Here is a 576,716-nt window from a genome sequence, read left to right on the forward strand (position 1 = left end):
GTTTTTATTCTGATTATGTTATGAGTCACCGCTGACGTCACCCGTAGTCATGGGCGTTTTCTAATATATGCCCTACCCCACATAATATATTATATATGACCTACTGATTTCTATTTAGTTTCTTTATAGAGGGGTATTTAGGTCGTCCTCCATATTGGTTAAGTAAGTGGGTATGAATTTTGTCTAGACAACGTTGCTCTTACATTGTAAGATAAATGCATATATTACTAGGATATTCAATAATGAATTGAAATACAAATGACCACAAATATCCATTTAATATGTTCATGCTGTAAAAATAAGAGGAGGCATCTCCTCATTTTTAAGGAATCTAAAAGAAATAAATCATACACTACACAACAAAGTAAAAAGTTTTCAAATATGTAAAGAATTCAAACCTCACCTTTCATAATGCAAGGTGTATTAAGCTTTTTAAGCTATAATGGATTTAGATATTGATGAAAATAGTAATTTGAATCCAAGAAAGGCCTCTGTGACAACACTGCACCTGGCAGAAAGGGACAGAATGTCTCAATAATGGAACATCATCATTTCGGCCTTTAACTTCAAGCATTTATATCTCTTTAGAAATAAGATATTAAAATATTTTCATAATACTGTACCATAGAATATAATAAGTACTGTATAAACATGTAATCCTCTTGTCAACCCTATTGAAGGCTTTACACTTTCACCCATCTGCCTTGGGACAACCTTCAATTCCACCATGCGTTTCAGGCCACACATCCAAACCCTTACCACTACCTGCCACTATTAGCTCAAAAGCATTTATCATCATATCCTGCCTACGTTACTGCAACATCCTTCTATGTGCGCTACCCTCTAGTATTCTTGCACCCATTTAATTCATCCTCAACTCACCCTCTTCTGCCTCTTCTCTCTGCCAGTCCCTTCACTGGCTACTCATTGACTAGCAAATATATCTGCACTAAAGGCTGGGATGGCACTAAATGATTGACTTCTGGTCAATCCTCATACATAAGAGAAGAAATATAGAGTCCTGAGAGTGCAACAGATGTGGAATGCTATGATTATGTCAAAATGGCATCTCTGATATGATGTTTGTGAAATAATTAATACCCTTACTGGTCTTCCAGGTTTGTATTGCTAGTTTTTAACTCCTTGGGCTGGTAAAGATAGATAATTTAGGTTTATGACATGAGTTATCACACACAAAGGAGAGACACTGACAGTTTTATGCTGATAGCCCTAGGCCTAGCAAAGGCCAGTATTACAACTAAGTGCAGTATACCTTAGGTAAGTAATAACAAATGCTTGAGCTTTTTACATGCAGCGGCAATAATGTAATGTCATATAAAATAATTACATTACATTATAGTTAGAAACAATGTTTAAAAGTAATAATAATTATGATAAAAAATGATGGAAAAAGGAAAAAAATAACAATAAATATATATTTTTGAATTGTTGTCTATTAAAAATAACGCTTTCTCTAAGGAATGTTGGCCCGGTGATGAAAAGTTATCCACCCATGTACTATATAGACAGACAGGGGTCCACCAGAGTGGAAACTGCTCTTACTTAGTGTCTCTCTCATCTCTCTTCTGAGTGGGAACCCCACTTTATGACATCCAGATGCCGTAAAGGGACATGTGAACGAGGGTAGTTTTCGTGAGACAACTCTTTAATTAAAATATGAAAAATGTACAGTAAGATTTGCTGTATGGATGAATATGCTGCATACACATCTGAAACTTTTAAAAGCATGTAGTCTAATATTTGATAAATCACTTTAAATCAAATTTTACCCTAAAACTTTTTAAGTGCTCTCTACAGTAGGAGGAGTTGTATTGGAATGGGGAGGCTGCAGCTTTGTTTGGGGAGAAGGTTGGAGGAGTGTTTGGAATAGATACTGGGGCAGAAGGCAATTCGAGTATAGGAGGGAAAGACAGTGTAGGGGTCTAAGTAATAAAACTGAGGAGAGAGAGAATTGAATACTTAAGGATAAGAGTTAAAGAGACATGAAAAAACACAAAGTGCATGCATACTAATGCCAGAAGATTTAATAACAAGATTCAGAAATTAGAATTAATAACGTTGGAAGAGAAATATGACATAGTGGGTAAGACTGAAACATGGCAGGATGATAGCTATAAATGAGCTGTTAATTAACAGGGTTACAGTCTGTTTAGCAATGATCGTACTAATAATGGTGAGGGGTATTGAAAGAAAGAATAATAAAATAATGGCAGGTTTGTTAGAAGTCTCCAAATATAATGGAAGCAGCAGAAAATCTGCTAAGGCATATAGACGAGGAAGCAAATCCTAACAAAATAAATATTATGGGGAACTTATATAAATTGTGAAGCAGTTAATAATGACCACAACATAATATGTTTTCATTTATCCTTTAATAAGATGTTCAGTAGAGAAGCTCCAAAGACACTAAGATTCAGAAAAGGCTGATATTCATGGGATGACCTTAATGCATAAACTCAAAAATAAATGTCCTCAAAAATACAAGCTAAAGGGGACATTTTCTAAAGCATTTTAAACAGATCCTGTTAAAGGAATAGTGGTAAGGGAATAAACAATTTCGAAATGGGAGAAAATCAATGTGGTCAAATAAAACTCTAATGGTGGCACCAAGAGAAAAAAATTGAAATAATTGAAACTACTAAAACAAGAAGGTATAAGAAGGTATTGATGATGTATTAAAAAAATTATAAAGAAAAAAATAGTGCAAAAGGCAAAGACAGCAGAGATTCAAACCGTGAGAATCATTGGCAAAAAAAGTAAAAAGAACTCAAAAATTATTTTAAACAACAAAAATAATAGAAAACTTCAAACTGTAAGAAGTGCAGTGTCGCCTTTAAAACACTAAAATAGACAAGTTACCAGGTCTGGGTGGCATAGACTCCCGAGTTTGGCAGGAATTTAAATACTGTGATAGACAGACAATTATTTCTAATATTTCAGGATTCTATAATGACAGGGTTTGTTCAACAGGACTGGTGCATAGCAAATTTGGCGCCACTAATCAAATAGCGAGCCTGGAAACTCTTGTCCTGTAAGTTTAACCTCTGCTATTGGTTAACTATTTAAAGGAATTCTAAGATATGCTATCTTGGAGTATTTAAACTAAAAATACCTTATTGTCATGGCCGCTTCTTCCCTCCCAGTCCCGCTGTATAATCACCTCTCTCTGGCATCTCCTTGGCCTTTACCGACGGCGCGTCACTCCTGCGGGCCACCTGGGTTGTGCCTTCTTTCTCCTGGTCCCATGACTGCTGCTAGTATGGGTGCGCTGACTCCTCCTCTGTTAACCCCTTCCCGCACCTTGGCGTAGCTGTACGTCCAGATAAGCAGTAACTTCGCGCACCTGGGCGTACAGTTACGTCCGCGCTTTAAAAGTTAACCGCCGCGCGGTGCTACACCGCAGCGGCGGTTAACTGTGCAGGGTGTCAGCCCTGCTCTCCCCGTTGCCGATCAGCGGCCTGTCGCCGCTGAAATCGGCAATTAACCCCTTCGATGCGGTGGTCGATTGCGATCACCACATCGAAGAGGTTTACAGCGGATCGGCAGCCCCCACATGTATTTGCGGGGGCTGGAGATCCTTATCATGGCAACCAGAGGCCAGACAATGACCTCCGGGTTGCCATGTACGGAAGCCTCGGAGGATCAGCCTCCGGCCGTTCCTCCTCTGCTTCCTGTCAGTGTGACAGTTACGTCACAATGACAGTTAGAACACATTACACTACGTGTGTAGTGTAATGTATTCCAGCAGCGATCAGAGCTGCCAGTCTAAGTGTCCCCTAGTGGGACAAGTAAAAAAAGTTAAAAAAAGATAATAAAAATGTTTTGAAAAAGTGTAAAAATCAAAGTTAGAAGTGACATAAACAAAGAATGCTTTTTTTCCTATAATAAGACTTTTATTATAGGAAAAAAATTAACACGTTAAAAAAAGTACACATATTTGGTATCGCCGCGTTCGTAACGACCCCAACTATAAAACTGTAATATTATTTTTCCCGCACGGTGAACACCACGAAAAAAATAAACGAAAAACAGTGCCCGAATCACAATTTTTTGGTTACCAACCCTCCCAAAATATACAATAAAAAGTGATCAAAAAGTCGCATGTACGCCAAAATGGTACCAATACAAACTACATCCAGTCCCGCAAAAAACAAGCCCTTACACCGCTTTTTTGACTGAAAAATAAAAACGTTATGGCTCTCAGAATATGGTGACACAAAAAATAATTTATTTTATAAATAAGTGATTTTATTGCACAAACGCTGCAAAACATAAAAAAATTATATACATCTGGTATCGCCGTAATCGTACCGACCCGCAGTATAAAGTATAATGGTCATTTATAGCCCAGGGTGAAGGCCATAAAAAAACAAATAAAAAACATTGTCAGAATTGATGGTTTTTGGTCACCTTGCTTGCCAAAAAATGGAATAAAACGTGATCAAAAAAATTTCTGGTACCCCAAAATGGTACCAATGAAAACTACAGATTGTCCCGCAAAGAATAAACCCTCACACGGCTCCGGTGGAGAAAAAATAAAACAGTTCTGGCTCTCAGAATATGGCGATGCAAAATGTGCAGAGTGTTCCAAAAGCAGATAAGATCGGGCGCCATTTATAAGTGCGACACTGGCCACATATCTGCGGATTATTATTTATTTACTGCATTATTATACCCTCTTATTATACCCTGATGTACCCCGCACAGATAACATGTACCCTGATGTACCCCGCACAGATTACATATACCCTGATGTACTCCGCACAGATAACATGTACCCTGATGTACTCCGCACAGATAACATGTACCCTGATGTACCCCGCACAGATTACATATGCCCCCACATTATAAACTGAAACACCAGTAAAACCCCAAACAGAACAACTACCAAGCAAACTCTGTGCCCCAAAAGCCAAATGGCGTCCCTCCCTTCTGAGCCCTGCAGCGTGCCTAAACACCAATTTACGTCCACAGATATGGCATCGCCATACCCGGGAGAACCCGGTTAATATTTTGAGTTATTTGTCTTCAGTGGCACAAACTGGACATAACATGTAGTGCACTAAAATGGCATATGAGTGGAAAATTGTAATTTTCACTCCGCACCATGCGCTGCGCATTAACCCCTGCGCGCACCATGACATAGCATGTCGTAGTGTGGGGGGTGATGTATGGAGCGTCTCACGTAAAAAATAAAGAATTTAGAACGGCAAAATCTCAGTTTTTTTGGTCACCTTGGCTCTACCTAAAAATTTAATAAAAAGTGCTCAAAAAGTTGTATGTACCAAAAAGTTGCACCAATAAAAACGACCGCTCGTCCCTCAATAAATAAGCCCTCATACCGCTCTATTGACTGAAAAATAAAAAAGTTGTGGCTCTTGGAACGCGGGGAGGAAAAAACTAAGAAGGAAAAGAAAAAAATGGATCACTCCAGAAAGGGTTAATTACTTTCTAATGAAAAACCATTTATGACCACACGTGGGGTATTGCCGTACTCGGGAGAAATTGCTTTACAAATGTTGGGCAGCTTTTACCCCCTTTATCCTTTGTGAAATTGAAAAAAATGCAACATTTTAGTGGAAGAAATGTCGATATTCATTTTCACGGCCTAATTCTAATAAATCCTGCAAAAGACTTGGGGGGTCTAAATGCCCACTATATCCCTAGATAGATTCTTTAAGTGGTGTAATTTCCACTTTTGGGGGGTTTCCCCTGTTTTGGCCTCTCAGGGGCTTTGCAAATGCGACATGGCACCCAAAAAACATTTCAGCTAAATTTGAGCTCCAAAAGCCAAATAGCGCTCCTTCCCTTCTAAGCCTTGCTGTGGGTCCAAACAGCAGTTTATTACTACATATGGCATATTTCCGTAATCGGGAGAAATTGTTTTACAAATGTTGGGGTGCTTTTTCTCCTTTATTCATTGTAAAAAGATTTTTACCTTTACAGAATAATTCCAATGAATTCAGCAAAACAACCGTGGGGTCAAAATGCTAACTTTACCCCTAGAAAAATTCCTTGAGGGGTGTAGTTTCCAAAATGGGGTCACTTTCCGGGGGTTTCCACTATTTTGTTCCCTCCAGTGCATTTCAAACGCGACATGGCACTGAAAACCATTCCAGCAAAATCAGAATTTCAAAATCCAAATGGTTCTCCTTTCCTTCTGAGTCCTGCTGTGGGTCCAAACAGCAGTTTATTACCACATATGGGGTATTGCTATAATCAGGAGAAATTGCTTTACATATGTTGGGGTGTTTTTTCTCTTTTATACCTTTTCAGAAAAAAGTAGATTTTCATCTTCACAAACTAATTCAAATAAATTTAGCAAAGAAACTGTGGGTTCAAAATGCTAACTATACCCCTAGATAAATTCCCTGAGGGGTGTAGTTTCCAAAATGAGGTCACTTTTGGGGGTCTTTATTGTTTTGGCCCCACAAGACCTCTTCAAACCTGACATGGTACCTAAAATATATGCTAAAAAAAGAAGGCCCCAAAATCCACTAGGTGCTCCTTTGCTTCTGAGGCCGGTGTTTCAGTCCATGACCGAACTAGGGCCACATGTGGGGTATTTCTAAAAACTGCAGAATCTGGTCAATAAATAATAAGTTAAATTTTTTGGGAAAAACCTTCTGTGGTATAGAATTTTTTTTATTACAAATGAATTTTGTATAAAAAAAATGAAATTTGTAACTTTCACCTCTACTTTGCTTTAATTCCTGTGAAACGCCTAAAGGGTTAATACACTTTCTGAATGCTGTTTTGAATACTTTGAGGGGTGCAGTTTTCAAAATGGGGTGATTTATGGGGACTTTCTAATATATAAGACTCTCAAAGCCACTTCAGAACTGAACTTGTCCTTGTAAAAATCGCCTTTTGAAATTTTCTTGAAAATATGAGAAATCGCTGCTAAAGTTCTAAGCCTTGTAACGTCCTAGAAAAATAAAATAATGTTCAAAAAACGATGCCAAACTAAAGTAGATATGTGGGGGATGGTAACTAGTAACTATTTTGTGTGGTATTACTATCGGTTTTACAAGCAGATACATTTAATTTTAGAAAAATGCTAATTTTTGCAATTTTTCGCTAAATTTTGGTGTTTTTCACAATTAAATACTGAATCTATCGGGCAAATTTTGCCAGTAACATAAAGTCCAATGTGTCACGAGAAAACAATCTCAGAATCGCTTGGATAGGTAAAAGCATTCCGGAGTTATTACTACATAAAGTGACACATGTCAGATTTTAAAAATCGGCTTCATCCTGAAGGCCAAAACAGGCTCAGTCCTGAAGGGGTTAAATAGCCAGCATGCACAAATTCACTCCGCTTTCCCAGGGTACATAAGGTGCACTCCCCATTTGCCCTTGGCCTGAGCAATTGGGTTCTTTACTAGCCTGATAGTTTATATGCTGTATTGCCCTTGGATCTACAAAGTAAAATGTAAGTATTTGCAGATGATACTAAGCTCTGCAAAGTAACACACTCAGAAGAGGATGATATATTACAGTGGGATTTGGGGAAGCTGGAGGCTTGGGTAGAAAAATGCCACATGAAGTTTAATGTGGATAAGTGTGAAATGCACTCGGGCCGAGAAAACATATTTTACAATTATATATGAAATATTAAAACACTGTGTAAAATTGCTACTGAAAGCGATGGGGATATTGGTGGACAGTAAATGTAACTTTAGCAACCAGTGCCAGGCTGCTTCTGCCAAGGCAAATAAAATCATATATGCACATAATAAGAACATAATTTTGCCTCTATACAAATCACTAGTGAGACCACTTATGGAATATTGTGTACAATTTTAGGAAACCAATGTATAAGAAGGACACAGCTGAATTGGAGTGGGTGAGGATGTGGACGACAAGGTAATTAAGGGAATGGTTGGACTGCAGTACCAAGAAAGGTTATCGAACTTAGGGGTTATTCATGTGGCTTAGGGGCAATCTAATTACTATGTACAAATATATCAAAGAACAGTGCAGAGATCTGTCTAATGATCTTTTTATGCCTAGGCCTGTAAACATGACAAAACATAAACATAAACATAAACATAAACATGAAATCCACTACGTCTTGAGAAAAACAGTTTTACGATCATCATAGATGGGGATTCTTTACTGTAAGAGCAGTGAGACCATGGAACTCTCTGCTACATGATGTTAATTCATTGAATAAGTTCAAGAGGAGACTTGAAAAATATAATATCACAAGTTATGGATACTAGATTGATGGAGATGGTTCGCTGATGCAGGGATTTTTTCGCAAAGGATTTTTCTTCCCCTAATATGAGGCAATTGCCAACTGCCTAATATGATTTTCTGCCTTCCTCTGGATTAACACTTCAGGATTTTTTGTTTGGATTTGATGGACCTGTGTGTTTTTCAGCCTTATCAACTATGTAACTATATTTAACTATGCAATAGTGTAATAGTAATTTACTGATAAACCTAGCTCTTCTAATTCATAATTTATGTCCTAGAAACAGAAGTATAAATCATGCTTACCACAACTAGTCTTATGATTGGTAGATTATGAAAGCTAACTGACAATGTTAAATTAATCAGTTGCATTAAATTTTGACATTGCATCCAATGGAAGGTAGGCATTTCTCAAATCTATATCACTGCTCTGATAATTGATATTTCATTGGTATAGCTATGCTAAAACTTATCTTCATAAGGTAATAAAACCCACTTAAAAATACTACAACCCATACTGTACTTTGTTTAATTTAATTCTATTAAATAATAATGTACTAAAAAAGCACATCATTATGCTTGTATTGTACATGGGTTAGCAAAAACAGGGGACAGATGGAATGTTTGTAATCTATGACTATGAATATACATGGTTATGCATAGGAGCTGTATGCATAGCACAGGAGGATATTTTAATCAAGATTCTTTTTAAAGTCTCTTTATTATTTTTATTTTAGATTTATTGGTCAAAGAGTGAACATAGCCTAAAATGGCTGTCAATGTGAGTGGAGTATGGGACAACTATTTTACCTATATTTACATACTGTATTTTTTATTGACCTTTTTATATGCAAAATTAAAATGATAAATTGATACAGTATTACTAGTTATCATTAATACCTGGCAACATTATGCATAACTCCATTTTATAGCCTATAAGAATATAATAATATAGGTAAGTTGTAAAATACTAATTAGAAGGAATATAAAACTGAGTGCTGAAGATCAACTCTTATAAGGAAATCAAGGGAAGAAAATAAAAGAAAATGTAAGCTTAAAGTCAAATGATTGGGGATCAGCTGCAATACTAGGCAGATCCCGTCGACACGACAAGAAAGGTATTGTATATGGAAAAAGTAAGATACCCTTTTTTTAATAAAAGACCAGATCCTCTTTTAAGGGTATTTTCTAGGCTTCTTGTAATGTCGGGGTAGGGAGGCAGACAAGTGAGCCCTAATCTACCCGCCACTCAGTCCCTGCCTACTTGCAACGACCCGCCCTAGGCGACGGGGTACAACTGGGCGACGGTCCCTACACTCAATAGGTGCACGACAGACAAACAGACAAGGGTACAAGGAAGCCAGGGAAATGGGGAAGTTGCCCACGAGGACACCGTGAGCAACAAGTGAAGTGAACGAGCCGAGTCAAACCAGGAGATGAGCGAGGTACAAAAACTCAGAGCAGAAGAGTGGTCAGTAAAGCCAAGGTCAATCACAAGCAGAGGATCAGTAGTTAAAGAAGCTGCAGCAGGGCCAGGAAACCAGCAGAGAAGAATCACAAGCAAAGGAGGAACAGGAAAGGCAGGTATAAATAGACAGAGGGCGGGAGCTAGCTCCATCTGGCCAGGCTGTGATAGGCTCTCCCACTCCTAAGCCTGCCATCCTGGGTGGTGGAAGATGGAGTCAGTCTCACAGACATAGAAGCAGGTGCAGACTGATTACCTATGGGCGTCGACACAGAAGTTGTGTCTGGCAGATCCTTTACACTTCTTCCAAACATTTCCGTTGTGGCCCAGTAAGTCCCTACAGCTCAGTGTTACAGACTAATGAACGAACATTCCATATGTCACACATTATGATGCCTCTATACTACAGTTTATTGCATATGTAATAAGGCATGGAATCAGAGTTATAAGAAGATACAGTATGTGTCCATAGAGTACTGTGGGAGCCATATTACGGATGCATACACCTAGTCGTGATCAGAATGGATCAATGTTGAATTAAGTATTCTATTTGTTTAGATAACCCTGTATATATTTTTTTTTCAAGAGAACATGCAAGCCTTTCTTGACAACAAAGAAAAGTTGAAACAGCACTCCAGGTTAGAAAAATACAAAAATAGTGTCTACTCACCCATGCAGTGACGTTTCAGCCCCCACACTGTGGATTTTCTCAAGCTAGTGAATCAGTGTACAACATGCTTTATTTATACCAGTGTTATCAATCACAACATAATGACATCCTTAATTTTCAAAACATAAGATAACATGTAAATATGTGGTTACATAATATCCAATGAATGCTAAAGTATCACATAACTTATTATCTCCCATCAAAACATGTCATGGTAATTATACCATGTCAATCTGTATATAGTGTAAAAAACGTGACGAATTAATCATCAGGGATTAATCTGGTCCACCTGGCATCCACTGCTGACAGCACACACCTCCCAGAGCAGTAAGCATCACTGAGCATGTGCTGTATTCACAGCTAATCCAAATCCATATCCAATGGTCTAGTGTCGATCAGTTGCTAAGTCACAAATAAACAAACAGGCCACTATCACATGACAGGTAGTTTATCCACATTTAGTTGCTAGGTGTCACCATTTTTTTTATTTTTATAACCTGAAGTGCTGTTTTAACTATTCTTTGTTGTTAATGACCGTTATGGGATCAGAAGTCAGGATTCTATAGAGACGTGCATCCAAACTGAAACCCTTTATGCTTGGTGCTGTTGGACTTTGTTGGTTTTTGTTATAATCTGGATTCATTTTCCAGCTCTGTACAAGTCATGGATTCACTTTTTGATATGCAAACATTTACCCATATTGATTCTTATGTGAATAAAGATGTAGACAGGCTCCTCGGTGGACTCTAAGGTTCCTCGCTGGACTTAATCTAAAAATGATTAAAAGAGGATTATCACGTTAGAATTATATCTGTTTACTCTGGTGAAATATCACAAAGCACATATACATAGAGTACTTAGTTGTATGAGGACACGTTTGAAACCTTATTTTTTTCCAAACAATATGGACTTTTGTTTGAGGTTCAACAGATCTCAAACAAACATGCATTTAATATAATAATACTCAGCATTGAATGTAGAGATAGAAGCATTGAAAGTAAAAATCAAAGATTTAACTAAATTGTCTGAATAAAAAACAAAAAACAAATAGCATTGGATAAATATAAAGAAGAACAAGAAGAATCCATGAGACAAAAATGGGCTCATGACTTAGAGGACTATAGACTTCATAGAACACTCATTCCCGATAATTGCCCTGTGTGATGAGCCGATGAACGAGCAAACGTATGGGGACGAGCGATCTGAGTAACGAGCGTTCGTCCCCATAGTAGATCCTTGTAAAAGAAGCAAACGAGCGCCGATCAATGAGCTGTCTTATTGATCAGCGCTCATATACATGGCCCACGTTTATTTGCATTTTTTTAGGAGAATCAGGCTAAAGGCCTGGTTTGCGCAACAACGGCCTGGTTTGCGCAACAACCCACGTCAGAATTATCCATTATGACATCTCTGAAAAGTGAACTTAATTTGAATATGTTTGATATGTATAAACAAGGTCATTTCCAACCACCACTTCTGTCACATGCAGTATAGGAAAATATTAATATAGTGAAGAAAGAAGCTGATTTATGTAAAAAACACATGGGGAGAATTTTGAGCATTCTATGCATAACAATATTTCAGAAGATGAATATCGGGCTTTCTCTGCGTTGGTCCATAACTACGATCTGGTTATCAAACCTGCCGATAAAGGCGGTGCAATCGTGGTTATGGACAAACATGGTTATATCCCATAGATTTGGAGACAATTAAGTGACCACAAGGTATATAAACCTCTAGATGGTGACCACGAGTTCAATATAGCAAAGCAGATCAAGATACTTGTGGATCATGCATTAGCAACTGACATAATTGACAACAATTTACATGTTTTTCTATTTTAAAAATCTCTGGTCACGTCGGTTGTATACGTGTTACTGAAGATTCACAAGAGATTAATACCACCACCAGGTCACCCGATAGTATAGAGGCGGGGATCATTGTTAAACCCTTTAGCGTTTTTGTTTTTTTAAGATTAAGCATTACTTAATTGTGTGGTAAATGCCCAATTTTATTTAAGTGACTCCTTTGATTTTTTTGTTAAAAATAACATAACTCACCAAACCGGACAATGCTTGGTTGGTATCGTTCGATGTAGTGAATCTCTATATGTCCATAAACGATGATAGGGGTTTGAGAGCTGTGGAACAAGCTCATGAGAATACACAAATCACTTCAGACTGTAGGAATTTTCTTACAGATATTTTGGAGTTGCTTCTAATTTGCAATTACTTCATGTTTGAAACTGACAATATTTTACAGCTTTGAGGTGTGGTTATGAGGTCCAATGTGGCCCCTACATATACTAATGTCTTTATGGCAATTCTAGATGGGACGTCGGTCTATGTATCCAACCACTTCAGCAAGGATCTGAGGTGGTGAAGATACATAGATGACGTCTTCCTAATGTGGATTGACACATTGGATGAACTTATTAAGTTTCATCAGTGTTTAGATATGATAGATCAGGATGGCAGATTTACAGTCACTTATTCAAAGACCTCATTATAATTTGTTAATATATCAGTGTATATTGAACAGGGGAAACTACACACTGACCTGTTCGCAAAGGTGACAGATCGCAACAGTTTGTTGCATTATACCAATCAACATCCATGTAAAATAGTCAAATCTTTGTCCCCTAGTCAATTAATCAGTGTGAGAAGGGTATTAGATGTTGATAATAGCAAAAGTCCAGCAAGACTTGGAGAAATGTGCAATCATTTTATACAACATGGCTATTCACGTTCATGGCTATTCATAAGTGGAGGAACACAAAACAAGGGTTTTAGCCACACCAAGAAAGGACAACTAAGGTAAGAGAACCAGAGGTAAATCAACACCCATAATGCCTTTTTTCAGTACAAACAATTGTTATAGCAATAATATAAGGGCTATTATTAGTAGGAATTGATTAAATTGAGAAATAGCCACAAGGATATACCAGAATTCCAAAATCCACCGTTATTGATCCTTTGATGTGGCTGGCATGCACTAATACACATGAAACCTACTGTAAGACAACATCCATGACTCGCCTTTTAGAGCAAGTGTATTGAGATCTGTGACCTGGCAGCAATCTCTAATATGTGATATACCATGTGACCAATGAGAATCCCTTGCACAACTTAACAGTGGATGCCCCCGGTGATCTGGAGTGATATATACAGTACTGTGCAAAAGTTTTAGGCAGTTGTGGAAAATTCTGAAAAGTATACAGATCAATACAATACATTACAAACAGGGTTGCCAACCGTCCGTATATTTACGGACAGTCTGCAAAAACTGGTGTTTTGGTTTTTTTTTGCTGTCCATAGTGTCTGGCAGAAAAAAGCATCGTCTGGGATTTTTCTGCAGTCTCCCGAAACTTTACAAATGTACATGCGCAGTGCAAAGGAATAGTAGGCTGCGGCCAGGCATATTTTAAGATTCTGCGGAATCTGAAAATATGCAGGCCGGCCGCTGTCAAGTGAGGTCGGTGCTGGGAGTGGACCAATCCAGTCACCTGACATGAGGTCAGGTGACTTAGGTCAGATGACTGGACTTGTCCAGTCCTGTGCCATCACCGACCCCAGTCAAAAGTGATCCTTTGCCGCATGACCACCTCCTCCTCCTCACGGTGAGTCGTGTCAGGGAGAATGGTAGTGGTAGGCTACCGCTCTCTGCTCTGTTTGCACTAAGTACAAGGGATGGGGGGGAGGCTATCTAAAAGGGGGCTGTGTGTGGCATTATCTACAAGGGGGGCTTGTGTGGCTATCTACAAGGGGGAGCTGTGTTTGGCGCTATCTACAAGAAGTGGCTGTGTGTGGCTATCCACAAGGGGGGCTGTGTGTGGCTATCTACAAGGAGGTCTGTGTGTGGCTATCTACAAAGTGGGGCTCTGTGTGGCTATCTACAAGGGCGGGCTGTGTGGAGCTATCTACAAGGGGGAGCTGTGTGAAGCGCTGTTTACAAGGGGGCTGTGTGGCTATCTACAAGGGGGAGCTATGTGGCTATCTACAAGGGGGAGCTGTGTGGCGCTATCTACAAGGGGGCTGTGTGGAGCGATCTACAAGGGGGAGTTGTGTGTGGCGCTATCTACAAGGAGGGCTGTGTGGCTATCTACAAGGGGGAGCTGTGTGGCGCTATCTACAATTGGGGCTGTGTGTGGTGTTATCTGCAGGGGGAACGGTTACCGATGGGGCACTTTTATTGTGTTGAGCACTAAGGGATCATTATTACCATCTGGATCACTGGATTACGAGTTTGTTTAGAGGATGGGGTATAGGTGTGGAGGATGCTGGAAAAGTGAGAAACCAACATGTCGGTGTGTCAAATTCTGCAGAGATGAGTCGTTGCTGGAATAAGTCGTCACAGTGGTCTGGGCCGGATGGAGAAAAAAAGGGAATGTGAATGACTAATCAGAAAAAACATCACCTAAGTTAACAGGGGAAAGCTACAAGCAGAGCTGTGATTGGTGAGTCACTCCTAGCACACTGCACAGTGCACAGACAATGATTTTGTAATGTGTCCATAAAAATTTTGGTCTGTCCGTGAATTTTAGCTCAGCTGTCCTGAAATTTCTGAAGTGGAGGTTGGCAACCCTGATTACAAACTGTGGGTTGCGACTCCCTGGGGGGTCGTCTGAGTCCCTCCGAGGAGTCGCAAGCCACTCACCGAGGTTCCTGTTCCAACTGTATCTACTTCGTCGGGGACGCAGATACAGTTGAATTCAATGCTGGAGCAAGGAGCTGACGGCCCCTTGCTCCAGCATTCATTGTGCCGTGAGTGGCTCGGCGCAGGCAGGCACGATGTAGTTACGTCATCGCACCTGCCTGTACCGAGTCACTTACAGCACAGTGCAGAGGAGGAGAAGGATCCTCCACCCATCGGGGGAACGAGGATAGGTAAGTAATTATGTTATTATTTTCTATAAGGCACATATGGGGGCATTACACTGGGTATGGGAGTGCGGCTGTCTGATATGATGGCAGCTGTATGGTTGAATTAAACTGTGGGCAGCTATGGGGGAATTATACATTACATTATACTGTGTGGGGGCTGCTATGGGGGAATTATACTGTAGGGGCAGCTATGGATGGCATTATGCTGTGTGGGGGCAGCTATGGGGGCATTATACTGTGTGGGGGTAGCTATGGGGGGCATTATACTGTGTGGGGGCAGCTATGGGGGGCATTATGCTGTGGGGGGGCAGCTATGGAGGGCATTATACTAAGTGGGGACAGCTATAAGGGCATTATACTGTGTGGGGGCAGCTATGGGGGCATTATACTGTGTGGGGGTAGCTATAGGGGGAATTATACTGTGGAGACAGCTATGGGGAGCATTATACTGTGTGGGGGCAGCTATGGGGGCATTATACTGTGTGGAGGCAGCTATGGGGGCATTATACTGTGTGGGGGCAGCTATGGGGGGCATTATGCTGTGGTGGGCTGCTATGTAGGGCATTATACTAAGTGGGGACAGCTATAAGGGCATTATACTGTGGGGGCAGCTATGGGGGCATTATACTGTGGTCGCAGCTATGGGGGGCATTATACTGTGTGAGGGCAGCTATGGGGGGAATTATACTGTGTGGGGGCAGCTGTGGGGGCGTTTTACTGGAAGTCCAGTTTAACGTCTAGCAGGTTGCACAGGGCTCTCCAGAACTTGGATGTAAACTGTACACCTCGGCCCGAGAGAATATGCAGAGGAAGTCCAGGTAGCCAGAAGATGTGCAGAATAAACAGATTTGCCAGGCGAGGAGCAGATGGAAGGCCAGTCAACTGAATGTGCCATTTTAGAGAAATTATCCACTACTACCCAGATCGAAGTAGATCCAGCTGAGGGGAGAAGGTCAGCGATATGCTGCCAATGGGCATCAGGAACAGGCAGGGGTAGTAGCAGACCAGCAGGTTTGGAGCGGGCAGACTTGTTTGAGGCACAGTTCATACATGAAGAGACAGTCCGCAACAGCTCCAGCAGAGTGGGCCACCAATAGTGACGAGCTATCAAGTCCTGTGACTTAAGGACACCAGAGTGCCCAGCTAGTTTAGAGTTGTATCCCCAGCGGAGAATTCTCTTCCTGTCAGCAAGATGGACAGAAGTTTTTTCAGGAGGAATCTCTCTAGTTAGCGGCAATAATTCTAGAAGGATCTATGATTTATTGAGGAGTTTCCTCAGAGTAATTGGCTTCAAAAGAGCGGACAACGCATCAGCCTTCACATTCTTGTCTGCAGGAAGTGAAGCAAAAACTGAACAACGACCATCTGACTTGGCGTGGATTTAATCGTTGAGCCGACTGTAGGTATGTGAGGTTCTTGTGGTCAGTATAGATGATTATAGGATGGATAGCACCCTCCAGCAAGTGTCTCCACTCCTCTAAGGCCATCTTGACGGCCAGCAATTCCTGATACCCAATGGAATAGTTGCGTTCTGCTGGAGAGAATAATTTTGAGAAGAAGCCATAAGCCACCATCTTGAATTTAGAGTTATTTTGACATAGTAGTGCTCCCGCACCTACGGAAGATGCATCTACCTCCAGAAAGAACTGCCGAGAAGCATCTGGGTGATGGAGAACGGAGGCTGATGTGAAAGCGCTCTTGAGATTAATAAACACTGATTCTGCCTCCAGGGGCCAAACCTTGGCGTTCACCCTCTTCTTGGTGAGGGCCGAGATTGGAGCAGTCAGATAAAGTTCAGGATAAATTGCCGGTAGAACTTAGCAAATCCCAGAAAACGCTGCATAGGCCACAGGCCCTGTGAACGTGGCCATTCTAAGACAGATTTCACTTTCTCAGGATCCATCTTGAGTCCATGGTCAGATACTATGTAACCCAGGAAAAGCAGAGAGCTCTCCTCGAACACACGCTTTCCGAGTTTAGCATATAGGCGATTACTGGATGAACCCTCTCTCGAGGTTCTCCTTAACATAGGTGGACATGGCTAGGGTCTCTGGCAGGGAGAGAGGATAAACTCGCACTCGAGGTGGTGAGACGTCAGAGAGTAACTCAACAGGGCTGTCGTAGATGCTTCCTTCTTACTGAAGATGTCCGCATAACTAACATAGTGAGATGGTAGATTGGAGAGTGAGTGAGGCAGGGAAGACAAAACAGAACGAACCTGTGGCAGGCAATGGCAGGCAGGCAATGGCTAAGGCATCTGGGTCCCCATTGAAGGACGTCTCCAGAACTCTAGTCGAGAACCTAAGCGTGTAGACGAAGCCAAGGCAGGCCCAGCAGAACAGGATTGATAGCTTTAGGCAGAGGCGTAGCTAGCTTCTCCAGCACCTGGGGCAAAGATTCAGTTTGGCGCACCCCCCCAACCTCTTTCCCAACATCTCCTTCCCCCTCGCCATGTTTGTTTTCTCTACCAATCAATGACGTGTAATTAATTTTACACCATTTTTTATGTAACTCGAGCATAAAAACATTTGTACATTTTACAAGCAATATAGTTCTATACACACCACCAGAACCAAGCTCAGCACATATATACAACACCAGCACAAATACAGCTCAATTTAGTGCAACCCCTGCCAAATAGGTTTGCACTAAATTGTTTCCAGCTCCCAGCATGGCCCGAACAATGGTAAGGATATGCTGGGAGTTGCTGTTTAAAAAAAATAAATCATATCATAATCATACCACCCATCATCTCGCGGCAAATCATACACTGACTACAGTACTGATTAGAGGCAGAATGAACATTTACATTAAGTGGCTCACCGGTGATTTCTCAGATTCTAGTTCTTTTTCTCCATCCGGTCCAGACCTCTATGATGACTTCTCCCGGTCACAGCCCATTTCTGCAGTTTGCCGCTCAGATGTCTTCAGCTTCTCACTTTTCAAACATTTCTACACCTATAAACAAAGATAAAGTTCTCATTATACCACACAATATGCCCCTAAATATAATAGCGCCACACACTGCACCTCTAATTATAATAGCACCATACGCAGGATATACACTGTAAACACTACACCAATCACACTACAAAAATCAATCAAACACACCACTTCACTCACATTCCTGTATTTACTTACTTTCTGTTTGCAGATGCAGACCATTACCAGTGTGCACCACCCATGACCCATATACTGTTTGATCCCCCATCACTATATCACACACACCACTCACACACTGGACACAATCAGTACAGCACACACTGGAACATAATACACACATCACACACACTAGACACAAACTACACACAGACACATAACTCACACTAAAACACACACGCCTCACACTAAACACACACAGCTCCCACTAAACACACACAACTCCCACTAAACACAAATAATTCACAGACAATTCACACTAAACACACACAACTCACACACTAAATACCCACTAAACACACACAACCTGCACACACTAAATACACACCACTCACACACTAATCACACACTAAATATACACCACTCACACACTAAATACACACAACTCACACACTAAATACACACAACTCACACACTAAATACACACAACTTACACACTAAACACACAACACTCACACAATAAACACACACCACTCACACACTAAACATACACCAATCACACACTAAACACACACTACTCACACACTAAACACACTCCACTCACACACTAAACACGCACCACTCACACACTAATCACATACCACTCACACACTAAATACATACCACTCACACACTAAATACACACCACTCTCACACTAGATGCATACCTCACACGCAGACAACCTACAACATAAGACACACATATAGCTCACACAAAGTGCATATATCACTCATACAATGGATATACAATGTAAACACGACACCAATCACACTACAAAAATCAATCAAACACACCACTTCACCCACATTTCTGTATTTACCTGCTTTCTGCTTGAAGATGCAGACCATTACCAGTGTGCACCACCAATGACTCATGTACTGTTTGATCCCCCATCACTTTAGTAGGCTGGTTGCAGCTTTGCTGAAGAGATAAACCTGCTGGTGCTGTGCAGTAGTTGTGAGTCACATACCCGGCAGGGGCACGAGTCTTCTTCTCGGCAGCAAAACTGAAGCTGTGCTCTGTGGGCAGAGCAGAAAGCAAGCCTAGCGCTGATTGGCTAAAGCTCAGCCAATCAATATTAGTCTTGATTTCTACATGTAGTCAGGCAGGACTCTACTGATTAGCTGGGAACCTGTGCAGAAAACAAGACTAGCATTGATTAGCCGAGGCACGGCCAATAATCACTAGACTTCTTTACTGCACACTCCCATCATTGCAGAGGAGCATCTCTAAGCAAAGAGTAGTTGTAAACACCAGGGGACAGAGCCCGAGCCCAACACTATCCGATATTGATTGTGTGAGCACCCGGCCCACTGTTCACTGGCCCTGCTGGCGCCCCCCTCTAAGTTGCGCCCGGGGGAAAAGACATGCCCCGCCTGACCCCCCTAGCTACGCCCCTGGCTTTAGGTAGAATGAGGAAGGTAATCTGTTCCGAGTGAAGAACTCCGATTTGTACTGTCAGTGGTTTAGTGACAGACACAATAAGATCAGGCAATGGTAGTCCATTCACAGAGGCAACAGCCAGTGGTCTCCCCAGAAGAACTGTGGGTAGATGTAGGCGGTGTAGGAGATGTAGATGTCCTGCTGGATGAAATTTGCAGCTGCTCCGGAACCCAGATAGGCAGAGGAGGAGTGTGATGTCTCTCCAGAGATGATGGTCACAGGAATAGATAACTTGGGAGAGGCTTTCACGTTTGGCTTCATCAACCTATGGTTGTCTCTCCAACCAAACCAATGGCCTTTAAGGACGCAATACAGACACAGACCTGAAGAGCGTCTGCACTGTTTCTCCTGCTCTGACAATTTGATTGTCTACCTGCATAGGTTTTTCAGGTAGAGCAACAGGAGGAGGCAACAGGAGTGGTCACTGGAACGAGGGTGCCAGTCTCTGGAAACGTCTCTCCCGCCGAATCTCCTGAGCACGTTCCTGGACCCTCATGTCGACCCGGGTAGCCAACAGGATAAGATCATCCAGGGTAGAAGGAAGATTGCCGCCTGCTAACTCGTCTTTGATGTGCGAGGACAGTCCCTGCCAAAATGTCGCCACCAATGCCTCATTGTTCCATGCCAACTCTGTTGACAGTGTACGGAAGGAGATAGCATAGTGGCTGCAGAAAATGTACGACCTGGCTCCTCGAACACCGTACGAAAGTCTCTAGAAATAACGCCAGGTCCGAGAATTCAGGGCACTCTCGTTCCATGATGGGGTTTGCCCATGCCAGGGCCTACCAGCGAGAAGGGAAATGATGAACGCTACCTTGGCCTCATCAGAGGTGAGCACGCAGTCTAAAATGGATGGTACATTGGTTGATGAAACCTCTACAGGCTTTAGGATCACCGTCATAGTTAGGTGGTAAAGGCAGCGAAACTGTGGATCCAGAACAGACAGAAGGATTAACAGGCAGTGGAGTGGCAGTAGCAACCTGAAGAGGAGCAGGGGGCTGATCCAGTCGGGTAATGATAGAGTTTACTGCCACGAGGAGTTGGTTCTGGTGTGCACACAATTCATGCATATCCGATTAAATCACCTGAACCGCGGTCTTAGGTTGACCAGCGGGTTCCATGGCCTGAGCGTACTGTCACGATCTATGGGTATGTGAACCCACTAGGCCATTCCGACATAGCGGACTGGCCACAGGCCAAGTCACAGTCTATGCAAAAGTCTGTAGCACAAGAGTATCTGAGATAGTCCAGACAGTTGCAGATTCTTTGGCACAGATGATACCAGGAGTGGCAGGCGACACCAAACGTGGTGTATAACTGCAGGCATAGCAGAAGACACCAGACGTGGTGTATAACAGCAGGCATAGCAGAAGAAACTATGCGACTCCAGCACTACACCGCGTTCCAAATTATTATTCAAATGTTATTTTTCTCTGATTTTCCTAAATAGTCGATGCAAATGACAGTCAGTATAATCTTCAAGCCATCAACCGTTGGCGTATAATGCTAATTTTATTAAACAAATCTCCTAATGATAACAGATTTTTTTTTAGAAGTAAAAAACTCAAAATGCACTGTTTCAAATTATTATGCACAACAGAGATCAAAACATTTTAAAGGTTGTAAAGAGAACTAAAATGGTAAGTTGTTGAATTTGCAGCATCAGGAGGTCATATTTACAGAAATCAAAAGCTCTTTCAATCAAAAAAAACTTAACAGGCCAAGTTACATGTTAACATAGGACCCCTTCTTTGATATCACCTTCACAATTCTTGCATCCATTGAATTTGTGAGTATTTGGACAGTTTCTGCTTGAATATCTTTGCAGGATGTCAGACTAGCCTCCCAGAGCTTCTGTTTTGATGTGAACTGCCTCCCACCCCCATAGATATTTTGCTTGAGCATGCTCAAAATGTTCTCAATAGGGTTGAGGTCAGGGGAACATGGGGGCCACACCATGAGTTTCTCTCCTTTTATGCCTATAGCAGCCAATGACACAGAGGTATTCTTTGCAGCATGAGATGGTGCATTGTCATGCATGAAGATAATTTTGCTACGGAAGGCACGGTTCTTCTTTTTGTACCACGGAAGAAAGTGGTCAGTCATAAACTCTACGTACTTTGCAGAGGTCATTTTCACACTGTCAGGGATCCTAAAGGGGCCTACCAGCTCTCTCCCCATGATTCCAGCCCAAAACATGACTCCGCCACCTCCTTGCTGACGTCGCAGCCTTGTTGGGACATGGTGGCCATTGACCAACCATCCACTACTCCCTCCATCTGGACCATCCAGGTTTGCACGGCACTCATCAGTAAACAACACGGTTTGAATATTAGTCTTCATGTATTTGTGAGCCCACTGCAACCGTTTCTGCTTGTTAGCATTGTTTAGGGGTGGCCGAATAATAGTTTTATGCACACTTGCAAACTTCTGGAGGATCCTACACCTTGAGGTTTGTGGGACTCCAGAGGCACCAGCGGCTTCAAATACCTGTTTGCTGGTTTGCAATGGCATTTTAGCAGCTGCTCTCCTAATCCTATTAATTTGTCTGGCAGAAACCTTCCTCATTCTGCCTTTATCTGAACGAACCCATCTGTGCTCTGAATCAGCCACAAATCTTTGCACAGTACGATGATCGCGCTTAAGTTTTCTTGAAATATCCAATGTTTTCATACCTTGTCCAAGGTGTTGCACTATTTCACGCTTTTCGGCAGCAGAGAGATCTTTTTTCTTTCCCATATTGCTTGAAACCTGTGGCCTGCTTAATAATGTGGAACGACCTTCTTAAGTCGTTTTCCTTTGATTGGGCACACCTGGCAAACTAATTATCACAGGTGTCTGAGATTGATTACAATGATCCAAAGATTCCTATGACACAATACCATCCATGAGTTTAATTGAAAATCTAATAATTAAATGTTTATGACACTTAAATCCAATGTGCATAATAATTTGGAACACGGTGTAGAAAGGCTCAGGAAGAAACACTGCACGGGATACTGGATACAGGTAGCAGGGCACGGGACACTGGGAGCAGGAAACAACTAAGGGACCATTTGCAAAACGAATATGGGTAGACAACAACAACACTCAGGCAAGGAGTGGAAGGGCGAAGCCCTTTTTATAGTCCAGGGTGATCCGGGGTCAGGTTAGGGAAACTTTAGTGAGTGTGCGTGCTGGCCCTTTAAGACCGGGGACGAGCGCGCGCGCACCCTATTAGACAGGCATGGACGGGAATGTCGCACAAGCTGGCGTCCCTGAGGAGGGAGACGCTGGCAGATGGCTAGGAGGCTGTGGTCATGGCCATTCGCCAGTGGGGAGCGGCGGCGGCCTATGGCCGCAGTCGTTACAGCTGCATGTGTAAATAAGGTACTAGAAAGACCCTAGCAGTCGGCGGGCACATGAACAATACTAAACACTACTTGCCGAAGGGAAGAGAAAACCCTACTTGCCAACTACCTATTTGAGAGAATTTTTTCGTTTAAAAAATAACTTTTATTTGTTCAGTTTAGAACAAAGTAGAGAAACCACACATTATTATAATGAAAATTATCAATGCTACCTGACAGTATATAACTCATAAGGCAAAATGCCTAGAGGTACTGTATTACTGGTGGGTAAATATCTCCTAGTGTTTAAGCCAGTGGCTGCAGTACGCTGTGCCCACACTGTCTGGTAATGTTAGGACTATCTATCAGCGGAGCATTGTACTAAAAGCAGTCAGCCCCCCCCCCCCCCGTCATGTTTTGCATATGCGTGTTCGAAGTTCCTTTCTTTCATAGCCTCTGAGTGACGTGTAAATATATGTGGAGCAAATAGGAATGCATACAGGAGAACGAGCCCCTGTGCAGTAAGACAGACTTGTAAACTTTCCAATCAAAGAACTACATGTCCATCCAACCAAAAGTCTACCGCATGCGCACTGGAGTTTAAGACGCGCACTCTGTCTAAGTATAGAAAAGTCCTAATGCGCATGTTGGGACACTTATACATCTGTAACCAGTACGTTTCGCATGCTCGGGGACTTGGTTCCTGAAAGTTCACTGTTCGATACCCGCATAAGTTATGAGGGATAGGTCAGGATCTAAGCGTCAAAATGAATCAAATGCGCATGCCAGAATACTTAGAAGGCCCTGAGAAAAAGGATTTACTGTGCATGCCTGTGGACTTTAAACCCTGGAAGCTTATTCATATGTCAATATAGACCATTGAGGTACCAGACAAATTGCCAGAACCGCTATATGCATACTATCGTCACTAGTGGGCCTCAATAAAATATGTATACATAGTAGTCCTATTAAATATATCAATGATATAATGCTAGGCCAGGATACAACCATATACTTACGCCTCATTCACACGACAGGGTCCGAGTGTCGGCCGATAAAATCGGCCGTTTTGGGCCGTTTTTCCCGGCCGGTTTGCATCCGTTTTGCATCCGTTCCGATTCCGTTCCGGGCCATGTTGCCGTTTTTAACGGCCGATTTTGACCCGTTTTGCATCCGGTTTTTTTCCCTGTCCGTTTTAGAATCGGATGAATTTCACTTAAATTTGTTGCCACACACAGCCATTTGTAGACACACAGCGCCCTGTAGCTAATGCCACCCAGCCCCCTGCAGATAATGCCACCCAGCCCCCTGTAGGTAATGCCACCCAGCCCCCTGCAGGTAATGCCACCCAGCCCCCTGCAGGTAATGCCACCCAGCCCCCTGCAGGTAATGCCACCCAGCCCCCTCCAGGTAATGACACCCTGCCCCCTGTAGGTAATGCCACCCTGCCCCTTGTAGGTAATGCCACCCTGCCCCTTGTAGGTAATGCCAACCAGCTCCCTGTTGGTAATGCCACCCAGCTCCCTGTTGGTAATGCCACCCTGCCCCTTGTAGGTAATGCCACCCTGCCCCTTGTAGGTAATGCCACCCAGCTCCCTGTTGGTAATGCCACCCAGCTCCCTGTTGGTAATGCCACCCTACCCCTTGTAGGTAATTCCACCCTGCCCCTTGTAGGTAATGCCACCCAGCTCCCTGTAGGTAATGCCACCCAGCTCCCTGTTGGTAATGCCACCCTGCCCCTTGTAGGTAATGCCACCCAGCTCCCTGTTGGTAATGACACCCAGCTCCCTGTTGGTAATGCCACCCTACCCCTTGTAGGTAATTCCACCCTGCCCCTTGTAGGTAATGCCACCCAGCTCCCTGTTGGTAATGCCACCCAGCTCCCTGTTGGTAATGCCACCCAGCTCCCTGTTGGTAATGCCACCCTGTCCTTTGTAGGTAATGCCACCCTGCCCCTTGTAGGTGATGCCACCCAGCTCCCTGTTGGTAATGCCACCCAGCTCCCTGTTGGTAATCCCACCCAGCTCCCTGTTGGTAATGCCACCCAGCCCCCTGCATGTAATGCCACCCAGCCCCCTGCAGGTAAGGCCACCCAGCCCCCTGTAGGGGATGCCACACTGCCCCCTGTAGGTTGCACCCCCCCCCCACATTCCAGGAGAAGTCACTGACTTCAATGTCCATATATGGACAGTCTAGTCACTGACTTCTCCTGGAGAGGAATTCCCTGCCACAGGTCGGGAATTCCGCTTCAGAAGTGAGTGACGTCACTGTGTCCATATATGGACAGTGTAGTCACTCACTTCTCCTGTAGCGGAATCCCCGGCCATAGAGATGGGGATTCCGCTGCAGAAGTGAGTGACTTCGCTGTGTCCATATATGGACAGTGTAGTCACGCACTTCTCCTGTAGCGGACTCCCCGGCCATAGAGTCGGGGATTCCGCTGCAGAAGTGAGTGACATCGCTGTGTCCATATATGGACAGTGTAGTCACGCACTTCTCCTGTAGCGGAATTCCCGGCCATATAGTCGGGGATTCCGCTGCAGAAGTGAGTGGCATCGCTGTGTCCATATATGGACAGTGTAGTCACTCACTTCTCCTGTAGGGGAATCCCCGGCCATAGAGTCGGGGATTCCACTGCAGAAGTGAGTGACATCGCTGTGTCCATATATGGACAGTGTAGTCACTCACTTCTCCTGTAGCGGAATCCCCGGCCATAGAGTCGGAGATTCCGCCGCAGAAGTGAGTGACTTCGCTGTGTCCATATATGGAGAGTGTAGTCACGCATTTCTCCTGTAGCGGAATCCCCAATCCCCGGCCGGGGATTGGGGATTCCGACTCCTACAGGGAGCAAAAAAAGACCCTCCTCCTCCTCCTCACATGCACTCTAGACCGTGAAGAGGAGGAGAGAGAGCGTGAGCGATGGAATACATGGCCATCACTCGGGACACATTCCAGTGATGGCTGTGTATTACCCGGCCCCATAGACTTCTAAAGTGAATGGCAGGAGGGACTACAGTTAGAAGTCCTATAATATATACTAACATGGTATATATATATATATATATATATATATATATATATATATATATATATATATATATATATATTTATATATATGATACTAGGGACCGATAAGTGGGAACCTATTTGAAAGAAAGGCCGCAAAAGTGAAACCTTCATTTAGCCCATTGGGACTCAAGGTCCTTAGTCGGTGGATCCAACGGGCTTCCACCTGTAAAAGTTTTTTGTCCAAATTACCAGCTCTTGGGACCAGTTTAAATTGGGTAATACCCCAAAATTGATGAGTGTGAATGTTACCATCATGTATAGATCTAATATGCCTTGACACAGGCATATCTTCCTTCTTATTTATGGTGCTGAGGTGCTTCGAAATTCTCCTTCTCAGTTGTTGGACTGTCTTGCCCACATATAATGTACGGCATGAGCATCTTGCTATGTATACGACTCCATTACTCTGACAATTAATAAATTGCCTCATTTCATAAGATTATCCATCTAGAAGGTTACAAAAATGCTTGGTGGTCAGCATAAAGGGACAGAAGGAGCATCTTCCGCATGGGAGAGACCCTTTTAAAGGAGATTGAAGCCAAGTACTTTGTGAAATGAATTGAGTGGAATAATGACTATCTACCAAGAATTCGCAAAGGTTTTTACCTCTACGAGATGTAATGCTTGGCGTGGTAGAAATAGCATCACTGAGATCTGGATCAGCCTGAAGAAAAGGACAATATTTCTGTAAGACATTAGTGATCGGAGAGGAACAAACATCAAAGGTCCCTATAAATCTGATGATCGAAGGGGAATTAGTAGTTTTTTTTGCTTTTACCATAGAGAAGGTCTTTTCTATCGGTCGCCCTGGCATAAGCCCTATGTAGACTTTTTTTGGGGTAGCCACATGCTAGAAATTTATGATATAAGCTATCACATTCTGATTGGAAGGTTTGCTCATTAGAGCAGTTCCTTCTAGCCCTTAAATATTGCCCTATTGCGATACCCTTCTTCAATGCAGGTGGATGAGAGCTCTCCCAGTGTAAAAAAACCTGTTTGTGGCTGTAGCTTTATGACATATATTAGTATGGACATTGCCACCAGGGTCCAGAGAGATTTTGAGGTCAAGAAAACTAATTTCCTTGTCATGTATCTCGTGAGTGAATTTCATCCCAATAGTGTTATTATTGAGTATGGTCATGAATTCTGAAAAAAGCGTCTTGTCCCCATCCCAAAAAATAAGAATTGTCGATTTTGGGTGATGCATAGAAAGTCGCCGAAGTGGGGCTGGGGTTGAATATCCGTTTAAACTCATCCTGTGTAATTAAATCTTGTGATTTGGCTTCAATTAGAAGCGGACGTAACTGTGATAGAAAAAGGTCTGTGGGATTCTTATCCAAAATCACATAGGTAGAAATATCATCCAGTAGCCTACGGACCATAAGGACATAGTCCATACTATCCATGACAACACTAATGCCCCCTTTATCAGAGGGCTTGAGGATCAATCCCTCATTTTCACATAATTCATCTAGTGCTGACTATTCCAAATTACTGAGATTACCAAAAACTCTAGATTTATTTAAATTAAGATTCTGCAGATCCGCACTGACCATTTTCACAAAGATGTCAATATGCCCATACTGTGAGAATGGGGGTGCCATGCGTGATTTAAGTCGTAGAGATGAAAAAGGACTGATGGCATTAACGGCTCCAAATTTATTTTTGTTAAACAAGTCCTATAAATCTCTGAGGGCATTAAGTTCATCCCGATTATTGTGTCCCAGGTCCTGTATATTTCCTAGTATTTTGGTAGTGCAAGCTTCCTTGCAAAAAGATGTCCTTTGTCCAGGTGAACTCATCAAAGACCGGGGTGGGGGTTTAGAACAAGTCTTTCCTTCAAAGTGCTTCTTGATGTAGGCTCAACTGGACAGAGGACATGTCTAAAATCTGCATTTCACTCTCTTTAGCACCAGAGTACGACATTGGAGGTGCCGTTATTTGTTTTGGCTCCATTGTTTATTCGATGGTCCTAAAAAAGGAAAGGTATTGCTGGGACCTGTCTTTGTACTGACGGTACCAGCCGAACCTATAGTGTTCCCTCCATTTTGGCCTGAATTAGTCCCCAACAAAAAGGGGGTTGTTGGTATATTTAGGGTCGGTAAAGAGAGAAAAGTATCCTATGCAAGTCTTGAATTTATTAATTAAACATAGCGATATAATTATTCTTGAGCGCTTGATGTCGAGATTTATATGGAGAAATAGGAAATTTCGAGTTGATTAAAAATCTTACAAGAAGCCAAACAAAAAGGGGGTATGGCTCTTTCCATTATAAGATCCTATAATTTATGTATGATAAGATACATTAGGGAATGGAGAACTCAGAAGTTTTATTTTGTTAACCCCAATATTGAACAAATTATGGCACATCCAATACCCTTGGAGGGATTAGTATTAAAAGGGGGGGGGGGGAACTAAGGAACAATAAGGCCTGGAGAAAATATGATATTTATTTAGATCAAGATATTAATATAGGGGCTCACCCAGGAGTAAATTTTATTATTGATAAATCTCTACAAAATATATGGATTAGACATGGGTATGAAATGCCCAAAGGACATTATGAATAATACAGGTAAATTCTTGTCTTTCGCAGAGATGCAGAATAAATGTAATCTACCCACAGCCCAGTATTTACAATATACATGGATCTGTAAAACTGTACATAAATTGGCACAACCGGAAGACAGAATTAAGGAAGGGATGGAGTTTAAGGACCTGATGACAATAGGGGGAATAGAAATAAAATTTTCAACATATATGCAAAACTGAACGCAGTCACGTCTAAATCTAATATAGAAGATTCTATTATAAGAAAATGGTCCAGGAGCCTGGGAACAATATATATTTATGGAAGCATACTAAAGGGATATCAAAAAAATTAGAACCTTAATTATATCTGAAAATAGGAGGAAACAAGCATGGAAAACTATACATCAGATTCCCTGTGCCTTCAATATGCCGTTACAGAAATATGTTCAGGATTTTTCATGACACTGCCCAAAATGTGATTTATTTAAAGTCGGTTATTATCATTGTATTTGGGAATGCCCACTTATAAAGAATTTTTGGCAAGATACATGCAATTTGGTTAATAAAATATGCGGGCTAAATCTGATAGGGAATCCCTGGGTATGCATTCTGCATACTAATCGAATACAAAATTGTAATATTGAAAATGTGTATTTTAATAATGTAAATTTACATCTAATATTAATGGCAGCCAAGAAAGCAATTATGAATCAATGAATATTAAAAGCTCTCACGACATATTCCCACTTAAAAAATATTTTGAGAAAACTTATGATGGTGGAATATATTTCCGAAAAAAAACTTAAAAACAAATAGAGAGAGATTCCTTAGGAGATGGAAGGAGTTGTTAAAAGAGATGTTCTCCCCCTAAGAAATTAACACTATTTTTATGTCTCAATGTTAAAAGAACTGTAATTATGTAGACCTAAAGGAGACTAGGGGGAGGACTAGGGTAGGGTTTTTTTAATTGTATAATTAAATACGTATGGAGAGTAGGGAGGCTGAAGAAGAAATCTTGTAATGTCATATAAAAGTGATATTTTGTGATATCCATGTTTGATTTGTTTGTACCATCTATCTCCATGTATTTATGTTGAAAATGTAATAAAATGAAAAAATAAATAAAAGTATAACAGACTGAGGTAGAAGTGGTAGATGAACTGCCCTGAGCTTGGTTTCCCTGGCATTATGTAATAGTTGTCTTTGATGGTATAGAGGTTCTCTTAGATAGATTATATCTTCTATTTTTGATTTTACGTTTAGTGCCTAATCTAGTATTGTCGCTAGATTGTCTAAATTCATCTGTACCGGAAATGTCAGATTCTGAGAAATCTGTGAATCTGCTTTCCCAATTGGGGATTGGATGTGCTCGTGTTTTGAAAGTATAGGCTTGTCTTGTATCAAAATCTCTTTGATCTTGTATGTATTTACGATGTTTTCTATCTTTAATCTCTCCTTGTAGGTTCTCAATATTTGTTTTTACCGTTTACTTTCTCAGTTGTTAAACTTAGGCACTGAATTAAAAGCTTGAATATCCCCAATTTCCGTCTCTAGTTGAAGACTAATTTTGGTAAAATCTCGTTTTTCAAAATCTAAGAGGTAATTGAGCATGCGTAAGGAATTGTCCTCCCATCCCTTTATAAAGGTCATATCACTATGATAGGAATTAGGTGTGATATTAATTAATACCTCTATATACACTTTTTGGTTGGATTTATGTCTCCAAACTCGCTATTTCCCAACAAGATCTCACGTATCGTTTGTACGTTTTTTGCAAATCCCTAAAGGCCTGTGGACATCAGAGTTATGGAGTGGTATATTATTAGTGGAGAAGATATGCTGCCTCAGCAGACAAACTATCTGGATTAAATTTTTTGGAAAACCTGCCATCACCATAGGCAGTCAAAAGACAAAAATAGTTCCACAGTGGGAAACTACAAGGTACTAGAAAGACTCTAGTAGTCGGCGGGCACATGAACAATACTAAACACTATTTGCCGGAGGCAAGAGAAAACCCTACTTGCCAACTACCTATACAAGAGAATTATTTTTTTGTTTAAAAAAATAACTTTTATTAGCCCCTTGGAGACACAGCCAGTTTCAGTTTTTTTCATTTTCGTTTTTTCCTTCCCGCCTTCCAAAAGCCATAACTTTTTTATTTCTTCATCAACATAGCCGTATGAGGGCTTGTTTTTTGCGGGACAAGTAGTTTGTCATAGCAGCATTTATTGCACCGCATAATGTACTGGGAAGCTGAAAAAATATAATTTGTGGCGTGAAATGGGAATAAAACAGTGATTACGCCATTTTTTTTTTGTTTTAGGGCGTCCATCAGGCGATAAAAACTACATGTGCACCTTATTCTACAGGTTTATACAATTACGGCAATGTCACATTTATGTTTTCTTTTATGTTTTACCACTTTAAAAAAAATATTTGCTAAATAAAAAATGGTGTCAGCATGTTCTGAGAGCCATAACTTTTTTATTTTTCCATCAATTTAGCAACGTGAGGGCTTAATTTTTGCAAGGTGAGCTGTAGTTTTCACCGATACCATTTTGGGGTATATGCGACTTTTTGATCACTTTTCATTTCTTTTTTTTTTTAGAGCTAAGGTGACTAAAAAACATCAATTTGCGTGTTTTATAATTTGCTGGTTAAACAACACTATATTGTGATTGTTCGGACTATTATGGATGCGGCGATACCAGTTATGTTAACTTTTATTTTATTTAACATTACTTTAGGGGAAAAATGTAAAACTTTTAATATTTTGGTATGTTTGAGTGAGCGCCCCCCTGATTCTAACAATTGAAATGGCGCAATCACGATTGACCATGGCATTTAAGTTGTTAAACGGGCGGAATATAAGTGAACTTTGATCCCGCCCGCTGGAGTGAGGTGTCGGCTGTGTAACACAGCCGTCACCCACTGAGTATGGAGCGCGCTCAGCGTGTGAGCGCGCTCCATACTTCCCCTTGGTGACATTTCAACAATAGTATGTCGTATGTCGCCAAGGGGTCAGTTCAGTTTAGAACAAAGTAGAGAAACCACACATTATTAAAATTAAAATTATAAATGCTACCTGACAGTATATAACCCATAAGGCAAAATGCCTAGATGCACTGTATTACTTGTAAGAAGAAGCAGAATGGCAATATCGTAAAGACATTTCAGCTGCTTTTTTAGAAAATACATCTGCAAAGTCTTGGTATTGTGGTGGCAGCTCAGCTAGAAGAGCAGAGTACCTAAGTTGCACTTTTAGGTTGCAATTCAGAGCAGGAACGCAATGCTGGAAACAGGAAGGCCCCCAGTGAGCAATTTGTCCAGATGTCCAGTCTATGGTAGCGAAATCAGTTCACCCAATGCAGAAAAAAGATTGCGACCCACTAGTTCATCTTTGATATGGCCCGATAAACCTTCATAAAATACAGAGATGAGCATTATTGTTCCAGGCTAATTTAGAAGCAAGGAGATTACATTGGACAGCATGTTGGCCAACCATAGAAGCACTTTATTGAGGCGAAGAAGAGCTGAAGCACCATAAGAAGTCGATCAGATTCTTCAAAGAACTATGAAGGAAGTCAGAAAGGAGGACAGGGAAGACAACATTGGATCACCATGTTTCCACATAGGGGAGGCCCAAGCTAGAGCCTTTTAAGTAAGGAAATTATATAGACCACTTTTACTTGGTCTGAGTAGAACTGCTGAGCACAAAGATGGCAGGCACAGGAGGAATAGAAACTACTGCTGTCTGCTGGAATACAGATTATCAGATTTACTGTAGCAAGAGGTATGGGTTGCAAAGTATCCAAGTGAGCCGCTATTCTCTGGAGTTCACAAAAAAATCTGTTTTTGGAAATTTTCTTGTTGCGTGATTGGGTCGGCAAGTTCATAAACATTTACTGCCAAGGGTGTAGACATTGCAGCGCTGTTGGGACCCATGTCACACAGATGCCGATATGCTTATTACCGGAAAAGTGGATCCACTAAGCTGCAATCAGTTTTGTGGAGTCTTAGGAATCTTTCCGTTCCTCACCCTTAACCCCCGCAAGGGGGTATGGATATTCCCTCACAGATTCCCTGGTTGCAGTTTACAGAATAGTTACCGATTGGCCTAGCAACTGGACGAGGCAGTTCTCCGTGACTCAGCGCCAGAGCCGAGAGAGTTGAGTAATAACACTATAGTTAGTGATTGTGAGACATCTCCTGGTTTATAGACATTTGTTTCGCTGGTGTGTTTCTGAGTACATACTCAGTGGCTTCTCAGTGACCACTTTATTATATATTAGAGCTGAGTGAATAGTTTGACTGATTTGCAGATTTCGCAAGTCCATATAATACAATGGGAAAACAGTTTTGTCTGGTTTTTTTCTGCCATTTGCCATAATCAAATCTCAAATCTTGCATTTTGCTAATCTACCATAATAGCTGTCAAATAGATGGAAAAATTAGTTCCTCATAGTTAAGTAAAACCTGCTCATTAATGCAAATATCAATTTAGCCAATCATTAACTAACTAAGATCAATGCATACAAACAAGCAACATTTGTCAAGAAGTTCAGTTGTTATTAAGCCCAAACACCAAAATGAGAAAGAAATGTGGTCAGAGGGGCTTTGAACATGAAATGCTTGTTGGTGTCAGACAGAGTAGTCAGAAACTGCTGTCCTTTTTTTGTGTGTGCACATCAACCTCTAGAGTTTGTGAATATGAGTTATGTGGGAACAAGTTCTGTTAGGGAAAATGACTTAAGACAAAAAGTCAGAGGATAAGGGCCAGATTGAATCAAGCTGACAAGAGAATGACAGAAACCAAAATAAATGTGTTACACAAGAGGGTATGTCTGGACGCAAACAGTAGTATGCATGCACAGTATTTAGCACTTTGCAAATAGTAGTTTCAGAATTTATTCTTCCTTGGCTCAATAGTTTAGGCAGGTGGCAGTAACACATTAGGTCACTTAATACCAATTTAGTATTTATTTAAATGCTACAATGCCAAATCACATAAAACACAACATGTCAAGCCGGTTCTACCATAGATCTGTAAAGTGACTATATTCCAACCCAACAAAGCACCTTGGGTGTGGGGAATGATAGGTTTGCAGCATAAATGCAACAACTGCTACAATATAATATAAACTTGTATCAGGACAGTATTTCAGCCCTATGCTGAATCCATGCCTACTAACACTAGCGTGTGTGTGTGTGTGTGTGTGTGTGTGTGTGTGTGTGTGTGTGTGTGTGTGTGTGCGTGTGATATAAGAATTTATTATTACCGTGAAAATAAATATTTAGGAGTGTGAATGCATGCTGCTGTGATCTACATTTGCTTACAGAACAAGTGCAATCATGAGGAGCACAGGATTGAGCAGAAGGGTTAATGCTGGTTGTATTTTGTGAATGCTGATGAGTATTTCTACGTCACTCTGCACAGGCGCTCTGTGTTGGAACAAGGACATACAATCATACTCAAATACACTTAGATACAAAAATACACAGATACTTCTACACCCACATAGCACAATTACACCAGCAGGCATAATATTTAACTCAAGTAATTGCTACAAAACTGATTTCCAATTATGTATTATCTATGGAACGGTAAATCTAAAGCACAGCATAACAAGGGGCTTTTCCTAGCACGTAATATTTAGAGGCTGCAGTCTGCTTACGAGCTGCTTCCACATCAGAGAGAAAACCAGTGACGGGAGGTGGTGCTGAAATAGACAGCTCCCTGTTTCAGAACAGCACAGAGCACTGTAGAGCTGAAGGAAGGACGTGGTGCTGAAAGAACAGCTCCGTATTTTGCGCACACAGCAGTGGAAACATATGGAAGGAATGGGGTGCTGAAAGAACAGCGCCGTATTCCAGAACACACAGAGCAGTGGAGGCACATAGGAGGGACCTGGTGCTGAAAGAAAAGCTCCATACACCATTGCTGGAGAGATGGATACAAGAAGAATGTGGTGCTGAAAGAACAGCTCCTAAGCCTTGCAGAGCCTGTTTTTGTAGTAGCCAGGGCACTACTACAGCCTGCTGTTACTCAATGGTACTTTCTTGCCACATTTATCAATGTGTAGCCAGCTCCTAATTACTTTTTTCTGTTATAGATGCCCTCTCCACAACAGGCTGTTCAGGCTGTAGCTGTATATCACTGTGGAGCTAAAGGGTCAGCTTCAAATGTATCAGATCCTTTGTCTTGTACTACGTGATATGCCACTTGGCTTCTCCATTCCGGACTGCTCTGCTGGGGCTCAGTGTAAAGGAGAGACTTTACTTGGGATGTCCTGATGCTGGATTTCCACAGATTTCATGGCGGTGGCACGAAAAATCAAAACTTTGCTGACTGTGAATATTCTGGTTTTTGTGGGGATCATCCTATTTTCAGTTTACTGCAGGATCCAGGACAGATCCCAAGAGCTGGTGCAGATTGTGAGAAGTTCTGACCGCAGAGTAAGGAGCAGAAACACTAAAGTGGGAACTTTGGTTGACCGAGAGTCTATTCTGCAAAGACTGGACCACCTAGAAGAAGTAGTTTATAACCAGCTAAATGGTAAGATGCTCTTTGTATTTTGTACTGCAAATTTCATAGCTAGATTTGTTAGTATTGATTTGATGTACATTCTGGGCTTTTCTGTGTGTTTGGTTGGGATTTATTTAATGTAGAGCTTCATTGGTTCGTATAATTCATATTTGATATCCTTGGATTTGAAAGTAAATTATTATTAAACATCAAGTAGGTGTACTCATATGCATTGAGCATCACAGCAGTTTAAGACATCCTTTTTATATAAATTTATAATATATTAATTTTAACTGCAATTTAAACTAATAATTTGTAATACACAATATGTCAATATTTTACTCCTGGGATTATAGGGGTATGTGTGTGTGCATGAGACCTTTCATACGCAGGCTAAATAAACTGTACTTCCACATCACAGATAATTGATTGCATTTACTTCCCTATGTGGGCAGCCCATTGACCTTGGCCAAGAGCCTGCACTGGTACATGCTATGGGTTTTGGAAACTCGACTGTATATAATTAAAAGTAAGACTAGTGCTATTTAAAATAAAAATTTATGGTAACAGCCTTCTTTCCGAGAGTGCAAATACAATAATTTAAGCCATTAAAAGCTCTGCTAAATGTTGGTGAGTGTACTGGAGCAATAACATTCATTTAGTGTAAAAGGATTTAATAGCAAAAGGGAGCAGTGCAATCCCTGAATCCAGAGGAATCTTAGTACTTGGGGGTTCCTGAGATGTATACATGTTAGTCATATGTTTGTATTTCTGGTTTTAGGTATGTGCAGTGTCTTCCTAACAGAACAAACCTACATTTTCCTGGTTCTGTAAATAAAAATACAATTGATACAAAGATATTATCTATTACAATTAATCTATCCTAGCTCACCAAAGATACTAAAGAAGACAAATTATGCAATTGAAAAATGTCCTTCAGACTCCAAAGAGGTTGAAGATGACAAGACCATCCACCTGAGTTATACTGTTACATACTGAGTCAATGATAGCAATGTCTGATTCACAAACCATTGATTATTGTGTATTTGTATTCCAGGATCATTTTATATATATATATATATATATATATATATATATATATATATATATATATACATATATATATATATATATATATGTATATATATATATATATATATATATATATATGTATATATATATATATATATATATATATATATATATATATATGTATGTATGTATAAAGTCCATACATACAACCATAAAAGAAGATGAGAGCATAATTGTTTAGGCAATTGGTAGGGGATTTAGATATAGGTACTGAATTTGTCATTAATTGGCAGTTTACATAATTTCATGCAAGAATCCATTATGCTTATTTTCCTTAACCTAGATGTATTGGGAGTATACTTGAAGTTCTAATACACTGGTTTAACATACTACTACTGCTACTACTACTACTACTACTACTACTACTACTACTACTACTAATAATAATAATAATAATAATACCCTAATACCATGGGGCCTAATGTATATTAGCTTAATTAAATGCATTTGCATCCAATGTGGAAATTTGCTTTATAACACACATAAAAATTAACAAACTGCATTCACTACACAAAAAAGTGTGCGACTTGTAAGCAACATACAGTTGTTTAGCAATTATCCATTACAACACAAGGCTATCAGATTATTATGTTTATACATTGTGTAAACTATTTTGATTGTAACAATTACAACATTTACTTTTGATTGTACTATTTCTAGATCTGTAAAGATCTGAAAGTTAGTGAAGCAGTGAATGGCATAGAAAACAGTTTAGAAATGAAGATTTTAGACGTGCTCCAATAAAGCTCGTTCCTTCTGGATTTCATCATGTCCATTTAAATTGCTTTTCCCTGTGTTCTACTTTATAGAAGGTAATAGAACTTTCATTAAGCTTTTCCAACAAAAGCTGCAGTGTGATTGTATAGTATGCATGCTGTGCTTTAGAGATAGGTTATAGTATTTTCAATAAAACTGCTGTAGAGACAGATATGTTCACTTGGCAAATTTACTGTATACTGTTTTCTTTCAGCGTTAATAAGCCGTGATCAGTCAACCCTCGTGTCTCCGATGTAGATATCTTTAGCTTCAGCTGAATCTTCCAAAGCCGTAAAGAACAATATGGCTTGTAAAGTTTGCACAGTGTCATGTGATGATCTTCAACAACTAAGACACAGACTTAAAATGAGTAAAAAATTAAGTAAAATATCGAAGCTGATGTTAAGTTTAAAAGCTATTTTGCTTCATGTAATCCCCAGTTAATTCTTAGATAAAACCAAAAAAAGAAACAAAACAACGAATTGTATAGTAAAATGGCTTCTCTTACAGAAAGAACAGATTTTTTTTTCTGCAGCTATAGAAGTGGATCTTTCTCTAAAATACTGCTGGATTTGTATAAGAGAATGTCTAATTAATGTCTAATGTTCCTACTTTTAATAAGGTTTCTTTTGTGCAAATACTGTTTATCTACAAGCAGAATAGTCTCTGTAGGTTGTTGTTGGTTCACAGTTTCAATACAATGCTGATACACTATGAGGTACACCTGACTGCATTCCAAGCTATTGCCATTGGGTTTTGAGGAACAGTAATCTCAAATACTGTCTATATTCATTATTCATTTTTCTCATCAAGGTATCTGTGAGAGTAGAGATATCTAAAATCAATAAAAGGTATTCTTACAAAGTCCCAATGGTGTACAAGTTAGTTGTATAAGATATATACATTTACTGATAAAAGAGACTGTTAGAGGACCGTTGGTAAATTGGAATCTATTCTAATCTGTATTCTATTTAGAATCATTAATATTTCCTTATTGTACTGATGAGGGCAATCATTTGTCAGAAAGAGCTCTATATCTGCCTAGGGCCCCAACACTTATGTTGTGCTTTTGGAAGTAATGCAAATGCTTGGCATATGGTACCTCTAATGGGAAAGCAGTTGTGTATTCATACAATACTATATTTACTATATATGTGATATACATATGATATACAAATATGCATACAATGCAGTGAACAGAATACCAATGAACATGTCATGTGATAAATGTGTATATGCATGATGAGATCTGAAAATGTGCAAAACATTTAGCTTGACAATATTCAGATAGTGAATACTGACATTTATGACAGATGTACATGATTTTTTTTTTTATCATGTACAGGGTTACACTGTGAAATCTATGTGTCACATTTTATCTTTAAAATTGATGTAAGATACATATGGAATTGAACTATTTCAAACATTGTAGGGGCCTGTAACCAAAGCATTGCATCACATCTGCCTGTATATAAATTAGATGAAATCTGGCTACTACGCAATGGGCAACTGAATACTAAATCTTGTTGACCTGGTGCTCCTCAGCATTTCAGACCGCCTAAGCTGTATCATTAATATAGCCAGCATGGCTTCATGTGCACATCACCATGTAAGTCTAGCCTAATTCGTGATGAAGAAGTCATTCTGAAGAGTGCTTCATCCCTACTTCTGCACCATTGCCAGGTAACAGTTTCTAACACCCCAAACATAACCCTTTGCTGAATGCTCATTTATGCCACACTACCACACTCTTGCCCTCTTTCTAAGGTTTTTACTCACCTTTCACCTCTCCCTGTATTTTTGTAGGTGGCTAAGATATTTATGTAGATGTTGTATTTAGCATATGTTTTCAAGTCCCACAGTTTGAACCACAATGCCCCAATATCAACTACAGTGCCCCATAACAATGACAACCACAATGCCTTCAGTGTAAGCTACAATGACTCCATAAGATTGACAGCCATAATTATAGCCTAAGTGAATCCAAAGCCATCCACAATGTCCTTATAACAATGGGAGCCACAAGGTCTTGATAGTCAACCATAATGCCTCCCTAACAATGACAGCCACAATGCTCCCATAACAATGACAGGTGCACACATTCACAAACTCAACTGCAATGAATCTTCTGTCCGGAGGATTTAGAAGAGCTGGGACACAGCAATCAAGTATATTTCAGAGGCACCACTATGGTATCAAGAAGTGATGTCACACCTTTACTCCTCCTACAAGCACCTGCATGTACTCACAAAGCCCGCAGGTGCTTGTAGTGCGAATTAAAATGTCTAAGTTTCGCTCAAAGCATTTGAGTGTTTTTGTGAATGGGTTCCCTCATAACGACATCCTATGGGTGCTATGGCGGTATTAGCTGCTCTTTTCCATTTGTTCTAGGAGAGGAAGGTGACGTTAACCTCTGGCTGTTTCCCTCTGAATTTTAGATTCCTAGCATTACAGTAATTGCTGCCTAGGAGCCACTATGGCATATATGCCTTTGAGTAAAAGTAGAAATTAAGTACAAAATTAAGAAAAAAATATTAGATTTACATCTAGTTGACCCACCCATGTCCTAAGTATTAGCTGCAGGAAAAGCAATTGCTACACAGGACTACAGACATATATTCATTACAATAAATTCTAGTGTTTAATGTAATTTACAAATTATACATGTAATGCTAAGAACTTGTTTTGACTGTGAAGTCAAATCATGGTTTATTACAGCGAATTGCTGCAAAATGCCACATTTTTGTTGTGCTTTTGCAAAAACCACATAGTTTGTGGTAAATGCAGTAATTATCCGTGATTTAATCGTACCATCAGAATACAGTCTCATAATATAAACCTTTTAATGTATGTGTTATCATTTTTACTACACTTTTCCTGAAGTGTCTTTTTGGCTGATGCATAGAGGACAGATAAACAGCTCATTCCCTAACACCCATGTTGACAGTCAAAATATTTACTTAATATTTTCATCTTATATGTAAATAGGATAAAGCTCTGCTAATAGCCAGGGCTGGTAGGGTGTCCTGTTAGCTGCCAGGCAGGATAGTAAGGGCCTGTTCACATCATCGTTCACTTTCCGTTCCAGGGGGGTCCCGTCAGAGGTTTCCGTCGGGTGAACACCGCAACGGAAAGTGAAAGTGAAACCACAGCTTCAGTTTCAGTCAACATTTATATCAATGGTGATGGAAACATCGCTAATGGTTTCTGTTCATCACCATTCCGGCAGGTTTCCGTTTTAACGACAGAATCAATAGCGGAGTCGACTGCGCTATTGATTCAGTCTGAAAAATGGAAATCTGCCGGAATGGTGATGAACGGAAACCATTAGCGATGTTTCCTTCACCATAGATATCAATGGTGACTGAAATGGAAGCTGTGGTTTCACTTTCACTTTCCGTTGCAGGGTTCATTCGACGGAAACCTCCGACGGAACCCCGGAACGAAAAGCGAACGGTGATGAGAACAGGCCCTTAGGGTGCGTTCACATATATCAGTTGCATCAGCATCAGTTTATTTGTCTCTCAAGTGATTACAACTGATGCAAAAATGTATCAGTTGCCATCAGGCTTTTTCACGATTTTTACTACAAAACCATCAGTTGACATTAGTTGTCATCAGTTTTTACCATCCGTTTTTAAGATCAGTTTTTACCGCAATGGTCCACCAAAAAGATGGTCTAGAGGCTGAAAATGTGGCAATTTTAGCAGAGTGGTGCATAGCTTTTGATAGATTGAATACATGATAGATTAGATACTTGTGTAACATGTCAGGGCTCTCCTTCTCTGCTACGGCCTCAGTGCTACACTGAAGTCGGACACACAAATTGTAATGTCACGTGTGTTATTTTCAGTTCAGCGCCAAGGCAGTCGCTGAGAGAGAGAGCCCAGGGGGCAGCTGCTGTCCACTCAGATCTTCGATGCAGCCTTGTGAGCCTTCAAAGACCCCAAACACTAGCCCTAACTTCAGGGAGTAGCTAGTTCAGGGAGGAGCTACACAATCCCACCCCACATCTCCTACCCACCCCCCACCACGCAGGGATTGCTGTTGTTTCTATTCACACAACAGGGTTCGGGTGTCTGCGGTTGAAAATGGCTGCCTAGGTCTGTATTTGTCGGCTGTTTTGCATTTCATATGTAGATAATGAAACAGTGCCCTCTGTACATAATGCCGCAGTGCCCTCGGTATATAATGCCACAGAACCCCCTGTAGATAATATCACACAGCCCCCCTGTAGACAGTGCCACAAAGCACCCACTGAAGATGGGACCACACAGCACCCCCTGTAGATTGTGGCACACAGCGCCCCCCTGTAGATAGCGCCACCCCCACTGTATATAGCGCTACCCCCTTCCCCTGTATTTTGTGCCACACAACCCCTGTAGATAATGCCGCAGTGCCCTCTGTATATAATGCCGCAGTACCCCCTGTAGATAGTCACACAGCCCCCTGTAGATAGCGCCACACAGCGCCCACTGTAGATGGCACAACACAGTGTCCCCCGTAAATAGTGTCACACAGCACCCACTGTAGATGGCACCACAAAGTGCCCCTTGTACATTGTGCCACACAGTGCCCTCCTGTAGATAGCGCCACCCAATGTTCAAAGTCTTGGCAGCTCCTGAGAGGGGCAGTTAGGGAGCACACACAGACGCCTGTAGATAGCGCCACACAGACCCCATGTAGATAGCATCCCAAACACTCCCTGTAGATATCGCCACACAGACCCCCTGTAGATAATGCCACACAGCCCCCCTGTTGATAGCGCCACATGCAGCCGCCTGTAGGTAGCGCCACACAGCCCCCCTGTAGATAGTGCCACACAGCCCCCCTGTAGATAGCGCCACACACAACCCCCTGTAGAGAGCGCCACACAGCCCCCCTGTAGATAGCACCATGGAGCCCCCTGTAGATAGTATGACACAGCCCCCTGTAGATAATGCCACGCATACCCCTTGTATATAATGTCACACAACGATCCCTCTCCCCTTGTATATACTGCCACACAGCAATTACCCCCTCCCCTTGTATATACTGCCACAAAAGCAATCCCCCTCCCCTTGTATATACTGTCACACAGCAATCCCCCCTCCCCTTGTAGATACTGCCACACAGCCCCCCTCCCCTTATATATACTGTCACACAGTAATCTCCCCTCCCCTTGTATATACTGTCACACAGCCCCCCTCCCCTTGTATATACTGCTAAAAAGCAATCCACCCTCCCGTTGCATATACTGCCACATAGCCCCCCTCCCCTTGTATATACTGTCACACAGCAATCTCCCCTCCCCTTGTATATACTGTCACACAGCCACCTCCCCTTGTATATACTGCTACACAGCAATCCCCCCTTCCCTTTTATATACTGCCACACAGCCCCCCTCCCCTTGTATATACTGCCACACAGCAATCCTCCTCCACTTTTATATGGTGCTACACAGCAATCCCCCCTCCCCTGTATATACTACCACACAGCCCCCTTCCCCTTGTATATACTGTCACACAGCAATCCGCCCTCCCCTTGTATATACTGCCACACAGAAATCCCCCCTCCCCTTGCATACACTGCCACACAGCAATCCCCCATCCCCTTGTATATACTGCCACACAGCAATCCCCCCTCCCCTTGTATACACTGTCACACAGCAATCCCCCCTCCCCTTCTATATACTGCCACACAACAATCCCCCCTCCCCGTCTATACACTGCCACACAGCCCCCACTCCTTGTATATACTGCCACACAGCAATCCCCCCTCCCCTTGTATATGGTGCGACACAGCACTCTCCCCGTGTATATAGTGCTAGACAGCACCCCTCTCCCCTTGTATATACTGCTACACAGCCCCCCTTCCCCTTGTATATACTACACAGCCCACCTCCCCTTGTATATACTGTCACAGAGGCCTCCTCCCCTTGTATATACTGCCACACAGCAATCCCCCTCCCCTTGTATATGGTGCTACACAGCAATCCCCCGTGTATATAATGCTACACAGCCCCCCTCTCCCCTTGTATATACTGCTACACAGCCCCCTTCCCCTTTTATATAGTTCTACAATGCAATTCCCCCTGTTTATTACCACACAGCAATTCTCCCCCACCCTTTCTATACTGCCACAAAGCAATCCCCCCTCCCCTTGTATATAGTGCTACCCAGCCCCCCTCTCCCCTTGTACATACTCCCACACAACTCCCTAAAAAAAAAAAGGACGCACAGACAAGTGAATGTGGCTGTCGCTAGCACCGGAGCCCCCTCTGGTGCTAGCGATGTCACTGCATCCGCCTGCCGCCCGTGACAGTGCGCAGGCTTTAAACTTTAGCGAGTGGGCGTACTGTGGAAGGTGCACGGCCGCGCACCATTTAGGGGACACTGGCGACACTCCCACTGTATATAGCGCTACCCCCTTCCCCTGTAGATAGTGCCACATAATCCTCTGTAGTTAATGCTGCAGTGCCCTCTGTATATAATGCCACAGTACCCACTGTAGATAGTCACACAGCCCCCTGTAGATAGCATCACACAGCGCCCACTGTAGATGGCACCACACAGTGCCCCCTGTAGATTGTGCCACACAGCCGATGCTGTGGCCGGGGATTCCCTTCAGGAGGAGCCCCTGACGTCAGGGGTTACTCCCTGAAAATAATCTCCAGCCACAGCATTCCCTCAAAGATGACTCCCTGATGCCACTATCCATATATGGACCGTGACATCACTGGCTACTCCTTGAGCTGTATCCCCGTTGCCAACTCTGGCCAGGGATTCCACTCCAGGAGGAGCTCCTGATGTCAATGTCCATATATGGACAGTAACCTCAGGGGTTTCATCTAAGAGCAGAATCCCCGGCCAGATCATCGGCAACAGTGATTCCGCTCAATCAGTAGCCACTGACGTCATGTCCTCTGCTCTGAACTAATTCTGAAGCAGGGAGCTGATTGTTCCTTGCTTCAGAATTGGGTTCAACTCAGCGGGACATACCCCAGGACTCCTTCACGCCGGGTGCTGCCGAAAGGCGTTCATCCGGCCACTGTTAAAATAGATAGGATACGGCGCCGGACCTCCCTGGGAGCCGGACCCAAAAACGCTGAAGGTAAAGATTTTGGATCCGGCTCCTCCACAGGTCCAGTGCCGTAAGAAGCCACGACTGACGTCCCCTGTGCTAGGACGGATCCCATAGAAAGCTATGGGATCCGTTCTAGCATCAGTTTCCCTCCGGCTGTTCTGTAACAGGCCGGAGGGAATCTGACAGGGGCAGCGGATATATGTAAACGGCCCCTAAGTCCGACATACTCTCTTTATTGAAAACTGAAGAGGGAAGAAAATTATCCTTTCTTTCCCTCATCATCTTTGTGCAAGACACAATTTTGCAATCCGAGCATAACTTTTTGTGTCAAAAGCAGTTACAAGGTCAGGTAAAGATTTTACAGTAAATTTCCCCCCACCCTCAGCCATTTTGACTGTATTTTCCAGGAACACTTGAAAGGGTATTACGGCTTCAGCAGATAAAGCTTATGAATTGTATGATATAAAGTAGTACGATTTTTTTAATATACTTTCCGTAGCAATTCCTCATAGTTTTGAAGATCTCTGCTTGCTTTAGTTCGAAAGGGACCTTTATTGTTTACTTCCAGGGAACAAAAATCTGTCCTGGTTGTAACACCTATGGCCGTGGACAGTCGTCCTGATTTACCCTCTGACTGTCGCGGCCATGGACGAGTGAGTTCCCGGCAGCATCTCCCTCCTGAGAGACGCCGGCACTCACTTCCTGGTCCGGACACTGTCTCCCGCAGGGTGCGTGTGCGTGGCCTTAAAGGGCCAGTACACGCACAGTTACAGAATACTGCAATCAGCCCAGCATGCTTTGGGACCATAAAGGGGCTCTGCCCTCTCGATCCTTGCCTGAGCATTGTTGTGTTACCTTTAGTTTGTCATTGCAAATGGTCCCCTAGTGTTTTCCAGTTCCCGGTGTTACCCGTTCCTGCTGCCTGTTCCCTGTATCCCATTCTACCGCGCCCCTGTGCATTCAAGAGTGGAAGTCGTGTTGTGCTCTCCGCTGCATCTATTGTGTCGCACCCCGCTGGGTGTTCGTCTACTGTTGGATCCTCATCTTAGACTGAATCCACCGATACTGTCTACATTGCCTCAGGTACCCTTTCTGAACTATAGATATTGCATTGTACCTGTTTGGCCAGCTGCTATCCTGCTACGCGGTACGGCCCAGTGGGTCCACACCCCGCACCGTGACACTGGTCATGTGGTGGTCTAGACCATTTTATTTAAATACAGTTCTCAGAGCTGTTTTTGTAACGAGCCATACAGCTGTGTCATTTACATGACCAGGGCAGATTTTTAACCAATAAAGGCACCCATTGAATGATAGCAAGCATAGATCTTGAAAAACAGAAGAAATTGATACAGAAAAAAAATTTGAAACTTGTACAACTTTTCATCATACAAAGAATAATCTTTATTTCCTTAAACTGTAATAGCCCTTTAATGTAATATTTATTTTGTAATGACCGGGGGGTAGGGAAACGGACAAGTGAGCCCTAATCTACCCGCCACTCTGTCCCTGCCTACATGCAACGACCCGCCCTAGGCGACGGGGTACAACTGGGCGGCGGTCCCTGCACTCAGTAAGTGCACAACAAACACGAAAAACATACAAGGGAATACAAGCAAGGGAAAGGGGCAGTTGCCCACGGCAACACCGTGAGCAACCAGAGTGGTGAACGAGCCGAGTCAAGCCAGGAGTGTGCGAGGTACCAAACGAAGAGCAGAAGAGTAGTCAGTAAGCCAGGGTCTGTATGGAGCAGGAACAAAATAGAAGGAGCTGTAGCTGGGCCAGGAAACCACACGAAAAAGATAACAAGCAAGGAGGAACAGGAAATGCAGGCATAAATAGACAGAGGGCGGGAGCTAGCTGAGTCTGGCCAGGCTGTGATAGGCTCTCCCACTCCTAAGCCTGCCAGCCTGAGTGGAGGAAGCTGGAGTCAGTCTCAGGGATGTAGATTCAGGTGCTGACTGATTAATTAAGGGAGTTAACCCCGAAGCTGTGCCTGGCGGATCCTTTACATATTTCTTAATAATCCAATAGTTTTGATGCCAGTCTTTTCTTTATGTGTTATTAATATTAATATTATTAAATATATAAATGACTTCAAAATAATAGTTGTTAAATGGGTTGCCCAGCTAAGAAAACCCATTGCCATATAATTAATTATGAAATTATGAGTTACATACATAGTTACATGGTTTGTACGGTTGAAAAAAGACATATGTCCATCAAGTTCATAGTTAGAGTTAAGAGTTAATCCCCTGTTACAAAAGAGCAGTTATTGCACTGGAGGACCCGTTCTATTCTGCATTACACATACAACACATTGATGTGAATAGACATATTTTATGCTTAACCCCTTCAGGACGCAGCCTGTTTTGGCCTTGTGGCACAGCCTATTTTTTCAAATCTGACATGTGTCAATTTATGTGGTAATACCATGGGAATGGTTTTAACTATCCAAGCGATTCTGAGACTGTTTTCTCGTGACATATTGTACTTTATGTTAGTGGAAAAATTTGGTCCATAATTTCAATATTTATTAGTGAAAAATACCAAAAATTAGAGAAAATTTGCAAAAATGTGCATTTTTCAAAAAAATGTAAATGGATCTGCTTGTAAAACAGATAGTAATAACACACAAAATAGTCACTAGTTAACATTTCCCATATGTCTACTTTATGCTTGCATCATTTTTTGAACGTCCTTTTATTTTTCTAGGACGTTACAAGGTTTAGAACTTCAATAGAATTTCAAAAGTCTATTTTTACAGGTACCAGTTTAGTTCTGAAGTGGTTTTGATGGCCTTATATATTAGAATGCCCCATTTTAAAAACTGCACCCCTCAAATTATTCAAAACAGCATTCAGAAAGTTTCTTAACCGGTTAGGCGTTTCACAGAAAGTAAAGCAAAGTAGAGGGGAAATTTACAAATTAAATTTTTTTTTGCCGAAATTCAGTTGTAATAAAAAAAAATCTGTAACACAGAAGGTTTTACCAGAGAAAAGCAAATCGATATTTATAGCCCAGATTGTTAAGGATCTGCCAGGCACAGCTTCTGTATCCACGTCCATAGGTAATCAGTCTGCACCTGCTTCTATGTCTGTGAGACTGACTCCATCTTCCTTCACTCAGGATGGCAGGCTTAGGAGTGGGAGAGCCTATCACAGCCTGGCCAGACGGAGCTAGCTCCCGCCCTCTGTCTATTTATACCTGCGTTTCCTGTTCCTCCTTGCTTGTGATTCTTCTTGTTTTGTTTCCTGGCCCTGCTGCAGCTTCTTGAACCATTTGACCCTGCTTCATATTGACCCTGGCTTACTGACTACTCTCCTGCTCTGCGTTTGGTACCTCGTACACTCCTGGTTTGACTCGGCTCGTTCACCACTCTTGTTGATCACGGTGTTGCCGTGGGCAACTACCCCTTTTTCCCTTGCTTCTGTGTACCCTTGTCTGTTTGTCTGTCGTGCACTTATTGAGCGTAGGGACCGTCGCCCAGTTGTACCCCGTCGCCTAGGGCGGGTCGTTGCAAGTAGGCAGGGACTGAGTGGCGGGTAGATTAAGGCTCACTTGTCTGTTTCCTTACCCCCCATCATTACATAATCACAAGCCCATATAACTACTCTACCCTGGTCCCTCACACTACTATGGACCCCCTTGAGACCCTGGTTCAGCAAATGCAGGGTCTCTCCCTACAGGTCCAGGCCCTGGCTCAGAGGGTCAACCAGCCTGATGCTACCATGGTAGTGCCCCTCACCTCACCTCTTGAACCCCACCTCAAGTTGCCTGACCGGTTCTCAGGGGACCGGAAGACTTTTCTCTCCTTTCGGGAGAGTTGTAGGCTCTATTTTCGTTTAAAGCCCCACTCCTCAGGTTCTGAGAGCCAGCGGGTGGGTATAATTATGTCCCGGCTCCAGGAAGGGCCCCAAGAATGGGCCTTCACCTTGGCTCCTGACGCCCCTGAACTTTCCTCTGTTGATCTTTTCTTTTCTGCTCTCGGACTCATTTATGACGAGACTGACAGGACTGCCTTTGCCGAGAGTCATCTGGTGACCTTACGTCAGGGTAAGAGACCTGTTGAGGAGTATTGCTCTGACTTTAGGAAGTGGTGCGTAGCTTCTCGGTGGAATGACCCTGCCTTAAGGTGCCAGTTTAGGTTGGGTCTGTCAAACGCCCTGAAAGACCTGCTAGTTAGCTATCCCTCTTCTGACTCCCTAGACCAGGTTATGGCTTTAGCGGTACGACTTGACCGACATCTCAGGGAACGACAACGTGAACGTTTTTGTGTTTTCTCCTCTGACTCCCTCATGATGCCTCCCGAGGTTCCGTTGCTTCGTTCTTCCACGGAAGACTCGGAGGTACCTATGCAACTCGGTGCCTCCGTGTCCCCCCAACAACGTAGAGAGTTCCGCAGGAAGAATTGTCTCTGCTTCTATTGTGGGGATGACAAGCATCAAGTGAACACCTGTCCTAGGCGTAAGAATAAGCAGCCGGAAAACTTCCGCGCCTAAGTGATCATCGGGGAGGTCACTTGGGCGCACAGGTATTTCCCGTAAATATGAAACGTAATAAAATCTTGCTTCCCTTTCAGGTCTCTTTTGGTGGTAGGTCTGCTACCGGCAGTGCCTTCATGGATTCAGGGTCGTCTGCTAATATCATGTCTGCGGAATTTGCTATGTCTCTAGCTATGCCTTTGATTGATTTGCCTAAACCTGTCCCGGTAGTGGGTATCGACTCCACTCCTCTCGCTAATGGTTATTTTACACAGCATACCCCTGTTTTTGAACTCCTTGTTGGCTCCATGCATTTGGAGCAGTGCTCTGTACTGTTGATGCAGGGATTATCGTCCGATTTGGTTTTAGGCCTTCCCTGGTTGCAGTTGCATAATCCCACGTTTGACTGGAATACTGGGGATCTTACCAAATGGGGTAATGAATGCTTGACGTCATGTTTTTCTGTTAATTCTATTTCTCCCCCTGAGGAGGTGAACACGCTACCTGAGTTTGTTCAGGACTTCGCTGATGTTTTCTCTAAGGAGGCCTCCGAAGTGTTACCTACTCATAGAGAATACGATTGCGCTATCGATTTAGTACCAAGAGCTAAGCTCCCTAAGGGTAGGATATTTAATCTCTCTTGTCCCGAACGTGAAGCCATGAGAGAGTATATCCAGGAATGCCTGGCCAAGGGTTACATTCGCCCCTCTACTTCTCCGGTAGGTGCTGGCTTCTTCTTTGTAGGGAAGAAGGATGGTGGTCTTAGGCCATGCATTGACTACCGTAACTTGAATAAGGTCACTGTAAGGAACCAGTATCCCCTTCCTTTCATTCCTGATCTCTTTAATCAGGTTCAGGGGGCACAATGGTTCTCTAAGTTTGATCTACGGGGGGCGTATAACCTTATCCGCATCAAAGAGGGGGATGAGTGGAAGATTGCTTTTAACACGGCCGAAGGTCATTTCGAATACCTCGTCATGCCCTTTGGGTTGTGTAATGCTCCCGCGGTCTTCCAGAATTTCATAAATGAGATTTTAAGAGATTACCTGGGGGTATTTCTTGTAGTGTACCTTGTTGATATACTTGTGTTTTCCAAGGACTGGTCCTCCCACATTGAGCATGTCAGGAAGGTGCTCCAGGTCCTTCGGGAAAACAAACTGTTTGCGAGGACCGAAAAATGTGTGTTTGGGGTGCAGGAGATAAAATTTTTGGGTTAAATCCTCACTCCTCATGAATTCCGCATGGTCCCCGCCAAGGTCCAGGCTGTGGCGGAATGGGTCCAACCTGCCTCCCTGAAGGCGTTACAGTGCTTCTTGGGGTTCGCTAATTATTACAGGAGATTTATTGCTAACTTCTCGGTCATCGCTAAGCCTCTTACGGACCTCACTCGCAAGGGTGCTGATCTCCTCCACTGGCCTCCTGAGGCTGTCCAGGCTTTTGAGGTCCTTAAGAAGTGCTTTATCTCGGCCCCGGTGTTGGTTCAGCCCAACCAATTGGAGCCATTTATCGTGGAGGCTGACGCGTCCGAGGTGGGAGTGGGGGCTGTCTTGTCCGAGGGTACCAGGTCCCGCACCCATCTCCGTCCCTGTGCCTACTTCTCCAGGAAGTTTTCGCCCACTGAGAGTAACTATGATATTGGCAACCGCAAACTCTTAGCCATTAAATGGGCATTTGAAGAGTGGCACCACTTCCTGGAGGGGGCTAGGCACCAGGTAACGGTCCTTACCGACCACAAGAATCTGGTTTTCCTAGAATCTGCCCAGAGGCTAAACCCGAGACAAGCTCGATGGGCGTTATTTTTTACCAGATTCAATTTTTTGGTTACCTATAGGGCTGGGTCTAAAAATATTAAGGCTGATGCACTGTCGCGTAGCTTCATGGCCAGCCCTCCTTCGGAGGAAGATCCTGCTTGTATTTTGCCTCCAGGTATAATCATTTCCTCTATTGATTCTGATTTAGTCTCTGAAATTGCTGCTGATCAAGGTTCAGCTCCCGGGAACCTTCCTGAGAACAAGGTGTTTGGTCCCCTGCAATTCCGGCTAAGGGGAAAATCATGAAAATCAAAACTTAGGGAAAATCATGACTCCGCACTATCTGGTCGTCCAGGCATCCTGGGTACCAAGCACCTCATTGCCAGAAACTATTGGTGGCCTGGGTTGCCTAAAGACGTTAAGGCCTACGTCGCCGCTTGTGAGGTTTGTGCTAGGTCCAAGACTCCCAGGTCCCGACCAGCGGGCTTACTACGTTCTTTGCCCATTCCCAGAGACCTTGGACCCATATCTCCATGGATTTTATCACCGATTTGCCTCCATCTCAAGGCAAGTCGGTGGTGAGGGTTGTAGTAGACCGCTCAAAAAACTACCCAATGCTAAGACGTTAGCTACCTTGTTTGTCAAACACATCCTGCATCTCCATGGGGTCCTTGTCAATATTGTTTCTGACAGAGGGGTACAATTTGTTTCTTTGTTTTGGAGAGCCTTCTGTAAAAAGTTGGAGATTGATCTGTCCTTCTCCTCTGCCTTCCATCCTGAAACTAATGGCCAAACTGTGAGGACTAATCAGTATCTAGAACAATATTTAAGGTGTTTTATCTCTGACTGTTAATATGATTGGGTCTCATTCATTCCCATAGCCGAATTTTCCCTTAATAACCGGGTCAGTAACTGGTCAGGGGTCTCCCCCTTTTTCTTCAATTTTGGGTTTAATCCACGGTTCTCCTCCGTTTCACCTGGTAGTTCCAACAATCCCGAGGTAGAGGTCGTTCATCGGGAACTGTGCACAGTCTGGGCCCAGGTTCAGAAGAACCTAGAGGCGTCCCAGAGCATACAAAAAACTCAGGCAGACAGAAGACGTTCTGCTAACCCCTTGTTTATGGTCGGGGATCTGGTGTGGCTATCGTCAAAGAACTTGCGCCTTAAAGTCCCGTCCAAGAAGTTTGGTCCCCGGTTTATAGGGCCGTACAAGGTCATTGAAGTCCTGAATCCTGTCTCCTTCCGACTGGAGTTGCCCCCATCTTTTCGAGTACACGACGTGTTTCATGCCTCCCTCCTTAAACGCTGCTCCCCGTCCTTGGCTCCCTCGAGGAAACCTCCTGTCCCCGTTCTCACCCCTGAGGGTGTAGAATTCTAGGTGGCCAAGATTGTGGACAGCAAGATGGTCCAAGGCTCCCTCCAGTACCTGGTCCATTGGAGAGGATACAGGCCTGAGGAGAGGACTTGGGTACCCGCCCGGGATGTTCACGCTGGGGTATTGGTCAGGAGGTTCCACCTTCGTTTCCCCAATAAACCAGGTCCATCTAGAAAGGGTCAGGTGGCCCCTCATAAAAGGGGGGTACTGTTAAGGATCTGCCAGGCACAGCTTCTGTATCCACGCCCATAGGTAATCAGTCTGCACCTGCTTCTATGTCTGTGAGACTGACTCCATCTTCCACCACCCAGGATGGCAGGCTTAGGAGTGGGAGAGCCTATCACAGCCTGGCCAGACGGAGCTAGCTCCCGCCCTCTGTCTATTTATACCTGCCTTTCCTGTTCCTCCTTGCTTGTGATTCTTCTTGTTTTTTTTTGGCCCTGCTGCAGCTTCTTGAACCATTTGACCCTGCTTTATATTGACCCTGGCTTACTGACTACTCTCCTGCTCTGCGTTTGGTACCTCGTACATTCCTGGTTTGACTCGGCTCGTTCACCACTCTTGTTGCTCATGGTGTTGCTGTGGGCAACTGCCCCTTTTTCCCTTGCTTCTGTGTACCCTTGTCTGTTTGTCTGTCGTGCACTTATTGAGCATAGGGACCGTCGCCCAGTTGTACCCCGTCGCCTAGGGCGGGTCGTTGCAAGTAGGCAGGGACTGAGTGGCGGGTAGATTAGGGCTCACTTGCCTGTTTCCTTACCCCCATCTTTACACAGATTCTGCATTTTTTAGAAATATCCCACATGTGGCCATAGTGTGCTAATGGACTGAAGCACCGGCTTCAGAAGCAAATGAGCACCTAGAGGATTTTGGGGCCTCCTTTTTTTAGATTATATTTTAGGCGACATGTCAGATTTGAAGAGGTCTTGTGGTACCAAAACAGAGGATTTACACGAGCGTGTAATACGTCCTATTGGGCCGTGCAGACAGTCCGTGATTTTCATGTAGCGTGTGTCCGCTGCGTGAAACGCACGACATGTCCTATATTTCTGTTCGCGCATCACGCACCCATTGAAGTCAATGGGTGCGTAAAAATCACGCGCACCACACGGAAGCACTTCCTTGGGACGCGCGTGATTCGCGCAACAGCAGTTATAAGCACCACGTGCTTTTCTGTTTACAAACATACAAACAGAGTGTCATAATGATGGCGGCTGCTCGAAAATCACGCAGCCGTGCATCATATGGTGATGACACACGGAGCTGTTAAGTGCCTTTTGCGTGCGCAAAACGCCGCGTTTTTTGCGTGCGCAAAACGCACACGCTCGTGTAAATCCTCCCTTAGTCTGTGAAAATGAAAATCTACTTTTTGTCCGAAAAAACATAGAAATTTGTAATATTTACAAGGAATAAAGAAGAAAATGCGCCCCAACATTTGTAAAGCATCTTCTCCCGATTATGTAAATACCCCATATGTGGTAATAAACTGCTGTTTGGACCCACAGTAGGGCTCAGAAGGGTAGGAGTGCCACTTGGATTTTGGAGCGCAAATTTTGCTGAATTGATTTTCAGTGCAATGACGCGTTTGCAATGCCCTGGAGGAACCAAAACAATGGGAACAACCCTAAAGTGACCCCATTTGGGAAACTACACCCCCAAGGAAGTTTTCTAGGGGTATAGTTAATATTTTGACCCCACAGGTCTTTTGCAGAATTTAGTGGAATTAGGCCGTGAAAATGAATATCAACATTTTTGTCCAATAAAATGTTGCATTTTTTCATTTTCACAAGGGATAAAGAGGAAAAAGCACCCCAACAGTTGTAAAGAAATTTCTCCCGAGTACGACAATACCACATATGTGGTATTAGTTGTTTTTATTATTAGAAATTAATAAACCTTTTCAGGACTGATCCTTTTTTGCTTTTCCATTTCAGTTTTTCACTCCCCACATTCCAAATGCCATAACTTTTTTATTTTTCCATCAATAGAGCGGTGTGAGGGCTTATTTTTGCAGGAATATTTGTAGTTTCTATTGACACCATTTAAAGTACCATATAATGTACTGGAAAACCGAAAATAAAATTCTTTGTGGGCTAACATTGGAAAAAACTGCGATTCCTCCATTGTGTTTTGGGTTTTGTTTTTACTGATTTCACCGTGCGGTAAAAAAGACAACTTAACTTTTTTTGCGTCGTAATACGATTATGGTGATACCAAATGTATGTATTTTTTTTTTTATATTTTACTCCTTTTACAAGGAATAAACTATTTGTTAAAAAAAAAAATTATTTTGTATCAACACATTCTGAGAGCGATAACTTTTTTATCTTTTGGTCGATTGAGTGGTGTGAGGCCTTATTTTTGGCGGGACGAGCTGTAGCTTTTATTGCTACCCTTTTTTGGTACATACAACTTTTTAAACACTTTTTATTATATTTTATTTAAAGCTAAGGCGACCAAAAAACTGTGATTTTGGCGTTTTGAATTCTTTATTTCTTACAATGTTCATCATGCGCTGTAAATGACAGTTTTACTTTATTCTGCAAGTTGGTACAATTACGGCAATACCATATGTAGATATTTTTTTTTATATTTTGCAGCGTTTGCACAATAAAATCACTTGTTTATAAAAAATAATTTTTTTTGTGTCACCATATTCTGAGAGCCATAACTTTTTTATTTTTCAGTCAAAAAAGCTGTGTAGGGGGTTGTGATTTGCAGGACGGGTTGTAGTTTTTATTGGTACTATTTTGGGGTACATGCGACTTTTTGACCACTTTTTATTGTACATTGTGGGAGGGGTGGTGACCAAAAAATAGTGATTCTGGCATACTTTTTCGTTTATTTTTTTTGCAGTGTTCACCGTGTGAGAAAAATAACATTATAGTTTTTTAGCTTGGGTTGTTACAAACGCGCTGATACCCAAATATGTGTACTTTTTTTTTTACGTTTTCATTTTTTTCCTATAATAAAAGACTTATTCTAGGAAAAAATAAATATTTTTATTAACCTTTTTTTTTTTACTTTTTACACTTTTTACCTGCAGCACTGATCACTGCTTTAATACATTACACTACCTTGTAGTGTAATGTATTCCAACTGTCAGTGTTACGTCATCGCAATCTATCACCGCATTTAAGGGGTTAATTGCCAAAATCAGCTGCGATGTGCCACTGATCGGCAACAGTGGAATGTCAGCTGGCGGACAGCGAACGTCCTGGTGAGGGGAACCCCTCTGTAACCCCATCTGCGCCCCGCCAAAGGAATGTCATTATAGATTATTGCTGAATATACCAAAGCATTATAGAAGTGATAAAAGGATTGCATTCTGAAGTACCCTACTAAACGAAAAAAATAAATAAACAAAGCTTAATAACGTTTATTAGGGAAGAAAAATTGTTCTCAGTAAAAATAAAAATATATATTTTTTCCCATAAAAAATAGTTTTATTTTCAAAAGTATTAAAAAAATAAAAATACACATACTGTATATGGTATCACCACAATCTTTACGACCTGTATAAGATAACACATTATTTAACCCCTTAGCAACATGCCACGTACATGTATGTGGCAGCTGGTAAGAGCAAGTATGGAGCGGGCTCACAGACTGAGCACACTCGTTATATAGCGGGTGTCGGCTGTGTAATACAGCCGACACCTCACTGCAAAGGGCAAATCGCGACTGTGGCATCTCAGGCGTTATAATGAGGGGGGGGCGGCCCCCTCTGACTACCCCGCCACACAATAACGGTGTGCCGATGGTCGTCAACCTGGGAGCCTCCAGAAGAGCATCATAAGAGACTATAAGAATCATAATATACTGCAATACATTAGTATTACAGTATATCATGTAAGCGATCCAACAATTGCTGGTTCAAGTCCCCTAGGGGAACTACTAAAAAGAAGTAAAAAAAACTGTTAAATAAAGTTTTTTTTAATGTACCAAAAAAAAAATATTAAAACCCTTTTCCCATTTTTTCCCTAAAGTAATGTTAAAAAAAAAAGTAAACATAGCTGAAATTGCTGCACCTGTAAAAGTCCGTACTATTACAATATAACGTTATATAACCCACTCGGTAAGTGCTGGAAAAAAACTGAAATAATTAAAAACAACTGAATTGCTGGTTTTTGTTCACCTTAGCTACACAAAAAGTGGAAAAAAAAAGGGATAAAAAGTCGCATGTACCAAAAATTGGTACTAATAAAAACTACAGCTTGCCCCACAAAAAATAAGCATCGCTAAATCTACAGAAAAATAAAAAAAAGTTTGGTTCTCAGAACGTGACGACACAAAACAATTTTTTTAACAAAAAGCAGTAAAACATTAAAAAATATATACATTTGGTATCGCCATAATCGTATCAGCTCGTAGAATAAAGTGAACATGTCGTTTTTACAGCACAATGAACGGCGTGAAAACAAACCCCACAAAAATTGGTGCAATGGCTGTTTTCTTCCCATTTCACCTCACAAATATTTTATTTGCAGTTTCCCAGTACATTATATGGTACATTAAATGGTGCCATAAAAAACTACAACTTCTCCCGCAAAAAACAAGCCATCAAACGGTTATGTTGACAGAAAAATAAAAAAGTTATGGCTCTTGGAATGCGGCATCATACATTTTTTTCCCCCTGTATGATTGTGCAAAAGTTGTCACATAAAAAAAATATACATATTTGGTATCGCTGTAATCGTACCGGCCCATAGAATAAATGTAACATGTTATTTATGCAGCACGGTTAACTGTGTAAATTAAAAACTTAAAGAACAATAGTGGCATTGATTGCTTTTTTTCAATTCACCCCCAAAAACTGTTAATAAAAGTTAATCAAAGTTAATCAATAAGTTATATGTACATTAAAATTGTGCAATTAAAAAATACACTTCTTGTACTTCATAAAACAAACACAGCTTCGTCTACAGCACAATATATTTTATTATGGCTCTCTGAATGTGGCGACACAAAAATAAAGGTGCCAATAAAAAATACAACTTGTTCCGTGAACAAACAAGCCCTCACACGGCTACATTAATGGAAAAATTTAAAAGTTATGGCCTGCGGAGCGCAGTGATGAAAAAAGTAAAACAGTTTCTGCGTCCTAAAAATTCTCATTAGCTGCGTCCTAAAGGGGGTTAATATACCATCTACACACATAACTAACATTAATGACAATACATGAAACCCTTTTCTAACTTTATCACAAGATAAAGCTTGGAAAGCTAACACAAAGGTGATCTTCTTTTTGTTTGCTGTAACAAGTGAAAGAACTCTCAAATATCCTCGATCAGAACTTTAATTACGTTGATAACTTAAGCACAAAAAAAAGAAAGAATAATTCTATCTTGCTTTACAGGCCATTAAGAAAACATTAAAAATAGCACACTGGTCCAAATAACAATCTCTGGGGAACCTCTCATGGCATAAAACAATTGGAGCTTGTGCCACTTGCTAATACACGAACACAAGCATTATATGGCATTTATATTAGAATTAACCGCTTGGCTGGATGTTGACGCTTGGTTGCAAGAACATAATGAAACTGAGGTTAGGAGGAGCACAAAGGAAACACGTGAGACATGAAGTTTAAAGAAAGTGTTCAAGAGTATTTCAGCATTACTGCAGCACAATTAAGATATCACAAATATATATAAAATATAGTTGTGATATTATGAAAATGCAAACCGTCCACATATTAAAAATATTGACTTCACATCCTGAACTTCTGCTGCATGAATAATGTGCAAACTCCTGCAATTATTTAGGTCAGCATAACCCATTATATGTCATATAGATTATACAAAAAGCAAATGGAAAATAACAAGAATACCAAGCCTAGAACACAGGGAATACGAAAAAAAAATAGTGCATGTCCCCAAAAACTAATTTGATTCAAGAAATTAATTAGAAGTTATTCAGTTAAAATAAATGTGCTGATCTGTACAGGTAGCTTACACGCAGTTATAATTAGACATGGAAAGTAATATTAAAGACAGAATTTAAGAGTCAACTGAAGAGAAATAGAATTTTATATACAAGTTATTCAAAAGAAAAACCTTAACAGGTATTATGCAAATAGTTGAAAGAAGAGAAAACTGTAAAATGCGAATGGAAGGCAAGGAAAAACATACACAGAAACACATACACATAAATATCTCTAAAGCTTTATTCACATGAACATAACAACAGACAGCACACAGACCTATACAAGTCAATGGGGGTATTCACACATCTGTTTTATTTCTTCAACTGAGGTTTTTTTGTTCACAGCATGCCCTATTCTGGCGGTTTTCACAGACTAGACTCGCCATTGAAGTCTATGGGTGCGTAAGAAGAACGGAATACACACATACAACATCTGTGTGCTGCTATCTGTTTTCACGAATCTATTGTTAAGCGATGCTGAAATTAAAAAAATAAATGTTAAACCAGAAGTGGTTGATAAGAAGACAAACGAACGAGAAATATAAATGTAAAAAATGGACACACGGAACGCACACAGATGCAACACAGACTTTCATGCATATCTGACATGTTCATGTGAATAAGGCCTAAGAGGTCAAGTTAGACACTTGGTAAAGACCTTGTATGTCTCTGTAATGGCGGATGGAGGTGAAGGGAACAAGTGAGCCCTAATCTACACACCGCCCTGTCCCTGCCTACTTGCAACGACCCGCCCTAGGCGACGGGGTACAACTTGGCGGCGGTCCCTACGCTGACTAAGTGCAAGGGGATACAAACAGGGGAACAAGCAAGGGAAGGGGCAGTAGTCCACGGAACACCGTGAGGGAACGGAGTGGTGAACGAGCAGTCAGGATCAGGATGTAATGACGTATGCAAACGCAGAGCACGGAGCAGGAAGCAAGCCGGGGGCAGAGCGAAGCAGGATAAGCGGAACTGAAGCAAGGCTGGAGCACGGCAGAAGCAGGCTGGAGCAAGGCAGCAGTGGGGCCAGGAAACCAGAAGAATCACAAGCAATGAGGAAGAGAAAACGGCAGGTATAAATGGACAGGGGGCGGAGCTAACTCCGACTGACCAGACCGCGATAGGCTCTCCCACTCCTGAGCCTGCCACCCTGATTGGTGGGGGCCGGTGTCAGTCTAAGAGGTCTGGCCTCAGGTGTCGATTGATTAATCCTGGGAGTATCCACAGACGTAGTGCCTGGCAGATCCTTTACAGTCTCCTTCACTTCTTAATTCCATTATTTTACATTGATGATATAATATATACTTCACTGTAGAGATTATAGTCGCTCATTATGAATTAGTCCCAGTTCCCACTGCCGCTTACACTACATTACTTACATTTTTGGATAAAGCCATTTAGCATGTTTTGGACTGTTAGACAAAGCCCACCCATGCTTTGGGAGAACATACTGTAACGTCTGTGGTCGCTGACCACGAACTCCTTCCATCCTGTCGACGCCCTTCTCTCCAGATATGTCTGCACATGCGGCCGTCCTGTTCCACAGTGACCACCAGGGTGCACTCGTGAGCTCAGTCCAGTCTTAAGGAGCCAAAGCGCACACAGGTGGGAGATTGAGCTGATTGCTCCCAGAGCACCCTGGACTATAAGAAGGGCCCAGCACATTCCTACCTTGCCTGAACTTTGTTGTCGTCATCTTAGTCTGTCTATGCAAATGGTCTCCTAAGTGTTTTCCAGTTCCCAGTGTTTCCCATTCCTGCTACCTGTAACCTGTATCCCGTGCTATCCTGGTCAAGTGCCGTATTTAGTTGGAGTCGTGCTGTGCTGAGTACTAAGCATGTCCTGCTACACCACGCCTGGTGCCTGCCTGCTGCCAAGCCTGTCTTACTACTGTCTGAGCTACCACAGGTACACCTATAAGAACTATAGACTGTGACCTGTGTCCTGTTGGCCAGCTGCCATACCGTCAAGGCGGTACGGCCCAGTGGGTCCACGTACCGAACGTGACACATACAGATTACATGCAACTGTTGCCCATAGTCAGAACTGAACCTAGGAACATAATCATGCAAAGTAACAATGCTAACGGTTGAGCCACCAAGAATTTGTGTCTAGATACTGGATGCTTAAGATCAATATAACTTTCTTACATACATATGTGTTGCATGGGCTAATAACAATTGTTAGACATGCACTCTCATAGTATGTTGTTGGAGTCCAGATGACAAACTTATTTAACTTAAGATAAATATGGGCCAAAATAGTTGATTTCTTCGCCAAAGAAGTCAGACGGTATATCAGTCGTCCAATCTGTCCGCCACTACAAATCTCGCTCTGGCCAGTTAAAGAGCTAAGCTGTTAAATCTGCTTAATTTCTGTGAAGTGCAAATGAACTACACACAGATTCTAAGGAACCAGCATAATATTTACTTTCACATGAGCGAATGTTAAAGAAAATGACATAAAGCTCAAAATTAGTATAAGATAAATAGAGGAATTTCAACATTTTACATAGATTTTGACTGGAAAATATTAAAGTATACCTATACTTTCAAGAAACTTTTGACATGTCCTAGTGCCATGTCAGAGGTTTTGATCGGTGGGGGTTTGAGTACTGAGACCCACATCGATCGCTAAAACGAAGCGGCAGAAGCACTCAGATGAGCGCTCTGCCGTTTAGTTTCTGCTCGGCTCTACTTGGCTTTCCAAGGAAAGTCAAGTGAGCAGTGTACAGACTCATAGTCTTTCTATTTAGCCTGTACACGGCTCGCTCGGCTTTTTGATGAAAGCCAAGCAGATCTAAGCTGAAACGAAGCGGGAGAGCGCTCCCCTTCATTTTAGTGATCGGTGGGGGTCTCAGTGCTCGGACCATCAAAGATCAAAATTTCACTATGACATGTCAAACGTTTTTTGAAAGTATAGGTAAACGTTAATTGTTCCTTTAAGATAATTGAGCAAGTTTATATCAGAGGCTATATGAATAACAAGTCATTATATTACGTACCAATTGACAAACTGAAGCCCTGCTATATAATACCAGAACCCCAATGAACACATGACTGCCCCTATTATAAGTCAATGGGACTCATCAGGATTTGTCAGGATCCTTTTGAAAATGGATTCAGGATATACCTATCATGGCACCAATATGAATGATAGTCATGGTACTTGTGAGAAGAGAGCTTAAAGGAGTATTTCCATCACAAACATTTATGACATATCGACAGGATATGTTATAAATGTCCAATAGATTGGGGATCCACCTCTGGAGTCGTCACCTATCTCTAGAACGGGACTCCCTGACCCCCTCCTACCTTCTCTCCCTGTAAATGGTCCTTGTCCTAGATTCTAGCCACAAGTTGCTAGTGGCTAGAAGTACGGAAACAGCAGAGCTTGCAGACCTACGCTGTTTTCGGTATTCCCATATAAGAAAATGTGAGTTGCGGAAACAGCGTAGCACAGCGAAACCCATTTTTTGAAAGGTAAAATCCCAAACCTCCCTAAAACACCCTACACTACATGGTTTCACACATGCAATGACCGTGGCAAGCGCAACAGAGTCAGTACAGCTTTTCGATCTGACATTCCTTTTGAATTGGTCTCCCAGATTGCAGATAGTGCAGGCTGCTTTCTTTTTGTAAAAGGAAAAGTGGCAAACACCATACTGACCATTGGGAATAAACTCGGGGCAGATTGCTTGGCCACACTAGAGAAGTTCTCCCAGTTTACTGAGGGCTTAATACCTCTAGGCTGAGACTTTAATATTACTTTGGAGCCACTTCTTGACTCCACTACGGGGACCTCTCCACACAGCTGCTTGCGCCTAAGAAAAATCCATAGACTATTAACCTCTTTACATTTGATCGATGTCTGGAGGTCCTTTTATCCAAATACTAAGGACTATAGCTTTTACTCCCACCCCCACCACTCTTACCAAAAGATTAGACTACCTCTTCATTACAAACAGCAAACTCACTTTAGTAGATTCACCTTCTATAGGTAACATTCTTCTTTCTGACCATGCACCAGTGTCCATGTTCCTAACTATACACACAATTTTGCCTAGACAATATAGCTGTAAACTTAATGAGACCCTCCTTTATTCTACACACAATAGGCAGTGAATAGAATTAGCACTGAAGTCTTACTTTGTGGAGATTGATACGCCAGATATCTCAACTAGTACTATATCGAAGGCACGTAAATCAGTAATCCGAGGGGTCCGTATTAGCATGGGGTCATTTGTGAAGAGAGAGCGAAATAAGGGAATTGATGACCTCCTTTCTCAAATATCTAGTCTTGAAGGCCAACACAAATGATCAGCAGCTCAGAGGGTTCTCCCCGTACTCTGAAACTGAAACAGTGTATGAATTTGTGCATGGCAAAAGCATATACTACAGCTACCCATAAATATTACATGCATGGTGACAAGGGGAGAAAACTCATGGCATACCTAGCAAAAAAGAGATGGCAGCAGAGTTATGTCTCTAAGATACTCTCCACTACTGGAGCCCTGCTGGAAGACACGATTGATATTGCAGCTGAGTTTTGCTCCTTTTATCAGTCACTGTACGACTTGCGACCTAAGGAGACACCCATTGAGCTTGCTAACAGAAGCTCACTGATTGAGTCTTTCCTGGATTCCCTCTCTCTTCATACCTTGTCTGATACCCAAAAGACCATGCTTGAGTCCCCTTTCACAATTAATGAACTCAGTGATGCGCTCTCAAGTATGCCCTTTGTAAGTCCCCGGGACCTGATGGTCTTCCTGCCTCATATTATAAGCAATTTAAAGACATCCTGCTACCATTTTTCCTTAAGGTATGCAACTCTCTTAATGCTTATCAGCATTTCTCTCCCCAAGCATTTGAAGCCTATATCTCAATAATACCAAAAGAAGGTAAAAACCCAACGCAATGCGGTAGTTACCTCCCTATATCACTCTTGAATGTAGATGTAAAACTGTATGACAAAATCCTAGCTAATAGGATGCAATCATTGCTACCATGCCTGGTTGACACAGAGCAAGCCGGTTTTGTACAGGGTAGACAGGATAAACTCAACACTATGTGTGCCTTCCATTTGATCCAGTACACCCTGCGGGAAAGATTCCTTTGGTACTGTTATCTACAGATGCGGAGAAGGCTTTTGACTGGGTGGACTGGACCTACATGGCTAAGACGCTTTCCCGTTTTCGTTTCCCCAACCCTTCATACACAAAATCTTGTCACTATATACTTCCCCTTGTGCAAAGGTTAGAGTAAATGGCCACCTATCGCACCCCTTCCAAATTAGAAATGGAACGAGACAGGGATGTCCACTCTCCCCTCTCTTATTTGTTCTCACCATTGAGACCTTGATCCAGAGTCTGAGACAGTAGCCACTCCTTTCGGGGGTGTCTATTGAAGACCGAGTTCATTCCACCGTTGCTGTAAAGGATCTGCCAGACACAGCTTCTGTGTCAACGCCCATAGGTAATCAGTTTGCACCTGCTTCTATGTCTGTGAGACTGACTCCATCTTCCACCACTCAGGATGGCAGGCTTAGGAGTGAGAGAGCCTATCACAGCCTGGCCAGACGAAGCTAGCTCCCGCCCTCTGTCTATTTATACCTGCCTTTCCTGTTCCTCCTTTGCTTGTGATTCTTCTCTGCTGGTTTCCTGGCCCTGCTGCAGCTTCTTGAACTACTTACCCTCTGCTTGTTATTGACCTTGGCTTTTCTGATCACTCTTCTGCTCTGCGTTTTGTACCTCGCTCATCTCCTGGTTTGACTGGGCTCGTTCACCTCGCTTGTTGCTCACAGTGTTTCCGTGGGCAACTTCCCCATTTCCCCGGCTTCTTTGTACCCTTGTCTGTTTGTCTGTCGTGCACCTATTGAGTGTAGGGACCGTCGCCCAGTTGTACCCCGTCGCCTAGGGCGGGTCATTGCAAGTAGGCAGGGACTGAGTGGCGGGTAGATTAGGGCTCACCTGTCTGTCTCCCTACCCCATCATTACAGCTGCTTTGCAGATGATTTGCTTATCTTCATTTCGGACCCCTCCATAGCTCTCCCACTTCTGCAAGAGATATTTACCCAGTTTGGTGAGCTATCTAACTTCAAAATTAAGTCTAGTAAATCCAAGGGACTCTGTGTCTCTTGCACTCAGAGTCTGTTGACGTTTTTGAAATGAATCTCTCCCTTTCTGCTGTGCTCAGATAGTATTTGTCACAAGGGGTACGTGGACCCACTGGGCCGTACCACCTTGATGGTATGGCAGCTGGCCAACAGGACACAGGTCACAGTCTATAGTTCATATAGTTCATATAGTGTACCTGTGGTAACTCAGACAGTAGCAAGACAGGCTCGGACTGGGTAGCAGGCAGGCGCCAGGCGTGGTGTAGCAGGACAGGCATGGAACACAGCACAGCACGACTTCAGCTCAACACGGCACTTGACCAGGATAGCACAGGATATAGGTTACAGGTAGCAAGAACGGGGAACACTGGGAACTGGAAAACACTAGAAGACCATTTGCACAGACATACTAGGATAACAACAACAAGGCTCAGGCAAGATAGGAAGGGGCAGAGCCCTTCTTATAGTCCAGGGTGCTCTGGAAGAAATCAGCTCAATCTCACACCAGTGTGCGCTCCAAGGCTGACTGAGCTCGCGAGCACACCCTGGTAGTCACTGTGGAATGGGACAGCCACATGTGCAGACATCTCTGGAGAGAATGGCATCGACCGGATGGAAGGAGCGTTGGGATTCTCTTCTGGCTCCCAGGACCTCTCTTCTGGACCAACCCCCCTCCAATCTACTAAATAAAAGGTTATTCCTCTTACTTTTTTGGTGTCCAGGATCTCCTTAACCTCAAATATCTCGGAAGAACCGCTGGGGGCAACTGCAGGGCTAAGAGTCTTAGTGTAGCAGTTCAGGACCACAGGTTTCAGGAGAGAAACGTGAAAGGAGTTGGGCATCCGGAGGGTAGGAGGCAGCCGAAGCTTGTAGGAATATATATATGCAAAAAAATGAAGCCTCCAAAAAATAGCACTGCTAACATCCAATAGAGGAGAATCCAGTAGTTCAAAACAAGACTACATTTATTAGAACAAACATAAAACGGACTACGCGTTTCTACGCCGAACCGTCGTCTTCATCAAGTCAAATACCTGGTATGTTTGTTCTAATAAATGTAGTCTTGTTTTGAACTACTGGATTCTACTCTATTGGATGTTAGCAGCGCTATTTTTTGAAAGCTCCATTTTTTTGCATATACAGTGGAGGAAATAAGTATTTGATCCCTTGCTGATTTTGTAAGTTTGCCCACTGTCAAAGACATGAGCAGTCTAGAATTTTAATTTTACCAGTGAGAGATAGATTATATAAAAAAAAAATAACATTGTCAAAATTATATATATTTATTTGCATTGTGCACAGAGAAATAAGTATTTGATCCCTTTGGCAAACAAGACTTAATACTTGGTGGCAAAACCCTTGTTGGCACGCACAGCAGTCAGACATTTTTAGTAGTTGATGATGAGGTTTGCACACATGTTAGATGGAATTTTGGCCCACTCCTCTTTGCAGATCATCTGTAAATCATTAAGATTTCGAGGCTGTCGCTTGGCAACTCGGATCTTCAGCTCCCTCCATAAGTTTTCGATGGGATTAAGGTCTGAAGACTGGCTAGGCCACTCCATGACCTTAATGTGCTTCTTTTTGAGCCACTCCTTTGTTGCCTTGGCTGTATGTTTCGGGTCATTGTCGTGCTGGAAGACCCAGCCACGAGCCATTTTTAATGTCCTGGTGGAGGGAAGGAGGTTGTCACTCAGGATTTGACAGTACATGGCTCCATCCATTCTCCCATTGATGCGGTGAAGTAGTCCTGTGCCCTTAGCAGAGAAACACCCCCAAAACATAATGTTTCCACCTCCATGCTTGACAGTGGGTACGGTGTTCTTTGGGTCATAGGCAGCATTTCTCTTCCTTAAGGGCACTGCAGGATTTTAATCCATTACGGCGTAATGTGTTACCAATGGTTTTCTTGGTGACTGTGGTCCCAGCTGCCTTGAGATCATTAACAAGTTCCCCCCGTATAGTTTTCGGCTGAGCTCTCACCTTCCTCAGGATCAAGGATACCCCACGAGGTGAGATTTTGCATGGAGCCCCAGATCGATGTCGATTGACAGTCATTTTGTATGTCTTCCATTTTCTTACTATTGCACCAACAGTTGTCTCCTTCTCACCCAGCATCTTACTTATGGTTTTGTAGCCCATTCCAGCCTTGTGCAGGTCTATGATCTTGTCCATGACATCCTTAGAAAGCTCTTTGGTCTTGCCCATGTTGTAGAGGTTAGAGTCAGACTGATTAATTGAGTCTGTGGACAGGAGTCTTTTATACAGGTGACCATGTAAGACAGCTGTCTTTAATGCAGGCACCAAGTTGATTTGGAGCGTGTAACTGGTCTGGAGGAGGCTCAACTCTTAATGGTTGGTAGGGGATCAAATACTTATTTCTCTGTGCACAATGCAAATAAATATATATAATTTTGACAATTTGATTTTCTTATTTTTTTTTTATATAATCTATCTCTCACTGGTAAAATTAACCTAGCCTAAAAATTCTAGACTGTTCATGACTTTGACAGTGGGCAAACTTACAAAATCAGCAAGGGATCAAATACTTATTTCCTTCACTGTATATACTGTATACCCAGCGGTTCCCCTATTCAGGTGGCCGGTTCTTCTAACCCAGCATCAACTTCATCCTTTACATCTGTACCATTGTTGTGCTTGTTGCAGCACAACTCCAATAGGTGAGCATGCTATCAATTCACATTATCTTACTCTACCTTCACCAAATGTGACCTGCACCATGTTGGCACCGTGTGTTTTTTTTAACTCTCTCGAAGCTTGTAGGAGACCGGGTTAATTAGTTGCAAGATCTCGAAGGGTCAGAGGAACCTGGGAACATGGGAGCAAACTTATAAGATGGCACCCTCAGTCAGATATTTCTGGAGGACAGCCAGACCTTGGTTCCTGGAAAAAACTAGGGAGGTTCTCTTCGCCTTGTGTCTGCCTTACGTGCGGTCCACCGCCAGCAGAATGGAGGATCGGGTCTGCTGCTAGATCCACAGGAAGTCCCTAAAAGCAGAATCAGCTGCGGACACCGGAAGAGGGAGACATGGGTGTTGGCCGTAAACTATGAATAATGGTATATTACTTGTGGACTCGCTAGTATGATTATTATACGAGAACTCGGCCCAAGGAAGAAGCTGCACCCAGTCATCATGCTGCTTGGAGATGAAGTGTCGTAGGTAGTTCTCCAGGATTTGGTTAATCCTCTCGACTTGATCATTGGACTGAGGATGGTAGGCTGAGGAAAAGTCCAACTTCACACTGAGGAGTCCGCAGAGGGCTCTCCAGAACTTCGAGGTGAACTGAAACCCCCAGATCAGTCACAACATGCCTAGGCAAGCCGTGCAGATGGAAGATGTGTTGGATGAAGAAGGTGGCCAGTCGAGATGCAGGAGGTAGACCGGTCAGCGGAACGAAGTGAGCCATCTTCGAAAATTGGTCCACCACCACCCAGACTACACTGCATCCCGTAGAGAGAGGCAGGTCTGTGACAAAGTCCATAGCAATATGTTGCCAGGGGGCATTGGACACAGGCAGCGGCTGGAGCAGACCCGCTGGTTTGGAGTGGGCAACTTTATTTGCCGCACACACCATGCAGGAGGAGACAAAGTCTGTGATGTCTTTGGGCAGTGTGGGCCACCAGAACTGGCGAGCAGTCAAGTCTTGGGTCTTACGGACAACGCGTGACCTGCCAGTTTGGAACTGTGTCGCCAGCGGAGGATTCTTCTTCTGTCTTCCAGACGCACAAAAGTCCTCCCCAGGGGAATGTCTCTAACTTGCAGAGGGTTGGCAGGGATGATGCAGGACGAATTATTAATATTCCGTGGAGACTCCATAGTGTCCTCTGTTTCGAACGACCTGCACAAGGCATCGGCCCCCACATTCTTGTTGGCCGTACAGTAGTGGAGCTCAAACTGGAACTGGGCAAAGAACAGCGACCACCTGGCCTTACGGGGATTCAGTAATTGGGCCGTCTAGCAGATAAGTGAGGTTCTTGTGGTACGTGAATATCAAGATGGGATGAACTGCGCCCTCTAAAAGATGTCTCCACTCCTCCAGAGCCAATTTGATGGCCAGTAACTCCCGATCCCCAATCAAGTAGTTGTGTTCTGCGGAAGAGAAGAGCTTGGACTAATAGCCACATACCATTGACTTGCCCTTGGAACCTCTCTGGAACAGGAGTGCACCAGCACCGACAGAGGAGACATCCACCTCCAACGAAAACTGTCGAGAAACATCTGGATGATGGAGGATAGAGGCTGACGTGAAGGCACTCTTCAGGCTGTTAAATGCGGCCTCCGCTTCTGGAGTCCACACCTTGGCGTTCGTGCCTTTCTTGGTGAGGTTAGAAATAGGAGATGTCAGTGAAGAACCGTTTGGAATGAACTGTCTGTAGAAATTGGCGAATCCCAGGAAGCGCTGTATGCCACTCAGGCCTTGAGGGCGTGGCCATTCCAGGGTGGCCTTTACCTTTTCAGGATCCATCTTGAGACCCTGATTCGAGATAGTGCAGCCCAGGAAGGGTAGAGCATCTTTCTCAAACACACACTTCTCCAACTTGGCGCACAGGCGATTCTCCCTTAACCGTAGCAAAACTTGACGGACATGTCTCTGATGAGTCATTGGATCTGGAGAAAAAAATCAAGATGTCATCAAGATAGACCACATCACCAACATAGAGGAGGTCACGGAAGATGTCATTAACGAACTCTTGGAAGACCGCGGGAGCGTTACACAGGCCAAATGGCATTACTAGATATTCATAGTGTCTGTCACGGGTGTTAAATGCCGTCTTCCATGCGTCACCCCGGCGAATCCGGATTAGGTTATAAGCCCCCCACAGGTCTAGCTTAGTAAAAAATTTGGCTCCTCGTATGCAAACAAACAATTCAGAGATCAAAGGCAACGGATATCTATTTTATACCGTGATCTGGTTGAGACCCCGGTAGTCGATGCAGGGCCATAGAGAATTATCCTTTTTCTTGACAAAGAAGAACCCAACTCCTTCCGTATGATTCCCCTTTCCAGGTTCTCCTTAATATAAGCGGACATGAACTGAGTATCTGGCAAGGAGAGAGGATATACCCTACTATGGGGAAGGGATGCACCAGGAATCAGCTCGATAGGACAGTCATATGCCCGGTGTGGGGGCAGCATCTTCACCTCTTTCTTGCTGAAGACATCCAAGAACGTGGAATAATGACAAGGCAATCCTGCCAAGGACCGAGGCAGAGGAGACTGAGCGGATGAACCTGTACCAGGCAGCAGTTGAGACACTCGGAACCCACTGGAGAACCTCTCCAGAATTCCAGTCCAGAACGGGGGCATGTAGTTGGAGCCAGGGCAGTCCCAGCAGCACAGGGTCGATGGCTTTAGCCAGGACAAAGAACGAGAGGAGCTCGGAGTGGAGGGCTCCTACTCGGAGCCTCAGTGGTATGGCAGCTGGCCAACAGGACACAGCTCACAGTCTATAGTTGATATAGTGTACCTGTGGTAACTCAGACAATAGCAAGACAGGCTCGGCTGGGACTAGGCAGCAGGCAGGCGCCAGGCGTGGTGTAGCAGGACAGGCTTAGTACTCAGCAAAGCACGACTCCAACTCAATACGGCACTTGACCAGGATAGCACGGGATACTGGTTACAGGTAGCAGGAATGGGGAACACTGGGAACTGGAAAACACTAGGAGACCATTTGCATAGACATACTAGGATAACAACAACAATGCTCAGGCAAGATAGGAAGGAGCAGAGCCCTTCTTATAGTCCAGGGTGCTCTGGAAGCAATCAGCTCAATCTCACACCAGTGTGCGCTCCAAGGCTGACTGAGCTCGCGAGCGCACCCTGGTGGTCACTGTGGAACAGGAGGGACGCATGTGCAGACATCTCTGGAGAGAAGGGCGTCGACCGGATGGAAGGAGTTCGTGGTCAGCGACCACAGACGTTACAGTATTAAATACCTAGGAATTAATTTGACTCCCTCTCCCAAACTCTGGTATCATAGCAACTACACACCTTTGCTCCCCAACATCAAAACCATTATCTTATCATGGCAAATTCCATATGTTTATTGAATTGGTGGATCTGACCTACTTAAGATGGTCATACTCCCAAAAACTCCTTTACCTTTTCTAGACTCTCCCGAATCCCCTTCCAAAAACCTTTTTTTGCTGCTGTAAGGCGCCTGTTCTCCAAGTACATGTGGGACAATACTAAACCCAGGATAGCCTTTAACACTATTATTCTCCCTAAATGTTCAGGGGGGATAGGACTTCCAGGCATCAAATCTTATTATCAATCCATACAACTAGCCAGAATAACAGAATGCTTTGACCACTCTTCTGGTTTACTTGGGGTCCACGTGGAGGAGACAACCATAGGTGGCTGAATAAAAACAATGCAGCCCCTTTTTTGTCTGGTAACTCTCTCACTACTGCCTTCTATCAAACATGGACAAATAGTAATGGGACACAGTCTCTGCACCAATATTCCATCTCTCCTGATATCAGTCCAAGATCTTGTAATGTCACAGAGCAAATGGTCCAGAGGCTGTCCGGCCCTTCCTAGGGCAGCGGCCTGCAGCACATAGTACTACATATTGAAAGACGGGGCCATCCCCACTTTCATAGAACTGAAATCTCAGCCAGGCTCAAACAGTGCTACCTGGGAGCGCTTAAAGGGGACCCCTTGACCCCCCCCCATCTTGGCTGGAGAGAAAAAACCCTTCTCCATCCACCATCCAAGAAGCTTATAACACTATACTATAACAGTCTCATCAAGATGAGATCAACGGTACAACCCTCCTTTCTTAAATCTTGGGGATTGGAACTAGATACAACTTTCCCTGACAAAGAAATGAAGGAGATTTTTATAATCTCATTAGGGACCTCCAGGTGTATTAAACTACAAGAATCCTCATACAAACTGAGCTCTAGATGGTATAAGACCCCATGGGTGCTAAATAAAATATGTAATGAAATCTCTCCTAACTGTTGGAAGTGTAATAAAGCTCCGATAACTTACCTACACTTATGGTGGAAATGCGAGAAAATTGTACCTTACTGGGAACAGGTACAAAACATACCTAACACTATCACACATTCTTCCATTGCTATTACTCCGCTGGTGCTGTTCTTTAATATATGGCCAACCTTATCTAGATGGACACCCAGAGAGCTATGGTTACAACTCTTTTCTGCAGCTAATGTATTGATACCACTGTATTGGAAAGTGGAAATTACTCCACCGATAAGTCACTTCCTTAGGAAAGGAATCCAAATTGTGAGAGTGGAAGAGCTCTCACATCTAGAATTTCACTCTTACGCCAAATCCCCAAAAAACTGGGAATGCTGGTGCAAATGAATCATATAAACATCTTTGGTGTGATGACCCAACTCTGTCTGAAGCGGATAATTATTGGTTAGCTTTTTCTCTGCTTCTAGGTTGACTACCATCAGACTCATAGTACCTAGTGTGCCCTGGGATTCCTCTCCCTCTTACCCTTGTTATTGCTTTTCCTTGACATTCGGTGAACGTGAAAAAGGTTTATACTATTTTATTAGTCAATTTGTTATTTCTACCGAAGAATATATACCTTGTACACACTCTATCTCTGAGCATGAAACCTAATTTTCACTTGCAACCTATGTACAATGTTGTTTTGACTCATGATGTTATTGCTCTTCTACTTTTTGTAAAAACTCAATAAAAAGTTAGCTTTGAAAAAAAATTGTTTACCAAAAAAGAAAAAAATGTACTATGGTTTAAATCAAGTTTTTATGTTAGACATATTTTTGTAGAATTTTTGGTAAAGTTTTTATTTTTCAAGTCACCATTTTTAAAACAAAACACCTGAAATAATGCAGTTATCATACTGGCCACTGAGCCTCATAATAGACTGACACTATCTGTTCACTTCTTAGCAGTCATCTCATTTTAATTACAGGCTGGATTACAATGACATATAACAAGAGATGAGCGAGTTTCCCGGAGTCCATATCGGGTCTGATTCGGTCAAATCGGCCGTCCAAATAAATTTGAATCAAATTGCAAATGCCCTGATTGCCCTGAAAACTCGTGTCTAACTCCCTGATGTCATCAAGGACTATATCCAGCCCATTTCAAGCTCTTTAAAGCCAAGCAAGCATTAAAGAGGCTCTGTCACCAGATTTTGCAACCCCTATCTGCTATTGCAGCAGATAGGCGCTGCAATGTAGATTACAGTAACGTTTTTATTTTTAAAAAACGAGCATTTTTGGCCAAGTTATGACCATTTTCGTATTTATGCAAATGAGGCTTGCAAAAGTACAACTGGGCGTGTTGAAAAGTAAAAGTACAACTGGGCGTGTATTGTGTTTGTACATCGGGGCGTGTTTACTACTTTTACTAGCTGGGCGTTGTGTATAGAAGTGTCATCCACTTCTCTTCACAACGCCCAGCTTCTGGCAGTGCAGATCTGTGACGTCACTCACAGGTCCTGCATCGTGTCGGCACCAGAGGCTACAGATGATTCTGCAGCAGCATCGGCGTTTGCAGGTAAGTCGATGTAGCTACTTACCTGCAAATGCTGATGCTGCTGCAGAATCAAGTGTAGCCTCTGGTGCCGACACGATGCAGGACCTGTGAGTGACGTCACAGTGCTGCACTGCCAGAAGCTGGGCGTTGTGAAGAGAAGTGGATGACACTTCTATACACAACGCCCAGCTAGTAAAAGTAGTAAACACGCCCCGATGTACGCACATAATACACGCCCAGTTGTACTTTTACTTTAAACACGCCCAGTTGTACTTTTGCAAGCCTCATTTGCATAAATACGAAAATGGTCATAACTTGGCCAAAAATGCTCGTTTTTTAAAAATAAAAACGTTACTGTAATCTACATTACAGCGCCTATCTGCTGCAATAGCAGATAGGGGCTGCAAAATCTGGTGACAGAGCCTCTTTAATAATAGCAAAGTGACAGCAACATATAAATGGTTGGCTGCCTGCAAGGCATTATGGAGAAGTCCGCCAGAGGTCATGTGATCCTTTTTCTAATCTGTAAAATGGTGGCCGGTGCTCATAGAGGATGACATTTTGGCACGATTTGTGCGCAGCAAACGCCATAAGTTTTTGAAATTCGCTTAATTAGAAGCTTTTGGGAAATTCAGACTGAATTTAATTAGTGTAGAATCGATTCACTCATCTCTACAGGTAACACCTATCTATAGATAACACGGGATCCACCATTGACAATAGGAGATGGCACAGCTCCCCTCCTCCATCTCTCTGCACAATTACTCATGCACAGGTCACATAGTATGCCTATAGAAGTCAATGGGTCATCTCCAGTCTACAGGTTCCTATGATCCATGTGCCTGTTGTAAAGAATATCGCTGAATGCTGTTAACAGCAGCTCAGGCAAGATGACTGCCCCCATAATCATGTACAGAACATAGAATAAAAAAAATCTGTAATCAGAAAATAAATATAGACTACATAAAAAAAATATTTTTTACAATCTGGTTATAATTATTAAAAAATATATATAGGCGATACATTACGATTAATAAAACCTGCCAAATCCTAATCTTTAAAAACATTAATACTTGTCATATTTGCTAATCTCATTGTGGCTATGGCACCTGAAATTGAGCAGTAATCTCCTCACTCATATTTATTGGAAAATGATATTTCCACAAGGTATTATCCAGAAAATGCAGATAAGCCACTGCTGCGTGGTACTGTATGTATGCACTTATATGACATATTTCTCCATATGTAGTTGTAATAGGGATGTGCGGACAGTGAAAGTGACTACCTGGCTCTGACCTGTTTTGATGTCCAACTCAAACAGAAAGCATAGATAATGTAGATGAGCAGCTTGGGAGAGGACGTCAGATTCATGTTATTGTAATCCGTTCAGGCACAAAGCACACAGATTTCTACCACAGAGCACCTTAATTTGGTTTCGTGTGGATGCTGATGACTTTATGATCACATTATACTGCTTAATTGTCATATCTTACCAAAAATGTAATTTCTCCCTTAGGAGATTAGACAAAAGGAAATATTCCCATGCCTAGTACATTTAAGAAGAAATTATTGAAAGAAAAATTTAGAATGCAAGTGCACCATTTTAGTTCATCCTATTACTATTTCAGTTGAAATTTAATGTATTTTTTTTTTCAATATATATACCATAGAGGATCACACAAACACAAAAATTTGAATAGCACATTCCAACTAAATTATATAAAATGTGTATGCAGGTGCAGGAGCACCTGTGACTGCAAATATACAGCAGAAAAAGAATGGCGACAGCACACTGCGACACTAATGCCACCTAAACCACTAAATATAAATAAATATGCATTACAGCTAAATCTACTTATAATAGGGAGGAACCTCCCTATTATAAGTAGATTTAGCAGTAATGCATATTTATTTATATTTAGTGGTTTAGGTGGCATTAGTGTCGCAGTGTGCTGTCGCCATTCTTTTTCTGCTATACCATAGAGGAAATTTATCAAAAGTGGTGCAAAGGAAAAGGGGAGCTGTTGGTCTTATCAACCAATAGTTTTCAGAGTCACTTTTTTCCTTTGTATCGCCCGTGTATAAGTATTTCACTTGACTTTTTGTTTTTATGTAATGTAATTTGTTGTTGTGTAGAGTTTTTTACATTGTAAAAGTTAGCAAAAACTAATATATATTTTTTCCTGTATTTAGTAAGATGTGCCAAATGTATGACACAGCATGTACCATAGTGATAAATTTGGCACATCTTATGACTGCCTGGTCAAAGTTTACACTCTTAGGCTGGGTTCACACTGAGTTGTTTGACGAGTTTTTTGGTGCGGAAACCGCTCTGCAAAACTCGCCAAAAAACGGCCAAAAATGCATCACATTGATTTCAATGGGAGGAGGGGGCGGTTTTCTCCCGCGAGCGGTAAAACCGGCTCGCGGGAGAAAGAAGGGACATGCCCTAACTTCGCACGATTACGCCTCTGACCTCCCATTGACATCAATGGGAGGCAGAGAAAGCGATTTCGCAGCGTTTTATGCCCGCGGCGCTCAATGGCCGCGTGCGAAAAACGCAGCGAAAATCGGCATGCAGGCAGATGACAATTTGCCTCAAACTTCCAAATGGAATTTTGAGTCAGATTTTCCACCTGCAAAAAACTCTGTGTGAACCCAGCCTTAGACAGCATTGGTAAATCTGTGCCAATGTTTATACATTAGGCTAGAATCACACATGCAGTTTGTGACAGTTTTTTATGTATTTTTTTTTTAGCCGAACACAGAATTGTATACAAAAGAGAGACATATTAGTCTTTTCTTTATACCTTTACTTCTGTTTTTAACCCATTCCTAGCTTTGGCTCAAAAACCTACATGAAAATCTACATGTGTGATTCCAGCCTTACATAAACACCCCCTACAATAAAAGAGACTGATGGCTTAAAATTGATTGGGTGTTTAGTGTCCCTGAGGTCAGCATCTGATGCACTGAGACAATCACATCCAATCATTCACTTCCCTTTACTGACATCCACTATAACAGCTGTCCATTTCATTACCTAATTTACTGAATTTCCAATCCCTCTAATATGTTGATGCAATTGTATCATTACTCATGAATCTCATCAGTAGACTATAAACGGGTCACGTTTAGAAATCATATTTAACATTTAAAATATGTGGCTAATTTAATGACTTGAACATTTTGCAACATTTGACTAGTCAGACCCCCACCGATCTGATATTGATGGCCTATCTTGAGGGTAGGCCATCAATATAAAAGTCACGGAAACCCCATTTAACATTATGAGGTCTTGGTACAAAAAAAAAATATTTTTATTTCTTATTTTATTGAGAATCTAAATTTCTTAAATTCAACTGAATTAATACTTTGGGTCCTGATTTACAGGAGAGTTATTTTTTTTTTTTTAATTCCTGGAATCTACCAGTTATATTGCATTTAGTACTCGGTACTGCTACAGTGCTGCCAAAAATCAGGCATTTGTGAAGTTGCATCATTGTTTACAAGTTTGCATGAGTAGGTTCATAACTAGGAAAGAAAATACAAAAATGGTTGCAGGACAGATAAGTTATTTGCTAAATACAGTGTTCCCTGTACTAAATATCCCCCTGATTATGAGCCAATCCGCTGATGATGTCCACTAGTGGTCTTAAAAAAAATATTTGATGCGTCCCCACAATTTATTTTCTTCAGCATTAGCTGCTTGGCTGTTTTTTTTTAACTCTGATCCATTAGGTCAGGACTATGATCAATGACTCCATCTTAATCAAATTGTCTTTTGGGAGGTTGGGGTAGTCAAAAATCAACTTTGTCTCATCAGAAGTTTAGATCGTTTTGATGCAAATGCTTCACTCTTTAGGCCAGGATCACACATGCAGTTTCACATGAGAGACACTAATGTTTCACATTATATTTAACTAATGACTTGCAATCATGTAAGTCATCGGTGCTGGTACATTAGAGGGCAGTAAAGAGGTGCGTATCTCAGACTTCCTAAGAGCACTATGCATAGAGAAGTCTGAGATTGTGGTGGCCATTTTGGAAAGATGACGAGGGACCGGAGCACTAAGGAGGGCGGCATTATCAAGGAGGAGGGCACAAAGTATGTTGACTATACATTTCCATTGTATAGTCATATCTTTACTTTTGACTGGAGGGTCGTTTTAAGCCAGGTGCAGTGAAATAAATTTGTATCTTGTTTGTTCTATGATTAATACTATGAAGTTGTGTTACAATATCATGTGTAGTACAGGAAGATACTTTTTGGAACTTTAGCAGTGAGAGGTGATTAAATACTTTTACTGGTAAGACCTGTTTTTTTAAATTAAATAATGAAATAAATAATACTTCAAGCTATAGAAGGTATGCAGGTATCGTATTAAATATAATGATCAGACAAGGATATGTCGATGTAAATACTATTGGGAATTATTAGTATGTATAGTATAACTGCCCTTAAACTTTAGGAATAAATATAATTCCAAAGTCTTGTTCTCTATAAATGACCCTAAAATATTTTCAGAAATAAAAAGGAAAAAAAAATAAGTGCATTTCCTAAGAGAGAAAAAAGAACATAAGAATAAAGATGTTGTTTCCAAGCATAGAGAAACTTTAAAACAGGAGTAGCAAGAGTAGTGAGTGAAAGTAATGGAAATTAAAGGTGAAGGCGTAGGAAGAACGCAGAAAATAATTTGACATATGAAAGAAAAGAATTGTCTAGCCAGAGCTCATTCTAGGGATGAGTTGTGACTGTGAGGCAAGATGAATAATAAGGGACATAATGAAGCAATAAGACTGAGCAAGCTTAGCATTTGCCAAGGATTATGGCACATCTGGGCTGGGGTTAAGGAAGAAGGCTGGATGCCAGCACATGATAAACTGCCAGCATTTTGGAGATGTTACATTGTATTTTTCATTTACTTGAAGAAATGTAGCAAGGGATAAAGCTGATATTTAAAATAGGATGTTCATCAAGATAACATCTTGAGATCCACAATAAGTTCATTGTACATGGTTGTGCAGAGCTTACATTCTGCTAGTGATTTTAAACAATATCCAAATAAACACTTCAAGCCACCAAATGCATGATAAATATAGTAGACTGAGGCTGACAAAAAACTCCACGGCTACAAATTTTTGGGAAGCTTTTTTTAACTTTTTTATTTTTTCTTCATTTTATTTATTTATTTCGACTATTATTATTTTTAACATTTATTACATTTATTTATTTTACACTATTGGAGCTTGGGTTATAAGGGAACACATGATCTGTGTGTTCTCTGCTTTACCAATATACACTGATAGTAGTGATTTAATGGTAACAGGCCATTGGATCACTGTCATTGATGATCTTCATACACAGACATTCATCGAAGACGCATATTGCATCCTCTCTGCATGCCCAAGAACACCTTTGTATAGAGAATCCCTAGCAACCCCCTGAATGCAGCTGCTTCTGCATTCAGGGACACCATGCTCAATATGAGTGCTGTGTTTAAGAATGTAGTGACAGGAAACTGATTATTTTAGGTCTCTGTCACAGTACAGGATTGGGCTGTCAGTGCTAATGGCCTGTTCATTTACATGGGATAGGCAGAAAGGGGTTAAGGAGCATCAATATCTGAAATAGGACTAGATAAACCATACAATACACTTGTGAGATGGTAAATAACATAAATTCAAGCCTATATAGGGTCTAATTTTGAAGGACCACTCTGGCCAAAACTGAGGGGGTGGTGCATGACACAGGGAATTATAGAACAATGAAGAGAAAATCTCTATGTCATGCACCTCCCCCGCAAGTCCTGCACTAGTTAAAGCACAATGTATTAGTGTTCCTTAAAAGAACATCAGTCATAAAAATTCAGTATTTTACACCAAAACTTTTATAATTAAACAATGAATATATTTTTTTTATTATGTGTGTATTGTCCTTAAATAACTTAGAAAAAAAATCAGGAGGATATTATTTTATCAAAATCACTGCTTAAGAATATTGATTAGGGGTTGTACTCCCGTCCAGCGCTCTTAAAGCACAAAGTTTACCAGCTTCCTCTACATGCTAACAGCTGATTGGTCTATCATGTGACGCCACATTTGCTGCTAAGCAACACTGATGTCTATAGTCTCAAATCTTTACGTACCAACCAATAGACTGATTCTGAGCATACAAGTGTTTATGAATGTCTTTGGAAAACATGAATCCAATAAAAATAAATTAATATAACAACTTGAAGCCAACAATGAGATGACATTCTCCTTTATATGATGGTCACAAAGCAAAGAACACTTGAAGAGATTAGATAATGTATATTGGATATAATGTTTTTTTCATAAGGTAAGCATGACCAATTCTCTGAAGCCTCGTGAAACAACCCTTAAAAATAATCTAGTATTTACTTTTCAGTCTCCCTATGGGAGGCTGGCTTTAGCATCTCACAGGCTTTAGCTTCTCACAGGGTATCGTGGTAAAAGGATATAATAGCAAATTGGAAATTATGATTCAACCACCTTGAAGAACACTACTAGCATGTGATTTCCTTAAATTGACATTCTATACACCCCTTTATGATCCAATGCTATTATATAACTACAGTATACAGTGTTCCCCAATTGTACAAAATATAGTAGTAGATCATTAATTGCTTTAAAAAGTAGAAATGGGATACATTCTTCAAAAATGATGTTATCAGGTATGGTTGCAAGAGCACTTCAAAAAACTGCTTATTAACTTTGCATGGACTCTTTCAGTACAATCAAGTAATCCATTTTGTTATTGTGTTTTATACTTGTCTATACAGCTGCTACGATATTGTTGATTTAATGTGTATCTTTCTAGGCATAGCAAAGCCCATAGGACTCGTTGAAGGACCTGGTGGACTTGGTCAAGGTGGAATGGCTGCAACTTTGAGAGATGATAGCCATGAATCAGAAACCAAATATGAAGAATATGGCTACAATGCCCAATTAAGTGACAGAATTTCACTAGACAGATCAATTCCAGATTACAGACCAAAAAAGTAAGTAAACCAAAGATAGTTCTCATCATCATTATTTTAATCAATGATTTAATCAATGATTCAATTAACTCTATCATAGCAGGAAATAGCATTTTATACTACCAAGGCTAGAGCACCATGGTGACTTTTGCTTGCACAACAGTGCAGCCCCCCCCCCCCCCCAAAAAAAAAAAAGTGTTTCAGCCTCAGGCTCTGTTCACATCTGCGTTGTGGCTTTTCTTTATAATGGAAGGCACAATGGCCACCAATGGCGCCCAAATGACCACATTGACTTATAGTGGGGTCCATCAGGTTCCACGAGTTGTCCGTCATTTTAAAGGGAATAAAAGCACTGCGTACAGCACTATTTTTCCGGTCAAAAACGACGGAATCTGCGACGCAGATGTGAATAGAGCCTTGGTAATATTAAATGCTTTCAGTCTATGAGTTTCATTAGATATAGAATATTTGATACAATATTTTTTATTGTTGTTCTGTTGGTAACCAGGATTCATCTGTCAGCACAGTGATTCATCTATTTGAAGTGTAATTTGACATAGTTTTATAATTGTGATTGTGATAAATGTTATTTGTTTCATATTGGTAATAAATCTCATTTTTGCAAAAAAACAAAAGCTATTGATTCAAAGGTGTTTGAAAATTGAATATGTTTTAATGTTTTGAGGTTATGCATATACAATAAATTATTCTTTTTAAAGGTATTTTATATGATCATGGAAAAATGCATATATAAAACAGAGAGTTCAGGTAATACTTGACCTGCTACTTATTTTATTCATTGTCAGCTCTCTGTGTTACTTTCTGCTCTGCATTGGGGGAATTCTTAAGACTGGCGTTTAATACCCCAGATCAAGATCAAGATGGAGCAAGATGTGCCTAATTTATTAAAACTAACACGCTTCTTAATAAGTTAGGCACAACTCTGGCGGACCATGCAGCAGAGAATGAAATCTATGCCACCTAGGAGCTGGTGTAAATTTGAATAAATGATAGTAGATTTATCAGGACACGGTAGCCCCACCCATCCCACTAAACCCTGCCCACTTTTTTAAAAGCAGTGGTGATGGTGTAAAAATGCAAAATTCACAAATTTTATGCGCAAATTGCGACTTTCTATACCAGAAAACTGGTGTTGAGTGCTTAATAAATTCCCCCATTCTCTTTTTGCAGTCTAACTGAGCTCACGCTTACACATAGCGATAGTGGTTGTTGGCTACATGGCTTGTACAGGTGAAACATATGGTTTTAATGTGTTTCACCTGCACAAGCCACATGGCCAAAAACCGTATAGCAACCACTGTAAGACTCTGTGCAGTTTTTCATACTACTCTTGGTCATGCAACACACTATTAGTACATGTACGGGTACCCTCATGTTAAATTTATACAACATCCTTGGGGTGCAGTCGCCGTATAAACCGGAAGAATGTCCCGGCATATACTCAGAGGTGTCCATAGATATATGATAAAAGACATACTGTAGGCTAAAAGATTGTCCTTTTGGTATATGTTAGTATACATCAAAATAAACTACACTTATCAATACAACTGTATACAAAGTTTTATAATGACAGTCAATGGCAGACATGTGCAACTGTATAGGCAAGAAGTAGAACGTCTGGCCCTACCTTCAGCTGGACCACTTCAAATGGCGCCACTAAACATAACCCCAGAACCAGGTGGGAATTTAGCCTTAGATATATCAGATTGGCTGGTGTGTAAAAAGCATAGGACCAACATAAGCTCTAAAGTCAGTGCATGACAGAGTGATTATAAACGAAACTATCATTGAAAAAAAGAATATTACCAAGTAATTTTTGCATATATATTGAGCCAATTCAATAAGGTGTAACCCAGGAGTTCTCGTTTAGGTTTTCATCATAATATTAAACACAGATATAAATATACATATATGCTTTAATTCTTCAAATCTCTGAAATAATGACGAGATCAAAATAGTGTTTTGTCTATAAACTAGTAATATCCTAGTGGTCCAGATGGGTAGGAACTAAAAAACAGTTCACATCAGAGAAGAGTGAGGTTTTTTTTTGTTTTTTTTTCTAAGGCTAAATTCACACTACCGTTAGTATACGTTTACCTCTCTTCCGTCAAAGGAAGAGAGGATCGAAAGATTAAACTAAAGATTAAATGGAAAGTAACGGTTCCGTTACAACTACTATTGATTTTAATGGTAATTCTTTTGTTTCAGTTACTTTCCGTTTGTTCCTGTTCGCTAGGTTTCCGTTTTGTTTTTTGTTTTGACAGAATCAAAAGTGCAGTCTGTAGAACTTTTGTTTTCATGAAAAAAACAGAAACCTAGCGAATGAAGACAAACAGAAAGCAACTGAAACAAAATAATTACCATTAAAATCAATGGTAATTCTAACGGAACAGTTTAATCTTTCAATCCTCTCCTCCTCTGACGGAAGAGAAGTAACAGCAGTGTGAAAGAAGCCTAACAGCGCTGATGACTCTTGACACCCTATCAGCAAAAGTCAATTGGGCAGATTTACTAAGACTGGCATTTGATACGTCAGTCTTAGCTTAAATCCCGCTGCAGTAAGATGCCACTAATTTATTAAGAGTCACACACCTTTTAATAAAGTTAGCGTATCTTTGGCTAATCATTTGGCACAATTGTTGTGTGCGACAAATCTATTAAGAAACACAGGCCTTTTAATAAATCTTCGGCTAATCGTTTGCCACCTTCACACTTACAGGTTTAGGTCACTAGCAAAACTCTTTCTCTCAGATTTCGCACAATGGCTGTTTCGCCTGACATGTGGCGCTTTATCGAGGTGAGAAGGGGTCTTGCTAGAGCCCTAAACAGTGTTTGTTTATTATGTGAAACAACGAAACAAAAATGCAATAGGAATATTCGGTGAGTGCCGTACTACTTCTTCCTTGCGGATTGCTACTGTTGACACATTGTGTCTCTATTTGGAAAACCTACTGAGCATCAGTGAAACACTGTGAAGCCACACCTAAGTGTATGAACATTTGTCTATTACGATCATTTAATGTGGTGTGTAGTGCCGATCACACTTTATCTATATGAGCAAGCTATAATGATTTGTTTTAGGTTTTTTAAATAAAAATCAGGAAAAAAGAAATCCTAATTTTTTTCATGCTTTGTATTAAAGTAGTTATATTTCCCCCCAAAATATTAATTCTCTAATTCAAATTTTTCTACTTTTTTTGTTCTCATTTGAATTTCTTTTATTTTTTATTTTTTATAATCAGTTTTTATTAATTAATTGATAATTTTTTACTATAAGAATTATCGGTTCCTTTCTGTCCCTATATGCAGATCACAGATCACTGATATAACAGTGATCTAATGTTAACTGCCCATTTGTCCACTAATCTATATACACAGACATGCAAAGATGCAGATTGTGTCTTGTCCGCATGCTTCCAAGCCCCCTCTGCACAGGGAAGCCATGTGAAGTCATCACTGATGTCATGGGGTTCTCTAGCAACTTCCCGAATGCAGAAGCAGTGCTTGTGCATTCAAGAACACAGCATACAATATGAGTGCTGTTTTCATGGCCTTTCTGTGACAGGGAGCTGATTATTTCAGTTTCCTCTCACAGTACAGGATCAGACTGTGTGACAGGCCGATTATAGGCATTGTGAACAGTATAACTATACAATGTGAGTAGAGATGAGCGAACTTATGAAAAGTTCGGTTCGGCAAGTTCGCCGAATTTCGTGCAAAAGTTCGATTCGGACCGAACTAGTTCTGACCGAACCTGTAATACAAGAAAGCCCCTAAAAATCGTGTATAACACTGTTTTAAAGCCCTAGAAGCCCTGTATAACACTCTTAGGTCACCCATGAGTGTATCCAAGTACTTTTGAGCTGTCTTTAATGCAAAGTTGGTGTCAAAGTTACGCCAACATGTATGGCTCTAGGAAAACGGATGGGACACGGAGATAACTAACAGAAACCACTGCACTTGTGCATGTTGTATGCTTAATGCATTGTTAAAAAAGGTACAAAAATTTACCATTTTAGGCGGCTGATGCCTGCCAGGGTTCATACATATAAGGTGGTAAAAGAAGAAGCAATGGCTTTTGACAAGCCCTCCAAAAATTGACCCTTTTTATTGGCAGATGCCTGCCGGGGTTCATCCATACATGGATGTAAAAGCAACAAGCAATGGCTTTTCACAAGCCCTCCAAAAATTGACCCTTTTTATTGGCAGATGCCTGCCGAGGTTCTTCCATACATGGATGTAAAAGCAACAAGCAATGGCTTTTCACAAGCCCTCCAAAAATTGACCCTTTTTATTGGCAGATGCCTGCCGGGGTTCTTCCATACATTGATGTAAAAGCAACAAGCAATGGCTTTTGACAAGCCCTCCAAAAATTGACCCTTTTTATTGGCAGATGCCTGCCGGGGTTCTTCCATACATGGATGTAAAAGCATTAAAGCAACAAGCAATGGCTTTTCACAAGCCCTCCAAAAATTGACCCTTTTTATTGGCAGATGCCTGCCGGGGTTCTTCCATACATGGATGTAATAGCATTAAAGCAACAAGCAATGGCTTTTCACAAGCCCTCCAAAAATTGACCCTTTTTATTGGCAGATGCCTGCCGGGGTTCTTCCATACATGGATGTAAAAGCATTAAAGCAACAAGCAATGGCTTTTCACAAGCCCTCCAAAAATTGACCCTTTTTATTGGCAGATGCCTGCCGGGGTTCTTCCATACATGGATGTAAAAGCATTAAAGCAACAAGCAATGGCTTTTCACAAGCCCTCCAAAAATTGACCCTTTTTATTGGCAGATGCCTGCCGGGGTTCTTCCATACATTGATGTAAAAGCATTAAAGCAACAAGCAATGGCTTTTCACAAGCCCTCCAAAAATTGACCCTTTTTATTGGCAGATGCCTGCCGGGGTTCTTCCATACATGGATGTAAAAGCATTAAAGCAACAAGCAATGGCTTTTCACAAGCCCTCCAAAAATTGACCCTTTTTATTGGCAGATGCCTGCCGGGGTTCTTCCATACATGGATGTAAAAGCAACAAGCAATGGCTTTTCACAAGCCCTCCAAAAATTGACCCTTTTTATTGGCAAGGGTGAGTAGTAGCAGCACATTAAAAGACACTGGACGACAGTCACAGGACAAAGCCCTGTGGTGGGGCAGGCCTGCTTGTAGCAGACGGGCGGCAGTGGAGGTTTATTGGTGGTAGTAGTCGAGGTAGCCAACACAGACAGCAAGGGTGCAAGCAGTAGTAGCAGTAGTAGCAGCACATTAAAAAAAGAGACTGGACAGTCAGAGGAGGACAAAGCCCTGTGGTGGGGCAGGCCTCAGGCCTGCTTGTAGCAGACGGGCGGCAGTGGAGGTGTATTGGTGGTAGTAGTCGAGGTAGCCAACACAGACAGCAAGGGTGCAAGCAGTAGTAGCAGTAGTAGCAGCACATTAAAAAAAGAGACTGGACAGTCAGAGGAGGGCAAAGCCCTGTGGTGGGGCAGGCCTCAGGCCTGCTTGTAGCAGACGGCAGTGGAGGTGTATTGGTGGTAGTAGAGGTAGACTAGCCAACACAGACAGCAAGGGTGGTAGGACTGGTAGTAGCAGCAGCACATTAAAAAAAGAGACTGGACGACAGTCACAGGACATAGCCCTGTGGTGGGGTAGGCCTGCTTGTAGCAGACGGGCGGCAGTGTAGGTGTATTGGTGGTATTAGAGGTAGCCAACACAGACAGCAAGGGTGCAAGCAGTAGTAGCAGTAGTAGCAGCACATTAAAAAAAAGAGAGACTGGACAGTCACAGGAGGACAAAGCCCTGTGGTGGGGCAGGCCTCAGGCCTGCTTGTAGCAGACGGGCGGCAGTGGAGGTGTATTGGTGGTAGACTGGTAGTAGCCGAGGTAGCCAACACAGACAGCAAGGGTGCAAGCAGTAGTAGCAGTAGTAGCAGCACATTAAAAAAAGAGACTGGACAGTCAGAGGAGGGCAAAGCCCTGTGGTGGGGCAGGCCTCAGGCCTGCTTGTAGCAGACGGGCGGCAGTGGAGGTGTATTGGTGGTAGTAGTCGAGGTAGCCAACACAGACAGCAAGGGTGCAAGCAGTAGTAGCAGTAGTAGCAGCACATTAAAAAAAGAGACTGGACAGTCAGAGGAGGGCAAAGCCCTGTGGTGGGGCAGGCCTCAGGCCTGCTTGTAGCAGACGGGCGGCAGTGGAGGTGTATTGGTGGTAGTAGTCGAGGTAGCCAACACAGACAGCAAGGGTGCAAGCAGTAGTAGCAGTAGTAGCAGCACATTAAAAAAAGAGACTGGACAGTCAGAGGAGGGCAAAGCCCTGTGGTGGGGCAGGCCTCAGGCCTGCTTGTAGCAGACGGGCGGCAGTGGAGGTGTATTGGTGGTAGTAGTCGAGGTAGCCAACACAGACAGCAAGGGTGCAAGCAGTAGTAGCAGTAGTAGCAGCACATTAAAAAAAGAGACTGGACAGTCAGAGGAGGGCAAAGCCCTGTGGTGGGGCAGGCCTCAGGCCTGCTTGTAGCAGACGGGCGGCAGTGGAGGTGTATTGGTGGTAGTAGTCGAGGTAGCCAACACAGACAGCAAGGGTGCAAGCAGTAGTAGCAGTAGTAGCAGCACATTAAAAAAAGAGACTGGACAGTCAGAGGAGGGCAAAGCCCTGTGGTGGGGCAGGCCTCAGGCCTGCTTGTAGCAGACGGGCGGCAGTGGAGGTGTATTGGTGGTAGTAGTCGAGGTAGCCAACACAGACAGCAAGGGTGCAAGCAGTAGTAGCAGTAGTAGCAGCACATTAAAAAAAGAGACTGGACAGTCAGAGGAGGACAAAGCCCTGTGGTGGGGCAGGCCTCAGGCCTGCTTGTAGCAGACGGGCGGCAGTGGAGGTGTATTGGTGGTAGTAGTCGAGGTAGCCAACACAGACAGCAAGGGTGCAAGCAGTAGTAGCAGTAGTAGCAGCACATTAAAAAAAGAGACTGGACAGTCAGAGGAGGGCAAAGCCCTGTGGTGGGGCAGGCCTCAGGCCTGCTTGTAGCAGACGGGCGGCAGTGGAGGTGTATTGGTGGTAGTAGTCGAGGTAGCCAACACAGACAGCAAGGGTGCAAGCAGTAGTAGCAGTAGTAGCAGCACATTAAAAAAAGAGACTGGACAGTCAGAGGAGGGCAAAGCCCTGTGGTGGGGCAGGCCTCAGGCCTGCTTGTAGCAGACGGGCGGCAGTGGAGGTGTATTGGTGGTAGTAGTCGAGGTAGCCAACACAGACAGCAAGGGTGCAAGCAGTAGTAGCAGTAGTAGCAGCACATTAAAAAAAGAGACTGGACAGTCAGAGGAGGGCAAAGCCCTGTGGTGGGGCAGGCCTCAGGCCTGCTTGTAGCAGACGGGCGGCAGTGGAGGTGTATTGGTGGTAGTAGTCGAGGTAGCCAACACAGACAGCAAGGGTGCAAGCAGTAGTAGCAGTAGTAGCAGCACATTAAAAAAAGAGACTGGACAGTCAGAGGAGGACAAAGCCCTGTGGTGGGGCAGGCCTCAGGCCTGCTTGTAGCAGACGGGCGGCAGTGGAGGTGTATTGGTGGTAGTAGTCGAGGTAGCCAACACAGACAGCAAGGGTGCAAGCAGTAGTAGCAGTAGTAGCAGCACATTAAAAAAAAGAGAGACTGGACAGTCACAGGAGGACAAAGCCCTGTGGTGGGGCAGGCCTCAGGCCTGCTTGTAGCAGACGGGCGGCAGTGGAGGTGTATTGGTGGTAGTAGTCGAGGTAGCCAACACAGACAGCAAGGGTGCAAGCAGTAGTAGCAGTAGTAGCAGCACATTAAAAAAAGAGACTGGACAGTCACAGGAGGACAAAGCCCTGTAGTGGGGCAGGCCTCAGGCCTGCTTGTAGCAGATGGCAGTGTAGGTGTATTGGTGGTAGTAGAGGTACTAGCCAACACAGACAGCAAGGGTGCAAGCAGTAGTAGCAGTAGTAGCAGCACATTAAAAAAAGAGACTGGAGAGTCACAGGACAAAGCCCTCTGGTGGGGCAGGCCTGCTTGTAGCAGACGGCACTGGGGTGGATTGGTGGTAGAAGTAGTAGCAGCTGCAGCACCAACAGCGGCACATTAAAAAAAGAGTGGACAGGACAGAATCCCATAGTAGCAGGCGGCAGTAGCAGGCGGCAGCAGCAGCAGCAATGTAAGATCTAATCAGTGGCATCAGGCACAGGGGTTTTAAAATCCTCACCGATCCACGCTTGATTCATTTTCAGAAACGTGAGATTTTCCAAGCTGTTGGCGGACAATCTTGTTCGCTTAGGGGTGACGAAGCCCCCTGCTGCGCTGAATACCCTCTCTGACGCTACACTGGAGGGTGGACAAGACAGTACACCCATGGCAAACTGGGCCAGTTCTTGCCAATGATCCAATCTGCTGACCCAGAAGTCCATGGGGTCTGGGATCAGCATTTCTGACGGAGAAAGGGCACAGTCCAAGTACGAGTGAACCTGGTTGTTTAGGTGCTGCACCTGGAGATGGTGAACATCCCTTTGGTGACTAGTGCTACGATGTGTGTCAGGTCGGGGTATTGGATGTAAAAATGTTGTCATCATATTTTCCAAACTGAATTGGCTGCTGCTGCTGCTGCTGCTGCCGCTGCTGCCACGGCTGCCGCCTATTGCAGAGGTAGCTCTGCCAGAGGCGGTGGAACGATGAGACAGTGGGGAGCGGAGAGTGGCCCCCCGGTCAGACATGCTTGCAGCGGGTGTCTGCCGTTTGAAAGCCATGACAAGCTGGCTGCATAGCTTCTCTCTATAATAAGCCAATTTTGCCTCCCTCTCGGAAGGCGCAAAAAACTCCCCCATTCTGGCTTTATACCGAGGGTCTAAAAGTGTGGCTATCCAGTAGTCATCTCTTTGCTTCATGCTAACAATACGACAGTCAGCGCGCAAGTAACGAAGCATACAGCTCGCCATCCTGGCCAGCGTTTCAGAGGGCCCGGTTGGTTCCATCTCCGCCCCATACTGCCATGGTTGTCCATCATCAAGGTCGTCGTCAGACTCGTCATCACCACCATCACTGTCATGTTGTGCGGCTGCCTCGTCCCCTATCCCTTCCTGTGATTCCATCTCCAAATCCAGCTCCTCTTCAGGTCCTGTTTCCTCATCCTCCTCCTCCTCCTCAACATCCATAGCCAGATGTGATCCTTCCTCCATCCTTTGCTGAATCATCGCTGTGAGCGTTTGCTCCATAATGAATATCAGCGGCATAACATCGTTCATTCCGCTAGCGTCACGGCTCACAAATCGTGTGGCCTCTTCAAAGGGCCTCAAAACGCGACATGCGTCTCTAACCAGCTGCCAGTGCCTGAGCTCGAAATTACACTGGCTCCAAACGCTGCCCGTCTGCTGCATCAGGAAATCATTCACGGCTTTCCGCTGTTCGTACAGACGGTCCAACATGTGCAGGGTGGAATTCCATCGTGTTGGAACGTCGCAAATCAGGCTGTGTTCTGGGAGATTGTTTTGACGCTGCAAGTCCAGGAGGGCGTGCTTAAATGCATACGAACGTCTAAAGCGAACGCAAACCCTCCTGGACATGGCCAGCACACCCTTCAAACCAACATATGACTTTAAGAAGCGTGTTATGACCAGATTGATCACATGTGCCATGCAAGGAGCGTGTGTCAGGTGACCTAGACGCAGTGCAGCCACAACGTTCTTGCCGTTATCAGAGACAACATTGCCCAGTGTGAGTTTCAGAGGAGACAGCCAGCGTGCGATTTCCTCCTTGATGCACAGCAGCAGCTCCTGCCCTGTGTGGCTTTTCTCGCCCAGGCTCAGCAGGTGTAAGACAGCGTTGTGGCGCTTCACCTTGCACCTATGAAAAGAGGAGGGAGGAGGAGTGGAAGATACGCTGTGTCCTGTCGGGGACGGGAAGACCTCCAAGGAGGAAGGCAAGGAGGAGGAGGAGGAGTAGGAGGAGAAGGATGGTAGGCGCCTGGTGTCCGGAGTTGAACTAGAAACATACAAGCGTGGAGGTGGTAATGCCTGGCATTGCTGCGGTGGTGCATCGGACTGCAAAATATTGACCCAGTGGGCCGTGAAAGACATGTACTGTCCCTGCCCATAGTTGCTGCTCCACGTGTCGACGGTGGCATGTACCCTGCTGCACACGGATAATTGCAAGGACTTGGACACCTTTTCCTCCACATGCTTGTGCAAGGCAGGGACAGCTGTTTTGGAGAAGTAATGTCGGCTAGGTATTCGCCACCTAGGCTGAGCGCACGCCATCAATTGCTTGAAGCCGGCGGAGTCGACCAGGTGGTATGGCAGCGACTGCACCACCAACAACTTTGCCAGGTGTGAATTAAGCCGCACGACAAGTGGATGACTGGGTATATATTGTTGCTTATTGGACAACGATTCCGTAATGGATAACTGACGGGACATAGGAGGAGCACTAGATGACAGTGATGATGATGATGACAACGACATGGTGGATAAGGCCTGGCTACTACTTAGATGACAGGGACTCGGAGCAGCAGCAGCAGCGGAAGAGGGGTCTTCATTAGATGTACATGATGGTGGGGCATGTTGATTGTCCCACATGGCCTTGTGATGCCGTTCCATGTGTTTACGTAGAGCAGTAGTTCCTACATTGCTGCCCTGCCCACGCCTTACTTTCTGCTTGCAGATACGGCACTGTGCCATGTTTTCCTCCTCTGGGAAGGTACAGAAAAATTGCCACACGGCAGAGTACCGTAAAGAGGTAGTACCACGTCCACCACCACCACCACCACCACAACCACCCGAGCTTGCCCCTTGTCTGGCAGGCTTTTTTCGGGAACCTACACCAGCATCTGTGTCGCCGTCACCGGCTCCTGAGCTGACCCTACCGCTGCAACGTTTTGCAGATTGACTTCTGCCCCTACCTCGGCTTGGCTGTTTATCACATCCAGTGCCGCCACTACTACCCTCCTCCTCTGACGCCGTCATCACCTCGTCACCTGGTTCCCACGTCCTGTCTAAAACAACATCATCATCATAGCCTTCCTCATCATCCCCGCCACTTCTGTCACTGTGTTGTGAATGTGATGTGACATCATGGCGGGCTCCATGCCCCCCCTCATTACTGCGTCTGCCACCACGGCTACCACCACCAACACCCCCACTACCGCAGCTATGCGTCTCGGTCACCGCTTCCACCTCCACCACCGCCGCAACACACTCCGTTGGCTGACTCGCGGAAAACAAATCATCATCATCACTATGTTGTTCAGTATCTTCCTTCGCACCCGAGGAGATGTCTCTTAGGACTCTCAGGAAAGATGGCTTCCCGCTAGGAAGGGGGAGCGAAGACATAGATGATGGAATGGAAACGCTAGAAATACCTATATTACTACTGTCACCGTGCCAAGGAACTGTAGAGGATCTGGAATCCAACGAAACCTGGCTTGAAGCCAGATCGTCAGAGTCTTCCTGCTGAGATGACCGCGAGCCAGCCAACCAGTCCACAATGGCCGTATTGTCTAAAGTAACCCGCCCACCGGAGGAGATGGACAAGTCTGGCTTGCTGATACTACTACTAGCAGGCACATGGCAGCTGCTACTAGTGGAACTGGGCACATGTCTTGTGCCACAAATGCTGCTACTGGGTCTGGCACCAACAGATCCAACATTTGGACTGGAAGAGGAGACGGCATGGGTGTTTCTTCCTCTACCCCGTCCTTTCACAACCTTTTTTTTCCCAGACATTTCAGAGCCCCTTTTAAAAGCGTATTCACACACGGACACTGGCTTGGCAAATGGCAATGAATGAGAATTTCAATCAGCCTCGCTGCAGTGCACTCAGGGAATGCTGGGCCTTGTAGTACTACTAGGCTGCCTGTATGGCAAGTTGGATTGTTATTCCAGGGATGAGCCCCTTTTAAAAGCGTATTCACACACGGACACTGGCTTGGCAAATGGCAATGAATGAGAATTTCAATCAGCCTCGCTGCAGTGCACTCAGGGAATGCTGGGCGTTGTAGTACTTCTAGGCTGCCTGTATGGCAAGTTGGATTGTTATCCTGTTAATAACGGCCAGGGATGAGCCCCTTTTAAAAGCGTATTCACACACGGACACTGGCTTGGCAAATGGCAATGAATGAGAATTTCAATCAGCCTCGCTGCAGTGCACTCAGGGAATGCTGGGCCTTGTAGTACTACTACTACCACTACTACAAAGGCTGCCTGTATTGCAAGTTGGATGCAATGGGGATGAGCCCCTTCTAAAAGCGTATTCACACACGGACACTGGCTTGGCAAATGGCAATGAATGAGAATTTCAATCAGCCTCGCTGCAGTGCACTCAGGGAATGCTGGGCCTTGTAGTACTACTAGGCTGCCTGTATGGCAAGTTGGATTGTTATTCCAGGGATGAGCCCCTTTTAAAAGCGTATTCACACACGGACACTGGCTTGGCAAATGGCAATGAATGAGAATTTCAATCAGCCTCGCTGCAGTGCACTCAGGGAATGCTGGGCCTTGTAGTACTACTAGGCTGCCTGTATGGCAAGTTGGATTGTTATTCCAGGGATGAGCCCCTTTTAAAAGCGTATTCACACACGGACACTGGCTTGGCAAATGGCAATGAATGAGAATTTCAATCAGCCTCGCTGCAGTGCACTCAGGGAATGCTGGGCCTTGTAGTACTACTAGGCTGCCTGTATGGCAAGTTGGATTGTTATTCCAGGGATGAGCCCCTTTTAAAAGCGTATTCACACACGGACACTGGCTTGGCAAATGGCAATGAATGAGAATTTCAATCAGCCTCGCTGCAGTGCACTCAGGGAATGCTGGGCGTTGTAGTACTTCTAGGCTGCCTGTATGGCAAGTTGGATTGTTATCCTGTTAATAACGGCCAGGGATGAGCCCCTTTTAAAAGCGTATTCACACACGGACACTGGCTTGGCAAATGGCAATGAATGAGAATTTCAATCAGCCTCGCTGCAGTGCACTCAGGGAATGCTGGGCCTTGTAGTACTACTACTACCACTACTACAAAGGCTGCCTGTATTGCAAGTTGGATGCAATGGGGATGAGCCCCTTCTAAAAGCGTATTCACACACGGACACTGGCTTGGCAAATGGCAATGAATGAGAATTTCAATCAGCCTCGCTGCAGTGCACTCAGGGAATGCTGGGCCTTGTAGTACTACTAGGCTGCCTGTATGGCAAGTTGGATTGTTATTCCAGGGATGAGCCCCTTTTAAAAGCGTATTCACACACGGACACTGGCTTGGCAAATGGCAATGAATGAGAATTTCAATCAGCCTCGCTGCAGTGCACTCAGGGAATGCTGGGCCTTGTAGTACTACTAGGCTGCCTGTATGGCAAGTTGGATTGTTATTCCAGGGATGAGCCCCTTTTAAAAGCGTATTCACACACGGACACTGGCTTGGCAAATGGCAATGAATGAGAATTTCAATCAGCCTCGCTGCAGTGCACTCAGGGAATGCTGGGCCTTGTAGTACTACTAGGCTGCCTGTATGGCAAGTTGGATTGTTATTCCAGGGATGAGCCCCTTTTAAAAGCGTATTCACACACGGACACTGGCTTGGCAAATGGCAATGAATGAGAATTTCAATCAGCCTCGCTGCAGTGCACTCAGGGAATGCTGGGCGTTGTAGTACTTCTAGGCTGCCTGTATGGCAAGTTGGATTGTTATCCTGTTAATAACGGCCAGGGATGAGCCCCTTTTAAAAGCGTATTCACACACGGACACTGGCTTGGCAAATGGCAATGAATGAGAATTTCAATCAGCCTCGCTGCAGTGCACTCAGGGAATGCTGGGCGTTGTAGTACTTCTAGGCTGCCTGTATGGCAAGTTGGATTGTTATCCTGTTAATAACGGCCAGGGATGAGCCCCTTTTAAAAGCGTATTCACACACGGACACTGGCTTGGCAAATGGCAATGAATGAGAATTTCAATCAGCCTCGCTGCAGTGCACTCAGGGAATGCTGGGCCTTGTAGTACTACTACTACCACTACTACAAAGGCTGCCTGTATTGCAAGTTGGATGCAATGGGGATGAGCCCCTTCTAAAAGCGTATTCACACACGGACACTGGCTTGGCAAATGGCAATGAATGAGAATTTCAATCAGCCTCGCTGCAGTGCACTCAGGGAATGCTGGGCCTTGTAGTACTACTAGGCTGCCTGTATGGCAAGTTGGATTGTTATTCCAGGGATGAGCCCCTTTTAAAAGCGTATTCACACACGGACACTGGCTTGGCAAATGGCAATGAATGAGAATTTCAATCAGCCTCGCTGCAGTGCACTCAGGGAATGCTGGGCCTTGTAGTACTACTAGGCTGCCTGTATGGCAAGTTGGATTGTTATTCCAGGGATGAGCCCCTTTTAAAAGCGTATTCACACACGGACACTGGCTTGGCAAATGGCAATGAATGAGAATTTCAATCAGCCTCGCTGCAGTGCACTCAGGGAATGCTGGGCCTTGTAGTACTACTAGGCTGCCTGTATGGCAAGTTGGATTGTTATTCCAGGGATGAGCCCCTTTTAAAAGCGTATTCACACACGGACACTGGCTTGGCAAATGGCAATGAATGAGAATTTCAATCAGCCTCGCTGCAGTGCACTCAGGGAATGCTGGGCGTTGTAGTACTTCTAGGCTGCCTGTATGGCAAGTTGGATTGTTATCCTGTTAATAACGGCCAGGGATGAGCCCCTTTTAAAAGCGTATTCACACACGGACACTGGCTTGGCAAATGGCAATGAATGAGAATTTCAATCAGCCTCGCTGCAGTGCACTCAGGGAATGCTGGGCCTTGTAGTACTACTACTACCACTACTACAAAGGCTGCCTGTATTGCAAGTTGGATGCAATGGGGATGAGCCCCTTCTAAAAGCGTATTCACACACGGACACTGGCTTGGCAAATGGCAATGAATGAGAATTTCAATCAGCCTCGCTGCAGTGCACTCAGGGAATGCTGGGCCTTGTAGTACTACTAGGCTGCCTGTATGGCAAGTTGGATTGTTATTCCAGGGATGAGCCCCTTTTAAAAGCGTATTCACACACGGACACTGGCTTGGCAAATGGCAATGAATGAGAATTTCAATCAGCCTCGCTGCAGTGCACTCAGGGAATGCTGGGCCTTGTAGTACTACTAGGCTGCCTGTATGGCAAGTTGGATTGTTATTCCAGGGATGAGCCCCTTTTAAAAGCGTATTCACACACGGACACTGGCTTGGCAAATGGCAATGAATGAGAATTTCAATCAGCCTCGCTGCAGTGCACTCAGGGAATGCTGGGCCTTGTAGTACTACTAGGCTGCCTGTATGGCAAGTTGGATTGTTATTCCAGGGATGAGCCCCTTTTAAAAGCGTATTCACACACGGACACTGGCTTGGCAAATGGCAATGAATGAGAATTTCAATCAGCCTCGCTGCAGTGCACTCAGGGAATGCTGGGCGTTGTAGTACTTCTAGGCTGCCTGTATGGCAAGTTGGATTGTTATCCTGTTAATAACGGCCAGGGATGAGCCCCTTTTAAAAGCGTATTCACACACGGACACTGGCTTGGCAAATGGCAATGAATGAGAATTTCAATCAGCCTCGCTGCAGTGCACTCAGGGAATGCTGGGCCTTGTAGTACTACTACTACCACTACTACAAAGGCTGCCTGTATTGCAAGTTGGATGCAATGGGGATGAGCCCCTTCTAAAAGCGTATTCACACACGGACACTGGCTTGGCAAATGGCAATGAATGAGAATTTCAATCAGCCTCGCTGCAGTGCACTCAGGGAATGCTGGGCCTTGTAGTACTACTAGGCTGCCTGTATGGCAAGTTGGATTGTTATTCCAGGGATGAGCCCCTTTTAAAAGCGTATTCACACACGGACACTGGCTTGGCAAATGGCAATGAATGAGAATTTCAATCAGCCTCGCTGCAGTGCACTCAGGGAATGCTGGGCGTTGTAGTACTTCTAGGCTGCCTGTATGGCAAGTTGGATTGTTATCCTGTTAATAACGGCCAGGGATGAGCCCCTTTTAAAAGCGTATTCACACACGGACACTGGCTTGGCAAATGGCAATGAATGAGAATTTCAATCAGCCTCGCTGCAGTGCACTCAGGGAATGCTGGGCCTTGTAGTACTACTACTACCACTACTACAAAGGCTGCCTGTATTGCAAGTTGGATGCAATGGGGATGAGCCCCTTCTAAAAGCGTATTCACACACGGACACTGGCTTGGCAAATGGCAATGAATGAGAATTTCAATCAGCCTCGCTGCAGTGCACTCAGGGAATGCTGGGCCTTGTAGTACTACTACTACCACTACTACAAAGGCTGCCTGTATTGCAAGTTGGATGCAATGGGGATGAGCCCCTTCTAAAAGCGTATTCACACACGGACACTGGCTTGGCAAATGGCAATGAATGAGAATTTCAATCAGCCTCGCTGCAGTGCACTCAGGGAATGCTGGGCCTTGTAGTACTACTACCACTACTACAAAGGCTGCCTGTATTGCAAGTTGGATGCAATGGGGATGAGCCCCTTCTAAAAGCGTATTCACACACGGACACTGGCTTGGCAAATGGCAATGAATGAGAATTTCAATCAGCCTCGCTGCAGTGCACTCAGGGAATGCTGGGCGTTGTAGTACTTCTAGGCTGCCTGTATGGCAAGTTGGATTGTTATCCTGTTAATAACGGCCAGGGATGAGCCCCTTTTAAAAGCGTATTCACACACGGACACTGGCTTGGCAAATGGCAATGAATGAGAATTTCAATCAGCCTCGCTGCAGTGCACTCAGGGAATGCTGGGCCTTGTAGTACTACTACTACCACTACTACAAAGGCTGCCTGTATTGCAAGTTGGATGCAATGGGGATGAGCCCCTTCTAAAAGCGTATTCACACACGGACACTGGCTTGGCAAATGGCAATGAATGAGAATTTCAATCAGCCTCGCTGCAGTGCACTCAGGGAATGCTGGGCCTTGTAGTACTACTAGGCTGCCTGTATGGCAAGTTGGATTGTTATTCCAGGGATGAGCCCCTTTTAAAAGCGTATTCACACACGGACACTGGCTTGGCAAATGGCAATGAATGAGAATTTCAATCAGCCTCGCTGCAGTGCACTCAGGGAATGCTGGGCGTTGTAGTACTTCTAGGCTGCCTGTATGGCAAGTTGGATTGTTATCCTGTTAATAACGGCCAGGGATGAGCCCCTTTTAAAAGCGTATTCACACACGGACACTGGCTTGGCAAATGGCAATGAATGAGAATTTCAATCAGCCTCGCTGCAGTGCACTCAGGGAATGCTGGGCCTTGTAGTACTACTACTACCACTACTACAAAGGCTGCCTGTATTGCAAGTTGGATGCAATGGGGATGAGCCCCTTCTAAAAGCGTATTCACACACGGACACTGGCTTGGCAAATGGCAATGAATGAGAATTTCAATCAGCCTCGCTGCAGTGCACTCAGGGAATGCTGGGCCTTGTAGTACTACTAGGCTGCCTGTATGGCAAGTTGGATTGTTATTCCAGGGATGAGCCCCTTTTAAAAGCGTATTCACACACGGACACTGGCTTGGCAAATGGCAATGAATGAGAATTTCAATCAGCCTCGCTGCAGTGCACTCAGGGAATGCTGGGCGTTGTAGTACTTCTAGGCTGCCTGTATGGCAAGTTGGATTGTTATCCTGTTAATAACGGCCAGGGATGAGCCCCTTTTAAAAGCGTATTCACACACGGACACTGGCTTGGCAAATGGCAATGAATGAGAATTTCAATCAGCCTCGCTGCAGTGCACTCAGGGAATGCTGGGCCTTGTAGTACTACTACTACCACTACTACAAAGGCTGCCTGTATTGCAAGTTGGATGCAATGGGGATGAGCCCCTTCTAAAAGCGTATTCACACACGGACACTGGCTTGGCAAATGGCAATGAATGAGAATTTCAATCAGCCTCGCTGCAGTGCACTCAGGGAATGCTGGGCCTTGTAGTACTACTACTACCACTACTACAAAGGCTGCCTGTATTGCAAGTTGGATGCAATGGGGATGAGCCCCTTCTAAAAGCGTATTCACACACGGACACTGGCTTGGCAAATGGCAATGAATGAGAATTTCAATCAGCCTCGCTGCAGTGCACTCAGGGAATGCTGGGCCTTGTAGTACTACTACCACTACTACAAAGGCTGCCTGTATTGCAAGTTGGATGCAATGGGGATGAGCCCCTTCTAAAAGCGTATTCACACACGGACACTGGCTTGGCAAATGGCAATGAATGAGAATTTCAATCAGCCTCGCTGCAGTGCACTCAGGGAATGCTGGGCGTTGTAGTACTTCTAGGCTGCCTGTATGGCAAGTTGGATTGTTATCCTGTTAATAACGGCCAGGGATGAGCCCCTTTTAAAAGCGTATTCACACACGGACACTGGCTTGGCAAATGGCAATGAATGAGAATTTCAATCAGCCTCGCTGCAGTGCACTCAGGGAATGCTGGGCCTTGTAGTACTACTACTACCACTACTACAAAGGCTGCCTGTATTGCAAGTTGGATGCAATGGGGATGAGCCCCTTCTAAAAGCGTATTCACACACGGACACTGGCTTGGCAAATGGCAATGAATGAGAATTTCAATCAGCCTCGCTGCAGTGCACTCAGGGAATGCTGGGCCTTGTAGTACTACTAGGCTGCCTGTATGGCAAGTTGGATTGTTATTCCAGGGATGAGCCCCTTTTAAAAGCGTATTCACACACGGACACTGGCTTGGCAAATGGCAATGAATGAGAATTTCAATCAGCCTCGCTGCAGTGCACTCAGGGAATGCTGGGCGTTGTAGTACTTCTAGGCTGCCTGTATGGCAAGTTGGATTGTTATTCCAGGGATGAGCCCCTTTTAAAAGCGTATTCACACACGGACACTGGCTTGGCAAATGGCAATGAATGAGAATTTCAATCAGCCTCGCTGCAGTGCACTCAGGGAATGCTGGGCGTTGTAGTACTTCTAGGCTGCCTGTATGGCAAGTTGGATTGTTATCCTGTTAATAACGGCCAGGGATGAGCCCCTTTTAAAAGCGTATTCACACACGGACACTGGCTTGGCAAATGGCAATGAATGAGAATTTCAATCAGCCTCGCTGCAGTGCACTCAGGGAATGCTGGGCCTTGTAGTACTACTACTACCACTACTACAAAGGCTGCCTGTATTGCAAGTTGGATGCAATGGGGATGAGCCCCTTCTAAAAGCGTATTCACACACGGACACTGGCTTGGCAAATGGCAATGAATGAGAATTTCAATCAGCCTCGCTGCAGTGCACTCAGGGAATGCTGGGCGTTGTAGTACTTCTAGGCTGCCTGTATGGCAAGTTGGATTGTTATTCCAGGGATGAGCCCCTTTTAAAAGCGTATTCACACACGGACACTGGCTTGGCAAATGGCAATGAATGAGAATTTCAATCAGCCTCGCTGCAGTGCACTCAGGGAATGCTGGGCCTTATAGTACTACTAGGCTGCCTGTATTGCAAGTTGGATGCAACGGGGATGAGCCCCTTATAAAAGCGTATTCACACACTGGCTGAGTAGTGAGTAGTGGATGAGCCCCTTCGATTTCTGAATTCCTGCCTTTTAGATTCCTAAAGCTTTCCCTTACTGCACAGAGATGCTATTCCTACAGCTCCTGTCTGTAAAATGGCCGCTGAGCTCCGTGCATAGACTTTTATTGCAGGCTTGAGCCCGCCCCTATGCTGCCTCCCGATAGGCTGGGAGAGCCGTTTGCAAGGCATTATGGGGTAGCCTGATGTCAGGTGATCTTCTGTAATCCTCCATTTTAGATGTAACATGTGGCAGGCGCCAAAATGTAGCCGGGTTCGGTCAAAACGGGTTCGGCCGAACCCGGTAAAGTTCGGATTCGCTGCGAACCGAACTTTTCCTGAAGTTCGGACCGAAACCGGGTTCGGTTGTCCCGGTTCGCTCATCTCTAAATGTGAGTACTAAAATTTGATATACTGTAGATATACAATACTCTTTATCTGATAAATTCACATACATTTACACCTTCAATGATATATACAGGTGTAGCCCATTTTGAATTTTTTTACGTTTTTATATAGTACAATTGCACTACTAATTTGTTAATGTAACAGAAGGTATCCTTTGAGGAGTCTTCCACATTTAGCAAACTTCTGTTCTCAACTATTAAAAAGTGCCGTTACAGCATAAGCTTTCTGTTGCCTTCCACAATGTCAGAGATTCCCCTGCATCCTCCATAAGCCCTTGCCCTGTATGTTCTTTATTTTAGATGACCTGGACAGATATGCATAGTTACAAAGAGCCAAGTGCTGATGTTGGCTTAAAAGAAATCCCAGCAGTTTTCATCCCCTGCTCTTGAGTTATGAGGGACAATTCTATAACTTTATCACTGCTGTTACCAAGCTGTGCGTTCATGGGAGTCACCTATGAAACATGCAGTCTTCACATGAGCTGGATTGAATATTGCTTAAAGCAATTTTCTATATGAAATCACAAGTTATCACTCGCTTCTTTCCCCTTCATTGGATTTGTTATTGATTTTGTTCTTTGCTTGGCACCAGCTAGGTTTTCCAATTAAACAGTGGCCTTAATTAGTGCGCAAAGCACGGAGCATGGATCTTGATTATTAAGTCCGGCCTCTGGGAGAATGAGCTGGGGATTGGCAAATCCAAATTAAACAGAATCATAAAACTAAATGACCTTACCCTAAGTCCCTCTTGTTACACGTGGGCAATATATCCTGGCTTATTAATTGCTACATAGAGATAGCTGAACAAGTTAAGAAGAAAAGCCATTCTCCTCAGCAGTTTCATCCTTTCGTATATATATAGGATTTTAGTGGAGACCATGATTATAAAGAAAAAAAATGTGTTGCTGTAATATTGATTTATCACATTATCAGATTACATAAAGAATAAGTAGGCATTTGTTAATGACATCATTTGGATGTGGAATATGTGAATTAAATGGCAAAACCATTTTAATTTGTGTACTAAGAATTGCTTGTGTCCCAGTTATTTTGAAAATGCTATTCATTATTATATTTGTTACCAGTAAAATGTACTAGGGCATTTTGCTTGTGTTATTGTAATGTTAGCAATTTTTCGGGTATGTCTACATGTAGCGTAAATGCTGCAGATTTTCTGCAACAGATTTCATTGCGGGAAATCCGCAACGTAATACAGTGTCAGCAAAGTGGATGAGATTTGAACAAATCTCATCCACACGCTGCGTAAACAATTAGCCGAAAAACCATTCATAAATTGACCTGCGGTGCGTTTTTTTAATCCACAGAATGTCCATTTATGCTTCGGAATGGCTGTTTTTCTGTTGCGTGTTTTCCCCATTTAATTCAATGGGGAGGTAAAACCTGCACAAACCTACTTACCCTTTCTCTATGCTTCTCCGTCCAGACGGGCCACCTTGAATGACATTTCATCCCATGTGATTGCTTCAGCCATTTACAGACTGCAGTGGTCACATGGGATGTAGTGTCATACAAGGAGGCTGGACTGCACGGAGGGAAGAGCTGCCATGACTACGCCCCAGGGTAAGTATAAGGCTATGTTCACACAGGGCGGATACCCTGTGTAAAAGTACACAGTGTATGTGCCCTGGAACACACAGGGAATTCTGTCTGGAAAACCGTACCAAATTGTGGTGCAGTTTTTGGGGCGGAAGGCCGCTGCGGAAAACAGCGGTTAAAATAAACACCTTAAAAAACGCCATAGTCTGTGCGATGCGTCCCTCCGTGCAGTCCAGCCCTGTGTGAACAAAGCCTTAGGGTATCATGGGATATGCCATGGATGTGTTTGCTGCTTGGCTACTTTTTAGCTATACACCATTAGGGCAGAGATGGAATCTGTGTCTACAGCTAAGGCCGGATTCACATGAGCGTGTTCGGTCCGTGATATATGGTCCGTATGTATGCCGAACCCATCAGCGGAAAGTGACAGTGATGTGAACACAGCTTAAGGCCTAATTCACACGAGCGTGTTCGATACGTGATATACGGTCCGTATGTCGGCCGCATTTCCCGGACCGAACACATTACAGGGAGCTGGGCTACTAGCATCATAGTTATGTACAATGCCAACTGTCACTGCCTCACTGCGGGAAAACTGTCCCGTACTGTAATCATGTTTTCAGTACAGGACAGTAGTTCCACGGAGAGGCAGGGACACCTAGCGTCCTAGATAACTATGATGCTATTAGCCCGGCTCCATGCAGTGTGTTCGGTCCGGGAAATGCGGCCGACATACGGACCGTATATCACGTACCGAACACGTTCGTGTGAATTAGGCCTTAGGCTGTGTTCACATCACTGTCACTTTCTGCTGATGGGTTCCGTCAGAGTTTTCCATCGTGTTAACCCCTCAATGGAAAGGCAAACTGAAACCTAAGTTTCCGTTTCCCTCACCATTCAACTCAATGGTGACGGACACCTAGCTAATGGTTTCAGTTTGTCACCGTTGTAACAGGGTTCCGTCGTTTTGACTAAATCAATAGCGCAGTCTGCCTTTCCGTTGAGGGGTTAACCTGACGGAAACCTCCGACAGAACCCCTCAGTGGGAACCAACAGTGATGTGAACAGGCCCAGAGCTACAGTGTCTACAGGGAGTCGGAGGTGGTCTGAGACACATCTCCTGTCTCATCATTGGTGCAAACTGCTGCTCTCCCCCTCCCCACTGCAACTCCGCCTCTTTAGATTGGTTAAGGTGTATAAACAAAAAATCGATCAAAAGCCCTCCAGGAAGTCAGTGCATGGAGTGCTGATTTCAATTATGGTAGGATAGAAACATTTTTGACCAAGTGGATGAATGTACCGCTTTCCTTCTTTCGCCGTATTTCGGGAATCAAAATGACTGTATTTACCAAATTGTTATACCTCTTTGACACTACCTATTTCAATCCCCCTAAGAGATCTTAAAGAACTCCAGATGATAATTTTGCAGTTCATCTGAGCCAATAAGCTCAGTAGGATTATGACAATTTTTAAATTAGCTGGCAGAAACACAGGAGGATTGGCTTTTCAAAATATTATCTTTTATAATTGGACAGGGCACATAATCGCTGCATGTCGACCCTCCCAGCATATGCAAAGTGGACAGAAATTAAAAGGCTTTGGCTGGCTCCTGCTTATTCTAACTCTCTTTTATGGAGCTGCCCATACTCCCCATACACGAATATGCTGCTAGGACCTATGTAATTTACCAGAGAAGTATAGAAAGCTTGTGTCAAGAGGATTCCTTTGTCTTCTTCATGTTCCCCAATGTCATTCTTTCTATTCCATCCCCTTGGCAGACAGTTTTACGTCAACTATGTCCAAACCTTGGTTTCAAAATGGTCTGTTCCATTTTATGGATATAGTTGATCATAGGTCCAGAAACCAATTTTTTTTTGAGTAATTGCAAGCAAAGTTCCACCTGCCTCCAAATTAAATACTTTGCTTAGACCCACTTCCAGGGTCCTCGGGTCTTATCTTCTACGGCTTTGAATGCCTATGTAGATCTGGCACATCCACCTTATCTTGACTATCTATAGTAATTTAATTAGCCATCACCCAGATAGATAAATTGCCACACTTAAATGATCAAAGGGAAGTAATTTTTTGGTAGAGCCCTAACCGATAATAAGTGGAGGCTTATCTGGACGAGGGCTGCCAAAACTTCTATGTGTACCATTTACAAGGAAAACCAATATAAATGTATTTTACATTGGTACCATAACCCAGAACCTGAGGATTGCTTCAGATATGGATGGCTTAGGGAAACCCTATTTCATATATTTTGGAACTGTCCTTTAATCTAACCTCTTAAGTCAGATATCAGACTCCATATTCAACAGGTCTTAGGCCAAGATATGCCTTTTGATCTGCTAACTTATTTGCTTAAAGAGGACCTGTCACCTCTCCAGACATGTCTATTTTAGTAAATACCATGAAATAACAATTCTGAAACATATTTTCTTAGAACTCTACATTGTGCATTGTACAACTCTAAATTGTTATTCCTCCTAAAAAATTATAAATAAATTGACATCTGTGTATTACCATTCTTGTCTAAGGGGTGTGTCCCTACACAGTCTTAGGCTGGATTCACACAAGCGTTGCGCATCTCGGACGTGAAGGACGGCAGTTTTTCACGTCCGAGGTGCATCCGCGCTCTGCGCTGCGGGACGCGATGTCACGCATCCCCGATAGATTAGAATCTATGGAGGGATGCATGAAGCGTGAAAAAATAGAACATGTCCTATTTTCTCAGGGACCCTTCACATGGTCCATTGAAACAACGGCCGTGTGAACGGCCACATTGAGTTACAAAGGTCCGTGGGACGTCCGTTGTTTTAATGCGCGTAACACAGACGTGAAATACGCTCGTGTGAATAAGGCCTTACCCTGTCAGGACCTATTTCAACATTGTCAGTCTGTGTAGAGAAACACCCCAAACTGGTAAAACCCAGCTGTCAATTTATTCATACATTTCTATACCTCAGAGTTCTAAGAACAGATGCTTCAGAATTGTTATATCGTCGGGAATACAAATATTTACTAAAACAGACATGTCAGGAGAGGTGATTGGTCCCCTTTAATATTCCTCCTGTCCAAGTAGGGAAACGATTTACTAGGCTGCTCCTGAATATTCTGACAGCTGCCTGTTGTCAGAATAATAGAAGCAGGTTTCTCTTCCTTCCATTCTAGATGTACAGTATATATTAGAGTTGAAGATGTTAGAAGTCTAGAATTTCTTACTGTTATTATCCATGATAGAATGGACGGCTTTGACTCAACCTAGAACCTGTGGGATACTTACTGGATTACTCACCAAATGAAGTCTCCTCTTATTATTATCTGAAAAATTGAGGACCCCATTCCTTGTCACTAGGCTTCTCACTCTTTATTTTGTACCCTATGGGGCAGATCAGGGTTGGCCTTAGGATAGATGGCTCCCCGTGCGAAATTATCTTCTGGCGCCCCACCCCCATAAAAAAAATTCCCCATAAACAAAGTATAATGCTCCCCACAGTATAATGCCCCTTTAGTTCCCCCATACAGTATAATAATAATATTTAATAATATAATATATTATAACCCCTTCAAGATTTTGTATTGACAGCGTTGTTTGACCTTTTTTTTTTTTTAAGCCTTTGAAGCTAATGCAAAAGATGCAGGCAAAAAAGCACCAAGCGAGTGCCGCAGGTATTTTCTGCCTCCTACCACTTGAAGACCATCAGCCCCCCACTAACAGTAAAATGACCATCAGCCCCCCGCTCACAGTAAAATAACCATCAGCCTGCCACTCACAGTAAAATGACCATCAGCCCCCCACTCACAGTAAAATGACCATCACCCCCGACTCACAGATTCCCCCTGTAGGTAGTGCCACACAGCCCTTTGTAGGTAGTGCCACACAGCCCCTTGTATATAGGGCCACACAGCCCCCTTGTAGGTAGTGCCACACTGCCCCCTGGCAGGTAGTGCGACACAGCCCCCTAGCAGGTATTGCCACATAGTCCCCTGGTGGGTAGTGCCACACAGCCCCTTGGTAGGTAATGCCACACAGCCCACAGCCCGCATGTAGATAGCACCGCCACTTCCTGTAGATAGCGCCACTGTAGCTCCCTGAAGGAGCAGAATCCCCCTGTCGTCTGTGTCCATTTATGGACAGTGACGTCACTGGCTTCTCATGGAGTGGAATCCCCGGTCACAGAGTCGGCAACGCTGTGGACAGGGATTCCGCTTCAGGAGTTGCCCCTGATGTCATTGTCCATATATGGACAGAGACATCAAGTGCTCCGTCCAGCAGCAGAATCCCAGGCCACAGGGGGATTCCGCTCCTTCAGGGAGCTACAGGGTCGCTAGTAGATAGCAAGATACCTCCATGCTCTGCTTTAGTGGTGTCGCTACCGCTATCGCCACCGCTGGCCATGGGGAAATGAGCCATGAGTAAGGACATTGTAACTGTCCGAAACGCGTAGGCATCACTGAATATAGCCAACCACCCATGTATCTGAGACACACATCTTTTTAAAGAAGTTTTTTTAAATAAAATTGGAACTTTGCTTCCTTTTAAATTACTTTGCGCTGGATCATTGCTTCTCCTCTGTCTCTGCTGATTCTACCATGTGCCATCGCGGAGATCTGGGTGCAGCCTGCACTGAAGACCTGCTAAACGTTGAGCTGGAGGATTTCTTCCACAATTTTAGTTGCCTATATAACTCTGCCCAAACAATAAACTAGGGTATGAAGCTGTATTTTGTGCAGTTTCCTTTCCAAAGTGTGGAGGCCATCAGGGTCAGTGGTGCCCCTTTCAGTAATACCAGGTGCTCTTAAATCTGGACAGATTTTTTTCTGCTACGTGTAAATAGAGTTTTGAAAATCCCATTCAGATGTAGTGTACTGTAATTTGTTGCAGCAGAATCTGACCAATTTCCAACAAACTTTGACACCCAACAACTCAATGCACAGATTCTCTATGCTTAACAATGTGCCTGCACATCTTGTTAGATACAGACTCAGTACACAGGTCCACCTGTTCTGTTTGTGATGAGCAGTAGCCTCTTGCATTCCCTATTGTCCTAGACTACTTCAGGGCTGAAACAATACTGAGGACTAGAAGAAGCAGTTTTTTAGAATATGGTCTGATTCCACACAGAAAGTTGTTTAAAAAGGCAGCATGCATTTTAAATAACATATATAATTAACAATTAAAAAACGTTCTTACTTTTTAACATACTAACCACCTTTGTTGAAGAATTTTCATTGATACCATTTATATCTTCATATCATTGCCTACAAACCCCACAAGTAGATAAAAACATTTTAAAGTATATACTACAGATAGATTGTTGATCAGTGGTTTAATCTACACATGTCACAAATAGCAATGTCTATGAGACCTTTGGGGCAGTACAAATTTCATTATGACATTGTACCCGACTGTGGCTCTTATTTTGCATTTAAATACTGTTCTTCATAAATATTCAAATATTCAATTTCAATCTTTAGAGAATAAATTAAGACCATAAGACTTAGGTTATGTGCACACGATAACTGCAATTACGCCTGAAATTACGGAGCTGTTTTCAGGAGAAAACAGCTCCTGCATTTCAGACGTAATTGCATGTACTCGCGTTTTGCAGGGCGTCTTTTAGGGACGTAATTTGGAGCTGTTCTTCATTGGAGTCAATGAAAAACGGCTCCAATTACGTCCCAAGAAGTTTCCTGCACTTCTTTTGACGAGGCTGTAATTTTACACGCCGTCTTTTGACAGCGACGCGTAAAATGACAGGTCGTCGGCACAGTACATCGTAAAGCCCAATGGGCAGTTGTTTGCCGACGTATTGGAGCCGGTTTTTCAGACGTAATTCGAGGCGTAAAACGCCTCCATTATGTCTGAAAATACTGTAGGTCGTGTGAACCCAGCCTTACATTTATTTAGTTAGCATTTGCAAGATACACTTATCCAATATTCAAAACTAGACATTTAACGTCTGTCCTTGGATTTGACTATGATTAAATTGATCATTTCACTGCAACTTAAGCATAATAAATTAATGCAGAAAGGTGCAAAATGTTTCATATATGTTTACATTTTTCTCAAATATAAATCTACAAAATAATTCCTTTATTTATTATAATTCCTTTATTACTGTATTAGTTTATCTTGGTTTGTGCTAATGTTTTAAAGGAGAGGTTCCACAAATTTTATACAAAAGCTAGTAAAGGAATATTCCTATCTGAGAAGGCATATCCACAGGAAACTTTATATCTGGGACCTCTAGGACCCCCACCTTTCAGCAAAGGAGGCTCACCCAGTCTCACAGACTGAATAGAGAGGTAGCTGCACAGATGCACAGCTTTCTCAAGTCTAGCAAAGTTATAGAAAGAAGCAAGCAAGCTTGATTTCATGTGACAGAGCTGCTGGATTTCACTAGACCCAGCACAGCCATGATTGTGACAACTGTCACATTATCGGGGCTGTTTGTTATGGCAGCTCCAGTCACAGGGAAATAGGAAGTGTTAAAAAAATTATACTAATAATGTCACCCGAATGTATTTACTGACCTTTTGGGGGACAAGTACAAAACCAAATGAAATAAAAAAAGAATAATGGAATGATATAAAATTTATATTTTTATAAAAGTTTTGCCACAATCAAAAGATTGCATTTTTATTAAAGAAACAGTTGTAGGAAATGCTCCCTCAATTGTTCCTATGGAAAATTGCATTGCCAAATCATCCATAAAAACCATGATTGCTATTTTCATGTGCGTTTTTTTTATGTTTTGCAATTTTCTTCATTTATATAAATTTGGCTACAAGTAAACATAGTAAGACCCAGTTCACACGTAGTTCCTTGGCGGTGATTTTGACGCGGAAGCAGTGTCGGAATCAGTGACAAAAAACGTCCAAAACTGCCTCCCATTGATTTCAATGGGAGGCGGAGATGTTTTTTTCCTGAGCAGGCAAAAAAAGTGCCGCGTCCTTTCTTGCCACAGTTCCCTTTCCTGAATTCCTGAAGTAAGTTTGAGGCTGATATTTTCTGCCTGCAAAATACTCAGTGTAAACAGGGCCTAATACAACATGGGGCAGATTTATTGACCCCTTAAAAACATGTCACGTATATGTATGTGACAACCGTTAAGGGGAAGAATGGAGCGGGCTCACGGGCTGATCGCGCTCCATACTCAGCGGGTGACGGCTGTGTTATACAATGTATAAAAAAGTGAACAAAAAAGTGATCCAAAAGTCACATGTACCCCAACATGGTTTCGGTGAAAACTACAGCTCACCCCGCAAAATTTAAGCCCTCACGCCGCTAAATTGATGGAAAAATATTAAAGTTATGGCTCTCAGAATGTAGTGACACAAAACATTTTTTTTTTTAAAAGTGGTAAAACATAAAACAAAACATATAGATTTGGTATCGCCATAATCGTATCAACCTGTATAATAAGGTGAGTATGTTGTTTTTACTGCCTGATGGAGGCCGTAAAAACAAAACCCCCCCCAAAAATCGTGTAATAGCTGTTTTTTGCCCATTTCACCCCATAAATAATTTTTTTCAGCTTCCCAGTATATTATGCAGTACAATAAATGGGGCCATGAAAAAGTACAACTTGTCCCGCAAAAAAACAAGCTCATATGGCTATGTCGACTAAGAAATAAAAAAGTTATGGTTTTTGGAAAAACACAACCTGGCCTGGTCTTTAAGGGGTTAAGACTGGCATTTTATATGCTATAACCAATCAGCTTAGTAAGATGCAACACATTTATTGAGAGGCGAACGCCTCTGAATAAACGTGTAGCATATTTCCGCTGGCTGAGAGCCACAATTGAGGCAAAATTACCGCACCTCATCCATCCCCCCATCACATAAAATAAAACAACTACATATTCACCTTACTGCTACTCTGCTCTTTTACCCTCCGGCTCCCTCTTTATGCCACCCCTCATACAAAGTACTGACTGCCTGCAGAATGTGGCGAGATAAGTAAAAAGTCCCAAATTTTAGCGCACCTATGGCGGGTGCTATTATATGGGGCTTCTGTGTCTAATTATTTTGGTCTCATATTTTATATCTATCGACACTTTTGCACTGACATTTTTTTTATTATTCATTTGCTTCCAAAATGCACAATTTATAAATAGTCTTCATAAAAATGTTCTGCCGAGTCTGTATAACTACTGTAAATAGCTGCCTGTCGTGCTAATTCTTACATAGATCCGACAGCACATGGCTACTGTTGGGGTTGATGTAATCTGCTCCCTTTGCTCTCCCCTCCTTTCTCCCAGTGTTAGGTCACTTTCACATGGCCATATGTTGGTCAGTATGATACATCAGTATTTTATACCGTGTTTTGCATCCACTCTTGGTTTTGGCTTACAAATACTGATGCAAAATACTTATCAAAATACTGCCGTGTGAAATAGGCCTTTGAGACAGCAGACGAGAGTGGGAGGAAGTTGAACACGGCAGATCAGAGTGTAGAGAGGGGGGAAAGCATCCAAGTGTTCAGGGAGGGCAGATCACACAAGCTGCCAGAATAAAAGTAAAAATAGGGAGGAAAGTACACACAGCAGTGTGCTGGGGGAGGAGGAAGAGATCATATAGGCTGTGTAGCACCCAGACTATGCAGTAGGAGGAGTCTGGGGGGGGGGTGGGCTCACAAACTCCTCAGCATCAGTGTCTGTCAGCCCAAAGAAAAAAAGATCCCTCATGGGCTGTAGAAGGGGAGAAGTACAGAGATGAAGCTGTGCTGTTACATGAGGGCTACTGAAGGCAGCAGCATCCTGAACACACAACTCACATCCAGCATGTGTTACTGTGAGAGAAATGTCCACATGACAAAAGTCTGAAACTAGAAGCAGGTAGCAAACTGCCTATCAGTGGGTCTGAAAATGAAGGAAGGAATAAAGATTGAAGCTTGAAACCTATTGCAACGTTTAACGCCAGGTAACCACTAACATACAGTATGTAAAAATAAATAGTATTGTGCAAAAGTTTTAGGCAGTTGTGGAAAAATGCTGCAAAGTAAGCATGCTTTCAAAAATAGAAGTGTTATTTTTTTTTATCATTTAACAAAATACAAAGTGAATGAACAGAAGAGAAATCTAAATCAAATCAATACTTGGTGTGACCACCCTTTGCCTTCAAAACAGCAACAAATCTTCTAGCTAAACTTGCACACAGTATTTGAAGAAACTCAGCAGGGAGGTTGTTACAAATATCTTGGAGAACTAACCCCAGATCTTCTGTGGATGTAGACTTCCTCAAATCCTTCTGTCTCTTCATGTAATCCCAGACAGACTTGATGATGTTGAGATCAGGGCTCTGTGGGTGCCATATCATCACTTCCAGGGCTCCTTGTTCTTCTTTATGCTGAGGATAGTTCTTAATAATATTGACTGTATGTTTGGGGTCATTGTCCTGCTGCAGAATGAATTAGGAATCCAATCAGACGCCTCCATGATGGTATTGCATAATGGATAAGTATCTGCCTGTATTTCTCAGCATTAAGGACATCATTAATACCGACCAAATCCCCAACTCCATTTGCTGAAATGCATCCCCAAACTTGCAAAGAACCTCCACCATTCTTCACTGTTGCCTGCAGACACTTATTATTGTACCAGCCCTTCTGCAAACAAAATAAATGTTACAGACAAATATTTTAAATTTTGACTCGGCCTAGAGCACCTGCTGCCATTTTTCTGCATCCGAGTTCCTGTTTTGTCGTGCATAGTTGAGTCGCTGGGCCTTGTTTCCACGTCTAAGGTATGGCTTTTTGGGTGCAATTCTTCCATGAAGACAACTTCTGGCCAGACTTCTCCGATCAGTAGATGGATGTACCTGGGTCCCATAATTTTTTACCAGTTATGAGCTGATGGCTCTGCTGGACATCTTCCAGTTTTGAAGGGAAGTAAGCATTAAGTGTCTTTTTTTCTGCTGCACTAAGTTTCCTTGGCTGACCACTGTGTCTACGGTCCCCAACAATGCAGTTCCTTTGTGGTTTTTCAGAAGAGCTTGAACAGCACATCTTGAAATCCCAGTCTACTTTGAAATCTTTGCCTGGGAGAGAGCTTTCTGATGCAGCGTAACTACCTTGTGTCTTCCTGCTGTGCTCAGTCTTGCAATAGTGGACCTGTGAAATGAAACAGTCTTCCACAACCTCACCTTTGTAGCAGAGTTTGGCTGTTCCTCACTCATATAATCGATTAATCATACACCTGGCTATAATCCTACAAAATCCACAACTTTGTGCAAGTGTACCTGGATGAATTCATGCTGTTCTGAAGGTAAAGGGTGGTCACAGCAAATACTCATTTGATTTAGATTTCTCTTCTGTTAATTCACTTCGTATTTTATTAATTGATTAAAAAAAACTACTAACACTTCTATTTTTGAAAGCATTCTTACTTTGCAGAATTTTTCCACAACTGCCTAAAACTTTTGCACAGTACTGTATATTATTTTTTATGTCAAAGGTGTCCATAGCTTTTAAAGATTAACTGTTGCTACAAGCTTTTTTTCTCATAAATTGATAGTATAAGGCTACATAAGAAACTATTTATTACATCTTACTACACAAAATGCCTCTTTCTCCACTTATGAGACACCGCTTCCACCTCCCTTGCCTAATGCACTGATCACTCACTCTAAATTTACTGGTAAAATCTGTCTTCAGTGAGGCACTGATGAAGACAGATTCTCACTGAGAGATAAGGTAACAGCTGGCAATTTTTTATTGAGGGAAAGGGAAGGGGAGGAAGGAGCTGCTGCAGAGAGACAGTGGCAGAGAGACACACATACACTCTGCTGCTGCTTTTAGTAAGTATTCTACTCTTTCACCCTAGTACTCTACACAAAAATGCTCATTACTGCTGCATAATGTTCTACTTGCTACTGTGACTAATACACATGTGTTCACCCTTACATTTGCTTGAATTTGGTCAAGAATTCAAATTTATCATGAAACAAATTCAACATAATATTGCAACATGGTAGCAATACCATTAACAGGCTCCAAAATATATCACAACCACTGGGTGAAAGCACATAGACACATAGAAAGAGTATCATAAAATCATTTTTTTTTTCAACCTGGTCATCTTGTGCCTCACATCTCAGGATATGTTGAGATAAGACGAAAGGTTAGTGCTCCGTAAGTGTTCTACTCTCTCACCCCAGTGATGGATTCACAGCAACACTGCTCAGTACTACTGTATAATGTCCTCCATGCTGCTGCTACTTCTGAGTGTGTGAGAGAGTGATAGAGGAGCAGGATCTCCTCTTCTTCGTTTTTGTACTTTGTATGGGAGAAATCAAAGCAACTAGTCTCCACCCCCTCTGGAGTTAAAGAGGCTCTGTCACCAGATTTTCAAACCCCTATCTCCTATTGCAGCAGATCGGCGCTGCAATGTAGATAACAGTAACGTGTTTTTTTTTTTTTAAAACGAGCATTTTTGGCCAAGTTATGACCATTTTTATATTTATGCAAATGAGCCTTTCTTATGTACAACTGGGCGTGTTTAAAGTTATGTCCATCTCGGCGTGTATTGTGTGTAACATCTGGGCGTTTTTACTTGTTTTACTAGCTGGGCGTTGTGAATAGAAGTGTATGATGCTGACGAATCAGCATCATTCACTTCTCTTCATTACCACCCAGCTTCTGGCAGTGCACAGACACACAACGTGTCCTCGCGAGATCACGCCGTGACGTCACTCACTTCCTCCCACAGGAACTTCATCGCGTCGGATGAGCTAGGACACGCTGTGTGTCTGTGCACTGCCAGAAGCTGGGTGGTAACGAAGAGAAGTGGATGATGCTGATTCATCAGCATCATACACTTCTATTCACAACGCCCAGCTAGTAAAACAAGTAAAAACGGCCAGATGTAACGAACACAATACACGCCCAGTTGGACATAACTTTAAACACGCCCAGTTGTACATAAGAAAGGCTCATTTGCATAAATATAAAAATGGTCATAACTTGGCCAAAAATGCTAGTTTAAAAAAAAAAAACAGAAAACGTTACTGTTATCTACATTGCAGCGCCGATCTGCTGCAATAGGAGATAGGGGTTTGAAAATCTGGTGACAGAGCCTCTTTAAGCTCAGGAAAAACTGACAATTAGAGATAAATCCTGCTGATAATGCAGAATACAAGTCATATAATAGTCAAATATAGTGTTATACTTCATGTGCTCTCACATGACACATTATTCTGAAAACTCATCTGAAATGACAGTCACTCTTTAACCATAAGGGTAGGTGCACAGTAGATGTGCTTGCAGATTTTCCACTGCTGATCGTCAAAAACAAAAATCTATATACTCCCTTTCCAAATCTTCTGGCGCTCCCTTGGTAAAGCTAGCCTTGTCCCCCACCAGTCTCCGTTTTGGGCCTCCAGCAATGACGTGTCATCATATGTGACCACTGCAGCAAAAATCTGCACCGTAGTGGAAATTTTCCACAGCGCGTGGATTATTTTTATTAAAATCTCATCCACTTTGCTGCTGCTGTATTACACTGCAAATATTCCATCCACAAATACGAATAGGAAAAATACAGCAATTACCGTACTTGTAATGTAGCCAAAATGTCTAAAAAAATAAATAAGATACTTTTCTCTAGATGAGCCAGACAGGCTTAGACTCCTGAACAGGAGGTATGGCCTACTGATTTAAAGGTGTGGCTAGAGCATGCACAAACCACCTAAAATTTGTCACACTTTTACAATCTTTTTTTTTAATGGGATCTACCCCTTGTTAGATCCCATGTCATATGTCATACTGGCACATTTATTAAGACTGGAATATCACTGCACAACTAATGTTAATATGAACGTAATGCTTATATACTTCCAGTAAAGTTCTATAACTTTTCTTTCTCTGGAGATAATTTCCATTAACTAAAGTGCACTAGTTTAGTGTTAGAGTGCGGTCAATGTTATAACTTAGTTGACCAAATCACACAGTAAAGAGATGAATGGTCAACTTTATGATTTAGGCATGGATTTCTTCATTTATAATAAACTGGATTTTTCTTCCCTTTGGATTATTTTATTACTTCAATAGTATCTTTTTATAGTCATTTCATAAACAGGTGCAATAACAATGCAGATACCTTCTATAAAAATTGTAATAGATTAATTAATAACTGAAACTACTATAGTGTAATTTAATACATAAGTAATACACTATCCTCACTAATTATCTGACCTATAGAGGTGATGCAATCCTGTATATACATTACAGGTTGAACCATGATTGGTACATAAACATAACTCAATATATTTCTATATTTCGACTCCCCCTCCCTCACTTCATCTATTATATGTTACTGCAGATATTGTATCAATGTAATACATATTTACTCAGTAATGGGCAATGTGCATTACGTTTGATCCATGATGTGTGAACAACTGAATAATCTTGACTACATAAGACTTTACTTCATAAAGTGATGTAGGTTTAATGGAGTTTAGTGTCAAAGAGTTTCCAGCTCTATTCCATATTTGCAATTAGGAAATAGAAAGTGATTTGCCCAGTGTCAAGCTTTTATGATCAACAACCTTGCATATCTCTAAGTTTTCACCTCCTTATGAGAATGCATAATGTGAAACACAATAACACATCAATTATTCTTTATCAGAATGGAAATGCTTCTTTATTAAACCTGTTTGTGGGTTATGTGTTATATCCAATGACCACTTTGGCACATATTATTTTATTATTCTTTGTTCATATCCTCCTCCGCATATTCTTTTTTTCTCTCTTAATTTTTGTTCTTCCTTTTGTTTTCCTATAGTCTCATTGCCTTGTATTACAGTTTCAGGAGGCAAAGCATACACATTTTTCATGTTCAACCCTTTCAGAAATGGTGGTGACTCTGGTGAGTTTGAAGCTCTGGCAGATGTCAGTCCATCTGTCTGCTTCTAATCAGCCATTTCTTTCACATTGGAATGTCCCAAATGAATTTCTTTAAAGTTGCTGCTTACAGATATTATTTGGGTGTAAACAACATATGGAGGAAAGACATCAACATGGTCCGATGGCAGGGAGGCAGCATTATTGCACACTGTGTCCTAATGGAGAGGATGAGGACTACAGAAATGTATAATCATCATATAAATACCTGCAGTGGCCAGATGTGATTTAGGTGAAATGCTATTGGTATGAAACAGTTAGGTTTTAAAGTAATCATGAAAGCAAAATCAAGACTGTCTTACAAATACAATTAATCTATACAAAAAGTGTAAGTAACCTTATAAATACATTGCATTACTAATCTTGCATTGATTCTGAGTTGCAGCCTGTATTATAATCTAGAGCTGCAGAATTCTGCAAGCTTCAGAGCTGAAATCCTCCAACATTTTTGGGTTGGTCAACATAGAGGTTGCTTTGCTTATTTTCATTCTAGAAAGTGCAGTCTTTATACCTGGCACTACACATTAGTATGATGAAAGATAAAATAACTCTTCCACTGCAATATTAACGATATTAGGGATGTGTTGGTCAATGAACTCTTTGAATGTTTTCATTAACAAGCAACAGAATTGTGAAAGATAGTGGAATGTACATACATTATTAATCAACTTTTTATGTAGATTACTTATATATATATATATATATATATATATATATATATATATATATATATATTAACTGATAAATGACATTCAAAGGTGAACATGCACTTTAAATACATTTTGCTATTTTGTGCTTTACTGTGTGCCTTAATATATTAGGTAAATTGTGCTGCCTAGATATGAAAAACGTAATTATCCTAAACCCTTCAGTTAGTGGAAAATTAACCCTTAGCAGTTTGTAAACTGCCTTTTAACATTAAAAATGTAATGTCCTGCAAATTTAAACTTTTTTTTAAATGTACATTCTAAACTAGATTCATTGAATCATATCTGTGCACAGCAAGGAACAACCATTCAAGTTCCTACCATAGTGTATTACAAAATTTTACAAGCTAAAAATGGTCAGTATCCACAAAGCAGGCCTTGCAGACTACCCAAACCGGCCTGACAAAAATGCAAATGTTGGGCTCCTTGTGCCCTGTCACTCTGATGATGGCTTAAATGTGATTGCTTGAAATTACCTTTCTTATGGACGGAAGCAGCCAATCACATACTAGCACTGGTGTGATTGGCCACACATATAACATACATTTACTGTAGTGTGACCTGTTGAGTTTGGTGTGCTAATGCTATCTTTGGAATTGTGCAATGCAGGATGCCCTGCCTACGTTGCCCCTGTGGTTTAGTATTAACGTTCATGAGAAATGCTTTAACTAATGTTTGTATGGGAGCTGCCTAGACTGACACTGTTGTATTGGCATGTTTCTGTGGTCACTACTAGTAAATTTCTGCAGGGCTCCAGAAAAGGTCATAGAGAAAGGGAATGTGCACAAGACCTCTTTTCAGACGTAATGGAGGCATTTTACGCCTCGCATTACGCCTGAAAAGTCGGCTCCAATACGTCGGCAAACATCTGCCCATTGCTTCCAATGGGTCTTACGATGTTCTGTGCAGACGAGCTGTCATTTTACGCATCACAGTCAAAAGACGGCGCGTAAAATTATGCCCGTGTCAAAGAAGTGCAGGACACTTCTTGGGACGTTTTTGGAGCCGTTTTTCATTGACTCCAATGAAAACCAGCTCCAATTACGTCCGTAAAAGACCCCGCGATAAACGCGAGTACATGCAAAAACGTCTGAAATTCAGGAGCTGTTTTCTCCTGAAAACAGCTCTGTAATTTCAGACGTATTTGGCGTTGGCGTGTGAACATACCCAAAGAGGCTTTAAGGGCTGAAGAATACAGTATGTAAGAACCTTTTTGTTTTCTGTAGCATGCATTGATGTTTCCATGCTTTGATGAAGCTCTTAAACGGCTGTCATATCAAGCTAAGTATTTGTATGATGTTTAATAAATGGATAACACTCCAAAACCTTGAAATTAACAATAAGCAAATGTGAGTACTTCAGTGGCAAACTTATTACAATTGTATCAGTATAAGTGAGCTAGCCCATCTGATGGGAATTTTTAAAGAAAAATAGTCTTTGTAATTTGTATGATTTCCCCATAACATAACTTTCCTATCAAAATATGAACAAGACTTTGAAAGTTTTATGATTTCCCAATTGGCAAACTTACTATTTGAGATTTGTATTTCCTCCAGATAATGGAGGCTAAAAGATGGATCTGTATTTTATTATTCATTAAGAAATGTTTATGTATAGCTACTTGTATACAATGTGCAAAGACAAAGCACTGTAAGGATTAGGTATTGAAGAAATTCTTGCATCTAACAATTGGCCCCGAATTGTAAGAACGTTGGTTGGAGGCATATGTGAGTTTATAAAAGCAAATAATGTTCTTCACCATGGTGGGCCAGTGTTGGAGTCTTTTGGGGTTTTTACTTGAATAGGATGGTTTTGCATGCATAAATCATGAAACGATGCAAAAGTTGTCTTATTAGGGGCAATCTCCCCTACCAAACTTTTTAATCTTTTATATAGGGGAAGATATGACATGAATCTCCTTTACCCCAATGCAAAATCTGAAACCGGGCTCTGAACTATTACACGTCATATGTACTGTAGTACTGGTCTTCTAATATGAAGCAGAGGGACCTATTCTAATATGAAGCAGAGGCTTCAGGGCCCGCATGGGACTGCAACCTCTGCACCCCCTATAATTACACCCCTGAGGGAGATAAAAATGATACTATTAATGAACACGTTGACTTCTTCCAAAAAGTCGGAAAAGAGCAGATTTTATAGGAAAGAGAGTGCCTCTATCGGCCCTGCATCTGAAACAATGAAAATCAGGGAGCATGCAAGCAAATTGGGGTTAAATAATTCTTGTTTATCCAACCTATAAGTAGAGTTTAATATCTCATCTAACACTTCACTGACTGACACATAAAGATACAGCTTGTGACCAAACCAGTGTTGAAAATATTGATAAACAGACAGATGCTTAACACAAGGAGAGCTCTCAAATTAATGATCTGTGCCTAATGTTCCACACTCTGCTTGACTACTGGGTTTCAGCACCCTATAGTCCCTTTAATAAAAATATTATTAAGGAATTAAAGTTAGTTGGTGGACCAAGATTGTTTTGTTCATTTACTGCTGTGCAGACATAATGAACTTGAAAATGTAACACAATTTCTACTACAGAAATGCTGTTTCTGAACCTATCACAAATGTAATAATAGTTGCAAGCAAAGAAAAAAAAACAACATAAAGTATTTTCTCTACTTAATACTTCCCTTCTTGGTTCAGCTTGAAACAAAACAAAACAGGTTGTTCCTGGGAAAAATTTGCATTTTAGGACTTAAAATTATTTTTCTAAGGATTAAGTTACAGCAGTGTTTTTGGCACATCCCAAATCTCCTAAATGCTTGTTATATACTTCAAAGGCAACCGGTTACAGGGAAGATTGTTAGAGTTGTGCAAGTGTGCTGATTTGTGCTGTTATCAAAGTGCCAGCAGGTTCTAAAGAAAGAAATATGATGGTTCCCTGGGGCCTTCTGGAAGACTGGAAGTAGCAGATAGCTCAGCTTCTCTCTGCATGCAAACATACTGCTTCAGAGAAAAGATCGTTTAGGGCCATTTATATCCAGTCAATATATATATAGTTATGGAAGAACTCCCACTGCACTATTTATTTATTTATTTTTTTGCAATATTTGAAGAGTCTAAAAAAAAATATTACGGGGTTAAGGATGAAACATATGAATTGGACAGTAACCAGACATGTTATAAAAGTCTGATCATTGGTGTCTAGCTTCTTGGACTTCCGCGCATCACAAGAACAAGTGTTACTGTTCTTGCTAGCAGTGAAGAAGTGGCTACACATCTACAGTTTCTTAGAGTCCTCTTCATTTCCATGGAGAGTTATGGGCCATAAGAAGCCACCTCTGCAATTCTAGCCTGGAGGCTTGACTGGCCCCCGCCATAGATTGGGTATTAAAGGTACTGTATGTCTGATTGACATGTTATAAAGTCTGTTGATGAACAGCCTTTCTAAGAATGTATTAATTTATGGGGCACTTACAGTATGTGACATAGTAACTATTATAGGCATCCACAAAGATTACATTATGAAAAAAGACAAACTCAGCTTTCTTGTTTGTCAACCTCTACTCTGCTACTTTTGTAGCTCATTTCTTACCCAATAGAACCCCCATGTATAATACCTGTACGCTAGGCTTTTGGATTATAACCTTGTAATATTAAAAAAATCCCTCTAAACACATCTCATCCATTTATAACCACAACCACAACGAGACAAGTTATCTGCCTGGCAGATGTACAATTAGAAAGCATTCTTAATTTCTAAACAAATGTGCTGTTATTTATAGATTAATGAAACAAGCTGAAGGAAGATTAACCTGTTGGGAAAGTGTTGAATGAAGATCATCCACACCTTTGGGATCTATGGCAGCTGCTTTCAGTACTTCTTCTTTTACAACACCATTCACCTACCCTGCTGTAAATACTCTTGCTCATTATAGATACAACATAATTGTAGGCCAGGGGATGGTATTTAATTTTTTTTTTGAGAGAAAGAAACACAGAAAATATACAAATAAACAAGACATTTTAGTCCACAATAAGAAAAAAGACCCCCAAAAAAACATAAATAATCATTTCTTTTGAAAGAGAAGGTCTTTGATCAGCATGGTGTGTTGTTTCTGTTACATCATTCACATGTTGTTTTGTCACTGAACTTAGGCTTTAAACAGTCAACACCATTTGCGATTTCATACAATACTTTACCTTACATGAAAATGTCTTGCTCTACCATTTGCCATTACCACATATCTAAAAATATCTACAAAAAATACCTAAAAAATATCTATCTGAAAAATAATGTACATCATCTTGTATCATTACCCACATTTACAAAAATGTATACTCACCAGAATGAATAGCTTATACTGGGTTCTCAGACTATTCTTTAGACTTCAACATAAGTGTTTCTTGAAAATATACTGTACTTCTTCAGGCAAGTACATCAAATTGTTCTATAATTCCCTTAGCTTTTCCTTCTCATCTAACAAAATCACCACTCTACTGTGCCCCATCAACTTCCATCTGTTCTTCTGTGCTCTGTGACATAGCTACACATTTATGGCTCTTATTGGGGCACACTGTGTGACTTGATTTTAAATCATTTCAAATTGCTTTCATGGATTTTTCCATTCATCTTCTCCCCAAGGTATGTATATTCCATTTTTACATTCACGTCTTTTAGCTGTACTGATTCTAAGTTGTATCTCATATGCCTCTAGCCGTATTTTGTTCCCTTGAGTTTCCCTGTGGTTTTCTCTATTCTCCACATCGGTTGTTCCCTCAGGTCCATTTGTAAAAGCTCACTTGCTCCACTACAATCAGATGGATAAATCATTCCAATTTTTGTATGTATTTCCTTTAAGTATTCACAGTACCGATAAGCTGTCATGTTGAGACATCAAATGCAGGTTATCAAACAGAGCCAAACACAAACATTTTACATATTCAATCTGTTTAGAGAAAGTTGAACTCCTAAAAATAGTTAAAAAAAAAAAGAAGTAGCAGGTTTAGGGAGCTATCCGAGCAGCTTTCCTTGAGTGAATCTACTTTCCAATAAGTTCTCAGTATAGACCTATGTTTACAACAGTAGACCAACATGTTCTTTGTTGGTTAAGTAAACATTTCAAAATATATTTCTACAAGATAGAACATTGCATTACTGGTATTTGAAATTAACTTGGCCCGCTTGATCTGTTTCCATCCATCAAAAACACATATAAAATGCATGCTTTTATTCCCATGGCCTAAAACAGGTTGAAAAGGAAAAAATATGTAGTAAAAACAACACTGCAGCAATGTACTGTACAAAGGATAAATGAAACCAATGAAAAGCCTACAGCTTGCAGAGATATAAAGCTACGCATACAAACCTTCACTATCAAGATCAGAGCATTTGATAAAGTACCATCAGTGGAGAGGAAACTATTGAATTACACAAATACTTTTCAAGCCATATTGGATGTAAAACAAAATAATGTTAAAATAAAAATGTATATAAATTACAGTAAGTATTTCAAAAGCCTTAGGAATCTGAAAGTGATCTGACTTGTGTGTAAAACTTTAATAGATATTTCTAAAGGTACAGTGGATACAGACCCATCACAACATCTTTCTTCTTTATGATTTCTTAGATTTTTGCATATTTATTACGCTTAAGATCTTCAAACTGATTACTGCCAGTCCTGTTGAATCTAAGCATCATTTAAATAGAACATTTAGGGTGAGGCCATAAGTAGTGGTTGATGTGCGGCTGCCATGCAATCACAACCCACACCCACATTTTTACATCAGATTGCAGCAGATTTCACAAGCATGCTGTGGCCTTTTTTCTTTCTTTTTTTTTAACATATTCCTATTGAAATTTTCTAATGTGCAAAAACAAGGTATTTCATGCAGGTGTCCAGAGTGACAAAGATAGCCGAGTGCTGTACTCTGCACAGCACCGCTTCCTTCACACAGTGTTCCCGTGATCGCTGGAGGTCCCTCAACAATCAGACATTTATCACCTATCCTGTGGAAGCATCTCAGATAGGCAGGTAATAGTTAATGACCTACCTTGACAGAAACAGATTTGTACAATAATTTATTTGATGGAAACTATGGCTTATACTGTATCGTTCCTTCTAGTCTTAAAAAAAAAAACAGCAAAAACTTTCAGCTGCAAATTTCATATTTAAAGAAGAGCCTTGTAACAGAATTGTCAGGGGAAGATTTGTGGTTAGTTTTAATTGGATTTCTTGCTCATTTCCATCTGGTGTACCATTTCTTTATGCACTCTCTTTCTGCATCACCTTAGCAGCTGGGCAACTTCATTAAAATGAACAAATGTATGTGCTTATAAAATAAACACATGTACCTCTTTCATCTACATTTACTTGCATACGGGCGTTATGTTCTTGCTTACCACCAATCCAAGCACTTTTTACAAGTCCATGCTGTGGTAAGCCTAGACATCCATCAAATAGCATATTATTTATATATTATTTAGAACGAGTGAATTTTGGTCTCTTAAGCATTAATTAAAATTCAAATGGACGTCAAACAACTTGACAGATTCTAATTAAAGCAAATGCATTTCAAAGGTCCTGCAAATCCAAGTCCCTTACAATAAGTTAAAATGTAACAAATGTTATGAAAACCATATTCCCTGGTGACTTTAATCACTTTATATATAATGGACTAATTCCCAGATTGTGCAGATTTTAATATGACCTGACTAATTATTACTAACAATATCAACATCATCACATTGGTAGACATGTACAAGCCTCTTTTACAGATGGCAATTAATTGTAGTCCTTGAACCTGCAGTAAGGGCCTAAGGACCTGAGACCTGTTTAATTGCTAAAAGACAGAGTTACCTATCCATCATTTTCTTATAACTATATTCTGAAAATTATATCATATAGAATTCTGTATGTTTGCATTCAAGTGTTTGTTTTTTTTTGTTTGTTTTTTTGAGAGTCGCAATGTACAAATTCAATGGTCAAAATATTGCAAAAAGAAGTCAAAAGATCCATTCCTCACAAAGCTGCATAAAGATCAATGTTCTTCTATGGGGCTATTAACACGGTCGTTGTTTCAATGGACTGTGTGAACGGCCCGTGAAAAAATAGGACATGTCCTATTTTTGTCCGTTTTCATGAATATCTCAATAGACTCAAGTTCATGAGGAATCCATGAAAACGGGTCCTGCACGGATGCAAATCTGCCGTCAAAAACTGACATTCTTCATGGTCGATTTGATACTTCTTTTGGCTTTTATCTTCAGGAGGTATATTTGTAAAATCATTGGCACGTACACAGTCGATTCACATTGTTATGACCACCTCCTACGTTTGACGTTGGCAGCGCGTAGCCCATGAAGGAAGTGATGTGTCGTGGGCTGACTTGGTGGGTATATAAGGTGTGCGATAGGCTGTCTGAATACATATCACTCGTTGTTGTCATGAGTAAATGGGGTGATTTATCAGAGTTTCAAAAAGGGATGATTATTGGCTTTCGCGCCAAGGATGGCAGTATTTCTCAAACAGCACAGTTTGTGAACTGTTTTCCTGCTGCTGTGGTGAAAATGTATTGTGAATGGACAAATGGCACCATTGGGAATAACCGACGTGAAAACTGAGGTGTACCATGTGCAATTGATGTGAGAAGTGAACTTTGGCTACGAAGGTGAGCGAGGGCCGAACAAAATGCTACAGTGTAGCAGCTCACCATGAAAAGCATTTAGGGGGCTACCAGATGTGTGTCTAAAACCACAGTTCTGCGAACCCTACTGCGTACGGGGCTCCGAAGAAGACGGTTGGTCACTGCTCCTATGCTAACATAGGTGCATCGGAAAAAAAGGCTTCAATTTGCACGGCAGAATCGGAATTGGACCACCGATGATTGGCAAAGGGTTACCTTCTCTGATGAGTCATGTTTTTTGCTTCATCGAACAGATGGATGTTGGTGTGTCAGGCAAGCAACATCAGAGAACAAACACCCTGCAACCATTGCTGGTAGAACACAAGCTGGTGCCGGCAGTGTTATGGTCTGGGGAATTTTTTCATGGCATTATCTTGGCCCACTCATCCATGTGGAAGACACTCTAAACCGATTTTGGTTTGAATCCATCGTTGCAGATCACATCTACCCGTACATGCTGTTTGTCTTTTCTGGGGCAGATTGAATATTCCAGCAAGACAATGCGACATATCATGTGGTTGTAAGAGCAAGACCAAGACTTCTAAGTACCTCGCTGGCCCCCTAATTCGCCAGACTTGAACCCAATTGAGCATCTGTGGGACCACCTTGATCGTCTTGTTCGCTCTATGGATCCTCCCACACTCAGCGTTCGGCAAATGTGGAATGCACTGCAGTCAGCATGGCTCCAGATACCTAAGACAACCTACCAGCACCTTATTGAGTCACTCCCAGCCCTTCTAGCTGCTCTCTGTGCTGCACACAGCGGTTACTCTGGATATTTGCTTGTGGTCATAATAATGTGACTCGACTGTGTATAAATAGCCATTGCCAATATTTATAGAGCCTGTCTGCTGCATCAGACACCATTTTAATCCCAGATTCATGTATTTTTTCATAAAAGTGTCTGCATTGGACTTTATGTAGGTATGTCCTATTTAATATTTATGTCAAAATGTCTACCACACAAGTCATAAAGTCAGTGTTTTAATGCAAACAGAACAGTCAGGCTTGGGAGTTCCCACTATGAATAAACGAATCTATATAAAGCAGTTCTACATGAGTAACCTTTAGGGCTTCAACCTGAAGTTATTGACTTATTTGAAACCATTAAATATAAAATATGACATTTACACAAAAAGAGTTTCTCAGAAAGTATTCGATTTGATAAAATATTGGAATCTTACTTTACATACTGATCTAGTACAAAATAATATTGTTACAAAGTGAAATACAAGGAACGATGTTCTGCTAAGGTTTCATTGTCACTAAGATTCTTATTTCTAATGTAGCAGACTAATGTTACATTGTATTGTACTCAAACCCACTACTTTAAGCAGAGCTAGGCATGGAATATTAAAAGTTGTATGATCACATAAAGGCAAAAACCCTAGTATCACATTGTGACTGAATTGTATAAAAAATTATACCCCTGCAGTCTTTATTCTAGCTAACTATTTGCTGCATTATTCCCCTCTGTTTGCATTGGAGAATCTGCTGTTGATATTCATAGGAAGGTGAATCACTTTGAAGGATGAGATAAATGTGTCTCTAAACCCACAGGTTCATTTGAAAAACATATTTGGTATTAGACACTTAAAAGATTCATGAAGCCGCTTTAATTCAGCTTGCATTTCTGTCTGGAGGGGAAATCTGGCACAAAGCTCTGAAGGTGTTACCTAATCCATTGCTGAGACCAGCACATTAAAATCCTCTTGCAGCAAAAAGATTTTTCAAGGAATACAAAAAAATACAGATTTAAATCTGTAAAATACATGACTTACACGCTTTCTTACACCCTTTATCTGCATACGCACGGAAAGGATCATGCAACATTATTATGATAAAGTGAAAAGTGTTTTATGATAAATGAGATGTATAATTAATGTGATCATTAGGTATGCTGTATTGTTATGGCAAAACTTCTCTAAACATTCAGTGCATCTGTAGTAAACCGCATGGCAGCATAAGGTAAATAGGACAGTCAGGTCAGAAACTGAAGGATGGTCTCTGGACAATTTCCGTATTACCAACAGACAGCATCGGACTGGGCTCCCTTGGGCCCACCAAGGGGAATGATTCTGGGGGCCCGCCCACCATCTCTACAGAATATGTGCACATCCATTTGTTGTTATCATTGTAAGCATAGGACTTATCTCCAATAAGGTGTAATAGGATTTTTTGTGAATCACCCATAAGAAATACACCCTAGTGTCAAGTGCTTGGCTCCCAAGTCATCTCCAAATGAGATTGTCCTCTGCTAGGCCTTTTAGGACCCATTATTAGGTCAAAGTCTGGGTCCCCCAGAGGATCCTCTGATACTCTGGTGGGCCAGTCCGACCCTGTCAACAGAGGTGAACATGGTACCAGTACAGCTGAGTCAAAAACTTAAAAAAATAAAGCAGGGAATAGACATTGAATGAATGTCAGCAGATCTTGACAATTGCATTATAGTGTATGGGGGCAGCCTGGCTGACAGTCAAAGTCTGGGTTTCAGCTTGTCCTTTATTCCCCCTGGAGCGCTGCAAGAAGAGTATGTTTTAACCTTATACCTTTGAAGTAAAAATGCATGCACAGCCGATCCAAGCATGCATGATGGGGGAGTTGGGGAAAGACAGTTGTCAGATATCTTATGTGTGAGGTCAGCATGGCTGGACACGAAAGAAAATAGCCCTGGCATATATACTACACCAGCCCGCATACATAACCACACATTTACATCCTTGAGCGGGAACTTTTAAGGATGTGCTCAATTATGCCTAAAGTTATGCCTGATTAGTTAAGCCTGACTAGTTAAGCCTGATTAGTTATGCCTGATTAGTTATGCCTGATTAGTGACGTAGTTTAATTTCCACAAAAAATGCTATCACATCCTCAAACACAAGCGCAACAACAGTCAGACAAAAGCATAACCCTTTACACAGGTATTATTCTAAATAACATTTAGTTGACATTCAGTTAAAAAGTCTAATGTCATATATTACAGTGTGCAGTGAGAAGGGAGCAGGAGACCCAGGGTTGCTTTTGTACAATTAATCTCATGATATAAGAACTCTTTCAAGCAAGTGAGAGATCAGACTGAACTCTACTCTTCCCACGAAAACAAGACATACAGCTACATTGACACAAAAATAAGTTATGGTCCCCAGAATGACAAGCTGTAAAAACGAAAGACTGGCCCTTAAAGAGGACCTCCTGACATGTATCTTTTAGTAAATACTTGCATCCCCCATAATATATAACCTTGTGGCCTATGGATATGCCATTAATGTCTAAATTGGGAATTCCCCTTTAATAAATAAATGGACAGTTAGATGTTACCAGTTGGGGGTGTATCACTATGCAGTCTGACACTGTCCAATCAGTGCTCACAGTTTCAGACTGCATAGTGATACACCCCCAACTGGTAACACCTAACTGTCCATTTATTTATTAAAGGGGAATTCCCAATTTAGACATTAATGGCATATCCACAGGCCACAAGGTTATATATTATGGTGAATACAAGCATTTACTAAAACAAACATGTCAGGAGGTCTGATGGGTCCTTTTTAACCCGTTTCACTGCCAGGAGTTTTGGGACATTTTTCACACATTTGACATGTATAAATAGAACCTAAATTACAAAATAAATAATTATACTAAACCCCCCATACCTATATTCCTAGTTTCTGAAGTATATACCTGGCACTTAGTCAAAATGTCACTTACCACTTTATATACACAAGCACCGTCATACGATTTGCGTCAAAGTGCAAATTTTGATTAAAACAATGCATAGAAATGTATTTGTGGATAAAAGTGTGACCCAAGCAAAAAATGAATTGCACCACACATCCTAAAAATAAACTTTTAATATGTACAGAGTTCATACATTCTACCTGCACAGATCTTTCTAAAATCACCAAAATTGAAAAGAACAAAAAACGAGTATTCAAGATGGAAATTTTAAAAATGTTTAAAATGTAAAACTCAACCACCTATAAAATACTGGTAATACAAATCTTAAAAAGTTAGTGCACCGCCAAACCCTATATATTCCCTGAAAGCAGACAACCAGATGATTGCAATTGTCTTGACATGCTGATGCCAGCCACCTCTACCTTCACTTAATTTAGTGACAAACATGAATTATTATTTTTTTTAAATGCATTATAACATACATTTGCACCCAAAACTAGCATATAAGAAGAGGTTTACACACAAAACAATGTAAAAATAGTAGATTAATGTGTGCAAAAGTCATATGTATCATATACAGAATGTCTACATCAACAAGAGCTTGTGCTCTCAAAAATGCTGAAATAGGCAATGCAATATTTGTCTGTCATCCACAAAAGTGTAAAAAATATATGGCAAACAGCTACCATGCTACCAAAATCTAAATGTTTGGAGAGTGCACAGCATACCGTGTATAAAGATACAACTTAATTATTTATATAAACAGCCACCTCACGCAACTTTGTATCAAACAGTGATTATACGCAAAATTGCATCAAAATTCAACTTTTTAACTAAAGTGCATACTCAAGGTTTTCTTTCCTCCCTGATGGCAAAGGAGGGTTATGACTTTGTGTATCTTGTTTGTTTTTTAATTGTTCAATTATAGTTAATATATAATAAAAATTTGATTTGTTTCAAATGTAAACTTATTTTTATTTTTTTAAAGTAATACATAACATTAAATTAGTCAGCCACAGTGCAATCTGTTATTTCAATCTCTTCCTTTCTCTGGTATATTGTGAATTATTACTCTGGTGTATCCCAAATGACATTTGGTATAAAAAAAATAAAAAGAAGTGCATACTCAAGTAGACCCCTCATGCAAAAAACATACATACAACTTACTCTGCAAAGAACTGTAAGATGTGAGGGGTTGATACATGTCTACGTTCACAGGTGTGTGTGTGTGTGTGTGTGTGTGTGCGTGCGTGTGCGCGCGTGTGCGCGTGTGCGCATGCGTGTGTGTAGAAACACCAAAACCACAGGAATGCACAAACCAATTTTTCCATGCAAATTAAATTGGGGATTACGGATGTAGCCATCTTTATCTTGACAGATAACTTGCTGCAGCGTGATATCACACAACAAAAGCCATTGAAAAGTCATTGAAAAAGTCAAGATAAAGGATCTAGCCACTGTTTATTTGATGCGTTAAAAGTCAAGGTAAAGACGGCTACATCTGTACATAGGTATATTTTTTACCATTTCCCTATTCAAACTCTAAGACCGTGTTCACGCATCGTGGCCAAAAAATCCTGTTTTCTGCTGCACTATAAAAAAAAATGCAGCAGTACCTCTCCATTTTGCTGTGATTCTGCAAAAATCAAGGTAAAAAAGGCAAATTGAACGTAACAGGAGAGCACAGCCTAACCCTAATCAATGATTGCAAATTCCTAAACCTAATCTAACGCGTTAACAAATACTGATTTTTCTTTAGTTTAACTAGCTGAAAATGATTGTTTATGGTGACCGTTAGTGGATGAAAATTTATTTTCTTATAGAATTTTTTTTCCCATCCATTAGAAATGTATTAGACATTCCTCTCTGTTGATAATCGTTATCGATTATCAGCGGATTTTACGCTAAGGATCGGGTATGCACAGAATAGGGATAGTGTAAAATATGCAAACTTTATTGATATTTGCATGTGGTACAAGTGATTGGTGGGACTTATTTGATGCCACGATCCAAATGCTGGTAGACATCCTGGTCGTGAAGTAAACGGCCTCGTTAGGCACAGAGAATAGATTAGATGAGCTGCTGCCCATCTTCTTACTTCTTTTCAGAAAAAAAAGACCCCTATATGTGAGAGAAACTATGACATGTGGTGGGGTAATAACATAAGTAAAAGTTCAAGTTACCCCCACCGCTGGGGTCATCTACAGCCATACAGAGACAAAAGGAGGATGATAGCGTTCCCTTCTCTCACTGCATACTGCCAACACATAGGCCATCCGGCAATCCTTCTACTCCTCCACACAGGCTGCAATGGGAGCTGAAATTATATTCAGTTTCCAGTTCAACCTGCTCTAACTCAGCCTAGATCGCAGCTTTAGCTGCAGCCTAGCCTGAGTTACAGCCATTAGTATCAAGGACATATCAGATACTTTCTTGTCTACTGAAGTAACTTGCTTCCAGAACGCATGAGGTTTATAAGTTAAAAATTGGATGTATCTTTAACAGTTTAAGTTGTGACAAGAGAAAAAGGGTCTACATTTTTCCAGAAACAGCGCCATCCTTGTTGATAGGTGTTAAAGGGGGTGGGGTAATAGCGGGATTCACTGGTTAGTTTCACCCACTATTACTACCGCTGTTAAGGATCTGCCAGGCACAGCTTCTGTATCTACACCCATAGGTAATCAGTCTGCACCTGCTTCTATGTTGGTGAGACTGACTCCATCTTCCACCACTCAGGATGGCAGGCTTAGGTGTGGGAGAGCCTATCACAGCCTGGCCAAACTGAGCTAGCTCCCACCCTCTGTCTATTTATACCTGCCGTTCCTGTTCCTCCTTGCTTGTGATTCTTCTCGTGTGGTTTCCTGGCCCTGCTGCAGCTTCTTGATCTATTTGACCCTGCTTCATATTGACCCTGGCTTACTGACTACTCTCCTGCTCTGCGTTTGGTACCTCGTACACTCCTGGTTTGACTCGGGTTGTTCACTACTCTCCTGCTCTTCGTTTGGTACTTCGTACACTCCTGGTTTGACTCGGCTCGTTCACCACTCTTGTTGGTCACGGTATTGCCGTGGGCAACTGCCCCTTTTCCCTTGCTTCTGTGTACGCTTGTCTGTTTGTCTGTCGTGCACTTATTGAGCGTAGGGACCGTCGCCCAGTTGTACCCCGTCGCCTAGGGCGGGTCGTTGCAAGTAGGCAGGGACTGAGTGGCGGGTAGATTAGGGCTCACTTGTCTGTTTCCTTACCCCCACCTCACCTTACATAATCACAGTGTGACCTGTAATCAGTGTAATCACAGTGTGATTATGTAAGGTGAGGTGGGGGTAAGGAAACAGACAAGTGAGCCCTAATCTACCCGCCACTCAGTCCCTGCCTACTTGCAACGACCCACCCTAGGCGACGGGGTACAACTGGGCGACGGTCCCTACGCTCAATAAGTGCACGACAGACAAACAGACAAGGGTACACAGAAGCAAGAGAAAAGGGGCAGTTGCCCACGGCAACACCGTGAGCAACAAGAGTGGTGAACGAGCCGAGTCAAACCAGGAGTGTACGAAGTACCAAACGCAGAGCAGGAGAGTAGTGAACAAGCCGAGTCAAACCAGGAGTGTACGAGGTACCAAACGCAGAGCAGGAGAGTAGTCAGTAAGCCAGGGTCAATATGAAGCAGGGTCAAATAGATCAAGAAGCTGCAGCAGGGCCAGGAAACCACACGAGAAGAATCAAAAGCAAGGAGGAACAGGAAAGGCAGGTATAAATTGACAGAGCTCGGGAGCTAGCTCCGTCTGGCCAGGCTGTGATAGGCTCTCCCACTCCTAAGCCTGCCATCCTGAGTGGTGGAAGATGGAGTCAGTCTCACCGACATAGAAGCAGGTGCAGACTGATTACCTATGGGTGTAGATACAGAAGCTGTGCCTGGCAGATCCTTAACAACTGCCTTTATAATCGGGGTCACTAGGGTTATGCCTAGTTCCCCTACCTTTTCCTTATACTAATGTTGATCTAATTGCTTTTGCTGCTACTCTAGGGAATAAGACGGTATAGTAAATAAAGGTAATATTTATTAACATACAGTAATCACTCATATATAAAATACAGTAACTAATCACAGTACAGTATAAACACGGTATCACAATCCTAATTATACCGCCACCCACTTACCTAAACATACATAAAAGTTACCTTACAACACAATACACATTACTTGTAATTCTCACACGCTCACTATCTCTGTCCCACTCCCTCCTAATATAACTGTCTCTGTACGCTAAGGGTTAATCAGGTAAAGGATTAATAGTTGGAAGGGTTGTCAGCAAGGGGTTAACTCAGGGACTGCAAGGGGTAGAAAGGGTTAACTCAGGGACAGTAGCAATGGGTTAACTCAGGGACTGCAAGGGGTAGAAACGGTTAACTCAGGGACAGCAAGGGGTAACTTCAGGGACAGCAAGGGTTACACAGGGCAGCAAGGGTCAACTTCAGGGACAGTAAGGGTTAACAGGGACTCGGGGCACCAAGGGTTACTCAGGGACAGCAAGGGTTAACTCAGGGCAGCAAGGGTAAACAGGGACTCAGGGAGACCAAGGGCTACTCTGGGACAGCAAGTGTTAACAGGGACAGACAGAGAGAGAGGGAGAGTTTAAAGTGTAGCCGTAGCTACACTGATACTTAGCATTTTCGTTTTTCGTACATACATATATACATAAATAGGGACACTTCCCTTTACAATAGGCTATGTCTGGTATTCACTACAATGGAAAGAGCTGCAATAACAGACACCAGCCATGGACAAGAGTAGGGCTATTTCTTTGGGGGGAAAAAGCAGACTTATTTACATCAATAGTCACAGTCAGAGATAAACTATCTGTAAGCGCAACCTATCGTCAATACCACTACCTTCGAGCTTCCATTACCTATGAATAATGCAACTATACATTCTATACCCACATTACATACATTTACAGTAAATAAATGTACAGATTACACACATATATGCACATTATATACACCAATTACACACATATACTTACTTTTTGTGCAGGTAGTTCAAATACCAGGGATCACTACTCCCCTGCCCCATCCCAGCAACTCAATGGAGGAGGGGTTGAGAACTTGTAGGACAGCAGCAGCTAGTGAGGGGAGGGAACACTTAAGACTGAAAGCTTCCTGTTATGCTCTTCTTGACATCTTTCTGACATGCTCTCAGCCAGGACTAGTATGTGCAGACACCCCCCCCCCACCCGACTACTGAGATTTGTGGCTATGTTACAACAGCAGGAGGAGGCTCCAGCTGTTGCAATATTACAGTAAATGCGGGATAGGTGTTGCTCCCATGGGAAAGAGGAAAGAAAGCACAGGAGAGGGGTGCTGATAGTCTGAGCCTCTGATGATATGTATTGCATGCAGCCTCGGCGCTGCAGCATGCAATAAACAGACTACACAGACTAAAATGTATGAGTAGGCCATGTGTGAATAGGTCGTTCAGACCGGCCCACTGACACTTAAAGAAGCACTTCAGCAAATTTTTATTTTTCCTATATAATTTAGCAGAAGTTATAACTAAAGCATAATGTAGAGACTCTTTCGTATGTGTTGTGTGTGCCTGCTTTAGTTGATGTGCCATTTATGGGTTGTCTGTCATCTTGGTTCTTTCTTCCCCTGTGATATGGTTCCCCTAACACAGCCTACATTTCCCATGATGCTTCTGGCTTAGAAGAGGCAGAGGGGGCGGAGTCTCATCACACTGCACTTGCTCTGCTCTGAGTCCTATCTAAGGGCAGCAAGCGATAGATCAGTGACATAGGACTTCTATGTATCAGTTTTTTTATAGTGTTTCTGTATTATTCAGAATGAAATGTGTTATTTAAAGATCAGGCTAGAGTACATGAGCCTTGCAAACATGCCATTGAGGTGGCTTATATTTATTACTTTTTTAATAAACATGATGCTTTATTGCTATATCCCATTCATATAGTAGAACTTGCCAACTTGCATGAAGGTCATCAGAAAGCATGTGTACTATATAATGAACTGACAGACCTTAAATTCACATAGTTGTCTGTACATGCAATAATATTGAGAATGGTCAGACCTCTGCTTTTTCAGTTTTTAGTAGAAGAGTTGTATAGTCCTAAAGAAATAAATGCTTGCATTTGAATAAGGTTTAATGTAGGTGCCGCTTGAAAGATTTGTCAGCTTTCCAGTATATTTTTCTATTTTTATACTATGCTAAAAGTTTAGAACTAATATATTCCTTAAATTATGTTATGAGACAATTCTAATACTACCTAATTTCCATTCATTTCATAATTTTTTTTTAGGTCTGCTCTAGGACCTATAGAGATTGTTGGGGTTTTTTTTTTCTTTTTTTTTTCTTTTAATTATTCCAGAGAATCTAACAATTCTAATATTATATCTAAAATAATATTACATAATAACAGTACAAGGACAGTAATTTTGTCTATTAAACAATTATTATTTCTTCAAAAACTTGTTAATTAACTCTATCCTTTCTACATACATTTAAATTATAAAAAAAATTCTAGGAAATTGCCTTCTTCTATCTATACAATTTGAATGTCTAAATTGACAGTATGGCACTAGAAGTACAGTGGAAGATTACATAAAATGAATGTAATACAATATGTACAGTACTATATAAAAGGCATGTCTTCTATTTTTGCATATTTGTCACACTTAATTGTTTCAGAACAACATTTTATATAAAACAAGAAGAAATGTAAAAAAAGAATAATCATAATTACATTAATTAAATAGAAAACATATTCAACCCCAACTGGCTTTATGTGAAAAAGTAAATACCCCTTAAAATTAATAGCCCTTAAAATTAGCTACACCAATTGTAATCAAGTGCCTCTGAAAAATGGAGGTCAGTTATTCACAGAGCAATATGAATTTTAGCCAACTCTAATTTGCCGCTGAATTTCAAATTTAGTTGAATTCCGAGTTGAGCTGAGATCAACTATTCAAACGTGTTAAGTGTTTATCACCATTAGAAACTATTCCCATGTGCTATATTCTTTCCTGCCTTATACTTTTATAATTAGTGATTTGATTTTCTAACATATTCCTTTATGCATTTCTCTTGTGGAAATCGGTACATTACTGTAGCTATATGTAAAAGTACCCATCACACATTGAATTTTGCATAATTTTACTTAGAATTTGGTATTGTCTCAAGCAGACATAAAACAACTTACTGATATAACTGTTTTAATGATATATAAAAATGAATGTAAAAGGGCAGTTATCTCCTTAGAATGACTGAGACCAGTCATTAAGGATTAATCCCACCAGCCAGCATTTACTAAGACCATCATTTTCCATCATTTTATGTACCGGGCGTACAAGTTTGATACATGAAAATGCCAGCATATTATTCTAAAGAGAAAATTGAATATGCAGGACTTCTAGACTACTTATTGTATCTGTTGATGTTCAAATATCCACTATTAATTCCAGTAAAAGCCTTCTGCAGTAATTTAAATATAATTTTCATCTTTAGTTATAGTTTTAACATGGGGATACCAAAAATTACATGGAAATGCAGTAACTGCACTCTGTAGGCATTTAGATATTCTATCTAACATCTTTATTGTTACAGATTACTGAATACATTAGCACATGTGCGTCACTTTTATTAAACATAAATAAATTAATGTAGTAGAAAAGTAACCTTTTAATAAAGTATTGTTTTTATATGACTGGTTGAAATGTCTTATATGTGGAGGAAATGAAGAATGGAATTTCTTTAATCTATTGATATTAACCCCTTCCCTCTTTAGCCACTTTTGACCTTCCTGACAGAGCATCATTTTTCAAATCTGACATGTTTCACTTTATGTGGTAATAACTTTGGAATGCTTTAACCTATCCAAGCGATTCTGATATTGTTTTCTCGTGACACATTGGACTTTATGTTACTGGCAAAATTTGCTCGATACATTCAGTATTTAAATGTGAAAAACACCAAAATTTAGCAAAAAATTGCAAAAATTAGCATTTTTCGAAATTTAAATGTATCTGCTTGTAAGACAAGCAGTTATACCACACAAAATAGTCACTAATTAACATCCCCCATATGTATAAATTAGATTGACATCGTTTTTTGAACATCCTTTTATTTTTCTAGGACATTACAAGGCTTAGAACTTTAGCAGCAATTTCTCACATTTTCAAGAAAATGTCAAAAGGCTATTTTTACAGGGGCCAGTTCAGTTGTGAAGTGGCATTTAGGGCCTTATATATTAGAAACCTCCAAAAAGTCACCCCATTTTAAAAACTTCACCCTTCAAAGTATTCAAAACAGCATTTAGAAAGTTTCTTAACCCTTTAGACGTTTCACAGGAATTAAACCAAAGTAGAGGTGAAATTTACAAATTAAATTTTTTGTTGTTGCAGAAATTTACTTTTAATCAATTTTTTTTTGTAACACAAAGTTTTACCAGAGAAACGCAACTCATTATTTATTGCCCAGGTTCTGCGGTTTTAGGAAATATCCCACATGTGGCCCTAGTGTGTTAATGGACTGAAGCACCGTCCTCAGAAGCAAAGGAGTACCTAAAGGATTTTAGGCACACCATGTCGGGTTTGAAGGGCTCTTGCGGGGTCAAAACAGTGGAAATCCCCCAAAAGTGACTCAATTTGGGAAACTACACCCCTTAAGGAAACTATCTAGGGGTATAGTGAGCATTTTGACCCTACAGGTTTATTGCAGAAATTATTGGAAGTAGGCCATGAAAATCGACATTCTTTCAAAGAAAAGGTAGGTTTAGCTAATGTTTTCTCATTTCCACAAGGACTAAAGGAGAAAAAGCACTGCAAAATTTGTAAAGCAATTTTTCCAGAGTGAAACAATACCCCATATGTGGTAATAAACGGCTGTTTGGACACACGACAGGGCTTAGAAAGGAAAGAGCGCCATTTGGCTTTTGGAGCTCAAATTTAGCAGGAATGGTTTTCGGAGGTCATGTCGCATTTTCAAAGCCCCTGAGGGACCAAAACAGTGGAAACCCCCCACAAGTGGCCCCATTTTGGAAACTACACCCCTTGAGGAAATTATCTAGTGGTATAGTTAGCATTTTGACGCCGCAGGTTTTTTGCAGATATTATTGGAAGTAGGACGTGAAAATGAAAATCGACATTCTTTCAAAGAAAATGTAGGTTTAGCTAATTTTTTCTAATTTCCACAAGGACTAAAGGAGAAAAAGCAGTGCAAAATTTGTAAATCAATTTCTCCCAATTAAAACAATACCCCATATGTGGTAATAAACGGCTGTTTGGACACACGGCAGGGCTTAGAAGGGAAAGAGCGCCATTTGGCTTTTGGAGCTCAAATTTAGCAGGAATGGTTTGCGGAGTCCATGTCACATTTGCAGAGCCCCTGAGGGGACAAAACAATGAAAACGCCCAAAAAGTTACTCCATTTAGGAAACTACACCCCTTGAGGAATTAATCTAGGGGTGTAGTGAGCATTTTGACCCCACAGGTGTTTCATAGAATTTATTAGAATTGGGCAGTGAAAATAAAAACAATCCTTTTTCTTCAATAAGACGTAGCTTTAGCGCAAAATTTTTCATTTTCTCAATAAATAAAGGAAAAAAAACAACCCCAACATTTGTAAAGCAACTTCTCTGAAGTACGGAAATACCCGATATGTGGTCATAAACTGCTGTTTGGGCACATGGCAAGGAACAGAAGAGAAGGAGTGGCATTTGGCTTTTGGAGCACAGATTTTGCTGGATTGGTTTCTTGCCACCATGCCGCTTTTGCAAAGCCCCTAAGGTACCAGTACAGTGGAAACTACCCAAAAGGGACTCCATTTGTGATACTACACCCGTTGAGGAATTAATCTAGGGGTGTAGTGAGCATTTTGACCCCACAGGTGTTTCATAGATTTTATTGAATTGGGCAGTGAAAATAATTTTTATTTTTTTTCCATTAAGACGTAGATTTAGCGCAACATTTTTCATTTTCTCAAAAATAAAGCAGAAAAAGAACCCCAACATTTGTTAAGCAATTTCTCACGCGTATTGCAATACCTCATTTTTGGGCACACGGCAGGGCTCAGAAGGGAAGGAGAGCCATTTGGCTTTCGGACTACAGATTTTGCTGGATTGGTTTCTGGTCGCTATGTAGCATTTGCAAAACCCCTGTGGGAACAAAACAGTGGAAACCACCAAAAAGTGACCCCCATTTTGGAAACTACACCCCTCAAGGTATTCACCTAGGGGTGTAGTGAGCATGTTAACCCCGCAGGTGTTTTGCATAAATTAGTGTGCATTCGATATTGCAGAGTGAAAATGGGATTTTTCAATAGATATGCCAATATGAGGTGCCCAGCTTGTGCCACCATAACGAGATAGCTCTCTAATTATTATGCTGTGTTTCCCGGTTTTAGAATCACCCTACATGGTGCCCTAATCTTTTGCCTGGACATTTGTCAGGGCTCAGAAGTGAGAGAATATCATGTGAAATTGAGGCCTAATTTGGCGATTTACACAGAAATGGTTCACAATTGCAGAGGCTCAGATGGGAAATAATAAAAGAAACCCACCAGAAGTGACCCCATTTTAGAAACTACACCCCTCAAGAACTTTATTAAGGGGTGTAGTGAGCATTTTCACCCCACAGGTCTTTTCCATAAATAAATGCGCTGTGTATGGGGCAAAGTAAAAATTTTCATTTTTCCCCAGATATGCCAATTCAGGGGCAAGTATGTCGTGCCCAGCTGATATCCACCGCTGATGACGCCGGCTCATCTCCTGAGCCGGCGCCATCTTGCCGGCGGCCAAAGAAGCGTTTCAGGCCCCGCCTCCGGGCAAGTGCTGAAAGTTTTTCATGCTAGGCACACCGGGAGGCCAGTATTAGGCCTCTGGTTGCCATTGCAGCCACCGACACCCCTGCGATTTCATTGCTGGGGTGTCGATGAGATGCAAACACCTTAAATGCAGTGATCGCTTTTGACGGCTGCATTTAAGGGATTAAAGCTAACTTCGGTCCCCACCGTTACAGCAGGATGTCAGCTGTCAGATACAGCTGACATCCGGGGATGATGGCACCGACTCAGCTTCTGAGCCGGTGCCATGCATTTGTCGTAAGTATACGACATTTTGCGGGAAGCACTGGCTTTCCATGTCGTATACTTACGACAAATGTCGGGAAGGGGTTAAAGAACTAAAATGTAAAGATATTTGAAAAGGTTTTTGTTGTTTTTAGTATAATTTTATATAGATTTGTAATTGTTAGTAGTATTATGAAAAAAGACGACTAAGGGGGGGGACATGATTAACCTATATAAATATATTAATGGCACATACAAAACATATGGTTTAATCCTGTTCAATGTAAAACCCCCTCAAAAAACAAGGCGGTACTCCCTCCGTCTGGAAAAGAAAAGGTTCAAGCTGTAGAGGCGACAAGCCTTCTTTACTGTGAGAACTGTGAATTTATGGAATAGTCTACCGCAGGAGCTGGTCACAGCAGGGACTGTAGATGGCTGTAAAAAGAGGCTTAGATAATTTCCTAGAACAAAAAAATATAAGCTCCTATGTGTAGAAGTTTTTTTTTACTTCCCTTTTCCCATCCCTTGGTTAAACTTGATGGACGTGTCTTTTTTCAACCGTACGAACGATGTAACTATGTAACTATGTAATATCTATATGTATCTACGCAAATATAGAGAGGCAATGAGCTTCCAGGGGAGGCTTTCACACATTTACTGTAAATGGATGTACGTAAAAACTTGTTTTAGTTGAATGACACATTATTTAATATCAGACTATTATTGTTATTACAGTTTTCACACTGTTCACTAAAACTCACACAATAGGCTAAAATTTCATGTTTTCTGCAGCTCACTTTCAGATTTACTGTGTAAACTGGGACAGGGTGAGCAGAGTCATCAAATCTTTGCTAATTTATTGAAAAGGAAAAACTAAAATATTGCATTGACATAAGTATTCAAACCCTTTGTTATGACACTTGAAATTTAGCTCTGGGGGCCCTCCCATTTCTCTAAATCATCTTTGAAATGCTTCTACACCTTGATTGGAGTCTACCTGTGGTAAATTCATTTGATTGGACAGGATTTGGAAAGACACACCCCTCTCTATATAAGGTATCACAGCTGACAAGGCATATAGGAGCAAAAACCAAGCCATGAGGAGGAAAGAACTGCCTGTAGAGCTTAGAGACAGGATTGTGTGGAGGCACAGATCTGGAGAAGGGTACAAAAAAAATTTCTGCTGCACAGAAAGTTCCCAAGAGCACAGTGGACTCCATAATTCTTACATGGAAGAAGTTTAGAACAACCAGGACTCTTCCTAGAACTGGACACCCCACCAAACTAAGTAATTGGGGGAGAAGGGTCTTGGTAAGAGAGGTGACCAAGAACCCAATGGTCACTCTGGCTACGCTCCAAAGATCCTGTGTGCAGATGTGAGAAACTTCCAGAATGTCAACCACCACTGCAGCACTCCGCTAATCTGGGCTTTATGGCAGAGTGGCCAGAAAGAAGCCTCAATGGACTCTCAGACTGTGAGAAACAAGATTCTGTGGTCTGATGAATCCAAGATTGAACTTTTTGGCCTCAATTATAAGCATCATGTCTGGAGGAAACCAGGCGCTGCTCATCACCTGCCCTATACCATCCCTACAGTGAAACGTGTTGTTAACAGCATCATGCTGGGGGGGGGGTTCAGCGTCTGGACAGGGAGACTGGTCAGGGTTGAGGGAAAGATGATTAGAGCATAGTACAGAGATATTCTTAATGAAAACCTTACCAGAGTGCTCTGGATCTCAGACTGGGCCAAAGGTTCATCTTCCAAGAAGACAATGACCCTAAGCACACAGCCAAGACAACACAGGTGTGGTTTAGGGACAATGCTGTGAATGTCCTTGAGTGGCCCAGCCAGAGCCCTGACTTTAACACTATCAAACATTTCTGGAGAGACCTGAAAATGACTGGCCACATCCAACCTGACAGAGCTTGAGGGGATCTGCAGAGAAGAATGGCAGAAAATCATCAATTTACTTCAAGTACTGAGTAAAAATCATCAATTTACTTGAGGTACTGAGTAAAGGATCTGAATACTTATGTCAATGCAATATTTAAGATTTTCCTTTTCAATAAATTAGCAAAGATTGCTAAAAGTCCGTTTTTACCTTGTCATCATGGGGTATTGAGTGCAGAATGATGGGGAAAATCTTAATTTTTTTTATTTTAGCACAAGGCCTCAACATAACAAAATGTGAAAAAATGTAAAGGGTCTGAAGACTTTCTGAATGCATGGTACATACAGATAAGTCTTTGTATGCATCTCCCTTGTTACTGCCTGGTCTCTCGCTGGAGACTAGAGTAACTCCCCCTCCATGGAGACTATTGACACTCTTCTAACCATTGCCCCCCCCCCCCACACACACACAAACTTATTGCAGCTGCCATAAAGCACACACACACACACACACACTCGCACGCACGCACACACACACACACACACACACACACACTCATGCACTGTCTATGCAGACAATGCAGAAGAGTAGTTTGTGTCTTCAGTATGTGGGAGTATTTTAAAATAAAATAATTTATAGAAACTACAAAATGTTAAATACAAATGATAAACACGTTATTTATAGACTTAAATTAGTTATTTACCTAAAATCAAGTTCATGATTTATTCCTTATGTATTTGTATGCATAGATTTCAGTGGTCATATTTGTCTTTATTGTAATCCTCATAAGATTTAGGTTTGCCTCCTTAAAAGTGCAAAATCTAGCTAAAGCAGAGATCACATAGAGTGTCTGTGTTCCTAAAACAAGCATTGGTGGAGTTTGTAAATGTTGGTTGAAACTTTCAAGGAATCAATCAGTTGCAATATATTGTCTGTTCACTCAAATTATTCATGTGCATCCAGGCATCACCTAATTCATATTTCACATGTATCCAACAAGTGTCAGCTGTTAGGAGCATTGTAACGGTGTGCACGGTTTATGCACATGAAATTTTACATCAAACACATTACTGAGATGGAGGCCAAGGGTAGCCACGGTAACGGCGAGTAATCTATCACAAATGCTTCTGCGCTCTGGAAGAGAAGGTCAGCATGGGTGACAACTGCTTGGGTTTTCTCATTTCAATGAGCCATTATATGTAGAATAATAATAGCTCCCAACACCCATGATAAAATAGCTGAAGAGGGACACAACTGCAAGATTGAATATATAAAGTCACTGAGTTTGGGTCATACAGAACAACAAGGAATGAACATGCTTTTTCTTGTAAACCACTTTGTAGATTATACCGAATGAACTGCAAGGGGGAGGTGTTAAATCCGTTGCAATAAAGAACATCTATCTAGACTGGTGTATTGTGTAAATGCTGTAAAAGATGAGAAAGCTTAAATTTGTTATGCATTCAGCTACAACAATCTTTCTCTATCACGTAAATTTTTTTTTTATTGGTGAGTGTAATGACCGGGGGGTAGGGAAACGGACAAGTGGGCCCTAATCTACCCGCCACTCTGTCCCTGCCTACTTGCAACGACCCGCCCTAGGCGACGGGGTACAACTGGGCGGCGGTCCCTGCACTCAGTAAGTGCACGACAAACACGACAAACATACAAGGGAATACAAGCAAGGGAAAGGGGCAGTTGCCCACGGCAACACCGTGAGCAACCAGAGTGGTGAACGAGCCGAGTCAAGCCAGGAGTGTGCGAGGTACCAAACGAAGAGCAGAAGAGTAGTCAGTAAGCCAGGGTCAGTATGGAGCAGGAACAAAATAGAAGGAGCTGGAGCTGGGCCAGGAAACCACACGAAAAAGAATAACAAGCAAGGAGGAACAGGAAATGCAGGTATAAATAGACAGAGGGCGGGAGCTAGCTGAGTCTGGCCAGGCTGTGATAGGCTCTCCCACTCCTAAGCCTGCCAGCCTGAGTGGTGGAAGCTGGAGTCAGTCTCAGGGATGTAGATTCAGGTGCTGACTGATTAATTAAGGGAGTTAACCCCGAAGCTGTGCCTGGCAGATCCTTTACAGTACCCCCCCTTTTATGAGGGGCCACCGGACCCTTTCTAAGTGGACCTGGCTTACTGGGGAAACGCAGGTGGAACCTCCTGACCAATACCCCAGCGTGAACATCTCGGGCGGGTACCCAAGTCCTCTCCTCGGGCCCGTAACCTCTCCAAAGGACCAGGTACTGGAGGGAGCCTTGGACCATCTTGCTGTCCACAATCCTGGCCACCTCGAATTCCACCCCCTCAGGGGTAAGGACGGGAACAGGAGGTCTCCTCGAGGGAGCCAAGGACGGGGAGCAGCGTTTAAGGAGGGAGGCATGAAACACGTCGTGTATACGAAAAGACGGGGGTAACTCCAGCCGGAAGGAGACAGGATTGAGGACCTCAATGACCTTATACGGCCCAATAAACCGGGGAGCAAACTTCTTGGACGGAACCTTGAGACGCAAGTTCCTAGACGACAACCACACCAGATCCCTGACCATAAACAGGGGGTTAGCAGAACGTTTTCTATCAGCCTGAGTTTTTTGTACGCTCTGGGACGCCTCTAGGTTCTTCTGAACCTGGGCCCAGACTGTGCACAGTTCCCGATGAACGACCTCTACCTCGGGATTGTTGGAACTACCAGGTGAAACGGAGGAGAACCGTGGATTAAACCCAAAATTACAGAAAAAGGGAGAGACCCCTGACGAGTTACTGACCCGGTTATTAAGGGAAAATTCGGCAAGGGGAATGAATGAGACCCAATCATATTGACAGTCAGAGACAAAACACCTTAAGTATTGTTCTAGAGATTGATTAGTCCTCTCCGTTTGACCATTGGTTTCAGGATGGAAGGCAGAGGAGAAGGACAGATCAATCCCCAACTTCATACAGAAGGCTCTCCAAAACAATGAAACAAATTGTACCCCCCTGTCCGAAACAATATTGACAGGGACCCCATGGAGACGCAGGATGTGTTTGACAAACAAGGTAGCCAACGTCTTGGCGTTGGGTAGTTTCTTGAGGGGCACAAAGTGGCACATCTTACTGAAGCGGTCTACCACCACCCACACCACCGACTTGCCTTGGGATGGAGGCAAATCGGTGATAAAATTCATGGAGATATGTGTCCAAGGTCTCTGGGGAATGGGCAACGAACGCAGTAAGCCCGCTGGTCGGGACCTGGGAGTCTTGGACCTAGCACAAACCTCACAAGCGGCGACGTAGGCCTTAACGTCTTTAGGCAACCCAGGCCACCAATAATTTCTGGTAATGAGGTGTTTGGTACCCAGGATGCCTGGATGACCAGATAGTGTGGAGTCATGATTTTCCCTAAGTACCCTTAGCCGGAATTGCAGGGGAACAAACAGCTTGTTCTCAGGAAGGTTCCCGGGAGCTGAACCTTGATCAGCAGCAATTTCAGAGACTAAATCAGAATCGATCGAGGAAATGATTATACCTGGAGGCAAAATACAAGCAGGATCTTCCTCCGAAGGAGGGCTGGCCATGAAGCTACGCGACAGTGCATCAGCCTTAATATTTTTAGACCCAGCCCTATAGGTAACCAAAAAATTGAATCTGGTAAAAAATAACGCCCATCGAGCTTGTCTCGGGTTTAGCCTCCGGGCAGATTCTAGGAAAACCAAATTCTTGTGGTCGGTAAGGACCGTTACCTGGTGTCTAGCCCCCTCCAGGAAGTGGCGCCACTCTTCAAATGCCCATTTAATGGCTAAGAGTTCGCGGTTGCCAATATCATAGTTACTCTCAGTTGGCGAAAACTTCCTGGAGAAGTAGGCACAGGGGCGGAGATGGGTGAGGGACCTGGTACCCTGGGACAAGACAGCCCCCACTCCCACCTCAGATGCGTCAACTTCCACGATAAATGGCTCCATTTGGTTGGGCTGAACCAGCACCGGGGCCGAGATAAAGCACTTCTTAAGGACCTCAAAAGCCTGGACAGCCTCAGGAGGCCAGTGGAGGAGATCAGCACCTTTGCGAGTGAGGTCCGTAAGAGGCTTAGCGATGACCGAGAAGTTAGCAATAAATCTCCTGTAATAATTAGCGAACCCCAAAAAACACTGTAACGCCTTCAGGGAGGCAGGTTGGACCCATTCCGCCACAGCCTGAACCTTGGCGGGGTCCATGCGGAATTCATGAGGAGTGAGGATTTGACCCAAAAATGGTATCTCCTGTACCCCAAACACACATTTTTCGGTTTTGGCAAACAGTTTGTTTTCCCGAAGGACCTGGAGCACCTTCCTGACATGCTCAATGTGGGAGGACCAGTCCTTGGAAAACACCAGTATGTCATCAAGGTACACTACAAGAAATATCCCCAGGTAATTTCTCAAAATCTCATTTATGAAATTCTGGAAGACCGCAGGGGCATTACACAACCCAAAGGGCATGACGAGGTATTCGAAATGGCCTTCGGGCGTGTTAAACGCAGTCTTCCACTCATCCCCCTCTTTGATGCGAATAAGGTTATACGCCCCCCGTAGATCCAATTTAGAGAACCATTGGGCCCCCTGAACCTGATTAAAGAGATCAGGAATCAAAGGAAGGGGATACTGGTTCCTTACCGTGACCTTATTCAGGCTACGGTAGTCAATGCATGGCCTAAGACCACCATCCTTCTTCCCCACGAAGAAGAAGCCAGCACCTACCGGAGAAGAAGAGGGACGAATGTAACCCTTGGCCAGGGATTCCTGGATATACTCTCTCATGGCTTCACGTTCGGGACAAGAAAGATTAAATATCCTACCCTTAGGAAGCTTAGCTCCTGGTACCAATTCGATAGGCTTGTTATTATGTAATGACCGGGGGTAGGGAAACGGACAAGTGGGCCCTAATCTACCCGCCACTCTGTCCCTGCCTACTTGCCTCGACCCGCCCTAGGCGACGGGGTACAACTGGGCGGCGGTCCCTGCACTCAGTAAGTGCACGACAAACACGACAAACATACAAGGGAATACAAGCAAGGGAAAGGGGCAGTTGCCCACGGCAACACCGTGAGCAACCAGAGTGGTGAACGAGCCGAGTCAAGCCAGGAGTGTGCGAGGTACCAAACGAAGAACAGAAGAGTAGTCAGTAAGCCAGGGTCAGTATGGAGCAGGAACAAAATAGAAGGAGCTGGAGCTGGGCCAGGAAACCACACGAAAAAGAATAACAAGCAAGGAGGAACAGGAAATGCAGGTATAAATAGACAGAGGGCGGGAGCTAGCTGAGTCTGGCCAGGCTGCGATAGGCTCTCCCACTCCTAAGCCTGCCAGCCTGAGTGGTGGAAGCTGGAGTCAGTCTCAGGGATGTAGATTCAGGTGCTGACTGATTAATTAAGGGAGTTAACCCCGAAGCTGTGCCTGGCAGATCCTTTACAGTGAGGCTCCATTTTTTTTTCACTTTTCATCTTCTGTTCATCTCAACAGGCAAACAAAATGATCTGGTTTCAAAGTATTCAAAGCACTGTATGATTTTAAAGGGGAAATGTGGTCAATTTAATTTCCTGATCTGAAATAGGTACAAGTGAAAAGAGGACATTCGTGAAGACTTTACTCTTGAACCACCTCTGAAAGGGTTCTATAGAGGACTCACGTCCTCTATGGCACTGCTCAAATGCTAGTTACTGAAATTCTGGCACATGATTCTAAGCACACTGTCACTGATTTGAATGATCATTTGTCTAGAATTTTGTGTCAGATTTTCAATAACAGAAATCTCTAAGCAGTGTCAAAGAGGTTTAAGAACGATGTAGAGCCCATTCATTCGGAAAATCAGTGGTGGTCCGAGATCACAAACTTTACCAATGTTTGAGTTCTCACTTGAATCTATTACCTCAAAAGAATTATTGGAAGGTCAAGTATCGTGTTCTATTATAACACAATAGGTTGAATTAGATTGTCTTCTTTTAACCACGTTACTATTTTAGACTCAGTGCCATAGAAATAGTGGTTGAAATGGTCAAAACTGCAATAGGACCTACAGTATGTTTTGGTACAGAGCCAGCTACAATAGCGCTATGAGGCCTAACAGATGACATCTAGTATAACGCTGACAGGCATTTCTGCTTAACCAATCAGTCTTCCTGGCCTCATCGTCATATTCTAAATGTTATCACCTTATGGGTATAAACCACAAGAAACCACTAGACACCAGGGATTAGGAAACTGCCATACGTTAAAAATACATAAGTAACTAAACCACGCTGCCAAGTTCTGTATTGAGATGACGCTGTACAGTAAGCTAATAATTCTGCTTGATAGGTGTATAAACAATATATTCGGCTACTAATAAACTTTCTAACATACTGTTTACAGACAGTTTTGCCCTTTTCCCTGTCGTCAGGTACTATAAAAATGTTCAGAATCCTCCTCCCTCACCAAAAAATCCATCTTAAGATAAAAAGTAATATTAGACAGGAAGAAGAGAAAGCTGCAGCAGAATCTCTCCCTCAGTCTCTGTGTTCTTTGAGAGTAGGGAGAAGGGATAATTTTGCAGTCTCTAAGCCTGTGTGTTGTGTGATACTACATAAATACGAGGGGTAGCATTTTTAAATCCCCTATAGGGAATTATGAGTTAATAAATGTGGGTCCCTTGTGTAGAACGCTCGTCTATTAACCAAAGAGGAGAGTATCTAAAAAGACCATCTCTCGCTTTGGAGGACCGAGTATGTCCATGAACCACCTATTAAAAGGGTTGTCCACTTTGGACAATCTCTGCTTGTTGGAAGTTTACCTTGACAAGCTTATTACTCAGTGTCCACCTGCTCTCCCCTCACCACCTTGATCAGCTGTAATCTGTGGAGAAACCTGGCAGTGCATGTCAAATTGTCCTGCAGCACCACCACAAGGGAAAAGAAGTATTACGTAGTGCCCTTTCAAATCAATGGCTTGTCTGTAAAATGCATAAAGGACAGGTCCTACAGGTCCAATAAAGTGAGAGACAGACACTCTTTGTCCCCGCTCACCACACTGGCCAAGATATGAGGATACTAAACAAAGGACCCACCTCTATTACATAATAATTCCCTAATAGGTTATATGAAAATGGGTTTTCTAAAGTCAAAAAGCTTGTTAGCGACCACCCATAGGTGTTTTTACGTCGGTCACTAATGGGCTTTATTCTGAAGCAGTAGCATTTTTAAGGAGCTGCATCAGAATAAAGGAGGAGTAAAGGCTCCCTGCTCTCAGCTACCGGAAACAGCTGAGGGCTTGAACCAGACCTGCTCTAGCAGGCAGGATTGAAATCAGCGATCCAGCCCGTTTAACCTGATGCAGTGGTAAATGGCGAACGCCACATCTAAGTAGTTTTAGAGGGAGGGGGCTCCCTCTCTTACCCCATTGGCATACCCGTGATGAAATTGCGGGTGTGCCAATGGTTTTTATGGCAGCCTAACAAAGGCCCCCAGGCCTGCCTTTAGTGAATGACTGCTAGACTATGCCAGCGTCATGGCCTAACAGATGCCAGTCAGTTTTACACTGACAGGGTATAATACACTGCAATACAGTAGTTTTGCAGTGTATTATAAAAGCGATCAAATGACCGCATAGTGAAGTCCCCTAAAGGGACTAAAAAAAAAAAATCCCAAGTAAAAGAAAAATTAGAAACCCACTTTTTTCCCCTTACAAAATGCTTTATTATGAAAAGGAAAAAAATTTAAAAAAGTTACACATATTTTTGTATCAGTGCATCCGTAATGACCCCAAATATAAAACTGCATGGTGAACCCTATAAAAAAAATAGGGTAAAAAACAATGCCAGAATTGCTGTTTTCTATTCATCCTGCCTTCAAAAAAATTTGATAAAAGGGCGTTAAAAAAGTTGTTTGTACTCCAAAATGGTACCAATAAAAGCTAAAAGTTGTCCCGCAAAAAAAAGCCCTCATAAAGCTATGTCAGCAGAAAAAAAAAAGTTAGGGATTTTAACCCCTTCATGACAGCCCCGTGCAATAAGTACGTATATAGACGTTTGCAGCATGCATCGGGGTTTAATGAGAGCAGAAACTGCTTCAGCGTGAGCAGCTCTGCACTAATCTATACAAGTGCCGACACCTCTTAGACTTAGTTTCATAAAACAAACGTGTTTTTTTATGAAACTAAAGTTACAAGTTCAGCGCTGCTCACAATGAAGCAGCCTACACTTATCTCTCTGCCCGTGTGTATTGAAACCTCCCCCCTTCTCCCTCCATCGACTTCTTCCCGGAGATTACAGAGCCAGTGTGCTCGTTATCTGGGCAGATAAGGTACTGAAAGTTTTGTTTTAACTCTTTAGTCTTCTTCTCTCTCCTGGTTCCCCTGAGAGGGGAGAGTGAAGAAGGCTAACTGTTACAGAGCTGCATCAGTATATATGAGTTGCAAAATGACTAGAAAATATAGTCAAGACATTGACAAGGTTAGAAATAATGATTTTTATTTCAAATAATAATTTTCTCCTTCAAACTTTGCTTTCGTCAAAGAATGCTCCATTTGCAGCAATTACAGCATTGCAGACCTTTGGCATTCTAGCTGCTAATTTGTTGAGGTAATCGGGAGAATTTCACCCCATGCTTCCAGAAGCCCCTCCCACAAGTTGGATTGGCTTGATGGGCACTTCCTGCGTACCATACGGTAAAGCTGCTCCCACAACAGCTCTATGGGGTTGAGATCTGGTGAATGCGCTGGCCACTCCATTACAGATAGAATACCAGCTACCTGCTTCTTCCCTAAATAGTTCTTGCATAATTTGGAGGTGTGCTTTGGGTCATTGTCCTGTTGTAGGATGAAATAGGCTCCAATCAAGCGCTGTCCACAGGGTATGGCATGGCGTTGCAAAATGGAGTGATAGCCTTCCTTATTCAAAATCCCTTTTACCTTGTACAAATCTCCCACTTTACCAGCACCAAAGCAAACCTAGACCATCACATTACCTCCACTATGCTTGACAGATGGCGTCAGGCACTCTTCCAGCATCTTTTCAGTTGTTCTGCGTCTCACAAATGTTCTTCTAGTGATCCAAACAGCTCAAACTTCGATTTGTCTGTCCATAACACTTTTTTCCAATCTTCCTCTGTCCAATGTCTGTGTGCTTTTGCCCATATTAATCTTTTCCTTTTATTAGCCAGTCTCAGATATGGCTTTTTCTTTGCCACTCTGCCCTGAAGGCCAGCATCCCGGAGTCGCCTCTTCACTGTAGACGTTGACACTGGCGTTTTGCGGGTACTATTAAATGAAGCTGCCAGTTGAGGACCTGTGAGGCGTCTATTTCTCAAACTAGAGACTCTAATGTACTTGTCTTGTTGCTAAGTTGTGCATTGGGGCCTCCCACTTCTCTTTCTACTCTGGTTAGAGCCTGTGTGTGCTGTCCTCTGAAGGGAGTAGTACACACCGTTGTAGGAAATCTTCAGTTTCTTGGCAATTTCTCGCATGGAATAGCCTTCATTTCTAAGAACAAGAATAGACTGTCGAGTTTCACATGAAAGCTCTCTTTTTCTAGCCATTGTGAGAGTTTAATCAAACCCAGAAGTATAATGCTCCAGATTCTCAACTAGCTCAAAGGAAGGTCAGTTTTATAGCTCCTCTAAACAGCAAAACTGTTTACAGCCGTGCTACCATAATTGCACAAGGGTTTTCAAGTGTTTTCTAATAATCCATTAGCCTTCTAACACAGTTAGCAAACATATGTACCATTAGAACACTGGAGTGATGGTTGCTGAAAATGGGCCTCTATACACCTATGTAGATATTGCATTAAAAACCAGACGTTTGCAGCTAGAATAGTCATTTAGCACATTTACAATGTATAGAGTGTATTTCTGATTAATTTAATGTTATCTTCATTGAAAAAAACTGTGCTTCTCTTGCAAAAATAAGGAAATTTCTAAGTGACCCTAAACTGTTTTTTTTTTACATTTCTAGTGATTTTTCTGCTCATAATAACAATTTACAACATGTCATTAATTAAACTAATCCAGAAAATTAAAGCCTCATAAGTCTTGTAAAAAAAAACAAAGTAAAAATAGTTAGGATATTCAAAACCGTTGCAAAGATATTATCGTTTAAAGAAGTGCATATCAGAAATTGAAAATTTTACCTGGAAACAGGGGTATCAATGACCTTTGGTCATGAAAGGGTTAAAATATGGTGACACAAAAACAAATAATTTTGAAATAAAAGTGTTTTTACTGTGTAAAAGTCGTAAAACCAAAAACCTATATAAATTTGGTATCGCCGCAATTCTAAAGATCCGCTGAATAAAGTTATTATGTTATCTATACTACACGGTAAACGGCGTAAATTTAAGACGCAAAAAATTATTGCAAAATTTCTGGGTCCCCCCCCCAAAAAAGTTAATAAAAGTTAATCAATAAACTATATGTACCCTAAATGGTGCTATTAAAAAATACAACTTATCCCACAAAAAACAAGTCCTTATACATTATGTTGACGGAAAAATAAAAAAGTTATAGGTCTTTAAATGCGACGATTGAAAAACGTAAAAAATTGCTTGGAAATTAATGTTCAACCCCTTGGCGACATGCCATGTACTATTACGTTGCTGTTGCCAAGGGGAAGTATGGAGCACGCTAAAAGGTGGGGGGGGGGGTTATACAGCCAACACCTCACTCTAGCAGGTGGAAAAAAAGATCACTTTGATTCCGCCTGTTTTACACCTTAAATGCCACGGTCAATCGTGACCACGGCATTAAAATTGTTAGAATCAAGGGGGTGCCCCCTCAAACACAACATCGTGCCCTCCCACGGCGCGATTGGTCGTTTACAATGGTTGTTATGGCAGCCTGGGGCCTAATGAAGGCCCGCAGGTCTGCCATCTTTGTACTCCTTTGAAGCTCAGCCTCTGGCAGGGCCTCAAATGAGACTGTCCTTATCACGATATACTGCAATACATTAGTATTGCAGTATATCATGTAAGCGATCCGTTGGATCGCTGGTTCAAGTCTCCTAGAGGGACTAATAAAAAAAGTAAAAAAACATTTAAATAAAGGTTTTTTTTGTTTGATAAAAAAAAAAAAGTTTTTTTCCCCTAAAGCAATGCTAAAGAAATAAAAGCAATAAAATAAAATAAAAGAAATAGAATCAAAGCATGGTGACACAAAACATTTTTTTTGAGCAAATTTTTTTTAAAAGTGTTACCGGAAGTAGCTGAGGGCTTGGAGCATTGATCGAGGACCGCTGTTTGCGGTCCCCATACCGGCGATCGCCGGTATTCAACGAATACCGGCGACCGCCGTTACAATGTATGTGCCAATGCAAATTAGTTTTTTATCTACTCTCACCATGTATGTCAGGTGAGAGTAAATAAAAAAACTACTTGTTAGGCCCCAGCTGCCACCGATCGTGCCCCCCACCCCTAACTGCCGGGACAAAACAGAAAATGGTGCACGCATGTGCTGTCAGTCTAAGGCAGCTATTCTGCCTGTAAATAGAAACTGATCAGGAACCCTTATACAGTGAAGGAAATAAGTATTTGATCCCTTGCTGATTTTGTAAGTTTGCCCACTGTCAAAGACATGAGCAGTCTAGAATTTTTAGGCTAGGTTAATTTTACCAGTGAGAGATAGATTATATATATAAAAAAAAAAAAGAAAATCACATTGTCAAAATTATATATATTTATAAATAAGTATTTGATCCCTTTGGCAAACAAGACTTAATACTTGGTGGCAAAACCCTTGTTGGCAAGCACAGCAGTCAGATGTTTTTTGTAGTTGATGATGAGGTTTGCACACATGTTAGATGGAATTTTGGCCCACTCCTCTTTGCAGATCATCTGTAAATCATTAAGATTTCGAGGCTGTCGCTTGGCAACTCGGATCTTCAGCTCCCTCCATAAGTTTTCGATGGGATTAAGGTCTGGAGACTGGCTAGGCCACTCCATGACCTTAATGTGCTTCTTTTTGAGCCACTCCTTTGTTGCCTTGGCTGCATGTTTCGGGTCATTGTCATGCTGGAAGACCCAGCCACGAGACATTTTTAATGTCCTGGTGGAGGGAAGGAGGTTGTCACTCAGGATTTGACGGTACATGGCTCCATCCATTCTCCCATTGATGCGGTGAAATAGTCCTGTGCCCTTAGCAGAGAAATACCCCCGAAAACATAATGTTTCCACCTCCATGCTTGACAGTGGGGACGGTGTTCTTTGGGTCATAGGCAGCATTTCTCTTCCTCCAAACACGGCGAGTTGAGTTAATGCCAAAGAGCTCAATTTTAGTCTCATCTGACCACAGCACCTTCTCCCAATCACTCTCAGAATCATCCAGATGTTCATTTGCAAACTTCAGATGAGCCTGTACATGTGCCTTCTTGAGCAGGGGGACCTTGCGGGCACTGCAGGATTTTAATCCATTACGGCGTAATGTGTTACCAATGGTTTTCTTTGTGACTGTGGTCCCAGCTGCCTTGAGATCATTAACAAGTTCCCCCCGTGTAGTTTTTGGCTGAGCTCTCACCTTCCTCAGGATCAAGGATAACCCACGAGGTGAGATTTTGCATGGAGCCCCAGATCGATGTCGATTGACAGTCATTTTGTATGTCTTCCATTTTCTTACTATTGCACCAACAGTTGTCTCCTTCTCACCCAGCGTCTTACTTATGGTTTTGTAGACCATTCCAGCCTTGTGCAGGTCTATGATCTTGTCCCTGACATCCTTAGAAAGCTCTTTGGTCTTGCCCATGTTGTAGAGGTTAGAGTCAGACTGATTAATTGAGTCTGTGAACAGGAGTCTTTTATACAGGTGACCATTTAAGACAGCTGTCTTTAATGAAGGCACCAAGTTGATTTGGAGCGTGTAACTGGTCTGGAGGAGGCTAAACTCTTAATGGTTGGTAGGGGATCAAATACTTATTTCTCTGTGCACAATGCAAATAAATATATATAATTTGGACTATGTGATTTTCTGTTTTTTTTTTATATATATTCTATCTCTCACTGGTAAAATTAACCTAGCCTAATAATTCTAGACTGTTCATGTCTTTGACAGTGGGCAAACTTACAAAATCAGCAAGGGATCAAATACTTATTTCCTTCACTGTAATTGGTCCCTGATTATATGGTCACTGTGATATACCTATCACAGTGACCATAGTCCCATATTTACAAAATACATTGCAGGATTTGTGCTGTTTCCCTCCCTTCTCTCACTGTAGTTGATCTGTGACAGGAGAAAGAGGAATACTATAAAAATCTTGTGCTGTTTTACTGTGAAAAACACACCAGATATTCACGTTCCTATATTACCCGTAATCACATCCCAGATTACCCGTAATCACCCCAGATTACCCGTAATTACTTGTGATCTCCGTAATCCTTTTTTTTTTTTTTTTTTTGCTGATTTCGTTTTAATTGCTGTTATTAACTGCGGTTTACCGTATTTTTTGTTTGTTAGTTTTGTATATATATATATGGTGTCACCGGTGATGGGTCACTAGCAGGGCCTAGTAATGCAGTCCCTCCCGCAATGTGGGATCCTGCAGTTTCTTTCTCCCCCCAAATTCCGCCATTTACATAGACTCCAGGCATCAACACTGATGTCGCAAATTTTACCCCCTATAATTTTTTTTAATTTGATTATAGTCCTGGAACTAATTGTCCAGCAGACAAATTTATATCCCAGGCAATTTGCCACCCAAAATCCAAGGTCTTAGTATGCCAGAGGATGGATCCCCACAACCGTCTATGAGATTAAACATTTTTGGGCATTACCTTAAACATGGGGATAGTAAAAAAACAAACCTTCTATTCACTCCTACTGGGCTACCAGCACTATCCACAGCACCCCAGTATTTGCTGCTGTCATGGCCTGAATGCGTTATGGGACTATAATGCGTTTCATGCACTTCTCAGACAACTCCCAAATGCCCCCAAGAAGTGACCCAGGCCATGATAGCCTCAACAAGTTGAGACCCCTCAACTCCCTCCTATCTGAGTCATTTGTAAATTTATACACCCCAGGCCAAAAATTAGCGGTAGACGAGTGCCTTATGTCCTTCAAGTGCCGTCTATCATTTCGCCAATACATCCCCTCCAAAAGAGCCCGATACGGTGTGAAGCTTTATAACAGTGTGCAAGAGCACAACGGGCTACACCTGTGGCTTTTTTTATATATGAGGGCTGGGACCGCCACCTTAATCCACCAGGATGCCCAGAGGATGTTGGCATTATTTGGAAAATTGTCTGGGAACTCATAGTGCCATTCCTACAGAAAGGGTACCATGTGTACACCGACAATTATTACACCAGTGTCCCCGTGTATAAGTCCCTCCATGCTGCTAATACAGGGGCCTGTGGGACGGTCCGCAAAAATAGAGCCGGCTTCCCTCAACAACTGGTGTCCAGGCGAATAGAAAGGGGTGCGACACTTTCATTTGCAAGTGACCAGTTGCTCGCTGTCAAATGGAGTGATAAAAAGGAGGTGTACATGCTGACCACCATGCATGAAGACACCACAGTGGCAGTGAGAGAGAGGGGCGCTACCTCTGATAAGAGGAAACTGGTCTGCGTGGTGGACTATAATAATTTCATGGGGGGAGTCGATCTATCTGACCAGGTCCTACAACCGTACCTGGTCAAGCGCAAAACTAGGGCCTGGTATAAAAAGGTAGCAATTTACCTCATACAGATGGCTACTTATAACAGCTATGTGCTCTACAAGACCCAGGGAACGCTCAGTTTCCTCCAATATCAGGAGAACATTATAGAGCGCCTCCTGTTTGACTCCCCCGCACCTGGAGAATCCTTTGAGTCAGAGGAAGTCAAAAGGCTCACTGAGCGCCACTTCCTTCACCCCGTCCTTGCCACTGAGAATAAGGAATACCCCCAAAAGAGATGACGGGTGTGTAGTAAACATGGAAGGAGGAGGGATACCCGGTTTTACTGCCCCATGTGCTCTTCAAATCACGGCCTGTACAACTTCCCCTGTTTTGAGACCTATCACACCGTTTCTAATTATTAATTTTATATATAACTTAGGGAACACCAAAAAGGGTGGGGTGGGGGATTTATTTTAAGGAGTCAATTTAATTTATTCATATTTTTTGTTTAGTTTCTTGGCTTTCCAAGGGAGGGAGGGATTCTCACGGAGAGGTAGTGAAGTGTATTTATTTTAGACTTTAAAACAAATGTTTCCCGTTTTTATTTTTTTATACATTTCTTGGACAATTAAATCCTGGACATGATCACTCACAAATGAATACTGTTTATTGTGCAGGAGCCCACATCTGTCTATTCAGAACATGGACCCCCACAAGTGTTCTTGAAATAAAAAAATTAATATGGGCATTTAATTTATTAGTAGATAAATCCAGCACCTGCTGCCTAAGCCACCCCTGAATTAGTGGAAGTCGTGCATTTTAGCAATGGTTACAAGAATAAATTGGGGATGTATTTCCATTTTTTTATGACTATGTCCTGCCACATACAGCTGTTACATTCCTAATTCTGTACCGTGATATGGGCATGATATTTTTTTTTTTGGAGGATCTTTAATAATCGAGCTGTTCCTTATCAATACACCATGGGCTTTGTTACAGTTCTTCTGGAAATACTGACATCATTTTGGGGATTAGTGATCCTTTACTGTTCCTATAGATGGTTTTGGACACTGCCCCTTTATATATTCTGTAGGTGAGTGGTTGTTTTGTGCATATAGCGGTTCCTACTTTGCCGGGCAGGGGCCTGTTATGGTGTACCTCGTCACTTGGCACGTTCGTCCCTCATTAGGATTGATGGAGCCAAAGAGACGTTGTACAACCAGTTACTGAAAAAAAAAAAAAGCTTGTCATCAGGGGCGTAGCTAAAGGCACAAAAATTCAGCTTGGGCCCCCCCTTCCCCGCAACTTCTCTTTATGGCCGATGTCTGTGACCCACCTATAACTTACAGCTGCATCGCTGGGTTTCTTAAGTGAACCATTGATGCAGCATTAGCAGCCAGAGGCGTTGCAACGGTCAGAAAAGATCATGGGCACAAAGTCAAAGACATATACTTTGTACCGCCCCCCATACCTCTAAATAATGCAGCTCCCAATAAGTGTCAAATACCAGTTCTACACCGTGAATAGTGAGCATAGTACAGTTACATCCAATTACTTACATGTGACGTCTTCTCTTTCCCTTCTCTTCTCGACTTCTTCCAAGTTCCAGTCATGACTCGTTTTTGCGCACACACTTCCTATTCTGTAGCTACCCGCAGTGCTTCTACAGGGCGGAAACGCTGTGGCGCAGGGAATTCTTGCCGAAAAACCGCACCAAATTGTGGTGCAGTTTTTCGGCCAGAAAGTCCGCTGCGGAATATTAAACATAAAAAGGTCATACTTTTACATAGCCATGGCGACGCATCCCTCTGCTGTCCTGCATGCTGGCTGCCTGGGATGACGTTTTATCCCATATGGCCGGCCTCTGATTGGCTGTAACAGTCGCATGGGATGTCCCAACGGCCTGGATGAAGCAACACAGAATTCTGGATAAGTACAAGTTTTTGGTCTTTTTCGGAGTTGAATCGCTGCTTTTCCACCGCAGAAAAACACCTGCTATTTGTTGCGGGTTTTATATCTCCATTGATTTCAATGGGGAAGAAAACCCGTAAAAAAAAAATTTAATTGACATGCTGTGGATTAAAAAAAATCGCACTGCAGGTCAATTTCTGAGCAGATTTTCCGCTCGTCATTTACGGTGCGTGTAGGAGATGTGATTATATCTCATCCACTCTGCTACTACTGTATTATCCTGCAGATTTTTCAGTACGAAAGCGGTGATACCAAATAAGTATAGTTTCTTATGTTTGCCTACGTTTGCACAATAATAATAAAAAGATTTTGTTTTTGCATCGCCAGATTCCAAGAGCCCTAACCTTTTTTATTTCTCTGCCTATATAGCCATATGTGGTCTTGTTTTTTGCACGACAAAGTGTAGTTTGCACTGGTACTATTTTGCGGCACATGGAACTTATTGATCAACTTTTATTTTATTCTATTGGGGAGGAAATGGGAAGAAAAAGCAATTTTGCTGTTGTTTTTTTTTAAGTGTTTTTGTATGGCATTCACCTGGCGGTTTAATTAATGTGTTAACTTTATTCGAGTTATGATCACGGCGATACCTTATGTGTATTTTTTTTCACACTTTAAGGGGTTAAACTGCCCGAATTGTTCTCTACAATTTCGTCAGGAGCCAGGCTGTGTCCATTCTTGTAGGTGCACTGGCAGTACCCACGAGATCCGAGAGACTAATATATCAGTCACGATGTGGGAACTAGCACCTGCTTGTGATGGATGTTGTTCATCGTTAAGGGGTTAAAGGGGTATTCTTATCTTAGGCATTTATGGAATATGCATAGGATATATGCCATAAATGCCTAAAAAGTGCTGGTCTCACCTATGTGATCCTCACCCATCAGCTGAACAGGGGTCCACTGCCACTATATTCTTCATACACTTCAATAGGGAGGTGGTTGCGCTTGCGTGCAGCCATATCTCCACTGAAGTATATGGAGATTACGGCGGGCAGGAATTGGCGGACAGGGGTCTGCTGATGGGTGAGGATCCCATAGGTGGTACTTATGGCATATACTGTAAATAGGAATACCTCTTTTAGAAAGTAATAAAATAATTGTTTAATACAATTGCTGAGGAGAACTACAACTCACAGCAGGTCCTGAAAGCCTACAGGTATCATCGCATGCTTGGAGTTATAGTTCCCCATGCAGGGGAAGGGCATAACATACAGTAGTTTCTTTGCAAAGTACTGGGGACACACTTTTTTCTTATAAGCTGCTGCAGTGCTGCCTGGCTCTTTCTTACCTTTGAGTTTGTATTTCTCTGCTCAGCTCTGTGAGCCATGATGTAGCCGGCACTCTGTCCCCCGAGGATGAATGTGGCTGGACATACCTACTTATGCACAGCAGGTACAAGATGTAATATGATGAGACCGGGGGGGGGGGGGGCTCATGAGGCACCTCCTGCTGCTGCTATGACCCCGACAATTCCCCCCTATGCAGTGCACAGTCTACATGCTGGCTGCTTTAGTACACAGCCTAGTGCAGCCCAGCCAATCAGTATGACCCACTGTAATGACGGGGGTGGGGAGACAGACAAGTGAGCTCTAATCTACCCACCACTCAGTCCCTGCCTACTTGCAACGACCCACCCTAGGCGACGGGGTACAACTGGGCGACGGTCCCTACGCTCAATAAGTGCATGACAGACAAACAGACAAGGGTACACAGAGCTAGGGGGAGAAAGGGGCAGTTGCCCACGGCAACACCGTAAGCAACAAGAGAAGTGAACAAGCCGAGTCAAACCAGGAGAGTACAAGTTGCCAAACGCAGAGCAGAAGAGTAGTAAACAAGCCGGGGTCAATATGAAGCAAGGACAATGGTACAAGAAGCTGCAGCAGGGCCAGGAAACCAAACGAGAAGAATCACAGGCAAAGGAGGAACAGGAAAGGCAGGAATAAATAGACAGAGGGCGGGAGCTAGCTCCGTCTGGCCAGGCTGTGATAGGTTCTCCCACTCCTAAGCCTGCCACCCTGAGTGGTGGAAGATGGAGTCAGTCTCACAGACATAGAAGCAGGTGCAGACTGATTATCTATGGGCGTTAACCCCGAAGCTGTGCCTGGCAGATCCTTTACACCCACACTAATTGGCTGGACTGCAGCAGGCTGCATAGTATAGCATCCAGCAAGTGGGCTGTGCACTGCTCAGGGAGGGGAAATGTGTCACACTACAGGGCAGGGCCCGCCGCTGGGGATAAAGAGGTGGGCGGGCAGCAGCAGCCCACTACATACGCCGGTATCTGGCATTTGCCAGATAGGCAGCCCGGCCCTGCAGTCAGCGTTAGTGTGGCGAGGGGGACCTGCGGGCCCCCCTGGCTTACGGGCCCGGTCGCAACTGCGACCGCTGCGACCCCTATAGCTACGCCACTGCTTGTCATGACAGCCCTGCAGGTGTTCTTCTATTTAGTGAACAGACTTGAGTTTGCAACATAGTTGGATACATTATCCTCCATTTGTTTGAAGATATTGTCCATCACTCCAGTACAGTTTATTTTTTCCTTTCTGACTGATTTTATATTAGGACAGAATTCTGTCCACAATGACATCATAATGGCACAGATGCGGGACAACTGCTTCTTCAGCAAGACATAGTCGTAAGTACAGGCAAATGTGTCTATAGCAACATGCATCCATTATGAATACACGGCTTTACTTCTCTTTGGTATGCCGCACAAATTTATTAATGTGGCATATTTCTAACAAAATAACCTTCTACCACGTCTCCTCTATTTTATCTGGAAAAGTAATAAGAATTTGAAATTACATTATATACCCATAGTGTCTGAAATAATGCCCATTATTTCCTCCTTTGAAAATGTTTTGGTCCGCATACTCACTACACCACTAGATGAATACCTTTATGACTTTAGTTTTTAAAATGGGGTCAATTTCTGTTTTTTGTTTTTTTTGTTCAGGCAGCTCAATGCCTCTAAATCCATGATATAGGTCCTAGAATTTATTCAATTGTGGCCTGAAAGCCAAAGGTTGCTCCCTCTCTTTTTGGCCCAGCCACACGTCTAATAAGCAGTTTGGGGCAACAATGGGAGTATTTTTGAAAACAGGAGAAATCGGTCTTCAAACTGATACTTTTATGAAAAAAGTGAAATTACATTTTTTCTCACCTGCTATGCATTACATTTCTTCAATTTTTCTATTTTTTAATTAATTTCCGCAAATCGTACCAGTTTACTTTTACCACTAAAATAAAGTACAACATGTAACAAAAAAACAAGTCAGAATTACTTGGATATTCAAAACTTTCGTAGAGTTATTCTCTGATAAAGTCAGACATACCAGATTTGACAAATCTAGCTTGGTCATTAAGGTCCAAATAAGCTTGGTCACTAAGGGGTTATGCGGTATAACAAATATTGCCATGACAAACTACAATTCCTTCCGCAAAAAACAAGCCCTCATATGGCTATGTCTACAAAAACCAAAGAAGTTATGGCTTTTGGAAGGCAGGGAGGAAAAAAGGAAAATGAAAAAACTGAAATTGGTCGTGTCTCCAAGGGGTTAAAATACCTTCGGTATTAAGGGGTTAATTTAGATGCGTTCTGTGTAATGTTTTGTTTCTCCTGCAGTGGCACTGGAGAACTGAACATTTGCTTCCGGATTCCACTATATCTGATTACTGGGTCCCAAGCAGCAGGACATCCTTATTTTTTTGTGGGAGGAGTTGTAGTTTCTATTGGCGCAATTTAAAGTACCATATAATGTACTGGGAAACTGAAAATAAAATCCTTTGTAGGATGCAATTGGAAAAAAACTCAATTCCTCCATTGTTTTTTGGGTTTCGTTTTTACAGCTTTCACCGTGATGACAACTTAACTTTATTCTGCAGCACAATATGATTACGGTGATACCAAATATAGATAGTTTTTTTTTTATATATATTACTACATTTACAAAGAAAAACTATTTTTTGCAGGGCGAGCTGTAGTTTTTATTGGTACAATTTTTTGGTATATAACATTTTTTGATCACTTGTTATTACATTGTTTTTAGCGCTAAAGTGACAAAAAAACAAAGTTTCAGGTGTTTTAAAAAAAATTTACGCTGTTTACCGTGCAAGTTAAATAATGGTATATTGTAATAGTTTAGACATTTACAGACGTGGCGATAACAATTTTCTTTATTTTTTATTTTTTACATTGTGCTTGGGGAAAAATGAGAAAAGGGGGGATTTTTGTACTTTTTTTTAAAAAAAATGTACATTTATTTTACACCTGAAAAATTTAACTTTTATTTACACAATATGCTGTGATATATTAAATTTGTTTGGCCATTTTCTATGCTTGGTTCTTCTTTAAGTGAACCTCCGGGCAATTTTCATAATATTAAAAATGGACCGTCTACGGTCATTTAGAATACCAGGACCTTTCATTAAATAAAAGTTTCAAAGGTGTTCTTTACAGATTAACTCCTTAATATCACAGTAAATAAAATGTCTGCATGTTACTAGATTGTACATGAGAAGGATGCTGATATCATCCGTGACATTACATCTTGCTCTGCAGCTGTTGGATTAAGCAGCTCACAGACCTCCTGCTCTGTGTGTGCACTTCATACTGGTTATACTGAACGCTATCTGCACCTTTTAGCTGATTCCTCCTGCATTTTGACCAGAAAGCAGGGAGAATTATTTGAAAGGAGCAGAGCTCTCAGTATTATGTGCAGACTGCATGGAGAGCGGAAAGTCTGTGAGGTGCAGCTTCAGCCAATATATGCAGACAGAAAGTGATGTCAGAGAAGGGGGCATTGTTTTGTCAACTTCTACCGTATAGCCCAGTAACATGCAGACATTTTGTTATTGCCTGTATTTTTAAGGTATAGTTTACAGAACACCTAGAAAGCTACCAGAACAAAAAAAAACAAACAAAAAAAGAACAACAGGCCTGGCATATTACATGACTCTAATATATTCATTATGAACACACATAATTCTATACTCTTAGATGACAGATTCATTGAGAAAATAACTCAATTTATGTTGTCTTCCAGCAAACTGTGTAAAGTTGATTAAGCCTAAAAACTGGCTTTACAATCATGTATACAGTACTGACTAAAGCTGACACTTTTATAGAAAACTAATGAGCATAATAGTAAGAATAATGCATTGCGCTAGACTTAATCATGCACAATAAATGATAAAATCACAGGAGGAGAGTTCTTAAATCTTGAACATCTGACAATGTATTCAATTTCAAAATTGTTTTGGAAGTCAACTAAGCACTAGTTAATATTTAGTCATTATGAAACAGTAATATAAATTATATGGACTACAAAACCAGTTATGAATATATATATATATATATATATATATATATATATATATATAAATATTATATATATATATATATATATATATATATATATATATATATATATATATATAGACAGAGAGACAACTAAGGGGTGTTGGACATGATTAACATGTGTAAATATACATAAATGACCCATACTAAAAATTTGGTAAAAACCTGTTCCATGTAAAATCCCCTCCAAAGATAAGAGGGCACTCCCTCTGTCTGGAGAAAAAAAGGTTCAATCTCCTGAGGCGACAAGTCTTCTTTTCCATAAGAACTGTGAATGTGTGGAATAGACTAACACAGAAGCAACAGTAGATGTCTTTAAAAAAAGGCTTTGAGAGTTTCTTAGTATGAAAAAATATCAGCTCCTATGTCAATGTACAGAATTCCTTGTTTGAATGTTGATCCTGTCGGATTGCTACTTGGGATCAGGAGGAAATTTTTCCTTTTTAGGGAAGATTGCTTAATGCCCTGTTAGTAATTTCTATATTTATTCACTTTTTTTTTGTTTAAATCTCCCTTTGGATCAATATGGGTAAAATAAAGTTCTATAATTTTTCCTATCCCTTCCCTTTCTCCCTTCCCTTGGTTGGACTTGATGGACATACAGTATGTGTTTTTTTTCAATTGTAGTAACTATGTAATTATGTAACTATGTAACTATATGTACAAGGAAAAAAAAACAGCATAGCAAAAAATCTCAAACATCCCTGAGCAATTTATGATCAGAACTGTAAGGATTTTTACCAGTTAAGAAGTCCAAGGAAAAATGTAGAGACATGAAAGGCCACATGTGATTTACCGAGATCCTTAACCAAGGCTGACAGTTGTGCCATCTTTTCTTTATCTTTAAAAAGATCTGTGAGTCAGGTGCAGACAAATAAATTTAAAAGATGAGATTCTCCTCTTGTTCTCTCCTGAAACTTGAAATATTTTAGATTATCTGTAAAAACACAGATTCAAAAATCATTTTTTAATTTAATTCATCCGGGTCAAGTCTCACATTTTATCTTATTCTTCCTATGAAAAATCAGCTAAAATAAGGTAGAATTTTCAGATCAAATTATCAGTTTTTGTTCTGTGCTGATTCTCTGTACCAGTTATAGCCATTACTGCATTTTCTTTGTAGGGAAGCAAAAATATCATGGATATCTTCTCTGCTCATTGGGAGCACTTTTAAAGAGCAACACATTTGGCAATGTGTCTGTACAAATGGTTGATGCAGTGATCCATGGCATGTTCATTCATGTCTGTCTTTGTGCTAATGGAGCTGGTAAACAATGACATTTTTATTAGTGAAAAAAGGGGAAAATGTATTTTATGAGGTGTAACAGCCATCCATATATAGATTACATGCCTGCTGGGATTTTCCAAATCAACATGTGAGTGTTGAGTTTCCTATACATATCTAGTCTTAAAAGAAAAGTAATTTCACGATTTCTCAAATACGTTTTAAAACCTATGCAGAAATAGATAGATAGATAGATAGATAGATAGATAGATAGATAGATAGATAGATAGATAGATAGATAGATAGATAATGTAATGTATTCTAACTATGAGTTTGACACTGACAATGACGTAATAGGGAGGCTATGAGGAACAGCCAAAGGCTGGTCCTCATAGGCTTCCGTGTATTGTATGATACACTGTCTGGCCTCCAGTTGCCATGCCAACCATCAGCAGCCCCTGAAATCGCATTGCGGGGGCTGCCGATGTGCTACGAACCCCCTCAATGTGGCGATCGCAATCGATCGCCGCATCTAAGGGGTTCATTGCTAAACTTAGAGGGAGAGCAGGGCGTACACCCTGCACAGTTAACCGCCGCTGTGGTGTAACGCCGCGCGGAGGTTAACTGTTAAAATACAGATGTAACTGCACGTCAAGGTGTGCAAACTTTCTGCACACCTTGACGTGCATTAACATCAACGTGAACGAAGGGGTTAAGATACAGCTTCTATGTGTTCTGCATAGAAGCTGTATCATTCTGTCATACTAATAATAGTTATAAACTTAGATGTGATTGTTAGCTGGATCCTGCATGTCAGAGACACGCAGGATCCAGCTAACAACATAGCCATCAGTTCAGCTAAACGGACGGCCGCAGCTTTGAGAGAGCGATATAGCTTCTATTTATACAGGATACATAGAAGCTACTTCTCAAAAAGTTAAAAAATTAATGTTAATAAAAGCCAATTTAAAAATTGTTACAAATGACATAAAACATTGTTTTTTTTTGTTTGTTTTATAACCCCTTAATGACCGCCGATTAGCCTTTTCACGGCGGTCATTAATGGGCTTTATTCTACAGCGCCGCTATTCCACGGCGCTGCTGTAGAATAAAGTAAACAGAACAGGGAGCCGACGAATCTCCCTGCTCTCAGCTGCCAGAGGCAGCTGAGGGCTGGGAGCATCCCTGCTCTGCCGGGTGAGATCGATAATAGTATCTGAATGGTTTTGGAGAGAGGGAAGGAGCTCCTTCTGAATGGTTTTAGAGAGAGGGAAGGAGCTCCTTCTCATCCCACCGACACCCGGTGATAAAATCGCCGAGTGTCTGTGTCTTCTATGGCAGCCGGGGGTCTAATAAAGGCCCCCAGGTGTGCCTGGAGTGAATGCCTGCTAGATCATGCCGGAGGCATGACCTAGCAGATGCCTGTCCGTTTTAAACGGACAGGCAGTAATACACTGCAATACAAAAGTATTGCAGTGTATTATAATAGTGATCGGAGGATAGTGAAGTCCCCTAGTGGGACTAGTATAAAAGTAAAAAAAGTTTAATAAAGTTAATTTTAAAAAAAGTGAAAAAAAAATAAATGAAAAACCTACTTTTTCCCCTTACAAAATGCTTTACTATTAAAAAAAAACTACAATAAAGCTAAAAAGTTACACATATTTGGTATCGCCGCGTCCGTAACGACCCCGACTATAAAGCTGTTACATTATTTAACCCGCACTGTGAACGCCGTAAAAAATAAAATAAAAAACAATGGAAAAATTGCTGTTTTCTGTTAATCCTGACTTAAAAAAAATGTGATAAAAAGTGATCAAAAAGTCGCATCTACTCTCAAATGGTACCAATAAAAACTGCAAGTCAAAAGATTCAGAAGTGTCAGGATTCTGAGTACACATGACGTCCAGGCTGGATTTCATGTGTATTCATTATCAGGACACTTGTGTATCTGGCTGCACATCGTTCTAGTAAGAACGCTGTGCTGCTTGTAAATGAATGGAGATGAGTGTATGAGGCTGACTGGTCACTGATTGGTCAGCGTCATACACATAAACACGCCCAGTTAAAAACACAATACACTCCCAGTTGGACATAACGAAATAAAAACGCCCAGTTGTCCATTTCAAAGCTCATTTGCATATATATAAAATAGCTCATAACTTGGCCAAAAATTAACGTTTAAAAAAACAAAAACAAACGTTACTGTTATCTACGTTGCAGCGCCGATCACATGCAATAGGAGATAGGGGTTTGAGAATCTGGTGACAGAGCCTCTTTAAGCAGTTTGCGGTTTCTGCTACCTGCAAAATAAAATTTATATCATGAGATTTATATCTATTTTTTGATAGATAGATAGATAGATAGATAGATAGATAGATAGATAGATAGATAGATAGATAGATAGATAGATAGATATTTAAGACAAAATAAGACATTTTATTTTTTTATTGAAGAAGGACAATAGTATAGGTACAGCAGTAAACAATATGAAATTACACAAAAAAAATTTTCATGCTCCATCAGTTCGTATTGTGTGCAGTTTTGTTGCTCCTAAGGCTTTGTTCACACTGAGATTTTTGCAGGAGGGAAATTCTGCCTCAAAATTCCGTTTGGGAATTTTGAGGCAGATTTTGACCTTCCTACACGCCGTTTGCCGCGATTTTCACCGCGTTTTTCGCGGCATTTTTCGCTTGCGCCCATTGAGTGCTACGGACAAAAAACTCAGTGAAATACGCTTTATCTGCCTCCAATTGATGTGAGTGAAAGGTCAGAGGCGTAACCGTGCAAAGGTACCGCTCGCGGGAGAAAACCGCCTCTGCCTCCTATTAAAATCAATGGGAGGCATTTTCGACCGGTTTTTGATGAGTTTTGCAGAGCGGTTTCCGCGCCAAAAAACTCGTCAAAATACTCCGTGTGAACAGGGCCTAAGGGTAACATTTGGCATTTTACAATTATGTATATTGTAAAACTGCATGCTAAAACACAACATGCAAATACAAATACTTTTATGTGGTTTATTTGAAGTGTTCATTGTGGGTGATGTTGAAGGTTCAAACAACACATACTATTATTATTATTATTATTATTATTATTATTATTTATTTACTTATAGAGGACCTTCTACTTCCATTCCACTGTAGCATGCAAAATAGAAGGATTAAAACTTAATACTAAAAATGAAAATACAATAATCACATAAACATACAGAATAGGGACACATTTAGGGGGGATTCACACGAGCGTGTATTCGGTCCGTGCGGGCCTCGTGGTTTTCACGCGGCACGCATGGACCAATACAAGTCTATGGGGCAGTACAGACAGTCCGTTCTTTTTGCGCAGCGTTTGTCTGCTGCGCAAAAAGCGTGACAGGTTCAATAACTCTGCGTATTTCGCGCATCACGCACCCATTGAAGTCAATGGGTGCGTGAAAACCACGCAGGTTGCACGGAAGCACTTCCGTGTGAACCGACTGAAACAGCGCACCAGCTGTCAAAAGGATGAATGTAAACAGAAAAGCACCACGTGCTTTTCTGTTTCCGAACATCCAAACGGAGTGTCTTTGCGATGAGCGAAGCCGGACAAGCGAACCGAACTTCACCGGGTTCGGCCGAACTCGTTTTGGCCGAACCCGGCAAAAAAATTATCGGTACGCGACGTCAGGAGATAGTCACTGTCCATGGTGCTGAAAGAGTTAAACTGTTTCAGCACCATGGACAGTGACTTCCGATCCCAATATACATGAACCTGTAGAAAAAAAAACGAAGTTCTGACTTACCGATAACTCCCGACTTCTTCCTCCAGTCTGACCTCCCGGGATGACAATTCAGTCCAAGTGACAGCTCCAGCCAATCACTGGCCAAGCACAGGCTGCAGCGGTCACATGGACTGGCGCGTCATCCAGGGAGGTGGGGCCCGATGTCGAGAGGCGCATCACCAAGGACGCGTCACCAAGGATGCGTCACCAAGGACGCGTCACCAAGGCAACGGCCGGAAAGTTCTCGGTAAGTACGAACTTTTTGGTTTTTTTTAACAGGTTGCTGTATATTGTGTTCGGCATTCACTGTCGAGGGTGCTGAAAGAGTTAGCTCTTTCAGCACCTTGGACAGTGACGGGCGTCAACTAGCCTCATCTCTATGATGGCGGCTGCGCGAAAATCACGCAGCCGCGCATCATACACGGATGACACACGCAGCTGTCAAATGGTTTTTGCGCGCGCAAAATGCCGCGTTGTTTGCGCGCGCAAAAACGCAACGTCCGTCTGTATCTCCCCTTAAGGTGGTGCCTGAATGGTGTGCAGCCCCTACTGGTGTCGCTGCAAAGATGGTATGAAGCAGGAGTTTTGTTGCAAATGCATGTGTTCTCAGCACAACTGGCCACAACAGGAGTAATAAATAACACTTCTCAATATGGGAGGCACAGGTCTTAAACATAGCTCATGCAGTAGTTGATGGCTGGCTTAGCTTTCTGTCGCAGGCCGAGCTGATGGCACCCCTTCTTGATACAAGGGTTGGGCTGGCAATGTAAGGTCGCGTAGGTTGCTGGCTCACTGCTACACGTTGGAAGGCTCCTGCCCACACCCACCACTGCTCACACTACTCTCGCACACAATCACAGTAGGCTCCTGCACGTCCCCCGAACTTGCCTCAGGACCACAGATTCATGCCCAACATTAGTGTCGTTTCTTCTCCAGCAGCTCCACACTCCCCACACAACTCTGCAGCAACTATCTCTTTCGCAGCCCAGGTTCCACCTCTCCCAAATACTGAACTCTGAATGGCAAGAACACTGCCTTTTAATAAATTGCCCACAGCATCAGGGTATGGCATATGCAACGCTGTGAAATCCCAGCGTGGCAATAAAGCAAAAATGGAGCCAAAGCCATACATCATAATGCCTACAATTTAGATTGCCAGCAAGCCATCTACCATCATACCTGTACAAGTCAAACTATAACGTTGTAGTGCATTTATACAACAGCAGAGCAACATAAAATACACAGGATGGACTGACCACATAAATGCAGTAAGGCGGACAGGCCTCTTCTCCTGCAGAATGCCACCTAGGGGGTGAAAACAGCAGTAATAGCATGTGTTAAATGCACAGTGCATAAATAAATAATTCAAACTTGGACATATGTATGTGCAACGTCATTACTGGCCAAAAATGCAGCAAAACCCCCTTTGAAGAGTTTGGGTTCTCTCCCACACCCTTTCACATGCTCGATTGTATTATAGCCCCCATAAACTTCTTTATAGTCTTACTCTACCTCCCTATGCCTCCAATTTCATATGGAGGCACACAAAGGTTTTTTAAGTTGGATTTTGTATGAATCTGATAGGAAAAAAATCTGTATGTTACTATGCACCGTCAGATACAATTTTGTGGAGCTATTCTTCTTTTAAAGCATTTCTTCTAGAGGAGAATAATTGTATAGTATGGCACTGCACTAATCCCTATATGGTGGGACACATGGTTTCTACAGCTCCAAAGACAGCTCTGTTGTATGCATTAGACCTCACAGTGCCAGATTCAGGAGCCGAGAAGGTTCTGCCCAAACAAGCTTTCAATTTACGATTAGCAGAGTAGGAGACAAAAGATGGTTTACTATGCAAGTAGGACAGTATGTAGGACCGTATAAAAGGTTGTGAAGAAGTAAATATGGCAATAGTGTAAAGGATCTGCCAGACACAGCTTCTGTGTCGACGCCCGTGGGTAATCAGTCTGCACCTGCTCCTAAGCCCTCATTTACACGAGCGTAATATACGCGCGTGCGACGCGCGTGCTTTTCACGCGTCGTACGCACCTATATTACTCTATGGGGCAGTGCAGACGATGCGTGAATTTTGCGCAGCGCAAGTGCGTTGCGTAAGACTCACGACATGTTCTATAATCGTGCGTTTTTCGCGCATCACGCACCCATTGAAGTCAATGGGTGCGTGAAAACCACGAAGGTCGCACGGAAGCACTTCCGTGCGAACTGCGTAGTTCGCGCAAGAGCTGTCAAACTGAATGTAACCAGAAAAGCACCACGTGCTTTTCTCTTTACAAACATCCGAACGGAGTGTCTTAGACATGAGCGAACCGAACTTTACCGGGTTCGGCCGAACTCGTTTTGACCGAACCCGGCAGGAGACAGTCACTGTGCAGGGTGCTGAAAGAGTTAAACTGGTTCAGCACCCTGGACAGTGACTTCCAATTCCAATATACGTGAACGTGTAAAAAAAAAAAAAGTTCTGACTTACCGATAACTCCCGGCTTCTTCCTCCAGTCTGACCTCCCGGGATGACAATTCAGTCCAAGTGACAGCTGCAGCCAATCACAAGCCAAGCACAGGCTGCAGCGGTCACATGGACTGCCGCGTCATCCAGGGAGGTGTGGCCAGATGTCAAGAGAGGCGCGTCACCAAGGACGCGTCACCAAGGCAACGGCCGGGAAGTTCTCGGTAAGTACGAACCTCTTTTTTTTTAAACAGGTTACTCGATATGGTGATCGGAATGCACTGTCGAGGGTGCTGAAAGAGTTACTGCCGATCAGTTAACTCTTTCAGCACCATGGACAGTGACTGACGTCGACTAGCCTCATCTCTATGATGGCGGCTGCGCGAAAATCACGCAGCCGCGCATCATACACGGATGACACACGGAGCTGTCAAGTGCCTTTTGCGCACGCAAAACGCTGCGTTTTTTGCGCGCGCAAAACGCACACGCTCGTGTAAATGAGGCCTAAGTCTGAGAGAGTGACACGATTTTCTACCAGTCAGGCTGGGAGGCTGAGGAGTGGGAGAGCCTATCACAGCCTGGCCAGACGGAGCTAGCTCCCGCCCTCTGTCTATTTATACCTGCATTTCCTGCTCCTCCTTTGCCTGTGATTCTGTCTGTGTCCTGGCTCTGCTGCTTGAACATTTTGTCCTCTGCTTCATTTTTACCCTGGCTTTACTGACAATTCTCTTGCTCTGCGTTTGGTACCTCGTACACTCCTGGTTTGACTCGGCTCGTTCACTACTCTTGTTGCTCACGGTGTTGCCATGGGCAACTGCCCCATTTCCCTAACTTCTGTGTACCCTTGTCTGTCGTGCACTTATTGAGCGTAGGGACCGTCGCCCAGTTGTACGCCGTCGCCTAGGACGGGCCGTTGCAAGTAGGCAGGGACTGAGTGGCGGGTAGATTAGGGCTCACCTGTCTGTCTCCCTACTCCGTCATTACAAATAGGCTATATGTTTGTTTAAATAGGGGGACTTTAGGTTACTTTTGAAAGCTTGAAGAAACTATATTATGTAGAAATGCATGGAAGAACTCTTGGAGATGGGAAAAGAAAGAGTAAATAAGAGGAGAGAAGAATGTCATGTCCTGAATGGACATTTTCATGTAGGTTACTATATGGAAACTAGAGCAAAGGTCAGGCCAAGTTGGAAATCACTTTGTTTGTTATTGTGAAAATTTTTAGTTATAGTCCCTAAGTGAACAGCAACCAGTGAAAGGACTGGAAAAGTGGGGAGACAGTAGAGGAGCAAGAGAATAGATGGATTATTTGGGCAGCGTTGTTTCCAGCAAGGGAAACGAAATCTCATTTACCTCGTAATCTCGCGAGATTACGCGCGGCTTGCTGAAATCTCACAGAAAGGATTCAGAAATGTCAGAATTCTGAGTACACATGACGTCCAGGCTGGAGATCATGTGTATTCATTATCAGGACACTTGTGTATGTGGCTGCACATCGTACTAGTAAGAACGATGCTGCTGTGTAAATGAATGGAGAGGAGTGTATGATGCTGATTGGTCACTGATTCGTCAGCATCATACACTTCTCTCCACAATGCCCAGTTAGTAAAACAAGTAAACACGCACAGTTAAAAACACAATACACGCCCAGTTGGACATACTAATAAAAACACGCCCAGTTGTCCATTTCAAAGCTCATTTGCATATATATAAAGTAGCTCATAACTTGGCCAAAAATGAACGTTTTTTTTAAAAAAAACACGTTACTGTTATCTACATTGCAGCGCCGATCACTTGCAATAGGAGATAGGGATTTGAGAATCTGGTGAGAGAGCCTCTTTAAGCAGTTGGAAAGATGAAAGTATGTTTTGTGGTAGGGCACAGTAGTCCAAGCAAGATGTGATGACAGCATGGATAAGCATTTTGGTTTAATTATGAATGAGAAGGGAGGAGGTAGTAAATGTGAAATAGCAGATAAATGTGAGTCTTAAAGGGAATTTAAGAGATATGATTTACAGAAACCACATGGACCACAAAAACAACAGTCTAGAGCTAACCCATTAACTTCTATGGGAGAGTTTTCTAGGCATGCTCTGTGACCTGTGCAGAGGACATTGTGCAGGAAGCGATAGGAGGGGAGCGGTGTCCATCCACTATTGCCATTGGTGGATCCTATGTTATCTATATAGAGGTGTTATCTTTCATTGTAATCCTGCCTGTGATGATAATGAGGTGACTGCTGAGAAGTGATCTCTACAGAGCAGGAAGTGTCAGTCTATTGTGTGGCTCAGGGGCCAGAGTGAAAACTGAAATATTTAGCATTATATTTTTAATGTAGATAATGAAATGGGAAATCTAAAAATACATCACCAGAAATCTTAAAAAATATGTCTAAATTAAAAAATTGATTTAAACAATAGGTCATTTTCTCATGGCACATTCCCTTTAAATGTACAGGAGAAAATAGTAACTGCAATTCACGCATTTTCCTTGGCTCAGACATTTAATGATGACTTTCGTTTGTAAACTAGGCTGGGCTGTAAATCTACAGGGTTTTACACTTTTTCGGAAAGACAGGACAAATAGGAAAGGTGGTGGTGTATGTCTGTATGTGAGAAATGATATGAAGGCGAGTCTGAAAGAGACAATAGTGGGTGAATACTGTGAGGAGGTTGAAACCTTGTGGGTGGAACTAGAAAGGGAGGTAAACACTGAAAAAATTACTTTTGGTGTAATCTATAGACCCCCCAATATAACTGAGGAGATGGAAGTTCAGCTATATAAACAGATGGAGCGGGCTGCACAGGCGGGTACTGTAGTGATAATGGGAGATTTTAATTTCCGGGATATTAATTGGTATCATGGTTCAGCTTCAACTGCAAAGGGGAGACATTTCCTCAACCTGTTGCAGGAAAATTTTATGGGCCAGTTTGTGCAAGACCCGACTAGAGGTGAAGCTCTGTTCGATCTGGTAATTTCTAATAATGCAGATCTTGTTGGGAATGTCAATGTTCGTGAAAACCTCGGTAACAGTGATCATAATATAGTTACATTTTACCTATACTGTAAAAAACGCAGGCTGGGAGGGAAAAAACATTTAATTTTAAGAAAGCCAATTTCCCCAGGATGAGGGCTGCAATTCAGGATATGGACTGGGAAGAACTAATGTCAAATAATGCAACAAATAATAAATGGGAGATTTTCAAATCTACTTTGAGTTATTATAGTGCAAAATTTATTCCTATAGGTAACAAGTATAAACGACTCAAATTAAACCCCACATGGCTTACACCTTCTGTGAAAGGGGCAATACACGACAAAAAAAGGGCATTTAAAAAATACAAATCTGAGGGTACAGCTGTAGCCTTTGTAAAATATAAAGAGCTTAATAAAATCTGTAAAAATGTAATAAAATTAGCAAAAATACAAAATGAAAGGCAGGTGGCCAAGGATAGTAAAACAAATCCCCAAAAATTCTTCAAGTATATAAATGCTAAAAAGCCAAGGTCTGAACATGTAGGACCCCTAGATAATGGTAATGGGGAGTTGATCACAGGGGATCAAGAGAAGGCAGAGTTACTAAATGGGTTCTTTAGCTCTGTATATACAACAGAAGAAAGAGCAGCTGATGTAGCCGATGCCAGTGCTGTTAATATATCAGTTGATATACTGAATTGGATGAATGTAGATATGGTTCAAGCTAAATTAAATAAAATAAATGTGCACAAGGCCCCGGGACCAGATGGGTTACACCCTAGAATTCTTAAAGAGCTTAGTTCAGTTATTTCTGTCCCCCTTTTCATAATATTCAGAGAATCTCTAGTGACTGGTATAGTGCCAAGGGACTGGCGCAGCGCAAATGTGGTGCCTATTTTCAAAAAGGGCTCTAGGTCTTCCCAGGGTAATTATAGACCAGTAAGCTTAACATCCATCGTGGGGAAAATGTTTGAGGGGCTATTGAGGGACTATATACAGGATTATGTGACAATAAATAGCATTATAAGTGACAGCCAGCACGGTTTTACTAAGGACAGAAGTTGTCAAACTAACCTAATCTGTTTTTATGAAGAGGTGAGCAGAAGCCTAGACAGAGGGGCCGCTGTGGATTTAGTGTTTTTGGACTTTGCAAAGGCATTTGACACTGTCCCTCATAGACGTCTAATGGGTAAATTAAGGACTATAGGTTTAGAAAATATAGTTTGTAATTGGATTGAGAATTGGCTCAAGGACCGTATCCAGAGAGTTGTAGTCAATGATTCCTACTCTCAATGGTCCCCGGTAATATGTGGTGTACCCCAGGGTTCAGTGCTGGGACCACTATTATTCAACTTATTTTTTAATGTTATAGAAGATGGGATTAATAGCACTATTTCTATTTTTGCAGATGACACCAAGCTATGTAATATAGTTCAGTCTATGGAAGATGTTCATGAATTGCAGGCAGATTTAAACAAACTAAGTGTTTGGGCGTCCACTTGGCAGATGAAGTTTAATGTAAATAAATGTAAAGTTATGCATCTGGGTACCAACAACCTGCATGCATCATATGTCCTAGGGGGAGCTACACTGGCGGATTCACTTGTTGAGAAGGATCTGGGTGTTCTTGTAAATCATAAACTCAATAACAGCATGCAGTGTCAATCAGCTGCTTCAAAGGCCAACAGGATATTGTCGTGTATTAAAAGAGGCATGGACTCACGGGACAGGGATGTAATATTGCCACTTTACAAAGCATTAGTGAGGCCTCATCTAGAATATGCAGTTCAGTTCTGGGCTCCAGTTCATAGAAAGGATGCCCTGGAGTTGGAAAAAATACAAAGAAGAGCAACTAAACTAATTAGGGGCTTGGAGAATTTAAGTTATGAGGAAATATTGAAAGAATTAAACCTATTTAGCCTTGAAAAAAGACGACTAAGGGGGGACATGATTAACTTATATAAATATATTAATGGCACATACAAAAAATATGGTGAAATCCTGTTCCTTGTAAAACCCCCTCAAAAAACAAGGGGGCACTCCCTCCGTCTGGAGAAAAAAAGGTTCAAGCTGCAGAGGCGACAAGGCTTCTTTACCGTGAGAACTGTGAATCTATGGAATAGCCTACCGCAGGAGCTGGTCACAGCAGGGACAGTAGATGGCTTTAAAAAAGGGTTAGATAATTTCCTAGAACAAAAAAATATTAGCTCCTATGTGTAGAAATTTTTCCTTCCCTTTTCCCGTCCCTTGGTTGAACTTGATGGACATGTGTCTTTTTTCAGCCGTACTAACTATGTAACTATGTAACTATGTAGTGATGGAAGTATAAAGTCATTTGTATTGGTTGTAAACATTGCAGTCATCTATATGACCTTTTCTTTATTTGATTTATCTTTACAGGTGTAAACAGATGAATTATCCAGATGACCTGCCTCAGATTGCTGTGGTCTTTATTTTTGTAAATGAAGCTTTGTCTGTCATCCTACGTTCAGTGCATAGTGTGGTCAACCACACTCCATCTCATCTGCTCAAAGAGATCATACTAGTAGATGACAACAGTGACAATGGTACGTGAAACTACTATTATAAAAGAAACAACACTTCAATATATAATATCCCCTATTGTACCTGTAGATACATTTATTATAGTATTGTCTTTTAATTGTAACTACTGTCTATTGACAGAGGGATAAAACCTATAATAGGATTAAAGAGGTTCTGCATTGTTTTAATAAATAAAGCTCCTTAGTCATGAAATAAAATAAAAATTCACTTTGAAGTATAGTTGGTTGTTTGTATTCTGGTTAATATGGCTATACCCAGGAACATATACTGTATATACTATTACTCAGAATATCTACTGTTGATTAAACATTGTCCTTGACGTAGCCATGGAAACCAGAAAGTAAACATCTATCATTTACATTGCAGGCTGCATTCAGAGAAGTCGAAAGCCATTTTTCTTTTTCTATTTAATGATTTTACATATGTCTCTAAACATTTTTATCATGTATGACAAATGGAATGTTTATGGCTAAACATATAACAACAACATATATGCCTAGAAGTTAAAAGTTCTAGAATATATTGTCATCTATATTTTTATTTAATTGTTAAAGGGATTTTACAACCATAGAATGTGATACCCTCTAGGATATGCCCTCGCTTCCTGATCGGTGCGGGTCCAACTAACGAGGCTCCAACAACCCTCAGAATGAAGGAGCCACGGTGTTAGGCCTCATGCACACAAACGTATTTTTTCCCTCCCGTAAATACTGGCGTAAATACGGGTCCTTGGTCACATGTATTCGACCCGTATTGCACCAGTATTTACGGACCCGTGCCCGTAAATATGGGTCCGGTGTCACCAGTATTCCACCCGTATTTACGGGCAAGTTTTCTCTGCAAAATTGCACTGCACTAATCGGCAGCCCTTCTCTCTATCAGTGCAGGATAGAGAGAAGGGACAGCCCTTTCCGTAGTAAAAGTAAAAGAAATTCATACTTACCCGGCTATTGCCTTGGTGACGCGTCCCTCTCTTGACATCCAGCCCGACCTCCCTGGATGACGCGGCAGTCCATGAGACCGCTGCAGCCTGTGATTGGTTGCAGCGGTCACATGGGCTGTAACGTCATCCTAGGAGGCCGGACTGGAGGAAGAAGCAGGGAGTTCTGGGTAAGTATGAACGTCTTTTATTTTTTTACAGGTTGATCTATATTGTGATCAGTAATTTCTGTCCAGGGTGCTGAAAGAGTTACTGCCGATCGTTTAACTCTTTCAGCACCCTGGACAGTGACTATTTACTGACGTCGCCTAGCAACGCTCTCCGTATTTACGGGTGCACACACGTAGTCACCCGTAATTACGGGAGCCCCATAGACTTCTATGGGCCTGCCCGTGCCGTAATTACGGCCTGAAATAGGACATGTTCTATATTTTTCAACGGCACAGGCACCTTCCCGTAAGCATACGGGGAGGTACCCGTGGCCAATAGAAGTCCATGGGCCCGTAAAAACATGCCGTAATTACGGGCGTTTTTATGTTCGTGTGCATGGGGCCTTAGTTAATCATTGCAACTTCTTTACAGTTTTTCCCTGCACAGCAATGACCATCCACTTTGCAGGTAACTGCAATAGAGTCCCATTGATTTAAATGGAGCTGTGTTGCAGTCCCCTACATAGCGGGTAGCCAGGAGCGCCTCTGTGCAGGAGAAAAGTAAAAGGCACATTGGTTCTTGTAATTGTGGGGGTCCCAGTGTTTGCACCTTCCACCAATCAAAATGTTAAGTTATATTCTACCAATATGCTTTCACTTTAGAAAATAGGAGTACCCCTTTAATTAAAGGAGTAATATAAACCTTGTATATAGATGACAGATGATGAAAAATGTATCCATTTTTTTGTTTGTTAATTTATCATTAGAGTAGCTTCATAATCTATCTATCTATCTATCTATCTATCTGTCTGTCTATCTGTCTGTCTGTCTGTCTGTCTGTCTGTCTGTCTGTCTGACTGTCTGTCTATCTATCTACCTGCCTGTCTGTCTGTCTGTCTGTAATAAACAGCGATCTTTCCCCTCACGCAGCCATTGCTGTATAAAAAATTGCAGTCATCCATCCCCAGTTTGTGAAATTGATGAGCAGATCTAGCCATGAAACAATAGATTTTTACTCAGTGGCAAGACACATCAACATAATTTAGAATTTCTCAAGTTGTCCCATGATTATTGTAAAATAACGCTACTCAGTTTGAGATTTATGGGCTGGATAGGCCGCTTTTATCTATAAACCACTAAACGTAATTAATGTTTTTGCACGTTAGATGATATACCTGATCCAGATAGTAACTATAAACTCCTGAAATTGACGACTTTTCAAGCTAGGGAGATACATTTACTATAAGAGCAGGAATTACACAAATGTAATTGAGGAAATTTTATCTCTTGTTGATTACCATTGATATGAAAATATTGTTCCCATAGCAATTCTGCCAAAAGTGGACTATTGCTTTTATTTTCCAATTTTTAAATAGCACAAGTTTTACAACTAATGACAACTGTTATTCTGTGTCTTCGTGGGTGTCATATTAATATTTTAAATTCATGGACTTCGTGTTATTTAAAAAAAAAAAAAGTATTTAAATATAATTTAGAATTAGAGATGAGCGAATTTCCTGAAAGTTTTGGATCCAAATTGATTGAATAAATTCGCTGCAAATCGCAAGTGCCCTAATTGCCCTAAAAACTCATATACTCTGATGTTTTCTAAGACTTTTCTAAGACTTTATCCAATGTCTTTCAAGCTCTTTAACACCAATCCAGCATTAGTAATAACGTTTCCCTTCTTTATACCCCTCATGATGGGAACGGAGAACCGCAGTATATTTTGGGTAGTCTGCTTGCAATGCATTATGGGGTAGCCTGCTCAATGGCCATTTGATCCTTTTTCTAATCTGTAAAATGGTGGCTTAATGCCATTTTGCCACAATTCGTTCGCCGCAAACGTGACATTTTCAGATTTTGCAGAACTTGAAACTTTTAAGAAATTCAGACCGAATTCAATTTATGTTGAATAGATTCCCTCATTTCTATTTAGTACCCCACAACTATCAATATGAAATCACTGCTGTATATCCACACACTAAAAATATTGCAATCAATCTCTTAGATGGAAGTTTTCAGTGAAAAAGGTAAAACGTGTTACCTTACCTGTAAATTAACTCCGATCTCCTAGCTAATCTAATAGGCGCTGTCACACTGATAATGCTAGTGAAAATTGTGTCCCAAAACATTTATTATTTATTAAGTTATGAGCTTTTTTCTAAATATGTAAATGAGCCTTTATAAGACAAGTGGGAGGTAACACCAGCGATTCTCCTGAGGTGGAGCTACCCCACAGCCGCTGAGCATGTCCTATCAGCATGAAGTTGCTTCACACAGTGTAAAACATATTCTAGAGGGAAGGGGGATCACTTTAACTAGCCATATCAAAGGATGTGGTTCTGGTGGCATATGAAAGAGGAGATCTTAATATTTCATATGACACCAGGATCACAGTTCTAGCTGTGACACAACCAGAGATATCGCCAGTTGAAAGCACAGTCGGGAATGGAAGCTGTATACTATATGATCACACTGTGTTGCTGGGCAAGGAAAGAGGAGAAGTTGTATACTGATTGAAAAGCGTCATACAGAAAATATTACACTGCCCACAGTGAAAAGAGTCACCTCCTATTTGGCTATTGTAACGTCTATGGCCACGGCCCGTCGTTCTGACTTACCCCTCGACGGCCGTGGCCATGGACATGTGTGTTCTCTTCAGCATCGTCCCCTAGTGAGGCGCCGGCACTCACTTCCTGGTATCGAGACTGTCTCCCGGAGGGCACGTGCGCCCGCGCTTGCACGGTCTTAAGGGGCCAGTGCGCGCATAATTGCAGGAAGTCTGCAATCAAGCCCAGAATGCTACTGGACTATAAAAGGGGCTCTGCCCTCTTGTTATTTGCCTGAGCGTTGTTTGTCACCCAAAGTTTGTCTTGCAAATGGTCTCCTAGTGTCTTCCAGTTTCCAAGTGTTCTCTGTTACTGTATCCTGTTTCCCGTGCTATCCAGATCTATTACCGTGCTGAGCTGTTGTCATGTTGTGCTGCATTCCACGCCTGTTCTGTTATGGCACACCTGATGTCTACCCGCCGCCTGGTCCCAGCCTAGCCTGCCTTGCTACTGTCCGAGTTGCCACAGGTACCCTTTCTGGACTATAGACTCTGTACTATACCTGTTTGGCCAGCTACCATCCCGCTATGTGGTACGGCCCAGTGGGTCCACACCCCGCATCGTGACAGTACGCCCAGGCCATGGACCCCGCTGGTCAATTCAAAGGCATGTCACCCTCCCAAGCCATGCAGGCAGACCTGCAGGATCTCCGAGCAAGACAGGATCAACTTCTTGTGGCAGTGGACTCCATGGCACAGCAGCTAGGGACACTAGCTGCTTCCCTTCCTGCCTCTATGCAAGATCCTCAGATCGACCCTATTGCTACATCTCCTGGCAGTTCTGGTATGGATCCTCGGTTCTCGCTGCCATTACCTTCTCGGTTCTATGGAGACGCAAGTACGTGCCGGGGGTTTCTGATCCAATGCTATATCCATTTTACCCTGCACGCTCGAGCATTTCCGCTGAATGGAACCAAGATCGCCTTCATCATGTCTCTACTTGCCGGCAAGGCCCTGGCATGGGCTAACCCTATCTGGGAACGTCAGGGACCCGAGACCCAATACTTCCAGGGGTTTGTGCAGTTATTCCGGACTGTTTTTTCGAGCAGCCAGGACGAGTCTCATCGGCAGCCACTGCTATCTTTAACGTTCACCAGGAGGATATCTCCGTGGGTGAATATACCATCCAGTTCCGGACCCTGGCAGGAGAGCTGTCCTGGAACAATGAGGCCTTGGTGGCATCCTTTTGGCATGGTCTGTCGCCCGAGATCAAGGACGAACTTGCCGCTCGAGATCTGCCACCTACCTTGGACGACCTGATTCTGCTTGTCACTTGGGTGGACATAAGGCTGAGGGAGAGATCTCATGAGGTTCGTCAGGAGAGACAGCTTCCTAGACTGGCGCCCAACTTCCAGCAACCCCTCTTGCCTCTTTCTACTGCTTTGCCAAAGGTTCTGATGCAAGTGGATAGGCTAAAATTGTCCGTCCAGGAGAAACAGCGCAGGCGCACCTCTGGACTCTGTTTATATTGCGGCCTCGCTGGCCATGTTGTGCGTCTGTGTCCTCAGAAGCCAAAAAAACCCTGCACCTAGGTTTGGTTGGAGAGGCAACCCTGGGCGTCACTGCATTTAATCAAGAACTCTCCTCCAAACTGTTCATTCCCGTAACCATCATTGCTGGCGAGAGGCCCCATCCGGTCTCTGCCGACCTGGACTTTGGCTCTGCAGCCAATTTCATCTGCCAAGACCTTGTGGATATTCTTCAGTTGCCCACTGTCCTGCTGGAAAGGCCGTTGATCGTTGCCTCGGTAGATGGACTGCCATTGCCTGCTCCAGTTTTGTCTGTGACAAAACCATTACGACTTCAAGTGGGAGCTCTTCATTCGGAGCTCATCTCCCTGTTTGTCCTCTCCAAGGCCGTCAACCCAGTGCTGCTGGGTTTGCCTTGGCTCTGTTTGCATGCCCCAGTCCTGGATTGGAACTCTGGAGAGGTTCTCCAGTGGGGTCCCAAGTGTCTCGACTGCTGTCTGGGTCATATCCAGCCATCGCAGCCTCCTCCGCATCACTCATTGGCAGGGTTGCCTTCTTGTTACTCTATGTTCTCTTATGTCTTCGATAAGAAGGAAGCTGAGTCCTTGCCGCCACATCGAGCATATGATTGTCTGATCTACTTGATTCCTGAGTCGTCCCCTCCTCATGGTAGAGTGTACCCTCTCTCCTTGCCAGAGACCCAGTCTATGTCTGCCTACATTAAAGAAAATCTGGAGAGGGACTTCATTCGTAAATCCTCATCCCCGGCCGGAGCCGGGTTTTTCTTTGTCAAGAAGAAGGATGGATCCCCCCGACCCTGCATTGACTACCGAGGCCTCAACCAGATCACGGTAAAGAACAGGTACCCATTGCCTTTGATTTCGGAACTGTTTGATCGCATATGGGGGGGCAATTTTTTTTTCTAAACTAAACCTGCGGGGGGCCTACAATCTGATCCGGGTTCGTCAAGGTAACGAGTGGAAGACTGCTTTTAATACTTGTGATGGGCACTATGAATACTTAGTTATGCCCTTCGGCCTGTGTAACGCCCCTGCTGTGTTTCAAGAATTTGTCAGTTACATTTTTCGTGATCTCCGTTATGTTTGTGTTGTAGTGTATCTCAATGACATTTTGATTTTTCCCCAGATCCAGTAACTCATGTCTGCCAGGTGTTGCTTCGTTTAAGAGAGAATCATCTTTATGCCAAGCTGGAGAAGTGTGTGTTTGAAAAAAAAGTCTCTTCCCTTCCTGGGCTATATCATCTCCGATCAGGGTCTCAAGATGGACCCTGAGAAGGTAAAGACTGTCCTGGAGTTGCCACGCCCCCAAGGCTTAAGGGCTATACAACGCTTCCTGGGATTCGCCAACTTCTACCGGCTGTTCATTCCCAACTTCTCTTCATTGACAGCTCCCATCTGCACCCTCACTAAAAAGGGTATGAATGCCAAAGTGTCGACTCCGGAGGCAGAAGCCGCATTTGAATCCTTAAAAAAAGCCTTCACGTCAGCCTCTATTCTTCACCCCCCTGATGTGTCCCTACAGTTTTCGTTAGAGGTGGACGCTTCCTCGGTGGGTGCTGGTGCACTGTTGCTCCAGAAAGGTTCAAAGGGCAAGACTGTGGTATGTGGCTACTATTCCAAGCTGTTTTCTTCCGCAGAGCACAACTACTCGACTGGGGATCGGGAGTTACTGGCCATCAAGCTGGCTCTGCAGGAGTGGAGACACCTACTGGAAGACACAGTTCATCCTAACCTGGTCTTCACAGATCACAAGAACCTGACCTACCTACAGACGGCCCAGCAGTTGAATCCTCGTCAAGCCAGGTGGTCGTTGTTCTTTGATCGGTTCCGTTTCGAACTCCACTACCGACCTGCCCACAACAATGTGAGGGCCGATGCCTTGTCTAAGTCGTTTGAAACCGAGGACACTGTGGAGTCCCCACAGAATATTATTGATCCTACCTGCATCTTCTCTGTGAACCCTCTGCAAGTTAGAGACATTCCTCCGGGAAAGACTTTTATGCGTCTGGCAGACAGAGGAAGAATCCTTCGCTGGGGTCACAGTTCAAAACTGGCAGGTCACACGGGTGCTCGTAAGACCCAAGATCTAATCGCCCACCAGTTCTGGTGACCCACGCTGCCCAAAGATGTCATGGACTTTGTCTCCTCATGTACAGTATGCGCTGCAAATAAAGTTGCCCACTCCAGACCAGCTGGTCTGCTCGAACCACTGCCTGTGCCCGTTGCCCCCTGGCAGCATGTTGCAATGGACTTTGTCATGGCTTTCCCTCCCTCTGTGGGTTGCAGTGTGCAGTCTCTTCGGTGTAAAGTTGGACTTCTCTTCAGCCTATCATCCCAAATCCAATAGGCAAGTCAAGAGAGTTAACCAGATTATGGAGAACTAACTGCGCCACTTTGTTTCCAGACGACATGATGACTGGGTGCATTTGCTCCCGTGGACAGAGTTCTCCTATAATAACCACACTAGTGAGTCCACCACCTCCATTCCGTTCTTCATCGTCTACGGCCAACACCCTTGTATACCTTTTCCTTTCTCTACTATGTCCCAGGTAGACCGCATGAAGAGAAAGGCAGATACAAGAAGACGGGCTCCTCCTCAGTTTCTTCCAGGTACGAAGGTCTGGTTGTCTTCAAAGAAAATTCGGCTGAGGGTGCCATCCTGCAAATTTGCCCCTAGGTTCCTCGGACCCTTCAAAATCCTGCTACAGATTAACCCGGTGTCTTACAAGCTGCGGCTGACTCCTACCCTCAAGATCCCTAACTCCTTCCATGTCTCGTTGCTGAAGCTCGTGGTCTTGAACCGCTACTCCAGGACTCCTAGTTCCGCAGTGGCCCCTGGCGGCTCGTCAGGGACTTTTGAAGTAAGGGAGATTCCGGCCATCAAGAAGGTGGGAGGAAGGAAGTTTTATTTAGTGGATAGGAGGGGGTTCGGTCCAAAAGAGAGGTCTTGGGAGCCAGAGGAAAACATTGATGCCCCCGTCCTCGTGAAGACGTTTCTCTCCCGCTCTGGCCCCAAGAAGAGGGGGTGTAAGAGGGGGGATACTGAACGTCTATGACCACGGCCCATCGTTTTGACTTACCCCACGACGGCCGCGGCCATGGACGTGTGTGTTCTCTGCAGCGTACCCCCCCCTAGTCAGGCGCCGGCACTCACTTCCTGGTATCGAGACTGTCTCCCGGAGGGCGCCTCCACTGTCTTAAAGGGCCAGTGCGTGCATAATTGCAGGAAGTCTGCAATCAAGCACAGAATGCTACTTGACTATAAAAGGGGCTCTGTCCTCTTGTTCTTTGCCTGAGCGTTGTTCGTTACCCAAAGTTTGTCTTGCAAATGGTCTCCTAGTGTCTTCCAGTTTCCAAGTGTTCCCTGTATCCTGTATCCTGTTTCCCGTGCTATCCAGATCTATTACCGTGCTGAGCTGTTGTCGTGTTGTGCTGCATTCCACGCCTGTTCTGTTACGCCATGCCTGAAGTCTACCCGCCGCCTGGTCCCAGCCTAGCCTGTCTTGCTACTGTCCGAGTTGCCACAGGTACCCTTTCTAGACTATAGACTCTGTACTATACCTGTTTGGCCAGCTGCCATCCCGCTATGTGGTACGGCCGAGTGGGTCCACACCCCGCATCGTGACAGTACGCTCAGGCCATGGACCCTGCTGGTCAATTCAAAGGCATGTCACCCTCCCAAGTCATGCAGGCAGACCTGCAGGATCTCTGCATCGTGACAGCTATTAGAGCCAAATTAGCATATTTAGAAAAATGCTCATAATTGTTAAAGTAATAAACTTTTTTTTTAAAACAAATCACACTGTAGTTATCAGCAGCAAAGCACCTATAAGATTAGTTAGGAAATAGGGAATTAATAAACAGGTGACAGAGCCTTTTTAAGCAGGCTGATATCAGTTTGCTATCTCTACTGTGATAGCGAGAGGTCTTGCTGCAGTGTCCTGGGGAACCCCATATCAGATTGTGAGAAACCCTAGTTAGGAAACACTGCACTAGCATTTTGTTTTCTTCTAACTGAAACTTGCATGCACCAAACCCAACATATTAACAGTGGAACAACTCTGCACAGTCCTTACAGGTAGTGTTTAATTTTTGTGGTTGAAACTACCCCAAAATATTTCAACTGAAACAATATGAATCTACAGGGGGTTGGTGCTTCACTACAGGTGAAAGTATGTAACCAAGTATTCTTGGCCGAAGTTCATAGATTAGGACCAATGCACATGACCGTAGGTTTCGTCGGTAATTACGGACCCATTCATTTCTATTGACCACGAACACCTTCCCGTATATTTGTGTGAAGGTGTCCGGGCCATAGAAAGCCTCCGCAAAAGATAGGATATGTCCTATCTTTTGCTTTTAACGGACCATGCTCCCATACTTTATATAGGAGCATGGGCCGAAATTGCGGATGGCTGTCCACGGCTGCCAGTGGCCGTCCGTGCCCATAATCGAGGACCGTGATTATGGGTTATGGCTGTGTGCATGAGACCTAAGACCCTTACTCATATCAAAATCCTATTCACAGACGTTGCAATGGTATCTTCTGTTAGTAAATAAAATAAGACGAGATAAATAAACATGGCAGTCAAGTTTTCAACTATATTAACTATGTGCCGATAAAAAAATTTCAAAGTGAATTCTGTCGTCTTTAATTAAATAATTCCTTTGTTTCAGTCGAACTGAAATTTAACTTGGATCAATATGTAAATAAGAGATACCCTGGACTTGTGAAAATAGTTCGGAATACCAGACGGGAAGGACTAATTCGAGCTCGGATACAAGGATGGAAGGCAGCCAGTGTACCAATTGTTGGATTTTTCGACGCTCATGTGGAATTTAATACTGGATGGTAAGGACTTATTGTGCTATTAAAATTCATGTTGTAAACCTGCCAGCCATCATGTTATATTTACAGTATTCACTGCTTGACATATTAGAAGAGCTTTATCAGTTCAGTTACACCAGTTTATTTTTTAATTTTAGCAGAAAAAAAGTTTAAAAATAAAGTATTAGAATAGTCATAAATGGTCCCTATGCACAATATATAATAATAATAATAATAATAATAATAATAGAGGATTTTAGAGGAATCATGTACAGACAATATCAGACATTACATATTGACAAAGCTCATTTACAATTCAAAGAGGAGTGAGGATCCTGCTCCTAAGAGCTTACAATCTATGAGTAAAAAACGGGGGGAAAAGAGTAATAAGTACAGAGCAAGAAGCTAAAATTGTAGTGGAATTTAAATCATTTTTCGTCGCATTTTCGACCACTTTAGTTGCCATCTGAATTTTTTTTTCAAGTCCATCAGATGGATGCAGCAATTCCCTGTCATGCAGGATGTAATCACTGTATGTCAAGAGTATTGATATTCTGTGTTTAGCCCAAGCGTGTAAAACCAAAATTTGTAATATAATATAGAGGCCAAAAAAAACAGGCACCTGGCAACTCAGAAGGTGGTATGTTTTGTCTGTATTGATAGGTAAGATCTCTGAAGTTGCATAGGCCACAGAAGTAGCAAAGCACAGTATTACCATTAATCCTGTAGTCTGAGCAAAATATAAAAAACAAAAACGGTAACCAGGGAAAGCAATAAAATATAGCCAAATCAATTTTTTTTATTTGATATTCAGAAAGATAAAGGGAAGGATCACACACACAGTTTTGATGCAGTTTTTGGCTAAATTTTTTAAGCCAAACACAGAAGTGGACACAAATTAAATGAGATTCATCAGTCTTTCCTTCCTTTTGGATCCACCTCTGGCTATGGCTCAAAAAATGGAGCCAAAAACTGCAGCAAAACAGTGTGTGGTCCTGGCCAAAGACAGCACTAAGTATTAAATATATATCAATTAAAACTTATCTTGAAATTATGTCTGTAATTTATTTAGTAATGCATGATACAAAAGGCTAGGTACACATCTGTGTCAGAGACACGCAGGACCAGCTTTCGGCCAAGCTGTCGGTCCAGCTGACCTGACAGAATCAGCTTTGTCGGCAAGATACAGCTTCTATGTATACAAGATACGTAGAAGCTGTATATCTAAAAGTAAAACAGTTTTTTAATTAAAAAAAAAAACTATTTAAAAGCTGCTCAAAATCACATTAAACATTGTTGTTATTAAACAAAATGAGTTAGAAAGGTGTGCATAGCCTTTAAGGTCAATTTTCTAAGTCTGGCGCCGTCATGGACCCGCGGATGACACAGACCAGTATGGCGATTTCTCCTCATGAGACATCTTTGCTCCTCGCTTCTGCAGCCATTTCCAGCCTCTATAGAAACACAAAAATTCAGACACCAAGGCCCAGGACCATACATTAAAGGGGTTGTCCGGGCACGGAGCGGTTTTTCATACTGATGACCTATCGATGTGCCCGGACAACCCCTTTTACTCAGACTAATAAATTAGAATGCATACAGACACCAGACCTTCTAAAATATTGCCGTTCCCAGACCAGACCCCCCTAAACAAATACAGACCCCAGACCATGCACCCTATATACAGACCTCAGACCAAACCGCTAAATACAGACCCCAGACCTGACCTCGTAAACTAATAGAGACCCCAGACTAGGCCCCTTAAATACAGACCCAATACATTAATACAGACCCCAGACCAGACCCCTACATGGAGACCCATAAACTAATACAGACCCCTGACCAGACCCCTAAATACAGACCCCAGACCAGACCCCTAAATACAGACCCCCGACCCGACCCCCTAAACTAATACAGACCCCAGACTAGGCCCCTTAAATACAGACCCCATACATTAATACATACCCCATACCAGACCCCTAAATACAGACCCCATAAACTAATACAGACCCCAGACCAGACCCCTAAATACAGACGCCAGACCAGACCCCTAAATACAGACCCCAGATCTGACCCCCCTAAACTAATGATCCCAGACCGGACTCCCTAAACTAATTTATACCCCAGACCAGACCCCCTAAACTAATACAGACCCCAGACCAGGCCCTCTAAATACAGACCCTATAAACTAATACAGACCCAATACCTGACTCTCTAAACTAATAGAGAACCCAGACCCCCTAAATACAGGCCCCCATAAACTAATACAGAGCCTAGACCAGACCCCGTAAATATACAGACCCCAGACCAGACCTCCTAAATATACAGACCCCAGACCTCCTAAATACAGACTCCAGACCAGACACCTAAATACAGACACCGGACCAGAACCCCTAAATATAGAGACCCCAGACCAGACCCCTAAATACAGACCCCAGACCAAACCCCCTAAATATACAGACCCCAGACCTGCTAAATACAGACACCAGACCGCTAAATACAGACCCCAGACCAGACCCCCTAAATACAGACCCCTTAAACTAATATAGAACCCCAGACCCCCTAAATACAGACCCCCTTAAACTAACAGACCCAAGACCAGACCCCCTAAATACAGACCCCAGACCCCTTAAACTAATACAGACCTCTTAAACTAATACAGAACCCAGACCTCCTAAATACAGACCCCAAACCAGACCCCTTGAATACAAACCCCAGACCAGACCCACTAAAAACGAATACAGACCCCCTAAATACATACCCCCTAAATACATACCCCCTAAATACAGACCCACTAAATACAGACCCCAGACCTTCTAAATACAGACCCCCAGACCCCTTAAACTAATACAGACCCCCTAAATACAGACCCCTTAAACTACAACAGACCGCAGACCAGACCACCTAAATACAGACCCCAGAACAGACCACCTAAATGCAGACCCCCTAAATAAAGACCGCCTAAACACGGACCCCAGACCTCTTAAACAAATCCATGATGCCCTTATAATTACTTAGCAGCTCACCTCACCTCACGGTCTTCTTTCTTGCTGCTGTTCTAGAAGCTGCGGTCATGTGACCAGCAGGTCTCTAATCAGTAACAAGAACTGCAGACCTAAGGTCATGTGACCTTTATGTCTGCAGGTCCTTTACAGGACATGCACAATGCCGTTCTGTCGCGTTTTTTGCCGCTATTCGTAGCAAGATTGCGGCAAAAACGCACTGTACTTGGAGCAGGCATGGGCCCCCCGGGAGCCTCGGGCCCCCCGGGAGCCTCGGGCCCCGGGCGGCCGCCCAAAATGCCCAATGATGATCCGTCACTGTGTATACAGTATTAAGAAGTTATAGATTGTTTGGGGAATTTGTTTGACTCTCATCTATTAAATGGTATTGACCCCTTTAGCATTAAAAACTGTCCTAAATCTATCCATTTAAGTAGAATTTGAATATAAAAAAATTAATTGACAAATACAACTATAACGAGTTAAAACCTACAGAAATTAAAATAAACAAAAACTTAAATGTGAACTATGAATGTTGGTAAAGATTTTCATTGCAGGTAAAAGAACAGTGTTATAATGCAAGGTGTCAAAACCAATTGAGATGAACTTTGAATAACTGGTAGGGTCTCTGATGGTCTCCACATACAGTATGTCCTTCCATCTGTTTGCCTTGAGGTGAAGCATAACAGTTTAGTCTTTATTAAGAACATTATTGTGGAATATTTGACCTTTCTAGTGAAGGAGTGCATACAGAGAGTGGTCTACCTTGTCATCACTCCTTAGCTATAAACATTATGTATTTGAGGAATTATATTAATACAAGATAAGAATATGATCATTTATTTTACCAATCGAGAAACTAGTGAAAATTTTACAAATCAAGTAACATGTTGAGCCCAGCCAACCCTGACCTAGGCAGTTTCTATGTTTACAATTTTATATATAAATAAAAAGAATTTCCGATATGACATTTTTCCAAGTTAATTTCCAAAGAACTGTTACAATAAAACAGACTGAAGCACTATCTACCTCTAATTCTCTCTATGGAACATGAAGTTGCCTGTTGCCTGAACGAGCAGGCTGAGAACGAGATAATTACTTACTTTGGATGTCCTAGAAGTGACAGCTTATTACACCCATTAGAGCATGGCTTAATGTTCCGTCAGTCACATTCTGCAGTGCCAGAAATATTTCCTTGAAATATTAATAAGTACTATGAAGAGGCTATATAGACATAATGCAAATAATAACAAGGGGGAAGAAGGATCACAAAGTAAAGCTCAGCTCGGTTAACCTCTAAGACTTTTATAGGTAATGCTCTAATTTGCCAGAAAAACTATTAAGAATACTTTTTTATTATTCTAATATAAAACAAATAACAAAGGTAAAATAGATTCACATCACCCTATTTACTGAACTGCTCTATCTGAATGCATCTGACTGAAAGTGGTTCATCAAATGTCCTTATTGCTGCCTACTCCTACTAATGGAGATTTTTTTTATTACAAATCCATACCCATCGAGGAGGCACAATGAATCCCTGCATTACAGAGATTCGTCAGTAATGTACACATGCTCTGCTTGCAAAATTTTCAAGGAGAAGCAAGGAGACTTATCTTTTACTATCTTGCCTACTAGAGATGCATGAATATATACGTCTATTTTAAATACTTTGTTATTCACCATTGGCAAATATATTTAAACAGTATACTCAAATTGTAAATATTTTCTAAATAATAAACAAGCAACCTCCAAACAAAAATAACAGACCGCAGAGAGCTAGTATGTGCCCGGAGGTTACAACGGGACATCAACCTCCTGCCGCGTTATATAAAAAAACAAATAATAATTCAGATTGTCCTCGAGCTTCCCTATTCAAATACTTCACATTTTCACTTCAAGATCACCATTCTCCGGAGAATGTAATCCAATGTAACAGTAATTTTTTGTTATAGTGACAATATTTTATTTTCTGGTTCTAAGTCATGCAGTGCAATTCCCTCTCAATCTGGATAGTACGGGGGCTATACGAGGCAAAACAAGGCAATCTCTCGTTTCCGTCTGTCTGTGTTCACAGTTCCCTGAGTCCTTAAACGAACACTCGGGTCAAAAATAAAAAATGCATTCCTTTCTTTTACATTGTATAGTATTTAGACTCCCTATCAAAAAAAGAGATTTGGACTTCCTGTTATTCACTGTTACTACATATTTTCTACATTGCAGCATCAAGTGGCTGCTATCTCCATGACTCCATGACATTGTCCGCTGCATGTTAATTACCTCTGCTTACATATATATCAGTAGGGAGGGGCACACAACTAAGCCCCTTAAAAAACTGGTAAAATTAAACTGCCAGTTAGAAATGATGCGTCATGGAGCCTGACTGACTTTTACACATGTTTTCATTTCATTCAATGTGTTAACATTAAAATTTATCCAAAAGGGAGATATAAGTTCAGTTAATAACTAATAGTTCTTTGATAAATATTTTTTCTTTTTGTTTTAGACCATGAGGTCCAATAAAAGACTTGTGTTCTTTAATATGGTTAAGAATGATATTCAGCGTGAAAACGACAATCGTGAGAATGATTATATTATAAAAAAACTAAAGTTGATTTTGATTATAATAATATATCATTTGAAAACACTCTAGGTATATATCACATGAAAAAAGTACATACTATGATTGCCCATGCTTCATGTTACGATTTTTAACAATGAGTTCCTTTTGTTAATGGGTTTTTATGAATGGACTCCTTTTTCATGAATGAACCTTCATGAATGAAATTTCTGTTGATAATCCTGTGTTGACCCTCTGTTTTTCTGAATGGGTTTACTCATTGAGACTTACTATGTAGTAATAGATTTACTATGAGTTCATCATGTGTTAATAATTTGATTCAATTGTATGTGATTCCAGTTTGTGAAATATGTTAATGTGACCAGAAATGACAGGCTATAAAATGTTCATTTTATTTTCATTTATACACAATTCACAAAAGCTAAGAAAGTCACAACGCGTCTGTTTGAAAAATAAAAAAGCTATTATCTGATTAAGTGAGTGCCTGGATTTAGTTTACATGAGGAATAACACTTTTTCTGGCTATTATATGAAATTTCTTTAGCAGTTTTCCCCTCTGCAGGCTCTTTCTCTAATTCTCAGTTTTCTCTGAGCTAGTAGGTGGAGCTTAACTGCTATCATGTCTTCTATACACTGCACACATAAAAGAGTACAATACTGCTCTCCTATTTCTATCTATCATATATATATATATATATATATATATATATACTTATTATTTTTTTAATTTTTATTTATATATATACATATCTATCTACATATATATATATATATATATATATATATATATATATATATATATATATATATATACACATACATAAGCTGCAGCAGCATGGAGATTACACAGTAGTAATGAGCACTGTCGCTGAGAATCCAGCACTGGGGTGAGATATAATTTACAAGGAAGCTGCTGCAGCATCTGTCTGAGTCTTTTTCACTCTGCTCCCTACTCCCTTCTTCATAGATTTGTATGGGCAGCATGTCCGTGTCTCTTTATCTGCTTCCCCCTCCTGCTCCCCCTCCCCTTTCCATAGACTTGTATTGGCAGGCAGTGAAGAGGTCCACCCCCACCTTCTGCAGTCCAACAATTCTGCTCTCTAACTAGGGACAGGGGATAGACAGCAGATTATAGTAACGGAGACACCTAGTGGCAGTAACTTTACACAGAATTTGCTTGGATAAAACAACTACATTTTAACAGTAAATAAATTACAAAGTTGATTTGTATCAGGTGTACTATTAGATTAGCATCAGCTGTTTAAAAAGTTAGTGTCCATTTATATATTAACATCTCAAAATTAATTTGCCTAATATAGCACACAGTACAGTAAGCTATTCAAGTGCCATTGTCATGAGACAGTGGCATTTTAGATACAGGCATCTTTAAGTTCAGTCCTCTAAAAAGAAGAAGCGGGCAGTGTTTCTGGGGGAGAGTTCAATCAGAAGACATACCATATGTGCAGATGCAGCTATCGGCTCTGTAGACAAAGGGGCCCACCACCATGCTAAAAAGAAAGCAACTGCTCTTCCTATTGTCTACTTGAAAAGAGGACATACCTACTAAATGGGCAGGTTAACTGATCAAATAGATTCGAGGAGTCATCTGAATAAAAATGGTGCGTCTTTATTCTTATCGATAAGGAGACATTATCACAAGTAGATCAAAAATCCATCAGCAAATGTCTGCCGCTACCTTCAGTATCATGGCTTTTATACATGGGATAAACCTAGTTCAAACTAGTCTTTAGACAGCTTTGTTATCTCTTTATTCGACCTCGACACTTATGTAAATACTTCACTTCTCTCTCTAAAGGAATTCAGCTGCCCACACCCCCCTCTACTTGATAACATATTAAACACTTTGTCAGCAGAAAAACCTTTGCAGAGAAACTTCTATAGCTCAATACACATTTTAGTTTCCGATACATAAATTTATAAAACTTTCCTAACATTCCCCCCTGTTATAAATTTATCAAGAAATGTTCTGAGACATCCAAAACAGATTTTCTCCTTAAAGGGAATGTGTTGCTAGCAAAAAATGTATTATTTTTTTTTAGTTAAACAATCAGTGTGTAGGTGATTAAACATTGTTCTAATTTTTTTTATTTTTTTCACGAGTCAGGAAATATTATAAATTAGATTCTAATTTATAATATTTCCCAGCGCTGGTCACTAGATGGAGCAATTCCCAAAATTGCAGCATTGCATGTGGTAAAGCAACCACATTGCTTTATGCTGCAAAATTGGGAAAAACTCACTCGCTCTTGTGAGCTCTCAGAATCCCCCCCTCCTTTATCCTGGCTAGTGCCGGGAGAAACGAGGGGATTGAACGGTCAAACCTCCTACACTGTGTGTCGCCATTTTTTGAGCTAACACACAGTGTAGTAGGTTTACATACAGTAGTAAACACACACTGAAACACGAACATACATAGATATCACTTACCTGCTCCAGTCACCGCCGCTCCCTCCGGTCCGTCCGCTCCGTCTGCTGCCGCTGCTCCATGTGCACAAGTCCGGAAGCTGCGACTGGAATTAGTAATCTTACTGTCCGGCCGTGACTTCCAGTCCACAGGAAAATGGCGCCGGACGGCGCACAGTTCAACTTTGACTGTGTGGGAGCAGCGCATGCGCCGTTCCCACACAGACGGCGTACACCATAGTGGATGGAACGGGCCCCGTTCGCATTCACTATGGGACTGGGGCTGCCGTACTCCATGTCTGTATGTGTCGTTAATCGACACATACAGAAAAGGAGTAAAAAATGGCAGCCCCCATAGGGAAGAAAAAGTGTAAAAATAAAAAAAAGTAAAACACAAACACACAAATAAATATAAAAGTTTTTAATAAAAGACTAAAATCAAACTGATGTTAAAAAAAATAATTTCGTGACACTATTCCTTTACGTTTTCACCAGTCCTTCAGAATCTTGACTGTCATCATGGGGTGTTTCCAAGCCATCGCATAAGTCCTCATTTTGAATCTCTTGGTGCATAGTTTTAGTAATTGAAGTGTCAATGAGTCTCTGAATTAATACTCTTATGCAAGAAATGCAACAATATCCACAAATTACAAGTATGGCTGCCACTGTTGCTAAGGAAATCAATAGACTGGATATGTGGTTACTCCATTTTCCAAACCATCCTTCAAGTCAAGTAGTGAAGATGTAATGACGGGGTAAGGAGACAGACAGGTGAGCCCTAATCTACCCGCCACTCAGTCCCTGCCTACTTGCACGACCCGTCCTAGGCGACGGCGTACAACTGGGCGACGGTCCCTGCGCTCAATACGTGCACGAGAGACAAACAGACAAGGGTACACAGAAGCTAAGTGAAATGGGGCAGTTGCCCACGCCAACACCGTGAGCAACAAGAGTAGTGAACGAGCCGAGTCAAACCAGGAGTGTACGAGGTACCAAACGCAGAGCAGGAGCGTAGTCAGTAAAGAAAGGGTCAAAATGAAGCTGAGGTCAATAGTAATAGCTGGAACAGCAGAGCCAGGAAACAGAGAGAATCACAGGCAAAGACAGAAGCAAATGAAAGCATACATAGACCGCGGGCGGGAGCTAGAACCATATGGCCAGGCTGTGATAGGTTCTCCCACTCCTCAGCCTACCAGCCTGAGTGGTAGCAGATCGAGTCACTCTATCAGACCTAGGAGCAGATGCAGACTGATTAACCACGGACATCGACACAGAAGCTGTGTCTGGCAGATCCTTTACAGTATCCCCCCTTTTATTAGGGGTCACTGGACCCTTCCTAGGTGGACCTGGCTTATTGGGGAACCGAAGATGGAACCTCTTGAGCAATACCCCAGCGTGAACATCCCGGGCAGGTACCCAAGTCCTCTCCTCAGGCCCGTATCCTCTCCAATGGACCAGGTACTGGAGGGAACCTTGGACCATCCTGCTGTCCACAATCTTGGCCACCTCGAATTCTACCCCTTCAGCGGTGAGAACAGGTGCCAGAGGTTTCCTCGAGGTAACCAAGCACAGGGAGCAGCGTTTCAGGAGGGAGGCATGAAAAACGTTGTGTATTTGAAAAGATGGGGGTAACTCCAGCCGGAAGGAGACAGGGTTAAGGACCTCAATGACCTTGTACGGCCCTATAAACCGGGGAGCAAATTTTTGGGACGGAACCTTAAGGCGCAAATTTTTTGAAAACAGCCACACCAGGTCCCCGACCACAAACAAGGGGTTAGCAGAACGTCTTCTATCTGCCTGAGTCTTTTGTTTGCTCTGGGACGCCTCTAGGTTCTTCTGAACCTGGGCCCAGACTGTGCACAGTTCCCGATGAACGACATCTACCTCGGGATTGTTGGAACCACTAGGTGAAACGGAAAATTACAGAATTACAGAAAAAAGGGGAGACCCCTGATGAGTTCCTGACCCGGTTATTAAGGGAAAATTCAGCGAGGGGAATGTAGGAGACCCAATCATATTGACAGTCAGAGATAAAACACCTTAAATATTGTTCTAGAGACTGATTAGTCCTCTCAGTTTGGCCATTATTTTCAGGATGGAAGGCCGAGGAGAAGGACAGATCAATCTCCAACTTTTTACAGAAAGCTCTCCAAAACAATGAAACAAATTGTACCCCTCTGTCAGAAACAATATTGACAGGAACCCCATGGAGACACAGGGTGTGTTTGACAAACAAGGTAGCTAACGTCTTGGCATTGGGTAGTTTCTTGAGGGGCACAAAGTGGCACATCTTACTACTACAACCCACACCACTGACTTGCCTTGAGATGGAGGCAGATCGGTGATAAAATCCATGGAGATATGGGTCCAAGGTCTCTGGGGAATGGGCAAATAACGTAGTAAGCCCGCTGGTCGGGACCTGGGAGTCTTGGACCTAGCACAAATTTCAGAAGCGGCGACGTAGGCCTTAACGTCTTTAGGCAACCCAGGCCACCAATAGTTTCTAGCAATGAGGTGCTTGGTACCCAGGATGCCAGGATGGCCAGATAGTGCAGAGTCATGATTTTCCCTGAGTACCCTTAGCCGGAATTGAAGGGGAACAAACAGCTTGTTCTCAGGAAGGTTCCCGGGAGCTGAACCTTGATCAGCCACAATTTCGGAGTCAGAATCAACAGAGGATATTATTATACCTGGGAGCAAAACACAAGTAGGATCTTCCTCCGAAGGAGGGCTGGCCATGAAGCTACGCGACAGTGCATCAGCTTTAATATTTTTAGACCAAGCCCTATAGGTGACCACAAAGTTGAATCTAGTAAAAAACAACGCCCATCGAGCTTGTCTCGGGTTTAGCCTCCGGGCAGATTCTAGGAAGACCAGATTCTTGTGGTCGGTAAGGACCGTTACCTGGTGCCTAGCCCCCTCCAAGAAGTGGTGCCACTCTTCAAATGCCCATTTAATGGCTAAGAGTTCGCGGTTGCCCACGTCATAGTTACTCTCAGTGGGCGAGAACTTCCTTGAGAAGTAGGCACAGGGACAGAGATGGGTGAGGGACCATGTACCCTGGGAAAAGACAGCACCCACTCCCACCTCGGAGGCGTCAACCTCCACGATGAATGGCTCCATTTGGTTAGGCTGAATCAGCACTGGGGCAGAGATAAAGCACTTCTTAAGGATCTCAAAAGCCTGGACCGCCTCCGGAGGCCAGTGGAGGAGATCAGTACCTTTGCGTGTAAGATCCGTAAGAGGCTTAGCGATGACCGAGAAGTTAGCAATGAATCTCTTGTAATAATTAGCAAACCCCAGGAAGCACTGTAACGCCTTCAGGGAGGCAGATTGGACCCATTCAGCCACAGCCTGAACCTTGGCAGGGTCCATGCAGAATTCATTAGGAGTGAGGATTTGACCCAACAATTGTATCTCCTGCACCCCAAACACACATTTTTCAGATTTAGCAAAGAGTTTGTTTTCCCGAAGGGCCTGGAGCTCCTTCCTGACATGCTCAATGTGGGAGGATCAGTCCTTGGAAAACACAAATATGTCATCAAGGTACACTACAAGAAATACCCCCAGGTAGTCTCTTAAAATCTCATTTATGAAATTCTGGAAGTTATAGTAGCCAGATGTGGCCTAGCTTTTGCGCAAGCAATAAAGTTAGTTCTTTTATTTTAGATTGCAGTGTATCCTATCCAGGCTAATCATTCATTTTTATCACTGTAACTTGTTTCTAATTCCAATTTATCTTCATAAGTGAAGTTGGCTAGATAGACTATCTTCGGGGCTAAAGGACTTTCAATTGCATCTTTTTCCTTAACATCAATAAAATGCCCTATAGGGTCCATACGTGAAACATCAGCTCATATCAAAAATAACTAGTTACATTTGGTGGAATTTGTACAGGGAGATGTAGGTTTCTTAATAATAATTAACCATTCTTGTAAAGAGGCATTACTGGCATAATATCCATACTCAGGCATAGCCGTAATCCATACAGCCAAAGTCCATGACTACACATCCTAGCTTTATATGTGTTTCTATAGGATAGATGTATTTGCCTGACCTTGTTTACTTGGCTGATTACTTGGCTGATTCTCCTCCATCCTTTGTTTACCGTTCTGAGCAGGTAATAAAAGTCTACCTGCAATGTGACTGTTTGTCCTTCACTAAAGTTAATGCTAACCACATTCCCTTTCCATTGACCTGGAGTTACTGAATTAATGTTATCTGCGGGATCCCATCTCTTGCTTTCATTATATTGCCATCTCACCTTCAGTGAAATTAAAATATTTAACCCCTCCAAGCTAAGTCCTTAGGGAATCCTTCCCCTGACCCTGTTTTCCAGTGATCCCATACATTAGGTTGACACACCTTGGACCCCCATAAGATACCTAGAATAGCTAATAACATTTTGCCCTGTCTCCCCCCAGGCTCTGGATGTTTTCTTCGCTGAAGTTTGAGACTAATCACTTCTAACAAATGACCACCCTTTGTAATCAGTCTTTTATAGCCTAGGAGGATAGTGGCAATTCCCTACCAGGTTCGGCTATCTTTACGGCCCTCGGTGTGGTAAGCAGAACCTGATATGGTCCTTGCCAATGAGAATGATACCAGTGTTTTCTTTTTATAACTTTGATCAGGATCCAATTTCCTTACTTCACAGGTTCAGGTACAGATTCACCTGGAATACAATTAGAGATAGAAACTTCCCTGTTGGTTAACATTTTTGCCATCTATTCAGCAAGTGTAAAATCAGACTCCTCATCTATTCTAGAGAATGGTTTTAAATGTGGTATTAGAAATGGTCTACCATACATCATTTCAAAGGGTGTCAACCCTAATGCTGTAGGAGTCACATGCATATTTAGGACCACTAATGGTTAACAATATACCCAATTCTTCCCAGTCTCTTCCATTGTTTTCTTGAGTTTGTATTTTTTAGTATCCCATTGTCACTGTATATTTTCTCAGGTATCCCAAACCTAGTTATTATCTCTTTTACCAATGCTTTAGCGACTGTGATAGCACCTGGGCTTGCTGTGGGGAATACTTCTACCCATTTGGTAAATGCATCAATAATCACTAAACAATATTTCTTCCACTTGAGTTTCGTATGAGAACCAAAGTCAAAGATAACTAACTTTAATAACATACAAAATCAGCATTAATATACTCGTCTTAAAGGAACAATGTCTTTCTTATTTACTACATAAGAACAAGATGGGGTCTCCAGACTGGCTGTTGCACAAAATTAAACATAGTTTTAATCACTTTCACATTTACCCAAGCCAAGTACTTAAAAGAGGGCTTATCCCCCTTACGGACTTTATTTTCTTAGCTTGCTCTACGGTCATACTTGTCCTGCATAATGCCAAAAAGGTCTATGCAGTGGCAACTGGTTGTGCCAACTACTTGGCAAATGGCCCCTTGGGCAGCATTCAAAACATAAAACACATAATCTGTAACAGTTTCCAATCTGTTGGCCACTTTCTCTATATTATGAGCATTCTTTACTGCTAAACCTACTAATATTGGCAATAATCTAAACTTCTCCTCCACGGTACATATTGGTCACAATTGTGTCGCACTGTCACTTACTGACCTAATGGGACTTTTACCCCTGCAGATATAACAGGTCGTGGGCAGCATCTTTCTCAAACCTAAAGACACCCAGGTAACATAATCTCCGGGCTCTCATTGCTGCCATGTACTTCTTACTTATGAGTGACAACAACCAGTAACCTTCACCTCATAACTCCACATAAAACACCTCAAGTTGTTATTCACAATACCGCGGCATATTACATACATTATAATTATAAACCTCAGACAATAGGATCTCAACTAAGAAAATAATATGATTACCATCTTATACTATCAACCCTCAGGTTTGGGTCCCATCAGTTCATTGACAAGTCCTGTACATCAAAAAAAACAAACAAACAAACAAACACCTTTATATAAGAAAAACTTCTCTGTCCCTCTGGACAGGGCACATAGATAATATGTAGTTACTGGGTACATTTTATATCACACATGGTGTTTCTCTTTTCAGCTGGATTTGTACCTTGATCTGAACTGATGACCTGTAACATCTTCTACTCACAGAAATATTCACAAATATCATATATTTTATCTGACAAGTGTCTCAATCCAAATTTTTTCTTACCTACTCTGAGATCCAAATTAACACACTTATACATATACCTAATATTTTAGGAAACTAAAATTTAATGGAATCCATACAAAATATGTTAGATCGGATATTGTGGACTTGGGAACTGTCCTCTTTTTTGTCTTACATTCCACTGTGGATTATATTTGGTGCATGTTAAACAGGTTAAACAAAATTTTTAGAGTAGTTAGTAAAGCCATATGCCGTGAACACTTTAGATATGATTTCTACCATCCCCCCTGTTGAGACATGGCTTTCCCCATGGCTCAATATGACTGCATATCTAAATAAGTTGCTGGGTAGGATGTATTTGTTCTTACAAGATCCATCTACAAACAGTATAAGATCACTATTTGGTAGTGGAATATCTTTAAGATCTGATCTTGGAAACACTTTTTCTGCTATGGAGGATAGGCAATCATGTTGTTCACAATCCTCAGCAGTAGGCATGAAGAATTTAAAGTGGTACATCTTTCTATCATAAATAACACTAATGTGGCGGAAGCTCTTATAGCTTCTGCAGTGGCTACAACTGATTGAACATAGGGAGGTAAGTCTCTAGCAACTGGGTCAAGTTTTGATGAGTAGTAAGCTAGAGGTCTATCCTTTCCCCCATACTCCTGTTTTAGCACTGAAGTCATGTATCCATTTTTACAATCTTACTGTTTGAATAAAGGGTTTTTGAATAATCAGGTAGTCCAAGCACTGAAGATCCTACAAGAACCTGTTTTATCTATAAAAAAAAATGTCTCCTCATCTTGAGGAGTCCATTCAATGGAATCATGGGCTGGTAGGGGTTCCTCATAAATCAAACACATTAATGGTCCTGTAATAGCAGCATAATTGGCTATCCAACTTCTGCAGAAGTTAGTCATACCGAAAAAGGACATCATTTGTCTTTTTGTCAGAGGTTTCGGTGCTTAGAGTATTACTGACTTTCTTCCTTCATCTAGATGTTTACCTTCTTGGGTAATATGGTGTATGGAATGCCTGCGTGATGCCGAGGCTAGTAAGTATATGCCAGAGTACTTTTCCTGTGAAGTGGGTTCCTCTGTCACTCTCAATTACTTCAGGGACCCCATATCGGCATACTACTTCACTGAGTATTTTCCTAGCAGTGTTTTTAGCTACAGTTTTGGTTACTGGCCATGCCTCAGGCCAGTTTGAAAACAAGTCAGTACATACGAGGACATATTCATATACGCCTACCTTGGGTAGATGTATGTAATCCACCTGCAGTTGCTGGAAGGGGTAATTAGGGCGAGGCATGTGCTTACTGGGTGTTTTTGTCATTTTACCGGGGTTGTGTCTGACGCATGTCAGGCAACCCTCTACATATCGAGCAGCTGCGTTCTGAAATCCAGGGGCAAACCAGTGTTGTATTGGTTTGCCTGCTGAAGTCAGAAAGCCTCTTGCTCGCCATATTATGTCATAATCGTTTGCGACTCCAAAGGTGTACCTTGAGTCTGTATAGACATTCACCCTTTTACCTGTGCCCAACTTACATGCTTCTGCTTCTGTGCCATGAGTTCTGCCTCTTGGGCTGAACTGCTGAAGGGCAGTGACTTTTGCAGCACTGTCTTACCTTCCTGGACTACTGCATACCCGGTGATGAAATGTCCCATCAGCTCATTCCAGTATCTGGATCCGTCTACAAAATACTGAAAATCATAGTTAGTCAAAGATACATCAGTGACACCTGGTAACCCTTGGGCGTCAAGTTGCATTAAACTGTGGCAATCAGGCTCATGTTCCATATCAAACAAGACATTATTTGCAAGTTCGTACGTTAAGGGTCTGGCATCCCCCCCCCCTTCCCTTCCTTTCTTTACAACCATAGGCATAGTGATGGTTGTGTGGGACTGGGTGGTCTTGGATAGCTGTAAACCTATATGGGAAAATTACAACAATAATGAGACTGTTTCCTGAGCACATATATCAACAGAGATACAACACAAAAGTAAATTATCAACATATTGCAATAGACAAGTGGTGGAGTGTTTGGGGGACCACTGATCCAACAGTTCTTTCATTGCACAGATGACAATATCAGGGGAATGTGCTGCACCCTGGGGAAGCACCATCCAAACATGCTATTTGTCTCTGTGTGTAAAGGCAAAATATTAGTTACAATACGGAGACAAGATAGAGAAAAACGGATATTATAGGAAGACACAATGGGAGTTATCAGTTTATTACCTGATAACTTATCAATCTATAATTTATGCAAACCATGCTTGTTAAATATTTCAACAGAGAGAGAGCAGCAGCATTCTACATTCCTTCTAACTTGCTCATACACTGCATTCAGCTGCTGCCCTCAGCCCCCACCTTTTTGTTTAGCTCTATAAGCTTCAGCGAGCCAAAAATGCTGTAATGAAACTAAATTTCTGCTATATTCATAACTTTAAAACCTTGTAGATACGGTACATAAAAACAACAACAAAACACTTTTTACACAACTTTATACTTCAGTTCATTAGCCATATTAACAAATGAAAGCCGATATAGCCAAGTATGCAAAACAAAATAATTTGGAACACAGTTTGAAGTATACTCATCAGCCATCAGGCTATTCCCTTAAAGTAATTAGCTGGATTTAAGAAAGAAAGAAAAGGTATTATCCCACCAGGAGTCTTTGTTTAACCTCTTGTTCTTGTAGCTACTTTTCTCTAATCTCAGCTATTTTTGTTAGACTAGCTTTAACACATAGGTTTCCTGCAGGATCAATATAATGACAACAGCTTATTATTATTATTATTCCCTTTCTCTTTGTTTCTTCAATTCCAACATTTTAGTACAAGTTTAAGACTTTCTCTAATCACCTAGACTTAATCACATTGGAGATATCTATATTAGTGTAATCATCAGTCATCAAAACTTCTTTTACTTGCTGTAACTCACTAACTGGATATATCCCCCTGTTCTAGGCTTTGGCATTCTGCTTATCATGGTTAGTAGATCATCACATCATCATCATCATCATTATCATCATCATCATGTTAGGTGACATACAATACTTGGTGAAACATGTAGGGTTATAATTGCTGTAAGAGCATCACTCTAATATCTGTGTTAACTAAATACAACCAGTTATAATACATTTTCTTCTTCTACATCATTTTTACAATACAGAGTAATAGTTTTCAGCACTTTAATATCTAGAGTACTCCCAAAGGTGGAGCTGGAAGCACAGTTCTCCACCCGTTCCACATTTTGTATACTTTCTTACCATGTGCCTAGATCATTATGATCATACGGCTTTCTTCTGGATATGCCACACACCGTGTCCCCTGCGCTGGGGTTTTACCATAACCCCAAATTTCACTCTCATCTACGGAAGTCCCAAACTACAGGGACACAATATGGATCTTGTCAGACCACCTTTAACCCCTTAGTGACCACTAATACGCCTTTTTACGTGATTCACTAATGGGCTTTAGGCTAGGCTGACGCCTTTTCACGTCAGCCTAGTCTAAGTCCTGCACGGGTCTCCCGTGCAGGCTGGAGCCGGGGCTCTGCTGTCTGATGACAGCTGAGCTCCTGCTCCAACGCCCGCGATCGAAGTTTACTTCGATCGCGGCCGTTTAACCCGTTAAATGCCGCCGTCAATAGCGACCGCGGCATTTAACTTTGTTTACAGAGGGAGTGCACTCCCTCTGTCACCCATCGGTGGCCCGCGAATGCAATCGCGGGTCTCCGATGGGGTGTCATGGCAGCCGGAGGACTGATAAAAGCCCCCAGGTCTGCCCTGGACATATGCCTGTTAGGACGCGCCGGAGGCACGTCCTAACAGATTGCCTGTCAGATTTACACTGACAGGCAATAATGCTCTGGTATACGAAGTATACCAGAGCATTATAGCAGCAATCGGAACATCGCACAGTAAAGTCCCCTAGTGGGACTAATAAAATAAGTCATCAAAGTGAAATAAAGATTATTAATAAAAAGTACAGTAAAAAAAAAAATAAAACCATTTTTTTCCATAAAAAGTGGTTTTATTTAGTAAAAGTGTAAAAAAAAAAAAAAAAAGTACACATATGTGGTATCGCCGCGACCATAATGACTCCATTAATAAAGTTAATATGTAATTTAAACCGCAAAGTGAACACTGTAAAAAAAAAACGCAAAAAACTATGGCGAAATTGCAATTTTTTTCCATTGCCCCCCAAAAAAGTCATAATAAAAATGAATCAATAAGTCCCATGTACCCCAAAACAGTACCAATCAAAACTACGTCTTGTCCCGCAGAAAACAAGCCCAAAAAATCACTACATTGATGGAAAAATAAAAAAATTACGGCTCTTGGAAAGCGACGATGCAAAAACAAATAATTTTAGTTCAAAAGAGTTTTTATTGTGCAAAAGTCGTAAAACATAAAAAAAACCTCCACATATGTGGTATCGCCGTAATCGTACCGACCCATAGAATAAAGGTAACATGTTATTTACGTCGCATAGTGAACGGCGTCAATTTAAAAACGCATAGAACAATGGCGGAATTTCAGTTTTTTTTTATAATCCCCCCCAAAAAGGTTAATAAAAGTTAATATAAAAATTATATGTACCCAAAAATGGTGCTATTAAAAAGCACATCTAATCCCGCAAAAAACAAGTCCTCATACAGCTATGTAGACGAAAAAATAAAAACGTTATAGCTCTTTGAATGCGACTATAGAAAAACGAATAAAATAGCTTGGTCATTAAGGCCTAAAATGGGCTGGTCACTAAGGGGTTAATAGGCAATATCATCGTACTAAACCTTACTACTACACGTCACATTTTGCTTCTATAGCATAGCAGTCAGAGATTAGTAACTCAAGCACAGGCACGGAAATATACAATAGAGAAACTTTTATAGATACAAAGAATCAAACTATCAGTCAGTACACAAACATTCCCTGCTTCACTCCCTACTAACTCCTGCTACTGAGTAGCATTAGATTAGACTGTGGACCTTTTATGGGATTCAGAGACTTTTACTGTCCCTCATAGCAGACAGACAGTTCAGGGGTAACCCTTCACCTGCCTTATACATTCACACACTTTTCAAAGGTCCTTCTATTACCCATTCACTGTATTGTTAGTGACAGAACAGTCCATACAGCCACATCTTAAGAGAACACAACATAGAAGTATAGTAGAAAATGCTTATAACCCCAACAGAAACTATGCAGAACTTATTTATACAAAACAAGTCATACATACACTTCTATCTTACTTTTCTCAATTGTTAATTCGCTAACTCACTCCTGACCACGGGCGCAATAATAGTCACAACGTGGACGTGCAAGACTGCTGTCCAGATTCGCGAACGGGAGTGGCTGCCCGCCACTTCACACACAGAGTTTATAATAAAGTGTCTCAACTTAAACCCTTGTTCTGGTGTAAGTCTGTAAAACACAGAAGGACTATACCATATACTTCCGTTCATTCGAACAGCAAACATACAGTTAGCATAACAATATTATATATTTTTCAATATTACACATATTCTGCAATCTGTAATATAAACCAAAATTTTCCTTTGGACATCAAATCATTAATTAAAGCAGTTTATTTAGCCAATATGACGTATGCACACCAGGAGATAGAGAGACCTAGTGTACAATACCACTGGCACATGTCTATATAATATAATGCGGTAAAGATAAAGGTTAATTTATTATATACAATGGTTAGTTGAACAGATGGAATTTCTGTGACTGTCTGGTAAATCACACAATACAATCTGTATAACTTCTGTTCTCCCACAAGACACGTCATCATTCTTCATGTTAATACATTAGTAAAAAGTTTAATTTTTTAATGTTTTCTATCACACTCACACCAATATTTACAAGTATTATGCTGATCAGTCATATACTTAATGTTCTTGGGTGTTTTAATAGTATTTTTCCTATGAATTTGTCCTGGTAACAATTTTACCTAGGACCACACCTAATTGGACTCCCTTATACACACAGGGTTTTATTTATTTAACCCTCATACATTCATTCTTCACAGTCAAGGAGTCTCATATATGTTTATATCATACATTCACAGAAGCATAAGGCCTCGTGCACACTTCCGACACCGTTTTCACGGCCGTTTTTGACGGATCCGTGTGCCCGTTTTAGCGGCCGTGTGCACTCCGTGTTTCCATTGCCGAGCATGGTACTGTCCAGGGTGCTGAAAGAGTTAATGGGCTGCACTGGTGGGTGGTAACTCTTTCAGCACCCTGGACAGTACCATGCTCGGCGCTCGGAAAATAAAATTTTAATGTAATAAAAAAAATAAAAAAATAAAGTTCATACTTACTTTCCTCCTGTCCGGCCTCCAGTGATGACGTTTCATCCATGTCGCCGCTGCAGCCAATCACAGGCTGTAGTGGCGGTCACGCACGTCAGGATGACGTCAGAAGGCCGGCCTCCAGGGATGATGCTTCATCCCACGTGACCGCCTCTGCAGCCAATCACAGGCTGCAGCGGCCTCTGCAGCCAATCACAGGCTGCCGTGTCAGAAAGGAAGGTCGGACTGGAGGAAGAAGAGGGACTCGTCACCAAGACAACGACCGGGTACGTATGAACTGATTTTTATTTTATTTGTAATCAGCAGCCTCTTTTCTCTATCAGTGATTGATAGAGACAAGTGGCTGCCGATTAGTGTAACATTTCTGTATGGTTTTTCTGCCCGGCCGTTGCTAGGCAACAGCTCCGTCACACACGGACGGCACACGGATGCCTTCCGTGTGCCTTCAGTTTTTTTGATGGCCCCATTGACTTGCATGGGCCTCACGGTCACGGAATCTCGGACCAAAGTAGGACATGCTCTACTTTGGATCGGAACGGAGCAACGGGACCGTCAAAAAAACTGAAGTGTGCATGGCCCCATTGAAATGAATGGGTCAGGGTGCTAGCCGTCAGAAAAACGGCTAGCACCCTGAAGAAAAACACTGAAGTGGGCATGGGGCCTAAACCTATACACATCATTACCTTACACAGCACAATTCAGACACTTACAAAGACAAACAGCTGTTCCTCTCGTATCTCAATCATTAAAGAGGCTCTGTCACCAGATTTTGCAACCCCGATCTGCTATTGCAGCAGATCGGCGCTGCAATGTAGATTACAGTAACGTTTTTATTTTTAAAAAACTAGCATTTTTGGCCAAGTTATGCCCATTTTTGTATTTATGCAAATGAGGCTTGCAAAAGTACAACTGGGCGTGTTGAAAAGTAAAAGTACAACTGGGCGTGTATTATGTGCGTACATCGGGGCGTGTTTACTACTTTTACTAGCTGGGCGTTCTGATGAGAAGTATCATCCACTTCTCTTCAGAACGCCCAGCTTCTGGCAGTGCAGATCTGTGACGTCACTCACAGGTCCTGCATTGCGTCGGCCACATCGGCACCAGAGGCTACAGTTGATTCTGCAGCAGCATCAGCGTTTGCAGGTAAGTAGCTACATCGATTTACCTGCAAACGCCGATGCTGCTGCAGAATCATCTGTAGCCTCTGGTGCCGGCTCGTCTGACACGATGCAGGACCTGTGAGTGACGTCACAGATCTGCACTGCCAGAAGCTGGGCGTTCTGAAGAGAAGTGGATGATACTTCTCGTCAGAAAGCCCAGCTAGTAAAAGTAGTAAACACGCCCCGATGTACGCACATAATACACGCCCAGTTGTACTTTTACTTTTCAACACGCCCAGTTGTACTTTTGCAAGCCTCATTTGCATAAATACAAAAATGGGCATAACTTGGCCAAAAATGCTAGTTTTTTAAAAATAAAAACGTTACTGTAATCTACATTGCAGCGCCTATCTGCTGCAATAGCAGATAGGGGTTGCAAAATCTGGTGACAGAGCCTCTTTAAATGCTTTTAACCACAATATTGAACTTTACACAACAAATAATCATAATACTCTATAATCCTTAATCTATAGGAGATCCTCCAAATCTCCAAGTACTTTATCTTTTACGTGCTGCACAGAGTTATTTATTACCTGTAGCCTTCTCACACAGGCTATGGACTACTAACCTCGAGAACCGTTATTCCCAGGTTTTTATATTAAGACCTGTGTTTAATATAACTAAGACCCAGTCTTAGTACATAAGATCCAACTTAGGTTTTTATTACATAACCTTATAACATCTAAATATGAAAAATAATCAAAACATATATAAGCAAAATTATATTACCTTTATTCAGATGAAAACTTGAATCCTCAATTACTCTCTATACGTTCTTTTAGAATCCTTCACTCTAACCCCCAAGCGTCCCATCAGACTGGCCTTTATTTGACAGCAATTGAGCAGGAGGTCTTTCTTTTAGTGAGCTCATAGAATAACTCACCCCGAGCACGGTAAGCAGTCCTCGGGTAGATGAGGGGTCAGGAGATGTTGGATTCCCGGCTTCGAAGGGCCAAATGATAGAAGAATATTGGTTCTTATCAAATAGATTCGAGGAGTCATCTGAATAAAAATGGCGGGTCTTTATTCTTATCGATAAGGAGACATTATGACAGGTAGATCAAAAATCCATCAGCAAATGTCTGTCGCTACCTTCAGTATCATGGCTTTTATACATGGGATAAACCTAGTTCAAACTAGTCCTTAGACAGCTTTGTTATCTCTTTATTCGACCTTGACACTTATGTAAATACTTCACTTCTCTCTCTAAAGGAATTCAGCAACCCACCCCCTCTAATTGATAACATATTAAACACTTTGTCAGCAGAAAAACCTTTGCAGAGAAACTTGTATAGCTCAATACACATTTTAGTTTCCGATACATAAATTTATAAAACTTTCCTAACATTAACACCAGTTTCCAACAGGAGGCAGACAAACCACCAATGCTACATAGGGGGGAGACTGCAGTGATAACGCTGAGCAGCTACTCCCCTCAAGACTAGGGGGAGTTCATATCACTAGCATATTGTACCTGAGCACTCTCCCCCTATGTAGCATTTGTGGTTTGTCTGCCTCCTGTTGGGAACTGGTGTTAACCTGCCCATTTAGTAAGTATAGCCTTTTTTTGTGTGTTTTTTTTTGTATATTAGTATGTTTCTTCTTTTGGTGAATTGAACTATTGTCTACTTGATTGCATGTAAAGGACTTTTAATAATTGTCATAGCTATAATTACAGGTGGATTCAATCTGCCAGAGAAATTGTCACACAAATGAAAGACTTGCTAGAAATGAGCTCTATGATAAGTACCTCAATCTTGACAAACTAGCATTTAATAAGCAGTAGCCCACACACTTCTCTTGCAAATGGGCCCTATGCTGTCTATGTTCGCACCTGGCTCTCGCCCAATCAGTAGATGAGCTGTTCTAGCAGCACCATGGACTGGAGGACAGATGCTAGTATTCCTCCTACCTTTTCTCACAGTTGCCTATATGTAAAGTACCACTGTACTTAGGTTCAAGCATTAAAGCCTACACAATTACTATCACTACTAAAGCTTAATTCCTTTTATCTGTATTCCATTCCCTAGTTCAAACACACAACCTCCCAACTTAGCCTAGGACTGAGAGTTATCTGCAATAACTGCTTCTGGCCGTTGTTGGGTCTCTTAGGAGACTAGACTGAGACCTTAAGTGGTATTATTGACAGTTGCAGACAGGAGGACACCATATAGGACATCACACAGGAAAGAAACTCAATAATGTTACATGACACGTTGTATCTACAGATGTAGCAAAGTTTATCATGACTTGATAGCTTGCTGCAGTGTGATATCACACAACAAAATTTCTTGCCACAGTGTATTTAACGCGTTAATCAAGGTAAAGACGGCTACATCTGCATTTCACTAGTCACATGTTGTTTTGTCACATGTTCTCTTAAGTACTGATATATAGAGATAGGTAGACTTATACTCAATCCCTATTTAAATGGCTGTAATGGAATGCAATTCAATGCACACTGACCACAACTGCATCACAATATTTACCACAGCAAGATACAACGGATATTAGAAATTATAAGATGGACATACTGTATTACCCTTCCAAACAGCAAATACATCTATTAGCTTAGGCCCCATGCACACAACCGTCATTTTCATCCTTAATTAAGGAGTCCGTAATTACAAATGAAATTGCGGATCTATTCATTTCTATTGGCCACGGACACCTTTCCGTATATTTACAGATGTGTGTCCGGGCCGTAGAAATAATCCGCAATTTATAGAACATGTCCTATTCTTGTCCACAATTGCGGTACGGACTCGGATGTGTATCCGTAGCCGTCGGATCCATATTTGCGGACAGTAAAAACCCTTACAGTCGTGAACATGAGGCCTTAGACTGTAAATTTCCATTTACAGTTATAAATAAAAACACAGACTTCACATGCTGTTTTCTAAACGTATTTTATTTGGGTTTCATCCAAGACTTTTAATGTGACTTATATTGGTAATTTACCTCATGATCATAAGCACTTCTGCGTAAAGAAGCACTCCCAGCAAAAATGTTTTGGGCCATCTTGTTTGTAAGTGAGGTGGCATAAACGATACTGTGGTTACGTTACTCACCTATGATTTTATATTGTCGTTTCAGCCTCCTTTCCGGGCTGTCATTTGGTCACATAACCCCCGCTCCGACTAACTAAATTTTACAGCGTCTGCTGTGTGGACAGGAAGTCAGTCTCTCTGTTCATCCCTATGAGAGCCTCACTCTGGGTCCCATTGGAATGAATAGAGAAACTGACTTCCTGTCTACACAGCAGACGCTGTTAGATTCAGTTAAGGCCCTTTTACACAGGCCAATGATTGGGTAAATGAGCATTTATATGAATGCTTGTTCCTGAACATTGCTCTATATAAACAAGGCAATGATCTGCCAATGAACAAGCAAATGCTCGTTCATCGGCTGATCGGATCTTTTATGCAGTCAAACAAATGGTCGCTAGTCGACAACACATCTCCCTGAGTAAAGGGGGTGTGCTCCCTACATGATGCAAATACATGGGGACGAACGGTCATATTAATGATTAATAGTCCCATATATTAACTATCGTTGCTCCTTGTGAATGGGGCTACCGAGTGCTGGTCGGCGTAATGTATCGTTGATCTGTACTCGTTTTCCGGCCAATATCAGGCCGTTTAAAAGCATCTTTAGTCAAAGTGGGGGGGGGGGGGTTATGTGACCAAATAGCGGCCAGGATCAGAAGCTGAAACTACAAGATAAAGCCATAGGTGAGTTTTCTAACCACAGTATCTTTTATGCCGACTCAATTTCAAAAAGAGGGCCCCCAAAACATTTTTTATGGGAGTGCTTCTTTGAGGCACAACAAACATTAAACACAAAAATAAGGGTGATTTTATTAGATACTTTATTCTTCTGATATTCCTTCAACCTTAATGTTAACAATAGCCATAATGAGGCTGAACATTGTTTTAGGAGAAAAACTAAAAGTTTTAATGAAAGGACTGGTTTTAAAGACGCACTTGGGAAAACCTCCTCTCTGCATATATCTTTCTAGGGAGTAGAGTGTTAGTGTCTTCATTAATATACCTTTTGCATATCAGCCATGTGAGTGAACACACTTCGTTTATCATATAACACTAGACATGTTATTGTATTAAAGCCACAATATTCAATTTTCTGATGCTGAATGACAGTTAAACATCTTGCATACGACCGAGATCGGGCCGTGAAAAATGGACCGTCCGTGTATCGGACAGATTTCCTGGCCTGACCATGGTACAGGTGAACCGGACTCCTGGCATCATAGACATGTCTAATGCTAGAAGTCTCTGCCTCCCCATGGAACTGCTGTTCCGTGCTGTATCATTTTGTTCAGTACAGAACAGCAGTTCCTTGGGGAGGCAGGGGCTCCTAGCATCATAAATGTCTATGATGCCAGGAGTCCCGTTCACCTGTACCGTGGTCAGGCCGTGAAATCTGGCCGACACACGGACCGTTTTTTACGGCCCAATCTCGGTTGTTATGTTGCTCTTTTTGCTTGTAGAAAGCAATAGAATGCACACTAGGCAGTAGGTTCTATTTTTTTGTATATTTTTTTTAAATTAAAAACAGTGTTAATGCAAATTAATACATATTAAAAAGGAGGATGATAACTAATCCTTTCTGAAATACTCTTCTATATGCAGGGCTGAGCCTGTTATTACTAGGATCAAAGAAGACCGAAGACGAATCATTTTACCAGCAATCGACAATATCAAATACAACACATTTGAGGTGCAGCAATATGCTAACGCTGCACATGGCTATAACTGGGGCTTATGGTGTATGTACATTACCCCTCCTCAGGACTGGCTAGAAAAAGGGGATGAGTCTGCTCCAATCAGGTAAGCTAAAATTACTTTCTCTAGTAGTGTTCCAATTTACTTGTGAATAACAATGAGAACAATTTCTCTTTGTTGTGCTCTTCATGTTCATTTACTATGTTTCTGCATGCAGACAATAAAGTACTCTAACAAAAGTAGTACATCATAATGGTGCAAAAAGTACCAATTATTGTTTTAGTGTTGCTTTCTAAGAGAAGGAAAGTTCTGGATTTAATTTAATGATCCAACATAAAAATACATAGGCACACGGATCGGATCTGCAGAGTCTCTGACATCTGGAACATTTGAGTAATATACATTTTCTTTCCTTTACCAATCAACATACATAAATATGGGGGCAAGATTTATTTTATCCCAAATTCAAACCATACAAGAAGTTTTGTGAACTAATGCATAAATCAAGGGAATAATTATTATTATCGAATAAAACGAAGGACAACATCTGCATGGAGTTTATATGTTCTCTCCGTGTTTGCGTGAGTTTCCTCCAGGTACTCTGGTTTCCTCCCAAACTCTAAAAATATACAGACATTCAAGGAATTAAGACTGTGAGTCCAACTGGGGACAGTAAGTGAGGAAACTTCTACACAGTACTGCACAGTACTGCTGAATATGTTAGTGCTTTATAAGTAACATACATAAATAAATCATTATAAGTGATGTAACTCTAAGGGTATGTTCACACGCAGAGTCGAAAACATCTCAAAATACGGAGCTGTTTTCAAGAGAAAACAGCTCCTGATTTTCAGACGTTTTTTGTGCCACTCGTGATTTTCGCAGCGTTTTTTGGTGCGTTTTTTACGGACGTTTTTGGAGCTTTTTTCAATAGAGTCTATGGAAAACGGCTCCAATAACATCCCCACAAGTGTCCTGCACTTCATTTTTGCCGCCGTTTTTCTACGCGGAATAAAACGCAGTGAAAAACGCTTTGTTGGAACAGAAGGCCATTTTCCCATTGAAATTAATGAGCAGATGTTTGAACTCATTCTGCTTCCAATTTTTCAGCCGTTTTTCGGACGTTTATGGCCCGAAAAACAGCCGAAAATAGGCCGTGTGAACATACCCTTAATTTGCAGCAGTGGTAAGTTCCACTTTATCTCACAATATGACATGAGTATAGTGCTGGCCTTACATGGGATAGTGCCCTGTGCTGTACCTTCTGTTGGCACCCCCATATGGTGCACAGTGTTCAAATAACCATACTGTGCCTAAATATAAGTGCCATACAATATAGTGCCCAAAAAACTGTGAAATATGTTGACCAAATATGATTTCCATACAGTTCTAAAGTACAATGCTTTTCTGTGCCGCCACCACCACTAGAAAAACAAGCTAATAACACTGCTACATAATGACTAAATAATACTTCTATACAACTAATATTAAGATTCATGGTGCCAAGACTCTGGTACCATACCATACAAAGAGTTCACTTCATCAGGGGGGCTGATGTACCCTTCAGGCCAGCCCTACATGAGGACATTCTTACTAGCCATGAAAATTAATCAAACTATTCTGTCACATCAGTAAACTATCAATACATTCCCATATATTAAATTATAGATAAAAATCAACACACCAAGTTTTCAGAAGAAGAGAACTAACCCATGGCCAGTATTAATTTTACATCCCTGAAATAGCATTAGTAGGTTCAAGAAGGCACAGTAGAAAAATATTAAAATTGCTCACAGTGGAAACACTTTAACTTGTTTATGTTATATAACAGCAAAGAATGTATCATCCACTGACTCTTAATATGAGTACAGAGACATAAATGTCACAGTTACAGTCCAGATTTGCCCTCAAAGGAAACGTTATATTGATTCACTATACAGTTGGTACCTAAACAATGCACATTGCACTGATTCATTACTAATGGACCAGACATTTCATTCTCATTCTCTATACATAACCAAAGGCCAAGTATTGTTCGGAGACACCACAGGCTGCCTGTACATTCTGGGAATTAGAACTTAACAAGGACTGAAATTTAGAAATTGAAGAAAACACTATGAATTATATTAACCCATTAAAAGAGAGCCATAATAGGCACTACAATTCTTAGTTTTATAAAGTTGTTAATAGTCGAAAATACTTGTTTAGATAGTTTTTCTTAAGGTCAACCCACATCACACTATAGACAAATAAAGAAGTAAAGTTTTATTCAAAGGGAACTCGTCATTAGCTTTAACCCCCCAAAATTCGCCACCACTGCCTTTTACTTTCTAAACATGCCCCTATAAGGACTAATTTTATTAGAAGGCAAATAAAGCCCATTTTTTTCCCCTACTAACAAATAGCATTGATCCTAATATTCCGGGACGTAGCTAAAGGCTTATGGGCCCCGGTGCAAACGTACTTCTTGGGCCCCCCCACCAAATTCTCTTCATGGCCGATGGCCAACAGCTGTCAGCTGCATCGCTTGATCTCCTAAGTGACCCAATAATGCAGCACTAGCAGCCAGGGGTGTCACTAAGGTCTTAAAACATCAGCCCCAATACATATGTCCTCCCCAAAAAAATGTGTGTGCGTGTGTATATATATGTATATGTATATACATATATATATATATATATATATATATATATATATAACAAAAGAAGATTTGCGGCACTCCAATGAGGAAAATGGTGGTTTATTCAATCCCAATACAAAAGCGACATTTCAATCCTACAATAGGATCTTTATCAAGCATAGTGAAACATCTAGCATTGCAGACATATATAGGGCTGAGATCACTTTGCATAATTGATCTCATTAAAAAACAAATAAAGTTATTGGTGTCAAAATCATTATCGACAGATAATTTAAGGTATCAATAAACATATAAATATGATACATAAAGTGCTAATGTGCATCTACAATAATTGTGAACCACAATACATAATACAAAAAACGTTAAAAACAAGTGATTAGGACATAATCATTTAAGCCTCAGCAGTGTCGAAATAAAGCATCACAGATCCGCTCACCAATCAGAACTTCAGGTCTTCGTTTAACATGTCAGGCCATTGAAATCCATAGCGTTGTTCAGCTGCGCACCACGTTGTAATCATGGAGTAGTGCGACTGTCTAAAGAATGAATGCGGAAGTATACCGTTGCTAGGCAACAAGGCGCACAAGGCGCATGTTGACGACACAGTGCGTTCCACAATCTGGATCATGTGAATGGTGGCGTCCTCAGTTGCCAAGCAACTGACATGGATCTGCCGCACTTCGTTGCTACCGCATCAGGTGTCAATATCACAAATTCTTATACCATAATAACAAAATAACTTAGCTAAAACGAGTTAGATAGTCCAACACATGGAAAATATACATATATTCTATTAAGGGCTCCTGTTGATAAGTAACGGAGATAACATAGGAAAGGAAAAATAGCGATTAGGTATAACGGACTTTCGTCATTATGATAAGAGGATATTGTTGTTGATCCACACGTGGGTATGTGGATCTCTGCTCACTGTTGCGTGTTCAGAACGATCGCACCCCCAAGGTATCCAGAATCCACTGGCACCATCTCCATGTGCTGCTGCTTTCTCCTTGTATATATATATATATATATATATATATATATATATATATATATATATATATACAGTCCAAAGATAGATGAACACAGCACTCCAATGTTTACAAGATCAGGCCAAGTGCTCGTCACCAGGGGATGAATCACTTCCCCAATTTGGAATAGAGAAAAACAGAGAACACAGTAACGGCACCAGGACTTCAAGGCAGATGAAAAGCAGGGTGGATTTATTCACCTCAACATAGCAACGTTTCGGTTCCTGTTGAACCGAAACGTTGCTATGTTGAGGTGAATAAATCCACCCTACTTTTCATCTGCCTTGAAGTCCTGGTGGCGTTACTGTGTTCTCTGTTTATATATATATATATATATATATATATATATATATATATATATATATACTAAATCTTGCAGCACTCCAACAGGATGAATGAAAAAAACTGTGATTTATTCAAGCCAACATACAGCGGTGTGACGTTTCCGTTTCAGTCCAACATTAGGACTTTTTTCAAGCATAATGGTGTGTACATGGTTTATATAGTGTGTAACAGATATAAGCAATCAAGCTCATTAGAATAGTATCAAAAATACAAACAGCATTTAGTTACGTGTAAAACAAAAGTTACGGTATCAAAAAATAAAACATTGATACAGAAAGTGACAAGTGACATATTAAAAACATCTAAAAACGTCTATATATTAGAACGACTTAATATAGACCTAATTACAATTTAATCAAGTATTCAACAAGATGTGTATCAAATTACGGCTGTCAGACCACCGACCAATCAAAGACTGATATTTAATTTATGCAAAGTGCTCGTATGTGTTTGACTCAAGTCCTCCCTATCAGGCATTTATTGTTAGCAGGTGCGCATGCGTCAGGCTGACAGCACCCGGTAGTGACGTCTATAGTAAGTTGCCTGGTTACAGGTAATCAGCAAACTCCTGACGCCATTATGCATACATTCGACTAGCGAGAACCGGAAAGAAGTTCCGGAACCCGTTGCCAAGTGATCGGTAACAATCAATATTATTGTAAATAGCTTATCAAGCCAAATTTTACACAAATACATATAGACACAAAATACATCAAACCACGGAATGATAGAATTTATAAATATTCAGGACATATATATGTCCGAAGATGTCCAGGATCAGTATCAAGAAAAGGTAAAAAACCTATATATACAAATGTATATGTATGAGAGGGAAGCAGCAACAAAAACGAAGTGCAGCAATTAAATCCATTCATAAAAATGTAATAGAAATTCTATATAATAGATGCCAGAAATAAGGTATATTAAACTGCGGATAAAGGATTCACACGAAAGGGGATGGATCAGGGTCACAGTTATGTGCTCCATGAAAACTTACACCAAGGTTAGTGGAGCGACAGTATCACACTCCCTTCTTCTTTTGTTTATTATTTTTTGGGGTTTTGTATTTTTTTTATATGAGATGTATATATATACCTTGATCTTTGACACTTTATTTTTCTGTTTTAGATCATAAGGTGAAATATAGAATTTCTATTACATTTTTATGAATGGATTTAATTGCTGCACTTCGTTTTTGTTGCTGCTTCCCTCTCATACATATACATTTGTATACTTTCTGTATCAATGTTTTATTTTTTGATACCGTAACTTTTGATTTACACGTAACTAAATGCTGTTTGTATTTTTGATACTATTCTAATGAACTTGATTGCTTATATCTGTTACACACTATATAAACCATGACTGTTGTACACACCATTATGCTTGAAAAAAGTCCTAATGTTGGACTGAAACGTCGCACCGCTGTATGTTGGCTTGAATAAATAACAGTTTTTTTCATTCATCCTGTTGGAGTGCTGCGAGATTTAGTTCCCCTGAATATTGATACAGTCCTAGGATCTGGGCTGCTTGCTGGCACCCGTTCACATATGTAAGCTTTCTCCTACTGAGATTGAGTGCTGCTGCTTTCTCTGTTTGAATATATATGTATGTATATATATATATATATATATATATATATGATATCAGCATATCTATAGTACTACGACCCTATAACTATGGATAGGATTAGATACAGAGGCTCAGCAGACAGTATTACATATTATAGGCTTAGATATAGGGCCTAGCTCGCTGATGTTGTGGCTCCAGCGCTGAACCCAGGAAAGGTAAGTATAATAATTGCTTTGCTTTTTTATGTGTTACTAGTTTTTATTTTGTGTTTGTGTTTTTTTACAGTTTCGGATTTTGGACTACGTCGGATTCGAGGACTACTTTGATGACAGCGTTTTTATTCTCAATAAAATGGTTAAAGGGGTTGTCCACCTTCTGACAATTGATGATCTATCCACCGGATAGGTCATCAGTATGTCATCGGCGCGGGTCCGACACCCGGACCCCGCACAGATAAGTCGCTCCGGTGGCCTGCGGGCACCGGATGTTGAGGCACATAATGATATGTATGGAGCCCGGAAGCAGTTGGCTCCATACATAGCATAGCGGCCGTGCTGCAGAACTGCAGGTCTGCTCCTATTCACTTGAATAGGAGCAGAGCTGCAGTACTGCAGCTCGGCCGCTATTACGTGGCCGGTTCTAACTTCTTCTGACCTGCTCATCTGTGTGGACCCCAACAGATCATGTAACTGATGACCTATCCGGTGGATAGGTCGTCAGTTGTCAGAAGCTGTAAAACCCCTTTAATGAGGGTTGTGTGTTTTTTTTTAATTTCAATAAAATATTTTTTCTATGTCCTTGTATTTTTTTTAACTTTATTACTACCGCCTTATTAATAGCTGCTGGCTGATTGATAGCGTCCATTGCTAAGGCGGAGCTTAATGTTAGCCGGTGAAGAGGCTGACAATAACACCCCATTATTACCCCGGTACCCAATACCACCAGGGGTACTGGGAAGAGCCGGATACGATCCAGTACCCAAACATCTGTAGTGATGGTCAGGTATAGCATCGGCCACAGGCTTCTATTATTAGGCTAGGAAAGGCCAGAAACAGTGAGCCTTCCCACCCTGGTAATGCTAGTCTGCTGCTGCTGTGTTGTATCTGGCTGGTTATGAAAAATGGGGGAAACCCACATCGTTTCTTCCAATTATTATTATTTTTTTTAAAATGATGTGGGGTCCCCCCCACTTTTAAAACCAGCCAGATATAACATAGCACCAGCAGCCTAGCATTACCAGGGTGGGAAGGCCCACTGTTTTGGGGTTTTTGGGCTTTCCCAACCTAATAATACCAGCCTGTGGCCGCCTCAGTACCCAACCATCACTATAGATGTTTGGGCACTGGATCGTACCCAGCTCTTCCTGGCACCCCTGGTGGCAGTGGTTACCGGGGTAATAATGGGGGTTAGTGTTAGCCTCTGAACTAAGCCCCAGCTTAGTAATGGACGCTATCAATCAGCCAGCAGCCATTACATAGTAATAAAGATTAAATAAATTCTAATACACAGAAAAAATATTTAATTGAAATTAAAAAAAAACACACAACCCTCATTAACCATTTTTTTGAGAATTTAAAAAAAAGCTGTCATCGAAGTAGTCCTCAAATCCGACATAGTCCAACAACCAACACAACGACCAACACAAACACAAAAAAAACATTAGTAACACATGTATTAGGCTTAGATACAGGGTCCAGCAAACAGTAATCTTATATAATATAAGATTACTGTCTGCTGGACCTTGTATCTAAGCCTACCATGTGGTAGGCTTAAAAACAGGGCCCATCAGACAGGATCACATATGGGCCATGTACCTAAGTCTAACATGTGGTTGGCTTCGATACAGGACTCAGCAGACAGGATCACACATTGTGGGTTGTCCAGTCCCTAAAAATTGATGGCCTATCCTCAGGATAGACCATCAAATCTGATGGATCGGGGTCCGAATGCCACGGTGTAATACCCCAATACCCCTAAAGGCTTAGCCCCAATACCGCTGAAGACAATGCTTGTGCAGCAAAACTTGTCAAGGGGGCTCTTCTGATTTTTTTTTAGATCGATGCAATTCCAGACAGTTAGGGCAAACAGACAGATGCTTCCATCAGTTAGTTATTTTTATACACTTATCGCTACTGAACAGTAGCCATTTCCTTGTCTATGCTCTTTCTATGGCTACTACCAACCCGATATATTTAGCTATAGTACTGAGTGCCCTTCCTGCTTGACTGCATTGTAGTTTTACCCTTATATGTGGTTCGTCTTTTTGGTCAATTTAATAAAGATTAGTACTAAATTAGAATTTAATATTAGGATCAGTGTAATTTGCTAGTTAGGAAAATACGAGCTTTATTTGTCTTCTGGCATTCTTTGTTAATAAAATGTGATTTTTCGCCCGCCAACTAATTGGGTCTGTCAGTGTGTCAGCTTATTAGGACTAATGCCCATGACCGAAGAGGTTTTGCGGGCCGCAAAACCACGGATCCATTGTGGTCTAAAAACTTTTATTATGCTTCTGTATGTCATCAGCATTCAGGGATACGCAACAAAAATAAATTATTTCATCAGTTTAATGAAGCCGCAAATCCGCACCGTGAAATGATTTGTACTGAATTTTCGCGGTCCGGATACGCGGCCCCAGCACGGATCCGTGAAAACCACAGTCACGTGCATGGGGCCATAGAAATGAATGGGTCCAAAATATAGCCGCAAAACTGTGGATAAATTGCAGATACAAAAGTGCGGTCGTGTGCTTGAGGCCTAAGTGTTAAAAAAAAGTAGCATTAGTTAAAAGAAGTACTTTGATCTGTATGCTAATTACCTGATATGAGTCATGGTGGTAGAGCCGCACGGCTGAATAGTCACGTTGATTGGTCCCTAAATACGCCCATTCCGGATTGATTAACGTCCCTTAGGCTGGCATACGTCATCACAAGCAAGCTCCGGTGGGATCTGGCACACGTGTAGTGATGCCAGGTATACTGGCCTTGGATTTATCTGCGCACTGGATGCCGCCAGAGCTGGCTTCCCTACACACAGAGCTTAAAAACACTAAAATAACTATAGGGTATACTAAATAAAAATGTTTTTTTAACTGCTAAAATGTGTTGCTGCTTTTATTTAGAATATATTCATGTAGTATTAAAACAAACTCGAGGAAATCAATACAAAAAAATAACAGACAAAATCATCAATCAGCTGTTCTAATGTCTTGGTACACTAATTGTGCGTGTGACATAGTAACATAGGATACAGTTACAAAAATAAACAAAAGTAAAAACTGATGTTTGGCCATTAGAAAGTGCTATGGTGTTTGAGGGACCTATGCACAAATTGACATACACCATACAGAGCAAAAATAAATGTATGTAATGCAAAACTGTTACTTGGCTACTGGAATGTATTAGAATATGCCTGGTACACACACATGTGAAACCATAGACCACAGGCTAAATTAAAACTAAAACTAAATTCTAAAAGGAATAAAAAAGGATTAGTCTATATGTTTGGGCAAATATATATAGAGGAAGGAATAGTATATAAGATATAACTTTAAATTTTTAAATCATAAAATGTAATAACAATATTGGTATAGATTATGCTATTAAGACGTATAGCGTATACACAATTTAGCATTTAGCTTGCCAAATACTTGATTTCCGTTCCGTAGTGTATACAGCAGGATTGCTCAGGATCATAGGAGTTACACAGTTGTATTCTGCCTGTCCCTATAGCCTAATGTATTCCTAACTGTTGACAACGTACCGCGCACCCGTTCTAAAACGAACGACCCCGTTGTCTCTGGAACCTGTCCCTGTAATAAAGTCTGTATTTCTAACTACATCTCCTGCTCCTACATGTTTCACCAGGTTTACTGGCTCGTCAGGGAGATAGTGAGCATGACGGCGTGACAGATAGTGTGGCAATGGCAGTGAGTGCTTGAGAACACTCTCTTTTTGTGTATGTATTAGCTCCGCCTCTTCCGGGGGCTCGGTCATCGGACGTCCAATAGGATGGGAGCGCTACTACGTCAACACCCTCCCATTACTATCGCGTCCTAACTACCTCCACAGTGGGCTGGTTTAACGATATTGTATAGGGGATTGATTCAGCCATACCCCTATATGGCTTGTAAGCTTTCCCAAATCATGATTGCATCTATAATGTAATAGGTCTCAGAGGTCGGGTACCAGCCCCTTGTTTTATTACTGGGAATATACAATATATGTTTGGGCAGGGGCGTAGCTAGAGTGGGGCAGGCGGGGCATGTGCCCCGGGCGCAACTAGGTGGTAGGGAAGGGGGGGCGCCACAGACCAGCTGATCGCTGCTGATAGGCGCCCTGTATGTCGGACACCTGCAGCAGCGATCAGCTTTAGGAAGAGCCAGGAGTTCATGCATCGGCATTCTGACTTGGATCTGTGATGGCCAGGGAGTGGACCAGTCCAGTCACCTGACCTGTCACCTTACCTCACGTCAGTGACATGAGGTCAGATGACTCAGGTCAGGTTACTGGACTGGTCCACTCCCGGGCTGTCACTGACCCTAGTCATAAGGAACTCTGCCACTGCCTGCACTGAATGACCTCAACTGTTTACAGTGTGGCGCTAAGTACAAGTGGGGAGTGTGGCGCTATTTAAAGGGGGGGAAATTTGGTGCTATTTACAAGGGGGGAGTGGGGCGCTATTTACAAGGGGCAGCGGGCTGTGTGTGTGCACTATCTACAAGGGTGGGAGTGTGCCGCTATTTACATGGGGTAGAGTGTGCCGCTATCTACAAGGGGGAAGCGGGCTGTGTGTGGCACTATCTACAAGGGGGGCTGTTTCGCGCTATTTACAAGGGGGGCTGTGTGTGGTACTATCTACAAGAGGGGCTGTGTAATGCTATCTACAAGGGGGCTGTGTAATCCTGTCTAAAACGGAGGATGTGTGGCGCTGTTCACAAGGGGCGACTGTGTGGTGTTGTTTACAAGGGGGGGGCTGTGTGGTGCTGTTTACAAGGGGAGCAGTGTGGCACTACTTACAAGGAGGGCAGTGTGGCGCTATTTACATGGGGTGCTGTGCGGCGCTGAATACAAGGGGGGCTGTGTGGCACTATCTACAAGGGGGCTGTGTGGAGCTATCTACAAGGGGGGGCTGTGTGTTGCGATATCTACAACAGGTGGCTGTGTGTGGCGCTATCTACAACAGGGGGATGTGTGGCGCTATCTACAAGGGGGGGCTGTGTGTTGCGATATCTACAACAGGTGACTGTGTGTGGCGCTATCTACAACAGGGGGATGTGTGGCGCTATCTACAAGAGAGGGGCTGTGTGTGGCATTATCTACAAGGGGGATGTGTGTGGCACTATCTACAAGAGAGGCGCTGTGTGTGGCACTATCTACAAGGGGGGTGTGGCTCTATTTACAAGGTGGATGTGTATGGCACTATCTACAAGGGGGCTGTGTGTGGCACTATTTACAAGGGGGATGTGTGTGGCGCTATCTACAAGGGGGGCTGTATGGCGCTATCTACAAGGGGGGCTGTGTAGCGCTATCCACAACAGGGGGGCTGTGTGGCATTAACTACAAGGGGGCTGTGTGTGGCACTATCTACAGGGGGCTGTGTGTGGCATTATCTACAGGCAGCTGTCTGTGGCATTATCTACATGGGGCTGTGTGTGGCCTCTTTAATTTATTTTCTTTTAATTTTTATTTTTATGTTAACTACGTTATATAACTATATTGCTTGTAAAATGTAGAAATTCTTTTATGCTCGAGTTACATTAAAAAAATTGCCCCGGGTGCAGGAGAACCTAGCTACTCATCTGGTTTGAGAAACTTGCATGCTGTAACAAAGGCCACAGACCGAAAACATATTATATGCTCTGCTATTTGCCTCTCTTTTAAATTGTGTATTGTGGGTTCAAGAGCTTGTTCCCAGTCTCTACCATTGTCATCACATTATATTTGGATATATATACAGGAAATGTTTATATGCCACTCTTTTTATTGTTCCATTGGCAATAAACTGTTCATCCAACTTTTGTTACAACTATTTGCCCATCCCTATTGTTCCTTAATTCGTGTCATCTCTGACAGGAGGCTACATTGCTGGATCAGAATGTGCTCATGTGTAATTGTGTATGTAATGGTGGATGATGATCGCAGTTTTGTTGGAAATATGGGATTGTTCTCTGTGATTGGGGCTGAAATTGTTATACGGCGTTATGTATGGCCCCATTAAGTAATTTGCTTGAGGCCTAAGAGTGCATAGTCACTCTTTTTTGTTAATCTATTAAAATAGCTGAATTCCACCTCCTTTATTTTTTTTTAATAACTATACACTTGTAATAATTTCATATCAGAAGGACTAGCTTTCCCATAAGGCATGGTAGGCACGTGCCTATGAGCAGCTCTGCTTGAAGGGTGCAATCAGAAACAGTCACAGACTAATCCTGCCAAGCAAGGAGAGTACACAGTGGCAATCACATAATGACAGTCACTGTGGGTGTAAAGGATCTGCCAGACACAACTTCTGTGTTGACGCCCATAGGTAATCAGTCTGCACCTGCTTCTATGTCTGTGAGACTGACTCCATCTTCCACCACCCAGGATGGCAGGCTTAGGAGTGGGAGAGCCTATCACAGCCTGGCCAGACGGAGCTAGCTCCCGCCCTCTGTCTATTTATACCTGCCTTTCCTGTTCCTCCTTTGCTTGTGATTCTTTTCTGTTTGTTTCCTTGCCCTGCTGCAGCTTCTTGAACTACTGATCCTCTGCTTGTGATTGACCTTGGCTTTTCTGACCACTCTTCTGCTCTGCGTTTTTGTACCTCGCTCATCTCCTGGTTTGACTCGGCTCGTTCACCTCACTTGTTGCTCACGGAGTTCCCGTGGGCAACTTCCTAATTTCCCTTGCTTCTTTGTACCCTTGTCTGTTTGTCTGTCGTGCACCTATTGAGTGTAGGGACCATCGCCCAGTTGTACCCCGTCGCCTAGAGCGGGTCGTTGCAAGTAGGCAGGGACTGAGTGGCGGGTAGATTAGGGCTCACTTGTCTGTTTCCCTACCCCGACATTACATAATCACAAGCCCATATACCTAGTCTACCCTGGTCCATGACACTACTATGGACCCCCTTGAGACCCTGGCTCAGCAAATGCAGGGCCTCTCCCTACAGGTCCAGGCCCTGGCTCAGAGGGACAACCAGCCTGATGCTACCCTGGTGGTGCCCCTCACCTCACCTCTTGAACCCCACCTCAAGTTGCCTGACCGGTTCTCAGGGGACCGGAAGACTTTTTTCTCCTTTCGGGAGAGTTGTAGGCTCTATTTTCGCTTAAAGCCCAACTCCTCTGGTTCTGAGAGCCAGCAGGTGGGTATAATTATGTCCCGGCTCCAGGATGGGCCCCAAAAATGGGCCTTCTCCTTGGCTCCTGACGCCCCTGGACTTTCCTCCGTTGATCTTTTCTTTTCTGCTCTCGGGCTCATTTATGACAAGACTGACAAGACTGCCTTTGCCGAGAGTCAGCTGATGACCTTACGTCAGGGTAAGAGACCTGTTGAGGAGTATTGTTCTGACTTTAGGAAGTGGTGCGTAGCTTCTCGGTGGAATGACCCTGCCTTAAGTTGCCAGTTTAGATTGGGTCTGTCGAACGCCCTGAAAGACCTGCTAGTTAGCTATCCCTCTTCTGACTCCCTAGATCAGGTTATGGCTTTAGCGGTACGACTTGACCGACGTCTCAGAGAACGACGACTTGAACGTGTTTGTGTTTTCTCCTCTGACTCCCCCATGATGCCTCCCGAGGTTCCGTTGCTTCGTTCTTCCACGGAAGTCTCGGAGGTACCTATGCAACTCGGGGCCTCCGTGTCCCCCTAACAGCGTAGAGAGTTCCGCAGGAAGAATGGTCTCTGCTTCTACTGTGGGGATGACAAGCATCAAGTGAACAACTGTCCTAGGCGTAAGAATAAGCAGCCGGAAGAACTTCCGCGCCTAAGTGACCATCGGGGAGGTCACTTGGGCGCACAGGTATTTCCCGTAAATATGAAACGCAATAAAATCTTGCTTCCCTTTCAGGTCTCTTTTGGTGGTAGATCTGCTACCGGCAGTGCCTTCGTGGATTCAGGGTCTTCTGCTAATATTATGTCTGTGGAATTTGCTATGTCTCTAGCTATGCCATTGATTGATTTGCCTAAACCTGTCCCGGTAGTGGGTATCGACTCCACTCCACTTGTTAATGGTTATTTTACACAGCATACACCTGTTTTTGAACTCCTTGTGGGCTCCATGCATTTGGAGCAGTGCTCTGTACTGGTGATGCAGGGATTATCGTCCGATTTGGTTTTAGACCTTCCCTGGTTGCAGTTGCATAATCCCACTTTTGACTGGAATACTGGGGATCTTACCAAATGGGGTAATGAATGCATGACGTCATGTTTTCCTGTTAATTCTATTTCTCTCCCTGAGGAGGTGAACACTCTACCTGAGTTTGTTCAGGACTTCGCTGATGTTTTCTCTAAAGAGGCCTCCGAAATGTTACCACCTCATAGAGAATATGATTGCGCAATTGAATTGGTACAAGGAGCTAAGCTCCCTAAGGGTAGGATATTTAATCTCTCTTGTCCCGAACGTGAAGCCATGAGAGAGTATATCCAGGAATGCCTGGCCAAGGGTTACATTCGCCCCTCTACTTCTCCGGTAGGTGCTGGCTTCTTCTTCGTAGGGAAGAAGGATGGTGGTCTTAGGCCATGCATTGACTACCGAAACTTGAATAAGGTCACTGTAAGGAACCAGTATCCCCTTCCTTTGATTCCTGATCTCTTCAATCAGGTTCAGGGGGCCCAATGGTTCTCTAAGTTTGATCTACGGGGGGCTTATAACCTTATCCGCATCAAAGAGGGGGATGAGTGGAAGACTGCGTTTAACACGCCCGAAGGTCATTTTGAATACCTCGTCATGCCCTTTGGGTTGTGTAAAGCTCCCGCGGTCTTCCAGAATTTCATAAATGAGGTTTTAAGAGACTACCTGGGGGTATTTCTTGTAGTGTACCTTGATGACATACTTGTGTTTTCCAAGGACTGGTCCTCCCACATTGAGCATGTCAGGAAGGTGCTCCAGGCCCTTCGGGAAAACAAACTGTTTGCTAAGACCGAAAAATGTGTGTTTGGGGTGTAGGAGATACCGTTTTTGGGTCAAATCCTCACTCCTCATGAATTCCGCATGGACCCCGCCAAGGTCCAGGCTGTGGCGGAATGGGTCCAACCTGCCTCCCTGAAGGCGTTACAGTGCTTCCTGGTGTTCGCTAATTATTACAGGAGATTTATTACTAACTTCTCGGTCATCGCTAAGCCTCTTACTGATCTCACTCGCAAAGGTGCTGATCTCCACCACTGGCCTCCTGAGGCTGTCCAGGCTTTTGAGGCCCTTAAGAAGTGCTTTATCTCGGCCCCAGTGCTGGTTCAGCCCAACCAAATGGAGCCATTTATCGTGGAGGTTGACGCGTCCGAGGTGGGAGTGGGGGTTGTCTTGTCCCAGGGTACCAGGTCCCTCACCCATCTACGCCCCTCTGCCTACTTCTCCAGGAAGTTTTCGCCCACTGAGAGTAACTATGATATTGGCAACCGCAAACTCTTAGCCATTAAATGGGCATTTGAAGAGTGGCGCCACTTCCTGGAGGGGACTAGGAACCAGGTTACGGTCCTTACCGACCACAAGAATCTGGTTTTCCTAGAATCTGCCCGGAGGCTAAACCCGAGATAAGCTCGATGGGCGTTATTTTTTACCAGATTCAACTTTTTGGTCACCTATAGGACTGGGTCTAAAAATATTAAGGCTGATGCACTGTCGCATAGCTTCATGGCCAGCCCTCCTTCGGAGTAAGATCCTGCTTGTGTTTTGCCTCCAGGTATAATCATTTCCTCTATTGATTCTGATTTAGTCTCTGAAATTGCGGCTGATCAAGGTTCAGCTCCCGGGAACCTTCCTGAGAACAAGCTGTTTGTTCCCCTGCAATTCCGGCTAAGGGTACTTAGAGAAAATCATGACTCTGCACTATCTGGCCATCCAGGCATCCTGGGTACCAAGCACCTCATTGCCAGAAACTATTGGTGGCCTGGCTTGCTCAAAGACGTTAAGGCCTACATCGCCGCTTGTGAAGTTTGTGCTAGGTCCAAGACTCCCAGGTCCCGACCAGCGGGCTTACGATGTTCTTTGCCCGTTCCCCAGAGACCTTGGACCCATATCTCCATGGAATTCATCACCGATTTGCCTCCATCTCAAGGCAAGTCGGTGGTGTGGGTTGTAGTAGACCGCTTCAGTAAGATGTGCCACTTTGTGGCCCTCAAGAAGCTACCCAATGCTAAGACGTTAGCTACCTTGTTTGTCAAACACATCCTGCGTCTCCATGGGGTCCCTGTCAATATTGTTTCTGACAGAGGGGTACAATTTGTTTCATTGTTTTGGAGAGACTTCTGTAAAAAGTTGGAGATTGATCTGTCCTTCTCCTCTGCCTTCCGTCCTGAAACGAATGGCCAAACTGAGAGGACTAATCAGTCTCTAGAACAATATTTAAGGTGTTTTATCTCTGACTGTCAATATGATTGGGTCTCATTCATTCCCCTCGCCGAATTTTCCCTTAATAACCGGGTCAGTAACTCGTCAGGGGTCTCCCCCTTTTTCTGTAATTTTGGGTTTAATCCACGGTTCTCCTCCATTTCACCTGGTAGTTCCAACAATCCTGAGGTAGATGTCGTTCATCGGGAACTGTGCACAGTCTGGGCCCAGGTTCAGAAGAACCTAGAGGAGTCCCAGAGCATACAAAAAACTCAGGCAGATAGAAGACGTTCTGCTAACCCCTGTTTGTGGTCGGGGATCTGGTGTGGCTATCGTCAAAGAATTTGCGCCTTAAAGTCCCGTCCAAAAAGTTTGCTCCCCGGTTTATAGGGCCATACAAGGTCATTGAAGTCCTTAACCCTGTCTCCTTCCGACTGGAGTTTCCCCCGTCTTTTCGAGTACACAACGTGTTTCATGCCTCCCTCCTTAAATGCTGCTCCCCGTCCTTGGCTCCCTCGAGGAAACCTCCGGTCCCTGTTCTCACCCCTGAGGAGGTAGAATTGGAGGTGGCCAAGATTGTGGACAGCAGGATGGTCAAAGGCTCCCTCCAGTACCTGGTCCATTGGAGGGGATACGGGCCTGAGGAGAGGACTTGGGTACCTGCCCGATATGTTCACGCTGGGGTATTGCTCAGGAGGTTCCACCTTCGTTTCCCCAATAAACCAGGTCCACCTAGAAAGGGTCCGGTGGCCCCTCATAAAAGGGGGGGTACTGTAAAGGATCTGCCAGACACAACTTCTGTGTCGACGCCCATAGGTAATCAGTCTGCACCTGCTTCTATGTCTGTGAGACTGACTCCATCTTCCACCACCCAGGATGGCAGGCTTAGGAGTGGGAGAGCCTATCACAGCCTGGCCAGACGGAGCTAGCTCCCGCCCTCTGTCTATTTATACCTGCCTTTCCTGTTCCTTCTTTGCTTGTGATTCTTCTCTGTTTGTTTCCTGGCCCTGCTGCAGCTTCTTGAACTACTGATCCTCTGCTTGTGATTGACCTTGGCTTTTCTGACCACTCTTCTGCTCTGCGTTTTTGTACCTCGCTCATCTCCTGGTTTGACTCGGCTCGTTCACCTCGCTTGTTGCTCACGGAGTTCCCGTGGGCAACTTCCCAATTTCCCTTGCTTCTTTGTACCCTTGTCTGTTTGTCTGTCATGCACCTATTGAGTGTAGGGACCATCGCCCAGTTATACCCCGTCGCCTAGGGCGGGTCGTTGCAAGTAGGCAGGGACTGAGTGGCGTGTAGATTAGGGCTCACTTGTCTGTTTCCCTACCCCGACATTACATAATCACAAGCCCATATACCTAGTCTACCCTGGTCCCTGACACTACTATGGACCCCCTTGAGACCCTGGCTCAGCAAATGCAGGGCCTCTCTCTACAGGTCCAGGCCCTGGCTCAGAGGGACAACCAGCCTGATGCTACCCTGGTAGTGCCCCTCACCTCACCTCTTGAACCCCACCTCAAGTTGCCTGACCGGTTCTCAGGGGACCAGAAGACTTTTTTGGGCTTAAAGCCCAAGTCCTCTGGTTCTGAGAGCCAGCGGGTGGGTATAATTATGTCCCGGCTCCAGGACGGGCCCCAAGAATGGACCTTCTCCTTGGCTCCTGACGCCCCTGAACTTTCCTCCGTTGATCTTTTCTTTTCTGCTCTCGGGCTCATTTATGACGAGACTGACAAGACTGCCTTTGCCGAGAGTCAGCTGGTGACCTTACGTCACGGTAAGAGACCTGTTGAGGAGTATTGTTCTGACTTTAGGAAGTGGTGCGTAGCTTCTCGGTGGAATGACCCTGCCTTAAGGTGCCAGTTTAGATTGGGTCTGTCGAACGCCCTGAAAGACTTGCTAGTTAGCTATCCCTCTTCTGACTCCCTAGATCAGGTTATGGCTTTAGCGGTACGACTTGACCGACGTCTCAGAGAACGACGACTTGAACGTGTTTGTGTTTTCTCCTCTGACTCCCCCATGATGCCTCCCGAGGTTCCGTTGCTTCGTTCTTCCACGGAAGACTCGGAGGTACCTATGCAACTCGGGGCCTATCTGTTTCCCTACCCCGACATTACAGTGGGGTTCAATGTCATAGCAGAATGCTTTAAGTAGAAGCAGGGGTGGGATTCAAATTTTTAACAACAAGTTCTCTGTTTTGCCGAGAAAGACATACGCGCCGGTGGACTCTAAATAAAGAAATTCCCTGTCCAAAATGTTTAACTGGATTGCCACACTATGTATATAATTATATAATCGTACATGAATACCTACCCACACATTATATTAAACTCACCCATTACGTATAGACCTATATGCGCACATTCAATATCCTAAGCATTCAAAGCTCATTTAGGCTGTGCACTGTCAGAAGAGTGGAGGACAGAGCGGCGTGCGCAGTAAGCCACAAAAAATGTCCTGGCTAATGCACAGATATGGTGCCAGAACAAAGCTCGGTACATAAATACAGCACCAGAACAAAGCTCAGTACATATATACAACACCAGAACAAAGCTCAGTACATATATAGAACATCAAAACCAACCTCAGTAGATATATACAACACCAGAACCAAGCTCAGTACATATATACAACATCGGAACCAACCTTAGTACATAAGTACAGCTCCAGAACCAAGCTCAGTACATAAATACAGCACCATAACCAAGCTGAGTACATATATGCAACACCAGAACAAAGCACAGTACATATATACAGTACCAGAAACAAGCTCAGTACATATATACAGTGCCAGAACCAAGATCATTACATAAATACAGCTCCAGAACCAAGCTCAGCACATATATACACCAGCAGAACCAAGCTCATTACATATATACAACATTGGAACCAAGCTTAGTACATAAGTACAGCTCCAGAACCAAGCTCAGTACATAAATACAGCACCAGAACCAACCTCAGTATAAAATTTATAACCCCAGTGTAACGTCCGCGGTCGCTGACCACGAACTCCTCTCATCCTGCCAACGCCTTTCTCTCCAGAGATGCCAGCACATGTGACCATCCTGTCCCGCAGTGTTACCCTCTCTGCTGCAGTAATAACAGCAAAGTAGTAATAGCAAATCCTTCCCCAGTCTCCTAGTAGTCACCCCCATTCCTCCATAAATCATAACAATCCCTTTATACACTCTGTAGTCACTGTAGGGCCTTTCTACCCTTTCCCCTCCACTACAGTATGGAGCTCCAGCAGACTTTCTACATCCTTACTCCATTTGCTTACTTCCTAAATGCTTCCATGATACACCTTCTGCTAGCATGACGCTGCATATACACAATGAACTCTCGGTTATTGCATGTAGCTACGCAGTCATTGCATGGATCTCTACAAAAAAAGATCGATGTAGGGTTTTCACACAGAGCTGTTATTATCTGACAGCCGCTGTACACCGCATTCCAAATTATTATGCAAATGTTATTTTCCGCTGATTTTCCTAAATAGTCAATGCAAATGACAGTCAGTATAATCTTCAAGCCATCAACCGTTGGAGTTTAATGCAAATTTTATTGACCAAATCTCCTAATGATAACAGTTTTTTTTTTAGAAGTAAAAAACTCAAAATGCACTGTTTCAAATTATTATGCACAACAGAGATGAAAACATTTTAAAGGTTGTAAAGAGAACTAAAATGGTAATTTGTTGAATTTGCAACATCAGGAGGCCATATTTACAGAAATCAAAAGCTCTTTCAATAAAAAAAAACTTAACAGGCCAAGTTACATGTTAACATAGGACCCCTTCTTTGATATCACCTTCACAATTCTTACATCCATTGAATTTGTGAGTATTTGGACAGTTTCTGCTTGAATATCTTTGCAGGATGTCAGAATAGCCTCCCAGATCTTCTGTTTTGATGTGAACAGCCTCCCACCCTCATAAATATTTTGCTTGAGGATGCTCCAAAGGTTCTCAATAGGGTTGAGGTCAGGGGAACATGGAGACCACACCATGAGTTTCTCTCCTTTTATGCCCATAGCAGCCAATGACACAGAGGTATTCTTTGCAGCATGAGATGGTGCATTCTCATGCATGAAGATAATTTTGCTACGGAAGGCACGGTTCTTCTTTTTGTACCATGGAAGAAAGTGGTCAGTCATAAGCTCTACGTACTTTGCAGAGGTAATTTTCACACCGTCAGGGACCCTAAAGGGGCCTACCAGCTCTCTCCCCATGATTCCAGCCCAAAACATGACTCCGCCACCTCCTTGCTGACGTCGCAGCCTTGTTGGGACATGGTGGCCATTCACCAACCATCCACTACTCCATCCATCTGGACCATCCAGGGTTGCACGGCACTCATCAGTAAACAACATGGTTTGAAAATTAGTCTTAATGTATTTCTGAGCCCACTGCAACCGTTTCTGCTTGTGAGCATTGTTTAGGGGTGGACGAATAATAGCTTAATGCAAACTTGCAAACCTCTTGAGGATCCTACACCTTGAGGTTTGCGGGACTCCAGAGGCACCAGCGGCTTCAAATACCTGTTTGCTGCTTTGCAATGGCCTTTTAGCAGCTGCTCTCCTAATCCTATTAATTTGTCTGGCAGAAACCTTCCTCATTATGCCTTTATCTGAACAAACCCATCTGTGCTCTGAATCAGCCACAAATCTTTTCACAGTACGATGATCACGCTTAAGTTTTCTTGGAATATCCAATGTTTTCATACCTTGTCCAAGGTATTGCACTATTTCACGTTATTCAGCAGCAGAGAGATCCTTTTTCTTTCCCATATTGCTTGAAACCTGTGGTCTGCTTAATAATGTGGAACGTCCTTCTTAACCCCTTAAGGATGCAGCCTTGTTTTGGCCTTAAGGCTCAGAGCCCAATTTTCAAATCTGACATATTTCACTTTATGTGGTAATAACGTCGGAATGCTTAAACCTATCCAAGCGATTCTGAGATTGTTTTCTCGTGACACATTGGGCTTTATGTTAGTGGTAACATTTGGATGATATATTCAAGGTTTATTGGTGAAAAATTGCAAAATTTAGAGAAAATTTATAAAAAATAGCATTTTTCAGAATTTAAATGCATCTGCTTGTAAAACAGACGGTTATACCACCCAAAATAGTTACTAGTTCACATTTCCCAAGATTGGCATCGTTTTTTGAACATTATTTTATTTTTCTTGGACGTTACAAGGCTTAGAACATAAACAGCAATTTCTCATACTTTTAAGAAAATTTCAAAAGCCTTTTTTTTAAGGTACCAGTTCAGTTCCGAAGTGGCTTTGAGGGGCCTATATATTAGAAACCCCCATAAAACACCCCATTTTAAAACTAAACCCCTCAAAGTATTCAAAACAGCATTTAGAATGTTTATTTAACCCTTTAGGCATTTCACAGAAATTAAAGCAAAGTGGAGGTGAAATTTGCAAATTTTATTTTTCTTGCTGAATTTCAATTGTATTAAATTTTTTTCTGTAACACAGAAGGTTTTACCAGAGAAACAATACTAAATATGTATTGCCCAGAATCTGCAGTTTTTAGAAATGTCTCACTTGTGGCTCTAGTGTGCTCGTGGACTAAAACACAAGCCACAGAAGCAAAGAAGGACCTAGTACATTTTGAAGCCTCTTTTTTATTAGAATATATTTTAGGCAGCATGCCAGGTTTGAAGAGGTGTTGAGGTGCCAAAACAGTAGGAATCCTACAAAAGTGACCCCATTTCGGAAACTACATCCCTCAAGGAATTAATTTATGGTTGTTGTTACCATTTTGACCCCATAGTTTTTACACAGCACGTATTTGAATTGGGCTGTCAAATTAAAAAAATAACATTTTTTCCAATAAGATGTCATTTTTGGTAAAAATTTCTTATTTTCACAGGGAACAAAATACTGCATTTTGGTGCCCAATTTCTCCTGAGTGCAGCAATGCCCCATTTGTGGAGATAAACTGCCGTTTGATCCCATGGGAGGCCTCAGAAGGGAAGGAGTGCTGTGTGTTCTTTGGAGTGCAGATTTTGCTGGATTGGTTTTCGGGTGCCATGTCGCATTTGCAGAGCCCCAGAGGTATCAGAGCAATGGAAACCCACCAGAAGTGACCCCATTTTGGAAACTACACCCCTCAAGGAATTTATTTATGGTTGTTGTTACCATTTTGACTGCACAGTTTTTTCACAGCACCTATTTGAATTGGGCTGTGAAATGAAAAAAATTTCATTTTTTCCAATAAGATGTCATTTTTTATCAAAATTTCTTATTTTCACAGGGAACAAAATACACCATTTTGTTGCCCAATTTCTCCTGAGAGCATCAATACCCCATTTGTGCAGATAAACTGCCGTTTGATCCCATTGGAGGCCTCAGAAGGGAAGTAGCGCTGTGTGTTCTTTGGAGGGCAGATTTTGCTGGATTGGTTTTCGGGTGCCATGTCGCATTTGCAGAGCCCCAGAGGTATCAAAGCAATGGAAACCCACCAGAAGTGATCCCATTTTGGAAACTACACCTCTCAAGGAATTAATTGATGGGTAATGTGACCATTTAGACCCCATAGTTTCTTCACAGAACTTATTTGAATTGGGCTTGGAATTTAAAAAAATATAATTTTTTTCCAATAATATGTAGTTTTAGCTCAAAATATCTTATTTTCACAAGAAATAAAATACCCCATTTTGTTGCCCAATTTGTCCTGAGTGCAGCAATGCCCAATTTGTGGTGATAAACTGACGTTTGGGCCCATGGGAGGGCTCAGAAGGAAAGGACCACAATTTGGCCTACTGGGGATTTTTTTGGTGCGAAGTCATGTATGCAGAAGCCCCTGAGGTACCAGTACAGTTGAAACCTCTGAGAAGTGACCCCGTTTTAAAAACTACACCCCTTAAGGCATTCATCTAGAGGTGTAGTGAGCATTTTTACCGGGACATACACCCCATAAACTGTAATGTGGGTTCTCACGGGTACAGCAATACCCTCAATGTGGCTGTTATCAGCTGCCTGGTCACACGGCTGGGCTCAGAAGGGAAAGATGAGGGGGATAAGATGTGCGGAGTGCATCAAGGTAAGTAAAACTGGGGTAGATTAAAAATCAAGGGTTGTATGATACATTTTGAAGCACTCTTTCATACAGAGCTCTGGTTTTTCGGGGCACGTGTCACATTGATATATTGTGTCCTCCATTATCCCCCTCTTATAGCAGACTTTGTACCTCTTTTGACTTTTTCCTTTCTTGCCAGTTTGGGGAACTACTCCTGGAAAGTGTTGCCCTGGTACGATGCGTGTGGCCTCGCTTCCAGAAGTACTGGGTGCCCCCCCTTCTTGGTCCCTAAAAATTAGTTTCTTGATAACCACCTCTTGAAATTCCAGGAAAGTTCCCGTCTGGCCTGTATATCGACGTAGCACGTACGCATTGTACAATGCCATCTGTATGAAGTGCCCGGCCAGCTTCTTATACCACACCGCATGGCGCTGTAGGGCTTCAGGACTTGATCTGACAAGTCCACCCCTCCCATGTACCTATTGTAGTCCAGGATGCAGTCTGGTTTGGGGGTCTCTGTACTGGTACCTCGTACAGGTACATGGGTACTGGTGTGGCATCTCTCTTGTCCTTGTACGTGACACACAATATGTTGCTGCTAGTGTTTGCCCTGCAGAGTCTTAGGGAGGTCTCTCAGATTTCTTCTAGCAGTGCCACATGCCGCAGGACTTCTGGAAGCGAGGCAGTTGAAGAGGGGACGCTGGTATAAAAATTATCCAGGTAGAGGTGGTAACCCTGGTCCAGCAGTGGGTGCACCAAATCCCACACAATTTTTGCATTAATTCCCAGTAAGGGGGGGCATTCTGGAGGCTGAATACTGGTTTCCTTCCCTTCATATATCCTAAATCTGTAGGTATACCCTGATGCACTCTCGCACAGCTTATACATTTTCACGCCATACCTTGCCCTCCTTCCCGGCAGGTACTGGCGGAATTGAAGCCTCCCTTTAAAATGTACCAAGGACTCATCAATAGAAATACAATTCTCGGGGGTGTATGCTTGGGAAAACCGGGCACTGACACGGTCTAATAGGGGTCTCCGTTTATACAAACGGTCAAAACTGGGGTCGTCTTGGAGTAGGCAATGCTCATTAGGAGAAGCGAAGTATTGCCTCATTTTTATTTATTTTTAGGTTCCAGTTCAGTTCTGAAGTTGCTTTGAGGGGCCTATATATTAGACACCCACAAACACCCCATTTTAGAAACTAGACCCCTCAAAGTATTCACAACAGCATTTAGAACGTTTATGAACCCTTTAGGTGTTTCACAGGAATTTATAGCAAAGTAGAGGTGAAATTTACATATTTATTTTAGTCAGAAAATCCTTTTTATACCATTTTTTTCTATAACACAAAAGGTTTTACCAGAGAAACGCAACTCAATCCTTATTGCCCAGATTCTGCAGTTTTGAGAAATATCCCACATGTGGCCCTAGTGCGGTAAGGGACTGAAGCACCGGCCTCCGAAGCAAAGGAACACCTAGTGGATTATGAGGCCTCCTTTTTATTAGGCACCATGTCTGGTTTGAAGAGGTCTTGTGGTGTCAAAACAGTGGAAACCCCCCAAAAGTGACCCCATTTTGGAAACTAGACCCCTTGAAGAATTCATTGTAGTTTTCTTGGGGTGCATGCGACTTTTTGATCAGTTTTTATTCTATTTTTAGGTGGCGTGGTGACTAAAAAACAGCAATTCTACTATTGTTTTTTTATTCAATTTTTTTTTACAGCGTTCACCGTGCGCTATAAATGACATATTCACTTTATTCTGCGGGGCGATACGATTATGGCGATACCATATGTTTATAGTTTTTTTTTATGTCTTATGGCGTTTCCACAATAAAATACGTTTTGTAAAAAATCATTCACTTTTTATGTTACCATATTCTAAGAGCCAGAACTTTTTTATTTTTCCATCAATAAAGCCGTGCAAGGACTTATTTTTTGCGTAACGAACTGTAGTTTCAATCAGTACCATTTTTAGGTACCTGCGACTTTTTGATCTCTTTTTATTCCATTTTTTGGGAGGTGAAGTGACCAAACAATTGTGATTGTGGTACGGTTTATTATTATTTTATTTTACGGCGGTCACCATGCGGGATAAATAACAAAATAATTTTGTAGTTCAGGCCGTTACGGACGTGGTGATACCAATTATGTATAGTTTATTTGTTTATTTATCTATTTTTATTAATAATAAAGGACTGATAAGGGAAAAAGGGGGATTTTAACTTTTATTACTTTTAAAACTTTTATTTTCTTATTTTTACACATCTTTTTTTGACTTTTTTTTTTAACTTTATTACTTAGTCCCACTAGGGGACTTGAGGGCAGGAGGCCCTGATCGCTATTCTAATACACTGCACTACATGCGTAGTGCAGTGTATTAGAGCTGTCAGCTACTCACTGACAGCAAGCATAGTGGGTCCTGATTTTGTCAGGACCCACTAGGCTTCCGTCTATGGCATAGTCACCATCGCCGGCCGCTATCGTGTAGCAGGCCGGCGATGGTAGCTTAACCCCTAAAAATACGCGATCTCTATTGAACGCGGCTTTTAAGGGGTTAATCAGCGGGGACACAGCGATCGGTCCCCGCTGTATGAGCTGTGACAGCTTCTGTACGAGACAGCAGCTGTCACAGCTCCTGTATGTGTCGGGAGGACGGCCGAAACGGCCGTTACTCCCGAGACGTACTATTATGTCATGGAGCGCGAACGCTATGGTTACCATGACCTAATAGTACATCCAGGAGCGGGAAGGGGCTAAGTAGTTTTTGATTGGGCACAACTGGCAAACTAATTATCACAGGTGTCTGAGATTGATTACAATGATCGAAAGAGCCCTAAGGGTATGTGCACACGGTAGCAGGCTTTTATGGCTGAAATGACAGACTGTTTTCAGGAGAAAACAACTGCCTCGTTTCAGCCGTAATTGCTCCTCCTCGCATTTTGCGAGGCTTCTCTGACAGCCGTAAATTTTGAGCTGTGCTTCATTGAGTTCAATGAAGAACGGCTCAAATTACGTCTCAAACAAGTGTCCTGCAGTTCTTTTGACGAGGCTGTATTTTTAAGCGTCTTCGTTTGACAGCTGTCAAACGACGACGCGTAAAGGACAGGTTGTCTGCACAGTACGTCGGCAAACCCATTCAGATGAATGGGCAGATGTTTGCCGACGTATTGTAGCCCTATTTTCAGACGTAAAACGAGGCATAATACGCCTCATTTACGTCTGAAAATAGGTTGTGTGAACCCAGCCTAAGACACAATACCATCCATGAGTTTAATTGAAAAACTAATAATTAAATGTTTATGATACTTAAATCCAATGTGCATAATAATTTGGAACACGGTGTATGTGCTCTCTTTCCAGTAGGGTTGGTCTGTAAAAGGCATTTGGACTTGTGTATCTGTTGCTTTTTGGAAATCAGGCCCTAATTATGACAGAGGGAGTGGGGTAACACGTATCTGCTGTATCAGACTATACCAAGGCTTTGTGTTTAATCTGTAATCATGGTTGTTATGGGGTTCATTAGATTAATACACGATTAACAGAGCCAGTGAAGATAGGGCAACTCCAACAGGATTTATTGCATCCAATGCTGACAGACCAGGGCGCCTTTCTCGCAGGGACCGCACACAGTCCACAAAATCAGGTAATCACAGGAAACCCCTCAAAGCGCTGGCCTCCAAAAGATCTAAATTCAGAACCCCCATCCTCCCCAGGACATGCCCTTATATACCCCTCAGGGGGAGGAACTTCTTGGCAGTTTCTAGTCACCATGATTTGTTATAGTATTGACTTTAGTTTGTATTTCTACTGTTTGTATGTGAATTGTGGTCTTTTGTACTAATATGTGTATTGCCCAACTATTGTCTGCCCCAGCCAGCATGAGAACACAATGGGGGTAGATAATTGGATCTGCTTCATTTGCACTCTAGCTGAGTGATGGTGGTGCTTCCTGATGACCCCCCTGTGGAGACTGGACAATGAGGACACTTCATGTCTTGTGGCTGCACCTCTGACTCATCTGATTGTCCATATGCTGGAGACACGACCTGTGGTACCTGATTACAGAATGCATTCCTCTCCACTGGGGGCTTATAATAAACCACACATAATGCACCATCACAATTGAGAAAAAAAAAGCCACAAGTCCATCCAGTTCAACTTATTCTCCTGCAATGTTAATGCAGAGGTAGGCAAAAACCCCCATGAGGCAAAAGCCAATTTTCCTCCCCACTTAGAGAAAACATTCCTTCTCGACTCCATATATGGCAATCAGAAGGTCACACGTCAGCCGCCTTTTTTTCTAAACTGAATAAGCCTCATTTTGATAATTTCTCTGGGTATTATATTCCACTGATTACATTTATTACTTTGGTTTCCCGCCTTTGAACCCACTCAAGCTCTACTACAGCTTCCAAACCTTTCCTCTTATCTCAACATTTTCTGAGATGTTTGGCTCAAGATGGAGTCTTTAACCCCTTAGTGACCACCAATACGCCTTTTTACGTCGGTCACTAATGGGCTTTAGGCTAGGCTGACGCCTTTTCACGTCAGCCTAGTCTAAGTCCTGCACGGGTCTCCCGTGCAGGCAGGAGCCGGGGCTCTGCTCTCTGATGACAGCTGAGCTCCTGCTCCAATGCCCGCGATCGAAGTTTACTTCGATCGCGGCCGTTTAACCCGTTAAATGCCGCCGTCAATAGCGACCGCGGCATTTAACTTTGTTTACAGAGGGAGTGCGCTCCCTCTCTCACCCATCGGCGGCCCGCGAATGCAATCGCGGGTCTCCGATGGGGTGTCATGGCAGCCGGGGGCCTGATAAAAGCCCCCAGGTCTGCCCTGGACATATTCCTGTTAGGACGCGCCGGAGGCACGTCCTAACAGATTGCCTGTCAGATTTACACTGACAGGCAATAATGCTCTGGTATACGAAGTATACCAAAGCATTATAGCAGCGATCGGAAGATCGCACAGTAAAGTCCCCTAGTGGGACTAATAAAATAAGTCATCAAAGTGAAATAAAGATTAAGTACAGTAAAAAAATAAATAAAACCATTTTTTTCCATAAAAAGTGGTTTTATTTAGAAAAGTGTAAAAAAAAAAAAAAAAAGTACACATATGTGGTATTGCCGTGACCATAATGACTCCATTAATAAAGTTAATATGTAATTTAAACCGCAAAGTGAACACCGTAAAAAAAAAACGCAAAAAACCATGGCGAAATTGCAATTTTTTTCCATTGCCCCCCAAAAAAGTCATAATAAAAATGAATCAATAAGTCCCATGCACCCCAAAACAGTACCATTCAAAACTACGTCTTGTCCCGCAGAAAACAAGCCCAAAAAATCATTACATTGATGGAAAAATAAAAAAATTACGGCTCTTGGAGAGCGACGATGCAAAAACAAATAATTTTAGTTCAAAAGTGTTTTTATTGTGCAAAAGTCGTAAAACATAAAAAAACCTCTACATATGTGGTATCGCCGTAATCTTACCGACCCATAGAATAAAGGTAACATGTTATTTACGCTGCACAGTGAACGGCGTCAATTTAAAAACGCATAGAACAATGGTGGAATTTCAGTTTTTTTTTATAATCCCCCCCAAAAAGGTTAATAAAAGTTAATATAAAAATTATATGTATCCAAAAATGGTGCCATTAAAAAGCACAACTAATCCCACAAAAAACAAGTCCTCATACAGCTATGTAGACGAAAAAATAAAAAAGCTATAGCTCTTTGAATGCGACTATAGAAAAACAATTAAAATAGCTTGGTCATTAGGGCCTAAAATGGGCTGGTCACTAAGGGGTTAATCAAACTCATGTAAAGGAGAACACATCTCTATGTCTTTGTTGTGCACTGGTGCCCAAAACTGTACACAATATTCCATGTGCGGCCTGACTAGCAATTTATAAAGTGGTAGAATTATGTTCTCGTCATGTTCATCTATGCCCGTTTTGATTCACTTCATGATTTTATTTGCCTTGGCAACAGCTGCCTGACACTGGTTGCTATAGTTAAGTTTGCTGTCAACTAAAATTCCTTTTCCATGTCAGTTTTACCCAGTGTTTCCCCTTTTAGTTAGTAATGCTGACATATATTTTCCTTTCCCAAGCGCATACCATTGCATTTATCAGTGTTAAATCTAATTTGTCCAAGCCTCCAATTTATCCAGATCTATTTGTAATAGAATACGATCCTTATTTGTGTTAATTACTTTACATAGTTTAGTATCATCTGCCAAAACTGATATTTAACTGTGCAATCCCTCTAAACAGTCATTAATAAATATATTAAAGAGAATTACTGACCCCTGTGGTACCTCACTAGTAACCGTGACCCATTATAAGTATGTACCATTAATAGCCACCCTATGTTTGCTATCCCTGAGCCAGTTACTTACCCACTTACACACATTTCCCCCCAGTCCCAGCATTCTGATTTTATGTACAAACCTTTTATGTGGCACAGTATCAAATGCTTTGGAAAAATCAAGATATTTATAGGGCATCCAATGACTCACCCCAGTCCAGTCTAGCACATACCTCCTCATAGAAGCTGATCAGATTAGTTTGATAGGACTGATCCCTCATAAACCCATACTTATATGGAGTTAGAGTTTTTTTTTTCATTGAGATACTCTAGAATAGCATATTTTACCCACAATAGCTGTATACTTACAGTCCTATAGTTTCCGGGCTCACTTTTTGACCCCTTTTTTATTATACAAGAACCACATTTGCTATGTCCTGTGGCAATGACCCTGTCACTAAAGAATCCTCAAATATCTGAAATAATGATCTATAACTGTACTAAATTCCTTGGTCTAGATAGGAGCTATACACACAAAATAGTCGATTTTTAATCATTATTATTTGCAAACTTACTTCCCTTTTTATTTCATATACATTAAAGAGTCTCTGTCACCACATTATAAGTGCCCTCTCTTGTACATAATGTGATCGGCACTGTAATGTAGATTACAGCAGTGTTTTTTATTTAGAAAAACGATCATTTTTGATGGAGTTATGACCTATATTAGATTTATGCTAATGACTTTCTTAATGGAGAACTGGGTGTGTTTTACTTTTTGACCAAGTGGCCGTTGTGGAGAGAAGTGTATGACGCTGACCAATCAGTGACCAATCAGCGTCATACACTTCTCCCCATTCATTTACACAGCACATAGTAATCTTACTAGATCACTATGTGCAGCCACATACACACACACACACACACACACTAATGTTACTCAAGTGTCCTGACAATGAATAGGCATCGCCTCCAGCCAGGACAAGATGTCTATTCAGAATCCTGACACTTCACTAATGTTTGTGTGAGATTTACAGCAAGGCAAGCATAATCTAGCTTTAAATGACAGTTTACAGCGTAATCTTGCGAGATTACGCTTGCCTTGCTGTAAATCTCACACAAACGTTACCGAAGTGTCAGGATTCTGAATAGACATCCCATCCTGGCTGGAGGTGATGCCTATTCATTGTCAGGACACTTCATTAACGTTAGTGTGTGTGTGTATGTGGCTGCGCTGCACATAGTGATCTAGTAAGATTACTATGTGCTGTGTAAATGAATGGGGAGAAGTGTATGACGCCGATTGGTCAGCATCATACACTTCTCTCCACAACCCTCACTTGGTCAAAAACTAAAACACGCCCAGTTGTCCATTAAGAAAGTCATAGCATAAAGCTAAAATAGGTCATAACTCCGTAAAAAATGATCGTTTTTCTAAATAAAAAACTGCTGTAATCTACATTACAGCACCAATCACATTATGTACGAGAGAGGGCACTTATAATGTGGTGACAGAGCCTCTTTAAAGCAATACAAAATGGTTGAAAAAGTGTTGTTTTTTCTGTTTGTTTTTTTTGACCCTTTGAGTTTTTTCTTCTTTCACCCTAAATGTAAGCTTAGAAATTATGTGGCAATACTAGAGCACCATCATTTGTTTGGTTACCCATCATTTGTTTGCCTATTTTATTGCATTTATTATTTTATTGTGTTAGCATTAATTTCATTTTTATTGACCGTGGCAAATTGACCACTTAGCCTATGTTCACACCTGCATCAGGCTAATCCATTGTTCTGCTCCATCAGAGGAGCAGAACAAGAGAATAACGGAAGCAACGGTTCCATTGCACAACGTAACCCATTGACTTTAATAGGTTCTTTAATAGGTTCTGTCGGTTTTCGGTCGGGGTGTCCGTCGTTTTACCGGAGAACAAAAGCACAGCATTCTGCTCTATTGTCTCTGGTAAACTCGGCCAGATCAGCGACGGAGACCCCTGATGGAGCCTCCATCGCAGATGTAATCGAAGCCGTAGACTGTGTTAAAGCTACTAAACAATCCTGTTTGAGAATAGAGCAATATATTTTGATGTATTGCATTGTGATGTAGGGGTAAAAGATTGAGAAGGCTATTGCAAACCAGCAATATACATGATTTTGATAGATAATCCCTTTATTAAAACTAACACTAAACCTAGAGAAATTAGGGGGAAAAAAAACAGAAATAAATCCCACAAATTTATCTGCATCTGATCTGGTAATCTTCTAAAATAGAACTCTGGTAGAAAATTCAGGGGTCATGAACCACACTGTTTTCTGCATGATTGGGTAGATAGTAAGAGCGGGGGAGTTAGTTTTGCAATTTAGCCTTGTAAGCACTGGCGTAGCTATAGGGGTCGCAGCGGTCGCAATTGCGACCGGGCCCCGAAGCCAGGGGGGCCCACGGCCCCCCGCACCACATCAATAAAAAGTTACTATAGTAACTCAGGCCGCGGGCCCCTGTTACTATAGTAACATACTTTACTTACCTTCCTGGCTCCGGATCGCAGCGGAGGTCCTGACGTCAAGCGCTGTGCGCAGCGCATGACGTCACAGCGCTATGCCGCCGCGCACAGCATCGAGACTACAGAACTCCCGCCGCGGCCGAAGAGGAAGGTAAGGTTATCCCTGACTGGCGGGGTCTGACTCCCGGGACCCGCCAATCAGCTGTTTTGAAGGGGCCGCAGCACTCGTACGAAAGCTGCTCCCCTTCATTCCGGTCACACTGTGAATCCGTGTCGGCGATTCACAGTGTGGGCGAGTAGTGAAATGAACGGGAAGCAGCTCTCGTACGAGTGCTGCGGCCCCTTCAAAACAGCTGATTTGCGGGTCCCGGGCGACACATCAGCTATTGATGGCCTATCCTGTGGATAGGCCATCAATGTTTAGGGACTGCACAACCCCGAAGCCTACGATGTAGCAGGCTTAGGGGGCCCATGAGACAGGATCACAGATTGTGTGATCCTGTCTGCTGGGCCCTGTATCTAAGCCAATCACATGGTAGGCTTAGATACATGGCCCATGCGTGATCCTGTCTGCTGGGCCCTGTATCTAAGCCTACCACACTGTAGGTTTAGATACAGGGCCCCAGCACACAGTAATCTTATACTGTATAAGATTACTGTCTGCTGGACCCTGTATCTAAGCCTACCTTGTGGTAGGCTTAGATACAGGGTCCCACAGACAGTATCACACATGGGCCCTGTATCTAAGCCTTAGGGTATGTGCACAGACACTAATTACGTCCGTAATTGACGGACGTATTTCGGCCGCAAGTACCGGACCGAACACAGTGCAGGACAACTGTCCCATACTGTAAACATGTTTTCAGTACGGGACAGTTGTCCGGCAGCGAGGCAGGGACTCCTAGCGTCGTACATAAGTACGACGCTAGGAGCCCGGCTCCCTGCACTGTGTTCGGTCCGGTACTTGCGGCCGAAATACGTCCGTCAATTACGGACGTAATTAGTGTGTGTGCACATACCCTAACACATGTGTTACTAATCATTTTTTGTGTGTTTTCTTACAGGTTCGGTCGTTGGACTACGGCGGATTCCAGGACTACTTCGATGACAGCTTTTTTTTAATAAATAAAATGGTTAATGAGGGTTGTGTGTTTTTTTTTTTTATTTCAATAAAATATTTTTTCTATGTCTTTGTGATTTTTTTTAAACTATATTACTACCGCCTTAGTAATTGCCGCCGGCTGATTGACAGCATCCATTGCTAAGGCGGGGCTTAGTGTTAGCGGATGCAGAGGCTAACACTAACCCCCTTTATTACCCCGGTACCCACCGCCACCAGGGGTGCTGGGAAGAGCCGGGTACGATCCAGTACCTGACCATCTGTAGTGATGGTCGGCCACTGGGGTGGCCGCAGGCTGGTATTATCAGGAGGGGAAAGGCCAAAAACAGTGGCCCTTCCCATCCTGGTAATGCTGCCTGCTGCTGCTTTATTGTATCTGGCTGGTTATGAAAATGGGGGGGACCCCACGTCATTTAAAAAAAAAATAATAATAATTGGAAAGAACGATGTCGGGTCCCCCCCAATTTTCATAACCAGCCAGATACAACACAGCAGCAGCAGGCAGCATTACAAGGGTGGGAAGGGCCACTGTTTTTGGCCTTCCCCAGCCTAATACTACCAGCCTGCGGCCACCCCGGTGCCTGCCCGTCACTACAGATGGTCGGGTACTGGTTTGTACCCGGCTCTTCCCAGTACCCCTGGTGGCGGTGGGTACGGGGTAATAATGGGGGTTAGTGTAGCCTCTGCACCGGCTAACATTAAGCCTCGCCTTAGTGATGGAGATTGTCAATCAGCCAGCGGCCATTACTAAGGCGGTGATAATAAAGTTTAAAAAGATACAAGCACATAGAAAAAATATTTTATTGAAATAAAAAAACACAACCCTCATTAACCATTTTATTGAGAATAAAAAAAACGCCGTCATTGAAGTCCTCGTATCCGAAGTCCAACAACCGAACCTGTAAAAAAAACACAAACACACAAAAATAATCAGTAACACATAAAGAAGCAAAATTATTATTCTTACCTATCCTGGGTCCAGCGCTGGAGCCGCAATGTCAGCGAGCTGGGCCCTGTATCTGATCCTATCATGTGTGATACAGTCTGCTGAGCTGTGTATCTAATCCAATCATGTATGATACTGTCTGCTGGGCCCTATATCTAATCCGATCATGTGTGATACTGTCTGCTGAGCCACTGTATCTAATCCTATCATGTGTGATACTGTCTGCTGAGCCACTGTATCTAATCCTATCATGTGTGGTACTGACTGCTGAGCTACTGTATCTAATCCTATCATGTGTGATACTGTCTGCTGAGCCACTGTATCTAATCCTATCATGTGTGGTACTGTCTGCTGAGCCACTGTATCTAATCCTATCATGTGTGGTACTGTCTGCTGAGCCACTGTATCTAATCCTATCATGTGTGATACTGTCTGCTGGGCCACTGTATCTAATCCTATCATGTGTGATACTGTCTGCTGAGATGTGTATCTAATCCTATCATGTGTGATACTGCCTTCTGAGCCACTGTATCTAATCCTATCATGTGTGATACTGTCTGCTCAGCCACTGTATCTAATCCTATCCATAGTTTATAGGGTCGTAGTGCTATAGATATGCTATGCTGTCTCATATACACACTTTTTTTGGGGGTGGACACATATGTATTGGGGCTATTTCCCGGACATTTAAAGCCCTGAGGGTATGTTCACACGGCAGCGTCTGTTACGGCTGAAATTACAGTGCTGTTTTCAGGAGAAAACAGCACCGTAACTTCAGCCGTAATGGCATGTGCAGGCGTCTTTTGCTGCGTCCATTACGGAAGTAATTGAAGCTGGTTTTCCATGGAGTCCATGGAAAACGGCTCCATTTACGTCTGAAGAAGTGACAGGCACTTTTTTACGCGCCGCCTTTTGACAGCGGCGCGTAAAAAAAAATGACCATCGGCACAGAACATCGTAAGACCCATTCAAATGAATGGGCAGATGTTTTCCGACGCTTTTGAGCCGCATTTTCGGACGTAATTCAATGCTAAAACGCCCGAATTACGTCCGTAAATAGTGTGTGTGAACCCAGCCTTAGTGACGCCCCGGCTGCTAGTGCTGCATTGTTGGGTCATTTAGGAGACCCAGCGATGCAGCTGAAAGCGGACCGTCGGCCATGAGAAGTTTGCGGGGGGGGGGGGGGCCCAGTAAGAATTTTTGCATCGGGGCCCATGAGCCTCTAGCTACGCCCCTGCTTGTAAGATCCCCATTGCAGACAACATAGCAAGTGAGGTTTTCTGCTGTAGCAGGTATCGCACAGACAAAGCAGAATAAGAACATCTGCTTTCTCCAAATATATTGCTTATCAGGGAAATATATATATATATATATATAGCAGGGTTTTTTTTCTTGCACCTCAGCAGAATTTTATAACTTATTATTGCGGTTGATTGATGTATCTATATAGTTTGTACTATGTAGCAATCTGTCCCAAGTGTATATGAAAAAACAGGGCACATAATATTCCATTTTGAATGTGTTGTAAGAAAGGTATGTACCATGTGTCTCCATGGTAACAGACTACAAGTAAAACAAGTGTAGTCTGATTCTGCAGCCATGGTCTCTTCCATTCTTTCCCTACTTCTTACTACATTGAGGGTATGTGCACACACAAAATTAAAACCGTCTGAAAATACGGAGCTATTTTTAGAGGAAAACAGCTCCTGAGTTTCAGAAATTTTTTAATCAAACTCGCGTTTTTTGCTGTGTTTTTTAAATTTTTTGGAGCTGTTTTTCTATAGAGTCAATGAAAAACGGCTCCAAAAACTTCTTTTTCGTGGGCGTTTTTTAACTTGGCCATTTTTTAAAAAAATCCCCTTGTCGAAACAGAACGCTGTTTTTCCCATTGAAATCAATGGGCAGATGTTTGGAGGCATTCTGCTACTGATTTTTCGGCCGTTTTTCAGCCTGAAAAATGTCTGAAAATAAGCCGTATGAACATACCCTAAGTAGGTTAGCAAGAAGTAGGGGACATATGGATTGCAATTAGACTGCAGAATCAGACTACACAGGATTTTTGTTTATAGACTGCTACCATGAAGACACATGGGTCTTCATTGAAGCTGTAGACACAAAATGATAGAATAATTTATATTAAGACTATTTGCAAAGTCGCTTCATTTAGTTAGAAAAATGGTGGACCTACCATTTTAAGAATTGCCTGATGAATATAGGACTTTGTGTTTGTTAGTTTAATGAAGGTTTTTGTTTTACCTTGTTTTTTTTAGTAAAATATTAGTATGTCCAAAAGGCTAAAATTTACCTTAGTGGGTGCAGTGATAGTTTCTAATCCTTACCCAATGTAACTAAATCATATACCTTTTAAATAGCAACATGCTTTCTAGAATTAGCAACTCTTCAGTTTGCTTAGGCAATTAGGGTGTAGAATGGCATAACATTAATTTCATGGCAGTTTGCACTTCTTACATAATTATATCTCACAAAAAGAAAAATTATTTAAGAAAGACAGTTGTTCAATAAGATTCTCTATATCACTCCTTAGTTTATTGATTCTTACGTCTACCATCCTACTTATCAGGCCTAAACTGATATGAAGCAGCTGAACAATATTAAGAAAGTGATTCACTGCATAAGACTTCCAAGACAGACAAATAAAGACATGATAAACAGTATTGTTACACCCACAAATAATTATCTACAGTATTATGAAACATGTTCATTCCCAGAATGTAATGATACTTCTATATCTCAGTCTCCTAGACAATAAACCTATCTGCAATATATTACTAAAATTTTTAAGTATATGGGCTGTATTACTAGTTTCTCTCATTCGTCACCATTTCCACGAGCAGTTCAATAAACAAACATTATCTGTTGTGATCATGAGAAAATCTGAACTTGCTGTTGATTTATCCCACACTTTAATTCGGTTGCAAAGATTTGAATGTCTTTAAGAGCCTGTACATAGTAGCACATCAGCACTTCTCTATGTAGATGAGACATTCATCATGTTTCCAGAGCATTGGTTTGTTTAATGATTCTACTGGGTAACATTCCACAGAGTGTATGGAGATATCCAGAAAAATAATTATATAGATTTTATAAAAATGGTTAATATGACTGCTAGGTCAAAAGATGAGCTAGAAAAATATATGATAACAATAACCATCATCACATTAAAAAATTAATATTATTATCCGATCATCAAATCAGATAGTGTTGTAAAATAGGAAAATCGAATAGATAAAAAATTAGAATAAAATAAAATCCTAAAGAATGGAAAAGCTGTATGGGTGAAATAATTAACAATGTTTAAGGAATGTAAATGTAGTAGTAGTAGTAGTAGTAGTAGTAGTAGTAGTAGTAGTAGTAGTGGTGGTGTGTAATTAACAATTTGATTAAATTTTTTCCATGTATGTAAAAACTACAAATAAACCAACTTAGCAAATAAAAATCTCCTATCATTGTGTCTGCAGCTCCTATGCAGATCTATGTGTCTCTGTTAGGTGGGGGTCTCTTCACTGGAACCATCATATCTTGGGAGAATGGGTGTCTACTGGCCCATCTGCAGTAAACGTCCACCTTTAAAGGGGTTTTCCTTCTTTTTTTTTTTTTATCCCTCTTTTTCGTATAGAATAAGAGGGCTTTCTCAATATGTCATGAAAAATATGCCCTTCTACCCTAGACATTATTGCGGTGCCCAGGTTCGTACATGGGACCCCCTCTTTCACTGTCTGTGCAATTTACAGCACACCTGTAAATTGCACAGAGTGTGTCCCTGCTGCGTTCATGTTACTTACTGCCAATATGGGACATAGCAGCTACGAGGATACCCTTTCTATGAAATTTACGGGTGTGCAAGAAAGGGCCTTGGCCAAACTGTTCCTACAATGCTGGAAGCATACAATTGTATAAAATTAGTATTCTGTAGCATTAAAATTACCCTTCACTGGCAATAATGGGTCTTGCCCCAACCCTGAATACAGCCCAGAACATTATTTCTCATACACCAAATTTTTAAGCACTATGCATTCGGGTAGGCAGCATTCTTCTGGCATCTGCCAAACCCAGATATTTCTTTCAGACTGCCAGATAGTGAAATGTAATTCATCACTCCAGAGAACTTGTTTCCACTGCAACAGAGCCCAGCGGTGGCACACTTTACATCACTCCAGCCAACGCTTGCCAATGTTAGGCTTGTGTGCAGCTGCTCAACCATGGAAACCTATTTCATGAAGCTTCCGACACATGATTCTTGTGCTGATGTCCCTTACAGAGGCAGTTTTGAGCTCTGTAGTGGGTGATGCAGTAGAAGATAGGAGATTTTTGTGTGCCTTGTGCTCCAGCACTCAGCGGTCCCACTCTGTAAGTTTACTTGATCGCTTTGTGGCTTCTACATTTCCACTCAATAATTAGAAGTGTCTAGATACTTTTGTTAATGTCAGTCTTATTAATCAATAGACTTTAAAAAAAGGGATTGAACAAAACCAAGCTGCAAGAGAAAATAATAAGTTATTGTTGATTCACCTTAATTTGCCTACAAAGAGTTGAGTCTCTTTAAGGCTGGAATTACACATGCAATTTTTTGTGCCAGTTTTTTTTTTCCAAACACAGAACTAGATATAAAAGAGAGGAGACATGTCAGCATTTTCTTTAAACTTTTTGTACTTTTTGGATCCACTCCTGTGTTTGGTTAAAAAAAAAAACTGCATCAAGAACTGCTCCAAAAACTACATGTGTGATTCCAGCCTAGAGCTTGCGTAGAGAACCACATCAGAACTTTTCTATATGGATGAGGCATATATCATATTTCAAGTGCATTGGTTTGCTTAAGGATTCTACTGGGTGACAATATTTATGGCAATATTCAGATAAAAGAATTTAAAATATTTTTGTCTAATTAGGGAAATTCTATTTTTAATAATTTATTAAAATTTCGTCATTTTTTATTACTCTAATGCAAAGTCATATTTGTACATGACGTTATATAACTGCCTGTGCATGTAAAATTTAATACCTAAGGTATGCTCTAACAGGCAATAATACTCGACAGCCCTGGAAGCCCTTCCTAGGCCTAGGTCTGTCAGTAATAAGCCATCAGCCCCGGCGATACTGGTGCAGACGGGCACAGGACAAAGGGAGTCCCCTCCCTTTGTCTTCAGCACGATCAGTACTGGCTTCGTACTAGTCAGGTCAGGGTTAAATGGCTGGGATTACAGCTATACTCCTGCTAGTAATCACAGAGGCACAATAATTGTGCCCTCGCAATCACCAACAAGTACATGTAAGAATCCCTTTAAGGCAGTTGCTCCTCTCCACGACTCTATTCCTTTCTCCCTTAAATATATACAGTATATATACAGTATTTATATACACAGATCTGTTGACTTGAGAAAAGGCTGTTTTGTGTGTCCGTTGCCTCCCATTTCTATTACCAAGTTCTTTAAATAGTTAAACTTTGACCTTGAATCTCTGATCTAAGTATTACCATGCTTCTAGATGGAATAACATGATTTATTACAAAACTAACAGAGTACTTGAACGAATTAGTCTTGAATTGACAAGGGACCACATGGATGCCAGACACACATTACATCAATAGCTTTATCTCATCGGAAATTCACATCAGATACTGGATATGTGTTAAAAAAAAAACCTGTGCTCACAGGAAATCAAAATTAAAACACATCTGCCTCCTTTGAACCTATAATGAATTGTACATTCCTGAAAATGAAAATATGACTCATTAGCAGTGTGACCTTGACATGGGCCGATCAACTGCAGTTCTATATAATACCAGAAAATAAAAAAATATGAATGATTTTTGGTAACAAAATGTCTTTGTATAAAAATGTGTACTCTACTATTCACACTAGTGGCATGGCTTCTGTTTAGAATGGAGTCATGACAGTGGTAAGATCTTTTTAAACAGATTCCAACTAATCACGATGAAACCCTTTGATATGTAATGAGGTTAATTAGGTTTTTCTGTCAAAAATACTGCAACCCCAATGGTACAGTAAAACAAATTCTTGAATCCAATGAAAAAATGGAAATCATTGTGGTAATAACTGTAGGTAAATGAGCAAAATCATAAGATCAAGTGGTTCTCCAGGAGGCTACTCCATGAATAAACAGAAAAAGACAATATAGAATATATTACAACAAACATTCTGTACTCTCAGATAACCCCTCTGACCCATTTTAGTAAGATAGTTGAGATATATAAACAATTCATATTACATCAGATTTGTACACAGGTAGAAACTGAGCAATTAATCCTTTCTATGGCTTAAGGTGTTATCATTATGATTATTTGTAACAAGCAAGTAAGAAAGTTGAGACCGATCAGCCAAAAAGCCCAAGGTCATGTTTTAATGCTAATTCTTTCTTTCCTCACCAGAACTCCAGCGATGATTGGTTGTTCCTTTGTGGTGGATCGAGTGTACTTTGGAGACATTGGGCTGCTAGATCCTGGTATGGAGGTGTATGGAGGAGAGAATATTGAGCTTGGCATGAGAGTAAGTTTTCCGTTTTAATGCAGTGTAATTTGTGAGATCACATTTTTTAAGTGAATGCATTGTACTCTGTAAAATATGGGCATAATGACTGAGTACAATGGACAAATTCCAGGTGAGATATAAAACTTGCTGCAGACAGATTGACACTATACAAAATGTATAGCTGTGTAGAAGAAGCCAATTTACTAAATGCTGGATTGGGCTTTCTTATGGCTCAATTGACAGATGAACTACATTCCTAAACCAATAATATTCCGTGATCACTGATTTATGTAATACTCTAAAGTCAAGAAATTTGGCATATTTTTTTTTTCAAAAAAAGTGGCATTTTATTTTACTATTCTTGCACTGTTTCTTACAAATTCAATAATAAAGCTGAATTCCTCACGTAAGTTTAAATGTTATAATACATATAATTGTAAGCTTTTTATGTCTTATTAAACTTATGTACCATCCTTTATAAAACTAGTATATGAAAAACCAAAACATGAGCCCATGTAATCATCTCATTACGCTGTGTTTCCCCATTGCAAGCTGATTGTATTATGACAGTGAATGGGGGTTTTATGGCAGTCATTGGGTTACTTGATAATATGATGTGCACAGTTCCACAAAACATCAGAGACAAAGAAATTAACCCTGAACCGTTTAATAGTAGCAGTAAATCTAATTATAAACATAATATTTTTTAAGTGTTGTCAGTTATAATTGTGATATTTTTGATCTGCACTTTTCTGCTTTATCTCTATACATCAATTACTTATTTTAAATGGTCTTTATTCTATCCACCATTTTCACAATCCTTTTTGCTTTGCACGACAATTAGGCTGGATTCACACGAGCATGTTCGTAACGGACGGAACGTATTTCGGCCGCAAGTCCCGGACCTAACACACTGCAGGGAGCCGGGCTCCTAGAATCATAGTTATGCCTCTCTGCGGGACAACTGTAATCATGTTTTCAGTACGGGACAGTAGTTCCACGGAGAGGTAGGGACTCCTCGCGTCGTACGTAACTATGATGCTAGGAGCCCGGCTCCCTGCAGTGTGTTCGGTCCGGGACTTGCAGCCGAAGTACGTTCCGAACATGCTCGTGTGAATCCAGCCTTAGAGAAAAACTGCATTTGAGACAAATAATTATGAGAAGTATGAATGTCCACCCGTGAACACCATTCTTGTCTGATGCAGATAATAAAATTATAAAATTCTGGGTTTTTGCATAAATTGCGACTTTTCTACGCCAGAAAACTGGTGTAGAGTGCATAATAAATTCTCCTCAATATGTGAACCCCAAAAAGGACATGGTGGTAATAGGTGGACATTAATTTCAAAAACAATTTCTGGGGTAAGAAGCATTTCCTGGGATTAAGTCTTAAGTTAGGAAAAAATACATGGGCTTTTATTTCTCACATCTAGACATTAAGCTCTAGGGTAGTAAAAGCTTAGATATAACCCTGAGGTCCATGTAATTTTAAACATTGGAAGTTAGAACGAAACATCTACTGGATGCAAACAGTCAGTATCATATAAACAGATTATACTACTTTCTAGTGCCACTTCCTACATTTTTAAGGTAGGACGATGTGCATGTGTAATAAAAAGGTATGTACAACTAAAGTATGAATCCTAACTAAATCAATGTTTACATGTAATTACAGTTGCAAGAAAAAATAAGTGAACCCTTTGCAATTACCTGGATTTCTACACTGATTACTATTAAGATGTGGTCTGATTATTATCTAAGTCACAATTAAAGACAGATACAATCTAACTAAACGAATCCACACAAAAAGTTGTACTGTTCATATCTTTAATTGAACACATTCAGTAAATATCCACTGTGCAGAAGGGAAAAGTAAGTGAACCTCTTTGTTAATGACTTCTCCAAGAGCTAATTTTCAAAAGGTGTTTTAATTAAAAAGATGAGATTGGAAGTGGGGGTTTCACAGTTTCTTTGCCCATTAAATAAGGGCACTTAAAGCCTGGTTACTGACAAATCTTTTCTTCTCAAGAAAGATTGGTTAGTGTGAACCATGCCTCGAGGCAAATAACTTTCAGAAGACCTCAAAAGACGTGTTATAGGGACGTATGAACTTAGAAAAGGCTTCAAAAGTATTGCTATAGACCTGGATGTACATCAATCCACAGTTAGACTAATTCTATGCAACAGGACTATTGCTACTCTCTCTAGGAGTTGGCGTCCTGTTAAGACCACTACAGGAGCACACCAGTCAATCCTGAAAGAGGTGAGAAAGAATCCAAGGGTAACAGCAAAAGACCTACTGAAGACACTACAAACTGCAAAATCCTCTGTTCCTGTGTCCACTATTTAAAAACACTGAACAAGAATGGTGTTCATGGAAGGATGCCACAAAGGAAGTTGCAGCTGTCCATAAAAAACATTGCAGCCAATTTCAATTTTGTCCGAGACCACCTGTATATTCCACAGTGCTTTTTCAAAAATGTTTTATGGACAGATGAGACAAAAGTGGAACTTTTTAGCTCAAATGTACAACACTATGTTTGGAAGAAATACACTTCACACCAACACCAAAACCTCATCCCAACTATGAAGCATGGTGGAGGGATGTGTGGCTGCTTTGTTGCCACAGGGCGTGGAACCTAGCGACCACTGAGGAACCGATGAATTCAAAGGTGTATCAAAACATCTAGCAGTAAAATGTAAGAGCAGTAGTCAATGACCTCAAGTTGAAGAGACATTGGGTGATGCAACAAGACAATGACCTAAAACACACAAGTAATCCAACTAAAGTAGGGTTGAAAAGAAAAATTGGGTCACGGAATGGCCAAGTCAGAGTCCCCACCTTAACCCTATCGAGATGCTGTGGCATTACATGAAAAGGACTCTGTACGGAAGTCATCTCATAAATATTAATGAACTGAAACACATTTGCAGGGAGAAATACTCCAAAATTCCTCCTCAACGTTGCGCAAATCTTGTTTGCAGCTACAGGAAACATTTGGTGGAGGTGATTGTTTAGTTAGATTATGTTTGTCTATAATTGTGACTTACACAAAGATCAGAGCACATTTTATTAGTAATCGATGCAGAAATTCAGGTCTTTTCAAAGGATTCACTTACTTTTCTTGCAACAGTACATACATTATCCATTCATTAAAAAACATAAAATAAACCACATAATTTCCACAGAATGCCTCCAGCATTCTACTTATCCTAACCTTTATGACCTTTCCAGAAATCCAGACATGTCTCCATCTCAAGGATAATGTTTGTCCTCCTTCCAGCTTGTTGTCTTCATTTCCCAGAATTGCTTGGCTCTGTGCCACATTTCCATACCCTTCTCGAACCACTAAAACTAAACAGCAATTTGCTCTTTTTTTCCCTATTTTCTTAATGTGAACAAAAAAGATGTAGTTAAAGGTTGCCAATAATTAAGCTTCAACCTTAATAAAAAAAAATTAACGGTAGTAAAATAAATTGTGGAGCTTGGGGCAAAGGATTCCCTTGAATTTAAAGAAAATGTCCCTTATAGATCAAAGCTTCTGGCCTATACACAGGAAATAGATTTCCTTAATCCCCCAAGCAGCATGATAAATAAAATAGAATTGGCAATCTAAAGAGCCGTCCGATATTGGCACTATATTAGGGAAACTGCATTAAAATAAATAATTGGGTGTAAGTCAATTAAGAAATTACAATCAGGACAATCCCCTGTTTGTCAGTTGGTATTTTTTACTTCAAAATAATTCCATAAATGTCTCAGAACAGGAATTTGAACTCCCTTATTGATAGATATAATAATTAACCCCTTAGTGACCACCAATACACTTTTTCACGGTTGTCACTAAGGGGCCTTAGGCTAGGCCGCTGCCTTTTCATGGCAACCTATTCTAAGTCCTTCACGGGTGTCCCGTGAAGGCAGGAGCAATTACTCTGCTCTCTGATGGCAGCTGAACTCCTGCTCAAACGGTAGCGATCGAAGTTTACTTAGATCGCGGCTATTTAACCCCTTAAATGCTGCGGTCAATAGCGGCTGCAGCATTTAAGTCGTTTACAGAGGGAGGGAGCTCCCTTTGTCACCCATCAGCAGCCCGCAAATGCAATTGCAAAGGCCCCTAGGCATGCCCTGGCTATATAACAATTAGGCTGTGCCTGAGGCACGTCCTAATATATTGCCTATCAGTTTTTCACTGACAGGCAATAATGCTTTGGTATACTAAGTATTCCAAAGCATTATAACAGCGATCCAAAGATCGCATAGTGAAGTCCCCTAGTGAGACTAAAAACATAAGTAATAAATGTTAAATAAAAATTATTAATAAAGATTACAGTTAAAAAACAAACAAACATTTTTTCCATTAAAAAGTGGTTTTATTCAGTAAAAGTGTAAAAAATAAATAAAAGTACACATATATGGTATCACCGTGATCATAATGACCAAACCAATAAAGTTAATTTAAACCACAAGGTGAACACCGTAGAAAAATATAACGCAAAACACTATGGAGGAATTGCTATTTTTTTTCCATTCCCCCTCAAAAAAGTAATAATAAAAATTTATCAATAAGTCCCATGTACCCCCAAAAAGTACCAATGAAAACTACGTCTTGTCCCGCCAAAACAAGCCTACATATAACTAAATTAACGGAAAAATAAAAAAGTTATGGCTCCTGGAAAGCGAAGATGCAAAAACAAATAATTTAAGTTCAAATGTGTTTTTATTGGGCAAAAGTATTAAAACATAAAAAACCTATACATATGTGATATCGCTGTAATCGTACCGACCTGTAGAATAAAGGTAACATGTTATTTACGCCGCGCGGGAAACTGTAAATTTAAAATGCACAAAAAAATGGCGGAATTGCTATTTTTTTTCTATTCCCCCTCAAAAAAAGTTAATAAAAGTTAATTAAAAAATTATATGCACCCCAAAATGGTGCGATTAAAAAATACAACTAATCTTCCTCGTACAGCTATGTCGACAGAAAGATAAAAAAAAAGTTATAGTTCTTTAAATGCGACGATTGAAAAACGATTGCTTGATCATTAGGCCTAAAATAGGCTGGTCACTAAAGGGTTAAAGGGGTTTTGTGAGACTCAAACACTGATGGCCCACCATACATTAAAGGGAATGCTCAGCTGCCACAAAATAGAGCAACAGTCATGCTATCTGTTAATAATTTAATACAAGTGACACGTACGAGCCTCATTTCAGTTTTTGTCTATAAAGAGTGGCTTTGTTGACCCTAGGAATCCCACTACACAAAGTTGAAATCACGTACTTTACAAAATAAAGCAAATCAGCAGGCACTAGAATTGGGACCACTTTTATATATTACAGTTACTTTGGTAGAAACATCATTTTTAATATTTGCATTCCTCCTAAGGATGGGGTTGCGATTTTGTCCCCAGACCTCCAACAATAGCCAAAGGTGGATAATTGGCCTTATATAGTGTGGAGATAGTAAGCTTGATTGCCTACGTAATCCAAATGGACTGGTGACCAAAGAAATGTAAAATGAAGAAAGTAGTTAATTAATCTGTTGTCAACCAACTTGATGTTCACTTTCTTATAGTAGCTAAAATTTGATAGGATTTTATGTTTAGGCTAATCAAAGAAATTGGCCAATAATTAGCTGATGAAAGTTAGTTTATGTCTGGCTTTAAAATTATTCAAATGGCAGCCAATAATGCACTGGAGGCGCCCGTTTGATCGTCCTTTTTTCCTTTCCTCCCCTCTCTCATCCTTTTGTTTGTTGGATAATAATACAATAGTGTCAGGAACTACTGCATTAAAAGAACGTGACCAGGTGTGGTCTGAGTACACGAGAACAATTTAATATGCTGCTGTGAATCCAAATGGCCCTGGGCATTTTGAGTTATTAATAGCATTTAGAACTAATTTAATAAATTACATTAATATTCTCTAAAAAGTTAGTCATAGCATTGGGCCCAGGAGGGATGGGATTGAAGACTTTTAAACAATATAATGTTGAAAAACGCATTGTATTGTGGGTGACTTCCCGATGTCTGGTGTAAAGTGGTTGTGGCACATAAATTGGGTTTATTACTCTACAGATAGTAATGTTGGCAGGATTTTCAGCTTACCAATTTTAATTAGTCATAAATCCAAATGCATCCTGGTATGGTCAAAGTTTGTTCAAGGAAGCTCTCCCACTCAATCCCTCTCTGCTTTGGGAGCATTCTCCTCTTTTTGCAGGATGCCCCTTGGGTACATAGATTGAGAAGGGTTATTTTGTGGGCTTACCAAAGGGCGACTACACTGTGGATTTATTAAACAGTTTTTAACAAACATCTAATGGGGGGCAAAAGAAGCTGGATACTTGTTTGTGGCCCGAGAGGGCTCCCCCCCCCCTGGGCCCTTTTACAGCTGCGTTGGCTGTATTGGCTATTTTCCCAACAGTTGTACTAAAAGAGCTCAGTGACAATTACAGGACAATTACATATTTGCGACCTCTATTCATGATTGTGCAAAATGTCATCTAGGAGTGCACTGGACAATGCCAGTTCGAGTAATGTGTCAATTATTTTGCATGTGCTAGTTTCCTACTTTAAACAGTTAGTCCCTATTAATACAGTGCAGTGTTAGGGCATGTTTGTTTTTCTTTTTCCAAAGTTGAGATTGGATAAAAAAAGATGAGTATTACAAGTCTCATTGTACTACTCCCTTAAAATCGACTTCTGTTTTTGTCAAAATAAAGAGATGTTTTAAAAACTGCATTAAACTGTTGTGTGAAGCTGGCCTATGTCTATTTGTTCAGATATAAACAGTTTCCCGTTCCATACAGCATCATTTTGTGCTGGTGCTGTAACATCCACATAAATAAATAGATGGCCATTCATTTATATGGCTATGTAATCCAAAGTTTACATTGCATTGGCCGCTGCAAAGGAAATGTTTAGCCAGAAGCAACTTACCTGGTGATAACAGTAGAACAGTTTATTTGCCTTTAAGGTTAGGTTAATAGCAATCTTTGTGTTATTTTCAATTATAATATATGAAAATTAATGCTATCACATAATTGATAACTCCAAAAAGCCATGGCCAAAGATCAGAAATAAAAAGTTTATACAAAATACCTTTAACGAATTTTCAACTAAAATGATCAATTTCTTATGTATGAAGAAAACTCTCATTCAGGCTTCTCATTGAATCAAGTATATTTACACAACTTTTCCCGTAGTCCAACCACTTCAGCGATCACACATTAATCAAGGTCAGTTTTCAGAGAATTGCCTAATCCAATATCAAAGTCATGAGCAAACTGCAGATGAACTGAATTTACTGTCCCTGAGTCTAGCAAGATCCCTAAACCCACGTCATGACTTGTGGCTCCTCAGATTGACTCCATAAGTAATGTAATAGCCAAAGCTTTAAAAACTATAATGTATTATAAGCCTTTATGACAATGAGATCAAATGAGAACAAGATGAAGCAAAGCAACATAATTGTAAAATGATGATGACATTAAAAATTTAAATGAGATTGAAAAAAGTTCCTATCCATTAGTAAAAGCAAAGTATTAGCTGCCACTTGTTTCCTTTATAGGTGAATGATGTAATAACAGCTATTTATGCACATGTTAATAAGATGGCAGAATCTGCTAAATTCCCCGTACATATGTACTATTACCTGCTATTTTATAGCCATTGAAGGTTCAAATACACAAAAAGAGCAGAGGAGCGATAACAGATAAAAAAATATTAATGCATATATCATAGTCTGCGGTAAGGCAGCAGCAATATATAGAAGTATGCCAGCCAAATTATTTAAAAGCATATTTAGTAAGAATTATTGGCACATGTCAATTTTTTAATGATAATAATCCAGAAAACGCCAAGCTAAAAATACCAAACTAAAAGCACCCCTACTGTCAGAAACCAACTGTCCACCTGGATTATACGAGCTCATCTGAGCTTTCGGGTTATAAATATCACCGAGCGTGTCAACTGTTCCCTGTGACAACAGGCAGAACTGGGAATGCAGCTCTGGAATATAATTCACTCTGTAACTAAGGATCAGTACATGATAAGTAGAATAGAATATATGCGAACTGCAAAATGTTGTTCTAAGTTTAACATAGACTTTAAGCTGATTGACAGATTCATTTGCTACATGGGAATGAAATACGTTTCACATGCATGAGCGATGCACATTTGGTGTGGTGGAACACATCTTTAGGTGCCAGATAATACATGAGGTATAGTTCCATCTAGTAGATCTGCTCACACATAGCAAATATGGTTAATTAAATATATGGAGAAGGTTTCAGGTAATTTAGCCATCAGGTTAAATCCACAAATCACAAAAAAATATTAAAAACTCTTGGTATTTTCTTTACCCTATTGGTTACCAAGGGTTTAATGGGGTTTTCTGAATATCAAGTCTTTTGGAATGTCAATTATTTATAAATGCAGATTAATTTCTGTAGGATGGAATATTGGTTTGGTAATCAATTAATTCACTAAATTAAAGAGAAGGTCAGAAGCCTAAAGCCCAAAGCAAAATTCTGCGAACCTTACATTTTTAATTTAGCATATAAGGATTTTTAGAACTGTATAAGTAAGGTTCTCTATAAAGAGCAGCAACATTGCATTCATTTTTAAATTGGCCCAATGCTCTCTGACCAAGTCTCAAATATATATTTTTTAATTTGACAGATATCCATGCCATGTTTAAAAAAGAAAAAAGTGAAAGGCTGTAGCAATAAAAATTGGGGGGACAGGGAGGGACTACATAAAGATAACTCAGGGGGCCAGACCCAATTAAAAAAATATGCTTGGAATATGGAAATACTTTTGCTTGCTGTTTTACGTAGATTACATAGCCATAGTCACACTAGCCAGATGAAAATCCAGCCCAAGAAGCAAGGTAGCAACTAGTAGGTACAACTAGCAGGTTGCAGAAATAGTTTTATATGACAGTGGCATAAAAACATTCAATGGTTCAAATCTCAAATCTGGTGAAGTTGCTTCCGCCTCTCTAGTAATTACTTTAGTGCCCTAGTAAGGGGAAAGTAGTGGAACAGATAGGGGAATAAGTTTGAAACATTTGATGTAGCATGTGCTTCTATGCCTCCATGATGGAGGGTATATACCCTGGAGAAAATCTTAGGCAATGTAGAATTCTGATACAGTAGTTCTTCAACTGAGAGTAAAACATTGCAATGAAATTTATTAGAGACATTTAAGAATTCTATATGACACATGATCTAAAAGTTCAGTTTTTTTTATTGACCACCACAACCACAGGAATGACAGAATTTATCCATTTTATATTATTAGAATAAAATACACGTTTTAAAACCTTAGATTCAATAACACTGACATGTCGCTCATTTAATGCACAAACACACATTAACATTTAGTATTTCATGATGATAGTCTGAGGCCTATGAATATTAACCCCTTGCCGCCGCAACTATTTATTCTTTGTTTATTTTTGTGTTCTCTTCCCCACCTTTCAATAGCCATAACTATTTTATTTTTCCGTCAATATAGCCGTATGAGGGCTTGTTTTTTGCAGAACAAGTTGTAGTTTTTCACGGCACAATTTATTGTTCCATATAATGTACTGGGAAACGGGAACAACATATTTGTGGGGTGGAATGGGAAAAACCAGTAATTCCACAGCTGTTTTTTTGAGTTTTGTTTTTACAGCATTCACCGTGCGGCAAAAACGACATGTTAACTTTATTCTGCAGGTCAAAACGATAATGGCGATACTACATTTTTACAGTTTTGCTAATTTTACAAAGAAAAAACCAATTGTAAAAAAGAAAATGTATTTTGTGTCGCCTTAGTTCTGAGAGCCATAAATTTTTATTATTATTATTATTTATTTATGTATTGAATTACATTGTGTTTTTTTTCCGGCTCATATTAAGCCCTGCCTCTGTAATAGAAGCAGAAGGGTGGCAGACCTGGGGCCTTCATCAGACCCCCAGACTGCCATGAAAATGGACTGTAGAAGGGGGCAGTTCTGTCTTTTCAACCATCGCTATTGACCACAGCATCTAAGTGGTTAAACGATCGGGATCAGAGTTATCTTATTGCAACAATTACCGTTGCAGTGATGTGTCGGCTGCAACATACAGTCGACTTCCGCTGAGTATGAAGAGGGCTCAGCCCATGAGCCCGCTCCATACTTTCCCTTGCCATCTATGACATAACCCTACGTCAAATGTCGGAAAGGGATTAAAAAACATCTATTTGTAAAAAAAAAAGAAAAGAAAACTTTTTGTGCCTAAGGCAGATACATTTCTCTGAGACTCCTAGGGCTTTCGTATGTGAAATAAGTTTTTTCTTTGTGCTTTTTCAGGTTCAGTCAAATAGAAAAGTGATTCTAAGCGCACTGCAGGCAGAGTAAATCAGCTAAGTGGTTACTGCAGGTGCCTGCATCCATGTTAAAGCATCTTTAATTTCAATTCACTCCCTGCTCTGCCAGCCAAGATTTGAAGGATCTCAGAAGTTCAATTAAGATGCACGTTTTCTATCTGAGTTTCTCTTGCATCAATTCACCGCTATGTCCACACATAAGTATTCATTTACAGCTGGGAGTATAAAATTCATAAGAGTAGACGTGTTAAACAAGGCATGGTGCGTAAAAAGCCTGACAGATAAATGCAATACAATGTGTCTAGAAGGCTTCTTTTTTAACTGAAGCAGAAAGACAAAGCAAACAGTATTTATGGATTATTTTAAATTTGTTTCTTCCCTTCAAATAAATGTAAGAATAAATAATTTTTACAATATGATTACAATACAGATTTTGTCAGATGGCAGTTTTGGTGCCTGATGGTTATTGCTATATTCAGTTTGAGGGTAAAAAAAAAATATTCAGCATCGGGTACTTGATTGTTAGTAGTTTAATCAGCCTCTAATATTTACCTGTTATTGTGTCCACCATCGGGCGTTCAGTTGTTCCACTGGCATACCAGGGTCTTATTGTCAGAGAAACATACATTTTCTAGTTCCAGGTGATCAGTGGAATATATAGTGTCCTGTACCTGCTGGTAAGTAATACATCCAATAGAATGATTTTTGGATGTCCTGTGGAGTCTTGATAGTTCCTGCTGGTCAAGCTTTAGGCTTTTGCAAACCTTAGAAGTCCAGTGCTGATATTATTTCCTGCTGGCCCAGCTCTCATTTTTGCCTATTGAATTGTTTGTGATTGCTGCTGGTCTAGTAGCGCTTTTTCATAATACCTAGTGATCTAGTGAAAAAAGGAGAGATTTGTGATCCCTGCTGGTCGGATGATCAAAATGGTGGTACTGTCTATATATTCTGTATTGTCTGTTCATGTACACCTATGCCAAATGCACAACATTGTAAAATAGCATTAAATACACCAACATAATACAAATATATCTCACTTAAAAACGTAAGGAGAAAGCGGGTAAATGTTAGACAGGTCACTGAGCCTAAGTACAGTATCTTTGACAGCATACATAGTCAAAATTGTATAATTGTAAACAGTAATAGCAAACTGGCCCAATTTTCACTTATTTCACATGTGCGGTACAAGTGTACAAAAAAACCTCTATGATCTAAAAAGTATGGATATGATTAGCATCTTAATATTGTGCTAACTTACAATCACTGTTTACTATTAGCACGGTGGCTCAGTGGTTAGCATGAGTGGTCTGCATGAGTTTCCTCTGAGTACTCCGATTTCCTCCAATGCTCCAAACATTAATATAAATACTAATAGATCAATTTGGAATTTAAATTGTGAGCCCCAATGGAGACAGCAAGTGATGACCAGTTCTGTACAGTCCTGCAGTATATTTTGGCATTTAATAAATCATACAAGTTTGTCTATATGCCATTGGCCTTATGAAGACATTTAATTCAGTCTTCAAACGTGTTGCCTTGCTTCTGTAAAATAAAGGCTAGATTACCTCTACATTAAACCGATGGCATATATCCTCACCTGTTTCCCTCAGTCAATTGGAAGAATAGGATAGAAATCATAGACGTACCTCCAGTGAAAAATAAAAACATCTTTAGATGTACAGTACCTTTGTGCAGGGTAGATTTGGGGCCCAGGGCTAGGGTTAATGGTTCCCCCATCACTTTTCAAAAATCCCCATTGTTGTGAGAATTTTACAATACAGCATAAGCAATGAAAGAAAAATATAATGCATAAAACATTTACCATTCACTGTGCTCTGTTAAAGAATAAACAAGTAAATAAATAATCAATGAAAAGCATGGTGGCCCTCAAATACCCAACCAGTCCCAGTGCTACACAGCCGAGACTCATTTCCACTAAAAATCGTGGACCAACAGCGTAGTGTCAGCTTGTTTTAGGGAAAACCAGCAACCAGGTTGCCTGGCAAGGCACTAGTTGAGAATTTGTGGGGTAACCCCATGCTGTTCATTGGATTTATTAATTTTATGAACACATGATACGCTTAGATACAGGGCCTCAGCAGACAATATCACGTATGAAACGCTTAGATTCAGACAACAGGAGACATTATCACACATGATAGACTTTGATATAGGGCCCCAGCAGACTGTATCACATGACAGGCTTAGATTCAGGGCCTCAGCTGACAGTATCACACATTAGAGGCTTAGATACAGGGCCCCAGCCGACAGTATCACACATGATAGGCTTAGATACAAGGCCAAAGAAGACAGTGTCACAGATGATAGGAATAGCTACAGTGACCCAGGATACAGTATTTATTTACTTACTCTTCACACTCCTGAGTCAGATCCTCTTCACTTCCAGGTGCAGAACTGGGTCCTGACACCATTCAGCATCGGGACGTTATCTATGCTGCGCATATACAAAGTCCTTACACTGAATGGCGTCAGGACCCAGCACTGCGCCCAGAACCAAAGAGGATTCGACTTAGAAACGAGAAGGGTAAGTATGTGGAGATGTTACTATAGTAACAGGGCCACAGTTACTGCAGTAACTGTTAACAAATGTGGTGCGTGGGGCCACCGGCACCTCTGAGTTCAGAGCCCGGTCGCAACTATGACCGTTGCTACCTCTATAGCTACGCCAATGCTGCTGAGCAACTCTGGCGGACAACTGCAATTTCGGGTCCCAGGATGTGCAGCCCTGCTTGCCCTGCCTAAATGACAGCACTGCCTTTGTGAAGCCTTTCCCATCAAATCTCAACCGATTGTACTGCAGTATTCTCCTGCTTCCTAATTCACTAACCGGAAGTTGTTATCATTGTCTGCCATGTTATAGATACAGTGGAGAGGAAGCCTGTACACCAGCCACTGTTTTTACAAACGTGCACGTTCACATTACACTTCCCCCTCCTCCCCCACTCCTCAAGCCTCTCACACAGCATGGAGAGAGAAAGAGACTGTCTGCTTGAGTCAGTGTCATGTTGCTGTTATTTTATCTATACAGTTAGGTCCAGAATTATTTGGACAGTGACACAAGTTTTGGAATTTTAGCTGTTTACCAAAACATATTGAATATACAGTTATATATTCAATATGGGCTGAAAGTGCAGACTCTCAGCTTTAATTTGAGGGTATTCACATCCTAATTTGAGGAAGGGGTTTAGGAATTACAGCTCTTTAATATGTAGCTGCCCCTTTTTCAAGGGACCAAAAGTAATTGGACAATTATCTCAAAAGCTATTTAATGGGCTGCATGGGCTGTTACCTCATTAATCCATCATCAATTAAGCAGGTAAAAGGTCTGGAGTTGATTCCAGGTGTGCCATTTTCATTTGGAAACTGTTGCTGTGAACCCACAACATGAGGTCAAAGGAGCTTTCAATGCAAGTGAAACAGACCAAAATGAAGAAATCCATCAGAGAGGGAGCACAAATGTTAGGAGTGGCCAAATCAACAGTTTGGTACATTCTTGAAAAAAAAGAGCGCACTGTTGATCTTGTGAACTCCAAAAGGCCTGGACACCCACGGAAGACGACAGTAGTGGATGATCACAGAATCCTTTCCATGGTGAAGAAAAACCCCTTCACAACATCTACCCAAGTGACAAACACTCTCCTGGAAGTAGGTGTATCAGTATCTAAGTCTACCATAAAGAGAAGACTTCATGAGAGCAAATACAGAGGGTTCACCACAAGGTGCAAACCATTAATCAGCCTCAAAAATAGAAAGGCCAGATTAGACTTTGCCAAACAACATCTAAAGAAGCTGACCCAGTTCTGGAACAGCATTCTTTGCAGAGACGAAACTAAGATCCACCTGTACTAGAATGATGCGTGGAAGAAAGTATGGAGAAGGCTTGGAACGGCTCATGCTCCAAAGCACACCAAATCCTCTGTAAAACATGGTGGGGGCAGTGTGATGGCATGGGCATGCATGGCTGCCAAAGGCACTGGCTCACTAGTTTTTATTGATGATGTGAATGAAGACAGAAGCAGCTGGATGAATTCTGAACTGTTCAGGGATATACTTTCTGCTCAGATTCAACCAAATGCAGCAAGGTTGATTGGACGTCGCTTCACAGTACAGATGGACAATGACCCAAAACATACTTCGAAAGCAACCCAGAGTTTTTTAAAGCAAAGAAGTGGAATATTCTGCAATGGCCAAGTCACAGATCTCAACCCGATCGAGCATGCATTTCACTTGCTTAAAGAGGCTCTGTCACCAGATTTTGAAACCCCTATCTGCTATTGCAGCAGATCGGCGCTGCAATGTAGATAAGAGTAACGTTTTTATTTTTAAAAAACTATAATTTTTGGCCAAGTTATGACCATTTTTGTATTTATGCAAATGAGGCTTGCTAAAGTCAAACTGGGCGTGTTTAAAGTAAAAGTCCAACTGGGCGTGTATTGTGTTCGTTACATCGGGGCGTTTTTACTTCTTTTACTAGCTGGGCGTTCTGACGAGAAGTATCATCCACTTCTCTTCAGAACGCCTAGCTTCTGGCAGTGCAGACACAGCGTGTTCTCGAGAGATCACGCTGTGTCGTCACTCACTTCCTGCCCCAGGTGCTGCATTGTGTCGGACGAGCGAGGACACATCGGCACCAGAGGCTACAGTTGATTCTGCAGCAGCATCAGCGTTTGCAGGTAAGTCGATGTAGCTACTTACCTGCAAACGCTGATGCTGCTGCAGAATCAACTGTAGCCTCTGGTGCCGATGTGGCCGACACGATGCAGGACCTGGGGCAGGAAGTGAGTGACGTCACAGCGTGATCTCTCGAGAACACGCTGTGTGTCTGCACTGCCAGAAGCTGGGTGTTAACGAACAGAAGTGGATGATGCTGATTCGTCAGCATCATACACTCCCATTCCTAACGCCCAGCTAGTAAAATAAGTAAAAACGCCCCGATGTACACACATAATACACGCCCAGTTGTACTTTTACTGTAAACACGCCCAGTTGTACTTTTGCAAGCCTCATTTGCATAAATACAAAAATGGTCATAACTTGGCCAAAAATGCTCGTTTTTTAAAAATAAAAACGTTACTGTAATCTACATTGCAGCGCCGATCTGCTGCAATAGCAGATAGGGGTTGCAAAATCTGGTGACAGAGCCTCTTTAAGACAAAACTTAAGGCAGAAAGACCCACAAACAAGCAACAACTGAAGACCGCTGCAGCAAAGGCCTGGCAAAGCATCACAAAGGAGGAAAATGTCCATGGGTTCCAGACTTCAGGCAGTCATTGCCTGCAAAGGATTCTCTACAAAGTATTAAAACAAACCATTTTATTCATGGTAATGTTAATTTGTCCAATTACTTTTGAGCCCCTGAAATGAGGAGGCTGTGTAGAAAAATGGTTGCAATTCCTAAACGTTTCACAGGATATTTTTGTTTAACCCCTTGAATTAAACCTGAAAGTCTACACTTCAATTGCATCTCAGTTGTTTCATTTCAAATCCAATGTGGTGGCATGCAGAGCCCAAATCATGAAGATTGTGTCACTGTCCAAATAATTCTGGACCTAACTGTATGTCAATCTCTCTCTCTCTCAGCATAAAGGGACAAAAGGACTGCAGTCTTTCAAGTCTCTTACTACTCTGCCCCATACTGAAATGAATGTAGTGTAAAGCATGCAAGTCAACGAATAAACAGTATAGAGGACTTATTTTTTTAGATTACGAACTTTATACAATGAGGTGCATATACTAACTGTTTTTTAGGTGGATACCTGGAGTCAGCATTGCACTATTTAGGCATTGCTCTGTTTCTCTAATTATCTACAGTTCTGCAAAAAACGATTTAGCTGAGTCCTCTGCCCAGACAGAAGGTTTAGGAAAAATCTTAAGTTATATGGAAGCATTATACAATTATTAGATATGGTATTAAATCCCAGAGTTGTAAGAAGTCTACTTAAAGCAATGAGATCATCTCTTTATTAGAATAACATTGTTCTATTCCATTCTTATTCAACTATGATCATCTCTGTAGCAATAGTAGAGAAATGGGCTAAGCATCTTCACCTTGATAATATTTCTGCTCATTTGTTACATTAGAAATGCAGTAATATCATATTTTATCAGCTTAATTTGGAAAGCAGCATGGTGACAGTATTAAATGAAAAATTGTAAGAGTTATTTAAGTAAGCAGTTGAATTACCAGATTTTTTGGACTATAAGACTAAATAATCTTGCTAAAAAGTCCCTGCGTCTTATAGTCGGCAGTCAGGGAACCCGGCCCCCTGACTGCTCCTTACTTAACCCCTTCCCGACCCATGATGTGCCGGCACATCATGGAGCGGGGAGGGGATAATGTATGGAGCGGGCTCATGCGCTGAGCCCGCTCCATACACTGCAGGTGTCAGCAGTTGACACGCTGCTCTAACGACCAGGAACCGCGATCGCACTGTTCCTGGTAGTTTAACTAGTTAAATGCTGAGGCATTTATAGTGGTTTTCCCATGAAGGATATTTATGACATATCCACAGGATATGTCATAAATGTCAGATAGATGCGGGTCCCACCTCTGGGACCCGCATCTATCTCTAGAACGGGGCCCCCCTAAACCCTGTTCTATCTTACCCGGCTGCGCTGTCTTCCGGCCACTTCACTACCTGGTTATATTGTCGAGTTACGCAAACAGCGTAACTCACTGAGCTATGCAGTTTCCGTAACTCCCATACAAATGAATAGTTGTTACGGAAACCGCGTAGCATGCTACGCTGCTTCTGTAACTGCCATTCACTACTATGGGAGTTACATAAACAGCGTAGCTCAGCTGTAACTCATCCATGTATTGCAGTGTATTGTACCATCTAATGATTTCTGGTTCAAGTCCCCTAGGGGAACAAATAAAATGTGTAAAAAGAAAAAAAGTTAGATACATTTTCAGGAGTGTAAAACATTTTTTAAAGTTTTTTTAAAATCCTTTTCCCATTTTTCCCCGTGCACAATGTAAAAAATAAATTAAAAAAAATTGGTATTGCTGCAACCGTAAAAGTCTGAAACTATTACAATATACCACTATTTGACTCACACAGTGAACGTCGTAAATTTTTTTCATTTAAAACCCCGGAATCGTTGATTTTGGTCACCATAGCGCTAAAAAGAATGAATTAAAAAGTGATTAAAAAAAATCATATGTACTAAAAAAATGGTGCTAATAAAAACTACAGCTCGTCCTGCAAAAAAAATAAGCCCTCACACCGTTCAAACGATGGAAAAATATAAGTTATGGCTCTCAGAATGTGGTGAAACTGAACAAATTTTTTTTTTTTAACCAATAGTTTTTTCTTTGTAAAAGAAGCAAAATATGTATTTTTTCCTATTTTCTGTTGTCTACAACCTGAGTGCCTCTTATAGTCAGGTGCGTCTTATAGTCCAAAAAATACGATATCTTATATCTGTTTTTCCTAACAGTTAAAGGTACATACATAATCACAAGGTCCCTATACCGTATGTCAAGGTTTAAGGTGTTTTTACTGGTGCTTAACTATTTTCAAGGAGGATCTGGTACATGAAATTGGAATTGACAGGTCCTGCAGATAAAGTGGGCTATTGAATAAAAAAAAACAAATGTTAAAGAAGGACACTTCGGGGGGAAAACAAAACCCCCTGCCAAGAGATATTTCAATGGAATGAGATTTGAATTTTGATACAGAGGTTCACCAGTGATGGAGAGCAGAATAGACTCCTTTTGTTCTATAGAGAGTATGCCAGGCATGGCCAGATTCCCCAATTGATTGATTGGGAGCTGCAGTTGTTTGGCTGGTAATGAATCATGAAATGATTAAGATACCATTGGCTTTCTCACTACACAGAGCTGTGAGCATATGATTATTCCTTCTCACTTTGAAGAACGTTTGTTTTCTAAAGCAAAGCATTTGAAGTTGTGTTGCATTCTCAAAGGGAAAATGAATTATGAGCAAAAAAAATATCATTGAATGCAATATGTATGTGTTAAATCTTCTCTCCATCCAGACCTTGTACAACTGAGGATCATTCTTTATAACTCATACCGTTATAATACAAAAGCGAAACAAAATAGTGTGTGACTTGTGAAATCACTTAGATAGGTAATGTACCACTGAATCATAAACCAGCCTATAGCTAGTTACTAGCGTGGGATGATTGTTACACCCTGCTATATGTCTTACCTTTCCCAATGGAACTATGTGAAATTGATTTTTATATAACACAGGAGTATAAAGCATAGTATAGTGTATAGTATAAAGTATATTATATATGACAAGTATCATAGAGGCAGACTATGCAGCTGTTATTGGACCCTTAGAGATAGGTGGCCCAGCCATTGTTATGCAGTGCGTTTCACTTCAAAGGAGTTAGGGCCTGTTCACATCACCATTCGCTTTCCGTTCCAATGGTGACTGAAACGGAAGCTGTGCTTTCACTTTCACTTTCCGTTGCGGGTTTCACCTGACGGAAACCTCCGACGGAACCCCGGAACGGAAAGCGAACGGTGATGTGAACAGGCCCTTACATTGCTAGAAAACACTGGGGTGGGAAATTTATATTCACACGACAGTACAAATAATTGCCATTAAAAACTGATCAACTGTCAGTTTTTCATGGCTGTTTTGCATCAGTGTGTCTCCAAAATTTCATCCATTTCCAGTCTGTCTGTCCGTTTTTAATGGCTGTTTGACATCCGTTTTGCATCCGTTTTTCATGGCTGTTAAAAAAAAATTATGAATTTCATTTGTTAGGCTTTTTTGTCCCAAACTCCTGAAAACACTCAAAAGAAGGTCATTGTCATGATTGTTTCACAGCCCCCCTGTAGATGATGCCACACAGACCCCCTGTATATGATGCCACACAGACCCCCTGTATATGATGCCACACAGACCCCCTGCAGAAGATGACACATAGACAGATGGCGCCGCTGATAGCCAGCAAGGAAATCAATAATTCCCTTGCCTCTTGAATCCCCATGTGACAGATCCGTTTTAAAAAGGTTGTTACATGTATTGACAGTTGTTAAAAACTGATCCATTGACTTCTATGGGGGCCGTCTGGCCATGAAAAATAGAACATGTCCTATTTTTTATTGCCCAATATTCACAGGCCGTTAAAAAAACGGCAGTGTGAATACAACCATAGAACATCACTGTTCTGAAGACGGCCGTGTGACGGCCGTTTTTCAATGTCGTGTGAATGTAGCCTTAATCAATCTCCAGCTTTCTCTCCAGAGTGGCAAATTCCAGCACCATAATGGGGGGCCCATTTTGATCTTTGCTATGGAGCTCCTCTCTTCTATGTATGCCATTGCTGTAATCTATAAAGTATAGTGCGTCTTATTAAAATTAATTATTTTCCTGAACTCAGTGACTACTCATTGTATATTTTCTCTTATATTTAATTTATGGACAAATTATGTAATAAACTTGGAATTGCTAACATGTTTATTATTATTGAATTATATGTTTTAGTGCATTTCTTTTGTATTTTTATACAGTGCTTAATTGATTCATTGTAAAGAACTAATTATTATTATACTGTAAAGGACATAAAAATAGAAGTAAACATGGAAAGAAATAAGAAGCATGTCAGAAATTAGATATAGATAGAACCCTTTTCTTTCAATGTGAATTGTCTGCATTGTAATGCTTGAGAACTATATGATTAATAAAATATATATACTGGAGTAGGGAATTTCGGAGAAAATATAGTTTAAAGGGGTTGTCTGATTTGAACAATCTCTTTTCACACTCTGGGTCCATTCAAACATTCTGTTCACAAGGGGTCTTGTAGTATTTACCCCCTTTCCAATTTCTTCTATTTTTCCATGTTTGTCACACTTCAATTTTTCAGATGATCAAATTACTTTTAATATTAGACAAAGAATAACCCAATTAAACCCAAAATGCTGTTTTTAAATGAGGATTTCATTTATTTAAGGATAAATGCTGTTCAGCCCTATCTGGGCCTATGTAAAAGTAATTGCCCACATAGCTAGAAAACGAACTAGTTAACCAAATTCAATTGACAGTTGGGTTAAATTTAATTAGCCACTACCAGGCATGATTACTGCCAGACCTGTTGGATCTAAACATCACTTAAATAGTAATGTGAAGCAGGCTACAAGATCTCAAAAAGTAGCACATGATGCCACGTTCTAAGGAGATTCAAATACAGATGGCAAACAATGTAATTGAAATCTAACTGTCCAGAAAATTACAAAGCCATTGCTAAAGCTCTGGGACTCCAGCATACCACAGTGAGAGCCATTATTCACAAAAGGAGAAAATTTGGAACAGTGGTGAACCTCCCTAGGAGTGGCCAGCCTACCAAAATATCACCAGGAGCGCATCGACGACTCATCCAGGAGGTCACCAAAAAACCCAGATGAACATGTAAAGAACTGCAGGTCCCACTTGTCTCAGTTAAGGTTAATGTACACGATTCCATAATAAGAAAGACACTGGGCAAAAAATTGCATTCATGGGAGAGTTGTAAGGCGCAAACCACTGCTGACCAAAAGGAATAGAAAGGCTCGTCATTTGGCAAAAAAAAAATTAAAAAAAATCTATAAGACCCTCATGACTTTTGGGAAAATATTCTGTGGACTGATGAGTTAAGGTGAAACTTTTTAGAAGACATGAGTCTCGTTACATCTGGCATAAAGCTAACTCTGCATTTGACCATAAGAACATAATACTAACAGTCAAACATGGTGGTGGTAGTGTGATTGTCCGGTGTTGCTTTTTTTCTGCAGGACCTGAGTGACTTGCCATTATTGATGGAACCACCAATTCAGCTCTCTGTCTAAAAATATCCTGGTAGCAAAAAAAAAAAAGTATAATCCAGCACTTTGTGAAGAAATTTCAGGACTTTATTTTATAAACATTAAAAATCCACCCAGTACATAAAGACAAGGGACCAGTACGCTTACGCATTTCAAACACCAACTGCGCTCTTAATTTTTGCTACTGTGCAGGACGCCTAGGCCAGGGCGAGGTCCGTGCACTGGATCACTGAAGAAGCTGGAGACCGGTGAGCTGGAAAAATCTTTTCATTTTACTAAAAAAAATCCTGAAGGAGAATGTCTGACCGTCAGTTCATAACCTATAACTCAAGCGCAGTTGGGTTATGCAGCAGGAAAATGATCTGAAGCAAACAAGCAAGTCCACCTCTCAATGGCTCAAGAGAAACAAAGTTAGGGTTTTGGAGTTACCGAGTCAAAGTCCTGACTTGAATTTCATTGAGATGCAGTGGCAAGACCTTAAACAGACACCTCATGCTCGAAAACCCTCCAATGTAGTCAAATTAAAACAATTATGCAAAGAAGAGTGAGCCAAAATTCCTTCACAGTGATGTAAGACTTATCACTATTTATTTGATTACAATTGTTGTAGCAAAGGGTGGCACAAACAGTTATTAGGTTTAGGGGGCAATTACTTGGGTAGTATAGGTTTTGAATAAATCTTATCCTCAATAAATGAAATGATTATTTAAAAGCTGCATTTTGTGTTTAATCATGTTGTCTTTATCTTATATTAAAATTACCGTATTTTTCGGACTATAAGACGCACCTGACTATAAGACACACCCAGGTTTTAGACAACAGAAAATAGAAAAAAAATTAATATTTTACTTCTTTTACAAAGAAAAAACTATTGGTTAAAAAAAATAATTTGTTCAGTTTCACCACATTCTGAAAGCCATAAATTATATTTTTTCATCGTTTCAGCGGTGTGAGGGCGTATTATTTGCAGACGAACTGTAGTTTTTTTTAGCACCATTTTTTGGAACATACGATTTTCATATCACTTTTTATTTCATTCTTCTTAGCGCTATTGTGACCAAAAGACAACGATTCTGGGGTTTTAAATTATTGTTTTTTTACACCGTTCACTGTGTGAGTCAAATAATGCTGTATTGTAATAGTTTCGGACTTTTACGGATGCAGCGATACCCATTTTTTTATTATTTTTTTTATTTTTGCATTGTGCTTGGGGAAAAATGGGAAATGGTTTTTTCACACCTGAAAATTTCTTAAATATTTTAATAGTTACCCTAGGGGACTTGAACCAGCGATCATTAGATCGCTGGTACAATACACGGATGAGTTACAGAAACAGCCTAACTCGCTGAGCTACGCTATTTCCGTAACTCCCATAGTAGTGAATGGCAGTTACAGAAGCAGTGTAGCATGCTACTCTGTTTTCGGAACTACTATTCAGTTCTATGGGAGTTGCGGAAATAGCGTAGCTCATCGAGTTACGCTGTTTGCGTAACTCGACCATGTAACCAAGAAGTGAAGTGGCCGGAAGACAGCGGAGCCGGGTAAGATAGAACGGGGCTTAGGGGGCCCCGTTCTAGAGATAGATGCGGGTCCCAGAGGTGAGATCCGCATCTATCTGACATTTATGACATATCCTGTGGATATGTCATAAATGTCCTTCATAGGAAAACCAATATAAATGCAGCGGTCGCTATTGATCGCGGCATTGAACTAGTTAAACAGCCAGGAACAGCGCCATCACTGTTCCTAGCCGTTAGGCTCAGCGCGTGAGCCCGCTCCATACATCACCCCCCCCCCACTCCATGATGTGTCGGCACATCACGGGTCGGGAAGGGGTTAAGTAAGAAGCGGTCAGGGGGCCCGGCACCTGACTGCCGACTATAAGACGCAGGGACTTTTTAGCAAGATTTATTCTTGATAAAAACGGCGTCTTATAGTCCGAAAAATGCGGTAGTTGGATGATCTAAAACATGTAAATGTGACAAATTAGCAACAATAGAAGAAATCAGTGAAGGGCAAATACTTTTTGTATTTAGTGCCAACATAAACCCGTATTGAAATCAATTCTTTGATCCTGGCTTAATGACAATATAGTGTGTGAACATAGACAATGCTAAATTTGTTACTATACTAAACTTCCCCATATTTTCATTATTAATATACCTTCTAAATAGACACCTTGGGGGGAAATTTATTAAGACTGGCGTTTCAAACACCAGTCTTAATCTAAATTGCACGGGAGTACGTTGCGCCTAATTTATTAAGAGACACATATATCTTAATAAATTAGGCACATCACTGTCCATCTATGCGCAAGTAAGTCAAATCCAGTTTCTGGAGTAAATTATAGTCAATTTGTCAGGCCGTGGAAGGCTACATCTCTTCAACTAAACTCCACTCACTATTAAGTAAAATAGCGTGAAAGTCCCAAATGCCTCAGGAGTAAAAAAAATTGCGCTAATTGCGAAATTTGAGTAATTTGTGACTACTCTATGACAGAGAACTGTGTAGAAATTCACCCCCTTGTCTTCTCTCTGTATCTGAAGTTTTCTCAATGTTGATGATATCTTGGATAGTATGACTCTTTCTCCAACTAATTCAAACGTCTTGTCATTATGAATAACAAAAACAGACATCTTTAGATTCGTTGTTTGTTCTTCGAGTGGAGGGTTTGGCTTCAATTATAGGCTTCCAATCCAGCTTTTTGGTTTTCCAGGATTAAGAAATTTCAGTTTAAAAGGTAAATCTCTCCTTATTACTGCCTATAATGAAACTTAATGACTGACATTTACACATTTTACTAAACTGTGACATGTGAGAAGGGAGAATAGCAAACAGACCAAACTCAAGGATGATATCACACGTCGTGGTTTTGAGTCAAAAACGTCTCAAAATACGGAGCTGTTTTCAAGGGAAAACAGCCCCTGATTTTCAGATGTTTTTTGAGCAACTCGCGTTTTCGCAGCGTTTTTTACGGCTGTTTTTGGAGCTGTTGTCATTGGAGTCTATGAGAAAACGGCTCCAAAAATGTCCCAAGAAGTGTCTTGCACTTCTTTTGACGAGGCTGTAATTTTACGAGCCGTCTTTTGACAGCGACGCGTAAAATGACAGGTCGTCGGCACAGTACATTGTAAGACCCATTGAAAGTAATGGCCAGATGTTTGCCAACATGTTGGAGCCGTTTTTCAGACCTAATTCGAGGCGTAAAACGCCTCCATTACGTCTGAAAATAGGTCGTGTGAACCCAGCCTGACAGTTTACAGTACAGTAAATGTGGATGGAGTTTTGAAACTCCATCCACATGAAGTATAAAATATCAGAGTAGAATTCAAAATTCAAATCCGCATCATGTTAAATCTGTCACAGATTTGTCACAAATTTTCAGTGTGAATTTCACTCTTTGCAATGCATAAGGTGAAACCCAAGACAAACCCACAACAAATTTGGTGTGAAAATGCAAATTTGCTTAGAATTTAAAGTGAAATCCACGGTAAAAAAAAAATAATTTTACACAAAGATTGTAGGGTATGTAAGAAGTATACATTTGGAAAGCAAAAAAAAAGTATCCAAACATATAATGTCACATACTTATAGGTTTTTGTGGGCCAAACCAATGCCAAAAGGGCATCCATACAGTTGAGTATAATTTTTTCTCTGGGAAAAGAGGCCTAAGTTGACATAGATAAATAGCATCTACACTAATAACTAAAATATTAAATGTAGCTCATCAATCATTTTAGTTTTTATAGACAGTTACAGTATTGCTTGGTTTTTACCATTGCATTTCTGCTAAATATTATATTGTAATTTTTTATTATTATTATCGTGGTGTATTTATAAGGTTTTTAGTTAGTATTTTTGTTACTATAAAATTACAATAGCAAAAAACGTGTCAGACTACTAAAATATTAATGTTTTAGTCCTTTTAAATTCCTGTCCTCAATAATACCATTTGCAAATCAATGTCATGTTTGTTGTGTTTGATTATAAAAAGAGAAAGCTTCTAATGGGAAACCTGCAAGCCTTGACTGTCTACTTCATTAGAACATGCATATTTGTACATCGGAAAATTATAAAAATTCTTGAATAGAATTTTATGCTACATATAATTACAAAAATAACATATAGCTACCATTTACTTTGACTAATGCTTAGCATTTCAGTCACATCTCTAACCCAGATATATTTATATTATATTATATTGGCCTTGTGACGTTATCTGGTGTGACATTTCAAACCCCTGGCTATTCTTTGATGTTAGGTTGGATAACAGTGTGAGCATTTCTCATTATTCTAAAATACTATATATAAGTGACTGAGAAAAAGCTCCTTCTTTATCATCGAAGAAAATGTGTTTCATAAAAGAAAAATCTATACAGCTGACATAAACTATATAAAATATCCCTGTATTTGTTTGATTCAATTATATTGCCACAAGGGGTAGAAAGACCCTTTAACTTGTATTCTAGATGTGAGAAAATATCTGCCATAGCTTATTTACATGCCAAGATATCAAAACTTGAGTTCCCAAGCTTCCTTATAGAAGCATTTCTTCACGTTACAACAATCGGTCTTTTGCTTCCATGACTTTATGTGTAGCCTAATCAAAACCATGTCAGCGTTCATATCTTTACTAATGCCAGTGGGTAGTTACAATGTATACATTAATGTGGATGGTGATAAAGGGATTATGATGGGTGTCCTGGACCAGAAGAGTTTTCGTAGTAGTAAAACAGATGTCTGCTCTACAGAGCAACCTAAAGCTTTTTTGCTGCGAAAGTGATTATTGTAAACATTTTAATGTTAAAGGGGTTTTCCCATCAGGGACATTTATGACATATCCACAGAATATAGTAATAGCTAGGAAATGTACGGCACTCTGGTATGTGGTGCTGCTCGAGTAGGATTCCACTCCTTAATAATAAATGCACAAGAACACGGCACTCAAGTTTGCGATGAAATAATATAAATATTTTATTTTGCAATCCACTTATAAATGTTTTCGGCCAACATAGGCCTTCATCAGATAATTCTATTCAAAATAAAACAAAAAAAAAAGATATAATGGTACATGAAGGATGTCCCAAAATGCATGTTACAAAAAGAAAAATGACATCTTACCAGATTGCTCGGGAACAAGGAATACGAAACAGGTATAAGACTGTGTATCACTCTCGTGCGCAACGTCTGTTGCTGTAGTAAATGGCGCCAAGTCAACATGTTTGTAGCGTGTATTTAAGGAGATTTTGTCTCGTGATCACTGACGTTGCAGACACACAACGTCATAGCGTGAACCCATCATGTGATCATCCAAAGCAAGGCATGGATAGATATGAAAGACATCAGTGCCTGGTAGGTCACATGATGCAAACTATAATGACGTAACTAACATTAACACGCTAAGTGTAATAAAACAGGGTTATTGACAATCCCGACAATGCGGCAAGATGGTGGGGGCATCCTCACAAAGTAATTGTAGGCACATCTTTAGTGTGCCTGTTGGATATATAAAAAGGCATCATGTTAGAAAATAGCAAATCTGTCGTAAAAAGTGTTTATGGTCAATCCATAGATCGGTTAATCCATCAAAATGATCGTTATAGAGTGAGCGTTATAAAATTATAGACTTTGGGGGAGCTGCAGTTCACAAGACCAAGAACAACACCATTTAAATAAAACTATGTAGATCATATTCCCTGTTTAATCCTCGTGGTTCTAAAGACTGCATTGTGTGAATACAAAAGGCTTCTCGCAATTTCAATCTCTTCCTGTGATCTCTGCCTCCCCTAGGAACAGTTACTTGTTCCAATATTTGAAATTTTAATTGGGATACATTGTAAGCCAATTTATGAAAATGTTGGGGCAATGGTAATAACAAGTTTTTACATATGATTGTTGATATGTGCTGTGAAATGCAGTCTCGTACATGCTGGGTCATCTCAAATGGGACTAATTTTTCTTGCAAATACAGGGTATGGCAATGGGGTCCAATGTGCCCCCCATATGCAAATTGTTACATGGCCAACTTTAAAGAGAATTACATTTATCCCAATAATTTATTTCAAACTCATTTGTTGGTCTGGAAGAGATATATTGACGATGTCTTTTGCATATAGGGTGGCACATTGGACACCCTTTTTGCCTTTCATACTTACCTTAATAGTGTCCGGCCGGAGCTGCAGTTCACAATACACCATGACGCATCTGAAATAGATTTTTTTGGACACAACTGTCATTAAAGATGACAATGGGTTCCTCTCTATAGACTTATTTGTAAAACCAACAGATAGAAACAATTTGTTACATTTTATGAGCTGTCATCCTACAGCCACTAAGAAATCTCTCCCCATTTCTCAGTTTCAACCGTATACTCACGGCAAAAGACACTAAAATATTACATCTTGAGAAAATTAATGAAAAATTTAGATCTAGAGGATATCCACAGAAGGTCTTAGAAGAAGGTAGGCGTCCTAGAGATGTCTGATCTGTAAAGAGTAATGTGAGGATAACTTTTGTCCATTTTGTTCATCCTTTTGCTTACAAATACATAAAATGATTCGCCAACATTGGCCTATTCTACAGAAAGGCTATCCGTCAGTAGAAGCCTTTAGACAACCTTTTTTACCTTGTTTTCAACGTCCTGAAAACTTACGAGACAAATTGGTGCATGCAGATGAGGGCTCTAAAACTGTGACATCTCGCCAACAGTTCTTGAAATCCAAAAAAATGGGTACTTTCCCGTGTTTGCATTGTGCACAATGCACAAATGTCATAAGGGGTGATAAAGTATTTCACCCACTTTGAGGGAAGGGATATCCCATTAACGGCTTCTTCACTTGTGATTCCTCCTATGTGGTTTATGTTGTGAAGTGCGCTTGTGGCCTCATATATGTTGGGGAGACAACCCAGCATGTACGAGACCGCATTTCACAGCACAAATCAACTATCATATGTAAAAACTTGTTGTTGCCTCAACATTTTCATAAATTGGGTCACAATGTATCCCAATTAAAATGTCAAATATTGGAACAAGTAACTGTTCCTAGGAGAGACGGAGATCACAGGAAGATATTAAAATTGCGAGAAGCCTTTTGGAGTCACACAATGCAGTCTTTAGAACCAAGAGATTTAAACAGGGAATATGATCTATATAGTTTTATTTAAATGGTGTTGTTCTTGGTCTTGTGAACTGCAGCTCCCTCAAAGTCTGTAATTTTATAATGCTCACTCTATAACGATCAATTTGATGGCTTATCCGATCTATGGATTGATCATAAACACTTTCTATGACAGATTTGCTATATTTTAACTTGATGACTTTTTATATATCCAACAGGCACACTAAAGATTTGCTTACAATTAATTTGTGAGGATGCCCAGACCATCTTGCCGCAATGTCGGGAACCTCAATAACCCTGTTTTATTACACTACACTTAGTGTTTTAATATTAGTTACGTCATTATAATTTGCATCATCATGTGACCTACCAGGCACATATGTCTTTCATATCTATCCATGCCTCACTTTGGATGATCACATGATGGGTTAACGCGTGTCAGTAACGTCAGTGATCACGAGACAAAATCTCTTTAAATACACGCTACAAACATTTTGACTTGGCGCCATTTACTACAGCAAAGGACGTTGCTTGAGAGAGCGATACACAGTCTTATACCTGTTTCGTTTACCTTGTTCCTGAGCAATCTGGTAAGATGTCTTTCTTCTTTTTGTAACATGCATTTTGGGACATCCTTCAGGACTTCGTTTTTTCATTGTTCACATGTATATGTAACCTTACCACATAAATTCTGAGATAATTTATTTTGCCCATTTCTCTTGATAAAGTGAGGATGTATATCATAGCGATGGCAGTTATCATAATAGTACTGTGTATTATCTACGCATTGTATAAATGCATTATATGAGAAGTATATTGTTAGTATAACATGGTGAGATTTACCCACTTATGCTTGATCCTTATTTTTGCCTAAATAGTCCTTATATATATCCTACTTGTATTTTCCATTGACATTATGGATGTTGTTGTACCATTATACCTTTTTTTGTTTTATTTTGTATAGAATTATCTGATGAAGGCCTATGTAGGCCGAAAACGTTTATAAGTGGATTGCAAAATAAAATATTTCTATTACTTCATCGCAAACTTGAGTGCCGAGTTCTTGTGTGTTTATAACCACAGGATATGTCATAAATGTCAGATAGATGTGGGTCCCACATCTGGGCCCCTTATGTTCCCTCTGACAATTTGATTTTCGACAATATAAGAAGAAAACAATTTAGCTCGCTGAGCTACGCTGTTTTCGTAACTCCTGTAGTACTGAATGGCGGTTACGGAAACAGCGTAGCATGCGAGAAACACTGTTTACACTACTGACATTTAGTACTATCGCACTTAACTCAGCAAGCTACGCTGTTTTCTTCTTATATGGTTGGATATCACAAGCGTCAGCAGGAATACAGAAAGCTAGAACAGGGTTTAAGGTGCGGTCCCAGAGGTGGGACCCATATATATATCTGTCATTATTGTGGATATGTCATAAATGTCCCTGATGGGAAAACCCCTTTAGCTTATGGGGTGTGAATTAAAAATTGGTGTGTTGTAAAATATGTTGTAGAACTTTTCTTACTAATTAAATTTTGAGTCTGCATTTTATGGAGGTTGCTTTTATCTCTTGCAATATAAATCTTTAGCAAAGTCAATGCAGGGGTTTATTTCGATTTTCTCATTCAGGAGAGATGGTTACCATTTTTTTTTTATTTCTAAATTTGCTGTTCAACATCACAAAAAAATTCTGCTTAGTAGGCAACAGAGTTAGGGAAATGTTTATGCATAAAACATCTCATTGCACAAGAATTTATAGTGTATGGCATTAGGAACCATTTTACAATTTATATCAAATTAATCTTGATAAAAAGTTGAGTAACTGTATTACTTATCTTGTAGTGATCCTGACTCACAGTCTATATAACAGAACTTCTATTCACGAATCTGCTGACTTCAGAGCTGAGATTTTCCAGAATGCCCTGCTGACTTAAATTCTTCACTGAGTTTTCTCTTGTCACTTGAATTTTGGGAAGTGTACAGATGGGTCCACCCTTACCTTTGCTTAAATTTAGTTTAGGACTCCAATTTATCATGAAACAAATTCAATACAAGATCACGACATGGTAGCAAAACCCTTGACAGGCTGCAATTCACATCCCAAACACTGGGTGGCCACATATAGACATATATAGCATAGACATTTCGTGACAGAGAATCACAAAATCATGTTTTCTTTCAAAGCTACTAATCTTACTAATTTTTGTCTTATCAGGAAATGTGATAAGATAAAAAGTGAGGAAGGACACATCTGTAGTTTCTAGACCACGCACTGTACAGTAATGTGGTGTTCAAAAACTAACTGTTCCACTGCACTATATGCGTTCAGCTAAGATTTAGGGAAACGAATGACATCCTTGTTGATTTTTTCTAGTGGCAACCTGCAGAACTGTGAATACAGCTCTGGACCATATCACAGTTACTCAGGACCAAATGGTTACAATGTCTGCATGGTTGAACTCATCCACCATAGTACCAGAGGATCCTCCATTAAGCCCACGCTCTAACATATTAATGAGCGCTAAATGTTCAGAAGAATACAACCCAATGTGGAGGTGACTTTGGAGACAATCCCTTGTCACTAGGTTCTATTTCATATGGATTGATTTATAAATAACCTATAAGATCGTATTTATATAGCTTATGTCTACAATGATAACAACAAAGATTACGATGCAATAAAAAGTGGACATGCAGATGTTCTGTATGTAACAACAGTGTTCCGTTTTGTGAGGCTATTGCTGAAAATGTTGCAAGTGTGTACCACATTTATACAGTAAGTATAACATTTCCTACCCAAAAACTAAATTGTAAAATGGCTATCAATGGTACTTGCACAAAAAAACCACGGGTCTATATGCCTACTTTGTGAATTTGGTGCACATCCAAATTGGATGGAACAGCAAAATGACATATGAAACTTTTATAAATGTGCTTATTGCCAACAGATAATAAATGACTTCCAAACTTTACCTCTAAGATGATTTCCTGTGCAAGTTTCTCATTCTAAAAAAATCTTGGGTATCGAAGCTCTGTAACGTTATGTTATAGCAGATAGAACTGTGACCACTTCATATCATGTACATTAGCAACATATAATAAAATGCTCCTACCGATAAGAATCCAAGTGGCGGGCAAGCTAGCCTTTCTCACCCTGAAAAATATACTAAAAGGAATCTGCACATTAAGAGAATTAAAATTATTTTCTGCAAATACAAATAATGCAAATAAAACGACATATATGCCTTTATTGCAGTAAGTCTAGTTATTTACAATACAAATCAAACGGTTAGATTTAAAACATGTTTATGGATTATCTAAAAAAAAATATTTGCAATCTTTCTACACACAACACATTTAGTTTGTGCATTGTGCTGTCATATTACTCTAAATATAATATCTGTTATGTATAGTTTAAGGAACTTTAATTGACTGCCATAGGAATTGACAAAGCTGTATTTAAAGAGGACCTGTCACCACATGTCTGTTTAAGTAAATACTTGAATTTCTTATAAAATAATAATTCTGGAGCATCTTTTCTTAGAACCTTGCATTGTGCCGTTTCTCTGTTATAACTCCTGGAAATGTATGAATAAATTGACAACACAGAGTTGTCAAGAGTGTTTAGGGACAACCCCTTTGATAATGGTAAAACTGAGTTGTAAATGTATTCATACATTTGCAGGAGAAATAAGAGAGGAACAGCACAACACAGAGTTCTAAGAAAAGATGCTCCAGAACTGTTATTTTATAGGAAAAACGTATTTACTAAAACAGACTTGTGAGAAGTAACTCAGGCAATGTTGCTGGACTGAGGATGAATGACTGTGGAGATGTAGACTTTCGAAAGTGACAGCACAGTAGAGGCATCTCAGATATTAACCCGAAACAATGTATGCATTACTCTCTCAACTATCTTTTGTCTGGTGAGGAATAATTGTACGTTCCGAACAATTGTACTGTGAACAGCAATACAATAATTGTTATTTATATTATAATATATGGAATTATTCAATTATATAACACTACCAATACCCTATTCATTATACCATTTATCATTGTGTAAGCTCTAAATAATATATGTTGTTCTGCTTATCATGATATTTTCCTATAAATGAATGCTCTTTTCTTATTGTGTTGTGCCCTTCAACTACAATATTTAAATAATAATAATAACAACACTAATAACCTGGAGTGGATGCCTTTGTATCATGGGAACCAAACACCTTGTCAATACACAAAGAAGTACAGAAAATAATAATTGAATCTTCAGGTATTTCCCTAACCTATAATAAAACCCAAAAAGCATACATTCTACTGTAATGAACAAACATAATTCTAAAACATACGTTCTCCTACAGTAAAATACATTTAATTTTGAATAACCTCTGCACTGTAAGTAACGTGTCTATGCCTGTATTATATGTAGGTGGTCAACTGCCAGGGGAAGGTCTGATGCAGAACAAGGTTCAGAATGTCAGTGCATTCTTTAGTTTACCTAAAATATTGCCAATTCACAAGATTTAAGTGCAGGTTTATACAGAATATTATTTATCAGTGTAATGTGCTTTCCCTCTCCTTAACCCCTTCCCGCCGCAGCCACTTTTGGACCAAATGACAGAGCCTCATTTTTAAAATCTGACATGTGTTACTATATGTGGTAATAACTTCGGAATGCTTTTAGCTATCCAAGCGATTCTGAGATTCTTTTCTCGTGACATATTGTACTTTATGTTAGTGAAAAAATTTGATCGATAAATTCAATATTTCTTTGTGAAAAACATCAAAATTTTGCAAAAATGTGCAAAAATGTGCATTTTTCTAAATTCAAATGTATCTGCTTGTAAGACAGATAGTTATGCCACACAAAATAGTTACTAGTTAACATTTCCCATATGTCTACTTTATGTTTGCATCATTTTTTGAACATCCTTTTATTTTTCTAGGACGTTACAAGGCTTATAATTTTAGCAGCAGTTTCTCACATTTTCAAGAAAATTTTAAAAGCCTATTTGTTTAGGGAACAGTTCAGATCTGAAGTAGCTTTGAGGGCCTTATATATTAGGAACCCCCACAAATCACCCCATTTTAAAAACTACACCCCTTAAAGTATTCAAAACAGCATTTAGAAAGTTCCTTAACCATTTATGCATTTCACAGGAATTAAAGCAAAGTGGAAGGGAAATTTGCAAATTTAATTTTTTTTGCAGAAATTCCATTTTAATCCATTTTTCCTGTAATACTGAAGGTTTATTTTTTACCAGAGAAACACAACTGAATATTTATTGCCCTGATTCTGCAGTGTTTAGAAATATCCCACATGTGGCCCTAGTGCGCTAATGAACTGAAACAAAAGCCCCAGAAGCAAAGGAGCACCTAGTGGATTTTTGGGCCTTAGTTTTCTTAAATTATATTTCAGGCATCATGTCAGATTAGAAGAGGTCTTGTGGTGCAAAAACAAAGGAAACCCCACAAAAGTGGCTCAATTTGGGAAACTACAAGCCTAGAGGAATTCATCTAGGGGTGTAGTGAGCATTTTGACCACACAGGTATTTCATAGATTTCATTAGAATTGGGCAGTGAAAATAAAAATGTTATTATGTTCCAATAAGATGTAGCTTTACCTCAGAATTTTTAATTTTTTCAACAAATAAATGAGGAAAAGCACCCCAACATTTGTAAAGCAACTTCTCCAGAGTACAGAAATACACAACATGTGGTCATAAACTGCTGTTTGGGCAAGCGGCAGGACTCAGAAGTCCAATTTGGGAAACTACAAGCCTAGAGGAATTCATCTAGGGGTGTAGTGAGCATTTTGACCACACAGGTATTTCATAGATTTCATTAGAATTGGGCAGTGAAAATAAAAATGTTATTATGTTCCAATAAGATGTAGCTTTACCTCAGAATTTTTAATTTTTTCAACAAATAAATGAGGAAAAGCACCCCAACATTTGTAAAGCAACTTCTCCAGAGTACAGAAATACACAACATGTGGTCATAAACTGCTGTTTGGGCAAGCGGCAGGACTCAGAAGTAAAGGCACGCCATTTCACTTTTGGAGTACAGATTTTGCTGGATTTATTTCTCGGCACCATGTCGCATTTGTAAAGCTCCTAAGGTACAAGTACAGTGGAAACCTCCCAAAAGTGACTCTATTTGGGAAACTACACCCCTAGAGGAATTAATCTAGGGGTGTAGTGAGCATTTTGACCCCACAGGTGTTTCATAGATTTCATTAGAATTGGGCAGTGAAAATGAAACATTTTTTTTTCCACTAAGACGTAGCTTTAGGTCAAAATGTTTCATTTTCTCATCAAATAAAGGAGAAAAAGCACCCCAACATCTGTAAAGCAACTTCTCCAGAGTACGGAAATACCCCATATGTCGTAATAAACTACTGTATGAATACACATCAGGGAAGGAGCGCCATTTGGCTTTTGGAGAGCAGATTTTGCTGGATTGGTTTTTCTGCACCATGTCGCTTTTGCAAAGCCCCTTAGGTACCAGTACAGTGGAAACTACCCAAAAGTGAGTTAATTTGGCAAACTACACCGATTGAGGAATTAATCTAGGGGTGTAGTGAGCATTTTGACCCCACAGGTCTCTCATAGATTTTATTAGAAATGGGCAGTGAAAATGAAAAATTACATTACTTTCCAATAAGATGTAGCATTAGTTCAAAATTTTTAATTTTCCCAACAAATAAAGGAGAAAAAGCACCATAACATTTGTAAAGCAACTTCTTCAGAGTAGGGAAATACCCCATATGTGGTCAAAAACTGCTGTTTGGATACACGGCAGGATACAAGGGAAGGAGCACCATTTGGCAGTTGGAGCGCAGATTTTGCATGATTGCTTCCTTGGTGACATGTTGCATTTACAAAGCCCCTGAGGTACCCCTGAAATGTGACTCCATTTGGTAAACTACACCCCTTGAGAAATTAATCTAGGGGTGTAGTGAGCATTTTGACCACACAGGTTTTTGCTGAATTTATTAGAATTGGGATGTGAAAAAAAAATAAAAAAATTCATTTTTTTTGCGAAAAATGTAGTTCTAACCCAAAATTTTGCATTTTCACAAGGACTATAGGAGAGATGCACCTCAACGTTCGTAATGCATTCTCTCCAGAGTAAGGCAATACACCACACGTGGTCGTAAACTGCTATTTGGACACACAGCAAGGCTCTAAAGGGAAGGAGCGCCATTTAGTATTTGGAGTGGAGATTTTACAAGATTAGTTTTTTGACACCATATTGCATTGAGCTATAGTACCAGTACAGTTGAACCTCTGAAAAATTACCCCATTTTGGAAACTAGATCCCTCAAAGAATTTATCTAGGGGTGTAGTGAGCATTTTGACCCCACAAGTGTTTTGCAAAAATGAGTACACAATAGATGTTGCAGATTGAAAATTGGCGTTTTCCACAGATATGCCATTTCAGTGCCCAATGTGTTGTGCCCAGCTTGTACCATCGTAGACACACACCCCATAAATTGTTAAGCGGGTTCTCCAGACTACAGTAATAGCCCATATGTAGTCATAAATTGCCATTTGGGCACACTGCCAGGCTCAGTTGGATCACCATTTGACTTTTGAAGCGCAGATTTTGGTTGGTGTTTTACTGGTATTTCAGCTTATAATGTGGGGGCATATGTAAGCTGGGCGTAGTACATCAGGGTATATGTAATCTGTGCAGAGTACATCAGGGTATATGTAAGATGGGCGGAGTACATCAGGGCATAATAGGATGATGTAATAATGGGGTGAATGAATAATCCATGGATTGGTGTGGTACGCTTTGAGCCAATCCTTTATACACAGGCCGTGTTTATTGGGTATTATACAAAATATCTGCGCTCCAGTATTGCCTAATCTTTGTCTTCTTCACTAGCCCTATAAGCAGCACAAGGCCCTAAAGTTTCCTCATCTCCGCTGCATCTACAGGGTCCACCTGTGGGGTCCAGCAAATGATGATGTGGGGTATTTAGTGAAATTCTACTGGACCTAAAAAATTAGTCTGGGCCATCATTTAGCATAACTTTGCATCACTGCGTTTTGAGAATCATAACGTGTTATTTTTCCGTTGACGGAGCTGTGTGAGGGATTGGTTTTTGTGGAACGAGCTGTAATTTTTATTGGTTTCATTTTGGGGTACATGCGATTTTGTTACATTTTTTGGGAGATGAGGAAACCAAACAACAGCAATTCTAGCACCGTTTTGTTTTTTCTTTTTTTACAGTGTTCACCGTGCAGTATAAACAACATGTTAACTTTATTCTGTGGGTCAATAGGATTACAGCGACACCAAATTTATATAGTTTTTTTTTACGTTTCACTACGTTCCAACAATAAAAATACTCTTGTTTTAGTGTTGCCGTTTTCTAACAGCCATAACTTTTTTATTTTTTACTTGATATCGCTGCAGGAGGACTTGTTTTATGCGTGACAAACTGTAGTTTCTATTGGTAACTTTCTGCATTACTTGCAACGTTTTAATCACTTTTTATTACATTTTGTTTGAGACAAGATGACCAAAAAATAAAATGCGGTCATTGTTTTTTATTACATTTTTTTACGGTATTCACCATGCGGTAAAAAATTATGTTATATTTTTATAGATCAGGCCGTTCCGAACGCCTCGTGCAGGACCTAATAGGCTTCTATTAGGACGGCTTCCTGGTTGCCATAGCAACCATCGCAACCCGCGAGCCTCCTCCCTCTGTCAACCACTTCAATGCCATTGACAGCCGCATTGAAGGAGTTAAACGACGGCGATTGGTGGTAATTGCCATTGCCGCTGTTACATCGGGATGTCAGCTGTGTATTACAGCTGACAGCCGCTGAAGATGAAGCGCGCACAGCTACTGTGCCCGCTTCATCTACAGGGCATGACTGTACACCCTTGTGCGGGAATGTACTGTAAATCAGGACGTACAGTCACGCCCAATAGCGGGAAGGGGTTAAAGCTCTGTTCACACGGGTCGAATATGGTGCGGAAAAAACAGCAGCGTATCTGACACAGAAGACACATGGAGCTCTGGCCGAAAGTGCGCATCATGTCCATGATTCACCTCCAATGGCATTGCCATAGCGGCGTGTCCCTGCTCCTCACGTGTGGTCTACGTTCAGCTGGACTTTTTTCTTATTTAAACAGGAATTAGGCCTCTTGTCTCCTCTACTTGCTGCGTATTTGCAGCTTTTCTGCAGCAAATATTACAGGATTTTCACTTCCCCATTGAACTTAATGGGGAAAATCTGCAACAAAATTGCAATGATTCCAGAGCATAAATTGTAATGCTGCAGATTAAAAATGTTAAGTGTTTTCTATGCAGATCTTTTCCACACCGCGTGGATGGTATTTGTTAAAATGTCATCCACTTTGCTGCTACTGTAATACGCTGCAGATTTTGCGCCTGCAGATCCGGATGGAAAATCTGCAGCAAATCTGTTACGTGTGAACATAACCTAATGAAGTTGTTTGGTCCTATGTAAATAAACCCTAATCCTTGATATCCGGTACTTTCATGTAGTTTTGATGGCAAGAATAGTGCAGTCTATAGGGTCCATCAGTGACTCTTTGGATTAGATGGACAACATATTTATCACAGCATCATGAGCTCCTCTTGAGTCCCCTCTTTAGTGGTGGCGCCACTGGCATAGCAAGTGGCAGCAGGAGCTTTTTTTTTTTTACCAGCAACCGGTGTCTATGTCATGGTCTATAAACAGTTTCATGCAGATTAAAAGATCAACAAATATAAAAGGAATATTTCTAAAAATCCATTGTGCACGAACATGTACAGATGTAGCCGTCTTTACCTTGACTTTTAACGCATTAAATAAACAGTGGCTAGATCTCTTATCTTGACTTTTTCAATGACTTTTCAATGGCTTTTGTTGTGTGATATCACGCTGCAGCAACTTATCTGTCACGAAGGGTCTGTGGACCCACTGGGCCGTATCACCTTGGCGGTAAGGCAGCTGGCCAACAGGGCGCAGATGAAAGTCTATAGTTCGGATAGGTACCTGTGGCAGCTCAGGCAGCAGCAGGGCAGGCTCGGCTGGGACTAGGCACCAGACAGACGTCAGACGAAGTGAAGCAGGTCAGACGTGGATACAGCACGACACGACTTTGGCACAGCACAATGCTCGACCAGGAAGGTATGGAATGCTAGGAACAGGAACTGGAGCAGGTACAGGTACAGGAAACACACTAGGAGGCCATCACATAGACAGACTAGGAATACACAACAAAGCTCAGGCATGGGAGGATGGGGCTGGGACCTTCTAATAGCCCAGGGTGCTCTGAAGCAATCAGCTCAACTACCAACATGTGTGCGCTCTGGCTTCTCAAGTCTGGACTGAGCTCGTGAGCGCACCCTGGTGGTCACTGTGAAGCAGGACGGCCGTATGTGCAGACATCTCTTGAGAGAAGGGCGCCGACTGGATGGAAGGAGTTCGTGGTCAGCGACCACGGACGTTACATTATCAGAGTCAAGTTAAAGATGGCTACATCCGTATCTTTCTTTTGCTGTCACTTTAGACTGAACTATAATATAAAGATTAAAGCAAGTATCTAGAGTTACAGTTGCTTCCGATATAATGTCAGGGCGAATACAGCTAATCTCGGTGGTAGCCATGGCAATGTATATTGTCGCGACTTTCTGACCACAACTTTCTTCCAGTGGAAATACGGGGTGGGGGGGCGCGGTAGCCTAAGACTGTGATGACACCTTTACTAGATGTCAGCACAGCTGACTGACGGACACAGCTGGTAAAGTCAATAATCAGCGTCTGTTCGCCTGCTCTATTCTGAAGCCAGGAGTCAGGAGACGAGCCATAGGGCAATGTAGGATGGATGACTATTTTTTTTTTTTACTTTTGGGCCCCCACCAGTGCTTAGTGTACCCCACTGGACGTCATAATGACTGTCCAGTGAGAAGACTAGTTAGTCAATTTAACATTATAATTCATTATCATATGATTGACAATACAATATATGATTGAACTGCCGGACTGAATTAATATGATCATCAAAATGCTATAGTAAGCATGTGTGGATTAACCCATAATGATCCCACTCAGCATCTTATTGTAGAAATGATAGTACAGGTAATAATCGGTGGTAGTGTTGACACTATAAAAAAATCCAATTTGTGAAATGTTAAAAAAAAAAATGAATGCAGAGTTGTGACAAGAGGGACATTCTACTACCAAAATTCTCAGTGGAAAAGAAAAAATGTTAAAGACCAGATTCATCAAGTTGATTAGAAAGTGAGAATAGACAAGAAAGCAAACAAGGAAACACCGCAATTGAAAGACAAAGGAGTCGGCGCTTGAAGACAAGCTGTCTCAGCAAAAATAAAAAGTCTGAGCTTTCAAGTCTCCTGATTTGTCAACAAGATTCTGAAGGAACTTAGCTTTTTTTTGTCACTTAGCTTTGTGTTTTGTGTTCTTCTCCCTGGGTGAAGCACACAATCGAAATTAATGACCTGAAGCTCATGAAAATAAAAAAGCACAGCTGTCAAGAAGCCATTTATTTTCAAGAATTATGAAATCTTTGGAGGCTTCTCATTCTTCTAGCCTCATGCAGTTGATTCATCCACAAATAGATTTCTCTGGGGGCTCAAAATGCAACAAATCTAATGCAACGCAGGTATTAATCCTGAACATGATTATAGCGATCCAGTTGTCTAGACAACTGTGGTAGCATAACTTTATTTGCTAGGTATACTTAGTAGCAGAAGGAAAGCAAATACTATAAATTTATGTATTTCTACAAGTAGAGAACAAGTTGTTTTTTTGTTGTTCATTTGGCTTAAAACAAATATATATCTATAGTAACGGAGGTGTGTTTTTCCAAAGTATATTATTTCTATTGGCCATATTAAATAATTATAATAACGTTAAAAAGATGAATCCTTACTAACTGTGAAACATTTCCTAAGCTTGTTAACGTGTTAGTATGTAGGTTGAATATGGTTTGTGAAGTCAAAATGTATGAAATATCAGTGAAACATCCTTATTGAAGGGGTATTTCCATTATTAACATTTATGGTATATAAACAGGATGAAGGACCCAGCGATGTCAAGGATGGAAGTTCCCCAACCCCGTAACCGCCTATTAAAGTGGCTGTCAGCTGCCGCATCAAGGCGGAGACTCAGTGGAGAGGTGGACAGGCTTGCAGAAACATCCTAGCTTGCTGTGCTATGCTGTTTCCATAAATCATTTGGAAGTGAATGGGAAACAGTTACCTACGCTGTTTCGGGAACTTGGAAGTTATGAAACAGAGTAAGCTTGCTGTGTTGCTCTGTTTCTGTAACTCCGATTCACTTCTATTGTAGTTACAAACACAGCATGGCACAGTCAGCTTGGCTGTTTCCATAAGCCCGACCACCTCTCCACTGAGTCTCCGCCAGCATGCGGCATCCAACGGCCGCCTAAACAATTGGGTATGTTTTTGAACTAGGTACAGGTCTCAGAACTGGGACCCGCATCTATCAGACACTTATGGTGCATCATGTGGATATGCCATACGTGTCTAGGAGGGCATATCCACAGGATTCTTTTCGTACTCATAATCAGGGGAAAACCCAGTGGATTATACTTTTTTTCCTTTAAGACTTTCTTTTACATAGAGTTTGTTTGTTTAAGGTCACTGGCAGTTTAATGGCCCTCGGACTTAAAGAGGCTCTGTCACCAGATTATAAGTGCCTACATAATCTGATCGGCACTGTAAAGTAGATAACAGCAGTGGTTTTTATTTTGAAAAACGATCATTTTTTTAGCAAGTTATGAGCAATTTTAGATTTATGCTAATTAGTTTCTTAATAGACAACTGGGTGTGTGTTTTTACTTTTTACAAACTGGGCGTTGTAAAGAGGAGTGTATGATGCTGACTAATCAGTGACAAATCAGCATCATAAACTCATTGTTCCAGCCCATTATTACAGCATGATTGTGCAGTGAATAAATCTAAAATTGCTCATAACTTGCTCAAAAATTATTGTTTTTCAAAATAAAAACCACTGTTGTGATCTACATTACAGCGCCGATCACATTATGCACGAGATGGGGCACTTATAATGTGGTGACAGAGCCTCTTTAATTTCAAAGTCATTTCCCACAGTCTTATTGAAATGAACTAGAGGAAAGTAACCATAGCAAGTGAAATCTTGTAGCAGCAATAAAGATATACATATTAGACCGCAGGGACAGGAAGTTTTGCAACTGCAGGCAACATAGTATCAAGTTAGGTGGCAAAGCATGTTCAGAGTCCAGGCATGTAGGCAGCAGCATTCAGCATCATGGAAAAAGACTGTGGCTACTTAAACAACTTGGCCAACTTCTTTGATTTGAAAAAATTCTGAAATTACTTGTTTAAAAATCCACTGAATGCCTAGAACCACTGTGGCATTTGTTATGCTACATGTTTTCTGGGGTATACTTGTTGTCACAGCGTAGGGTGTGGAGCCACTAGGCCCTACCGCGTAGCGGTATAGCAGCTGGCCAAACAGGTATAGTACAAAGTCTATAGTCCAGAAAGGGTACCTGAGGCAATGCAGACAGTAGCGGTGATTCAGGCTGAAGATAAGGCTCCGGCAGTAGACGGTCACCCGGCGGGGTGTGACTCAGTAGATGCAGCGGAAGACACAACTTGACTTCGACTCTAGATGGCACAGAGTCACGGTAGCACGATAGCACAGGATACAGGGTACAGGAACGGGTAACACTGGGAACTGGAAATCACTAGGATACCATTTGCAAGACAAACTTAGGTACACAACAATGCTCAGGCACTGATCAAGAGGGCAGAGCCCTATTTATAGTCCAGCAGCACTCTGGACTTGATTGCAGATTTCCTGCAATTGTGCGCACACTCAGATCCAGGAAGTGAGTGCCGGCGTCTCACAGGAGGAAGGCACTGCAGGCAACTCACGGGTCCATGGCCGCGGCCGTCGGAGTGTAAGTCAGAACAATGGGCCGCGGCCATAGACGTTACACTTGCACTGTAGTGTACTTTGTTGCAGATTTTAGACTGAAATTCCCCAAGACCAAGAACCCATGCACACGGCCGTGCCCGTAATCACGGGCCGTGATTTCAGGCACGGCCGCCGACGGCCGCTCGCATTTTCTGGCCGTGCTCCCATACAAAGTATGGGAGGACGGCACGTAAAATGCAAAAGAACGGACATGTTCCATAATTCTCTGAACATTTCTATGGCACGGACACCCATCTGTAGTGATGCGGAAAGGTGTCCGTGGCCAGGGGCGTAGCTAAAGGCTCATGGGACCTGGTGCAAAAGATCTTCTTGGACCCCCAAAATTTCTTCTCATGGTCGACGGTCCGCAGCTTTCAGCTGCATCACTGGGTATCCTAAGTGACTCAATGATACAACACTAGAAGCCAGGGGCGTCACTAAGGTCTTAAAATATCAGGGGCTATATATGTATATATATATATATATATATATATATATATATGTATATATATATATATATATATGAAGGCAGCATATCTATAGCACTACGACCCTATAGCTATTGATAGGATTAGATACATTGGCTCAGCAGACAGTATCACACATGATAGGCTTAGATACAGGGCCCATTCACTGACATTGCGGCTCCAGCGCTGGACCCCGGAAAGGTAAGTATAAGAATTGTTTTGCTTTTTTATGTGTTACAAATTATGTTTGGGTTTGTGTTTTTTTACAGGTTTGGATGTTGGACTACTTCAGATGTTGGACTACTTTGATGGCGCCGTTTTTTTATGCTCAATAAAATGGTTAATGAGGGTTCTATGTTTTTTATTTTTTTTCAATAAAATATTTTTTCTGTGCATTTGTATTTTTTTTAAACTTTATTACTACCGCCTTCGTAATTGTCGCCCCACACAACCCTCATTAACCATTTTATTCAAAATAAAAAAGCTGTCATCGAAGTAGTCCTCGAATCCAAAGTAGTCCAATGACCGAACCTGAAAAAAAACACAAGCAAACAAAAAAAACATTAGTAACACACATTGTAGGCTTAGATACAGGGTCCAGCAGACAGGATCACACATGGGCCATGTATCTAAGCCTCCCATGTGGTTGGCTTAGATAAAGTGCCTAGCAGACACGCGCCGGGACCCCGGCTAATCAGCTATTTTGAAGGGGGAGCAGTGCTCGTACGAGCACTGCTTCCCCTTCATTCCGGTCACTTGTTCACTATATGAATCGCCGACACACCGCGATTGGATACGAGATAGATATGATACATTAGATAGATAGATAGATGTCAAGTGTGACTGCTCAGCATGACAGACATACACAATGAAGGGGTTAATAGCTGCATTACTAGCAGCTACTTACATACATCGGGTGTGGGGTCAGAGAGCAGCAGGAGTCAGGATTCCTGGGAGGAGCAGACATGCACACGATCTTCTTGCTGTAGCCATTCCTTTCCCTCTTCACAGGCCACGAGGAAGAGGGAAACAGCAAGAAGCGAGCTGATTGGGTGGACAGCACAGTGGGCGGGCAAGAGTCTTCCCCCTCCGTGCAATGACTATTTCACCGCTGAGCTGCCACCAATGCTTTAAAATACATTACTGGGTCTCTTTTATACCCCAGCAGGGACCCAGCAATGCAGAGGAATCATTGTAGCACTACTGTGCTACTGTGATGAGGGGGGCCCGGTCGCAGTTGCGACCGCTGCGACCCCTATAGCTACGCCACTGTCCGTGGCCAATAGAACTGAATGGGTCCGTAATTGTGGACCGTATTACGGTCCGCAATTACGGAGAGTTTTTACGGTCGTATGCATGGGGCCTTAGATTGTGCTGACACCTGTAATAGATGTCAGTCTAAGTGAATAGCGCAACTTGTAACATCACTCACCAGAGTCTGCCCTCCTGCTCCTTTCTGAAGCCGGGAGCTGGAAGAAGACCTGTAGGGGAGCAGAGGAGAGGTGAATGAGACTACCCAACCATTGCAACTCGTGAAAATCTATTTCTGCCATACGATAGTCTTATTATATACAGCAATAAGTATATTATTTAAATACACCTTGTTCATTCTGAAAGAAAGGTCACACCTATGGGCGAGTATATATTTTATTAGATCCTTTTTGGACAACAGCTATGAATGCGTGAAATAATTTGCACATTACATTTAACAAATAAACAGTAATATGCTACATATATGGTAGAGTTGTGCTCTAATTAAGTATTTTTGAGAGGCTCTTAAGTTGTTTAACAAAGATTCAGGTGGGCAGATTGTCAACTCTCCTGAACTTACCTTACTCTCTTTAGTATCTGGCTCTTTGGCTCTTGTTAAGAAGAGCTTATTAAGGCTTTTTTCTCACTGTGGTTAGAATGGTGATACCAAGACACTGAAGGTCATCAAAAACTTTCCTCGGTGAAGGGCTTGTGGAACATAAAGGTTTTATTCGGGTTCCCAACATTTTCTCCTAATGACCTCAAATGACAACAAATGCCATGAGTTAACAAACCAAACAGTACTCACCTATTCCTTGCGATCCCAGCGGCACTCCCTGTGATTGTTACATGCAGGCTCAGCGTGCCGAATCATAATTCTGGTATAATGCCAGAAATACAACACATGACCGCTGAGCCCTCTGATTGGGTGCAACGGTCACATGCTGCCTGCATATAAAAAATCGCCAGGAGTGCCCCAGGAGCGTCAGCACTGGATCGCCTGGGGGAAAATATAAAAGAGTATTGCTATATCATTTGTAGCCATTAGGAAAATATTTCCATAGCAAGGATAAACTCTTTAATGGAAGTATGCGCATGGAGGAATTGGTGGTTGACAAGAATGACTGATCTGTAGGGTTTCTCACACTTTGGTCTGCATAGGTGTTGTTTAGAGTCCCCCCAGCTCTTCCTCTGATGTTAGTGGCTCCAGCATGAATTAGGTCAGCTCATGTGTAGGCGGGCCTATAGAAAGGGTGTTTTTTTTTTTTGTCCTTCCCAACCTTTTCCTTCTCTTATGGAAATGCAAGTTTGAGCGATTTTCCAAAGGCTGCTGGAGTCTGCCAAGAGAGAGCGTGCACGTAAAACCGCAACCTCAAATCTGTAACCACTCTGATTGACAGAGTCTAAGGCTACTCTAAGGTGTTCGCCAGAGCTGACCGCAAGATGGGATGGTCTTTGCTGCTTAGAACCCAGGTTGTCTTAGCAGAGTACTGTGTTGGATTTGAGGTGCTAGGTAGGCAAACCTGAGCTAGAAACCAGACAGCCAGAGGGTTAACTGAAAGTCCAAAACTAGAGCAAGGGGTATTCAGGCAAAGCAAAGGTCAAAACAAGCCAGGAGCAGATAATAAGAATCGTTAAGCAGAGGATAAATGAGAGACAAGTAAAGGTCAGTATTCACGAAGTCCAGAAGTCAGAAGTGCAGGAAAAGTCAGTAGCTTGATCAGAACACCAGAAATTAGGAGAATCACAAGAAAAGACTGAGTGAGAAGGACAGGTTTAAATACTAAACCAAATCAGAAAGATAGAGAAAAGAGATAGGCTCAAGGAAAAAACAGACACCGCCAGAAGCCAGAACCATAGTCATGGTAATCTTAAGGGCACAGGAGTTTCCCAACAGTACCCCCCTTCTACGAGGGGCACCGGACCCTTAAACCTTGGCCTAGGTTTCAAAGGAATCTTTAGATAAAAATTGTAACCAAACGACTTGCATGTACTGAATGGGGAGGAACCCAAGTTCGTTCTTCTGGCCCATACCCCTTCCAGTGAACCAAGTACTGTAGAATACCTCTGACCCTTCTAGAAGCCACAATTCTCTGCACCTTAAACTCCACATCTCCCTCAACTTGAACTGGAGAAGGAAGTCTCCTGAGTGGATTAGATGGTTGAAAATTTTTTTTTAGGAGAGATTTGTGAAAAACATCATGAATTTTAAAAGACGGAGGAAGAGCCAGACAAAAAGACACATTGTTAATAATTTCAACAATCTCATGTTGACCAATAAACCTAGGAGCAAACTTACGAGAAGGCACTTTCAGTCGCAGATTTTTCGTAGAAAGCCACACCTTTGACCCACGCTAAATACAGGACCTACAGTACCTCTTTTGTTAGCATTTTTCTTTTGAATAACTTGGGAGTTCTTCAGGTTCAATTGAACCTAAGCTCAAACTGTGCACAGTTTATTTGACTCAATTTCCACCTCAGAGTTATAACTAAAAGAGGAAGAAAATTAACCAAAACAAGGATGAAAACCATAATTACAGAAAAATGGTGAGATATCAAGAGAAACATGATGGCTGTTATTTATAGCAAATTCCGCTAAAGGACGATATGAGACCCATTCATCCTGGTTATCAACAATATAACACCTAAGATATTGTTGCAAGGTTTGATTAAAATGTTCGGTTTGACCATTAGTCTCAGGGTGGAATGCAGAGGAGAACGATAATCGTATACCAAGTTTCCTACAGAAAGCTCTCCAGAAGCAAACCACAAATTGTACACCTCTATCAGAGACAATATTTTCCGGAATACCATGCCGATGAACCACTTGATTAATAAACAATTTAGACAAAGTTTTGGAATTAGGAAGTTGAAGCAATGGGATGAAATGACACATTTTACTGAAACGATCCACCACAACCCAAATTACAGTTTTCCCTTCAGATGGAGGCAAATCAGTAACAAAATGAATGGACAGATGAGACCAAGGTCTCTGCGGAACAGGCAATGGCAGCAGTTCACCCATAGGACAAGTTCGAGGAGTCTTAGCGTGAGCGCAGACATTGCAAGCAGAGACATAGGAACTCACATCAGAGATAAGGATGGCCACCAATAGAGCCGCGACACCAACTTTTTAGTACCAGTTATCCCTGGATGGCCACATAAAACAGAGGTACAAACAACTTCCCAGCAGGAGTGGTTTGCGGAGCAAGCTGCTGATATTCTTTATTCTCAGCTGAAAGATCCAATGATATTGCAGAAACCACAATTCCCTTAGATAAAATAGGTTCAGGAGGAATATTGGGAACCTGTGAGGAACAGAAGCTTCGAGACAATGCATCAGCCCTGATATTTTTAGACCCGGGTCTGTAGGTTACAATGAAGTCAAATTTGGTAAAGAACGAGGCCCACCTAGCCTGTCTGGGATTGAGTCTTTTGGCTGATTCCAAAAAGGCTAGGATTTTGCGGTCAGTCAGTACAGTAATTTGATGTTTGGCTCCCTCTAGAAAGAGGCGCCATTCTTCAAACGTCCACTTAATAGCAAGAAGTCATGATTACCTATATCATCATTTCTTTGAGTGGAAGAAAATTAGCGAGAAAAAAAAAGCACAAGGAAGCAAGTTAGTTAATACAGAAGATCCTTGGGATAACACGGCCCCACACCTATTTCCGAGGCATCAACCTCAACAATAAAGGGACTAGAAGGGTCAGGTTGAACAAGTACAGGTGCTTTCATAAAACATTGCTTTAAGGTTTCAAATGCGGAGACCGCAGTAGGTTTTCCAATTTACATAATCAGAACCCACTTTAGTAAGATCCGTCAAAGGTTTGGCAATGGAGTAAAAATTATAAATACATTTTCGGTAATAATTTGCAAAACCCAAGAACCTCTGCAGAGCCTTTAGAAGAAGGTTGCACCCAATCAAGAATTGCTTGAACCTTAGCGGAGTCCATACAAAAATCAGTAGGAGACAGCACATACCCCAAAAAATTAATTTAATGAACTCTGAAAATACATTTCTCAAACTTCGCGTAAAGATAATTTTCCCTCAGTACTTGAAGGACAGATCTAAAATGTTGGACATGAGAGGACCAATCAGAATAAAATACAAGAATATTGTCCAGATACACTACCACAAAGCGTCCAATAAAATTTCTGAAAATATCATTAACTAGGTTTTGAAAAACTGCAGGAGTATTACTTAAACCAAAAGGCATGACGAAATACTCCTAATGACCGTCTGGAAGACCATCCCACCTTGCGGTCAGCTCTGGCAAACACCTTAGACTCTGTCGTTCAGAGTGGTCATGTATTTGAGGTTGCAGTTTACGTGCACGCTCTCTCCTAGCTGACTCCAGCAGTCTTTGGAAAATCGCTCAAACTTGCATATCCATAACATAGGCTTGTGATTATGTGATTTCCAATGGCTGCTGGAGTCTGCCAGAAGAGAGAGTGCACGTAAAACCACAACCTCAAATCCATAACCAATATGATCAACAAAGTCTTAGGGCAACTCTAAGGTGTTATGGTCTTTGCTGCTTAGAACCCAGGTTGTCTTAGCAGAGTACTGTGTTGGATTTGATGTAATATGCAGGCGAACCTGGGCTGGAAACCAAACAGCCAGAGGGTTAACTGAAAGTCCAAAACTAGAGCAAGGGGTAATCAGGCAAAGCAAAGGTCAAAACAAGCCAGGAGCAGATAATCAGAATCGGTAAGCAGAGGAAAAATGAGAGACAAGCCGAGGTCAGTATTCACGAGGTCCAGAAGTAAGAAGTGCAGGAAATGTCAGGAGCTTGATCAGAACACCAGAAGTTAGAAGAATCACAAGCAAAGACTGAGTGAGAAGGACAGGTATAAATACTAAATCAAATCTGATAGGCAGAAAGATAGACAAAAGACATAGGCTCAAAGAAAAAAAGAAGCCAGAACTGTAGTCATGTTAATCTTAAGGGAACAGGCATTTCCTAACACCTTCTATTCCTTTTTGTCCCCTCTTCTTTGGTGACAGGAGAACTTAAGGCATATAGATATTATTATTAAAGAGGCTCTGTCACCAGATTATAAGCGCCCTATCTCCTACATAATGTGATCGATGCTGTAATGTAGATAAGTGTTTTTTATTTTGAAAAACAATCAATTTTGAGCAAGTTATGCACCATTTTAGATTTATGATTATTTCTTTCTTAATAGACAACTGGGCGTTGTAAAGAGAAGTGTATGACGCTCACCATTTAGCGTGATACACTTCTCTCCATTAACTTTACCTAAGAGTCTTGGGAGTGAATAGACATCACTTCCAGCCAGGACACGATGTCTATTCACACTCCCGACACTTCAGTAAAGTTTCTGTGAATGACAGCACAGAGTGATCTCGCGAGATCACGCCGTGCTGTGTGTGTAAGTCACCAAGAAACTTTACCGAAGTGTCGGGAGTGTGAATAGACATCGCGTCCTGGCTGGAGGCAATGTCTATTCACTCTCAAGACACTTCGGTAAAGTTAATGTGGGCGTATGTGACAGTACAGCGTGATCTCGCGAAATCATGTTGTGTTGCGAGTACTGCTAAAAATGAATGGAGAGAAGTGTATGACGCTAAATGGTCAGCGTCATACACTTCTCTTTACAACGCCCAGTTGGTAAAAAAGTAAAAACACGCCCAGTTATCTAGTAAGAAAGTAATTAGCATAAATATAAAATTGTGCATAACTTGCTAAAAATTTATCGTTTTTCAAAATAAATAGCTCCGATGAAGAACCTGTGGGAGGAATTCCCATCACAGAATAATATCGCGAGATCACGCTTGTGCAGTGAATGAAGCTGGACATGAATGAAGAGAAGTGTATGACGCCGATTGGTCAGCGTCATACACTTCTCTTTACAATGCACACTTGGTAAAACGTTGAAAAACGCCCAGTTGGTCATTAAGAATTAATTAGCATAAATCTAAAGTTGTTCATAACTTGCTCAAAAATGATTGTTTTTCAAAATAAAAACCACTGTTGTTATCTACATTACAGCGCCGATCACATTATGTAGAGATAGGGCACTTATAATCTGGTGACAGAGCCTCTTTAAGTCTTTTATATTTCCATGTGACTGTAGCTTGATTTTACTTATCCTGGATACTTGTCTGAATTGTCTCGTACCCACACTGTTTGTTGATTATTATTTTTTTTATACCTATTACTTAGCCACAGTAGAGCAACAGCCAAATACCTCATAAGATCAAAGTAACAGGTCCTTTACAGTACATAGCACAAGGGAAAATGTCCAGAGATCTCATTCTCTAGACCAAGCACTAACCGACTGTACAGCTGGCATAGGGACTGCTAAGTCATTGCAGGTCATGCTTCAATAGTAAATTATGTTATTATTCCATGTCAGGTGCAATGGGATATATTTATTTTAAAAAAAAATCATCATTTCAGCCCATAACTAGTCAGAAAAGACGGCCCAGGTGCAGATAAAAAAAAATAATAATAATTTAAACATATGTCCAATTGTAACTCAAACCACCAAATAGTATATCTCCTGAAGATTCTGAAATACGTCTTCAGTTATTTGAGTTAGGTTTTGTAATAACGCTTGTAAATGTAGATGGTCAGGGCTTCATAAATAACTGGATTTTTTTTCCTGGACTGCTGACACAGGGGGCTGATTATGAACACTAGTTTACTGCAAGGACATTGCTTGTACAGGTATAAACATTGTTGACTTGTATTATCAGCTGGGATGTCTACCGAAAGGATGTATAATATTAACATGACTTGTGAATAGTGGGAACTACTGATTTCAACTGAAAGCCTCATCCATGTGTGTGTCAAGTCTGAGGAAGTAGCTGTGGCAAGACCAGAATGACTTGGCCTGTCTTATCTTTAACAGCATGTGGTTATACAAATATAATACATCACAAGAGTCATGGGCTGCTGCAGGCGGAGAAAATGTGTAACTTTGCTTTATTTTAATTAGTCTGTGTATTGCCTTAGCATTGCAGGTGTGAAGGCGCTGGGGAAAACATGCATAAACAGACATTCATGTTATTAAACTAGCTATATTGATAGCATAGCAGGGTTTTTTTTCTACAGCTTTGTATTGGACATGCTTTGTCCTTTCTTTCTATAATTTAATAGCACGTGCTGTTATTATATACTGTATGAACTCTGGAAAGCCATGTCTAATCAATACCCACAGCAATCAGATGATAGATTTGCATTATTGAGCTAAAATACAGTAGCTCTGTCCTTGGGTTCTCACAAAAATATGCAATTTAAAATACTTTGGAACAAGATACAAAATATTTTTTATCGACAAAATCTGCATGTGTGCCCCAGTGCTGCAGAAAACGTAGGTTCTCTGTAAACATAAACTATTGATAAAAAGAATCGCCCTGATTATATGCAAAACTGCAAGAACTAATTATGTGACTAAATATTATTTCTTGCCTCAAGAGTTCAGCACGGCGCATATTCGAGGTTATTAAGTAGAAGTATTTTTGTATACATAGCCCCCCTTGTAGATAATACCACACTCTGCCCTCTGTAGATAATGCCACACAGCCCCATGTAGATACTGCCACAGCCCCCCTTGTAGATAATGCCACACACTGCCCTCTGTAGATAATGCCACACAGCCCCTGTAGATACTGCCACAGCCCCCTCTAGGTAGTGCCACACAGCCCCCCTTTAGGTACCTCACAGCCCCCTTGTACCTAGCACCCCCGTAGATGCTCCCCGTAGATGGCACCCCCCCATCCCTGTAGATAGCGCCACTGTAGGGGACCACTCCAGGAGAAGTCCCTGACTTTACGGGCAGTGACGTCATGGACTTCTCCTGGAGCGGTCCCCTGCCTCCGAAGCAGAATCCCCAGCCACAGAGGCCCGTCGGCCGGTGATTCCGCTCCAGGAGAAGTCCCTGACTTCACTGTCCATATATGGACAGTGAATTCTCCTTGAACGGAATCACTGACCACAGCAGTGTCAGAGACGGTTGTGACCGCGGATTCCGCATCAGGAGAAGTCCCTGACGTCACTGTCCATATATGGATAGTGAAGTCTTGGACTTATCCTGGAGCGGAATTCCCGGCCACAGCTGCTGCACCGCTGTGGCCTGGGATTAGGGATTCCCCTCATACAGGGAGCAAGAAAATCTCCTCCTCCTCCTCCTCACATGCACTTCGCACTGTGAGGAGGAGAAGAGAGTGAATGAGCGACAGAAAACACGGCCGTCACTTGGATCACATCCAAGTGGCAGCAATGCTATACTCAGCCCCATAGACTTCTTGGGGAGCTGTGCGGCCAGGAGATCAGCCCAAAATAGGGCATGTTCAAAAAAATCGACCATGTGAATAGCCCCATTTGGGGTCTACTGTTCCTCCTGTGGCCGTGTGACTGTGGTTTGAAGAAACGGCCATTACACGGCAGAGTTTCACTGTCATCTGAATAGGGCCTTAGTCTGATGGGCCAAATAACTGTATTGTGCACCTGCTAATGTGCCGTGTAGTAAATAGGTCCAATTACCTAATGTTAAGATTTGCTGTCTGTAAAAGATACTTATTTTGCTTCAGTAGTTATGTTCATTACTCTGTTCACTAAACTTTGCAGTCAGTATACAATCCAGTAAAAAGCAACGATCCACTAACTGTGCATTCACAGCTTTTCTATAGATTAATTTAAGTCATAATTTCTGCAGATCACATAATGGGTGAAAATTAACATTAATCTCTATGCTATGCTGCCAACTCACAGAATTCACGCAAATTCAATATTATGTTTTGGGTTTTTTAATTCTTATTATGGTTATTTATTTTATGTATAAGCTGCTAGACAGATACTTGTGCCCTTAAAAGACTTTTATTTAAATGGGCATTGTCATTTCAACAAACTTTGCATAAATGAATAGTACAGACGATTATAAGAAACTTATATAATATATATATATGTAATATATATATAAATATTGTCCCAGACCGCAGACCCGTTCATCCTGCAGATATCTTCCTCTCCGGAGATGCCAGCACATGCGGCCGTCCTGTCCTGCAGTGACCACTAGGGTGCGCGCACGAGCTCACTCCTGGCCTTAAAGTGCCAGCGCACGCACATGTTAAGAGTGAACGAATTAGTCCCTGATCCCTGCACTATAAAAAGGGCCCCGCCCTTTCACTCCTTGCCTGAGCATTGTTTGTATTGTTTGGTCCCTTAGTCGTTTCCTGTTCCCAATATTCCCGTGCCCTGCTACCTGTATCCCGTGCTGTATTTGTTCCTGTGCCCTCTATAATGTTGGAGTCGTGTTGTGCCGTTTACCACGCCTGGTGTCATCTGCCATGTTTTGCATCATCTGCCATCTAAAGTTCCATCTGTGCCTAGCCACTGCGACTGTCTGAACTATTCAGGTACCCCTGTGCTGGACTTTATATTATTTGGGTACTCTGTTGTTTGGCTAGCTGCCTCCCTGCTATGGCGGTGCGGCCTAGTGGGTCCACATACCCACAGATCGTGACAAATATATATATATATATATATTTATATGTGTGTGTAATATATCTTATCAGAGTAACAAGCCTCTTTCTGCTCTTATATGGCTGTTTTCCTGCTCCCCCTCCCTCTGTTAAACTGACTTTCACTCTGAAAATTCAGCTCTATCGGTCTGGAGTCGGACTGCAGCTCACATGTTTTGGATTACACGTGTCTATGGAAGCCTATGTGTCACGGCGTGGGGTGTGGACCCACTGGGCCATACCGCGTAGCGGGATAGCAGCTGGCCAACTCGGTACAACACAATGTCTATAGTCCAGAAAGGGTACCTGAGGCAATGTAGAGAGTAGCGGTGACACAACTTGACTTTCACTGTAGATGGCACAGTAGATGCAGCGGAAGACACGACTTGACTTTCACTGTATATGGCACAGTAGATACAGCGGAAGACACAACTTGAATGTAGATGGCACAGAGGAACGGTAGCACGGGATACAGGGTACAGGCAGCAAGAAAGGGCAACACTGGGAACTGGACAACACTGGGAGACCATTTGCAAGACAAACTTAAGGTATACAACAATGCTCAGGCAAAGATCAAGTGGTCAGAGCCCTTTTTATAGTCCAGCAGCATTCTGGGCTAATTACTGATTATTAACAACTGGACGCGTACTGGCCCTTTAAGGCCGTGCACGCGCGGGCGCGTGCGCCCTGTGGGAGACAGTCTCAGAACCCAGAAGTGAGTGCCGGCATCTCCCTGGAGGGAGATGCCTCCAAGAACACAGACGTCCATGGACGGGGCCGTCAGAGCATAAGTCTGAACGACGGTCCGCGGCCATAGCCGTTGCAGTATCCTCCCTCTTACGCCCCCTCTTCTTGGGGCCAGAGCGGGAGAGAAATCTCTTCACGAGGACTGGGGCATCAAAGTTCTCCTCTAGCTCCCAAGACCTCTCCTCTGGACCAAATATCCTCCAATCCACGAAATAAAACGTCCTTCCTCCCACTTTCTTGGTGGCCAGGATCTCCCTCACTTCAAAAGTCCATGACGAGCCGCCAGGAGCCACTGCAGAACTAGGAGTCCTGGATTAGCGGTTCAGGACCACGGACTTCAGCAAAGAGACATGGAAGAAGTTAGGGATCTTGAGGAGGCAGCCGAAGCTTGTAAGACACAGGATTGATTTGTAGCAGAATCTCGAAGGGTCCGAGGAACATAGGAGCAAACTTGCAAGACAGCACCCTCAGCCAGATATTCCTGGAAGACAGCTAGACCTTCGTAACTGGAAGAAACTGGGGAGATTCCTATCTTCTAGTGTCTGCCTTTATCTTCATGCGGTCCACCGCCAGCAGAATAGAAGATCGTGTCTGTTGCCATATCTGCAGAATGTCCCCGAAGGTGGAGTCAGCTGCAGGCACCTGGGACATACTAGTAGAGACAGGAAGGGGTATACGAGGATGTTGGCCATAGACGATGAAGAACGGACTGGAGGTGGTGGTATGGTTATTGTAGGAGAACTCAGCCCACGGGAGCAGCTACACCCAGTCATCATGCCGCCTGGAGACAAAGTGCCGCAGATAGTTCTCCATAATCTGGTTAACCCTTTCGACTTGTCCATTGGACTGAGGATGATAAGCCGAGGAGAAGTCCAACTTTACACCGAGGAGGTCGCAGAGTGCTCTCCAGAAATTCGAGGAGAACTGGACCCCTCGGTCCGAGACAATATGCAGAGGCAAGCCGTGCAGACGGAAGATGTGTTGAACGAAGAGGTCGGCCAGTAGAGCAGCAGAAGGCAGGCCAGTCAGGGGAACAAAATGAGCCATTTTAGAAAATCGATTCACCACCACCTAGATCACACTGCATCCCGCAGAGAGAGGCAGATCTGTGACAAAGTCCATACCAACATGCTGCCAGGGGGAATAGGGCAGAGGCAGTGGTTGGAGCAGACCGGCTGGTATGGAGTGGGCAACTTTGTTTGCTGCGCACACCGTACACGAGGAAACAAAGTCCATGATGTATTTGGACAGAGTGGGCCACCAGAACTGATGGGCAATTAGGTCTCGGGTCTTATGGGCACCCGCGTGACCTGCCAGCTTGGAACTGTGACCCCAGCGAAGGATTCTTCCTCTGTTTGCCAGACAGATAAAAGTCCTTCCCGGAGGAATGTCTCTAACTTGCAGAGGGTTAAGAGAGAAGATGCAGGAAGGATCAATAATATTCTGTGGGGACTCCACAGTGTCCTCTGTTTCAAACGACCTAGACAAGGCATCGGCCCTCACATTCTTGTCGATAGTGGAGTTCAAACCGGAACTGAGCAAAGAACAAGAACTACCAGGCTTGACGAGTATTCAGCCGTTGAGCCGTCTGTAGATAGGTCAGGTTCTTGTGGTCCGTGAAGACCACGATAGGATGAGCTGCGCCTTCCAGTAGGTGTCTCCACTCCTGCAGGGCTAGCTTGATGGCCAGTAACTTCCGATCCCCAATCGAGTAGTTGCGCTCTGCAGGAGAAAACAGCTTAGAATAGTAGCCACATATCACAGTCTTGCCTTTCGAACCTCTGTGGAACAAAAGTGCACTGGAAGGGGGTCCGCTGTGCTGGGGGAGAGAATTCTAGCTGGGGTGGCGGAGTGTTTAAACTAGGGCTGAGGAGGGAGGCCAATGTAGGAAATAAAGGGGTAGTTAGGTTAGAGAGGGGTCAGACTATATTGGTGGGGGGAGAAACAGACGGTGGGGAGAGGACTAGACAACAAGATAAGGAGATCCTTTCGTTACAAAACAGCAGTGAAAATAAAAAGGCCCAAATGTCAAATAATCACATTTCTGATAGTGAAAGTGAAACATTTAAAGGCAAGTTAAAGTGTATGTTCACAAATGCCAGAAGTCTAGCAAGCAAAATGGGGGAGCTGGAGGCCTTAATACTGGAAGAAGATATAGATATAGTTGGTGTTGCTGAAACATGGCTGGACTCTTCACATGACTGGGCTGTAAATCTACAGGGTTTTACACTGTTTCGGAAAGACAGGGCAAATAGGAAAGGTGGTGGTGTATGTCTGTATGTGAGAAGCGATATGAAGGTGAGTGTAAATGAGACATTAGAGGGTGAAGACTGTGAGTAGGTTGAAACCTTGTGGGTGGAATTACAAAGGGAAGTAAACACTGAAAAAATTACTTTTGGTGTAATCTATAGACCCCCCAATATAACTGAAGAGATAGAAGGTCAAATATATAAACAAATGGAGCGGGCTGCACAGGCGGGTACTGTTGTGATAATGGGAGATTTTAATTATCGGGATATTAATTGGTGTCATGGTTCGGCTTCAACTGCAAAGGGGAGACATTTCCTCAACCTGTTGCAGGAAAATTTTATGTGCCAGTTTGTGGAAGACCCGACTAGAGGTGAAGCTCTGTTGGATCTGGTAATTTCTAATAATGCAGAGCTTGTTGGGAATGTCAATGTTCGTGAAAACCTTGGTAAGAGTGATCATAATATAGTTACATTTTACCTATACTGTAAAAAACAAACACAGGCTGGGAGGGCAAAAACACTTAATTTTAAGAAAGCCAATTTCCCCAGGATGAGGGCGGCAATTCAGGATATAGACTGGGAAGAACTAATGTCAAATAATTGGACAAATGATAAATGGGAGATTTTCAAATCTACTTTGGGTACTTATAGTGCAAAATGTATTCCTACAGGTAACAAGTATAAACGACTAAAATGAAACCCCACATGGCTTACACCTTCTGTGAAAGGGGCAATACATGACAAAAAAAGGGCATTTAAAAAATACAAATCTGAGGGTACATCTGCAGCCTTTGTAAAATATAAAGAGCTTAATAAAATCTGTAAAAATGTAATAAAATCAGCAAAAATACAAAATGAAAGGCAGGTGGCCAAGGATAGTAAAACAAATCCTAAAAAATTCTTCAAGCATATAAATGCAAAAAAGCCCAGGTCTGAAAATGTAGGACCCTTAGATAGTGGTAATGGGGAGTTGGTCACAGGGGATCAAGAGAAGGCAGAGTTACTAAATGGGTTCTTCCGCTCTGTATATACAACAGAAGAAGGAGCAGCTGATGTAGCCGCTGCCGGTGCTGTTAATATATCAGTTGATATACTGAATTGGATGAATGTAGATATGGTCCAAGCTAAATTAAATAAAATAAATGTACACAAGGCCCCGGGACCAAATGGGTTACACCCTAGAGTTCTTAAAGAGCTTAGTTCAGTTATTTCTGTCCCCCTCTTCATAATATTTAGAGAGTCTCTCATGAGTGGTATAGTGCCAAGGGACTGGCGCAGGGCAAATGTGGTGCCTATTTTCAAAAAGGGCTCTAGGTCTTCGCTGGGTAATTATAGACCAGTAAGCTTAACATCAATTGTGGGGAAAATGTTTGAGGGGCTATTGAGGGACTATATACAGAATTATGTGACAATAAATAGTATTATAAGTGACAGCCAGCATGGTTTTACAAAGGACAGAAGCTGTCAAACCAACCTGATTTGTTTTTATGAAGAGGTAAGCAGAAGCCTAGACAGAGGGGCCGCTGTGGATATAGTGTTTTTGGACTTTGCAAAGGCATTTGACACTGTCCCTCATAGACATCTAATGGGTAAATTAAGGACTATAGGTTTAGAAAGTATAGTTTGTAATTGGATTGAGAATTGGCTCAAGGACCGTATCCAGAGAGTTGTGGTCAATGATTCCTACTCTGAATGGTCCCCAGTTATAAGTGGTGTACCCCAGGGTTCAGTGCTGGGACCACTATTATTCAACTTATTTATTAATGATATAGAGGATGGGATTAATAGCACTATTTCTATTTTTGCAGATGACACCAAGCTATGCAATATAGTTCAGACTATGGAAGATGTTTGTGAATTGCAGGCAGATTTAAACAAACTAAGTGTTTGGGCGTCCACTTGGCAAATGAAGTTTAATGTAGATAAATGTAAAGTTATGCATCTGGGTACGAAAAACCTGCAAGCATCATATGTCCTAGGGGGAGCTACACTGGGGGAGTCAATTGTTGAGAAGGATCTGGGTGTACTTGTAAATCATAAACTAAATTTCAGCATGCAGTGTCAATCAGCTGCTTCAAAGGCCAGCAAAATATTGTCGTGTATCAAAAGAGGCATGGACTCGCGGGACAGGGATGTAATATTACCACTTTACAAAGCATTAGTGAGGCCTCATCTAGAATATGCAGTCCAGTTCTGGGCTCCAGTTCATAGAAAGGATGCCCTGGAGTTGGAAAAAATACAAAGAAGAGCAACGAAGCTAATAAGGGGCATGGAGAATCTAAGTTATGAGGAAAGATTAAAAGAACTAAACCTATTTAGCCTTGAGAAAAGACGACTAAGGGGGGACATGATTAACTTATATAAATATATGAATGGCGCATACAAAAAATATGGTGAAATCCTGTTCCATGTAAAACCCCCTCAAAAAACAAGGGGGCACTCCCTCCGTCTGGAGAAAAAAAGGTTCAACCTGCAGAGGCGACAAGCCTTCTTTACTGTGAGAACTGTGAATCTATGGAATAGCCTACCGCAGGAGCTGGTCGCAGCAGGGACAGTAGATGGCTTTAAAAAAGGCTTAGATAATTTCCTAGAACAAAAAAATCTTAACTGCTATGTGTAGACATTTTTTACTTCCCCTTTCCCATCCCACTTCCCCTTTCCCATCCCTTGGTTGAACTTGATGGACATGTGTCTTTTTTCAACCGTACAAACTATGTAGCCAACAGAGGAAGCATCCACCTCTAATGAAAACTGTAGGGATACATCAGGGTGATGAAGAATAGAGGCTGACGTGAAGGCCTTTTTTAAGGTTTTAAATGCGACTTCTGCTTCTGGAGTCCACACCTTGGCATTCATGCCCATTTTAGTGAGGGTGGAGATGGGAGCTGTTAATGAAGAGAAGTTGGGAATTAACAGCCGGTAGAAGTTGGCGAATCCCAGGAAGCGTTGTATGGCCCTTGAGGGCTTGGGGGCGTGGCCATTCCAGGACTGCCTTTACCTTCTCAGGGTCCATTTTGAGACCCTGATCGGAGATGATATAGCCCAGGAAGGGTAGAGACTTCTTTTCAAACACACACTTCTCCAGCTTGGCATAAAGATGATTCTCCCTTAATTGAAGCAACACCTGGCGGACATGACCCTGATGAGTCACAAGATCTGGGGGAAAAATCAAAATGTTATTGAGATACACCACAACACAGACATAGAGGAGATCACGAAAATTTCCTTGACAAATTCTTGAAACACCGCGGGGGCATTACACAGGCTGAAGGGCATGACCAGATATTCGTAGTTTCCATCACGTGTGTTACATGCAGTCTTCCACTCGTCACCCTGACGAATCCAGATTAGATTGTAAGACCCCCGCAGGTCTAGCTTAGAAAAAATGTTTGCCCCCCCATATACGATCAAACAGTTCCGAAATCAAAGGCAATGGGTACCTGTTCTTCACCGTGATCTGGTTGACGCCTCGGTAGTCAATGCAGGGTCGGAGGGATCCATCTTTCTTCTTGACAAAGAAAAACCCGGCTCCTACCGGGGATGACGATTTACGTTTGAAGCTTCTCTCCAGATTCTCCTTAATGTAGGCTGACATAGACTGGGTCTCAGGCAAGGAGAGAGGGTATACTCTACCGCAAGGAGGGGACGAATCAGGAACCAAATCGATAGGGCAATCATATGCTCGATTGCAGTGGCAATGTCTCTGCTTCCTTCTTGTTGAAGACATCTGAGAACAGAGAGTAACAAGGAGGCAAACCTGCCAGTGACTGATGCGGAGGAGACTGAGGCAGATGGACATGCACCAGACAGCAGTCGAGACACTAGAGACCCCACTGGAGAACCTCTCCAGAGTTCCAATACAGGACTGGGGCCCTCAGGCAAAGGCAGTCCATCTACCGAGGCAACGATCAACGGCTTTTCCAGCAGAACAGTGGGCAACTGAAGAAGATCGACAAGGTCTTGGCAGATGAAATTGGCTGCAGAGCCAGAGTCCAGGTAGGCAGAGACTGTATGGGGCCTCTCGCCAGCGACGATGGTCACAGGAATGAACAGTTTGGAGGATAGTTCTCTATTAAATGCAGTATCGCCCAGGGTTGTCTCTCCAACTAATCCTAGGCGTTGAGGCTTTTTGGCTTCTGGGGACACAGACGCACAACATGACCAGCGAGGCCGCAATATAAACAGAGTCCAGAGGTGCGCCTGCGCTGTTTCTCTTGAACGGACAGTTTAAGCTGATCCACCTGAACCTCGGGCGGAGCAGTAGAAGAAGGCAAGAGGGGTTGCTGGAAGTTGGGCGCCAGTCTAGGAAGCCGTCTCTCCTGTCGAACCTCTTGACATCTCTCTCTGAGCCTTATGTCCACTCGAGTAGCAAGTAGAATCAGGTCATCCAAGGCAGCTGGTAGATCTCGAGCAGAAAGTTCGCCCTTGATCTCGGGCAATAGGCCATGCCAGAAGGATGCTACCAGGGCCTCATTTTTCCAGGACAGTTCTCCTGCCAGGGTCCGGAACTAGATGGTGTGTTCGCCATTGGAGGCGTTCTCTTGGCGAAGGTTAAAGAAATAGTGGCTGACGACGAGACTCGTCCAGAATAACTGCACGAACCCTTGGAAGCCTTGGGTCTCGGGTCCCTGTCGATCCCAATTGGATTCGCCCATGCCAGGGCCTTTCCGGCAAGTAGAGACATAATGAAGGCGATCCTGGCTCTGTCCGAAGGAAATACTCGGGCGTGCAGATTGAAGTGGATGTGGCATTGGTTCAGAAACCCCCTGCACGTACTTGAAACTCCATGGAACCGAGGTGGCAATGGCAGCGAGAACCAATGATCCGAACCAGAGCTGCCAGGAGGTGTAGCAGGAGGGTCGATCGGAGGAGCTTGAATAGGAGCAGAGAAGGAAGTAGCTAGCGCCCCTAGCTGCTGTGCCATGGAGTCTACTGCCACAAGAAGTTGATCCTGTCGTGCTCGCAGATCCTGCAAGTCCGCCTGCATGGCTTGGGAGGGCGACATACTGTCTGAGCATACTGTCTCGGCGCGGGGTGTGGACCTACTGGGCCATACCACGTATCGGGATAGCAGCTGGCCAACTAGGTACAAAACAATGTCTATAGTTCAGAAAGGGTACCTGAGGCAATGTAGACAGTAGCGGTGACACATCTTGACTTTCACTGTAGAGTAGATGCAGCGGAAGACATGACTTGACTTTCACTGTAGATGGCACAGAGGCACGGTAGCATGGGATAAAGGGTACAGGCCGCAGGAACGGGCAACACTGGGAACTGGAAAACACTGGGAGATCATTTGCAAGACAAACTTTAGGTATACAACAACGCTCAGGCAAGGATCAAGTGGGCAGAGCCCTTTTTATAGTCCAGCAGCATTCTGGGCTAATTATTAACAACTGGACGCGTACTGGCCCTTTAAGGCCGTGCACACACAGGCGCGCGCGCCCTGCGGGAAACAGTCTCAGAACCCGGAAGTGAGTGCCGGCGTCTCCCTGGAGGGAGATGCCACCGAGAACACAGACGTCCATGGCCGGGGCCATCAGAGGTTAAGTCTGAACGACGTTCCGCGGCCATAGACGTTACACTATGGAGAGGGGTGGGGGAAGAGTGTGCTGGAAGTGCAGGAGATAAGAGTAGAACGACAGGCATAGGAACTTTCTATTACAACGAAAACACTTTTTTCACATCAGTACAGGCCCGTACTTCTCTATATATATCCTGCATGGTCCTGGAGCTGTTTCTGAGTGAGAGAGAGGGTTATGGAGCAGATTCTCCACCTCTTACTGTGTGTAGTGTATGGCTGCTAGTCTTTACCCGCCCCCCCAGCTCAGAGAAAAATTCAAACTACAGATATAGCATGCAAAGGGGAAAAATGCTAAAAACTGTAAAATCTAAACTATATAATGGGCAGAAATAGTGCTGCTCCTCATGTAAACACACATGGTAACTTATCCTGACAAGTCAAGTAAAATGACAGGTACCCTTTAAGTTATGCTTACATCTGTGTTGGAGGCTCCATGCAATGCTATTTTGTTCGGTGAAATTATGGAAACCATGACGGAAACCTGATTGAACTCATTAAAGTTAATGCATTCTGTCGGGCACCATTGGTATGCGTCATGTCAAAAATCCGGCACTTACGTTATTTTTGTTTTTCTGTTTGCTAAGATGGAATACAAAAACAACGATGCAGATGGGAACAGAGCCTATTTCACCATGTGTAAATGTATACTGTATATATGCAAAGTCTGTTGGACCCTTACCAAACATGGTGTACTGTCATACAGTTTAGAATAAACTATACCATAAAGTAAATAATTTTATCAGCACCAGACAGGATGGCGCCCAAATAACAAGGCCATACATTCACCATATAACACTTCAATTTAGTTGTCAAAATAACAATGCTGTACAGTGCCACCAGCATAAACTGCAAAAATGATATACTGTCCAATGCTTCCGCATGCCACCATACAGTGATCAAATAATATCAACATATGGTGACCAAATAACAGTTCTATAAAGTAACCTTATAACAGTGCTATGTAATGTCAAAGTAATACTGTTATACAATGAACATTAAGATTTAGAGAGGTCACAAGCCGCGGGTGCCAGACCTTCATTTTTCCCCCTATGCGTACAGGTTGCACAGTCCTTAGGCCAGTGCTGTGCGAAATACAAAGCTTATAAAAAAAAACTGCCAACATCATTCACTCACACTTATGAAAATGTTTCTGGAGAAACAAGCTAAAGTGGCAATATTGGGGGCAAACATTTATATAGACTTTCTGTTAGTAATAGCATTGACAAATAATATAATCAGCTTAACCCCAGCCCCAAATGACTCCACACAGGAAAGAATAGATTGCATTTTACTGCACAGAAAATGGAGATAAGAAAGACTTTAGGTTTGGTTTCCCAGAAAAATGTTGTAAATTGTATTTAAAATGTATTTATATAATACATACATAATATATTTCAGATTAAAACGTTATCTTACTAGTTTAAATTCAGTCAGAATTCACAGAGAATTATTGGAGACGTTTGGCAGCTTCTGTCTCTTCATGACAGACACTCTTTTGTTTTGTTTTGTTGTTTTTGTTTTTGTCAATGAAAAGGTCAAGCAGTAGATCAAGTATCTGCAGGAATGATCGTGACTTATTGACTGGCTCTATTTACAAACTCTTGGCTACTAAACTAAACAGTCTCACACAAAAAGGTGCACCCATAGCACTTCACGCAGAATTGTTCTTGAAGACGGCCATCCTCATATAGTATTAAAAATGTAAATTTAATAGTATATAAAAAAAGTCTTTTAATATTTCACCAGAGGGAAATACCAGTATTGTAGTATTTGGTAGTTCTTAGCAACACTTGTCATGTTTTGTTTAGCTATATACAAGATTCAATCCAACTTTCCAATGTAATTTTTACTCAATCCTGCGCTTCTTTTTTTTTTTTTCGTGTATTACACTGTAGCAGAAAACTGTCAGGTAGCATAATTTGGGTACAAAGAAATGTTCCATCCTAGACACTCCTTTGCGTTAAATAGCTCTAACTGTCACATTCTATTACTAAGTATGGTGATATGTGTGCTTTACTGGTATTGTTTCATCAGAAACTCATTGCAATGAGACAGTGATTTCCCTAGAGACAGGGAACCTTTCTGTACCACTTCATTCTCCCAACCTTGAGTGTGTGAGATGATTCCAGAGATGCCAGGTAATAAAAGAAAGTTGCATCTCTGGGACTATTGGTTGGCTGAATAATGAAATACCATAAACATAGCAGCCTGTGGTGGACGGAGATGACAGTATGTTGGCTCTGAGTTTTAGTTTGTTTGGCTGATATCGGAAATCCATATAACATTTTACCCTTGTGGCTCATATTACCTTGTGTTGACTTTGCTTGTCACAATAATACTTTTCAAAAAGTGCAGATAGAGAATGACTTTAGGTTTTAATGGACAGGTAATTCTGTTTCCGTTGCCTTAAGTAATATAAAAATGCATTGCTGTGAAATTCACTATGGCTATATTTTTTAGATTCTTAACGGAAGTATTAAGAATCAAGAAAAATGTTTATAAATATGGTACAGTAAAATACTGAAAATCCAGCACCCACATCTAGAAAGGTTCCGGATTATAAGATTTAGTTCATTAAAATCTAATATAAATAAAAAGGAAAGGAAAAAGACATTCTCAGCAAATAATAATTTAGGAATATCTGGACAGTCCAAAGCCCATCGTCCACATATACGGACTAAAACTGAATAAGGTGAAGAAGACAAACAATATCTCTAACAAGGTATGCTTTAGGCTGCAAGTAAATTAAGAACACATGGGTAGTAGATAGTGAAAAAGGACCCAGATGTTTCACAGCCAGCAGAAATCAATAATGTGTTGGCTTCTAGCATCCTAGAGTGATTAGACTAAAGGAAGCAAATATCACATTGGCTTGCATGGCAGAGCATGTATTTACTTGGCCACATATCTGGGGGTGTGGCACCACTAGTGGGAGATCATGTACACAAAAGAGCTCATACAGCAACTCTCCTGCAGAAGTCAGGACACACATAAAGCATTGCATAATCATTATTGCTAACATGAACCATACAAGCCTTATCACCAGGGGTGAATCTAGCCCCTCTGCTGCCTGAGGCGAACTATAAAAAGGCGCCCCCCCCCCTCCCAATTCTATCAGAGTTTTCTCATTACTAGCTTTACACAAACACGCAATATATACATTTTTCAAATAGGAAAACATTTGATGTTTATTTGTTAGGCCCTGTTAGGCCCTGTTCACATGGAGTATTTTGACGAGTTTTTTGGCGCGGAAACCGCTCCGCAAAACTCGTAAAAAACAGCCGAAAATGCCTCCCGAGAATGAAGGGACATGTCCTATCTTCACACGTTTAGCCTCTGACCTCCCATTGATATCAATGGGAGGCAGAGAAAGCGTATTTTGCTGAGTTTTTTGCCCGTAGCACTCAATGGGCGCAAGCGAAAAACGCAGCGAAAAACGCGGCAGACGACGTGCAGGAAGGACAAAATTTGGCTCAAAATCTCAAACGGAATTTTGAAGCAGAATTTTCCTCCTGCAAAAAACTCTATTTTTTCTATGTGCTTGCACTTTTTTAAACTTTATTATTACCGCCTTAGAAATGTCCGCTGGCTGATTGACAACCTCCATTAGTAAGGTGGGGCTTAATGTTAGCAGGTGCAGAGGCTAACACTAACCCCCATTATTACCCCGGTACCCACCGCCACCAGGGGTGCTGGGAAGAGCCGGGTACGAACCAGTACCCGACCATCTGTAGTGATGGGCAGACACCGGGGCAGCCGCAGGCTGGTAGTATTAGGCTGGGGAAGGCCAAAAACAGTGGCCCCTACCACCCCGGTAATGCTGCCTGCTGCTGCTGTGTTGCATATGGCTGGTTATGAAAATTAGGGGGGACCCCATATCGTTCTTTCCAATTATTTTGTATTTTTATTTTTTTTAAATGACCTTGGGTCCCCCCCATTTTTCATAACTAGCCAGATACAATAAAGGAGCAGCAGCCTAGCATTACCAGGGTGGGAAGGGCCACTGTATAAGGCCTTCCCCAGCCTGCGGCCGCCCCATTCCCCGATCATCACTACAGATGGTCAAGTACTGGATCATACCCGGATCTTCCCAGCACCCCTGGTGGCGGTGGGTACCGGGGTAATAAAGGGGGTTAGTGTTAGCCTCTGTACCGGCTAACACTAAGCCCCGCCTTAACAATGGACGCTGTCACTCAGCCGGCGGCCATTACTAAGGCGGTAGTAATAAAGTTTAAAAAAAAACACAAAGACATAGAAAAAATATTTTATTGAAATAAAAATAAACCACACAACCCTCATTAACAATTTTATTGATAATAAAAAAAGCCGTCATCGAAGTAGTCCTGGAATCTAAAATCTTGTGTAAGAAAACACACAAAAAACGATTAGTAACACATGTGTTAGGCTTAGATACAGGGCCCATGTGTGATACTGTCTGTGGGACCCTGTATCTAAGCCTACCACAAGGTAGGCTTAGATACAGGGTCAGGCAGACAGTAATCTTAAACAGTAATACAGGGCCCATCAGACAGGATCACACATGGGCCATGTATCTAAGCCTACCATGTGATTGGCTTAGATACAGGGCCCAGCAGACAGCATCACACAATCTGTAATCCTGTCTCATGGGCCCTCTAAGCCTGCTACATTGAAGGCTTAAAGGACTTGTCCAGACCCTAAACATTGATGGCCTATCCTCAGGATAGGCCATCAATAGCTGATGTGTCGGGGTCCGTCTCCCGGGACCCGCCAATCAGCTGTTTTGAAGGGGCCACAGCACTTGTACGACAGCTGCTTCCCCTTCATTTCCCTTACTCGCTCACACTGTGAATTGCCGACACCGATTCACAGTGTGACCTGAATAAAGTGACCGGAATGAAGGGGAAGCAGCTCTCGTACGAACACTGTGGCCCTTTCAAAACAGTTGATTGGCGGGTCCCGGGAGTCGGACCCCGCCAATCAGCTTCAGCAGACAGGGATATTAATCTTACCCTCCTCTTCAGCCGCGGCGGAAGTTCTGTCCTGATTCTATCCAGGATCACGATGTTGTGCGCGGCGCATAGCGCTGTGACGTCAGGACCTCCACTGCGCTCCAGAACCAGGAGGGTAAGTACTGTCAGTTACTATAGTAACAGGGGCCCGCGGCCTGAGTTACTATAGTAACTTTTTATTGATGTGGTGCGGGGGGCTGCGGGCCCCCTGGCTTCAGGGCCCGGTCGCAATTGCGACCCCTATAGCTACGCCACTGCCTATAATATTGAAACATACACTACTAACAATACTGCTACACAGTCTACACACACAATACCAGTATATACACTATATACTCTACACATCAGTTTTCCCACTATTTACACAAAAGCACAGCAAAAACAGTTTCTAAATTATTGCTGCAAAACACACACAAATATATATATATATATATATATATATATCTCACACATTTACACACTCATACACACACTTACCTTCTATGTAGGATCTCTAATGCAGACAGTCTCATATATAGACGAGAATCATATATATATATATATATATATATATATATATATATATATATATATATATATATATACACACACACACACACATTCATACACACAAACACACACACACACACAAACAAACATTTACACGCTCATACAAACACTTACCTTCTATGTAGGATCTCTCATGCAGTCTCTTGAAGCAGCAGGGGCTTTACAACATGCCACATCCCAGGACAGCAGATATAGCCAGCTGCAGAAGTAGCTGGTCTGTTAGAAGAATAGGGGGACACAGCACATGAGAGGAGGGGGGCAGAGGAGAGGGAAACAAGGGGACACAGGAGAGGAGGGCGATACAGGAGACACAGGAGAGTGACACAGGAGAGGAGGAGGACACAGGAGAGGAGGGGGATACAGGAGACAAAGAAGAGGGACACAGGGGAGGACTAGACATGGAGCTTCCTCTCTGCAGACGCTGAGGCTGTGAACTCTCCCCTCCCCCCTCTTCTCTGCCCCGACTGCTTCAGACGAAAGGGAGAGAGAGGGAGAGGACGTAGTTTGTATGCACAGCAGTCCACCGCTCACCTCATGCATCTCGTCACTTGCTTGAGGAGAGGACCGCTCCTCCTGCAGACCTGCTCCTCTCTGGTGGCGCGTGCTGCATACAGCGTCAGAGAGGAGGAGGAGCAGAGGAGTGTTCTTACAGATGGGTACGTCTGCTAAGTAAAATAATCCCCCTCCCCGGTCCAGTCCGTCTCTGGCTCAAAATGCCGCCCCCCACTTTCAGCTAGGCTGCGCCGCCTGAGGCTGTCGACTCACCTCGCCTCATGGTAGGTGCGGCACTGCTTATCACCCCCTAGTTGTGTTGTCCCTGTATAATGTTACTGAAGTTACATGGGCATAAGCAGAGGAATCTCCATTTGGAAGAAGTCTTAAAAGATTTGTTCCAATTATTCAAACTATGTTTTAGTGTCTACATGATTCTGCAAAAGTGATGAGGTAGACTGATGAGCGGAAGTTTAAAGCCAGTTAAAAGCAAGCTATTCCAAAATCACATCCATAAATTTATATCAACAGAGTTTGGTCTTATTAAAAGTGTGCCCCCTGTTAGAATTAATACAGGGGAATATGAAAACAAACCAAATAAATAAAAACTTATTTTGGAAGGAACAGAAGTGCACAAAATAGATGATCTTAACTAAATTTGCTCTAATACAGTCAGATATCAGTACTCGCAATGCTAGGACTATACAGCATTGACATTAAAACATTGCTATTTATAGAAAGTTTCTGCTCAGAGAAAACTTGCCCCTTGTAGGAAGACCCTTCTGATTCAGAAGGAAGGCTATTTAATCAGGGAGCAAGGGTTTTCCTACTATCTTCCATTGATAGGCTTCCAATGCTTAAAAAGGACCTGTCACTGGGTCATATAAGTTTAACTGGTTTACTGAGTGCTGTCTCCCTGATTCCATCGCTGTTTTTCTTTTTTCCTGGACCCCCGGTTCCAGAGATATGGCCCACTGCTGCATTGGGTCCATCTATGCTAATTTTCTTTAGTTAGCCAACAGGGCTTTAACTACCCAGAGTTGCGTTGCTCTGATTGGTCAGCATCAGAGGCACGGCAGCTAGCTCCACCCCGTTGGTCAACTACAGCAAAATAGCATAGCGGGAGCTAACACAACAGTGGGCCATATCTCTGGAACAGGAGGGTCGAGGAAAACAAAAACGTTGGAATCAGGGAAACTTATATGACCTAGTGACAGGTTTTCTTTAAGCAGAATGGCTTAGTTTCTTGAAAATTTGTGTATGAACTGTTTTTAATGATGCTGGAAGAGGAAGATTGTTACAGTTGTCTGCGTCCACTTTAACTATTTCACTGCCAAGGACGTATGTAAAATGTCATGACTTTAAAAGTGCTTGCTGCAGCTGCAGCTAGAATATAAGACTAGAGCTTACATTTTGGCATACAATACAATATTTGGTGCACAGCACTCGTTTACGTCCGGGAGCAGGATAAAAAAATGTCACTTCCTGGTTTTGTGTCTCTGTAGGGGAGGAAGTGATGGTAGGAAGAAGCCTGACAGCCTGCTACTGTCCTCTCTCCTCCTGTACAGCCTCCAACGCTCACTGGGGGGGATATAGAACATTTTCTTCATGTTATTGCCCCTCTTAATAATAAGAGAGCATATGTGCTCTCTGATTGTCACATTTAGCATTTTTTGTTTGTTTGTTTCCTACTACAGGGGTGAGAAGATGAGCAGTTAGATATCTAATCACCCCCTCTGCCTAATTAGACCATTTCACAACTCTGTGACTCATGTTTACAGGCATCTTGATTAGAGATGAGCGAACCGGGACAACCAAACCCGGTTTCGGTCCGAACATCGGGAAAAGTTCGGTTCGCAGCGAATCCGAACTTCACCGGGTTCGTCCGAACACGTTTTGACCGAACCCGGCAGAGATAGTCACTGTCCAGGGTGCTGAAAGAGTTAAACAATCGGCAGTAACTGTTTCAGCACCCTGGACAGTGACTTCCGATCACAATATACAGGGTGGGCCATTTATATGGATACACCTAAATAAAATGGGAATGGTTGGTGATATTAACTTGATGTTTGTGGCACATTAGTATATGGGAGGGGGGAAATTTTTCAAGATGGGTGTTGACCATGGCAGCCATTTCGAAGTCGGCCATTTTGTATCCAACTTTAGTTTTTTCAATTGGAAGAGGGTCATGTGACACATCAAACTTATCGAGAATTTCACAAAAAAAACAATGGTGTGCTTGGTTTTAACTTTACTTTATTCTTTCATGAGTAATTTACAAGCTTCTCTTTGTTTACAGCCATTGACATGTCGCAGAGGTTAACACGTGAGGAGCGGATAGAAATTGTGTTAATGTCTGGTGAACGCAGTACCCGGGTCATTGCAGCAGATTTCAATGCAAGACACCCTACGAGACCACCCATCTCCCATGCTACAGTTTGCAAACTGCTTGCCAAGTTTCGTGAAACTGGTTCAGTGTTGGATTTGCCCAAATGTGGACGCATGAAAACTGTCACTAATGAAGAACGAGGATGACCCAGATCGGTGCACTGAATTTGCAGAATGGGCAAAACAAAAATTGGAACAGGACCCTCAGTTTACACAGAACATTTTGTTCAGTGATGAGGCAAACTTTTATGTGAATGGTGAAGTTAACAAACAAAACCACCGCTATTGGTCTGACACTAACCCACATTGGATAGATCCCTCCAAGACTGTTGGAACACAAAAATTGATGGTATGGTGTGGTATATGGGGTACAAAGATAGTGGGGCCATTCTTCATCAATGGAAACCTCAAGGCCACGGGATATCTGAAATTGCTACATGATGATGTGTTTCCCTCTTTATGCACTGAAGCTGGCACGTTCCCTGAGTTTTTCCAGCAAGATGGTACACCACCACATTATGGGTGTCAGGTCAGAGCATTCCTAGATGAACAGTTTCCTGGAAAGTGGATTGGTCGTCGTGGGCCAGTTGAATGGCCCCCTAGGTCTCCCGATCTGACCCCCTTAGACTTTTATCTTTGGGGTCATCTGAAGGCAATTGTCTATGCTGTGAAGATACGAGATGTGCAGCAACTGAAACTACGGATACTGTAAGCCTGTGCTAGCATTTCTTCTGCGGTGTTGCTATCAGTGTGTGAAGAGTGGGAGAAGAGGGTTGCATTGACAATCCAACACAATTGGCAGCACTTTGAACACATTTTATAAGTGGTCAGAAACTTGTAAATAACTCATGAAAGAATAAAGTAACGTTAAAACCAAGCACACCATTGTTTTTCTTGATAAGTTTGATGTGTCTCATGACCCTCTTCCCATTGAAAAAACTAAAGTTGGATACAAAATGTCCGACTTCAAAATGGCCACCATGGTCAACACCCAGCTTGAAAAGTTTCCCCCCTCCCATATACTAATGTGCCACAAACAGGAAGTTAATATCACCAACCATTCCCATTTTATTTAGGTGTATCCATATAAATGGCCCACCCTGTACATCAACGTGTAAATAAAATAGAAGTTCCTACTTACCGATAACTCCGTGCTTCTTCCTCCAGTCCGACCTCCCGGGATGACGATTCAGTCCAAGTGACCGCTGCAGCCAATCACAGGCTAATCACAGGCTGCAGCCAATCACAGGCCAATCCCAGGCTGCAGCGGTCACATGGACTGCCGCGTCATCCAGGGAGGTCAGGCTGGATGTCAAGAGAGGGATGCGTTACCGTTGCCTTGGTGACATGTCCCTCTCGACATCCAGTCCGACCTCCCGGGATGACGCGGCAGTCCATGTGACCGCTGCAGCCTGGGATTGGCCTGTGATTGGCTGCAGCCTGTGATTGGCCTGTGATTGGCTGCAGCGTTCACTTGGACTGAATCGTCATCCAGGAATGTCGGGCCGGATGTCGAGAGGGACGCGTCACTAAGGCAACGGCCGGGAGACCGGACTGGAGGAAGCAGGAAGTTCTCGGTAAGTATGAACGTCTTTTTTTTTTACAGGTTACTCTATATTCTGATCGGAAGTCACTGTCCAGAGTGCTGAAACAGTTACTGCCGATCAGTTAACTCTTTCAGCACCCTGGACAGTGACTATTTACTGACGTCGCCTAGCAACGCTGCCGTAATGACGGGTGCACACATGTAGCCACCCGTCATTACGGCAGCACCTTCCTATTAGAAAACGGGAAGGTACCCATGGACAATAGAAGTCTATGAGCCCGTTATTACGGGTCGTAAATACAACCCGTAATAACGGGAGTTTTTACGGTCGCGTGCATACATGCAAATGAGCTTTGAAATGGACAACTGGGCGTTTTTTTTTCGTTATGTCCAACTGGGCGTGTATTGTGTTTTTAACTGGGCGTGTTTATGTGTATGACGCTTACCAATCAGTGACCAGTCAGCGTCATACACTCCTCAACATCTGCACGCTCCTCTCCTGAAATATTCTGTGCTGCTGTGAACTCTGCTCTTACCATTACGTAGCTCTCAGTCTGTTACCTCTCCTCCACTCCTGTCCTCAATAACACCTTCACATGATTGGCAAGTCACCACCCCGCACAAGATCCGCACGCTCATCTCCTGAAGACTGACTAAGGGCTGAGCATTTCATTGAATTCAGTCTTCTACTGCTTGTCTGTATGTTCATTACCCTGCACATAAATCAATCACGTTCTCCGAATATTCACAGCGCAACCAATCTGAAAGTTTACAGTGCTTGGGAATAAGTGACTGGGGCAGAAGAGGATGGAGGCGCAGCCTTATATAGTTGATCGAAAATATATAACCCCAGCACTCAGAGGTACGCAAAAGATCCAGATGCAAACAAATTTAAGTTTTATTGCAACAAAAGATGGTAAAGTTGAGGTGGAAAGCGACTTGGTAAAGACGTTTCGGCCGAACCTCGGCCTTTGTCACGGTCGCTGTAAGACGATATCACTGGTATGGGTTGTCCGCCGGATATTCCCTGTGTGTCTTGCATCTGGATCTTTTGCGTACCTCTGAGTGCTGGGGTTATATATTTTCAATATTGTGGGATTCTCGTCCCTACCTTACTAGCACCACGCCAATTGATTGAGGAGTGCATCCCAATATCTATTTTTTATATAGTTGATCGAGCTGGTTCCCCAGCATCATTTAAAAGAAACAGGATCCTGACCTGTCCACAGAGTTTAAGGCAGCACAGAGTATTTCAGGAGATGAGCGTGCGGATCTTGTGCGGGGTGGTGACTTGCCAATCATGTGAAGGTGTTATTGAGGACAGGAGTGGAGGAGAGGTAACAGACTGAGAGCTACGTAATTGTAAGAGCAGAGTTCACAGCAGCACAGAATATTTCAGGAGAGGAGCGTGCAGATGTTGAGGAGTGTATGACGCTGACTGGTCACTGATTGGTCAGCGTCATACACATAAACACGCCCAGTTAAAAACACAATGTGTGTCTCTACGGTAACCGATTACAAACAAACCCTGTGATTGGCTGCAGAGGCCGCTGCAGCCTGTGATTGGCTGCAGAGGCCGCGGCAGCCTGTGATTGGCTGCAGAGGCCGCGGCAGCCTGTGATTGGCTGCAGAGGCCGCTGCAGCCTGTGATTGGCTGCAGAGGCGGTCACGTGACGTGCGTGACCGCCACTACAGCCTGTGATTGGCTGCAGCGGTGACATGGATGAAACGTCATCGCTGGAGGCCGGACAGGAGGAATGTAAGTATGAACGTATTTATTTATTATTTTTATTACATTAAAATTTTATTTTCCACGCGCCGAGCATGGTACTGTCAAGGTTGCTGAAAGAGTTAGTGCAGCCCATTAACTCTTTCAGCACCCTGGACAGTACCATGCTCGGCGCACGGAAATTACAGGTTCAGTCAGAACTAGTTCGGTCCGAATCGAACTTTTTCGTGAAATTCGGCGAACCAGCCGAACCGAACTTTTCTTAAGTTCGCTCATCTCTAATCTTGATCATAGAAATATTGGGTATATTGCGTTCGGATTATTTTGTGAATATATGTTCCTGTAGACAAAGGCATAAGTGGCATGTATGAACTCGGCAAAGCAGGAACTTTAATTTTGTGTGTCTCAGATTCTGCTTGGGTCAGACTTTTAGCCATAAACATGAGTTTTTATGCATTTATTTACACATTACATTTTATGCAAAATTCCATGAAGGCGCCCATAAGCGTAAAGTGCTGGCTGGCATTTTCACAATGTGTATGGTGTTTACTTTCAGAAAATATGTCGGTATGGGTATATAGTATGATTTTTTTTATTTTATAATTCAGGTTTTATTTGTGTTCGTCAAAAGTCGGAGAATCCCCAAGATAGGCAAACAAATTCTGATTGGTGGCGGTCTGACTTTTGGCACCCCCGCTAATAAGCTATTTTGAAGGGGCTGCAGTGCTTGTGCAAGAGCTGCTTCCCCTTCATCACTCACACTGCTCAATATTGTCAAACGCCGACATAATTGTAACGGCGACTCACAGTATTACAGGCTTCTTTCATTCACTTGAATGGGCGAAGGCTGTAATACTGTGATAAATACTGTAAGAAATTCCATAATTTGTTTTAGCAAAATCACCTCCTTTAGAAATAAGATAATAAAGAAAATAACCTGTAGAGCTGCATGATATATTTTAAATGCTATGTAAACCTCTGAAAGTGATTTTTTATTTTTATTTTTTCAAACAAAAATGTCTTTCAGTGTGTTTGGTGTAACTTTCAATTTAGTTTATATTAAAAATTATTTTTACTTTTTGAGATACAGCTTCTATGTATCCTGTAGACAGACAGCTGTAACGTTCGCTAAGACCTGAATCCATCAGGTCCGCGGGACTGATGGGTGCACAGTCAGCGGGTCCTGCGTGTGTCTCATTTCTGGATCCACCTGTAATCGATCATATCTAAGTTATGAACCCGCTGACTCTGAACCCGTTAGGCCTGCGGACCTGACAAATACAGGATTCAGCGAACAATACAGCTGCTCTGTATACAGGAAACAGAGCAGCTGCATCTCAAAAAGTAAAAATTATTTTTATTAAAATCTAATTTGAAAGTTGCACCAAACACACTAACTGACATTTTTTTTTTTTTTTTAAATCACTTTTAAAGGTTTACAGAGCCTTTAAGTTTCTCACATTAGCTCTACAGGACCCATCAACAGGATGTTGGCTGCATACACAGAATGTACTCCAATGCTGTGATCATAGTTAGTTATTTGTGGTTTTTAATAATTTGAACTTAAATTGTTAAAAAAAAATACTAAATGAACACCTTGCTAGTGCTGACCATCTATGTATAATTATGTTAGAGGCAAGGAGACAATACATTTTTCCAAATATTATCCTAGTTAAAGCAACACACTGTTATTCCATTTTGAAAAATACCATATGTGATAACGCCACTAAATAGAGCCAGCCATATAAGTACCCAAATATTACCAAAAAAAGAGACCATAGAGTCTATAAGTCTTTCAAACCCCTCGGCTGCATGGTCCCCAATGTCCATATCCATAACTTTTTCATTAGGTCTCCTCCTCTCATACTCATTTCTATGTGATCTATTCCCCTCACTTTCAGCAATCTAGAATTGCAATTATGGTGCAATTTAAAGTGACGAGGAATAGTTTTCAATTTCTCCACTTTATCAACATCATGAATCTCTTTTGCAGATTCAATATCACGTACATGCTCCCTAACGCGAACCCGTAGTGCCGTACAATTTTGAAGGTTTTTTCTCTTTTTGAATTTTCAAAATCGACTGCACGTTCAATATTGGGGCATGAGATACAATCTCCACAGGGGGAGCAGCCCCATTTTGGCACTTTTGTACCCAAAAACGTTTTTCCTGGTGGAATTGGAGTAAATAAACTCTGTACCAAATGGTCCTTGAGATTTTTTTGCGCATCGGTATGTTACCAAGGGAAATTGTGGCAAGATTTTATTTAATATTGAATCGGGTTTTAATATTGGCCAATATCTGTTCAACTGACTTTTCATCTCATCCCAAAGAGAATGATATGGTGTAATAAATCTCACCTCATTACTTTTAGTTGTTCTTGCAACCAGTTGTAAAAGTTTGTTTCTTTCGGTATCTTGAGCTCGTTTTTTCACCTTCTTAAAGCAGCGTTTGCTGTATCCATGGTCAATGAATCTATTTTCAAGATCCTTTGCCTGCTTTTGAAAATCTTCATTTCTCAAGCAGGTACGTTTCAGTCTGAGAAATTGGCCTATGGGTATAGCAGCAATTGTCTGTTTTGGGTGCGCAGAAGTAGCATGTAAAAATGAATTTACCGATGTTTCTTTCCTCAACAAATCAGTTTGGATATATCCATTATCATCACATTGAATCAAAATATCCAAAAAAAACAATTGTTTTTTATCGTATTTGTATGTTAGTCTAAGGTTCCGATCATTTAAATTTAGTTTGGACATGAACTGCTGTAGCTGTTCAGAGGTCCCCTGCCAGATCATGAAGATATCATCAATGAAGTGGGCCCAGAAGATGACCCGGTCCATTGACGTACCATGATCTGACAGGAATAAATCTCTCTCCCACAGCCCCAGGAACAAATTAGCGTATGATGGTGCGCATGCGGCCCCCATCGCAGTTCCCTGGAGCTGTAGAAAAAAAATGACCCATTGAACGTAAATATATTATGTGTCAAAGCAAAGAAAATATCTGGTAGCTTGCACTCCATCACTATATCTAATGCTGGTATATAGTGATTCAATATCGCACGTAACCCAGCACATATACTTTCTAGTTTCTGTAACAGATCTGATGAATCCCTATTATATGGTGGTAAACATTCTACTAGAGGTTTAAGATGGTAGTCTATAAATGTACAAATATTTTCAGTGAAATTACCTTGCCCAGAGATGATGGGTCCACCAAGTGGATTCTTTAAGTTTTTATGTACTTTTGGTAACAAATATAGCGTCGCAATCACAGGTATTGGTACAATGAGGGCATCATATACATTTTGGGTTATAATTCCATCGTCAGTTGCTTGTCTTAAAATATTGGTCAGATGTTCACTGTAAGAGAGGATAGGACAAAATGTTAATTTTTTATAAAATTTTATATCTCTTAGTTGACGGTTCGCTTCCTTTTCATAAATAGCTCTAGGCCATAAAACAATATTTCCCCCTTATCGGCTGATTTGTATACAACATCTTTAACCCCTTCCCGCTCCTGGACATACTATTAGGTCATGGCAGCTGTATCGTTCGCGCTCCATGACCTAATAGTACGTCTCGGGAGTAACGGCCGTTTCGGCCGTCCTCCCGACACATACAGAAGCTGTGACAGCTGCTGTCTCGTACAGCAGCTGTCACAGCTCCTACAGCGGGGACCGATCGCTGTGTACCTGCTGATTAACCCCTTAAAAGCCGCGTTCTATAGATATCGCGGCTTTTTAGGGGTTAAGCTGCCATCACCGGCCTGCTACACGATAGCGGCCGGCGATGGTGACTATGGCAACCGGACACCAAACAATGGCGTCTGGCTATGCCATAGACTGAAGCCAAGTGGGTCCTGACGAGGTCAGGACCCACTATGCTTGCTGTCAGTGAGTAGCTGACAGTTCCAATACACTGCACTACGCATGTAGTGCAGTGTGGTGTTATAGGTAAGAGAATCAAAAGTAGGTTACTAGGAGGTAATTTCATAACTCCCTCTGACACAGAAGATACATCTGATTTGCATAGGAAATGCAGATCTTTGGCCATCAAAGGATGTCCACTGTCTGACAAATGTTTAATTGGCTCTTTCCTCACCAAGGTGCGAGATGTGCTGATTAAGGATTTGTCACTAGGGCTGACCAAACATCCTGACCAAACATCTAAAGCTATGCAAATGGTTGCCTGTGGTGTGTCTGTCTGTGGACCAGGAGAAACATGGGAGAATGGCATGGTGTTCAAAGAAAGTATGATACATCAAGGCAAACCCCGTCATAATTTATATTTGTAATGACCCACATAGCTAGTTATGATCAGGGAAAATAGCCCTCATATATATGTCAAATTCAGATCCCTACACTCAGAGGAACTACCTGGGATTGGCTATTGGCTAAAAACATGGGCCTATTATAGTGGTGTTTGATATGCCCTGGTTGGTAAATGTCTGCACAGGTGAATGCAGGTAATATTATATTTCTAGGGGATTCCTGCAAGGACACATGACCACTTATATGTTTCTCTATAGAAATACAACTGTGTAATGGGAGGAGTACCCTTCATTATCATATGAACAGCCTCCTCTCAGTGACATCACCAGCCAGTGAACTGGAGGGAAAAAACTGGGTTTAAAATGCCATGAGAAGTGAGGGTCAGTGTCAGTCGTTGGGGATCCCTATCTCGGTTGGAGTGACTGCCCATATTTTCAGCTGTCCCCACAGCCAGGATATCGCCGCTGTACATCAGTAAGGTTTTGTTCTGTTTCTTTTATCCCTTTTATTTTCATAAACTGTTTGATTGCATTGTAACTGTATGTATATTTTTTATCTTTTAATCTGACAACTATTTTATGTATTGCACTGCACTATTGTGTATTAAATCTGAAATATTTATAAGTCTCTTCCTTGTAGTCTTACAGAACTTAATCTTCCGAAGGTGAGGAACGTTACCTGTATTTTATGTTCAATTTAGATAACCTGTGTTATAGGAACTGGTGTTAAGGGAACATAGAGACTTAGGCCCCTATTGCCTAGATAAGTATAGGTGGTGGTAGCATACTGTGGTATAAATTATTGGGGTGTTGGAAACTACGGGAGTAATTTAGCATAATCCTGTCATCTAGAGTAGGTGGGCGTGGATTTATGAGGTAAATTAATAAACTCAGTAGTGTAGTTCACCCCTGTGACGTGACCCGAGATCGGCGATCGTCACAGATTGGTGGCAGCGGTGGGATAGTGTTATTGTCATTTACACTGTTAAAGACGTTAAGTGTTTTGTTTAAGAAATTAACCTTTACACTTAAGGGCTGGAGTATCTTTGAAAATAATACAACAGTCCACAAGGAAGAACTCAGTGCATACTATTTGTCAGCTAACATACATACGTGCAAAACAGTTTCCCTTCCCCTTCTTGTTTTTTCTTTTCTTTCTTTTATTTTTAAAAACCACTGATAAGATGGCAGAGGTGTATAGAAATAAGAGGAAAGATGAACTGCTAGTCCTCTGTGAGGAGAGAAGGCTGGACGGAATGAACAAAAGTAAAGCGGATCTGATCCAAGCATTGGTGGCAGATGATACACAGCTCCACCATTCCGTGGGACCAGAGCGGGAAACTTTAGCCTCAGAGGAACAGACAGGAGACTCTAGTCAGGATCTGGCTGGGCATGGCAGTACCAGGTCTCAAAACGGTATGGAGTCTTCTCTTTCTCTAATCCTCCAGCAGATGGGCAACTGTGATCCAGATATGCGAATGCAACTGGTGATGCAAGAGCGTCAAGCAGAGCGAGAAGCTGCACAACGTCAAGCAGAGCGAGAAGCTGCACAACGCCAAGCAGAGCGAGAAGCTGCACAACGCCAAGCAGATCGAGAGTTTGCAGAACGTCAAGCGGAGCGAGAGTATGCAGAACGCCAGGCAGAGCGGGAGTACCAGCTCAAGTTGACCCAAATGCAGCTGCCAAGTGCTTCATCCTCACCTCAGGGTGAGCCCACGGACACAGTCAACCTTAAACCCCGTCTAGAGCGTTTCCCTGTCATGGAGAAAGACGGTGATCTGGATGTTTATCTAAAAGGTTTTGAAAAGGTCTGCCGACAATTCCAACTGCCACCTGCAGACTGGGCTAAGTATCTGACTCCAGGGCTGAAAGGCAAAGCTCTGGAGGTGTTTGCAGCCCTGCCCACAACTATCGATCAAGATTATGAGGCTATTAAAAAGGCCTTAATCCAACGATTTAACCTTACCCCAGAGGTATACAGGAAACGATTTCGGGCTTTGCAGCGCACGGGTACTGACAGTTACTCAGACCTGGCCGATGGACTAAAGAACCACTTCAGGCAGTGGACGCAGGGATTAGCTGTCAACACCTTTGAAGATTTGGAGGATCTGATGATCCTGGACCAGTTTCTCCACACCTGTCCTATGGAAGTACGACAGTTTATTTTGGACCGTGAGCCCAAGACCCTGGATAAAGCTGCCCAGATAGCGGATGTATATGCCGCCAACAGAGCGCCAGAGGCGCGAAAGCCTGCTGTTCCAGGCTGGAAAGGGGGAAAGCCCCCTATTAACACTTTTGCCCCTACTCGCAGATCACCAGGAGGTGTTGCCCCTGCCCCACTTCCCAGGCCTGCTGTTGATAATCGCAGGTGTTTTGGATGCAACCAAGTGGGGCATATCAGCACTGCTTGCCCAGAGAAGAGGAAAACTACCCCTTTGCCCAAACCATCTATTTTGTCCCCAGCAGTTTTGTTTGTGGGTGGGAGGGAGAGGGCATCTTGTGACAATTTACAAGCGGTCACTGTGGGCAAGACGGTTACCATGGGACTGAGGGACACTGGTGCCGAAATGACTCTTGTCCACCCAGAGCTTGTTTCTTCAGAAGACATTATCCCAGGAAAAACTCTAACTGTTTCTGGAGTTGGTGGTCTGATCCCGGCCTTACCCATGGCACGAGTTTACCTGGATTGGGGGGCGGGAAGAGGGATGATGGATGTGGGAGTGACGGATAAAATCCCCACTAATGTGTTACTAGGAACCGATCTGGGACGTTTAGTCTCCAGATATATTTCTTCAGACCATGAGGAGGACTCTAGCGTACTTGCTGCCCCATGTGTGTCACCGCAGGTAGTATATGATAATCATGAAACTGTCAATACTATGGAATGTGATGACCCTGTGTCCAGCAATGTTATAGACTTACATAATGTTACTGTACTTAGTGATAACCTAGACTCATCTAACAATGCATTGGATATAGACTGTATAACTAGCAATGATGTAGGATGTGGGGATTGTATAGCGTCAGATAATGATTTGTGTGTAGATTTAGTAGCGGGAAACGTCATAAACATGCATGAAATCCCTGTCACATGCACACACACACCAGTACACCAAGACGGGGAGAATGTTGTGTCCATTTCTCCTGTAACACGCAGTCAGGGTGCCTGTAACACAAACCTGTGTCTGGGTTCTGGGCCCCCTACTGTGTCTGCTGCAGAGGAAGTGGGGACAGCTGACAGCCCGCAGCCAGCGGCAGAAGTTAGTCAGAATGTGTTGCTATCAGCCAGTACAGACGCAGAATGTCAGTTGTTTCAGACGGCCCTACACACTGACGATAGTCTGCAGAAGCTGCGACAGCTGGCTGATCGGACCCCAGAGGAGGGGGACACTGAAAAAATAACCTGGGACCAGGGGAGACTGTATAGACAAAGTATTTCCACTGACCCCCAGCAGGATGTATTAAAAGACAGGCAACTAGTGGTGCCACGTCAGTTCAGGGAACAACTCCTGCGGGTGGCTCATGAGATACCACTAGCTGGTCACCTAGGGATAAGTAAGACTAAGAGTCGTCTAAAACACAACTTTTACTGGCCTGGCCTGGGGAATGATGTGACAGATTACTGCCGTTCCTGTATTGTGTGCCAAAGGATGGGGAAGTCGAGACCTGTGCACCGGGCCCCCCTCATTCCTTTGCCCATAATTGATGAGCCTTTTCGACGGATTGCTGTGGATCTGGTAGGGCCCTTGGCCATACCCAGCAGTTCTGGAAAGCGCTTTATCCTGACGGTAGTGGATTATGCCACACGTTACCCAGAAGCCATAGCATTATCCTCCATCAGGGCTGATAAGGTAGCAGACGCCCTTCTGACCATATTTTCCCGTGTAGGATTTCCCAGGGAGATGCTCACAGATCAGGGGACCCAGTTTATGTCAAATTTGATGCAGTGCCTCTGTAAGAAAATACAGGTGCAACACCTGGTGGCCAGCCCTTACCATCCTCAGACTAATGGTCTGTGTGAAAGGTTTAACGGGACCCTCAAGCAGATGCTACGAATGCTTGTGGCGTCCCAAGGGCGAGACTGGGAGCGTTATCTCCCGCACCTGCTATTTGCTTACAGAGAGGTACCGCAGGCATCAACCGGTTTCTCACCCTTTGAGCTCCTGTATGGAAGGAGGGTACGGGGACCCCTAGATCTCATGAAAGAAGCATGGGAGGGAGAATTGGTTACACCAGAGGTCTCTGTGATAGATTATGTCTTGAAATTCAGAGAGAGGATGCAGGAACTGACAGGCCTAGTACATGAGAACATGGTGCAGGCACAGGCAAGTCAGAAGAGGTGGTATGATAGGAATGCCCGAGAGAGAGTGTATGCGGTGGGTCAGAAGGTATGGGTACTGGTCCCTATGACCCAAAACAAACTCCAGGCGGCATGGGAAGGCCCATATCCAATTCATCAACGCCTCAACGATGTGGACTACGTAGTCACGATCGATCATGTTCGCAAGAAACACAAAGTTTTTCATGTGAATATGATCAAGGCGCATTATGACCGGGATATGTGCGCTCTGCCAGTCTGCAGTTTGCCAGAGGAGGGAGAAAGTGAAACACTGCTGGATTTAGTGGCTTCCGCAAAGGAGATAGGATCCATTGAAGATGCCGTAGTCAATTCACAGCTGTCTGAGGGTCAGAAGTTCCAGCTGCAGGAGGTACTTAACCCCTTCCTTGCCACTTTTACAGGGAGACCTGGGAGAACTCCGCTAGCAACTCACCATGTAGACACGGGGAATCACCAACCTGTTAGGCAAGCAGCTTATAGAGTTTCCCTAGAAGTAAGGGCTGACATGAAGAAGGAAATAGAGGAAATGTTAGGGCTGGGCGTGATCCAAGAGTCTCAAAGTGCCTGGGCATCACCTGTAGTGCTTGTCCCCAAAAAGGACAAGACAACCCGATTTTGCGTGGACTACAGGAAGTTGAATACCATCACTGTGTTTGATGCGTATCCAATGCCCCGCATAGATGAGCTTTTGGATCAGCTAGCCGGTGCCCGGTACCTAACAATTATGGATTTAAGTCGGGGGTATTGGCAAATCCCTATGTCCGTGGAAGCGCAGGAGAGGTCCGCTTTCATCACCCCCTTTGGACTCTATGAGTCCAAGGTAATGCCCTTTGGTATGAAAAATGCTCCTGCCACATTCCAGCGCTTGGTGAACAAGCTGTTAGAGAAGTTTGAAGGGTTTGCTGTCGCTTACCTGGATGACATTGCTGTATTCAGTCAGACCTGGGAGGATCACCTGACCCACCTGTCACAGGTGCTCAGGCGTATCCAGGATGCAGGACTGACCATCAAGCCTGGAAAGTGTCAAATCGGCATGACCGAAGTGCAGTACCTCGGGCACAAGGTGGGTGGAGGGACACTAAAGCCAGAGCCAGGAAAGGTTGATGCAATTTCTGCCTGGCCCACTCCTAAGACCAAAAAACAGGTTATGTCCTTTTTGGGGACCGCAGGATACTATAGAAAGTTTGTTCCTAACTATAGTTCCCTAGCAAAACCTTTGACAGACCTCACAAAAAAGAAACAGCCTCAAATAGTTAATTGGACTGCCGACTGCGAGAGTTCTCTGTCAGCTTTAAAAGCTGCCCTTGCTAGCTCCCCAGTCTTGCAAAGCCCGGATTTCACTCGTAAGTTTGTGGTGCAGACTGACGCCAGCGCCTATGGGCTAGGCGCAGTGCTCAGCCAGGTAAATCCAGAAGGGCATGAACATCCAATAATGTATTTGAGCAGAAAGCTTCTACCGAGGGAGGTTGCGTATGCCACTGTAGAGAAAGAATGTTTGGCCATTGTATGGGCCTTGCAGAAATTACAGGCATACCTCTATGGGCGCAGATTTACCGTAGTGACCGACCACAACCCACTTAGTTGGTTGCACAGGGTAGCAGGTGATAACGGGAAGCTGCTGAGATGGAGTTTAGCCTTGCAACAATATGATTTCACTATCCAGCACAAAAAGGGCAGTGAGCATGGCAACGCAGATGGGTTATCGCGCCAGGGGGAAGCTGCGGAGATCGGCTTGGGATATTGATGGCTATATCAATGATCCCATGCCATGTCTTAAGGGGGGAGGTGTGGTGTTATAGGTAAGAGAATCAAAAGTAGGTTACTAGGAGGTAATTTCATAACTCCCTCTGACACAGAAGATACATCTGATTTGCATAGGAAATGCAGATCTTTGGCCATCAAAGGATGTCCACTGTCTGACAAATGTTTAATTGGCTCTTTCCTCACCAAGGTGCGAGATGTGCTGATTAAGGATTTGTCACTAGGGCTGACCAAACATCCTGACCAAACATCTAAAGCTATGCAAATGGTTGCCTGTGGTGTGTCTGTCTGTGGACCAGGAGAAACATGGGAGAATGGCATGGTGTTCAAAGAAAGTATGATACATCAAGGCAAACCCCGTCATAATTTATATTTGTAATGACCCACATAGCTAGTTATGATCAGGGAAAATAGCCCTCATATATATGTCAAATTCAGATCCCTACACTCAGAGGAACTACCTGGGATTGGCTATTGGCTAAAAACATGGGCCTATTATAGTGGTGTTTGATATGCCCTGGTTGGTAAATGTCTGCACAGGTGAATGCAGGTAATATTATATTTCTAGGGGATTCCTGCAAGGACACATGACCACTTATATGTTTCTCTATAGAAATACAACTGTGTAATGGGAGGAGTACCCTTCATTATCATATGAACAGCCTCCTCTCAGTGACATCACCAGCCAGTGAACTGGAGGGAAAAAACTGGGTTTAAAATGCCATGAGAAGTGAGGGTCAGTGTCAGTCGTTGGGGATCCCTATCTCGGTTGGAGTGACTGCCCATATTTTCAGCTGTCCCCACAGCCAGGATATCGCCGCTGTACATCAGTAAGGTTTTGTTCTGTTTCTTTTATCCCTTTTATTTTCATAAACTGTTTGATTGCATTGTAACTGTATGTATATTTTTTATCTTTTAATCTGACAACTATTTTATGTATTGCACTGCACTATTGTGTATTAAATCTGAAATATTTATAAGTCTCTTCCTTGTAGTCTTACAGAACTTAATCTTCCGAAGGTGAGGAACGTTACCTGTATTTTATGTTCAATTTAGATAACCTGTGTTATAGGAACTGGTGTTAAGGGAACATAGAGACTTAGGCCCCTATTGCCTAGATAAGTATAGGTGGTGGTAGCATACTGTGGTATAAATTATTGGGGTGTTGGAAACTACGGGAGTAATTTAGCATAATCCTGTCATCTAGAGTAGGTGGGCGTGGATTTATGAGGTAAATTAATAAACTCAGTAGTGTAGTTCACCCCTGTGACGTGACCCGAGATCGGCGATCGTCACATGCAGTGTATTAGAATAGCGATCAGGGCCTCCTGCCCTCAAGTCCCCTAGTGGGACAAAGTAATAAAGTTAAAAAAAAAAGATGTGTAAAAATAAGAAAATAAACGTTTTAAAAGTATTAAAAGTAAAAATCCCCCTTTTAACCTTATCAGTCATTTATTAGTGATAAAAATATATAAACAAACAAATAAACTATACATAATTGGTATCGCCGCGTCCGTAACGGCCTGAACTACAAAATTATTTTGTTATTTATCCCGCACGGTGAACGCCGTAAAAGAAAATAATAATAAACCGTACCACAATCACAATTGTTTGGTCACTTCACCTCCCAAAAAATGGAATAAAAAGAGATCAAAAAGTCGCATGTACCTGATCGAAACTACAGTTCGTTACGCAAAAAATAAGTCCTCGCACGGCTTTATTGATTGAAAAATAAAAAAGTTCTGGCGCTTAGAATAAGGTAACACAAAAAGTAAATGATTTTTTTACAAAACGTATTTTATTGTGCAAACGCCATAAGACATAAAAAAAAACTATAAACATAGGGTATCGCCATAATCGTATTGCCCCGCAGAATAAAGTGAATATGTCATTTATAGCGCACGGTGAACGCTGTAAAAAAAATAGAATAAAAAAACAATAGTAGAATTGCTGTTTTTTAGTCACCACGCCACCTAAAAATAGAATAAAAACTGATCAAAAAGCTGCATGCACCCCAAGAAAACTACAAGGGGTCTAGTTTCTGTGAAACACCTAAAGGGTTCATAAACTTTCTAAATGCTGTTGTGAATACTTTGAGGGGTCTAGTTTCTAAAATGGGGTGTTTGATAGGGGTTTCTAATATATGGGTCCCTCAAAGCAACTTCAGAACTGAACTGTAACATAAAAAAATTTATAAATTAGGCAATACTTCGCTTCTTACATTATACTGATAATGAGCCGTGCCCACCACGAGATGACCCCTGTTTTGACCGTTTGTATAAACGGAGACCCCTATTAGACCGTTTCAGTGCCCGGTTTTCCCAAGCATACACCCCCGAGAAGTGTATTTCTATTGATGAGTCCTTGGTACATTTTAAAGGGAGGGTTCAATTCCGCGAGTACCTGCCGGGTAAGAGGGCAAGGTATGGCGTGAAGATGTATAAGCTGTGCGAGAGTGCATCAGGGTATACCTACAGATTTAGGATATATGAAGGAAAGGCCACCCCCAAACCAGACTGCATCCTGGACTACAATAGGTACATGGGAGGGGTGGACTTGTCAGATCAAGTCCTGAAGCCCTACAGCGCCATGCGGTGTGGTATAAGAAGCTGGCCGTGCACATCATACAGATGGCATTGTACAATGTGTATGTGCTACATCGATGTGCAGGCCAGGGGGGAACTTTTCTGGAATTTCAAGAGGTGATTATCAAGAACCTAATCTTTAGGGACCAAGAAGGGGGGGGCACCCAGTACTTCTAGAAGCGGGGCCACACACATCCTACCAGGGCGGCAACACTTTCCAGGAGAAGTTCCCCAAACTGGCAAGAAGGGAAAAAGTCAAAAGAGGTGCAAAGTCTGCTATAAGAGGGCGATAAGGGATGACACAATATATCAATGTGACACGTGTCCCGAATAACCAGAGCTCTGTATGAAAGAGTGTTTTAAAATTTATCATACATCCCTTGGTTTATAATTTACCCCAATTTTACTTACCCTGATGTACTCCGCACAGCTTATCCCCCCTCGTCTTTCCACTCTGGGCCCTGCTGTGTGCCCAGGCATCTGATAACAGCCACATGTAGGGTATTGTCATATCCGGGAGAACCCACATTACAGTTTATGGGGTGTAGGTCTCTGGTCAAAATGCTCACTACACCTCTAGATGAATGCCTTAAGGGTGTAGTTTTTAAAACGGGGTCACTTCTTGTGGGTTTCAACTGTACTGGTACCTCAGGGGCTTCTGCATACATGACTTCGCACTAAAAAATCCCGAGTAGGCCAAATGGTGGTCCTTTCCTTCTGAGCCCTCCCATGGGCCCAAATGGCAGTTTATCACCACAAATGGGCTATTGTGGTACTCAGAACAAATTGTGCAACAGAATGGGGTATTTTGTTTCTTGTGAAAATAAGAAATTTTCAGCCAAAACTACATATTATTTGAAAAAAAATAATTTTGTTTTAAAGGAACAGTGTCATCACAAATAATTTTTTTATATGTTAAAGATGTTAGTGCCTTAATATAAACGTTTATTTTCATTTGTGTGTTTGTGTTTTACTGTTTCTTATTTTTACACTTTTTTCTTCCCTATGGGGGCTGCCATTTTTTGTTCCATTTCTGTGTGTGTCGATTAACGACACACACAGACATGGAATACGGCAGCCACAGTCCCATAGGGACTGCGAACGGCTCCCGTCCCATTGACTGCCGTGTACGGCGTCTGTGTGGGAACTGCGCATGCGCCGCTCCCACACAGTCCTATTCGAAATTGGCGCCGTCCGGCGCCATTTTCCTGTGGACCGGAAGTCGCGGCCGGACAGTAATATTACTACTTCCGGTCGCGGCTTCCGGACTTGTGCACATGGAACAGCGGCAGCAAAGGGAGCGGACGGGCCGGAGGGAGCCGCGGCGGCAGGAGCAGGTAAGAGATTTCAATGTATGTTAGTGTTTGTGTGTGTTTACTACTGTATGTAAACCTACTACACTGTGGGTTACCTCAAAAAATGGCGACACACAGTGTAGGAGGTTAAACCTTTCAAACCCCTCGTTTATCCCGGCACTAGCCAGGATAAAGGAGGGGGGAATGCTGAGAGCTCACTAGAGCGAGGGCTTTTAACCCAACGTTGCAATGCTGCAATTTTGGGAACAGCTCCATCTAGTGACCAAAAATGGGTAGTATTATAAATTAGAAATAATTTATAATATTTCCTGGACTCGTGCAAAAAAATAAAAAAATTTTGAACAATGTTTAATCACCCACACACTAAATGTTTAATTTTTTTAAAAAAAACATGTTTTTCGGGCAACACATTCCCTTTAATTCCCAGCCCAATTCAAATAAGTTCTGTGAAAAAACGATGGGGTCAAAATGGTCACAACACCCATAAATGAATTCCTTGAGGGGTGTCGTTTCCAAAATGGGGTCATTTGTGGTTGGTTTCTATTGCTTTGATACCTCTGGGGCTCTGCAAATGCGACATGGCACCCGAAAACCAATCCAGCAAAATCTGGACTCCAAAGAACAAATAGCGCTCCTTTCCTTCTGAGCCCTCCCATGGGCCCAAACGGCAGTTTATCACCACAAATGGGGCATTGCCGCACTCAGGACAAATTGGGCAACAAAATTAAGTATTTTATTTCTTGTGAAAATAAGAATTTTTGAGCTAAAACGACATATTATTGGAAAAAATGAAATTTTTTTCATTTCACAGCCCAATTCAAATAGGTGCTGTGAAAAAACTGTGTGGTCAAAATTGTAACAACAACCATATTTGAATTCCTTGAGGGGTGTTGTTTCCAAAATGGGGTCACTATTGGGGGATTCCTACTGTTTTGGCACCTCAACACCTTTTCAAACCTGGCATGCTGCCTAAAATATATTCTAATAAAAAAGAGGCCTCAAAATGCACTAGGTGCTTCTTTGCTTCTAGGGCTTGTGTTTTATTCCACGAGCACAGTAGAGCCACATGTGGGACATTTCTAAAAACTGCAGAATCTGGACAATACATATTTAGTAGTGTTTCTCTGGTAGAACCTTCTGTGTTACAGAAAAAAAATTGAATAAAATTGAAATTCAGCAAGAAAAATGAAATTTGCAAATTTCACCTCCACTTTGCTTTAATTCCTGTGAAATGCCTGATGGGTTAAAAAACTTTCTAAATGCTGTTTTGAATACTTTGAGGGGTCTAGTTTTTAAAATGGGGTGTTTTATCAGGGTTTCTAATACATAGGCCCCTCAAAGCCACTTCAGAACTCAAGAGGTACCTTAAAAAAAAGGCTTTTGAATTTTTCTTTAAAATATGAGAAATTGCTGTTTATGTTCTAAGCCTTGTAACGTCCAAGAAAAATAAAAGAATGTTCAAAAAACGATGCCAATCTAAAGTAAACATATGGGAAATGTGAACTAGTAACTATTTTGGGTGGTATAACCGTCTGGTTTATAAGCAGATGCATTTAAATTCTGAAAAATTCTATTTTTTCAAAATTTTCTCTCAATTTTGCAATTTTTCACCAATAAACACTGAATATATTGACCAAATTTTACCACGAACATGAAGCGCAACGTGTCACGAGAAAACAATCTCAGAATCGCTTGGATAGGTTTAAGCATTCCGACGTTATTACCACATAAAGTGAAATATGTCAGATTTGAAAAATGGGCTCTGAGCCTTAAGGTCAAAACTAGGCTGCGTCCTTAAGGGGTTAAGGGTTTTCAGTTTACGAAGGCTTATTCTTTCATTTTTAGTTAAATTGTCTTTGGTTATAGTTTTGGATATCAACTCAAATTCTTTTGTTACTGTTTTTACAAATGTATCAATTGCAGGAAATAAGAATAGTGGGGGAAATTTTTCCGACTTTTTTTTAATACAATCGGGAATTTTTCTTACCTGTGTCTCATCTTGTTCACCCATAAGTATCTCTAAATCTCTCAGTGCAGTATGTTCTTCAACAGTTTTAAAGATCTGATTACCTCTTTATAATGCCATCTCTTGAACATTAATGTTTTGGTAAACATATTGAGGTCTTTTATTGCTGTAAAAGCATCAAAGAGTGCAGTTGATGAGAATGTTAGACCCTTGTTTAACACATTTTCATCAGTTACAGAGAGTTTATGTTCTGATAAATTAATTACCTTGGGATTGCAAGCCGATGGTTCGCCTTGTCCATTGGGTTTCCTTTTATTGTGACCACTGTATTTATTATCGAACTTACATTTTGACCTTGTTGATCTTTGGCTCGGCATAGAATACTATTGTATCCTTTCCTCATTATCGCTTTGAAGCGATACAGATGACATAGATGAAGATCTACTTATACTTCCTTTAAGTTCCTTACGTCTCCATCAATATACCCTTTGTTGTAGTACATCATTTTGATCTCTAAAAAGTTTATTTGTTTTTGTATTTTGTACTTCTTTTTCCCAAATTTTTTAATTGTTTGTCCAGTTCTTGATTGAATGCTAATAGAGTTCTCTGATGTGATCGTTTCTTTTAATATAACTTGATTTGCCTCAATTTCATTGCCTATTTTTTCTAATGTTTTTTTTGGAACACAAATTGTCAGCTTCTTCCCAATCGGAGATTAAATTCTCACTTTCTATCGGAAAGGAGGGGAATAGTTGTATACGCAGTCCTCTCGGCATTAACCCCTTCTGTACATATTGTTCAAGAGAGGCTTTATTCCACCACACCTTTGTCCGTCTGTGGAATAAACTTTTAAGCGTTTTTTTAACTTCTAGGCCATTTCTCTGATTATTAGTACTGACATCTGTGAGTTCATTATTAAAAACCGATTCAATTCTGGACTGACAGGCACGTTCTCAGGCTTTGTAGTCCATAGGGATTGTATTACCCAACTCTGTAACAAAACAGAAAAGTAATGTAATACAACCTATCCACAGCGTATACACATATACCATTCTATATATATTAAATCCCCCACGTAACACGACTGTACTCCTTATATATATATTACCCCCAAAAAAGACTAAATGAACACCTTGCTAGTGCTGACCATCTATGTGTAATTATGTTAGAGGCAAGGAGACAATACAGTTTTCCAAATATTATCCTAGTTAAAGCAACACACCATTATTCCATTTTGAAAAATACCATATGTGATAACGCCATTAAATAGAGCCGGCCATATAAGTACCCATGTAAGAATTTCAGGCAAACTACTCATATCAAACATATTGGTGCCCATTTAATAACCTGAATAGAAAAGTAGTGGAAACTTTTGTAAATATGTCACATTGTGTGCGACTTGAAAGCCATTCCCTTTTTTGTAATCCTTGCGAAAATGATAGGTGTGGGAAAAAGTGGCAAGAGATCTTGATAAATCTTCTGAAGAAAACTGTTATAATTGCATTAATAATAATTAACGTCCCATAGCATCCAAATAAAACTATTATAGTAAACATGTATACCTAGCCATAGTGCATACAGACATTGTGGCCCATAAATTACAATTGCATACATGCTGCAGCCATTTTTTGGATTTTCACTTTGGGTTTTTTTCCTCCTCATATTCCAAAAGCCACAACTTTTTATTTTTCCGTCTATATAGCTGTATGAGGCCTTGATCTTTGCAGGACGAGTTGTAGATTTTTACGCCACCATTTATTGTACCATATAATGTACTGGAAAACTGGAGAAAAATCTTTGTGGGGTGGAATAGGAAAAAACCAGCGATTCCTTCATTTTTTGGGGGATTTCGTTTTTAGAGTGCTCACCTGGCAGTAAAAACTACATGTTAACTTTATTCTGTCAGGTCAATACAATTACAGCAATATTAAATTTATGTATTTTTTTTATGTTTTACTACTGAAAAAACTGATTGTTAAAAATAAAAATTGTTTTGTGGCGCTATTTTCTGAGAGCCATAAAATTTTTATTTTTCTGTCGATTGAGCGGTATAAGGGCTTATTTTTTAGTTATTTTTAGTTTTTACTTGTACCATTTTGGGCTACATGAGACTTTTTGATCACTTTTATAAAAAATTTTGTGGGAGATAAAGTGACCAAAAAAACATTGATTTTGCCATTTTTTTTTTTTTTTTACGGTGTTCACTGTGCAGGTTAAATAATGTTATATTATAATAGTTCAGACTTTTACGGACACGGTGATACCATTTATGTTAATTTTTATATTTTGTTACATTGCATTTGGGGGAAAATGCAAGAAAGGTTGTTGTTTTTTGTAACTTTTAATGTTTTTTTTATATATTAATAAAACTTTATTTAACTGTAATTAACTTTTTTTTTTTTATTAGTCCCCCTACGGGACTTGAACCAACATGGATCGCTTGCATAATATACTGCAATACTGATGTGGTTATACTGACAGTCTTTTATATGTTATACTACCTTTTAATTATTCAAAAAACATACATTTTCTGAAACCGGAGAACCCGTTTAACATGTATGGTTAATAAGTTTATGTGTGGTCAATACAAAGAACTAGCACATGATTTATTAAAGCTGAACAAGCCCAATTTTTCTAGACTTTCATTATAAGAGAGACCTCCTATCTCATTTAATAATCTATTTGCCCTCTTATGAGCCCTCTCCAGGTCCTTTTTACAATAAGTAGTCCAAAACTAAATCCCATATTTGAGATGTGGTCTTACAAGGAATTTATAGAGGGGTAATATTACATTTAAATCACAGGTTTTTTTATCTCTCTTTTTATACAGTACACCCTAAAATCTTACTTGCTTTTATAGCTACTGCTGCTTAGCTGACTTATAGCCAAAATACCCAAGTCCTTCTCTTGTTCTATTATCCCCAGTTATATTCCATTTTATATTTAAAAATTCACTGATTTCCAAAAGTTACATTTTGTGTATAATATGTCCCATTGCGTTAAACAAGTACGCTAATACAGAGGGTATAATCGTGGTACCATGAGTAGGAGATTATGCATATACAAAAGCTTATTACCCAGTTTGCAATCATTCTCCTGCAGCTGACACAGTACAGACAGTGTTGCATTTTATCATTGTTACTGCCTTTAGGCAAAAAATAGCTCCTGAATTTTACAAAAAACTCAAAATGAATGCATGTTCAGCTAATAACAGTCTCATAGTCCTATAGACCTCCTTTCGAGAACCTTTCATCACAGTAGTTCTTATTATTGTCTAAAAAACATTTGGAACCAATGTTGGCACAGAAATAAATCTTTATTAGTAGTTCCTTCTTACACATAAGATTTGCTTGTAAACGTTGTTATTTTTTTTATGTTTAAAGTTTGTATAGATTCCATCTTTCACACCAGAAACTTACTTGTGATAGTTTATTGTGCTACAAAAGTTAGCAAATAGTGTTGGGGTTAAAGGGGTTATCACGGATTAACTTCCCACAAATGTATTAACTTTCTAATTTTATTTGTTTTAACAATTCCGCTCCCTTTATTCTCAGCTCTTTCCTTGCTGGCCGGGGCCCCATGAAATCAATGCAGCCGTGGCTTAGCCCATATACTTGTACATTGTACTGTAAGTATTTGTACAACGCCCGATCTGTTACTCAAAATAAATCAGATGAAGAAGCCCATGGCACTTACCATGATAAAAAATAGATTATTTTATTTTTATTCCAACATTAAACTTCCCAACCGTCCTGGATCCAGGGGGACAGCCCCTGATTTCGGGCGGTGTCCTGCTGTACCGGGCGGCCGGTGGTATGTCCCCGTTTCAACTGTATCTGCGTACTCAGGATGCAGATACAGTTAAATCCAATGCGGAAGCAGGGAACAGTCAGCTCTCTGTTTCAGCATTCAACTATAGAATCCCGGGCCAGTGCAGTGCAAGCTCTCTGGCCAGGCACTCCTGTCTTGGAAAAGCCTTTGACATCACTGTCTATATATGGACAGTGACGTTAATGGCTCCTCCAGGAGCAGAATCCCCGGCCAGTGTGTTGCCGATGCTCTGGCCCGGGGATTCCACTTCAGTAAAATCCCCTCACATCATTATCCATATATGGACATTGACGTCAGGGGCTCTTCCTGAAGTGGGCTCTTCCTGAAGTGGAATCCGTTGTCGACGCTCTGGCCGGAGATTCCGCTCCTGGAGAAAACCCTGGTGTCACAATCCATATATGGACAGTGACATCAGGGGCACCTCCTGGAAAGAAATCCCCGGCCAGAGCATTGCTGACGCTCTGGCTGGGAATTCCCCTACTGGAGAAGCGCTGGCGTCACTATCCATATATGTACCGTAATGTCAGGGGCTCTTCCTGAAGCAGAATCCCTGGCCAGATTGTTGCCGACGCTCTGGCCAGGGATTCCTCTCCTAGAGAAGGCCCTGGCATCACTATCCATATATAGACAGTGATGTCAGGGGCTACCTCTAGGAGCAGAATCCCCGGCCAGACCATCGGCAACGCTCTTGCCGGGGATTCCGCTCCAGGACTACCCCTGATGTCATTGTCCATATATGGACAGTCACATCAGGGGCCCCTCCTGGAGAGGAATCCTCGGCCTGAGTGTTGCCGATGCTCTGGCCGGAGATTCCGCTCTAGGCGAAGCCCCTGGCGTTACTATCTATATATGGACAATGACGTCAAGGGCTACTCCTGGAGCGAATCCCTGGCAAGAGCGTTGCCGATGCACTTGCCGGGGATTCCTCTCCTAGAGGGAGCCCCTGTCGTCACTGTCTATATATGGACAGTGACATCAGAGGCCCTTCCTGGAGTGGAATCCCTGGCCACAGCGTGGCTGACACACTGCCTGGGGATTCTTCTCCTAGAGGGAGCCCCAATGGCTCTATCTACATGGGGCGGGTTAGCGCTATCTACAGGCAGGGTGGCGCTATCTTCAAAGGGGTCTGGCACTATTTACATGGACACTATGGCACTGACAATTTATATGTAGGAACTGGCACTTAATATGTGGGCACTGTGGCACTATGCGGGTACTGTGGCACTATCTACAGTGGGCACTATGGCAATATGTGGACACTGTGGTGGTATGTGTGCACTGGGACCATCTGTGTGGGCACTAATTACAGTGGGCACTGTGGCACAATCTACAGGGGCATTGTGGCACTATGGGACATTATACTGTATGAGGGCATCTGCGTGGGCATTATACTGTATGGAGGCAGTTATGGGGCACTATTTTGTATTGGGGTAGTTTTGGGGGCATTATGCTGTATGGGGACAGATATGGGGCATTACATTATACTGTATGGGGGTATCTGTGTGGGCATTATACTGTATGGGGCATCTGTGTTGGCTTTATACTATATGGGTGCATCTATGGGGGCATTATACTGTATAGGGGCATTATAATGTGTGGGGGTAGCTATTTGGCATTATACTGTGTGTGAGGCAGCTATAGTGGCATTATACTGTGCGGGGGTTCTATGAGGACATTATACTGTGGGGAGGCACTATGGGAGCATAATACTGTGTGGGCTGAACCGGGTGTGTATGTGGTGATTGGGCAGGGTTAGAGTCGTGGCTTAGAAGGAAAAAAAATTGCCGCACCATGCTACGCATCGGTTGTCCCTTTTTGTGATACTTGAAAGTTGAGTGGTATGCCAACATATTAAAATGAACACTAAGCAGGGTACATTTTCTATATACCAGCAATAAACTTCTCTCAGGCCTGATCTATTACTATTAGTGGCTATATGACGAGGTGGGGTGATTTTATAGACTGAGCTGACGCTGCAATGCTGGGGGAGATACCAGAAAATATAAGTAGCTGAATTTTTTTATAACTAAATTAGAAAGTTGTTTTTTTATGTAGTAGCATGTCACTTATGGCCAATGCTTAAAAAAAAAAAAAAAGAAGACAATCCTGGACAACCCCTTAAGTTGGAGAATTGTTCTAAAAATGTGGCCAAAATTAACTCATTAATTCATTGAAAAATAACTGGCTTGGCATTCCAAATTGTTTCTAAATGTATTAATTAGTCAATATTTACCTATATTGCAATCTTGAGTCTACACACTATAGCTCCAAATATATAATAAAATACAATGCATTAGTCTCATTATGTTTAAAAAATATATATAATTTGTATAAATTTCCGAAAGTAAACTTGTGACATTTTATTGCGTATAGGAAATTGCAATTGCATACTGTACTTGCTGAGTGACCAATTAGCACATTTCTTCCAATAGAGGCCAAATAAGCACTGGCGCTTTCTGGCAGTAGTAAGAAACATTTAGAATCTGATCGAATCAACTTAGGAAAATGCATCCACTCCAGTAGTGGATAAAAAGGACTCTCTGTGTTTATTACAATTCTTAGAAGCTCTCTCCCTATGTTCTGTGCTTCCTCTGTGTACTGTACCTACACAAAACCCACAAATTGTAATTGAAAGTTAATTGTTGTTACCAGCTGAGCTGCAACACATTCTATTTAATTTCCAATTAGCTGGTTTGTGAAAAGATTTCCTCCCGCATGCCGATTGGTCCTGTACCACCTCCATTTCGGATGCAGATTTTTAGCCAGCAACAATTTAATTAGCATATTTTAATTAAGTCTCTTAGATGCGGTGCAAATTAAGTAATCTGACTGGAGGAAAAAAACTCTCATTTATTTGGATTTGCTGGTGAAGTGAGTCGATAATACGTGCATACTATGGAATGAACAGACATACATTGTTAGATCATGCTGTATTGTCATTTAAATTTTTCCTTAGTGTGTTTATTGCTCAATAAAAGGTCGCTGAGAGCACTGTGAAGTCAAAACTATGATTTATTTTATTCATATACTGTTAAGGTATTTGCAGTGCACAATTCCTTACAGCAATGGAACCTAGCTAGATTTTGACTTGTCTCCTTTGTCTTCCTTTCATCAATAGCCAAACTTGAGCTACTAGAAGTCCTTGAAGTTCCTTTTTATATTCCGCTAATAATTTCCATTTACTGTGCATTATTGATATTTATTACACATATTGTAAGTTTAGAAATGCTCACAGGGAAAATGTTTATAGTCGGAAAGATGTGTTAAAATATCTATGTAGATCCGTAGGATTTTATGTTTCATATTCTTGTAGGGGTTGTCCAGGATTAGGAAAAAGGGTCTGAATAAGCAGTGCGGCTCTATGTTCTGGCCGTTACCAACAAAGGGGGCTCCTTTCTATATACAGTTAGGTCCAGAATTATTTGGACAGTGACACAAGTTTTGTAATTTTAGCCGTCTACCAAAACATAATGAATATACAGTTTTATAATCAATATGGGCTTAAAGTGCAGACTCTCAACTTTATTTTTAGGGTATTTACATCCTAATTTGAGGAAGGGTTTAGGAATTACAGCTCCTTAATTTGTAGCTGCCTTTTTTTCAAGGGACCAAAGGTAATTGGACAATTATCTCAAAAGTTATTTAATGGGCTGCATGGGCTATTCCCTCGTTAATCAATCATTAATTAAGCAGGTAAAAGGTCTGGAGTTGATTCCAGGTGTGGCATTTACATTTGGAAGCTGTTGCTGTGAACCCACAACATGAGGTCAAAGGAGCTCTCAATGCAAGTGAAACAAACCATCATTAGGCTGAAAAAAATAAAGAAATCCAAAGCACAAATGTTAGGAATGGCCAAAAAAAAATTTCTTGAACATTCTTGAAAAAAAAGAGTTCACTGTTGATCTCGTGAACTCCAAGAGGCCTGGACGTCCACGGAAGACAACAGTGGTGGATAATCGCAGAATCCTTTCCATGGTGAAGAAAAACCCCTTCACAATGTCTACCCAAGTCAAGAATACTCTCATGAAAGTAGGTGTATCAGTATCTAAGTCTACCATAAAGAGAAGACTTCATGAGAGCAAATACAGAGGGTTCAGCACAAGGTGCAAACATTTAATCAGCCTCAAGAAAAGAAAGACCAGATTAGACTTTGCCAAACAACATCTAAAGAAGCCAGCCCAGTTCTGGAACAGCATTCTTTGGACAGATGAAACGAAGATCAACCTGTACCAGAATGATGGGAGAAAGAAAGTATGGAAAAGGCTTGGAACGGCTCATGATCCAAAGCACACCACATCCTCTGCAATACATGGTGGAGGCAGTGTGATGGCATGGGCATGCATGGCTGCCAAAGGCACTGGCTCACTAGTGTTTATTGGTGATGTGACTGAAGACAGAAGCAGCCGGATGAATTCTGAAGTGTTCAGGGATATAATTTCTGCTCAGATTCAACCAAATGCAGCAAGGTAGATTGGACGTCGCTTCACAGTACAGATGGACAATGACCCAAAACATACTGCGAAAGCAACACAGAGTTTTTTTAAAGCAAAGATGTGGAATATTCTGCAATGGCCAAGTCATCACCAGATCTCAACCTGATCGAACATGCATTTCACTTGCTTAAGACAAAACTTAAGGCAGAAAGACCGACAAACAACCAACAACTGAAGACGACTGCAGTAAAGGCCGGGCAAAGCATCACAAAGGAGGAAACCCAGCGTTTGGTGATGTCCATGGGTTCTAGACTTCAGGCAGTGATTGCCTGCAAAGGATTCTCTACAAAGTATTAAAAAAATAAAATTTTATTTATGGTAATGTTAATTTGTCCAATTACTTTTGAGCCCCTGAAATGAGGAGGCTGTGTAGAAAAATGGTTGCAATACCTTAACGTTTCACAGGATATTTTTGTTCAACCCCTTGAATTAAACCTGAAAGTCTACACTTCAATTGCATCTCAGTTGTTTCATTTCAAATCCAATGTGGTGGCATGCAGAGCCCAAATCATAAAGATTGTGTCACTGTCCAAATAATTCTGGACCTAACTGTACTTCCATATGCCCTAAAAGGGCATATTGGCAAGGGTTGTCTTCATGAGACAACCCCTAGCAAAGCACTAAAATTAATGCAAAACTGCACAATGAATCTGGGCAAACAAATCAATATCTAAAAGCTGCCCATTGCTGAGACAAACATACTGTCTATATTGGCCACTTAGTATAAAAGAGACCAGCATGGTAACTGATCCTGACTCTCAGAGCTCAGTTCAAGTCTGTGTATGCTTTGCTTTCCAGTTAGAAGATATTGAAGTGACCACTCACTGTGGTCTCCGGTCATGTGATCGTTGTGACAACCTGTTACAACGATCACATTGCTCCTAACAGCAGAGCTTATGTGCCGACTGTGAGGAGCTCTGTGATACAGCTGTCTAGAGACAGCTGATATCACGGAGCTTTCACCCGGAGACCACGCTGTGACAGCATGTCACAGCGATTACATTGCTCCTCCAAGCAGCGCTTGTGCGCCGACGGTAAGGCGCTCAGCTATGTGAACGCTGTGACAGCCTGTCACAGCGATCACATCCATGCAGACGGTAAGGCGCTCAGCTGTGTGAACGCTGTGACAGCCTTTCACTGCGATCACATGCGAGCCGACGGTAAGGAACTCCATGATGCAGCTGTCTAGAGACAGCTGTATCACCGGGCTTCAGAGTGGTCTCTGGTCAGATTATCGGTGTCACAGCGATCACCAGTTGCATCTTCTACCTCTCTGGCATTCTCCCAGAGAGGGAGAAGAATAATGTAATGTAAAAAAAAAAAAAACACACTATTTTTTCAATAAAAATGTCCTCTATAAATAAATATGTCTATCTGCTACACGGCGACTTTGGCCACGTACGACACAGGTCGACCAGCCAAAGATCGCTATGTCCCGTAGCCTACATTGCATGTAATAAAAGTCAATGTGGCAACATTGACTTTCATTACTTGCGGTGTAGGCTATGGGACATAGCGATCTTTGGTCAGACAACCTGTGTCGTGGCCAAAGTCACCATGTAACACACGAAGTACAAGGCAAGTAGATGAGATTTTACAAAACTCATCTGCATGCTGCAGACATTTTACATGGCAGATTTTTAAATCTTTGATACGTCGTTAAATTAATTCCTTGGGTCTACTTTCCATAAAGTAATCATATTTGGGGTGTCAAAGGGGTTTTCCAGTCCACAAAAATTGATGGCCTATCCTCAGGATAAGCCATCAATGTTTGATGGGTGGTGGCCCGTCTCCCTGCAGATCGGCTGTTTTGAAGCGATGTTTGTACGAGCGCTGCTTCCCCTCCATTTCCTTTACTGATCACACTGTGAATTGCGAACACACTTGTAGCGGCGGTTCACAGTATTACAGTATACACTTGAATGGGAGAAAGCTGTAATACTGTGAACCGCCGCTACAAGTGTGTCTGTGATTCACAATGTGAGCAGTAAAGGAAATGGAGGGGAAGCAGCGCTCGTACGAGCACTGTGGCCCCTTCAAAACAGCCGATCGCCGGGGGTGCCGGGTGTAGGACCCTGACAGATCAGATATTGATGGCCTATACTGAGGAAACCGTGTTGGAAAACGGGCCAAAAAACGGCCGAAAACGCCTCCTATTGGTTTCAATGGGAGGCGGAGGCGTTTTTACCAGTTTTACCGCTCGTGGGAAAAAGAAGTGGCATGCCATATTTTCGGGCGTTTACGTCTCTGACCCCCCCCCCCCCATTGGCATCAATGGGAGGCAGAGAAAGTGTTTTTTGCTGCGTGTTTGCCCGCCGCGCTCAATGGCCGCGGGCAAAAACGCTGCGAAAAACGTGGCAAACGTCGTGCAGGCAGATCAAAATCTGCCTCGGAATTCCAGACAGAATTTTGAGGCAGAATTTTCTGCCTGCAAAAAAACTCAGTGTTAACAGGGCCTAATACAGGATCTCTTGGAACAGATCCAGCAACAGGTGAGGAAAATGTGCTGACTGGATTGTGTGTACCAAGATGTCTGACATAGGTGGAGTGGGCAGATTTACATTTATCAGGCTGTGAAAGGGGTGGGGGAGGGAGATGGGTGCCTGTACTTAGATCCGGGATAGATGGAGGCACAAAGGATAATGATGATTTTAGTGTGCAGGGAGGGAGCTGCCTGGAATTAGAGCAGGGAAGGACATGTGAACATAGAGGGGCATGGCAGTATGCAAATAGCTGAGATGCTTTGGAGGAAGCAGGGGGGATGCAAGCTGTCTCCTCAGATGCAGCAGGGGATCATGGGTATGGTGGGTTACAGGACGGGAAACAGCCAGGACCAGAAGCAAGGGATGTAAACAAACAGAAAGAGCAGCAGTGACAATGGAGATCAAACAGAAACTGGTTAGGAGGTTAATAGGGGGTATTAGGGAAGGCAAACCAAGGCTGGGGGACACTTTTTAGAATTTTTTTTTTCCTGGACAACCCCTTTAAGGACTACAGGTTTAGAAAGTATAGTTTGTAATTGGATTGAAAATTGTTTTAAGAACCATATACAGAGAGTTGTGGTCAATAGTCCCCAGTTATAAATGGTGTTCCCCAGGGTTCAGTGCTGGGACCAATATTATCTAACTTATTTATTAATGATATAGAGGATGGGATTAAGCGTATTGCTTCTATTTTTGCAGGTGACACCAAGCTATATAGTAGTTCAGTCTATGGAGGATCTTAATAAATTAGTAGACTACTTAAACGCATTGAGTGTTTAACTATCCACTTGTCAACTGAAGTTCAATTTGCATGAATACATAGTAATGTATCTGGGTACTAATAATCTGCAAGCATCATATGTCCTAAAGGGAGTTTTACTGGGAGAGTCACATATTGAGAAGGATCTGGATGTACTTGTAGATCAGAGGCTAAATAACAGCATGCAATGTCAATCAGTTGCTTCTAAAGCCAGCAAGATACTGTCATGTAATAAAAGATATGGTTCGGAAAGAGGAAGAAAAATGCATGCCGTGTTCTGGTTACAGCGCCTGGCTTGTTAGTATTGCTTAGATGTAAATTTGCGTAAGGCCTAATTCACACGAGCGTATTTTACATCCGTGTTACGCTCGTGAAAATAACGCACGTAACACGGACCTATACAAGTCAATGGGGCCATTCAGACATTCACTGTTTTTCACGCTGCGTGAAACTCAGTGCATGTCCTATACTTGTGCTTTTTTGGCGCATCAAGCACCCATTGAAGTCAATGGGTGCGTGAAAATCACGGACAGCATACGGATGCACATCCGTGTGCTGTGCCTGATTCACGCAACAGTTGCTAAAGAAATGATGAGAAAAAGAAAACCACCTCCTTCATTTTATTTTGCTGACGTAAATAACGCATGACATACGGATGACATACGTGCGTAAAAAACGCTGACAAGCACCATACACTGATGTCACACGGAACTGCAACGCAGGAAAAACGCAGTGTCTTTTACGTGTGCAAAACAGACACGTTCGTGTGAATAAGGCCTAAGATTGTTTTTCTTTTTAAAAGACTATGCGTTTCAGGATCGATCTGGTCCCTTCATCAGGTAACAGGTCCTGAAACACGTTGTCTTTTAAAAATTATCCTCCAAGGGAACACAGTGGGTGGCAGCTGGCTATTATCGATACCACATAGACTCACGGACGCAATACAGTAGCGTTGTGCAGACAACAGCACAACTGCACTAGGTGAGACAATTCCTAAGAATTCTTAACAGTGTATATGCCATGCACAAAACAATATCACCTTAGAGGAGCGCCACTTCCTCTTCTTTTTTTCTCCACCTTTTATATCTACAATGTAATAAAAGAGGCATGGACTCGCGGGACAGGGATATAATACACCGCGTTCCAAATTATTATGCAAATGTTATTTTTCGCTGATTTTCCTAAATAGTCGATGCAAATGACAGTCAGTATAATCTTCAACCATCAACCGTTGGAGTATAATGCGAATTTTATTGAACAAATCTCCTAATGATAACAGATTTTTTTTTAGAAGTAAAAAACTCAAAATGCACTGTTTCAAATTATTATGCACAACAGAAATCAAAACATTTTAAAGGTTGTAAAGAGAACGAAAATGGTAATTTGTTGAATTTGCAGCATCAAGAGGTCATATTTATAGAAATCAAAAGCTCTTTGAATCAAAAAAAACTTAACAGGCCAAGTTACATCTTAACATAGGACCCCTTCTTTGATATCACCTTCACAATTCTTGCATCCATTGAATTTGTGAGTATTTGGACTGTTTATGCTTGAATATCTTTTCAGGATGTCAGAATAGCCTCCCAGAGCTTCTGTTTCGATCTGAACTGCCTCCCACCCTCATAGATATTTTGCTTGAGGATGCTCCAAAGGTTCTCAATACGGTTGAGGTCAGGGGAACATGGGGGCCACACCATGAGTTTCTCTCATTTTATGCCCATAGCAGCCAATGACACAGAGGTATTCTTTGCAGCATGAGATGGTGCATTGTCATGCATGAAGATAATTTTGTTACGGAAGGCACGGTTCTTCCTTTTGTACCACGGAAGAAAGTGGTCAGTCATAAACTCTACGTACTTTGCAGAGGTCATTTTCACACCGTCAGGGACCCTAAAGGGGCCTACCAGCTCTCTCCCATGATTCCAGCCCAAAACATGACTCCGCCACCTCCTTGCTGACGTCGCAGCCTTGTTGGGACATGGTGGCCATTCACCAACCATCCACTACTCCATCCATCTGGACCATCCAGGGTTGCACGGCACTCATCAGTAAACAACACGGTTTGAAAATTAGTCTTCATGTATTTCTGAGCCCACTGCAACCGTTTCTGCTTGTGAGCATTGTTTGGGGTGGCTGAATAATAGCTTTATGCACACTTGCAAACCTCTGGAGGATCCTACACCTTGAGGTTCGTGGGACTCCAGAGGCACCAGCGGCTTCAATACCTGTTTGCTGCTTTGCAATGGCATTTTAGCAGCTGCTCTCCTAATCCTTTTAATTTGTCTGGCAGAAACCTTCCTCATTATGCCTTTATCTGAACGAACCCGTCTGTGCTCTGAATAAGCCACAAATCTTTTCACAGTACGATGATCACGCTTAAGTTTTCTTGAAATATCCAATGTTTTCATACCTTGTCCAAGGTATTGCACTATTTCATGCTTTTCGGCAGCAGAGAGATCCTTTTTCTTTCCCATATTGCTTGAAACCTGTGGCCTGCTTAATAATGTGGAACGTCCTTCTTAAATAGTTTTCCTTTGATTGGGCACACCTGGCAAACTAATTATCACAGGTGTCTGAGATTGATTACAATGATCCAAAGAGCCCTAAGACACAATACCATCCATGAGTTTCATTGAAAAACTAATAATTATATGTTTATGACACTTAAATCCAATGTGCATAATAATTTGGAACACGGTGTATTACCACTTTATAAAGCATTAGTGAGGCCACATCTAGAATATGCAGTTCAGTTCTGGGCTCCAGTTCGCAAGAGCTGGTCACAGCAGAAACAGTAGATGGCTTTAAAAAAGGCTTAGATAATTTCTTAGAACCCAAAAATTTAGATGTAGCACATATAGTTCTAATGCTGGACGTTGTGTGCTTCTTGCCTGCGTCACATATAACGTCCTGACGCTCCTAGTGTCAAGAACTTGTATGCGCCACAGCCTAATCATTGAAACAGAGGAGATCAGAAGGAGAGAAACCCAGTAAGGAGGTGAGTACACATTATTATTTTATATTCGATCGAAGGGCAACAGTGGAAGGGGCAGGGCCGTGCGACCACAATTTGAACGCCACAATTGTGGCGTACAACTAGCAGAAAGATGCAACAGATTTATTAGTTTGCATGCGCCTCTATATAAATCTGTTGCATATTACTCCAGCAGAGTAGAAAGCTTAAACTGGCATTTGAAACGCCAGTCTTAGTGAATTGCCCCTATGTCTATGCAGATTTAGAGCTCTGTATAAGGAAAAGGGACCTCTGACCCCTGTAAGGCTATATTAAAAAATTAATCAGCACACATCACTGTTAAAGTGAAACGAAATGTATTCTTCTTTGTAGTTGAAGTAGAACAACTCTCCTAACTATGTCATTAAGTCAAATTTCTCATGTGCACTGACATGCATCTATTTCCTGAAATCTTTATCCTGTTTATTTTTAAATATTTCTGCTAAAACCTAATGAAGCCTTTTTTTTCCTTCTGAACCCATTAAGTTGCTTCAGTGCCCATATTTAACAAGAATATAAAGATATTTTCAATAGGTTAGCTGTCTGATCCTTAAGCTTTGGGTTTTCCCCCAAGCCATTTCATCTATTTATACTGATTGTTAGCATTGACAAAATAATTATTTTCCAATTATTAAATTATAATTGTACTCCCACTCCATGTGCTCTTCTCCGTGGTATGATAATTATGTTTATATCAGTCTAGTTAACATGTCTAAAGGCTTCTAAGTGTTCAATATTATTACACTCAATTGAAAAGTCAAATATGCAATTCTATGCAGTAGAACAATTTTAGGGTCATTGAGTTTCCTTTATTTGGTTATATTTGCACATATGTCATATGACAGGAAAAAAAATCATTTAAATACATTCAACTTGGCACAGACACGCATTGGAAAACAAAAATAATTGTGGAAATACAGTATAATGGCGGAGATTATACACTAAATGCTAAGAAAACAGGAGGAGTTGCCTAGAACAACCAATCAAGTTTTACTTTAATTTTCTGAGCTGAAGAAATCTGTCTCTCTAGTGCCTCCTATAGGTAGCCACCCTATAAGTCACTGTCTGACCCATTAAATAGCCTTTAACCCCTTAGTGACTAAGCCTGTTTTGGCCTTAAGGACCAGGCCATTTGTTTCAAATCTGACATGTGTCACTTGAAGTGGTAATAACTTTGAAATGCTTTTGTTTTTTCAAGCGATTCTGAGATTGTTTTCTTGTGACACATTGGACTTTAAGTTAGTGGTAAAATTTGGTTGACACATTCAGTGTTTATTTGTGGAAAAACATCAAAATGTGGAGAAAATTTGCAAAAATTTGCTTTTTTTAAAATGTAAATGTATCTGCTTGTAAGAAGATAGTAATACCACACAAAATAGCTACTATTTCACATTTCCCATGTCTTCTTTATGGTTGCATTGTTTTTTGTATGTCTTTTTATTTTTCTAGGACGTTACAAAGCTTAGAACTTTAGCATCAATTTCTCACATTTTCAAGAACATTTCAAAAGCCTTAATTTAGGGACCGGTTCCGTTCTGAACTGGTTTTGAGGGCCTTATATATTATAAACCCCCTATAAATCACCCCATTTTAAAAACCAAACCCCTCAAAGTATTCAAAACAGCATTTAGAAAGTTTCTTAACCCTTTAAGCGTTTCACAAGAAATAAAGCAAATTAAAGGTGAAGTTTACAAATGTCATTTTTTTTGCAGAAAATCAGTTTTAATCCAATTTTTTTTGTAACAAAGAAGGTTTTACTAGAGAAATGCAACTCAATATTTATTGCCCAGATTCTGCAGTTTTTGGAAATATCCCACATGTGGCCCTAGTGTGCCTCCTTTTTAATAGAATATATTTTAGGCACCATGTCAGTTTGAAGAGGTCTTGTGGGGCCAAAACAAAGGAAACACCCCAAAAAAGCCACCATTTGGCAAACTACACCCCTCAAGGAATTTATCAAAGGGTATAGTAAGCTTTTTGACCCCACAGGTTTTTTGCCGAATTTAGTGTAGATAGGCTGTGAAAATGAAAATCTACGTTTTTTCCAATAAAATGTCATTTTAGCTCAGATTTTTCCATTTTTACAATAGATAAAGGAGAAAAAGAACCCCAAAATTTGTAAAGCAAACTCTTCTAGATTACAGCAATACTCCATATGTGGTAATAAACTGCTGTTTCGATCCACGGCAGGGCTCAGAAGGGAAGGAGGGGCATTTGGCTTTTGGAGTTCAAATTTTACTTGATTGTTTTTCGGGCGACATGTTTCATTTGCAAAGCCCATTAGAGGTCAAAACAATGGAAACCCCCCAAATGTGACCCTATTTGGGAAACTACACCCCTCAAGGAATCTATCTAGGGGTATAGTGAGCATTTAGACCACACATGTGTTTTGCAGAATTAGGCCGTGAAAATCAAAATCAACGTTTTGTTCCACTAAATTGTAGAATGTCTTCATTTTCACAAAGGATACTGGAGAAAAAGCAACCCAACATTTGTAAAGCAATTTCTCCCGATTACGGCAATACCCCACATGTGGTCATAAATTGCTGTTTGGACACACGGCAGTGCTCATATTGGCAGGAGCGCTATTTGGCATGCAGATTTTGCTGGATTGGTTTTTGGCCACCATGTCGCATATCCAAAATCCTGAGGTACCAGAGTACAGTGGAAGCACCAAGAAGTGACCCCATTTTGGAAACTACACCCCTCAAGGCATTTATCATTTGCCTACACATATGACAGGGATCAGAAGTGAAGAGCACCATGTGCATTTGATACCACACACCTCTTGTAGATAGCGCCACATAGCCCCCTTATAAATGATTCCACACACACCGCTTGTAGATGATGCCACACACACACACCCCTTGTAGATAGTGCCACACAGCCTCCCTTGTAGATAGTGCCACAAAGTCCCCCTTGTAGATGAGGCCACATACCCCTTGTGGATGATGCCACACACACACCTCTTGTAGATAGTGCTACACAGCCCCCCTTGCAGATAGTGCCACCAGCCTCCCTGCCGTTTTGGAGATGCTTGTCTAGCCATTACAATTTGGCAGTGGTCAAAGTCGCTCAGATCCTTACGCTTGACTATTTTTCCTGCCTCCAACAAATCAACTTAAAGAACTGACTGATGAATTGCTGCCTAATTTATCCCACACCTTGTAAAAAAAAGAATCAATGTTATTAACTTCACCTGTTATCGGTTTTAATGTTATAGCAGATAGGTGTATATGGCATGTCGGCCCCCTGTAATGATAGGTTGTTACAGAACATTCTCAAATATCCTCTAATTAGGGAAAATACTTAATATGGGAACGATAACTCTTACAATTTTTACATCAGCATTTTCTCTAACCAGCTAATATGGTAGGGTTTAAGTACAATTTGGCTAAAGAGGTGTAATGAGGGCAGCAAATTCTAGTTTATAGAGCAGAATAGTATTGGGGCTAAGAGACCATGATTAAGGAGATGTTCTGGTATTCTTCTGAATGTGTGTATTTCTTTGTAGGGAGTGCATGTACATGTGTACTTAGTGAATGTGTGTACAGTTAGGTCCATAATTATTTGGACAGTGACACAAGTTTTGGCAATTTAGCTGTTTACCAAAACATATTGAATATACAGTTATATCATCTATATGGGCTTAAAGTGCAAACTCAGCTTTAATTTGAGGGTATTCACTTCATAATTTGAGGAAGGGTTTAGGAATTACAGCTCTTTAATATGTAGCTGCCTCCTTTTCAAGGGACCAAAGGTAATTGAACAATTATCTCAAAAGATATTTAATGGGCTGCATGGGCTATTCCCTCATTAATCAATCATCAATTAAGCAGGTAAAAGGTCTGGAGTTGATTCCAGGTGTGGCATTTTGCATTTTGAAGCTGTTGCTGTGAACCCACAACATGTGGTCAAAGGAGCTCCCAATGCAAGTGAAACAGACCATAGTTAGGCTAAAAAAAAATGAAGAAATCCATCAAAGAGATAGCACAATGTTAGGAGTGGCCAAATCAACAGTTTGGTACATTCTTAAAAAAAAGAGCGCACTGGTGATCTCGTGAACTCCAAAAGGCCTGGACTTCCACGGAAGACAACAGTGGTGGATGCTCGCAGAATCTTTTCCATGGTGAGGAAAAACCCCTTCACAACATCTACCCAAGTGAAGAATACTCTCCTGGTAGTAGGGGTATCAGTATCTAAGTCTACCATAAGGAGAAGACTTCATGAGAGCAAATACAGAGGGTTCACCACAAGGTGCAAACCATTAATCCGCCTCAAAAATAGAAAGTCCAGATTAGACTTTGCCAAACAACTTCTAAAAAAGCCAGCCCAGTTCTGGAGCAACATTATTTGAACAGATGAAAGTAAGATAAACCTGTACCAGAATGACGGGAGGAAGAAAGTATGGAGAAGGCTTGGAACGGCTCATGATGCAAAGCGCACCACATCCTCTGTAAAACATGGTGGAGGCAGCGTGATGGCATGGGCATGCATGGCTGCCAAAGGCACTGGGTCACTACTGTTTATTGATGATGTGACTGAAGACAGAAGCAGCCGCTGGATGAATTCTGAAGTGTTCAGGGTGTAATGAATCGGAGTGAGGAGACGACAGGTGAGCCCTAATCTACCCGCAACTCAGTCCCTGCCTACTTGCACGGCCTATCCTAAGTGACGGCGTACAACTGGGCGACGGTCCCTACGCTCAGTAAGTGCAAGACAGACAACACAAGACAAGGGCACACAGAAGCAAAGGGGAAGTAGGGGCAGTTGCCCACGGAAAACCGTGAGCAACAGGCAGTGGTGAACGAGCCGAATCAAACCAGGAGAGTACGTAGTAGCAAAACGGAGCAGGAAAATAGTCAGGCAAGCCAGGGTCAAAAAGGTTACAGCGGTCAATCAGGTAAATAGCAGGAATAGCAGAGCCAGGATACCAGAGAATCACAGGCAAGGAACATGCTGCAAGTGAGGGTATAAATAGACCAAGGGCGGGAGCTGGAACCTGTGTCAGGCAAACCCTTTACAATGACCCAAAACATACTGCAAAAGCAACCCAGGAGTTTTTTAAGGCAAAGAAGGGGAATATTTGCAATGGCCAAGTCAATCACCAGATCTCAACCCGATCGAGCACGCATTTCTCTTGCTTAAGACAAAACTTAAGACAGAAAGACCCACAAACAAGTAACAACTGAAGACAGCTGCAGTAAAGGCCTGGCAAAACATCACAAAAGAGGAAACCCAGCGTTTGGTCATGTCCATGGGTGCCAGACTTCAGGCAGTCATTGCCTGCAAAGGATTTTCTACAAAGCATTAAAAAAATATCATTTTATTTTTGGTAATGGTAATTTGTCCAAATACTTTTGAGCCCCTGAAATGAGGAGGCTGTGTAGAAAAATGGTTGCAATTCCTAAATGTTTCACAGGATATTTTTGTTCAACCCCTTGAGTTAAACCTGAAAGTCTACACTTCATTTGCATCTCAGTTGTTTCATTTCAAATCCAATGTGGTGGCATGCAGAGCCCAAACCATGAAGATTGTGTCACTGTCCAAATAATTCTGGACCTAACTGTATGTGCAGTTTTTGTATATGTGTGCACATACAGTATGTATTAAATTTTCTATTGATACGTGTATATCCCTTTGTAGATAGGGCCACACATGCCTCCATTTGTAGATAGTGCCACACTCTCCCTTTGTAGATAGTGCCAAACACACCCCTTGTAGATAGTGCCACACAGCCCACCCTTGTAGATGATGCCACACACCTTTTGTAGATAGCGCCACAGAGCCCCCTTGTAAAGAATGCCACACACCCCTCATAGATGATGACACACACACACACCCCTTGTAGATAGTGCCTCTCAGCCTCCCATGTAGATATTGCGACACAGCCTCCCTTGTAAATAGTGCCACACAGCCCACTTGTAGATAGTGTCACATACCCCCCTTGTAGATGATGCCACACACCCTTCTAGATAGTCTTACACAGCCACCCCTGTAGATATTGCCACACAGCCCCCCTTGTAAATAGTTCCATGCAACCCCCCTTGTAAACAGTGTCACACAGCCCACCTGTAGATAGTGCCACACAGCCCACTTGTAGATAGTGCCACAACGCCCCCTTTGTAGATAGTGTCACACACAGCCCCCTGTAAATAGTGTCACACAGCCCCCTTGTATATAGTGCCACATAGCGCACTTGTAGATAGTGGCACACACACACACCCCTGTAGATAGTGGCACACAGACCCACTTGTAGATTATGCCACACACAACCCTTGTAGATGATGCCACACACAGCTCTTGTAGATGATGACACACACCAATTGTAGATGATGCCACACAACCCCTTTGTAGATTGTGGCACACAGCCCCCTTATAGATAGTGCCATACAGCCCCCCTTGTAGATAGCGCCACTCAGATCCCCCTGTAGATAAAGCCACATACCGCCCCTTGTAGATAGTGCCACCCATCTTGTAGATAGTGCCACTCCTCCCTTGTAGATAGTGCCACATATTCCCACGTAGATATTGCCCCTAGTAGACACTTTTTTTTAAAAAAAACCTTATACTCACCTAGACCAGTTCACATGACGAACGGAGCTGCAGAGTCTCAGTCTCCTGAGTCCTGAAGCCCGTGAGACGCAGAGACGGGACCCATGCGTAGGCTGGCGTGATCCAGTGATGTCATCGTGCCGGCCTGCGCATGGATCCTGTCCCATCATCTTATAGGCTGCAGGACTAACGTGGCCTGTAGCCTAGTGAATCGCAGAGCAGGGAGCTCAGCTAATAGCTCCCTGCTCCACCATAGAATTCATTTTTATCTGCATCCTGTGGACACAGATACAATTGAATGTGGCAGTCGGGTCACTGGGCCAAAAATCCCGGGCTTGGACCCTGGAAACTCAGTTCTAGTGACACCACTGTGTTAGTCTGAAGCCTACAGGTGTAAGATGAAACAAATTTATTAAGAGGTGCATTCCTCTTAATAAATCTGTTGCATTTTGTGCTGTCCATGCGCCACATGCGAAATCTATGCCAGCTACTATGTGGGTAGACGTCCGTTAAAATTTACGTCAGTTTCTGGCATAAATTATAGTCAATTTGATGAGATGTGGGTGACCCTGCCACCTCCTGTTAAGCCCCACTCGGTTTTCTAAAAAGTGACACGAGCAGCGTAAAAATGAATCTGGCATAGGTCTTTTCATAAATTCCCACCATTGTCTACTTGAAAGAGTATCATACTAATGACACAAATACTGGCCCGTGAGATAGTGGTTAGAAGTAATGTCTATAAAAACAGAGGATAGAACTCAAACATATTCCAATAGATACTTAACAGCATCATTTAAATCCTGCTTGGCATCAGCGGCTATATTAACATCAGCTATAAAGACTGAATGAGAATAAATATAGAGGCAGTACTGAGAAACACCACATAATCACTAGAAATTATTACAGAAGGATCTGGAAAAGCACTAATAAAATACTGAATGTTTACCTATCACATTTTTTTTTAAAGAAGTAGAAAGGTCCATGAAGTAGTCCAATTTCCTTATGGTTCTACACTTGATCTAGATTTGTCAGTGTCTTCATGAATGACGGTGAAAGATTAGTTTTATTAGGCTCTATTCACATCACATTGGAGGTATACGTCAGAAGGACATCACAGACGGAAAGCAACGACGTATGACACTGTATCGGCATATATGTCACCAATAGGACAATGTAGCAAAAAATCACCTCTGCATGGAAAAGTCCAGTCTACTACACTATTCCATAAAACAAAAACAAGGTATACCTATGCACAAGAAACATTTTTTGGCATGCCTTGGGAACTTGGGGGCCTATGAATACGTTAAGCGTATGTATAGAGAGCTTCCCCGGTGTACACTTCATAGAATTCAAATCACCAGACCCACCATAGAATTATTTTAGCACTGAAGCCAGCAAAACATACATTACTGTCTGTTACTTAGGAGTAATGAGATGTATTTACAAAGTTTGGGCACATGCACACAACAAACCAATTCTTCTAGTGGAGAACTCCTGTATAATACTGCATGCCACAATATTTTTTTTTACATTCATTTACATGCAAGCCGTGAGAAAAATCCTCAGTTGTAAAAATGTTTAAATAGCACAAAGGAAAATTCGGAGGCACTGTCACCAGAGGTGCTGGTAGCCTTTTTGTTGCCTGAAACAAAAAGGGATATGGGCTTACTGTATAATTTACTATGTCAGGCAAACAAACACAGCTTAAACAGAAGCCAATAGGCCTAAGCCTTCTTTCGGAGAGTAGGATGAAACTGGAAGTAAAGAAAAATAAGAAAATATACATAGACATGGGGAGAACATGTAATGCAGATGTGGCCAGGTTGGATTCAAATTAGAAAAATAATGCTTACCACTGAGCCAATGACTTAAACATAAAACCCCCAACTCTAATATAACTGGCACCGGCACCATATATCTGAGCAGCAAACCATGACCTCTTCTTAAACCAAGAACCTGGTACCAACGACTTAGTAGATGGGGTTCTCCAGTAGGTGTTCTTCTAAAACTATGCTTTGAAAATGTTAAGGGCATTGGAAATATACACTGTTCAGCAGTAATTTTAAAACCACTGACAGGTGAAGTCAATAACATTGATTATCTCATTACAATGGCGCTTGTTAAAGGTGGAATATATCAGGCTGCAAGTGAACAGTCAGTTCCTGAAGTTAATGTGTCAGAAGCAGGAAAAATGAGCAAGCATAAGGATCTGAGCGACTTTGACAAGGGTGATGGCTAGACAACTAGGTCAGAACATCTCTGAAACGGCAGGTCTCGTGGGGCGTTCCCAGTATGCAGTGGATAGTACCTACCATAAGTTGTTTAAGTAAGAACAACCGGTGAACCGGCAACAGGGTGAGGGGTATCCAAGGCTCATTGATGCAAATGGGTAGGGAAGGCGAGCCCATCTGGTCGGATTCCACAGAAGAGTTACTCTAGCACAAATTGCTAAAGTTAATGCTGGCTATGACAGAAAGGTGTCTGCTGTGCAACCTTGGTTCCTGCATTCATGTGGATCAGAGGCGTTGCTAGGGTCTTAAAGGATCAGGGGCACAAGCCCCGAGACATATATTGCTTGCAAGTGCGTGAAAAAATGTGTGGGTTTTTTATTTCAATAAAATATTTTTTCTATGTCCTTGTATTTTTTTAAACTTTATTACTACTGCCTTAGTAATGTCCGCTGGCTGATTGACAGCGTCCATTACTAAGTGTTAGCCGATGCAGAGGACTTCCGCTGCTCTCGGGAAGGAGGGTAAGTATGTGTCGTTACAATAGTAACAGGGGCCCGTGTATTTTATGACATAGGCCCCAGTTACTATAGTAAATTTCTATAGCGGTGCGGGGGCGCGATTGCGACAACTGCGACCTCCGTAACGGCAGTTGCCCATGGATCCGGGGCAGTGGGCCAAAGATAGTCCGGTGCTAGTGACGCCCCCTGATGTGGATGTTAGGCTTCGTTCACATCTGCGTCGGGACTCCGTTCATCAATGGTGATGCGAAAGGAGACCTATGGTTTCTGTTTGTTTCAGTTTGGATTCCATTCACGACGGAACCCATGAACCAAGTCCCGACGCAGATGTGAACGAAGCCTTACTTTGACACATACCATCTTCCTAAACATTGTTGCAGAAGAATTCTACTCCTTCATGGCAGTGATATTCCCTAATGGCAGTGTCCTGTCACACAGCAAAAATTCGAATCTCAATCCGATTAAGCATCCTTGGGATGTGCAGCAAAACAATTCTGATCCATGAAGGCCCCACCTCACAACTTACAGGACTTTAAGGATCTATTGCTAACATCATGTGCCAGATACCACAGGACACCTTCAGAGGTTTTGTAGATTCAATGCCTGGACGGGTCGCAGCTGATTTGGTGGCAAGAGGGGAACCTGCAAAATATTAGGCAGGTTGTTTTAATGTTATTGCTCAATGGGGTATTTTATAATGACAAATGCTTTTTGAAAAATTCCAAAACTAACCAGAGTAGCACAGGGCACCTGGAACAGTTGCTAAAATCTCCCTTTTCATTCAGTTTATTATAAAGTTTGAAACTAGAAGGCAAACCAAAAGAAGAGATAAAGCTTGAGCGATGAAGCATATTTCCTGGGAGCCAAAAGGCTTCTCAGCAGTTTATCATTGAATGTCATTAGTCAGCTATTTTCAACTGAGTACAACATTTTACAGTAAGAGAACAGCAGGGTTACATAAAATATCAGAAGTCTGTTTTTCTGTCATGTATATGGAAATTTACAGATAAGTCACATGACAACATGTTATGTTGGATCAACTCTAAGGCTATGTTCACACGGGGTCTTTTGCCGAGTTTTTTGACGCGGAAACCGCGTCGCAAAACTCGGCAGAAACGGCCCGAGAACGCCTCCCATTGATTTCAATGGGAGGCGTCGGCGTCTTTTTCCCGCGAGCAGTAAAACTGCCTCGCGGGAAAAAGAAGCGACATGCCCTATCTTCGGGCGCTTCCGTGTCCGACCTCCCATTGACTTCAATGGGAGGCAGGAGAAAGCGTGTTTTATGCCCGCGGCGCTCAATGGCCGCGGGCGAAAAACGGCGCGATAATTGCTATTCACACGGAGTATTTTGGGGGAGGAATATCTGCCTCAAAATTCCGTTTGGAGCTTTGAGGCAGATATTCCTCCCCCAAAATACTCCGTGTGAACATAGCCTAAAGCTATAAAACTATAAACCTCAGTCAGTAAGAAATTATTACATAGGCATTAGACTATGATGTATTTAATTGAATAACTGTACACAGTATATGAGATGTTTATCCATAAATAGTTATGTGTACAAGTTTAGTTACTTGAATAAGAAGGACTTCTCAAATTAATGGAAAAGGAAGGGAGTCTCAGAAACTGGCTTAGGCTCTGTTCACATCTGGGTTAGGGTCCCGTTCTGACGTTCCGTTGGAGCTTTCCGTCAGAACGAGACCCTGAGCAGACACAAACTGACACCGAGGAAAACCAGAGGTGTGAAGGATTTGCCTGACACATCTTCTGTGTCGACACCCGTGGTTAATCAGCCTGCATCTGTTCCTAGGTCTGCTAGAGTGACATGATCTCCTACCACTCAGGCTGGTAGGCTGAGGAGTGGGAGAGCCTATCGCAGCCTGGCCAGACGGTCCTAGCTCCCGCCCTTGGTCTACTTATACCTTCATTTGCTGCTTGTCCTTTGCCTGTGATTCTCTTGTTTCCTGGCCCTGCTGTTCCTGCTGTTACCATTGACCTCTGCTTCATATTGACCCTGGCTTGACTGACTATTCTCCTGCTCTGCATTTGTTACCACGTACACTCCTGGTTTGACTCGGCTCGTCCACTACTCTGTTGCTCACGGTGTCTCCGTGGGCAACTGCCCCACATGCCTTTGCTTTTGTGTTCCCTTGTCTTGTTTGTCTGTCGTGCACATATTGAGTGTAGGGACCGTCGCCCCGTTGTACGCTGTCGCCTAGGACAGGCTGTGAAAGTAGGCAGGGACTGAGTGGCGGGTAGATTAGGGCTCACCTGACTGCCTCCCTATCCTGACATTACATAATCACAGGCCCATATAACTTTTCTACCCTGGTCCCTGACACACTATGGACCCCCTTGAGGCCCTGGCTCAGCAAATGCAGGGTCTCTCCCTACAGGTCCAAGACCTGGCTCAGAGGTGCAACCAGTGTGATGCTACCCAGGTAGTGCCCTCCACCCCACCTCTTGAACCCCACCTCAAGTTGCCTGACCGGTTCTCAGGGGACCGGAAGACTTTTTCCTCCTTTCGGGAAAGTTGTAGGCTCTATTTCCATTTAAGGCCCCTCTCCTCAGGTTCTGAGAGCCAGTGAGTGGGTATAATTATGTCCCGGTTCCAGGACGGCTCCCAAGAATGGGCCTTCTCCTTGGCCTCTGATGCCCCTGAACTCACTTCTGTTGACCTTTTTTTTCAGCTCTCGGACTCATCCATGACGAGACTGACAAGACTGCCTTTGCCGAGAGTCAGCTGGTGACCTTACGTCAGGGTAAGAGACCCGTTGAGGAGTACTGTTCTGACTTTAGGAAGTGGTGTGTAGCTTCTCGGTGGAATGACCCTGCCTTGAGGTGCCAGTTTAGATTGGGTCTGTCGAGCATTCTGAAAGACCTGTTAGTTAGTTATCCCTCTTCTGACTCTCTAGATCAGGTTATGGCTTTAGCGGTATGTCTTGACCGACGTCTCAGGGAACGACGACTTGAACGTTTTTGTGCATTCTCCTCTGGCTCCCCTATGATGGCCCCGAGGTTCCGTTGCTTCGTTCTTCCATTCTTCCACGGAAAACTCGGATGAACCAATGCAACTCGGGGCCTCCATGTCTCCCCAACAACGTAGACAGTTCCGCAGGAAGAATGGTCTCTGCTTCTACTGTGGGGAAGGCAAGCATCAAGTGAACGACTGTCCTAGATGTAAGAATAAGCAGCCGGAAAACTTCCGCGCCTAAGTGACCATCGGGGAGGTCGCTTGGGCGCACAGGTATTTCCCGTATACATGAAACCTAATAAGATCTTGCTTCCCTTTCAGGTCTCTTTTTACGGTAGGTCTGCCACCGGCAGTGCCTTCGTGGATTCAGGGTCTTCTGCTAATATTATGTCTGGGGAATTTGCTATGTCTCTAGCCATGCCATTGATTGATTTGCCTAAACCTGTCCCGGTAGTGGCTATCGACTCCACCCCACTCGCTAGTGGTTATTTTACGCAGCATACCCCTGTTTTTGAACTCATTGTGGGCTCCATTCATTCCGAGCAGTGTTTTCGGTGTTGGTGATGCAGGGATTATCGTCCGATTTGGTTTTAGGCCTTCCTTGGTTGCAGATGCATAATCCCACGTTTAACTGGAATACCGGGGATCTTAGTAAATGGGGCATGACATCCTGTTTTTCTATTAATTTGCTTTCTCTCGCTGAGGAGGTGAACACCCTACTTGAGTTTATTCAGGATTTCGCTGATGTTTTTTCTAAAAAAAGCTTCCAAAGAGTTACCTCCTCATAGAGAGTACGATTGCGCAATCGATTTGATACCAGGAGCTAAGCTCCCTAAAGGTAGGATATTTATTCTCTCTTGTCCCGAATGTGAAGCCATGAGAGAATATATCCAGGAAAGCCTGGCCAAGGGTTACATTCGTCCCTCTACTTCTCCTGTAGGTGCTGGCTTCTTCTTCGTAGGGAAGAAGGGTGGTGGTCTTAGGCCGTGCATCGATTACCGAAACTTGAATAAGGTCACTGTAAGGAACCAATATCCCCTTCCTCTGATTCCTGATCTCTTCAATCAGGTTCAGGGGGCCCAGTGGTTCTCTAAGTTTGATCTTCGGGGGGCTTACAACCTTATCCGAATCAGAGAAGGGGATGAGTGGAAGACTGCATGTAACACGCCCGAAGGTCATTTCGAATACCTTGTCATGCCCTTTGGGTTATGTAATGCTCCCACAGTCTTCCAGAATTTCATAAATGAGATTTTAAGAGACTACCTGGGGGTATTTCTTGTAGTGCACCTTGATGATATACTTGTGTTTTCCAAGGACTGGTCCTCCCACATTGAGCATGTCAGGAAGGTGCTCCAGGCCCTTCGGGAAAACAAACTCTTTGCTAAAACCGAAAAATGTGTGTTTGGGGTGCAGGAGATACCATTTTTGGGTCAAATCCTCAATCCTGACGAATTCCGCATGGACCCTGCCAAGGTTCAGGCTGTGGCTGAATGGGTCCGACCTGCCTCCCTGAAGGCTATACAGTGCTTCCTGGGGTTTGCTAATTATTATAGGAGATTTATTGCTAACTTCTCGGTCATCGCTAAGCCTCTTATGGACCTTACTTGCAAAGGTGCCGATTTCCTCCACTGGCCTCCGGAGGCGGTCCAGTCTTTTGAGGTCCTTAAGAGGTGCTTTATCTCTGCCCCCGTGCTGATTCAGCCTAACCAGATAGAGCCATTCATCGTGGAGGTTGATGCCTCCGAGGTGGGAGTGGGTGTTGTCTTGTCCCAGGGTACTAAGTCTCTCACCCATCTTCGTCCCTGTGCCTACTTCTCCAGGAAGTTCTCCCCCACTGAGAGTAACTATGATGTTGGCAACCGCGAACTCTTAGCCATTAAATGGGCATTTGAAGAGAAATTGCAGCTGAGCATGGTTCAGCTCCCGAGAACCTTCCTGAGAACAAGCTGTTTGTTCCCCTGCAATTCCGGCTAAGGGTACTCAGGGAGAATCATGACTCTGCCTATGTCGCCGCTTGTGAAATTTGTGCTAGGTCCAAGACTCCCAGGTCCCGACCAGCGGGCTTACTATGTTCTTTGCCCATTCCCCAGAGACCTTTGACCCATATCACCATGGATTTTATCACCAATCTGCCTCCATCCCAAGGCAAGACGGTGGTGTGGGTTGTAGTAGACCGCTTCAGTAAGATGTGCCACTTTGTGCCCCTCAAGAAACTACCCAATGCCAAGATGTTAGCTACCTTGTTTGTCAAACACATCCTGCGTCTCCATGGGGTTCCTGTCAATATTGTTTCTGACAGAGGGGTACAGTTTGTTTCATTGTTTTGGAGGGATTTCTGTAAGAAGTTGGAGATTGATCTGTCCTTCTCCTCGGCCTTCCATCCTGAAACTAATGGCCAAACCGAGAGGACTAATCAGTCTCTAGAGCAATATTTAAGGTGTTTTATCTCTGATTGCCAAGATGATTGTGTCTCCTTCATTCCCCTCGCCGAATTTTCCCTCAATAACCGGGTCAGTAAGTCGTCAGAGGTCTCCCCCTTTTTCTGTAACTTTGGATTTAATCCACGGTTCTCCTCTGTTTCACTTGGTGGTTCCAACAATCCCGAGGTAGATGTCGTTCATCGAGAACTGTGCACAGTCTGGGCCCAGGTTCAGAAGAAACTTGAGGCGTCCCAGAGCATACAGGCAGACACTCAGGCAGATAAAAGACGTTCTGCTAACCCCTTGTTTGTAGTCGGGGATCTGGTGTGGCTGTCTTCAAAAAATTTGCGCCTTAAAGTTCCGTCCAAAAAGTTTGCTCCCCGGTATATAGGGCCGTACAAGGTCATTGAGTTCCTTAACCCTGTCTCCTTCCGGCTGGAGTTACCCCCGTCTTTTCAAATACACAACATGTTCCATGCCTCCCTCCTGAAACGCTGCTACCCGTCCTTGGCTACTTCGAGGAAACCTCCGGTCCCTGTTCTTACCCCTGAAGGGGTAGAATTCGAGGTGGCCAAGATTGTGGACAGCAGGATGGTCCAAGGCTCCCTCCAATACCTGGTCCATTGGAGAGGATACGGGCCTGAGGAGAGGACTTCGGTACCCGCCCGGGATGTTCACGCCGGTTATTGCTCAGGAAGTTACATCTTCAGTTCCCCAACAAACCAGGTCCACCTAGGAAGGGTCCAGTGGCCCCTTATAAAAGGGGGGGTACTGTGAATGATTTGCCTGACACAGCTTCTGTGCCGACGCCCGTGGTTAATCAGCCTGCATCTGTTTCTAGGTCTGCTAGAGTGACTCGATCTGCTACCACTCAGGCTGGTAGGCTGAGGAGTGGGAGAGCCTATCGCAGCCTGGCCGGACGGTTCTAGCTCCCGCCCTTGGTCTACTTATACCTTCATTTGCTGCTAGTCCTTTGCCTGTGATTCTCGTTTCCTGGCTCTGCTGTTTTCTGCTGTTACCATTGACCTCTGCTTCATATTGACTCTGGCTTGACTATTCTCCTGCTCTGCATTTGTTACCACGTACACTCCTGGTTTGACTCAGCTCGTCCACTACGCTGTTGCTCACGGTGTCTCCGTGGGCAACTGCCCCACATCCCTTTACTTTTGTGTTCCCTTGTCTTGTTTGTCTGTCGTGCATATATTGAGCGTAGGGACCATTGCCCAGTAGTACGCCGTCGTCTAGGACGGGCTGTGCAAGTAGCCAGGGACTGAGTGGCGGGTAGATTAGGGCTCACCTGACTGTCTCCCTATCCTGACATTACAAGAGGTTTCCGTTTCCATCACCATTGATTTCAATGGTGACATATCCGGTGACCGTGGTTTCCGTTTGTCTCTTTTGTGCACCGGATCCGTCATTTTGCCAGAAGCAATAGCGTAGTCGACTACGCTATTACTTCTCTATTGCTTCCGACAAAACGACGGATCCGGTGCACAAAAGAGACAAACGGAAACCACGGGCACCGGATCTGTCACCATTGAAATTAATGGTGATGGAAACGGAAACCTCTGGTTTCCGTCGGTGTCAGTTTCAGGGTCTGCTCGGGGTCCCATTCTGATGGAAACCTCCGACGTAAGGGTCTGCTCTAGGTATGGGTCTGGTACACTCGCTCACAGGTTACTCCCATTGAGTGTTGGCTGGCATGCATCACCATCGTCCCATTAAATTCAACTCTGGAAGCCTTCCTTCTCCCCATTAGTTGGTGCCCCAGCTGCTGGACCACCAATGTGTACCTTGAGTTATTACTTAAAATGTAGCCGCAACCTGCAAAATAACACTGTAAAATGGAGAATAGCATACAAAATGGAAGGAGTCACACCCCTCATGAGATAGACAGACAGACAGACAGACAGACAGATAGATAGATAGATAGATAGATAGATAGATAGATAGATAGATAGATAGATAGATAGATAGATAGATAGATAGATGTCCCAGTATTACACACACTCTTAACAGGTGACGAGGTCAATAAAATTATAATATAGATTTTGAAAGCTTTGTGATGATCAACAAGGCCTATTTATATGAAATATAAAAAAAATGATCAAAGTGTAGAGCAGTTTAACACTGTCCAAGCTCTCCACTAAAGCTCAGAGGTTAGCGGGTGCAGCATGGCTGAGTTTGACAATTAACACAACTAATCATGATATCACTGCAGGTTATCTGTGTTTTTACATAGGATTGCAGGTAAACCTACTGTATTAAATCCCCTGAAGGGGATACAGATCACATGCTCCAGGTAAGGGTCTCGTACTCTCGCTCACAGGTTACTCACATTGAGTGTTGGCTGGCATGCATCACCATCGCCCCATTAAATTCAACTCTGGAAGCCTTCCTTCTCCCCATTAGTTGGTGCCCCAGCTGCTGGACCCCCAATGTGTACCTTGAGTTATTACTTAAAATGTAGCCGTATAAAACTAAAAGATCACCAGGCACATCTGTACACACATCTACGTCTCAAGTGAGGGATATGTACCTATCAACAGAGAAAAATGTAGATTCTGATGTTATAGAGCATTTTTTTATTTCTATGCATCAAAATGAGTCAATAATTTTAATTTAGTTTCCACAAATTAACATGATGATCTCAGGTACTTATGAGATGTAAACCATTGATGCATGAGACAATATATTCAATATCACAATGAAATAACCTTCGAGAGTTCTTCTAAATTGCATTCATGTGTTATGGTTTAATTCCAGGGGGAGAATGGAGAGCAGTACACGGTTTGACAGCAATAAGCTGACACATTGTGCTAGGGATTACACCTCTAAATGCTATAAATGTCGAAGGACTGTCTGACCATGTATTAACGAGACAGTGGCAAGCGTATACACTTATGTGAAAAGAAAAATCCTGCAAATACGACCTCTGAGTGACCCAATTAAGAGTTTTGCATCATAAAATCCATCATCAGTAACTTTCCTAGTCATCCACGAATAGCATTGGAATCGACTGAGCATTTCACCTTTCAGCCAAATCAAATATTACGCAATGACAATTACAATTAGCTCTGTTACCACTTTATACAAAGCAACAAGGGGCACAAAAGGGCAAAAAGAGTTTCTGGGTGACAACCTTCAAAAACTGAATGGCTGTACTCAAGTAGCATGATCCAGCAGTAGTAAAAATGTGCAGCGTTCAGATAAATCAGACAGTTCTTCATATGAACATATCAGAATGTATTCTAAATAATAAAAAAAAATAGTTATGAATAGTTATTTAAATGTTCAGTCATATTGGATCTTCAAGTAATGTTCTAGATATTTGGAGAACTTCACGATAAAGGGGTTGTCTAAGCACATACCATCTCCTTCAACATTGGAGCGGCTGACAGCTGACAGGGTCAATGTAGTATTACCTGCAATAGATGGCCTTAGTCCACCAGAGTTGGAACCACTGCTCAATAATGGCTCTCCGCTCTGCGTCATAGAGGTCGGTTTTGAGTGGGAAACCTTCCCCCTTTACAACATCTATATGCCTTAATAGTACATATGGACCAGAATTTGTTCTGCTGGTACAACCCCTTTAGGTATGGAAGTGAACTTTGCCTTACCTTACAGAGTATCAGTCCCATTTTGTTTATTTAGCCAACATTATCAATTAAATATGAATATGATACTAAGTGGACATTAAGGCTCTTTTGCATGGAAAAGTTATGTCCAGAACAACTTCCATAGCACTCAAGGGTTAAGGTTGCATACTTGTCTTGGCGGAGTGTCTTAAGTGAAGAAAGCTTTTTCCAGAAATAGTCATTGTAATAAGCTTGCTGCTAAACTGCCTCTTAATATCATGCACGGAGGGTGAGTGGCTCTTGTCATGAATATTTTTAGACAAATTAAATCAGAATCGCTTGCCAGCTTTTATTACAACCTGCCTTCCCTGTCAAAGCCCTGAGGGACTGTGTAGGTGTGTGAACGGATGCTAAAAAGCTCCCTTTGGCACAGTGAAATTCACAAACATCTGTATTACCAAATAGAAGTTTAATGCATAAGTGACATATTTTGTGCAAGGTGTCAAGACTGACTCTGGTGCCACTGTGTACAGTACTTGATCCCTTTTTAATAACTGGCCTCCTCTACAATGTACTCGGCAGGGTGACAGTGACAAAGACACACTGAATTTCATTAACAATTGATGAATATTCATATAGTATTTATTATGAAGTGATTTTATTTTCTTTCAAACGAGAGTTCTAAGTTCTTATCTGTTGGTGAATTTAAATGTGAGCTGTAAATAATCTCTGTGAATGATAGGCACATTAGATATATGGGAGACATAAACTATAGCTAGAACTAGGCAGACTAACTGCTGCAATGATGGTTTTGCATTTTTCCTACATCTAAAAATAAGCAAGTAGATTTCTTCCTTCTAAGTCTTTTACTGTATCTATGCTGCTTTTATGTAAAAATTATCATCGGCATTTATAGAAAATCTACGCAATAATTTCAATTGACCAGAAATCTCAGTAGCAGGAAGGTATTTTAAAGAGTTTATTAATTCCCTATCTCCTAACTAATCTAATAGGCGTTTTGATGCTGATACCTACACTGTGATTTGTTTTAAAAAACGTTTATTATTTTAAAAGTTGTGTTCATTTTTATACATATGCTAATTTGGCTCTAATAGCAAATAGGAGGTTACATTTTATTTTCGCTCTAGGCGGTGTAAAGACAACTTCAAGGTACTTCAAGGAGATGGTCCCTACATCGCCTACAGCCGTGACGGACGACTCTCATGCACAGCAGACCGTCTTCTTGGAGTACCGCTAAGTCGCTGTGGTAAAGGACCTGCGGCCAGAAGTGACTCGCGATTGAAGCTGAGATCATGCTGGGCTGTGAAGAGGAGACCTGTATGACGCTGATTGGACAGCCTCATACAGTTGTCTTTACACCGCCCGGAGCGAAAATAAAATGTAACCTCCTATTTGGCTATTAGAGTCAAATAAACATATGTATAAAAATGAACACAACTTTTAAAATAATAAACGTTTTTTTTAAAACAAATCACACTGTAGTGATCAGCATCAAAGCGCCTATTAGATTAGCTAGGAGATAGGGAATTAATAAACTGATGACAGAGCCTCTTTAAATCCCAAGAAAAAATGTGACAAGATTACTTGAAGTGTACATCCGGTACAGAGATTCAGATTAGCCCCCTGAAATGAAATGTGCTATCCCCCACCACAAATAAATGTAACTTAACTTTTTTTTTTTTTATAAATAGTTTTATTTAAAGTGAGGAACAATATAAAAGTTTTTAGATATCACAAACTTTACAGTGGTTTCCATTCTAATCGTGGACCAACACATATTTGTAAATAGAGATATATATATATATATATACACAAGAAAATGGCAACATCAATCTGCAAACGCCAATGCCACCTAAATGACTATATATAAATAAATATGCATTACTGCTGAATCTACTTGCGATAGTATATACCCCCACATATATACAATACACTAGAAATATTGGTAAGCACATTCCAGCAAGATTATAAAAACATGCACAGGTGCAAGTACGCCAGTGACTGCAAACAATACAAAAGAAAATGGCAACTGCACTCTGCAAACACCAACGCCACCTAAAACACTATACATAAATAAATATGCATTACTGCTGAATCTACTTGCGATAGTGAGGCTCTTAGTGCACATTTTGATCAAATTGTGTGAGCCCACCTGCCACGACAAGGTGACCTTACTGTTCTGGGTCTAAGCCTGCAGAATATACTTGGGGAAGGTAGGAACCAGCTTTAAACTAATTAAAATCACATTAGGGCTGGCACATCAACTGCTTTTTTTTATGTAGACAGAGGCTGCTGTGTTGGTTTAAGAAAGCAGCAATCCTTAACCCCTTCCCGCACCTTGGCGTAACTGTACGTCCAGGTGAGCAGTAACTTCGCGCACCTGGGCGTACAGTTACGTCCGTGCTTTAACAGTTAACCGCCACGCGGCGCTACACCGCAGCGGCGGTTAACTGTGCAGGGTGTCAGCCCTGCTCTCCCCGTTGCCGATCAGCAGCCTGTCGCCGCTGAAATCGGCAATTAACCCCTTCGATGCGGTGGTCGATTGCGATCACCACATCGAAGAGGTTTACAGCGGATCGGCAGCCCCCCACATGTATTTGCGGGGGCTGGCGATCCTTATCATGGCAACCAGAGGCCAGACAATGACCTCCGGGTTGCCATGTACGGAAGCCTCGGAGGATCAGCCTCCGGCCGTTCCTCCTCTGCTTCCTGTCAGTGTGACAGTCACGTCACAATGACAGTTGGAGTGCATTACACTACGTGTGTAGTGTAATGTATTCCAGCAGCGATCAGAGCTGCAAGTCTAAGTGTCCCCTAGTGGGACAAGTGAAAAAAGTAAAAAAAAGATAATAAAAATGTTTTGAAAAAGTGTAAAAATAAAAGTTAGAAGTGACATAAACAAAGAATGCTTTTTTTCCTATAATAAGTCTTTTATTATAGGAAAAAAATTAACATGTTTAAAAAAAGTACACATAGTTGGTATCGCCGCGTTCATAACGACCCCAACTATAAAACTATAATGTTATTTTTCCCGCACGGTGAACACCGCGAAAAAAATAAACGAAAAACAGTGCCCGAATCACAATTTTTTGGTTACCAACCCTCCCAAAATATACAATAAAAAGTGATCAAAAAGTCGCATGTACGCCAAAATGGTACCAATACAAACTACATCCCGTCCCGCAAAAAACAAGCTCTTACACCGCTTTTTTGACTGAAAAATAAAAACGTTATGGCTCTCAGAATATGGTGACACAAAAAATAATTTATTTTATAAATAAGTGATTTTATTGCACAAACGCTGCAAAACATAAAATGTTTTTATACATCTGGTATCGCTGTAATCGTATCGACCCGCAGAATAAAGTATAATGGTAATTTATAGCCCAGGGTGAAGGCCATAAAAAAACGAATAAAAAACATTGTCAGAATTGATGGTTTTTGGTCACCTTGCTTGCCAAAAAATAGAATAAAAGTGATCAAAAAAATTTCTGGTACCTAAAATGGTACCAATGAAAACTACAGATTGTCCCGCAACGAATAAACCCTCACACAGCTCCGGTGGAGAAAAAATAAAACACTTCTGGCTCCCAGAATATGGCGATGCAAAATGTGCAGTGTCCAAAAGCGGATAAGATCGGGCGCCATTTATCAGTGCGACACCGGCCACATATCTGCGGATTATTATTTATTTACTGCATTATTATACCCTCTTATTATGCCCTGATGTACCCCGCACAGATAACATGTACCCTGATGTACGCCGCACAGATAACATATGCCCCCACATTATAAACTGAAACACCAGTAAAACCCCAAACAGAACAACTACCAAGCTACATCTGCGCCCCAAAAGCCAAATGACGCTCCCTCCCTTCTGAGCCCTGCAGCGTGCCCAAACACCAGTTTACGTCCATAGATATGGCATCGCCATACCCGGGAGAACCCGGTTAATATTTTATGAGGCATTTGTCTTCAGTGGCACAAACTGGGCATAACATGTAGTGCACTAAAATGGCATATGAGTGGAAAATTGTAATTTTCACTCCGCACCATGCGCTGCGCATTAACCCCTTCGCGCACCACATCATAGCATGTCTTATGGGTGATGTATGGAGCGTCTCACGTGAAAAATAAAGAATTTAAAACGGCAAAATCGCAGTTTTTTTGGTCACCTTCGCTCTACCTAAAAATGTAATAAAAAGTGCTCAAAAAGTTGTATGTATCAAAAAATGGTACCAAAACGACCACTCGTCCCTCAATAAATAAGCCCTCATACCGCTCTATTGACTGAAAAATAAAAAAGTTGTGGCTCTTGGAACGCGGGGAGGAAAAAAACTAAAAAGGAAAAGAAAAAAAATGGATCAGTCCAGAAAGGGTTAATTACTTTCTAATGAAAAACCATTTATGACCACACGTGGGGTATTGCCGTACTCGGGAGAAATTGTTTTACAAATGTTGGGCAGCTTTTACCCCCTTTATCCTTTGTGAAATTGAAAAAAATGCAACATTTTAGTGGAAGAAATGTTGATATTAATTTTCATGGCCTAATTCTAATAAATCCTGCAATAGACTTGTGGGGTCTAAATGCCCACTATATCCCTAGATGGATTCTTTAAGTGGTGTAATTTCCACTTTTGGGGGGTTTCCACTGTTTTGGCCTCTCAGGGGCTTTGCAAATGCGACATGGCACCCAAAAACCATTTCAGCAAAATTTGAGCTCCAAAAGCCAAATAGCGCTCCTTCCCTTCTAAGCCTTGCTGTGGGTCCAAACAGCAGTTTATTACCACATATGGCATATTTCCGTAATCGGGAGAAATTGTTTTACAAATGTTGGGGTGCTTTTTCTCCTTTATTCCTTATAAAAATTAAAAATGGCTACCTTTTTTCAGAAAAAAAGTTGATTTTTACCTTTACAGAATAATTCCAATGAATTCAGCAAAACAACCGTGGTGTCAAAATGCTAACTTTACCCCTAGAAAAATTCCTTGATGAGTGTAGTTTCCAAAATGGGGTCACTTTCCATGGGTTTCCACTATTTTGTTCCCTCCAGGGCAATTCAAATGCGACACGGCACTGAAAACTGTTCCAGCAAAATCAGAATTTCAAAATCCAAATGGTGCTCCTTCCCTTATGAGTCTTGCTGTGGGTCCAAACAGCAGTTTATTACCACATATGGGGTATTGCTATAATCAGGAGAAATTGCTTTACATATGTTGGGGTGTTTTTTCTCTTTTTTTCCTTGAAAAAATTAAAAATTTCTACGTTTTTTCAGAAAAAAAGTAGATTTTCATCTTCACAAACTAATTCAAATAAATTTAGCAAAAAAACTGTGGGTTCAAAATGCTAATTATACCCCTAGATAAATTCCCTGAGGGGTGTAGTTTCCAAAATGAGGTCACTTTTGGGCGTCTTTATTGTTTTGGCCCCACAAGACCTCTTCAAACCTGACATGGTACCTAAAATATATGCTAAAAAAAAGGAGGCCCCAAAATCCACTAGGTGCTACTTTGCTTCTGAGGCCTGTGTTTCAGTCCATGACCGCACTAGGGCCACATGTGGGGTATTTCTAAAAACTGCAGAATCTGGGCAATAAATAATAAGTTACATTTCTCGGGTAAAACCTTCTGTGGTATAGAAAAAAATGTATTACAAATGAATTTTGTAAAAAAAAAATGAAATTTGTAACTTTCACCTCTACTTTGCTTTAATTCCTGTGAAACGCCTAAAGGGTTAATACACTTTCTGAATGCTGTTTTGAATACTTTGAGGGGTGCAGTTTTCAAAATGGGGTGATTTATGGGGACTTTCTAATATATAAGGCCCCCAAAGCCACTTCAGAACTGAATTGGTCCTTGTAAAAATCGCCTTTTGAAATTTTCTTGAAAATATGAGAAATCGCTGCTAAAGTTCTAAGTCTTGTAACGTCCTAGAAAAATAAAAGAATGTTCAAAAAACGATGCCAACATAAAGTAGACATATGGGTGATGTTAACTAGTAGCTATTTTGTGTGGTATTACTATCTGTTTTACAAACAGATACATTTAAATTGAGAAAAATGCTAATTTTTGCAAATTTTCTCCAAATCTTGGTGTTTTTCACAAATAAATATTGAATTTATCAACCAAATTTTTTCACTAACATAAAGTACAATATGTCACGAGAAAACAATCTCAGAATCACTTGGATAGGTAAAAGCATTCCGGAGTTATTACCACATAAAGTGACACATGTCAGATTTGAAAAATCGGCTTCGTCCTGAAGGCCAAAACAGGCTCAGTCCTGAAGGGGTTAAAGGGACTTTTGTGTTGTTTATTGTAGCCAGAAATGGCACGTTCATTATTTATTTCACTGTGCCTTTAAAGAGGCTCTGTCACCAGATTTTCAAACCCCTATCTCCTATTGCAGCTGATCGGCGCTGCAATGTAGATAACAGTAACGTTTTTCTTTTTAAAAAACGAGCATTTTTGGCCAAGTTATGAGCATTTTTATATTTATGCAAATGAGCCTTTCTTATGGACAACTGGGCGTTTTTAATCTTATTTCCAACTGGGCGTGTATTGTGTTCGTTACATCTGGGTGTGTTTACTTGTTTTACTAGCTGGGCGTTGTGAATGGAAGTGTATGATGCTGACGAATCAGCATCATCCACTTCTCTTCGTTACCACCCAGCTTCTGGCAGTTCACAGACACACAGTGTGTCCTCGCTCGTCCGACGGGATGAAGTTCCTGTGGGAGAAAGTGAGTGCGTCACAGCGTGATCTTGCGAGGTCACGCTGTGTGTCTGTGCACTGCCAGAAGCTGGGTGGTAACGAAGAGAAGTGGATGATGCTGAATGTACTTGTCTTGTTGCTCAGTTGTGCAGTGGGGCCTCCCACTTCTCTTTCTACTCTGGTTAGAGCCTGTTTGTGCTGTCCTCTGAAGGGAGTAGTACACACCGTTGTAGGAAATCTTCAGTTTCTTGGCAATTTCTCGCATGGAATAGCCTTCATTTCTGAGAACAAGAATAGACTGTCGAGTTTCACATGAAAGCTCTCTTTTTCTAGCCATTTTGAGAGTTTAATCGAACCCACAAATGGAATGGTCCAGATTCTCAACTAGCTATAAGGAAGGTCAGTTATATAGCTCCTCTAAACAGCAAAACTGTTTACAGCGGTGCTAACATAATTGCACAAGGGTTTTCAAGTGTTTTTTAATCATCCATTAGCCTTCTAACACAGTTAGCAAACACAATGTACCATTAGAACACTGGAGTGATGGTTGCTGGAAATGGGCCTCTATACACCTATGTAGATATTGCATTAAAAATCAGACTTTTGCAGCTAGAATAGTCATTTAGCACATTAACAATGTATAGAGTGTATTTCTGATTAATTTAATGTTATCTTCATTGAAAAAAACTGTGCTTTTCTTACAAAAATAAGGAAATTTCTAAGTGACCCTAAACTTTTGAACGGTAGTGTAGTTCTGTGGACGCTGTAAGCCAGTTAATCGGTTAACTCTATTACAGGTTATCTCTGGGTCGTTTTCCATGTTTGCCTTGTAGAGATGCACTTTTCTATTTTCAAATTATCTAATTCTATACAGTCTGCTTTATGATGTAATGTCGTATATCAACTGTAAGGGGCCAATGGTCTGCTATGTCTCTATATATATATATATATATATATATATATATATATATATATATATATATATATATATACATAGTATATATTCTGTTCTGCAGGTCTGGGAGGGAGGGGGAGGGAGAGACATGTTTTGCATGCCAGAAAAAAGTGAAGTCCATTACGCCAATGCGTACTAGGGTTATGTATACGTACTAACCAAGCGTTGCTATCTGCTATTGACTTTCGTGTAGACTGTGACCTGGTCAGTTGCCTCCCCGCTACGGCGGAGTGGCCTAGTGGGTCCACATACCCTGCTACCGTGACAGTACGCTCAGGCCATGGAACCCGCTGGCCAGCCCAAGACCTACGCACACGTCAAGATCAACTCCTTGAGGCTGTGAATTCTATCCTGGTCCGCCTGGATCTACTCACTGTTCCACCTCCGATTCTTCCTGCTGAGGCTGTTCCTGTGCCACTGCCCGTTGCTCCTCCTGTTTGTTCCGGATCCACAGTTCCTATGCCTCTTCCTCCTCGCTACGACGGTGATCCCAGAGCATGTAGAGGATTTCTTAACCAATGCACGGTTAATTTTAGGCTACGGCCTCATCTCTTCCCCTCCAAGGAGGCCAAAGTGGCGTTTATTATCTCCCTCCTCACTAGCAAGGTCCTCACATGGGCAAACCCAATCTTGGAGCAACAAGGACCTGTGTCCTCGGACCTAGCCCTGTTCCTGCAGTCCTTTCGTGCCATGTTCGAGGAGCCGGGTCGAACATCCCCTGCCGCAGCCACTCTGTTGACCCTCAAGCAAGAGGGCTCCACTGTAGGGGAGTATGCTATCTCCCGTACCCTAGCAGCCGAGCTGGCATGGAACATTGAGGCACTGGTGGCGACCTTCTGGCAGGGTCTGTCCTCTCACATCAAGGATGAACTGGCGGCCCGCGACCTTCCTTCTACCTTGGATGCCCTCATCCTGTTAGCCACCCGGGTTGATATGAGAATCCGGGAGCGCAGTCAAGAGGTTCGACAGGAGAGCCGGGCCGACAGACCAGCACCCTCGGTCCAGAGACCACTATTGTCTTCCCCTAGTGCGCTACCTGAAGAACTCATGCAGGTAGACGGAGTCCGGTTATCTGAACAGGAGAAGCAGCGCAGACGCCCCCCCTGGACTATGTATGTATTGTGGCTTTAAGGGTCATTTTGTGCACCAATGCCCACAGAAACCGGGAAACTCCAGTACCTAGGGTTGGTTCTAGGTGAAACGTCTCCAAACATTAAAACCTCTTCCAGATTATCGATTCCTGTGGCCATCGTCTCCGGAGAAACGTCACATCCTTCCTCCGCCTATCTTGACTCTGGAGCGGCTGCTAATTTCATCCAGCAGGATCTAGTGGATCGTTTACGTCTACCCACAGTCCGTCTGGAGAGACCCCTGGCTGTTGCCTCTTTGAATGGTCTACCATTGCCCGATCCGATTATGCTCATCACGGAGCCATTGACACTACGGGTGGGAGCTCTTCACTCAGAACAGATCACCTTCCTGGTACTACCTAAGGCTATCAATCCTATCCTGTTGGGTCTGCCATGGCTCCACCTACACGCCCTGTTCCTTGACTGGAATTCCAGAGAGGTTCTTCAATGGGGTTCCAGATGCCATAGCCATTGCCTGTCACAAGTCCGTCCTGTTATGCCCCCTCTGCCTCAGTCACTCTCCGGTCTACCATCTCAGTATGCCAGTTTTGCAGATGTCTTCTGCAAACGAGAGGCTGAGACGTTGCCTCCACATTGGAATTATGACTGTCCCATTGAACTGGTTCCTAATGCTTCTCTTCCCCATGGACGAGTATATCCTCTCTCCTTGCCAGAGACTTTATCTATGTCAGCCTATATCAAGAAGAACTTGGAGAGGGGTTTTATTCAAAAATCTTCCTCCCCGGCTGGGGCCGGCTTCTTCTTCGTTAAGAAGAGAGATGGATCTCTTTGACCCTGCATTGACTTCCGTGGTCTCAACCAGAACACGGTCAAGAACATATACCCATTGCCACTTATATCCGAGCTGTTTGATCGCATACGAGGAGCAAAAAAATTTTCTAAGCCAGATCTGCGGGGGGCTTATAATCTAATCTGGATTCGCCAGGGTGATGAATGGAAGACGGCAATTAACACCCGCGATGGGCACTACGAATAAATAGAGATGCCCTTCGGACTGTGTAACGCTCCCGCAGTATTTCAGGAATTCGTCAATTATATTTTCCGAGATCTCCTCTATATGTGTGTTGTAGTTTATCTCGATGATATTTTGATTTTCTCCCCAGATCCGATGACCCATCGGAGGCATGTCCGTCAAGTTCTTCTGCGACTAAGAGAGAATCGCTTATATGCCATGTTGGAGAAGTGCGTCTTTGAAATAAGTCTTTGCCCTTCCTGGGCTACATCATCTCGGATCAAGGTCTTAAGATGGACCCTGAGAAACTAAAGTCTGTCCTGGAGTGGCCACGTACTCAAGGCCTAAGGGCCATACAACAGTTCCTGGAATTCGCCAATTTCTACCGGCAGTTAATTCCGAACTTTTCTTCTCTGATGGCTCCCATCTCTACCCTTACCAAGAAGGGTGTGAACGCCAATGTGAGGACTCCAGAGGCAGAGTCCGCATTCATTAGCCTCAAGAAAGCCTTCATTTCAGCTTCGATCGTCCATCACCCTGATGTATCTCGGCAGTTCTCACTGGAAGTGTACGCTTTCTCTGTTGGTGCAGGTGCACTTCTGTTCCAGAGGAGCTCCAAAGGAAATGCAGTAGTATGTGGCTACTACTCAAGACTTTTTTCTTCTGCTGAGCGCAATTACTCTATTGGAGATAGGGAGCTACTGGCCATCAAATTGGCTCTGGAGGAGTGGAGACATCTTCTAGAAGGCACAGCTCACCCCATCTTGATCTACACCGACCACAAGAACCTTACCTACCTTCAGTCTGCTCAAAGACTGAATCCTCGTCAAGCCAGGTGGTCGCTGTTCTTCACCCGTTTCCAGTTTCTGCTCCACTACCGTCCCGCTGATAAGAATGTGAGGGCCGATGCCCTGTCCAGATAGTTTGAGACGGAAGACACGGTGGAGTTGTAATGATGGGGGTAGGGAAACGGACAAGTGAGCCCTAATCTACCCGCCACTCTGTCCCTGCCTACTTGCAACGAACCGCACTAGGCGACGGGGTACAACTGGGCGGCGGTCCCTACGCTCAGTAAGTGCACGAGACAAACAGACAAGGGTACACAAATCTAAGGGAAATGGGGCAGTTGCCCACGGCAACACCGTGAGTAACAAGAGTGGTGAACGAGCCGAGTCAAACCAGGAGTGCACGAGGTACCAAACGCAGAGCAGGAGAGTAGTCAGTAAGCCAGGGTCAGTATGGAGCAGGATCAAATAGTAGAAGCTGTAGCTGGGCCAGGAAACCACACGAGAAGAATCACAAGCAAAGGAGGAACAGGAAAGGCAGGTATAAATAGACAGAGGGCGGGAGCTAGCTCCGTCCGGCCAGGCTGCGATAGGCTCTCCCACTCCTAAGCCTGCCATCCTGAGTGGTGGAAGATAGAGTCAGTCTCAGAGACATAGACTCAGGTGCAGACTGATTACCTATGGGCGTATACACAGAAGTTGTGCCTGGCAGATCCTTTACAGGAGTTCCTTTAGACTATCATAGACCCATCCTGAGTTGTCACCGCTAATCCTCTGCAGATTAGAGACATCCCTCCGGGGAGAATTTTTGTTCGGTTGGCAGACAGGAGAAGAATTCTCCGCTGGGGACACAGTTCTAAACTAGCTGGGCACATTGGTGTCCGTAAAACCCAAGACCTGATTGCTCGTCACTTCTGGTGGCCCACTCTACCTAAAGATGTTCTGGACTTTGTCTCTTCTTGCACGGTGTGTGCCTCTAACAAAGTTACTCACTCCAAGCCTGCCAGCCTGCTTCAACCTCTGCCTGTACCCAATGCCCCTTGGCAGCACATTGCAATGGACTTCGTCACAGACCTTCCTCCCTCAGCAGGATGCAACACCATCTGGGTGGTGGTGGACCGATTCTCTAAGATGGCACATTTTATCCCGCTGACCGGCCTACCTTCTGCTCCCCGACTGGCGAGTCTCTTCATTCAACACATCTTTCGCTTGCATGGCTTGCCTCTTCACATTGTGTCCGACCGGGAGGTTCAGTTTACCTCTAAGTTCTGGAGAGCCCTCTGCAAACTCCTGGAGGTGAGTTTGGACTTTTCCTCAGCCTATCACCCCCAGTCCAAGAGGGTCAACCAGATCATGGAGAATTATCTCCGCCACTACATCTCTTCACAGCACGATAACTGGGTAAAGCTTCGTCCATGGGCCGATTTCTCATACAACAACCACACAAGTGAGTCCACCACTTCCACTCCATTTCACATTGTATACCGTCAACATCCTAGAGTCCCTCTTCCAGTGTCGACTTCATCTCAGGTACCCGCTGCTGACTCTGCATACGGGGACTTCCTGCAAATCTGGCAACAGACCCAGTCCTCTATTTTGCTGGCAGTAGATCGCATGAAGCGAAAGGCAGATACTAGGAGAAGAGAGCCGCCTCAGTATCTTCCGGGGACTAAAGTCTGGCTGTCCTCTCGGAACATTCGCTTGAAGGTACCCTGATACAAGTTTGCTCCCAGATTCCTTGGTCCTTTCGAGATTCTGCAACAGATAAACCCTGTCTGCTATAAACTGCGGCTGCCTCCTACCCTCAGAATCCCCAACTCCTTTCATGTGTCCCTCCTGAAGCCAGTGGTCCTGAACCACTACAGCAAGACTTCTAGTTCCACAGTTGCTCCCAGTGGTCCTTCTCATGTATTCAAGGTAAAGGAGATCCTGGACTGCAAAAGGGTAGAAAGAAGGACTTTCTATTTGGTGGACTGGAGAGGGTTTGGTCCTGAGGAGAGGTCCTGGGAGCCAGAAGAGAACCTCAGTGCTCCTGCTCTTATTAAAAGTTCCTCTCTCGCTCTGGCCCCGAGAAGAGGGAGCGTAAGAGGGGGGATACTGTAGCGTCCATGGCCGCGGGCCATCGGGTTTACTCACCTCCCGACGCCCGCAGCCATGGATCCATGAGCACTGGTCCTCATCTCCTTCCTAGGAGACGCCAGTGCTAACTTCTGCTCCGTTCTGCTGTGTCCCGAAGGAAATCATCATCATCATCATCAACTGCCATGATTTCCTGGTCTATAAGAAGGCACCAGGCCTTCTGATCCTTGCTGCCTGAGCGTTGTTAGTCTATCCCAGTCTGTCTTGCAAATGGTCCCTTAGTGTTTCCCCGTTCCAGTTGTTACCCGTGCCCTGTTACCCGTTTCTGTATCCCATATTGTTCTTGTTCCTGTGCCTACCAGTGTTGGAGTAGTGTCTACTGCACCTGCTGTCGTTTACCACGTCCAGTGTCGTTTGCCACATCCAATGTGTCTTCTGCCACGTCCAGTGTCTTCTGCCACATCGGATACGGCCCGCCACGTCTGGCGCTACCTGCTGCACCAGCCTCCATCCGTGCTGAAGCCACAGCCACCGATTGGACTAGTTCAGGTACCCAAGCATTGCTATCAGCTATTGACTTTCGTGTAGACTGTGACCTGGTCAGCTGCCTCCCTGCTATGGCGGAGCGACCTAGTGGGTCCACATACCCTGTGACCGTGACAACGATGAGGGCCGTTGGATCCATCTAGTGGTGGAACATGCAGGGGAAACTCTCAGCATCTACAATGTTTGTGGTCCAAACATATGTCTCACATGGATAATCAGTACTAGGGTCTCACTAGATGTCACAGATGAGAAAGATGTAGATCTTGATCTCGATATAGATCTTGATCTAGGGTTATGCCATCTGTACATTCTACCCTCCTTTGAGTCCTGTTTGTGGCCCTAATGCTGCCAATGCCCGTTTTGTCCGTCAGTTGGAAACTCAGCTCCAACAGGATCGTAACAGATTGTTAGTGCTAGGGGTAGACCTCAATACTGTAACGTCGCCTAGTGAGGATAGGAGCTCAATATACATTTCACATCGGCATAGGGATTTGATCCTGACAGAATTTTTGGGACACACTGCCCTTACAGATGCTAGGGAATTCACACATTACTCGCATGCCCATCAATCGTGGTCCCGTATTGATTACCTATTGGTGATCGATACTTTCTCCCGTCGGTTACGAGACGCGACAATTGAGGACCTAGTCTTCTCTGATCACTCCCCGATTACAATTACACTCTTCATATGGAGATTCCCCTCCTTTCTGGCGAAGGATGAGGGTTTCTTACAGAAGTTAAGGGGTTGGTGGATAGAATTTGATGGGGATAATGAAGCGCATCGTTCGGACCCTTCGTTGTATTGGCGTACCACAAAAGCGGTGATTCGAGGGAAGATTATGCAATTTATGTCTATCCTTAAACATAAGACTACTGAAGGGTAGAAGAAGGCGAGCGAGGGATTGAGGTATGCATATACGGCATTTTTATAATCCCCGAACACGACTCTGGGGGATAAATGGAGGGAAGCCAAGCTGCAATATGACCAGTGGCTGGATAAAAGAGAAAATATTTATCAGTCCCAATTTGATGCTGATCTTTTTCGGTTCAGCAATAAAGCGGGCAAATTGCTGACACACCTAGCACGGGGGAGATGTGCATAGTCACGCATATTAACCCTTAAAGATAAGAACGGAGTTTCTACATCGGATGCCCAAAAAATTAATAACATTTTACGCACATATTACCAAGCTCTTTATTCAGACACGCCCATTGACTTACAGAAAGGCAGGGAATTCCTGGAGAAGGTGAATTGCCTGGCCTCACTCAGGAGCAGTGTGATTTATTGAACGCAGAGGTCACATTGGAGGAAATTACGGGTACCATACGGACCTTATCTAATGGGAAAATGGGAAAGCCCCGGGACCTGATGGGTTTACGAGAAAAATTTTTAAGTCCTTAAGAGATGAAGTTAGCCCCATCTTGGTGGAATACTATAACGAGTTACTTAGGACAGGCCTTTTTCCAGCTAAGGCCAAATTAGCGCATCTAAAGGTGTTACCCAAAAAATGGAAGGATCCTCTTGACTCAGGGTCCTATCGCCCTATATCATTGATAGACCAGGATGAGAAATTACTCTCCAAAATTTTAGCAAATCGCTTGGCTTTATATTTACCTACATTGGTGGGAAGATCCCAAGCAGGCTTTGTTAAGGGTAGAGAGGCGGTTAGGCATGATCCCCAGCCAGGTACCCGACCGGCGCTCTTGGCGTTGGACGCAGAGAAGGCTTTCAATAACATACAGTTGGAATGGCTGGGGATGGTGTTGGACAGGATGAATATCCAGGGAGCCTTTAGGATATTTTTGAAGGGTGTTTATGCTAATCCCCAAGCTCGAATCCATACCCCAGGGTTTCTTTCGGCCCCCTTTCAACTGTATAAAGGGACCCATCAGGGATGCCCCTTGTCGCCACTATTATTTAATTTAGCATTGGAACCTATGGTTAGGTTTTTAGAGGCATCCACATTGTTTAAAGGTATTCAGGTGGGGTCTTCGGCAGTTAACATAGCCTTGTTTGCTGACGATGTCATACTTTTTCTGTCAAATCCTCAGGAGCATTTACAACCTGTTTTTCGTTTTTTACATGACTTTGAGCAATGCTCAGGGCGTAGAGTCAATGTCACTAAAAGGAACTGTTGGAATTGGGACAACCATTACCTAGGGCCTTCTGGCAATCCTTAGGGTGTGGGATATACCCGGCTAGGCAGTGTATTACATATTTGGGCATTAAGATAGGGAAGGTACCTGAGACCCTGTACGGCCTTAATTATCCACCGCTCCTTAAAAAAATACAGGCGGAACTCACGAGATGGCGACAGTTACTGTTGTCCCTTTTGGGGAGATGCCATTTGATCAAGATGATCAGTTTTCCTAGACTTTTATACCCCTTCCAAACGCTCCCACTTTTGCTTAAGCATGTTGATGTGTCCAAATTGAATTCCGCATTTACAAAATTCATATGGGCAGGCAAGAGGCCTCGCATTGCACTCAGTAAACTTATGCTAGGTAAGCATGATGGGGGGCTGAAGTTCCCTAATGTCAGGGGTTATAATGTGATATGTCTCTTTCGCCATGTAGTAGATTGGCTCCATGAATCTAGCCATTATTCCAATTTAGACCTGGAAGGGGCGTATGCTTCACCCTGGAATTTGAAAGCCTTGTTGCACTGTAAAGTTGCTTCACTTCCGTGCCGTCTCAAAACCTCCATTGTCTTGAGAGATACAGTCCTAGCTTGGAAAGCGGTTCGTAAACTCTTTGACCTGCCTCACTTACTTTCTAAACATATGCCTTTATGGGGACATCCGGAATTATTGCCGGGAGTAGAAAGAGGTGGTATTTTTACCTCTTGGGGGAACGCAGGGATTAAATGCGCAGGTGACCTTATACAAGTAGAAGACAGGAGATGGCTTACCGCGTCTGAAATCATGGCCAAACTAAGGCCCTCAGAAGGTAATTTTCTCCAAGTTCTCCAAGTGCGATCATTTTGTACATCTAGGTTAAGGGATTTGTCTAAAGAAGCCACCACACATACTCTGGACGAGGTCATCGGTCCGACGCCTCATAGGGTGACTATTTCGATGCTGTAATGCTGTATAGAGCACTTGGGGACTGTTTTATTCGACCACGTCCTAGATCTCTGTTCAAAGTTTGGGGAAGGTGGACTAAGGGACTAAGGATCCGGACATAGGGGAGACCATATTGGAAGGTTGGGAGACGGTACGGAAGGTCATCTTGAGTGAGAGCTGGAGGGAAACCTATTTGAAGTTAATGCATTCAGCAATATATGGCTTTGATATTTTACCTTCTCAGTCATTCCCCGATCGCATCACTGCCTTCCCCAAGTGTAACACTCCATTGACGAATCTTTGGCATGGAGTATGGTGTTGTGCTCATACTAAACGTTACTGGCTGATGGTGCACAAATATATCTTAGATCATTGGAAAGCGAAACTTCCTATGACGCCCCATTCACTGTTGCTCCACCAGGCGCGACCACCAGAAGAGGAAGGTAGTCGGGAGATGAGATCTCCTCCCCCCTTAATACACACAATTTTACTGGTGGCCTTAAGGTGTCTTCTCTGTAGATGGCTGCAAACTGACACTCCGGGTATTGACATGATCGTGTTACAATTAAAACGGTTATTAGCTCTTGAACAAGTAGAGGTGGAAAGACGGAAAGAAGTGGGAGCTAAGAAGCTATTTGCTAAATGGCGAATCTTTATTGAATCGCAATGCACAGCTGCCGAGGTGGCGGAAATTGTTACGCCTTTTAGGTATACTGCTTGGTATCATACGGAACTTTTGGCAGGCACTTTGGGGGGTTTACTACTCAGGTCTTGATAGAAGATGGCAGGGGGAGATCTTTAGCTCTCATTAGCTCTGGTTAATTCTATTCTATGCGCTGTTTACTTTGGTTGACCTAAGTCGTGTTCAGGGGTAGGGGAAAGTACTGTTTTTCATCTACTATGTGAACCTGGTTAAATGCCATGATTGTATTATATTTTATTTTGTTTTGCAAATTGCGTGTTGTTCAACTATGATGTATATTCTATGTGATTTTTTTTTTGTCTGTTTAAAACAAAGTGTGAATATTTGTCAATAAAAATTATGTTAAAAAAAAAACAAAAAACTACAACTCGCCCAAAAAAAACAATCCCTCTTATGACTATGTCAATGGAAAAATATAATGTCGTTTGGAAGGCAGGGAGGAAAAACAAAAATGAAAAGACTAAAAATTGAAGTGGCGGCAAAGGGTTAATATTGTTGTACTGCAATGTTTATGCTTTGATATGTACAGGAGATGATGGTTAGCTTGCTGGTTTCTAACTTGTAGGTGCCAGGATGTATGCCATTTTTGCCACACCATAACAGTGCCAGAACATTGCAGCGTGGCTACGATGTGTTCTTACTAGAGATGCGAGAATCAATTTTACACAAATCAATTTTGTTACAAATTTCCCAAAAGTTTTGGATTTTCATAAATCCAAAATTTTTGGTATTCGTCCTCAGAATGGCAGCCACAATTTTATAGATCAAAAGAGTACAAGAAGACATAGAAGAATGATCAAATGACCTGGCGGGCCTCCCATAATGTCTTGTAGCCCTCCCTCTAGCACAGCCAATCATAATGGGTATAGGTGTGAGTCACTGATGACAGTCATATGAGTTATCATAGCCACTATAAACAGCCCAACCAGGAAATGCTGCTACAGATTGATAGCGGATTAGTGTCAGTGAGTGTGTTTCATGGTGAGGAGAAGAGGATAGTTAGATTTACAATAATTTCATAGAGATAGGAGTACGTCAGTGTCAGTGTGTTAGTTGGACAGGCAGCCATTGCTGTGAGTGAGTGCTGCTGTACTTATACAATTTTTACATTCATTTGTGAATCACCAATTTTCATCACATTATTCACAAATATTCTTCAATAATATTAATCCTGGTGATGATAGTGTGCCGTGCCACTACCACTGAATATCATCCGTTTACCCATAGCCATATATGTTGCTGTCACATTACTACTGCTGTCTTGGCATTTAAGAGCTTGAAAAGGGCTGGATACAGTCCTAGAAGACCTCAGAGTGTCATACAGGACTTTTCAGGGCAGTAGGGACACTTTCGCTTTGAGACAAATTTATTCGGACCGAATCAGACCCACAACGAATTCTGGGAAGTTCGCACATCTCTGGTCCTGATGCCTGGGGCCGGCACTTGCTCTATAAAATGGCAGTGTTCCCGTTAGGCCAGTGTTTGGGTGGAAGATTGGAGAGAACCTGGGCTGTATTGAAGGAGAGAGAGTTGCCCTGAGAGCTGCTGTAGAGCTGTGTGTCTGAAGTGTGAAAAGGAAAAGCTGTTGTTGGGCCTGTATCAGAGGTTCTGGAGTGAGTTGCAGGTGACGGCCAGGACCACTGACACAGGCCAGCAGTGGTGGGCATGGTCAGGAGTCTTCCCAAGAGTACAGCAAGCAAGTAAACAGTTGTGGCCTACGAGGTCTAGTATTGCATGACCAACCCCTGTATCATGGAGGGGCGCCTGTGGCCCTGTTCGTGACAGCAAGCAAAGCCAGCCAGGTATAATCTGCCTGCTTGAATCCTGTCCAAGGCTGTGCCTCTCATATTGAGAAGTGAAGTTTGTATTTTCCCTACTGTGTTGATAACACCAGCAGAGTAAAGTTTGAGTTTTGCAAACAATTTCCTACTTCACACCATCTTTGCCGTGATACCCCACCCAGGCCCCCACTTTACACTTATGCAGCCCATGCACACATTTGTACCATTTTTTTGACGCAATTCGTGGCAAAAAGCGCAAAATATACAATGTTCAGAGCCCCTGCGCCCTTTCCCTTGATCCTAGCTGCAACCAGGGCACATGCCACGGTTGCATACCCCGGCTACAACCCTGCCTGTCTCTGTCATATTTTCTGCAGAAGACCCAGCCACAGTCTTGTGCTCAGTCAGTTTTGATATTTTTACTTTATATACATGGCCTTTCAAATATACTAATATAAAATGTCTGATTATAATAAAGCAATGACGCACCGTAATGTTTAATATTTGTATTATTTTTAATATTTCAATTTACAGCGCCATAAACTGATGTATTGGGGTGGTAAGTTCGAGAGAATAGGAGATGCGTGTAAATAGTCATGAGATGAGAATGTGATGAGCAGATAAATGGAGAGGAGGAAGAGAAGAAGGTTGTATGAAGAGCGTAGGTTAGGTGGGGTGTACCTGGAAAGAGAGATGTATGGTCGGCCCAGGCAGTAAAGAGCTTTCTATGCCATTAAAGAGGCTGGTATAAGGAGAAGCAGTAGAGAGATATACTAACAAAGCAGCGGAGTTGAGGTTGAAGTAGAGGAGTGCTTGTTTGATTGTAGGCCACAGAGAAAGTTGCCATGATCTAAGTGAGATATGATCAGGGAATGTATCTTATGAAATATTCCCCATCTACCACCTGGAGAGTATAACGCCACTGTACTTGATGATGCACAGTGGCGTAACTACCGCCGTAGCAGCCGTAGCGACTGCTACGGGGCCCGCAGCATGAGGGGGCCCGTGTCGCCCGCCGGCACGGGCCCCCACCATGGCCGCAGGCTCCGCTAGCAGCCGCTATGGCTGCTACAGCGGGACGCCACTGAACACTACGGCAGAGCAGGGAGGTATCTCCCCGCTCTGCCATTAAACAAAAGACATGTATCCCCTATCCACAGGACAGGGGATACATGTGTGATCGCTGGCAGCGATAGGGAGAACGGGGGACTGAAAGTCCCCTGAAGTTCTCCATCACAAACCTCGGACATCCGGGGTCTGTGTCGGCAGCTCCGTAGAAATGAATGGAGCGCCGGTCGCGCTTGTGCGCATGCGTGACCAGCGCTCCTTTCATTTTTATTGAGCTGCGCAGACGCCGGAAGTCAGAGGTTAGTGATGGAGAACTTCGGGGGACTTTCAGTCCCTCGTTCTCCCTATCAATGCCAGCGATCACACATGTATCCCCTATCCTGTGGATAGGGGATGCATGTTATTTGTAGGACGCACTATAGGTCGCATTTTTTTTGGGGGGCGGCTGTACGGCGTTCCCTGCAGGGGGGGCGCTGTATGGCGTTTCCTGCAGGGGGGTGCTGTATGGCGTTCCCTGCAAGGGGGTCGCTGTATGGCGTTCCCTGCAGGGGGGGCGCTGTATGGAGTTCCCTGCGGGGGGGGCTGTATGGCGTTCCCTACAGGGGGGCTGTATGGCGTTCCCTACAGGGGGGAGCTGTATGGCGTTCCCTACAGGGGGGGCTGTATGGCGTTAGCGCCATACAGCCCCCTCTGTAGATAACGCCATACAGTCCCCCTGTAGATAACGCCATACAGTCCCCCTGTAGATAACGCCATACAGTCCCCCCTGTAGATAACGCCACACAGCCCCCCTGTAGATAACGCCACACAGTCCCCCCTGTAGATAACGCCACAAAGTCCCCCCTGTAGATAATGCCACACAGTCCCCCCTGTAGATAACGCCACACAGTCCCCCCTGTAGATAACGCCATACAGTCCCCCCTGTAGATAACGCCATACAGTCCCCCTCTGTAGATAACGCCATACAGTCCCCCCTGTAGATAACGCCATACAGTCCCCCCTGTAGATAACGGCATACAGTCCCCCCTGTAGATAACGGCATACAGTCCCCCTCTGTAGATAACGCCATACAGTTCCCCCTGTAGATAACGCCATACGGTCCCCCCCTGTAGATAACGCCACACAGTCCCCCCTGTAGATAACGCCACACAGTCCCCCCTGTAGAATAACGCCATACAGTCCCCCTCTGTAGATAACGCCATACAGTCCCCCCTGTAGATAACGCCATACAGTCCCCCCTGTAGATAGCGCCATACAGTCCCCCCTGTAGATAACGCCATACAGTCCCCCTCTGTAGATAACGCCATACAGTCCCCCCCTGTAGATAACGCCACACAGTCCCCCCTGTAGATAACGCCACACAGTCCCCCCTGTAGATAACGCCACACAGTCCCCCCTGTAGAATAACGCCACACAGTCTCCCCTGTATATAACGCCATACAGTCTACAGGGGGCTGTAAAAAAGGCACTATCTACAAGGGGGGGGGGTTGTGTGACACCCAGGGGAGGGGGGGGGGCCCAGTCAAAAGTTTGCTATGTGGCCCAGTCTTTCCTAGTTACGCCCCTGATGATGCATAAAATTATTTTTTACAGCTATACTTTTGATGTCATTTTGTCACATACCCACATTTCTTTACTCCTAACTACCTCCATGCAATCAAGTAAACATGAAGATTTTGATGTAGAGCACTTTAAAGCTGCACCAAGTACTCCGATGGGCAAGTCAATGGCTTCCTCAAGTTCTTCATTTTATAAGCTGATAAGTGTTGTTTAAGTTCTTAAAAAAAATAAATCTAAATCATTTAACCATAATTATGATAGCTGGGCGAAATTTTCGTTAGCAATGGTCACTTCAACTAAAGTTATCAAAGACATTGTAACTGACTTTCTTACTTCATGTACATTGGTACATTTATGTCCCTGGGTTGTGTTGTGAGCCAGCTTTAGGTAGACATACACAAGAATGGAGGGGACCAGATCTCATACATCAATGGTATTGTCAAGGCAACATTGCTTTGACATTTCAGATGACAATCGTCTTATAGAATGATGTCTGCAGATTTCTAATCCATTAACAACAGTTGGCTTCTGTCAAGCAATCACACGCCACCATATGCAAGTAAGGCCTTATTCACACGAACGTGTTTAACGTCCGTGATACGCGCGTGAAAATCACGCGCGTCGCACGGACCTATGTTAGTCAATGGGGCCGTTCAGACAGTCCGTGATTTTCACGCAGCGTGTGTCCGCTGCGTAAAACTCACGACATGTCCCATACTTGGCCGTTTTTCGCGCATCACGCACCCATTGAACGCACACGTTCGTGTGAATAAGGCCTAACATAGAAGAAAACATCTATCTATCTATCTATCTATCTATCTATCTATCCATCTCATATCTATCTCATATCTATCTATCTATCTATCTCATATCTATCTATCTATCTATCTATCTATCTTCTCTGTCTGTCCATCTAGTATAATATTGTAACGGTACATATCTCCTTAAATTCTCATTTTACTTTTGGAATTGATTCCAAAAAGCTGTGTATAAGAAGCCTATAAGGGCTAGATTATATGCATAGATACCTGTATTAATAGGTCCACTATTAACAAAGTATTTGACTTACCGATTGTTTCTATCCTATTCTGCTACTATGAGAAAAACATTTTTCTTTGTTTGCTGGCAAATTACCAGCGGATAAACTGCATGTTGTTTTTAATGTTGATGTTTTGATTTAACAAGTTTGTGTTAATCTCTGAGCTGCGGGAGAGGCCTGGAGTTCTCTGTTGTAAGTCGCAGGCCTCCAGCAGGGATAAAGGATGGGTGGCTGTAAGGTGGAAATGTTGAATGCTCTTTTGATGATAACTTCAGTTTGTGCATTGTGCTTGGGGCATCACTGCAAGAACTTAATGCAAATTCAGCCCCTGATGCACATTCTTTGCAAGTGTCTCCTCTATTTGCTCTTCTAACTGATTGATGTGTCAGAAAATACATCAGATTTCTATATTTTTCCTCTTCTCTGTTTCTCTCCTGCAGTCTGTACTTATATAGCTATAATACTACAAGAATCAGTATAATATTATTACGCACATACTAAAATGAAAGGCTCTATTTTATATGATATTGTCCATAAAGGTAATAAACGCTTAAAAGCGTTTTCTAAGCTTATAAAAAATAAATAAATAGAAAAGTACCTATATGGGGCTGAGTGGTCACCAGATGATGCCCCATGGATTAGAGGTAGGTATTTTTAATTTTCATTATGTTGCCCTACTCTGTGCAGCATTGTTCTCTTGATTTTGCTAGGGCTTACTGTGGGTGGGATTATCATGTAAAGGACTACAGTTCCCATTATTTCTCTCCCCTCTCAAAGGCATTGTCTATATTTACAGCTGCCTGCATGCCCCTCTATTACAAGGGCTAAGGTAGTGCTGTAATTACTCACAGTCTGCTACTGAGACACAGCTCTACTGCAAGACTCTGCAATCTACTGCCCAGCATGTGAAACACGATCCTCACAAAGACAGAGAGGGAAGGAAAAAAGCAGTGAGCGGTGGAGATAAAAAGCATGTGATGCTCTACGTCCTGTACTTCAGGGATGGAGGAGAGGGGAGATAATCACAAGTTCAGAGTTTGGGTATGTTCACTCGGCTTATTTTCGGCCAATTTTCGGGCCGTAAACGGGCCGAAAGACAGCCCAAAAAATCGGAGGCAGAAAGCCTCCAAACATCTGCCTATTGATTTCAATGGAAAATACGGCATTCTGTTCTGACGGGCCGTTTTTTTTTAACTGTTTTTCATTGACTCTATAGAAAAACAGCTCCAAAAACGGACGTAAAAAAACGCAGCGAAAAACGCTAGTTAATTAAAAAAATGTCTGAAAATCAGGAGCTGTTTTTTCTTGAAAACAGCTCAGTATTTTCAGACGTTTTTTGCTAAGCGTGTGAACATACCCTAAGAGACATCACACGAGAATGAGATGAACAACAGGAGCATTATCATGGAACTGCATGTGAGACTGGCTTACAGAGACAGCAGAGGAAGACTGGCAAATTCGGGAAGAACAATCATTGCTATGAAAGTTTGTCTGTATGCATTTGCATAATGTCGGGAGCACATCTTCCTGTATACACAGGTAGATGTGCTGCTGACTAGCGACCATTTTTTGGCCACATAAAAGATGTGAACAGTCAATGAACGAGCGTTTGAAGAAGGCTATAATTGGAATCAAGTGTTTGTATGAACTCTCATTCGCCTGATCATTGGCCTGTGTAAAAGGGGCTATAGTGTATTGTCTATAACAATGTCTCATTACCACAGCGTGATGTAAAATTGTCACCAGATTATAAATAAAATAAAGTGCATATAAAAAACGTGTGCGGTTTTACTGCAGAATTGTGATGCGGTAAATGAACGCAGGTGCAACACATTTATTTTACAGTTTCATTTATAAAAGCTTTCTGCAAATTAATGCATTACAGAACCACAGCAAATCGTGATAAAACCACATGCGTTTTTGATGCATTTTTTAACTGCTACGTGTGCATATACCTAGAGTGAACAACATAGTAAAGCCTTTCTCCTCCACACAAAAACTATAACTAAACTTGTGCCACACATAATATTTTACAAGGGTCTCTTCACATGTCGCAGTCAAATCACGTTTTTTGCAGTGTTTTTTACAAATTCACTTTATAACCATCTAATTTGCCCTGGTTTAGCAAAAAATCGGTGCAAAATAAACTGCAATATGACCACAGTGTATGAATAGATGCTAAAGAAGTCCCCCCATACATAGCATTTACAGCCCAGTACCTACATCCCCACAAAAAATATATATAAAGAAGTTTACCTTCCCCACACAGCATTTACTGTCAAGTCTCCACTCCCCATAAGCCGATTTATAGAGAATCCCTTCCCCATACATGAAACCAATTCCCCCTCCCACAAAAACAATTTATAATGAATCCCCCCACAGACATAGCATTTACAGTCAAGACCCCCCTCCCCCACTAAAATGATTTATAAAGAAGTCCCCCTACCCCACACACATAACATTTACAGTTCCTCCTACCTGAACAGCACATAAACAACAGCTGTTCTTACCAGTCCTAAGCTTCATAGAGGAATATTCATGGTGTCAGCTGCCTCATTGAAGTTGCAATGAAAATCAGAATCCCTGGCACTCTGCAGGTTCTTTTGGGTGCTATGGGTAGGTATGGATTTACCCCCGTAAATCTTGAAGAGGTAAACTCAAGCACTCCTTAGTTTAGTATGCAAAAATTGGTTTTATTTTAGAATGAGGCAAAAAGTAGTAACGTTTCGGCCACAGTTTGGCCTTTGTCAAACACTGCAAATGCAGAAACAATATAATAAACATAAATAATTTAGCAGTATGAGGATAGCAAGAAATACATATATATCTCATAATGGTAGTAGCAATAATATGCAATATACATAAAAGGAAGAAAGAACCAAGTTAATGAAAAAGAACATATTGCAAAACTATCTTGGTACAAAGAATCACAGTGTTGACTTGCTCGTATAGATATAACGTTATATAAGTGATCCCTTTGTCGTATCTCTGTACATATCTAAAATGCAGTCGTTAGGGAGATAACTAGTGGAAAATATGAGCAAAATAGAACAGACTAAAAACAGCAGATATACAAACAGAAAAAACTTGTAACCTGTAGTGGGTTGGAGTATGTAGCAGGGTCCGTTTGGTACTTACCTATTGCCGCTGGTCAATAGAAAAAATATAGATATATGTTGGTATACAACGCTTAGGCTGTGTGGTAACTTGTACCATTGGAACGCGTGTTAGGATGAATGATAGTATCGTACCTTAAGTAGCTGAATGGAGTGTCATGACCGGATGTGACGATTTCGTTCACACTCTATGGTAAGACAGAGACTCTATGGTAGGAGTGCCGGAGGTTCGCGCATGCGCAAACGCTATCGCGTCTTTTTTGACAATTTACAAGTATACGCACATGTGTATTATCGGCTGGAAGTTGCGGTCATGAGTGGGAATTGGATTATATATAGTAAAAGTAAGGTAATGTATAACAATATTTCTTTTAGGGTGTGCGATACATCCTTATTTTAAAACTAGGAAATTGTAAGTATAAATATAGGTATCAAAAATAGGTAACAAAAAAATTATAGTATTGAATATGATCGTGTGAAAAAAGGAAACCCCTGCTGGTATTGGGAGGCGGCAATAGGGACCGAAGGATATTCAACGAGCCTGAGGGAGAAATAGAAATATATTAGTATATTAGGATCTATGGAATACTTATAAAAAACTGTGGATACCATAGTCTCGATTGAGGCCCCTTGGTGTCAGACATTGCAATTTGTGAATCCAATAGGCTTCTCTCTTTTTTAGTAATTGGATTCTATTGCCTCCCCTTTTGAGTTTTGGTACCTGTTCAAGGACCTGAAATTTTAATTGGCTAATGTTGTGGTTTGCATGATGAAAATGATAAGGAATAGGTAGCAGAAGATTTTTGCAGCGTATGGTGGATTTATGTTTCCCAATCCGGTCACTGATGGTTTGTGTGGTCTCCCCTACGTATCCCAAACCGCATGGACATTTTATCAGGTAGACAACATATTTGGAATTACAGGTAAAGAAGTCTCTGACAGGGAAAGTTTTACCTGTATGTGGGTGATGTATCTTGTCACCTTTGAGAATGTTGGAGCATTGTGCACAATGTAAACATGGAAATGTTCCTTTTTTGGGGGTTCATAAAAAGAGTTGTCTCGGTGTCCTAATCTGAGATCCTTCATCCGCCCTCACTAGCTTGTCCCTGAGGTTTCTAGGTCTACGATTGCATGGGAGAATAGGTGTTTGAAATTCTTCTACCGTGGGATAAGCTTTGGAAAGTATGTTCCAGTGTCTCCTGATGATATTTTGGACTTTATTTGCTACTGGATGGTAGGTGTGTACAAACGGTATGCGCTTCCCTTTTGAGCTTTTGGTCTGAGTTTTGGGTTGCAGATTCTTTTGTATTATAGATTCGGGGTAGCCTCTCTCTATAAATTTCCCTGCCATTTCCTCCAAACTAGTATTCCATATGGGGGCATCGTCCACGATTCGTCTGACTCTCTCAAACTGAGAACGTGGAAGGGATTTTTTTGTGGTCATGGGGGGACAGCTGCTAAAATGTAGCAGGCTGTTGCGATCAGTTTCCCTTCTAAACAGGTCTGAGGACAGAATGCCTTCTGGGGATTTTTGAATTAGAGTATCTAGGAAGCTGATAGCATGTACATTTTGATGTAATGTGAACTGCAGTTCTGGAAAAATGGAATTGCGGTATATGTGGAATGTGTTGAGGGAATAAAAGGTGCCATCCCATATGCAAAAAATATCGTCAATATATATTTTCCAGATAATGGAGTGGTTGGCAAAGAGAGGGTGTGTGTACACATATGTCTCTTCAAAATCGGCCATATAGCAGTTTGCATATGGGGGGCAACATTGGATCCTATCGCCGTACCTTGTTTCTGTAGGTAGAAGTCATCATGGAACATAAAGAAATTGGATGTTAGTACAATATTGAGTCAATCCATGTAGAATGGGATTGACAATGATTTTCTAACTGCTAACATGCCCTTGTCTTGTTGAATGGAGGTGTAGAGACTAGTAACATTCCAGGTTACCAGAATGCAGTCCTTGGGTAGGGTAGTCAGTGTTCTAATTATTCTCAGAAATTTACCGGTGTCTAATAAAAATGATTTTGTTCTTTTTATAAGGGGTGTTAATATTTTCTCCAATAGAATGGAGAGAGGTGATAGAATAGAATCTGTGGATGCTACAATCGGTCTACCTGGTGGGTTGTTGAGTCTTTTATGTACCTTGGGTAGCACATAAAGGACCGGAGTAATGGGATATAAGTTTATGAGAAATGTAGAGACAGATGTGTCTATGATGTGGTTCTCAGGGTAAGGTGTAAGTGTAGTACGTATGTTTTGTGCAATTCTCTGTGTGGGATCATGCTCTAACTTCTGGTAAATCGATGTGTCTTGAAGTTGGCGGTGAATTTCTTTGACATAATCGGATCTGTCCATGATGACTATGGCTCCCCCCTTGTCAGCTGGTTTAATAATGACAGTTTTGTCATCTATCAGGGAGTCTAATCCCTGTCTATCGAGGTTATTAGTGTTGGAAGGGTATCTATATGTACCTCTAGAGATATCCTCTTTAAAAATTCCTACGTCTCGCTCAACTAGTTGAATAAAAGTTTCTATCGCAGGGGCATTTCTAGGAGGGGTAAAAACACTTTTATTTTATAGACCCAGCGTTTTCAGGTCCACCATTGAATTGGTAGTTCTGACAACTCCGATGTCACTAGATAAAGTATCTTGAAAATGTACTTTGAGTCTGACAGTCCTGAAAATTTTTTGGAGGTCCATGTCCATCCCGTAGGAGTCATATTGATAAGAAGGACAATATGACAAACCTTTCTGAAGGAGTGAAGTCTGTGCAGGGCTCAAAGTCTTAGAACAAATGTTGATTACCAGAGATTTGTTCCTACATGTGATCTTGTCGTTACCATTTGATGACTTGAGCCTATAGCATTGGCCGCCCCGCCTTGTCCTCTTCTTCCCCTCCTTGAACGCTGGTCCAAAAAATGACTTGGATTGAAGTGCACTCTGGTAATCAACATTTGTTCTAAGACTTTGAGCCCTGCACAGACGTCACTCCTTCAGAAAGGTTTGTCATATTGTCATAGACCTTACCTGGAGAACCACATCATAGACACATCTGTCTCTACATTTCTCATAAACTTATATCCCATTACTCCGGTCTTTTATGTGCTACCCAAGGTACATAAAAGACTCAACAACCCACCAGGTAGGCCGATTGTAGCATCCACAGATTCTATTCTATCACCTCTCTCCATTCTATTGGAGAAAATATTAACACCCCTTATAAAAAGAACAAAATCATTTTTATTAGACACCGGTGAATTTCTGAGAACAATTAGAACACTGACTACCCTACCCAAGGACTGCATTCTTGTAACCTGGGATGTTACTAGTCTCTATACCTCCATTCAACATGACAAGGGCATGTTAGCAGTTAGAAAATCATTGTCTATCTCTGACGTGGCTCCAGAGCTAATCCCATTCTACATGGATTTACTCAATATTGTACTAACATCCAATTTCTTTATGTTTCATGATGACTTCTACCTACAGAAACAAGGTACGACGATGGGATCCAATGTTGCCCCCATGTGCAAACTGCTATATGGCCGATTTTGAAGAGACATATGTGTACACACACCCTCTCTTTGCCAACCACTCCATTGTCTGGAAAAGATATAGTGACAATATTTTTTGCATATGGGATGGCACCTTGGATTCCCTCAACACATTCCACATATACCGCAATTCCATTTTTCCAAAATATTACATCAAGATTTACATGCTATCTGCTTCCTAGATACTCTAATTCAAAAATCCCCAGAAGGCATTCTGTCCTCAGACCTGTTTAGAAAGGAAACTGATCGCAACAGCCTGCTACATTTTAGCAGCTGTCACCCCATGACCACAAAAAAATCCCTTCCACGTTCTCAGTTTGAGAGAGTCAGGCGAATCGTGGACGATGCCCCCCATACGGAATACTAGGTTGGAGGAAATGGCAGGGAAATTTATAGAGAGAGACTACCCCGAATCTATAATACAAAAGAATCTGCAACCCAAAACTCAGACTAAAAGCCCAAAAGGGAAGCGCATACCGTTTGTACACACCTACCATCCAGTAGCAAATAAAGTCCAAAATATCATCAGGAGACACTGGAACATACTTTCCAAAGCTTATCCCACGGTAGAAGAATTTCAAACACCTATTCTCCCATGCAATCGTAGACCTAGAATCCTCAGGGACAAGCTAGTGAGGGTGGATGAAGGATCTCAGATTAGGACACAGAGACAACTCTTTTTAAGAACCCCCAAAAAAGGAACATTTCCATGTTTACATTGTGCACAATGCTTCAACATTCTCAAAGGAGACAAGATACATCACCCACATACAGGTAAAACTTTCCCTGTCAGAGACTTCTTTACCTGTAATTCCAAATATGTTGTCTACCTGACAAAATGTCCATGTGGTTTGGGATACGTAGGGGAGACCACACAAACCATCAGTGACCGGATTGGGAAAGATAAATCCACCATACGCTGCAAAAATCTTCTGCTACCTATTCCTTATCATTTTCATCATGCAAACCACAACATTAGCCAATTAAAATTTCAGGGCCTTGAACAGGTACCAAAACTCAAAAGGGGAGGCAATAGAATCCAATTACTAAAAAAGAGAGAAGCCTATTGGATTCACAAATTGCAATGTCTGACACCAAGGGGCCTCAATCGAGACTATGATATCCACAGTTTTTTATAAGTATTCCATAGATCCTAATATACTAATATATTTCTATTTCTCCCTCATGCTCGTTGAATATACTTCGGTCCCTATTGCCGCCTCTCAATACCAGCAGGGGTATGCTTTTTTCACACTATCATATTCAATACTATAATTTTTTTGCTACCTATGTTTGTTACCTATATTTATACATACAATTTCCTAGTTCTAAAATAAGGATGTATCGCACACCCTAAAAGAAATATTGTTATACATTACCTTACTTTTACTATATGTAATCCAATTCCCACTCATGACCGCAACTTCCAGCCGATAATACGCATGCGCGTATACTTGTAAATTGTCAAAAAAGAGGCGAGCGCGTCTGCGCATGCGCGAACCTCCGGCACTCCTACCATAGAGTCTCTGTCTTACCATAGAGTCTCTGTGAACGAAATCGTCAGATCCGGTCATCACACACCATTCAGCTACTTAAGGTACGATACTCTCATTCATCCTGACACGCGTTCCAATGGTACAAGTTACCACACAGCCTAAGCGTTGTATACCAACATATATCTATATTTTTTCTATTGACCAGCGGCAATAGGTAAGTACCAAACGGACCCTGCTACATACTCCAACCCACTACAGGTTACAAGTTTTTTCTGTTTGTATATCTGCTGTTTTTAGTCTGTTCTATTTTGCTCATACTTTCCACTAGTTATCTACCTAACGACTGTATTTTAAATATGTACAGAGATACGACAAAGGGATCACTATATAACGTTATATCTATACGAGCACGTCAACACTGATTCTTTGTACCAAGATTGTTTTGCATTATGTTCTTTTTCATTAACTTGGTTCTTTCTTCCTTTTATGTATATTGCATATTATTGCTATTACCATTATGAGATATATATGTATTTCTTGCTATCCTCATACTGCTATATTATTTATGTTTATTATATTGTTTCTGCATTTGCAGTGTTTGACAAAGGCCAAACTGTGGCCGAAACGTTACTACTTTTTGCCTCATTCTAAAATAAAACCAATTTTTGCATACTAAACTAAGGAGTGCTTGAGTTTACCTCTTCAAGATTTACGGGGGTAAATCCATACCTACCCATAGCACCCAAAAGAACCTGCAGAGTGCCACAGATTCTGATTTTCATTGCAACTTCAATGAGGCAGCTGACACCATGAATATTCCTCTATGAAGCTTAGGACTGGTAAGAACAGCTGTTGTTTATGTGCTGTTCAGGTATTTTTGCATACTAAACTAAGGAGTGCTTGAGTTTACCTCTTCATCATTGAAGTTGCAGGCAGGGTGGCAAAGCTGTGTGTAACACTGCTCCTCTCCCGCCATTTCTACTACCTCTATCATCACTGCCTGCTAGGTAACTAGATGGGGACTGCATCAAACTGCCAGGCCCCATATTTTATCAGAGTCTGGTTGAGTACAGGAGAGGGAGCTGTTCAACGCAATCCAGTATTCTCCTGCTCAGGCAGGGTGTGTGACCTCCAGGCGGCTGCATTATATAAGGTCGCGTCTGATGTGTAATGTTGCCGCCCGAAGGATCCACACTTTGCCTGTGCAGGAGAATCACATGGATTGGATTAAACAGCTCTCGCTCTTGTCCCCAACACTGCCCTGCACTGTCCCAGATCTTTTATCAACTTGCTCAATATTACGAATTGGCTGTGCGGGCCATAAACATCTACTGAGGGACATGCCCAGGGGGCACATGCCTCCCTGCCCTCTGGCCCAGTCTACCTTTAAACTACAGAGTACATTAGTAAGTGACTGATCTGATGGCAGTTAAACTATTTACACACAATTTTAAAGATGGGAAAACCCCTTTAAGGCTATGTTCCCATGTCACAAATTTGCCATAGTTAAATCAAGTGTCCATTTTTCAGAAAAACCATGGCAGTAATCCATAGCTGACACTCTGATTTCTTCTGCAGATTGGCCATCGTATTTGCACACAAGTTAGCCCCATTGTAATTAAATGGAGCTTATTAGCGGCTTCTCAGTGTAGAATCCATGGCAATAATCAACATGCTGCAGATTTTAAAATTCGCAGATAATTGTGTCAAAATTAGTTGTGTAATCTGCAACTAAACTTTGATAGAATCCTGACTGTGTGAACATGTCCTTACTGTAACCTCCACTGTTGCCATAACAATATTCATTCATAATTTAAATGACTAAACATTAGGTTGCTATATTTATTAATTCTTGGATACATATGACTATAATCTGTGTCACCATGCCATTTAATTCACAATCCTTTTAATAAGATAACAAATAGGAGAGAATTACATTAGGACTGAATGACCTATTCAGCCAGAACATTAAAACCACGTGACTAATATTGCGTAAATCCCCCCTGTGCTGCCAAAACGACTCTGACTCATTGAGGCATGGACTGTACAAGAGATATTTCTGTGTTATCTGGCACCAAGACGTTAGCAGCCGATCCTTCACGTCCTGTAAATTGCGAAGTGGGGCCTCATGGATTGTACTTGTTTTTCCAGCACATCCCGCAGATGTTCAATCAGATTAAATTCTGAGGAATTTGGAGGCCAAGTTGACACCTTGAACTCTTTTGTCATGTTCTTCAAACCATTCCTGAACTATTTTTCAGTGTGGCAGGACATTATCCTGTTTAAAGAGGCCACTGCCATTAGGGAATACCGTTGCCATGAAGCAGTGCACTTAGTTTGCAGCAAGGAGCCAAAGTTTCCCATCAGAACATTGTCAAGAGCATTACACTGCCTCTGCTGGCTCCTCATGGTGCATCCTGGTGCCATCTCTTTCCCAGGTAAGTGAGGCACACGCACCTTACCGTCCACATAATGTAGGAGAAAACATGATTCATCAGACCAAGCAACATTTTTCCATTGCTCCATAATCCAGTTCTGATGCTCACAGGCGCCGGTTGCCCTTTCTTGGACCACTTTTGGTAGGTGATAACTTAATGCATACCAGAAATATCCTACAAGACTTGCCGTTTTGGAGATGCTTTGACTCTATCATTTAGCCATCACAATTTGGCTTTTGTTGCTCAGACCCTCTTTCCTATTTTTCCAGCTTCCAACTTCAAGAACTGAATGTTAACTTGATACCCAATTTACCACAGCCCTTGTTAGGTACCATTGTAAAAAGATAATCAATGTTATTCCCTTTATCTGTCAGTGATTTTGATGTCATGTCTGAATAGTGTATCTATCTATATTGGGAAGTGTTTAAGGACAGTAACGCCGTGTTCACATGGGGCGGATACGCTGCATAAAAGCACGCAGCATATCCACCCTGTGTGCCGCAGGGGATTCCGGGCGAAAAAGCGCACCAAACTGTGGTGCAGTTTTTCGGCCGGTAGGTCCGCTGCCGAAAACTGCTGCATTAACCGGCCTGCTAGTTGGTCGGACCTCCTGGGATGACGTTTCATCCCAGGAGACCGCTGCAGCCTGTGATTGGCTGCAGCGGAGGTCAAGTGCGATAAAGCGTAATTGAGCATGAGCCCGGCCCTCTGACATCATACAGGCCGGCCTCCTGGGATGATATTTCATCCCATGTGACCGCCGCTACAGCATATGATTGGCTGCTGTGGTCACATGGGAGAAAACGTCATCCTAGGAGGCCGCGCTTGAGGGAGGAACACAGACTTCTGGATAAGTATGTGTTTTTGTTTTTTCTATGTATTGCGTTTTTTGTGGCAGTATTGCTGCGAAACTGCCGCAAGAAAATGCAACAACTGCTTTTTGTTGCGGGATTTACCTCTCTATTGAATTCAATGGGGAAAACCAGCAACAAATGAGCAGCGTATACGTAAATACAACTGAAATGTCGCGGAGTAAAATTCGACACCGCAGGTCAATTTCTGAGCATTTTTTCCGCTCAGTATATACGCAGCGTGTGGATGAGATTTGTTTTATCTCATTCACTTTGCTTCTACTTTATTTGCTGGGGATTTTCCGCAAGTAATTCAGTTGCAGAAAAACTGCAGTATTTACGCAGTGTGTGAACTGACTCTTAAGGTTTGATCATAATGTTATACTAGTACAACTATATTCAATGGGGTTGTCCCAGAGGCGTAGCTAGAATCTCCTGCACCCAGGGCAAAGATTCAGATTGGCGCCCCCCCCCACTTATTTCCCGACATCTCCTTCCCCCTCGCCATGTTTCTTTTCTCTACCAATCAATGAGGTGTAATTTGTTTCACAATTTTTTTAATGTAACTCGAGTATAAAAGCATTTCTACATTTTACAAGCTTTGTAAATAGCGCCACACTCCCCCCCCCTTGTAAATAGAGCCACATTCCCCCCCCTTTTAAATAGCGCCACACCCCCCCCCCTTGTATTTCGCGCCACACTGTGAACAGAGCGGTGAGCGGTAGCCTACCGCTACCACTCTCCGCTCTGCCTGGTGTGACTTACCGGAGAAGCCGAGGATGTCATGCGGCGCAGGCAGCGGCGGAGTTCCTTCTGACTAGGGTTGGTGACAGCCAGGGCCGGCCTTAGGTTGGATAGCGCCCTGGGCGGGACTCTCTATTGCCGCCCCCTACACAAACCAAAAATTAACCACATATATGGACACGCTGGAACATATATACTGTACATACATAAAGACAGATATTTAGACATACAGGCAAATATACATACACACATTCTGGAATACACACATACAGGTAAATATATAGACGTACAGACACATAAACATAAACACACACACACACACACACACACACTCTCTCTCTCACACACACACGGCAGATAAGTACACAGATAGGAACATATACAAATACATAAAAGGCACATATATACAAGCACAAAGACATATTCACAGACCCATATATACGCACACAGGCACATATGTACACAGCACAGATAATGTAGTTATGTCACCTGCAGTCCTATATAACAACACAGATAACACAGTCATAACTCTGAGTACAGATAATGTAGTAGTGTTGCCTGCAGTCCTATGTAACACCATGGATAACACACAGTGATAACTCTGAGTACAGATAATGTAGTTATGTCACCTGCAGTCCTATGTAACACCACAGATAACACAGTGATAACTCTCTGAGTACAGATAATGTGGTAGATGTTGCCTGCAGACCTATGTAACACCACAGATAACACAGTGATAACTCTCTAAATACAGATAGTAGTGTTACCTGCAGTCCTATGTAACACCACAGATAACTCAGTGATAACTCTCTGATTACAGATAATGTAGTAGATGTAAGAGACACACACACACACACACACACACACACAAAGACAGAGGCACAGACTGTATACACACTACACGCACAGACACTCACCATGTCTCCTTGCTGACAGCATCACAGGTCAGGACGGGCTGTGGGCGGAGCTTCCTCTCTGCTTCACAGCAGAGCACAGAGTAGAGGCGGAGCTGGAAGGCTGCAACACGGGAGTGGACCTGTCCCCTGACCTGAGTCATTTGACCTCATGTCCACTCCCTGGCCGTCACAGATCCCAGTCAGAACGCCGTAATTTCCTGGCTCTTGATAAAGCTGCTGCAGGTGTCCAACATACGGGGCGCCTATCAGCAGCGATCAGCTGCTCTTCGGCGCCCCCCCTTCCCTACCACCTAGTTGTGCCCGGGGCACATTCCCCGCCTGCCCTCCCCTAGCTACGCCCCTGGGTTATCCCATAATCGACAATTATCACCTACGCACTGGATAGGTGATAATTGTCTGATTAATGGCTGCCCCACTATTGGGACCCCCACCTATCATGATTACGGAGTGTCCTGAATCCCCAGATCCTCCTCACTTCACCCCAGGGGCGTCGCTAGCTTCGGGCCTTCGGGGCCCAAGCTCTGGATCTTTGGCCCGGTGCCCCAGATCCCCGGCAACAGTCAGATTCGGGTCGCAGCAGTCGCATCTGCCACACGGGCCGCAGCCGCCTGCACCGCATCTATAAAAGTTACTATAGTAACTGGGGCATATGTAATAAAATACACGGGTCCCTGTTACTATAGTAACGACACATACTTACCCATCTTCCTTCCCGAGTGCAGCGGAAGTCCTGACGTCTTCTAGCATCATGACATCACGACGCTGTGCGCCGCGGATGACGTCATGATGCTAGATGGTGTCGGGATATCCGCTGCACCCGGAGCCGAAGAGGAGGGTAAGTGTAACGTTACGGTCTGCTGGGGTCCTGTGTCTAACCCGACCTTGTGGTAGGCTTAGATACGGGGGTCTAACAGACAGTATCACACATGGACCCTGTATCTAAGCCTACCATATGTTAGGCTTAGATACAGGACCCCAGCAGACAGTAATCTTATTCAGTATAAGATTACTGTCTGCTGGGGTCCTGTATCTAAGCCTACCTTGTGGTAGGCTTAGATTACATTTAAAAAAAAAAAAAAAGCAAGACTGTGATCACACATGGACCCTGTATCTAACTCTACCACATGTGTTACTAATTGTTTTTTGTGTGTGTTTGTGTATTTTACAGGTTCGGTCATTGGACTACGTCGGATTCAATGACTCTATGTTGTTGTATTTTCTTTTAAACGTTATTACTACTGCTTTAGTAATGGCCGCTGGCTGATTGACAGCATCCAATACTAAGGCGGGGCTTAGTGTTAGCCGGTGCATAGGCTAACACTAACCCCCATTATTACCCCGATACCCAACGCCACCAGGGGTACTGGGAAGAGCCTGGTACGATCCAGTCACCGACCATCTGTAGTGATAGCCGTATTATTAGGCTGGGAAAGGCCAAAAACAGTAGCCCTTCCCACCCTAGTAATGCTAGGCTGCTGCTGCTGTGTTGTATCTGGCTAGTTATGAAAATTGGGGGGGACCCCACGTCATTTCTTTTTTTTTAATTTATTTATTTTTTAAATAAAAAATTGGAAAAAGCGACATGCCCCCCCCCCCCCATTTTTCATAACCAGCCAGATACAACACAGCAACAGCAGCCTAGCATTACCCAGAGGGGTAAATATATATCTCAGGGCTTGTGCCCCTGATCTTTTAAGACCCTAGCAATGCCTCTTCTTCACCCCCAGAAAGAAAGAGAAGCTTGAATGTAGTGGCGGTCGAGAATGCGCCCGCCACTACATTTAATGTCTATGTGACTGACGGCAACAGCAGAGCGCTGTACTTGGTTGTTTCCATAATACCTATAGACTTTGAATGAAGCGTCAGCGGGCATGCTTGACCACTGCTACGTTCAATGTCCTCCCCTCTGCAAACGAGCAGTAAGGAGGAACAGGGGGTTTGGAACCCCCATTCACGCAATCGGTGGGGGTTCCAGCAGTGGAGCCACCAGCGATCAGACAATTATTACCGATCCTGTGGATAGATAATTATTGTCGATTCTGAGAATGACCCTTAAAAAGAACGTTTCAGGCTGCAATCTTCATTCCTTCATTCTTTTTCAGATCCCTTGATATGCTGTTTCCAACCTGCTCCCCGTTTGAAACTAGGCTCATGAGTCAGTATCACTCCCAATAATACAAGCTGGACATGAGTTTTGTGAATCCAGAAAGTTGCTGCCTTCACTTGTGCCTGTATAATGTCCTCTCAACTTTGCAGACACTGATGCTGAGTAGGATTCCCCTCTCCCTTGCAGACACTGCTCTGCGTGTGCTCGCCTCGTTCTTTTCACTGATATAACCTGCTCTGCTGTGTACAACCTCCTCCACTCACTGTTGTTATCGCCCACTGACCTTACACTGTGCTACTCTAAGGCCGAATTCAGAGGAACGTGGGGAAACTTGGATGTGAAAAACTGCTGTTTTTCACGTCCGAGTTGCCCCTTGCAGGTCCCGTTTTTACGGATACCCATAGTCTATCGAGGGATCCGTGAAAACAGAACAAAAAAGGACATCTACTATTTTTCAACGGACCCTTCACATGTTCCGCTGAAACAACGGCCGTGTGTACGGCCCCATTGAAATACATGCGTCCGCGTGACGGCTGTTGTTTTAGCAGCCATCACATGGACATATACCACGGTCGTCTGAATTCGGCCTATGAGGAGGGATGTGTAGAGCAGAGAGAGCAGGTCAGCAGGTAGATGACATCAGTGCTGAGCCGACAGCAGCCATGTAAGAAACTATGCCAGAAGCGGCACCACAGCCAGTTATCTAAAATAGTTGCACAGACTCTCAAACAAAATGGTACACAATCTATAATGAAGTGAACAATAAAAATAACATTAAATAATAAAATTTTGACTGTCTGTAGCTGCCACTAGGGGGAACTTAGTATATACGAAAAGAAAATAGTTTGTAAAGAAATGAAATGTTATATGCTGCGAGCTCTTTTGCTTATTATTTAACTTTATATCTATGCTGGAGATTTGGAGTTGTGTATCAGAAAATTTATGCTCTACACGTTATTCAGATATATTAAGAAATTAACCAGCACAGATTAATAGACCTAAAATGACACAATGTTAAAACGTAGAGATTCACTTTCAGCTCAAATAGCAAAATCTTAAAGAGGCTCTGTCACCAGATTTTGCAACCCCTATCTGCTATTGCAGCAGATCGGCGCTGCAATGTAGATTACAGTAACGTTTTTATTTTTTAAAAACGAGCATTTTTGGCCAAGTTATGACCATTTTTGTATTTATGCAAATGAGGCTTGCAAAAGTACAACTGGGCGTGTTGAAAAGTAAAAGTACAACTGGGCGTGTATTATGTGCGTACATCGGGGCGTTTTTACTACTTTTACTAGCTGGGCGTTCTGACGAGAAGTATTATCCACTTCTCTTCAGAACGCCCAGCTTCTGGCAGTCCACAGACACAGCCGTGTTCTCGAGAGATCACGCTGTGACGTCACTCACAGGTCCTGCATCGTGTCAGACGAGCGAGGACACATCGGCACCAGAGACTACAGTTGATTCTGCAGCAGCATCGGCGTTTGCAGGTAAGTAGCTACATCGACTTACCTGCTAACGCCAATGCTGCTGCAGAATCATCTGTAGCCTCTGGTGCCGATGTGTCCTCGCTCGTCTGACACGATGCAGGACCTGTGAGTGACGTCACAGCGTGATCTCTCGACAACACGGCTGTGTCTGCACTGCCAGAAGCTGGGCGTTCTGAAGAGAAGTGGATGATACTTCTCGTCAGAACGCCCAGCTAGTAAAAGAAGTAAAAACGCCCCGATGTACGCACATAATACACACCCAGTTGTACTTTTACTTTTCAACACGCCCAGTTGTACTTTTGCAAGCCTCATTTGCATAAATACAAAAATGGTCATAACTTGGCCAAAAATGCTCGTTTTTTAAAAATAAAAACGTTACTGTAATCTACATTGCAGCGCCTATCTGCTGCAATAGCAGATAGGGGTTGCAAAATCTGGTGACAGAGCCTCTTTAAACTCAGTATGATCTGTACTGCATATAACATGAAGAAAGGAAACATAGCATTGACATACTAACAATGTATAACTTACATTTTTCATTTTCTTTACATCTTTTTTCTAGGTATGGCAGTGTGGGGGAAGTATGGAAGTTCTGCCTTGTGCCAGAGTTGCCCACATTGAGCGCACAAAAAAGCCTTACAATAATGACATTGATTACTATGCAAAGCGCAATGCCCTACGGGCTGCAGAAGTCTGGATGGATGAGTTTAAGTCCCATGTGTATATGGCATGGAACATCCCAATGACAGTAAGTTTGTATGTTTTTTTATATGCATAAGTGGTTGTGAGTAATTAACCTCTTAAGGATTGGCCTATTCTGGGCCTTAAGGTCAAAACAGCTTTTTTTTTTTCATCAGCGCATTCCAAGCGCCATAACTTTTTTATTTTTCCATCGATGTAGCTGTATGAGGTCTTCTTTTTTTGCCAGACGAGTTTTTGGTAAACAACTTGGGTTACATATCATTTAAAAAATTATTGGGAAAGTTGTAAAAAAATTACAGCAATTCCACTTTTTTAAAGTTGTTTTTTTTTTTTTTGCCGTTTACCTTGCAGTAAAAATAACATGTTAACTTGTTTCTACAGGTCAGTACGAATATGGAAAATAACTATAGGTTATTTTATGTGTTTACAATAAAAACATGTCTTATGGAAAATGTCATTTTTGTGTTGCCACATTCCACGATCCATGATTTTTCTATTTTTTCTTGGCTGTAGCTGATTAAGTGTTTGTTTTTTGCTGGATGGGTTGTAGTTTTTATAGGTACCAAATCATTTATTGACTAAATGTTAGACCTTCTTTTAAACAGCAGTGCAGTATTAATGTTCTGTACACAGATAAGTAGCAATAGGTTGTAGCATGAGGCAGAGACGTGATCAGAAAACGATCCAAGTTTGGTAGACAGATAAGCATCAATAGATTGTAGCCAGGGGCGTAGCACCAGAATCCTGCACACACCTATCCCCACCTGCCTTGCCCAACAGCCCCCATGGATGCCCCCAGAGTATGATGACCCCATAGCTGCCACCACAGTATAATGCCCACACACAGTATAATGCTCCCCATAGCTGCCCCCACACAGTATAATGCTTCCCATAGCTGCCCCCACAAAGTATAATGCTCCCAATAGCTGCCCCCACACAGTATAATGCCCCCATAGCTGCCCCATACTGTATAATGCTCCCCATAGCTGCCCCCACACAGTATAATGCTCCCCATAGCTGTCCCCACACAGTATAATGCTCCCCATATCAGCACTATACAGTATAATGCCCCCCATATCAGCCCCCATACAGTATAATGCCCCCCATATCAGCCACCCATATCAGCTCCCCATACAGTATAATGCCCCCCATATCAGCCCCCCATACAGTATAGTGCCGCCCATATCAGCCCCCATATGAGCTCTCCATACAGTATAATGCCCCCCATATCAGCTCCCCATACAGTATAATTCCCCCATATAGTATAATGCCCCCCATATCAGCTCCCCATACAGTATAAAGCCCAACCCCGCAATATCGCCCCCCCCCCATACACTATAATACCCCCATATGTGCATAATAGAAAAATAATAAAATTACTTACCTATCCCCGTTCCCACACTGAGTGGAGGATATCCTTATCCTCCTTTGGTCTGTCCTCAGAGTAACTCAGCGCAGACTGGCGCGATGACGTCACTACATCGCTCCTGTCTGCGTCAAGCCGCTCATGGCTTAGGGCACAGTGAATGCTGGAGCAAGGAGCCATCAGCTCCTTTCTCCAGCATTAAATGGAACCGGGACCTCGGTGAGTGACTCACGACCCCCCGGAGGTCTTCACACGACTTCCCCAGGGGGTAGCTCACCCACATTTTTTAATGTATTGTGCAGTTTGTGGTGGAGAGAGGAGGGGTGCTGTAATTTAATGGCCCCCCCTCCCCTCTCTCCACTGCAAACACAGACAGCACAATACAATACATTACTTGCCCCCTCTTCAGCTCACCTGGAGTCTTCCAGGATCTTCCGCACCAGCTCTTTCACGCTGGCTGGAACGCCCCTCATGTGACGTTACGGTCACATGGTACAGTGAGAGTACCATGTGTCCGTGATGTCAAGGAGCCCTGCCCGTAACCAGGAAGTGCCGGCGTCATGGCACAGAAAATGTATCTAGTCATTAGCGCGCTGTGTGGCAACAGGGGCCCTGTGGGCGCCCCAAGCTTAGGGGTCCGTTCACAACTGCGACCCCTGTAGCTACGCCACTGATTTTAGCGTGAGGCAGAGAGGAACTAAACTACACACAGGAAGCTCAATAGTCAGGCAATCAGGAAATTCAAGAGCCAAGCTCTTATAGTAAGCCAAGGCGGTGATAGCAATCAAACAAAAAAGGCAAGGAATCCTGAGAGGCAGGAAAAACAGGACAACAGATTCTGCAGTGGAGCTGTCCAACAACACCAGTTAATTCAGTGGGAAGAGCTGCTACCTGGGACACAGAAGTTTCTGCGTTCAAAAGTGTTATGATCATATAAAGATTTCTTGCATTATGTGATATATACCTGTGGTTATCCAGAATTTTGCAAGCTAGAATCATGAAAAGGATATGCTTACACTGTTTTTATATAAATGTGTTTATAATAAGATTTTATAAAAAGGTTACAGGGGAAACAGGAAAATGAGAGTACACACTGTCTACATACTATATACAGTGCATTTGGAAAGTCTTCAGACCCTTTCACTTTTTTCACATGTTGTTACGTTAAGGCCTTGTGCTTAAATAAAAAAAATCACGTTTTTCTCTGTCATTCTGCACTTAATACCCCATAGTGACAAAGTGAAAACAGAATTTTACTATTTTTTTCAAATTTATAAAAAATGAATAACTCTAATTTCGCATGGACATAAATATTCAGACTCTTTGCCATGACATTTAACATTTAGCTCTGGGGACCTCTCATTTCTCTAGATCATCTTTAAAATGTTTCTACACTTTGATTGGAGTCCACATGTGGTAAATTCTTTTGATTGGACATGATCTGGAAAGACACACCCCTGTCTATATAAGATCTCACAGCTGACAATGCAGATCAGAGCAAAAACCAAGCCATGAGGAGGATAGAACTGCCTGTAGAGCTCAGAGACAGGATTGTATGAAGGCACAGATCTAGTGAAGGGTACAAAAAAATTTCAACCAGGACTTTTCCTAGAGCTGGCCACCCCACCAACTAAGTAATCTGGGGAGAAGGGCCCAGGTAAGAGAGTTGACCAAGAACCCAATGGTCATTCTGGCTGAGATCCTGTGTGCAGATGAGAGAACTTCCAGAAGGTCAACCATCACTACAACACTTCACCAATCTGGGCTTTATAGCAGAGTGGCCAGTAAGAAGCATCTCCTCAGTAAAAGACACATGAAAGCCCGCCTGGAGTTTGCAAAAAAAGCACCTAAAGGACTCTCAGTCTGTGAGAAACAAGATTCTTTGGTCTGATGAAACCAAGATTTAACTTTTTGGCCTCAATTCTAAGCATCATGTCTGGAAGAAACCAGGCACTGCTCATCACCTGCTCAATGCTATCCCTACAGTGAAGCACGGTGGACTGTGGTGGCAGCATCATTCTGTGGGGGTGTTTCTCAGCAGTTGGGACAGGGAGCCTGGTCAGGGTTGAGGAAAATATGAATGGAGCAAAGTACAGAGATATTCTTAATGAAAACCTGATCCAGACCTCAGACTGGGCCAAATGTTCACCTTCCAACAAGGCAATGACCCTAAGCACACAGCCAAGACAACACAGGAGTGGCTTAGGGACAACTCTGTAAATGTCCTTGAGTGGCCCAGCCAGAGCCCTGACTTGAGACCAAACGAACATCTCTGGAGAGACCTGAAAATGGCTGTTCACCGATGGTCCTCATCCAACTTGGCAGATCTTGAGAGAAAATCCCCAAATCCAGGGGTAAAAACCTTGTGGCATCATACCCAAGAAGACTGGAGGCTGGTGTCGCTGCCAAAAGGTGCTTCAACTAAGTACTGAGTAAAGGGTCTGAATACTTATGTCAATGCAATAATTTAGTTTTTCCTTTTCAATAAATTAGCAAAGATTACTAAGATTCATTTTGTCATTATGGAGTTTTTAGTGCAGAATGATGGGGAACAACATACATTTTTTTTATTTTAGCACAAGGCCTTAACAACAAAATGTGAAAAAATTAAGTCTAAAGACTTTCCGAATGCGTTGTACAGGAGCAAAATGTAGCAATGTAATAGGTAATACCAAAACATGATAAGACAGTTGTACATGTAGGAAGGAAGAACATAAGAAAATCCAAGGCTGAAGAAGTAAATGGAGGCAAAAAAACCATATTAACCCCTTCCCGACATTTGACGTATCCATACGCCAAAGACGGGTAGGGGAAGTATGGAACGGGCTCACTGAGTGAACCCGCTCCATACGATGCTGGTGTTGGCTGTTTGTTACAGCCGACTGTAATGGCAGGAAGGAGGTGAAGGGAAAGTGAGCCCTAATCTACCCACCGCCCTGTCCCTGCCTACTTGCAACTACCCGCCCTAGGCGACGAGGTACAACTGGGCGGCGGTCCCTACGCTGGCTAAGTGCACAGGAAGACAAACAAGGAACATGCAGGGGAAGGGGCAGTAGCACGGAACGCCACGAGGAAACGGGGCGGCGAACGAACAGTCAGGACCAGGACGAAGTGAGTACACCCGAGCGGGCACGGAGACAGAAGCAAGCCAGGGCAAGCAAAGCAGGTCAAGCAGAACTGCAGCAAGGCAGAAGCACGGCAGAAGCAGGCTGGAGCAAGCAGCAGTGGGGCCAGGAATCCAAAAGAATTACAAGCACTGAGGGAGAGCACAGGGCAGGTAATAAAGGGCAGGGGGCGGAGCTAACTCCGAGAGACCAGGCCGCGATAGGCTCTCCCACTCCTGAGCCTGCCACCCTGGTTGGTGGGAGATGGTGCCAGTCGAACAGGTCTGGCCTCAGGTGTGGATTGATTAATCCCAGGAGTATACCTAGACGTAGTACCTGGCAGATCCCTAACACCGACACTTCAGAGTAATGAGCGGCATAGCGCTCGAGCGCGATCCCTTTCGTTTAACTCGTTAAATGCTGTGGTCAATAGCGACCGCAGCATTTAAATCGTTAGAAAGAGGGGGCGACCCCCTCTAACAGCTCATCATGCCACCCGCAACGCAATCACAGTGGGGTGGAGATGATTGCTATAGCTGCCTGGGGGCCTAATGAAGGCCCCCAGGTCCGCCATCTTTGTGCACCTATTAAGCCCTGGGGCTTAATAGATGCCTGTCAGAATCACGATATACTGCAATACATTAGTATTGCAGCATATCGTGCAAGTGCTCTAAGGATCACTGGTTGAAGTCCCCTAGAGGGACTAATAAAAAAAAGTAAAAATCAGTTAAATACAGGTTTTTTTTTAATGTAAAAAAAAAAAAAAAGAATTAAAAGTAAAAAAAAAAACCTTTTCCCATTTTCCCCCTAGAGCATAGTAAAAAAAATAAACATAATTTGTATCACAGCGTCCGTAAAAGTCTGAACTATTACAATATATCATTATTTAACACGCACGGTGAACGGCGTAAAAAAAAATTGTAAACGCCAGAATCTCTATTTTTTGGTCACCTAATCTCCCACAAAAAAATGAAATAAAAAGTGATCAAAACGTTGCATGTACACCAAAATGGTATTATTAAAAACTACAGCTTATCCCGCAAAAAATAAGCCCACAGACCACTTAATCGACAGAAAAATAAAAAAGTTATGGCTCTCGGAATTTGGCGACACAAAATAAATGTTCTTTTTTACACTTAGGTTTTTACTTGTAAAAGTAGTAAATTATAGAAAAAACTATATATATATATATATATAGTTAACATGTTGCTTTAATTGCACAGTGAATTCCGTAAAAACGACGTGCAAAAAACTATGGAGGAATCGCAGTTTTTTTCATTTTCTACCCCACAAATATTTTTTTCCCCGTTTCCTAGTACATTATATGGCAAAATAAATGGTGCTACGAAAAACTACAACTCGTCCTGCAAAAAGAAATCCCTCAATGGACTATATCTAAGGAAAAATAAAGACGTTATGGCTTTTGGAAGGTGGGGAGGAAAAAATTAAAATGAAAATCTGAAAAAGGGCTGCGGCGGGAAGGGGTTAAACAATGGAGGAACATCGCATGGTATACCCTGCATTCAGCAAGGATATGCTCACACTTAATATTATATAACCTGTATTAACCCCTAACCGCACGAGTAAGTAACTATACGTCGTCGTGGGAGGTTCCTCCCCGTACGAGGACGTATAGTTACTGAGTTGTTTCCGGTGAACACTGTCGGCGACAGTGTGCACCGGGAACCGGGAGGTCAGCTGTCGCCGACAGCTGACACTCCACTCTTGCCGGCCAGCGGTCCTTTGCCGCTAATTTCGTCAAATTAACCCCTTAAATACGGCGATCGGTTGCAATCGCCGCATTTTAGGGGTTTTTAGCATATCGGCAGAACCCGGTCCGAAATCGCGGGGTTTGCCGATAGTTAGAATGGCAAACGGAAGCCAAACAATGGCCTCCGTGTCTGCCATGGACGGAAGCCCATCAGGACCAACCTCCAGCTGGTCCTGATAGGCTTCCTGTCAGAGTGACTGGAAGTCACTGTGTCGTTCCCGATGCACACTGTCGGCGACAAAGTGTGCATCGGGAACTGGGAGGTCATCTGTCCCCGACAGCTGACACTCCAGTGTTGCCGATCAGCGGCTCATCGTCGCTGATTTTGGCAATTAACCCGAAAACTGCGGCGCCTGATTGCCATCTCCGCATTTAGGGGGTTTGTAGCACATCAGCAGCCCCCATGCAATTGTGGGGGTTTCTGATGCTTGTGATGGCATCCGGAGGCTGGTCCTCGTAGACTTACTATCAGAGTGACTGTGACATCACACTGACAGTTGGAATACATTACACTACTAGGTAGTGTAATGTATTCTAGCAGCGATCAGAGCTACAGGTAAAAAAAATAAAGTGTAAAAAGTAAAAAAAAAAAAGTTCATAAAAATGTTTTATAAAAGTGTAAAAATAAAAGTTTTTGTTTTCCTATTAGTCAGTAATCGTACCGACCCACAGAATAAAGTAAAACGTAATTTATTGCACACGGTGAACGCTGTAAGAAATAAAGAATTTAAAACGCCAAAATCGCTGTTTTTTGGTCACCTTAGCTCTAAAAAAGATGTAATAAAAAGTGATCAGGAAGATGTATGTACCATAAAATGTACCAATAAATGCTACAGCTCGTCCTGCCAAAAATAAGCCCTCACACCGCTCAATCGACCAAAAAATAAAAAAGTTCTGGATGTCAGAACGTGATGATACAAAACATTTTTTTTTTTTTAACAAAAAGTCTATTCTTTGTAAAAGTAGTAAAATATAAAAAAAACTATATAAATTTGGTATCACCGTAATCGTCTTGAGACGCAGAATAAAACTAAAGTTGTCGTTTTTACCGCACGGTGAAAGACTTAAAAACAAAACCCCAAAAACTATGGAGGAATCACAGTTTTTTCCAATTTCAGCCCGCAAATAAAAAAATTTCCGTTTTCCAGCACATTTTATGGTACTTTAAATGGTGTTAATAGAAGCTACAACTCTTCCCGCAAAAAATAAGCCCTCACACCACTCTATTGATGAAAAAAAAATAAAAACAAATTATGGCTCCTGGAAGGCGGGGAGTGAAAAACGAAAATGAAAAAGCAAAAAAGGATCAGTCCTGAAAGGGTTAATTCATTTCTAATAAAAAAAACATTTATGACCACATATAGGGTATTGCTGTAATCGGGAGAAATTGCTTTACAAATGTTGGGTGGCTTTTTCTCTTTTATCCATTGCGGAAATTAAAAAAAAACACAAAACATTTTAGTGGACAAAAACGTTGATATTCATTTTCACGGCCGAATTCCACTAAATTCTACAAAAAACTTGTGGGGTCAAAATGCTCACTATACCCCTAGAAAATTCCTTAAGGGGTGTAGTTTCCAAAATAGGGTCACTTTTTGGGGGTTTCCCCTGTTTTGGTCCCTCCGGGGCGTTGCAAACTCGATATGGCACTGAAAACTAATCCAGCAAAATCTGCGCTCCAAAATCCAAAAGGTGCTCCTTCCCTTCTGAGCCCTGCAGTTTGACCAAACAGCAGTTTATTACCACATATGGGGTATTGCCTTAATCGGGAACAATTGGTTTACAAATGTTGGGGTGCTTTTTCTCCTTTATTCCTTGTAAAAATGAAAAAATTCTATGTTTCCACAGAAAAAAAGGTGATTTTCATCTTCACAGACTAATTCCACTAAATTCTGCAAAAAAAACTGTGGGGTCAAAATGCTAACTATACCCCTAGAAAAATGCCTTGAGGGGTGTCGTTTCCAAAATGGGGTCACTTTTGGGGGGTTTCAACTGTTTAGGTACCACAGGACCTCTTCAAACCTGACATGGTTCCTAAAATATATTCCTAAAAAAAGGATGCCCCAAAATCCACTAGGTGCTCCTTTGCTTCTGAGGCCGGTGATTCAGTCCATTAGGACACTAGGGCCACAGGTTGGATATTTCTAAAAACTTCAGAATCTGGTCAATAAATATTGAGTTGCGTTTCTCTGGTAAAACCTTCTGTGTTACAGAATTTTTTTTATTATAAATTAATTTCGGCAAAAAAAATGAAATTTGTAAATTTCACCTCTACTTTGCCTTAATTCCTGTGAAACACCTAAAGGGATAAAATACTTTATGAATGTGGTTTTGAATACTTTGAGGGGGCAGTTTTCAAAATGGGGTGATTTATGGGGACTTTCTAATATAGAAGGCCCTCAAAGCCACTTCAGAACTGAACTGGTCCCTGAATAAATGGCCTACTGAAATTTTCTTGAAAATATGAGAAATTGCTGCTAAAGTTCTAAGCCTTGTAACGTTCTAGAAAAATAAAAGGACGTGAAAAAAACGATGCAAACATAGCGTAGACATATGGGGGATGTTAACTAGTAACTATTTTGTGTGGTATTACTATCTGTTTTACAAGCAAATACATTTACATTTAGAAAAATGCTAATTTTTGCAAATTTTCGCTAAAATGTGATGTTTTTCACAAATAAATATTGAAATTATTGACCAAATTTTTTCACTAACATTAAGTACAATATGTCACGAGAAAACAATCTTAGAATCGCTTGGATAGGTAAAAGCATTCCGGAGTTATTACCACATAAAGTGACACATGTTAGATTTGAAAAAAATCATCTGTGTCCACGAGGCCAAAACAGGCTGTGTCCTGAAGGGGTTAATCACTTAGAGCAGCTACAGGCATATCACTTTTTGCACATACTGTATCCAGTGTTTTAAAAAAGGAGGTGTGTAAAAATAGAAATGTTCAAGGCCTTCCAGTAGGGCACCTACAAGACAATTACCAAAACTTCAAAACATATACCTCATTTAAACATCATGAAAGTGTCAAATGTATTTATTCTGAGTAGATTTGCATAAATTATCCATAAAAACAATCTAGTCCATGCAAACAACTACTACTATAAATAAAACCTGTCAGGTAAAGTGCAGAAGTCGATGTGTAATATGTACCACAGAACAGATACATGGCATTTATGCTGATGACATAAGTAAATTACACCCTTTCCAGGTCGAGATGCAGCAAAACATAGTGGTCAATATTTTATTTGCCTTGTGATGTATTTTGTATGTTACTTTAGTATCATAAGGCTAATCATTCTGTCAGACATTTTGATGGTGTACAAGTACCCAGCAATTTTCTTCATAGTGTTGTTAAAATTGCTTCATTGAGAAAGAGAAATCTGATATCTGGTCTTTTTTTCTCTTGAAAGAACCCTGGGGTGGACTTTGGCGATGTCTCTGAGAGATTGGCTCTACGACATAAATTGCAGTGTCGTAGTTTTAAATGGTACCTGGAGAATGTATACCCAGAAATGAGGATTTACAATAATACTATTACCTACGGTGAGGTAAGAAACCCTTGTAATGTAAAAAGAAATTGTACTTCTCATGTAAAGTTGTGTGCATTGCTAAGTGACACAAACTAAACTAAACTGATGGTACACTCCCTTTAAGGCCCTGTCCACATGGAGTATTTTGACGAGTTTTTTGGCGCGGAAACCGCTCCGCAAAACTCGTCAAAAGCCGGTCGAAAATGCCCCCCATTGATTTCAATGGGAGACGGAGGCGGTTTTTCACCGCGAGCGGAAAAACCGCCTCGCGGTAAAAAGAAGCGACATGACCTATCTTGAGGCGGTTTCCACCTCCAAAACCGCATTTCAATCAGTGGGAGACGGGAATAAAACGCCTCGACCTTTGTCAAACCACTGTGCAAAAAACGCCTGGAGCAGATTTTGCAGATGAATTTTCGCAGAGGAACTTTCCTCCTGCAAAAAACTCTGTGTGAACTCAGCCTTACAAAGAAACTGAAGCAAACTTGCAAATCCACTTGATTCAGAATCTGCTACTGTTTTGTGTCTGCAGCTCCTATGCAGACCTATGTGTCTCCATGGTTGTAGATTACAAATAAATCATGTGTAGTCTAATCCTGTAGTCATCCTCCCTTACACCTGCCCCTGGACTTCAAACCACAGTTATAAAACAGCATGTGACTGGTATTCATGGTGATGACATGCATTTGAAATTCCCCAAGGTCCTGTATGTTACAATCGGCTTTCTTCCCAAACAGAAGCAGAGTGGCTATGATAATAACATATAGAGAATTGCTGTATATGTATTTTCAAAAACATTTCAGAAAGAAGCTCCAGGTGAAGGTTTACTTAAGTAAAATGTATAACATATAATTAGTATCACTAAATGGAAGTTTATTTGCTTTTTTTTTTTATAGATATTTATTGTATCCACATTATAGAAGTGTAGTAGCCTAGTAGGCAGTCCTATGCAACCGATGAACTCATATTTATTGTTGAAGAATTATACTTTGATATTTCTTTGTCTATAGAGGGTCCTTGGATATAATTATAGGGTTAAAACAAGCTCCTATTCAGATAAATTACTTAAAGAGGCTCTGTCACCACATTATAAGTGCCCTATCTTGTACATAATGTGATCGGCGCTGTAATGTAGATTACAGCAGTGTTTTTTATTTAGAAAAATGATAATTTTTTACAGAGTTATGACCTATTTTTTTTTTGTTGCTAATGACTTTCTAAATGGACAACTGGGCGTGTTTTACCTTTTGACCAAGTGGGCATTGTGGAGAGAAGTGAATGACGCTGACAAATCAGTTAACATTCATCGTCATACACTTCTCCCCATTCATTTACACATCACATAGTGTTCTTGCTAGATCACTATGTGCAGCCACATACACACACACTAACGTTACTCAAGTGTCCTGACAGTGAATAGACATCACCTCCAGCCAGGACGTGATGTCTATTCTGAATCCTGACACTTCGTTAACGTTTGTGCGAGATTTACAGCAAGGCAAGTGTAATCTCGTTCTAAATGAACGTTTACAGCGTAATCTCGCGACATTACGCTTTCTGTGCTGTAAATCTCACACAAACATTACCGAAGTGTCAGGATTCTGAATAGACATCACGTCCTGGCTGGAGGTGATGCCTATTCATTGTCAGGACACTTCAGTAACGTTAGTGTGTGTGTATGTCGCTGCAAATAGTGATCTAGCAATAACACTATGTGCTGTTTAAATGAATGGAGAGCAGTGTATGACGCTGATTGGTCACTGATTGGTCAGCATCATACACTTCTCTCCACAATGGCCACTTGGTCAAAAAGTAAAACGCGCCCAGTTGTCCATTAAGAAAGTCATTAGCATAAAGCTAATATAGGTCATAACTTCGTCAAAAATGATTGTTTTTCTAAATAAAAAACACTGCTGTAATCTACATTACAGCGCCGATCACATTATGTACAAGATATCATGTGGTCACAGAGCCTCTTTAAGTGATAACAATTCTGGCATCAAATAGCCACATAAAGTAGAGTATTGAAACCTTGCTTTTTGTGTTATTTTAATATAAAAGCACATATTAGTGCCTTTAAAATCATAACAATATAAAAAACCATAGTTCATCCATCCATGACCTCACTTTTATCTAGTGGCTCTTTCAGGGGCCTCAGAAAGGCTTTTATGTATTCTTATTGAGAATTTTAAATAAAGTGGGATATTTATTTTATGGCTCTCTTTTGTATTCAATATATGACTGCTGTATGTCTCTATTTCTCAAGAATATTTAATTCACCTACAATGTAACTATCTTTCTTTATGGCCTTTTGAGTCAATATCTACGGACTCATGGATATATTTGTCATCTAAAGCGCATCTATTTTTTATTGCATAACTCAGTAGTTCCCTGCAGCAGCTTGTAGTTCCCCTTTCCCTTCCTGCTGGTTCTCTGTAAATGTTCTTGTCACTCACCAAAAATTTTTTACAAAGTAAAACAGTAAATACTAGACAGGTAGGAGGGGTGATAGGGAAAAGCTGCAGCAGTATATGTCTCTATAAAAAAAAATGTGCTGTGAAAGGGGGAGGAGGAGGAGGAGGGGGAGCAGCAGGGCATCTGTGGTTAGAGCACACACATCACAGCTCTGAAATCACATCAATAACGATCTGCCCACTCTGCAGAGATATAGAGTTGGAGAGAAAATGTGTGTACACGGAAATGTTGTAGGAGTGATTGGGGTTTTTTTTTTTTTTTTTAAAGAATAGGTAAACTTTAATTATTTTGGGCTGCATTCTTTGTGAGTCATTAGCTTTACTATGTCTGACAAACTCATCTTTGCTACATACAGTAATTGTGCTAAAGTTTTAGGCAGTTGTGGGAAAATGCTGCAAAGTAAGAATGCTTTCAAAAATAGAAGTGTTAATAGTTTTTTTTTTATCAATTAACAAAATACAATGTGAATGAACAGAAGAGAAATCTAAATCAAATCAATATTTGGTGTGACCTCAATTTGCCTTCAAAACAGCATAAATTCTTCTAGGTACACTTGCACAAAGTTATGGATTTTGTAGAATCACAGTCAGGTGTATAATTAACCAATTATACCAAACAGGTGATAATGAGTATAATTTTCATATGTAAGTTGAAACAGTTAGGGCATGCCCAGACGTGGCGGAGTTCTTCCACCACTATCCGCATCAATGCCGCACAGAATCTGCGTTGCAGATTCTGTTGCGGCTTTGCCTAAAATGGGCATTAAATTGATGCGGACTGGCCGCTGCGTATTGAGGGGAAGAGGGCTTCCCTTCTCTCTATCAGTACAGGATAGAGAGAAGGGACAGCCCTTTACCTAGTAAAAGTAAAAAGAAATTCATACTTACCCGGCCATTGTCTTGGTGACGCGTCCCTCTTTCGCCATCCAGCCCAACCTCCCTGGATGACGCGGCAGTCCATGTGACCGCTGCAGCCTGTGATTGACTGCAGCCGTCACTTGGACTGAAACGTCATCCTGGGAGGCCGGACTGGAGGAAGAAGCAGGGAGTTCTCGGTAAGTATGAACTTCTATTTTTTTTACAGGTTGTTGTATATTGTGATCAGAAGTCACTGTCCAGGGTACTGAAACAGTTACTTGCGATCGCTTAACTCTTTCAGCACCCTGGACAGTGACTATTTACTGACGTCGCCTAGCAACGCTCCCGTAATTACGGGTGCACACACGTAGTCACCCGTAATTACGGGTGCACACACGTAGTCACCCGTAATTATGGGAGCCCCATTGACTTCCTCAGTCTGGCTGTAGACCTAGAAATACATAGGTCCAGCCAGAATGAAGAAATGTCATGTTAGTAAAACCAATATGCTCCGCAGCACACATAACATCTGCGGACTTCATTGCAGAATTTTGACTCTCCATTGAAGTCAATGGAGAAATTCCGCAATGAGTCCGCAACAAGTCCGCTACAAGTCCACAACAACCAGTGTATGCTGCGGACACCAAATTCCGCACCGCAGCCTATGCTACGCAGCGGAAATGTCCACAACGTGTAAACGAACCCAACCACAAAGCTGTGGAAGGCAATGGAGAAACGTGTACGCTGCGGATTTCCGCTGCGGACTGTCCGCAGCGGAATTCCAGAGCAATTCCGCCACGTCTGGTCATGCCCTTATTAACTGTAACAGAAACAGCAGTGTAGGAGGCTTAAAACTGGGGGAAGATAAATGAGCAGGAAAAAGGCAGTGCAGTATCGGGTAATGGCACCAGGTTCTGGAGGACAAGGAACGAAACCAGTTAAGTTTGATTAAGGTGATCTTTTTATTAGAATGACGACGCGTTTCTGGACCGGACTGGTCCCTTCGTCAGGTCAGTTTGCTGGGGGAGGAACAGCCAAACTCTGCTACAAATGTTAATAAAAAAAATAATTTCCTCTGAAGTAATGTAAAAAATAAAAAAACGTGCAAAATTAGTATAGCTGCTTCCGTAAAAGTCGGAACCATTACGTTATTTAATGGGCACGGTGAATGCCGTAAAAATAAAAAAATATAAAAACGCCAGAATTGCTGTTTTTTGGTCACTTCATATCTCACAAAATATTTAATAAAAAGTGATCATAAAGTCTCATGTAGCCTAAAATGGTACCAATAGAAACTACATCTCTCCCCACAAAAAATAAGCTCTAATATTGCTTAATCAAAGGATAAATAAAAAAAGTTATGGCTCTTAGAATGTGGCGAGAAAGCACAAATTTAATTTTTAAGTTTCTTCCTTGTAAAAGTAGTAAAACATTAAAAAAACTATACAAATTTGGTACCACTGTAATCATATTGACTGGTAGTATATAGTTAACGTCCCTTTTTTACCGCACGGTGAACGCCGTAAAAATGAAACCCCTAAAAAATTTAGAAATCGCAGTTTATTTCCTATTCCACCTAAGAAATAATTTTTTTCCAGTTTCCCAATACATTATATGGTACTAGAAATGGTACCGTTAAAAACTACATCTCGTCCCGCAAACAAACAAGCCCTCATATGGCTATAATGATAGAAGAATAAAAGAGTTACAGCTTTTTAAAGGTGGGGAGGAAAAAATGAAAACAAAAATCAAAAAAATGTCTGGGTCCTGAAGGGGTTAAGTATAGGGACGAAAGATCGCTACTACGATTATTCGTCTCCATGCATTTGCTTCATGTCTGCAGTACATCTCGCTGCCGATTGGGCATTGGTCTTAAAGTGCAGACGCCTATTAAAGATGACAATGACTTAAGACCTGGCCACTTATTTCAAAGTTAAAATGGAAATCATCTCCCAGTCCTCAAGTAGCATTGATCCCCTTCATTTTAACACTTCCTATTCTTCACTTTCAGCATTTGACCCAATAACAAAAGAAGTCGCCTCTAGGCACCTCCCTCCCTCTCGCCCTACTACCTACATTAGTAATCCTATTCCCTCGCACCACGTACAGTCTCTTTTTTACTGCTGTCCCTGGTCAGCTAACTAAAATATTCAACCTCTATCTTTATTCCGGGATCTTCTACTAGTGTTTTAAGCATGTTGTTATAACCCCATTACTGAAAAAAAAAAATCTCTTGACCCGTCCTACGCTGCTAACTACCGATCTGTCTCTAATGTCCTTTTCACCTTTAAACTACTGGAACGCTTGGTCTACCCTCAACTAATCCGCTATCTCTCTGCTAATTCTCTTCTCGACCTCTTACACTCTGGTTTCCGCACTCTGCACGCTACAGAAACTGCCCTTACGAAAATGTCTTAAATGATCTCCTGATTGCTAAATCTAACGGCAACTACTCTCAATTGATTGTTCTGGATCTGTCTGCAGCGTTTGACACTGTAGATCATGAACTCCTACTGAGTATGCTCTACTATATTGGCCTCAAGCATACAGCTCTAACTTGGTTTTCTCCTTATCTATCTGACCACTCATTGTGTGTCTCATTTACTAGCACTATTTCTTCTCCTCTTCCCCTTTTTGTAAGGATTCCTTAGGAATCAGTCCTAGGTTCTCTCCTTTTTTCTCTCTATTGAACAAACTGACCTGTCGGATACAGGTTTTAGCACTAGATACAGCTACTCTGTATTCAGGATATAAAGCAGTTGTATCTCAAAAAGTAAAAATAATTTTTAATAAAAAAGTATTTAGAAAGTTGCACCAAACACACTGATAGGCCCCATGCACCCGAATGTAAAAACGCCCGTAATTACGGGCCCATAGACTTCTATTAGCCACGGGTGTCTTCCCGTTTACGGGATTACGGGAACGTTGCTAGGCGACAGGCTGCAGCAGTCACATGGACTGCCGCGTCATCCAGAGAGGTCGGACTGGATGTCAAAAGAGGGACGCGTCACCAAGACAACGGCCGGGGTACATATGAACTTCTTTTACTTTCTATCGCTGCGTTCTGCTGCGGAAACTCTGCCCGAAAGGGCTGCCCCTTCTCTCTATCCAGCACTGGATAAGAGGCTGTATATCAGAGCTGGATAGAGAGAAGGGGCTGCCGATTAGTGCAGTGCAATATAGCAGAGAAAACGGGTCCGTAAATACTGGTGGAATACGAGTGACAAAGGACCCGTATTTACGACTGTATTTACGGATGGGAAAAATACGTTCGTGTGCATGGGGCGATACACTGTTTTATTAACCCCTTAATGACCGGCGCATAGTGTTTTTACGTCGGCCTTTCAGGGTAGTTCTTCTGAAGCGACGCGTTTCCACGTCGGCACTTCAGAAGAATTTTCCCCGCATCGTGCGGGGTGCTGCTGAAGCCTGGGCTGTTAGTAACAGCTTTGGGCTTCAGGGCAACGATCGGGGACCACTAGCAGTTTTCTCCGATCATATTTAACCCCTCAGATGCGGTGCTGAATAGCGGGCGCCGCATCTGAGTGAATTTAGAGGGAGGGGGCTCCCTCTCTCATCCCAGTGGCATCCCCGCATCCCCAGGTCTGCCTTTAGTAATTGCCTGTTAGACCATGCCAGAGGCATGACCTAACAGGTGCCTGTCAGTTTTACACTGCCCGTTAATAATACACTGCAATACCGAAGTATTGCAGTGTATTATAATAGCAATCAGAAGTCTGCACAGTAAAGTCTCCCAGTGGGACTAAAAATAAAGTTAAAAAAAAAATTTTAAATAAAGTTTTAAATAAATAAATAAATGTCCCAAGTAAAAAATAAATAAAAAAAAAACACTTTTTCCCCTTTATGAAAAAAAGTAAAAAGTTACTCATATTTGGTATCGCCACGTCCGTAATGAACCCAACTATAAAATGATTACATAATTTAAGCCGCACGGTGAACACCGTAAAAAATATAATAAAAAACAAAGCCAGAATTGCTGTTTTCGGTTCATCCTGCCTTCAAAAGAATTTTATAAAAAGTGATCAAACCATTGCATCTACTCCAAAATGGTACCAATATAAATTACAAGTCGTCCCGCAAAAAAAAAGCCCTCATACAGCTGCATCGGTCAAAAAATAAAAAAGTTATGGCTCTTAAAATATGGCGATACAAAAGCAAAAATTGTTTTTACTGTGTAAAAGTAGGAAAACATAAACAAATCAATATAAATTTGGTATTGCTGCAAACGTAATGACCCGCTGAATAAAGTTATTATGTTATTTATACCACACGGCGTAAAATTAAGACGCAAAACAAATGGCGAAATTTCTGTTTTTTTCCCTGTACCCCACTAAAAAAAGTTATTAAAAAGCTAATTAATAAATTATATGTACCCCAAAATGGTGCTGTTATAAAATACAGCTTGTCTCGCAAAAAAAAGTCCTTATACAGCTATGTCGACGCAAAAATAAAAAAGTTATAGCTCTTTGAATGCGACGATGGAAAAACGTAAAAAATTGCTCGGTCACTAAAATTTAAAATACCTTCGGTATTAAGGGGTTGAAGAAAAAATAATATTAACAACAATAATAATAAAAAAATGGTAACACTTCTCTTTAACCCCTTCCCGACATTTGACATATCCATACGCCAAAGTCGAGTAGGGGAAATATGGAGCGGGCACCTCAGAGTAACTAGCGGCATCGCGCTCGAGCACGATCCCGCTCGTTTAACTCGTTAAATGCCTCGGTCAACAGAGACCGCAGCATTTAAATCGTTAGAAAGAGGGGGGCGACCCACTCTAACAGCTCATCGCACCCCCCGCAACGCAATCGGGGGGGGGGGGGCGATGGTTGCTACGGCTGCCTGGGGGCCTAATGAAGGCCCCCAGGTCTGCCATCTTTGTACGCCGTCTTTGTGCACCTATTGAGCCCTGCCTCCAGCAGGGCTTCATAGAAGACTGTCAGAATCACGATATTTGCAATACATTAGTATTGCAGTATATCGTGCAAGCGATCTAACGATCGCTGGTTGAAGTCCCCTAGGGGGACTAATAAAAAAAGTAAAAATTAGTCAAATACAGGTTTTTTTTTAATGTGTAAAAAAAATAAAAATATTACAAGTTCAAAACCCCCCTTTTCCCATTTTCCCCCTAGAGCATAGTAAAAAAATAAATAAATAAACATAATTGGTATTGCCGCGTCCGTAAAAGTCTGAACTATTACACTATATCATTATTTAACCCGCACGATGAACGGCGTAAAAAAAAAATGTAAATGCCAGAATCTCTATTTTTTGGTCACCTAATCTCCCACAAGAAATGAAATAAAGAGTGATAAAACCGTCGCATTTACACCAAAATGGTATTATTAAAAACGACAGCCTATCCCGCAAAAAAATAAGCCCTCATACCAAATAAAAAAGTTGTGGCTCTCGGAATTTGGCGACACAAAATACATTTTCTTTTTTACACTTAGGTTTTTACTTGTAAAAGTAGTATAATATAGAATAAACTATATATATTTGGTATTGCCGTAGTCGTATTGACCCAGAGAATTAAGTTAACATGTGGTTTTAATTGCACAGTGAATTCTGTAAAAACGACGCACAAAAAAGCATGGAGGAATCGCTGTTTTTTTAATTTTCTACCCCACAAATAGTTTTTTTCCCATTTCATAGTACATTATATGGAAAAATAAATTATGCTACGAAAAACTACATCTTGTCCCGCAAACATCAAGCCCTCACAGTACTATATCGACGGAAAAATAAAGACGTTATGGCTTTTGGAAGGTGGGGAGGAAAAAACGAAAATGAAAATCTGAAAAACTGAAACTGAAGCGGCAGAAGTGCACGATTGAATGCTGCGCCGCTTTGTTTCTGATCAGCATTCCTCAGAGTGGTGTACGTTCGTACACCGCTTTCTTGGCTTTCCGAAAAAAGTAAATCAGAAACTAAGCGGCACCTAAGCGCTTCTGCCACTTTGTTTTAGCAATGCATGGGGGTCTCAGTGCTCGGACCCCCACCGATCAAAACTTCTGACATTTCACTATGACATATCAGAAGTTTTTTAGAAGTTTAGTTACACTTTAAAGGGGTTTTACAGTGAGGGAAATTTATGACATAACCTGTGGAACCTGTCAGATAGATGCAAGGACAACCTCTGGGACCTGCACCTATCTCTAGAACCGGGCCCCCTAAACCCCGTTCTACCCTTTTCTGCTCTCGGTGCCTCACGCCACTTCCTGACTTCATGGACTTTCCGTAACTCTCTGTAACCCTCAAATTAGTGAATGGCAGTTACCGAAGCAGCGTAGCATGCAATCTACACTGTTTCCGTAACTACCATTCTCTTCTATGGGACTTACGGAAACAGTGTAGCTCAGCGTGCTACGCTGTTTTCGTAACTCCCGACAATGAAGTCAGGAAGTGGCCAGGAAGGTAGCGAGAGCAGAAAGAGGTAGAACGGGGTTTATGGGGCCCCGTTCTAGAGATAGGTGCGGGTCCCAAAGGTGGACCCCTCCCCTTGTAGTGAAATAACTACTGAGGGCTGTATGGGGGAGATTATATTGCAAGGGGAGGTCAGATTGTCTGACTGACTGCTGAGGGCTCTATAGGGGGTTTGAGTGTCTGACTCTGATGTCTCTGTGGGGGGGATATCCCTCCCATAGAGACCTCTGCAGTTAGTCGCTCAGACCCCCCCCCCCCCCTATAGAGCCCCAAGCAGTCAGTCAGACAATCTGGCCTCCCCTTGCAATATATTAGTAACAACTGAGGGCTCTATGCGAAGGGGGGGTTATACTGAAAGGGGGGTCTAACCATATAAGTGTCTGCAGAGGACTCTATGAAGGGGGTAGTAATCCCCCCATCCCCCATAGAGCCCTCAGTATTTATTATACAGCAGGGGGGGTTCAGCGCTATTATTATCCCCCATAGAGTCTTCTGCAGTGAGTTAGATGAACCCCCCCTTGCTATATAATTAATCCCTCCCTAGCGTTGGCTGATCAGTTTAAAATTGGCTGGGTCAGGAGGCAAGTACCACACTAACCTCACCGCATGACCACGGCCCTGCTATCATGTTCCTCTCTGGCTGTGCATGCATCGTCAAAGAGGCGTGTTCTAACTTCTACCACTAGCAGACGTGCCTATTGTGACGCGCGTCTGCTAGCCCTATCCCGCCCCTTCAAATGCTGTCCCTCCCCCAGGGCCGATTCTAGCTTTTCTGCTGCCTGAGGTGAAAATTGAAATGGCGCCCCCAGATTTTGATTGACATCCCACTGGCTGTTCTACATCACTAGCAGCCTCCTCCAACTCCTGCAGATGCGCCGTTGCCTTGTACTGGCATGCGCGGTGCAGCTGGGCAGAGTACACCTCGCTGTACGGTGCATGCTTAAGTAGTGCAAGGCAATGCCGCATCCAAGAAAGTTGGAGGAGACTGGTAGTGATAACAGCCAGGGGGATGTCAATCAAGCATGGAAAGGTGGGTTTGGAGGCAGCACTATGTGACTCTTCAGGATAGCGGCACGGCACCATGACCCTTTAATGAGTAATTAGAATATAGTCTGCGCCGTTTTAAAAGTTTATTTTATAGATTTTTCTGCATCTGAAAAAAACATACAAGGGAATATTTGGAAATATTGTCAGGTTATGTATCACCGCATGGTGGCGGTTGAAGGGGTTAAAACTACCCCTGAAAACCATCCCATCTGCCCTGCCATTTTGTTATTAGAAATATATTCTATATAATTACAGCTCCAGAACCAAGCTCCGAAATATATGGCTCCAGAACCAAGCTCAATACATACATACAGCTCCAGAACCAAGCTCATTACATATGTACAGTACCAGTACAAAGCTCAGTACATAAAAACAGCACCAGAACAAAGCTCAGTATGTATATACAACACCAGAACCAAGCTCAGTACATAAATACAGCGCCACAACCAAGCTTAGCACATAAATACAACACCATCACAAATACATCCGGTCCAGACTTCTATGATGACTTCTCCAGGCCACGGCCCATTTCTGCAGTTTTCCGCTCAGATGTTTTCAGCTTCTCACATTTCAAACATTTCTGCATCTATAAACAAAGATAACATTCTCATGATGCCACACAATACGTCCCTAAATATAATAGTACCATACATTGCAACTCTAATTATAATAACGCCATACACTGTCCCTGATTATATTAGCACCATACACTGTGTTCCTGATTATAATAGCACCATACACTGTGTCGCACACACAGTGCTCTCTGTAGATTATGCCCCCATAGAGCCCCCTGTAGATAGTGCCCCCCATACGACCACCTGTAGATAGTGCCCCCATAGAGCCCACTGTAGATAGTGCTCCCATAGAGACCCCTGTATATAGTGGTCCAAATATAGCCCCCCTGTGGATAGTGCTCTACATATAGCCCCCTGTAAAGAGTGCTCTACATATAGCACCCCCTGTATATAGTGTCCTACATATAGTCCCTCTGTAGATTGTGTCCCACATAAAGCTTCCCCTGTAGATTGTGCCCCACATATAGCCCCCATTAGATACTCTACATATAGAGACCCCTGTATATAGTGCCCTACATATAGTCCCCCTGTAGTTTGTGTCCCACATAAAGCTTTCCCTGTAGATAGCGCTCTACATATAGCGCCCCTGTATATAGTGCCCTACATATAGTCCCCCTGTAGTTTGTGTCCCACATAAAGCCTCCCCTGTAGACTGTGCCCCACATATAGCTCCCACTCCTATAGATAATGGCACTCACACTTTTAAGTGAAAAAAAAACAAACTTTACATACTCACCGTGATCCCGTTCCCACGCCGTCCTGTGTCAATGCAGGTCTGCTCTCTTCTGAGCAGGTCTGCTGGGGCTGAGCGACGCAACCGGTGCGATAACGTCATCGCACCGCTTGCGTTGTTGAAAGGCGATGATTGGCAGGGCAGAATAACATGCCCCGTCAATCAGTGTCCTTCAATAACTGAAGCGGCACGATGACGTCATCGCGTCGCCAGCGACGTTGATTGGCAGGGCAGAATTACTTGCCCCGCCAATCAGCGCCTTTCAACAAGTTGAAAGCCACTGATTGGCCGGACAAGTCATTCTGCCCTGCTAATCAGCGTCATTGTAAGGGGCTGAATTGTCGTGCATGGAACGAACGTAAACAGCCATTCAGCGCTTATGCATGTAATTGTACCTGCATTCTATAGACGCAGGTACAATTAGTGCAGGAGGGGGTGGCGGCGGCTGGTTTCAGTTGCGCTGCCACCCCCTCAGAGAGGCAGCAGGACGGACGGTACCGCCCTGCCCTCCCCATTAGCAGTGGCCCTATTCCCTCCTCATTAGCGGGGGCCCTATTCCATCCCAGCCCGCCCCTCCTCCCCATTAGTGGCGCTAGCGGGGTGCAATATTGATTTTTTTAAATGATGTGCAGGTTCGAACTGCCCATTTAATAATCCGCCACTGGTTAAATTCCGCGGTCAATAGCGACCGCGGCATTTGTAAGGGTCTTTCCATGAAGGACATTTATTACATATCCAAAGGATATGTCATAAATGTTAGATAGGCTCGGGTCCCACCTCTGGGACCTGCACCTATCTCTAGAAAGGGGCCCCCTAAACCCCCTTCTATCTTACTCGGCTCCGCTGTCCCCCGACCACTTTCTGGTCAACAATGAAATAAAAAGTGTATAAAAAAATCATATGTACCAAAAAATGCTGCTAATAAAAACTACAGCTCGTCCCGCAAAAAATAAGCCCTCACACCGCTCAAACGATGATAAAAATATAAAAAGTTATGGCTCTCAGAATGTGGTGAAACCGAACAAATTATTTCTTTAAACGCAGATTTTGATTTGAGAAAATAGTAAAAGATGACATTTTTTCCTATTTTCTGTTGTCTAAAACCTGACTGCGTCTTATATTCAGGTGCGTATTATAGTCCAAAAAATACGGTAAGTATTTTTCACCTCTAAGTTATAGTCGACTCAACATCTTATGTATGTATTGAATTATGTATGAGCTGCAGTTTTGGGTTTATTGACTATTTCTTCTGTATTTTTGTATTCTAAGTAGTAAAATTCTTTACGTTATTCTGATTATTCCATACAATTACCTCATGTTACCTTCAGTCCCTCTTGGCAACGGAGCCAGTATCACAGCAGGGACGTCCACTTCGATTTCTCATGTATTTTAGTTCCTCATTATGTAATGTTACTTTGTTACATGATATAATCAACCGTCTCTGTGTGCCTGTCCTCAGGCTGTGAAGAAAATTATGTTCAGCATGCACTGAATGTCTACTCTAAGGATCTTGCAGAGAGAAAGATACTTGTCTCCCAGTGCTATTACTAAAGTTACTGTAATTGCACACGACTCTTAGCTTGTCAGTGGTTATTAAAGTCTTACGTAGGTCTGTTAATCCAGCCAATCAGTTACCAGTGCATGTTAAGAGAATTTAGACACCTAAAGCTGTGCTGTGTATATATAAAGCTGTGTATATAATCTAAAGCTACTTGTGGTGTTTACATACTATATAGTATCTACACATATTATAGAAAATATTGATTTCTTGATATCATAAAGAACACAAAAATACACATTAAAGGGGGTTTCTGAGACTTAAACATTGATGTCTATTCTTAGGCCTCAATATTTAATATGTTGGGTCTGACCCTATGGCCCCCGTCGATGAACACAATGTATGTTTACACAGGCATAGCGGCTCAACTGTACGGGCTGCTGTGCCTTGTACTACAGCTTAGTTCCATTCAAATACCAAAAAAATGATTTTTAGATATGTTAGCAATTACCTTAAATGAAAAAAGTTGCACTATTTTAGGCTACAAACTCCATTCCTTCATATATTCTCATACTCCCTGATATTCAACTTACAACCTACTCCTAGTTTCAGACTTTTGTGGACGTGTTTCTTCCAGTAATATGTGCTGGATATTAGGACTGTGTGTTCAAGACACTGCTGCAGTCACTAGCTTTCATTTGTCAATACAGCTTCATTCCTGTATTGCTTTGCCCTTCTACAGACACTGCTACAGCGTCTGCCATGTGTGTTCTCCTCCCTATCTACACTGTGATAGAGCTTATGTGATTTCCAGCTTCTCTAGAGACTAAGCCATGGGTGCTTTCCTCACTCTTTACACTCTTATAGCCTGCTCTGCTGTGTACATCCTCCTTTTCTCCCTGCTATTAACCCCTTGGCGACATACAACGTACTATTACGTTGTCGCCAAGGTCGTAAGGCAACACAACGTAACTGTATGTTGTGTTGCTGATGCGGGCTCAGAAGCTGAGCTTGCACCATCGCCAGCGGGTGTTGGCTGTATATTACAGCCGACACACTGCTGCATGGCCAGGACCAGAGATAACCTCCGATCCGGCCAATTAACACCATAAATGCAGCCATCAAAAGAGAGTCCTGCATCCATGGGGTTTGCTAGCAGATCGGAACCCCGCAATGCTAAATGAGGGGTTAGGATGGCTGTACTGGCAGACCGGAGGCCTAACAATGGCCTCCTGTCTCCCAAGTACGGAAGCCTGTTAGGTCCCACTCGGAGGCGGGGCCTAAAAGGCTTCCGTGCCCAGAAACAAGATGGCCTAGGCTCAGAAGCTGAGCCTGCGACATCAGCCGCTGGTGTCAGCTGTATGTTACATCTGACACCGTGCTGTAATGGCAGGGAACGGAGCTAGCTCCGATCCCTGCCATTAACCCCTTAGATGCCACGATCAAAAGCGATCGAAGCTTCTTAGTGGTTTGAAGCCAATCGGCATCGCTGTGATGTGATTGCAGGGTTGCCGATCATTGCTATGGCAACCAGAGGCCTAACGATGACCTCATGGTCTGCCACGTATGGAAGCCAATTAATACGTGGGTAGTGCAATGTATTAGAGTAAAGATCAAAAGTGCAGGCCTTCAAGTCCCCTAGTGGGACAAAACAAAACGTTAATAAAAATGTTGAATAAAAGTGTAAATATAAAAGTTTCAAGTGAATAATAACAAACACTGCCTTTTTTCCTATAAAAAGTATTTTATTATAGGACAAAAAATTAAAACGTTAAAAGTACACATATTTGGTATCGCCGCGTCCGTAACGACCCAAGCTATAAAACTATAATGTTATTTTTCCTGCACGGTGAACAACGCAAAAAATAATAATAAAAAACGATGCCAGAATCGCTATTTTTTTGGTCTCCACCCCTTTACAAAACATAGAATAAATAGTGATCAAAAAGTCACATGTACCCCAAAATAGTACCTATAAACCCGCCCCGCAAAAAACAAGCCCTTACACAGCTTTTCATGAAAAATAAAAAGTTATGTCTATATTTAACAAAAAAAAGTAGTTTTATTGTGCAAACGCTGTAAAATATAAAAACAACTATATACTTATGGTATTACCGCAATCATATCAACCCGCAGAATAAAGTAAAATTTAATTTATAGCCCAGGGTAAACACTCTAAAAAAAAAAAAGAATTGTACCCCAACAAAAAAAAACCACACAACTCCGGAGATAAAATAAAGAAGTTCTGGCTCTCAGAATATAGTGACGCAAAATATGCTGAGTGTTCCAAAAGCGGATAAGATTGGGCGCCATTTATCAGTGCGACACCGGCCACACGTCTGCGGATTATTATTTATTTACTGCATTATTATGTCCCCTTATTATGCCCTGATGTTCTCTGCACAGATTACATATGCCCCCACATTATAAACTGAAATACCAGCAAACCCCAAACAGAACAACTGCCAAGCAAAATCTGCGTTTCAAAAACCAAACGGCGCTCCCCCCCCTTCTGAACCCTACAGTGTGCCCAAACAGCAGTTTACATCCACATATATGGCATCGCCATTACCCGGGAGAACCCGCTTAACATTTTATGAGGTATTTGTCTTCAGTGGCACAAACTTAGCACAGCATTTTTGTGCACTAAAATGATATGTCAGTGGAAAATTTCCATTTTTACTTTTCACTATCCGCTACGCATTAATTTCGAATGAAAAAACACATGGGGTCAAAATGCTCACTATACTCCTTAATATGCCCTTGGTGTCGTTTCCAAGATAGGGGTTATGACTTGGGGGTTTGTTTTACTATTTGACCTCAGAGCCCTGCAATTGTGGGCCAATGCTGTGAAAATACCAAACTAGGCCTCAAATGCGCATGTTGCTCTTCACTTCTGAGCCGTGTCATATGTCCAGGAAAATGATAAATGCCTTGAGAGGTGTAGTTTCTAAAACTGGGTCAATTCTTGGGGGCTTCCACTGTACTCTGGTACCTCAGGGTTTTGCAAATGAGACATGGCGCCCAAAAACCAAATCAGCAAAAGCTGCATGCCAAATAGCGCTCCTGCTTTTCTGAGCCCTGCCGTATGTCCAAACAGCAGTTTATGACCACATGGAGAAGTTGCTTTACAAATTTTGGGGTGCTTTTTCTCCTTTATCCCTTTGTGGAAATGAAAAAAATCCAACATTTTAGTGTAAAAAATGTTGATATTCATTTTCTCGGCCTAATTCCACTAGATTCAGCAAAAAACTTGTGGGGTCTAAATGCACACTATACCCCTCGATAAATTCTTTGAGGGCTTTAGTTTCCAAAATGGGGTAATTTTTGGGGGATTTCCACTGTTTTTGTCCCCCAGGGGCTTTGCAAATGCGACATGACACCCAAAAACTATTCCAGCAATGCATGAGCCTCAATAGACAAATAGCACTCCTGCCTTTCTGAGCCCTGCCGTGTGTCCAAACAGCAGTATATTACCACATATGTGGTACTACCGTAATCAGGAGAAACTGCTTTATTCCTGACTCTCTATGTCGCCGCTGTCTCTATTCCTCCCGGTGATCATGTGACTGGTCACATGATCACCGGGTGCCGTTACTGACAGACTGCTGCTCGGTCTAACTAGACCCAGCACAGCCCTATTAGTGACAATCGTCACTATGAGAGGGCTGATTTCCCCTGTAACTGGGGCTGCTGTGCAGCTCCAGTTACAGTGGAAAAACATGGTGTAAAAGACAGAAAAAAAATATATAAAGTTCCCCAAAGGTCTTCTTTGACCTTTGGGGGACAGAACATAGTAATAAAAAAATAATAACGTAAAGTGCAAAAAAAATTAAATAATAAATACACATAAAATACCCACCCCAAAAAAATACCGTTCCCCCCGCCAATCATTGTTGTAACGCTAGCGCTGACCCAATTACCCTAATATAGACATGTAATATATAAAAATTTACGGTAGACAATGACGATCACAAATAAAAGGTATATTTTAGGGTAAAACTATGTTATTACCCAAAAAAAAATAGCTGAAACGTAAAAAAGCTTATTTTTTTACTATTATTTTCAAACTTTATGAAAGAAAATTCTAAAATGGCAAAAAAGGTGTGTATAAAAATGATAAAAAATGAAACCAGCATTGTCTACGGAAAAAAACATCGCAAAAATCACGTAGTTAGCCCAACAAATAAAAAAGTTATAGCCATTTAACTAACACGTGCTAAAAATGGCTAAACGGTGTCTGGTCCTGAAGGAGCAAAATAGCCCGGTCCTGAACTGGATAAGATCTTCTGGGGTCCTGTATCTAAGCCTACATTGTTAGGGTATGTTCACACGAGGGCGTCCATAACGGCTGAAATTACGGGGATGTTTCCGCCTGTTTTTTTTTAAGCGGAAACAGCGTAGCAAAACTTGTAAAAAACGGCCCGAAAATGCATACCATTGATTTCAATGGGAGGCGTCGGCGTCTTTTTCCCGCGAGCAGTAAAACTGCCTCGTGGGAAAAAGAAGCGACATGCTCCATCTTCGGGCGTTTACGCCTCTGACCTCCCATTGACTTCAATGGGAGGCAGAGAAAGCGTATTTCCGTTGTTTTATGCCCGCGGCGCTCAATTGCCGTGGGCGAAAAACACCACGGAAAACGAAGCGAAAAACGCAGCAAAAAAAGCCGCAAAAACAACGCCAAAAAGGCTACGATAAATGCCGCGAAAAACATCGCAAATAAAGCCGCGAAAAAAGAGGCAAAGAACGCCACGAAAAACGACAGGAAAAACGCCACGAAAGACGCAACGAAAAACGTAGAAAAAAAACCGCAAACAACGACGCATAAAAAGACGCGAAAAACGACGCAAAAAAGGCTACGATAAACGCCACGGAAAACGTTGCGAAAAACATCGCGGAAAAAGACGCGAAAAAAGCCGCAAACAAAGAGGCAAAGAACGCCGCGAAAAACAACTGGGAAAACGCCACGAAAGACGCAACGAAAAACGCAGCAAAAATAGCCGCAAACAACGATGCAAAAAAAGAAACGATAAACGATGCGAAAAAGGCTATGATAAACGCAACGGAAAACACAGCAAAAAAAGACGCAAACAAACAAGCAAAAAACGCCAAGATAAACGAAGCGAAAAACGGGCCGAACAAAGCGGCAAACAAAACCGCAAACAGTGCACAAAAAACTCCGGGAAAAATGACACAAAAATCAACGTGCAGGGAGAGGTAAATCTGCCGCAAACTTCAAGACGGAATTTTGAGGCAGATATTCCTCCGGCAAAAAAACTCAGTGTGAACAAAGCCTTAGTGGAGAGAGACATGAGATAGAAGAGGGTGGACGAGGGTTGGGGTGGACGAGGGTTGGGGTAGACACGAAGAGGTTTATAGACCTGAAAAGAGAAATAAAACATAAATGTGAAAAACATAATGGGGGGAGAACATTTGCTCATCATCCTTCAAGAATGTCAGCAAGGAGACAAGTCCAGTGAAGGAGGTCAGCGGGAGGAGCAAGGACAGCTCACATGAACTCTTGGAAGGTACGTGCACGCTCATTGCAGCCTGCAATAAGCGTGCACGTGAAAAAAGTTTCATAACAAGGAAAGATCAACAAACCAGAGCTGAACTGCATGTAAACAAACTGTGCTAAATTCAAAGAAGAAATGTGCTAAGTAGAATTTTTATTTTAAATAATGCTTTATTTAGGTTGTCTGTATAAGGGGTAATGTATGACACAGTTTTTGAAAACATTTTGGTATCTCGGACAACCCCTTTAATTCAAAGAAATTAAGCAAAAAAACTGTGAGATCAAAATGCTCACTATACCCCTAGATTAATTACTTTGGTGTGTAGTTTCCTAAATGGTGTTTAGGCACCACAAGACCTTTTTAAACCTGACATGGTGCCTAAAATATTTTCTAATAGAAAGGAGGCCTGAAAAACCACTAGGTGCTCCTTTGCTTCGGAGGCCTGTGCTTCAGTCCAGTAGCACACTAGGACCACATGTGGAATATTTCTAAAAACTGAAGAATCTGGTTAATAAATATTGAGTTGCATTTCTCTGGTAAAACCTGTGATACAGAAAAAAAATGTATTACAAATTAATTTCTGCAACAAAAAAAACAAAACTAAATTTGTAAATTTCACCTCCACTTTGCTTTAATTTCTGTGAAACGCCTAAAGGGTTAAGACACGACCATGAATGCTGTTTTGAATACTTTGAGGGGTGCCATTTTTAAAATGGGGTGACTTATGTGGACTTTCTAATATATAAGGCCCTGAAAGCCACTTCACAACTGAACTGGTACCTGAAAAAATAGCCTTTTGAATTTTGCTTTCAAATGTAAAAAATTGCTTCTAAAGTTCTAAGCCTTGTGACGTCCTAGAAAAATAAAACGACGTCCAAAAAATGCTGCAAACATAAAGTAGACATATGGGAATGTAAACTAGTAACTATTTTGTGTGGTATTACTATCTGTCTTACAAGCAGATACATTTAAATTTAGAAAAATTCAAATTTTTCCAAATTTTCTCTAAATTTTGTTTTTTTTTCAGAAATAAATATTACATTTATCGATCATATTTTTTTATTAACATAAAGTACAATATGTCACGAGAAAACAATCTCAGAATCGCTTGGATAAGTAAAAGAATTCCCAAGTAATTACCACATAACGTGACACGTCAGATTTAAAAAAATAGGATGTGTCCACAAGGCCAAAACTGGCTGTGTCTCCAAGGAGTTAACTCTAATTGCCCTTTTACATGGGCCAATGATCGGGGAAACACTTGTTCCCAATCATTGCCATGTGTAAACATGGCAGCGATCAACCAATGAACAAGCAAATGCTCATTCATCGGCTGATTGAATCTTTTATGCCGCCATGAAAATGGTTTGGTAGCAAATCTCCCAGTGTGAACAGGAGATTTGCTGCTAACAAGATGCAAATATATGGGGATGAACAATCGTAGTAAAGATCGTTCGTCCCCATACTAAACATCATTGCTCCATTTGAATGGAGCATATTAGCAATAATCAATAAGCTGCATTGTTAATCGGCGCTAATTCATAGTTTGTTTTACACAAGTGAATATCTGCCCATGTAAAACCATCTTAAAGAACCACTCCAGGTTTTCTTTTTTTTTATCATTAGGTACCTATCCCCCCAATGCTCAGCGAGCATTACCTTATTACGACTCCGTTTATGGGTTCCGCCTGAGCTTTCCGTCAGGGCAACCCATGAACGGAATCCAAACTGAAACAAATTAAACAAATGGAAACCACAGGTTTCCATTTGCATCATGATTGATTTCAATGGTGACGGATCGGTTGCAAATGTTTTCCGTTTGTCACCGTTGTGTAAGGGTTCTGCCGTTTTGAAAGAATCAATAGCGTAGTCGACTGCGAAATTCATTCCATCAAAATGACAGAACCCTTACACAATGGCGATGAATGGAAACTATTTGCACCGGATCTGTCACCATTGAAATCAATGGTGATGCAAGCGTCATGTCAAAGGTCAGTGCACAAATTATCGGATCATGCAAAGTCAAGATAAGCCGGGTCAAACCCAGGAAATCACAGAGAACAACAGGGAATCTTACCACCAGAGTTAAGAAACAGGCAAGGAATTCCAGATGCATTTCTCCTTTAGGGTCTCCAGCATCTGACATTATCTACTGTGGCCGGGCCTTCCTGCAGAGGAGAGAGCTGTGGCATTGCCATAGCAATGGGACGCCACAGCTCTGAATTCATCATAGCAAGGGTCAGCAGAACCGACGAGCACCCCACCAAGCAGACAGAGTGCTGCGAGCAGTTGTGCAAGGTTGCAACCCCCAACAAAGTGTATAATGAATAAACCCTGGACATCGTTAGTTCTTTAAAGGGGAAAGCCACTCAAAAATATATGTTAGTGTCAGTTAATCGCATTACAGAGTAAGGGCAGATTCAGACGAACGTTGCGTTTTTGCGCGCGCAAACAACGCGGCGTTTTGCGCGCGCAAAAACCACATGACAGCTGCGTGTGTCATCCGTGTATGATGCGCGGCTGCGTGATTTTCGCGCAGCCGCCATCATAGAGATGAGGCTAGTCGACGCCCGTCACTGTCCAAGGTGCTGAAAGAGCTAACTGATCGGCAGTAACTCTTTCAGCACCCTCGACAGTGAATGCCGAACACAATATCGAGAAACCTGTTAAAAAAAAAGAAAAAGTTCGTACTTACCGAGAACTTCCCTCCCGGCCGTTGCCTTGGTGACGCGTCCTTGGTGACGCGCCTCTCTTGACATCGGGCCCCACCTCCCTGGATGACGCGGCAGTCCATGTGACCGCTGCAGCCTGCGCTTGGCCTGTGATTGGCTGGAGCTGTCACTTGGACTGAATTGTCATCCCGGGAGGTCAGACTGGAGGAAGAAGCCGGGAGTTATCGGTAAGTCAGAACTTCGGGTTTTTTTTACACGTTCATGTATATTGGGATCGGAAGTCACTGTCCATGGTGCTGAAACAGTTTAACTCTTTCAGCACCCTGGACAGTGATTATCTCCTGACGTCGCGTACCGGAATTTTTTTTGCCGGGTTCGGCCAAAACTAGTTCGGCCGAACCCGGTGAAGTTCGGTTCGGTTGTCCGGGTTCGCTCATCTCAAAGACACTCCGTTTGGATGTTTGGAAACAGAAAAGCACGTGGTGCTTTTCTGTTTACATTCATCCTTTTGACAGCTGGTGCGCTGTTTCAGTCGGTTCGCACGGAAGTGCTTCCGTGCGACCTGCGTGGTTTTCACGCACCCATTGACTTCAATGGGTGCGTGATGCGCGAAATACGCGGAGATATTGAGCATGTCGCGCTTTTTGCGCAGCTGACAAACGCTGCGCAAAAAGCACGGACTGTCTGTACTGCCCCATAGACTTGTATTGGTCTGTGCGTGGCGCGTGAAAACCACACGGCCCGCACGGACCCAATACACGTTCGTGTGAATCCCCCCTAACTTAGCTGGTACTACCAAAACCCCATTGGCACCATTAATACATTTTCATCAATGAAAATCTTTGACACAACAGACTACCATTGATTTCAATGACCCTTTCCTTATCTTTGTATTAAGAAAGAGGCTTGGAAGAGATATTGCGTAGCAAATGCACCATGTTAAGCAGGCAAATATTAATGTAAAACCATAAAACTAATTACAGATAATAAATATAAATATTTTTCTTTGTAATAAGATTATTTGTATTACCTCTTTGTAGTCTTAAACTGTAATATGTTTGTTATTTCAGCTACGTAACAGTAAAGCAACAGGTTATTGCTTGGATCAAGGTTCTGAAGATGACAACAAAGCCATTTTGTACCCTTGCCATGGCATGTCCTCACAGGTAAACAATGTAAACCTCTGCTCCCCCAACTGCTATGCTCCTCTTGGTATCTGTATACTGAACATAAGTTCCATGCAAGTGCACATTAGCTAAGGAGCACAGTTTACTTCACAATAACACTGCAACAATTACTAGAATGCCAGTCCAATTTTACAAACAAAGCACATTCATATAAATATAAATATCAGATTTATTCCCCATTACTGTCTCAGAAGAACAATTGGTGCTTTAGATCACTTTCACACTACAAAAACAGGCTTACTGTCTTCCTATGAAATTGTCCATACTGGGTGTGTTTGATATGCGTTTCAAGCTGCATCCAGATGCTACATGAATTTGAATGAGATTCGTAAAAATCTCATTAAACTTTTGAAAACCCACACACTTGTCAGTGTTTTGTTTTTTTTGTGTTTTTTTAATGCAGCATACCCTATTTGTTGCAATCTGTCAGTGTTTTGCCCTATTGACTTGTGGGAAATCCACAGCATTGAAAACAGAATGTAAAAAGTATGAAGTTGAACTGCACCAAAATGCAAAGTCTGAACTTGGCCTGAATGATCAGGAACCTCTTTAGTAACTAAAAAGTTGGTCTTCAGTAACACAGCAAGTAAAGATGCAGAGGAGAAGAGGATCATATTACAGCCTTGCTCCCTAAGCCTGTGCGTGAGAGTTTGCAGTGAGAGGGGAGAAAGAGCAGCTGATTGGTCAGGTCACTAAGCACATCTCTCCAGCTCCATAACAGGAAGAGCCCTCCCCCCAGCCCCCTCCACCAAGTAGCACAGTTATAATAAAAAAAAGTTACATTTACAGTAATACACATCATGTCTGGCTTTACTGAATCTAATACATGTCTACAGCTGCCTAGGCACAAGCATCCTTTAAGCTTACTTTAGTACAAAATGTTCTCAATCATCATATGCCTCATGCAAGCTTAAAGGGGTTTTCCAATCCTTTTTTTTTTTTTTTTAAATCAATGCAATGTTCCTCTATTAATATATTAGTGCACTCTGACTATCTTTTTCTTGATAATAAATGGTTTTAGTAACATAACTCCCTATTGTTTACCTTGAGAGGTTTGTTTTGCTCAGTAAGTTCATTCCTCTTCTCTTCCTGTGTTTCTCCTCCCTGCATGCACTGCTCTAGTCCCAGCATGCAATGTGCATGCAGCAGTGCACTTGCTCCGCCTACTACACCCAGCTCTACTAACTTCTGCAATCTCAGTCTTCATTTTGGTGCTCTCATTCTATTACTGATAGCACAAGCTGAAATCACTGGATATCTGCGTTTTTAACCTCTTAACGCCGAAGGGCGGATATATCAGTCCTCTGCAGCTGCTAGTTCGCGCAGGAGGAGGGATATATCCATCCTGTGATCGCGCGGGTACTGCCAGTGTACCCACACGATCAGCGGCAGGAGCACGGCTGTTATACACAGCCTGGCTCCTGCTGCAACTGCGGGAATCGAAGCGCGCTCCGATTCCGGCAGTTTAACCCATTAAATGCCGCTGTCAATAGTGACAGCGGCATCTAATGTGTTTGACAGAGGGAGGGAGCTCCCTCTGTTTTATACTGACAGGCAATAATGCTTTGGTATACGAAGTATACCAAAGCATTATATATGCGATCGGCACATCGCATAGTGAAGTCCCATGGTGGGACTAAAAAAAAAATGTCAATCCGTTAAATAAAGTTGGTGAAAAAACAAAAAAAAAATTACAGTGAAATACTTTTTTAAAGTAAAAGTGTCAAAACAAAATCACACATACACATATATGGTATCCCCGCGATCGTAACCACTTGAACAATAAAATTAACACATTAATTAAACCGCTGGATGAACGGCGTCCAAAAAAACAACGGCAAAATTCGCTCTTTTCTCCCATTCCCACCATAAAAAATTAAATAAAAATTAATCTAAGTCCTATGTACCCCAAAATAGTACTAATGAAAACTACACATTGTCCCGCAAAAATCAAGCCCACGTACGGCCACATAGACGGAAAAATAAAACCGTTACGGCTCTTGGAATGCGGTGATGCAAAAACAAGTAATTTTTTTCTAAAAGGGTTTTTATTGTGCAAACGTAGGAAAACATAAAACCTTTACATATTTGGTATCCCCGTAACCGTGCCGAGCCATAGAATAAAGTTAACATGTTATTTACGCTGCATAGTAAACGGCGTAAATTTATAACGTGAAAATCAATACTGGAATAGCGGCTTATTTTCAATTCTCTCCTAAAATAAAGTTAATAAAAGTTAATCAATATATTATATGCACCTAAAAATGGTACAATTACAAAATACAACTCGTCCCGCAAAAAACAAGCCCTTATACGGCTATGTCGACGGAATAAAAAAAAAGTTATGACTCTTGGAATGCGACCGTGAAAAAACAAAAATAATCCTTGGTCATTAACGTGCAAAATGGCCCGGTCATTAAGGGGTTAAACGGTTTGAAGAGGTCTTGTGGTACCAAAACAGTGGAAACCCCCAAAAGGTGCCCCCATTTTGGAAACTAGACCCCTTGAGGAATTCATTGTAGTTTTCTTGGGGTGCACGCGGCTTTTTGATCAGTTTTTATTCTATTTTTAAGTGGCGTGGTGACTAAAAAAACAGCAATTCTACTATTGTTTTTTTATTCTATTTTTGTTACAGCGTTCACCGTGCGCTATAAATGACATATTCACTTTATTCTGCGGGGCGATACGATTAGGGCTCATTTACACGAGCGTGTTATACATCCGTGCAACGCGCGTCGCAGGGACCTATGTTAGTCTATGGGGCCGTGCAGCCAGGTGCGTGATTTTCACGCAGCGTATGTCCGCTGCGTGAAGCGCACGACGTCCTATATTTGTGCGCTGTTCGCACATCACGCACCCATTGAAGTCAATGGGTGCGTGAAAACCACGCATGTGGCACGGAAGCAATTCCGTGGGACGCGTGTGATTCGCGCAACAGCACTGTAAAGGATGAATGAAAACAGAAAAGCACCACGTTCTTTTCTGTTTACAAACATCCAAACGGAGTGTCATAATGATGGCGGCTGCGCGAAAACCATGCAGCCGCGCATCATAAAGGGCTGACACACGGAGCTGTTAATTGCCTTTTGCGCACGCAAAACGCCGCGCTTTTTGCTTGCACAAAATGCACACGCTCGTGTAAACTCGGCCTTACGGTGACACCAGATGTTTATAGTTCTTTTATGTCTTATGGCGTTTGCACAATAAAATACGTTTTGTAAAAAATCATTCACTTTTTGTGTTCCCTTATTCTAAGAGCAAGAACTTTATTATTTTTCCATCAATAAAGCCGTGCGAGGACTTATTTTTTGCGTAACGAACTGTAGTTTCGATCAGGACCATTTTTCGGTACATGCGACTTTTTGATCTATTTTTAATAAATTTTTTGGGAGGTGAAGTGACCAAACAATTGTGATTTTGGTACGGTTTATTATTATTTTCTTTTACGGCGTTCACCGCGCGGGATAAATAACGAAATAATTTTGTAGTTCAGGCCGTTACGGACGCGGCGATACCAATTATGTATATTTTATTTATTTATATATTTTTATTAATAAAAAAGGACTGATAAGGGAAAAAAAGGGGATTTTTTTTAACTTTTATTTTCTTATTTTTACACATCTTTTTTTTTTACTTTATTACTTTGTCCCACAAGGGGACTTGAGGGCAGGAGGCTCTGATCGCTATTCTAATACAATGCACTACATGCGTAGTGCAGTGTATTAGAACTGTCAGCTATTCACTGACAGCAAGCATAGTGGGTCCTGACTTTGTCAGGACCCATTAGGCTTCCGTCGATGGCATAGCCGGACGCCATTGTTTGGTGTCCGGTTGCCATAGTAACCATCGCCGGCCGCTATCGTGTAGCAGGCCGACGATGGTAACTTAACCCCTAAAAAGCCGCGATCTCTATTGAACGCGGCTTTTAAGGGGTTAGACAGCGGGGACACAGCGATCGGTCCCCGCTGTAGGAGCTGCGGCAGCTGCTGTACGAGACAGCAGCTGTCACAGCTCCTGCACCTGTCTGGAAGACGGCCGGAACGGCCGTTATTCCCGCAACTTCGTATTCCGTCGGTAATTTATAAGGGGTTATAATTTCACAGAGCATGCGCGGTGGAGTGTGTTAACCACGCATGCTCTGAGATAAAGAAGCACGTGGTACGGTTACGTCATTTGTGACGTAACCGTACAGTGTGAAAGCCGGAAACCGGAAGCAAGGCAGAAGACTAAATGGACGGGTCTGCACAGGAAGTGCAGATTTTGCTTCACTAAGGGGGCGGTGACGGAGGAGGATATACGACGCTACAGCCATCTGATGAAACGTAAGTACATTGTAAAGTTATATCATTTTCATTGTTTTATTTAAATAAATGTAATTTTTTAGTTCCGGAATACCCCTTTAATAAATACTTTACATTTAAGGAGATGTAAAACTTAATAAAAAGGATTATACTTTATTCAGGTAATAAAAAGATATGTGTATTTATGTAATTAAGACATGAAAGACACCAAGTCGAGCTTATCAGCGTCTATAAAAAAATATTATTTCCCTAATTTATTGTCCCAACGCATCTTAATAGTGTTTCCTGTCTGTTTAATTATATTTCTATATTTACCCAAGCATAAATTCTCCTATTACCAACAGCAACACTACCATATAAATTTAAGATAACGCTCAGCTAAACACTTTGTATACATAATGGTTATTTGTGAGCGTCGTCTTCTCAGCAAAGATATTTCTAACTGCTGTTTATTTTTCTTTTTGTAAATACATTCCGGGTGACAAATGCTGGCGAGATATTATTTGCAAATTTAGAGTATTTCTTTTGACAGAGTGGAAAAGTTTAACTATTTATTTTCAAATATAAATATTCGTGGAATTTAAAATGACCTTCTGATACATATTGTGGTCCTCAAAACTAACTATTGCTAGCACAAGTCAAAAACAGGATAAAAATCCCTGTCAACCTTGAGTGGCGAAACACACTCATCAGACTCCCACCATAATCCCTTCTTGAGCACACAGCTCAGTCAGTCAGTGACTCATTTATCTTGATTGATCCACTCCACTTGTTCTTCAGCCCAGATTTCCTTAAGATCTTGGTCCGTATGCATTGCTCAAGGATTACTAAGCTGTTCAACTTTGTATTGTCTTTTTCCGTTCACCCACAAAGCATAAATCAGTGGCACATACTAAAACTACATTTTCAAACTCATGTTTGTTTTTTTTAAATGTGTGTGAGAAATAAAAACATGAATGTTTTCCAGTTGTGTGATTTATTCTGGGTTTGGGGCTTTAGAGAGATCCCACTTTAGCTTGTTTCTGAATATTTGTTCAAATGAAATGTATTCTTCATATTATTATAATTTCAAGCACAAATATGAATGGAAGGAATATAAGTAGGATAACATAATAGGAGGTGTAGCACTCTCCTATTTTATATTTGATTTAGGCTCTGTGCACTTTGGAGTTACATCAGCATCTGTCTTTATGGTATTTTTTATTGCAAGAATAGCCCAGTATTCAGCACACTTGCTGTTAAAAAAACTGGAAACCGAGTGGACCACATAAAGTCAATACCGTCTGTCAAGATCCGTTTGAATCCATCAGAATATGGATTCATTACAATGGCCTTGGCTCAGTTATAAACAGAAGCCATGTCACTATTGTGAATACAGCCTTATATTTAATGTATAAGTATTTACTGCATTGTGCTTCTGCTGGTAGAAGAGGAAGACAGTCTGTTAGGACTTGCAAAAGGTAGACTCAAATGTAATGTCCGTTTATGCAACAACCTAACTTGGTATCTGTATATAAAATAATGCCTGCAAAACCAGTATTATGCAGCTGCACTTTGCAGTTGGCCAAGCAGCTGATTTTGAGTTGAGCACTCTAGTTTACCAACTAAAACAATACCAGAATTACCCATCCAAAAAATGTTGCATCCATACAGATTCATAGATATATATGTGTGTGTGTGTGTGTGTGTGTGTGTGTATGGCATAGATGCAGCATTTTTGAATGGGTAATTATTTATATATATATATATATATATATATATATATATATATATATATATATATATATATATATATATATAGCAGTGTTGTCCCATATGAAAATTGAATAATGGTTATTGAAATTTAAACCTAAATAAGTTAGGAGGTATGACTTGTTCGCTGAAAATGAAGAGAAGTTAGATTCCAGAGTTGTTTTCTTTCCAATTATCAACAGTCTCAGCTCTGCATTAATGCACTAACTGAAAGTGTCAGGTGTCACCACATGAAAGTGTCAGGTGTCACCACATTACACAGTCTGTGTCGTATGCTTTCTACCGAGTTACTCCCTACTGTCAGAGATATCGAAAACTCAATGGGCTTTCGGGAACGGACATATATACAGGAGTACATTCAATACAGTCAGGAAAAGATGTTTACAGTTTATGTTAGTAGAACATATGGTGAGTAAAAGCAAAGTGATTGTTTAAAACAGCGCAGTGTGTATCTTTGGAGAAATCAATGTTCCCTGGAAGCAATGCTGTACACAGCAGATGAATTGTATATCAAAGACTAGAACCCAGTTTCATTCCATGTCTCAAATAAGACAGTAGTAGAATAGTCAATGACCGATTTTCCTTTTTTTTCATACAGTTGGTACGCTACAGCGCTGAGGGGCTGCTGCAGTTAGGTCCCCTTGGCTCTACTGCCTTCTTACCCGATACAAAATGTCTCATTGACGATGGCAAAGGGAGAACCCCTACTCTAAAGAAATGTGATGATATCCCAAGACCAACTCAGAAACTCTGGGATTTCACTCAGGTAAGGAGTTGCTAAATGTGAAAGCTATAATTTCAGTATAGCCAAATATTGAAAAATAGATCAGAGACACAAATGACAGATCAGGGACACATTACATAAATGATGGAGACGTATGACTTAAGTCAGGGACACACATAACATAGATCAGGGATACACATGATATAGATCAGATACACACATGACAGATCAGGGACACGTATGACATAGATCAGAGACATACATAACATAGATCAGGCAAACACGAGAGATCAGGGACACATATGACATATATGATGAGCACACATTACATAAATCAGACATGATTAATCTGCCTCACATCTGTATTATAATTTAGTAATTACTATATTGAAACACACAAAAAAATATTTTCCGAATAAGAAATATGCACCAGAATGTAGAGATGTGTACGTAATGTTCAAATTGTACTTTGTGATTATGTCAGAAGAATGTGTTTTGATTGCTCTCTCTTCTTACCTAATCTAGTCCTAGTCCCTTAAACTGCCTATTATGTTCATTAACCTTCACTACTACTGATTTTTAAATGAAGAGAAATAATATGATCTTTATGCAGTCTCTCAGGCACCTACCATATATTTAGTAGGCCCATGTGGTAGAGGGAATAGAATACTAATTGGAACCCGTGCATTAACACTTATGTGAAAGAAAGGGCACCATGTTGGGAACCAGTTTGCACCTCCTTATCCATTAAATGGGTCCCTTTCACTTATAACTGACACTTCAATAGCTCTCATGTAGCAGCTGTTAGGAGGCGGGTGGGTGAAAGACAACAGTTGGGTTTTGGCCCCTAATTTGCCTCGATCCCTGACAGCAGTAACACCTGTACTTCCCCTGATGGTGGCCCTGCTTATCGAGGTCTACTAGATTTTGCATTCCATTACCTGTGACAGTCCATTACCAGTGAAAGTCTGTCTATTTGCTTTAATTTCCTCCCATCATAATTCATACCAAAATGTTCTGGCCTAACATCTGGCCTCTTCTACTTTTTATGTACCTTTTATATGTTGAGTAATCCAGAATCTGATGTCAAAGATTATAGACTTTTCTTTCTATTGTGCATACAGAATAGCCCCATTGTCAGCAGGGACACAGGTCGCTGTCTGGAGGTGGAGATGTCCAAGGATGCTAATTTTGGACTGAGACTGGTGGTGCAGAGATGCTCAGGACAGAAATGGATTATAAGAAACTGGATAAAACATGGTCGAAATTGATGGGATGGGATGTTCAATTTAGACATGAGAAACATACAGAGATGCCTTCTTGGTTAAACACAAGAATAGACGACAATTTATACCATCTGCTCATGGACCACTGAACATCACATCATGATAGCCATCCCACTATGTGAATAGGCTGTCATGGATCCTATGTGGAACTACCAAAAGAAAGAGACGGACAGAGCACGTCAAAGTTGGAGGATTACAAGACTGGATAGAGTTTATGTTTGTACTTCAGGAGGGTATAAGTGAAAAGCTTCTTTCTACTGGTAAATTTTATGTTACGGACTGGTGCACAATTCCTACAATGAATGATCATGTGCCTTTTTATTGTACTTCCTATACAACAAAACAGAGCATCCCTCACATCAGCATGTGTGATTAATTGTGCTAAATAATATGTAAATAAGATGCAAATGTAAGTAAGCAATAATCCCCAATGGGCAAGAAATCTATTTGCTGGCATTACCACAACAGTTTGGTAAAAGCATTGTCGTGATCATTGTGCAGGTATGGCTTGGTCTTTTAGAAGCTCTTCATCTGTACCGCTGTTACAACAACGTAACAAATCATATGTATTCCTTTAAATACAATTCATTAATAGGCAAACAATTAAATGACCTGATTATTATATCTGGACAGTAGGTTCTTAAATACCAGGACCTTCATCAGTGTGATGGCTGGATTTACAATAATGTGCTTCATCTGAATGAATCCTTCGATATAAGAAGTCAATATTCTAGTCAATAGTTTTACTTAAATTTAACCTGAAAATAGGAATGAATTTATAAATAGTTTGAAATAAATAAAAAAAAATATATAATATGTTTTGGTGAAATTATCACAGTCTCAACCCATTCATATGAAATGTTGAAATGGCGCTTCCAAAAAAGTAAAAATTATTCTCTGATACGTATTCAATGTGTATTTAGTACTAAGCAGATATTGAATGTTTAGCAGGTAACAGGATCATTTGGTCTACAGTCTTGTCTAAGATTATAAAAGGATCTGCTATTTTCTTTTAAAAGCGCCACCACTCTGGTCCAAAGGCTGTGTCTGGTACTGCAGCTCTGTTCCATTCACTAGAATGGGGATGAGTTCTTACATCAGACGCAGCTCTTGGACAGAAGTGGTGCTGTTTCTGGAGAAAAGCAGACAATTTTTTCTTATTTCAAACAACCCCGTCAGAAAAAGAAAGCCAATTAATTCTGGAAGATTTGGTGTTTTCATAAAAAGATTATAAAAGATAAAACCATATATAAAACCATTTGGCATCACATCAATATTATGTTCATAATTTAAGAATATAGACCATCAGTTCCAACAGAGCTTTACTTGCCTTTAATCAGTTGTCCAATGGAGATTATTGTGTATTAACAAATACAAAGCATTTTACACCTTTTTGGGATCAATCTTGTGATTCATATTGCCTGGACTGATATAAACTAGCTGGAGAGGTTATTTAAAAAAGTATGTTATGTCAGTCACCATTTCAATTCCTAAAATTCTTCACACAATTAAAAATGTCTACTGGAAATTGTGTCATTCAATATTGTATTTGTACGTACAACAACATGACATCTACTTCATAAAAGGGGTTGCATGGTATGGGAAGAAAAGGAAGAAAATGTAAGAATCCTGTCCATCTAGAAAGGGAAACAATTGTGTATGTGTGTGTGTGTGTGTGTGTGTGTGTGTGTATGTGTATATATATATATATATATATATATATATATATATATATACAGTGAAGGAAATAAGTATTTGATCCCTTGCTGATTTTGTAAGTTTGCCCACTGTCAAAGACATGAACAGTCTAGAATTTCTAGGCTAGGTTAATTTTACCAGTGAGAGATAGATTATATATATATTAAAAAAAAGAAAATCACATAGTCAAAATTATATATATTTATTTGCATTGTGCACAGAGAAATACATATTTGATCCCCTACCAACCATTAAGTGTTCAGCCTCCTCCAGACCAGTTACACGCTCCAAATCAACTTGGTACCTGCATTAAAGACAGTTGTCTTAAATGGTCACCTGTATAAAAGACTCCTGTCCACAGACTCAATTAATCAGTCTGAATCTAACCTCTACAACATGGGCAAGACCAAAGAGCTTTCTAAGGATGTCAGGGACAAGATCATAGACCTGCACAAGGCTGGAATGGGCTACAAAACCATAAGTAAGACGCTGGGTGAGAAGGAGGCAACTGTTGGTGCAATAGTAAGAAAATGGAAGACATACAAAATGACTGTCAATCGACATTGATCTGGGGCTCCATGCAAAATCTCACCTCGTGGGGTATCCTTGATCCTGAGGAAGGTGAGAGCTCAGCCGAAAACTACACAGGGGAAACTTGTTAATGATCTCAAGGCAGCTGGGACCACAGTCACCAAGAAAACCATTGGTAACACGTTAGGCCGTAATGGATTAAAATCCTGCAGTGCCCGCAAGGTCCCCCTGCTCAACAAGGCATATGTACAGGCCCGTTTGAAGTTTGCAAATGAACATCTGGATTATTCTGAGAGTGATTGGGAGAAGGTGCTGTGGTCAGATGAGACTAAAATTGAGCTCTTTGGCATTAACTCAACTCGCCGTGTTTGGAGGAAGAGAAATGCTGCCTATGACCCAAAGAACACCGTCCCCACTGTCAAGCATGGAGGTGGAAACATTATGTTTTGGGGGTGTTTCTCTGCTAAGGGCACAGGACTACTTCACCGCATCAATGGGAGAATGGATGGAGCCATGTACCGTCAAATCCTGAGTGACAACCTCCTTCCCTCCACCAGGACATTAAAAATTGCTCGTGGCTGTGTCTTCCAGCACGACAATGACCCGAAACATACAGCCAAGGCAACAAAGGAGTGTCTCAAAAAGAAGCACATTAAGGTCATGGAGTGGCCTAGCCAGTCTCCAGACCTTAATCCCTTCGAAAACTTATGGAGGGAGCTGAAGATCCGAGTTGCCAAGCGACAGCCTCGAAATCTTAATGATTTACAGATGATCTGCAAAGAGGAGTGGGCCAAAATTCCATCTAACATGTGTGCAAACCTCATCATCAACTACAAAAAACGTCTGACTGCTGTGCTTTCCAACAAGGGTTTTGCCACCAAATATTAAGTCTTGTTTGCCAAAGGGATCAAATACTTATTTCTCTGTGCACAATGCAAAAAAATATATATAATGTTGACTATGAGATTTTTTTTTTTTTTTTTATATAATCTATCTCTCACTGGTAAAATTAACCTAGCCTAAAAATTCTAGACTGTTCATGTCCTTGACAGTGGGCAAACTTACAAAATCAGCAAGGGATCAAATACTTATTTCCTTCACTGTATATATATATATATATATATATATATATATATATATATATATATATATAATCCTCTGATCTTCCTTCAGCACCATGCTGATACACACATTACATGAAGTTCTTATAATTATCTTAACTTGGATAGTTATGTATTTCAAGTTTGCATGTCTTGAAGATTTACAGTTTATACAAAGCCAAGTTTCTAATGGCTTTCCAAATGGTAGTGGATCGACAATCGACTCACGCGTTGAATTTAGGCATTGGTCTTACATTAAAGTGATTGCTTGTATCTTGTAAAATTTTGGCATAATTAACTGGATAATACACTTCAAAAATTGTAATTTTCACATCACAACGGAAAGTTACTAAATCTAATACTAATTAAGATTTGCTACTTGGATTTTCTAATAACGTTATAGGGTTTTCCGAGAGTTTAAAAAATTTGCCAAAATGTGATAAAAGAAAAAAAATTACTGATACTTCACTGTTAAATTATTTTTTACATGGCTTGCAGTAATGAAGTGCCCTCCATTCACATGACCGCTGCAACCAATCACTGGCCTCAGCAGTGATGCTTGCATGAGGCTAGTGATTTACTGCAGCGGTCATGGGGATGTTTGGCATTACTGCAGGGCATGTAAACAAAGGCTCAGTTCACACTTGCATTAATGGGGTCCGTAGGGTCTTAAGTATTATTGATGGCAAGAACAGTAGCAACACTATGCTTGCCTTTAAAAATACTAATACTCTGATAAAATTGTGACAGGCTCTATCAAATTAAATGGGGCCCTTTCGGATATTTTGGAAAATGGATCCAGCATAACTGTCATGACTTTAGTATGAACAGAGGCTAATAAGTACAATTATTATTAGTGTATTTATTTCTTCATGTCTTTAGTCACCATCTAAACCAGAAAAAAACATTTAAAAGGGTATCCACACCTTAAAGAAACAACGTGCTCTAAATTGAAGCAAGAATTTAAACCTACCTCTGAATTCACATCCTTGTCTGAGCAAGAAAAGGGTTCTTTTAAAGGGTTATTCCCAAGTTGAGTTATTTTTTTTCTTTTATAATGAATCCTAATCAGAAATTTTATTATAAATCTATTCATGTTAAAAAAAAAAATTCCTTCCCTAACTACCTTTTTTTAGAAATTTGATAACTCAGCTAGTGCTGGTTATCTTTTATAGAAGTGGGCCGTGAGCAGCTCAATGTCAAGGAAGCCGCTCTGCACTGTGCATGCTCCCGATGTTGCTAGATATTGTAGTTCTGGCAGCATCGGGAGAACGATCGTCTCAATCAGGCATTGTAAGCGTGGTTGAGACAAAATCCCCCCAATTCCCTACATCGTTTTATATAGTAACACCTTTACTTTCAAGGCATCCACACCACTCCTAACTGCAACCCCCCCGCCACCCTTCTCTCTAACCCACGTCTCCCTTGCGATAAGTTGTATACGCCCCCTCAGAGCAACACTTCCCCCACACCTGTAATAACTCTAGTGGCGGCACCACCGCCCCCCCTCTTCATCAGCTGCTTACACCCCCTCGCTGCAACATGCAGCACCTGGAGCGAACCGCTGATATATCCAGACGATCGGTGGCCAGGCCGGCATCTAATGCGCATGTGCTGATATGCGTGATCACGATTAGAATGACATCCTCTCCTAAGGACGGAGAGGATATCATTGCCCATGTGCGGCCACCGCTATCTGAAAACAGCGGTGACCGGATCCCTAGACAACGAGCAATAAACAAAGAGGGACTAACAGCGACATGGAGGACAGATAGCATGAAAAGGGCATCATTTTCATAAAGCAAGGTATTTGCAAAAATTATTAACTTTAACAGGTTGAGCTTAACCCTTTCAGGACCAAGGGTCATTGATGCCTCAATGACAAGCCCCATTTTTTCAAATATTACGCGTCATTTTATGTGGTAACAACTCTGGAATGCTTTTGCCTATCCAAGCTATTCAGATATTGTTTTCTCGTGACATATTGTACTTTATGTTAGTGGAAAACTTTGGTCAATAAATTCATAGCTTATTTGTGAAAAACGCCAAAATGTAAAGAAAATTTGCAAAAATTATAATTTTTCTAATTTTAAATGTAATCTACTTGTAAAACAGATAGTAATACCACACAAAATTGTTGCTAATTAACATCCCCCTTATGTCTACTTTATATTTGCATTGTTTTTTTGAACATTATTCTATTTTTCTAGGACGTTACAAGGCTTAGAACTTTAGCAGCAATTTCTCACATTTTCAAGAAAATTTCAAAAGGCTATTTTGTCAAGGACCAGTTCAGTTCTGAAGTGGCTTTGAGGGCCTTATGTACTAGATAGACCCCATAAATCACCCCCATTTTAAAAACTGCATCCCTCAAAGTATTCAAAAAAGCATTTAGAAAGTTTATTAACCCTTTAGGCGTTTCACTAGAATTAAAGCAAAGTAGAGGTGAAATTTACAAATTTCATTTTTTTTGCAAAATTCATTTGTAATACATTTTTTTCTGTAACACAGAAGGTTTTACCAGAGAAATGCAACTCAATATTTATTGCCCAGATTCTGCATTTTTTAGAAATATCCCACATATGGCTCTAGTGTGATAATGGACTGAAGCACCGGCCTCAGAAGCAAAGGAGCACCTAGAGTATTTTGGGGCCTCCTTTTTTTAAATATATTTTAGGCACCATGTCAGGTTTGAAGAGGTCTTGTGGTGCCAAAACAGTGGAATCTCCCCAAAAGTGGTATTGGAAACCACACACCTCAAGGAATTTATCTAGGGGTATAGTTATCTTTTGCTATATTTATTGGAATATGTCTGTGAAAATGAAAATCTACTTTTTTTCTGAAAAAGGAATAAAGAATAAATAGCACCTCAAAACTTGTAAAGCGATTTCTCACGATTACGGCAATACTCCATATGTGGTAATAAACTGCTGTTTGGACCCATGCCAGAACTCAGAAGGGAAGGAGCGCCATTTGGCTTTTGGAGCACAGATTTTGCTTGGTAATAGTTCTGTTTGGAGTTTTGCTGGTATTTCAGTTTATAATGTGGGGGCATATGTAATATGTGCGGAGTACATCAGGGCATAATAAGAGGGTATAATAATCGGGTAAATAAATAATAATTCATAGATATGTGGCCGGTGTCACACTGATAAATGGTACCCGATCTTATCCGCTTTTGGACACTCTGCACAATTTCTGTCGCTATATTCTGAGCGCCAGAACTTTTTTTAATTTTTTTCTCCACTGGAGCCGTGCGAGGGCTTATTTGTTACGTTACAATCTGTAGTTTACATTGGTACCATTTTAGGGTACATGTGATTTTTTGATCACTTTTTATTCGATTTTTTGGCAAGCAAATGTTATTTGTCTTTTTTTTTTTTAGAGTAATCACTGTGCGCTATATATTACATTTAACATTATTCTGCAGGTCGGTACGATTACGGCGATACCAGATGTATATAGTTTTTTTTTATGTTTTGTGGCTTTTGCGCAATAAAATCCCTTTTCTATAAAATAATTTATTTTTTGTGTCACCATATACTGAGAGCCATCATTTTTTTATTTTTCAGTCAAAAAAGCTGTGTAAGGGCTTGTTTTTTTGCGGGATGGGTTGTAGTTTTTATTGGTATTATTTTGGCGTACATGTGAATTTTTGATCACTTTTTATTCTATATTTTGGGAGGGGTGATGACCAAAAAAATAGTGATGCTAGTATTGTTTTTTAATTATTTTTAGTGGTGTTCACCGTGCAGGAAAAATAATATAAAAGTTTTATCGTTTTGGTCCTTACGAACGCGGTGATACCAAATATGTGTACTTTTTTAATGTTTTATTTTTTTTCCTATAATAAAAGACTTATTATAGGAAAAAAGCATTTTTTGTTTTTGTAACTTATAACTTGTATTTACATTTTTATTACTTTCTTTTTTTTACTTGTTTTACTTGAAGACCTGCAGCACTGATGGCTGCTATAACACATTACGCTACCTAGGTAGTGTAACGTATTATAAACTGTCAGTGTGATGTTGACATTCACACTGACAGGAAGCCTATGAGGACCAGCTGGTCCTCATAGGCTTCCGGGAATAGCAGAACGGAGGCTGTTGTATGGCCTCCGGTTTTGCCATGCAACCGACGGCAGCACCCGCAATCGGTCCTCGGGAAAGTTTGTTGTAGCAACAAACTTTCCAGTTGGTTGCTACAACAAACTTTCCCTGCGATCACATGACCAGGACCTGAACCAATCAGGTCCCGATCATGTCCCCGGGACCAGAGGCAGGGGTTAACAGCGCGATCCGGGTGTCAGCACTACTCTGAGACACCCGGATCGCGCTTTTAACACCCACTGTGAATTCACATCGGTGCTGCACAGACCTATCAGATTAGCTGTCAGTGAGCAGGTTGCTGGGGAGCCGGGGACACTTACACAGCCGGCGTCCAAGCGCTTTTCATAGCACTATGCCGGCTGGAACAGAGATCTGTATATTCACGCACTAGCAGCACGGGGTATGTGCGAAAAGGACGTGTATCTACAGATTGTCGGCATGAAAGGGTTAATAGCTCAACTTATGAAGATGGAAATAACCCTTTAAGTTCCTGTGAATATGTTCTGCTACTGGGTTCTAAATTATCTTGATTCATGACTGTCCTATATTATTTTGCTCTATACGGTTTCTGCTTGCTTTGACCCTGCTTTAACAGCACTGATTAATTTGTAAATAGTTATTTTTCTTCACCTCAAAGTTTACATTAGATACAATTACGTTAGATAAATGCCTACAGGGATTTTTTATTTTATTTTCATAGTAACTTGTATCACAAACTCCTTTATATGCTTTTAAATGTAGGAGGCAGTAAATTCTTCAGCTTAGCCAAGCCTTCACTCTTATTTGCCCATAGCAGCTAATCAGATTCCAGAGTTAGTTTTTTCAGGGGTCAATTTTTTTTAATGAAAGCTGCAACCTGATTAGTAACTATGTACAACTGCGCCTCTTTTCGTTTGCTCCTGTCTTGATACATTTCCCCAATAGGTCACTAATATTGTAATACAGTTTCGGCTCTTTGACGTAGTGGTTTAGATCTGCTATAAATATATATTTGCCCACACTGAACATTTTCTAAATTTAAAAATAATAATAATAGAAAAAGGGTGCACAACCTGCAGCCTGCAATGCCTTTTTGTGGCCCTTAAAGAGGCTCTGTCACCAGATTTTGCAACCCCTATCTGCTATTGCAGCAGATAGGCGCTGCAATGTAGATTACAGTAACGTTTTTATTTTTAAAAAACGAGCATTTTTGGCCAAGTTATGACCATTTTTGTAGTTATGCAAATGAGGCTTGCAAAAGTCCAAGTGGGTGTGTTTAAAAGTAAAAGTCCAAGTGGGCGTGTATTATGTGCGTACATCGGGGCGTTTTTAATACTTTTACTAGCTGGGCGCTCTGAAGAGAAGTATCATCCACTTCTCTTCAGAACGCCCAGCTTCTGACAGTGCAGATCTGTGACGTCACTCACAGGTCCTGCATCGTGTCGGCCACATCGGCACCAGAGGCTACAGTTGATTCTGCAGCAGCATCAGCGTTTGCAGGTAAGTAGCTACATCGACTTACCTGCAAACGCTGATGCTGCTGCAGAATCAACTGTAGCCTCTGGTGCCGATGTGGCCGACACGATGCAGGACCTGTGAGTGACGTCACAGATCTGCACTGTCAGAAGCTGGGCGTTCTGAAGAGAAGTGGATGATACTTCTCTTCAGAGCACCCAGCTAGTAAAAGTATTAAAAACGCCCCGATCTACGCACATAATACACGCCCACTTGGACTTTTACTTTTAAACACACCCACTTGGACTTTTGCAAGCCTCATTTGCATAACTACAAAAATGGTCATAACTTGGGCAAAAATGCTCGTTTTTTAAAAATATAAACGTTACTGTAATCTACATTGCAGCGCCTATCTGCTGCAATAGCAGATAGGGGTTGCAAAATCTGGTGACAGAGCCTCTTTAACCATCAGGACTCAAACATGCACATGTTTCCTCAGCTCTACTTTTCTCCCTGATGCCTCTGCTGCTGCTGAGATGGTTCTTCTCAGTTACTGCAGCCTCCTGTGACATCTGAGAGAGGATGCAGGTGCAAGATCAATGACTAAAAGTTACAGTCTGACTACAAAAGAGACTGTTTGTAGTCAGAATCTGCTAGATAACAAGTATAACAGAACTAAGGAGGAAAATAGCATATTAAGATACATTACGAAGTGGTAGATTTTATAGTTATTGTCTAATGGTGAATTGGTACTTTAAATCATAGCTATAATTGCACAAAATATAAAAGGGAAAAAACCTGAAAGGTTGCTTAATGAATTTCTTCAAATGTGGTCAAATTGTGTGCTCAAGTTTACCTCTAAAGCAAAACTAACATTAGAAGCAGCACTGCAGTGAAATGAACCAGATACATCTTACTCAAAACGTAGGAAGACAATAAACAAACCTCATGTATCATCTGTCCTTAGTTCATATATCAGTGCAGGAATAATAGAGCTTTACAAGGCAATAACCAAACTCATAATAAATATTAGTTCATTACTTTCATTACACAAGGGCTGTTTATCAAAGCTAGTCTTCCATCATTTGGGTTTAATTGCTCATTACAACACCATTAAAAGTTGGCATATGCAAAACAGAGAAAAGTGAACTTAAACTTCTTTGGGAGAATGTCATTGTAATTGACATTTTATCCACATTTATTAAGCACCAGCGGACCCTCAGTACTAAATTCATTATCATTTTCTGGAAATTAATGTTTCACTTAAATTGAAAATTTTGACAAAGGGAAACAATTTGTCTGCCACCATGGTCCACTCCCACATGTTTAGCTTTCACAGCTAGCAATTTCTTTTGTAGTAGCAACCATAGCTAGACTTAGATTTTTAGATCATCCTTAGTGGTATAAAGTAACATAGATGTATACTAGTTTCATTGGTGGACCCAGGTAACTGGCGGGCAGAAATTATGAAACACTGACACCTAATTGCCAAAGGCAACAAAAATAGCCCTTTTTCCTCAGATAGCTACTATTAATTTGAAATACAACTAAAATATAACTTTTATTCAATATCAATTAGGAACAACCATATAAATTTAAAATTACAGTGCGTCTGATGGTCCAAGTAATTATTAAATGGAAGTGAATTGTTAAGACATAACTAGTATTGCACAACCTGACACTTATTTACTGGCAACTGTGGCTGCAGACCACTGATGATGTGACACAACTATCAGTAATCGCATGAAAGTTAAAATTAGAACAGCCCAATTAGAACATAGATGGACCCATGGTTACTTTTCTGTTTCAGTATTTACATTTTTTCATAGTTCTTATTGATAAAAACATCATGATTAAATTTTTTATATTTAACCCCTAAATACCGAAGGTATTTTAAACCTTAGCGACCAAGCAATTTTTTAAGTTTTTCCAGCGTCGCATTCAAACAGCTATAAGTTTTTTATTTTTGTGTCGACATAGCTGTATGAGGGCTTGTTTTTTGCGGGACAAGTTGTATTTTTTAATAGCACCATTTTGGGGTACTTATAATTTATTGATTAACTTTTATTAACCTTTTTGGTGGGGTAATAGGAAAAAAAACCTGAAATTTCGCCACTTTTTTGTCTTAAATTGACGCCGTTTACCGTGTGGTATAAATAACATAATAACTTTATTCAGCGAGTTGTTACGATATACAAATTTATATAGTTTTTTTTATGTTTCACCACTGTTACACAGTAAAAACCCTTTTTTTCTTCTAAATTATTTGTTTTTGTGTCGCCATACTTTAAGAGCCATAACTTTTTTATTTTTCTGCTGATGCAGCTGTATGAGGGCTTTTTTTTGTAGGACGACTTGTGGTTTTTACTGGTACCATTTTGGAGTACATGCAACTTCTTGATCACTTTTGATCAAATTTTTTTTAAGGCAGGATGAACGGAAAACATAAAAAATTGTTAAACTTTTTTTTCGTCTCACTAGGGGACTTTACTGTCCGATCTTTTGATCGCTTTTATAATATACTGCAACTCTTCTGTATTGCAGTGTATTATCCATGTCAGTATAAAACCAACAGACATCTGTAATGCCTCATGCACACGACAGTGTGCGCCGGCCGAGTCCCGTCAGTGATCCGTGGAAAGATAGGACATGTCCTATCTTTACACGGATTGGAGAATTGGGCCAGTTTTCACGGATCCGATTCACCCGCTAAGTGGCAAATCGGTCGTGTGCAAGAGAGGGGTTAGGCCATGCCTCTGGCATGGCCTAACAGGCATTTACTAAATGCAGACCTGGGGGCCTTTGTTAGGCCCCTGGCTGCCATAGAAACCATCTGCACCTCGCTATTGTATCACAGGATGCTGGTGTGGTGAAAGAGGGAACTCCCTCCCTCTAAACGCCCTCCCTCTAAAACCACTCAGATGCGACGCTCGCTATTGAGCACCGCCTCTGAGGGGTTAAACATGATCGGAGACAGGGATTCAGCCCGCTCAATGCTGGAAAACTTCTTCTGAAGCGCCAACGTGAATAGGCAGCGCTTCAGAGGAACTACCCAGAACGGCCATATACAGCGGCCAGCCACTATTCTGCTACAAGCGCCAGTATATTTCTAATCGGTCCCCAGAACGGCTCAGTGCCTGATGAAGGTCTGGCGACCGAAACATTGCACTAAGCCACTGGCATCACAGAGAAAGACAAAATAAAAAATGATTTTTCACTTTCCAAGAGTGTGCCGAATACATTTTTACACATTTCAACTGGGTTGGGACCCTATCTCAAGCACCTAAGAGATCTAGTGCTATCTGAACACCTATATACCCAGAACGGCCGACGTAGAAACTCTATACGCGAGTCTTTAAGGGGTAAAGGATATGGCAAAATGTCCTCATGTGAAGTAACTGAAGTATTTTGGCTAATAGATCAGCAATTTTTTTTATACTTCTCCTGCCTCCTACTTCAGAAGTAGGAAATATTTGTCATATTAAAGATGTTGATGAAGGGAATTCCATGGTCTGCTTGGCTAGACTATGCTTCTCTTTCCTCTCCTGTCTTTGGCAGTGAGTTATTTCTGATTCTCACATAGAGCCATTGAACTGCTTGACTGTCACATAACTGTATAAAAGGTCCTGGATGAGCTGTGAAATTTCAGCTATTATAATGTGTACAGAAAATAATGAATTGGAGGTCCTTGAGCAGCTTCACTCAAATGCAGTTAAAGGGAATCTGCCCCATTTAAAATCCAGTACAATCTGCGGGAAACATGTTATAGAGCAAGAGTAGCTGAGCAGATTAATGTATATTTTTATGGAAAAAGATTTAGTGTAACTTGTAATTGATTCATTTAAACCTCTGCTCATTCTGGGCTCAGGAGTCTAATGGGTGGTCCTGCTCAGTGATTGACAACTATCTTTGTATGCACACTCATATGGGGAAGGCTATCAATCATTGGGTCAATCATTGAGTCACTCCACCCATTGGACTCCTAAGCCCAGAATGAGTAGAGATTTAAATTAATAAATGATACTGATTTTATCCCCACAAACATATACACCAATGTGCTCAACTCCCCCTGCTCTATAACATGCAGCCATTTTTTTTTTAACCTAACAGGTTCCCATTAAGAAAAAACAGGTTTGCTGCAGAATTTTCACCAAGCATAGCTTTTTCTTTTACTATATATCCAGTGGTGCATATTTTGGTGTCCCACATTTACTGACAGTTATTCAAATAAAAATTCTCAAAGGGAAGACTCCCCTTTTGAGATCATATTTAAATAATTTAATAACAGTCTTACTTTGATATTATAGTGATTTCATAGAAATATACCAAATGTAAGTCAGCAAAAAGTAGTACAGGTTTACCCATTGTCTGTTTTTAAAACCAACAATCAGAATGTTGAAGGCAGTTATGTACATGAATGGAGAAAATACATAAAATTAATAAAAATGTGCACAAAAAATATAATTATAAAAAGCACTTATACCATAATACCTATTTTTATCAGTGTGACAATGTCCCCATTGACTAGTGGAAATCAGTGACCTTCATATATAGAGGTCTTAGTCTTCGTCGCTTAAACTTGATACACCTGTATAGGAATAAAGTTGTTTTTTCTAAATAAGTTCCTGGATCCCATGAACTAAGTAGTGTCATTCTAAAATAATATAATATATTATGCATACAATAATAAAACCATACTTGCAGAATTGGATATTATTTAGAAGTTTTCACCATGTTAATCCCAACTTTCTGTGGATATCCCTATAAAGTTACAGAATATGAATGTGAAAAATTGGAAGGCAAGTTAAAGTGGTTGTCCATGCATGAAGAACTGATGATCTATCCACAGGATAGGTCATCAGTACATGATCGGTGGGGGTCCGAAATCCAGACCCCGCACCGATGGGCACAGATGGCTCCGTTCATGGAATAGTGGCCGAGGTGCAGTATTGCATCTCTGCTCCTATTCAAGTGAATAGTACCATAGTTGTTGTTCTGCAGCACGGCCGCTATGCAGTAGTCGGAGCCATCTGCTTACGGCTCCGAATACTGCATACCCTGTATAACATCCGGCGCCCAGAGGCAGCCGGAGCAGCTGATCGATACGGGGTCCGGGTGTCGGACCTCCACCGATTATATACTGATGACCTACCCTGTGGACAGGTCATCAGTTGTCCATGCATAGACAACCCCTTTAAAGTATATGATCACAAATTCCAGAAGTCTAGCAAGCAAAATTGGGGAGCTTGAGGTCTTGGTACTGGAGGAACATATCGATACAGTTGGTGTTGCTGACACATGGCCGGACTCTTCACACGACTGGGCTGTAAATCTACAGGGTTTTACACTGTTTTGGAAAGACAGGGCAAATAGGAAATATGGCGTTGTATATGTGTATATGAGAAGTGATATGAAGGTGAGTGTGAAAGGCAATAGTTGGTGAAAATTGTGAGGAGGTTGAAACCTTGTGGGTGGAATTACAAAGGGAGGTAAACATTGAAAAAATTATTTTAATCTATAGACCCGCAATATAATTGAGGAGATGGAAGTTCAGCTATATAAACAAATAGAGCGGGCTGCAGGGACGGACACAGACTGCTGTGGGCCCTATGCAAGAGCAGTATATGGGCACCTGGCTCACCAATATTTCATCATAAATCAACCCCTTTTATCTCTCTAACAAACCATCAGTAATCGTTAGCCATAAAATGTATAATCTCAGGCATTTACATGCAGCCTAACAGACAGAAAAAAGTTTATTTAAGGTGATAGTGGGCTCCCTTACCTACTGGGAATCTGGCAACCTGCACAGGTTGCACCAATGGTATCTCCACCCATGGCGGGCTGCACAGGCTGGTACTGCAGTAATAATAGGAGATTTTAATTACCCAGATATTAATTGGGGTCAGGGTTCGGCTACAACTGTGAAGGGGCAATATTTTCTTAACCTGTTGCATCATAATTTTGTAGCCCATTGTGTGGAAGACCCAAATAGAGGTGATGCCCTGTTAAACCTTGGTAACAGTGATCACAATATAGTTACATTTTACTTATACTGTAAAAAACAAACACAGGCTGGGAGGGCAAAAACACTTCATTTTAAGGAGGCCGATTTCCCCAGGATGAGGGCTGTAATTCAAGATATACACTGGGAAGAACTAATGTCAAAAAATGTTACAAATGGTAAATGGGAGATCTTAAAATCTACTTTAAGTAATTGTAGTACAAAATTGATTCCTCTAAGTAACAAGTATTAACTACTTAAAATTAAACCCCACATGGCTTACACCTTATGTAAAAAGGGCAATATTTGACAAAAAAAAGAGCATTTGAAAAATACAAATCTGAGGGTACAGCTGTAGCCTTTGAAAAGTACAAAGAACTTAATACAATCTGTAAAAAAGTAATAAAATCAACAAAAATATAAAATGAAAGGCAGGTGGCCATAGATAGCAGAATAAATCCCAATAAATTATTCAAATATATAAATGCAAAAAAGCCAAGGTCTGAACATGTAGGACCCCTAGATAGTGGTAATGGGGAGTTGGTCACAGGGCATCAAGAGAAGGCAGAGTTACTAAATGGGTTCTTTAGCTCTGTATATACCACAGAAGAGCAGCTGATGTAGCCGATGCCACTGCTGTTAATATATCAACTAATATACTGAATTGGCTGAATGTAGATATGGTCCAACCTAAGTTAAAGTGTACCTGTAAAGTTTTTAAACTTTTCATTGCTGTATTCTAATTGAAAATATAAGCGTATTCGTATTGTATGGATATTACTGATATCTTATGGTTTTCTTCCTTTTGTTCCGTCTTCACTCCTATCTCCTTTTGCTTTGCCTGATGTTACTTAAAGAGGCTCTGTCACCACATTATAAGTGCCCTGTCTCCTACATAAGGAGATGGGCGCTGTAATGTAGGTGACAGTAATGCTTTTTATTTAAAAAAACGATCTATTTTCACAACGTTAGGAGCTATTTTAGTTTATGCTAATGAGCTTTTTTAATGCCCAAGTGGGCGTACTTTTACTTTCGACCAAGTGGGCGTTGTACAGAGGAGTGCATGACGCTGACCAATCGGCATCATGCACTCCTCTCCATTCATTTACACTGCACTAGCGATATAGTTATATCGCTATGTGCAGCCTCATACACAAGCCCTAACATTACTACAGTGTCCTGATAATGAATACACATGACCATCCAGCCTGGACGTCATGTGTACTCAGAATCCTGACACTTCTGACTCTTTTTTTGTGAGATTCCGGCAAGTGAAACCAAATCTCGTTTAGCTCCGTAATCTCGCGAGATTTGGTTTCACTTGCCGGAATCTCACAAAAAAAGAGTCAGAAGCTGTATCTCAAAAATTAAAAATTTGTTTTAATAAAAAACAATTACAAATTTACACTTAATACTATAATACATTGTTTTAGTAAAAAAAAAATCTTCAAAGGTTTCCATTGCCTTTAAGGTGGACACATACCTCCCAACCATCCCGGATTCAGCGGGACAGTCCTGCATTCCGGGCGGTGTTCCGCTGTCCCGGGCGGCCGGGGGTATGTCCCGCTGTCAAACTAATTCTGATGCAGGGAACCATCAGCTCCCTGCTTCAGAATTAGTTCATAGCGGAGGAGCAGAGGGAGCTCCTCCACTCGCCGATGGCTCCCTGGGTACAGTGCTACTTTAAGCGCTGTGTTCAGGGAAGTTGACGGTACTGTCCATTTATGAGCGGAATCCCCGGCCAGAGTCGGCAACGGGATTCCACTTAAGGATTAGCCACTGACGTCACTGTCCATATATGGACAGTACTGTCAATGGCTTCCCCGAGCACAGCGCTTAAAGTAGCTTTGTGTGCGGGGAGCAGGGTTGCCAACTGTCTCTGACTGGGGTGACCTCAGTCAGAGACACACAGACCGTCATTGGGTCGGTGCCGGGACCAGTAACGTGTGAGTCACCTGGTTTTGACCTCATGTCCAGAGACCAGGCAGGGGGGTGCGGGTGGGGGTGGATTGAGTGTCCGACCCACTAGTCACAGCCCCGCTTGTAGCTTTCCCGTGATTAATTAGCGTGGAAAAGCTACAAGTGTTGCTGTGACTGGTGAGTCTCACAGTCACTTCCAGTGGATGCAACTGCAGCGGCGGCCAGTCTGACTCTGAGTCTCTGACCAGTTACCACCCCCACGCAGCAGACAGATGGTGCCGGCAGGAAAGATTGAGACAGTGCTGTAAAAATTTTGGTCTGTCCGTGATTTTTAGCTCAGTTGTCCAGAAATTTCTGAAGTGGAGGTTGGCAACGATGCCGGGGAGTCTTCGGCGAGCTGAGGAGCTCCCTCCGCTGTGAACTAATTGTGAAGCAGGGAGCTGATAGTTTCCTGCTTCAGAATTAGTGGCTACTCCTTGAGCAGAATCCCCGTTGCCGATGATCTGGCCAGGGATTCCGCTCCTAGAGGAAACCCCTGAGGTCACTGTCCATATATGGACATTGACGTCAGTGGCTCCCCGGAATCCCCGGCCAGAGTCGGCAATGGGGATTTGCTCAAGGAGTATCCACTGACATCACTGTCCATATATGGACATTAACATCAGGGCTTCCCTCTAGGAGCGGAATCCCTGGCCTATGCTCCGGCTGGGGATTCCGCTTCTAGAGGGAGTCTCAATGGTGCTGTCTACAGGGTGGGGTAGCGCTATCTACAGGGGGTGGCAGTATCACCATGGAAACTGTGGCACTATATGGGGGCACTATCTACATGGGCACTGTGGCAATATCGAGAGGGCACTGGCACTTTATATATGGGCACTGGCACTAGGGGCATCTTTGGGGGTATTATACTGTATAAGGGCAGCTAGGGGGGCATTATACTGTATGCAGCAGCTATGGGGCATTATACTGTATGGGGATGCTATTGGGGCATTATGCTGTAGGGGGGCTTTAAGCTGTATGGGGCAGCTATGGGGCTTTATACTGTATGGGGCAGTTATGGGGCATTATATTGTATGGGGCAGCTATGGGGCCATTATACTGTATGGGGCATCTGTATGGGCATTTTACTGTATCGGACAGCTATGGTGCATTATGCTGCATGGGGCAACTATGGGGCATTATGCTGTATGGGGGAATTTGTTTGGGCATTATACTTCATGGGGGCAACTGTGTGGGCATTATAAAGCATGGGAGAATCTATGTGGGCATTATACTGTATGGGGGCATTTGTGTTGGCCTTATACTTTATGGGGGCATCTGTATGGGCATTATACTGCATGGGAGAATATGTGTGGGCATTATACTGTATGGGGCTATCTGTGGTGGCTTTATACTGTATGGGTGCATCTATGGAACATTATATTTTATGGTGGCAGCTATGGGGGCATTATACTGTATGGTGGCAGCTAAAGGGCATTATAATGTGTAGGGGCAGCTATTTGGTATTATACTGTGTGGGAGGCTCTATGGGAGCATGATACTGTGTGAGCTGAATCGGGTGTGTATGGGCGGGGATTGGGTGGGATTAGAGGCGTGGCTTAAAAGAAAAAAAAATTGTCCCCTTTGTGATACTTGAAAGTTGGGAGGTATGGTGGACACTATAGTTTTGCATGATTATTTAGACTAACAGTTTGTTTTTCCCGTACTTAGCTTGGACAGTTTTTTATGTTTAATGTTACACGACAAACATTTTAAGTGAAAAACTTTAAAATCCCACTACTGGATAGCACTTATTATATTATGTTTACACTGCAAGCTCCAGCGTCCTAGAGCCAGAACACGATTTTTACACATAAACATGATGCTATTTTTTCGTTTGACCTTTTGCAATCTGTCCAGAACTTGTATCTTTAATAAAAATCTAAAGTTCCTGATGGAAGGCTAAATGCAAAAGCACCTACTCTCTATGACCTCAATTTTCACAAAACATGCCGTCTGTTACATAGGCATTCACTCATAGCATTTCATCATCAAAACAGTGTAAGAACTACAATGAGAGTAGTTTTTCCAGGTGCAGATGTAAAAGCAACACTTGCATCTCATGCCTGAATGATTTATATTTAGTACCTAGAGCTATGATTTTTTTCAGGACAGCCAACATTAAAGAACCTTTATCTATTAAAAAACGTGGGGTTTGTCAGCAGATGCTCTTTAGAATGCTGCTTACCTAGTCAGATTTTATGGCCATTTTTCCCTCAGTCTTTTAGCTACACACTTCCTATTATTCTGTGGTTTAGTATTCATTGCACTGTTACTTCCTTCTACTTATTCAGAGCACATTCTTTCTATCTCATTCCCGATCTGAATTGTAAAGAAGAAATATAATCAGATGAGTAAAAAGGCTGGATCCTGCAGTTGCAAATGAAAAAAAGCAGATCTTTACAAACCTTCTGCCTAATAATCTTTTGGCTTTCCATTTATTGGCACAATAGAGCACTTGCAAGACAGCCATATTTTGACAATGGGAATATGTGGGGAGAAAACATATGTGACAGACAGCTTCACTGCCATACAAAGTTACTTAGTATTAATGGGGTGTGAAGAGCAGACTTGATGGAAGACATTCATATTATGGAGGTGTAATTTAGCTTTATAGAACATTTAACTGCAGGTAAAATGTATAATCATTGCATTGTCTATAGATATTTATTCATAGTCATTTGCATAGATTGTGATCATACTGTATAAATATATTGGAGATTCTTAGGGCCCTTTTACACTGGGCAATTATCAGACAAACGAACGTTAACAGAACGCTCGTTCCCGATAATTGCCCTGTGTAAACAGGGCAATGATCAGCCGATGAACGAGCAATTGCTCATTCATCGGCTGATTATAACGTTATAAATGGCCAAAATATTATCGTTGTTGGCAGCGCATTTCACTGTGTAAACAGGGAGACATTCTGCCGACATAATAGAAATTTATGGGGACGAGCGTAGTAATGAGTGCTTGTCCCCATACTAGCTCCTCGTGAAAGGAGCAAACGACCACCGATCAATGAGCTGTCTCGTTGATCGGCGCTCATTTACACAGCCCACATCAGGCCGTGTAAAAGCTCCCTTAGTTTCAGTAACCCAGGTTATCTCAATGGAACATAAGATACTTTAAATTAACAAAGGTGACGTTCTTCACCTTCGGAAGATTAAGTTCTGCAAGACTACAAGGAAGACTTATTAATATTTCAAATTTAATACACAATAGTGCTGTGCAATACAAAAAATAGTTGTCAGATTGAAAGATTAAGAAATTTACATACGGTTACAATGCATTCAAACAGTTCAGCAGTACAATTTGAGGGACAAGCAAAGATTTTAATAAGCAATGCACTGCAAAGAAAAAAGGAGCATTTAAATCCAACTTTTTATACGTGTGCTTAATATACAGTAACAATTTAGCATACCGCCCAACCATACCGGATTCAGCTGGACAGTCACGGATTTCAGGCGATGTCCCTCTGTCCTGGTGGTACGTCCCGGACTCATGGTGTCAACTGTATCTGCATCCTCAGGACGCAGATACAGTTGAACCCAATGCTGAAGGAGGGAACGATCAGCTCCCTGCTTCAACATTAGTAGAGAGGACTCTCCAGGCACAGGGCTACTTTAAAGAGGCTCTGTCACCAGATTTTCAAACCCCTATCTCGTATTGCAGCAGATCGGCGCTGCAATGTAGATTACAGTAACGGTTTTTTTTTTTCAAAAACAAGCATTTTTGGCCAAGTTATGAGCATTTTTATATTTATGCAAATGAGCCTTTCTTAAGTACAACTGGGCGTGTTTAAAGTTAAGTACAAGTGGGCGTGTATTGTGTGTGTACATCTGGGCGTTTTTACTTGTTTTACTAGCTGGGCGTTGTGAATAGAAGTGTATGATGCTGACGAATCAGCATCATCCACTTCTCTTCGTCAACACCCAGCTTCTGGCAGTGCACAGACACACAGCATGTTCTCGAGAGATCACGCTGTGACGTCACTTCCTGCCCCAGGTCCTGCATCGTGTCGGACGAGCGAGGACACATCGGCACCAGGCGACAGAGGCTACAGTTGATTCTGCAGCAGCATCGGCGTTTGCAGGTAAGTCGATGTAGCCTCTGTCGCCTGGTGCTACATCGACTTACCTGAAAAACGCCGATGCTGCTGCAGAATCAACTGTAGCCTCTGTCGCCTGGTGCCTCAGTTCAAAAGCGTATCCACCAGTCAGATCAACCAGTGGTGTCTGACTATATGAGCAGGGTGTTTATATCAGAACTAGGAAAGTGCTCATTGGACAGTGTTGTTACTATGAAAACTGGGTATTGCAGCATACAGACAGCCAAGCTTTTGGGGTCCTCCTCAGATCTGTTGCCAGTACTACAACTCGCATTAGGGTCAGAATATTTTTACTAATACACTTATAATTTTACTGTATGGTTTGGAGGCTTTAGGAGTAGTTAGATAGGATTAGCAACAGTAGATAGATAGTAGTAATAGCAGTAGGCATATTGGAGTAGCAGAAATTTAATGGAAGAACTAGCAGTAGTGTCATGCTGTAGTAGTAGCTAAAGACGCTAAATTGGAGTAATAGTAGCAGTAGGGAATATGAGTCTAGTAGTAGCAGCAGTAATAAATGCTGGAGCTTACCCAACTAAAAACACAATTTAAAGGTACAGAGGGTAGTCCTGCGTTCTGAAACTAAGGGTCCTTTTACATAGCAAGTATTTGCTCCATTCAATTGCAAGTCTGGTGATCGCTAATTTGATCCATACATTTTGCATCTTGTCGGCAGTACATCCCCTGTCTACACAGGGATATACGCTGTCCATTAGCGACCTTTTTTTTGGCCGCATAAAAGATCCGATCCGCCGACGAACTTGTTAACACAGGGCAATGATCGGGAATTAGCGTTCGCATGTAGAAGCGATTATTTACCCGATCATTGGCCCATGTAAAAGGACCTTAAGAATCTAAATTGAGCTCATATCAATTAACAGAGATAAGAGGCTTCAACAAGGCTGCTTTGTTTGGTTCAAGTCACTGCAAGAAACTTTGAAGTTAACAGTTAAGCAAAATAAGGTGGTAGATTGATAGTTGCGGAAATAACCACTACTCTCTAGGTTCTCACTTCATTAACAAGGTTACAAAGAAACACCCATATGTGAAAGCAGGGTGGGAGACAGTTCCACCAAGGACTATTCTGGCCCTGAATAACTGCAATGGAGAATTCCATAACCTTGTTACTCTATTGCAACATTGCTTTTGTGAAATTATTAATATCTTCGTAAATGATACGAATTATATATGTCACCATAGAGCTCTATTTTTGTAAAATTATGTGGCAATGTGTTTTTAAACAGGTAATTTATTTCTAATGTCCTGAGATTTGCAATATCATAAAGATAAACGCATTTTACTAAATTAATTCTTTTCTCACATATTACTTACAGATATAGAGAGCAAAGGACATAGAATTATCTTGGACCTTTAAATCTAGTACATCTTTTTCCATAAGGGATGATCACCATAGCTCCCCTTTGTGTAGTCCGTATTTCTTGTAGAGTTTAATTTTTTTGCTTGTCTGTTTTTATGGAAAAACATATGTAGCATTTAGAAGTGATAAAATTGTTTTGTTATACGAGTCCTTCTGTCAAGTTGGACCAGACTAATGTAGACATATTGGAGGGTTGGTGAGGACTTGACTGGAGTGACTTTTCCAATCAGAACAGTTGGAGACATTTTTTAATGACTTCAGCTGTTAGGAAAATGCAAATCTCATATTGCTCTTAGCCCAGGCTGGAGTAGGGGCAGCAGTTTCTTAACACAGGGATACAGAGCAGAAAATAATTTATTGTCCGATAAATCAAGCAGTCCACTCCAGTAGCAAAAATTGAAATCAATGATATAAATCTGTATTTTAATGTCAATGTACTTTTCAGTTTTGCCATGGGAAAGTTAAACATTAGCATTACCATGGAAATGGCTACAAATAGACCTTTGTCCTACTTTCAAGACCCTAAAATCATAACTATTCAATAACTGAAAACATATACTTAAAAAAATTGATTTATAAGCCATGTACTATGCTTAACCCCTTCCTGACATCCGCCGTATATAGACGGCACTGTCGGGCAGGGCTTCCCACAAAGCACAGTACTATTACGTTGCGGTGATAGTGCGGGCTCTGGAGCTGAGTCCGCACCATCACCGCCAAGTGCCAGTTGTATGTTACAGCTGGCACCCTGATGTAACGGCCAGGACCGGAGCTAGCCTCCGATTAACCCCTCAGATACTGCGTTCAATAGAGATTGCAGCATGTGAGGGGTTTTTAGCCACCGGCACACCAGCAACGTGATCACTGGGTTGCCGGTGGCTGAAATGGCAAACGGAGGCCTAATACTGGCCTCCCAGTCTGCCAGCAATGGAAGCCTCCTATGCCCCACTCGGAGGCGGGGCCTAAAAGGCTTCCAGTACCATCGGCTTAGCTTCGGGCTCAGAATCTGAGCCGGCGCATCAGCAGTGGGTGCCCGCTGTATGTTAATTAACTACGGTATTCATTCCGTCAAAACGACAGGACCCTTGCACAACTGAGGCAAATGGAAACCATTTGTACCGTATCCGTCACCATTGAAATCAAACCTATGGTTTCCGTTTGTTTCAGTCAGGGTTACGTTCTGACGGGAAGCTCCGACGAAATGCCAGAACAGAACTCTGATTCAGATGTGAACGAAGCCTTACTTGCTGGCAGCTTACTTAAAGATCAATGGTCCCATCAGACCTCACTTTAATCCCCTGGCTGCTTTCAGCGTTTCTATTGTTTTGTATTGTATTTCCTGACTCCGGTTACAAAATTTGCTACGTCCTGACCTCCACTTCTGCCTTGCCACTTCAGATTTATTCAGGCCATTTTACACTGGGCATTTATCGGGCAGACAAGCGTCCAAAGAATGCTCTTTGCCGATAATTGCCCTGTGTAAACAGGGCAGCAATTAGCAGATGAACGAGCAAACGCTCATTCATCTGCTGATCGTACCATTTAAGAAAACATCTCCCTGTGACGCACTGCCGACATGATAATAATGTATGGGGACGAGCGATTGGAGTAACGACCGCTCGTCACCAGACATAGCACCTTGTGACAGGAGCAAACGAGCGCCGATCAACGAGCTGTCTCGTTCATCGGCGCTTGTTGCACCGGCCAAAATTGGCCGATGCAATAGGTCATTAAACTTTACTTTCAGATTTCCTGATATCAACTTCGTCTCCCTGTACTTCTGCCCATCTCTGACCACCTTTCTGGTATTGACCCTTAGTTGTTCTGACCTAAGCATCTGTATTAATCTCTATATCCCTGCCTGCCATCCTCAGAAGTACACCTGTCGCCAATCGATGACCACTCCAGATTGCAACTTGATGATCTGACGGGGAAAGTCCATAACTCTATGATGGGGTTAAGTGGCAAGAGTAAACTGTTTTGTCAGTGCCAAACAATTCGCAACACAAGAGGTCCTTCTATCTAGATAAGTTTTGTAACAGCAGTACATGTGTGCTTCCTACATGATCAGAGTTTAAGTGTTAGGTTATGTTTACTCTAGTATTGATAACATACGGTATCTTAAAGAGGACCTGTCACTAGGTCATATAAGTTGAACTGGTTTACTGACCTGAATAGCGATGTCTCCCTGATTCCAGCGCTGTTTTTCCTGGACCACTCCTTTCCAAAGATATGGCCCACAGTTGTGTTGGCTCCCTATAGGCCAATTTGCTGAAGTTAGCCAATGGGGAAGAGCTAGCTTCCCTGCCTCTGATGCTGACCAATCAGCACGAGACAACTTGAAGGTGGTTCACGCCTTGTTGGCTAACTACAGAAAATTAGCATATAGGGAGCTAACACAACAGTGGGTCATATGTCTGGAACATGTAGGTATCACACCAAATCTACACCCCACACATTCTCTAGACGATTAATTATGATAGGCCATTAACAGAGCGTCTAGGGTATAGGTTGCAGGTCGGTGGGGTTAATCTGGTAGGGTTTAAAAGGGCCAGTTGTTTTCCCTATAGCATTTCTTGACCCACCCACTTTTTTAAAGGACAACTTCCTTTTTTATCAATATGAAGTAAAAGTTTTATTATGTCGTTTTTTTGATCAGTCGGTTTTTTCGGTGACTTTTCAAGTACCAGGAAAAAAAATTAAAACGACAGTGCTAGAATCAGGGAGACAACGCTATTCAGGTCAAGTAACCAGTTCAACTTATATGACCTAGTGACAGGTACTCTTTAATGCTAGTAAATGTTGTAACTAGTGCACCTTGATAAGCAGCTCCAAAGGGACCTAGTAGCTGCTTATGCCCCTTTCCCTATAGAAAAAAATCAATGGATCCAAGTGTACAAGTTTATGGGAGTATACAGAAACACAAAGAGACAAATACCTGCACCGTATAGTAATATATAAGACCAAAAGAAGAAAGAAATGCTGGGAAACCAAACGGTAATGAAAAAATACAAAAATTCTTTATTAACATGAATAAGTCATACAATAATAAAAGAATCCATAGGCCAACAGTAAAAACAAGGATACTCAGCTGGAAATTGTCCAGATGAACGCTGAGGATAGGTAAACTATGTGTGAATCCCCTGATAGAGCAAATGCAAGAGATAAGGATATCTAATATATTCAGTTAAAATTAGCAAATCAGATATATATACATGCACACTTGCATGCAGTGAAGATCAAAAATACATTAATCCTAGTTCAAGATAATTTGCAGTCAGTGACTGATGTTTTAATCAGGGTGCAATATATGCTAGGCACCACACATATACTATGCATGCAGAAAGACTGAACATGCACAGACAAAAGTAGAACAAAAAAAGGTATGGTACATCAGTAAGTAAGCCATAATATGGAAGTCTGACATACCCATAGTAGAGAGACCGGACAATCACAGCTGGGATCCACCCCAACGCGCGTTTCGGCGCTAATGCCTTCGTCTGGGGGTCATAGTGTAGTAGGCAAGTAAAGGTAGTGAACTGATATAACCAGAAAGGTATTGCACTCACTAAATGAGTGAATAATCGGCATATTGCACTCAATGGCACATGGAAATCATTCTAAATCACAGTGTTGAGTGTTGGGTTGCTCAATATTGAAGCGTTAATACATCACACATTATAATCAATATATTCAAATGAGCTTTTATTTATTTTAATCAATTAAGCAAGCAAACAAATAAATGACTGAATAAATAAATATAAAAGCTCTGCATGAAGTTTTGTAAACTTCTGTCCAATTCTGCAGGACATATTGGTCGTACAAATGGTCATCATAGTTATATAGTATATCCTACATTTAAACATGGTAATTTTCACCTACTGAACTTTATAGCACAGGTATTTGTCACTTTGTGTATCTGTATACTCCCAAACGCATGTACACTTGGATCACTCAATTGATCTATAAGCAATGGGACATAAGCAGCTACCAGGCACCTCTTGTGCTGCTTATCAAAGTGCTCCATACACCATTCACTAGCATCTGATATTAACATATGAAATGTGATCATTTAGTCTGTTCACATGTGCTACTATTTCAGAACTCACTAAGATATCCATATTCCAGCATTTCACCCCCTATTGGCTTATATGCAGCATATAAGGCTCCATAATAGGAATTTGCTCTTTGGCAAAATACTGACAAGGCCAATTTCCACTGATTCACTCATCTCTAGTAACAAGATGATCTTCTCTGACAGCTGGAATTCTATTCCATGTGTCAGAAAAGTTTACAGGCATTTCCTTATCCAATTATTGTTATTGCTACTCTCATCACATTTAACTTCATGATGTTGTGATGGTAAATACTTTTGTGCCTAAATAAGAGAAGCATTTAACATCACATCGATTTTACAGGGTAACACGACACAATATTTGTTTTCTAAATATCACATTTAACATTAAGTGGTTAAGCATTACGACGTTATTGTGATTTTCCCTATGATCGGAAGAGCTTTCCATTCATAGCATGAATATGTCCATGTGCAATGTTTATCGTGGGATTTATTCCCAGCTTTACCTACAGCCATTATTAGCAGGGTGCATTTAAATTTTTAGTTTATATCTACAACAACATGGTGAAATAATGTTCTATTTTATTTTTTAATCTAATACATAGGAGTTGATTTACTCTTAATTTCAGCATAGCTGCATTGTAATACCAATTTTCAATTAACGCATTCTGCTGTAGTTCCCATGTCCGCTGCTATCTGTGACAGTTTTTCCTTTTAAATTTCTAGATGCATGGACAAAGTCCCAAGGGATATTAGTGAGTTTTCACTGTATTAATGCGACAGTGTTTTTGTTGATAATCTTCTGCCTTGCCACAAACCCACAGGGCTCCCATAAACATAATTATGATGGAAAGTGCTCTCAAAGTATTTTACAATGTTTGCTAAACTATAGATTATTACAATAATAGAAACTCGACTTTTATGTGAAAATGGTTAAAACACCTTCGGGCTATTTAGTTAGCTAGCATTTTTGTATTAAGGCTAAAGAAATTTACAGTTTCATCTTATCATTCTCGTGGTAGCTTGCGTTTAGTAATTAAATTCTCGCAACAGTGTAGTTGGGTGCCAGGCAAAAGCATACTGGCTGAGGAAGGCTTTCCGCTGTGTGCCAAGTGAAATTATTTCCAACAGCCATCAGCAGCATCCGAAAACATGCCCAAAAGACAGGAGCTGTAGGACTCAGATCAAGGAGGAATCATGGATTATACAAAGAACTGCTTGTTCCTTTGCGTAGAGGATCTTTTGAATGCCTTAGGGGAATTAATACCAATTTACTAAACATTGTTTTGTTTTTTGAAAAGACAATTGCCCTCATAGAAAGTAATGTAAAATATTTATGTATAAGCTTAATAATGACCTAATAAACAAAATATTGCCAGCACAATTTTGGTTTAATTATATACATTAAGATCCATTTTCAAATACCCATTTAAGGAATTCTGTGGATGGGTCCCTCATTTCTTTCATCCATTAGTCAAAGCAGAGAGTTATTTCAGAAAGCATCTCTGACTATAGAAGACCTGGCAAACCCATATATTATACACCTATTGATTTAGATTTGAATTAGATTTGAAATTGTACTTATTTTCACCTGTGGTGGCACTGCAGGGAAACTGGATACTTGTTGATGGGTTTACGCACAGGCTACATCTGATTGATGGATATCCCAGCAGTTTATCGTAGGGGGATCTTTCTTACAAAACTGGATTATCAAAAGTGGACCACCGCTTTAAGATTTCCAGTTACTACCACTCTTTTATAAATGGATTACTGCTACAATGACAATGCTGACTTAAATTAAATAAGTAAATTAATATTAGTATTCTATTCTATTCTATTTTATTTGTAGGAAATGACAATGTACAACAATGAGACAAATCATTATCTGACGTTACATTTTTAGCTCAGGATTGTTAATTCATTTTTAGATGTAAAGTTAGACACAAAATTTGCATTGTAAGATTCAAATTTATTAAGATACAGAGAAGGCTGCTGAAGTCGTTTAAGGGTTAAGTATAAGTTGTGGTCCATTTCCTCAGCATAGACATAATTGATTGTTGAAATCTATTCAAAAGAAGTGACATTCTGTGAATCTCCAGATGAAAAGAACGATTTGGAAACATGCCAACCCTGGCTCAACGTGACCTTTCCAAGCACAAAGGATGAATTCTGTGTGCCCTTCTCACAGACATCTAAGTAGAACTGTATCTCACTACTCTCCTTCCTCCATGTTCATTTTAGTCTCTTGTAAAATCAATACGTAATTATCTGTACCTCTGTTGTACACCCTCCCCATTACCAAAATTCAAGGACTCTGATAGGTATTTACAGCAATCCTCTCAAGTCTAGGAGATTATTGACGTGCCACAAATACCTGACTGTAAGATAAGCATGACATACAAGACTGGTAGTCCTATCATATTACTGGTTTGTCCTTTCTTGGTTCTTGGCCATGCAGCTTTGGAGTGTTTTCAAATAGAATTAAAAGGGACTTTCACTTAAAGTATTTAGAAAATTCATCTATAGTAATTATCTGAGAGAAGTGTGTGTCATTCCCCTTTTAAAGTGAACTTACAGACAAAGTATAACTTAACCGGTTAAGGACTAGGCTGTTTTACAGCTAAATGACCAGAGCAAATTTCACAATTTTGCTATGCGCTTCTTTACATGACTATAACTCAGCAGGTGAATAAAGTTCATCTTTGAATTTTACACTCTTTTTAAAGGACAGATAGGGCTTTGTTTTAGTGGCATTTGTCAGTATATATCATTTTTTTTTTTTTCACTAAAGTGGGCAAAATTGGAAAAAAATGCAAGAATTTAACAATTGCGTCGGTTTATGCTAGCATTTTTCACACACGGTATGAACCACGGCCAAAATTCATCTCCTTTCACATTCTTCCACTTCTCCCGTGCATGGGGATACCAAATATGTGAGCCTTATTCACTGTGCGGGCATGTGCCAGGGCTTGGCATAAAAGGAGGCTTTTTGGCCTTTTCGGTCCAGGAATTTTGCATTTGATTTCATAGCAGCATACGGTTTTCTTGGGGGCGTAATGCTGCTGAAACATTAGAAACACCCCATAAATGACTTCATTCAAACAAGTAGACCCCACAAGGTTTCCTTCAAGGGGTTTATCATATTTTTAGACAGTCCAGTTTTCTTCTGAAAGTTTCTTGAATAAGATGGAACAAAATAAAATCAGCACTTTTTTAGCAAATGCGTCAGTTTAGGCTAGTATTTTTCACACACGGTATAGACCATGGACAAAATTCATCTCCTTTCACGTTCTTCCACTTCTCCCGTGCATGGGGATACCAAATATGTGTGCCTTATTCACTGTGCGGGCATGTGCCAGGGCTTGGCATAAAAGGAGGCTTTTTGGCCTTTTCGGTCCAGGAATTTTGCATTTGATTTTAGAGCCGCATACTGTTTTCTGGGGGGCCTAATGCTGCTGAAACATTAGAAACACCCCATAAATGACTTCATTCACACAAGTAGACCCCACAAGGTTTTCTTCAAGGGGTTTATCATATTTTTAGCAAGTCCAGTTTTCTTCTGAAAGTTTCTTGAATAAGATGGAACAAAATAAAATCAGCACTTTTTTAGCAAATGCGTCAGTTTAGGCTAGTATTTTTCACACACGGTATAGACCACGGCCAAAATTCATCTCCTTTCACGTTCTTCCACTTCTCCCGTGCATGGGGATACCAAATATGTGTGCCTTATTCACTGTGCGGGCATGTGCCAGGGCTTGGCATAAAAGGAGGCTTTTTGGCATTTTCGGTCCAGGAATTTTGCATTTAATTTTAGAGCCGCATACTGTTTTCTGGGGGGCCTAATGCTGCTGAAACATTAGAAACACCCCATAAATGACTTCATTCACACAAGTAGACCCCACAAGGTTTCCTTCAAGGGGTTTATCATATTTTTAGCAAGTCCAGTTTTCTTCTGAAAGTTTCTTGAATAAGATGGAACAAAATAAAATCAGCACTTTTTTAGCAAATGCGTCAGTTTAGGCTAGTATTTTTCACACACGGTATAGACCACGGCCAAAATTCATCTCCTTTCACGTTCTTCCACTTCTCCCGTGCATGGGGATACCAAATATGTGTGCCTTATTCGCTGTGCGGGCATGTGCCAGGGCTTGGCATAAAAGGAGGCTTTTTGGCATTTTCGGTCCAGGAATTTTGCATTTGATTTTAGAGCCGCATACTGTTTTCTGGGGGGCCTAATGCTGCTGAAACATTACAAACACCCCATAAATGACTTCATTCACACAAGTAGACCCCACAAGATTTCCTTCAAGGGGTTTATCATATTTTTAGCAAGTCCAGTTTTCTTCTGAAAGTTTCTTGAATAAGATGGAACAAAATAAAATCAGCACTTTTTTAGCAAATGCGTCAGTTTAGGCTAGTATTTTTCACACAAGGCATAGACCACGGCCAAAATTCATCTCCTTTCACGTTCTTCCACTTCTCCCGTGCATGGGGATACCAAATATGTGTGCCTTATTCACTGTGCGGGCATGTGCCAGGGCTTGGCATAAAAGGAGGCTTTTTGGTCCAGGAATTCTGCATTTGATTTTAGAGCCGCATACTGTTTTCTGGGGGGCCTAATGCTGCTGAAAGATTAGAATCACCCCATAAATTACTTCATTCACACAAGTAGACCCCACAAGGTTTCCTTCAAGGGGTTTATCATATTTTTAGACAGTCCAGTTTTCTTCTGAAAGTTTCTTGAATAAGATGGAACAAAATAAAATTACCTTTTTTTTTTAACAATTGCGCCAGTTTATGCTAGCTTTTTCACACACAAAATGGACCACGGACAAAATTCATCGCATTTCACATTCTTCCACTTCTCCCGTGCATGGGGATACCAAATATGTGTGCTTTATTCACGGGCATGTGCCAGGGCTTGGCATAAAAGGAGGCTTTTTGGCCTTTTCGGTCCAGGAATTCTGCACTTGATTTTATAGCCGCATACTGTTTTCTGGGGGGCGTAATGCTGCTGAAACATTAGAAACACCCCATAAACGACTTCATTCACACAAGTAGACCCCACAAGGTTTCCTTCAAGGGGTTTATCATATTTTTAGACAGTCCAGTTTTCTTCTGAAAGTTTCTTGAATAAGATGGATCAAAATAAAATTAGCAATTTTTTAGCAAATGCGTCAGTTTATACCAGCATTTTTCACACACGGCTTAGACCACGGTCAAAATTAATCTCCGTTCACATTCTGCCACTTCTCCCGTGCATGGGGATACCAAATATGTGGCCTTATTTATCACATAGAGAAGTAGGAGGGCGGAGGATAGAAGAAGATTATTTCACAAATCGCTTTTTTTCAAAGCTGGTTTTACAAAACTCAACAGAGTTTCTATAACACTTCCAAAATATCTGCTCTTGAAGCAGAAATCCCAAAATATTCATCTAGGGGTATAATGGGAATTTATTTTTTGGGGTTTTCTAAAATAAGAAATTTCAGGTTAATGCAAATGGAACTCTCCAGCAGATGAACTTTAGAAAACATCAAACATGACATCCACCCCCCCCCCACCCATTCCCTCCCTCACCCTTGGAGTAAAATCAGGGGAAAAATAAAAACGTAATGTAGGGCAAATATATTTTCAACAAATTAACTAAAATCTAATAATTCAGAACAGTGTGGTATTTTTTAAAACATGGCTCAATGCACAGGCCTGGTTGCGAGGGACATGAGGGACAGAAATATCGGGAATCTTTGCGGTGCCCGTCTTTTCTGCAGACGCGGCACTTTTTCTGGGGGTTGCTTCTGGTTGCTGTTGGGGGAATCCGACTGATGAAGTGTCTTTCAGTCAGTCGCGTGACATCCTCAGACTGGGGGCATTCTCGGGTGTCCTGAACATCAAAAATGAGGCCTTCAATAATTTTCTCCTGGAAATCCAGGTATGTGTCTCTGCCTCTGTTTTTTTTATAGAGCACAAATGAGTTGTGGATGGCCACCTGTAACAAATAAATGGCCACTTTTTTGTACCAGGTTTTAGTTTTGCGTTTTACTAAATAGGGCTGTAAAACCTGGTCGCTTAAATCCACCCCCCCCCCCATGTACTTGTTATATTCGGACACGCTCACTGGTTTGTGCTTGTCCGATGTTGCCCCTCTTTCCCTCACTGCCACTGTTCCTGCGGTATGAATCGTGCTTAGCACATACACATCTTTGCGATCCCTGAACTTGACCGCCAGCAATTCTTCAGATGCATAAGCACAGGAGTCCCCCTTTACCATGCGCTTCCCCACTAATTGCTGTGGAAAACCAATTCTGTTTTTGCGCATGGTACCACATGCCCCAGTCCTTGCAGCATGCAAATGCCTAAACAGGGGCACACTGGAATAAAAATTATCACAGTACAGGTGGTACCCCTTGTGAAGCAGAGGCTGCATGATCTCCCACACGATCTTACTGCTGGTGGAAAGATCAGGGGGGCATCCAGGAACATTTATTGTGCGGTCCCGCCCTTCATAAATCCTGAAGGCGGTGGTATATCCTGACCCGCTTTCACACAATTTGTAGAGCTTAACGCCATATCTTGCCCTTTTGGAAGGTAGATATTGGCGAAAGCTGAGTCTGCCATGAAAGTTGAGGAGGGATTCGTCCACACTTACATTCTGCTCAGGGGTGTAGAGTTGCAGAAATAAATTATTCAGGGAATTTATTAGCGGTCTTATTTTGAACAACCGATCCCGGTTTGCATCGGTACTTGGGGGGGCCTGTGCGTTGTCATTGAAGTGGAGGAACCTCATTATTGTCTCATAACGAGACCTGGGCATTACTGCAGAATATACTGGGGTGGCTTGGGCGGGTCTTGTTGACCAGTAAGACCTAATGGAGGGCTTTTTGACAATACCCATATTTAGGGTGAGCCCCAAAAAAATTTTTAATTCCTGCAAATTGGTGGGCGTCCAATCTCTGGCATGGGTGGATGAAGGTTTCTGACTTATATATTGCGTGGCATATAAATTTGTTTCGTGGACAATCTGATTTAGGATGTCGTCCGTTATAAATAAATGGAAGTAATCCATTTGGACAAAATTTGTATTGTCCACGGTTATGCCAGGAGTGGCCGTAAATCCGTGGATTCTAGGCCCAAAAGATGGGGCAGGTGCCCATACAAGAGCCTGGACTGGAGGGACCAGGCTGTCCCGTGCTACAGCGCTACTTGGCCCTGCGCTTTCATGTTCTGCAGTTTCGACTGCATCAGGGACAACGTCCCCTGAAGATGAACCTGAAGTGACGCTGTCATCGTCACTACCTAAAACAGGTTCCATCTCGGACGCCATCTCTGATGCGGTCTCCGACTCAGACCACAGCATGGCGTATGCCTCCTCGGCGCTAAACAACTTCCTCGCCATAACGTAACTAACACTAACACTAACTAAACAAATTTTTTTTTTTTTTTTTTTTTTATATAAAACACACAAACTAACTGCTATATATATCTACACTACCGCTAACAAAAAAATAAACCGCTATTGCTATATATATTATATATATGTGGATATATATATAATTATATACTCCCTACCTGCCTATTCTAATAGAATAAAAGAAAGAAAGGTAGATAGATAGAAAAAAAGATAGATGGATAGATAGATTGTATAGATAGATAGAAATCTATCTATACAGAGAATGTTTTAGTGTAATTGTATTTTTTTTCACTGTAATCTTCTGGCAGCAATTCTCTCGAGTCTCTTCTTCTCCTCAAACTGAAACAATGTTTGAGGAGAAGAAAAGAGGCAGGAGATTTACTGCCAGAAAAGTCAAAATAAAACAAATGTGATCGCTGTGATAGGTTTTCACAGCGACCACATGATCAGGGACCATCAGATTGGTCCCTGATACTCTGCCCAGTGCCCAGAGCTGTTGGTAACAGCGAGGGCACAGGGCTGTGTGCACGCGATCGCGTGCACACTGTTTTCTATGCAGAAATGCATGTGATCGCTGTGATTGGTTGTCACAGCGATCACATGTTCAGGGGCCAAAAGATTGACCCCTGACATTCTGCCCAGTGCCCATGGCTGTTAGCAACAGCCAGGGCATAGAGCTGTGTGCACGCGATCGCGCGTGCACAGTCTCTGAAGTGCGGCCGTATATATACTATACGCCGGACTTTAGAGACCCTGACCGCTGGCCGTATATTTACGGCCAGCGGTCGGGAACCTGTTAAAGTGCAGCTAAATGTTTGACAAACTTCTGACATGTCATAGTGACATGTCAGAAGTTTGGATTGGTGGGGGTCCGAGCAATCCCCCACCAATCTCTAGACTGAAGCAGCTGAAGTGCTCATGTGATCGCTCAGCCACTTCGTGTCTGTTCGGCTTTTTCCGGAAAGCCGTTGTATTGGAGTATGGGCTCATAGACTTTCTATTGAGTCCGTACACCGATACATTTATTTCCGGAAACAGCCAAACAGACACGAAGCGGCTGAGTGCTCACACGAACGCTTCAGCTGCTTTGTTCTAGCGATTGTTGGGGGCCTCAGTGCTCGGACCCCCACCATTACAAACTTCTGACATGAGCGCTCACACGAACGCTTCAGCTGCTTTGTTCTAGTGATTGGTGGGGTCTCAGTGCTCGGACCCCCACCAATACAAACTTCTGACATGTCACTATGACATGTCAGAAGTTTGTCAAACGTTTAGCTACACTTTAAGGTAGAAAAAGAGAACATTGCCGGCACCCGACGTGTATGGCACGTGCTCAACTTCTAAGTCCGTACCATATTGGGGTAACTCACATCCACTGTACATGTACCGTGGATGTTGCTTAGGGGTCAACGGTACACAGCAACATTCCTGGCCACCCACTGTGCAAGGAACTACAATATAGCCCTATTCACTTGAATAAAGAAATTCTGCAGTTCCTTGTACAATAGGTGGATAAGAATGCTGCTGTACTGTAAAGGATCTGCCAGGCACAGCTTCGGGGTTAACTCCCTTAATTAATCAGTCAGCACCTGAATCTACATCCCTGAGACTGACTCCAGCTTCCACCACTCAGGCTGGCAGGCTTAGGAGTGGGAGAGCCTATCGCAGCCTGGCCAGACTCAGCTAGCTCCCGCCCTCTGTCTATTTATACCTGCATTTCCTGTTCCTCCTTGCTTGTTATTCTTTTTCGTGTGGTTTCCTGGCCCAGCTACAGCTCCTTCGATTTTGTTCCTGCTCCATACTGACCCTGGCTTACTGACTACTCTTCTGCTCTTCGTTTGGTACCTCGCACACTCCTGGCTTGACTCGGCTCGTTCACCACTCTGGTTGCTCACGGTGTTGCCGTGGGCAACTGCCCCTTTCCCTTGCTTGTATTCCCTTGTATGTTTGTCGTGTTTGTCGTGCACTTACGGAGTGCAGGGACCGCCGCCCAGTTGTACCCCGTCGCCTAGGGAAGGTCGTTGCAAGTAGGCAGGGACAGAGTGGCGGGTAGATTAGGGCTCACTTGTCCGTTTCCCTACCCCCCGGTCACTACATAATAACAAGCCCATACCTAGTCTACCCTGGTCCCTGACACCACTATGGACCCCCGTGAGACCCTGGCTCAGCAAATGCAGGGTCTCTCCCTACAGGTCCAGGCCCTGGCTCAGAGGGTCAACCAGCCTGATGCTACCTTGGTAGTTCCCCTCACCGCACCTCTTGAACCCCACCTCAAGTTGCCCGACCGGTTCTCAGGGGACCGGAGGGCTTTTCTCTCCTTTCGGGAGAGTTGTAGGCTTTACTTTCGTTTAAAGCCTCATTCCTCAGGTTCTGAGAGCCAGCGGGTGGGTATAATTATGTCCCGGCTCCAGGAAGGGCCCCAAGAGTGGGCCTTCTCCTTGGCTCCTGACGCCCCTGAACTTTCCTCCGTTGATTGTTTCTTTTCTGCTCTCGGACTTATTTATGACGAGACTGACAGGACTGCCTTTGCCGAGAGTCAGCTGGTGACCTTACGTCAGGGTAAGAGACCTGTTGAGGAGTATTGCTCTGACTTTAGGAAGTGGTGCGTAGCTTCTCGGTGGACTGACCCTGCCTTAAGGTGCCAGTTTAGGTTGGGTCTGTCGAATGCCCTGAAAGACCTGCTAGTTAGCTATCCCTCTTCTGACTCCCTAGACCAGGCTATGGCTTTAGCGGTACGACTTGACCGACGTCTCAGGGAACGACAACATGAACGTTTATGTGTTTTCTCCTCCGACTCCCCCATGATGCCTCCCGAAGTTCCGCTGCTTCGTTCCTCCCCGAAAGACACAGAGATACCTATGCAACTCGGGGCCTCCGTGTCCCTCCAACAACGTAGAGAATTCCGCAGGAAGAATGGTCTCTGCTTCTACTGTGGGGATGACAAGCATCAAGTGAACAACTGTCCTAAGCGTAAGAATGCAGCCAGAGAACTTCCGCGCCTAAGTGATCATCGGGGAGGTCACTTGGGCGCACAGGTATTTCCAGTAAATAGGAAACGTACTAAGATCTTGCTTCCCTTTCAGGTCTCTTTTGGTGGTAGGTCTGCTACCGGCAGTGCCTTCGTGGATTCAGGGTCCTCTACTAATATTATGTCTGTGGAATTTGCTATGTCTCTTGCTATGCCTCTGATTGATTTGCCTAAACTTGTCCCGGTAGTGGGTATCGACTCTACTCCTCTTGCTAATGGTTATTTTACACAGCATACCCCTGTTTTTGAACTCCTTGTTGGCTCCATGCATTTGGAGCAATGCTCTGTACTGTTGATGCAGGGATTATCGTACGATTTGGTTCTAGGCCTTCCCTGGTTGCAGTTGCATAATCCCACGTTTGACTGGAATACCGGGGAGCTAACCAAATGGGGTAATGAATGTTGTACGTCATGTTTTTCTGTTAATTCTATTTCTCCCCCTGAGGAGGCGAATACGCTACCCGAGTTTGTTCAGGACTTCGCTGATGTTTTCTCTAGGGAGGCCTCCGAAGTGTTACCTCCTCATAGAGAATACGATTGCGCTATCGAATTGGTACCAGGAGCTAAGCTTCCTAAGGGTAGGATATTTAATCTTTCTTGTCCCGAACGTGAAGCCATGAGAGAGTATATCCAGGAATCCCTGGCCAAGGGTTACATTCGTCCCTCTTCTTCTCCGGTAGGTGCTGGCTTCTTCTTCGTGGGGAAGAAGGATGGTGGTCTTAGGCCATGCATTGACTACCGTAGCCTGAATAAGGTCACGGTAAGGAACCAGTATCCCCTTCCTTTGATTCCTGATCTCTTTAATCAGGTTCAGGGGGCCCAATGGTTCTCTAAATTGGATCTACGGGGGGCGTATAACCTTATTCGCATCAAAGAGGGGGATGAGTGGAAGACTGCGTTTAACACGCCCGAAGGCCATTTCGAATACCTCGTCATGCCCTTTGGGTTGTGTAATGCCCCTGCGGTCTTCCAGAATTTCATAAATGAGATTTTGAGAAATTACCTGGGGATATTTCTTGTAGTGTACCTTGATGACATACTGGTGTTTTCCAAGGACTGGTCCTCCCACATTGAGCATGTCAGGAAGGTGCTCCAGGTCCTTCGGGAAAACAAACTGTTTGCCAAAACTGAAAAATGTGTGTTTGGGGTAAAGGAGATACCATTTTTGGGTCAAATCCTGACTCCTCATGAATTCCGCATGGACCCCGCCAAGGTTCAGGCTGTTGCGGAATGGGTCCAACCTGCCTCCCTGAAGGCGTTACAGTGTTTTTTGGGGTTCGCTAATTATTACAGGAGATTTATTGCTAACTTCTCGGTCATCGCTAAGCCTCTTACGGACCTCACTCGCAAAGGTGCTGATCTCCTCCACTGGCCTCCTGAGGCTGTCCAGGCTTTTGAGGTCCTTAAGAAGTGCTTTGTCTCTGCCCCGGTGCTGGTTCAGCCCAACCAAATGGAGCCATTTATCGTGGAAGTTGACGCATCTGAGGTGGGAGTGGGGGCTGTCTTGTCCCAGGGTACCAGGTCCCTCACCCATCTCCGCCCCTGTGCCTACTTCTCCAGGAAGTTTTCGCCAACTGAGAGTAACTATGATATTGGCAACCGCGAACTCTTAGCCATTAAATGGGCATTTGAAGAGTGGCGCCACTTCCTGGAGGGGGCTAGACACCAGGTAACGGTCCTTACCGACCACAAGAATCTGGTTTTCCTAGAATCTGCCCGGAGGCTAAACCCGAGACAAGCTCGATGGGCGTTATTTTTTACCAGATTCAATTTTTTGGTTACCTATAGGGCTGGGTCTAAAAATATTAAGGCTGATGCCCTGTCGCGTAGCTTCATGGCCAGCCCTCCTTCGGAGGAAGATCCTGCTTGTATTTTGCCTCCAGGTATAATCATTTCCTCGATCGATTCTGATTTAGTCTCTGAAATTGCTGCTGATCAAGGTTCAGCTCCCGGGAACCTTCCTGAGAACAAGCTGTTTGTTCCCCTGCAATTCCGGCTAAGGGTACTTAGGGAAAATCATGACTCCGCACTATCTGGTCATCCAGGCATCCTGGGTACCAAACACCTCATTACCAGAAATTATTGGTGGCCTGGGTTGCCTAAAGACGTTAAGGCCTACGTCGCCGCTTGTGAGGTTTGTGCTAGGTCCAAGACTCCCAGGTCCCGACCAGCGGGCTTACTGCGTTCGTTGCCCATTCCCCAGAGACCTTGGACACATATCTCCATGGATTTTATCACCGATTTTCCTCCATCCCAAGGCAAGTCGGTGGTGTGGGTGGTGGTAGACCGCTTCAGTAAGATGTGCCACTTTGTGCCCCTCAAGAAACTACCCAACGCCAAGACGTTGGCTACCTTGTTTGTCAAACACATCCTGCGTCTCCATGGGGTCCCTGTCAATATTGTTTCGGACAGAGGGGTACAATTTGTTTCATTGTTTTGGAGAGCCTTCTGTATGAAGTTGGGGATTGATCTGTCCTTCTCCTCTGCCTTCCATCCTGAAACCAATGGTCAAACGGAGAGGACTAATCAATCTCTAGAACAATACTTAAGGTGTTTTGTCTCTGACTGTCAATATGATTGGGTCTCATTCATTCCCCTTGCCGAATTTTCCCTTAATAACCGGGTCAGTAACTCGTCAGGGGTCTCTCCCTTTTTCTGTAATTTTGGGTTTAATCCACGGTTCTCCTCCGTTTCACCTGGTAGTTCCAACAATCCCGAGGTAGAGGTCGTTCATCGGGAACTGTGCACAGTCTGGGCCCAGGTTCAGAAGAACCTAGAGGCGTCCCAGAGCGTACAAAAAACTCAGGCTGATAGAAAACGTTCTGCTAACCCCCTGTTTATGGTCGGGGATCTGGTGTGGTTGTCGTCTAGGAACTTGCGTCTCAAGGTTCCGTCCAAGAAGTTTGCTCCCCGCTTTATTGGGCCGTATAAGGTCATTGAGGTCCTCAATCCTGTCTCCTTCCGGCTGGAGTTACCCCCGTCTTTTCGTATACACGACGTGTTTCATGCCTCCCTCCTTAAACGCTGCTCCCCGTCCTTGGCTCCCTCGAGGAGACCTCCTGTTCCCGTCCTCACCCCTGAGGGGGTGGAATTCGAGGTGGCCAGGATTGTGGACAGCAAGATGGTCCAAGGCTCCCTCCAGTACCTGGTCCATTGGAGAGGTTACGGGCCCGAGGAGAGGACTTGGGTACCCGCCCGGGATGTTCACGCTGGGGTATTGGTCAGGAGGTTCCACCTGTGTTTCCCCAGTAAGCCAGGTCCACTTAGAAAGGGTCCGGTGGCCCCTCATAAAAGGGGGGGTACTGTAAAGGATCTGCCAGGCACAGCTTCGGGGTTAACTCCCTTAATTAATCAGTCAGCACCTGAATCTACATCCCTGAGACTGACTCCAGCTTCCACCACTCAGGCTGGCAGGCTTAGGAGTGGGAGAGCCTATCGCAGCCTGGCCAGACTCAGCTAGCTCCCGCCCTCTGTCTATTTATACCTGCATTTCCTGTTCCTCCTTGCTTGTTATTCTTTTTCGTGTGGTTTCCTGGCCCAGCTACAGCTCCTTCGATTTTGTTCCTGCTCCATACTGACCCTGGCTTACTGACTACTCTTCTGCTCTTCGTTTGGTACCTCGCACACTCCTGGCTTGACTCGGCTCGTTCACCACTCTGGTTGCTCACGGTGTTGCCGTGGGCAACTGCCCCTTTCCCTTGCTTGTATTCCCTTGTATGTTTGTCGTGTTTGTCGTGCACTTACGGAGTGCAGGGACCGCCGCCCAGTTGTACCCCGTCGCCTAGGGCGGGTCGTTGCAAGTAGGCAGGGACAGAGTGGCGGGTAGATTAGGGCTCACTTGTCCGTTTCCCTACCCCCCGGTCACTACATGTACGCTATTAAATCAGAAAGGGCTTCTCCCCTTCATTCATGTAATTAACGGGTGGTTCCAGAGCTCGGAAAACCCAAACCGATCATGAAATGCCATTAATTCTCATGAAGAGGAATAACAATTCAAAAAGATTAATGCTATGTCAATTCCCACTAATGGAAATTTGCTTCATCGGTAATAACAAATATAAGCTTTTAAAAAAATATATTAAAAAATTGTCCTTTATTGCTGATTATACACTAGAGTTGCAACAATTGGGCTGCGTTTATATGTGCCATGTTTGCTGTGGTTATGCTGTGGTTTTTCTAGTGTTTTTCTTTTATTTACCAGAAATAATTTTAAAATGACAAGAACATTTTCCTGTAGTTTTAACGAAAAAAATAAATAGTAAAAACAAGAGCAAAATTTATACATATGAACACAAACTAAATAAGTTAAAAAGCACTTAAGTTACAGGGCTGATTCTTGAAAACCTAACCTTTAATTCAAATGCACATACAATTAATAAAATATTAATGACTGGAACAATACATTGTATACATACATTAATAATAAGGACGGATTTATATGGTAGTAGGAACAGAAAGATTGCTTAGCTGCCACACTTATCCTGGCCTTTTTTTTTTTTACGGCAGTTGCACTGGAAATATTATATACAAGGATAATAAAAAAAACACACCCTGCAAATCCCCATGGTACCACTGCCGATAAACCCAGTGCCCCCATCCCTTGAAAAAATGGTGACCTCACAAATCTGTCTCTTCTTAAATTCCTAGTGCACCCTTAAACATTTAAGTGACATATAAAAACAATCTTGTTCCTACACGTTTCCACGGTGTGTTGCGGCCATCTCATCATGATAAAATGGCTGCGACAGGAAAGTGAGCAATTCAAATTAACAATATCAGCACCAGTAGGGCCATTTTTCACATGAAAAATCTTTCCCATCTTGGCAGATATATTGCAATATATGCCTTTTTAGCAACTTGTGTCACAATAGTGAGAAATATAGAAATGTTGGGCAGATGAGGGGTAGAATTGTCCAGTATATGGCTAAATTTAGTATTTTCTCAAAATTTGAAATTAGATGTATCTCTAAAATCAGATACAAAACTTTATAAAACTGAAAACTGTAATTCAAAAAGTGGCATAAAATACAAAACTTTCTCATGTTTACTTCAGCAAGTTTAATTTCATACTTCAGAGCAAATACTATAGACTGCCTGGCAATTAGGAAATACAGATGATATTTAAATGGTCAAATGGTCAATCAAAGACTTTGCTTGCATGAATATGTCAACCGATTTAATCAGTGGGCGCATGAGGATACCAAGGGAATTATTAGGCGAGTGAAATTCTAAACATAGCAAGACAGATACTTCTCCGTACAAGAGCTTTCTTACTCAATTAATGCATAATAGCCATTAAAGGTCAAATGCCCTGCTTAAAAGAAATCCCAGAACACCTTTCTGATAAAAATCATTTATGGTTTGCACTGATACATTAAGGTACATTTTATTCAGTAATGCCTTAAAGGCTTGTGCAGATGCCACTTTTCAAGCCATTATTTGATGGGTGGAAGAATTACACTCTCATAGAGATCTGAGATCTTTTTTGGGTAATAGAACGCATATGCACAACTGAAAGATGCCAAAGAATGGAAGAACACCAGGTATTGCTTAACATTTTCTCTGTCCATCTCTGACGTCTATCTTGAATAGCCCTAATGTGTACAGACACTCTATCAGTCCCCAAAGATCACAGATCTCTGTGTGAGCATTCCTTGCCCCCTTTACTTCCATTAGGTGAACAGATTGAAGAATTCCTGCACAAGCCTTTGTTTTCCATTGATCTGTATTTCATGTTACAAAAATCTCTAATGGCTTTAGCCAACGGTAATACCACTATTTCAGCCCTGCAATATTGATTTTACTATTTTTCTTTTCTTTATTCTGACCAGTTTGACCTTTAACAATTAGTGGAGTGGAAGCAAAAAGACGTAAGCTCTTAGAGTTCTAATCATGTAAAATAAATAATATGCTTCAATAAAACTACTGCAACTGTAGAATGAGTTACTTCAATGGACACTGACTTTTTAAACAACTTATGCTAATCTATAGTATACCTGATATAGATCAACTTTGTCATTTATTTACTGTTAAAATGTATCTGTTTTATCCATGCAAATTCTGTGTGAAGATACTGCCACTAGGTGTTTCCCCTCCTGTAACCTGCTGTTCACCCCCTGTTGTCATGCAAAGTCTATCCCTAGTTACAGAAGGACTGAAGAAGGTGGAGGGTGTCTTTTCACTGCCTTCCTAAACAAGACTATGGAGAGGGGAGGGGGAGCAGGAGGAGGGAACAGAAAGAGACAGATAGACATGCTGTCCCATACAAGTCTTTTAAGAAGGGAGGGGTGAGCAGGGGAGAATACAGGATCAGAGTGAGAAAGACAGAGATGTACTGCTCATTACTGCTGTATAATGTACTCCATGATGTTGCAGCTTCTATATATGTGATAGAGAGAGGAGAGCTGGATTCTCCTCTTTTATGTGTGCTGTGTATAGAAGACATGATAACAGTTATGCTCAGCCCACTAGCTTAGAGTCAACTGAGAATTAGAGAGAGCATGCAGCGGGGAAAACTGCGAAAAATGGTGAATACAAGTCATATAATGGCCAGAAATAGTGTTATTCCTCATGTACACACATGTGACAACTTATTCTGAAAAGTCACCTGAAAAGTTAGGTACGCTTTCAGTCCTGTATGTATTTAGATGCATAGTTATGATCCCAGATAGATAGATAGATAGATAGAGAGAGAGAGAGAGAGAGAGAGAGAGAGAGAGATAGATAGATAGAGATAGATAGATAGATAGATAGATAGATAGATAGATAGATAGATAGATAGATAGATAGATAGATAGATAGATAGATAGATAGATAGATAGATAGATAGATAGATCGATAGATATGGGATGGATGGTGGATGGATAGATAGATAGATAGATAGATAGATAGATAGATAGATAGATAGATAGATAGATAGATAGATAGATAGATACTATGTATAAGTTTATACTTTTTTTACACACAGCATTACATAAGTACTTATGCTCTGACATCCGTGGTCGCTGACCACAAACTCCTCCCTTCCTGCCGACGCCTTTCTCTCCAGAAATGCCAGCACATGCGGCCGTCTTGATCCGCAGTAACCACTAGGGTACGCGCGCGAGCTCAGTTCAGCCTTAAAGAGCCAGAGCGCACACATGTGTGAGATTGAGCTGATTGCTCCCAGATCACCCTGGACTATAAGAAGGGCCCTGCCCCTTCTTGCATTGCCTGAGCGTTGTTTGTACCTACCTGTGTCTGTCTTTGCAAATGGTCCCCTGAGTGTTTTCCATTTCCAGTGTTCCCGTTCCTGCTACCTGTATCCCGTGCTACCGTTTCTCCTGTGCTGTACAGTGTTGGAGTCGTGTTGTGTCGCCTACTACACCCGCTGTGTTTCATCGCACCTGTTGTCTGCATGCTGCCAGAGTTCCATCCGAGCCTAAACCATTGCTACTGTCTGAATTGCCACAGGTGCTTATCCAAACTATAGACATTCACTTTGTACCCTGTTTGGCCAGCTGCTTTACCACTACGGCGGTACGGCCCAGTGGGTCCACACCCCTATCGTGACATATACATAGTTGCCACTTGAGACATATGGACCAACCATCACTATTTGTTTATACGTCCTTATATTAGGACTAGCCAATATTAACAACATACTGCATTAGCAAGAAATAAAAACAGGAAGGGAAAGAGGGTTAAAAAAAAAGACATGTGGAAAAATATTTAAGGGGAGATTAAGTGATGTTGGCAAGTTTAGGGTCTACTTGAAACCTGGGCATAATCTGGATGGGTTCATTGAGGAAAGTTCAGTAGGTGGAGAGTCTGTGTTCAATCATGGTTGATAAATGTTCTTAAGCACAGTTGTGGGTTTTGTTAGTTCAAGGGTGCCAAATATGGCCCAGGTGCGCGTAAAGGCCCATTTACACAAGCAGATATTCGTATTAGTGATCTTTCATACGGTTGCTGTAAGCGATTGAATAGTTATTACAGACAAGTATTTACACACAACTTTATCGTCCTAATAATCGATAACGATTCATGTTTACGTACCACAATGTCAAAACAACCAACGATTATTTTTATGTTCGCATATACGACCATTTGTGCTGTCAATAAGCGCTTTATTTGCTACATCTAATCACATTAAGCGATTATCTTGTACAATCGCTCATTAACGTAGTAGTCTGAACGATTATCTATTCATGGACCTTATGCCAGACACCATATGTATGTGTTTCATAAAGTTGTCTAATCTTCTCCAAATGATATGACAAAGACCATAGACTATTATTCAGATCAGCGCGCCAGTTCCAAATTACACTACAGCCAAGTCTAAGGACGTTGCTATCGTCCGAAACGCGTAGGCTTTAAAGGATCATATTCTCCCATTTCCCACACACCAGGATCATACCCTATTGGACTTTTAACGAAAAACAAATAAACTTGGAAAACCGTTCCATTTTATCTTCACTCAAGCGCTGGATTCAACTTCCTTGTTACCTCTGTTCCTGCATCGTGTGCCGACACGAAGGATCCGGGCGCTGACAGCGACACTCACTACTGTGTCAGGTGAGCTGGAGGATTCCTCCCCTTGTTTCCTTACTACTACCAAATCGGTGTTTTTCTTACATGCTCACATCTGTCAAATGTCCACAACTGAACAACTGTGAGCTCACCAGAATATCTGTGCATGCTGTTGTTTCATTATACCGGATGGTGTGTTTCAATGGGTCTATGAAAGTCTGCTAAACCAAGGAAAATCTATACTTTAAACGCACACGTGACATCACGATCACGTTGGATACTAGTTTGCACCTAGCTGCAACAAATATAATTAATACGTTGGCTTTTTTCTGTATCACATTGATTTTAACCCATCACATCAAGGTTATAAACACCTTGGAGGCTCTCGCAGGACACACGGGACGGTACAAACAAACTAGTCCATATGGCAAATGAGGTTCAGCTAACCCGAACAGAATTAGCCGAGAAAGTATTTGGCACAAATGACAACCTGACCGAAAATGAAACAGACATGGAGGACCTTTTCCATAGTCTTGAAAAACTTCTGGCACAACAAGCCAAAATTTGGTGGGATCTCACCACTCTCAAAAACTACATTGCAAAAGACATGATTCCAAGGGGCCTAAGACTGAGAAAAACACCTACTTTCATCTACACTGAAGATTTCCTAAGAGAATGGAATCAAACGTTATCTGAGTGTTCTATCAATTAAATGAAATTGATCACTAAACAGGAACAACTCAAACTGTTAGAACTGGACACTCAAATATCGGACACCAGGAAACAGTTAGAGGTTTTTTCCAGCTCACCTTCTTTTTCCTTTCTTCACACACGTACTTGTAACATATTTAAAAAGTGTGTAAAATAAATGACACACCAGGACAAGACTGTTTACAAAAAAATCTTCCTTATAGTACAGGAGATATAGTGCTCAATGCAAAAAAAAAAAAAAAAAGTCAATTCAATATTGGTGATATCATCATTTCTTTGCAGAGTTAAAGAAAAATGCTCCAAATTGTTGCAAAAACATGTGAGTGATCTATTTCCCAGGAGGATATATATAAAACTCTGTGGGGTAATGACCCCTCCTACCCGTTCCGTAGTGTGTTAAAGTCCTGTTCCGTTCTTATGGCTGGGGACTGGGAAGCCTCACTTGTTTCTTTTATATGATTTTAGGCAATCAATCATTTATTTTCTCCCGACGCGTTTCCTTATGGCCAGAATTCCTCAGGGGAGATAAGGCCAGATAACCTCCTTGACAGGGGGCACAAATGAAGTTGGAGCTGTATTGAAGTTTCAATCTTCTGCAGTGGCAGAGATTCCTCAGAGCACTTGTTTCCTCGTGCTGGAGTAAACGCTGGTTCCGGCGTGTGACGTCCTCACGCCGGAACCAGCGTTTACTCCAGCACGAGGAAACAAGTGCTCTGAGGAATCTCTGCCACTGCAGAAGATTGAAACTTCAATACAGCTCCAACTTCATTTGTGCCCCCTGTCAAGGAGGTTATCTGGCCTTATCTCCCCTGAGAAATTCTGGCCATAAGGAAACGCGTCGGGAGAAAATAAATGATTGATTGCCTAAAATCATATAAAAGAAACAAGTGAGGCTTCCCAGTCCCCAGCCATAAGAACGGAACAGGACTTTAACACACTACGGAACGGGTAGGAGGGGTCATTACCCCACAGAGTTTTATATATATCCTCCTGGGAAATAGATCACTCACATGTTTTTGCAACAATTTGGAGCATTTTTCTTTAACTCTGCAAAGAAATGATGATATCACCAATATTGAATTGACTTTTTTTTTTTTTTTTGCATTGAGCACTATATCTCCTGTACTATAAGGAAGATTTTTTTGTAAACAGTCTTGTCCTGGTGTGTCATTTATTTTACACACTTTTTAAATATGTTACAAGTAAAAGTTACATTTTAAACGAAACTCTAGTCCTATTCCAGTGATTCAATTATTAATTATTGTAGAGTATACAAAATATCAAGTCCTGCGGTGGAAGGCTTCAAATATACCACTAACACCTTTCACACACGTACATCATCGGCTATGGTTTGTTCCTATGCGTACCCCACAAAAAATTTCAGCAACTCTACTCAAACAGACACATTTATCATCCAAAATTACATTAATTGCAATACTGAATCTGTTATTTATGTAATTGAGTGCACAGAGTGCCATCTGAAATATGTGGGCTGTACAAACCGGAAATTAAAAACTAGAATACTGGAACACCTTAGTTATGTAAGAAATCCGAATATTCTCAATGTCTCTAACGCATCAAAACACTTCATACATCAACATAACAGGGCAACTAAAACCTTTCGTTGCTACGCTATTGAAAAAATTCATTTGCCTAAGAGAGGAGGAGACATAAAAAACAAAACCCACCTAAGAGAAGCCTACTGGATCTATAGATTAAAAACAAGATTTCCAGATGGCCTCAACCTCAGAAAGGAACTCATGTTCCAATACTAATTTATCAGTGAGGGAATCAGTGTCCACTACCTCTCTGTACACAGTCCCAACAACTGTATCACATGACCAAAAATTTTATCAACATCTTGTCCTAACCAGAGCTTCTCCAAGTTACTAATGATCTTAAAAATCACCCCCCGTGGTGCATGCATAACATATGCTGATTGACATGCACAATAACCCTACACTATTGATTTTAGCCTTCACCCTTACCCTTCCTTACCTTTGCACCTTCTGATCCTATGATCCAAACAAGTGTAATCGAACTTTAGATACGCAAGGTATCCCTAAACTGGCCATTTTTTATCATGCTAACAAAATAACAAAAAAAAATTTTCACAATGGTAATTAGCCACATTAACATCTCTAGTATACATTAGTACTGATACATCCAACAAAGCATCATTTATTCCAAAATCCATGGTAATTTCGAATAAATTAAACATTGACTTACTATGCACAGTTCAACCAGGATGGCACTTCTCATCCAGATAGACACGCCATGTCCCGCCCTGTGTGTTTGCGTTCCATATGATTACGAGACCTGGAACGCACATGTGACCACAAATTACGATCTATACCACAAGTCTTCATTGACATCTTTTTACCCTGCAAAACAAGTCAAAACTTCAAAACATTACCAAACAAGTGACATTCAAGATGTTTTTGGATCATGATGTAATTCAGTCAATCAGTACTTACCAGAGGGCACATCTAACGCCAACACCATCCCACTTCCGGGTTGCGTTCCATGTGACTCACAGAGTCGTGGAACGCAATCAGGACCCAGCTGTTACCCTGGACACAGCATAAATTCGCCAGCGCGCCAGTTCCAAATTACACTACAGCCAAGTCTAAGGACGTTGCTATCGTCCGAAACGCGTAGGCTTTAAAGGATCATATTCTCCCATTGCCCACACACCAGGATCATACCCTATTGGACTTTTAACGAAAAACAAATAAACTTGGAAAACCGTTCCATTTTATCTTCACTCAAGCGCTGGATTCAACTTTCTTGTTACCTCCGATTGAATAGTTATTACAGACAAGTATTTACACACAACTTTATCGTCCTAATAATCGATAACGATTCATGTTTACGTACCACAATGTCAAAACAACCAACGATTATTTTTATGTTCGCATATACGACCATTTGTGCTGTCAATAAGCGCTTTATTTGCTACATCTAATCACATTAAGCGATTATCTTGTACAATCGCTCATTAACGTAGTAGTCTGAACGATTATCTATTCATGGACCTTATGCCAGACACCATATGTATGTGTTTCATAAAGTTGTCTAATCTTCTCCAAATGATATGACAAAGACCATAGACTATTATTCAGATCAGCGCGCCAGTTCCAAATTACACTACAGCCAAGTCTAAGGACGTTGCTATCGTCCGAAACGCGTAGGCTTTAAAGGATCATATTCTCCCATTTCCCACACACCAGGATCATACCCTATTGGACTTTTAACGAAAAACAAATAAACTTGGAAAACCGTTCCATTTTATCTTCACTCAAGCGCTGGATTCAACTTCCTTGTTACCTCTGTTCCTGCATCGTGTGCCGACACGAAGGATCCGGGCGCTGACAGCGACACTCACTACTGTGTCAGGTGAGCTGGAGGATTCCTCCCCTTGTTTCCTTACTACTACCAAATCGGTGTTTTTCTTACATGCTCACATCTGTCAAATGTCCACAACTGAACAACTGTGAGCTCACCAGAATATCTGTGCATGCTGTTGTTTCATTATACCGGATGGTGTGTTTCAATGGGTCTATGAAAGTCTGCTAAACCAAGGAAAATCTATACTTTAAACGCACACGTGACATCACGATCACGTTGGATACTAGTTTGCACCTAGCTGCAACAAATATAATTAATACGTTGGCTTTTTTCTGTATCACATTGATTTTAACCCATCACATCAAGGTTATAAACACCTTGGAGGCTCTCGCAGGACACACGGGACGGTACAAACAAACTAGTCCATATGGCAAATGAGGTTCAGCTAACCCGAACAGAATTAGCCGAGAAAGTATTTGGCACAAATGACAACCTGACCGAAAATGAAACAGACATGGAGGACCTTTTCCATAGTCTTGAAAAACTTCTGGCACAACAAGCCAAAATTTGGTGGGATCTCACCACTCTCAAAAACTACATTGCAAAAGACATGATTCCAAGGGGCCTAAGACTGAGAAAAACACCTACTTTCATCTACACTGAAGATTTCCTAAGAGAATGGAATCAAACGTTATCTGAGTGTTCTATCAATTAAATGAAATTGATCACTAAACAGGAACAACTCAAACTGTTAGAACTGGACACTCAAATATCGGACACCAGGAAACAGTTAGAGGTTTTTTCCAGCTCACCTTCTTTTTCCTTTCTTCACACACGTACTTGTAACATATTTAAAAAGTGTGTAAAATAAATGACACACCAGGACAAGACTGTTTACAAAAAAATCTTCCTTATAGTACAGGAGATATAGTGCTCAATGCAAAAAAAAAAAAAAAAAGTCAATTCAATATTGGTGATATCATCATTTCTTTGCAGAGTTAAAGAAAAATGCTCCAAATTGTTGCAAAAACATGTGAGTGATCTATTTCCCAGGAGGATATATATAAAACTCTGTGGGGTAATGACCCCTCCTACCCGTTCCGTAGTGTGTTAAAGTCCTGTTCCGTTCTTATGGCTGGGGACTGGGAAGCCTCACTTGTTTCTTTTATATGATTTTAGGCAATCAATCATTTATTTTCTCCCGACGCGTTTCCTTATGGCCAGAATTCCTCAGGGGAGATAAGGCCAGATAACCTCCTTGACAGGGGGCACAAATGAAGTTGGAGCTGTATTGAAGTTTCAATCTTCTGCAGTGGCAGAGATTCCTCAGAGCACTTGTTTCCTCGTGCTGGAGTAAACGCTGGTTCCGGCGTGTGACGTCCTCACGCCGGAACCAGCGTTTACTCCAGCACGAGGAAACAAGTGCTCTGAGGAATCTCTGCCACTGCAGAAGATTGAAACTTCAATACAGCTCCAACTTCATTTGTGCCCCCTGTCAAGGAGGTTATCTGGCCTTATCTCCCCTGAGAAATTCTGGCCATAAGGAAACGCGTCGGGAGAAAATAAATGATTGATTGCCTAAAATCATATAAAAGAAACAAGTGAGGCTTCCCAGTCCCCAGCCATAAGAACGGAACAGGACTTTAACACACTACGGAACGGGTAGGAGGGGTCATTACCCCACAGAGTTTTATATATATCCTCCTGGGAAATAGATCACTCACATGTTTTTGCAACAATTTGGAGCATTTTTCTTTAACTCTGCAAAGAAATGATGATATCACCAATATTGAATTGACTTTTTTTTTTTTTTTTGCATTGAGCACTATATCTCCTGTACTATAAGGAAGATTTTTTTGTAAACAGTCTTGTCCTGGTGTGTCATTTATTTTACACACTTTTTAAATATGTTACAAGTAAAAGTTACATTTTAAACGAAACTCTAGTCCTATTCCAGTGATTCAATTATTAATTATTGTAGAGTATACAAAATATCAAGTCCTGCGGTGGAAGGCTTCAAATATACCACTAACACCTTTCACACACGTACATCATCGGCTATGGTTTGTTCCTATGCGTACCCCACAAAAAATTTCAGCAACTCTACTCAAACAGACACATTTATCATCCAAAATTACATTAATTGCAATACTGAATCTGTTATTTATGTAATTGAGTGCACAGAGTGCCATCTGAAATATGTGGGCTGTACAAACCGGAAATTAAAAACTAGAATACTGGAACACCTTAGTTATGTAAGAAATCCGAATATTCTCAATGTCTCTAACGCATCAAAACACTTCATACATCAACATAACAGGGCAACTAAAACCTTTCGTTGCTACGCTATTGAAAAAATTCATTTGCCTAAGAGAGGAGGAGACATAAAAAACAAAACCCACCTAAGAGAAGCCTACTGGATCTATAGATTAAAAACAAGATTTCCAGATGGCCTCAACCTCAGAAAGGAACTCATGTTCCAATACTAATTTATCAGTGAGGGAATCAGTGTCCACTACCTCTCTGTACACAGTCCCAACAACTGTATCACATGACCAAAAATTTTATCAACATCTTGTCCTAACCAGAGCTTCTCCAAGTTACTAATGATCTTAAAAATCACCCCCCGTGGTGCATGCATAACATATGCTGATTGACATGCACAATAACCCTACACTATTGATTTTAGCCTTCACCCTTACCCTTCCTTACCTTTGCACCTTCTGATCCTATGATCCAAACAAGTGTAATCGAACTTTAGATACGCAAGGTATCCCTAAACTGGCCATTTTTTATCATGCTAACAAAATAACAAAAAAAAATTTTCACAATGGTAATTAGCCACATTAACATCTCTAGTATACATTAGTACTGATACATCCAACAAAGCATCATTTATTCCAAAATCCATGGTAATTTCGAATAAATTAAACATTGACTTACTATGCACAGTTCAACCAGGATGGCACTTCTCATCCAGATAGACACGCCATGTCCCGCCCTGTGTGTTTGCGTTCCATATGATTACGAGACCTGGAACGCACATGTGACCACAAATTACGATCTATACCACAAGTCTTCATTGACATCTTTTTACCCTGCAAAACAAGTCAAAACTTCAAAACATTACCAAACAAGTGACATTCAAGATGTTTTTGGATCATGATGTAATTCAGTCAATCAGTACTTACCAGAGGGCACATCTAACGCCAACACCATCCCACTTCCGGGTTGCGTTCCATGTGACTCACAGAGTCGTGGAACGCAATCAGGACCCAGCTGTTACCCTGGACACAGCATAAATTCGCCAGCGCGCCAGTTCCAAATTACACTACAGCCAAGTCTAAGGACGTTGCTATCGTCCGAAACGCGTAGGCTTTAAAGGATCATATTCTCCCATTGCCCACACACCAGGATCATACCCTATTGGACTTTTAACGAAAAACAAATAAACTTGGAAAACCGTTCCATTTTATCTTCACTCAAGCGCTGGATTCAACTTTCTTGTTACCTCCGATTGAATAGTTATTACAGACAAGTATTTACACACAACTTTATCGTCCTAATAATCGATAACGATTCATGTTTACGTACCACAATGTCAAAACAACCAACGATTATTTTTATGTTCGCATATACGACCATTTGTGCTGTCAATAAGCGCTTTATTTGCTACATCTAATCACATTAAGCGATTATCTTGTACAATCGCTCATTAACGTAGTAGTCTGAACGATTATCTATTCATGGACCTTATGCCAGACACCATATGTATGTGTTTCATAAAGTTGTCTAATCTTCTCCAAATGATATGACAAAGACCATAGACTATTATTCAGATCAGCATCATTTTAATGGAACCTGGTAGAACAGTTGCCCATAAGGTGAGAATCTTTAAGCCCAACCTATGACAATACCTCCCTTTCCTTTCTATATTTGTATCTACAGTTTATACCGTTTCCTCAGACCATAATCAATATCCATGGTCATGTGTAGTTGCTCAATATCTAATTTCATTTCACTAAGGAGGTTATTCTAAACTCTGTAACTAAAGCTTTATAGCTTGTTCTATCCTCATTGTATTGGGAGATGTTTCTAAAGACACTAAACAAGGTTTATATCTCACTAAAGAGGAACTACCTAATAAGCGGCTCTACCCCTTCGACCAGTCTAGGTGTGAGGAACCTCATGCTGATCTAAAAAATTGTATATGGCCCTATCGTAGGAATTGGGGATTTATAAAACACACTTGAGATGCGATAAACTTCCACCATTGCCATATTTGCCACATTTGACCTAACAGACCAACAATTAAAAAAACACAGCAATGATATCTGTTTAATATATTTGAGGTAGCATAGTTTAATATGTATGTAATTTTGATAAACTTGTCAACCAGGTTGAAGTGCCATCATTTTTACATGAAGTATCTGGATGCCTTTGTAAAAAAATATCTAAACACCCTAGTAATTTGATCATATATTAAAATGTATAGTTATTAGTTACAAAATCAAGTATGTATATTAATTTTCGGACAGTTCATTTTAAGATGTGACCTAATAGGTTGGGGGGTTTAAGATAAAAGTTCTGGAAAAAAAAGAACTGAACTGCCGTATGTGGCGGCGTATAAGACGACTGGCCGTATAAGACGACCCCCAACTTTTACCCTTAAAATATAGAATTTAAGATATACTCGCCATTTCGTGCAGGAGCGCTTCACTATGGCCATCGGCGGCAGGACCCAGGACTCTCTGTCTCTTTGAACTCGCGCATGCGCAGATAGGCTGCTTCATCGCGCGAGATCTGAGAGGCAGGGAATGAGAGGAAAGGGCGGGCCAGAGAGATCTACGGAGGCTTACAGGATCTTACAGAGATGTTCCCTGGCGGTTAATACCGGCTTCCCTCAGATCCGTGGCGGATTCCGTGCATCCCGGGAGCCTGTGTACCGGACTGCAGGCTCACAAGGTAACACACAACCTGTGTACAAGACAATATCCGGCATATAAGACGACCCCACACTTTTGACATTTTTTTAAGGGTGTAAAAAGTCGTCTTGTACGCCGATATATACGGTAGATCTTTTCGGAACATGCTTTCCTCTGTGCCAACAAACCCTTGTAGACATCTTTTATGTTTAAATGAGTCTAGGACACTCCTTTTGTTCTCGGATTGGCGAGAACTACTCACATGAGCAGCTATGGCCAATGTGAGAACAGTGGGAGTGTCTCAGACTCGTAGTCTAAAAAGATTGGGACAACACAGAGGGGACTCCAAAGTGGCAGATCCATGGCAGAGGGACACAACTGGAGGGCACCGGGTAATAGTACTCTATATACCCCATTATATTTAAAATGTTGTTGCGAGATTGGAGGGTTGTTTTAAGCAATAGATATACAGGGTGATTAAAAAATGATGGTGCAAAAGTAAAGGCTTGTAGTTATAGAAACTTCAGGGGTAAATGGCCAGTGACTGAAAATCAAAGCAAAACTGGCTTAAGTGCCCATAGCAAAGAATCACAGCACAGCTTTCATTTTCAAGAGCCAAATTTGAAATGTGCCTACATAGTGCGACATAAGATGGCGACATCAAAGCAAGAAAAAACTTTTTGTGTGTTGGAATTTGCAAGAACGGGGTCCGTTGTGACAGTACTGTACAGCGAAACTTTTAGAATTTTGTTAGTGTGCTACGCATAGAAACAGCATTTCGCGTTGGGTGAAGCAATTTGAAACCACTGGGTGTTTATGTCGTGGGAAAAGTCGAGGCTGCCCAAAGACTTCGGAAGAGACAGTGAACAGGATTAGAGCCGAGATTAGTCCTAGAAAGTCCATCAGGCCGACTAGTATGGAACTACAGATGGCACAAACCACGGTATGGCATATCTTACGAAAACGTTTGCGTTGTAAGTCATACGGATTACACCTTCAGGAGCTGAAACCAGACGACAAACCGAAATGCTGTGACTTTTGCATTGACTTGCAGGGCCTATTAGAAGAGGACGAAATCGCTGATAGGCTGGTGTTCAGCAATGAGGCTACCTTTGATCCACAGTGGGAACGTCAATCGCTACAACATTAGAATTTGGAGCGCAGAAAAACCATGTGCCCGTATCGAGCACATGAGGGACTCACCCAAAGTAAATGTGTTCTGTGCAATGAGCAGGTGCAAAGTCTACGGTCCCTTCTTTTTTTGCCGAGGATATTGTCACTGGCCATTCCTACATGGACATGTTAAAAGAATGTATTATGCCACAGATAGACTACGTTTGGCAGATCTTCCTCTATCAGCAGGATGGTGCACCACCACATTTCTATTAGGATGTTCGCCGATACCTGAATGAAATGAATGAGAGAAATGAAAATGCGGCACTCACCCGTTTGCAAATCTTTTTAACTTTATTGTGTCACCTTGGCGAGGGTAAAAGCATTACAGGGAGGACAGCTAGTTGTAGGTTACAGCCTGTTTCGCGCTGGAGATTGCGCTTCTTCTGACCTAGTACGTCACTGCTGGAGGCGTTCTTTTAAACTGCCAACAGCTGTAGCTTCCATAGTAACGCATGTAGCAACAGTGAACAGCTTCTGGAACACACCCCTTTATGTTAATTTCTTTTCACAAAGCAAGCATCACTTTTACCTTTCAAGGAAAAGGGCTCCATTCACACCTTATTCTGACCTGAAGGCCGCAAAGAAGCAAAACTTCCATCACGGACACATTAGACAACGATAGGTGAGTACGATTTTAAGAAAATATATACATATATATGTAGATTAATTAGAATGGAAACTTTTGATGAATTATCGGGGGATGGAGCAAAGAACTGTATTCAATTAAATACACTATAAATAAATAGTTTTATCCTTACATAGCCATTTTTGTTTGTACACCATAATGGATATGATATAGGAAGCCGTTCATTGTTCCTTTACAGAAAGCATAGTTACACTGTTGTACACATAAGTGAGGATAAAAACCAACACATACATCATATGTGTGGCAAATTAAAAACAAAAACTATAAGCACAAATATAAAGATTGTTATAGAAAGACTGCCATGTCATTTTTATCATTTAGGCCGGCAGGTCCCATTGCATTGGTACGGATAATCCATCCTGATTCTTTTCTCAATAATATCCTGTGTCTATCCCCCCCATTTTCAGGAATTGGGACATGTTCAATACCTGCGAACCTCAATAGATTAGAGTCTCCACCATGGGCTTTATTCATATGGTGGATTAATCTGGGAGCTCCCTCATTTGTTGTTATAGATTTACAGTGTTCTCTGAATCTAACATATAGGCATCTGATGGTTTTTCCTAAATAAAATACCCCCAAAATTCAATATTTTTGCCTGGAGGTTAAACCTACAGAAGGCGCAATTTCCACATCGATGGTTCCCTTTCGGGATTTGTTTGTCAAGCCAATTATGTTTAATTTCAGAAAATCTACTATGTACTAGATTGTCTTTTAGTGTGGTACTTCGTCTGAATGAGATCAAAGGTTTTTTTATGGCTATATTTCTCAGACTTGAATCTTCTTCGATTAAATTCCAATATTTATAAATCGCATTTTTGATGATTTGTGCTTGACCAGTATATTTGAAAGTAAAGATGAATCTTTTTCCCTCCTTTTCATTCCTATTTTTATATTTCTTTGGTTTTAAATACCTGAATGAAACTACCGAAATGATGGATTGGCCGTTCCGGAAACAATGATTCACCAATGTTTCGCTGGCCTCCACGATCGCCAGATCTAACACCCTGTGACTTCTCTCTGTGGGGCTACATCAAGGACAGTGTATTTGCCCCCAGCCACGGGAACTGAATGACCTGAGACAACTCATCACTGAAACAGTGGAGTCCATATTGGAGGATATGCTGGCACGCGTCTGGACAGAACTGGACTACCGCCTAGACATGTGCCGTGTCACCAATGGAAATCACTTTGAACATTTGTAGTGTATAGATAAAACTTGGGTAGATAGTGTGTCTTTTCATGTTAATAAATTTGTGTTACGTTCTCTCAGTTATAAATACTGAGGGTATAATTTTGCACCATCCTTTTTGAATCACCTTGTATGTATAGCTAAAAGAGGACATCACACACACTTTGGTTTCAGGAGCCAACAAAAAATCCAAGTTTATATAACTTTGCTACTACAATAACATCTGTGTAATGGATTGAACCTCTAATCACATCCACTGAGGAAAGTCAGACATGGATGTCAACATTTATGTAATAACCCAATTTCTTCTGGCATGTGGAAGAGGAGAGATTGATGGCTTTAATACATTTGTTAGAGTAAAGCCTTGACAAATTAAAAGATTATTCCAGTCCCTTTGAAGATTTTCTCCCAATTCTCTTGTTATTCTGGAAAACTCTGTGCACCCGTAATATAGCAGTGAAACTTGTTAGCGAGTACCGATCATAGAGATTAGAAAGTGTGCTCTGCTGGCAGTGGTGAAAGCAAAGGGAACTGTCAGAAAATAGGTTACTATAATAAAGATTAAAAATGGCTTAGCAACAGCAAAGTCTGGTAAATTAGTGGCTGAGAAAAATGTTGGTTTAAGGCTAGTATCAGTGGTTTCTAAATACTTAGATTCTGACCATATTAACGCATATGTATTCTAAAATAAGGAACATGATTACTGTGTTTAAACAAATCTTACTAATCAATAAAAAAAGACTGTCAGTGAGAAAACATACAAGACTATAAGTCTAGCTAGCACGGTGAGGGGTAACCTTAGAAGTGATGGGGATAGAATGAAGCAGGTGACAATGCTCTCACAATTTTGTGACAGTGATTTGAAAAGCCAACATGGAATAATCTTGGCATTAACATTATCACCTATTCCCGGGATAGGTTAAAATGCTAGATTGATGGGGATCTGCACTGCCACTCTATACAACACTATGGGAGGTACAGAAACAGTCTAGAATTGTATGGAGCAGCACCTGTGCTTCGTTCCATGCAATTCCTCCTCACCATGGTCATCCTTCTGGGAAAAAATAAGGGTTCTCCATTTAAGTGATTGGTTGATAGATGTTAAATGTTAATGCCTGGAATACCCATTTAAGTCCATACTTTTAAGTAGGTAAAGATGATATCTTAATTTATATTCTTTAAAATCTCCTGAGTCAATTTTTTTTCATTTCTTGGTGTTTTCATTCTGATCCATTCTTCATTGTAATTATGTCCTCTTTCCCCATTGTGTTTTTTCAATGTTTTTTAGGTACAACACATTACTGGAGCTATAGTTTAGCAGTAGGATCCTGTGATATTAAGTCCACACTGTCATGCCCATGGACGCGGGCCGTCAGGCTCACTCCCCTCCTGACGCCCGCAGCCATGGAACTGTGGTCCCCATCTCCTCCTCAGGAGATGCCAGATCCCTAGGGTGCACGCGCATGCTCGTTCCCGCTCTTGTCCTGTTGGTAAGCTGCCATACCGTCAAGGTGGTATGGTCCAGCGGGTCCACGTACCCAATGTGACAGTAGGCTCAGGCCATGGACCCCGCTGGTCAATCCAAGACCATGATGATGTCACAAGAGATGCAGGCGGATATGCTAGACCTCCGGTCTCAACAGGACCTACTCCATACCTTGAAGATTATTGCACGTCGGCTGGAGGTGCAAGCTGCCGTTCCTCCTACTACACCTGCTGTTTGTACTGATCCTCCAACTACACCTCCTGACAGTGCTGATCCCTACGCCAGGGAGACACTTCTGTGGGCGAGTACGCCATCCACTTCCGCACCCTGGCGGGAGAACTGTTGTGGAACAATGAGGCCCTGGTGGCTACATTCTGGCAGAGACTGTCTCCCAAGATTAAGGACCAGCTTGCCGCCCCAGATCTACTGTCTACTCTGGATGACCTCATGCTTCTGGCCGCCCGAATTTATATAGGGATCCGAGAACGGCTCCAAGAAGCTCGTCGGGAGGGAGGACTCCCTAGTCCGGTTCCTACATTGCAGCAACCCCTGCTGTTCTCAAATGCTTATCCTCCTAAGGAGTCGGTGAGGACGGACCAGTTTAAGCTGTCTACCCAGATGCACCTCAGGACTCTGTCTATATTGCGGCCTCGGGGGCCATCTTGTGCGTCTGTGTTCCCAAAAGCCCCAGAGCCTAGGGTTGGTGGGAGAGACAACCTTGGGTAAAGGACTGTCGTCTAAATTGTCCATTCCCGTGACCATAGTGACCGGCGAGAAATTGCATCGGGTCTCTGCATATCTGGACTCTGGATCCGCTGCTAATTTCATTCATAGAGACCTGGTGGATCTTCTCCAATTGCCCACTACCCCTCTGGAGAGGCCGTTGATGGTTGCATCTGTGAATGGACTACATCTGCCAGACCCAATTATAGCTGTGACCAAACCGCTGAGGCTCCAAGTGGGAGCCCTCCACTACAAGCCCCTCTCGTTCTTTGTCCTGGCTAAAGCCATCAATCCTGTGCTCCTGGGCCTGCCCTGGCTCCGACTACATGCCCCAGTCCGGGACTGGAATTCTGGAGAGGTTCTCCATTGGGGTCCCGAGTGTCTCAACCGTTGCCTGGTACAGATTTGTTCGGCACAGCCTCCTCTGCCTCGGTCCTTGGCAGGATTGCCTTGTCATTATTCTGCATTTTCGGATGTCTTCAGCAAGAAAGAGGCGGAGACGGTGCCCCCACACTGGGCGTATGACTGTCTTATCGACCTAGTTCCTGGTGCCTCCCTTCCCCGTGGTAGGGTATATCCTCTCTCCTTGCCAGAGACCCTGTCCATGTCCGCCTATGTTAAAGAGAGGTTGGAGAGGGTCTTCGTACGGAAGTCTTCCTCCCCGGCAGGAGCCGGGTCCTTCTCCGTCAAGAAAAAGGATGGTTCTCTGCATCCTTGCATCGACTACCGGAGTCTCAACCAGATCACGGTAAAAAATAGGTATCTGTTGCCATTGATCTCTGAACTGTTTGAACGCATACATGGTGCCAAGACTTTTTCTAAACTAGACCTGCGTGGGGCTTACAACCTAATCAGGATTCACCGGGGTGACGAATGGAAGACTGCAGTTAACACCCGTGACGGACACTATGAATATCTAGTAATGCCCTTCGGCCTGTGTAATGCTCCCGCGGTCTTCCAGGAGTTTGTTAATTACATCTTCCGTGACCTCCACTATGTTTTTGTTGTGGTCTATCTTGATGGCATCTTGATTTTTTTCTCCAGATATAATGACTCATCGGAGACATGTCCGTCAAGTTTTGCTGCGGTTAAGGGAAAATCGCCTGTACGCCAAGTTGGAGAAGTGCGTGTTTGAGAAAGATGCTCTACCCTTCCTGGACTACATCATCTCGAATCAAGGTCTCAAGATGGATCCTGAAAAGGTAAAGTCTGTCCTGGAATGGCCATGCCCTCAAGGCTTGAGGGCCATACAGCGCTTCCTGGAATTCGCCAATTTCTACAGAGAGTTCATTCCAAACTTCTCCTCACTGACCTTACCAAGAAAGGCATGAACGCCAAGGTGTGGACTCCAGAAGTAGAGACCACATTTAATAGCCTGAGGAGTGCCTTCACGTCACCCTCTATTCTCCATCATCCAGATGTTTCTCGACAGTTCTCGTTGGAGGTGGATGCCTCCTCTGTTGGTGCTGGTGCACTCTGGTTCCAGGGAGGTTCTAAGGGCAAGTCGATGGTATGTGGCTATTACTCTTAGCTCTTCTCTTCCGGAGAACGCAACTACTCGACTGGGGATTGGGAGTTACTGGCCATCAAATTGGCTCTGGAGGAGTGGAGACATCTAACAGAGGGCGCAGTTCTCCCATCTTGATATTTACGGACCACAGGAACCTCACTTATCTCCAGACGGCCCAACGACTGAATCCCCGTCAGGCCAGTTGGTCGCTGTTCTTTGCCCGGTTCCAGTTTGTGCTCCACTACCGTCCGGCCGACAAGAATGTGAGGGACGATGCCTTGTCCAGGTCATTCGAGACAGAGGATACTATGGAGTCTCCACAGAGTATCATTAACCCGTCCTGCATCATCCCGGTCAACACTCTGCAAGTTAGAGACATTCCCCCGGGGAGGAGTTTTGTGCATCTGGCTGACAGAAGAAGAATCCTCCACTGGGGACACAGTTCCAAATTGGCAGGTCACGTGGGTGTCCGTAAGACCCGACACCTGATTGCTCGTCAGTTTTGGTGGCCCACACTGCCCAAAGACATCGCAAACTTTGTCTCCTCCTGCACGGTGTGCGCAGCAAATAAAGTTGCCCACTCCAAACCGGCTGTGCCCGATGCCCCCTGGCAACATATTGCTGTGGACTTTGTCACCGACCTGCCTCTCTCTGCTGGTTGCAGTATGGTCTGGGTGGTGGTGAACTGATTCTCCAAGATGGCTCATTTCGTTCCACTGACCGGCCTACCGTCCGCTTCCTGACTGGCCAATCTCTTCATCCAACACATCTTCCATCTGTACGGCTTGCCTCTACATATTGTGTTTCGGATCGGGGGGTTCACCTCAAAGTTCTGGAGAGCCCTCTGCGTACTCCTCGGTGTGAAGTTGGACTTTTGCTCTGCCTACCATCCCCAGTCCAATGGTCAAATCGAGAGAATAAATCAGATTATGGAGAACTATCTACGACACTTTATCTCCAGGCAGCATGATGACTGGGTGCAGCTGCTTCCTTGGGCTGAATTCTCCTACAACAACCACACTAGTTAGTCCACCACTAAGAGTCCATTTTTCATTATCTATGGCCAACACCCTCGAATACCTCTTCCTGTTTCTACTATGTCCCAGGTGCCTGCAGCTGGCTCTGCATTCAGGGACTTTCTACAGATCTGGAAGCAGACTCGATCTTCTATTCTTCTGGTGGTCGACCGCATGAAGAGAAAGGCAGACACAAGAAGACGAGAGCCTCCCCAGTTACTTCCAGGCACTAAGGTCTGGCTGTCCTCTAGGAATATCCGGCTGAGGGTGCCATCGTACAAGTTTGCTCCTAGGTTCCTTGGACCCTTCGAAATTTTGCAACAAATCAACCCTGTTTTCTACAAGCTTCGGCTGCCTCCTATCCTTAAGATCCCCAACTCCTTCCATGTCTCCCTGCTGAAGCCAGTGATCTTGAACCGCTACTCCAAGACATCCACTCCTGTAGTGGCTCCCAAGAGAGTGGGTTTTTAACGTCCGTGGTCGCTGACCACGAACTCCTTCCATCTGGTTGATGCCCTTCTCTCCAGAGATGTCTGCACATGCGGCAGTCCTGTTCCTCAGTGACCACCAGGGTGCGCTCTCACTTAGTACAGACTTAAGGAGCCAAAGCGCACACAGGTGGGAGATTGAGCTGATTGCTCCCAAAGCACCCTGGACTATAAGAAGGGCTGTGCCCCTCCCTACCATGCCTGAGCCTTTATCCTAGTATGTCTATGAAAATGGTTTCATAAGTGTTTTCCTGTTCCCAGAGTTCCCCGTTCCTGCTACCTGTAACCTGTATCCCATGCTATCCTGGTCAAGTGCCGTTTCGAGCTGAAGAAGTGCTGTGCTGTGTACCACCTGTGCTGCCTAGTCTCAGGCGAGTCTGTCTTGCTACTGTCTGAGCTACCACAGGTACACTTTATGAACTATAGACTGTGACCTGTGTCCTGTTGGCCAGCTGCCATACCATCAAGGCGGTACGGTCCAGTGGGTCCACGTACCCAATCTGACAGACACTTGTACACTGGAGAACGAAACTTTATTCAACAAAGTAATGTAACCTACGAGAGCTTTTATAGTAACATACATATGAAGCCATCCTTCTATTCACATTAAGTGTTACACTATCCGGTAGTGTAGGAGTTAGGATTTGAATCTTTCCATGACCACAACATTAATTTAACTTGTATTAAACATAACTTTCCTACCCACACCATTAGCATCTTCCTTGCTTTAGTCTCATAATTCATCACTGTCTCAAAGATTGAATGCAGCAAAGAGGGACTGGCCAAGTGTGAAAGAATACTCATTTTGTAAAGGTGCCAAACTATTGTATTATTTTGTTGTAAAGGTTTCCTTTTTGTCTCTGTAGAGTAACAGTGACACTAAGTGAAATAAATGTTATTGGAGTTCTTTATCAAACAATTACTTAATGTATTCAGAGGAGGTGCCTCATTACCACAAGGGCATTGAGGTCTATTTCACAACATATGCCACCTATTATTTTTCAAACTGACTTTCACTTTGTTTAAGCTCTTCAGGACCAAAGCCAGCAAAGCGAAACAATATGTGAAATACTTAACATCAATGATGTATTAATATATTAAGGTATGGTTATAATTTTGAAATTCCAGTTAGTGCAGATCTGTTAAACAGGTTTGTCAAGCTAGGCTTCTACGTTATCCATGGCAATCCTTAGGGTATGTTCACAAGGCAACGTCCATTACGGCTGAAATTACGGAGCTGTTTTCAGGAGAAAACAGCTCCTGAATTTCAGACGTAATTGCTCGTACTCGCGTTTTTCGCGGCGCCAATTACGGACATAATTGCAGCTGTTTTTCAATGGAGCCAATGAAAAACGGCTCCAATTACGTCTCAAGAAGTGACATGCACTTCTTTGACGCGGGCGTCTTTTTACGCGCCGTCTTTTGACAGCGGCGCGTAAAAAAAATGCCCGTGTGCACAGAACATCGTAACTCCATTGAGTTCAACAGGCAGATGTTTGCCGGCGGTTTGGAGCCGTATTTTCGGACGTAATTCAAGGCGTAAAACTCCCGAATTATGTCTGTAAATAAGGTGTGTGAACATACCCTTAAACACTAGGCCAATTTTAGTTTTTCATTTTAGTTTTATATTCTGAGAGCCATAACTTTTTTATTTTTCCATCAATTTAAAGGTGTGAGGGCTTAAATTTTGTGATGTGAGCTGATACTATTTTGGGATACAAGCAACTTTTTGATCACTTTTTATTCCCCTTTTTTGGAGAGCTAAGGTGACCAAAAAACAGCAATATGCATGTTTTATATATATTTTTTTTATGTCGTTCACCGAGCGGGTTAAATAACGCTATATTGTGATAGTTCAGACTTTTACGGATGCGGAGATACCAGTTATGTTAACTTTTATTTTTTTAACATTGCTTTAGCGAAAAAATGGGAAAAAGTTTTTGTTTTTAACTTTTAATATTTTTTCTTTTTTTTGGAACATTATAAAAATCTTCATTTAACTGTTTTTTACTTTTTTTTTATTACTCCCCCTAGGGGACTTGAAGCAGCGATCGTTGGATCGCTTGCATGATTTACTGCAATCCTAATGTATTGCAGTATATCGTGATTCTGACAGTCTCCTTTGAAGCCCTGCCAGAGGCAAAGATGGTCTTTATTAGGCCCCCAGGCTGCCATAACAAACCACTGTAAATAGCCGATCGTGCCGCGGTGGGCGCGATGAAGTGTTTGAGGGGGCGCCCCCCTGATTCTAACAATTTAAATGCTGCGGTCGTGATTGACCGTGGGCTGTGTATGGAGCGAGCTCAACCCATGAGCCTGCTCCATACTTCCCCTTAACGGCGGCCACATTCCAGAACGTGACATGTCGTTAAGTGGTTAAGCTTGATTCCTTATATGAAGCATAAATACATACTTAAATGGAAAATAAGGACAAATGGGCAACAATCCAGATCTGCCAAGACTGTGCCTATTTGCTAATAGACTGCCCTCCTTTGGCTCCTAGTAATTAAAGAGGTTCTGTCACCAGTTTATAACTGTGCTATCTTCTACATAATCTAATAGGTGCTTTAATGTAGATAAGTAATGTGTTTCTTTTTGACAAAGTTATGAGCATTTTAGGTGTTATGCAAATTTGTTCTTAAAGCCCAAGTGGGTGCTTTTTTACTCTTGAGCAAGTGGGCATAGTAAAGAGAAGTGTATGACGCTGACCAATCAGCGTCATACACTTCTCTTCATTCATGTCCAGGTTAATTCACAGCACAGTGTGATCTCGCCAGATCACGCTGTGCTGTCACTTACTCCCATAGTTCATTCACACAAGCGACGGAGGCGATGTCCGGTCATGCAAATGGAGAGTTTCAAAGTAAGGAGGTATACAATACCATCTGTAAAATGTATGGCATATAGCTTTTTATGTCCATATGTAGTATGTGGTGACTGCTTTGGTGTTTTTCGGCATGTGTTAACATTGCTAGCAAAAATAATTATAATGTCTAAGCATGATCCTGTTTTTTCTAACCTTTGGGAAATACATTGCATTACTTGTTATGCACTTTTCTTGAGATATATCCTATGCAATAGTCCAGAACTGAAGTCACAACTCTGCTACATTCTTTTGGAAACAGTCAATAAGCTTGTTGACAGACACATCCCTAACGGCTTTGCTGAGTTGCTATATTCAGTGATGCAATTATTCTGAATATATGCAGCGGAATACAGTAGCAACAAAGTAGGTGTGACTAAACAAATGTCTTTCATACTCTGCGGAAAAATTCAGTCCAAAAATTCACCTGTAGTGCGTAATTTTAGTTCTGCAGCATGTCAATTATTGCATCTGAAAGTGGATCGATTTCTAAAGAAATAACACCATTACACGGCCTTGAAAAAAACGCAGCAAAATCCGCACTGTTATCCGCAGTAAAGAAATGCATTAAATGGTGCGAATGTTAGGCACCGGATTGTCCGCTAGTTTATGTGGAAATTCTGCAGAAGATTGCAGCAAATATGTCACGTGTGGCCAATCCCTTAATTGGACGTAACCCAAAATGTATTGCGCGAGATGTTAAAAAAGTTAAAAAAAACATTTACCTCCAACGAATGCCTCTGACAGATGCCATCTCTCGCCCATAGACTCCCATATTAAAAAAACATATGCATCACAGCCATCCAGTAAAAAAAAAATTATAGAGTACATTAAACGTATAATTTTTTTTAACATGGGAGTCTTTGGCCAACAAGATGGCCAACATATTGTTTCCATCTGAGGAATTTGTCGGCCATCCATTGGCCATAGACTCCCATGTTAAAAAAGAGTACACGTTTAACATTCTTTTACTTGATAGCTGTGATGAATGCTATCCGTCGGCCATCCGTCACCCATAGTCTTCCATGAAAAAAAAAGGTATATGTTTACCGTATACGTTTTTTATTGGATGGCATGAGATTGTATTGAATTGGTATTACGACAAATTGTATGACTTAACACAATTTTAAAAAAGTAAGGGTGGACACATCTGTATAATACAGTCGGTAACTCAGGAACAATGTGAAGTAAGTAATGCATTGTATCTAAAAAGTTACTGAAACTTTTTACGTACATTGATTCAACTTGTAAACTGTAAAATTAAGTTCAAATAGAATAAGTATTCCCAACTCAGACATTTATGGAATATCCACAGGATAGATGCCTATATCGAGAATGGGGGTCAGCTGACCCCCGTTTCACTTGGTGAATCGACTGCTGGTAGCCAATTCCAGGAGGAAAATAAGTGGAGATGGGGGCCGCGCATGCATGCGACTCTCTTTATTATGTTCTTTGAGAATTACCGAACAGAATTATGTCGGAAGTGCACTACCCTAACATGGTGTGGGCTCAGGAGCTGAGTCCGTGCCATAGGGGGTGGGTGCTGGCTGTTATAAACAACTGACACCTGCCTGCAATGGCTGGGATCGAAGATAATTCTGATCCCGGCCGTTTAACCCCTCAGATGCTATGGTCGAGAGAAACCACTGCATCTGAGGGGTTAGACAGAAGTAGAGGGCTCCCTTTGTCTACGGATCTGACCCCCACTAAGAAATTGCAGGGTGCTGTTCGGTTGCTATGGCAGCCGGATGCCTACTAAAGGCCTTCAGGTCTGCCATCAGTGCCCTACTATTAAGACTTGTCAGAAGCACAAATAAAGGCGCAAATAAAGGCAATAGACTGCTATACATAAGTATTGCAGTGTATTGCGTAAGCGAACTAACAATCGCATGGTAGAGTACCCTAGGGGGACTAAAAAAAAATTTTTACACGTTTAATAACATTTTTCAAAATACACAAAAGTTTAAAATAACTAAAAGTAAAAAAAAGTAAAAAAAATTTGAAAGCAATAATAAAAGTAAACACAATTGATATCACCATGTCCGCAAAAGTCTGAACTAGTAAAATACCACATTATTTAACCTGCAATGCAAATACCTTAGTAAAAAAAATGCAGAATGAAAGCATTGCTTTTTTTTGGTCACCTTGCTTCCACAAAAAAAATTTAATAAAAGTTCATACGTACCCAAGAATGGTACTAAAAACTGCAGCTTGCCCCGCAAGTTCTGATAGCGCTCCATCGACGGAAAATTAAAAAGTTATGGTTCTTAGAATATTGTGACACAACACAAAAATTGACTGTGTCTCCTAGGGGTTAAAATAATATTTTGTGTAAAACTGATACACTGACCTTACGCATGTTCTTAGGGGGAGTTTTATGTGATTCTATCCTTGGTGTAATTTGAATTCTTGTGTCATGCAATTCATGCCCTAGGCATACAACAGAGATTTGCCTGGAAAGTACCTTTAAGACAAGGTATGTGATTATCAGTTATATTCCCAAAGAAGCCCATACAGTGCAGGATGTCGAACAACACCAGGTAGTATAAACTTTACACAAGTGGCGGAAAATAATTGGCAAATCAGTAGCCATGCCCCTTTTTTCCCCAAAAAATAAAAAAAAATTCTCATTCAATTATCATAATCCCCGGTATATATGACATTAAAGTGATTTCCTACACATCCTACCTTCTACAGGACCAAGGCAGCAGCACTTTTTATAGCTTTTACAGCTATGTTATAAAAATCTAATTGGATTATGAAGCATGGATAGCTATTTATTGTTGCCATACTGGCAGACACATTTCAAAGACCCAGTTCTGTATCACTATTCATTCTTTCTGATGTCATTCTATATACCTGGAAGGAATTAGATGACCCCAAGCACTGACACCAGATGGGTTTTTATAGGCCTTGATCCACTCACCCTATTTTCTTCCAAGCAGTGTGTGTGCCTGGGGACTGTCTTGGGAACTTTTGTACTGACTTCAGTGTGAAGCATTTCTATTCGCTTACATCTACTATTGTTTTTTGTTCTTTTGTTTTCCATTATTTATGAACACTGAAATCGACTTTCAGAGGACTAAGATGTATTAATCACTAAAACATTTATTCCTTTACTTTTTTTCCCCCTTCCTGTAGTCCTTTAAAACATATGTGACAATATCTGACTGGTATTTACATGAAAATATCCCAATTAAGTAAATCTGTACACGTCCTTTTGCTGATTTTTTTTTTTTTAATGTAATAAAACAATTAGCATTTCAGTCACTGTACTTTTTTGTTTTAGTGACATAGAATTTATTATTAGGCTTATGAGATTCCCTAAATGTTTCCTGATTGTGTGTTTATTTATACTGTTTTATTGTTATTAATAAAACAACACAATAACAATTGCACAGAATAAAGCACATTACAACTATCCCACGTTATACAATTTATGATGCTGATATGAAATTACTACAGACCTGCACATTTTTTTAATTTATATTTTTATCTCTATGTTTTTCCACATTACAGAAACAAATACAGATCAGATATTGAGGTAATATGGATATAAATATGGAACCGCAAAGTAATAATGCACAGCAAACTCGAGTACTTCAAAGCTTAACTTCTTTATATATAATAAGTGAAAGTATTATGATACATATACAATATTACTCAAATCCATCAGTACAAATCACATTTTGTTAGTTTGATAGACATATTCATAGTGTTTTACTAATAGTCCATGTGGTGTTTTATCAATAGTCCATATTGTTCTCTGCAAATATCAGCATGGAGATGTCTAGCTAAGTTGAACAAATGTCAGCACATCTGTGCGACGTTTCAGAGGTCCACCGAATGGGATATCATGGCATAATAAAAGGCTAATAGGGGCTCCCAGGTCTGCCATGTTTGTGCTCCTGTCATAAGAGCCGGTAAAAGTCATCAAATACTGCAATTCATAAGAATATTATACCAATTAAAGGATCGCTTTTTCAAGTCCCCTAGTAAGACTAAAAAAAAAAACCCTTCACTTATTTTTCCAAAGGAAAAAAAAATAAACATAATTGGTATTGCCGCACCGCAAAAAGTCTGAACTATTATAATATAAGAGAATTTAACTGCAGGGCATATGCAGTAAAAAATAAAAACCGACAGAATTGTTATTTTTTTGGTCACCTTAACTCCCCCAAATAATGGAATAAAAAGTGATCAAAAAGTTGAAGGTGCCCCAAAATGGCACAAATAAAAACTACAGCTCACCCCTCAAAAAAACAAGCCCTCACACAGCTCCATCAATGGAAAAATAATGGCTTTAAGAACAGAGCGACACAATTTTTCTTTAACAAATTGTTTTTATTTTGTAAAAATAGTAAAACATAAAGAAAATACTACGTAACTTTGGTTTTACTGGAATGGTATTGACGTTCAGAATAAAGATAGCATGTCGTTGTTACCGCTCGGTGAACGCCGTAGAAAAGAAACCCAAAAAAACAATCCCAGAATTGCTGGGGTTTTTTTTCCACTTCACCCCACAAATTCATTACGTTTTTCAGTACATTATATGGTAGATTAAATGGTGCAAAGAAAAAAAAAGGTCCCCAAACATCTATGTTGATGGGAAAAAAAAAAAAAATGGTGGCTTTTGTAAGGCGGGGAGAAAAAACAAAAAATGGCTGCAGCAGGAAGGGGTTAAAATAATTTCTCACTCTCTCTGTTACTCTATATGTACTGTATATGTATTTCTTAAAGGGGTTGTCCGGGCTCGGACAAATAATGACTTATTCACAGGATAGGTCATCAGTATATGATCGGTGGGCGTCCGACACCCGGACCCCGCCCCGATCAGCTGCTCCGGCTGCCTCCGGGCACCGTATATCTATGCCGGAAGCAGATGGCTCTGGTCACGGAATAGTGGCCGAGCTGCAGTACTGCAGCTCTGCTCCTATTCATGTGAATGGCCGCTGTGCAGTTGTCAGAGCTATCTGATTCCGGCTCCGAATACTGCATACCCTGCGTAACATCCGGCATAAAATATGCTATAATATGAATTTATTATTGTTGGGTATACACAACATCTAGTAGTAATTACTTTTTATAAACTTCTTATCAGTATACCTTAGTGAAAAAGATACAATTTAATCTAATAAAAAGGACATGCAGAGACTTGGTATATTTTATGACAGGAGCAGAAAGAACAAGGTCTGTTCAGCCACAATAACATTTTTGCCTGTCCTGCATTACTCCCTTTCTTCAGGAGGTAGGTGTGAGGCTCCAAGCTATAAATAAAGGCTTCGTTGAGAGGATGCTCGTGCTCCATGGTACCTTAAGATTGAATATGTGATTTACTGACAGGGAGTAAGGCAAGGAGTCTTCCAGGACAATATATCCTGTGATTAATAAAACGTGTCTTCCCACTTCTGGACTCTAAAGTACATGCTAAGCACAGGAATTATGACCCATGAGTGGCCAGGGAAACTTGCACAAGAATCAAGCATCTTTACACTTAACAAAAAGGGCACAAAGCTTGTTCAAAGTCAGATGTTCTTATATAATTATTACAATATTTTAAAGTTTAGAGAATTTAGAGGCAAGTTTTTCTTTAGAGGTGATTTTTCTAAAGATAGCATCTCAGGCTCTATTATTCAGCTCTTTCTACTCCATTATTCATATTGCAAAATACGTTTTTTATAAAGACTAATAATACTGCCACCTTAACAGTACTGTTTGTTATAAATATCTAGACCAGGGGTACTTAGCTAGTTTTAGTAAAGGCCCACTTACCTGGGTCTGCTGTCAGGTTAGATCTGAGATTAACACCAACTGTAAATATGTCATTTTGATAACGTTTCACAAACTTTGTAGAACTATTTACATCAAAATGTATAAATATTATTTAGTGGGAAAACAAGGCCAGAACCCTAAAATTAATTCAGAACCTAAAATTAATTAAGACCCGAGACCCTTAAATTAATTCAAACCCCAGACCAGCCACTACACTTAAAGGGTAACTAAACTTTCAAAAAACTTTTGACATGTCATAGTGACATGTCATAAGTTTTGATCAGTGGGGGTCCGAGCACTGAGCCCCCGACCGATTGCTAAAACAAAGCATCAGAAGCGCTTGGGTGAATGCTGAGACGCTTGGTTTCTAATCGGCTTTTCTCGGAAAGCCGAGCAGTTGGTGAATAGAAAGTCTATTGGCTATAGAAAGCCAAAGTCCTAAATTCAGACCCAAAAATTAATTCACACCCCAGACACCTAATATTAATTCAGATGCCAGACCAAAACCTAAAATTAATTCCATAAATTCCCTAAAAATAGTTCAGACCAGCTCCCTAAATGAAGTCAGACCACAGATCAGCCTCTTAAATTAATTCAGACCCCAAACCAGCCCCTAATATTAATTTAGACCACAGGCCCTACAATTAATTAAAACCCCAGACCAGCCCCGTAAATTAACTCAGACCCAAGGCTAGCCCCCCTAAACTCATTTAGATCCCAGACACAAAAATTCATTCAGACCCCAGATCACACAAAAAAAATATTTATATACTTACCTCTCCTGGGTTCTCTTCACTTCCTGGTACTGCCACACACAATGACCTGACGCTAGCCAGCAGCAGGACCTTGTGTGCCACGCTTCGTAGCAGCCATCAGCGGTAGTTCCGCCACTGATGGCAGACCTGCCATTATAGATACATTCGAGGAGACTTTTCCCTCCTTTGATGCATTTATAATGGCAGACCTGCAAGGTCCAGACAACTAATGTCTCCAGTCCGGATTCGGACCACAGTTCGCCAGTTAAGTACCGTAGAGTTCCAAACCTCCTCTGGCACAAACATCTACACAAAAACTGTGCGCCGGGAGCTTCATGGCATGGGTATTTATTGCCCAGCAGCTGCATGCAAGCCTTACATCCCCAAGCACAATGCCAAGCATCGGATGGAGTGATGTAAAGTCTGTGGAGCAGTGGAAACGTGTTCTGTGGAGTGATGAATCATGCTTCTATATATGCCAGTCTGATGGACAAGTCAGAGTTTGACAAATGCCTGGAGAACAAAATTTGGTGGAGGAGGGATATTGCTATGGGGTTGTTTTTCAGGGGTTGGTCTAGGCTCCTTAGTTCCAGTGAAGAAAAAAATCCTAATGCTTCAGCATTTTAAGACATTTTGGACAGTTGTACGCTTCCAATTTTGTGTAAGCAATTTAGGGAAAGCCTTTTCTGTTTCAGCATGACTGTGCCCCGATACACAAAGCAAGATCCATAAAGGCATGGTTTGGTGAGTTGTATGTTGAAGAACTTGACTGGCCTGCACAGAGCCCTGACCGCATCTCATTCGAACACTTTGGGGATAAACTAGAATGGAGATTGCGAGCCATGCCCTCTCCGCCAACATCAGTGTCTGACCTCACAAATGCTCTTCTGGTTGAATTGGCAAAAAATCCTACAGACACACTCCACAATCTTGTAGAAAGCCTTCCCAAAGACTTTCCAAACACAAATTACAAAAATGTCATATGCAGTTATCATAATACTCCGTGTTGATAATCAGACTTATATATGACATTGAAGTTACATAGTAACTGTAACGTCCGCGGCCGCAAACTCCTCTCATCCTGCCGACGCCTTCCTTCCCGGAAATGCCAACACATGTGGCCGTCCGGGCCTGCAGTGACCACTAGTGTTTAGAATTGTCTAATCACCCTGGACTATAAGAAGAGCCCTGCCCCTTCACTCATTGCCTGAGCGTTGTTTGTCAGTCTAGCAAATGGTCCCTTAGTGTTTTCTTGTTCCCAGTGTTCCCGTTCCTGCTACCTGTATCCTGTGTCCTGTGCTACCTTGTTCCTGTGCCTTAAAAGAGTTGGAGTCGTGTTGTGTTACACCACGCCTGGTGTCTGCTGTCAAGGTCCCATCTGAGCCTAGCCATCACTACTGTCTGTACTACCACAGGTACCCTTGCTCGGACTATAGACTTTACTTGGTACACTGTTTGGCCAACTGCTATCCCGCTACAGTGATACAGCCCAGTGGGTCCACATACCCACAGATCATGACAGTTACATTGTCCTTGGAAATGATGTGCTAGTTTTTTGTATTGACCACACATGTACTTATACAGGTTAATAAGATCACCTCTAAGGCGTCTTTCTTTTTAAGCTGAAAAAAAAAACATTGTAAGAGACACCTTTCATCCAATTTGATATTCTAGTTGTCTGCATTTAAACCCTCTCTTGCTCTCCTATATACTTTTTATAATCTGTAGCCCAAAACTGCATTCCATATTCAAGATGTGGCCTTACAAGGGATTTATAGAGGGGTAATATTACATTTGACAGGTTTTTGTCAAACACCCTAAAATCCTATTTGCTTTAGCAGCTGCTGTTTGACATAGAGTACTGCTGCTGCTTAGCTTATTTGTAACCAGAATACACAGGTCCTTTGTTCCATTATCCCCAGTTTTATTCCATTTAATGTATATGCATTAATCTAGGTGTGTTACTTTGCATTTATTAACATTAAAATTCATCTGCCATGTTTTTGCCCTTTCTGCGAGCTTATCTGTCTTTCTGTAATATTTTATATTCAAACTAAGTTTTCAGCATCCTAGAAAGTTTTGTATTGTCAGCAGAAACAATACCTTACTCTAGATCCCATCCACAAGGTCATTAATAAAGAGATTAAAAATAATTGTACCTAACACCGATCCTTGTGGTATCCCACTGCTGAGTTCAGACCATTTTAAGTGTGTACCATTTATAATGACTTTTCTGTTTTCTGTCCCTTAACCATGTCTTTACCCATGTGCATACATGGTCTCTCAGTACCTGTCTCTGTAGCTTCAGAACAAGACTGTTGTGTGGTACAGTATAAATTGCTTTTCCAAATCCAAATATATCACATCAGTTGAATGACCAACATCTAGATTTGTACTTACCTCCTCATAGAAACCAAGCATGTTGGTTAGGCATAACCTATTTTTCATGAATCCATGCTGGTTATTAGATATTAGATTATTTACCACTATATACTTTTGCAGTTCATCTCTTAGAATACCTTCAAATATTTTACATATCACAAATTTCAAACTTACTGGACGGTAGTTACTCGGTTCCACCTTCCGACCCTTCTAGATATTGGAACAATCCTGTGGCACTGATCCAGTTACAAGAGATTCTAGGAAGTTGAGATACAATGGTCTGTCCATTACCTAGCTCAAATCCATTAATACCCGTTGATAAATGCCATCTGGGCCAGGGGCTTAATCAATATTTAATTTGCTCAGACGCAGCTGTACTTCCTCCTGTGATACATAGGTAATATTGGGTGGGGAACCATTATTACTGTCCCCCTGAATATCTGGCGCTTATCAGTGAACACCAAGGAAAAGTGTGTGTTTAATATTTCATACCTGCCTTTGTCCTCTACAATTATATTCCCATGATCATCTTTTAGTAAGTCAATATTATAAAAAAAAAAATATATATTTTTGCCATTTATATATTTATAAACATTTTTGGGATTCATTTTAATGTCGTTAGCGATTTGGTTTTCTGTAGATAACTTTGCTAACTTTCAGTACATTTGTACATTTCCTATTGAGATCTTTGTAAGTCTGGAATGCTTTTTTTGAACCATCAGCCTTCAATGCTTTAAATGCTTTTTGTTTTTGTCTTATTATATTCAGTACTTTCCTCTACAACTATATTGGTCTCCTTTTATTGTAGTTCTTCTTGCACATTCTACCTTCTACAGGAGCATGCTAGCAGCACTTTTTATACCTTTTACATCATGCATGTCCCTTCTCCTCTAGTCCCTGCCTGGAATCTGCAGCCAGGGGTAGCCTCACCAGACAAGACGGGGTTGGGAGACCACCGTTCTTGATATATACCCAGTGCTGTGTCCCCGATCTATCAGGCATTTATGCCATAAATGGAATAACCCTTTAAGGAAATAACATTACTTTTAAAACTTGAAAGGACTCTTCTGTCTCATAATCAGACGAATAGTTAATAACTAAATGCTATGACTGAATGCTTTTAATAAACTATAGTAAGTGGTGTTGTCACATCAAAAACAAACCTATCATTTAAAACAAGTTCTACATCTGCCAGATGATCTTACAGCTGTCAGCTTCTGTTGCAGAAATAAAAAGGCGTCTTAACAATGTCACTTGGTCCTGACGGTTTCTTAACAACATTGTGCTTTCAATAATTCATGTCACATCAAGGTAAAAGAGATGGTAAGAATTCCTCTGATACCAAGAGAAAGCAGGGATCACATAATTTGTAAGTTCTCTCTTTGAGAACAGATTTAATAAAGACAACTTATTTGCTGTTTTATATTGCAAAATAAATACTGTGGAATTTAATTTAGTGCAGAGGTAGTAAATATATGCATGAAAAGGTTTCTATATATGTACAGCAAGGGTCTAGTCAAGCATGGGTGCACCAGGGCGCTGCCCGACACTCTTTTCGGCTGCTGGTGGTGCAGGAGGGTCTGAAAAAACGCGGGGGACTTTTTTTTCAGACCGTCCTGAACCGCCAGCAGCCGAAAAGTTTTTATTTCACACCCATGATTTTGATTTTTGTTTCCTTTGTAGTCGGATGATCTACAGCATTAAGATAGGTGGTACCATTCTTTTTTGTGAAACAGAAACTCCTAGTATATTCTTACAGGCAATACTGAGAGCTGTAGTTTCACATGGTATAAATTTATATGGCAGGGTTAAAACTGAATTTACAAAGTTCTCGGTACTGAGCTATACTGTATTTATGTACTGAGCTTGGTTCTGGTACTATATTTATGTACATAGCTTTGTTCTGGTACTGTACAGATGTAGCCGTCTCTATCTTGACTTTTAACACATTAAATAAACAGTGGCAAGATCCTTTATCTTTACTTTTTGAATGACTTTTCAATGGCTTTTCTTGTGTGATATCACGATGCAGCAAGTTCAGAGTCAAGATAAAGATGGCTACATCTGTATTTATGTACTGATCTTGGTTCTGCTGCTGTATTTATGCACTGAGCCTTGTTCTGGTGCTGTATATATGTATTGAGCTTGGTTCTGGTACTGTATTTAACCCCTTAACCCCTTAACCCCTTCCTTGACGTGCATCGTTCACGTATCGTTCACGCTCCATGACAGAATAGTACGTCATGGGAGGAACGGCCATTTCGGCCGTCCTCCCGGCACATACAGGAGCTGTGACAACTGCTGTCTCGTAAAGCAGTTGCCGCAGCTCCTTCAGCGGGGACCGATCGCAGTGGTCCTCACTGATTAACCCCTTAGAAGCCGCGTTCAATAGTGATCGCGACTTCTTAGGGGTTAAACCAGCATGGACGTCCCGCTATATGATAGGGGGTGCTGATGGTTGCTATGGCAACCGGAGAGCTAGCAATGGCCCCCGGTTATGCCATCTACAGAAGCTTAATGAGTCCTGACAAATTCAGGACCGACTATGCTTGCTGTCCATTATCAGTCCATTATTATAAAAAAAAATACATAAATAAATAAACTATACATGATTGGTATCGCCGCGTCCGTATTGGCCGCAACCACAAAAGAGTTTGTTATTTATCACGCACAGTGAACGCCATAAAAGAAAATAATAATAAACCATACCATAATCACAATATTTTGGTCACTTCACCTCCCAAAAAATGGAATAAAAAGAGTTCAAAAAGTCGCATGTACCCTAAAATGGTACCAATCAAAACTACAGTTCGTTATGCAAAAAACAAGTCCTTGCATGGCTTTCTTGATGGAAAAAATAAAAAAAGTTACTGCTCTTAGAATATGGCAACACAAAAAGTAAATGATTTTTTATAAAAAGTATTTTATTATTCAAACGCCATAAAATATAAAAAAAAACTATAAACATATGGTATTGCCGTAATCGTATTGATCCGCACATTAAAGTAAATAAGTCATTTATAGCTCACGGTGAACGCTGTAAAAAAAAAAAGAATAAAGAACAATAGTAGAATTGATGTTTTTTAGTCACCACGCCTCTTAAAAAATAGCATAAAAACTGATCAAAAATTTGCATGCACCCCATGAAAACTACAATGAATTCATCAGGGGGGTCTAGTTTCCAAAATGGGGTAACTTTTGAGGTGTTTCCCCTGTACTGGTACCTCAGAAGCTCTGCAAATGCGACATGGCACCCAGAAACCAATCCAGCAAAATCGACATGCCAAATAGTGCTCCTGCCTTTCTGAGCTCTGCTGTTTGTCCAACCAGCAGTTTATAACCACATATGGGGTATTGCCGTAATTGTGAGAAATTGCTTTTTGCTTTTTCTCTTTTATTCCTTCCTGAAAATTAAAATGTTTTACCTTTTATCGTAAAAATGTGATTTTCAATTGCACAGCCTAATTCCACAAAACGCTGTACAAACACTGTGGGGTCTAAATGCTAACTATACTCCTCGATAAATTCCTTGAGGTGTTTAGTTTGCCAAGGGTCACTTCTGCGGGGTTTCCACTGTTTTGCCATCACAAGACCTCTTCAAACCTGACATGGTGCCTAAAATATATTCTAATAAAAAGGAGGCCTCAAAATCCACTAGGTGCTTCTTTGCTTCTGAAGCCACTGCTTTAGTCCATTAGCACACTAGTGCCCCATGTGGGATATTTCTAAAAAATAATTTGGGCAATAAATATTGAGTTGCGATTCAATGGTAAAGCCTTCTGTTTTACAGAAAAAAATGGAATAAAAAGGATTTTCTGACAAAACAAAGAAATTTGTAAATACCTCTACTTTGCTTTAAATTCCTGTGGAAAGCCTAATGGGTTAAGAAACTTTCTAAATGCTGTTTTGAATACTTTGAGTGGTCTAGATTTTAAAATGGGGTGTTTTATGGGTGTTTCTAATATAGAAGGCGCTCAAAGCCACTTCAGAACTGACCTGGTACAAAAAAAAAAAGGAGGCTTTTGATATTTTCATCAAAATATGAGAAATTACTGCTTATATTCTAAGTCTTGTAACATCCTAGAAAAATAAAATAATGTTCATAAAATTATGCAAACATAAAGTAGACATATGGGATATGTTAAATAGTAACTATTTGTGTGGTATTACCATCTGTCTTACAAGCAGATACGTTTAAATTCTGAAAAAAATTGTGTTGTTTTTTTAAAAAAATCTCAAAATTGTGCTATTTTTCACAAATAAACACTGAATATATTGACCAAATTTTACCACTAACATAGAGTACAATGTGTCACAAGAAAATAATCTTAGAATCGCTTGAATAGGTATAAGCATTCCAGAGTTATTACTGCATAAAGTCACACATGTCAGATTTGAAAAATGGGCTCTGAGCCTGAAGGCCCAAACTAGGCTCGGTCCTTAAGGGCTTAAGTAAGTAGCTTGGTTCTGTTGCTATATATGTGTACTAAACTTGGTTCTGGTGCTGTATTTATTTACTGAACTTAGTTCTGATGCTATATTTATGTCCTGAGCTTGGTTCTGGTGCTGTATTTATATTACGTGCTTTGTTCAAGTGATGTATGTATGTAATGAGCTTGGTTCTGGTGCTATATGTATGTACTGAGCTTGGTTCTGATGCTGTATTTATATAATGAGCTTTGTTCTGGTGCTGTATATATGTTTTGAGCTTAGTTCTGGTACTGTATTTATGTACGTAGCTTGGTTCTGGTGCTATATATGTGTATTAAACTTGGTTCTGGTTGTAAAGGATCTGCCAGGTACTACGTCTGTGTATACTCCCGGGATTAATCAGTCGACACCTGAGGCCAGACCTCTTAGACTGACATCGGCTCCCACCAACCAGGGTGGCAGGCTCAGGAGTGGGAGAGCCTATCGCGGCCTGGTCAGTCGGAGTTAGCTCCGCCCCCTGTCCATTTATACCTGCCGTGTTCTCTTCCTCAGTGCTTGTTATTCTTCTTGGATTCCTGGCCCCACTGCTGCGTTGCTCCAGCCTGCTTCTGCCGTGCTTCTGCCTTGCTTCAGTTCCGCTTATCCTGCTTCGCTTTGCCCCTGGCTTGCTTCCTGCTCCATGCTCTCGTTGGTATACTCCACTACATCCTGATCCTGACTGACTCATTCACCGCTCCGTTTCCTCGCGGCGTTCCGTGGGCTACTGCCCCTTCCCTTGCGTGTTCCCTGTTTGTACTCCCTTGCACTTAGACAGCGTAGGGACCGCCGCCAAGTTGTACCCCGTCGCCTAGGGCGGGTCGTTGCAAGTAGTCAGGGACAGGGCGGTGGGTAGATTAGGGCTCACTTGTTCCCTTCACCTCCTTCCTGCCATTACATAATAACAAGCCCATACCTAGTCTACCATTTCTCCTACGCTGACGCTATCATGGACCCCCTTGAGACCCTGACCCAGCAGATGCAGGGCCTCTCCCTACAGGTCCAGGCCCTGGCCCAGAGGGTCAACCAGGGTGACGCTGCCTTAGTAGTACCCCTCACCTCACCTCTAGAACCCGACATCAAGTTACCTGACCGGTTCTCAGGGGACCGTAAGACTTTTCTCTCCTTCCGGGAGAGTTGCAGACTTTATTTCCGCCTAAAACCTCACTCCTCAGGTTCCGAGAACCAGCGGGTGGGTATCATTATATCCCGACTCCAGGAAGGGCCCCAAGAGTGGGCCTTCTCCTTGGCTCCTGACGCCCCTGAACTTTCCTCCGTTGATCGTTTTTTCTCTGCCCTCGGACTCATTTACGACGAGACTGACAGGACTGCCTTAGCCGAGAGTCAGCTGGTGACCTTACGTCAGGGTAGGAGACCTGTTGAGGAATACTGTTCTGATTTTAGAAAGTGGTGCGTAGCTTCTCGGTGGAACGACCCGGCCCTAAGGTGCCAGTTTAGGTTAGGATTATCTGACGCCCTGAAGGATCTGCTGGTTAGCTACCCCTCTTCTGACTCCCTAGACCAGGTTATGGCCCTAGCAGTACGACTTGACCGACGTCTCAGGGAACGTCAGCTTGAACGTTTCAATGTGTTCCCCTCTGACTTCCCTGCGATTCCCCCCGAGGTCCCGTCTCCTCGCTCTTCCACGGAGGACTCGGAGGTACCTATGCAACTCGGGGCCTCCATGTCCCCTCGACAACGTAGAGAGTTTCGCAGGAAGAATGGTCTCTGCTTCTATTGTGGGGACGACAAGCATCTACTGAACACCTGTCCCAGGCGCAAGAATAAACAGCCGGAAAACTTCCGCGCCTAAGTGATCATCGGGGAGGTCACTTGGGCGCACAGGTATTTCCCGTTAATATGAAACGCAATAAAATTTTGCTTCCCTTTCAGGTCTCGTTTGCTGGCCGGTCTGCCACGGGCAGTGCCTTCGTGGATTCTGGCTCATCTGCTAATATCATGTCTGTGGAATTTGCTATGTCTCTAAAAATGCCTTTTATTGATTTGCCTTATCCTATCCCGGTAGTGGGTATCGACTCCACTCCTCTTGCTAATGGTTATTTTACTCAGCATACTCCTGTTTTTGAACTCCTTGTTGGCTCCATGCATTTGGAGCAGTGCTCTGTACTGGTGATGCAGGGATTATCGTCCGATCTGGTATTAGGTCTTCCCTGGTTGCAGCTGCATAATCCCACGTTTGATTGGAATACTGGGGATCTCACCAAATGGGGTAGTGAATGCCTGATGTCATGTCTTTCGGTTAACTCTATTTCTCCCCGGGAGGAGGTAAACACGCTTCCTGAGTTTGTTCAGGACTTCGCTGATGTGTTTTCTAAGGAGGCCTCCGAGGTGTTGCCCCCTCATAGAGATTACGATTGCGCCATCGATTTGGTGCCTGGTGCCAAGCTTCCTAAGGGTAGGATATTTAATCTTTCATGTCCTGAATGTGAAGCTATGAGGGAGTATATCCAAGAATGCATGGCCATGGGTTTCATTCGCCCCTCGACTTCTCCTGTAGGTGCTGGCTTCTTCTTCGTGGGGAAGAAGGGTGGTGGTCTTAGGCCGTGCATTGATTATCGGAACCTGAATAAGGTCACCGTAAGGAACCAGTATCCCCTTCCTTTGATTCCGGATCTTTTTAATCAGGTTCAGGGGGCCCAATGGTTTTCTAAGTTCGATCTACGGGGGGCATATAACCTTATCCGCATCAAAGAGGGGGATGAGAGGAAAACTGTGTTCAACACACCCGAAGGTCATTTCGAATACCTGGTCATGCCCTTTGGGTTGTGTAATGCCCCTGACGTATTCCAGAATTTTATTAATGAAATCCTGAGACTTTTTTTTCAGACCGTCCTGAACCGCCAGCAGCCGAAAAGTTTTTATTTCACACCCATGATTTTGATTTTTGTTTCCTTTGTAGTCGGATGATCTACAGCATTAAGATAGGTGGTACCATTCTTTTTTGTGAAACAGAAACTCCTAGTATATTCTTACAGGCAATACTGAGAGCTGTAGTTTCACATGGTATAAATTTATATGGCAGGGTTAAAACTGAATTTACAAAGTTCTCGGTACTGAGCTATACTGTATTTATGTACTGAGCTTGGTTCTGGTACTATATTTATGTACATAGCTTTGTTCTGGTACTGTACAGATGTAGCCGTCTCTATCTTGACTTTTAACACATTAAATAAACAGTGGCAAGATCCTTTATCTTTACTTTTTGAATGACTTTTCAATGGCTTTTCTTGTGTGATATCACGATGCAGCAAGTTCAGAGTCAAGATAAAGATGGCTACATCTGTATTTATGTACTGATCTTGGTTCTGCTGCTGTATTTATGCACTGAGCCTTGTTCTGGTGCTGTATATATGTATTGAGCTTGGTTCTGGTACTGTATTTAACCCCTTAACCCCTTAACCCCTTCCTTGACGTGCATCGTTCACGTATCGTTCACGCTCCATGACAGAATAGTACGTCATGGGAGGAACGGCCATTTCGGCCGTCCTCCCGGCACATACAGGAGCTGTGACAACTGCTGTCTCGTAAAGCAGTTGCCGCAGCTCCTTCAGCGGGGACCGATCGCAGTGGTCCCCACTGATTAACCCCTTAGAAGCCGCGTTCAATAGTGATCGCGACTTCTTAGGGGTTAAACCAGCATGGACGTCCCGTTATATGATAGGGGGTGCTGATGGTTGCTATGGCAACCGGAGAGCTAGCAATGGCCCCCGGTTATGCCATCTACAGAAGCTTAATGAGTCCTGACAAATTCAGGACCGACTATGCTTGCTGTCCATTATCAGTCCATTATTATAAAAAAAAATACATAAATAAATAAACTATACATGATTGGTATCGCCGCGTCCGCATTGGCCGCAACCACAAAAGAGTTTGTTATTTATCACGCACAGTGAACGCCATAAAAGAAAATAATAATAAACCATACCATAATCACAATATTTTGGTCACTTCACCTCCCAAAAAATGGAATAAAAAGAGTTCAAAAAGTCGCATGTACCCTAAAATGGTACCAATCAAAACTACAGTTCGTTATGCAAAAAACAAGTCCTTGCATGGCTTTCTTGAGGGAAAAAATAAAAAAAGTTACTGCTCTTAGAATATGGCAACACAAAAAGTAAATGATTTTTTATAAAAAGTATTTTATTATTCAAACGCCATAAAATATAAAAAAAAACTATAAACATATGGTATTGCCGTAATCGTATTGATCCGCACATTAAAGTAAATATGTCATTTATAGCTCACGGTGAACGCTGTAAAAAAAAAAAGAATAAAAAACAATAGTAGAATTGATGTTTTTTAGTCACCACGCCTCTTAAAAAATAGCATAAAAACTGATCAAAAATTTGCATGCACCCCATGAAAACTACAATGAATTCATCAGGGGGGTCTAGTTTCCAAAATGGGGTAACTTTTGAGGTGTTTCCCCTGTACTGGTACCTCAGAAGCTCTGCAAATGCGACATGGCACCCAGAAACCAATCCAGCAAAATCGACATGCCAAATAGTGCTCCTGCCTTTCTGAGCTCTGCTGTTTGTCCAACCAGCAGTTTATAACCACATATGGGGTATTGCCGTAATTGTGAGAAATTGCTTTTTGCTTTTTCTCTTTTATTCCTTCCTGAAAATTAAAATGTTTTACCTTTTATCGTAAAAATGTGATTTTCAATTGCACAGCCTAATTCCACAAAACGCTGTACAAACACTGTGGGGTCTAAATGCTAACTATACTCCTCGATAAATTCCTTGAGGGGTTTAGTTTGCCAAGGGTCACTTCTGCGGGGTTTCCACTGTTTTGCCATCACAAGACCTCTTCAAACCTGACATGGTGCCTAAAATATATTCTAATAAAAAGGAGGCCTCAAAATCCACTAGGTGCTTCTTTGCTTCTGAAGCCACTGCTTTAGTCCATTAGCACACTAGTGCCCCATGTGGGATATTTCTAAAAAATAATTTGGGCAATAAATATTGAGTTGCGATTCAATGGTAAAGCCTTCTGTTTTACAGAAAAAAATGGAATAAAAAGGATTTTCTGACAAAACAAAGAAATTTGTAAATACCTCTACTTTGCTTTAAATTCCTGTGGAAAGCCTAATGGGTTAAGAAACTTTCTAAATGCTGTTTTGAATACTTTGAGTGGTCTAGATTTTAAAATGGGGTGTTTTATGGGTGTTTCTAATATAGAAGGCGCTCAAAGCCACTTCAGAACTGACCTGGTACAAAAAAAAAAAGGAGGCTTTTGATATTTTCATCAAAATATGAGAAATTGCTGCTTATATTCTAAGTCTTGTAACATCCTAGAAAAATAAAATAATGTTCATAAAATTATGCAAACATAAAGTAGACATATGGGATATGTTAAATAGTAACTATTTGTGTGGTATTACCATCTGTCTTACAAGCAGATACGTTTAAATTCTGAAAAAAATTGTGTTGTTTTTTTAAAAAAATCTCAAAATTGTGCTATTTTTCACAAATAAACACTGAATATATTGACCAAATTTTACCACTAACATAGAGTACAGTGTGTCACAAGAAAATAATCTTAGAATCGCTTGAATAGGTATAAGCATTCCAGAGTTATTACTGCATAAAGTCACACATGTCAGATTTGAAAAATGGGCTCTGAGCCTGAAGGCCCAAACTAGGCTCGGTCCTTAAGGGCTTAAGTAAGTAGCTTGGTTCTGTTGCTATATATGTGTACTAAACTTGGTTCTGGTGCTGTATTTATTTACTGAACTTAGTTCTGATGCTATATTTATGTCCTGAGCTTGGTTCTGGTGCTGTATTTATATTACGTGCTTTGTTCAAGTGATGTATGTATGTAATGAGCTTGGTTCTGGTGCTATATGTATGTACTGAGCTTGGTTCTGATGCTGTATTTATATAATGAGCTTTGTTCTGGTGCTGTATATATGTTTTGAGCTTAGTTCTGGTACTGTATTTATGTACGTAGCTTGGTTCTGGTGCTATATATGTGTACTAAACTTGGTTCTGGTTGTAAAGGATCTGCCAGGTACTACGTCTGTGTATACTCCCGGGATTAATCAGTCGACACCTGAGGCCAGACCTCTTAGACTGACATCGGCTCCCACCAACCAGGGTGGCAGGCTCAGGAGTGGGAGAGCCTATCGCGGCCTGGTCAGTCGGAGTTAGCTCCGCCCCCTGTCCATTTATACCTGCCGTGTTCTCTTCCTCAGTGCTTGTTATTCTTCTTGGATTCCTGGCCCCACTGCTGCGTTGCTCCAGCCTGCTTCTGCCGTGCTTCTGCCTTGCTTCAGTTCCGCTTATCCTGCTTCGCTTTGCCCCTGGCTTGCTTCCTGCTCCATGCTCTCGTTGGTATACTCCACTACATCCTGATCCTGACTGACTCATTCACCGCTCCGTTTCCTCGCGGCGTTCCGTGGGCTACTGCCCCTTCCCTTGCGTGTTCCCTGTTTGTACTCCCTTGCACTTAGACAGCGTAGGGACCGCCGCCAAGTTGTACCCCGTCGCCTAGGGCGGGTCGTTGCAAGTAGTCAGGGAAAGGGCGGTGGGTAGATTAGGGCTCACTTGTTCCCTTCACCTCCTTCCTGCCATTACATAATAACAAGCCCATACCTAGTCTACCATTTCTCCTACGCTGACGCTATCATGGACCCCCTTGAGACCCTGACCCAGCAGATGCAGGGCCTCTCCCTACAGGTCCAGGCCCTGGCTCAGAGGGTCAACCAGGGTGACGCTGCCTTAGTAGTACCCCTCACCTCACCTCTAGAACCCGACATCAAGTTACCTGACCGGTTCTCAGGGGACCGTAAGACTTTTCTCTCCTTCCGGGAGAGTTGCAGACTTTATTTCCGCCTAAAACCTCACTCCTCAGGTTCCGAGAACCAGCGGGTGGGTATCATTATATCCCGACTCCAGGAAGGGCCCCAAGAGTGGGCCTTCTCCTTGGCTCCTGACGCCCCTGAACTTTCCTCCGTTGATCGTTTTTTCTCTGCCCTCGGACTCATTTACGACGAGACTGACAGGACTGCTTTAGCCGAGAGTCAGCTGGTGACCTTACGTCAGGGTAGGAGACCGGTTGAGGAATACTGTTCTGATTTTAGGAAGTGGTGCGTAGCTTCTCGGTGGAACGACCCGGCCCTAAGGTGCCAGTTTAGGTTAGGATTATCTGACGCCCTGAAGGATCTGCTGGTTAGCTACCCCTCTTCTGACTCCCTAGACCAGGTTATGGCCCTAGCAGTACGACTTGACCGACGTCTCAGGGAACGTCAGCTTGAACGTTTCAATGTGTTCCCCTCTGACTTCCCTGCGATTCCCCCCGAGGTCCCGTCTCCTCGCTCTTCCACGGAGGACTCGGAGGTACCTATGCAACTCGGGGCCGCCATGTCCCCTCGACAACGTAGAGAGTTTCGCAGGAAGAATGGTCTCTGCTTCTATTGTGGGGACGACAAGCATCTACTGAACACCTGTCCCAGGCGCAAGAATAAACAGCCGGAAAACTTCCGCGCCTAAGTGATCATCGGGGAGGTCACTTGGGCGCACAGGTATTTCCCGTTAATATGAAACGCAATAAAATTTTGCTTCCCTTTCAGGTCTCGTTTGCTGGCCGGTCTGCCACGGGCAGTGCCTTCGTGGATTCTGGCTCATCTGCTAATATCATGTCTGTGGAATTTGCTATGTCTCTAAAAATGCCTTTTATTGATTTGCCTTATCCTATCCCGGTAGTGGGTATCGACTCCACTCCTCTTGCTAATGGTTATTTTACTCAGCATACTCCTGTTTTTGAACTCCTTGTTGGCTCCATGCATTTGGAGCAGTGCTCTGTACTGGTGATGCAGGGATTATCGTCCGATCTGGTATTAGGTCTTCCCTGGTTGCAGCTGCATAATCCCACGTTTGATTGGAATACTGGGGATCTCACCAAATGGGGTAGTGAATGCCTGATGTCATGTCTTTCGGTTAACTCTATTTCTCCCCGGGAGGAGGTAAACACGCTTCCTGAGTTTGTTCAGGACTTCGCTGATGTGTTTTCTAAGGAGGCCTCCGAGGTGTTGCCCCCTCATAGAGATTACGATTGCGCCATCGATTTGGTGCCTGGTGCCAAGCTTCCTAAGGGTAGGATATTTAATCTTTCATGTCCTGAATGTGAAGCTATGAGGGAGTATATCCAAGAATGCATGGCCAAGGGTTTCATTCGCCCCTCGACTTCTCCTGTAGGTGCTGGCTTCTTCTTCGTGGGGAAGAAGGGTGGTGGTCTTAGGCCGTGCATTGATTATCGGAACCTGAATAAGGTCACCGTAAGGAACCAGTATCCCCTTCCTTTGATTCCGGATCTTTTTAATCAGGTTCAGGGGGCCCAATGGTTTTCTAAGTTCGATCTACGGGGGGCATATAACCTTATCCGCATCAAAGAGGGGGATGAGTGGAAAACTGCGTTCAACACACCCGAAGGTCATTTCGAATACCTGGTCATGCCCTTTGGGTTGTGTAATGCCCCTGCCGTCTTCCAGAATTTTATTAATGAAATCCTGAGAGATTACCTGGGTAATTTTCTTGTAGTGTACCTTGATGACATACTGGTGTTTTCCAAGGACTGGTCCTCCCACGTGGAGCATGTCAGGAAGGTCCTCCAGGTCCTCCGGGAAAATAATCTGTTTGCGAAGACCGAAAAATGTGTGTTTGGGGTACAGGATATACCATTTTTAGGTCAAATCCTCACTCCTCATGAATTCCGCATGGACCCTGCCAAGGTTCAGGCTGTGGCGGAATGGGTCCAACCTGCCTCCCTGAAGGCGCTACAGTGTTTTTTGGGGTTCGCTAACTATTACAGGAGATTTATTGCCAACTTCTCGGTCGTCGCTAAGCCTCTTACGGACCTTACTCGCAAGGGTGCTGATGTCCTCCATTGGCCCCCTGAGGCCGTCCAAGCTTTTGAGACCCTCAAGAAGTGCTTTATCTCGGCCCCCGTGCTGGTTCAGCCCAACCAAAGGGAGCCATTTATTGTGGAGGTTGACGCATCCGAGGTGGGAGTGGGGGCCGTCTTGTCCCAGGGTACCAGCTCCCTCACCCATCTCCGCCCCTGTGCTTACTTCTCTAGGAAGTTTTCGCCCACGGAGAGTAACTATGATATTGGCAACCGCGAACTTTTAGCCATTAAATGGGCTTTTGAAGAGTGGCGTCACTTCCTGGAGGGGGCCAGACACCAGGTAACGGTCCTTACTGACCACAAGAATCTGTTTTTCCTAGAATCTGCCCGGAGGCTTAATCCTAGACAAGCTCGTTGGGCACTATTCTTTACCAGATTTAATTTCTTGGTTACCTATAGGGCTGGGTCCAAAAATATTAAGGCTGATGCACTGTCACGTAGTTTCATGGCCAATCCGCCTTCCGAGAAGGATCCTGCTTGTATTTTACCCCCTGGTATAATCGTTTCTGCCACTGATTCTGATTTAGCTTCTGACATCGCGGCTGATCAAGGTTCAGCTCCCGGGAACCTCCCTGGGGACAAACTGTTTGTCCCCCTGCAATACCGGCTAAGGGTACTCAGGGAAAACCATGACTCCGCACTATCTGGTCATCCTGGCATTTTGGGTACCAAACACCTCATTACCAGAAACTATTGGTGGCCTGGGTTGCCTAAAGACGTTAGGGCTTACGTCGCCGCTTGTGAGGTTTGTGCTAGGTCCAAGACCCCTACGTTCCTTGCCCATTCCCCAGAGACCTTGGACCCATATCTCCATGGATTTTATCACCGATTTGCCTCCATCTCAGGGCAAGTCGGTGGTGTGGGTGGTAGTAGACCGCTTCAGCAAGATGTGCCACTTTGTGCCCTTTAAGAAACTACCTAACGCCAAGACGTTAGCTTCTTTGTTTGTTAAACACATCCTGCGTCTCCATGGCGCCCCAGTCAATATCGTTTCTGACAGAGGGGTACAATTTGTTTCCTTATTTTGGAGAGCTTTTTGTAAAAAGTTGGAGATTGATCTGTCCTTCTCCTCCGCCTTCCATCCCGAAACTAATGGCCAAACGGAAAGGACTAACCAATCCCTGGAACAATATTTAAGGTGTTTCATCTCTGACTGTCAATTTGATTGGGTCTCATTCCTTCCCCTTGCCGAATTTTCCCTGAATAACCGGGTCAGTAACTCGTCAGGGGTCTCCCCGTTTTTCTGTCATTTCAGGTTTAACCCAAGGTTCTCCTCCATTTCTCCTGGTTGTTCCAATAATCCCGAGCTAGAGGACGTTCATCGGGAACTGTGCACAGTCTGGGCCCAGGTTCAGAAGAACCTAGAGGCGTCCCAGAGCGTACAAAAGATTCAGGCTGATAGTAGACGTTCTGCTAACCCCCGGTTTGTCGTCGGGGATCTGGTCTGGTTGTCGTCCAGGAACTTGCGCCTTAAGGTCCCGTCCAGGAAGTTTGCTCCCCGATTTATTGGACTTTATAAGATCATTGAAGTCCTCAACCCTGTATCCTTCCGTCTGGAGCTGCCCCCATCCTTTCGCATACATGACGTCTTCCATGCCTTCCTCCTTAAACGCTGCTCCCCGTCCTGGTCCCCCTCGAGGAAACCTCCTGTTTCTGTTCTCACCCCTGAGGGGGTGGAATTCGAGGTGGCCAAGATTATGGACAGTAGGATGATCCAGGGCTCCCTCCAGTACCTGGTCCATTGGAGAGGATACGGGCCAGAGGAGAGGACTTGGGTACCTGCTCGTGATGTTCACGCTGGGGTATTGATCAGGAGGTTCCACCTTCTCTTCCCCACTAAACCGGGTCCTCTTAGTAAGGGTCCGGTGGCCCCTCATAAAAGGGGGAGTACTGTAAAGGATCTGCCAGGTACTACGTCTGTGTATACTCCCGGGATTAATCAGTCGACACCTGAGGCCAGACCTCTTAGACTGACACCGGCTCCCACCAACCAGGGTGGCAGGCTCAGGAGTGGGAGAGCCTATCGCGGCCTGGTCAGTTGGAGTTAGCTCCGCCCCCTGTCCATTTATACCTGCCGTGTTCTCTTCCTCAGTGCTTGTTATTCTTCTTGGATTCTTGGCCCCACTGCTGCCTTGCTCCAGCCTGCTTCTGCCGTGCTTCTGCCTTGCTTCAGTTCCGCTTATCCTGCTTCGCTTTGCCCCTGGCTTGCTTCCTGCTCCGTGCTCTCGTTGGTATACTCCACTACATCCTGATCCTGACTGACTCATTCACCGCTCCGTTTCCTCGCGGCGTTCCGTGGGCTACTGCCCCTTCCCTTGCGTGTTCCCTGTTTGTACTCCCTTGCACTTAGACAGCGTAGGGACCGCCGCCAAGTTGTACCCCGTCGCCTAGGGCGGGTCGTTGCAAGTAGGCAGGGACAGGGCGGTGGGTAGATTAGGGCTCACTTGTTCCCTTCACCTCCTTCCTGCCATTACACTGGTGCTGTATTTATGTACTGATCTTGGTTCTGGTGCTGTATTTATGTTTTGAGATTGGCACTGGTGCTCTATAAATTTAATGTGCTTGGTTCTGGCACCATATATCTGCATTGATCTTTGCTCTGCCATCGTATTTATGTACTGGGCTTAATTCTGGAACCATATTCATGTATTGAGCTTTGTTCTGGTACTTTATTTATGTATTGAGCTTGGTTCTGGTGCTGTATTTATGTACTGAACTTGGTTCTGGTGCTATATTTATGTTCTGAGCTTTGTTCTGGTGCTGTATTTATGGTATGAGCTTTGTTCTGGTGCTGTATGTATGTACTAAGCTTGCTTCTGGCGCTATATTCATGTACTGAGTTAGAGCTGGTGCTGTGTATATGTACTGAGCTTGGTTCTGGTGCTGTGTTTATATACTGAGCTTGGTTCTGGAACTGTACTTATGTACTGAGCTTTCTTCTGGTGCTGTATTTATGTACTGAGCTTTCTTCTGGTGCTATATTTATGTTCTGAACTTGGTTCTAGTGCTGTATTTATTTTATGAGCTTTGTTCTGGTGCTGTATTAATGTTTTGAGCTCAGTTCTGGTTCTGTATTTATGTACTAAGCTTGGTTATGCTACTGTTTTTAGTTATTGAGTTTTGTTCTGGTGCAATTTTTTTTGTAGTAAGCTTGGTTCTGGCACCTGGTTTCTCTACTGGGCTCGGTTCTGGCACCATATTTATATACAATACTTGGTTCAGGTGCTGTAGTTATGTACTGAACTTAGCACTGGTACTATATTTATATATTGAGGTTTGTTCTGGTGCTGTATTTATATATTGAGCTTTGTTCTGGTGCTACGTTTATGTTATGAGCATGTTTCGGGCACTATATCTATGCATTATACTTAAATCTGATGCTGTATTATCACACTAAACATTTGCATTTGGTGTTTGTCTCAAATAGCCAGGAGATTAGCTTCAACATACTGTTCACGCTTCACTATGTTCTACCCTTCTCACAGTGTACAGCCAAACTACATGGGCTGAGCAATCTTAGGGTACTGAATGTGTAAATATATTACTATATACAGTATAATGGGTGAGTTTAATATACTGGGTGTGGGTAGGTATGCTTATTTAATTATATACATAGTGTGGCAATCCAGGTAAATATTGTGGACAGGGAGATACACAAGCTTGGAAATGTTATAGGATATTACTGATATATTGAAAAATATTTATTTAGGGCCCACTTTAGTATATTTGAAATATTGTATATGTTTTATTTTATTATTAAGAAAAATAGGTTACAGGTTATGGGTTTGGAGTGTTTTCGTAAAATAACGCTTGGAATAAATCAGCTTTTCTTGTTAGGGTTCGTCCACATCTGCAGCCTCCCCACAATCATCAAAACGCCACACTATGGCTTTTATAAATAAAACAGCAGCCAATGGCAGTAGTGCTAAACCGACTCGGCTTTTCCCTGCTCCGGCTGCCCACAACATTAAGGATAAGATTCTGGCATCAGACAAATCAAAATTTTAGTTTCTAAATAACTTTATTGTTTTTTTGTCATAAGAAAAATAGCACAAATTGCAACAAAGAAACACCACGCAGGGGGAATCCAATAGCCAAACAAAACATCCTCAAACAGAGGATCAGTTCATTAGAAAAACCAAATAGTCAGATGGGTGAGCAAATAGGGACATCCACACTTAGAGCATTTGAAATGCAGAGTTATATAATATATAAACAAGGGAGGCCTCTCATGAGCGAATGTTGTAAGCCTGGGGAGTGGCTCTGTACTATCCATGGTTGCCGAGTGACCAGGAATTGTTCCCAGGGGCTTAGCTGAAGGTCCATGGGCCCCGGTGCAAAAGTCATTCTTGGGGCCCCCTCCCAAACTTCTTTTCATGGCCAACGGCTGCAAGCTTTCAGCTGCATCACTGGGTCTCCTAAGTGACCCAAAGATGCAGCCAGGGGCGTCGCTAAGGTCTTAAAATGTCAGAGGCAATAGCCCAAATACATATGTCCCCCCCAAAAAATGAAAAGGCTAGCACTAACCCCATTATTATCCCGGTACCCACCGCCACCAGGGATAGGTGTGATTCAGTATCCGGCCATCTGTAGTGATAGCGGGGCATTGGGGTGGCCGCAGGCTGGTATTATTAGGCTGGGAGAGGCCAGAAACCTTGGCCCTTCCCACCCTAGTAATGCTAGCCTGCTGCTGCTATGTGGTATCTGTCTGGATATGAAAAATAGTGTTAGCCTCTGCACCAGCTAACACTAAGCCCCGCCTTAGTAATGGATGCTGTCAATCAGCCAGCGACCTTTACTAAGGCGGTAATAATATATATATAATAAAGTTTAAAAAAAACAACAAAGACATAGAAAAAATATTTTATTGAAATAAAAAACCCCCACACAACTCTCATTATCCATTTTATTGAAAATAATAAAAGCCGTCATCGAAGTAGTCCTCTAATCCAAAGTAGTCCAACAACCGTACCTGTAAAAAAAAGCACAAACATAAAAAAACAAACATTAGTAACACATGTGGTAGGCTTAGATACAGGGCTCATGTGTAATACTGTCTGTTTGACCCTGTATTTAAGCCTACCACAAGTTAGGCTTGAATACAGGGCCCAGCAGACAGTAATCTTATACAGTGTAAGATTACTGTCTGCTGGAGCCTTGTATCTAAGCCTACCACATGGTAGGCTCACATACAGGGCCCATGTGTGATACTGTCTGTTAGATCCTGTCTCTAAGCCTACCACAAGTTAGGCTTAGATACAGGGCCACGCAGACAGGATCACACCAGGTGTGATCCTGTCTGATGGGTCCTGTATCTAAGCCTACCGCCCCATGACCCTCTAATGAGTAATTAGCATATAGTGTGCGCCGTTTTAAAAGTGGATTTTAAGGATTTTGCTGCATCTGAAAAAAACATACAAGGGAATGTTTGGATATATTGTCAGGTCATGTATTACCGCATGGTGGCGGTTCAAGGGGTTAAAACTACCTGACAGGTTCCTATTAAATTTACAATGTATTGAGAACAATTCCATCTGCCCTGCAATTTTGTTATTCTAAATATATCCTATATAAACTACAGATCCAGAACCAAGCTCTGACATATATACAGTACCACAACCAAGCTCAGTACATAAATACAGTACCACAACCAAGATCAGTACATATATACAGCACCAGAACAAAGCTCTGACATATATACAGTACCAGAACCAAGATCAGTACATATATACAGCACCAGAACAAAGCTCTGACATATATACAGTACCAGAACCAAGCTCAGTACATAAATAAAGCGCTAGAACCAAGCTAATACATATATACAGCACCAGAACCAACCTTGGTACATAAATACAGCACTAGAACCAACCTCAGTACATATATACAGCACCAGAACAAAGCTCAGTACATATATACTGCACTAGAACCAAGCCCATACATATATACAGCACCAGAACCAACCTCAGTACATAAATACAGCACTACAACCAAGCTCAGTACATATATACAGCACCAGAACCAAACTCATTACATATACACACAGCACCAAAACCAATCTCATACGTATATACAGCATCAGAGCCAAGATCAGTACATATATACAACACCAGAACAAATACAGCACAATTTAGTGCAACCCCTGCCGTATAGGTTTGTACGGCATAAAACTACAGCTCCCAGCATGGCCTGAACAATGGTAAGGATATGCTGGGAGATGCTGTTTCACAAAAAAATATCATATCATAATCATCTCGCTGCAGATCACACAGTGATTAGAGGCAGAATAAACATTTACATTAAGTGACTCACCGGTGACGTCTCAGATTCTAGTTCTTTTCTTCTCCCTCCGGTCCAGACATCTATGATGGATTTAAACCGGCCATGACCCATTTCTGTAGTTTTCGCTCAGATGTCTTCAGTTTCTCACTTTTAAAACATTTCTGCACCTATAAACAAAGTTAAAATTCTCAACACGTCTAAATATAATAAAGCATCATACACTGCACCTCTAACTATAATAGCACCATACACTGTGTCCCTGATTATAATAGTATCATACACTGTGTCACACACACACCGTGCCCCCTGTAGATAGTGCCTCCATAGCCCCCTGTAGATAGTGACCTACATAGAAGCCCCTGTAGATAGTGACCACATATGGACTCCAGAGATGCAAGGCAATAGTGCTAATCACTGAGCCACCGTGCTGCCCTACATATAGCTTCCCCTATAGATAGTGCTCCACGTATAGCCCACCTCTGTAGATAGAGTCTCACATATAGCTCACCCCTATACAAAGTACCCTAAAAAAATAGCTCCCCTATAGATAGTGCTCTACATATGGCCCACCCCTGTATAATGTCTCACATATAGTGCCCCACATATAGAACCCCATGTAGATAGTACCCCACATCCCCACATATAGACCCCCCCTGTAGATAGTGGCCCACATATTGAGCCCCCTGTATATAGTGGCCCACATATAGAGCCCCCTGTATATAGTCACGCTATAGGGAAAAAGGAAACAAAGCGCACATAGTGCATGAGCCTGTATTAGGTGAGAACAAAAGGAAAAAAGTGGTCAATTATGCTGACCTGATGTTGTTATGCTCGGAGCATAACATCCCAAGGTGTGTGTCCAAGTTAGACTTAGGTAGAGACAGTTGCAGCCCAAATTCCGGTTTGAAGATTGGTAAAAATCCACTATGTAGATCCAGGAGATAGGGAGATAAAAAATGGAATATCCGAGGGCGCAGCTGTGCTGGAAATTGTTGTACAAATAAAAGCAATTTCCAGTACAGCTGCGCCCTCGGATATTCCATTTTTTATCTCCCTATCTCCTGGACCCTGTATATAGTGGCCCACATCCCCACATATAGACCCCCCCTGTAGATTGTGCCCCACATCTCCACATACAGACCTCCCCTGTAGCTAGTGCCCCACATATAGACCCCCCCCGTATATAGTGGCCCACATATAGACCCCCCCTGTATATAATGGCCCACATAACGACCCCCCCCTGTAGATAGACTTCCCACTATAGATAATAGAGACTTGATCAAATAAAAAAGTTAGGACCACCGGCGCTGCTAGGTGAAGGAATAATGCAAGGACTTTTAAACGGACATCACAGAAAAGATTTTAATGACAAGGGCTACGCGTTTCAGAACCGGACTGGTGACTGAGGAAGGCACCAGTCCGGTGCTGAAACGCGTAGCCCTTGTCATTAAAATCTTTTCTGTGATGTCCGTTTAAAAGTCCTTGCATTATTCCTTCACCTAGCAGCGCCGGTGGTACTAACTTTTTTATTTTATCAAGTCTCATGTTGGACAACAAACTCAGTTTGCTGTGTTATGGACCTGGCAGCAGCTTCTATATGTTTTTGGCACTTACCAGTGTCCACTGATCAAGGTGAGCATATTCCTCATAAGTGTGCTCCCTTGCTTTACCTAGCTTTTATTTTGCACCATGTGTCGCCGTGTCTCTTTTTCTATCCTGTTCTAGTTCACTATAGATAATGCCACTCACATTTTTATGAGAAAAAAATATATAATCTTGACATACTCACATGATCCGCTTCCCACGCTGTTCACTGGCGATGCAGACATGCTCTCTTCTGAGCATGTCTGCTGGAGCTGAACGAGCGTCGTCCAATGACGCTGATTGGCGGGGCAGAATGACTTGCCCCGTCAATCAGCACCTTCCAAGCATGGAAGCGGCGCGATGATGTCATTCAGTGCTAATGCATGTATTTGGCTGCCGTTAGCACCGGGGCCCCCTCCGGTGCTAGCGACACCTACAGGCATGAGAGGGCCTGTGTCGCCCAGCCCATACTTGGAGGCTCGGCGGCGCGGGCCCCACAGTAGCGGCGCTACCGCTGTAGCAGCCGTAACGGCTGCTAGCGGCGCCACCGGGCATGTGGGCGGCGTGTCGGCTGGCGACACAGGCCTCCTCAAGCCCCGGGCCCCGTAGCAGCCACTACGGCTGCTACCGCGGTAGTTATGCCACTGGTGGTAGAGAATTTTAAGGGTGGGTTGCAAGGTAGGGAGCACCGTAGAGGACTCAATGGTGGTATAACGCCCTTGAATTCCATCTCGTCCTTAAAGAAGAATTTTGAGAATAACCACTTCCAGGTGCAGACTTTTACTAAAATATAATTTAATATAAATACACAATATGGACAAATGTATTGGGACACCTGCACATTGCACATACAAGAGCTTTTATGACTTTCCATCCTAAATACATAAGCATTAATATTGAGTTAGTCCCCCCTTTGCAGCTAAAACAGATTCCGCTCTTCTGGGAAGGCTTTCTAAAAGATTTTGGAGTGTGTCTGTGAAGATTTCTGACAATTTATCTAGTAGATCATTTCTGAGGTTGTACGAGAGGGCCTGGCTTACAGTCTCCATTCTAGTTCATCCCAAAGGTGTTCAATGGGGTTAAGTTCAGGGTTCTGTGCGGGCCTGTCAAGTTGTTTGAATCTTAACCCACCCACCTATCCTTGCTTTGTGCACTGACACACAGTCATGATGGAACAGAAAAGGCGCTTCCCCAAACTGTTCCCACAAAAATGGAAGCATGTAATTGTCCAAAATGTCTTGGTATGCTGAAGCATTAAGATTTCCCTTCACTGGAACTAAGGGTCCTGGGCCAACCCCGGAAAAACTACCCCTACTCCACCAAACTTTACAGTTGGCACAATGCCGTCAGGCAGGTAACGTTCTCCTGACATTTGCCAAACCCAGACACGTCCACCAGACTGTCAGATAGAGAAGAGTGAGTCATCACTCCACAGAACGCGTTTCCACTGCTCCAGAGTCCATTGGTGGTGTACTTTACACCACTCCATCTGACGCTTGGCATTGTGCTTGGTGATGTAAGCCTTGCATGTATCTGCTCAGCCATGGAAACCCATGCCACGAAGCTAACAGGGCACAGTTCTTGTGCTGATGTTAATGCCAAAGAAGGTTTGGAACTCTGCACTTATCGAGTCAACAGAACGTTGGCGACTTTTATGCACTAATACCACTCACAGTTGATCGTAGAATATCTAGGAGGAAAGTAATCCTACAAACTGACTTGTTGCAACGGTAGCATCCTATTACGGTGCCACCCTTGGATTCAGTGATCTCTTTAGAACGACCCATTCTATCACAACTGTTTGTAAAGGCAGATAACATGTCTAGGTGCTTGATTTTATACACCTGTGGAAATGGGACTGAATGAAACACCTGAATTCAATGATTAAAAGGTGTGTCCGAAAACTTTTGTCCATATAGTGTATCAACTTTTGCTTCTAATATCTACTAAATAATGAGTTGTGCCCCTTTTGGGGACCTTCAGCTGTTACTGGAAGCTCATTTATACTTTTGACAGTTTTGAAGTCCTGAGTTGTTAAAGCAGCCTCCTAATCTAGATTCAAACTTTAGATGAGACAAACATGCATATTTAAGGTGGGGAGGGGGGGGGGGATCTAATGTATATGGCCAGCTTAAGACATAGCATTCTAGTTCCACCTTGGCATATTGAATGACAAGCGGAGACAGGTCTCAAATTCTCAGTTGCGTACATAGAAACACTCAGCATAAGTGACAGATGTTTCATATATGAGCGCACAGAATACGTTAGACAAGTGCATCACATCAGTGTGTTGTACTGTTGGAGACTTCAGGTTCTTTAGTCATTAATCTCACAGCATGTGGTTTCTCATGTACCTTCAGTTCCCTTTCCTCATCATCAGTTTCTCTAAATTTCATTGGCAAAATTGGTTCGTTTACTGCCTCACGTTTTGCTATTTTTTGTAGTGAATAGTTCAATGCTCTTCAAAACTAAAGACACTGAATATGAAGAAAGGAACAGGTGTTTTACCTTATTTACATTATAGGGGCCTTAGGGCTGCACATTGCATTGAATTTTAAGGTTCGTTACTTGCAGCAAAGAGTTGATGTCAGTTGTGCATGCACGGACACAATTATAATATTGCAATCAACTGTGTCATGTTCACTATGATGGAGGTTGACCATGCATTTAACGTCACCTACTCGCTGAAAACGAGGGACACGGGATCCCAGACTACCACTCATCAACCAATATATAGTATAAGAAACCCCTTTAACAGAAGCCAGCTAAAAAAAACAAGGCCAAATATTATACAGTTTACTACATAGACAGTAGTAGAGCTAAAAGTAGTGAAGTAGTAGACATTGAAGAATATAAAAAGGAAGTAAAAATTACCCAAATGTATCCAAATCCACTTAAAGAAAAGTAAAAATGCATGTACAAAATAAAAATACAGTAAATAAAAAACTCATGTCAAAACTTCATTATAAACGCATTTTACATTTCAAAAAAACTTTAAAAAAAATGCAAGTAAAAACTCCAGACAGACAAAAACCCTGTGTGAAGCAGGACTTAAACAAATGTCTTGTGGATATAAAATCTGCAACAGATGTGGATATTCAATGACTGCTTCTAAGCAATGAAATCAAGTTTAATATTTAGATGCTATTTAGAGTTTAGTAATATATTAGTATCACTTGTTTATTGAAATTGATTTCTTTCAGGTTATTAACTCTGACCCTCTTTCACTCAAGCAATTTATTTTACCAGTGAAGTATAAAATAGATTTATCATGATCAGTAGATGTACATTTTTATGTAGGCAAATAAGGTGATTTATATAACGATAGACAAGGTAGACTATATCTGGAATTAACACAATGTTTGGTATATTGAATGCCCAGTAGAAATTGAACATCTGTATTGAGCATAGTTGATGTTTAGAAGACTTAGAAGAACTGTGAAAGACACAAATGTAATCAATAAGCAGAAACATAATTAAAAGGAATGTCTGGTTAATAAAAACCTGTTTTCAAATTCCCTATTAGGGAATTCAATGTTAATAGAGGAGGCCCCCAGCACAGGACCCTCATTTATTAGTCATAGTATAGAACAGCTGCAAAAAGCATCTCTGACTCTGGAGGACCCTGTGAGTGCATTACATGGACAGCCCATTGATTTCAATTACAATAGTGTAATGCTTGATTTCCCCTGAGTTGGTGCTGTAGGGAAATTGAACACTTGCTCTCGGATTCACCCATAGATTACAGCTAATTGCTGGGGGTCCCAGCAGTGGGAAACCCATGAACCTTCTAACAGAAAGGAATTGTCCAAAGGGGATAACCCTTTAAGTAGAAAAGAAATGGTAGCATTATTATGTCATGCATACTATAAAACCAGATTTTTGTGCTGGAAGAAAGATTTCAAAAACTGTATTAGAAAACTAAAGCAGCACAATGACATAGACAAACAGTGATTTACAATTCCCTCCAAGAGCAATTTTCAATGACTTCTTGTTTGAAAGGTATTTTAGGTTGCTGATGAAACATTCCCATATAGAGCAATGTCACAAAGAAATGTGATTTTCTTCACTGATGGGGACTATGCTTTTTCTAGACGTTGTTGACATTGCAATGTACTCCATTAGCACTAAAGGAAGTCTTGGAGCTCATCCATTTGCCCTGAGCTGACAGTATAGGAAATAGAGCAAAACTTATCACTAGCGTATCAACAAGGGGATTATGTGCTGTACTGTTTCCACTAATCAAGAAATAAGAGAATTCTGAAAAAAGGGTTTAGATATCTACCGATCAGATGTATTATATTTCTCTATTGTTGTATGACAGGATAAAAGTAGATTTCTTCCTCATTCTATCTAGTTGAACATATGTTTATATACATACGTTTCAGCCATAACATAAAAACCACTGACAAGTGACATCAATAACATTGATAACATTGATTATCTCGTAACAAGGGCACAAGAAGGGGAAGGATATATTAGGTAGCAAGTGAAAAATCAGTTCTTGAAGTTGATGTGTTGGAAGCAGGAAACATGGGCTAGCGTAAGGATCGAAGCAGAGCATCTCCAAAACGATATTGTAGGATGTTCCCGGAATACAGTGGTTAGTGCCTACAAAAGTGGTCCAAGGAAGAACAACCAGAGAACCAGCTACACAATCATAAGCGCCCAAGGCTCATTGATGAACCTGGAAGTGAAAGTTAGCCCATATGGTATGAACACACAGAAGAGCTTCTGTAGCACAAATTGCTGAAAAAGTTAATTCTAGCTATAATAGAAAGGTATCAGAACACAAAGTGCATTGCAACTTGTAGTATTTGGAGCTGCATACCAGCAGACTGTTCTGAGTGCCCATGCAGACCCCCGTCCACTGCAGAAAGTAGCTACAATTGGCACGTGATCTTCAGAACTCGACTTTGAAGCAATGGAAGAAGGTGGCCTGGTCTGACAAATCACATTTTCTTTCACATCGTGTGGATGGCCGTGTGCGTGTGTGTGTGTCGCTTACCTGGTGAAGAGGGTACCAGGGTATATTATAGGAAGAAGGCAAGCTGGTGGAGGCAGTGTATTGCTCTGAGCAATGTTCTGCTGGGAAACCTTGGGCCCTGGCATTCATGTGGATGTTATTTGACACGTACCACCAATTTTTTATGAAAAAACAAGTTCGATCCATGGAGGCCCCTCCTCGCAACTTACATGATTTATAGGTTCGTCTACCGTCTTGGTGCCAGTTACCACAGGACACCTATAGAGGTCTTGTGGAATTCTATTCCTCGACTGGTTTTAGAGGCACGACGGGACCTACATAATATTAGGCAGGTGGTTTTAATGTTATGGCTGATCGGTATTTATATAGAGTGTTTACTTTTCAACTTCTCTGTCCCTAAGCTATGGTATACGGATGCCCTAAAAAAAAGTCTCTGATATTTCATGCAGATATAATATAGTTCGTTCAGGGGAAAGTCAAGCTAAAGTCTGTAAGTCCTTAAAATACTCTGAGCATCAGCTGCTCCTGCTTTGGCAGACCTGGACTGTCCATGAATTTTATGGAAGGCCATTTATTTGGAAAACTGCATTATGTATAACTTACCCCAGAACTAACAGCTGATCACTGGGGGTTTCAGAAGCCAAACCCACAGCAATCCGCTGATGCCTTGATAACCCTTATGGCGCGCCAAGGTAAAGCCACTCTTTAAACAGTCATTGTCAGACAATAACTTGGATCTGTCATATCTGAGTACTGAGTTGTCTAGTTATATATTTTCAGATAATGGCATGAATGCATTACTACAGCCACATTTGTTGTTGTTTAAGTCCTATTGAGTCAGAAATACAATGCTAAAAATCTGTATTATTTGGAGAGGAGTTGGGGACAGCACCAGGTAGTTGTTTTAGCTTCCAACATTTTGTTGCTCTGCCTGTGACATTACAAAATGTTGTAAGTTCTGCATAGAGTAGTAGATAAGTAGATACTTTTTGCAAAGCGTCTGATTTTTTCTAAAAAGAGATTTTTTTCCAAGACGAATTCATTTTTGTGTCTAAGTTCATTACTGGAATTATTTTCCTGCAAGGAAATACATCAAATTAAAACTAAACCACAATTATATGCAATGGGAGAGAAAAGTTTAATTATGCAATCTAGGCTGCAAAAATTCTACTGATTGACATGTTCCATCTACTCTTTGGCTCCTTTTCATGTATAATCATGAGTTGTAATATTGAGGTCTCTCTGTAGTTGTGATAGATTGCTTTACATCATTATGCTGCAGATTCCAAGATGTTGCTGTAAGTGAACAGTCATTATCTCCAAATCAATATGCAATGAAATATTCTTCCCTTTAACTATGTATAATAAATAGTAATAACTTCCTAATGGGATTCAAAGCAATTTACAAAATAGTGTGAACAATTAAACAAATATATCTCACTGTAGCAGTCCCCATTTTTAATGCAAGTTCAGGGGCTCTTAATTGTCAAAATCTTAACTGTCCTCGTGCAGTATTTTTATGTAATTTTGTAACTGGAAACTATTGTGGATAATGAAACATTATTACTTTTCCTGCTAGCAATAGTTTAGGTGTGTTCATAGCAATAAATCAATAAATATAGGTAGATATACATATACTACAGTTACATCTGCAGCCCGAAAGTTGTATGCAACTTACCAATAACTACACCTAACCCTGATTTCTCTTCACTTAAAGAGGACCTGTCACTAGATCATATAAGTTGAACTGGTTAACTGACCTGAAAAGCGCTGGTTCCCTGATTCTAACGCTGTTTGTTTTTTTCTGGACACAACGTTCCAGAGATATTGGCCACTGTTGTGTTGGCTTCCCACATGATAATTTGCTATAGTTAGCCAACTGAGTGGAGCCAGCTTCCCTGCCTCTGATGTTGATCAATCAGCGCGAGGCAGCTTAAGGGTAGTTCACACCCTGTTGGCTAACTACAGCAAATTAGTATATAGGGAGCCAACACAATAGTGGGCCATATCTCTGGAACAGGGGGGTCCAGGGGAAAAGCGCTATTCAGGTCAGTAAACCAGTTAAACTTATATGACCTAGTGACAGGTCCTCTTTAAGGAGGTTTACTTCTGCCTGGTAACGAGCGCCAATCAACAATTACAGCATGGAGCAATGCTCAGGAGTATGGGGACGAATGAACTTTAAACCCCTAACGATCGGGCCTATTTTGGCTTTAACCCCTTCCCGACATCCGCCGTATATATATGGCACATATTAGGTGGGGGAGTATGAAGCGGGCTCACGGACTCAGCCCACTCAATCGAACAAGCGTATCTTACAATCGACACTTCAGTGTAACGAGCGGGATCTCGCTCGAGTGTGATTCCGCTCATTTAACCCCTTAAATGCCGCAGTCAATAGTGACCGAGGCATTTAAGTGGTTAGAAACAGGGGTGCAGCCTCCTGTACAATTTCACCTGCAACCGATGTTTGGCATGAAATTTAAAGGGGTTATCCGGGAACGAAATATTGCATTGCAATAATATATTTATGTGAAACTAAGTAACTTACTAATATACTTTAATTAAAAATTCTGTACTAAATGGTGCAGTTCAAACCTCATGAATTATTCAGGAAGTGCTGGAGCTTTTCTAATAATGATGACGCTCCCACATAGCCCCACGTGACTGAGTTGTATAGAAGTAGGTCAGACATTTGCTTTTACACCTCACTGTGAAACAGTCATGGCTATGACATTGTCCTGGTCATGCAATACAGAAATTTTGGGTGTTTTTGGATTACCTGTGTCAAACACTACCCTCTCAGGCTCTGGATTTAACATAAACATAGTGTATCAGAGAGTAAAGATAGGATGATTGGCAGCTTTATGCTTTGTTGTCCAACCTTTACGTGTTATTAACATATAATTATTAATTATATGTTAATAAGTTATAACACATAAATAATTTGCATACATTTTTTTTCTTCTCCCCCATAGATTAGCCATTGCTTTACATATTGTATTGAGTCTGGTATTGTTATTCTTGGCAGAATATTCCAAATTTAGTTATATTACACGTTATTCTGGTACCCTAACCCTAACAATTGCTTAAAATAGTCTTATTATTATATGTCATACATTTTATACCCTAATCATTTATATAAATTATTCCTATACATGTTGACCCTAATAGAGAACAAAATGTATATTCCCTTACGTCCTAACAGCAGCACAATAATGGGGTAATCCTGCCCCTGTGAACTAGAAGGACAGATGGAACTTTTAATTAATTTTAATATTTAAGTGACTGAGACCCCTCCCTATGCTATATAGGCCTAGACAGCCCCACCCACAGTGCATTTTTTTTTTCTGTCCTGTGAACATGGGGCAGATGGTTTGTAGTGAGGTGCTGGTTTGGCATCTCACCTCTTAGGGTATGTTCACACGCAAACTGAAAAACGTCTGAAAATACGGAGCTGTTTTCAAGAGGGTTTTTAACTGACATTTTTGGAGTTGTTTTTCTATGGAGTCAACGAAAAACGGCTCCAAAAACGTCTCAAGAAGTGACATGCAATTCTTTTTTGTGGACGTTTTTTATTTAAAAAATGGCCCGTCGGAACAGAACGCCATTTTTCCCATTGAAATCAATGGGCAGATGTTTGGAGGCGTTCTGCTCCCGATTTTTCGGCCGTTTTTCAGCCGTTCACGGGCCGGAAAAGCGGCTGAAAATAAGCCGTGTGAACATACCCTTACTAGTAGAGGTTTTTTCCTCCAGCCATTCTCTTCTGTATCAGGGAACTGGCTGGTGCCTCCGCTTCTTTTTGATGTAACATCACTCCCGTCCCCCGTATTTTATTGGGGGTGGTTTCGTTTGTATTTCTTAACCTTTTAGCACAGAGTTTCAATAGGAAACTCAGCGTGGCTTAGTCAATTAAACTCCCTTTTGAAAGAACCGGAGCGCTCATAATTAAATTAGGGTGTTCCCTAGCCTCGTATCTTTGAGCCAGTGCAGAGAAATGTTTTTCTTCTCTGGACATGGAGTCCTATTGTGTGGGATTGTGAGTTCTAAGAAATGTTTTGCTTCTTTCAATGTGTTTTTTTCCTTTCCAGTTGCTTTTCTAATTTATTCCTGTACCCCAGACTAACTTTTCATTATTTTCTTTTAGATGTCTTCTGCACAGTCAGGTGACTGCGTTGCAAGTGGTGGGAATGCGACTTTCAAATGCAAACATCTATCCTGTGTTGAATGTGAAGTTCCTTTACCTGACAGTTATGTGTTTAATAGATGTCAGAATTGCCGCCAGCAAGTGCCGGCTGCAGAACCATCCCTGCAAGACGTTATAATCCCTCCGGACATGCGACCACGATGTTGATCAGGGGGAAGCTCCAGAGTCCACCTCTAGGGGGCCTAGGGTCTTCAAAATGGATTAGACTTTACGTAAATGTCTATGATGGCTAAATGGAAACACCCAGATAAAGGTCAAGTTTTCTCAAGAAGATTAGGAACATGTTCCCTATACTGGAGGAACAAAATGACGAATGTGGACTACCACCCAAGGTTGATATGGCAATTGACAAAACTTTCCTGTTATACCATCCTACCTTCAGGAGATGGTGCGAATTTGCAAGAGCCTATGGATCATCTGCAGAGTACTCTCTCTTTTCTACAACATCTCGCGTGGATGATCAATTGGGAAAAGTCATGCGTTCATCTGTCCACCACGGTGAAGTTTCTGGTGTTTATTGTAGACTCTCGAGGGATGTCGCTGTCCCTACTTCCAGCAAGACGAACAAAGATTCTGGTAGCATTGAATTTTGTGCCAGTGCCTCGCCGGGTCACAATAAGAACGCTAATGAGAGTACTGGGTCTGATGTCGTCTGCTCTTGCGGCAGTTCCCCAATCCCTTGGCACTTATGGTCCCTACAGAGGAAAGTCCTGTGTCTATAGAATAGCAACTTCAATGGGTTGGATGTAAGGTGCTCCCTGTCTTTAGAAGCTCTTCGCTCCCTCAGCTGGTGTAAGCATCTCAAGGATGGAAAGTCCATGGTTCAGCCTTGCTGGACCCTGTTCACAAATGATGCATCCCAAACAGGTTGGGGAGCCTATCGAGACGTGATCCTTGAACAAGGCACATGGAATCATGAACGTGTACTGATGCCTTCAAACCTAAGGGAGCTCATGGCCATTAGATAAGACCTTCAGCATTTTGCCTCTTGGTTCAGGGGGAAGCCGTTCAAAGTAATATCGGACAACATGACGTCTATCCTGTACATAAACAAACAGGGAGGCACTCGATCTCAACCTCTTCTCAGGGAAGTGAGATGATCCTATTATGAGCAGAAGAGAACCTTTCCCATCTGTTGGCAGTTCCCATTCATGGATCCTTGATTGTGGTGGCCGAACATCTGAGTTGAGGACAAGCCGTACTGAGGGAGTGGTCCTTAAGCCCAGAGATTTCTCTTCAGATATGCTAGAGATGGGGAATTGCGGAGTTGGATCCCATGGCGACGAAGTTCAAAGCCAAGGTGAGGAATATCTGGTCCATTTACTAGGACGACAGTCCGTTGGCAGTGGATTCTCTGTCTATACCTTGGAGGTTCAGGCTGGCCTGCATTTTCCCTCCACTTTCCTTGATACCGAGGGTATTGATGAAAATCAGGCAGGACCAGGCCATGGTAACAGCCATCATACCGTTTTGGCCAAAGAGGTCTTGGTTTACCCAACTCATTCAGATGAGTCGAGGGTGCTATTGGAGGGTTCCTCCAGTGCAGAACCTGGTGTCTCAAAGCAGGCAGCTCTGCCCAGACCTAGCCAGATTCAACCTGACAGCCTGGAGGTTGACCAGTCCATACTACAAGCTAGAGGGCTTTCTGAGATGGTCCTAAGGACATTATCACAGTCAAGGTTGGATGCCACTAAGAAGGTCTACTCCAAAATCAGAAGGATTTTCTGGTGTGTAGGGAATGACGTGGACACACCAAATACTCCACTCAACAAGATTATGGATGTCCCACAAGACTGTCTAGACAAAGGGCTCCGTCCCTCTACCCTAAAGGTTCAAGTTACTGCTATGTCAGCATTCCTTGACAGACAGTTGTCGCAGGAGCACATAGTGAAAAGATTTCTCAAAGGTTCTGTTAAATAGAAACCTTCCATCATGAGACCTGTTCCTCAGTGGGACTTGCCAGTGGTGTTAAAGGGCCTATGCTCTTTCAGCCTGTGGCTGAGTTTAATCATAAATATCTATCTTTTAAGATAGTTTTTATGTTGGCCGTTACTTCGGCCAGGAGAATAGGGGAGCTTCAAGCTCTGACCGAAATGGAGCCATATAGTATCTTCCTTCTGGACAGAGTCCTATTACGATTTTTACCTACCTTCTCTCCAAAAGTACCAAGTTTTGAGAAAAATAACAAGGTAATTTCTCTGCCGGTTTTTCTATCCTAATCCTTCCTCTTCTGAGGAAATTAGTTTGAATTCTCTGGGCATTTTCAGATGTTTAAGAATCTATCTGGATAGGTCCCATGACATTAGGAAAGGGGAAAACCTGTTAATTATTTGTGCAGGAAAAACTAAGGATCTAAAAGCTTCTATATCAACCCTCAGTAGTGGGATTAGAGAAGCTATTGGGATAGCTTTTGTGTCTGAAGAGTTAGATACAACTGTCTTTGTAGCGGCTCATTCAACCCGAACAGTCTCTACCTCCTGGGCTGAGAAGAATGTGATCCCTTTGAATCAGATCTGTAGTACAGCCTCATCGAGCTCACACCATACATTCATCAACCACTATAGGTTGAATTCCCGGATAGCAGAGGAAACAGCTTTTGGTCGTTCCATTCTGATTTCTGTTCTCTGGGAAGACCCCCCTAATGGGATTAACTACTTGCTACTTCCCAATTATCGTACTGCTGTTAGGACGTAAGGGAAGCATTGATTTCTAACGCTAATCTGTTTTCCCTTAGTCCTAACAGCAGCACATGCTTCCCGCCCTATAGTGAGTGTCTGTAGTTCTTTATAATAAATGCACTGTGGGTGGGGATGTCTAGGCCTATATAGCATGGGCGGTGGTCTCAGTCACTTAAATATTTAAATTTAATAAAGTTCCATCTGTCCTACTAGTTCACAGGGGCAGGATTACTTTATTATTGTGCTGCTGCTAGGACTAAGGGAAAACAGATTAGCGTTAGAAATTAACGCTTTTATACAATGATTTTTCTGTCCAAAATAAAAAAAAATTATATACATTCCCAATTGTCTTTATATAGACCAGAAAATCAGAAGTATATAAAACATATAGATATCGATTTTTTACTGTTTATATTTAGAATTATAAATAGAATAAAACATAAAAAAAATTTGACCATATTGTACCATTCCTGAGGAATGAAGGACACAACGATAATAAACACAAGATTTAAGTGTTTTTACTAATGTGAAACAACCTTCAAATTTACTGAACACATTCGTATTGCATGACTTGTATATCACTCAGCTTGTAACCTTATGTTTTTATATGGCCTTGAAATACCTCATGGGTTTCTAATGCCATTTATCATTAGATCATGTTTACTGTAGCCTGTATTTTCAAAGGATCATGTAAATATATATATACAGTTAAGTCCAGAATTATTTGTACAGTGACACAATCTTCACGATTTGGGCTCTGCATGCCACCACATTGGATTTGAAATTAAACAACTGAGATGCAGTTGAACTGTAGACTTTCAGGTTTAACTCAAGGGGTAGAACAAAAATATCCTGCAAAACGTTTAGGAATTTTGCCACTGACTATGGGAACATTTGGAGCGTTTTACACACAAAAGAATTGACCCAATGCCTCTTTTTTTACTCACGTAAAAAAGCGTGGTGTATGTACTAACAGTGCACTTTACCATTGATGTAAATGGGAATCTTAATCAAGCATTTTTTTATGCGTTTTTCATAAAATGCTCCAAAAACCGCATAAAATTCACGCTGTGTGAACCTGTCAACTGAAAAGTCATTGACCACAGGGTCTTCCATCTTGACTTTCATCATTTTCAGCCTTTTGGTGTGCTCTTTTGCTTCTGCCAGCTACCATTGTACAATCTATTCAAAAATGGCAGTTGGACACTGGTTGACAATTTGAAGATACCTTTTCCTGGCTTGTAGCCAAAAATAGAGAGGGGGTGAGTCCCTCTCCCACATTTACAGCAGCTGTGAGTCAGGTCGCTTTGCCTGATTCACCTTGCTGTAATTCTGGGAAGTGCTCCCTCTGGTGGCCAACATAGGAAAACATGTCAAATTATTATTTAATTTTTAATACTTTCCACTCTGTGGAAAAAAAAATACACCAAAAAAACGTTAAAAATATAATACAAATAAGTAACTTTCTTGAAAAATTATTTTAATTCGTGACACATTCCCTTTAAGTTAAAATATATATGGTTCCATTTCCATACAACCAGTTCATATGAACACAAATTATAACTGTTCTCTGCTTTTCTGTGACAATACATATTGCGGTACAGATAATCAACATCCATAATAATAATTTAAATCAAGACTATCATCTTTGGGGGTGGACTATAACTCGAATGACCCTACATCCAACCAAAGCTGATAAGTAAAAGAAAAAAAATACAGGTTCACTCAACCCCCTGACGGCCGCAGCCATGGGTCGGCGAGTGCTGGCGCCAGTCTCCTCCTCAGGAGACGCCAGCGCTCACTTCCACTCACCTCGGCCGGATCTCGTAGGATGCGCGCGCACGCCCGTGCCCGCTCTTAAAGGGGCAGCGCGCGCACCGGACTACGATTAACTATTAGCCCATGAGTGCCCTGGACTATAAGAGGGGTTCAGCCCCTTGCTTCAATGCCTGAGCGTTGTTGTCGTACACTAAGTTTGTCTATGTGATGGTCTCCTAGTGTATTCCTGTTCCTGTTCCCTGTATCCGTGCTATCCTGGTCGTGTGCCGTGCTGAGCCAGAGTCGTGCAGTGCTGTATACCACGCCTGTCCTGCTTCACCACGCCTGACGTCTGCCTGCTGTCTAGTCCCAGCCGAGCCTGCCTTGCTACTGTCCGAGCTGCCACAGGTACCCTATACGAACTATAGACTTTAACCTGCACCTTGTTGGCCAGCTGCCATATCGCCAAGGCGGTACGGCCCAGTGGGTCCACAAACCCTACGTGACAATATGGAAAACTGATTTCAGTCTACTCAAAAATCTTCATCATGGGGCAAGCAAGGCAGTAATACATTTTGGCCACAATATAGTGTGGGACAAGAATTAGAGAATTTAATACCCATCCCCACACCAAGATCTTACCACAGAACGTCTCAATTTTAAAAATGTGATCAGCTGATATTTATAACTGTCCGCTTCTTTATTCATCTATTACACTTACCCAGCCATCAGTAAATTCGCAGCAGCATGTTGCATGACATCAGAACTTCATCATATCAGGGCCATATAAGGCTACAATAGAGAAAAATGGTCTTCCAGAGGGGTGTTTCTGTCTAAGAAAAGGGCCAATAGACATAGTATGTAAGGGAACTGAAAATCCTTCATAGAAAGCCCTGTCTAGATCAGTTTTTTTTCAGAGGTGGTCATTTGGAGAGGTTTAACATTTGTGTTATCCAGCACAATGCAAAATAAAAAAAACTTGTGCCACATAATTACATTTTATATGACTGAAATAAATGAATAAATAAATAAATCGTTTTTGGCCTTGATCCACCCTTGATTTTGAAAAAAAACAAAAAAACATCAAAAACTGCACTGAAACTGCCTCATGTGAATTGGACTTATTGTTATTAAGAACTTTCAGGAACACATGAAAGTCAAGTAAGATGTTCTAATCTCCAAATAATTTGCTCCTCACACTGTCTTGAAGTCTTATTTCTGATTCTGGACTACTGTTGATTTTAATATGTAATGATGCCTTTCTGTTAAATATAGAACTATTGTTACTACAAAGCATTACAGATGTGTATTTACAGCAGCATATATATTTATATTTTATGTTCCTTTAGGAATAAGGTTTTCCTTTCTTCTTAAATGGGGGTTATGGGGTTAGCACATGCCAATAAACCAATTCACACAAGTCTTCTCAACTGGTCAATTATTGCACTGAATCATAAATTCCCCAGAGTCTGAATACAATTAAATGGTGCTGTTTAAGTCAATTTAGTTAGAGTTGAATAAATAATTTGCACATTTAGCATGTTTTTTTTTTTTTAAAGATGATCTGAGGATGTTCTCTTCTTCTTGTGTCCGCCTTCCATTTCATGCGGTTGACCGCCAGCAGGATGGAGGATCGAGTCTGCTGCCAGATCTGCAGAAAGTCCCTAAAAGCAGTGTCAGCAGCTGGCACCTCGGACATATCAGGCATCGGGAGAGGAATTTGTGGGTGTTGGCCATAGACAATAAAGAACGGTGTATTCCTTGTGGACTCGCTGGTGTGATTATTGTATGAGAATTCAGCCCACTGGTACAACTGCACCCAGACATCATGCTGCTTGGAGATGAAGTGGCGTAGGTAGTTCTCCAAGATCTGATTGATCCTCTCGACCTGACCATTGGACTGAGGATGGTAGGCCGAGGAAAAGTCCAACTTTACACCTAGGAGTCCGCAGAGGGCTCTCCAGAACTTTGAGGTGAACTGAACCCCCCAATCAGACACAATATGCTGCGGCAAGTCATGCAGGCAGAAGATGTGTTGGATGAAAAGCTTGGCCAGTTGAGGCGCAGAAGGAAGACCGGTAAGAGGAATGAAGTGGGCCATCTTCGAAAATCGATCCACCACCACCCAGACAGTACGGCATCCAGCAGAGAGAGGCAGGTCAGTGATAAAGTCCATAGCTATATGCTGCCAGGGAGCATCGGGCACAGGCAATGGCTGGAGCAGGCCAGCAGGTCTGGAGTGAGCGACCTTGTTAGCTGCACACATTGAGCAGGAAGAAACAAAGTCCATAATGTCTTTGGGCAGCGTGGGCCACCAGAAATGACAGGCAATCAGATCTCGGGTCTTACGGGTCCCTGTGTGACCTGCCAGTCTAGACGAGTGTCCCCAGCAGAGGATTCTCCCTCTGTCAGCCAGGCGCACATAAGTCCTCCCTGGAGGAATGTCCCCAACTTGCAGGGGGTTGACAGACACAATGCAAGACGGATCAATAATGTTCTGTGGAATCTCCATGGTGTCTTCTGTCTCAAAAGACCTGGACAAGGCATCGGCCCTCACATTTTTGACACCCGGGTGATAATGGAGCTCAAACTGGAACATGGTAAAGAACAGCGACTACTTGGCCTGTTGAGGATTCAGCCGTTGGGCCGTCTGGAGGTAGGTGAGATTCTTGTGGTCCGTAAAAATTAGGATGGGATGAGCTGCGCCCTCTAGTAGATGTCTTCACTCCTCCAGAGCCAATTTGATGGCCAGTAACTCCCGATCCTCAATCGAGTAGATGCATTCTGCGGAAGAGAAGAGCTTAGAGAAATATCCACATACCATTGACTTGCCCTTGGAACCTCTCTGGAACAGGAGTGCACCAGCACCGACAGAGGAGGCGTCCACTTCCAACGAGAACTGTAGGGAAACATCTGGATGATGGAGGATAGAGGCTGATGTGAAGGCACTCTTCAGGCTATTGAATGTGGACTCTGCCTCAGGAGTCCACACCTTGGCGTTCAAGCCCTTCTTGGTGAGGTTAGAAATAGGAGATGTCAGTGAGGAGAAGTTTGGGATGAACTATCTGTAAAAATTGGCGAATCCCAGAAAGCGCTGTATGGCCCTCAAAGCCTTGAGGGCGTGGCCATTCCAGAACGGACTTGACCTTTTCAGGATCCATCTTGAGACCCCAATTCGAGACGATGTAGCCAAGGAAGCGTAGAGCATCTCTCTCAAACACGCACTTCTCCAACTTAGCGTACAGACGATTCTCCCTTAACCGCAGCAAAACTTGACGGACACAAGTTCTCTTTAACATAGGCGGACATGGACAGAGTCTCTGGTAAGGAGAGAGGATATGCCCTACCACGGGGAAGGGATGCACCAGGAATCAGCTCGATAGGATAGTTATACGCCCGGTGTGGGGGCAGCGTCTCCGCCTCCTTTTTGCTGAAAACGTCCGAAAATGCAGCATAATGACCAGGCAATCCTGCCAATGACTGAGGCGGAGGAGGCTGAGCTGAACTAATCTGTCCCAGACAACGGTTGTGACACTCAGGGCCCCACTGGAGAACCTCTCCAGAGTTCCAGCCCAGGACTGAGGCATGTAGTCAGAGCCAAGGAAGGCCCAGCAGTATGGGGTTAACGGCCTTGGACAAGACAAAGAACAATAGCAGCTCGGAGTGGAGAGCTCCTACTTGGAGCCTCAGCGGCTTGGTCACAGATATAACTGGGTCTGGCAGAGGTGGTCCATTTAACGATGCAACCATCAATGGCCTCTCCAGAGGGGTAGTGGGTAATTTAAGAAGATCCACCAGGTCTCTACAAATGAAATTAGCAGCGGATCCAGAGTCCAGATATGCAGAGACCCGATGCGTTCTCTCGCCGGACACTATGGTCACGGGTATGGACAATTTAGATGGAAGTCCTCTTTTACCCAAGGTTGTGTCTCCTACCAACCCTAGGCTTTGGGGCTTTTGGGGACACAGACGCAAAAGATGGCCTCCGATATAGACAGAGTCCCGAAGTGTGTCTGCGTTGTTTCTCCTGGGTAGATAGCTTACACTGGTCCATCCTCACAGACTCCTTAGGAGGATCGGCATCTGAGGACAACAGAGGTTGCTGCAAGGGTGGGGCCGGACTAGGAAGGCCTCCCTCCCGACGAGCTTCTTGGAGCCGTTCTCGGATCCTCATATCAATCCGGGGGCACAGAAGGATGAGGTCATCCAGGGTAGATGGTAGATCTCGGGCGGCAAGTTCGTCCTTAATCTTAGGAGACAGTCCCTGCCAGAATGTAGCCACTAGGGCCTCATTGTTCCACAACAGTTCTCCCACCAGGGTGCAGAAGTGGATGGCGTACTCGCCCACGGAGGTGTCTCCTTGGCGTAGGTTTAACAAGGAAGCCGCTGCAGAAGAGACTCATCCAGGCTCCTCAAACACCATGTGAAAAGTCTGGAGGAAGCCCTGGAAGTCCTTGTCTCTCCCAGATAGGATTCTCCCATGCAAGGGCCTTGCCAGTGAGGAGAGAGATGATGAAAGCGACCCTAGCGCCGTCAGATGAAAATGCATTTGCATACAGACTGAAGTGGATCTTGCACTGGTTCAAAAATCCACGACAGGTACCTGCGTCTCAATCATAGCGGTCAGGAAGTGCCAAAGAAAAACGGGGATCAACATTGCCAGGAGGTGTAGTCTCAGGATCCACACTGCCAGGAGGTGTAGTAGGTGGAACGGCATCTTGTGACGTCATCTTGGTCTTGGATCGAACAGCGGGGTCCATGTCCTGAACGTACTGTCACGTTGGGTTCGTGGACCCACTGGGTCATACTGCCTTGACGGTATGGCATCTTGTCAACAGGGCACAGGTAATAGTCTATAGTTCGTATAGGGTGCCTGTGGCAGCTCGGACAGTAGCAAGGCAGGCTCGGCTGGGACTAGGCAGCAGGCAGACCTCAGGCGTGGTATAGCAGGGCAGGCGTGATATGCAGCACAGCACAACTAAAGCTCAGCTCGGCACTTGACCAGGATAGCACGGGATACAGGATACAGGTACGGGAAACACTGGGAACTGGAAAACACTAGGAGACCATTTGCATAGACAAACTTTGGGTACGACAACAACGCTCAGGCATGGAAGGAAGGGGCTGTACCCTTCTTATAGTCCAGGGTACTGATGGGCTAATTTTAGTACTCATTTCAGGTGCCCTACGGGACCCGGCCGGGAGAAGCGGAAGTGAGCGCTGGCGTCTCCTGAGGAGGAGATGGGGACTAGCGCTCACAGTTCCATGGCTGCGGGCGTCAGGAGGTGAGTGAGCCTGACTGCCTGCAGCCATGGGCATGACACTAGGTGTGTACAATTATTTTTTTGGAGGGGTGCTGTCTACCAGGGGAGGGTGGGGGCTGTAGGGCACGATCTACAAGGAGAAAGTGGGGGATTATGGCACTGTCTACAGGGAGGCTGTATGGCACAATCTACAGGGGGCACTATCTACAAGGGGGGCTGTGTGTGGCAGCCAGGGGAGGGGGCATTTTACAGTGTGGCGGCCACTAAGCGGACATTATACTGTGTAGGGGTACTACAGGGGGCAATATACTGTGTGTGGCACTTAGTATTTTGTCCTCTAATTGTGTCCACACAGTATTATGCCCCCTGTGTCCTTGAATGGGTTATAATATATTATATTATTAAATATTATTATTATTATACTGTATGGGGGCACTAAAGCGGCATTATACTGTGTGTGGGCACTACACCGTGTTCCAAATTATTATGCACATTGGATTTAAGTGTCATAAACATTTAATTATTCGTTTTTCAAATAAACTCATGGATGGTATTGTGTCTTAGGGCTCTTTGGATCATTGTAATAAATCTCAGACACCTGTGATAATTAGTTTTCCAGGTGTGCCCAATCAAAGGAAAACTACTTAAGAAGGACGTTCCACATTCTTAAGCAGGCCACAGGTTTCAAGCAATATGGGAAAGAAAAAGGATCTCTCTGCTGCCGAAAAGCGTGAAATAGTGCAATACCTTGGACAAGGTATGAAAACATTGGATATTTCGAGAAAACTTAAGCGTGATCATCGTACTGTGAAAAGATTTGGGGCTGATTCAGAGCACAGACGGGTTCGTTCAGATAAAGGCATAATGAGGAAGGTTTCTGCCAGACAAATGAATAGGATTAGGAGAGCAGCTGCTAAAATGCCATTGCAAAGCAGCAAACAGGTATTTGAAGCCGCTGGTGCCTCTGGAGTCCCGCGAACCTCAAGGTGTAGGATCCTCCAGAGGTTTGCAAGTGTGCATAAAGCTATTATTCAGCCACCCCTAAACAATGCTCACAAGCAGAAACGGTTGCATTGGGCTCAGAAATACATGAAGACTAATTTTCAAACCGTGTTGTTTACTGATGAGTGCCGTGCAACCCTCGATGGTCCAGATGCATGGAGCAGTGGATGGTTGGTGAATGGCCACCATGTGCCAACAAGGCTACAACGTCAGCAAGGAGGTGGCAGAATCATGTTTTGGGCTTGAATCATGGGGAGAGAGCTGGTAGGCCCCTTTAGGGTCCCTGACAGTGTGAAAATAACCTCTGCAAAGTACGTAGAGTTTATGACTGACCACTTTCTTCAGTGGTACAAAAAGAAGAACCGTGCCTTCCATAGCAAAATTATCTTCATGCATGACAATGAACCATCTCATGCTGCAAAGAATACCTCTGTGTCATTGGCTGCTATGGGCATAAAAGGAGAGAAACTCATGTTCCCCAGACCTCAACCCTATTGAGAACCTTTGGAGCATCCTCAAGCAAAATATCTATGAGGGTGGGAGGCAGTTCACATCAAAACAGAAGCTCTGGGAGGCTATTCTGACATCCTGCAAAGATATTCAAGCAGAAACTGTCCAAATACTCACAAATTCAATGGATGCAAGAATTGTGAAGGTGATATCAAAGAAGGGGTCCTATGTTAACATGTAACTTGGCCTGTTAAGTTTTTTTTGATTGAAAGGGCTTTTGATTTCTGTAAATATGACCTCCTGATGCTGCAAATTCAACAAATTACCATTTTAGTTCTCTTTACAACCTTTAAAATGTTTTGATCTCTGTTGTGCATAATAATTTGAAACAGTGCATTTTGAGTTTTTTACTTCTAAAAAATAAATCTGTTATCATTAGGAGATTTGTTCAATAAAATTCGCATTATACTCCAACGGTTGATGGCTTGAAGATTATACTGACTGTCATTTGCATCGACTATTTAGGAAAATCAGCGAAAAATAACATTTGCATAATAATTTGGAACGCGGTGTATATAGGGCAATATACTATGAGGGCATTATACTTTTTTTATGGGCCATTTTTTTTTATGATGGGGTGGGGCACTGAAAGATAATTTTGCACGGGGCGCCACCTATCCTAAGGCCGGCCCTGACTGTGAGGCATTCTCCTTCATGGATCATCTAGGAACAACGAGTATTACACTGACTAAAACACGTACACTAATGTGGGATGACTCCCAAAGACTTGCATTGTTATGGACTCCTCTACTGGCGTTGGAAACGACAGATTTTTTTTATTTTTAATATGTATAATGTCAATTGATGCTGAGCATTTGTACAATGTATGTAGTGAAGATGCAGCTCTGTTTAATGTTATTTATATACAGATAATGCTGAGTATTTATACTGTTGCGGCCGACATATGAGGAGCTTATAGCTGTCAATCAGTATACAATGGAGACGAGTTCAGATACACGTAGAGTGCCAAAAAAGGAAAGAGCAAATGCCACAATGTTAATTCATAACATTGGTAATGCCCAATGATAAACGGTGCGAGAATATCCGAGCCATAGGCATACTCCAAGCAAAAACAAATAAACCCAATAGGGATTGAAATTGCCACAAAAGACGATGCCAAAAACAAATGCAACTTCTCAACGTTGTCAGCAGGCAAACAAAAAAACATAGCCACAGAATCATTTTCAATGCCTTTGTATGTGATATACAGCTGAGCAAGCGTAATCTCGCGAGATCACGCTGTAAATGACAGGTTACAGCGAGATTACGCTTTGCTCTGCTGTAGGTACCACAGAAACGTTAACAAAGTGTCGGGATTGTGAATAGACATCGCGTCCTGGCTGGAAGGAATGTCTATTCACTGTCTAAACACTTCAGTAACGTTAATGTGTCAGTATAAGACAGCACATACTGATCTAGCAGGATCCCTATGCGCTGACTAAATGAATGGAGAGAAGTGCATGACACTGATTGGTCAGCCTCATACACTCCTCTGTACAACGCCCACTTGGTCTAAAGTAAAAACACGCCCAGTTGGGCATTAAGAAAGTAATTAGCATAAAGCTAAAATCGCTAATAACGTGGTAAAAATAGATCGTTTTGCTAAATAAAAAGCACTGCTGTCACCTACATTATAGCGCCGATCTCCTTATATAGGAGATAGGGCACTTATAATTTGGTGACAGAGCCTCTTTAATATATTTATATAAGTTAATCATGTCCCCCCTTAGTCGTCTCTTTTCAAGGATAAATAGGTTTAATTCTTTTAATCTTTCCTCATAACTTAGATTCTCCATGCCCCTTAGCTGCGTTGTTCTTCTTTGTATTTTTTCCAACTCCAGGGCATCCTTTCTATGAACTGGAGCCCAGAACTGAACTGCATATTCTAGATGAGGCCTCACTAATGCTTTGTAAAATGGTAATATTATATCCCTGTCCCGCGAGTTCATGCCTCTTTTAATACACGACAATATCTTGCTGGTCTTTGAAGCAGCTGATTGACATTGCATGCTGTTATTTAGTTTATGATCTACAAAAACACCCAGATCCTTCTCAACAAGTGACTCCCCCAGTATAGCCCCCCTAGGACATATGATGCATGCAGATTGTTGGTACCCAGATACATAACTTTCCATTTATCTACATTAAACTTCATTTGCCAAGTGGACGCCCAAACACTCAGTGTGTTCAAATCAGCTTGTAATTTACGGACATCTTCCACAGACTGAACAATATTACATAGCTTGGTGTCATCTACAAAAATAGAAATAGTGCTATTAATCCCATCCTCTATATCATTAATAAATAAGTTGAATAATAGTGGTCCCAGGACTGAACCCTGCGGTACACTACTTATAACCGGGGAAAATTCAGAGTAGGAATCATTAACCACAACTCTCTGGATATGGTCCTTGAGCCAATTCTCAATACAATTATAAACTATACTTTCTAAACCTATAGTCCTTAATTTACCCATTAGACGTCTATGAGGGACAGTGTCAAATGCCTTTGAAAAGTCCAAAAATACTCTATGCACAGCGGCCCCTCTGTCTAGGCTTCTGCTCAGCTCTTCATAAAAACAAAATCAGGTTGGTTTGACAACTTCGGTCCTTAGTAAAACCGTGCTGGCTGTCACTTATGATACTATTTTTGTCACATAATCCTGTATATAGTCCCTCAATAGCTCCTCAAACATTTTCCCCATGATGGATGTTAAGCTTACTGGTCTATAATTACCTGGGGAAGACCTAGAGCCCTTTTTGAAAATAGGCACCACATTTGCCCTGCGCCAGTCCCTTGGCACTTTACCAGTCAATAGAGAATCTCTAAATATTATGAAGAGGGGGACAGAAATAACTGAACTAAGCTATTCACTCTTTAGCCACTTTTCACCTTCCTGACAGAGCCTCGTTTTTCAAATCTGACATGTTTCAATTTATGTGGTAATAACGTCGGAATGCTTTTACCTATCCAAGCAATTCTGAGATTGTTTTCTCGTGACACATTGGACTTAATGTTACTGGCAAAATATGCTCAATATGTTCAGTATTTAATTGTGAAAAACACCAAAATGTAGCAAAAAAATTGCAAAAATTAGCATTTTTCTCAACTTAAATGTATCTGCTTGTAAGCCAGGCAGTTATAATACACAAAATTGTTGCAAACTAACATCCCCCATATGTCTACTTTAGATTGGCATAGTTTTTTGAACATCCTTTTATTTTTCTAGTACGTTACAAGGCTTTGAACTTTAGCAGCAATTTCTCACATTTTCAAGAAAATTTCAAAAGGTTATTTTTACAGGGGCCAGTTCAGTTGTGAAGTGGCTTTGAGGGTCTTATATATTAGAAACCCCCAAAAAGACACCCCATTTTAAAAATTTCACACCTCAATGTATTCAAAACAGCATTTAGAAAATTTCTTAACCCTTTAGACTTTTCACATTAAAGCAAAGTAGAGGTGAAATTTACAAATTTCATATTTTTTTGGCAAAATAAATTTTTAATCCAATTTTCTTTATATCACAGAAAGTTTTACCAGAGAAATGCAACTCAATATTTATTGCCAAGGTTCTGCAGTTTAGGGAAATATCCCACATGTGGCCGTAGCGTGCTACTGGACTGAAGCACCGGCCTCAGAAGCAAAGGAGCACCTAGTGGATTTTGGGGCCTTATTTTTATTACAATATATTTTAGGCACCATGTCTGGTTTGAAGTGCTCTTGCGGTGCCAAAACAGTGGAAATCCCCCAAAAGTGACCCCATTTTGGAAACTACACACCTCAAGGAAATTATCTAGGGGTACAGTGAACATTTTGACTGCACAGGCTTTTTACAGAAATTATTGGAAGTAGGCCGTGAAAATTAAAATCTACATTTTTTCAAAGAAAATGTAGGTTTAGCGATTTTTTTTCTCATTTTCACAAGGACTAGAGGAGAAAAAGCACCACCAAATTTGTAAAGCAATTTCTCGCGAGTAAAACAATACCCCACATGTGGTAAACAAACGGTTGTTTGGACACACGGTAGGGCTTAGAAGGGATGGAGCACCATTTGGCTTTTGGAGTTCACATTTAGCAGGAATGGTTTGCGGAGGCCATGTCACATTTACAAAGCCCCTGAGGGGACAAACAGTAAAAACCCCCCACAAGTGACGACCATTTTGGAAACTACACCCATAGAGGAAATTATGTAGGGGTATAGTGAGCGTTTTTACTGCACAGGTTTTTTGCTGAAATTATTGGAAGTAGGCCCTGAAAATAAAAAGCTACATTTTTTTCAAAGAAAATGTAGGTTTAGCTAATTTTTTCTCATTTCCACAAGGACTAAAGGAGAAAAAGCACTGCAAAATTTGTAAAGCAATTTATCCCAAGTAAAACAATACCCCACATGTGGTAATAAACGTCTGTTTGGACACACGGCAGGGCTTAGAAGGGAAAGAGCGCTATTTGGCTTTTGGAGAACATTTCACATTTGCAAAGCCCTTGAGGGGACAAAACAATGAAAACGCCCAAAAAGTGACTCCATTTAGGAAACTACACCCCTCGAGGAATTCATCTAGGGGTGTAGTAAGCATTTTGACCCCATAGGCGTTTCATAGAATTTATTAGAATTGGGCAGTGAAAATAAAAACAATCCTTTTTCTTCAATAAGACGTAGCTTTAGCGCAAAATTTTTCATTTTCTCAACAAATAAAGGAAAAAAAGAACCCAACATTTGTAAAACAATTTCTCCCGAGTACGGCAATACCCCATATGTGGTCATAAACTGCTGTTTATGTACACGGCAAGGATCAGAAGGGAAGGAGCGCCATTTGGAGTGCAGATTTTGCTGGATTGGTTTCTGGGCGCCTGTGGGACCAAAACAGTGGAAACGCCCCAGAAGTGACCCCATTTTGGAAACTACACCCCTCAATGCATTTATCTAGTGGTGTAGTAAGCATATTAACCCTGCAGGTGTTTTGTAGAAATTAGTGTGCACTCGATGTTGCAGAGTGAAAATGGGATTTTTTTCGATAGATATGCCAATATGTGGTGCCCAGCTTGTGCCACCATAACAAGACTCTAATTATTATGCAGTGTTTCCCGGTTTTAGAAACACCCTACATGTGGCCCTAATCTTTTGCCTGGACATTCGACGAGGCTCAGGAGTGAAATTTAAAATTGAGGCCTAATTTGGCGATTTACAAAGTATTGGTTCATAATTGCAGAGGCTCTGATGTGAAATAATAAAAGAAACCCCTGAGAAGTGACCCCATTTGGAAACTACACCCCTCAAGGCATTTATTAAGGGGTGTAGTGAACATTTTCACCCCACAGGTCTTTTCCATAAATGCATGCGCTGCGGATGGTGCAAAATAAAAATTTATATTTTTCCCTAGATATGCCATTTCAGTGGCAAATATGTCATGCCCAGCTTATGCCACTGGAGACACACACACCAAAAATTGTTAAAAGGGTTCTCCCGGGTATGACGATGCCATATATGTGGAAGGAAACTGCTGTTTGGGCACGCTGTAGGGTTCAGAGGGGAGGGAGCGTCATTGGACTTTTGGA

At 42.0% G+C, this 576,716-nt stretch overlaps 1 protein-coding gene across 1 annotated transcript; it reads left to right on the forward strand.

The window, feature by feature from the left end:
- Positions 1-34,200: 34,200 nt before the first annotated feature.
- Positions 34,201-456,679, forward strand: GALNT9 (polypeptide N-acetylgalactosaminyltransferase 9). Its single transcript, XM_075832874.1, has 11 exons — positions 34,201-35,309; positions 79,200-79,380; positions 174,523-174,689; positions 184,554-184,728; positions 210,983-211,180; positions 251,494-251,611; positions 414,156-414,341; positions 423,959-424,096; positions 446,972-447,067; positions 453,740-453,907; positions 454,990-456,679. The coding sequence occupies exons 1-11, from the start codon at positions 35,069-35,071 to the stop codon at positions 455,134-455,136; spliced, it is 1,815 nt and encodes a 604-aa protein (XP_075688989.1). The 5' UTR covers positions 34,201-35,068; the 3' UTR covers positions 455,137-456,679.
- The last annotated feature ends 120,037 nt before the right edge of the window (positions 456,680-576,716 follow it).

Source organism: Rhinoderma darwinii, chromosome 1 (genome assembly GCF_050947455.1).
Source record: "Rhinoderma darwinii isolate aRhiDar2 chromosome 1, aRhiDar2.hap1, whole genome shotgun sequence".
NCBI classification, from domain to species: Eukaryota; Metazoa; Chordata; class Amphibia; order Anura; family Rhinodermatidae; genus Rhinoderma; species Rhinoderma darwinii.

What these genes read in the sequence shown, in the direction of transcription:
- GALNT9 (XM_075832874.1), top strand. Translation starts at nt 35,069, where the DNA reads ATGGCGGTGGCACGAAAAATCAAAACTTTGCTGACTGTGAATATTCTG. An exon ending in GTGGAATTTAATACTGGATG is followed by an intron (nt 184,729 to 210,982) that starts GTAAGGACTTAT and finishes TTCTATATGCAG; the next exon opens with GGCTGAGCCTGTTATTACTA. An exon ending in GCCATGGCATGTCCTCACAG is followed by an intron (nt 447,068 to 453,739) that starts GTAAACAATGTA and finishes TTTTTCATACAG; the next exon opens with TTGGTACGCTACAGCGCTGA.